This window comes from Sinohyriopsis cumingii, chromosome 1 (genome assembly GCF_028554795.1).
Source record: "Sinohyriopsis cumingii isolate HCF-2022 chromosome 1, ASM2855479v2, whole genome shotgun sequence".
Lineage (NCBI taxonomy): Eukaryota > Metazoa > Mollusca > Bivalvia > Unionida > Unionidae > Sinohyriopsis > Sinohyriopsis cumingii.
The window spans coordinates 85,551,612-86,128,327 of NC_142961.1; the positions used below are offsets into that span (position 1 = coordinate 85,551,612).

Genomic DNA, 576,716 nt, shown 5'->3' on the forward strand with positions numbered 1-576,716 from the left:
CGTACGTACATTATCAACAGACACACCCCCCCCCCGGCCCATGCAAGCGTATGCATTTGGGTTAACCCCCTTTCCCTCGATGCGTACGTACTAAATGGACGGCCCCAATATAATAGCAAACAAACAACAGCAATATATCTTTAAGGGGTAATGCCAACCCTAACAATAGTAACAACTATGTATAAAATTAAAGACACCACCACTTAGTAAACTGGTGTACAGAAACCCTCAACATGCCAAAGGGGACTGATAAATGGAAAACTGAAAGAATTAAAAAGGGAAGAAAAAAAAAACTGTACATGTTCTTGGGAACAAGTCTGAAGCAAAACATTAATTGACACTGCAGAAGGGAAATATGTATCATGCAGCCCAAGACATGTAAAAGACCTGTTTAACTGATATTAAGATTCATATAGCTTCAACAGTGTTCAGTTCAATGTTATCTTTAAGGAATTACTGATGCAGATAACAAACGAGTTAAAATGATACACGACAACCAGTGTGCAATGGCCAGTTCCACCGAAAGCTGTCACGGATTTTTACAACAGACTCCATTACACTGTACAATACTTAAGTAATAATAGTTTAGTCACATCCATGAAGTACTATGCTAGACTACAACGGGGTGATGGATCGTGAAGGAAATAATGTAGACTGAAATGCAACTACAAGTCCTTGACGGAAAGTCGTGTAAACAATACCAATAATTACAGGACTATAATTGGTCAGAAGAAAGACCACCACATCAGCATGGAACGATGTTAGTAAAGCCCAATTTTGTAAATAATCTGATCAATGTTATTTCTCTACATGTATATATTTTTTTAATTTTGTGGTTGCCAAAGCAATAAATGAAAAATATTGTGCCTGCATATGCTTTGACAAATTTTTATTTTTGAAGATCTACATCATCTGCATCATAACTTAAAAACTCTCACAGAAATGTCACTAAAAGATTAGAGACATCACATTTGCTTTTTGTTTTTTCTTCAACAGAAAGCACTTCAATTAGTACCATATCATATGCCCTCCACTCGATTAATAGTTCTTTATGGAGATACCTGAAATTTGCGTCCTGAAACCACTTTTCTTCCTTCAAACACAATCTGAAAAAATACATAGGTTTCTTCCTTACCCCAAGTGTATGCTATCCACAATTTTGAGTCCAGGTCTGTGAAATTCATTACTTAGTGCTGAGGTAATTGCATAAGTTCCTTGCCAAGAGAATCACCATGGTAACCAACTTGATTAGATCTAACAGTAGGAGTCAAACATAAACCATTTAGGTTGGAAGTCTGGCATGCTAACCACTGAGCTACTGTGGCTCCAGGTCTGTGATTTACAATTAATGTTATTGTGCTGGAATCATTTTCTTCTTTCCATCACTGTGATCTTGACCTCTGACCTCAAAATCAATTGGCTTCTTTCTTACTTCAAGTGCAACCATTAATACAGTTTGGTCTATTTTATTTTTTTGGTCACAATGACCTGGACCATTGAATCCAAAATCAAAATGGTTCTTCCATACTTGAAGTCATCCACATAGACCATTAGCCACAGATGATGGATAATACAAGTTACTGTGTAGAAACAATTTTTTTTTAAAATGACCTATTGAGCTAAAAAATCATCAACTTTTTCCTTGCCCTAAGTGCAGGCGATCCAGAAAGTCTGACAACTGCTGAAAGTGGAAAACAAGAATCATTATACAGAAATATTTCTTTCTTTCTTTAAGTCACAATGACCTTGATCTTTGAACACTTTACTCACAAATTTATAGGGTTCTCCCTTATCTCAAGTGCAATTATCCAGAAGGTTTGGTAACTGTCGGTGGTGGACGAATTGCATTATGGAGCAGAAATGATTTTGTTTGCTTGTTGGCTTTAATGATATTTTTAAGCCATAATTAGTTGCAACATCCCAAGGTAACTGAGCTACGTGCCCTTCCCAAAGATACATTGAGTCTGCTAACTTGGGTTGACCTTGGTCAGTATTGAACCTGGGACTCGGGGAATCTTATGCTCTACCATCTGAGCTACCACTGCTTCCACGAACAGGCACATAAAATCATAATACACTCAATCTGTCTACACAAATTATATGCATCTGTCATGGATATTTGAAACGTTTTCAGAGTCTCGGAAAAGGTTTAGATTCAAAAATAAAATATATCTTAACATTTTCTATTCTGAAACATATTTACCCAACTGATTGGATCAGTCCCCATGTCTTATTTACCGAAGAAAAATCTCTCAGAGTACTCAATTATTGGGTCACTTTGACTAGATTTACATGTAGAACATTTTAGGACATGTTTAATTATTCACCTTCCCATTTTAAAATTTTCTTTTGTGTGATCACATTATTGTATTAATCTTGCCTGGGACATTATCGAATATGTATCTTAATTAGCTGCCCCAAACTAAAAACACTAGAACACATCGGTTACATACCTCGGTGTTTCAGGAATTACCCTACATGAACTACTACTGACTTAAAAACAAAGGGAAAATTTCAATATTCATATCTTGGTACAATGATCTGCTTTTCACTGTTGTAGATTTTGTTTAAACAAAATGAAAAGATTGATACATATATAGCAAAACACTCATGTTTAATGCATCATTTCACATACAAACATCAACATATGTACTTCAATCATTTTTACCATACACAGAATGATTGATAATACCTGCTTTAGACGATCATCCAGTAATGCTTACTGATGTGGGAGGGAGAACTAAACAATTATAATGGCAATTACTACAAATGAAAACATGGGCTGAGAAGAGCATCTATGTACTAGAATAATAAGTGGAACCATGATGAATAAATTAATTTTGCTTTCACAGATGCAAGAAGAATAAATATCACCGATATGATCTATGATCATTTGCCCTCTTTCACATTTGAGAAATTCTGAAGTTCCAATTTGCTACCAATAAGAATCTATTTCAGGGCAGTACATTTTTTCCCTCTATCTTGCATGCTTACGAGTTGGGCCCGACAATAAACTGCACACACCCAGACCTTCTGTTGTATAATGTGTCTATAATCTGGGACAATACAGTTTATTGTAGTAATCAGCAGCACAGACTCAAATCTGCTGGTGCAATATGCAACAACAGATCCGGGTCAATGCTGTTTACAGTTGGACTTGACTTGTAAGCACACACACACACACACACACACACATGTATATATATATATATATATATATATATATATATATATATATATATATATATATATATATATATATATATACATACACACACACACACACACATACATACATACACACACATTAGTATTACAGTAGTATCCCTGGCTATCAAGGTCATCAATTGTTTAGGTATCAATCAATAAAAATGGATAGGGTCTCTTTATGCATATTTAAAAACAAACTGCTTTTGAACAAATTGTTTTTCTAGTAATGGGTCAAATTTATGTTTTCAACTTGTTTCCCTCAGAATTGTATCTTTTTGTAGTTTTCTTTAAGACTGTGGTTTGTTGTTCAGTAACATGACAGGCCATGCATGCTGGTCAATATATCTGATAGAAGAAGAACATGACTAAAATACAGGGAAGAACCACTGACCCATGGGAAGATACTGGCATGCTTTCTCACATATCCACGTTGGCTGAGTCCAAGTCTCAAACCTATGCAGACAGATGTGAGATGTTCGTAATCTGTAAAAGCGAGTGCTTTTGACCATGTGGCCAACTGGGGCACCCTCTCTGAAGAAACTTAATACAGTGACACCAACTTATTTCAACCATCTACAAACTATTGTTCTCATGGACAATTGTTTAAACAAATCTAACCATACTCTCTATCAGTATAGATAGCCCCAAAAAATCGTGCAGAACAAAAATAAAGAAGAAGGAGGATAAAGACATTTAAATACCAGGTCAATATTTTTATATAAACTGCACACCCTTTTTAAGAAAGTCCACAGCCTTCAGCTGTAGATTATTTTGGGATTCTGGGAAGCATTCATTGAATAAAGGTTGCCTGTTAGTCACCACTTACAACAAGCCATAGCGCCCACCGGGCACATTTTACACGGTCTTGCTCACAATAGCCTCTGCATGGTTTACCTCTGAGAATGTTATAATATCTAGATTAATACGGTTTCCGGGTTCGAGACTAACCTTTTTGTGGCCATGAACAATTCACTGCTAGTTCTGAAACTTTTTAATACCAAAAGGAGAGTATTTTCACATGTCAGCTACTATTTTATATCAAATACTGTAATCTGCAAGACAGTATGTTTTTAAAAAGCAATCCAATAAATCAAAAAGTCTTAACAAGAAAGATGAGGCCTGCATGTTGAGCTCAGGCCTGAAATGTTTATGTAACACATTAACTTACCTGCATTTTCTTCCAGCATACCTTATGTATCTGCTTGTAAGTTGAACCCAACTGCAAACAACATAGATCCCAATCTGCTGTTGAATGCCTCTACAGATCAGGGTCTATGTTGTTTGTTCTACTGATTACTTCTTACAAAGCACAAAGATCCAAAATCTGCTGGCGCATTAAGCAGTTGGACTCATTAGTGAGTACAAACAGTAATAAAAGAGCTCTCTTTTCATCAGATAAATACACAGCAAGATCCAACTTCCACTGTCCTATTTACTTACAAAATACAAGTTCAATAGACTAAGAATCATTCTGCAGAATAAACTGTCTAAACTTCATATTGATTCATCTGAGTATGAAGAAAATACATCAAGAGATTTAAAAATATTAGCAAATGAAAAATACCTGAACCAAAACCATGATGCATGTTTTCTATGACTATAACCTTTGTCTTAAAATAAAAGGGGCCAGCCCATGTTGAATATATTATCTTAGCTTCATCAGGGTTCATGTGAAACATGAGAATCTACCATGATATTGAGGAAATATATATACAAATGAAAAACATTAACCAAAAACATAACAAAATGCTTCATCACGAAAACACTAGTATAAAAGTCACTTCTGTATCTAGCTTCCCAATCTGGGTTAAACACAAAGATGTGCTGGACTCGAAATTAAAAGCTCCTGACATCTTGCTTTACAGCCTGATCACAAGGTCTTATTAAAATGATTTACTTTAAGTGCAATGCCTTCAAGCTGTTTTAATTTTCCATGGAAATCTTCATTAGATTATCCAAGTAATATTAGTGACGCTGACATGGGATGTCTCTTATTGTCATTTCTTGAAATACTTTCATTTTTAGTGTAACTGATCATATTCCAGAGAAGCCTAGCATATGGTATTTTATTTTTGGTCCGCTAGTCAATTAGTACAATATCACTACACTTCATAAACTATGTGCAGATTACCATGAAACTTTACACACATTCATCCAAGTGTTTAGTTGATTCTAAATGAAAATAGTACCACTTGGACATCCAATATGATGCCATAGCAGCCATTTTGAAAATCTAATCATTATTCCTGAATGGATGGTCACATCAATATGGGATTTTCATTAAAAGACTTGTTATAATCAGTGTTGCACATAGGATCCTAAAAGCAGGTGACACTTGTCCTCCTCCCACCAAATCTGGGAGATACCATTTAGAAGGACAATTGAAAATAGGAGCAGATAATTCACTAACAGTACAATTTAAGTGAGAAAAATCTTGGTTGCTTCAACAATTTTGCCACCTTAACTTTGTGGTCTGTATTTTTACAATAATGTTTTCATTTAACACTTACATTACTGAAATTTTTTTTATTATTTACTCATGAAAACATTATGGGGTCAACCTGAACTGAACTGCAATATGAAATTTTCCATTCTGGACCTTGACCTCTTTATCTCATTAAATTCAGTTACATTCGTTTTCTACTAGCATTTATTCTAATAAATACCAATATTTTCTAAATTACTTTTCTTTCCAAACTAATAAATCATTAACTAAACGACAAATTGTGTATTTGCATAAATGTAGTCACTTCTGTCATCCTAAAAATAATGCTCCAAAATTGACATTAAAATAAAAAATGTTACACCAACAGCCATCAACCACTTTACATTGCAGCCTGGCTATCACAAGCTTTGAATGTTTTTATTGCCAGATACTTTGTTCTATTCACTGTCATCATACAGTTTTATCACCTTTTGACATTGCTAGCACAGACATAGGTGGACATCCACTGTTTAAAAGGTGTAGGCGTATGGGGGGGGGGGTGTTCTTACAAAAAGCTAGTCCAGGAGATAGCAGAGTCTAGATCTGGGGGACATAAGACAAAAAATTCCCTGCGCTCTATGTGCAACACTGCTTATGATGTTCATAAGTACCTAAATGAAAATGATACTGATCTGACTGTTATATGGTCACCATGGCAGCCATATAGATAATGTTATTGCTACTTGTCCTGAAAGAATGGTTTTATCAACACAGGACTTTCACCAAGACTTCTTATGTCTGGCTGGTCCTCGTGAAAATGGTATTAAAATTACGTTCAATATGGCAACTACGATGGCTACCTCAAAAAACTTGTTATGTCTACTTGTGAAATTAAGATCATATCAATATAGGGTTTACAAAACACTTCTGCTCATAACAACTTGTTACTTTATAAGTGAAAATGATGCCATCTTACAACCAATATGGCTATTACCTTGAAATTTTTTTACTGCTGAAGCACATCAGTGATGGTTTAAAAACTCAGCAGTTAAAAAAGAAAAGAATAGTCTCATCTTAGATACATGGACATTCTTTTTGGCCAGGACATCAGCCCCTTAAAGGGACTTGTTTTATTTTCTGTTGCTTATTTTTATTTATTTGTTTCATGTATCTTTTTATCAGTATGTAATTTTCTTGTTTGTTCCTTCTTATTCTTAGTTTTCTTGACATTTTCCCCCTCCACAACCAAAATTATATTTCCAATTTATCTTTTTCATCATTATCATGAACGATAAGCACCTTATATGTAACAGTGCTAATGAAAGAACTACCACATAGACCTAAATGATGAGTTTGTGTGTGTGTGTGTGAGTGATTTTTAACGTAGCTTTAACAATTTTTCAGTCATATCACTATGATGTCTGCATTGTGACAGTTTATAGTGATGTCTAGCACTGGGGCATCATGCCGCAGACATGCAGCATGATGTCCCACCCAGTCACATCCTGACACCAGGCCGACCAGTCCTAAACTAACCTCTTAATGCTGAGTGCCAAGCGAGGCAGCTGTTAGTACCATTTTTACAAGTCTTTGGTATGACTCAGCCGGGAATCGAACCCACGACCTCCTGCAGCTGAGGCGGATGCTCTAACCTCTAGGCCACCAGAGCAGTTCCTAAAAGATGACATGTTCTGGTAGCAATAAGGTTCAATAAATAACTAAGCCTACAGTTGCTAAGACTGGCTCATATTTCTCCTTTACTGTAACATTTATGTCTTTTTTATATATGTCCAAACAAATCAAGATCACCAACACTTAATTATAATTGCTACCTGCAAAAGTGCCAGTGCAAAATCTGTTCACTTGCCAGTTCCAAGAGCAATTTCACCTAGCAAATTCTGAGTTTGCTAGTATTAATTTCAAGCCATATCTATTATCTCTACTGGCTCGCATTAATTTCAAACCCTCTCCATTATCTCCCCTTGCTACAGTTAACTTCAAACCATATCCATTATCTCTCCAAACTTTAATGTGCTACAGTGACCTTATAACTTGTGAGTTTTGTTTTAATATCACAAAAGAGCTGTCTGTTCAACAGATAAACATGCTGCAAGATCAGTCACAAATATATTTACTTAAAAAATGCAACCTGTTGTAGCAACAACATGCATCAGAAGTCATCAAGTATTAATAATATAATCATACACTTACTCTAAAATAGGAAATCTTTTTTTCATCTCCTCTAATAATGTCATATTTTTAACACTAATATTTTTTTTTCTACAAATAAGTTAAAAAATCTCATTTCATCTATGCATCAGAGACACAGCTGAAAACTCATCCTGCAACCTGGGACAAAATACAAATTTAAGGCATATATTCATTAACAGGCTACTTGTGTGTGTTCGTGTGTGTGTGTGTGCTGGGGGTGATAAATGTCAATAATTTTATTTCTTCTAGCAAGTACATTTTTTTTCATCCTCTTCTGAGCCATAAGGGTTGTAGCACTTAAGAGATTATAAGTGATACTTATAAACAGAGAAAGCTACAATAGCACGATATGAGTGTTGTCCACCGGCTCTTGTAAGGGGCACCTTCCTTAGAATAAATCCACTTTTTTCATGGGCAAAACTGCACTAAAGTTGGGCAGTAATTACAACACATATGTTGTTGCTTTCCCCCCCACCCCCCATGATCAATTAGAAATGTATGCATTTCATTCTGAATGATATGGTAAGAAAGCAATTGTCAGTAATGAAATGCTGGATTGTTTCATGAAAATTAACATGAAGCTTTGTGATTTAACTTGCAAATGGGTAGCGTCATGATCAGGACATTTACAATGGGAACTGTAAGAATGGTAGGGTCCATCTCGCTGCCATTTCTTACAAGGGACAACACTATCATATAACATAACCATTCCACTATTGCATATCAGTAGTTAACTCCCTTTGCATTGACTCCTTTGTTAATTGCATCAGCTCTGTCCAGAACATTTTTTCCCCTTCTGCCTTATCCTTGAAGTCATCCTTGTTATGGTACGTGAAGGGTTTCTTGCTGATTCAAGCCTTGCTAGCATTTTGCCAGCAGAGGAGATATACTCTAACATCACCATACATCCCCTTTTGGAATAATATTCAAACTGCCACATCTACATCAGCAGTGTGGTTTGCCTCTACAAATCTGAAAGCCTTGTACTTCCTCTTGGTATATTGCACAGGTCGACTTTTCAAGTTTAACCATAGAAATAGCATTTTTAATCCTAGAGACTCAAAGTTTCCGAAGGCTGCATTTGGATAACAGTACACGAGCTTGATTCAGTCAATTTGCTTACTTCTGAACATAAACTAACACTCTCATGTTCAGATGAAGATGAAACTGAAGTTATTGCATGGGAATCTGTATAGTTTTGACTTTTCAAAAATGTTGTTGATGAAACTGTATCTTCTACCTGAGGATTTTCAGAACCGTCTGTTTTTGATTTCTTAAATGGAGGTTGGTAACTATCATCTATAGCACCATTCACATGGAATGGTTGTTCTGCTTTTTCTGGAGAGGCATTTTTTGATCTTTGTTCTGAAGTAAGAGATGTGACAGTAGGTGAACCAGTATTTGTGTCAAACTCAAATGGTGTAGACTGCTGGAAAGAATCTGGACAGTCAATTCCTTCAGCAGGAGGCTTCAGCTGTTGATGACGCTTTGGATCACCATATAGAAGTGAACGAATGGGACTAGCAGAGCGATCCCTAGGTGTAGGAGGAGTATCTTGATCATCAAGAAATCGGTCCATGTAATCCCTGCAAAAGAAACCCCACACCATTATTGTCAAGACACATTCTGATGCATTATGTGAAATGACTGAGAAAATATTTAAAGAAATTTGTTCTCAAGCTGATTTTGTTTTGATTCAAGAATGTGACAGAATAGACATACGATGGAAACATACAAGGTCAGGTTCTGTTGATCTTTCTACTCACCAATCAAATTACTGCATTCACATTTTTGGATTGTAAAATACACCAACTGGAACAAGATGTTTCTAATGTTAATCCTCACTAACACAAAACGTAATACTTTGATTATTATCACCAGAACATGAACCTTTATCAGCATGCCTATCTGACTGACTCAGTACAAGTAGATCTTGAATTTAACCTCATTGCTTGCTGTTAAAACTTAAAGACTGAAATTTTCTGGATAAGGATAACAAGCTGGTCAGGATTTCAACTGGCAATTTTCAACTCCATGTGCGCATTGCAAATTACTGCTCAATATACAAAGGCTTATAACACATTTTCATTAACTTTACATAAGAACTGGGGAAGAAAAGCTTTATTGTTTTCCTCCCGAATTGACTGAGATCACATGATGCAAACAACTCTCTCATGTGTTGACACAATGTCAATCTAGACTGGTTCTCATGCCTTCTAAAAAAGAAAAAAGATAGTCACGGAGTTGCCTGTGACGCAGACAGTCTATCTGTACATCAAATACTTGAGCATTTGGACTGACCACAAAAATGCTTAGTGCAAGCATGAAAATGACCCATACAGCAGTTGTACTGTAACTATCTGAATAGTTCCATAACCTCTGAAAATTCCAGTAAGAACTTTATAAATTTAACTTGTAGTCAGTTCACTCAATTATGTATTTTGTTCTGGTTTCTCCTGACAGATGATCAAAGTCTTTTTCCAGGTAGCATGAGAACAATGAGTTTATCAATGACTGATAAAAAGCCTGTGAGCCATAAAGTACACCAACATAAAACAAACAATTCAAACAATTTTTGACTAAGTGTGAAAAGCAAAGGAAACACTTTATGCTAACCATGTGGTTCATAGAATAATTATTGGAAAACTCATTTTTTAAAAGTTGTGGATTTTGTTGTAGCTCTCAAACATGAATGTAAAGATGCAACAAACATGACAAATGAGCCAAGTGATAATGAAAGCACCCCCATCCAAGAAATTCCTAGAGATAAAAATACCCCATTATTCATTAATTCAACTGGATAACTGTAATAAAATACCACATTTGACAGGGTTTTTTTTAAAAAACCTTCCTAAAAGAAGAAATTAATAATAATAACAAAAGCATTACAAAGCATTTAATATTAAAACTATAAGTACACAGTATCTGGAAACTTGAACCACTCACTCATTAAATCAATTAACGTTGTGAGGTCATTAAGAGACAAGACAAAGAGTATACACTTTTCAAGTATTAGCATTTTTGAAAACGATATCATGAATAATGAAATTATGACAATTAGATAAAATGCAAATTTACAGCATTTCTTCAGACATGCAAAACTACCAATGAAAACACTTGAAACAAAAACTACACTCGCTTTATCCTCTGTGATTTAAGAACTAACCCGTCAAAATCCATCTGAATAAATAATCTACATTAAAAAAATGATGATAAATGCAAACAGCTGTACTTCTAATTACTAAAATAAATTACTAAACTAGCCTGAATCACAAGTAATAATTTAAAACCAATATACACACTTGTTACTGCACAGTATTAAAGCTCACATTTCTATGAATGTCAGATATAACCACTATACATGTCATTCAAGTCTGCTGGTAGGCACAGACTTCTGTTCTGCAGAATTACACCGATGCAGCTTTCTCCAAGCCACATAATTAGGCATCACTGCTGATATTTTCTTAGAAGCCAATTAATATGATGTTTACGTTGATTGATCTTCACAACAGGAAGTTTACATTTCTTTTTCTTTTTTGTATCTGTTTAATGCCAAGCCTTATGGTATAACTTTATCCATATACAAATTTCTGTTAAGGTAGCATCTAAGGCTAAACATTTTACTAAAAATTTCTAACCATGTACATGGTTTACTATTAATGAAATGATGCAGATTAATTAAAATCACATGAAACCTTTCACGTTATTTACTTTAGGTTTACTACATTGACAGAAACTATAACATGCATGCTGAACCTCACTCAACCTGCAATTGTTTTTATTTGCTGTATGTCTTTATTTATCTCTTATTATGACAGATTTAGATTGTAAGACAGCTTTTTCTTGAATACATGACAATTTCTGTAGAACATTCCAAGAAAGTCATGATAGAGTTTCTAAAGCATCAACTGTTCATATCTGGACAGTAAAATATATTTTTTTCTCATATAAATACCTTATATGCTCACTTATAAGTACAATAACAAAATGCACAGACCCAATCTGCTGTCACATAATGTGCTGGCAGATCTGTGTCTGTGCAGTTTGCTAGGAGTAAGTAGTAACAAAAACAACAAAGACCCTGATCTGCCAGTGCATTAGGTGATGGCAGAACAGGAACTGTGTTGTTTGCAGTTGATTTTAACATGTATGAATCTAGTGTTACTAATGAAAGGTTATGTAAACCTTGTCTGATTTCAAAGCTGAATGATGTAGTATCAAGAACTTTTAAAATTCAATATTGGTCACATGCTTGCTTCACATAAGCAATGATGACATTATCCACAACCATTCTAAAGCCACTGGGTTAGAGCCCTGATGTTGCAACTTTATGGATATTGGTTTAAGTACAAGATCATATAGATGCACCTCAATAACAACTTGGCTTGGTAATGTTAGTTATGCCAGGGCAATTAAGCACTTAAGCACTTGGAAAAAAACACCTAGTAAGGGATTTATCTTGGCAGGGATTTCTGATCATACTGACGGTTGTATAACACCCATTTAAGCAACTGCCCTATATTATCAGCAAGATTTTGTTCTTTTGCTTTCCTTATTTTCAGTATTCATAAATGTTAATCTACAAGATGAAACACCTTCTATATTCAATTTTAAGCAGTCTAACTGCAAATAATAGAGATCCAATCTGCTGGTACACCTTCTATATTCAATTTTAAGCAGAGTCTAACTGCAAATAATAGAGATCCAATCTGCTGATGCACCTTCTATATTCAATTTTAAGCAGAGTCTAACTGCAAATAATAGAGATCCAATCTGCTGGTACACCTTCTATATTCAATTTTAAGCAGAGTCTAACTGCAAATAATAGAGATCCAATCTGTTGGTGCACCTTCTATATTTAATTTTAAAGCGGAGTCTAACTGCAAATAATAGAGATCCAATCTGCTGATGCACCTTCTATATTCAATTTTAAGCAGTCTAACTGCAAATAATAGAGATCCAATCTGCTGGTGTACCTTCTATATTCAATTTTAAGCAGTCTAACTGCAAATAACAGAGATCCAATCTGCACTATGCGCCAGCAGATCAGGACTCAACTTTTAAGTGACCATAAATTACATACAAAATCTGAGACAACTCCATGAATTAAAAAACTCTCGTAAAAAAAAATTGTTATGTGCAAAAATTATAATAAATAAATCAAACCACAGTAATACATATACGAGTCATTCAATATCTACATAAAGTAAATTTTACGAAATACTTACGTTACACCAGGATGAAGGGAAAACCGCCTCTTCTCCAGTCTGGTTTTGTTAGCAAATACATCATGTCTTTCTGTTTTCTTCCACAGATAATAAAATTGAATTAATTCCCCTACTGACCTAGTTTTCACCTGTAAAATAAACAAATGCTCCAACACTCTTGCACCAAAAATTGCAGAATAAATTTAGAGTTCCTTTTAGTTCACGGCAATTTCAATGTGAATGCTTTTAATTAAATTACAAATACGTTCATTTACAACACAGACTTTAAACTTCTAATTAGATATAAAATCAACAAAATGGGCAGTTTAATTTTCGTAATGGGGGGGGAAAGCAAAATGGAAGGTAATTGCAACATTTTTTTCATGTCCACACACATTTTTTTTTTTAGCAATACTGTTTTTAAATAAAATATTTCTGATATAAAAAGCATGCAATCTACTTGCATGATGCATATTGAGGATCCAACATCAGAATTCAGGCAATGTAAATTTTATTTAGCAAGCTGAATAATCTTTTGGTGCCTTAGTAACTGAAAGAATTAAACTATTAAAAAAATTTCATACATTTTATATTAGATGAATTGAATGCACCCATACATAAGAGTCTATTTAACACACGAAGAAAATTATATTTAAATTATGTCTAATTGCACCAATGATTGCTTACCGGGCTAAAATCAATCTAAATACTAAGTATGAGGGCAGTTGGCCAAGAAATCTGGGTAGATATAATGATTTCTGCCATTCGAAAGGTTTGCTATTTTTAGTAAAAGTGGCCATATTTGATGGTAGGTGATTATATGTACAAATTTGAAAGGCCTTCATGGAAGGATGCTGTCGAATTTCTTCAAATTCTTTTTGTGCAATTTTTGAGAATTATTCAGACTTTCTATATTTTAGCAAAAGTGGCAACATGTGATGCAGCATCATCATCATTTTGTATAAAAATCAAAGGCCATCATGTCCAGATGCTTTGTCAAATTTGGTCGAATTCTGTTAAGCAGTTTTTGAGAAGAGATTTAAAGGTTTTCTATTTTAGTAACAGCAGCCATATTTGTCGATGGATCAGCATCGCTTATTTAAATATTAATGGTTTCAACTGTTAAATTTGGACAAACCCTTTTCAGTGGTTTTTGAGAAGTCTTTTTTTATTCTCTTTTTGGTATCTGCAGTCAAATATGAAGTCAGAACTTCATCATTTGTATAAATTTCAAAGGCCTTCATAGGGTGTACACAAGTATATCCTTTCATCTGTGCAAACAAAACAGCTAGGGGTAGTACAATAGATTACTTCTCTACTTTGTAGAGATCCCATAAAAATGTAATTAAGCTTCTTTTACCATTCAAAGTGCTACAACACCTGCTTATTCAGAAGGTAGTGAGATCACATTAGTCTTCCCTTGGATAAAGGGACTGGTGCAAAATCTAATTGTTTGTCACTTAATGCAAAATGAAGCACATGCTCTACCAGGGATGGAACAGCCTGGAGGCAGGAAATGCCAATATTATGATTGTGTATGTGTTACTGAAGAAACACAATTTGAGAAATCTATTTTTTTTTTCTTTCTTCAAATATATTAACCCATAATAAGTTAAGAGAGTATGTAGAAGTCTACGGCTACCATGAATGGTAAGAACAAGTGAGTTCTTGCTTTTACTGTCTGCTCAGTAAGTTTCAGGCACCACTTAAACACTAAAAAATAAAAAACTAGAGAGAAGGGTGTTTTCGTTCTTGATATAATTTTCAATGACATAATATAGCTTTGTGTTTAAAGAGACATTTTTAATTTTTCTGACTGCCAAATTAACAACCATTATCACAACAGAATTCAAAACAAAAACATGAGTGATAAATCATTACGATCAGGAATTCATTGTTGTCGATGTATTATCTGGGCAAAAAAGGGAAAATTTATGAAGTTTCTAGCTCGAATGAATCTGTTTTAAAGAAAAATAACCAGTATGGTGTCACAAATCATAAACAAAAGTTCCAACCATCATGGAATAATGAGTATCCCTAGCTAAAGTACAACTCAGAAAATCGAATGTTCTGCATAAAATATCCCAAAACTACTTAATCCATACAAACTGACAATTATAGGAAAGACCAGTAACACATCACATGATTGAGCAAAGTTTGTCTGGACTGCATTTCAAGAAGCATGCACAAAAATGGGAAGGAAAGTACTCTGGCCAAAATTCTGAAGGCTGTTACGCTATTGGTTGCATAATTTTTCAGTTCCGTTTCTTTTACATAAATATTTCTCTCTTACTTAAAAATCTAGCTACTTCAAAACCCTTTTCTACCTACCCATCTACATATATGTACATACCTGTATTTGTTCTTCTACAGATATATCTGCATTCTAATTCTTTTTCATCTGCATATCTATCTACATGTACTGTTTTTAATAACTTTATCAGCAAATGGTTTTAATGTGCCAACAAAGATAGAAAGAAAACTGAAGTTAAATATACCAATTTCCTTAAAATATCCTATATTTTATTTCTTTCACTGCAGCAACCTCAGACTTCTTAAGGGCAAGTTCAATTTTCCAGTTATATATATTTAAAAAAATTAAAATTCCTCATCTACAAGTGACTTAACACTGAATACATGTGACCCAGCAATGAATAATAAAAAAAATTCAGAAAGATTGCATTTCTAAATTATTTTTTAATGAAGTAGGTTTGTTTCAAAATTCAAGCACTTTTCAACAAGTACTGAGCATTTTCCAGTACTTTTGGCACCAACCTCAAATTCAAGTACTTGTCAATATAACACAACTCAGATGCAAGATCATCTCATTAAAATCAATGGCTTTTGCTCTTCATTGAAATCCATCTAAGGTTGATGACACAAGCCCATACTTCAAGCTCGAAAAAAATTCATTTAGTAACATGGCTTCCTGAGTGGTGAAAATCTCAGCCAATTAGATCACCTCATTAAGATAAATGGATCTCGCTCATCATCAACTGTATCTGAAATTTTAATGATATAAACCCACATTCCATGTTTGATCAAGACCAGAACAGAAACTCTAGAACAATGAGAAGTAAGGACTGATGATGCACAAAAGATGATGGAAAGATGCATGAGAAATGCAGCTTATACCATAAGCTCTTTTGGTCTAACAGTGAAGTGTGCTAAACATTATGTGGTACAATTTAACATTGCCTTTTACACGTGGGTCTTCAACACTAGGCTAATCCACCATAAGAGAATATACTAAGTAAATAATGTTAACAATTGTACTTATGTACAAGTCTCTCATGGCTGAAAATTTAATAGTACATACCTTGTTTTGCTGTATTAAATAAAAATCTTTTCCATATATCCTTAAACCATTTTCAAAATTCCTACATTCTTCCTCTGACCATAGACTCATAGGATCTGGAAAGAAAAAAAAAATGTTGCCGTTTTCATATTATTTCTGGTGAAATACTGTATGACACATTTAGTACAAGATCCTTACCTCTAAATCATTATTTTACGAGCCAAATAAAGGCACTGGTTATTCAATATATTGGAGGTTCCCTCCACACACATTCTTACCAAGTAAGAAATGTGACAGGTACAGTATATAACATATATTAAGTAAATACAAGATTAAAAAATCTCCAAAATTCCATTCACCCCAGGAGGCAAGTATTAAAAATTTTAAAAATGTCCATACAGCAAGAGGAATGAGTTAGCCTGAATTGCACTGGCTAATGTAACTTAACAGCTGACTATTTCACTAAGTAGGCCTATCAAGCATTGTAAGAACACACCCTATGTAAACTTTCTCTAAACTTTACAATATGCTGATTTCACCTATTTTACTATATCCTGATAAAAAAAATTCTTCTAAATATAGTGGCATCATTAATATGCAGTCTCTTGCTCAAAACTTAAATTATCCAAAATCCAGACAATAATAAACACAACAAATAAAAATAAACAAGCTCAGTCAAATGGACACAAACTCACCTCATTAATATGCACTGATCTAACTTTCATAACAACGAAAATTCTTAATGACTTAACCAATGTTACAATTTTTATCAAAACTGGCTCGGAATTAAGGTTTAAAGAGTAGTGATAAAATTTATTCAATTATATGTAGCTGTTGTTGTTGTTGTAGAGTTTAACACTCTTTTGCAGCACAAGATAGGCTATACATGGCAGCCAGTATAAATGGTGGAGGGAGAACCTGGGACAACCCTGGAGAGAACCACCGACCCACAAGAAGCTACTGGCAAGCTTTCTCACATACCCACACTGGCCGAGCACGAGACTCAAACCCATGCAAACAGAGGTGAGATGGCAGTGATCCGTAACGTTAAGCGCTTTAGACCACTTGGGGCCCCAAATTATATGTAAAATCACTTCATGAATATGCATGGATCTCACTTATTACTGACAGTCAGAAAGCTGGATAATATCAGTATATATTCCATATTCAGAGATGCAAGTGCCTAACAGCAACAAGAGACCTGTTGAACTTGGAGCCATTTATTAGGATTTAGATGGCCTGAATATAAATGTTGCAAATTTTAGACTACTTGAGGGAGAAATATTTTATTTACTTCAGGATATGATGCTTTTTAACTTACTTATGATTTTTAGTATGCCAAAGGAAAATAAGTTGACTAAAATTAAAACATTTTGTAAAAATGTAGACAAACTAAAGAACTTGTCTGCAATGATACATGTGCAGTTTGGCCTTACCTTGAAACAGAACTGATACATTTAAAAATAAGCTTAATTCTTTTGCCTCACAAATCTCTTTTTTGTGTGAACAAGACTGGACATTTGGCATTAATCAGGTATTTGTGCATGACATTTAAACATCATTCATTATATCAAGTGTATCATTTCTTTGATTGAGAGACTCTCATTTCTGATCTTATTAAGTGAAATCTGACACTAACGTAGACTGATAATATATTTATTTTTCCAACTTATCAATTTAGGTAAACTTTTGTAGCAATGAAATGCATCCTGGGCATCACCACTGGCATTTCCCACAATAAAAGTCAATCAAGAGATTGGCAAAGTATCAGCTGCTGCACTTGTAATTAGCATTTGGACACTATCAGTTTTAAATTTGGCTTTCAGCTGAAGATTGTGTGACCTGCCGAAATAAGTTACAGATGTCATAGTACAAGGCTCTGGCTGCAGCTAATAAAAACAGTTGTGTTCTCTGAATTGGACAATATACTGGAATCCACTTAAAGAAATGCCAAGATCAACCCATGAAGATTAGGTCTGAGCCAATAGTTCAATTAAACTGACACACATATCTATGAAAATGCAACCAATTACCACTTACATGTTTGGGGTAATCAAGAGTCTGGGTCGGACTGTAGCTCACAACAGAATGGTTTAAATATGTGGTACCCAGTTTCGTGTTTAATGAAAAATTAATCTTACTCGTACATTTTATCTTTCTATAGTTGTGTTTCATTTTGGTGAGTTATACACCCAACAAGGCTATGTCTGTCATTTGATTAGACAAACTTTTATTTCATGTCAACATACAACAAATGGACTAGTCATTGTTCCACCATCTATTTTTGCCAGAGTAGAATTTTATTGACAACCTTAACGATGAATGATAATTTGTTAATTTGTTTGAATCCTTATTTTTATTTAGACAATCTATGGCCATTTTGCAGGGAATAATAAAGTATGGACTGAACAAAAAAAAACATTTCATACAGACCTGGATGAAAAGAACACAATGATAAAATGTAGATATGATGTACCATATAGGAAATACCTTCTCCTAATGCTTGACACAGATTAATGCATTATTTATACTGTCTATATTACTCATTAAAAATGTAAGATACAAACCCTGTAATGTCTATGTTAAAAAAAACTGTTTTCTTGAAAATTACTGAACATTACTTTAGGTAAAATCCTAATTTCTCTTTAATTAATTTAAAGTAGTTTCAATAGCAGCCAAAACAATTATCATATAGTATAAAATGAATCTAGAGACAGAAAATAAACAAAGACTTCTCAAATGGATGCATACCTAATGCATTTGAATTGTCATTACTTTTCCAGAGAAGTCATTGTTGGTCCATTAAATTTAAGAAATGTGCATTAGTTCACAAGTTTCCAATCAGTGTTAATGTGCTCAAATAACTGTTATAGTTTTAGTATGAGATTTAAGCAAACATTAACAAAGAATGTGCAAAAAGCTGATTTGCTACTCTCCCTTGCACTATGCTGCAAGTTAATGGAGTTTCTAATATTTAAATCATCTTGTTGATAAACTATTTTTTTTTTAAATACTGATAAAAATACACTACTCAAAAAATGTATTTTGTAAATGCAGGTAGGCAAAAATTATATTTTACACAAAAGAATTAAGAATACATTCAAAAACCCACAGCCACACATAAAAGATCCAAGATACATGGAATCAGATCTGATGTGCTGTATTTCTACAACCTGTTTGAACTTGATCAATTCTTGTATTTTACCTGTTGGAGGGACTGCCTGCATCTTCCTTCTTCGAAGAGCTTCTTCTACATTATGCCCACATTGAAGTAATAAATAGAGGGCCTAGGAAAAAAATCAAGAATGTTCATTTTAGGTTGTGCCACTTGCCCTTATTTTTCATCTCAGGCACAATAACGCTGCCTCTATGTTACCAAATGTAGGCATGGAAAAAAGCTCACAAAGCATACAAAAATTATTATGCCTGATTTCAGACTGACTGAATCAAGTCCACTCAGAAATATATACTGATTATAGTACAATCCTTGCCAAACAAATATAAAACAACTGAATGGTCAACAGATGTGTTTAACTAAGTTTAATTAGCTCAGACATCAAGTGCAAACGGTACAAAATCATGACAAGATGAAATCTTCAGGAAAAATATGCTGATTTTCAAAACACCATACAGGGAAGAATAAAATATAGACTCTAGAGTCCATAAAAATGAACTGTGCTTGAGTTTTCTGGTATAAACATTAAACAGAAAAGGATATTTACAACCGTTCTTTGTAAATGTTTTTAAAAAAATGATCCAACTTTTTGAGCTGGTTAGAATCATGATTAGGCCTAACTCTCTCCATTCATGGAATGATTACTGAGTGAATCAAGATAAGTAAATGAATTTCTGTACTTCAGTAGATTTATAATTTCTGAAGATTACACAAAGTGTTTTCAAGAGCAAACACAAAGTCATACTGAATGGTCTTAACGATAGAGAGTTCATTCTAAAAGCAGAATTTTCCAAGCCTCAGTCTTAACTGACCTGCCAGACCTGGATCTTAGAGACTGGTGGCCATGATTAACTATCTAATGCAATAACTTACAGGTGAAGCTTCATTAAATGTTAGTTTTAATTAGCTGGAAAGGGGAATAATTTGATCACAACTATGTGCAACATGATATTAAACTATTGCAAGGATGGCAATGACACTCATACCATAAATATCATTAATACAAAATCAACATTTCAATCAATGTAGTACAAACACCACCAAAATAAAAGGATGAAATAATGAAAATCTTGACTGAAAATTGATGGCAAATCATGAGATTGCCTTAAATATCTTCAGAAAACAATTTTTTTTCCTAGTGAAATATCTTTGATAATACTTACCCAGCTTAATACCTTAGGACAACAACTACTACCTAAAATAAATCAAGCCCTCCCAGGTAAAACTTCATGCTTATGACAGTTAAAAGTCACCTGCCCACCTAGGTGGCAATCAGAGTGATCTCCCCTTGGTACAGGGACTGTGGCAAATCCTGTGAATATCTCAGTTACTACTGGTACATAAGGCATGCTCTCTAAGGTGAAGAGCAAGGAAGGTGTATGCATATTATGATTAAGTATTATCGAGTTAAACAGGTCTGGTTAATACTCAGATCATTCTGGAGACTGACTCCCACACTGTCCTATGGGATTCAGAGTGGGAGAAGCTTTTTCTGCCTGTTGGAACACTGAAATAGATTTTAAGTCCAAGAAGCCCACAGAAACGTTATTGGGTAACAACTATTGAGTGTCATTAGAAGACATCCAATCAATACATATGGAGTATGGATTTGTCATCCCCAAACTTGTGATATCATAGTCAAATGTTAGGGTGTCCATTTGAAATACTTGGGTATGGGACTTGTGGAACCGCCAATGAAATTTTGAAGGTAGGCACTTTTGTGAGAAACTAAAAAAAAAGTCAGCTGACACTTGGGTCTTGTAACTGGTGATGTAGACAGTCCAAAATGTTGGTAACTCTTCCAGACTGCATAAGTAATTTGAAATTGGAGCTCTGACCCAGGTAGTTGATGAAGTGGGAGGAGGCATGCACAACTTCAACGGTAAAAGCCAGAAAACTTCTTTGAGTGAAGCTCATATGGTAGAGTCTTCCTGCTAATCATATAGTCTAGTAATGATCAAGGAACTTGAGACCAAGCATCATTGTTTCTGATTGTCAGTGGCGAGTCTAATGTCTCTTGGGTCTTTGAAGTGAAAACTCTTTGAAAGTGTACGTGTAAAACTTCCATAAACATTGTAAGGATTTTGTGAGGTAAGTAGTAACTGAAATATTCACAGGATCTGTGAGGTAGCATGGGTAGTTCTCTTAGTGTATTATGATTGGGTAACTTCTTTAGAGAAGAAATCAGAAGGGGTGGTGGGGAAGAGACATAGCTTTAGAATAAACGAGGTATGAAAACATAACATAATGTAAAGTCTTTATCAAATATTATATTTACAAGTATTGGCAAACCGCAAGATCTACCTTTAAATTTCACTTTACATGCTTTAGAAGGGAGGCAACTCTTACAAGCTTAGTCTAAATGAACCAAGAAACAGGTCTCTAGAATTCCAGATATATTCACAACTACATAAGGAATCAAATCAATAACTTGAACCAGTTTTGCATCTATCAGAGTCTATCACAAAGAACTAAGTTTTCTGTAAAATTTAAAGTTATGAGTGGACTTACCTGTTCATCATCTCGTATATGTGCCCCTGTTGGAACTGCATCTACTCCAACTGCATTTTTCAATGCCTGTGTCTGTACTTCTTCTAAATATTTTTCCACTAGAACAAACGGAAAAAACAAAAGCTTATTCAAACAGCCAACTTAAAATTTATTTAAGTAGTTCTTTTGATTGCCACACAAGACAACATTCATAGAGCAGACTGTCTATTAAATCCAAGTTTTGGTTGAAATTCACAAATCTTTCACTTCTGAAAGCCTTAGTATGCTGCTATCTTCACCGAGTTAAAACAGAAAAGATACCCAACAACAGAATAACACTGAGCACTGTCAAACATTTTTTCACTAAGTGCACCAGGAATTTTTTGTACTCAATCCTGAATTCTAGTAGCTTATCACTTAATTACCTTTCAAGCACTATCACTTGAGAAACCTACATCTACTTTTGTGTAATTTACATGCAAGTTCTTATCTGCTACATCAACTATACCAATCCTTATCGGTTGCTACTTCAAATACGTTCTGTTCGATATATCTCTAATGATAAATTTTATGATAATACACAGATCTTCAAAGAAAATCATTGGTCTCTTAGTCTGATATCTTGACAAGAATGTCTGTAGCTGTGATGCAACATTAGAAGAAGTGCAACTTTGCAAAAGGGCATTACCCATCACGCATTCCTTGATAACTTTGTGAAATTTATTGCCTGAATCATGAACCTATTTTTTTATTTCAAAGAAATTTACATGTACCAATATTTTGTTCCATATTTGCAATGCTCATTCTTAGTTCCTACTAATGATTTACCAAAGTCAAAGATGAAAATGCCATTTAGGACGAAAACCATTTTTATAAGTCTTGGTATGACTCGGCTGTGGTTCTAACCCATGACCTCCCGCATACAAGCTAGACACTCTAACCAGTTACTCAGGTCAATGGAGCAGTAAATATTTTGTGATTACATGACTGCAACTTCTGCCAAAGACAATCAGTCTTTCTGATAAAAAGTAAATTGTCACTTACATTTTATCTATACAAGGACAGTTTGGATAAAATGTTTTTTTTATTTATAAATACGTTAAAATTCCAGGTCTTTTCCTGAATAAAATCCCCATTTGGATATATTTAAGCACTTTTTAAGTACTAGGCTAGAATTCCAGAACATTTCCTCAGATTAGTAAAAAAAAAATATTAGAATTAGTGTTAAGGTGCATCAATTTGAGCAATACATGTGGCGATGATTGTGAAATACTTTTGACTCAAAAATGCATCATGATTGGATCATGTATCTGACAAAGAAATGTATTTACAGGACATTAGGGCTGTATGTATAGTAGCATTCAATGGTACCTCAGCAGAGTAGGGCAGTAAAGCAATAAATGACTTCTTTCTTTAAAATGGACATCAACTGTCAATACACAATTTAAATACATATGAACAGCTAGTCTATGAAGAACGAAATGCATTAAAAAAATCATTTATTATAGACTCTAATGCTTAAGACTTACCAATATTATCATCTAATTTACATGGATCCCATAAAAGGCGGTCTTCATTTTCATACGCTGTAAAACAGAGAAAGTGATCACTGATCATATTCTATAAATTAAAAGTTAACATTCTGAATAAAAAGTATATTATAAATCATCACATAAATAGGACATTCAAACAGTAAGACCTGTGAAAACCAAAACATTAAATGTTTATAACATGAACTGTGAAGGTTCGTTGACCTTACCCACTTACAATCTAAATGCCCAATTTACTGTTGGTCAAAATATGATTATTGACAGGCATATAGTGCAATCCAGCCAAAATTCCATTTCACGACTGTACATTAAAATTTATTTCTTACTTTAAAAGGTACTGACAATGTCCTTATAATTTAATTCAGCTTAAAGAATAGTTCTTGCCATTATGTATTTTATCTTCACATGAAATTTGCTGTATTACTTCAAATCTCTGATAAGATGGCTTTAAAGCCATACAGTTTTAAAGACTATTCATAATGAATACGGCTGTGGTGGCAATTTTTTGCACTGATTTCTGCAAGTATGTGGCAAACTTAATATAAGGGTGTTTATGACTGGACTCGTAAAAAACAAGATACAACTATTATTGGGCTCAAAATTAAACTTCATCCACTAATCTGAGATCAGTAAACTCACAGAAAGTCCAGTCCTCATAAACTGTATGGATTAATACATTTCAGCAAGTATTGTACTGTACATTTTACAAAACAAAAATTCCTTGAAGGGGCCAATGCTCTGTCCAAACTGTTTTCTTTCAGAAATCTAAGTCTGCCTTATTTTTGTCAGCTTATTATTTTACTTAAACCATCTGATGAACCAGAGAAGCCTGAAGATGCCATATTTGGCAGCAGTAATATTTTCTTACATACTGTATACATCAACTTATAAGTAGAGTCCAACTGCAAACAGCACAGACCCAGATCTCCCATGGGATAATGAACCTGCAAATCTGCTGGCACATTATTCAATTGCAAATCAGGGTCAATGTTGTTTGTAGTTGGACTGGAATTTTAAATGAGCATATATAGAATGTTTGAGGGGGACCAGTTTCATTCCATATCAACTAAATCTAGAAATGAATGTGCGTGCAAAATGTCATGGTAATTCAATGATTAGTCTTGGAGTAGCAATAACAACTTGTGCTAAATGACGAATAAAAGGCCAAAGTATAACTCTTCAAGTCTGCCAAGTTGATCCAAGAAAAAGTGTCTCACATGTACGTGTGTTAATGTGAAAGAGTTTTACCTACATCTCACCATGCTAATGAAATTTAGATAGAAATGCTCGTTTCCAAGCCTTTTCATGGTTTCCTGACCACAAGTGATGACCCTGCACTTGAAACAATAAATGGTTACAGCAGTGACAGCCATTAGTTTTCTCAATGCATTATCAATCTCACAATTTTACATCACAAGCATGTGGAATACTCTGGTTGGTTGGTTGTTATGGGTTTTATGCCATTTTTTCAGGACATGATTGGCTATACATGGCAGTCAGTAAATTTGGTAGAGGAAGAACCTGGGATAACTGGGGGAAAAATCACCACCACACCATAAGAAGCTACTGGTAAGCTTTTGCACGTACCAACATTGGCTTGAGCCAGAGTCTCAAACCAATGCAGAGGTTAGATGTCAGTGCCATGTAAAGGTATGTGCCTAAGACAGTGCAGTTACCCAAAATACTATGGATTTTTTCAATGACTTCATCTGTCACCCAATCAAGTCTGTGAGACTCTGACAAGAAAAACATGAGTTAAAATAGCTGCAAATATAGTGTCGTTGGTGACCTAAAATGTTTATGCAGCACCTGTTTCCAGAAAACCAAAGACAAAATCATGCTTTGAATCTGACAACACCATCAGTTATTCACACTAACTTAGCTTTAAATAATACACTGCACCAAAACGCTAAAGTCACTTATTTATCTCAGTAGGGGTTTCTTTTATCTCAAGTTATTATCTTTTAAAACAGCCTGATCACGTTGTCTCATCAGTTGAGATGTAAAGCTAATAATGAAAACCACAGTGATCCAAATGTTCACAACATAGGATGGCACAATTATGAACTATTCCAGCACAAGTTGATGCCATATTCAAAGGTAATGTTGATGGGTATTCCAAGAGCATGGATTTTTTATCTCAAAATTTACTATCTGATATGATTCTAGAAAGATATGAATTTGAATGTAATACTATATACAATATACACATACAGAAATCTACAAAAGACACTTTGTGGTCAAATATTACACAAGGTGTTGATTGTTATAACAGAATGGATAGCAAGCAATAAAATGAGCAAGTTAATAAATATGCACAAGATGAGATAGCAAAATGAAATACTGGGAAAATCGGTGCAATTGGCTAAAATATCAAGAAAAAAGGTGTCATGTAGAACTTTTAGTGAAGTGTACAGCATTTGTATAGTTTACATTTTAATATGATTGTTTTTTTTAAAAAGTGATTTAATAAAACTAAAAGATGGCAGATGAATTGAGCATATTTTGAAAATACCTGGAGCATCCCCATATGAGCACAACCCTTCTGGTACAACAGCCTGGTAACTGTGGCCAACTTGTATTGTCTGCAAGAAAACAAGATTTCAATCACAATATCATCTGTAATACATTACTTACAACTGAATTCCTTCAACAGTGGTGTAAAACAGAAAAGATAATACAAATTCCTTTATAAGCAATCTGGAGATGCTTTCAACAATGGGATAATTAGATAATAATGCAGCAGCATGAAATCATACTATATATTTCCTACTCAAGATTGAATTTTGTTTCAATCTGACTTAAGTTCCTATTGTGTACATTCATTACATAGGACATCCAAAATTGTATAAAAACAAGATGGGTGTAATAATTTGGCCACAGGGACATTCTGCTTCACATACTTCAGACATTACTATATCGTTTTGTTATATTTCATCAGCATTTGAAATCTGTGTTCCATTTGCAATTTAACAAACATTTTCCCAAACAAACATGTTCATCAGGTTTCATCTGCCATATCCACTGACTGGTTTTCTAATAGTGATACATAAGCTACACTTTGGGAAGTTTAAATATAAATGTATGCCAGTATGGCAATAAGGCAAGGTTTATAAATAAATGAAACATGTCATAAAATGAAGCATTAGAATGGTCACTAATACCACGTCCCTCCCCAAAATGGGTTAAAAATGAAACATGTAATAAGTCAAATATTCGTGAAATTCAAGGGTTTTATAAGGGCTGTCAATACAAATGCCAGCATTTTTCAAGGGCTTTTTGTCACTTTTTTGATCTTCAGGGGTACTTGAAGACCAGACATAAAATCCAATGCTTTTTTTTTTTTTGCCTGTACAAACCATGCTTTGGGAAAGCAGCTGTTACTAAAAATTAAATAAAATTTGTAATAAATTATTGGTCTGCTTTGAAAACTGGTGGCAGTGGCAATTTCATACACTGTACCTTTGGTACTTCAGATAGCTTTACAAATGGGCATGGATGTTTGGATTATGTTACTGTATGATGCATAATAAACAAGTTGTCTTTATATAGAGAAATATTATTGTGCACTTGTCAAAAGTGATGTTGTACACCAAAATCTGACAGTATCATTTTAATCTTCACAATATTTACCTGTACAAGCACAATAAACCACAAAAAAAGATTAAATATACATGAGCATGTAAAATATAAAGAACAATGTTTGCTACAGTTTTGCTAGATATTTTGTTATCTGCATGTAAGCAGACTTCTGATTCTAAGAGGCAAGATGCACTTCATTTTTATCGTATTTATCAGTATGTACAGTGCACCCAAATATAAACAATGCAGACACAGAGCTGCCATCACATAATTTGATGGCACAACCTAATCTAAGCTCGTTCTATGATCAATTTCAAGCATACCTCCTTAACAAGCTTGGTCATGCCACTGTCACCACAATCTGAAATTTTCTAAAAACCTGCAGAAGCACTTTTTAAAACAATGTTGTTGTTGTTGTTGTTGTTGTAGGGTTAAACTCCATTTTTCAGCTCACTACAGACTATACATGGCGGCCAGTATTAATGGTGGAGGAAGAACCCGGGAAAAGCCTGGAAAGAACCACCAACCCACGAGAAGCTACTGGCAAGCTTTCTCACATAAACACAATGGCTGAATCCGAGACTCGAACCCATGCAGACAGAGGTGAGATGGCAGTGATCCGTAACGGAGAGCGCTTTAGACCACTTGGCCACTCAGGGCCCCTCTGCCAAAAGTAATGAACAATATTTAAAAAATCAACTCTAAAGCTAGCACATTTGGTAATGCCTTAGAAAATTTACCTTTCTGAGAAAAATCGATCACTAAAATAAGAGAAATGATGTTTCAAAATGAGACTGACCCCTGGGTCAAACAGTTTGTGCAGGCAGTGGCGTTGTTTATGACATCATCTGAGGAGCAGTTTTGTGAACTAGCCGGAGTGCTGCATGGGATCTCCAATGTCTTCTGCCGAATCTAAGTGCAAAGTTAGAGATACTAACAGTTTACCAGAACAAGAGTTGTCTAATGCTGAAGTATCCTTCCCACTTATGTATTAATGACTCCGAATTAAAGTACCTACCCTATAGTCCAGCACTCTCAATTTTCATACTTCTTATGCTAGTATTCTGTGGTCCTGCACTCTCATTTAATGTTAATTATTCTTCACTAAGATGGAATGGTAACATACAAAATATTGAATGTGAAAAATTCTAAGTATCTAAGACCCATCTCTGCATTTGTTTGAATACCCTGAACAGTCTTAAATTTATGTTTCAGAATTTAACATATTTACATACATACATACGTATGTAGGGATAGTGATATTTCATATATTGCATACCTAGAGGATAAAAGTATGGAATTCTTCCAATCCTGCTTTTACTGACAGATGGCACATGGAAGTTTTCAACAATTGCAGTAATAATAGTAGATGGACAGCAAATGTTTAAATAAAACTTGTGTATTGTCTTAGCAACTGTTGCTATTTCTATGGCAGTTTGTCATTAATGCAACTCTATGAATTATCATGTAATTGCAACAGGCAGAATGAGTAATCTATATCCCCTCCCCACCAACCCCCATTTGACAATATTCCCTCCCCATCCCCCAAGTTTGACAATATATCCCCTGCCTGCCCCCCAGTTTGACAATATATCTCCCACCCACCCCACCCCAGTTTGACAATTTATCAATTGCAACCAGTACATCTAGATTCTTGCTGCTGATCTCTCTCTGTCTCTTTCTCTCTGACACAGACACACACATAAAAGGTGTCAAACTGAATGGATTTTTAGTTTTGTTCCAGAAAGGTAAATATGAGTGACAAACTGATGGATAGGTAGTCTAATGAACAAAAATGTAACAAATATTGGATAAACTGTGAATAGAGGAATGCACATTCTGAATGATTTTAGTTTGCTCTGAAAATGGAAATGTGAATGATGGATGGATGAAAGAACAGAATTGTGAACAGTAAAAGATACACTGACTTCACTAGTCTAACAAATGGTTTTGGATTTTTGCCATGGAATGTTAGTGTGGATTATGGCACACTGGATTGAAAGAAAAATGACTGATATGGTCAAACAAGTTGAAACTGGAGAATTATAATGAGAAAAAAATGCATATCTAGACCAGTCGCCTAAAACGTGTACCAAGTTTCACAAAGATATCTTTAATGATTTTGGTATTGTGCTGGAAATGAAAGTATGATGAATGGGTGGACAAAAGGAAAACAATACAAATATTACTGAAGATTTGTGAATAGCGAAAGGCAGATCTGCACCAAAAACAAGTCTGGATAATGGAGAGATGGACATATCTCTAACATGTGCATCAAATTTCAGAGATATCTTGAATGGTGTTGAAAGTTAAGCTCTAGAAATAAAAGTGTAATGCTGATCAATCAACCCTAAAATGACTTTCTTAGTAATGCAGTAAACATATTCCCTTTATACAAACCATTTTTCAGTCAGGTGTAATGAAATATCATTTATTTCTATTTTCAACTAGCAAAATATGCATTTGAAAAGTTTAAAAGTGTGGTCTGATGCAGCAAAAAAGCAGCTTTATGTTCAGCTAAAAAGTATGTGGACTTTAGGCTTAATGATCTCCAGTTCTAAATTCAGTGGAGGTGAATGACTTCTTGTTAACTTCTCAACTGAATGTAATTTTTTTGTTTTATTTCATTCAATTCAAGCGGTGGCAGAAATAACCTCTTTTGCTGTGAAATGAACATGACAGTAAATGTAACTGTCGCTTTTCCCCAAGCATAGTAAAGTATCTGAATATCTTTTTATCCTTTCCTGTCGATTGTTTGGAATTTTTAACAGGTTTATTGTCCAATCAACTTCAATGTGTTTTCATTTGCAAGATGCCATTTGCCAATTATGCAAAAGCTTTATCATAGGCGTTTTACATAAACATTAATATATCTACGCATCAGAGGTGCCCCTGTAAAGTTAGTATGGTTCCATACAGATTCTAAATCATGAGTTCAGACAAATTCCAGGAGTCAATCCACATTTGGCTATAATGATCATATTTTTCTATTTTGTATGCCATTGTGCTTTAAGTCCAAGAGTTAAGGATCATTAGAGTAAGCATTATAGTATTAGGAGGTCTTGTGATGGATGGATGGATTGATGAATGAGCAAATGGATTAAAAAAATCAAAATATTTAAAATGAAGAATTGTAAATAGCAATAGGCACATAAACACCACTAGATTATTACATTTACCAACTTGCATTGAGATATGTTAAAAATTACTGGAACTTCCTCTGGAAATGAATATGTGTGGGTCCTGGATTAATGGACAAACGAATGAAAAATATTGTGAACAGCCAAAGACAAATCTTGATATTAATGTGTACCATGTTTCATAGAGATATGATGAATGCATCTAAGTTACATTCTGGGTTATTCTTCAAAGCATGTTGTTATACTTAGGCTGTTGTATGAGGATTGAGACGTGTGTTCTTTTGTTTGTGAATACGATTTAGTCAAAACCCTATGTGATAAGATTTTTAAAATGGCCAACTATGGTGGTTGTACTAGATCTCTAATGTCATGACCAATAGATACCATTTTTACTAAGGACCAGCTAAACATTAAAAGAAAGCCTTTTACTGAAAACCCCACATCAACTATTTAGGCTTGCAATAAGATATTTAAGATGGCTGCCATATTGGGTGTATGCAGGGCACCATTTTCATTTAGAACCAACTAGACCTTGTGATGAACAAGTTTCTCAGATTACATGGCAATCCTTCTGGTAGTTTAAAAGTTGCAAAAAAATAAACCCAACTAAAAGGCTAATGGACATCTCCACTCGATGACAGACCATTGCGTAAGCTCTAGTCTATGATCCACTGAGCTAAAACTGAGTGGGGGGTAAAGGGAACATTCATGATATATTGCTGGTCAACATAACATAGCCAGATAATGAATTCTATTGATAAATATTTGTAAGATCTTCTGTAAGTTACTGTTTTGATCCAATTACTTTTTTCCAATCCACATTTTCCAGTGGCTCATAATCTTCATCATCCTCTGAGCTTTCATCTTCACTTCCTGGCTGACTGCTAGCTGTAACCACAAAGGAAACAGTCAAATATGAAGATGGGAGATTTATCACAATCTATAATAAACATCAAACTACATAATTTTCTTAAGTATAAAGGAAATAGATTCTCAAGAATTAAATACATTCATGCCATAACTGACAGTGCATAACACAATAATATTAATAGCTAACTTTAACCATTGCATGATATAAATATTTAGATATGAAAGCAACTTTATGCTGCCAAGAAAATGATTTGCATCATATTCAAGGTTGTCTGAAACTTGAAAAGAATAATTGAGTGTGTGATTTAGATTTTGAATTAAGCTTTAACAATTTTCAGTCATATCGCTATGATGTCTACAGGGTGACAGTTTATAATCTAGCACTGGGGCATTATGCCGCAGACGTGTTGCATGATGTCCCATCCAGTCACATTATCCTGACACCAGGCCGACCAGTCCTAACATTAACCTCTTAATGCTGAGCGCCAAGCGAGGCAGCTGTTAGTACCATTTTTGTTAAGTCTTCAGTATGACTTGGCCAGGGTTCGAACCTGTGACCGTCACGCATCCGAGGTGGACGCTGTAACCACTAAGCCACTGGAGTGGTCGAAGAAAATATTGCCAAGCTGGAAAAATAAGGACTAGGCCATATTCTGCCACCCTCACCCCCCATTTTACCGGATATTATGCATAATACATGTTCAAGGCAGTGTGATATCATTTCTGATATGTTTTGTGTTCACATGTCAGTTGCCATGGAAACTGCTGAAAACAAGCTTAAAGAGGACATTATAATTATCCAACCTTTCCATGTATTTCTGTCTGATATATCAATAAACTATTCCCTAATTGAAAAATGATATATATATATATATATTTTTTTTAATTTCATTGCCATGAACCATTAAATTAAGAATGAATGAAAACAAGATTACTGTGAATTACATTATATTTGTTCATCCCATGTTTAAGAAGTCCTCAGTGCAGGCACTAGAAGGGTATAATCAACTCTGGAGATTATTTACCTGTAGGTCTCAACAACCTTGACCTTTGGTCACGACAGGCAGCCTTTAAGTAAACTTAATGAGCAGAAACCATTATTTTCTTATTAGACTTACCATGACCATCACTTCTGTCTTTAAGACCCCAGATTCTAAAGGTTTCTTATTAAACTAAGAGCAAGACATTCACAAAGTTTGGTCTGCAAAACTAACTGTTGTGAGTCACATTGAAAATTGCATTTGATCTTTGGATCCCAAAATCAAGAGGCTTCTTCATTATCCAATGTGCAAGACATTGATAAAGTTCAGTCCAGGTGTAGAACTAGAGTTATTGTGTAGAAGCCAATTTTCTTCTTTCAGTCAGAAACCTTGACCTTTGACCCTTTTTCTAAAACAGATAGGATTCATCCTTAGCCCTAATGCAAGCCATCCACAACACTTGCTAACTGTACATAGTGGAGAACTGGAGTTATTGTGCAGTGACCCTGACCACTGACCTCTTGACCACAGAATCAATAGGTTTCTCCTTATCTCAAGTACAAGCCATCCACAATGATTGACAACTGTAGATGGACAGTGAGAAATTCTTGAAAATTTGGCCTCTAATTACCTGTTCAGTTGATCTGGGAACATGATACACAACTTCTTTTGTGCTGAAGTAAGATGTAGCATACCCATATTATAAATATCAGGATGGCCATCCTACACTGTAGGACTAATGGCTCTGACTATTCATGGAAAATAGTACTTCTTTCTTTCAGTTTTTCCCGAATTCTTTTTCTTCTTAAATACAGCATGCTTTGTACATCATACCTCCTTCAATGTGTAACAACAGCCTAAACTCCCACAACCAATTTGTCAAAGAATCATGCTATCTTTTTTTCTCATATTTCCTTGGCTGCTATAATCTTTCTTCTTTTTTCCTTTTGTTTTTCCAGTGGTGACTTATAATGCTTCATAAATCGTTCCATATGCAGCAATGAATGGCCATTTGTGATTTAAAGGTAACACCATTTTGATTCAAGAACACATAAATGTATCACATAATTGGTTAAAAACTCAGTGGCAGATATAGTCTGGTTCACTGGCACATTACAGTGCCATTTAAAATTGAATGTTAAGGACTATACAACCAGACTACATAAGATACAATGATTATCTAAAGTGACATTTATCAAAATAATGGAATCTATTTAACTGGCCACAATAACCGAAATACATCTTGATGATTTCATGATTCCAGCATAAATAATGCCTGAGAAATGAACACCAAATACAAACTGTAAACCAAGCAATTGAAAATATGGATCATAATGACCAACTTCTGCAATTACCGAGTAATACTTGTATAGATGCATCACTTCACCAAGTTTCATGTATCTAGATTTGAGAGTATGTCCATAGCATGCAAAAACCCATGTTATAATTAGCAAAACACAGAAACTAAAAAGAAGCCAATAAAATGGGGAAGGTAGGCCAAAGTGATTGGTTTAGCTGTGGGACTAACAGAGATGCATATACACATTTTAATATTTCTAGCATGAAAGGTTAGAACACAAAATTAAACAAAGGCCAGTAAAGCATGAAAGATGGGCAGCAATGACCTAATTTTGTGATGGTGTAGCAGCTGCATCCCCTCACCTAGTTTCATGAAAGGTATCCCAGATTATATACAAGACATAAAAAAAAATGTCATGAGATAAACACTAAAACTTATATAAGCCACCAGACTGTAAAACAGACATATATTTTTATTCTTAGGTCATGGTATGAACCAAGACACATACAATCATTCAAGCCTGAGCAGTGCTTGAGAAATAAACTTTAAATATAACTGAACCCAGATCAACTGCTTTTCAGCAATGTGTTACAATACCAGTTTCTCACTATCAAATAAATGACTTCTGGTTACATCTTCTTCGCACATTACAAGGATTAAACAATCCATTTTATTCAATTTAGAGAACCAAAAAAATAAAAAATAAAGGTTGGATGGGCTAATTAATTTGTTTATAACACCATATGATATATTCACAACCAAATAAGATCGAGCCTGAAAATTGGATCACCACAATTTTGAGGACTTGATTGTAAGGGTGTGGAACAAATAGATACATCCAGTTATCTAATTTGATGATGTTAGCATGAACTAAGCTTGAAAACTAAACATAAAGCACATCAATTAACCCAGCCAGTAAAATGTTAAATGTAGGTCACAATGACATTTTGTTGTAAACGTGTGGTTCTAATAAAGCTGCAATGAGCCACCTATTCTGAGAACTTTTGCATCCATATGTAGAGAACAAGAAATAAACTTTAAACAATATGTAGCTCAAGCCAGTGAAGTGCAAAATACAGGACAGTGAACTAATTTTAGGTGTTGTACAGTGCAAAAAAATAGCCTGAGCTAAATGCAAAAACAAGACCGTGTGCTAACACTGCATGTGCCTGTACAAAGTCAGCCCCCTCCCCAGGGTGGGTAGATGCTATGAAACACTTTCTAAATTGTTGCCTAGGACCTAAGAATAGAGAATGCCTGAAATGCAATGCAGCTGTACATATGTATATGCTATCTCGACATGTAGATGCCAAAACCAACACCAACACCAAAGACAGTACAAGAGCCCTCCTGTTTTTGTAGAGGTAAACAAATAATAACAGTGAGCAGCTGCAGTTAAATTTCTTTACACACAGTTATTTTCCAACTACAAGGAAGATAAATTGCAACAAAAAAAGATGTCACTGTCATGAGGTATATTTTTTAAATCTATTAGCCTTTAGACACCAGTGTAGCTTGTTCCATGATGATATTTTGAACACTATTTTGTCCATAATAGATATACAATCTGTTCACAATTTTTTTCATTGAACAAATCTGTGCTTATGTCAAATTTCAAGTCTGAAAGAACAAAACTGACCTTATATTTTCATATTTACAATTTATATACCAACCTATGTTCGATGGTCAATTTCATTTTATTAACTAGAAATCTATCAACCAAATGACTGTAAAACAAATCAATTTGTAGATTACGTGTCATATTAATATAGTCTTGATATTTACCAGTTTTTAAAAAAAAATTAAAAATGGGTGATGAAAACTATAACTATTCAATATAGTTCCATATCATAAACATTAACTTTGCTATTCTCTTCATGTGACCATGGAATTAGTATATTAAAAATTTAAGATGACAGTAAATTCTGGTTGAAATATTTCGGATATAAAAAGGTATCTACTATGATAAATTCAAGAAAACCGAATCCTTACATCTTAGCAGCCTTGCAGTATGTGATGAGGAGACACTGTTTAGCAGATCATGCACTGAAGTTTCCTTATCTTCATCCTGATCACTATTTTGTAGAAGATCACGAGCGATTTCATCTTTGTCCAGGGTAAGATCATGGTTACTCAAAATTTCCTCTTCACTGCTTGATCGAGTATCATTCCCTTGTGACTCTATAGATCCGGATCCTGAACTTGACCCTCCTCCTACACCACCATTTCCACTATAGCCATATACTGCAAGCAGTTCTTCTATGGGCATTTCTCCCTCCTGTTAAAGTAGAATATGAACTTCACATTTTCATCATGACCAAAAAATTTTAAATTTTTTTGGGCAAATCAGCCATCTCACTTGGATACATTTAATAAGCTTAATTTGTATTCAATGCAATTTACAATCTAAACTTCTAAAGGCAAGTTTAGGTCTTTAACATAGCTTGTTATACTGCTTTGTGCTTATTCTACTACTATTTACTCATACACATGCATCTTAATGTTCAGTAGATGGGGGCGGGGGGGCCAGAAATTGTTTGCTTAATTTTACAGGAATCAAGGACTACAACTATGGAATTGCAAAAAACAAAACAAAAAAAAAACATAATTATTTTTTTTTTACAATTCATGGCTGTTGTCCATTGTTGATCATTCATCCAGATAAGATTAGTATCACATATATTTACATTCTCATGCCAATATTTTCATTCATAATCACATTTATATTAAACAACATGTTTATCCATTTCATCATCATATTCATTACACAGCATTTGGATTTTAATAATTTGAAAATATTACCAGTAAAATAAATACTACCCATCACAAAAGTTAGGTGTCCATCATTGTTGTTTACCATATATTGCTTGCATTTTCGTTTAAGTCCAAACAACCTGCATTTTAATTAATATCTGCATGTTGTTGTATAAACAGTCTAATGCAATAAATGTTTCGACTTAGTTTGTATTTTTCTTTTCCAACAGTTGGATTTAATTCGCAATTTTCTGCCAGTGCATTTGGACTGATAAGCCTTTGGCTTATAAAGGCAACACTCACTTTGTTTTCAAGTTGACATTCGTCTTGGTCAAGCTGTTATGTAATACTTGTTCAGCACCAAGTTTTATGTTTAACCTTAATCCCTTTGTTTATAAAGGCAGCACCCACCGTGTTTTCTATATGTGAAAACCCACTGACCAAGCCAAATGTTCGAATCTTGATCAGTACTAAGTAACAGAAGGTGGTTATTGGAACTCCCTGTGATATTGCCGCACAACGGATATGAGTTCAGTTGAAGACTTTAACAGATTTCAGTCAGAATGATCAAAGTGTTACTTACAGAGCCCAAAATCAGTCCCAACAAAAACACCTGCATATGACTGTGAAGCCAAGGAAATGCAGCTGGATATATACAATGACTAGACAACAATGGAGGACTTCTGAACTTCATCAGACAATGAGGATGAAATCTAGGACCTGGTATCAGAGGACATGATCAGTGACATTTGGATTTAACAACATATTAACAAATTATGAGGTATGATGTGAACTGCATCATTTTGAAACACTGTGTTTATAATATTATGCAACCAATAACTGAACTAATCGATATATCATGCAAATGGATTTAAAATGTCAACCATTATGTATTTTAATAGATTTTATTCCACTAAGATGGAAAAATCGTAAGTTGTTAATTTATTTGTTGTGACAAATTATATTCAAGATTATAACTACATTTTACAGTTTGTCTATTTACATATCTAGTTTGGTTTGTTTATTTTCCAAAGTGCAAGTCTGACTCAGTGACAACGAGTCATCCCTTCTGATGGATCCGACTTGTAACTCTGACTTACAGGAGGGTGAAAGAGAAAATGGCTTTTTGTAGCCCCCAAAAACGGATGGGGGAGGTTGACTTATAATCTAGTGCATATGGTAATTAGAGACGAGGATTGTAACTCAAGAAATTGCAGTTGCAGACATAGTCCCTTGATTTCTTAGTGGTATTTTTGCTTCCTGTGACATCTTTCGGTAACCCTAAACCAGGGGTGGGCAAACTACGGCCCAAGGGCTTTCATGCGGCTTAGGAACAAGTCATCATTCGCACAGACTACGTTTATGTTACTCTGTTTATCAAATAAATCTGCTTCTTTTGAAGTTTAAGTTTTCAAATATTAACAACATATTTACAACTGAAAATTAATTAGATGTTTAGAAAAACCTTTTGTTTTTGCTATTTCAAATATTAATTATTTTACTTAATGAACTATGCAGCCTGCGACAAGGTGTAAATTTGTGTATGTGGCACTTGCACTGGAAAGTTTGCCTACCTCTGCCCTAAAGTCACTTTAAGGTCAAGTAATTTTCCTTTTCAATCAGTTATCACACATCTTTATGAATTAAGATATGGGAGAAGTTAAGAGATAGAGAATGTCAAAACATTTTGATTTTCATCCAGTAAGATATTATGTCTGCTCTATATTTGTTATGTTTGCACCATATCATCAGTATTTTCCATGCCTGTGAATTTATTATTACATTGTCATGCCAGAGCAAAGACGCAAGCTGGATTCTATACATGTAATTACTTTTTTCAAATAAAGCTTGCATCTGAAAGTAGAATTCCAACTGTCTCAATTTCCACAAACTTCAGACTAAATGATCCATTTTGGGCAAACCTCCATTCTAGACAGCTACTTTTGGGCATAATAAATGGCAAGAATGATGATTGACCAAAAGAACAATAAAGTTTAGGTGGTGACCCCAATTAAATTTCAACCAACTGGCTTTTGTCTAAACATTATGTGTTTTAGAGATTACAACAGCATGCATTATGCTGAAGTTGGAGACACTTAAAAATACTTGTTTTGAATGCAAATTAAGAACATTTTTCTTGTCAAAAGTGACCAAATACTTCATGAAATATAGGCTGGCATGTTCACTTTAACATATTTATCAATAAAGCTTTAGTCTTGAAATTATTGGCAATCTAGTCAATTATAACATTACCTGACCAGATTAATTAATCACAAAATATTTGACATTTCCTCTTACCTTCTCAAACTGATACAGTTATGTGATAACTCATTGAAAGCAATTCTTTCTCCACCTAAATATGACAAATAAATTGCTCAAAAGTATCAATGTAAATGTGAAAGCCATTAAGAAATTGCAGGCATGACGTGAAAATACAACATACGTTTATAATTCGTATCCATTTTAGCATCAAGCTTATAATGGGTACCTGAAATCCACTTTCTTTGTGACATGTTCTAGGCTGGCAATAAGCAGGCAAGAAAGGATAAAAGTTATCTTAATTGACACATACCAAATGTTCTGTAACTAAATTTTAAGTGATGTTAACTTCTTCACTTGTAACGGGTAGAAAATGCAGTCATATTTATTCTCAAGGTATGAATATGCATCCACTCAGTTCAGGGACGAGTATGACGTCAGGTTTTACTTGGCCCAGCCAATTTTTAAATATGGCTTTCCTTAGTCCCTGCAACTACGAGATATTCATTTTATTTAAACAAAGGTGGATCATTATTATCAATATCCTTAAACAAGATGATTATGCAAGGTACACAATTTCCATAGTAGTAGGATGGGTCTGTGAGCTCAATTAAATTATTATGAGTTTCAAATAGAGTGTATGTGTGTGTGTGTCTATCTCTCTCTCTCTCTCTCTCTCTATATATATATATATATATATATATATATATATATATATATATATATATATATATATATATATATACACACACGTATATACAGATGTCTCAGAAACACTATGCGTATTTGGATGCCAATTTTTGATCTGGGACGCAGAAAATCATTGAGGCAGGAGACCTTGATGTACATACATGTTGCCATTATAGGAATACATCAAAAAGAACATGATGCAATAGCTGAGCAGCAAGTTCAAGGCTTCGACTGGCGGACAGGTGGTAAAATGTACTGATATTTACAGTGAATGAATTCAGAGGCAGAAAGACCCAGAGATGTACATGTGGTCATTTATAAAAGTACATCAAATGAACAACTTTAGCTTTTGTTATTGTGTTCATTTCCGAATGTAGCTAAATAAGCTGTGCACGTGACCTCAGAATCAAGACATGGTGAGACTTAGACAAAATGCCATTCATTAATTTGGATAAGTATTTTGGGGTTAAATGGCAAATGTACGCAGATTGTAATGAGATTCAGAAGAGTGCTAAAGCTGCTAGAATTGATAGTTTGGATGGGACAGTAGCTAAGTGTAAGAAAGTGTGTGATGCCTTAGTGTTTGGAACAAGTCCTTACTTAGACTGACAAAATTAATTCTCATTCTGATGGACGAACAAGAGCTCTGTCTGTGTCAGAAATTAAACTCAATGGCAACCAATAGTGCTTCTAATTTTCATAGTTTTTTGGAGAGGGCCAGGGGTCATGCTACCAGGTGAAGTGAATGACTAAGTCGCCTAAAAATGTAAACTTCGTCTTCTTCTGTTAGGAAAGCGAAAATGACTTCACCCTGTGATTATTTATAAGCTACACTGACTGACTATACATTTTTTTCAAATGGCCTCACCTTAGCCCGGTTAGTTCTAGTGTTGTAGCGAAATGTATTCATCAAGACATCAGTAGCTAGGCCTAGTTTTAATATCAAGTACGCTGACAAACAAACTCTTGCTCATTCGCAAGCATATATTTTGATAGCTGAGTGACCATTAACCCTTTTCAGAGTAAGGTAACACCTATCCATTTCCTGCATGATATCCTTTGATGAAAAAACATACAAACATGTGTTTTAAGATCAGAATTGGTGATTTAGATATATATTAACTGCCTCTTGAACAGTATTTCGTCATAAAATTAGTTTGAAACTAAGTGAACCACTAGGCCTAATGGGAAATAATGGTGGACTTCGCTAAGTCTGGGATGTACCAGTTTATTAGCTTGTCTGTTTTTGTAAGTCATCGGGCAAATATATTCAGAAAAATATACAAATCATTGAAAGCAAAGCCTATGTATTATTTTATTAAAGATTTAACTTTAAAATGCAAATTATGTAGGTCAGAAACATATGGGACAATGCTACGTTGTGGAAATCGCGAGATGCGCTTTAAGGTCTAAGCTGTTTTCTGACGCTGTTTTCTGACTCAACACGTATTTGCGAAAACAGCAGACCAAATACTATTTAACCATTGCCTAAAATTACTACAAGTACATAGACAAATAAATAAACTATAAATTTGCAATCATGTCAATGGACTGTTGTAATGAAGCTGTATTAAAGTGAATGATTATATTACGAAAACCTCTCCATCTAAAAATAGATGCACTCGCGTCTGTTGATTCTGTAGGAAAGAAGGGACTGCAACTTCTGATGGTAGGACTTCTATTTTTACCAAAATGGGAGTCCACTCCTAGTTTTAAAATCCTAGTGAGATATCACCCCACAAGTATTTCAAATTTGTGTCAAGGGGAGATGTGACAGCCAAATTAGATGAACTGAAACAACTACAATATTTTTATTTTTTATGGGCTTTGCCACACTAAATCCCCAACTAACCCCTGCTACCTTTTCAACTCCCGTTAATTACTTATTGAAACTCTTTTCACATGCACATACATTCTCCTCTCCCCTCCATCCATACACACATATACAAAGTATCTGAAAACCTGTTGGTATCTAGTTTTACTTTTTCAAGAGCATCAATTTCTGCACTGGCATCTTCCCCACTGAGTTGCTCTTCTTCCTCTAAAGTACGCTCATCATCATAGTCATGGATAAGCATCTCAGCAGATGGATCAAAGTCCTTGTCAGTATCTGGTGGAAAAAAAACAAAACAGCAACATTGTTCACATCATACTGTACAGGTCAACAGATATTCTATGGTACATATGGATTCTGCAAAAAAGCAAATATCAATGCAACAAAATATGGACTGGCCCATAAACAGGATTCTGGAATCTGAATTACTATGCATTCAAGTCAGATAGTAAAGTTGGCTACTGTATATACTGAAATGTTCTATATTTAATGAAACCTAAAATCAAACCTGTCCTAACAGTCACTTTTACACACCCACCACCTGGTCACAACAGCCATTCTAATTTCCCCATGGCATATTTCCTACATAAATGTCATATGTGTAAAGATCACTTGCTTTCTTAATCAAACTGTGATTTCTTCCTGCCTTAAGTGGTCGCTGGAGTGCATTTACAGTAACTGCTTGGTTTATGAAAACCACTTTTGCTTCATGAGGAGTGCATTGTTTAACTGAAGGAATATTACATTTCTTTTCTCATTTGCATTCACTTTACTCCGGTCACATATGTCAAAGATGAGAATAAAGGATCATAAAGTATATTTGTAATATTCAAAATTAATTAGAGACAAATACAACTATCTTGCAAAAATAAAATAATAAGCTTTAATTTATTTGTCATGAAAACTGAAAACATCCTGTTAACATCAATAAATTCTTGACAAGATCACTTGGGAATTTTCATCCATTCCATCCTGATGTTAATACCAAAAGTGCTGGTACATTGAAAAAGTACCATGGCACATACCATCACAAAAAAACAACGGTCTTATTACCCTGTAACTAAACTTTCTCCAGAGTTTCTGAGGAAGTCATGTTTCTCTAAGATTGAAAAAATCAACATGTTATCAAAGTTAAGGTTTCTGCAAGACTTTCAGTACGGAAAGAGAATCTGAAAAGATGATGAATTTTGCTTCTTGAGAGGTTTTGATGTAGTTCAAAGATCGGAGTACATCTAATTTCCAGGGTACAAATTTATGAATAATCCATTATCTGGCTCAAGATGGTGCTAAGGGGTGTTGCAATTTATCTACATCTTTTGAATCCTGTAAACAGACATATGGCCACAACATACAGTTCTGATTTTACCCAATCTACTGCAACAAATAAGAGGACTGGTGGCGGACCCTTTAACTCCATATGGTCTAAGGTTAGTTCCTTGTGAGATGAGTGGATAACCCAATGGATTCAGGAGGAAAATGACGGCATGAAAATATCACCCTTTCTTTCTTTGGTGAAAAGAATGAAGATTTCCCTGCTCTCATTATCTCAGTAGACTCCATGTACCACTTCAAAGACCGGAGTCTTGAAAAAGTTCCAAAGACAAGTTTCAAAACCAAGAACAGAATGCCCATCACAGCAATAAACCCAAACTTGTAATGTAAAAACAGAATTGTCATGCAGGATAGTCCGGGTAACAGATAAGACATGAATTTCACTTATTTTGTCTACGAAGTCTCAGGTAGGTATGAATCATGCCTTTGTGCCAACGAATAATCAGCAAAGCTTTAAAACTATGATTCAAAGAAAGTCTTGCTAAACCTTGTCAAAAACTAAAGGACATTCCACTTCTAAAAAAGAGCAAAGACTTCCCTTTTTTTTGGAAAAACTGAAACTGAAATTGATACAAAAGTTGGTATTTGTTCTGGCCTGTCTTGTCCCTTCCATGATGGCAAAGTGTTGGAAATCACTAAATGGTAGCCCTTGGAAAAAGTTAGCTACTTTTGGTATAGAGGCTCTTAAAGGTAAAATGGTTTTCCTGCTTGACCACTGATCATCACTATTTTTTGCATAAAAACTGGCAGACATCCCTTCTCAAATGATAAAGCATATAGTTTACTTTTCTGTGCTGATGCAACTGCTGAAGATGGTTTTAAATGCAAGATTTTCAAATGAGGCCTCATTTACAGATTCACAAAGAGTATTTGTAACAGCCAACAAGATACATGTACATAAAAAGTTCCATCAATGAATCAAGACCTTTGAAGCCACAGAGGTGCAATTATCAGGATAAATCAAGCTGTAAATGTCCTGACCTTGTGAAGTAGCTATGGACTCAACCTAAAGGGTGGGAATGGGTTAAGTTAACAGTATGTCTTCAGGATCAAGATGTCCACACCCGAAGGTTTTAAGTCTGGTACTGGGGAAACATAAAATAAAAACGTGTGGAGTTTCATTATACACAAGTCCACCAGTGGTTTTCCCCATACAATGAACAGAGACTCTGCAACTGCTTGATGTAGAGACCACTCTGTTAGGACTACCTTGACTGTTCAGGTCAGACTGTGTAAACCCTTCTGAATCCCCAGAACAGAAGATTCCAAACTTTCACATTAAGAGAAGGAGCATGAGTTCCCCCTTGTCATTGGTAGTATGCCACTACTAATGTGTTGTCTATGGAGACCATGATGCAATGACCTTTCACATGTATATATGCACGAGTTCAGAGCAAAGAACAAAGCTTTCATTTCTGAATTGTTTATGTGTAAGAGACGCTCTTTCTGCAACCAATGGGCATGGAGAAATGCTCCTCCTGGTTCTAAAGAAGAACCCAACAAGTATTGGTGTTGGTATATTGATAAGAGTGAGGTCAACTATCACAAACTTTTAATGTTTTCATTGCCAGATACATTATTTTAAAATAAACATTCCTTGTCATCTTACAGTTTTATCACCTTTTATGACTTTGGACATCGCTAGTGCAATTAGAGACATGGGACGATATCCACTAACGAAAAGTTACATGTTTTGCAATTATTAACTGATGAAAAAGCATGCACTAAATAAATTATGACTGGACTCTCAAATGAAAACTTTTGATAATTACTTAATGAGGGACTATTTTATCACAAAAAGAATCAAGCAAATTAAGTAATGATATATTATAACCATCAATGTAGTATTTTTTCTTCAAGCATGAATTTTCCACATCTGACTTAAGATGCCGTCTGCAAAAGAAGAACAGGATTCTCTATAGCGTATTGGCTGATGACGTAGGTCAGACTGGGTTGATGCATGTGTTCTTAGAGTTTCTACAACAGGAGGATAGAACATTTAGAAGGGACAAGGATTTTCCATCACATAAAGAGTAAGCTTAACACATTAACCCCTGGTGATGAGTTTTAAGTGGCAGGAGGTAGTAGTCTACTGCCGAGCTCTGTAGCGTCAAGGTCATGTACGATACACTAAAATGGGTGGTATTATAGAAAGGAAGACAGATGTGGCTCTACAATGATACCAAATAATCTGGAATTTCTAGTTGCACTACAAAATACAGAGGGAAAAACCTCATTTTTCGAACCCAATTTTTTTTTCTACCCAAAATTTGCATGGTCGTAATCCAATTTTGTGTCCGGATTTTAGACTGTTTGATCTCAGATCTAAGGCAAACTGGTATGAACTGCAAACAGATAGATGAACCTTTGCAAATAGTAGGATAAGATGGGCATTTGGAATAAAAAGTGGTCTCCATACGAAAATAATGGGTCAGTTAAGCAAAAAAATAAAATAAAAATAAAAATCCAACTTTTACCCTTATGCTCATGCGCGAGCCAAATAGCCAATGAAGAACAATGTTTCTAACACAACTAGGCAGTATGTTACTGGAAGATCACCTGGAAGTTGGCGTTTCAAGATTTATTCAGAAATAGCTTTCAAAATGTGTTTCCTACTCGAATTTCAACGAAAACGACAAAAACCTCCAGGGGTTAATGTGTTAACAATTATGACAGGTCATATACATATTACTTATATTTTATGTTATATTAGCCCAAGTAGGAGTACGACCAGCAGCTGTAATACTCAATGCATATGTACAGTCATAATCCGTCTTTCACACCCACAAAGACTGGGTAGAGATTAGTACAAATGACATCTTACACAATAATAACAACTGCTTGTGATGTAAGCAATGCAGTGCCCTCAGCAACAGAATGGATAACCTCCTCTGAATGACAAAATGAGAAATTAAGGATGGAATCCACCTAAAACAGTGAATTTGTGATCATATTTTAGACATGAAATAAATTAAACATGGTGTTTACATTTAAGCACAAACCCTTCACAAAAACATCTAGAGTAGCTAACAGTACACAGGGTAGTATGAAGGATCAATGCTAAGTGTGTCAGTGAAACTGTATCCAAGATATACACTGAATGAGCCTTTAAGTAAACAACTCAAATACGAAACAAAATTGGTAACAGTGACATAACTTTTGAAATAACCGACTTGCTATGTGTCAAAGACGCATCCATATTTTCTTCAGCAAATAGGGCCAAAGATATTGAGGATGTAATAAATGAATTGCTGAAAATACGTAAATCACTCAAGCATTGAAGTTTGGACACAGTGACCTAGTTTTTGCATGGCAATGCTACTCTTCCTGCAGCTACATACCCAAATTTCAGAAGTACTGATAAAATTGGGTTTAAACAGATATCCCATAATGGCCATATTTGTTGGACATGACAAAAAAATAAGCTCCAATGAATGTTTGCTAACTTGACATGATGGACATTAAACTTAAGGCATTAATAATACATTATCTCATAAAGTTTCCCAATTTTTTTAAAAACACTCTATGGCCACAAAACAAGACAGTTAAGGTGCAAAAGTTTAACTCCTGGACTTCTTAAAAACATAACTCAATCATTGCTCCAGTGTGTATACTATCGGTATTATTCCCTAACAAAAGCTGCTTTTTTTTTATCTATACAGTCTCCAACCTTTCAGAACAAAATACATGAGGACTAGGTCCTAATTAAAACTAAGAAAGTCATAAGAAACAAAAACAAACTTTTATTATCATCTTCCAAGACTCATTTGAGGACATGCTCACATAAAACTTTGCCACCAGCCTTATTTTTTTAATACTTCCTTTGAAAGTTATGTTAAACTGCACAAATATTGAATCAAATTAATTTTCAGGAATAAACATCTTGCAAAAACCATTATAATTTCAGGATCCTGTATCCTACATACTGAGAGCATAATGAATGAATGACTGAAAATAAAGAAGTTACTTGAATGTGAAAATTAGGACAAAGTGACTTAATTTTGGTATGGACAAGTTACTAGTAGTAAAATGCACTGCACACCAATTGGTGAAATAGGGTTCAACATATTGATCGCATACCAACTAAATGACTGAAAATAAAAATATAAATTCAAGTCTGAAAATACAGCCACAATGACCTGGTTTTCATATGGCTGACCTGCTCTTCTAGAGATGCATCCATATACCAATTTTCATACGCACATGAAATAGGGTCCATTGCACTGAGGGAGCAATGAATTAAAACAAAAAAATAATAAACTCCATGAATTAAGTCCATATTAAAACCCCTAATGACGGAGTGCATTCAATACCCAAGTCCAGATTTTTATTTAATGTAAATAATACAGTGGCATGACTTACTATTTTTAGAATAATATTCATGTAATTCAAGTGTTATTAGCTCCACTCAAGTACTAACACTTACCTGGACTGCTGGACTCGCTTGTACCGACCTAGTGAGAAAAAAGACAGATCTATATTATTTTGAAAAAATGCTAATTCTTAACATATAGCACAGTGCTCTCAATAATGATCGAGTTCGGATCCAATATGCACAAAAATCAAGTGTGATGTACATCTTTTCTAGCAAGGAGTCCCATGGTGCTCTTATTTTCAAGATAGCGCCCCCCTCATAAATTGTCTCCGTTTTGAAACTGTATGTTTATAAAACTATGCTGTAAACAGTGTCAAAGCTTGTTTTAACACTGCCTTCCTTGGTGATACTTCATGTTTCGCACTTATTTTGTTTCTATTGGTGCCATCACGGAATTAGATGTTTTTAGAACCTCCATGTAAATCTGTTGTGGTATTTTTTTCTTTCCTTTAGGTTGCTGAATGTTGCTGGATGAGTACAAACATACTGTTCTTGTTTGCTGGTTAAGAACTGATCGATGTAATCATAGACTGCCATTTTCTGTAGTTCCTAACTGGTCCCAGATAAAAACCAACTTACCAACTTCTTGTAAGATGTATCAGCTTTGTGAATGAAACAGCACTGATGCTAAGTAAGCACACCAGTTCATGATGGTTAAGGATTAAGCGGCTCCTAATAGTAAACACCAATACACTTTAAATTGTCTAATACAGTACTCATCCCTCTTTTTTTATAACTTGTTCCAAACTATATGAATGATTTCTGCACCCCTCACCTTGCTGGATTCACACATAATAATATTAATTATGGAGGCCTCCTTGCATTCTCCACATAGTAAATGAATAAATAAGCAATGAAATATGAAGAAGAAAAAAACTCATTCACAAGAAACCATACAAAAACATAAATTACCAACAAAACTGTTGGAAAAACAAAATTTCTACCATTCAGTGTAACAAGTTAAAAAGCAGAAATTAAGGTTTCATGAAAATACTTTCTTTAATTATTATTAAAACATCAAACTTGTCAAAGTGAAAAAGTTCCATCATTCAGTATAAAAATTCAGGCATTTCCACAAGGGTTTCATTTCTACCCATACCTTGTACCAGCAAGAATGAAAAAAGTCAGTACAAGACTAAATTTGACTGGTACTAATGCTAATTAGCCAATCTCATCAATGCATGGTCTATCACTTTCATAGGGTCAAGAAAAGTATGTTGTAAACAATACTTTAGTGTAACAAAATGTAATGAATGAGTTTCTGGCCTTTACAAAAGATGCATACATAATACAGCATCACACATCAACAATGACATAATAGTTAGTTCCACACAGCATCGCAAATTTTATTCTATCTTTTACTCAGTAAATTATCATGTCAGCATAATTAAATGTAGCAAAAAGTACTTGACTCATTCACACAAAGTGTTTAAAACACATTAGGTATTTTTAGCTATTTTTAGTGTTGTTTATGATGCTATTCTGATTATATAAGAGTACAACAGGATAAAATTTGTGATGCTGTGTGGAACAAACTATAGTGTAATACCATTCCAATACCCTCAGTGTCAGTCACCATCTTAATCCAAACACAATTAAAAACTCTGGGTCAGAGTTCACTGGCTTCGTGTGAATGACAGCTTTCAATTTCAGCATGGCTACATCAAGCAACTTAACTACAAAATCCAAACCAAGCAAATCCCATGGCAAACAAAAGTAAATAAAAAGCACGATAAAAAAATACCCCATAACAAAGAAAAATCTCGATATTCAAACATTTAACTTAGAGAATATCAGTGATAATTTTAATGTCACTGTGAAACTGATTTAGTATCAAAGCTTATGCATGGAATTGAAATATTTAATTGCCCGTTGAAATGGAAACTCCCATGTTTCTTAATTTCTTTGCAATACAGTAGAACCCCGCTATAATGCAATAATTGGGGTCCAAAAAATTGGATCATGTTAATAGCAGGGTCGCATTAATGCTGAGTTTTACAGTATTTTACATTTTTCTGAGTACAGTTCATTACATTCCACAGTCTATGAACGGTAAACTTCACTGATTTATAATTTCTAACCTGAATGTGACCAGAGTAGCCCTAACACTAGCATTCTCTGCGCCTTTCATTTTAATGAACTTTCCATACTAACATGGCACCATGATGTGTTCACTATGGGCAAGATGATTTCCTCAGATAATATTGTGACCATAGTTCATCCTAGTCGGTAACTACTGTATAATTCCATAAATTACCATAATGTTGAGTTTAGTGTTATATCCTTTGCACACATGTACATAGAAATTAAAAAGCTTTTCATCTTTTAAATCAGCACAAACAAACAAGGAGGTATATTCTGAATATAGTGAATTTGAGTGTATTTCAGTAAAAAGACACTATTCCGTCTGGTAACATCCATCTATACTACAGGTCATATATTCTTCCAACAATGGATTATTGTTCAAATGTATGGGGACACTGTTAAATCTGAGCATGACAGGATTTATAAACTTCAGACACGAGCAGCACGAGTAATTTTAAATGCTCTGTTGATCATCCCTCAAAGCACTGTTTACAAAACTCAAATAGTTCCCAATATGACAAGATATATTTTCACAGTGCAGTTCTTTTATATAAATGTCTACATCAAACTTCACCAGAGTATCTTCAGGACTTATCCAGGCCATTTTCAACACAATACCAGTTGAGATCAATATCACATGGAAACCTTCTAGCCCAAACCAATAACTGAGCAATTTAAAAAGAACTTCCAATAATCTTGTACAGTTCTGTGGAACAAGGTTCCACTACATCCAAAATCTGCTGAAAATATTAGAGTATTTAAGAAGAAATATCATGAGCATATATGTTTCTAATCGATAATGGAATTGAGTGTTTTAATATTAAACATGTTAAAATAAACTGTAATTATTCATATCTTCATGTAATGTACATTGTTATAATACTCTCCTTAAGAGGGCCTCAAGGGAGAATAGTCCTTGACTGAGTCACCCTCTATAAATAAAGCATTATGATCATTTTTTTATTTTTATTTTTTATTATCTGTGCAATACCAGTTAATTAGTATCCCACTGCCTAGCCATAGGTTAACTAAATTTAAAACATGGGATAGATTTAACAAGAAAACTACTGTCATACAAAAATAAAAGTGATCAATTGCTTGCAATCTTTGATTTAAAATTCCCCCCTCGTTCAATTTATTTATAGATGTAAATAATTTTAAGGCGACCAGATTATTTGGAGCAAAATGAAATGGCAATTGAATTTTAAGTGTCCTCATATGCCTGCCAAGGGTTGATATATAACTGGAGCGAAGATTTTCGTCTACTGATTAAATTCGACCTGCAATTTGTGACATTTGACATAAGCAGGACAATGACAGTTTGTTAAAAATAACGCTTCATACACATAAAAGAGAAACAAAAATGACAAAATTTACCCAAAACGTGTGTCAGGTAAATAAAACAAGTGCATATTGCCAATGGTTAACTGACAAAGTTTGTGACCACATCGAAAATCGGTTATGACGCCATTGCGTTGGACAGGAGAGAGTCGCCATTAGGCTAGTTTGACGTCAATATATAGGACAGGATTTGCGTATTTTTCAAAACCCCAATTCATAGTTGCTCAAAAGCTAAAACCCCAGCAACCATAAAATATTTAAGTGATGATTTATGAAACGGCTAAATACGGATAGCTAAAAACGTTCAAAAACTTAGTAAAGCTTGGAAAATCCCCTAAACATTTATGGGTAATTTTACTAACCTCCGCCATTTTCCTTGTATTATGGGATAATTTTTAAATCGAGGCTGTGATTTCCCGCGAGTGTTAGGAAGTGCGACAGATCTAGAAATTCGATTGGTTATTTTTTAGATGACTTTTTTCGTCAAGTCAAAAGAGAAACCTTGCATTCTTAGAACATTAACAATTGTGTGATGCTAAAATGTTCACAATTTAGACAAATTGCAGTGATTTGTGATAGGCTGATACATATTACTTTATTTTCAGAAATATATTCCGGTGTAAAAAAAACGTGCTCCAAAAGGTAATTGACCAATACAAATCTATCTTACAAACGACACTGTAACTATTGGTTACATGAATGAAGCGCTAATGGACGACTTAGACCAGTGAAAGGGCCAACAACATGCCAAGCAAATCGAGAAAATCGCTTGCCCCTGGGTTTGTACATGTATACATTTTGTGAACATTTTAATGTACGACTTTTATTTTTGTAAAACAATGGCTTTATCTTGTCAGACAAATGTCTCGAGGAAATATGTAACTTTCATACCGACTTTATCAATTCAACTGTCGAAAGATCCGATGGCTGCAAAAGTGTTACTGTAACATACATTACAACGTTATGTTACTGTGGCATTTGAGTCTTTCTGAGAACTGTCATTGCAGAATGGTGCGTATTTCAATATGTATCCAAGAAGTTTAAATTCATGTAAAGTTTAGCAAATGAAAAAAATAATCTCTATTCCGAGTAAAAACAAATATTAGATTTTTCTTATATATGTAAGTAATATATACATGCAAGTAAGTCATAAAATACTCATTGTACCATATCCAGATCCAATCCTATTTTTATATGTTTCATTTACAAAATTGCACTGAGCACATTGTCAGCAAATTGTCTGCTTCACAATTTAAGCAATATCCTTGCTGTATCGTTTTCGGAGTCCTTATGAACAAATCGCAAAAATAAATCGTAAACAATTTACGTTTTATTAAAAATTCATTTACACTCTGAATCATCATTATATAAAATGAATCATGACTGTACACATTTGTTCAGTGACAGTTCATGTATAGGTACCATGCTTTGCTTTCCTTGTTCATAAAGTCATCTGTTTAGTAGCGATTGATCACATAGCCACTCCCACCCATGTAGAGGTGAGAATAAAAAGTATGATCATAGGAAATGGCAACAATAGCAAATATAACAATGAATAATCTTAACATGAGTCAATATTTTCTTCTACTTAGCATCTATGTATGTTTTTGTTCAAGCTTCTTGGTCATAACAATGATGCTTAGTTATCTACAGTTCTGAAAATCATGTCATTGGCATGTGATACATTTATTACAGGCTTAGAAATGTTTAATAGTTTTGTTTCCCAAATTATGTAAATGCTAATGTACCAAATATTAATATTTCTCTTTTTTTACTAATACATTGATTTTAATACATTAGATTACATTTTTTACTTTCTTCAATACTGGAAATAAGGAAAGAATGAAAAATGAAAATGTCCTTAAATTCAACAGTGAAACTGATAATTATTTCATTAATGGCCTTCAATAGGGAAAACAAAATGCGAAGTGGACGGAGATAAGAAGTCACCTGATTTTATTCATTATACATTCAAAAACAAACAAGTTTCATCATGGGTAAAGCTGTACCGATTAATCGGTCATATTCATAATTGGGCCAATTATTGGAACAATTGGTATAATCGGTATCGGCAGAAATAATCGGTGCCAATGTAAACAAATTTCCAAAATATAAATTTAATCATAACATTCATCTTGACATGGCTTGAATTTTAAATCAGAATTATATAGTGGAAATTAAGGAATAAACATTTGATTTGGGGGTTAATTGAAAGACAGTATATTCTTAAAAGTAAATACTTTTTAACACGCTTGCTGTAAACTACCGCTGATTGTCTGCTCATAACAAATTATCAGTACCATGCATGTACTCATCCTAATCACAGTGCTGTTGAACTTCCAGCATACACATTACAGGGATGGTCCTGGCTTTTAAAAAGTTGTCGCCCCCCAAAAAAATCACCAACTTCAATATTTTGTTGCCAATTTTCAAAATATGTCGCCAGAATAAGTAGTGAATGTTTTTCTAAGACTATTAATGTAATAGGCAATGAAAATTGAAAAAGATGGGATAGTTATTACTTTATTCACAACAAGCAATATAGCCATAATATTACAAAATAAATCATTACATGACTGTTTTGCACTACTTCCATGGTCTTTGCATTGCGCATCACCGTTAGTGCATAGGTCTAGCTGTTGTCACCTGAAATAAATGCATTATCAAATGTAAAATATCTACTTTCCTACAGTCTCTCTTTTTTTAATAGAAACATCAGGTATTAAGCAAATCTATATTATGTTTATTATTTTCCAAATAATAGTTTTGTAAGAAACTTTATTTAGATAATGACATTTTAATACTAAAACCCTATGATCATACTTTGCAATTTAAGATAAGTGACGTATAATGCGACCGTCGATTTCATGCATTCAGGAATTAAATTCCCCCCCCCCCTTTTTATGGCTAGCTTTACAAAGTACATCTCCGTCAACCAGGAATTCAGAAATTTAAATTGCAAAGTACGAAAAAGAGAGACTGTAGGAAAGTAGATATTTTACACTTGATAATGCATTTATTTCAGGCGACAACAGCTAGACCTATGTACTAATGGTGATTTTTATTTAATTGATGATTATGACTGGACATTTTTAAATGTCAAGAACATAAAATGGTCAGATAGAAATGGGGTCAGCAGTATTTTGATAGAGCTGTTTCATCTGCAAAATTAAATTGCAGTATTGTACGATTAGCCAGATATGAATAAGTCATTACAGAACTTTAACATGTCATCACGTAAATGAAGAAATAATACTTTAGAAGAAAAAAAAAAGTTATTCGATTTTATGACAATGGGGAGAGTTCACGTGCCGAAAAATATGTGTTGGAAAGACTCAAATAAACAAGAGCGTAAAAAGGTTAGAGAACATTCTGTAGCAGTGGAAAAATGGAGTAAATGGAAAGAGAATTACAAAACATTGTATGTATCAAGACTCAAATAATGTTTTTGAATGGTTTGTAATGTGCTTGCCAATAATACCTCACTCACATTTCATGCTAAGAATACGAACTATTAATTCATGTTACCTTTAAATAAATCTGTTTTTAAGACAAGAACATTTTAATAATTAATACTACTTTTAAATGAAGATAATAACTGCTTTAAGTTATATGTAGAATTCCTACTATATATACATATCACAAATATAGTCCCCCTCTGGAAAGGCCACCTGTCTTATAAGGCCACTTCCCCAGTGCAGAAGGGGTGGCCTTATATGAGGGGGACCACTGTATACATGTACAGTCCTTATTACATTATGGATTGTACTTCACAAGTATGTGTTGTTAATATACAAGTGTGTTTCAAACTAATTTTGTCCTCATTTACTCAAACTTTCCATTGTGTATTTTCTCTCATTGTAAATCCTGCTCACTGACGACAGGTCACCTCTTACAAACTTCAAATTGCATGAAATTAGATTTTTTTATCCCCTCTCCCTAGACAATTATCTTGATATCCATTTATGTCCACAATATTACCTTGGTCCCAAGGATGTCGAGATAAATGGGCAGTGCGGTATTATGACAGTTATTGCAACAACAGTTTACCTGCTAATGAAAGCTGTCCAAAACATTTGGGGGAAATGTACATGTGCTGATCCATTACAATTTGAATATCATGTATTAATTTGTATTGCAAATAAAATCCTTTAAACAGCTTTATTATTATTAAGATTGTAAAATGTTCAACTTGAAGGACACAGTGTTATGTCTCCTGAGATGGTATCACTGATAAATAGCTGATTCAGAATAAATCACTCACTGCATAAATATCCCACAGCTGGAATTATTGTTTTCATATCAGGTACCCCATTTTCTTAAGACTTGGGTTTCAGGAATGCCATTGTCAAAAGCATATAGAAAACAGCATTAATTCCTGATACAGATACTGACCTATTTTCACAGTTCACAGTTCACAAACATGTAAATCAAAATTGATTGTTTTTAAATTTTGTTTTTGGTTGAAATAGGGCAAGCCAAGCTACTGGGGCTAGCACAGCTTCAAGAAAAAGTGTCACTGCCTCAGTGATGAAGAGCAAGTATGGCGGTGGTACAACATTTGGTAGCTCTCGCTCTAACCTCCTGTCCTCTGCCAGTAGGACTCGCAGTGTTGGACCAGGCGGCCAGCCCACAGACAAAGGACCCCTGAAAAATGTAGTAAAGGTATTATGAATATTATTATTATACCTATACAGTAGATGGCTTGAATAGTTTTATTTCACTGTTCTTGAAAAATAAAATTAAAAAATGAATGTTTAAAGTGAAAACTTTAATAAAGGAAATTAGTACATATAGTTAATTAGAACCATTATAATGTCAAGAAAGCAGTAAAATGGAATACTGTTGTATATACAGTAGAACCTTGCTTGAAAGAGCACCCCTTCTGCCAGAAAATTGTGGACTCAGACAGGTGGTCTCTCATACAGGTCATATCACTCTATAATCAGTAAAATCTGTGCATTGAGAATATGGTCTTTCAAGACAGGCAGTTTCACATAGCAGTGGTCTTTTCAAGACAGGTTTTACTATAATAGCTTTTGAGTCAAGTCCAACTGCAAACAGCATAGACCTTCATCTGTCAGTGACTGCAATGAGGAATCTGTAATCATTGCAGAGTGATTGATACATTTTTAAAAAATGTACCGGGTATTATGGAGTTTATTTTTTGTATACTATTGGTGCTTTTATGTACTCATGTTCAGAACAAACTAACAACCAAGTATTTGTTTGCTGAGGGACGAACTTATTCAGTATTTTACCAGTTTCCATTTATAGATGACTTTAAATCATATGATCTAACCATGCTGAAATTATAGGCTTTCACTCACACCAAGCCACTAAAACTAAACATTTTATGCAGTGTGGAAACACTCTAACTATTTACTTTATAAATGAACTATGAATCAAAGTTGTAAGCTGTGTATGGGTTAAGTCAGTGACCAACAGTTGAATAGGTTTACACTATAGATTGTTACACACAGCATTGCGAATTGTATCCTATCAACATGTAACTTGGTAGATTTTCAGGTCAGAGTCATTAAATGTAGCTAAAAGTAACTAATTCATTTTAAATAGTTCGTGTGAAATGAATTACATTTAATGATGTTGACGAGATAATTTATTGAGTCAGAGGTAGGATAAAATTCTCTTTGATGTGTAGAATATGGTCTTGACTTGTGACATCTTCGATTATGAACACAGCTCCTGTAAAGGTCAGAAACACATTCATTTCATTTACTTACTGTGCAGAGTTGTTTACAACATAATTTTCTCTACTCTATGCAAGTGATAAACCATGCATTTATGAGATTCATTGATTAAGAATTTGTGTCAGTAAAATTTGATTATGTACAGACTTTTTACATCCTTGCTTTTGGTAGCACAACCCTAGTGGAGACCCGGCTGTCTATATTTTAATAATATCTGTCATAAAAAGATATTCAAAATATTGTTCATCAACTCTCTTTTAAGTTACCACTGTAATGTTTGTATGTGTATAACGAGCTTGAAGTAGATTGCATATATTGAAAAGATAGCTTTATAATGTATGAAAACAATTTAGGACCTCTGAGGTTTTTTTATCTCATAATTAAATATTATAGACATTGTAAAAATTGTATTAAAAAGAATGCAGATACTTGTTTTTATCAAATCATTTCTTTCTTTGTCACTTTTTAGGGCACTGTTACTGTAGCTAATTGTAAATTGTAGCATGCTGTTATATATAAAATGTGTGACCAAGTCAAGTTAAGAAAGTAAGTTAATACAGGTTATGATGTCATGGTAAAATGAAAAATACCATAGTATATGAAGGTGTTGTGAACAAGGGAAGGAAGAAAGTAAGGTAGTATAGGGTACTGTATCGTGGTAAAATGGAGAATTGTACATGATGATGTTATGACCAAGTACAGGAAGAAAAGGTAATAAAGGGTATGGTATCATGGTAAAAGGGAGCATGTTTTTGTATATGAGGGTGTTTTGACCATTATGTATAATGAAGAAAGTAACGGAATGCACGGTACAGTGCCATGGTAAAATGTGTAGGGAACAATGCTGCAGCTATTTTGGGATCCATGTACGCCTCATACATGCATATTCATGGTCATACTCAATTTGCAGATACTGGGTGGGACATAGGTATCACATTTCTAGCAGTGATGGCACACATGTAGTCAACAATAAGATTCTATGTTCAAAGTTTTTGTGTTAAAGTTTTCAAAGTCAGATAAAAAGAAATTCAAGGCTATGGAAAACCATGCACAATATAAAGTATGGAGAAATAAAATAACAAGTATGATCAAAAAAGCTAAAAAAAACTTATTATCAATCATTGCTTGAAAACAAAAAGAGCAACACAAACTCCATTTGGAAAGTCTTCAATGAACTCACTGGAGGAACGCACAAAAAACAGACAAATAAAATTCACTCACTTCTGGTAAATGACACCATAGTCACTGATGAAACTGACATTGCAAATGTTTTCAATGATTTTTTCATCAACATTACCACAAAGTTAAAAGAGCCAGTGATAGAAAACAACTTTAATGAACTGAAAAAGTTCTGCAGCAGTAAAATCTCAAAGGAGGTATGTTTCTCTATCCCACCACTGTCAAAAAACTTTGTTAAAAAATATCTCAGTGAACTTGATACCAAGAAAGCTACAGGACTTGATCAGATTGGTCCACGACTCATTAAATCTTCTGCCTTTGCTGTTGCAGATAGCATAACATTCATAATTAATTTAAGTATTGCAACCTCATCTGTCCCCAAAATATGGAAAACTGCAAAAGTAACTCCTATTCACAAATCTGGTTCTAAGGATGATGCTGATAACTACAGACCAATTTCAGTACTACCAAACTTGTCAAAATTGATTGAAAAACATGTCCATGACTCATTCATGTCATATTTAACCAAACACTTGCTGTTACACCCTAATCAATCAGGCTTTAGACAGAACCATTCCTGTGAGACTGCGTTGATCTCCCTAACTGATAAATGGCTTCAAGCACTTGACCAAGGTAGAATAATAGGAACTGTATTTGTAGATTTCAGGAAAGCTTTTGACATGGTGGATCATGAAATCCTTTTGAAAAAACTGAAAATCTACCAGTGTGATGAAAGAACAATTAGATGGTTTACTTCGTACTTAAATGAGAGAACACAACATGTTTACATAAATAATGTTCTGTCTGAACCTGAAACAATTAGATATGGAGTACCACAAGGCTCAGTTCTAGGTCCACTACTATTCATTTTATTTATTAATGACCTACCACTTTTACTAAGAGACTCAATAACATCTACAGATCTCTATGCAGATGACACAACATTGTCAGACATCCAAAACACAAAGCATGAGCTCGAAATTTCTTTACAGAATGCCCTAAACAAACTGGAAAACTGGTGCACATGTAATGGCATGGTGGTAAATACTGGTAAAACTAAAATATTACTTATCTCAACACGGCAAAGAAGGACAAATCTTGATAGTGATGAACTATGTCTGACATGGAAGGATACAAATCTGCAAATAGTCTGTCATGATAGGCTACTTGGTGTTCTGGTAGATAATAACCTATCATGGACTGAACATATCAAACATACCAGTAAAAAAGTCAATTCAAGTTTATGGCTTCTCAGTAGGATAAGACATTTTCTCCCTGAAAGGCACAGGAAACTATTTTATAACAGTTACATACAACCCTATTTGGACTACTGTAGTACAGTATGGGGTAATTCAAATGATAAAAACATAGCAAAGCTGGCACATCTTCAAAAAAGAGCATTTGAGCTAATATCAATCCAGAAAGAAAGCAAGGAAAGTTTAGCTGGTAGGTTAAAAATGTTACCTATTAAAGACCGAATCTGTTTGAGAAAAGCCGAATTAATGTACAGGATATCTCAGAATAGTGCTCCTGAATATTTACAATCACTATTCCAGTATAGGCTACCTGGTAATACTCCCCACCTGCGATCCATGTCAAGCAAACAGTATAAAATTCCCAAACCAAATAAGGAGTTATTTAAAAAAAGTTTCCAATACTCTGGAACTCTGCTCTGGAATAGTATTCCAGCTGAGATTAGAAATGCCCACTCTATTTCCTTCTTCCAAACCCAATATATCCAGTGGCTTCAGAGATGCAGCTTAAATAAATGAACTCCTTTGTATGAGGGCCTCATGGTAGATTAGTTTTTAGCTAATTGTGTTACCCTCTTTAAATAAGGTCATTATTATTATTATTATTATAAGGTATTATACATCATGGTATGACTTACAGGGGAGACAACTAATGAAATTGTTCCTGATTAAAAATATTTACATACAGAAGAAAGAAAAACCTGATAATGCATCTATGTATACAGATGTTTGAATGATATAAGTAGGAAAAGAAGATGTGTAGTATATTTTCAATAACAATCCAAAACTTTTCCACAGGTTTTAGATGAGCAGGGAAATGATGTCACTCCATTGCCATTTTATCAAGTGGACCCAAATCAAGTGAAAAAGAATCAAAGCAATATTCTGGGGGATAGTTCAGGAGGAACAGTAAGTCATTGACTGTAGTGTTTGTGTGAAGATATGATACTCTATCTATTATCTGTAGCATTCTGTGAAGTATGATTCTATTATCATTGACCATGCATCACCATGTCTATCTCAGGGCTTGAAATTATCATTAGTCTGCTGGCCTACAGATAGTAAATTACCTGTCTGACTTTTAGTATTTATAATTTTTAAAGTCTGATGGCTAGTTGATCTTAATATATGTCCGACATTATTTTGTTGGAGGTACTAATGAAGCTGCAGCAGGACTAGTAAATTTCTAAAGAGTTAGTTACAAAGAAATTTATGTTTAATTCTAGGCTTGCATTTGTCCATCTGTCTGTGATAAAGCCTGTCATTGTTTCTCCTCCCACACCACTTCGAGTTTTTTTAATGAAATTTCAATGGCTAGATATGTGGTTTGTGCAGATGCAAAGTAAGGGTTTACTTTTTTCTCTGACCATTTTTGGTAAATGTTTTTAGATAATTGTCAAAAAGGGATATTTTTTATCAATACTTTTTCTGTACAAGTTGAAGGAATTTTTTATAATTTTATATGCTAGATATCAAGTTTATGTAGAGGTGCAGTAAAAGTTAGCTTTATCCTCTGGCACATTTTGGGGTATATTTCTTTTAAAAACATTTGCATGGGTACCTTTGGAATTCAATTTGTCATCATTTCCTTTACAAAATGGCATGAAGATTGTATTGTAATTTTGTAGGCTATATTATTATGTAGATGGTTTAGATGTGCAATAAGATTTGACTTTCTTTTGGTCTATTCCATTTTTTAAAAAATTTCTTGAAAAATTGCAAAAAATGGGCAGGTGTGAACAAATTTTATAAGGGTGAGGAAACTAATGTTGAATTGACCAGTTTGGTTGAATTGACCCAGTTTGGTTGAAATGGCTCTGCTGTGATACCAGTATGTCCTTTTATCAAGCAGAGCATGTGGCTTGAACTTTAGACAGTTTATGGTTTCAGTGGTAAACACAAAGGATGATTCACTATACCCTAATATTTGTTAGGATATTTATAATGAGAAAAAGTGACAACAGATTTTGGTCATTTATTAATTTTTACTTGCAGGTTATGTACCTCTGCAGGTATTCTAATATATATTTTACACATAATAGAAAAACTGTGTAATACATGAGTGTGTGTTATACTTGGATGTGTGCTATGTTCACTAATTTGTGGTAGACCAGATATTTTGGATAGCTTGCACTTGTGGTAGGGAAGAAGCCCATCAATGTTTTTATGAAAAAGGCCAAAGGTCAAGATCATTGTGACATGACTGAATGAAGAAAAATCTTGTTTGGTGGCAGAGTTGTGCTTAGGATAAAGAGGGACCCTATTTATTTTGGGATAAAAAAGTACAAGGTTACGTTCAATCTAAATGAAATAAGCAAAACTAATTCAGCACCAAAATTTAAATTTTTGACCATATCCTTGGTAAGAAACAAACCAGTTCATTTTGGAGTCAAAAGATCATGGACACTTTCAGTGAAGAAATATTTATTTGCATTATAAAGTTAATGTTGTGACCAGTATTTATTGTGGGATACACTTAAAATATGGAAGAGGCTTATTAATTTGAAGGTCAGAAAAACAAAGGCCAGGGTTTATGTGGCTTGCAAAAAATGGGTTTTGTAGAATAACCTTTCTTTTAGAGTAAGTTCCTTGGCTAGTTATTGTGGCTAGAATGTACTTTAGGAAATAAAGTGATTTGTAAATTCAGAGGACTAAGTATTAGAGTCACGATAAGTTGGTTAAGAAAATAATTGTTTCTGCACATTAAGTTTGGTAGAGGTTGAGGTCATTGAGATCCATTGGTCAGTAATCTCCAAGGTCAACCAGACTGTACTTATGCCTATATAGAGCATTATTAAACATGAGGTGGGTGTATAATGTGCCAAGATGGTACTCTTGTTTACATATTTCTGAGAAATCTGGACTTAGAGCTATTCCATTTAAATCTATCAGGTAACCAGAGAATGCAGTTGAAAAGAAAATATATATATATATATATATATATATATATATATATATATATATATATATATATATTCCTAGATATAGGGACCAATCAAAGAGTTCATATGAAAATAATAAAACATTCTAAATTGCATTTATGGGTGACTGCTTGAGATTGCATGTGCCTTTCCAGGGTCCTTTGTATGATTTACTGGAACAGTCCTTAGAATATTTTGATAAAAACCTTGTTAGCCAAATTAACCCCAAACCACTTAAGGTAGATAAATGAAGTTTGGTATGTTTGTATGCATAGACAGATGACTTGATTAGATTTTATACCATTAAATAAAATTGATAAATCTTTCAGCATTTGTAATTCATTTTAGCTACACTTTTATTTTGGTTTACATTTGTGGGCATATGTGTTGTAAATACACAAATCTGGTTTGTTGTATATCAAGGCATTTTTTTTATCAATGTAATACTAAACAACATATTACATATGACACTAACTACAAACATCAACAATCAAAATTTACTTTGCTGTTGTAAATCAAATGTACAATAATGATGATGATGATGATAATAATAATAATAATAATAATGAGGACTTAGTACAGCACCTAATCTTTAGAAGCTCTAAGTGCTTTACAATATTAGACAAAACATAAAAACATACCGTGACAAGATTAAAAAAACAAACATGAAATTACAAAGCAAAAACTTGCTGACAATAATTAAGGAGGTTAAGATGAAGTCGAATACACGAAATCGTACCTACTTTTTTTGTTGTATAGTGTGTGTATGCCAGGTAATTTTTATATATAATGTCAATGAATGGTTCATCAATTTCTCATTTTGTCTCCACAGCCAACAGATTTGATGTCTCAGGCTTCAGCATATGCTGCAGGAACTGTCACAGCCAGTACCTTTGGTGGAGGACCATTTACAAGGTAATATTTTTCATGCAGCTATGCGTGTCTATTAGAACAAGGATTGTTGTCATTCTTGTTCCTTTGGATCTTGGAGCTATTTTGAATAAGCTGAGAGAAATTACACATCATCCTGATTTGGATTCAAACCCACAACTCATAGTATCAGCCCTACAGACCAGTACTTACACTTCACAGAGCTGGTTTTGCAATTTGTTCCCATATAAAACTTTCATTATATTCCAGTTCTGTCTGGTTTGCAGACCTAATTTAATTGTCATTGTTATATTTTCTCATGGAAACAAAATACAGATTTACTCCTCCTCACTTACAAGTTCACATAAACTCTATTTTCGCAATTGTAAAGATGATTCGTGCCATTTACATTGTATACCATATATACTTCATTATAAATCAAGTCTAACTTCAAAAGACACAGACCCTGATCTGCCATCACATAATGAGCCAGCAGATCAGGGTCTGTGTCATTTGTTGTACTGATTACTCCTAACAAACTGCAGAGACCCAGATGTGCCAGTGTATTATGCAACAGAAGATATAGGTCTATGCAATTTACAGTTTGACTCTACTTAAAGGCAAGTACCAAGTAACAGAAAGAAAGTCCAACCAACAAGTTTTGTAAAATTAACAGACTGCCAAGCTCTGTAGCATCAAGGTCATGTATGATACACTAAAGTGGGTGGTATTATAGAAAGGTAGACAGATGTAGCTCTACAATGATACCAAATAATCTGGATGTTCTAGTTGCACTACAAAATACAAAGGGAAAAACCTACTGTTTTGGACCTGATTTTTTTCCACCCAATATTCGCCCATGGTAGGAATCTGATTTTGTGTCTGAATTTTAGACTTTTTGCCTCAGATCTAAGGCAGACAGCTCTAAACTGCACACAGACAGGCAAATCTTTGCAAAAAGGAGGATAAAATGGGCATTTGGAATAAAGAGTGGTCTCGATATGAAAATGATGGTCCATTAAGCAAAAACAAAAATAAAAAATAGGTATTAGGTTAACAGGAAATCTCTTGGAAGTCAGTGTATTAGGATGTATTCAGAAATAGCCCCCAAAACATGTTTCCTACTCACATTTCAGGCAAAATGCCAAAAACCTCCATGGGTTAATGAGTTAGACTACAACCTACAATCATGGAATAAAAGTTAAGCACATAACATAGGCATACATAACAGAGTACAAATGGTACCTTTTCAATCTGAGGTACTGAAAATATTTATTAGATAAAGCATTTTTATTTTTCCCCAAGAAGGTTGTGTTGCTGTCATATTGTTTTAAAATTGCTTTGTTTATATTGTTTGATATTGAATAGTATTGTGTCACTGTGTACTTATCGAGTGTTTCATGATTTGCTATTCTAAAACTATGTGTGAAGCATATCTTCTGTTAAATATAACCCAAAATCAAGATATCCTGTCTTGGTTATCAAAGGAGATTAAAAATGATGTAATGCAGCATGTGCTACATTTAAATTACATATTAAATAAAGTTTCACAATAATAATGGGAAAAGTAGTGAATATGAATTTGGGGGTCAAAGGTCAATGGGAATAAAGAAAGAAACACTGTTTCCAGACAATAACATTAGTTCAATATTAAAGACCTGAACCAAACTTTGTGAATAGCTTGCACATGCGGTAAGGTAGAAGCCTATGAGTTGCAAGGTCAAAAAGTCAAAGATGAAGGTTACACTAAAACAAGAAAAATAGTCTCTGAACCATAACAGTAGTTTGACATCATATGCCTAGAGCAGACTTTTTTGTTGTTAGTTTGCATTATTGGTAAGGAATAAGATTATTGAGTTTAAGGTAAATGGTCAAGGTCACTGTAACTGGCAGAAGAAAGCAGTTTCTACACAATAACATGAATTCTACATCACATGGCTGGAGTAAACAATGTGGATAGCTTCCATTTGGAGTATGGTAGATTTGGGGTCAAATGGTAAAAGGTCAAGGTTATTGTGACAGAAGAAAGAAAAATGGTTTATGTTTGTATTTGTATTCCTTGATCACATATCTTCACCAGACTTTGTGGATGTCTTGCACCTTTGGGTAAGAAGGGAGTCTGTTGATTATGTGGTCAAACGCTTAAAGGACTGAAAGAAGAAAAATAGATTTTGCATAGTAAATTGGTTCTGCGCCACATATTGTGACCCCAAACTTTGTGTAGGGCATGCATTTGAGGTATGAAAGAGGTCTGTTGGTTTTGGGCTCAAAAGCTCAGAAGTTCAAGTTCACTGCAGCTCAAAGATAATTGGATTTTGCAGAATAACTTTCTGGTAGAGTATGTTCCATGACAAAACTTCGTGGATGGTTTGCAATTTGGGTAACATAAGCAACCTACAGAATCTAATATCTAGAGGACAGCAGTCATCATCATGATAAATCTGCACAGTAACATTAGTTTAACACTGCATCCCTTGACCAGAAGTCAAAATCACTGAGACCCATTGTACAGTAGTCTGCAGAGTCAGCCTGTTCATACATAGAGGACTATTAACATGAGTACCTATAAATATAATGTGTTTCTCACTGTACTCTGTTAATTCATAAGTGTGGTGAAGGAAACAACAAGGCAAGTGAGGGTCAGAGCATTATTGGTAGAATTAGGTTAGCTCCCATTAAAGTAGCTAGCATTAGAAATCAGACTTTGCAGGGAAAATACCTCTTCTTCAGCCTTTAATAATAACCCCTATTTAAATTTAACAACAAGAACCTCTTTATCCTTTCTTTCCTCATTATTTCCCCAGATCTGTGTTCAGCCAGTCATATGACACTGGGTCAGAATCCATGGTTGGTGATGTGGAAGAACAACCAACAGACATGGCTTTAGCTTGGGCAGGTAAATTCCAGAATTTTAACCAACATAAAGTTTTTGCAAGTCTAACTGGGAAATTCATTTTCCAAAGTTTTAAGTTAGTCTTAAGTATGGAAGAAATGTTGATTATCTAGACTTCCTTGCCAGCTTACATGTGACAGAAATGACAGGTCAGATCAGGAGATTTCCAATATTTGGTCCTTAGTTTTGATGATAAAAGAGTGAGCATTTCATCAACCCAGTTTTTAGCATGCAGATGGACAAAGATTACAACTAATGAATAGATTTACTTCTTTTTATATTAAGATATGAATATTATCGCATCAGATCAGTTCCTTCACAGTAACTTGTAATTCAACCTTGTTCATATGTACCACATATAGAAAATATTTTTTTTTTGTCTTAATGCCCACTTAGTTAATATGACATCTTTGAATGGATGGATGAAAGTTCCACTCACACAAGTAGAATAATGTTGGTACTAGTGTCTTTGCAGCAATTATATATATATATATATATATATATATACACACACACACACACACACTCACACACACACACACACACAGTGTTAGGATTTCAAGTGGTCTTGTCCTTTCAGAGTATCTAACTTTTCTTTGGTGACCCAGTGGGTTGATGATCATACTTTACCCTAAGTGTCTACAGTGGTGAAGGTTATTTCTGCAACTTCCAAAAATATATTTAGCCAAATGTTAAAAATATCCTCAGTATCATTAGAAATTTGTTTAGTATCCTTGACAATTTCCTAAAAATCCTCAAAGAAATTGTTATTATTGAAATTGTAATTGTATACAATGGACTTGGGAACATTTTTTCTACATTGTTGATGTGCTTTTTTGTGAAATAAAATTGCAAAATGATCACTTAAAACAAAAACTCTTGAAATGTTTACTTGGTTGTTTGTGTATATATGGCCTACAGATGTGTTTTTAGTTTGATGTAACGCTTGTAGATGTATTAACTAAGTGCTAAATCCCAAAATATTCCACCAAATCCAACCAATGTTTCTTTATTTGTTCATTTATGTAGTCCCCATTGATGTCACTTAGTACATAATATTCTTTATCTTTATTTGTCAAGATATATAACCTCTGTATTACAATTTAATATTTATTATACAGTTCACTTGGTTTTTCTCATGGCAGATTACAGATTTCCAAGTGCTGGAGCAAATATATGACTTTAAAACTCTGATTTCGACAAATAATAAAGTTATAGTTTATGCTGGATAAATGCAGTTATTTGTCTAACTAATATTTCCTTGTTCAAATTTGTACTGGATTATCATCATCATCATCAGTTTTTATTTATTTTAATTATTATCATTGTAAAAACAATAATTGTGGTGGCCATCATCACTGTCAGAAATTTCTTCATTTAAACAGATTCATACTTTAAAAACATATATGCTCTGAATAATTCAGGGAGAAGGGCAACACCTTGCATAATTTTCCTTACTCTTGTAAATAGTTGTATGGTTTCAGAAAACTCATAATAAATATTCTAAGTCAAGATGGTAGCTTAATGTGCTCATTGAAATGGAAGAAAACTGAAGAACTCATAGAAAACAGCCAACCTGAGATAAGTAACCATGACATGCAAAGTTGGTTCTTGCTGTCAATATTGCATCAACACACCATCAGACAACTATTGGTCCAGGTTTTGGACGGTAAGGTAAATTTTGTTTTATACACACAAGAGAATAAGAGAGGAACCATTGAGTCGAAAAATCAAGTTCCACCCACACAAAAATTAATATTCTAAATTCTACACTTCCAGAAAAGTGCTAGCTCCTGGTCGAATTCACTTCTTGTTCTTTAATTAGATATGTCATTACACAAAGTCTAATTGATGACTGAGTTTTTCTTGAAGTTTATCACTTTAGATGTATCAAAGTGCTTTGTGAAATTCATGTGGCTTTCCAGCTGTTACTAGTGTAGAGTCTTGAAAATTCCCATTTGTATTGTGTAGTTACTTTTTTACTTATCATGTATCATTGATTTTGGTATGTTCTGCTAAACAAAATATGTGAGTTCAGAAAATCAAAATAATTAGAATGAAGCTTGTCATTATTGTTACTTAAGATGGAATTTTGTGCCTGCAGTATTTGAACATTGCAGTGGTGACATCAGCAGATGCCAGTTTTATTTAGAGAAACTCCTAAGTGAAACCAAGCCTGTAAAAATTAAAATACCAGTCCGGATATGATTGCTGAAGAGTTCATGTATGCAAAAGTATTATGTAAGTCAAAATAACAAATATCAAAACAAATGTCAAGTGAATAAAGTTCTTCTCTATGACTGTTCCAATAAAACTTACATGGAACCCAGGGAAAGCACTTTCTATGTGGAGTAGTCTCCCATTAGATGTAATTTGAATTATTTTTTCATTTTCATGTGAACTCTTTGAGTAACCAGAGTACTCTGGTAATTTTTCAAAACATGCCTTCCCAGGGCAGCATTTAGGTTCAAATGGAACAGCCTTTAACATAAAGAAACTATTTATTTACATTAAGAAATTCGTCACAAGAGAGAGGATGTTAAGGAAGAACTGACAGATGCTGACCTTGAAAAAATGGTTGAGATGACCTTGATAGAAACAGATACAATATGGCTACTTGATATGCCTGCTGTCTGCATTTCCACAGAATCAGATGAAGCTGCAGCAGTGAAAGCCAGTAATGAAAGATACCTAGAGGTTGGATGATATTATTTTAAATCTACCTTATTTTCTCATGTATCTCACACATGCTAACCCTAATAAGACTTTCTCAGTCGGAGAATATTTTTCTATAACTTAGACCAATTTTAAGTAATGTGTTTCAAAAATTTCATGTACTAATATTGTTGACTTGAAAAATGTGCATTTTAAAAGTACAGAAATGTGATCTGAGACTGATTTAGTGAAATACATTATGTTTGACTTAAAAACACTTTGACCTTATCAAGTACAAGTGTAGAAACTACAGTTGCAAACCCAATGAAGATTAGTGGTTTATTGCTGTCTCTCAACTCGTATATAATCTTTGGGGTATATTTTTTTAGTTTCACATTGTGAAGGCAAACATCTTTCCTGCCATTTGGCACACTCAAATCAACATTTCGTTGTAATGGCAGTCATCTTTCCTGCCATGAGACTTACCCAAATGAACCTGACACGATGTCCAATAAACATAAGTGTTGCCATCCTGCTTTTTTATTCTCAAAGAATCTGCATATTTCTTTTTATACATCTGAATTTAAGCTTTTTAAGAGAATTATTGTCTCTTTTGCCTTGGACATATTTTTATTTCTTGGACATAATTTCTAGAAAATGCTATAAACAACAGCTTGATCAGGCCAATATTTTGTTTTGAAAACTATATGCAGTTTATTGTGTCCGAGGTCCCCTGACCAACTCCACTGAATTTAATATGAACCTTTGATTCTGACAAGCCATTATCCAGATTATATCACAATGATCATATTTTCATAATTTTTTCAGTAAGTCTTTAAATTTAAAGTTTATTTCAACAAGATTTATGGTCAAATTATAAGGGTTGACAAGACTGCTGAGCAGGAAGAGCATGGATCTAAATCTACAATGCATAATGCACTGATAGATTAAGGTCTATGCTGTTTGGACCACTCATGGTTTTGAGGGAACAGCATAGACCCTGATCTGGCACTGCATTTTGCAACAACAAATATGAACTCTACATGGTGCAGAGTTGTGTATGTAGTACAGAGATCAAAATACACTATTTCATAATAAAATATATATAATTTTCCTTCACATTTCTATAAAGAAAAGAGACATTGTACCAGATGTCATGAGTCAGCCCAGCTATGTACAAGTGTTGAAATGCTTCAGTTTGTAGGTTTGGGTGGGAATTATTAAGGTACATTATAGTATTTTAAGTTCCTTATAATTTTAATCGAGGAAAACTAATGATCAGACAAGGAACTATCTAATTAAATTGTCCTTAATTCAATGTAAACGTTAAGTCCTATACATCATGAAACCATAGCTAGCTGATTCTTTTGGTTTTCATACAGTTTTGTTTCATGCTGTTGGCACAGTTGAATCAATATCGGTCATCCAGAGTAGTACAAAAAAAGTTCAGCAAAACTCACATCGTTTATAGCAGTTATTAACAAGATCAAATCTTTACTGTTAATACAATTTTGATGCAATTTGACTTCATTTACAAAACAGTATTTTTGTTTTCTGACGTTCACAGATTGTGAAGAACAAAGCAGGAAATGACAGATATGCAGAACGAGGGATGAACACATTCAATGAGCCACCCAAATTTAAACTTGTTCAGACAACCAAGATAGGATATAATGTAAGTTACTGTGTGGTTGATAAGGAAATTTTTCATATTTGTAGTTTGATGCATTGTTCAAAAATTAATTGAAAACTTATGGGCATCTTTAAATCTTTTTTAATTGGTACTTACCCAAAATGGATAGTCATATCAGTGTGAAGTTTTCAACAAAAGACTTCTTATTATATGTAGTTGGTCCTTAATGAAAATCAAGTCTTACATCTAACATGGCCACCATGATGGTTGTATTGAAAATCTTACTCCTCCTGAATCGATAGTCATATTACAAGATAGGGTTTTCATTGTAGGACTTCTTATGATAACTCTAAATCAAATGATGCCATTCTGACTGCTAGTATGACCACTGTGGCAGCCATCTTGAAAATTGTATCGCTACTCCTGAACAAAAAAGTCATATCCACGTGGGAATTTTCACCTGAATACTTTTTATGGTTTCTAGTTGGTCCTGAATGAGAACAATGTTAGTCTGACCTTCTTTCTGGCAGCCATTGTGACCTTTTTGAAAATTCTGTTATCGTTATTCATGTATGGATACTTATATCGACATAGGGTTTTCACAAAAGGACCTCTTATGATGTCTGTTTCTGACATAAAATGAAAGGGTGCCAAATCTGATATTTAATATGGCAACCGCAGCAGCCATCATGAAATTTTGGTAAACATTTTTTCTTGACAGAAAAGTCTCATTGACATGGGGTTTTCACCAGAAAACTTTTTATGTGTTTAGTTCATTCTAAAGAAAATGATGCCAATCAAACATCCAGTATGTCTACAACTTAGCAGTCTTGAAAATTATATTTTACTTCCCCTGTAAGTGCCTCAGGATCCCATGAGATGGAGTTGGTCACGTGGTGAGTCAGTGAATGGTCTAGCGTCAAGGAGTCAGTACTTTGTGATTTTCTTGAGTTTTAACATTTCACAATTCCAGTAATTTACAGCTGAGCTTTCATGCAACTTTTAAATCAGCATGGGGCAGAAACTTCTTCTACCATTTTAAAGGCCTTATACAGTCATAACTGTACCATACTTCATTGTTTCATTGTTTTTGAGTGTGTCATCTCTTGCACAGCTTTGCACAATGGCAGAATCAGGACAAAACCAAAGGTATCCTGTCAATACAGGGCATGGACTATTGCAAGAAATATTGCAAAATTGAGCCGAGCAGCATTTAGCTGATAAGGCCAAAGATTTCTCCATCACGGTTGCAACAAAATGCAATAATTCCAAAGGGGGGAGCAACTATGCTAAATGATAGCCCTGTTGTGGCATCAAAGTCAAGGAGAAATCCTGCATCTACAGATAAGGGGACTATGCCATTTACGATAGCGAGTTTGTCACGTGACTGTGAAATCTTGAGAGATTCAATGACAGAAAATTTGACTTCTGCACAACAATCGCGGTGCCCAGATGACAGTCTTATTGAACAGCAAGCAACACACAATCAAATAATGCGGGGCTGTCAGCTTGAATTATTGACAAATTTGTCAGCTACAGTAACAACTTTGAAGTCACAATTTGACAGTCTTAGCAAAAAACCCATGGCTGATATGCGGGGATTTGATGAACCGGCATGGAAATGTGTACGGACAGAAACAGTTCAGCATAGTGAGGGAAGTGATCTTTCTAACACCAGTGTGGAAAGTGAGGAAGATGTCAAAGACTGTGAGCATGGCCTTCAAAACTTAGTAACATCACCATCAAATTTACCCTTAGAAATTGAAGGAAATGACAACCTGAAAGAATTTTCCGACTTTTATGAAGTGCATGAACGTTGTGGGATACCCATTCAGGAGAGCTTGGCCAAAGTTGTGAATTCAGAATTCAGGGCCCAAATAGCACAGTATAAATTGAAGGATTTGAGCAAAAAACATTTAAGGCCACAAAATTGCCAAAATTTAGGTGTGCCTAAAGTAAATCCCAAAATATGGGCAAAAATGAACGAAGCTACAAAATAAATGGACGCCAAGCTCCAAAAGTTCCAAGGAACTGTTGCTAAAGCTAGTGTGCCCCTTCTCAGGCTCATGCATGAATTACAACATAATAAGTTAGACAGTACACTTGCAAATGTAAATAAACTGCGCCTATTCATTTGAATGACTACAGCAAGGATATTTAACGCGAACTCTTCCCCCAAATGATAATAAACATTTTACACTCTATTTCTTGCACTTAAAAAAAATTAATTTTTCCGAGTACAAGAAAATTACACATGTATTTAAAATTTCAGGAACCATACCACAATCTTATTATATTTGAATTCATACACGATCTCTTCTAAAAAAAGATAATAAATTTTATATAAACTATTTCACATACTTTCAACAAAAAACTATTTTTCCGGGTATGAAAAAAATACATGTACATGTATTTAAAATTCCAGGAACCACGCCATGATTGTATTATATTCAAATTCTGACACAGTCTCTTCCCCAAAATGATAATACATCTTTTATATACTATTTCATGTACTTTGAAAAAAAACAATATTTTTTCCTGTGCGATTGAATATATGAAATTTTAGGAGCCATGTCACAACCGCGTTATGTCTGAATTTGTGTTATTGTGGGGCACGTTATAGCGGGGTTGCACTGTACAAATCTAACACTGAGTATGGCCACCATATTTTGAAAATCTTGTTACTGCTCAAGAACATCAAGGATGGTTCAAAAAATTAACTGTTAACAAGAAGAAAGCAAGTCTTATCTTGGATTCCTGGAAATCTTTTCAGCCAGTTGAGTGACAGTCCTTTTGAAGGGACTCTTATTACAAATGATGCCAGACCACCATCTAATATGGCTGCCATTACTAAAAATAGGAAACTTTTAAATGACTCCTCAGAAAGCGCTGACCAGAATTTGACCAAAATTGGCAAGACATACATGCATTAAGACCTTTCAGATTTGTACAAATTATGCCTATTGGCTTTCAAATATGGTCACCATTACTAAAAACTGATAAAACTTTTAAATGACTGCAGTACCAGAACCTCTAATGATAGTTTGAGCAAACTTGACAGGAAGTATCCTGACTTGAGGACTTTAAAATTGATAATAACTGGTGCTAATCCATGATCAAATATGGCTGCATTATTGAAAGTTGAGAGACCTTTAAAGAAGTTCTTTAAAAATGACTGAACAGAGTTTGACCACATTTGACAAGTAGCATGGTCTAAAGGTGTTTGAATTTCTATAAATGATACCAATCTGCCTTTAAATATGACTACCATTTCTAGAAAATAGAAAAACTTTCAATGGCCTTCTACAAAAGCACTAACAGAATTTGACCAGGTTTGACAGATGTGATTGTTCTTAATCAATCAGCTGTCTTGGCTTCTTGAGTAACAGCCTTTTTGGGTGTGCTAAATATATTAGATGAAGTTATCACATTCGCTTTTAGCAAAAGTATGAACATGATAGTTGCATTGAGAAGTTGTAGCTGTCTGCAGGACCCACAACTTTTCAGGTCTATTGGCCCGGCATAATTTTAGCTAACTTTTTTGGCTGATGGACAGGGAGTAGGTTTGAATGGTGGATACATACAAGACAAAACAGGTTTTAAGTATGATAAGTTCTTTTTCAAGCACATTGTAGCAGTATACATTAGGATTAATTTAGCATTTGTGTCATTTGCAGTGTTATTTACAAATGCAGATCTCTGAACATTCTACTTAAATTGTAAAGAATTATTTAAAGTTTCCTTTCTTACTTATCTTAGAATTTTTCAGTTTATCTCATTATCATTAAATATTAAAACTTGATAATCTCATGAAAACTATTAACAACCTGAAGGTTGAACAGTTTTGAAATAGTTTTCAAAATATGAAACTAGTTTTCGTAGTCAATAAAAAAACCTATGTTAGTTTTATTTAAATTTATTTGCAGGAAGTTGGAATAAATGCAACAACGTGGGATATGTATGACACTTATGAACAAATTGAGAAGGAAAAGAAAGGTAATGTATGACCATTGTGTATGGGATATACAGTTTGAATAAATATATCTATATAGTTGCTGCCTTCGCTTCATGAAATGTAGGCTGTATTTTTATTGACAAATGCATACCCAGTATTTGCAAGGTTTTTATTGTGGTAGTTATGAGTAATCCAGAATCATACCATTCTTTCTTATTGCATGTGTAGTTTATTCTTAAAAGTTACTATATTCTTTCTAATCTCTCTCTCTTTTATATATATATATATATATATATATATATATATATATATATATATATATATATATATATATATATATTATTATTATTATTCCTAGAAATTCATTTCCTGTGGAAAAAGAAACAAATTTAAAATGAAGTCCACCAAGTGCATCCATCAAAATGACCTTAGTTCAGTATGCTGACTGTTCACCTTTCCACTGTTTTAATGATATATTATTTTTCAGTTCTCAGTTCCACTGATCTTCAGATTCCCCTTCCACACTAAATACATTGCAGAACCACAGTTCTGATAGCCACTAATATTCAGTCTTATAGAAATGTTTCTTGACTTTTTCCTTACCACAGATGTAAGCCATCCACAAAGTTTGGTTGAGGTATGTTATGTAGAATGATACTGTTGTGCAGAAACAATTTTTATTTTTTTGTTCTTTTAAACAACCACCGTTCTACAGGTTACCTATCTGATTGACAGTAGTGAGGGTGATTTGCATCACTTGTATTTTTGAGCATTTGCATGGGTGAAGTACACAAAGTGCAACAACCCAGTGTTTGAATCTTTTTAAATAAAAAATATGTTTAAAAGAAATAATAGCTATTACACTTAATTGCCTTGCATGAAACTGTTTGGGTAATCTTGTTTGGAACAATTTTGGCTATGATCAGGGGAAAAGCTTCTATGAAGTATGATTTTACTCCATCCAGGTTTTCATAAAAAGAAGAAAAAAATTGTGTAATTCTGTTGTTGTTGTTGTTGTTGTTGTTGTAGGGTTTAATGCCATTTTTCAGCACACGATAGGCTATACATGGCAGCCAGTATTAATGGTGGAGGAAGAACCCGGGAAAACCCCGGAAAGAACCACTGACCCACGAGAAGCTACTAGCAAGCATTCTCACATACCCACATTAGCCGAATCCGAGACTCGAGCCCACACAGACAGAGGTGAGATGGCAGTGATCCGTAACGGAAAGCACTTTAGACCACTCGGCCACTTGGGGCCTCCGTGTAATTCTGTAGTTGTAATGATAAAATTAGGGAGCAGTACAAAGTTTGATGTTTTCTTTAAGGAACATTTGACATAACTAGTGTGGCCATTGTACAAAGTGTGATGCTTTTTTCAAGGAAAATTTGACATAACTAGTGTGGCCATTGTACAAAGTGTGATGCTTTCTTCAAGGAAAATTTGACATAACTAGTGTGGACATTGTACAAAGTGTGATGCTTGCTTCAAGGAAAATTTGACATAACTAGTGTGGTCATTGTATGTTCTACACTTCCTCACAACAGTGCCGATGCAGAAAGATCATTTTCAGTTCTTAGAAAAATTCAACACAATTTTCTCGGAAGTTTGAACAAGAGTACCAACCAGTCACTGATGAGTGCAATGTTTAAAACTAATTGCATTACCTTTAAACCCTTCACTAATCTATGGAGAGCAGTCTGCAGCTTCAAGTTAATGCTCTACACCACAGTGCAACACATGGTGGTAATTATGATTAATTCATGACTATTGTAATTAGCCTAGATGATCTAAATCAGTAATTTTCCAGACACCATATGTTTGAAATCTGTAATAATTTTAAATAGTACAAAAAATGATCAGACAGCAACAACTTTTGTTTAAAGTTGCCAAAAATATACAAGCGTTCAAGTTGGAATGTAAACTAACCAAAGTTTTACTTGTACTCCATAACTGGTGATTGAGTAGTCAATTGTCTGGTTGTGAAACAGGTTTGATAACCCTAAATATTATGTGGATTAGCTCAAGGTGCTGAGCAAGTAGTAGTAAAAAAAAACGGACATGCTCCATATCTCATGATCATGCAGTTCCCTAAACAAAAATGTGAGCCATAAGCTTGTTAAAGATAACGATAAAATAAAAACAACCTTTTGTTTTGAGAGAGTTTGTGAAATTAAGTTAATGAATCACCACTTTGATAACTGTAAAATCATTCATGATCTGCATTACATTGAGCCAAAATGTGATTACAGGCTACTTTTATATTCAGTACTAGAGAGCGTACTGACACCAGGCCGATCAGTTCTCATCCTAACCTCTTAATGCTGAATGCTAGTACCATTTTTTGTATAAGTCTTTGGTATGACTTGGCCAGGGTTTGAACCAGCAACCTCTCACATCTGAGGTGGATGCTCAAACCACTTAGGCCACCAAAATGTTCTTTCCTGTTACACAAGATTATGAGTACTGCATGTCAGCCTTATTTATACTTCAAGTCTCTCTTCAGTTTGTGACTTGAAATCTAGTCTTCTGATGTATTATCCATGAAAATTAAAATATATTAGATGAACATTTCTGTACAACAGTGGAGATATTTCTCATGTAGTTGTTGTTGTTGTCTTGGTTTTAATGCCATTTTTCAGTGACTGACCCACAGGAAGCTACTGGCTTGATTTCTCACATACTCCCATTGGTCAAGCCTGAGACTTGAACCCACGTAAACAGAAGTGAGATAGCAATGATCAGTAAAAGCAAGCACTGTAGACCACTTGGCCATGTGGGACCTCTAATTCTCATGTATCAGTGAAAGTTGTTCGACTTACATTTCCTAGGTGTTGACCAAAATTTTACTCCCCTCACCTGTGCTGTGATCAGTCATTGCTCACAAGATGGAGAGATTTATAAGAAATTATGATATAATTAATTAATTATGATATTAATGAATAGATAATATTTGAAATAATAGAGGGTATGTAAAATTACATGAATTTGTAACTTTACCTATAGATGCCATCAGTAATAACTGATTGAATGATACCTTCCTTATTTACTTGTTTTGTTCTATGTGCCTTTATGGCTTGAATTCTTATGTAATTGTAATACAAATATTGAATTTCACTGATCTAAACAGGTTACACATCTGGGAGGAAGAAATCAATAGAAACTTCAAAGGGTATTTTAGAAATGCCTCTATTATATTACTTCTTTCTTAATAGAGATCATGATTTTATGATTAACAAACTAATGCTGATAATAATAATAATAATAATAATAACAATAATAATAATAATCACATAAAGACTTTATTTAGAGAAGGTAACTCAGTTACAGAACTAATCTGCCTTGAGGCTTTCTATCTGTTATGTACAATATATACAGCATATACAACATGATGTGAAGAATCTGGCTTGACACTAAATAATTAGGTAATTTTAAAATTCTAAGTATCAAGCCTGGAACACATGCACAGGCATATGTGAAAACATAAACATATATAAAACATAAAATATCATCCTGCATTGAAAAATTCAACTATGAAAATGATACAAAATTACAAAAAAGCAGGCGGTATTTTTTTTAATAGAACTGTTTAATTTTCTAAAGATTTCATCCATTTAAGACATTGATTATGAAAAGAAGAAATGATAGGAGCCTGCCTTATGTTACTGGGAATGTTGTTCCATACCAGTGGACCAGTATATTGAAAACTTTTTTTAAACAATTCCTTCTTTGACCTTGGTATAATGTAATTTTTACTTCTTATGGAACTTAAATTTGGAGTACCATCACCATCTCTTTGGTGAAAGATATTGCTTAGATAGACAGGAATGTCTTTTCTGGATACTTTATACATCAATTTGGCCTTTCTAAGAAATATTCTTGCATGTATTGTTAAAACCTTTATATTATTCATTGCATCCTGAAATTTGTCTATACATTGATCTAGAATTAAATGGCAAACCCTCTTAAGAGGTAAACTTTTGATAAATAGACTGAATAACAGAGGTCCAAGGATAGAGCCCTGTGGTACTCCAACAATTAATATTTTTACTTTCAGAAAGTTGACCATTTAAAGATACTTTTTGCATTCTGTCCATTAAGTAAGAAGTAAACCAGTTTAGGGAGTTTTCACTGCATTGATAGATTTTTTTCAAGCAAAATGTCATGGACTACAAGATCAAAAGCTTTATGAAAATCAACCATAATAGTGCCTACCATTTCTCCTTGATCTAATGCTTTCAGCGATTTATCAATCAAAGATAAAAGTGCAATTTCACAGGAGTGATTCTGGCGAAAGCCGTACTGATTATCATAAATAAGATCATAAGTGTTTAAACAGTTGAGAAAAGAATCATGTACATGTTTTTCTAGTAATTTGGAGAGACAAGGAAGGATAGAGATGGGTCTGTAGTTGTTTACATCATCTTTTGTTCCTGCATTATGCAGTGGTATAACCTTGGCAGTTTTCCGTGTTTGTGGAAATTTATTAGACCTAATACTTTCATTGCAAATGAAAGCTATACTCTCTTCAATTGCAGGTGCAGTTACCTTTAGTATCCTTGGTCCAATCATATCAAGTACTGTAGCTTTACAATCATCCATTTTTGAATATATTTCAACACAAATTCTGGACTAATTTCAGGAATTTCAAACTTTATATTTTTCGGTAGTTTGTTTTAGCACAAAAATGTTTGAGTTCCAGATGATCAGATGAAGTTCTGGGCTCTTTAAGTTTTTCAGCAATTTGAACAAAAAAGTTGTTAAAAATATTTGAGATGTCAGTTGGATTATCAGTATAAATGCCCTCATGATTGAGGGATAAAATTTCAGTTTTACTCTTACATTTGCCTGCACCAAAACCCTGTAAACACTTTCCAGATAGCTTTTGGGTTATTTTAGTTTTCGTCCAGCACTTTTTTGTACTGCGCTTGTTTGGGATGACATATCATTTTATTAACTTTATTCCTCCAAACTCTATATTCAGTTTGATTTCCTACTGATTTTAGTTGGTCTCTTTGCTTTATTGCTTTTAAAATTTCTGGGGAGATCCAGCCTGGCTGGTGGTATTTCTTTATCCTGTGTGTTTTTAAAGGGGCATGCTTGTTCACTATACTGATGAACAGATCTGTCCAAGTATCTAAAACATCATCAATATCTTCATAGATTTGGACTGTATTTCATGGAATCTGTTTCAGATCTTCTAAGAATTTAACAGCATCAAAGTTTTGAAATGATCTATAAGTAATGGATTTATGGATATTATTAGAAAAATTGCAAAGTGGTCACTTATACTAATGTTTGGAACCATTACTTGCAAAACATTTTCTTTTGTATTGTTTTAAATATGATCTATAAGTGTTTTAGAGGTAGATGTTTCTCTGTTGGGTTCATTTACTAGTTGTTTCATACCTAACGAAGCAAAATAAAATTCATCCAATTCCCTTTTATTTCATCATTGAGAAGGTCTCTATTTATATTGCCTAGAATGTAAAAATTCTTTCTCTTCATTTATAACTTTATCTACTTGAAGTTCAAAATATTCACACCAATCAGTATGTGATGATGGGGGTCTGTACACAAAACCTACTAAACCAGGCTTAGCTTTATCTGGAGTGATCTGTAACCAGATGGATTATATTTCCTGTATTTCTAGGTCTTCCCATCTTTTACAAATAATACCAGTTCTAACATACACAAGGAGCCCACCACCACCTGTTTTCCTATCCTTTTGATAAGGTTTGTCATAGCCATTGATATACAAGAAATTTTTACCCTGATTTTCTGTTAACATTGTTTCTGAGAGTCCAAATAAATGGATATTATTATTTGGAGAGGTTAGCAGTAACTTCACTTGATCATTCTTTCCACAAAAACCCTGAATATTTAAATGACCTATGTGTAAACCTTTGCTAGAAACTCCTAAATTCATGAGATTAATATTAATGCTATTAGAGGCACTCAAGGAGACATTACAAGTATTAAAACTATGTTCACAGTGATCATTGTTACAACTATCATTACTGTATAAAAAATTAGTTTTTCTACAACTCCATTCTCTACTTTTATAATCACTGTATAAATCTGAAGTATCAGTAATATTTGAATATGTACGTTTAGCTGGTAAATTTCCACATTCAGAACATGCATCAGCAAGGGGATCAAATCTGTTTTGACAAGGGATGCCTGGTGTATATGACAGTCCTTGATAGATAGATTGGTCCTCCCACTGAATTGAGTCTTCCTGTGGAGTTGAGATGGCCTCATTGCCCTTTTCCTATTCCATAAATCTAGTGTGAGTTTTTGCTTTGTGTCCAAAGCTACCACACTGATGGCATTGTATTGGCTGTCTGTGCCTGCATTCCTGTGCTGAATGTTTGATCTCACCATAGTAATCACATCCCAAAGTGTACTGACTATTGATATGGCTGACCATATTGTCTGATGCTGTTTTGACCTACATTGGGTTTATAGGAACGGATGAAGTTTGTAATGTACGGCTGTAAGAACAGACTACATGAATGACTGCATTTATATTTTTTGCTAGCTTTTCCACCCCTTTGGTAGACAGGTGGATATTTTCTCTTTTTCCAAATAGATGTTGCATCACGTGTCCCTCTTCATCCAGGAAACTCATGTAATTGTAAACAATATCAAACTTCCATTCACTTGCCAGTCTTCGAATGACTCAGCAATATCTAACACATCACAATCTCCCCTGGGGGCCATTTCATACAATGCAACCTGACAGATTTGATTTTGTTTATGGATGTGTGTAAGTAATTGGTCATAGTAGTTCTTCAAAAAGTTGTAGATCAGTCCCTTCACTGGCATTGTTCCCTCCAGTATAGAGGACTATTTTATTAAACTTTTATATCTTCCAGTATTGTCTGTATTTTGGCACGTGAAATGGCATGCTTTCTAACACAGTGCCTCAGCCCTCTCTTGTTAATTCCATGTAAAATGGAACTACCAATAATGAGGATGTTATCTCTGCTGGTAGAAGACAAAGTATTATGTTTGCTTTGTATTGATGTAGTTAGTCTGTATGGTGCTTTATTACTCTTAACTTTATCAGTTCTGGCTGAATCTGTGGCAAAGTTGGAAAACTGATTGGGTTTTCTTTTGGCAATACTTCAGGTGTCTGTACACTTTTACTTTGAGAAATAGGTTTAGGACCAATTTTTTGTCAATGTCTGTTGATAGTCAAAGGTTTCTCTCTCTGGGCAGTTAATTTAACCTTTCATTTATTAGGTTGTCAATCTATTTTTGCATCTTACCCACAATGCTTCTGGAGTGTTTGTATAAGTCAGCAACAGGTCAGTATTACACATACATGGAGAGTGCTGACTATGATCTAGTTCTGTCCTTTAACATGACTATTTAAATTCCATTGGCATTGTTTAAAATATAATGTCATCATGAAATGCATGAAATAAATAATTTTACATAATTTTAATATCTGCTCTATATTTCTGTTATTTTTTAATCTGTATGTCACCTTAAAAATGTTTAATATTAAAAATTCGATTTTAAACCTTTGTAATTGTGCTGGGACTAAATGAAGACTATATTAAAAATGTCTCCCTACTGCACTGTCCTTATGCTTCTGCTTGTTTCTTTTAAAATCTGTGTGTTTAAAAACGTTTCATATTTAAAATCTGATCTTAAACCTTCATAGTTATAAACTGTCATGCTGGGGCAAAAATTCTGTTAAGACTTACTAAAAATGTCTACCTTCTGCTCTAGCTTGCTTGCATGCTGTTTTTTGTTACTGTCATTTCACATCATGGGCACACCAATGATTGTGCCTAGCTGATCTTAATGAATATTGTATTTATTTTATTTTTTCAAAAATGATGTATTGAATGCTAGTAATTAAAATAATAATGTTTTCTGTGTTACGTTACCATTTCCTTGCAGATTTACGTCAGTAAACATTATCAAGTCACATTATGCAAAGAGCAGTAAAAGCAAGAATGGTCTTACCTTATGGTTTCGTTTAAAAGGAAATACATTAACTTTTTTTTGCCAACACAACTGACACTTCATTTTTCATGAGGTACCAAATTATTTTTGATTTTATGGTTGCTATAACCACAAATGTAAAGACCTAGTGAGCAATGAGTCTTATGTAAAAATGGGAGGACCGCTAAATACAGCAATATAAAAGAGCCAGTGAAATTATTTTTGTGTGCAAATGTATGAAATTGAAAACCAAAGAAATACATGAATTTGCAATACTGACTTTATTCTTTAACCTTGTTAAAAAATTCCCAATGTGAGGCTCAGAATATTTCCAGATTCTAATTTCGGTTTTTTTAAAGGTGCAATTTTTTCAGATTAATGTCCTGAACAGCACTCATTCCTTTCAGATCTGGTATAGAAGGGAATGACAGTAAATGGCTTCACCATGGTGATCATGCTATGGAAAGTTTGTAAAATTTAACAATTTTTAAGCAAGAAAATACTTGACATTTATTGTGGTAGAGACTTTTTAGAGAAATATTCAACTTCACTTTAGTTTCTTTGCATAATATTTTCTCTGTTTTTTTTATGTCACATTTAATATGAAAGTTTAGCTTATTCAAGTGTAAATTAAAGTACTTAATGATAGGGAAGTCAAACCTTTTTTTGAAAGACAGCAATAACATCAGCATTCAAAAGTTTGGATGACATTTTCATAAGAAATTTGCAAAATGCTGTTTCTGCTGCAAATCCAGCAAGACAAGGAGAGTTTTACAATATTTTGAAGCAAGCTGCCTTTTACTGATATCTTTCTCAATTGGTGATGGACTTGTTGTATGAAAGAAGCCAGCATTAAATATGTAGATGTATTATGTAGATGTATATACATGTATTCCTACTGTGTGTTGTAAATTTACACGAGGATTAGATACAAGTGAATGATTTTCTCTTTCTATTGTGGCAATCAATGGGAGGGATAAGAAAAAGATAAATGTATTCATTTGTTCATATCTGTGTGATTACAAACAATGATATCCTTTTTTGTTAATTTAAATGTTATACCATTTAAACTGAACTAAAATTGCAGCGTTTAATATTTTTTCAGTCTAAGTTCTAAATAAATGCTTAAATGTTGCTCATATGGGACTTAGTCTTTTCAGTACTGTTCAGATTTTTTTCTCTAATGATTCAGATTTTATAACTTTATGTTTTATTGTTGTTTATGCAGTACAGAATGACGGAGATGAGGAGGAGGGGACAATCAGTAGACCAACAAGTCCAAAGGAGGCAGAAGAGGAAGGAGATAAAATTGGGCAGATAGCCATCACAAAAGAACCTGGCCCAATTTTGCGAGAGAGTAGTGTTGTTACGGTCAGGATAGGTAATCACAATCAGACATTGATTCCAATATCCAGACTCCCAGGGAGACTAAGAATTTGGACATTGATTCCAATATCCAGACTTCCAGGGAGGCTAAGAATTTGGACATTGATTCCAATATCCAGACTCCCAGGGAGACTAAAAATTTGGACATTGTGTCCAATATCCAGACTCCCAGGGAGACTAAAAATTTGGACATTGTGTCCAATATCCAGACTCCCAGGGAGACTAAGAATTTGGACATTGTGTCCAATATCCAGACTCCCAGGGAGACTAAGAATTTGAACAGAGGGAAATGATAATATCAAGAACAGATTGTATAATTGTGACCCTGCATTGAGATGCAGGAACCTGATAGTAATCCTTTTCTATCTACTCATCAGTCCATCTCTGGATATGTTCACACTTCTTGTAACCCCCAAAGCCCTGCAAACCATAGTCATAATTCTAGGTTACTTGGTACATGAATTTCATACATTACATATAGGTGTGCCTTTTAATGGTACTGTATGTACTTGCTTGTAAGTCAAGTCAAACTGCAAACAACAAAGATACTGATCTGCCATCACATAATGCACCTGCAGATAAGGGTCTATGTTGTTTGTTTTATTGATTCATCCAAGCAAACTGCAAAGACCCTGATCTGCTGGTGCATTATGTGACAGCAGATTTGGGTGTTTGCAGTTGGATTCATCATATGAGCAAGTATATTCACTATAGTCTCTTCAGATCTGGGTTTTAATTGAGTTGTTGTCCCATTTGGATCAGTTTCACATGTCTTTAGAATAGATCCTATTAACCATGATAGCTCAGGATCCATTTAACATGTTCTGATGCTGTGTGTTATGTGCATTGTCTCATGGATCTAGAAGTGCTTTTTATAGTTATGTCATCGTTTATGGCCCATGAGTATTCTCTTTTCTTAACTATAGTTTCCAATACAAGTTCTTCTGTTTAAGGGCCTTTAGAACACATTGTGGTGCATGGGTCACTTTGTGATGCACCTATCATTAAAAGCTCTAGGTTGTGCAACCAGTTAATGTAATACTTCTCTAGGAAGGATGCTTGCTTATACATACATTTTAAGGAATACATTACGAATTGCTCTTTGTGAAGAGGACACCTGTCTGACATGGACCAAGGACTTTTAGCTTATTTACCTGAAATTAATACCCACACAGATGGTAGTAGGATCGATCCTAAGCTGCTGTCACATAATAGACTGGCAGGTCAAAGCAAACAGCATTGACCTTGACCTGCTGGGAATTTGAGCAAATGTGGTATTGTCCCAAATGTACATTTTAATTGTATATCAAAGATATATCAGTGTGTTCCAAACTGATGATGATGAATTCTTATTTGAAAAATTAAATGGAGTATAATATCTAGTCTGAAAAAATAAGGAGATCAAGTTTGTTTGAATGAATCGATGAAAACGTTTTTGATAATTATGAAAATGAAACCATGTACAGCTTATTAGAATATAAAACTTGCATATAGATGATACCTGTATACAAGGAACAAATGTGCTTGTTTATATGACTGCCCCAAATATGAATTGACATAAACTGATACAATTTTATCCCATTTTGCTTGCAGAGAGCAGAGCAACTTTCACCTCATCTGTTGCTGGATCAGAAAGTGTGTTTGCTAGTAAAGAAACAGGGGTATCTGCAATAACTTTGGAACAGTCATCCATTGATGAAGAGAAAATACTCAATGTAAGGCAGCATTAGTTCATACTTATTAGTTTTTTCCCTTTCTGAAGATTTCCATGTTTTCATGCTGGAAGCTCAATCTTCAAAATTGGCTTTACATTTTGTTTGTATACTGGGTACCAATTTTGGGGAAAACTGAACTCCATTTTTAAAAATGTAATAAAGATTTGTTTCAATAGGTCCAGAATGGGAGAATCTTTGTCAGAATGAACTCAAGAAGTGAATGATAATGAAAAATGTTACCAAGCCGCAAATTATCCTGTAAAACTAACTCAAAACATAACCTTTTTAATGCAGAAAGAGGGAGGTTAAGTATTTTATTTGTAGAATATATGGGAAAATAGGTACAAAGTTTATGAAGTATATTTGAATGACTGTAAAAGATGCAGTTTATATATTATTGGATATATTATGGCTGTTTTGTGGAATTAACAATACAATCAATGGTCTTAAATTTGTTTATCTGAATTAGGCTTATTATGTAAGAATTTTTATGACTCTTTTTATATGCCTACCATAAGACATTTTATTATGGGGATATCTATCCATCTGTCAGATACCAGAGTTACAGAATTTAAATCATGATAAGTCCAATAAGCTAGTAATGGTTTTTGCTTATTAATTTTAGTGTGTTGAGTGCCTGCATAGAGAACTATTAAACAAGGAGAGGGCAAATAATGTGCCATTGACTGTACACTTGTATGGATGGGAATTGTTGCAGTGGATTAAGGAATGAAAATATATATGCAGTGAAGTTTGATCATATATTCTTACACAATCTGATCTCACATGGTGTGACATGTAATTTTTGTATGTAAGCCATATGCAAACATGAGAATCACATGTGCTCTTTGAGTACAGACTTTTCTAATTAAGTAAAAGAAATATGAATCAAGTCTGCTTTTAAGATAACAAAATCCAGTCCACTTCTTTCAAAAGAGTACAATGTAATGGTCATACATGGTTTGTACTCTGTAAACCATGTATGATTGTTATTACTCAGTGATCAGTTACTACCTGCATAAATTACATACCAGAGACCTACAAAAGTGAGTTTTATGTACATTAAAGGCAGTACAAGGAAAGGACAAATTTAGCTTGCCTCATATGATCTCAAACCCACTGTACCTTTTCCACAGCAATATCTGTGATGCAGTATATTGGGACTTCCTTAATGTAAACTTTGATATTTAAGTATCCATTGATTATTGTAAATTTCACATATCACTGATCATGCATGTATATTATATGCATTATATTGGAAACAGTACTTCAATATCAACTTGCAAATGTAGTTTCCTTTTTAAATTTACAAAAGCTTTTTTCTGAAATATTATTAACAGTACTAAATTAAATGTTGTGCAAGTGCAGACTGGGAACACCAGTTTAGCTAGCTTCGATAGTGAAAGTATCCAACTAGCATTTGAAAAGTGTGGGTCTGAATCCTTGTTGTTTTATGTATTCTTTCCCATGTGACAATTTTACCATTTTCCATTCAGACTGAAAACTTCCGCCGTGATCTGTTTGTGATGGAGCGAGTGATCAACCTCAACACCTATCAGCCACAACAGGCTTGCTACAGAGGGTTTGAAGTCATACCAGGTAAGCTTCATTTGTCCTTTCTTTGTATTGCTGTTAATTTCAGGTTCTACATAATAATATAAATGTATCTTCAGGGAGAAACCCAAGGCATGGCAACTAAGTACATGTATGGCCTATTTACTGTGAAGTTTTTATCTGAATAAAACATAAAGTTATATTGTAAGGGGGATTCCTTTTATTATGTAACATGAATATCCCAAGAATTTACATCATGACTTGACCATTGATAGATTTCTCCATGCAGTGTATAAATATCTGTTAAGTTCATGTGTGATTTATCTGATTTTTGTGAACTGAAAGGCAATTTTGTTGGCAGGATGAAAACACAATAGCCTTGGCACTCTAATTGTGCAAATATGGAGGTGCATTTTTGTGTTTTGAATAGCATGAATGGTAGTAGATAAACAAAAAACCATGATTGTAATAGTTGTATTTCCCTAATATCAAGCTAATCTGTTGACAAACCATATGAGTCAGAGGACTTATTTTGTGGGGAAAACCTGTAATCTTCAATCTTCCATACATCAAGATACTAGAACAACACAAAATAATAATACAAAGTAAAAAATAAAGAATGTGAGGTCAAGGTAGAAGTGGTCAAGAAAAAATTTGAAATGTGTTGAAAATATATGAAGAGAGTGCATACCTACTTCAGGAGGCAATGGAGAGGAGGCAGGAAGAACACTATTAGGGAGAAATTAGATGCACTTGATAAAATGGCAATGAAGGAATACAAAGAGGGTACTATAAATGACATTTTCACACAGAAAGTACTGGAATCATTCCTGGACAAAATGAAGAATTCTGTTACACAGAGAAATTAATTAGAAGAAACTAAATTGTACTGTCTAAATTTATGCTTGTAAAAACATGTCAATACATTTGATCTTGAATCTCTTGTTAGTTATACAGTTATATTAACAGTGAATAATGTTCATAATGAATCTTGAAAAAGACCTATCTCATATATGGAGTCACTAATCTTTGAAAAAATATGCCAAATAATGAAAGTCCTGTCTCAAATAGATTTAAAGTTAAATTTTTGTTTAATATTTGGAAATATATTGGTCATTTGTTTTTGTAACAGCAATATTTTTTTTAATGTATCAGGACAACTATCATCTGCACAAAAGGAGACAGTAATTATGTATAAATAATGGAGATAAGTCAAAACAATATTTTAAAGAACTTCAGGCCAATATCTCTTTTTTGTGTTTCATATAAAATAAACACTGTTTGTATCATTGTTGGGTGAAAATGGTTTATTTTGATACCATAAATACTGACCAAATTTGGTTTATTAATGGTAGATATATTGGTGCAGATGTTTGCGATTCATATGAATTATCATTTTATATAAAAGCGTGCCACAAATTAGGTCTGTTACTTTAACTATACTTTGAGAAAGCATTTAATTCTTTTATTTAAAAAGTACACTTGTTCTTCAATTTTAGCTCACTTATTTATAAAATGGGTATAAATGTTTTATAATAATATAAAATTTTGTCAACAGTGAATAGTGTTCATCATGGTTTTACATAAATAAAGCTGTTTATAAAATAAACCCCATCTCCATATAGATTGAAGTAAATACTTAAAGTAATTTAATATGTCAATATGCAAAAAATGATACTACCTTTGCTTTAGATGGTTCTGAAAATTCATTAGTAGTTGGATTAGATCTTACCTATCTTCTAGACTTACTCTAACTCTTGAAATAAAGTAAAATTATTTGGTTTGGTAGAAGAACAAGTTGTAAAGTTCTGTACCATCCAGAGTATCACCTTGACTGGAACTCTCCTGAATTCAGTTTCTTTGGAACATTTTCTTTGAATTTAAATATGTTCAAGTTAAACAGTGATCTAAAAATCAGAGAAATTAAAAAATGTTCTTTTTCATTGGTCAGAATGGTTACTTGCACCTAATGGGAAAATAAGTTTATAAAAGGTTTGACATTATCAAAATTATTTCACTTGTTCACAGTACTGAACCCTCCTTAGAAATTGTAATGAGAACTTGAATAACATTTCTATTAATTCCTTTGCAATTTTGCAGAAGTGAAATGAAATATGACTAAAGATTATAAGGGTTCAAGTATAAAAATGATAAACATAATGAACTTTAACGATTCTGTTAAACGGATTTGGCTGAGAAGACTCTTAGTAACTGAACTAAGTACACCTCCCCCCTGCTCCGTAAACTTCACTGGCTACCCATTCAATCCAGAATCAAAGACAATGTCTGTTCATTCTGCTACATTTTGTTGACTGGCTCCAGATGAATATACCTATCTGACCTCATCCATCTGTACTCCCAATCGAGGAACTTACACTCCTCTTCTGACACTTGCACTCTCATTGTTCCCACTTTTCAAATGAAGTCATAAAGACACCATTCATTTGTGTACTATAGCCCAGCTACGTAGAATGAATTGCCCATAGATTTTAGACACAAGGACATTGTGATCTCATTCAAGAGTTCTATTAAAACTCACCTATTTCAACTACAAGAGAAAGCTTAAAGACTTAATGATTTTTACTTCCTTAATTACTGTCAGCATGTTTTTATTTTGTGTTTGTATTTGTATTCTTGTTGTTGTATATGTTTTTATGTTATCTAATATTGTAAAGCTCTTAGAGCTTCTAAAGATTAGATGCTGTGCTAAGTCCAAATTATTATTATCAATATTAATAATGGATGGAAAAATATATTAATTGTATCTTCTCCATATATTGAATGTTTCTTCTCTTTTGGGAATAATTAAAACCATTCCTACAAAAAACCTGAATATATTTAGGAAAGAAATTTTATAGCAAATTCAGTTTAAAATATATAGGAAGGAGGATTTGTTGCAGTCACAGATATGGTATAATCCAAATATTAGAATTGGAAATTATTGTACATATACATATATATTTTTCAGATGTTGGTTTAAAAAGGAAATTATGTATGTGAAAGAATGATTTTGTTAATGTAAATGGAACTTGGATCAGTTATAATATCTTTATTAACATATTCCAAGTTAAAGTAAATTTCTTAGAATTTTTAGTTTAATATATGCAAATTTATATGCAAGAAAAACTCAATCCAGTAACTTTTTTCTCTAAAATGTTTTGCCTAGGGGAACTGTTTGCTGCTAATGATGAATTTCAGTTCATTCTGTCGTGAGTGATTCAGCAGTAACTGAATGGGCACTACAGGGTTATACAAAGGACACAGTAGGACTTTGAAACACCCTGTCAGAAAGTTTTGGATAACCCTTGAATAAAATTTATTCACTGGAAATTGAAGGAACTCAGTAAAGGCTGGTCTGTCCAGTGGAAGTTGTGCCAGTGACAACTGTGTGGACTTCACTCAGTGTGTTGAGTTTAATGAATACACATTAGTTTGTTTTGTGAATAAAATAGTTGGAATGATGTGAATATCCAAAGAGAAAATATGCACAGCTATTGTCTCATAATAATCTTAAAAAATGGGGAGCTTTATGGTATTCAGTGACATAGTTAACAGCAAACATAATATAAATACTGGAGTAAGACCTGTACAGGAACAAGTATTATCAAAGGCAAAAAGCATCACACAGATGTTGTAAGATGAATTCCTGGCAAGAGTTAAAACTGCAAGTATCATCATCTTTGTTTAATTGGGAAAGTTATTGCTGATACATTTACAAGTGCAACATGCACAGTGTAATGATCATTTGTTGAAACCGCCTTTGTCCATAGCAGTCCACAACTGAGAAGTTTTAGCATGACATGAAAGGTCCCAGCCAGAAAGTAACATCAAAGATTTTGCCTCATGGATTGTTCTTGAAAATTTGCAGTGACACATTTGAAAATAACAGCATGTTCGAATAAAATGAACATTTTTTTGTCATGTCTCCTTCTCTTTTGGTGAATTTTTATAAATAAATAAAAATCCAGTTGTACGTGTAGTATTCTTGGACAGGTAGTAAATATAATCTCTCTTAAGTAGCAGTTCAGGTAGTTATTGAAATTAGATTGAATTCAATAATGCTTTACTTCCATCAAAAGCAGTTGGTTTGCTTTTTATACCCCAAGGGGCTGAATTTTTTAAAGCTCCAAATTGGCTTTGGTACTAAAATCTTGATTATTCAGTTGACTGTAGTAAGATATACTTATCTTTTTTTGTTGTAGATATTGATAAAGTTGCACAGACTCAACAGTTGGCTGTTTCTGGTACCGAACCAAACTTTGACCGATTATGGGCCTATGTGTGTCCTTTGACAAAAGGAAGAAATGTCAGTTCAATTGCATGGAATAAAGCAAATCCAGTAAGTGCACATGGAAAACAAAATATTTTCTTGGAATTGTATTTTGAAACTTTAATAGGCATGGAAAATCTGTGAATTGCAAATTCAAACCAAATTGTATCTTGTGTTAAGAATCAAAAGGCTGAAACTCTATGTAATTTTCTTGCTACAAAATTAATCTGAACAGTATATTATTTTTGTGCCATAAAAAAATTCTTCATAAATGTATTACAGTTTATACTTTTCAAAGAAAACTTTTTAGGAATTTCATATTGGCAACAATGAATATGTACTTGTTTCCTATACTTTTTAAATAAATAATTTTTGTTTATATATATATATATATACACAGTGGAACCTCATTAATCCAGGCACCTTCATTCCCAGTGAATGTGTCCAGATTGACAAGTTTTCCAGAATATTGAATCATGCACTTTTTTTTACAATGTCATCATACCGTATACATGTACATGTCTTTGCTAGCCAACTACAAGAATATGCAAAGTCAGTGATGCCAAATTGGTTGCTGAGTGTCTTTGTCTGGACAAGGGGCATTTCATTGTTAACAGCAGCATGGTCAGCTGACATGTCTGAGAACATATAAATATGGCATCATCAATTTGTGGATATTTGGCATGGGTTAGATCTGTTGAGTCTGCAAGTTTTATGATCGCCACAATTGTCGATTTGCCAGTGGCTAAGGATGAATAAGATATATGCTGACAGTTATCTTGGATAGTAGCTATAAGATAATGTTTGTGCCAGCCAGTATCTCTAATTGTCTGTTTGATTGGTGGTGTAGCCATAATAATGTAAAATGTACAAGAAATACAAACTGATATCTCACAGTTAAATACATTACGTAAAACTAATGAAATGCAATCATTATTATAAATCATACTTTACAATTGTTATAGCTACTAATGAAGCCAAAAATTAGCATTGTGTTTTATTCTGCAGTGAAGCCATACACTGTCTGGAGCTTAAATCAATCAACTTGATTTGTACAGCCATTAGCAAGCTATGATTGTTACACACAATTTGTAAACAACAAAGAGACTTAATGACAAAAATTTATTAACCATATGTTTTGTCAAAATTGAGGCACAACTTGATCAGTTTGTTTATTTTCTTATTAACACCCCAGCTGGCAAATAGCAAACACAAACATTGTTTATAAAATCACTGGTTACAATATGGTCATGCCACTTGATGTTTTTCCTCAACATGATCATGTGATCAATTTATAACTTTAACATGCCACTGGAATTTGACCAATCAGATGTTGATGAATTTTCAAACCTCCAAATTTATGTAGGTGAATCTTGTATCCAACTGACTGTATTTTCACGTATGATTCTTCCGATTTTCTTACTATTGAACAGATTATTTTTGGATTTTCAAGAAAAGTTTTACAGTAATTTTGCAATTTGGTTCCCGATTTTGATTTCCAGATCTGTATAAGTGTCAATTATTCTGGATACTGCTTGATGTAATTATTTTTTATTGCCATTTTATAATTTTGTCTGTAGCTGACATTTATGATTGAAATGTTAATTACAGGATCTGTTTGCAATTGGTTATGGACAGTTTGAATTCAGCAATCAGAAGGAGGGACTTGTTTGCTGCTGGTCACTTAAAAACCCAGAGGTAATTCACAAATCATAATATTTAGTATTTAAAATTACTGCAATTTGCTGCATGTATCTACTTCATCATTTAATTCCATTTGACACTATTATCAGATATTTCAAAAAGTTTCAGTAACCTTTTCATATCTGGTTCAACCAATCAAGGTTTAAATTTGTAAAACAAGCAAATAAGAACATCTCTCTCATGTCATACAGTACTCATAAAGTCTGATCCAGCTCTTTTTACACTTTGCTTTGGGCCAACCAATTTATCTCATACCAAAAACAATGAAATCATACCAAAAAAAAGAAAAACTAAACATACTTGGTCCAAACAAAACGTGCAAAACAGAAAATGTAATTTATCTCATCACATGTAAGATCTGTAGCCTTCAGTATGTTGGAGAAACTGAAAAGCTACACAAAAAGTTCAACCTTCATAGATCTGATTTGATGACAAAGAAGCTGTACAGAAGCCCAGTTGTAGAACACTTCTCCCCTGGCGAAACTTTCAGTGATATAACACTTATTGCAGTTGCTCACAACCCCAACTGGAGTTTTGAAACCAGGAAAGAAAAGGACTCTTGCTGGATATGCCACCTTAGAACATTAAAACCAAGCGATTTAAACTAAGAAGACTAGAAAAAGACAGCCATGTGCAAAAAAAATTATCTTTTGCAGCTGACACATTTTTAAAAAAATAATTCTCTAAATTTGCTTAATAGCCTATAATTTCTACTGTAACCATGAAATATCCGGGATATAATTTGTACTTACATAAATTTACATAAAACACCAGATGTCGTTATGGCTCATCGATTTCTCGGTCAATAAAAATATTTTTCAGCATCTGCAACAAGTTGAAATAAACTAGTTGAAACATAATACATTTAAGGGTTAAATTCCTGTAGAAACAGTCATGTAAAGCTTTGCATGCACAACATTTTTTGTGTCTTATTTGTTTGCCTTGTATATGTTTTGTATTTGCCTTTGAAAAAGACTCATTAAGAGTAGATAGTGCTCAAGCAAGTCAGACACTAGTTTTGCACTGTTTGTTGTCAGTTTATTGCATATATATTGCCCATGGCACAATAATACGTAAATATAAATATTCTCGCGAGCATCTGCAGTTGATTCTAGATCAGTGATCAATTTCCTCACATTAGTCATTAGTGACATATGAAAATAACGATAAAAAGTATAAATAATCCACGTTTTCTAAATGAATTTAATATCATACACATTTTCATCACAATCCTTTCTGCTTTCTGTTCCCCCCTCCCCTCTCATGCATAATGGACAATCTAGGCAGAAATGTGGAGTGAGAGAGTAAAGGAATTTGGGCTGAATTAATACCTTGAAATAGAAATTACACCAAGTAACCTATAAGAATATGGTTTGTCATAACAATATGTGTGCACTTTCCTTGGGATTTATCTATAGTGTTTATCAATGATACAAAGTTGCAAACCGTGTTGATATTATATGGTAAATTTCTCGGTTACACGGTACACATACTGTGATGTATTTATTGTTTTGTTGTTGTGGTTGTTTCTTAAACATACTATAATGTTCTAAAAATCAATTATTATTAATTAAATATGAAAATGTCCAAAGACCTATCTCTTTCTCTCTGTCTCTCTCTGGACCATTGTATCACGATACGGGTTAAAATCTATGAAATGATGAGTGTAGAGGATTTTTGTTTGTCATCCCACAATGACTCTGGACTTACGAATGATGGTAAAAGTTGTCAAAGCAACCAAATGAGAGAGAGAGTTTTAAAGTCAAACTGACCACAGAGAGAGAGATAGAGAGTTTATAATAGGTGGTACTGTTACTAAAGCAGAATAATGACTTAGATCAACTGTAAATTAAACTATTTTAATTACCTCTTGATGGTTCATCATTTTGCTTTGTTTCTATTCCACATTAATTTCCATGTGCCGGTACGTGAATGGCTAGGCTTTCATACGAATGACGTAGCTAACCATGTGTTTGTAATGCTCTACTTTTATTATTAAAACCATCTTTCATGTTTAAATCATAAGTGTGTATCGTATTGATTCAGTCAATGTGAAGAAACAGAAACTAAAAGAAAGAAAACAATCAACTTATCAATATGCAAAAGTAATTGTGAATAGTCACAAAAGGCATAAAACTACATTTTGTAGCAGACACACTCGGGAATGTGAGGGGTTCATTCACTTGGTCAATACACAGATGCCTGTGGTAAATCTTAACTCTGTTCAAAGGACAAATATATGTATTTGTATATGATATAAATAAAATATGTGTACAGTATGTATGCTGTATCAATGGTATACCATATATCGTATAAATTTTTCATTAAATGGAAACTTGGCAAGCCTCATTTCCTTTTAATGAAAAATGTATACATCTCGTGGTATATCATTGATACAGTGTACATACTATACATACATTCTATATATATATATAATTTTGTATTGAAGGTTGGCCCCACAAGTAGCACACAAACAAGTGACATTATATGCATGCTTGGGTACATGATCTTTAGACACATACCAGTAGTTAGGCAAGAAATGTTATGGAGGCAAGTTGGGAGGGCCAGGTAAAAAAAACTAAACTATATCTTATGTTTATGAGTATGTGCCTAGACTGAATTTTGTAAATATATATTTTTTCTGTGTTTGTGGAAAATAATTGCCACCTCATTAATATATTAAGGTTCAAAATTTCATTTCAACAATAAATATTTTAATAATTAGATATTTATATTTCACAGTATCCAGAACGTGTGTATACATTCAAAGAAGGGGTAACAGCTGTGGATTTTGCAAGAGTAAATCCTAATTTGCTAGCAGTAAGTATTACCATTCAGGTTTTCCTTTGACTTTTAGTTCTGGAGAAAATTTTGGAGAGAATGGAAAGTGTGACTTTCACAGAGCAAACCATTATGCAAGAAGACATTGACTTTATTCTTTCATATCAGTGGATGTTCACAGTGGCTTTTCTGCTTAAAGCTATTTCACATGTGCATCCACAACTTAAGGTGCATGTACAGTTGGGTAAAGTTCTGTTATGTCAATCACTGGGGACACAGCACTTAACACTTGACCTTTCACCTTGTGATCAACATGACCTTTCATCTTGTTAAATGCAGGATGCTTGGGCAAACAGTGACAGATTGGATAATATGTAATTGTCAAATATTGTTCTAAATTAGGTACATTGAATGCCATAATGCATATCAGAGATAAATTCTATTGGCAATCAAAACAACTGTATTTTAAAAAAATGGAAAAGCAACAGCAATTTGCTTCAAAAATTTTGTTATTGGATTATTATAGAAAATTAGTATACAGTGAAACCTGTCCATGATGATAGCTAAGGTAATATGTTGCCCTTTACATAGAGGTGTCCTTTCAGTAGACTGATCTTCTAAAATCTTTCATTTAAATATGCATTTGATAATTGTATGTTATCATTTTCCAAATATGCATGTGTAAAACTCTGTTCTGTTCCTGACATTTAATTGTGGGATTTCCTGTGAAATTTCTCGTTCAAGAAAGTAATTCATGCACACATTCTGTAGAGCTCCTATCCATTGTGGAAAACCAATGAATCATCAGATTCAGAGCTTTCTCATTTGAAATTTATTAAAAATATTCTGTGACAAAATGCACGGTCCAAAATCTCCAATGAGAGTGAGAATTTTGACGAAACAAGCAGCATGCTAAGGCGAAGTATTTTAAAAAGAACAATAATTATTTTATAGATTTTTTAAAATGCTTTTCCTGTCGAATCTATATCCATTAAGTAAAGGTGTACTTAAGACAGAATTTTATAGGACGTTTATTTATCACTGACAGGTTGGCTTGTATGATGGTGGTGTAGCTGTGTATAATGTGAGAAACACCAAGGATGAACCTATTGTGGATAACTTGTAAGTATTATTATGTAATAGGAGGTACAGATTTACTTAGATACAGCATGGCAGTCAGGGGTCATTACAGTTGATCCTGTTTTGTCAAGTAAAATAAAAGTAGAACTATATTCAGAAAAAGAGTGATGCAATGTTAATGCAGAAGACATCTTAGCTCTGCAGATAAGCCGGTCCTGCTGCAGGGATTTTCAAAATGGTGGATGGGTGCTTTACTAGAGTAATTTCTAAAATATGCTCCTTCATTCATTAACAAAACAAATATTGCATGCCTGCATAAAATTAATTGTAATATTATTGATTATTAAAAGTGACAAAAGTTGTAATTTAATTAAATCCTATCATCAAAGCATGTTCAGACCAGATTTACAGCAGGAGAAACTAAATTTGATTGCATTGCTAATGGCAAGTTGCTGCTCTCTTATATACATTTTTATCACAGAATTACTTACTATTGTTAGTCTAGTGACATGTATTCTTACTATCACAGACTAAGAGTCCATGCAGTATATTTGCTTGTCTAGTGACATGTGTCAGTACTTTCACAGATTTACAGTCCATACAGTATGATTGTTAGTTTAGTGATGTGTCATTGCTATCACAGATTTACAGTCCATACAGTATGTGTGTGTGTGTGTGTGATTTGGATTTTTAATGTAGTTTTAACAATTTTTCAGTCATGTCGCTATGATGTCTGCAGTGTGACAGTTCATAGTGATGTCTAGCACTGGGGTATCATGCTGCATACATGTAGCATGATGTCCCATCCAGTCACATTATCCTGACACCAGGCTGACCAGTCCTAACACTAACCTCATAATGCTGAGCGCCAAGCAAGGCACCTGTTAGTACCATTTTTGTAAGTCTTTGGTATGACTCAGCTGGGCATCAAACCCACAACCTCCTGCACCTGAGGCAGATGCTCTAACCACTAGGCCACCGGAGCGGTCCATACAGTATGATTGTTAGTCTAGTGATATGTGTCATTGCTATCACAGATTTACAGTCCATACAGTATGATTGTTAGTCTCGTGACATGTGTCATTGCTATCACAGATTTACAGTCCATACAGTATGATTGTTAGTCTAGTGATATGTGTCATTGCTATCACAGATTTACAGTCCATACAGTATGATTGTTAGTCTAGTGACATGTGTCATTGCTATCACAGATTTACAGTCCATACAGTATGATTGTTAGTCTAGTGACATGTGTCATTGCTATCACAGATTTAGTCCATACAGTATGATTGTTAGTCTAGTGACATGTGTCATTGCTATCACAGATTTACAGTCCATACAGTATGATTGTTAGTCTAGTGACATGTGTCATTGCTATCACAGATTTACAGTCCATACAGTATGATTGTTAGTCTAGTGACATGTGTCATTGCTATCACTGACTTACAGTCCATACAGTATGATTGTTATCAATGTAACATGTATCCTTACTATGACAGACATACAGTCCATACAGTATCATTGTTAGATCTAGTGACATGTGTCATTACTATCACTGACTTACAGTCCATTCAGTGTGATTTTTAGTCTAGTGACATGTATCCTTACTATCACAGACTTACAGTCCATACAGTGTGATTTTCAGTCTAGTGACATGTATCCTTACTATCACAGACTTACAGTCCATACAGTGTGATTTTCAGTCTAGTGACATGTGTCATTACTATCACTGACTTACAGTCCATACAGTGTGATTTTCAGTCTAGTGACATGTATCCTTACTATCACAGACTTACAGTCCATACAGTGTGATTTTCAGTCTAGTGACATGTATCCTTACTATCACAGACTTACAGTCCATACAGTGTGATTTTCAGTCTAGTGACAGGTGTCATTACTATTACAGACTTAGTCCATACAGTGCGATTGTTAGTCTGGTGACATGTATCCTTACTGTCATAGACTTACAGTCCATTAGTATGATTGTTAGTCTAGTGACAAGCTTCATTACTGTCACAGATTTCACCAGAATAATGCTTATCGTATATAACTGGTTTTAAGTGAAAACAGTACCCATTTTACATCCAGTATAACCACCATGGTGACCATCTTGAATATCGTATTACCACTACACGTGACAGAAAAGACAAATCGAGCCAGGACAGATGAAGAGGTTTCCAGAATTTTTTCAGGAGTTTTGACCTCAAAAGAGGGAGGATTTTCATCTTCTTGATTTTGCAGCATCCCATTCCTATTCTGCTTATATGTACCACGACCATTGTTAGGATTTTTCAGGAGACAGTTGCTCAGATTATATTGGTGGAAGTCACCATCATTGTTGATCGTAACAATTGATTGATGGACTGTTACAGGATCCAGGTTTCACCTGGAGTCAGCCTGAATTTTCTTCAGAATGGAAAATGTCCTTTCATTGCCTGTATTGGAATATGGAAATGTTATTACAACTCTGCTGAGTTATAATATTGTTCTAATGTCAGATTCTCCACATTGAAGCACAAACACATGCATTATACCATTACACCCTTTGTAAATTTAAGCCTAATTTGCAGATACCTTTGTTGTCATCACAATCATCACTACAGGCACTCTTTAATAGTGACAGTCAGATCTGGAATATGATTATCTTCTGCTAGTATTAGACCTCATTCATCCCAGGCATTATGGATTACAATGGCAGTTGGTGACATGTACTTGAGTCTGGTTAGACCTCATTCATCCCAGGCATTATGGATTACAATGGCAGTTGGTGACATGTACTTGAGTCTGGTTAGACCTCATTCATCCCAGGCATTATGGATTACAATGGCAGTTGGTGACATGTACTTGAGTCTGGTTAGACCTCATTCATCCCAGGCATTATGGATTACAATGGCAGTTGGTGACATGTACTTGAGTCTGGTTAGACCTCATTCATCCCAGGCATTATGGATTACAATGGCAGTTGGTGACATGTACTTGAGTCTGGTTAGACCTCATTCATCCCAGGCATTATGGATTACAATGGCAGTTGGTGACATGTACTTGAATCTGGTTTACATTCATGTTACAGCGGAATAAATCAAGATCAGTGGGGCTTATATCAGAAATCCTGAATATGACAAACGTCTGAGAATCAGATTTTTTAAAAAGAAACAAATTTGATTAAAATTGAACATAAATGTATAAATGGCCTTAACTATCAGACACAGAGTCACCAGCTTCTACGGCAACAGGTGCATTTGTTTGAATATGTACTGGTATTCATTATTCCATTGTACTCTTTATAGAACTCAAAATCTATGCTGACACTTTTCAAATCTGAAAGTTTGATTTTGATTATGTACATAAACCCAAACTTTAAATCAGTATTTTATTAAATTTTGAAGTTATCAAATTCATGTTAAGTTAAAGGGTCATTTATGTATTTCTTCGACAAATAGGCCAAAGGAAAAACCTTGTTACTTTTTTCTTTTCAAATGGAGATGGACTAATTTAGAGAAAAAAACATTAACATGTGACAAACTACATAATGGAGATTATATTTTCATCAGGAATGGTTTTTTGAGTATGTTTTTTTTTCTTTGATGAAAAAAATATCAGTGTGGTATTTTTTGCAGCTATTCTCCTGGGAAGCACACAGCACCTGTATGGCAGATCAAATGGATAGAGAAAGAAAGGGGATCAGGGGAGGAGACTACAGAAGTTCTTGTCTCTATATCTACTGATGGCAGAGTCACACAGTGGTCAATTAGAAAAGGCTTTGAGTCCTATGGTAAATTAAATTTTTTTTATCTATAAGACTCCATTTTCTTGCTCAGTCTTGCTTTCTTGATCTCTTCCTGACATCCTTTACTTACAAGTAAATCTGTGACCATTAGAGCTTATGTAATGGCCTTTCATCCGTCTGTCATCCATCCATTTGCCAAATTTGTTTTTGCTGCTTCTCCAAAACATCTTGGAAGATTATCATGAAACATTACACATACTTGGTCCAAAATGAATTTCATACCCCTTCAAGCATCCAAAAATGGTTGCCACAGTGGCCATCTTTAAAATTTTATTACTGCTGCTCCTGAATGGATGGTCATATCAACATGTGATTTTCACAAAAAGTCTACTTTTGATGTTTTGTTGGTCTTTCATATGATGCCATGCTGCTCCAAAATGAAAATGGTGCAAATCTGACACCCAGTATGGCTACCATGATGACAGCCATCAATAATATTTTGCTATCATGACTCCACCTGACTGGATGGTTATATCAACATGGGGTCGTCACTAAAAGACCTCTTGTGATGTCTGGTTGATCCTAAATAAGATTGGATCTGATTGTACATGGAATATGATCACTATAGTTAACATCTTGAAAAATTGTATTGCTGATAGTCTTTAGCAGGGGTTGTCATTACATGGACTGCTTGATACATCCAGTTGGTCCTAAATTTAACTGGTGCCAACCTCACTCCAACATGTCTACATTCATGAATTTTTTTATTGTTGTTCCTAAATAAAATGGTGCTGATCTGACTCCCAATATAGTTTATTTGAGGGTGTTAGGTGGGGTGTAGAGTGTGGGCCATCTCCAAATATTTTTACCACTACTATTTTAAAATGGAGTTTTCATATGAAGACTTGATCTGTCATTGATTTTGAAGGTAAATGTTGCCTATCAGGCCTCCAACATGACTGACCTGGTGTCCGTCTGAAAAACTTTGTTTTTGGTGATTCTCTCAGCCCTCTCTGTCATAAGCTTTTTCTCAACATTTCAAATAATAAATGTTACTCCAAACTTGAAATTCAAACTTTTAATCACAAATGCAGCCTTTTGAATGGTTAGAATATGTTCTAGTAAGATTTGGTGTTCAGTTAAATTTTTTGATAGAGGGACCTGAGTCATACTGACATGAGATTTTCACTTAAGTTATTCTTAATATATCTGGTTGACCTTAAATTAAAATGGTAGCAGTTAGACCTTCAGTGTGGCAATAGTGGTAACCATCTTGAAAATCTTGTTTTTTTGCTACATCTAAACAGACACAAGTTGCAACATGGAGTTGTCATTTAAAAGACTTTTTACGATTTTGGTTGGCTCTAAATGGGAAAATAGTGGCCATCTTAAAGATCTTGTTGCTGCTATTTCCCTTGAATGGATAGTTGTATTGCCATGGAAATTTTACTGAAAGATTTATTATAATGTGTAATTGATCCGAAACAAAAATGGTTCAGATCAGACTGCAAAGATGGCTGATATAGTGGCCATCTTGAAAATCTTGTTATTGCCATTTCTGAACTTAATCATAGTAACTCTAAGACTCCTTAGGATATCTAGTTTGTTGGATACAAAACTGGTACTGATGATGACTATGGTGGCCATCTTGAAATTATTACCACTGCTCTTCTTCAAGCTATGGTCACATCACAATGGGGTTTTCACTAAGCTAATTATAATTATGCTTCATAGAATTTTTTTCTCCTTATTCAGGTCAAAGGCAGGTAGCTTTAAAAACAATCACTTGCCTTCACTCAGAATCCACTAGTCTGACACTGCCACATCTTTCTGAGAAAAAAATAATATATAAATGCTTCAAATCGACTAATTTTTGCAAAATAATGATAGCTGTTCCTTCAGAGAAAACGTGTGTGATCTTGTCTATCAAATTTTTATTTTTTATTTTTTATTTTGATGCAAGCTTTATTTTCTCCAGGTCCTCTTAATACTGACCAATACTCATTATTCATAGAGGACAGGTAGGCACTAATTAAGGTAACCAATGAAATATGGAGAACAGAAATAGTACTTTTCCTCATTTTTTGTTTACTTGCTATGCTTTCTTGATTTAAAGGGTCCTCAGGTGATAGCTGTCCATTTTTTAAGAGCTTTATCTGTATGTCATTGGTACTAAATGAAAATTATGCCAGTGATATCTTCCAAAATGGAAAAATCTATGTCAATATTGATATGTTTTTTTTAATTTTTTTTTTTTTAGCAAATTGCAGAATCTAGTTGCTCCTATATTAAAATAATGTCAATCCAATTTCTAGAATGGTTGCCTTGACAGCCATCCTTAACATTTTTACATGGTTACTTTTAAACAGATGGTGATATTGAAATGGTGTACAGCATCCTGTAACTGATTCTGAATGCACATCCAATCTCCAACATGGTATCTTAGCATCCATCTTGAAATTTTAATCACTTTTCTTCATGCATTAATTGTGTCATTGACAGTGGGGTTTTGCTAAAACACTTCTTGCAACATGTAATTGGTGGCAGTTCTGACCTCCAGAATATCTGCATCATTGTGAAGGAATTTGAAAACCAGACCTAATTAAACTTTGGGACAAGTCAGTGGTCATTCCAGCATACAGTTTATAAATACAGTGACTTATACATATAAAAACTCTGTATTTAGTTGCATTTCATTAAACAAGTTGATAGTCAGCATATTAAGATTGATTTTAAGGTCAAAGGTCATGGCCCATGTTTTTAGCTGTGAGTATGATAACACAAACAAGTACAAATGGATTTTCATCTTGATATGTCTGAAGAATACCTTTAATGGTTACTGTTTAGTAACTTCATTTTTTCTGCCAAGAGAAAATAATGATTATAGATTTAAGCAAACTTAGTATGTGAGAATATATATAGATATTGCTCAAGACAGTTAAGTTCAATGAGCTTCCATTAATAATATCAGACTTTCTCAAATTCAAAGACTATGACAGTGAATTTTTTGCAGCAATTATAGGGATCTCATGAACATGTCAATTTGAAAATGTAAGAAAATTTTATGTTACTAACTTTGTTATGTTAGAGTTTCTCAAGAATGTCAAAAATGGTTTCAGTACTCAGCAGTTGCATAGAATAAAAGGGCCTTAGAAACGTAAATTCTTTTGTCCCATAAAGCTAAAGTCCCTTCTTGAAGCTCTCCTTGCAGGAAACTCAGAGACATGCTTAAACTTTTTTTTGCCAATCATTTGTGTTGGTATGTTTTCAGTTTGTCATGGTAATTTTTTCTTTGCATTTACCCCAAAATTGCTTCTCCAGCCACTCAGGCTCAGCAATAGTTTGTTCTTATCTCACACTAGCATAGCAATCTTCCTGAGCTATGCCTTTTTTGACTCTAAAAATAAATGGTTTGACATTGGTTGGTTTGATAATTATATTAAATAATATTGGTACAAAACACTGTTACAAGTTTGTTTGAGAACTTTATACCATTTGTGTTGTGGTTTTGAATTATTTGAAAATTGCATGTTGAAAGCTCTATTTTTTCTCTGTCTCTCAGTCAGTATTGTGTATGATATCTATAGTGGTAAAAATAATTACAAAAATTCTTTATAAGCCCTGAATGTGGATAAATTTCATTTGTTCAGTTAATGTGGTACCTGAAATTATTTTTAGAATAGTTATGTATCTCAGTCTCAGAACTAATCTTCTCAGTTAAACATTACTTTGTGTTTCAGATCTGATGAGATTAAAGAGGATGCCAACTCGGATGGGAGGAAAGAAGGAGAAGAAAGGGGAGGCATTCATTTCTAGATTTGCTGGGGGAACCTGCTTTGATTTCCACACTCGGGACTCAAACTTGTAAATATCTTAATCTAAAGTTAATTCAATTCTCACAATTGAAAAAATGGAGTTTTATATATCATATATACCTGCTTATAAGTTGGATCCAGTTGTTAATTGTATAGACCCAGATCTGCTATCACATAATGCACCAACTGATCTAGGTCTATGCACTTTATTATGAGAAATAAATAAAGAAGCATCTTAGAACTTGATCTGTTGGTGCTTTATGCAGCAGCAGATCAAGGTCTAAGCAGTTCACAGTTGGACCTGACTTATGAGAGAGTAAAGGTAGTATTTCCATATTGACGGAATCATTGTTAGATTCTGTTCTTCACAAAGATTTTGATTGCTAGAATATATTCCTGATTCTTGGGTTTGGTGGAATTAGTTATTGCAGTTTATGCTACTGAATATTAGAATAAAACATCATTCAGTGGAAGCTTGAAATTTATTTTTTATCAGCTAGGTAAGTTCCTCATATGTAAGGGGTAAATTCAGTTTTTCTATCAAAAGTCTGCATATTCTTCATGAACAGTCAGTGTTAAAAGAATCAAGATTCTCCTCCCACCCACCCCCAATTGATGCCCTGGCAGATACATGTGTCCATGGATAGAACCATCTATACTTAAGTTTTCACTGAGAAGAATGGGAAAAAAGTAAACTTTACATTTATTGCAGATATCTGGCTGGGACAGAAGAAGGGCATATCCATAAGTGTTCTTGTTCATACAACGAGCAGTATCTGGAGAGTTATCTTGGACACACAGTAAGTAGGATGATATTACAATAACACACAGTGAGTAGGATGACATTACAATAAAACAGTAAGTAGGATGATATTACAATGGACACACAGAAAGTAGGATGATATTACAATGGACACACAGTAAATAGGATGATATTACAATAACACACAGTAAGTAGGATGATATTACAATAACACAGTAAGTAGGATGATATTACAATAACACACAGTGAGTAGGATGATATTACAATAAAACAGTAAGTAGGATGATATTACAATGGACACACAGAAAGTAGGATGATATTACAATGGACACACAGTAAGTAGGATGATATTACAATAACACACAGTAAGTAGGATGATATTACAATAACACAGTAAGTAGGATGATATTACAATAACACACAGTAAGTAGGATGATATTACAACAACACACAGTGAGTAGGATGATATTACAATAACACAGTAAGTAGGATGATATTACAATAACACACAGTAAGTAGGATGATATTACAATAACACACAGTAAGTAGGATGATATTACAATAACACACAGTAAGTAGGATGATATTACAATGGACACAGTAAGTAGGATGATATTACAATAACACACAGTAAATATGATGATATTACTATAACACACAGTAAGTAGGATGATATTATAATGGACACACAGTAAGTAGGATGATATTACAATGGACACACAGTAAGTAGGATGATATTAGAATGGACACAGTAAGTAGGATGATATTACAATAACACAGTAAGTAGGATGATATTACAATAACACAGTAAGTAGGATGATATTACAATAACACACAGTAAGTAGGATGATATTACAATAACACACAGTGAGTAGGATGATATTACAGTAATACATTAAGTAGGATGATATTACAACAACACACAGTAAGTAGGATGATATTACAATAGCACACAGTAAGTAGGATGATATTAGAATGGACACACAGTAAGTAGGATGATATTACAATGGACACACAGTAAGTAGGATGATATTAGAATGGACACAGTAAGTAGGATGATATTACAATGGAATCACAGTATAAAGTAGGATGATATTACAATAACACAGTAAGTAGGATGATAGTACAATGGACACAGTAAGTAGGATGGTATTACAATGGACACAGTAAGTAGGATGATATTACAATGGAATCACAGTATAAAGTAGGATGATATTACAATAACACAGTAAGTAGGATGATAGTACTATGGACACAGTAAGTAGGATGATATTACAATGGACACAGTAAGTAGGATGATATTACAATGGACACAGTAAGTAGGGTGATATTACAATGGAATCACAGTATATAAAGTAGGATGATATTACAATAGCACAGTAAGTAGGATGATATTACAATGGACACAGTAAGTAGGATGATATTACAATGGACACAGTAAGTAGGGTGATATTACAATGGAATCACAGTATATAAAGTAGGATGATATTACAATAGCACAGTAAGTAGGATGATATTACAATGGACACAGTAAGTAGGATGATATTACAATGGACACAGTAAGTAGGATGATATTACAATGGACACAGTAAGTAGGATGATATTACAATGGACACAGTAAGTAGGGTGATATTACAATGGACACAGTAAGTAGGATGATATAACAATGGAATCACAGTATATAAAGTAGGATGATATTACAATAGCACAGTAAGTAGGATGATATTACAATGGACACAATAAGTAGGATGATATTACAATGGACACAGTAAGTAGGGTGATATTACAATGGAATCACAGTATATAAAGTAGGATGATATTACAATAGCACAGTAAGTAGGATGATATTACAATGGACACAGTAAGTAGGATGATATTACAATGGACACAGTAAGTAGAGTGATATTACAATGGAATCACAGTATATAAAGTAGGATGATATTACAATAGCACAGTAAGTAGGATGATATTACAATGGACACAGTAAGTAGGATGATATAACAATGGAATCACAGTATATAAAGTAGGATGATATTACAATAGCACAGTAAGTAGGATGATATTACAATGGACACAGTAAGTAGGATGATATTACAATGGACACAGTAAGTAGGGTGATATTACAATGGACACAGTAAGTAGGATGATATAACAATGGAATCACAGTATATAAAGTAGGATGATATTACAATAGCACAGTAAGTAGGATGATATTACAATGGACACAGTAAGTAGGATGATATTACAATGGACACAGTAAGTAGGGTGATATTACAATGGAATCACAGTATATAAAGTAGGATGATATTACAATAGCACAGTAAGTAGGATGATATTACAATGGACACAGTAAGTAGGATGATATTACAATGGATACAATAAGTAGGATGATATTACAATGGAATCACAGTATAAAGTTAGGATGATATTACAATGGACACAGTAAGTAGGATGATAGTACTATGGACACAGTAAGTAGGATGATATTACAATGGATAGAATAAGTAGGATGATATTACAATGGAATCACAGTATAAAGTAGGATGATATTACAATGGAATCACAGTATAAAGTAGGATGATATTACAATGGAATCACAGTATAAAGTAGAATGATATTACATTGGACACAATAAGTAGGATGGTATTACAGTGGAGTCACAGTATAAAGTAGGATGATATTACAATGGACACAGTAAGTAGGATGATATTACAAAGGACACAGTAAGTAGGATGATATTACAATGGACACAATAAGTAGGATGATATTACAATGGAGTCACAGTATAAAGTAGGATGATATTAAAATGGACACAGAGTATAAAGTTGGAGGATATTACAATGGAAACACTGTAAGTAGGAGGATATTACAATGGACACACAGTAATTAGGATGATATTACAATGGAAATGCAGTTAGTAGGATGATGTTTCAATGGACACACAGTATAATGTAGGATGATATTACAATGTACACACAGTAAGTAGGGTGATATTGCAATGGACACACATTAAGGAGGATGATATTACAATGTACACACAGTAAGTTGGGTGATATTACAATGGAAACACAATAAGTAGGATGATATTACAATGGACCCACAGTCAGTAGGATGATATTACAATGGAAACACAGTACGTAGGGTGATATTATAATGGACACACAGTCAGTAGGATGATATTACAATGGAAACACAGTAAGTATGAGGATATTACTGAGTGAATTAAAGGGTTCAAGACACAGCTTTATAGTCCTAAGTAAGGATGAGCTTAAACAATCAGGAACCAACATTTGACATAGTCCGTAGTAACAAACTATATGTTAGAGTAGATTCTTGCCCATATCTATGGAGCATTATAACACTAATGTTTTGGTGTGTTCATTGCAGCATTGCTGTTGTCTTTCTTGGGCTTTTTCTAACTTAGCGCTATCTACATTGATGTAATGAAATACTTTAAATTTTAGTGAAGTTCTGTGGGTGAAGGGGGAAATTTCTTGGGTTATTTCTGGAAGATTTCAGTATTGATAAATGCTCATAAATTTCAGGGTCCTGTCTACAAGATTCAGTGGTCTCCGTTTGTTAATGATATTTTCCTTAGTGGCAGTGCAGACTGGAGTATACGACTCTGGCATCAAGATCACTCCAGGCCAGTTCTCAATTTCTTTTCATCTACGGTAAGTAAATATATACCTTCCTCCCTGCATTTCTGTTAACACTGTAATGATATATTGTTCAGTTTAAAGTACACAGAGTGTGTGTGTGTGTGATTGGTTTTTGTAACATAGCCTTAACAATTTTTCAGTCATATCACTATGATGTCTGCAGTGTGACAGTTTATAGTGGTGTCTAGCACTGGGGCATCATGCCACAGACATGTAGCATGATGTCCCACCCAGTCACATTATCCTGACACTAGGTCGTCCAGTCCTAACACTTACCTCTTAATGCTGAGCGCAAAGCGAGGCAGCTGTTAGTACCATTTTTTTAAGTCTTTGGTATGACTCGGCCAGGGATTGAACCCACGTCCTCCCGGATCCGAGACGGACGCTCTACCACTAGGCCACCAGAGCGGTCAAAGTACACAGAGGATATTGTGCTTAAAATGCAAGGTCATAAATAAAATGAAATTTTTTTTCTTCAAAATTTAGAGGTAAAATGTTTTGTCATTGCATATAATTTACACTCAAAATTTGAACTCCTAAGCTAATTCCAGAAATAGCTTAAAATGAACAGAAGCTTTCCTACCACCCCCAGCAGTTCTTACTCAAAAGAGTACATTTTTTCTTGTTGTCATTTCTCTAGAAAGCTGTATATGATGTGACATGGTCTCCAAGATCTTCAACCGTGTTTGCTTGTGTCAATGAAGGTGGTGTTGAGGTCTGGGACCTGTCATGGAGCACGTAAGTACATTTATCAGTTACTGTATCAACTTATTTAGAAATTGAACGATTTTTTGGGTTAAATTCATGTCATATGGACCTACTTAAAAGACCTCTTTCAAGATGAGTGACTAAAAAGTGATAAAATACTTTCCAGCTGAATGTATACAAATTTTGATTTTCTAAACTTGTAGCCAAGTTGTTGTAAATGTTTAGTTTAATTTAACCTTTTAAAAAGAAGAGACAGTTTCCTGAGTCCCTACTTCCCAAAATGTTACTCAAAACAGTGACTGGTGTCCTAATATTTCACAAGCTATAACCTGGCATGTTTACATATGCTACTCAAGAAACCAGTCACTATAAAACAAAAGGGTCATAATACAGTGCATCCAGAATGTGGATGGTTCAGTGAGCAATAAAATTCAACATTTTGGGTACATAGAAACACTAATATAAGTTTCCTCAGCAGAATAATGCATTAACAATGAAAGCATGTGTAAGTTTACAAAGATACCATATACATTGCTATGATAACTTCATGATTATCACTTTCAGGGTTTGGGGCATCGGGTGACCGAGTGGTCTGAAGTTCTTACCTTTACTGATCATTGCCATCTCACCTGTCTGCTTGGGTTTGAGTCTCCTACTTGGTCAGTGTAGGTGTGTGTGTGTGGGTATGTGTGTGTCCATGTACATGCATGTATGTAAATGAGTATACACGTGTGTATGTGATGGAATGGGGGACCATCTTTTCAAGCACTGTTACACTATTGTCCCTTAAAGGAATAACCTGATTTTGAAATTTTTTCAACTTATTCATTCCTGCAGCAAGATTTGAACACACAATTACCAGATCTTACTGCCAGGAGAATGTACTATAGCAGCCGTTGAGTCACATTACCCCTACTGAGGAAATCTCCAGGATATTAACTATTTGACACAAATAAAATGAATTAAAATAAAACAGAAAATAGAAGGGCACAGTGGCATCGATAAGTATCTAGTAGTTTCTAGGGACAAAAATGCATGCATACAGGTCATTTGGTGTGACATCTTTTCATTAAATGAAGGCCAGAACAGTTTTATATATTTATTTGTATTAATCAGTGGGTAATATTTGTCATTATATTTCCTTTAAAATACATGCAAAATAAAGACTATTAACATCAACTTGACTACGTTAACTAGGCAAATTTTTATTCCTTACAAAATACTATATATTTAAGCCACAAACAAGGTAAACACCAACCTTTTACAACCCAAGATATCCCAGCCTATCCCCAAATACCAGTATCTTGAAAGTTGGCAGGTATGTAGAAAATAGAATATAAAAGGATACTTAGAAACTGACATATTTAAACACACATGGTGTAATTATCATAGAAGAGGTTGCACCTAGATTCTGAATTAATAAATGGTGTGCCATTTGAACCTTCATTTTGTAGTAGTTAATCAACATGCTCGATGATTGTAACTCCACCCACCCCTACGTCTTTTCACAACAAGATGGGTATATGGTATCCATTCATCCGTCACACGTCAGTTCATGCTCAGTAACTCAGCCAGTTGAGATTAAGAGATGGTCTTATTTATACATCATCAGTAAAAGGTCTACTTATGCATCATCAGTGTTGCATACCAAATTGGGGCTTTTATCTCTTCAAGGTCTAATTCACTTGTAAAGATTTAAAGTTTTCCATCACATTTTCCTTACTGCTCCCTAACATTCAAGCCATTAAGATAAAATTATGAAACTTTGTCTATTTATACATCTTTACTAGAAAAATATGTTGTGGGATCCAATTTTTCAAGGTCAAATTTTCATAGCTTTTTTTATTCCATCACACTACCCTCTGCTCTTCAACTTCAGAATCATTTGAGATTAAGAGATGAAACTTGGTATATTGCTAGCAGGCAAGTCACATATGTTTGTATTGGGGGAGTGTCCTTTTTTCATGGTTAGGATCAAGGTAAATATTTTAAGTTTTCTATCACATTTTCCTTGCTAAGGATTAAAAATGGTCTACTTAACACATTATCTCTAGAAGTTGTGATGCATGCCACATTTGGATCCAGTCTTCAAGGTCCAATTTTTGTTTTGGGTTTGAATCATATTCTCCTTAAGCCAGTTATAATTTAAGAAATGGTTGAAGGTAAACGATTGAAACTTGCTGTACTTATGCATCGTATCTAGGAGTGTTGCATCCAAGAAGAATATGAGAATAATGTAATACAGTACTCAGAGTAGATGCTCATTGCAAAATTCAAGTTCGCAATCATTCAGCAAAAGTTTCATATGCAGACTAGTTAAAGTGAGTGCTGAATTTAAATAATTTTTCAGTATTTTTTATGTTTGTATTATGGCATGAATGTAATTGACATTTGGGTCAAATTAAAGGTCATTACTTGCATCTGTACACCATTAAGCTTAATACAGTGACTTTGTACATATACAAATGAATTTTGACCAGACTTTGTATTTAATTGCATTTGAATGAATGATGACACTCTGGCCTTGAGTTTAAGGTCTGCTTTACCCAGTATATTGTGAACAAGTTGATTTGGAAGGAAAATCTTTCTTTTACCAGGTTTGATATGTTGTAGTTTCAAGAATATCAAATATTATTTCATTGCTCAACAGTTAGAAAGAATGAAGAAATATGGTCTTATCTTGGATTCCTGGAAGCAAATTTGGCATCAGTCCTATCATGAGACTCGTGTCCCTTTCAAATCTGGTATACTATTGCTGTATAAAGATGTATCTCTAAATTTGTATCCCAGTACTTTTCATTCTTGCTTCATCGCCAAGGCACTTTCAAAATTGAAAAAGATCTATAAAACCTTTGTTTTGTGTCAGCATGTCACAGTGTTTTAGCTTACTTTCTGCATATTTTTGTTTAATTTTTCAATTCAGGTCTTATCATTGATATGGATTTTATTTTCAGCCTTGATCCTAGAATTGTCCACACATTACCTTCATCACATGCAAAAATGACCAGTGTAGCATTTGCCAAGAATTCAGAGGTGAAACTCTCTCTCTTTCTCTCTCTCTCTCTTTCTCTCTCTCTCTCTCTCTCTCTCTCTCTCTCTCTCTCTCTCTCTCATATTAAAGTAATACATAATACTGATACCTTTTCACAATCCAGATGTTCTTTTTCACAGGCTTTAGATATTTTGTCTTAGAGCCTCATGTGTTATGAACCCTGAAATGGGTAACATTACCAAAACTGTTTTGTTGCTTTTTATATGCACTTCCTTTACATTGGAAATGCATTTGGAATTCAATGTATGTTCCATTTGTATTTTAGCTATTGTCTTGTCTTTTTGTACACTCTTCATAAGACATATTATGATTTGATACTGTCCATCAGTCTTTCTATCTGTTACCAAGTTTGTTTCCACACAATAACCAGTTGTCCAACTGTTTACCAAGCTTAGTCAATTGCATGCACTTGGGGTAGGAACCCTTTGATTTCCTACTCGAAAGCTCAAAAGTTAAAGTCACTGAGTGAAAGGGAAAAAAAATGGTTTCTGCACAATAACAGAGTTCTCCACCATCTACACTTGCTATACTTTGTGGACAACTTGCATTTGGGGTAAGAAATTACTCTACTGATTTGTGAGTCACAAGGTCAGAAGTTAAGTATTGTGACTTAATGAAGAAAAACAGTTTCCACTCAATAGCTTGAGTTCTCTACCAAATGCTGTAGATAGCTTTTACTTGGGTAAAGAAGAACCCTATTTGGATGTCATATGGTCCAAATCACAGTGACTGAAAGAAGAAAAATGGTTTCTGCTCAATAATGAGTTCTCCATTGTCTGCATGTGCCAGACTTTGTCAATGGGTTGCACTTGGGATAATGAGAATTCTGTCAAGTTTGGCCTAAAAGGTCAAAGGTTAAGGTCACTGACTGGATAAACAAAATTGTTTCTGTTCAATAACTTGAATTACCATCTGTGGTTACCAAACTTTGTGGATAACTTCATATTTGGGTGAGGATGAAACTTTCTCATTTTGGAATCAATATGTCAAAGGTCAAGGTCACTCTGAAAGAATAAAAATGGTTTCCATACATTTCAGCTTTGTGGATGGCTTGTGCTTTGGCTATGGAATAAGCCTATAGATTGGGTGGTCAAAAGGTCAAAGGTCACAAAAGAAAGAAGTAAAGGGGTTTCTGCACAATAACATCAGTTCTACATAACAGACCTAGACCAAATTGTGTGCATGACTTGTACTTAGGGTAAGGGTGAAGCTTGGGGGTACAGACATTAAGGATCAAGTAACTGATTGAAGAAGAAAATTATTTGTGCACAAAAAGTTTGGTTATATAGAGCACTATTAATCATGCGGCAAGAGTAGAATGTGACATTCACAATAATCATGTTGATTTATGGTCTCAGAAAGGCATTCTGATTTTGCATTTATCATTTCTATTTATCATTTCACTTTGCTTTTGTTTATAACAAAATGGCAATATAACTTAAGAAGTATTCTCTTTGGTTTAGCATTAGGAGCATTAATAAAAGAGAAAGCCATAAGGATGAGAGGCTATGGCTTTAATCCGGTCTTAATATTCATTAGTAGATGTATGAAACCACTAAGAAGAATGTCACAAACATAGTTAATGCAGCAGAAGCAATCTACTTAAATACTAAGATCACTGAAAGTTCCAGCTGCAAAGACCTTTTTGATATTACTAAGAAGCTAATGTCAAGGAACAGATGTACACCACTTCCAGTGACTTTCCCTACAGTCAGCCTTCAGACCTGTTTGCAGATTTCTCGCATGAAAAAGTGCAAACCATCAGAGATCAGCTTGAGAATGCAATTTCAATTGACCAATTATCACCATACAGTTGTGGTACAGAATTTCAAAGGCATCTTTTAACAGCATTTGACACTGTCTCCATGGATTTCTTCTATACAATGCAAATGAAGAGTTCCCCAAAGTCATATGAACTTGATTCAAATCTGACATCAGTGCTTGCTTGAATGCTTAGATTCAATATTGCCTTCAATAACCAATGTTATTAATAGTTCTCTCTCATTGATTGAATCCCTGTCATTTTTCAAAATTACCATTTTAAAGCTTCTGATAAAGAAATTGATACTTGACCATAACAATTTGAAAAATACCAATGCCTTATTTCTAACCTCCCATTCATGCCAAAAATCTTAGAAAAATTGTTCTGTCCCAGCTTGTATTTCATCTGAATTTAAATGACCCTTTTAGGAATTTACAATCTGCATATCATCCTTACCAAAAATGCCCTTAATGACCTATCTACTTTGGATAGAGGAAAAGTTACCGTTGTCACCCTTCTTGACTTGTCTATAGCATTTGACACAACAGATCATAATATATTACCTCTGTTTGTGATGTCACAAGAATTTTCCCCCAATTTGAAGCTTCCACTCATTTATTCTGTTCTGCTGAAATGTAATTTTTCCATTCCTGAAAATATGGCCAATATGTTGTTCTGTCTTGCAAGTCAGTTATTTTATCCAGGTAGAGTTCAGTATCATGATCCTTTACCTGTTTCACATGCCTGCTTCATATTGCAGTGTTTGCTGGTAGGGGATAGCGAGGGACAAGTGACAGTGCTCCAGCTACTGTCCATGCCTAAACCACCAGATCCAGATAAACAGGTATATGACATTTCTTTCAGTGTTTTTTGTCTTCGAGAAAACATGTAGACTTAACAGTCCTGCTATCCCTGCATGCAGGCAAGCAGTAGTGTATGCATGTGTGAGCAAAGAATGCACAGACTAACCTGTGTTATGCAATCACCTCAAAGAAATTAAAGAAGTGCACATGAAATTCAGGCTAATGATTTTTGGAGGTGGATGGGGAAGGGACAGCACTTTTAATACATTACTTGCTATATCATGCCAAAGAAAGGAGAGCTAAGTATCTTTCCCAAGGACAAACCTCCTGGCAACTATCCTATTCTGACCTGTGCAGGCCAGGTAACAAACCCATGATGCTTAGATTACGAGTCTGGTACCTTCAGGTTTACAATTTTGTTTTGTTACAACAATTTGTCAGTTTACAAATTGAATCAAATTTTAAAAATGTATACTAAACTGATTCCTTATTAAAATAAAATTACTCATCAGGTTATGTGTAATTGGAAAAATGAGGAAAATCATATTTACATCTGGACATCTTCATTATTTTCCATGCCCTTTCCTTTCATTCTGCATTAAAAACTTGTAGTTTTATTTCAGGCACATCTACCTATGAATTTTCTCTTATTTTGAACAGCTGATAACATTAAAAATATCTCTGCAAAGTATTTTAAAATTCAGGATGTGAGAGAAAGGTAAAATATTGTAAATATATGTAATCCAAGACAAAACCTTACTGAACAAAGTGCAGAGTCCAGTTGAGAGCTGCAGATCCCATCAAGAGGGTTTTATTACAATGATACAAAACATAATAGTACAGCAACCCCTCTTTTTACATTCATGCACATATTAAGGTTTAGTGTTGAATTTATTATAATATGAAGGATTTTGGAGGTAGCTATTTTGAATATTCATATATAATACAAGTCATAACAGTCACGTAGGCATTCAGTACCAACTGTTTCAATAATGAGCATATTGTTTTAGAATTTGATTGCACATAGCATTTATTGTGATTATTCATTATTTGGATTGCCATGCATACATACTTTTTGGAAGGTCATTGTATAAATGTGCTGAGAAATACATACAGCAAAATCAGTGTTACAGTATGTCACAGTGAAAGCTGCATGTGTTGAAAAATAAATCATATTACACTGTTATTTGTTATGATTTGATCTGACTTTCTTTTCATTGACTCTTGACCTGGCCACCATTGTTAATGTCCATACCAATCAGTAATTTTCTTCTGGAAGTTTTTTATGACATTTAAGGTGCAGAGTATTCATCAGTCAGGATTGAATAGACTTTGGTTAAACCAAAATTGGAATTAAAACAACGATTAATATTAAATTTAAGATGAATAAATGCACCTACATGACCTACACTTTATCTTAGAATAGCACAAGGAGTTATTTAGTGGATGATCACAATTTAAGTTATCCAACAACCATGCAACATTTTCATTGGGTACAGTTGGAGTTAAAATTGTAAAAATTACACTGTAATTGTAAGACACATTATATGAAAGATCCTTTATGTTTTAAGCATTTCTTGAGAAACTTATATCACTAATGAGCATTTATTTTCCAGGCTTCAGCTCTGACTAATGTGATAAAATCCTGTCTTGCAAGCCAGCTTCCACATAAGACAACAGACACCATAGTAAAGGAAGATGAAGGCCTAGAGGATGACCTGCTTGAGGTCTAAATGCATGAGCCTGAATTATTCTATAATTTTTATCATAAATAAATGAGCAACTCACTCCTCTTTCACAGAAACCTACTACAATGTACTGTGATGTTCTAGAACTAAATGTTGATATTCTAGCATTATTAAATTTGTTACAAAGTAAACTCATAATTTTTATGAGGTAAACATTTTCATGGATTACCAATATTTTCTTAAAATCTTGACAGTGATATACTAGACAAGTTGACATTTATGCATGAATTTTGTGATAATGATAGGAATAACACTCCCCCCCCCACTAGGGGCCCCGAGTGGCCGCGTGGTCTAAAGCGCTCTCCGTTACGGATCACTGCCATCTCACCTCTGTCTGCGTAGGTTCGAGTCTCGGATTCGGCCAATGTGGGTATGTGAGAAAGCTTGCCAGTAGCTTCTCGAGGGTCGGTGGTTCTTTCCGGGGATTTCCTGGGTTCTTCCTCCACCATTAATACTGGCCGCCATGTATAGCCTATCTTGTGCTGAAAAATGGCGTTAAAACATACAACAACAACCTCCCCCCCCCCTTGCCAAATGACCAGTTTATACAGTAATGTCTTATTTCCTGCACAGAAGTGAGGTAAATACTAGGATGTCTCCAGAGCCAGTATATGATGTGTCATGCTACATACAAATTGTTCATCTGTCACTTTCAAAGGCCATAAATCAGTTTTTTTCTTCAAAGTTCTCTAAAATCTGGGTAATAACTTTGTAAGTTTATTTTGTTTTAATTAGTAAATGTTGTTTGTGATAAATTATTTAATGCTGTTAAATGCATCCCAATTCATTGCACTGTGTTGTTTAAAACTTTTTCTTACCAACAAGTGTAAGTTCATAAAAATGTTTGCTTGAAGTAATTACAATATTAGCAAGAAGACTAGAAATATGTTCATGGAACATGGATAACTGACCACAGTATCTGAAAACTGATATTAGTAAAAACCTCACAATGGAGTATTGGACAGATATATGGAACCTAATCAAGGAATGATGGACACATGTACAGAACCTAACCAAGTAATAGTGGACAGATGTATGGAGCCAAACCAAGGAGTGGTGGACAGATGGCATACAGACATTCAAGGATGACACTGTCCCATTCAGTGTCACGGCAGGGCATAAAGAAGTTAGAATCAGAACAAAGGCAAAAAATTATTATCTTGCTAATAATTATGTTTGCACTAGAACATTCATCAGATGAGCAAATTTAATGCTGTAGACATTATTTTGGACACAAATACACATATTATTGCTACAAAAATAATTGCTGGGATGTATGCATACTTACTACTGCTACAAAAATAATTGATGGGATGTATGCATGCTTATTATTGCTACAAAAGTAATTGATAGGATGTATGCATACTTATTATTGCTACAAAAGTAATTGATGGGATGTATGCATACATATTATTGCCACAAAAGTAATTGATGGGATGTATCATACTTATTATTGCTACAGAAGTAATTGATGGGATGTATGCATACTTATTATTGCTACAAAAGTAATTGATGGGATGTATGCATACTTATTATTGCTACAAAAGGTAAAAGACTGAATGAATAAATTCATTGCATACAGTTACTTTAATGTATTATCCAGATTTTACAGTGATTCAGAGTTTAGCCTGTAATTATATGCATACTTATTATTGCTACAAAAGGTAAAAGACTGAATGAATAAATTCATTGCATACAGTTACTTTAATGTATTATCCAGATTTTACAGTGATTCAGAGTTTAGCCTGTAATTGTATGCATACTTTTTATTGCTGGAGAAGTTGTAAATCTAATGTATGCATGTTTATTATTGCTACAAGATAGATGGAATGTATGCATACTTACTATTGCTACAGAAATAATAAACAAAATGTATGAATACATTTTCTGCATAGTTATTTTCATCTGTTGTTCAGTATTTACAGTAATTCAGAGTTTAACCTGTTTATACAACGGTCATATTTATATTCAGTTTTTGTCAGATTTACTTTTGCCTCAAGTTAATGAGACAAGACTGCATTTTACTATGATTAAAATTTTACAGATCTAGTAAATACAAATCTAGGTCTATAAATACATTTTTTGTACTTGCATAACTCACCAGCAGTTCCAGGACTGTGCTGTTCAGCTAGTCACCAATTCAATGAATCGTGTGTACAGTGTAAATTCTGATCTGCTGATACATGTCATGGCCATTGGGTTCATGTGGTACATGGATGAATATAGCTATTATTGGCAGTCTGTGATTTTGTGTTTAGTAATCTATATTACACCATTATATTGCCATAATTGATATTTTTGACAATTTAGTTCCTTGCTAAAGTCATCCAAATTCTAATACTTGTTCATAGTTGAGTGTTTTCAGTCTTGCTTAGAGACACTATGTGTTTTGTTGTTTTTTTTCAAAGAAAAACTTTCATTTTAAAATGTAATCTTTACAGTATTCATCCATTAGTATGAAAATTGGAATTTTTAAATATTTCTTAGATCAGTTTATTGTCAAACTGTTTTGTTGAAGAAATAAATTTGTTTGGATTTTTTTAAGGAAATCCCTGTTAGATGATCCCCAAGAAACTAAGCTCAGTGTAAAAGATATCTGTGGTGTATGTCATATTCATGTTTATTCTAATATTATTTTTGTCCATTGTAATTGCAAATGTTGACGAGACTGTGATAAAGCTACTTTGAAAATCAATATCCTTCAGTCCCTCTTTGCTGGAACTAGTATAGTAATATACTTTGGTGTCCACTTGTGCATCTCTCTCTCTCTGCATTCATCCATGATGTATGTTTATCCTCACCCTCGATTATCCTCAATATTAAAATTCTTATGTACGTCTTTTCTGCTTGAAAAAACACAGGCTCAACGAAAAGAGGGTCTTTTATACGATATACCTCTCCCTTGATAACTTACACCCAGAAAACTTGCAAACCTACTTTTTATGTGGGGTCAAGCATGGATACCATTTTATTTTGTTAGAAAATATTGAAGTTGAAGAAAATTGTGATAAAACTAGGAACATGAACTTTTATTTATTGCTTGTTTTATCAATGAAAAGAGTTGTTAATGCCTGGAAATCTGATTCAATATCATGAAATTTGCAACTTCTTATAAGAAGTCATATATTTTGTCAAGTTTTCTATACAAAATAGTTCTCAGTACACTGTAAAAGAAAATATTCAATGATATTTAGATCCATTAAAAAATGTCAGTAATGCCAAAGTTTCACTATTACTTTCAATGAAATTTTGGCATCAATATTTTACTAATAGAACAATAGTTTAAAAAATCAAGTTTCAACATTGATTGTTGTTGTTTGCCAAATGTTCCAAGTTTTTGAAAAAAGGAAATCTGTTTTTGTTTGTGAATCACACAATAACACTCAAATATATCAATATTCACATGCAAAAAGTAGTGACTTCACACAAAATGTTTTTGTTGGTATACATGATTTGTCTTGAGACCTTTTAGAATATTGTTTTTAATGATCTTTTAAAGGTTGTTTATCCTGAAATTTAAGGCATTTTATACAGAAAAGTGAACAACCTCATTAGAAAAGCATTTTATTGACAATTATTCCCAAATTGCGAGCCACCCCATCCCTTGTCTTTATTGTCAGTGTCGAGCTGGGATGGCATCCCTTTCTTAAATTTTCAGAAGTCCCTTGGTAACTCTTGCCATTGCTTAAACTGCAGTCTGTGTTTGGATCCTGTTGTGGACAAGTTATCAAGGGAGAGGTGTTATTGCATTACATATGGGTCTATTTAAAAAGAAAAAAGGTATTTTTCATTCATTTGGGTACATGTAGATAATTTAATGTATCAAAAATGAGGCACTGTTACAATGATTAGTATAGATTTAAATACCAGATCATTGTCTTTCTCATAGTGAGTTTCTGGATTTTAGAAAATACAATAAACGTTTCTTAATGAGAGAAATGAAGGAGACTGATAGGTACTTAAAATGATTATTTTTCTGTTGAAGATCTGCATTTTTATGCTTAAGTTTAAATTGCAATTTTTCAGGAAAATAAAAAGGAAAGTAATAATGTGTCTGCTTCTTCGTAATCACAGGTCCCTTACATCTAATGAATATTTTCCTATAAAAAACTGGCTATAACACCTTTTGTAGGGATAGGAAAGCAAGAGGAGGTGGGCTCCTTGTAAAAATTGGTACCATTGCTAAAAGAAGAAAGACCTAGAAACACAGGAAATTGAATATATTGGACTACTGATTACACTGGAAAATGCTAAATCTTGTGTAGTTGTTTTGGTGTACAGTCCCCCATCATTGAACACTGATTGATATGAATAACTTGAACTTCAAATAGATAAAATTTCAAATGCGTAAAAGGAATTTTGCATTCTAGATGATATAAACTGGGACCTTCTCAGTGATACAGACAAATAAATGGATGGATATAATTGGTTGTTTTGGTATGCAGCAGTTAGTAGTTGACCCCACTAGAGTATCATCTAAAACACTTAAAGAACATATATATTCCAAAATAAAAATGCTCTGCCAGTAATGATTTCTAAGATTGATTCAGGTGACCAATTTGCAGTTTTTCTTACACATCAATTCAATAACAAATCGAAGAAATGTAATATCCATAAATCCATTACTTAAATATATCTTTTCAAAACCTTGGTACTACTCTATTTCTTGAAGATCTGAAACAGATTCCATGAAATACAGTCCAAATCTTTGAAGATATTGATGATGTTTTAGGTACTTTGTTGGATCTATTCATGGAAATCAAAAACAGACATATTTCTTTAAAAACACACAGCATAAAGAAAGACCACCAGTCGGATTGGATAACTCCAGAAATTTCTGATGCAGTGAAGCAAGGAGACCATTTGAAATCCAGAGGAAAATTAGCCCAGTCTAAAATTTGGATGAATATAGTTAATAAAGTGACAAGTGAAGCCAAAATAGCTCACCACAAAAAAGTGCTGGATAAAAATAGGAATAACCATGAAGCTATCTGGAGATGTTTTCACTAAGCATGGTGTAGCTGAAGGAAAACTAAAATAACTGTAGAGCTATTTGGAGTCATTTTCTTGGAGTTGGGTGCAAGGGACTATAATTTTAAATCTGAAATGTTATCCCTCAATCATGAGGGTATTTATAATGATGATTCAAGTGGTATATAAAATATTTTTAAGAAATTCTTTCTTTAAATTGCTGAAAAAAAATTAAAGAACCTAAAATTTCCTCTGATTATCCTAAACTCAGAAAGTTTTAATGATAAGCAGTCTGGTTTTTGACAGAATCATTCATGTGAAACTGCATTCATATCTATGAATGATAAGTGGTTGAATACAGTAGATAAAGGAGAAGTGGTTGGCACTATCATGGTTGATTTTTTCATAATGAGTTTTTGATCTTGTAGACCAAGAAATTTTGCTTGAAAATCTTTTTAAAAAGTTATCAGTATCATGAAAACTCTATAAACTGGTTTACTTCTTACTTAAATGATAGAGTGCAAAATGTATCTTTAAAAGTCACCTTTCTGAAAGTGAAAACATTAATTGTTGATTAATGGAGAGCTCTGTCCTCAGACCTCTATTAGTTATTCTGTCTATTTATTACTACCGCTGATGATATAAAATCAGTTTCTTCCACTGACCTCTGTGCAGACCACACTATACTTAGTCAGGTAAAACCCAAGTTGAACTTGTAAATGACTTACAGGATGCTTTTAACAGACTGAAAGTTTGATGCAAGGAAAACAATGATTAGAAACATGGAAGAAACAAAAGTCCTACATCACAACAAAAAAGAGCAAGGCTAGGTAGTGACAAACTGTTATATTTGACAAAGTAAACCTTATCCTCTCATCATGAAATTCTTGGTAGATAACAATATAATGTGGTTTATTCATGTTAAACATGTTTTGAAAAAGGTTAATTGTTATATGTGGCTACTTAGGAAGATAAAAACATTGATTCCTTTTCAAAGTAAGGTTATCTTTTATAAAAGTTATCTTCAGCCATATTTGGACTATTGTAATGTAGATCAGTTTGTAGACTGTTTTCAGGAGGTAATGAATTATCTAACAATGTTACCAATACATAAAAAAAAATTCTTTGGAATGTACATGTTTATGTATAAAATGTCCAGGGAAGCCATTCCTGTCTACCTAAGCAATATCTTTCACCAGAGAGATGCTGATGGCATTCCAAATTTAGATCTCTTACAAGTAAAAATTACATCATACCAAAGTCAATGAAAAAATTGTTTAAGAAGAGCTTTCAGTATACTGGTCCACTGGCCTGGAATCGTATTCCATAGTGACATATAAACAGGCATTTCTTCTTTTCATGATCAGTGTTGTAAATGAATGAAATCTTTAGACAGCCAAACATTTCTTAGAAATACAACTACTGCCAGCTTTTCTCTGCTTATGCTTGTTTTACACAGATGAAATGATAGTGTATATATTTTTATGATGTTTGTGCATGTGTGAAAGTTTGTTTTATAATAACTTAGTTCTTTAGTGCTAAACTAAATTAAATTGTACTGTATACACTTTATGTATTGTATATAAAAGAAGGCCTCAGGATAGATTAGTTCAGTAACTGAGTTACTTTCTCTAAATAAAGTTAATTTTATTATTATTATTATTATTATTATTATTATTATTATTATTACATTTGATGGCATCATGCAACAAAGTTTACACAGCAACACTAAATCAGTCTCTAGGCCTAATTTTCTCACTGCAGTCATGTATACAGGAAGCTAGCAAAATAACTGGGACAGGAATCAAACTGCTGTACTAGGTAAATCATTTTTGGAGCTTTATCCAAGCAGGAATTTTGCATAACTGCTCAGATTACTAAATGATTATTAGTCATTCAAAGAACACCCTTCCAAAACAGCATGTGAACATTTGTTTACCTATTGTCTGACGGAGTCAGAATCTGTGTCAAGTTTTCAGTAGTTATTAAATAAAACACTTGGTATCCCCAACAACAACCAAAGTGGTTATTAAGTAAAACACATGCTAACCCCAACAACAACCAAAGTCCCCATGGTGCTCTCAGTGCTGTAGAAAGCACAACATGGGCTTCATGTCATACACAATGACACCAACCCCCAAATTGTGAAATTATGGTTTGGATTAATATTGCATTGGGATTTGATAGTACTCTGGTTTTTGGGCCAACTTTCTGGATTACAGTTTGGATGGGAAACCTATCTAAGTTTATGATCACTGGGACAATAATAGAATTCTACATATGCATCAATGTAGGATAGGAAAATTCCACCTAAGGGTCAGAATTTTATGTTAGACATGAGGTTTTGCACCCCTCTCTTCACTAGTTGCTTCCTGTTGAATGGATGTTTATCAGTTCAAGCTTTCGCTCAGCAGCAAGGTAATGACTTAGAGCCTAGCATCCTGCTTCCAGTAGGTGCCCAAGTTCTCCTCTTTTGGCAGGCTTGGATGGATCTATTTTCATGCAATGACTGGGCAATCTGAATAGTTTCATAGTGACTAAGGATTTTATTTGTCCCTCCTCATCTACTTTTATCTTCATATTCTATGACAATTGTTTCAGTTGAGTTGATCCTGAGAAGGCACTCTTATTGGAGATGGAAATTAACAACCCTGTGATAACTGTCTGCAAGTCAGGCTTTCCAGGTTCCTACTCTCATATGTTTTGTTTTGTTTATTTTCATGCCAAAGGCATATGATAAGTTCTAGCCCATGATATGTCTCTGGGCCAAACATATTCATAACTGCACCAAGCTCGAAATGGAATTGGCTTGATTGATCAGGCAGTCCATGAGGAGATGAATACTGAACTGGACTGACATTAATATCTTCAAAACCCTATTCTCCCTTTGTCACACAAGTTCCAGGATACAATGTATCAGTTTAGCAAAATCTATTTGTGCTCAAAATTAGCATTCACTAAGGTCTGTCGACTGTATAATCTCCATCTTCCAATATTAACTTCAGCAGTGGCAACAGCAACATGTATGAATGACACAATTCCCCCAAAATTAAACAAGGTGAATACAGTTCTCCTATTGGACATGAGCTCCCTCTCCCTTTCCTATTGGAATTTAATTCACTTGAGCATACATTTCTAACTCGTCTTAATCGGCTTTGTCTTCCCTCACAACAAATTGTCTGGATACAATAACCTTACAGAATCCATCAAAACCTGAATCTCAGCTAGTTTCTACAACTCCTGGGCCCATTCATTGTGGAAACAGACTTACATCGGCAAGTTTGCTTGTTGATTCATCCACTACAATGTCACCCAGTTTCCAGTCATTTGGGTCATCATATTTGAATCATACCTGAAGTAAACTATGTCTTTTGTCAGTGGAAAATCTGGAATTGGCTGCCTTTGGAGACACCTTATTTAGAAATGATAGTCTGTACATATACCAGCACACACAGTTGGGGTATACATCTGTTCAACACAGTTAGTGGCAACAAGAGTAATGATGGGGACAAAATACTTTTGTTATCCTTTACTATTGTCTCGTACTAGACTAGAAGATGCTGTTCATATGTTAGGAGACCAAAGCCTGTGCCAACCTCAGAGAAAGGGGGCATAACTACCTCCACCTTTAACCTATTCTCTTAACATATAATGATCTGGAAATAGATTTGACAAAGAAATCAACATTTAGCACCAACTAGATATGATAAGTACTTTGGTGTAAATTTCATGTAGATATAAGAATCCATTTAGGAAGAGAAGCAAGAAGAAGAATTTTGAAGATGGCAGCTATGGTGGTTGTATTGAACATTGGATTAGCATCATATTCATTTAGGACCAGCTTGACACCATAGAACTCTTGAGGTGGAAACTAAATAAATATGACTCTGTATGTTTAGCGATAACAAGATATTAAAGATGGATGCCATATTAGTCATTCTGGATTGCAGATAGGTGCCTTTTTTATTTGGACTAACTAGGCATGTTAAGAAGCCCTTTAGTGACAATGGCTAGTGATGGTCATATTGCCTGTCTGAATGGCACCATTTTCATGTATGACCAATTAGACCTTGGAAACATTTTTTTGTATAAAGTTTAATGGCAATCTTCCAAACAGTTTAATGAGAGTGGTGATTTTTTTATATAAAAAAAAAGTGCTAACAGATAAACGATGGGCAATAAGCTGTCACATAAGATCTCTTGGTCTATTACCAGTAGAGCTAAATAAAAATTGTCCCAACCACCATAACTTGAAAGGTTAATGATTCATAATACCTGAACATTTTGGCACTATGGGAGTGCAGATGCAGCCCATGATAATAACTTCTCTGATTTATTGACCAGCTTTGTTCTGCGTAGATCATCCATTGCTTTTTCAGGCTCATTTGAAGCTCATGTCCTGTAAGGCATGTTTTTTAATTGCTTTGGCTTCAGCATTTAGCTCACTGATGGATCCAACCTAATTTCAGTTTTGGGCAATTGGTTTAAATGACCATACTGAGCTTCATTGCCCCCAAAACACGGTGGCCATTGAACCCCTTTCTTTGCTAAAATCTTTGAAAGAGGCTAGATGCAAAAACTTTATTAAAATTCTTTATTAATTGTAATGAAAATATTTGCCCTGGTTATCTGAAACTGTTTCTTCCAACGAAAGAGGGTCATCAAGATATCACCTCACAAGCTTGGGTATATTGGAATGACAAATTACATGTCTTAAATTCAGCCCTAGATATAAGAGCAGTTCACAGAGCCATGTTTTTTAACACAACTACTCAATCTGAGATAGTATTGATGTGTAAACAACTACTTAATCTATGATATTATTTAGGTGGCAGACTCGTAATCCTAGTCAACCTTCCTCAAGTTTTAGCTCCTCTAACAATAATCAAGAATAGCTCATGCGATGACATGTCGTAATACAAGCTTGGTATCGCTACTACATAACTACTGGGAGGTTTTGTTTGACGTTATACAACACTGCAACACAAGCAGTTTATTTAGTGCTGAATCAATTAGAGTAAGTTGCTTGCTGAAGGACAGTAACCAATCTGGACTGATCAGATGGTAGGATTAGAACTAGTACATTTTGGATCTGAGACACTAACCACTGAGCGACCATGGTTCCTGCTTCTATTAGTTGCCTCTGATGGCATGTTGAAGTGTGCATCTGATCTATTCTACTTTCCCATATCCACAGGGGATACCAAATTTAAATTTTTTCTTAAATGTTGGGTGTTAGCATGTTAAGAAGATACGTGTAAAAGTACTGAACTTTTGATCTCAAATATGGTATCATGGATAGAAGATGTCTGAACCTGTCTGAGACAATGTAAAGACATAGCCACATGCTAAGCTTGGTTAAATTGATAATTGCAGGGGGGGGTCAGTTTTTTCTTTAGTTGCATCATTCAAACTATTCCTCTAATTATGTATCCACAAACTAGATTCGATGAAAATCCATTCATTATCATTTTTTTTATGCTCACAACCAAGTACAGCTGCAAGACCTTTGACCTTAAAATGAATTTTATAATGCAAACTAGCAGTTTGTTTATCAGAATACAGCCAGTACAGTCTTTTCATAATTGATATGTACATGTATGAGAAATTGTTCATAAGCTCAATAAAATACAAAATTGCATATTTTATAAAGCTTATACAAAATCATTTGAACTTTCTAAAGCACATGTACTTCACAAATCTTCTCTTTATTTTCATAACCAATCACTGAAAATATGAGTTTTTATTTCTTTAAATGTTATGTCTGGTGTAAGGGAGATAACTGAATGATATACATAAAGTGTGGTATTTTTATTTCCTCCAATATATTATCCATGTAATATAGATAAGTTCATGAATACATGTATTAACTTCAATGCAGTTAAATTATCCAAAAATACATTATTGATGAAGTGAGAACCTAACATTCAGACATATATGTAGTGGAGACTTCAAGAATGATGTAATTTTGTTTCCAATGAAAAGTTGATGCAGCTGTTTCATATCACATAGTTCATGTTTTCTACAATGCCGGCATGTGGAGTGCAGTCTTCCATAAACATGCAGATATGATTCCATGCCAGTTTGGATTCTTGCAATGGGATGCAACGTTTGAAGAACAGTGTGGACTTGAATGGAAGGAATGGGCAATGTGTGACTAATATGGTTATCACTCAGTAATGTTTGACCTAATATGGAAATTCAACAAGAACAGCTGGACAGAAATAAATAGAATTGAAAGTCAATGGTAGGTTATAATTGGGCTTATACAAGTGTCAATGGGAAATGCTGACTTCAAGAAACTGCACTTATATGTTGGTATTCTCTGCTACTTCAACAAAATATAAAGCAAAAGAACTTATCTAAATAAATAAACTGCATGAACAGTTTCAGGGCAGGAAAGTGTACAAAAATGGAAAATTAGAGCAGGAAAGTTAAAATAAGATAGATAACTTTACTTGAACTAGACAAGGGTAAGAGTTATCTAGTTACAACATACACATTTTCAGCCATGTGTACCACATTTTAAATAAATCATCAAAAATACAAAATATGATCTTGATGTGAATTAACATAATCACATGTAGCCAAGAGGCTCAACTTTTTTTAAGCCTAACAAAAAGTATAACTTACATAATGCACCAATCAGAGCTAGTTTTGTTGTTTATTTCTGAATACCCTACACCTTAATTTCCACTCACCTGGGTTTGTTCAATTGGAATTGGGTCACAATTAGTACTTCCAGTTCAGTACCAACAAATGTAGTTCTAGTCTATTTTTAGAACATTTTTTCCTCTCTCATATTGGTGGTGATAGAAGAGATATTTATGCATGTTTGGTAGGGATTTAAAGGTAATTTTTTATTCTTGAGAATATGAGCTCAGGATGTGGTGTTCTGTGTGTATTTTGGCAACAGTGCACAGTGAATAATAAGGCCTTGGTGATGATCCGGAAGTGAAATCTGTGTTCTGTTTACATGCTGCTCTGTTGACAGTCCAGCCTCTCAAAAAAATGCAGGTCAACCTTTGACAAGAACTTCACCATGAAGTCATCTTTGAAGGTATTGTAAATTAACATATGATTTGTATTGATTGTCACACAGTGGAAAGGTCAGTATTGAGAAATAAATGTAGAGAACATATAGTAAAATTAATTGTGTTCTATGTCCGTTATACCTACAATGACCTGTAAATATACTTCTGGTATAGTGTTTGCATTGTCAGCTTGCAATATGCACAAAAGAACATTACCTAAATACAATTGTATGTTGAGGTGACTTAGAAAAAAACTTTTTTCAAAGGAAATAAATTACACAGAGTGAAAACTACAGCGGGGCTATCAGATGGATGGAAAATACAGGTATAAAGGAAACATGACATTGAATGTATCACAGTTGTCTTTGTGTAAAGAAATGTTCTAAATCTCAACAAAACTTGCTTTCAAGCTTGATTGGTGAGGTATTCAGCGTGTCTGATGCACATAACTTCTTGGGTATGCCTGGATCCTGCTCATCATCGAACCCATCCGTGATCTTGATGATGAAAGCATATCTTCCAAGTTTGATCAAACATCGTATGAAAAAAAGACTTTCAAAATGGTAACAAACTGGGCCAGCCTGATGCAAGATTATCTCATTGATATGTGCAAATCTCGCCCATATTCAAACTCCTCCAAGAACAAGATGATCCAAATCTATATTCTAAGGCTGATCAAAACTGGGTGTAAAAGAGGGTACCCAGACTGTTAATGAGCAGATGTTGCTGGAGAGATGACAGTCACAGGATCAACCATAAGTTCACTTGGCCTTACGGCTAGTTGAGTTAAATATCAATATATATATATATATATATATATATATATATATATATATATATATATATATATATATATATATATATATATATATAATAACAAGGCACAACTTGTTTAACACTGGAAACACAGAAGTAACACCTGAAAAGGTTTCATAATGTAGTGAAACGTTTTACAATGCAATCTGTTTTTTGCAGAGTTATCACGAAGTAAAGAAAGCACTTTATGTTAAAATTTTGCACACCCCCACCCCACCATTGTGAGATCTCAAAAGTTCACAATACTGAAGTCTTAGTGGAACCTTTAGAAATGGCCTGAACAACTTCATATCACACAACATCATTTGGAATCTGAATTCATCATTCCATTTGTTGGGTTAAATCATTTCATTTCACCCTACATCATTTCTTTTAATACCGCGTCATTTGGAATCTAAATTAATCATTTGGTTTTGTTCGTTAAGTCATTTCATGTGACACAACATCATTTGGAATCTGGATTTATCATTTCATTTGTTGGGTTAAATCATTTGATTTCATACTACATCATTTGATTACATGTAATGCAATTTTGGCAGTGACGGCTGCCCATACATTTCATTTCATACCAAATCATTCGGAATCTCAACTGATCATTTCATGTTTCGGTTTAAATTATTTCATTTTAGACTACATAATTTCATTTAATACTATGTCATTTGGAAGCAGATTTCATCAATCTGTTTTGCTCTTTAAATCATTTTATTTAGGACCACATCATTTGGAATCTGAATTCATTATTTCATTTATAGGGTTATATCATTTGATTCCATACAACGTAAAATCATGTTATACCATGTCATTTGGAATCTAAATTCATAATTTCATGTTGTGTGTTAAATGATTTAATTTAATAATACTTAAATAAATCGAATAACAAGTCTTTTAGAATCATAACTCATCATTCCGTTTTGTTCTTTAAGACATTTAATTTAATACCAGATCATTTAATTTAACACATCATTTGGAATCTGAATTAATTATTTCATTTTTGGGGTTTAATCATTTCATTTCAGGCTACATCATTTCATATCACACAACATCATTTGGAATCTGAATTCATCATTCCATTTGTTGGGTTAAATCATTTCATTTCACACTACATCATTTCATTTAAAACCATGTTATTTGTAAACTGGATTTTTCATTTGAATTGCTGGGGTAAATCATTTGATTTCATACTACATCATTTGATTAATGTAATTTTGGTGGTGAGGGCTGCCCATAGACCTCTCCCAGCACCAAACAGTCTAGTATCATGATGGCCGAACAAAGTTTTATTGGATGTCTGCATGTAGCTTAGTAAAATGTTGTACAACTGCAACGTTTCAGGAGAGCATTGTTATGAACAGGGTTTGTTGTCATGTTTGTCAGGAGCAGACACAAAGTTATTGTAAACAATCGCATTCTGAAATAAAATATATTTTTAAAAAGGGAAAATTTGGCACTTGATTTGTCAGATGATAGAGATCGGTTCACATGCTATTTCCTTATTTTTTTAGCTTATTAAATTATATTTTCCTCATTACCTGCCAACTATTCGAAGCACTGTGCTTGAAATTGTAGACAATGTATGTGGGGCAGAATTTACGGAAAGAAAATATAATTAAAGGTAATAAATATCCTGTATGTTTTCAGCTTGCAATATATATATCCCCCCATTTCAGATTGTAATGTTCAGTCACTCCCCTCAAACCAAAATGTACAGAGTTGTTAAACCACAATGTGTTAACAACGGCTTCAGGTGTTTCCATCCCCATTAGTTTTTTACTATACAAGGCATTTATTTCTTCATCTGTGATCAGTTGACTCCGATTGGGTTTATTTCCTTTTCCTTTAGATTTTTAATCTTTTTGCTTCGCCCGAAGAGCTTCCCTTGTTAATGCAAAATTTGTGTCTGTTCCTCTCATGATTGTACTTGCATATTTCTTGATTTTAAGGTGGCGATCAATGGAGCTGATGATGCTTCTTAAGCTGTTCGGTTCAAACTCAGATCCATCTTTTCTCCTAACACTGAGTATAAAACAAGCCAGGTGCTGATCCAATTCAGATGGGTTTATCTTGTCTAACTTTCTGAATTCATTTTTTGACTGCAAGAATTCTGTCACTAGCCTTACATCAAAAAGTGTCTTTTTTAAAGTGTTTGCATTCTGCTTACTTTCTATAAATTTTAGTATATCATCAGGCTCATGGTGTACAAATCTGTCTTCCCTAACACAATGATCATTTTCATTTACAAATGTCTCAGCCATGTCTCTATCAAACTCTCCAATTAACTCACAGTTTAGTAGATTAAATGTTGCTTCTTGATCTTGCTCCTTATCTGATGTCATTGTTTTCTTTTTTCCATAGAGTTGCAGTGTTTGATTTTTGCCAGAGGGAGAGACTTGAAACAGAAGTGTTGACAGAGATGACAGCAGACGACACAGGGTGGAGCTCAATAATATTTATTTCCTGAATTGAGTATTGTTGGTTTTTTTGTATAAAAATGTTAGTTTCTATAAAATATTTTGCAAGAAAATCATTATTTTTTTATTTTTTCCTTTTTAAATGTAATATTATAAGAAATTCATATCCATGTTTAGAGAATATGATAGCTATAAAAACATCTTCATTATGCGTATTCATACGACATGGGCAAATCACAATTTGATATACCAATACTATTGGTATATCAAATTGTTTTATACCAACACTTCAAAGGCCATGTTATTTTTAATGGATGTGGTATAAATATATATATATATATGTGTGTGTGTGTGTGTGTGTGTGTGTGTAGAGAGAGAGAGAGAGAGAGAGGGAATTATAATAGTCATAGATGATAGATAAACAGAAACCTTGATGTAAAGAAATGTCATGCAATATTTAATTTAATATTAAATGGCTTAAAAAGTTAAAAAGCATACTCAGCAAGGAGTTGTTAATGGTGCAACGAAACTCCCAGCTCTAAAGCTTGTTAATATCAACTGAACTAAATTCTAATTAGAACTGTTGAGAACAATGATTAGTCCTGTGAATGGAACACACCAGATTAAACTCCAGTAGTTCATTAAATGGTTAATTTAATATTTGATTTAGTATTTTGTTTTGGAAAGTTTGACAGTATAGCGAATTCAGAGACATCAATATCAGTAAATGCAGTTCTTTGACATTGCCTAAAGACTCTGATTTAGTCAAATAGAATTTAAGAACGAGGTACTAACAGCTATTGAGAAACAGACCCTAAGAACATGAGAACTTGGGTGACTAACTTCACAAGGTATCAAGTTTAACGGAAAGTCACCACTCTCCTGGCTATATAGTGCCCATTAATGTTAAGTTCCAGAAATGGCAAGGTAAAACTTGACACACCCTCAACAACAAAAAACAACATGAGATAAATCCTCCCTATTTTGTGTAAGCGTGTATTCCAGTAATTCAAAACATAGATATGTAAACATTCTGTGACATAAATATAAAATGAAAGATGAAGGTGAAATCCTAAATAAAAATCCATACAGATGGAATATTTGAAAAGTCTGCTTGTTATATACTTGAGATTTCTTGTATTATCTGAAACAGATGGAAGGCCACAATGGCCATTTGTCTAAATTTAACATGGTGTTGGTCCATCCTCGGCCATCTATGGAAATTTAACATATGGGTGGACCACAACTATCGCAATTTAACACAAGGAATTTATCAACATGGAAATCGATGGGAGTTTAACATGAATGGTTTGGTATGAAGCCTTTGGGAATTGAAAATGAGGATGGGACATTGTTTTGTTTATAGAAAACTAAACATGGATTATTTCGTGGCGGGGGGGGGGGATTGAACATGGATGGGTTAAGTATGGGCTGTGGGGACAGATGAAGAAACTTCAACATTGTTGAGACATTATGGGGCTTATCGCAAACTAAAAACTGATAAACAATCATATGTACAGACAGTCAATTAACATGCCAAAACGACAGAGAAACACCACTTCTACAAACCATAAAACATGACTACTCTCCAACACACATACTAACAATCCAATGCTTTTTTCTTTCAAATCAATGTTTAGAGGGTATGCTGTGTTATGATGCTCAATGCGTGCAACCAACACATTTACAAAACAAAACTGATGAGTGAAAGGGGTAGGGTACGGTACTATATCTGCAACTGTTGTCCTGTCAGTGTGTCTACCAAGAACGAGAACCTAAAACAAAGATTTTCAGCTTATCTTCATACTGGCTTCACCTCATCTTTTTCTTGTTGCTGCTGCATGTGGGGCATTTCTTCCCTATCCTAACTTCACATCTTCTCTTTCCACCTTCTACTGTCGGTGTCTTGACCGTCATTCTCGGGAGACGGCTCTGGTTTCTTACTCCCTTGTTTTATTCTTATTTAAAACGTTCAGACAGATTTTTTTGAGTCATTCTAAAGTGAATGTGTTCTCTCTGGGTCAGTCTCAAATAGGACAGTACGTCTCACATGCAGAAAGTTCCATACCATCTTAAATGTGCTAAATATGCAACATATCTCTCACTTTGACTGATAAGCAGTGAATGGGAAGACTTTGAGTCGCGTGCGCTCATTTGGCCATGTACGACAGATTACAAAATGTGCGCATTTCTGGTTATAGATTAGGGCTGCAAGCTTGACTATGCATGCTGTGTGTTTCTCCTCTCATCTCTCTGATGCTTGCTACTGCTTTTTTCCCATTCTTTTTTGGAGGCTATGTCCTCCCTCGTGGTAAACGCATATAACTGTCCAGATGTCTGTAATGTGCTGCTTAGCGACATCTTTGTTCTGGTATAGAGTCTATCAGTCCCAAATTCATTAGACTGGTCACAAAGATGTGTTCTGGCCTCATCCTCTAGCATCTGATCTATGTTCGCAACCACTTCTGAAGTAGATGATTGTTGCGCCTTTTGATTTCTTTGATTCATGTGTCGCTGGGCTGCTCCCGGTTTCCAATATTCTCCATTGCTAGAGACTGTTTCTGTTTTTGCATGAGCTATTTCCTGATTTTGATTATGGGTCGCAATTTTAATCTGTTCTTGAGAGGGCTGCGTTTGGTTCGGTAAAATTGAATTTTATGACCTAAACTTCTTTATCATTGTAATAAGTCTATGGATGCCCTAAGGGATTAATTTATTATTTTCCTTTTAACTTCTAAAATTAGAAGAAAAAAATGACAATAAATGAATAGCATATGCATTTGCAATAACGATCCAATGGAGTAGTTGTTTGTTTTGGAAACAAAATACCAATGAATAAACAGAGACATTATTGGTCACTTTTTTTCTATGTAATCAAACTTACAAAGATGCTCTACCAGTTTAAAGGCAATGTTTTCAACGAACATATATATTTCTATGTCTGTTTAATTTATATTGGGTGCTAAACTTTTGTCTATGATTATAAATTGTAAATAGAATGTTTACATAGCGTACGAGGTCAAGGCCAATAATGGTTTACAATTACGTTTTAACCGTTGTTTGATTGCTTAATATTATTTTATGACATAGGTCAATCGAAAATGAGTATAAATATAGAGTTGAGGAATAAATATTTCAGTCATGTTTTAAAACCATTCTTGTGAATCTAGTAGTGATCAGAGTTGTGCTCTTTGACATTTTGACTAATACATTATTTTGGATTTTTGTGAACTCAAAGACATTCTGATTTGCACTATTGTATTATATCTGGATATTCGAGACCACTGGAATTCATTCGGAACATTCTATATTCTTGGACTTGTGATAAGACATTTAGGATTATATGGAATTTTATTCACAATATTCTCTCTTTTGAATTTTCTTTTTGCATTGTAGGGAAATAAATTGCTTGCTGATTTTACACAAATTGTTGGTTTCACTTTCTTTCTGCTACACATGTTAAGACCATGTTTTGGCTGCTTCTCCTTTCAATCAAGGGAATAAAGCCTGTTTATAAATAACAACATCCTTCATTGCAATGCAAGATAAACCTGCCAGTAGCTTCTCTTGGGTCAGTGGTTGTTTCAAGGGTTTTCGCGGTTTCTTCCTCCACCATTAATACTGGCCGCCATGTATAAGCCTATCGTGTGCTGAAAAATGGCGTCAAACCCTACAACAACAACAACACAACAACAACAAGATAAACCAGTGATAATGCATTCAGCAACAGGATATGCTGTGTCTATTTTAATCAATTCTTCTCATAACAATTGATCCAAACTGTACTTGCATATTCCAATCAAGGTCTTACATACAGTCAGGCACAATTTTGAAGAGTTGTTTTGGAAAGCTTAAGTTGAATGCTCTGAAAATGCTATTTTTTCCATTTCTGATCATGTCTTCAATATGTTTGTTCGAGTTAAATCTTTTGGGATCGTCAATCAACGTGTTTAAAAGAATTAACAGTTAAAAGTTTTTGACTTCTAAAACTAGGCCTGCTACTTGTCCAGAGGCGCTGATTCATTATGAGTGGATAAATAATCTTTCCCGCTTGTTTTACTGGAACAGCAAGCATAAGTGGAAAAGGCTTCCCTGTCAACGTTGTCTGCAGATATTTATCATGCAACAGGCACATGACGATGATGGTTTTGCAAAACTGCAGTGGTTAATCATGGCAGAAGATGGTAAGATCAGTTTGAAATTTACCGTGGTGCAATGAAAAATGATCTCATCATCTAAGTGGATTTACAAGGATTTTATGTTCATGTGAGTTCCAATGACCAGGAAAACCCCACGATTAAATACAACACAAGCTGCTGAACAATTCACATGCGGCATTTGCTACACTGTAGTTAGATGCGACTGAGAAACCAACGTTGTTAAGTAACAAAGGCATGTTTATGGTGTTTCTTAAATCGCTCGACGTTACCAAGAAATTTATCTGGCAACATCTTGCAAAACTTATAATAACATAAGCGAGTATACCGTGACCACTCATTGCTGGATATGTGAAAGAGCCTTCAGACCCATCTATTAAAAAGTACGCGATCACTTCACTGGCAAGTAGAGAGGAGCCTCACATAGCACGTGCAATCTACAGATTTTACCTGTTCAGTTCAATGCCTTGATTATTTATATATTTATACCTTTTCCAGAAATTCCTAAATTCATAACGGTAGTATGAACAGTTAACCCTGTGTGTGTTATGCACTAGCATATATTTCACACACTTCAAGTTTATTTTCAATTAATTCATAATCGGAGTGGGTGTCATTCTCTGAATTAGATTCTCAGTTATGCTCTTCACTTCACAGGTAGGTCATGAATTGTGACTGTTTAGTATTTGCCTTCTCTTGACACATTTCAAATAGTACCCTAACATGAAGCCTAAAATGTAAGACTTGCTGAATGTGTGTCAGGTGCACTACGTAAAAATTCTCCCAATAGTATTATGTCCCACTGCATCCCTTCATTATCAACACATTTAATTCATTAAAGATTGAGTTTACCTGATGTGAAACATCTTGTGGGATGATTCTTGAAAATGTCGATAATAACTGGTTCTTCTAAATGAGAAGATGCAAGTTTAAAACATATTTTGCTATAACTGTAAAATTTGAACCAAAATTTATCTATATTGTATTCTGTCTAACTACTGATTTGTTTCATTAGTGCCAAAATGGAATACTCAGAAACATGTGCTTGTGAAAGGCTTGTAATGATAAAAGCCAAACCGCTATATCCTGAGTGCAAGTGAAAATATTAGTTCAAGTTTGTGTGCACAAAGAGCATACCATCTATACATTATATACCTGTTATAATGGAGAGAACTAAATATGATGGATTCTTTCACCTAAATCGACAAAAAAGGCAAGTAATGTCACTTTTCATTTTATAATGTACATGTAAATTGGGATGACTTTGCTGTATATGAGTTTGTTGTCAGGGCTGGAATTTCTCTTGTTTGTTTTGGGACGGCGAATGAATTTTGGGACGGCGAATGAATTTATTTCATCATGTTTTAGTTATTTGCAACAGAAGAAGTAAACAAAAAAATAATGTTGAAATACATTAGAAAGATGTATACTTTCTTGACATTTGTGATAATAACATTGCCCAATAGGTCTCCCACTGTTCATGTGCATATTTTCTTGGCATTTGTGATAATAACATTGCCCAATAAGTCTCGCACTGTTCATGTGCATATTTTCTTGTAATTTGTAATAATAACATTGCCCAATAGGTCTCCCACTGTTCATGTGCATATTTACTTGGCATTTGTGATAATAACATTGCCCAATAGGTCTCCCACTGTTCATGTGCATATTTTCTTGGCATTTGTGATAATAACATTGCCAAATAGGTCTCCCACTGTTCATGTGCATACTTTCTTGGCATTTGTGATAATAACATTGCCCAATAGGTCTCCCACTGTTCATGTGCATATTTTCTTGGCATTTGTGATAATAACATTGCCCAATAGGTCTCCCACTGTTCATGTGCATATTTTCTTGGCATCTGTGATAATAACATTGCCCAGTAGGTCTTCCACTGTTCATGGGGTAATATCTACAGTTCATCAGCTAGAAATTGTGAATGATTTCTGGGTTTGTTTTTACTCTCCTTGGATCATTACTTGGAAAGCATGGAGATCCCCACACAGGGTAGCTTTGTAATCCAGTAAGTGTATGTCTGGTTCTGTTACTAAATTGCTAGGGATTCTTTCAGAAGAAAAGCATAGTGTTTTGATGTGTTTTTTAAATGAAAGAAAAAAACTACAAAATATAAAGTTAAATTAATTTATAACTAATGCCCATGAATATATGAAATGTCATGAATAATACATAAATATCTGATAACATTGCAAGTCCCACATAGTCTTGAGATAACTTGCCTGATTGCCATCTGCCAAACAGCCTAAATTAAGAGCATTTGGCCAAGAAATCTAGATGATTAGCAGGGGGTTTTGTTGAAATTTCGCCAGCACTGTTGATTCCATACATTAAAAAAATGTTTAAAGATTTCACATGTTTTGTGTGTCAAGTTCATTCATATTCAGTCTGACTGGCATCATTCATTCAATATTGACAGCCCAATGCCAGGATGTTTTGTATCAAAGTTGTTCAAATTCTTTTCAACATTTCTTGATTAATAAAGCCTTGTAAATGTCTTTCTAATTTTAGTGACGGCAGTCCATTTTTTGATGGCAGATGGCATTAATGGTATATTTCTGACAGGTGTTAAAGCCTAAACACTTGCTGCAAACTTTTGTCAGATTCTGTAAAGCATTTAGCTATAAAAAGTTAATCAAGATTTGTTTTCTTTTTTAATTAAGATAGTCACATTTGATTTCAGACTGGCATCCTTTGTACAAACTGGAAGGTCTTTATGCTAGGCTGAATGTCAAATTTGATTAAATTCTTGTCACCGGTCTTAAAGAAGTCAAAGAATTTTCTTAATTTAACAATGTTGGACATATGTGATGGCAGGTCAGTGGCATTTGTATAATCTCAAAAGGTCTTTATGCTGTGATGTTCTGTCAGGTTTGACCAAGTTTTGTTAAGCAGTTTTCAAAACGTTCTTTAAAGGTTTGTCTATTTTTAGTAACAGCTATATTTGATAGCAGATAAGCATTCTTTGAATGAATTTTAAAGGTATCAAGGCTGGATACATTCTGTCAGATTTGATCAAATTCTGTTTAGTGGTCTTGGAGAGCTTACCTAAAGATTTTATTTTTATTTTTTAGTAATAGTGACCATATATGATGGTGAAACAGCATCGTTTATACAAACCAGAAATATCTTTATGGAAGGATGCTCTGTGCCAAGTTTGGATGAAATTGGTCAGAAGGTTTCTGAGAAGAAATTGCAGATAGCAATTGCTGATGTATGATGTACATGTTTTTCTGCTTTCTTTCAACAGCCACCATGTATAATTTGTGTGTGGAGATCGTCTTTGTACCAACTTGAAAAGCCTCTCCATCCAGATGATATGTGCCAGGTTTGGTTGAAACTGGTTGAGTTTGTCAGAATATGAAAATACATGTAACAATTGTTGATGGATGTTGGACAGCATCATTTATACAAGATAATGCTAGGATGTCAGGATACTTTCTTTTATGTTTGATAAAAATCTCAAACATTTTGGAGATGTAGCTGTTTAAAGGTTTTTCTTTTTCAATAATGTTGGTCTTGTTTAATGTTAGATCAACATTATTTGTATAAACTTTAAAAACCTTTATGCCAAGATGCTTTATGCCAGGTTTGGTTGTAATGTGATGGGTAGTTTTTGTGAACTTGAAAATAACAGTTGTTGATGGATGCCATATGACACATGATGGATGAAGGGCCATTCGATAAACTCACTAAGCCTTATGGCCAGGCAAACAACATTTTAAGTAAAATTAAACAGGAAATGATGAGCAATTTATTCATATAAATATACCCCATCTATCCCATATCCCAACTCCACCCCTAAAATGGATACTGGTCTGAAATACAGTTTCAGCTGAACAGAAGAGTAAGAAAGGGCAATAACTCACAAAAATCATGAAATTGGAATATGTCAGTATGCAACATCTTCATGTGATAGGCTAACTCCAATTGCAAATTATCCACAAAATTTGAAGTATATAATGTTTAGTTTCCAGTCAGACATGGTTTAGACAGACAAATGGACAGACAATAATGCAAATCAGACCATGTTTCGCTCAGTTTCTAAAAAGTTTGCATAAAATTAAGATTTTGTATCAGCAACAGACCATTTTCTTTTCTGGGAAGGGCCAGGGATTTTTTTAAAAAAACTTCTCACCTCAAATAGCTTGAAAAAAACATTTTTTCTCCAATTTGAAGGGACAAATACATGTAATTCTATCTATTAATTTGTCTTTTTTATCTCGAGACAAATGTAGAAAAAAATCCTGACTGGAAAGATGATACCAGGACCCCTGCACCCTTACCTAATTCCAAATTAAATGGTTGTTCCCTTATTTTTGCCATATTACTTTTGACAATGTTGCTGTTATTTTCATAGGGACAAATAAATAGACAGAATAAAGGTATATTATAATTCACATCATTAAGTGAAGAAAAAATTCCATTGTTGTCTGAGAAAAAAATTACAATTTCTGGAAGACAATTTAAGACAAACTAAGGACAAATTTCCTTTTTAAGAAAAAAGCACAGCTCATTAAATGTTGAGCTGGATTAGTTAACACATTAAAAAGGCACACCTTATCAAGAAAAGAGAGAAATGTAATCTGAAAATATCACTAATTATTACTACAGAAGAGTGGTGCTGGGTTTGTGGTCAGGTAGAATGTCCCAGTCCCATTAAACTGGACTGCCCTGATGCCCATCTCTTGACAAAACCTGTCTCCACATGTCTTGCATGTATTGGCATTGTAATCCTCCATGGAAGCGCATGGGTAAGCCACAAACTGACACTTGTTATTTAGAACTGACTCTATGAAGTACCAGACAGCACGATCATGGCTACAGGAAACAGTTGTGAAACCAGCTGGAAGGAAAAAATAATTGCCACCAAGTTAGATGTGCAGTTCACGAGAGTATTTTGTTCTTGCAGAGAAGTTAGCTTTTATGTGAAGTCAATGTGCAGTTTATACTGGTGACATTTCATCTCTGCAACAAATTTCATCAAAAATTACCTTTACCTTACCTTTACCTTTACCTTCCTGGCTTCAGACCTTTTCTTAGCATTGTTCCTAGCCAAACTCTTTCAGCAGCCCTATGTGAAAAGATCACCTTTGTGTGCTCTTGAAATATAAAGTGTTCCTCAATGAAAATGATGTTCGAATGGTTGAAAAGAATTTTCCAGGAATCCATGATTAGACCATTTTTAAAACTGCTGAATACTGAAATCACTTTAGATATTTTAAAGTGGTATAATGATTTTCATAATGGCCATAATGATTGCCATATTGGATATAAGATCGGCACTGTTGAATTTAATACCAACAAGACATCATTAAAAGTCTTCTTGTGAAACCACGTGTCAATATGACTTTCAGTTCAGAAAGGGCAGCGATAACAAGATTTTCAAGTTTGATTTTATAGCTATATTGGATATCAGATTGGCACTGTTTTTGTTTAGGATCAACTAGACATCATAAGTCTTTTGGTGAAAACATCATGTTCATATGAAGATAAATTCCAGAGAAGTAGCAGCAACATGATTTTCAAAGTGAACGGATTTCATACTGGCAAAATTTTCATTTTGGACCAATTAGATACTGGATATCAGAGCAGCACCATTTTCAATAAGAACCAACAAAACATTATAGTAAGCAGTATTTTGCAGAAAATCCCACGTCGAGATGACCACGTCAAGATGACCACGTTGAGATGACCACGCATCTATGAGGAATGGCAATAACAAGATTTTCCAGCTGGCAGTCATGGTGGCCATACTGGAATTCATGCTGGCACTAATTTAATTTAGGACAAACTGGAGGTCAGATTGGCACCAATTTCATTTAGGATAAACTAAACTTCATAAGGATTCATCTTCAGTAAATATTGCTGCATTAGTAGCCACTTATAAACAACCAGACATACTGCTCAGTCCATTTTCGGGAAAAATGGCTGTCTGCATCCACTATTTGCAGTGTCTAATTTTAATATTTCTAACAATAACTGAACAAAATAAAAAGTGCAGCTCTTACATACTTGTGTTCTAAAGGATGTGACACCTGCTGTGATGGAAATTTAAGGAATTATTCAGAGCCTATCAAGGACTGTAAACTATGTCAAATATTTTGTCTGAATAAATAGACTGGCCCACGCAAATAAGGCACCACGTTAGGGAGGAAGTTCCCATTTGGTTTTAAATGTGCGGAAGATGACAATGTAAATTCTCCTTGGTGACGAACAGGTTAGAAATTACAATTGATGAATGAAATGATAATGCTTCGTGCGTTTGTTTTATTTTTGATGCTTTTTGTTTTTAAAATTGGTTAAGGGAGGTACAAATGGGTTGGTAAGCAAATACTATAGACCTTGGAATGAATGCTATATGTCAATCTATCTTGCATGTACTTTAAGAGAATTATAAATAACAAACTTGAGATAATAGATTGATGGACAACACCTGGATGAAGGACAACATTCCATCCCACTGACTTTCCTAACCTATGACCAGTAGATCTAAAACAAAAGTACTTGAATCAACTCAGCCAGAACTTGACACCAAATGTTAATAAGGGTAAAAAAAAAATAATGATTGTCAATGCTGTGATTGTCATGTCCAACTTGCCCTGGGCACAATAAAAAGTTTTGACGGGTAATTAAAGAAAGAATAAAGTTCATGTAATTGCCAATTGAGTTCGAGGGAACAAATGGTGCGGAAGGTATACATTTATATAACTGATAAATAATGCCCAAATAGCACAATGGAAAAGCTATTGCTATAACTCAATTGCTCTTGAATTAAAGTCAAATAATGGAAGTTTATATTTCAATCTATAATGTAATGTGGCAAGAAATAGTGAAAATCAAACCTCCCGAGGCATTAAGTACCTGTAAAGTGGAGGGTTAACACATCCTGGAGAGTTTTTCTAATTGGAGGGGGACATCCTGGTTGATAACCTCCTCCATTAGGATAAAAATCTGCATCTCCCATTGGTACCATTGTTCCAAACCCTGTGGAGATAAAACAAACATAAACATAATAAGAAAATACTGATGGAAGGCAATTCTGTTTTATAAATTGTTGTATCTGTGTTAGTCTTTCCCATGAAAGGAACCCACTTGAACCTTATGTGTTACAAGAAATTAAAATGTGCTATTATTTCAGAAACAGACAAGTATCATTCTCATTTAGTTATCATCTATAAAAGACAAAGGAACATACACACAGACAAAAATGTAGCTGCAAACAACTATAAACTGTAATGTGAATAATTTAATTAAATTTACCAGTGAATGGTGATTCAACACCTATTAGCTTTCCAAAAAGCTTTAAGACTTTTCAATATTTAAATCACAGATTTACTGTTTTACAGCAATTTAAAATGGCATTGGGGACATAGCAGTAGCCAATGGAATCTGTTTTAAGCAGGAATATATTCTTTTCCATCTTTATATGGGATTACTTTAAGGAGGGAGGGGGTATTTTAGTGCTGTCTTTGTTTTACATGTTCAGATTTCTATTGTTAAGTTCCTATATCATGAACTACAGCATGTATATTAATGAGTACATGGATTGGATTACAGAATATTTTGTAATATACAAAACTCATAACTGTATACCAGTAATGTACATTAGGTATGATGCAATGTGATTTAATTGTTTGTGGCTCTCAAAACATGATTGTTTGAAACAGCATAAGACCTAATTGGTATTTGTGCTATATTTAGCATGGCACATTAAAGGCTATAAAGTTCTCTAAGTGCTTTCACAGTTTATCATGCAGTTGCACATACTTTTGTTACTCTATTGTGGCATTTGCACCCGAGAGGCAATTTAAATAACGTATGTGTAAAACGGCACTTTTAGTGCCATGCCTGATTGCATGTTTTATGGTCCTGGCCACGAGTCTAAATTAAAGTCCTGTGCAACATTTTTCTCTTTTCCATCGTATGTGTCCTAGTGATAATCAACATCCTGATGTACTGGAAGATATTTTAATTGGGAGTGGTGGTGGTCTATTTTCAGTTTTGAAAAAAAAAAAACTTAAATGATATGCCATGAATTTAATTATTTGTAAAATCTAAAAGTAGACAGGTTGGTGCGACCACAAGTTGTCTCCCTTGTACAAGTATTGAACGTCACATGATTGTTAACTCACAATTACAGTTATTGCTGACTGCTGGATACCTATCCTGTGGATTTAGTTGCATTAAGAATCAAAGCACAAATAACGTTTTGAATTTCTAAACTCAACATAAATTAAAGACCACATAGTTTCATAAATATGCAAACAATTACATAATATTTTGTATATGCACAAAATAATTCATAATTTCATTCTGCACTAGTATATGACTGACTCGTTCTTAGTCAACTTAAACTGCTGTAAGAAAAATTCCACCAACATAATTTACAGCTAGTCCTTTAAAAGAACGGTTATAGGTTATGGTGAGTAAATGCATCTCGGTCAACAACCAATGCATCGATAAAGCAAGAGTCACGCCTTTTGCGCGTGAAACTGACTGCTGTTACTAATAACATATACAGCATGCACTTTTATACGCCACGCATTTAATGACTCCTTTAAATATGAATCCTTCTGTCATCGATTTAGTTGTTTAGCGATCATTCATCGAAAAGTCCAGATTCCTTTTTTGGTTTAGTCATGGAAATCATACTGCTTGGGGCAAAGTGTTTTACAAACATTACTTTGTTTTTGGCTTTGGCACTATACTCAACCAAACAACAGTATATGAAAAACAACTCCCTTTGGTGAAACCATTAACAAAATATCAGGTCGAGCTATGTACATAATTTGCGTCAATTACCAGCATCATATAAGGGCCCTGCATCCGTGTGGATGGCATCAACAAAAATAGCATCTGATTTGTCTAGCCGTACGGCATCGGCCGCGTTCTCAAAGAGAGGGCCAGCAGGGTCAAGTCCTTGAAAAAGAAAATATATTCTTGATTAGATTACAAGATTAAATCGAATAAAACACAATTTGATTTTTTCAACAGTGTCTTTAATTTTATATCATGCACACCGACCTGGGGTAATGTGACTGATCATCTTTTTTTCCCCTCGAAACTGGACCACGAACTGTACCTTTGGAACAAAATGACTCTTTCCAGCATAATATCTTTTCCCTGGCGGGTATTATTCAAAACTTCCTCACATTGTCTCATAGTTTGAAATGAATGTCACACCACCATAAAAGCAATCTCCTTTACTTGATGCACAGTACATGGGCCAATTACTGAACATTTTATGTACATGCATATTTTAAGAAGTAGAAGATATTTCTCTTTTAATAACCGTTTACATCTTTTACACAGCAATGTAGCATCTTACAAATGAAAATATTTTTTTTGGATGATCAGTCCATGTTGAAAGGGCCTTCCGCGGGTCCCAGGGATATTTTAGTAGAACAGTCAGCTGTCACTTTTCACAAATATATATACTGTAGTCTGACAAATGTAGGCAAAACTCCTTAAAACAAACAACAAGAAATATTATTGTATTACCAGTTATTCTTGCTATTCCGGGTAATCTACTGCCAATATAACCAGCTATATGCGCTCCGAGACTGTGTCCAAGCACGTGAACATTTTTGAGGTCCAGGTCAAATTTGTCCTTCAAAATTTTTATAAAATTGGCAACCACAGTACCGGTAGTTCTTGTGTTAGCTGCAGCCTGGTTGTAAAACTTCTTGGACCCTGCACTCCAGTCCACAACAAAGATGTTGTAATCGCCCTGTCAAATAGACACACATGCCTTACGCTGTTTGTAGAAGTTGAAAATAGCAATTATATGATGAAAATCAATACTTTTATCATTGTTTTGTTTTTTCGATGCAAAATACTCATTTAGAAAATGAAAAAAAAAATCGGAAAAATCACAACACCCATAGCTTCATGATCAATGATGCGAACAGTATTTATTTAATTTGTGCAGACTGTTGGTCATTAAAACACTGGTAGCCAATTGCGCACTCTTGTCTTGATTAAGAAAGATGGCGTGTTTCTTTGGTTAGTTTTTTCTATTTTAAAATAATCAAGCCCAATTAACACAACCCATTAAAAATACTTTTGCCCACCACATCATCTGGTCTTGTTGACTTATATATAACAAGAAGCTGTAATTTTTTCTTAACTAGGGTAACGTCTGATTCACACTTTTGCTCATAAATTTATTTAAAATATCTTACATAAAGGTATTGTAAATCCTCCGCATTCACTCCTTTCAAAGATAATCTCTTATCCTTTCCATCGCTATTAGGTATCCCCACCCCGATTCTTCTACGATCCTTTTCTGGTAAGTCCTTTCTAAACGATTCTGACTAAATAGGAAGAGGAACTGTATATTCAGCAACCTTATCCTGTGAAAAGGGACGGTTAATGAACCGAGAATGGGGAGGACACCCCCAGATGCTTGTTTTCAATGCCCGTCTAGAATATATGTTTTTGCTGCTGACAATGCATTCAGAAGATAAAATGTACCTGCCCTTCTATCAATATTGACTATCATCTAAATAATACATCAAGCACAGCTGAATATCTTTCTCCATATCCAAATAAATTTCAATAAACTACCGCTTCCAAGAAGGCTTGTGTGAGATTGTGACCAATGGGACTGTTTCTACTGCTCATGAAGCCATGGATGACGAATTTGGTTGGTCTCAACTGATCGAAGTTCAATTCCTCCATATATGGGTCATTAAGAGGGTAAACTTCCTCCCCATACAAACGGTACTTGCGGGTATGTAGGAATATTCTCGGCTTGACCTCTGAAGTTGGCTCTGGTAGGAAGCCAAAGGTATTGTCAAAGGGAGCTCTATTTGTGAAGCATCCGATATCTTGATAGCAGACACTGTCATCAAAGAAGAATCCTAAAAAAAAGTATAAAAAAAAGTATAAATGATCAGTGTCAGATTTAGCATTAATGATAGACCAAAGGCTGCTTGATATAGTGGAAGGCAATAAAGGCTTAGACTATGGCGGTAGTGGCATCAAGAAGTACAAATACAGCATCAAAACGGATACAATAATTAACTACCTATTTAAAAAAGTAAATTAAACCTGAAATCATCGTTATGATTATACATGATTATTTTCTGTTTGTTGTTCGTCTTTTAAATTATTTGCAGTTTTAACAACAAGACTCACCATTCTTTTCCCTCTTGTCTCCTTAATTGTTGACCCGCATTACCTTCTTTTATTTCATTGCCTATATGTTGATGGATTGTTATGGCCGAGTGGTCTAAAATGCTATCCGTTACGGATCAATGCCATCTCACCTCTGTCTGCGTGGGTTCCAGTCTCAGATTCGGCCAATGTGGGTATATGAGAAAGCCTGCCAGTAGCTTCTCATGGGTCGGTGTTTTTTCCGGAGGTTTTCCCGGGTTCTTCCTCCACCATTAATACTGGCCGCCATGTACAGCCTATCGTGTGCTGAAAAATGCGTTAAACCCCACAACAACATAGTCTTTTTTATCAGTTGCTGGAATTATATTTGTTGTCATGCTGGTGTTTATAGCAGCATTCAGACCCTGTTTAGAGTTATCTGAAGATTTTCTGATGTGTGTTGCTCTATCCAACCAACTGTATCTCCATACCACTCGACACAACAAATAAATATAATATCGCCACCAATAAAACAATTTACGATAACTTTGAATCTGAATTATATTGCTGAAATCTTAATGTGGCATTTTAATTTGAGTAATAAGCGTGTTCGCCAGAAATCATTTTTTGAACATTATTTTAGCAGTGTCTGGAACAGTGAAAACAAATATACTTTTTTTTTTAAATTTTGAATCCGAGCAGCTAAAATACATGTCACATACCACTTAATACTTTGGTGCAAACTCGCTATCCTTTCTCCATCATATGTCTTTTATGTTACAGAAAGAAATAAATTCATCCTATTTGTTCATCACTAGTTATATCTGTGTTAATTTCATCAGCCTACGATTTTTCCAGTATTCGACGGGACCTGATCCATAGCTGCAAGACAGTGGCAAGCTTTTAGCACATCAGTAGGTGTAGGGGGTCCCCAAATTCTGATGTATCATTTTAAACTCTTCAGGTTCATTTTCAACCAAGGATCTATTTTCTCAATTTCTGGTGAGATGTTAAAGTTATTACAAACTGTGTTAAATTGATTCCGATTATCTTCTTCCTAATTAAATTAAAATATGTCCATCAGGTAATTTTATTTTGACATTCAGATAGCGTATCTAAAACCGAACGTGAAACCTGTATATAGAATTTACTAGCTCTGGTACGCTTAAGGCTAATATTCTGCCTGCAATTGTTGTCATCCATACTACTCAGTTAGTTCCTTTTACTAGAGTCTCATATCTGGTCGTTGTTTTCAGAATAACTAGGTTGAGAAGTTTATGTTCTTTCATTATTCTATAAACATCACCCGCCTTTCTCTTTATGTTCGATTTGTTTTCCTATAGCAACATTAGAAATGGCCTAGTGGTTAGAGCGTCCGCCTCGGATGCGGGAAGTCGCGAGTTCGAACCCCGGTCGTGTCATATCAAAGACTTAAAAAATGGTACTAACATCTGCCTCGCTTGGTGCTCAGCATTAAGAGGTTAGTATTAGGACTGGTCGACCTGGTATGACGATAATGTGACTGGGTGTGACATCATGCTACGTGTCTGCGGCATGATGCCCCAGTGCTAGACATCACTTTAAACTGCCACACTGCAGACATCATAGCGATATGACTGGAAAACTGTTAAAGCTACGTTAAAAATCCATATCACACACACACACAGAGAGTAGAAATGGTATATTGTTGATATTACGTGACTATTTGACCTCGAGTGTCATTTTCATAGCTAGTCACCGCTCCGGTGGCCTAGTGGTTAGAGCGTCCGCCTCGGATGCGGGACGTCGTGGGTTCGATCCCCGGCAGAGTCATACCAGAGACTTAAAAAATGGTACTAACAGCTGCCTCGCTTGGCGTTCAGCATTAAGAGGTTAGTGTTAGGACTGGTCGGCCTGGTGTCAGGATAATGTGACTGGGTGGGACATCATGCTACATGTCTGCGGCATGATGCCCCAGTGCTAGACATCACTATAAACTGCCACACTGCAGACATCGTAGCGATATGACTGAAAAATTGTTAAAGCTACGTTAAAAATCAAAATCACATCATATCACATCATAGCTAGTCATATGACTACCACAATCTCGCAAACTATACAAGAGCATGACATCAGAGGTCCAATAGTCAATTGATATCAACAACAAACCCCTTTCCAATGCTGGTCTATTATAATTTTCTATAACGTTAAATGAAAGCCACGTAATGTTTGGTTTAAATAAACAAACAAACAAAACCCGAACGAAACGTCTAAATTCTCAACATATTTATTCCCAGAACAAAGGTCAGAAACTTGTCGCTGTCTCAGCAACCTGGATAAGACCAGATTCATCTACAACAGAGCACATGTCAACAATGTTTTTTTTCTTCTTCTGGTATCAAGTGACTACCGCATAGACACGTGCTCTCTGCTTCGTAAATGTTGTGATAGTGGGGAGGGCGAGAATAACCACGACAACCAGGCACACACCGTCGAACGGCCGATATCAGTGGAGATATTCAAGATGGCGGAAGTAATTTAATTTTAATTTGGCAATAAAGAAGTGGCAGTAAATCATTTATTATCTCATGTGTCGCCTCCAGCATTTTTCGTTGTGATACTCACATATATGTCAGTTAAAGAAGTATTGTTTGTTTAAAGCGTCACTTTGCAATGCTGTCTAGACAGACATATTGAAACTTTGACGATGAGTGATAAGAAAGCAATAACAAAACTGAAAATTCAACAATGAATTAAGTGTACCCAATTTCTTCCTCGTTCTTTCTAGCTTTTTTTTTCTCTTCAATAAAACGACTGTGTCATTTCTTCCGTCTTCCTATATGTTGCAACTGATTAAGAAAAAAGAGAGGAAAGGGATGAGAATGGAAGTAAGACACAAATATGACTTGGGACAATGAGTCACTGAGTAAAAGCGAGTCGGCAAAAAGTGTGTAAGGAGCAAATTAGGAGCTCAAACACCTCCTAGGAATTTATTTTATTATGGGGAATTTCTCCTAAGATGTTTCCCATATTATAAATTAGGGTACAACACTGCTGCTAGTCGGTGGAGTACCAGTAAGATGTATTGCACGATGGGCATTACCAAATAAAATACTGACTAATGATGTCTGTTCTATCCAGTCGAATATATCTGGATCACAAAGAGAGAGAGAGAGAGAGAGAGAGTTTTCGAAATGAAATCATTTTGCAAGTAACAAGAGTAGTAAAAACTTCTCTTATGTATCGTGTCATCCTACCTTAGAACAATGAACAAAAGCTTTTAGTTACACAACGAAAAGAAAAAAAATATGCAGCGCGAGGAAAAATCGAGAGAGAGAGAGAGTAGATTTTTGAAATCGATACAGAAAATAAAGCGAAAAGACAGACAGCGAAATTGATTGTATTTATTGTGCCATGCTGTAAATGAAAAATGAAAGAAAATATCCTATTGCGAGAAAAGAACAGAAAAAAGAAGAGAACTAAAATTGAAAATGAAACACTAACTTTCTTAACAAGTGCTCTACGAATTAACTCCAGAAGTACACCTTAGTATTTCCGTCTGTATTTTAAGTTTCAGATATCTTGGCAACATTTTGCAAATATACATTCCGCAAAACTCGTTCAAAAACGGTATGAATATGTTTCAGAAAATAAAGCAACACAATCTTTCCAGATTATTTTCGCTTGCACTGTAAACCAAAAAGGTGCACATTCAAGACAATTTTCCCTCATTATCAACATTACAGAACATGTTCAAATGACGAATAATGGCATTTTAAAAAGACACGAGCAAGATCACGTCAAGAGTAGAAAATGATTGGCGATATATATGTTGACAGACGATGCAGTGTTAAAAACGAAATAAAAAGAAAACGAAAATTACGAGATGCTGGAAAAGAAGCGCGTAAGGAAAAGATATTTACCTAGATGAATAAACGAGATCTAATTATATATCAATTGGAAAGAAAAGCCCATCCGTTCAATAAATTAGTTAGACGATATCATATCTTGTATGATGTCAGTGATATTACAGGGTAGTGGACTCAAAGGGTATTGGCAGTGAAAACTTGGGCACAAAAGCGCCTTCGACTTTTCTACCAATACTTTCTTACCACTCCACCCTACACTCTCTCAGGTATTCCACTCGTCTAACTGAATACGAAATAAACTCCCGCACACAAAAGCATATAGGATAGTTCATACACTACATACATACTGAATCTTGAACTGAATGAAAGGTAGGCAAATCAAGATTTGGATTTGTTTTCTCAATGAATGTTAAGGCAAATTATTTATTCCCAATCTATAAGTAAAGTTCTGCAGTACCAAACAATGGCAATAGGTCGAACAGGCTACTCGAGAACGGCGGTGGCTCTGCAAGAACGATGACAGTGAAGAAAAAAAAGGAATGATAATGATGTTGATGATGTTATTATTGTTATTATTATTAGTAGTAGTAGTTGTAGTAGTAGTAGTAATTTAAATAATTTTTTAAAAAATCTAATAAATTCTTACCCCTAATGTTCCAAAACAGTGAGATAAAAATCACGAACAGAGCCATATAGTTACCCATGTTTCGATAAGTTTTTATCTGACCTTTTTTCGGTCACAGCGTCCAAGTCGAAACAACTAGAACATTCACTGTCTACTGAGATAACTATCTCTGTATGTCAGAAATTAGATTGCCTTTCCAGTACAGGTGTCGTTTTCCCGTCACATCCCATTGCAAATCCGGTGACTAAATTTTACTGTCATTGTTAATATTAAAGACATTTTATTTTTAGTACATATAAACAAAAATAACTGGAGGAAAACAAGGGGCTTTCACAATTACAGTAATTGCTTCCTTGTACTAACTCTTAACGATGAAAGTGTATTTAAATCTCTTCAAATGCTTCCTAGACGAAATGTTAATATCCGCCTTGTATGCGCTGTACTCCTTAAACGTACATTACTTGTTTACCTTATTTATTAAAGCAATAGTGTTAGTAGTAATATGGGATGACGTAGGGTCTACGGAAATCCCAGTCAATTAGATCGTGGGAACGTTTAGGGTCACCACTGTTTTAAACACACTGGGAACGTTTAGGATTAATGGGAATTTAACATAGGGAATGTATAGACGATGGATTGGGACTTCTAGGGTCAATAGGAATTGGAGAGAGGGTTAAATCACGGTACTGAAGAATAACAACAATGTTGCAAAGGGCTGACCTTAATCGGATCAAAGGGGGGAGGGGAACATAGAACGCTTGGCGGGACATAGACATGTATAACACATACAACATACAGACATAGGATGAACATCAATCTACCATACGTTAAATATAAAACTGACTAAGAAAAATTTAGGCAAGAAAGCAAATCTTTTCGAGGCATATGAGTGGCCCTGAAAAGAGCCCTTGGTGTTTTGTTAACACCCCTCCGTTAATAAAGAGGGCATCGCATAGGTCTTCCCTTCCTCGATCTTCTTTTGACTTCTGGACCGTATTTGAGGACTCTGTTTAGACAGCCTTGTCTCTCCACATAAATTCTTTTCCAAACGCCTGTATCGGTGATCCGGATGATTGTCCATGATGATTTCATATATATGGGTAATTCCATAAGGAACAGCATCGACGGTACGAGAGTAGATGATTCAACATTATTCCACATCTTGTGACGAGAACAAGTGAAGCGAATGAAGTGAACAAGGTTTATTTATAGTGGAAGAGCGGTTTGAAACGGATTGAGTTTTTTTCCACCAATCCCAATACACGTTACAAAATTAAGTCACAGTACGGAGTCTGTCTTCCAATCCGAAGAGAGCTGCCTCTGACGTCACATTCCCTACATAGATGCGCTTGCGTCTGTGCGCAGTGAATCAACGCGACAGCGTTTTCAAACATGACGGAAACTAAAAAGACACTGAATTGGGGTGTCAAAGTTAAGGAGTCTCAAACAAATGTATCAGACTTCTTTAATACGACCCAAGAAAAAAAAAGATCTTCTCGAGCCAAATAACCGAACCCTGTTATTACGCATGCGATACTGTCTCTAGTGATATCTACCAAATCATTGACATGAGCAATTCCAGAAGTAAACCATTGCCGTGGCAAAAGCTTAAGGCAGTTAAAGCTGATTACGTCCCGTTCCTGATTTAAAAAAAAAAAATACACCCAACGGTCTTTTTCAGAGCCACTCACTTCTCTCGAAAAGAGAAATCATTAATTTTGCCAGAATCAATTAAAACTCAAAATCCTTTTTATTTGCCCATGATATACGTGTGTGAGTGAGTGGCCGAGTGGTCTAAAGCGCTCACCGTTCCGGATCACTGCCATCTCACCTCTGTCTGCGTGTGTTCGAGTCCAAGGCTCGGCTAGCGTGGGTATGTGGGAAAGCCTGCCAGTAGCTTCTCGTGGGTCGGTGGTTCTTGCCTGGATTTTCCAGGGTTCTTTCTCCACCAGTTATACTGGCTGCCATGTATAGCCTATCTTGTGCTGAAAAATGGCGTTAAACCCTAGAACAACAACAACAACGTGTGTGAGTGCGTGTGTGTAGATCGATATTCTAAAAAATCAAAAATCAAAAGAGACACGTTTTCTATATGGTCTATCCTGGTACAAATTTTACAATCCAATTCACAACACTTTAAAAAGTTCGTAGACTTCTTCTGTGTCTTTGTTCACTCTCTCTCTCTCTGTTTTTGAATTTCTTCACTTTCACAGGTTTTTCCTCCCCTTATTCCACACTTTCTCCTCGTCTTCTTTTGTTCTTTTTTTCTCTTTCTGGACTTGTCTGTGTTCTTCCTTTTGGGAGGGTACATCTTCTTCCTGTTTGGAACCCATCTCTTCCTTTTGCTGTTGTTGTTTTGTTAGGGAATTCTGAAGAGCAATGGCTATTCTCTTGACAATGATAATATGTAACTTGACTTTTGTCTCTTCTGACACCTGTCTTGCTTTTATGACGGTCTGTAGCCCAATGCCCTTTCTTCTTACAGATATAGCACGTATCTTGACTTTTATCTCGAAAGGAGGGGGAGTAGTTCTTCGGGCTTGTCTGAAGAAAAATTTCGTACAACACCTCGCAAAGCTCTGATCAGAAATTCGATCTGTGTGGGCTCTTCCATCGTTCTGGTCGGTTTCAGATTGAAATGAATATTGGGAGGGAATACACTAACCCTTTATAAAGGGAAGACACTGGTTTATTACTGATATAGGGACCCATGACGTTTAAAATGTAGTCATTTGACCTTTTGCAGTCAAGATGAAACGATCGCAACATTTCGTGCAGAAAGGAGAAGAAAGTAAGAGACAGAAACGTGATTTATCACCTCGCATAGTAGAATTCATGCCAGTGATTTTGAAGATGACATGAGTGGGCTATAACCCAGACCCAGAGAGCCTACACCCAAACAAAGTCCAAGAGTAAACCCTGAAAAGTACTACCACATTCGAGAGACGGAAAAGCGCTCCTCTAGAAGATTTAGAACTACGGCTTACACGTACACTGTAAAATTTAAAGATTTCAAGTCCGACGTACCGTTGGAGAAAGCAGAGGGGTTAATCACCAGGGTGTGGGATTCTTTGTCAATTACACTGGAACGACATCGTACTGCCAAAGAAGACGATCTCTTAAGACTTTCCATTCATAACGACAGTTTGAAGCCCCCCGATTGGATCGAGCTTAGCAGCCCGGCAAAATTGACACCTTCCAAAGTCACTGACAAGACTCAACACGTGCAACAAAAAATAAATAAAAATAACGACAAGTTTCACATCACCGATGGAAAAGCGGTACTGATCATGACCCACATGTCTCATTTCCAAGGGACTGGACACAAAAACGTGTTATTGGTAGACGAACTTCTTAGCACCAAAAGATCCTCGTCCGAATTAACAACTTTCAAGACCAAATGTGTTTAGCCCGTGACATCGTGGTGGGACGAACGTATGCCGACAAGAACGACATGGCATAGTGGAAAAGAGACAGGGAGAACATTCCACAAACGGACCGAGTCAAACAACGAAGAGAAGCAAAACGCCTGTTTCAGCAAGCTGGGCCATCCAAAAACACACATTGTGGCATTCCTGAAATGCACAAATTGCAAGATGTCATGGCTCCATGCTACATCTTGAAAGCACACCCTCAAGAAGTGCGCGGATCTCTTTTGTTTCCAGGCAAAGATTTCAAAGACGGAAAATACATTCACGTCTATCATCACGATGAACATTTCGATGCAATTATTAGTGTCGCCCATTCCTGGGATACGGTGAGAAATGTGATTATGGGTGTAACAATCGAGAGCAACACAAGCATTGTGGATCGAAACGTGAGGGATGTTGGCCTCTCACCCCTGTCTTGACGAAGGACAAGAACGAGTGCATTACCCTTCTTGTCAGCGCACTTTTGTCAGTCCAACCTGTTGCCAACAATATCTGAAGACGCAAGGTTCACAGCAGAAAAGTGCTTGCCAACTCCTGAGATTGTGCCCTACTTGTGGACAAGGCATACGTACCAATAGTACCAAGTTACACGTTTGTCAAGGAAAGAAACAATGTCACATTTGTCGCTAAATTGTGGAATTGGAACACGAATGCTACATTAAAAAATACCATTCCAAACAAGAGGAAGAAGATGACTACCAGTAGAAAGGCAATTTCATCTTTTTTTAATTTTTATTTTGAATGCACGCAAGAGACCGGTATTCACATTTGTAACTTCTGTGAGGCTCATCGAGCGTGCTAGAAGTGCATCCAAGATCCTTTCTTTAGCAATTGCCCTCACTGCAGCTAGATTCCTGGAGGACGTGAAAAAATATTTCGGGGACCAAACACGCTAGACAATTTGGGCCAATGGACCCCATCGACGAGATGTGGAGCTAAGTGGACATCGAACATTACGGAGATTGGCATCACAATGCCACGGTGATGACTCACAGTTTCTCAGGATACGATGGACAGTTTCTTTTGAGATACTATATGGAACAAAGTTCCGAACGTCCTAACGTGACTTTGAATGGAGCCAAAATCATTTCAATGCAAGTGGGACAAGTGCAGTTTAAAGATTCAATTAGTTACTTGACCATGCCTTCGAGTCGAATACCTAAAACATTTGGAATGACAAATCGAATTTGTCAAACGATTGATCGAACATAAACATCATTTAATCGATCGTCCATCTCAATGGATCGTGTGGTTTTACAAAGAGTTGCTATCGGCGTACAGCCTCTTGCGAGAAAGTCAAGGCAACCCATCGTGTTTGTGGAAGGCATTCCTGGCGAAGATGAAGGGATCGTGTCTGACCCCAGTCAAACCCATCTGGTCATTTTTGACGAGATGTACGGAGAAGACGAAGAAGAAATTAAACTGTGGTTTACGCGCAGATGGCATCATCGTAATGCCAGTGTCAATTACATGATCCAAAATTTGTTTCAACAATGTAAAGCCCATGACACCATCAGTTTCAATTCTTATTATGTGGTCTTGTTTAAAAAACCTAGAGATAAATCGCAAGTGCAAGTTTTAGATAACCGATTAGGAACGCCTTGGCTGACTCATGGATACGACGATGTCACTCAAACCCTACTTGCATATTAACTATATTTTGCGATTATGTACCCATCTGTTTCACCACTGGTGCCAAGCGTCAACACGACGTCTCTTCAGTTGCGAAAAAAAATCCACAAATACGTACTCTTGTCTCAGAAGCTAGTCTAAAAGAAGTCTTACAATGGTATACGGTGACAGCACATCCATTATTGCAAGGCCTCATTCACTTTCCTCATCAAATCAAACGCTTTTTTGACAGAAACAAAGTAGCCTTGACGCAACTGGCCGATGTCAGTAACTCAAAGCAAAAAGCAAATCTTTTTGAAACCTGGAGGTAGCGGTTCTCTAGGTGTCATTATTCGCTCCCTCTTAAAATGGGATCCTAATGCTCTCAAAGTTCTCCCCAAGAAAAAAGCCACTCCCAAAAAAGCCAAACCAACCCAAAAGAAGAAAGAAAGCAGCGATGTCAGGACCAGGTCACAGTCCAAAAAAAATGAAAATCCCACAGAAAAGAAAAATAAAAGTCCCCAGAAAAAGAAAAACCCACAGAAAACAGTTTCTACCCGCAAGAGAGGCACTTCAGCTAGGATGCAACCTTATATTCGCAAACCACGACCTGCAGCGACGGTGACCGCGTCTCCAAAAACGTCTCCAGCGGTGACACCTTTTTCCTCTTTAGCTGCAGTGTCAGCTGCTCACAAAGTACCGGCCCACAAAATCAAAGTCCACAAGAGATCGGACATGTTAGAGTTTACTGAACTGTCCCCATTTAGTCCTTTGCGAACCCCTCCACAACGTGTGATGCCTGTCATCAAGTTGATAAGACGTAAAGAAAATCAGTGGTGACGTATTCCAGTATAAGACCTGCGGTTACGGATGGGGATTAGCTTTTCTTTAAAGCTCCTGAACGCCCAAAGATGTCCCCTAAATGAAGTTCAGACCACTCTCTGGCTAAAAAAGGCAAGAAAAGGAAAGGACTTCTTCCTCGTTTAGCCAAACATTAGGACATGTTGTCAGTCATGTCCAAAGCTCCTTCACCCATGAGGGAGAAAAAAACCTCATTCAAACAGCCTCCAAAGACGTCGTCGATACCGTGTGTGAATGTTGCCTGAATGTCTTGAAAGGCACGACACATCTGTTTTCACATCAGAAAGAATGCTTACCCAAGCATTGACATGTTCTTTGCCAAATGGTCCCAAAATAAATACCCATCTGTCAAAAGAAGAAGATGTTGGTACAACGCGGAAGAATTTTGCCCATGTTGTTAGGACCCTTGCTGAAAGGAGTATTATGAACAATACTGGGAGAACTCATGGTAGCAAGATAAAAAGACCCAGAGTATAAAGGGACCTCTGGAGCCAAAAGACCACAGACGCGATCATTGATATTGAATGGATGGACGAAAACTGGCTTTATTACCTTACAAAGGATGGATGGAATACCATCGTTGACAAGAACAACGGACCCCACATTTACCTCCCAATCCTCATTTGACCGAGATGTACCAGTTACAACACGAATTGTAATCGTTAATGGATCGCAACGATTTTGACCGAAACAGAAAAATCGCAAAAACTACGGTCAACAATTACAGCGACTGCAACTCTTTCACCAGAAAGCTTTAGATGAAACAGTTCTGCCAAATCTGAAAGACCTTAAGACCCTGAGGAAAAGTCCGTGGCCACCACCAACACCTCTAGCAATCAAGACAGACGCAGCTCAACGAATGCCTGAGGAAGAAGAGGTACTATAAGTCTTTCAAACACCGTAGCAGCTCCCATTCCTAGTATGATTTCAGCGTACTTGTTGACCCCTTCCCCCAGATCCCAACGAGAACTTAAAACCTGGGTTAAAAAGATGATGCCCACTCATCCTTCGAAGTTAAAAAAGAAAGAAGTTAAACCAGAAGTGAAAAAAAGAAAAGAAGACCAAAGCCATCCCATTACCACCCCCACCACCACTAACCTCGACTTCTACTCTAGTGGTATATCGGACACGTAAAGCCGTTTCCAAAACGACCATTTCGGCCCAACAAAGTATCATCAGCGAAGAGTGGGTGACTTATTAAAAAAACGGAGAAGGTGTTAACCAGAATTTACTATGATCCAACCAATCCTGCAGGTTATGGAGTTCAGAAATTGTATCGTGCTGCCAAAACCCGTCTAAAAAGTTTCCATTTATCTCAAGTGCAATGATGGCTACAAGAACAATCCACGTACTCTTTATACAAACCCATTCGACGAAAATTTTCCAGACGTCGCACACGAGTAGATGGCATAGATCATCAATGGCAAGCCGATTTAGTCGATATTTCTCATTTTGGCCACCTACAAAAGTGGCTACAAATATTTGTTTTGTGTCCTCGACGTCTTTTCCAAATTTGCCTGGGTCGTGCAATTGACTTCCAAATCGAGCAGTGAGTTAATGCCAGCCCTCAAACTGGTGTTGACACAAAGCGGTCGTCACCCTTTTCGATGGCAAACCGACAAAGGCACCAAATTTCTCAAACAAGCTTTCAAAAAAGAATTAAAGAAACGTGACATTCATTTCTTCACCACCGATAATCCCGAAACCAAAGCCAAGACACTCTCAAGTACATCGACGTCTTACTGCACCTGATTCAAGCATACAGCCAATATTACCATTGAAGCATCGAACGTGCCCCCAAAGAAGTGACTCCCGACAACGAAGTTTGGTACGTCCACAACGGTGGCTGTCCCTAAGAAAAGTGGAGTGTTAGCAGGAGAAGATTGGGTACGAGTTGGCAAAACCAAACGAACTTTCGACAAAGGCTGCTTACCCAATTACCCAACTGGACCACCGAATTGTTTCGTGTCACTGGACGAGTGCGTGGCCTTCATCCTGCCGTCTATAAATTCGAAGACATGAATGGGGAGGTGTTTAAAGGAACGTTTTACTTGCCCGAGTTACAACGCGTGACGGTTTGGAAAACGTGTGCCTTAAATGCAAATCGTCTTTTTCTGCCCAAATCTTTGTAATGTATTGTGTCACTGGTGCTACCATTGCCAATTTGAGTTTGCAACAAGGAGACAAACAATTGTGGACCATTTTACTGAGCCTTTCATCGGTTATCTTCTTCCCAAACCTTCCCTGAAATAATCATCGAACGGGAACAACTGGAGTTTTGTGCACAAAGCCAGTCACCACCACAACAACAAAAATCACCAGAATAATCTTCACTTAGACACTCCTCTGACTTTCAGTGACCCTTCAGATGCAGCATTGACGCAAGGCAAAAAAACTTCTCCAAAATGTTATCATCGACAAGCAAAAGCCCAAAGAAGCTTTCTTGAGAGCAGGCAAAAATGTCTTGGTGAAAACAGACAAAGACGTTTTGAGCCGACGAAAAACTGTAAATGCACTGGACGCTGTAGAGCCAGGCATACCTGCTTCCCTGACGCCACAGCTATGATAAATCAGAAAGAGACGACGAAAACACCCCTTCAAAAGCCTTCATACTCATAACGCCAGAAAGACTAATAAAAAGAACTTTCCGAGACTTAGATGTTTGTGATTATTTTTATTAAAAAAATCACAAAAAGAAAAAAAGAAAGAAAATGGTGCACCGAGAGTCTTACGCCTGTTCCAGGTCGGAACTGGATCTGTTTGCCATGCCACCCACCATGATGACGATGCAAGAATCCCAATGGATCGAATTTCATTCCGTCTCTTCTTTGATTCCGCTCCCATCGAGTTTGAAATCAAAGGACAACCAGAAGATTACATCGATCTGAACAGTAGTTACTTGTACCAAAAAGTCAAAGTTTTAGATAAGACTAGATATAAAATAGAAGCTAGTTAGAAAGTAACTCTCGTCAACAATTTTATGCATTCCTTGTTCAGTGAAGTTGATTTGTACTTGAAAAACAAACTAGTCAGCAGCAGCATGGATACTAACCCTTACCTAGCGTACCTGGAAAATCTCTTGACGTACAGAATTTACGCCAAGAACACCCATCTGGATGTTTGCGTCCTATGGAAACAAGACAACGTAATTGAGTTCGACACATTAGCGAAAGAGAATGGTGGATTTTTAGAACGAAGAAGCGAAATCATAGATGGGAAGAGTTTAAGACTAATGGATCGTTTGTATTTAGACATGTGGTCAAATGGGGAGTTTTGCTGAACGGTGTGGATGTCGGTCTGAGACTTAATATCATCAAAAGTCCCGTTTTAAATCTGTTGGCTGATGCTACTGACAATCCCAAAACCAAAACCAAAATGGAGGACGCCAAACTCTACGTGCGCCGTATGGAAGTGTTACCTAAAGTGGGTAAACGACATCAGTCACACTTTGAGCAGAACGACCGCCAAGTATCCGATACGACGCATGGAAGTGAAAATTTGTACCATTCCCAGAGGACAGCGATCCATGATCAAAGATCATCTGTTCCAAAGACAAGTACCCAAACATTTAATCCTTGGCATCGTCGACAATTCATCCTTCAACAGAGCTTTCAAAAAAAATCCTTTCAACTTTCAGCACTTTGGCGTATCCAAGATCGATGTCAGTTGTGGTGGCAAGACATTGTGTACCAGACCCTTCGAACCTAACTTTAAAGAGAAGAATTACTTGAGATCGTATATGTACCTATACGAAGCCGGCGGACAGTTATGAACCAACACCAGTCACGGCATTACGTACACGATTACGCAGGAGGCTATACTTTGTGGGGTTTTGATTTCACCCAAGACCAAGGCAGCGACAAAGGAATTTCCACCCTATAAAATCGGGCCAAATTCGTGTGTAACTTCAGTTTATAGAAGCTCTCATAGAGACGGTGAACGTCATGTTTTATATCAATTTCGGCAATACCATAGAAATCAACAGTTTAAGAGAATGCATTCTAGACTATTAGAAGCTATGTAAGACACTTGTTCATTTTCGAATAGTGGAGAATCTATGGAAATGGAATAGGAAGATACCGTAGAAGCAAAACCCCAAGAAAAAGACAAAGAGGACATAGTAATGAAGTCCAGATGGCCAGAACAAAAACAAAATTTAGTCTCCTGTTTTGCCAAACAACTGGCAGAAAATATTACGGAATTGATCAAGAAAGATTGCTATAGATGTCAAAACGATCATCCCAGTCAAATTCAACACCATACATGTCCGATGATGAGTCAAGAAGAAAAATTAGACGACTATCTGGACGTAACTTGGGGTCTCATCTCGGAAGAAACCGTGCTGCATCAGTGGTATAAAGACTTGCGTGATCATTTCTCCTCTCCATTAAGTGCTCTAGAGATCCATCACATCGAAGCTATCTTGACTCAGAGTGCGGAAACGAAGCGAAGAAACGGGTACTCTTCAGAGATTTTCAAGCAAAACGTCAGGATTGAATTGATGACTTATCATTACCTGTATAAAAAAAACACAAGAAAAACAAAACAAAAAAAAGGGATACCTGGGAATTTTATTACCTTTTGAACCACAGTTTGTACGCTGCTTCTTGGAATCCTGTCGTGTGTGCTAAATATGAACTCAAGACCATCAAGCTTATGTCATCAAAAACGGACGACAGTCATCTCCCAGGAATCCACTGGGTAGCCGTCTACTTTACATGTGATGAATGTGTGGAGTATTTTGATTCGTATGGTGTGCTACCTTTGGACGACGATATCGTTGACTTCATGAAAAGAAATGCTCAGACGACACGATTCAAAATGTGAAATTACAAGGCACAGATTCCATAGTGTGTGGACAATATCGTGTGTATTTTCTTCATCAACGAAGTCTTGAATATTCTTTAGAACATTTATTGACTTATTTTGATCGCCACTCTTCTAGAAACGAAGACAAAGTAGATCGATGGGTTTTTGACCATTATTGCTATCTCTTGTCTTTAGCTAGGAAACGTAGTGTACATCAACGGCTCAATGACTTCCATCAGTGGAAGTCTATCTTAATTTCACAACGTTGTCAACCTTGTCAAAAATAGTTTGTTATTTGAAAAATGTTTGTTTGAAAAAATGTTTTATAGTTAATTGGTGGTTGTTAGTTATTTCAATGAAAATGTGTTTTGAAAAAAATGTGCCTGTGGTTTGTTTTCAGTTTCTATCATGATACATTCTCTTTGACGTCTCTCTATCCTTCTCCCTAAAATCAACAATCATAGCGTTCCGACTCTAAACATTGTATGGATTTTTTCTATCGCGTCCGTGCTTGAACAATATAAAGCGAGGTAATCTCCAGTCTGACCAGAAAACGACTTTAATCCAACTAAGTCAGTCTGACCATCCATTGTTGACTCATCCTCCTATGAAGATGTGTTCAGGACTAGCCAAGCAGAACGAAGCTTACTTAAATTTACATCGTGTCAGGCAAAGCTTGATACCCAAAACTGAAGAGATAGAGAATGTCGGAATGTTGAAAGTGACCGAAGATCTGGTAGAAAAGCTCTTCAGAGAGAGAGGAAATCAAGAAGGAGCAAGAAGAGTAGACGCAGAAGTACAGACTTCAGAAGCAGAGAGAACAGAGAGAACAGCAGCAGCAACAACAGCAGGAACCAGACAGAGGATTTGTCGAGTGCTGTGCAGACAAGAAAGAGTTCTCCTTCTCTTTTCGAAGAAGCAGGCATTATCCCGTGGGAAAGCCTGCCGACAGACGGGTCGCAATCTTAGACTATAAAAGATTGCCATAACTCCCCGTCCACAACAAACCAGTCCTTTTAAAGGCTTCCCCAATACTCTAGAAAAGAGTTACTAATTAAATCGCCAACTGAATGTTAGTAAGTTTAAAAAACGGAAGTGTGTCTATAAGCACTTTAATTCGTTTTTTGTCCAAAATAAATAGAAGTGTGTCTATAAGCACTTCGTTTCCATGGCTTGTCAAAACATATTCAGTATATGTTTGTGTTTTTAGTTAATGTTTGTAAGTAAAAAGTGATAATGAACTAAAAATCAAATTACAAGATCAAGTTCCAAAGCCTGATATCATTTGCATACAAGAAAGTAAGAACTCTGACAAAACCAAGCAAATACCCAAAATTCCAGGCTACTCCCCAGGCTACTTTAAAAATCGTAATAATGGACAGGGAGGGGGACTTGCCATTTTCATCAGAGAAGGCTTAACAAACATAACCAAAGTTAACATAACACCAATATTAGATAGTAACAAGACCTTCGAATTACAGTAATTAATAGCCCAGACGGGGATTCGTAGTATTCAAATCTTTAACATGTACGATCTGGGTGGAAACGCTTATGTGTTTAATTTGGCGACCTATAGGCAAATAACTAAGAATAAATAAGAAGACGACATCGTCATCTGCGGAGACATCAATGCCCATAACGAGCAGATGAGGTAGTAGGAGGACAGACAAAAGAGGCCGGTTGGTTGAGGCATGTGCTGCCGAATCCAACCTGACCATCCTTAATGACGGGACAACTACAAGACTAAACCAGGAGGATGGAACTCTGCCATCGACCTGACCATATGCATGCCTAGATTAGCACAGATGGTTGATTGGAGAGTGAATCAAAGTGACTCGCTAGGTAGTGACCACTTCCAATCATCATCACTCTGCATATGGCTGTCCAGTTTAACCCCATCAACAAACACCCTCGATGACAACGCTGACTGGGAAACATTTAGGATACAATTATCAGAAACTAACACCGATGTCTTAGAAATATATACTTTATGAAAACTTAATTAATACAGTTCAAACAGCTGCGACATCTAACATACCTAAAACCAGTGGTACACAAACCAAACAAACAGTGCCCTGGTGGAATAATCTATGCAAGCAAGCTCATAAAGAAAAAAGAAAAGCTCTCAAAAAATTTAAACGATCAGGCAACTCTTTACACTTCACAACTTATAAGAAAAAAGAAAAACTTAAAGCAAATAATTAAATAGGCAAAGGAAAGATCTTGGCAAAATTACTTCTCTCAAATCAATATTAACACCAGCTCCAAGCAAGAATGTAGGAGATAGCGTTAGGATCTAAAAAAGAAACATCGCCAGGGGAAGATCAGATCGGGCATATTATACACAAAGACTTGCCTGAGAACATTATCAGCTTTATCTAAAGTTGCTTAACAAGAACTGGGGCCCCGAGTGGCCGAGTGGTCTAAAGCGCTCTCCGCTACGGATCACTGCCATCTCACCTCTGTCTGCGGCGGTTCGAGTCTAGGATTCAGCCAATGTGGGTATGTGAGAAAGCTTGCCAGTAGCTTCTCGTGGGTCGGTGGTTCTTTCCGGAGTTTTCCCGGGTTCTTCCTCCACCATTAATACTGGCCGCCATGTATAGCCTATCGTGTGCTGAAAAATGGCGTTAAGCCCCAAAACAACAACAACAACATTAACAAGAACTGGGCTGTAGTTAATCTACCTGATAAATGGAAACACACCATAGTTGTTCCCATCCCTAAACCAGGTAAAGACCCTAATGACATAAATTCTTACAGACCTATCTCACTGGCTAACAACATCTGCAAAATTATGGAGACAATAATAACGAACCGCCTTAAATATCACTTAGAAAGAAACAACCTATTATCTGAAAATCAATGTGGATTTAGAAATAAAAGGTTAACTACGGACCAACTTATTCGACTCGAAGAGGCAATCTAAATAGCATTCAACTCCATTCGTAAAGTAGACAGAAATCTAATAGCAGTATTCATCACCCTCGAAAAGGCTTTCGACCTCGGCTTAATAACCAAATTAAAATACTTCGGAATCACTGGACGAAAGTTCCACTTCATCGAAAACTTTTTAACTGACCGTAAAATAGTAACTAGAGCTGGGGACACTTACTCTGAAATATACTCAATAGAAAACGGTACCCCACAAGGGAGCGTACTCAGCCCCACACGCTTTAACATCATGCTCAATGACCTAGATCAAAACCTAACTTCAAACCGAATTGAAATGTCCCAATCTGCGGACGACAGTGGACTATGGAGATCAGGAAACCCCGCAAGTCACAAAGTCATCCGTGAACTCCAAGATAGTTTTAACAATGTCGTGAGATGAGCAGATAAATGGGGGTTCAAACTATCACATGAAGAAACAATTGCCGTACTATTTACCCCCAGACGTAGATTTAAATTAATATATCCCAAACTTACCATCCAAAATAAAAATAACTAAATTCGTAAAAGTAGTACGATTCCTGGATATTTATTATGCCGAACACCTTAATTGTGGGCATCACATAAACAATCTAGTAAATAGATGCAATAAAGACCTAAACTTACTAAAAAAAAAAAAGGGACCACAAGGGGATTCAATCAAGAAGCACTATTAACTTTTCACAGAACATTAATAAGGTCAAAATTAGATTACAGGTGTCAAATATATAACTCGGCACCACAAAGACACCTTAAAAAATTAGATACGATTCAAAGAAAAGCGTTACTTATTTGCACCGGAACTCTGCCGTCTGTATCTCTAGCTGAGCTCCAAATACTAACTGGAGAACAACGACTGCAACTAAGAAGGCAGGAATTAACCCTAAGATATGCAGCTAGAATAACAATTCACCCAAATTCACACTCCACCTGTATAGCCATCAATAAATGCAACAAACCAGTCAGTAACAAACTAGTACCAAACATCTCTGCAGGAAAACACATACTCCAATTAATTGGGCGACTACCAATAGTGAAATACCAGGCCGAAATAACTAATAACTATGATAATGCCATGAACTAACACAAACCAATCAATTAAAACACAAGTAATGAAATTTGGCAACAAAAAAACGAGCAAGAACTTAAGCTTAAATCAATTATCACAATGGAAATTATGACCTAATATCCTAATTCGTTTAAAATATTCACTGATAGGTCCACAAATTTAATCCAACATAAAAGGTGGTCTAATAAATCCAAGACAATCGGAACCAGCCACACAAGGTGGCAAATTAGACTAAAAAAGCTGTCACCCAAGGTACCTCACTTCAGCACAACTCTAAATAAAAAATAGCACATAGTTTTTATTCAAAATTGCATAAGACGACAAATTTAGACCATATACACTGGAGTCTAGTAGGACCAACCTGTGAACATAGATCTGTCATTTACTCCCTCTGGTCCTTTGCCACAGCCGGACATCAAACTCAATCAGCGTGCAGTCAAGCCTCTAGTGCTACTGAAATTTTAGTACAGTTATATCAAAAGTATGAGTGTGTGATGGGTCCATTCCCACTCATACACGCCTTGCGCTGCTCGGTGGACACAGACTAAAAAAGTGAGTGTGTGCTGGATCTATTCCCACTCGCCATCAAGTCCATCATTCAAACAGCTACAGACTTCTATTAGTCCCACTGCATGCCAGCTTCAATTAAACAGTGCTCTGTGAGCATATAAAAGCCTGGGGAAGTGGCTCAAATTTCTTTACCTATGAGTAATTAAACAGCCTGATGTGCAGGCATACAACAGTGGTACGTGCACTGCTGTGCGAAAACAACTTTAATTCAACATAAGTAAGTAAGTAAGTAAGTAAGTAAGTAAAAAGTGAGTGTTTCTTTTAGGTCCGCACGTTCCATGTTTTTGTGTTAATATGGGTCTTTTACGTTTATGGGTCTTGTATGTTTTGGTAAGGGGGGATGTTTTCCTTCATGTCCGCGCTTCACAATTATAAATCGAAAGCGTTCGACAGTCTGGCTACCCGTCGTTGATTCATCAACTGAAAGAAGATGAACAGACTCACTGAGCCTCTTAAACTCCAAATGCACCTGGAGTATTTCAGATGCCTTCTGGATGAGCTGGCCATTGAGACAATCCAGGAAAGTGAAAGAATTGAAGAGAAGGAGAGGAAAAAGAAAAAAGAGAAGGAAGAAAGAATGCTGCCTTGCTTCATGCTAAGGCCTCTGGGTGAGGTCAAGCCTGAAGTGAGGACGCCTCCAGTATGACATCAGCTACAGCCACAACCACAACAGCTACAGCAGCCACAACAACCACTAAAACCAGTACCAAGAATCGTGATCCCCCAAACAGAAAACTGGGAAGAGGAAATAAGGAGACCACAGCATCCCCGAGTGTGCCAGAAGAGAAGGAGGGAAGCCTTTGCTATCCCAGAGACGGAAGATTAGGGTGCTGAGGCCACTTAAACTGTATCCGCACTCCCAACAGTCCATTGGCACAATGACTGAAGATTCCCTTATGTCTTTGGTGCCAGGCCTGGTAGGTGTCACCTTTAACCAGGTGCATCTGGAGTTCAAAACAACAGCCCTTCTCAGGGCTGCCTCAATACTCTAGAAAAGAGACCATTCAAGTTGCCAATTGGTGTCAATGTGGAGTAGTGTGATTGTAAACACTCACTTATTTCCTAGTATGTGTGTGTGTATGCATGCTCGTACATTTGTGTGGATAGTAGAGTGTATGTTTTTTCCCCTTCCTTCTGTGTGGATAGTAGATATTGTATTTGTATGGGTTCGCGTGGATAGTATATATTAGGTTTTTTCCTCTTCCCGTGTGTGGATAGTAGGTTTGGGGCTTGTGGATAGTATATAATAGTTTTGTCTTCTTCCTGTGTGTGGATAGTAAATTTGTAATTGTTTTTTCTTTTTCTTCGCATGTGTGGATGGCAGATTTGGGTTTTTGGATATTATATAATAGTTATTTCTTCTTCCCGTGTGTGGATAGTATATTTTGGGGTTTGTATTAGTTCAGTACATTTGTGTGGATAATAGATAATATGTGAAGTGAGTGTAAAGGATGTTTTCCTTCACGTCCCGGTGTGACGAATATAAAGTTAAACATCCGTCATTCGTGCCAATCTACACGGGATACTCAAAGAAGATGGCTTCTAATACAATTGATAAAATGAAGATGTTGCAGGAAGTCATAGACAATTTGGGGATAATAAAAGAGATGCTGGTGAAGATGGAAATAAACAATTTGATAAAGTCTAAGGAAAGACTAAGGGAAGTGATGAAACAATAAAAAGAGGAGAAGGAGGATGATGAGGATAGAAGAAGAATGAGAGCATGGAACAAAAAATTTGAAAAAGAAGAAGAGAATGAGAAGAGGACAAAAAAGGAAGAAGAGAAGGAGAAACAGAAGGAGAAAAAGAATGAGAAGAAGAAGACAAAAAGTTTAGGAGAGAAAATAAGAAGCTGACAGAGAAAAGAAGAAATTAGAACAAGAAAACCAAAGGCCCTTTTCATGGCTACTCATATGCCTCGAAAAGATTTGCTTTCTTGCCTAAACATTATTTTAGTCCATTTTATAGTTAACGCATGATATGTTCATCAATCTATGTCTGTATGTTGTGTGTGTTATATATGTCTATGTCACGCCAAGCGTTCTATGTTTTTTCTCGCTCTTTCGTCCGATCGAGGTCAGCCCTTTGCAAATTGTTGCCAATCTCCAGTACCGTGACGTCACCCCTCTCCAATTACTATTGACCCTAGACAGTCCCAATTAATTGTCTATACATTCCCTATGTTAAATTCCCATTGACCCTAAACGTTTCCAGGGTGTTTTCAAAAGTGGTGACCCTAAACGTTTCCACAACCTTATTGACTGTGATTTCCATAGACCCTATGGTATCCCCTATTACTACAAGTATTTACTGTCAATACTGTTAGAATCGTGATCTCTCTAGGAAGTTACATACTCAACTGTCTACAGAGCGTAAACGTCAAGTGATTTAAGTTCCAAAAGACACATACCGACTGGACATACACTTATGATGCACATAGTTGACATATTGTTGTATGTACGCCTAAATCTATACACCGCTAATGTAACTTTGGTAAAGTTACACCCCAACGACAGGAAAATAAATATCTTATCGTTTTTTTAAGTTTACTCTGCTATGAACAGGTAGGCCTATATTCATTGTTTTATTGGAACACATTCTTGACTGACAAGGGTCAAATTTACCGTCAGTATATCAGAAGAAATATTTTACATTCAGCTTACCGCAAATTTGGAATTCATCTGACCTCCAAAGTATGCCAGTCTAGAAAATAATATATTTTGAGAGAGAGAGAGAGAGAGAGCATTTTGTCTGCACATAATTAAGACACATGAATATCCCTAAATTCAATAATCCTAAAATCAATCAAGATTAAAGAAGCATATATTCTTCATAATGTTAAATTAAAACATATGACTGTCAATATACTTTCAAGTTCTATTGATGAACAGTCATTTTAACTACACCAGAACTTATATGCAGTATTAAAATATTTTGAAACTAAATGTCAAATTTATGATTGTAAGCCCCCCCCCCCCATTATTGCCCACAATCAAAGCGCAAATTCCTGGACGTAATTAATTTAATTATATTCTCGTAGGTGCCGAACCTATTTTTTCCACTATCTCAGATTTTAAGTGCACACAACTCGAATAGGTCCTTTTGTACTGAGGTAGTATAGATACTGTATATCTAGACATAACCTTATTTTAATGTTTTAATAATCAATGCCACTCTACCCACCCCAACAAAAAAAACAAATATTGAACAAATGTCAAGCATATAGGCGATTACCAATATTATTTCGTCAAAAGCCAACAGCAGCTTGATAAAGAGAGAAAAAGTATGAACAATATATATTAGCTCAGGCTAAACAAATTAATTAAAAAGAATAATAATTCTTACAAGAATACGTAATATTTACCGAAGAAATATTGTCTTACGGCAAAAGACCAGTCGTACCTCTCTTTACTTAAGATAATCCTACAGTTTAAAGTCATAAACTTAATTAAATAATACACAGATATTTGCCACCAGGTCTGAACTTATTTTTGTAAAAATTTGAAATATTGCGTCCTACTGTTTTCTCCACTCAATTCCCGCACATTACTCTTTAATTTAAAATTCAGTGTCAACATACTTGTATTAAACCATAAGCCTACCACCCATTGTTTTATATTTTAAAATTTATAACATTTACAAAATAAATATAATATTGAAAACTTGAGATACATGAATAAAGGACTTACAAGGGGTATTTGAAAAGTTTCGAATATTTTGTCAAAGTTCTTTTTGCTTCTTTGAACTTGTTCATGAATTTAACACCGATCGATAGACAAAATAACGTTTTGTATAATGAACTGCAGCTGCACGTGCAGGATACCTGATACCTGCAGATATTTGCGTGTAACCAAACATTGGTAAATGACGGTGACCTAAAATTATCGGAGAAGAAAAACAACTGTGTTACTGAGCAGAGACAAACACCACCACCCCACCGCTGGCTGGCTGGTCAAGGCGCTCGCCTTTACAAGTCATTCATACATTTCACCCCTGTCCGAATGAGTTCAATGCTTGGCTCTACCAATGTGGGTATAAAATAAAGCTTGTCAATAGTGTTCCTTGGTTCGGTTGTTCTTTCTGTGTTCCTCGACCACCCAATATACTAGCCGCCATGTTTATCCTCCTATGTGATGAAAAATGACGTTAAACTCCACAAAACCTTGTTCAATACTGTGCAAAGAGCATACTGTAAAATCTTGCCTCTCTTAGGTTACTCTTGTTACTCAAGGCCGACTTGTATGAAGTTGATGGTTGTAATTCTCTGTAATACCCCACAATTCTGAGGTGGTTTCATTGTTTTAAAGTTAGTCAAGACTCCGTGGAAGATTAACCCATTCTGGAAGTCTGTTCTCTGCGATTGGTGAACGAGACGTGGCAACTGTGAAGGTGGGTATGGCGGCTTTTTAACGTAGATTTAAGAATTTTATTCATATCGCTTTGATGTCTGCAGTGTCACGGTTGATAGTGATGTCTAACATGTTGTCCCATACAGTTACATTATCCTGACACCAGGACAACAAATCCTAACACTAACCTCTTAATGCCGAGCACCAAGCAATGAAGCTGATAGTACAATTTTCATAAGTCACTGATATGACTCAACCGGGGTTCGAACCCACGACCATCCGCATCCAAGCGGACGCTCTGACATTGTCACGAGCATTAATTCGTCAGCTGTTAATAATCTATTAATGTATCATTTGAGGATCAGAAAGGTTATTACAAGGTTGATCATGCATTTCTTGACGGATGATCAAAAACATGTGGGATGAAATCGCGAAATATTGTAATAAGCCAAAGGAGTTTCTTAACCGAGTGATGTCAACCCTGGCGTGAATCCCGATAGAAGTCAAATGTTTTCCCCGATTCCAAAGACATGTATACAACTACTATTGCAAACTGGAAATACCGACAAGCCCAAACTATAAATAATTTGCTCTAATTAATACATGACCACAAACCTCAGAACTTAACAATTGTCTGTCAACCTTACAACTGCATGGTTCTCCTCATTAAATTTCCATAACGTACCGCCAGTATTCCACACCATGAAAATATACAACTCAACCACCTAATACGGGGAACTATTTTTACTACGTGACCTTAGGCCAGCCAAATCATGATTTTACGCCTCATTTTGGCTGTAACTCTACACCATATTTACCACCATAGCAACAATAAATGGCGCCTCCAAACGACGGAACAGTCCCCTCTCATTTATTCCACTGTGATTTGTACCAGTCCCAAATCACAAATACTGCACATGGAGTCACGCAATTAATTCGCACAATAAGATTTTAATAGGGACTACTGAGCTAAAAGTAAACCATGACATCAAATCTCACTAACACTTCAATCCGTGATGTTTGCTCCTAGTAATTGGCTAATCATTCGGTCTGAGGACTATCCTCCCCAGCACCGACTTCTCATGCTCAAACAAGTAATCACAAAAATCTAATAAATATTTAAAAGGGAGAGTTATAAACAACTCCAGATTTATTACAATCTCAAAAGAGTGACCAGAGACGTTTGAATAATACAGATGATGAAACATGGATTTACCTTTCCGAACCTTGCTCAGTGGAAATAATAAAATCTGGTACTGAGAAAACGAACAGAGACTACAAATCCCTCCAAGAAGTCAGACCGTCATGATAGTTGTAAATGTTATTTTTCGATGTAAACTGCTCGGCCATTCAAGTACTTGTGCCTGGCTCTGCTTATGTCCCTCTACATTTTTTGCCATGAAGGAGTGAACCCAAAATTTTGGCAACAATCTGGATGGATAAAAATGGTCAGTGACACTAGCAGTGCCAGGATTTGTGGTATCTGTTCCTTTTGTCTGACCCATAAATCCATGACTTAGTTTCAAGTGATTTTTTGGGGTTGTTGTTGGGGTGGTGGTGGCTGAATCCCGTTATCCTGTCAATAGGACGAATCGACAGATCATGATTTAAACGATGTAGATCACTTGCCTAAATACTGAGCGCTTATAAGTTTTCTGCAGTTGCAGGAGATGTATACAAATCGAAGAGAACAAATGGGATTAGAACACGGAAACCAAAAATGTAACCAGACAGACAGAGAGATAAGTGGCGAAAGCTTGACTAAACAAGCATCTGACAACAATGAAGATAAACGAAGGGGGAAAAGTATGAAAGATTTGTAAATGTCAAAGCTACAAGAATCTAAAATCATTTTAAGATGCTGCAATTAATATTTTAAGATCATTGATGAACAAAATTTTGACGACTGACAACCTGGACGTTTTGCAAAATAAATTGAAAGATGATACATGGCATCCAATTTAATTAGTTATTTCGCCAGAGTGTGTCATTGAAGCGGATTGGTCCCGAGTGTTAACGTTCAGGCGTGTAGTTTTGAACAAGATAAATGAATTCAATATGGAAAAATATAAGATGTTAATAAATAATTGATAATTGAAACGTGTACAGGTAACTTTATTGTTGATAGAAGTGTGCCTTTATACCACACTTGTTAAAATAGTTGCCATTACACTAGTCGATATTTACTAAGAAATTGTACCAGGTAAATCTATTTAAAAATACTATCAAAAGTCACATGAATGATGAAGCTGGTCATCATTACATCATACAATACGAAAGGAATTATCGATTTGGATAGGTGTATCTCAGTATATTAAGCCACAAGGATAGGTCTAGCACAGTAAATTAACTATCTGGATAGGTCTTGCTGACAGTAAATGTAAACTAATTGGATAGGTATAGCGCAGTAAATTGAACCACTTGGATAGGTCTTATACAGTAAATTAAACCACTTTGACGTGGTTTGTCTTTTTGTTCTACTAGATATGACATGTACTCGTAGAGTTAAAACGTTTTTCATCTTCATATGTGAATACAATGGGATTTTCTGCTTGCAGAACTTTGTTGACTAGTCAAGCTACCCTTCCCAAACAATTATAAAACCTGTATGCAAACAGTGTCTCTAAACGATTGGTCACAAAGTTGTTTTGAGTTGCTTGATCGTTTCAAAATCGCAGTAATGACAGATGTGACTTTCAGATGATAATTTTTGGATCCATTTTCACTGTAACAGTCTTTTGTGATCTGATAACTTTCCTAGTACAATGCAAAGATTCAAACACTTGTTACAGATGTCTTCTGATTATGTTTACTTATTTGTAATGATATCAATCTAGATAAAACTTTCATGCCAACAGAATAGTATTTTGTCATTCCATCAAATATAATCAACATACATATCTTTTTCATTAGCAGTCATTCTAACTGCTCAAATATAGTTGTTGTCAATTGATTCATAAATAATCATGGAGACCTCATTTTCAAGTTCAGATTTTGGTATACTATCAATTTTTACCATATATTTTTGAATCGGTATCTAACCGTATTTTGAAAATGCACTGAAATTTTGCGAGGGAGTATTTATCACAGTTCAGTGGTGGAAAAGAAATATATTTTATGCATATTTCGAGTTTATGCAATTTTGTTCTCACAAATTTAGACAAATTTGTATAAGAGTTTCTGCTTATTTGTTTATACTTATCTGAACTAGTCCTGTCAAACATCTGTCTCGTGCACTCGCTTATCTCCCATCCAATTTGGAGTGTATAATATCAAACATTCAGTGTCATCGTCCATTTAATGTTTATTCTATCCATATATTTTGTTTTATGGTAAAATTTTCTACATTGAATTTTCTTTCCCTCTTTAACCTCTTTTAAATATATGATCGATACATCTAGCTGAATGTTAACGGAACCAAAGTGACAAACTTTTCGAACTATTTGCGCTCGTAGGTTTCAGTGTCGTTAAAGAATTCACGCTAATTTGTATTGTTACTATAGTAAAATTCTTTTACATTTATCCTGAAAGAACATTATGACCAATGGAAATGTTATTTTCCTTTACCAGCAACTGGCATTGCAATTATATTTTAACAAGTTGAATTTGATTGGATGCAGTGGCTTGCTATTAATCGCAAGTTTGAAATGTTTGAAACAATAGGAAATAAAAACTGGTGGGATTACCATTTCAAGGGAAATAACTCGTATACACAAAATTGATCCAGTATAAACTATTTTTTTTAAAGATTTGTCTCCTTTGACCTTTTGTTTCAAATAACAATTGTAGCAATTATCTCAGTAATAATGTTTCTGTAGTTTAATAGAAAGATTCTAAATGATCCAGTGATAATTCGCACAAGTCATTTTGAAAATAAACTGACATTGTCATATGGTCTCAATATGTGCCAAACACTGTTTTGGTTGACTGAAAATGGCATTGTATTTCTTTATTTTTGGCTATTATGTTATTTTTTAAAATATTTTTTTTTTGCTTAATGGACCCATCATTTTCATATGGAGAACACTCTTTATTCCAAATGTCCACTTTATCCTAGTTTTTGCAAAGGATCACCTGTCTGCGTGCTGTTATAAGCAGTCTGCCTTAGATCTGAGGCCAAAAGGTCTAAAATCCGGACACACAATCGCATTCCGACTACGAGCTAATTTTGGGTGAAAAAAAACGGGTTCAAAAAATGAGGTTTTTCCCTCTATTTTATGCTGCAACTAGAACTTCCAGATTATTTGGCATCATTGTAGAGCTACATCTGTCTGCTTTTTTGTAATACCACCCACTTTGGTGTATCTTAAATGACCTTGATGCTGCAGAGCTCAGAAATAGGGTACAGCCTCATCACACCTACAGGCTGGATTGGGGCCAAATGAGTTAAGAGGGCAAAACCAGTCTAGTTAATTCAAATGACTGTTCTGCAGCCCATGTTCCAATTACATACTCAACTATGGCATCATGAACCATACTGATACTAGATATAGCTAGAGCATTTCCTACAAGGAATCCATTTTGTTAATCTGTAACCATGCAACGTCAGCCATTTAAATTATTATTTTTTACAAAATTCCATTTGCAATATTAGGTTGGATTTTAGTTTTGCAGGAAGCACATCATCCACCATTACAGTAACAATGCTGACCAGTGCATTGAAAACTTGCTTTGGAAAGGAATTGCTGTACTCTTTGTGCAATATAAAGGAAATGGTACTAATCTCGAGTCCATTTCTCCCTGTTGAGCTCTCACTTCTCCCTGTTCTGTCCAAAAGAAGTCACTAATAACCCTAAACTTCTAGTCTAGCTTGACCCCTGCTAACAAGTAAAAAGTCTAAGAATGTCGCTGAATGGCCATACCATAAGCTCTCTTGGCCTTGTGGCCAGATAATCTCAAATTTTAATCTCTAGTTTTATTTCTCTAAAAGATGTTTCAACAAAGTTTTAAATCTTTGGCTTGTCTCCTAATAATTTCTAACAGGCGATTTCATAGCAAAATCTAGAGTTCTTTACTGGAAAAGTTTTGATTTCCATCTGGCTTAATTAAAGTATGATTTCCACCTGGCCTGGTTAATACAGGATTTCCATCTGACCTGCTTAGTAAAGGATTTCAAACAGGCCTGTTAATAAAGGATTTCCATAAGGCCTGGTTGAAGTATGATTTTCATTTGGTCTGGTTAAAGTATGGGTTCCATCTGGCCTGGTTGAAGTATGATTTTCATTTGGTCTGGTTAAAGTATGGGTTCCATCTGGCCTGGTTGAAGTATGATTTTCATTTGGTCTGGTTAAAGTATAGGTTCCATCTGGCCTGGTTGAAGTATGATTTTCATTTGGTATGGCTAAAGTAGGATTTCCATCTGGCATGATTAAAATAAGATTTCAGTCAGGCCTGGTTAATACAAGATTTCCATCTGAACTGGTTGAATGATTTTTATTTGGCCTATTTAAAGTATGGCTTCCATTTGGCCTAGTTAATATATGATTTCCATCTGGCCTAGTTAATATATGATTTCCATCTGGCCTGGTTAGTATAAGATTTCCATCTGACCTAGTTAAAGTATAATAATACTATCAGTTTTATTGTCCACTGAAGGCAGAACTTGAAAATTTTGCATGCAAACCAAATCATATCAAATTCTGAAGGATCTCATCCTACTAATAGATTGCCAGCATACTATTCTACTACTATTAGATGACAAGGTCAAAGGTTAAAGGGGATAGTCCATGTACAGTCAGGTGTGCATATAGTTGTCTGTTTAAAAGCAAAACCACCAGACTTTATTAACTCATTTGTTTCTATGTTGCTCATTTGTGGGTATGCAAACTGATGACATGAAATGAAAAGTATAAAATACCTTGGAAAATCAAATACACCTTAATTTAAAATTCAGCTTTACTATTTGATGTGTGACCCTATCAATCTGGTCAAATAATATCAGTCAAAATGCAGCAATGACAAGTGGTTAACTGAAAACCAATTCAAAGTCAAATATTTAACAGAAGTTGATGTAGTAGTAATATGTATCAAGCTGTATTCTTTCAAACTAGACAAGAGTTTTGAACATATCCTAAATGCACATAATGGGCAAAATAGTACTTTTCCATGGTACAGTGAGTGTCTTAAAAGATAGGACAATAAAAGATGAAATATTTCTAATGGGGTGTAAAAAATGACTAACCAAAAAGGAGGGTTTTTCAAAAATATATTTTGCTGCATGTTTTCAAAAGTTACTTTACAATTACAGAATAAAAATGTATATTGTAAAAACAATTTTGTGCAACAACAGTTAGAATGGAAGTACATTCATGAAATAACCAGAACTAGGTACCACTTGAAATGGTTAATTAATAATGATGAACAATTAAAGTTGTAAAGTTTAATAACAATGAAAATAGTTAGCACATGTAATGGATTAACAACTGCTGTACTAGCACCAAAGCCTATTTTCAGATGCAAAATGAGCAGTATACAGCTGTATATGAAATAAACAGAAAAAAAACCAAAACAAATGAGAGATGTCTGTAAGCACGTGGCTACAGCATACCCGCTTCCTCCCACAAAATACAAGGTGTGAATATAATTTCGAAATAATGGGTTGATGACTCTAAAAGTATCAATCTGAAATAAATGTAGCTTATAATGGGACACAAACTCCAATAATAAACTGCATCCAAAGTTTCATAAAAATATCTCTAATGGTTCTTGAGATAATATCTACTGGACAAGAGTGATGGATGGATGGATGGACAATTATTAATAAAAATGCTGACGACTGATTTTGCTAAAGAACACGATGTATAGCGATGATACAAAATTAAAGCAGGTTTCGTGAAAATACCTCAGTGTTCACAAAATGTTAAATAAATATGGGGCTAATTGCATACACAGGATTCCACCCTACAACTGCAATACAAAAAGGAGAATATCTAATAAAATTTCAGGAGCCACAATTTTCTTGACATGCGCATCCTTTCAAGTTTCTTGGTAATCCAATGAGTAGCAGTAATCCTTTAAAAGACTGGCATACAGTACTTCAAGGTGCGAATCAAAAATGGGCAAAAATAATTTACAGGATCAAAGTGATTTGTTGATAAGTGCATGTTCTGTTGAGGATCATACAAATTACCAAAGCAATCAATACTTCAGTTACTAGTTGTACTCACAAGATTCTTTCATAAACTACATTCAGCTGCAAGATATCAAAGGCAAAATTTCTTATAAAAATTGCAGAAGTAAATTAATTTCTAAAAAAATGTGTAGCTTCAAGTGAGGACCATACTATGTACCAAGTTTTATGGAACTCCAAGAAATGCAGCATACAAGACTGTACAATATGGAAGGATGTACATGATTCTTATTCCAACCTCAAAAAAGGTGGAGTTTGCTATGTGGCATGTGTATATACAAATTTCATTTGTAAGCTGTGTACAATACCACCAAGGTTTGTACTATGACAGGAAACAAACATTCAAAATGGCAGAATTTACTTAACCCTTGTAATGTCCCTTGATAGAACCTTGCTAGTTTTGCACACAATCAATAATGTCTCACTGTCCTTCAAATCTGGAGAACAAGATTTCTATGGGGCAAAGAAAAATACTAGATGGAACCTGATGCACTAATAGTGATAAAAAACAAGAAAATCTTAGTAACAATTATGTTTTAAAATGGAAATAAATTGGTATATTCAAGTGACCATTGCTTGCGACAACAAAGATGTGGACAGATACGCAGTAAAGAAGAATAGGTAGGTACATGTATATTTAGTTTTACCTGATGAAAATTCAAGATCTAGGGTATACAGAACAAAACTGTGGGAAACCCACAATTCAAAACAAGATACAACAATGCAACTATTTAAATAGGCATGAAACAACAACAGGCCCAAAAATTCTATCCCATTTCTCTTGTTATAACCAATGAGCTGGATGTGGTTTACAAGTCAAACACATACCAAGTAGCATTGGTCAGTGACAAACTACTCAAGACGCTGACTATGAGTATATCTGGAGTGTGGATATACATGTGACTGGGAATGTACACAGATGGCAAAGTTATTGATATGTTCAGTTTTTACTAAGAACAGCCTGGCAAAAACTGACCCATTTCAAACTGATATTGAGCAAAAAGAAGTTTGTTTTTTTGCAGCAGAATTTCATCAAAAAAGTAAAGGTAAAATTACACAAATGACTGCAGACACTAGGCTGGTCTTTCTGTATATTTATACAGTTTGAGTGGAAGCTGAAGGATAATCCTGCCATTGTAATCCAGATCAGTAGGACGGCTGTGTATTGTACATTATGTGATGATCTATGGTCCAAATGATGACAATGGTGGCTGCTGCTATGTCCAGAAAGGATCTGAAACAGACAATGAGAACTCAACTTCTAAAAATAAGAATTTAAATATATAAAAAAACAACTCTTGATACAAGTCAACAGAATATGAATTTCCCTGACTCCCCCATTTTTTGAGAACCTTGCAGCCAACAGTACACAAGAAACCAGTCTATAATCCATTCAGAAGTAAGGATGATGGACATCAGTAACAGCACAAAACCCTACCACATACAGTACAACATAAACTGGAAGACCTTACCAGAAGGGTGTTTGTATAACAAAGAAGTCCTGCCACATGGCTTTTTCTATGAACTCTTTATATGCATAACCAACCTTAAAGATTGTTAACCGAAGGCTATGAAGTGTGAAAGTTTGGTCACAATAATCAGACATATGATATTCAGATCTTTGTGGTCAATAATGCTCAAGAAAATGACAACTACAAAACGTAAAGTTATTACTTTTGGCAAGATGGCATTTGCTCACCATTGGACACATCTAAATACATTTATGTGGGACAATGCCTCATTTGTAGTGGGGGTGGGTGGGAGGGGCAATAGCTAGACATGGGTAATACTATATATCCATGCAGGGCATCAAAATAATGGTCTACTACATGCATTTTGTATTCATCTACATGGATTTTCCATTTTTTTTAAATCTCTACTCACATGAAAAATGCAACTTAGCCAGACTGTCCAATACATTCAATGTCAGTAATACTAACAAAACAAATCACATATCTTAAGCACTGTAGTAGATGGAATAAAATAATACAAGCTTTCCCCATATTCCTCTAAACACTTTCAATAGTTACACAAGTTACAATATCCTCCCCCAAACTGTCCCAGGGCCACTTGTTACACAAGTTCCCATAATCCCCCCCATGAACTTACAAATACACCAACAGGTTACCTCAGTCCCCATATTCCCCCCCATCAGTCCAAATGGGTACACCAGTTTCCATATTCACCCTGAATACTCCCAGTGGTTAAACAAATACTGGACACAAAGAATAGATGAAATAATAAAAAGGTATAAAACTTATTCCATCACTACATACACAAACTGTTTTCAAATTACCAGCAGCATTGGAAAGCTTGTTAAATGGGATGTTTTCTTTTATTTTAGCCTGGAATGCTCAAAGACTGCCAAATCTCAGGGTCCCACCTTCTATATGCTGGAAGCTGTCAGTTATTTTCTGGGTATATTGACTAAGTTCTACTGAACAAGAACTTTTTTTGAAATATCTTGAAACCTTTGTCATATTCATGCCAGTGCATAGGATACAAAAACTATCAATAAAAAGCTGTTTTTAAACATCTAGTAAAAATTTAATGTGTAATAAATATGACATTTTTAATAGTAAAACCTCTACAAAACTTTGAGTACAAGACTGACTGTGCAAAATGCTCCAAGACTTTAGAAATTTTGTAAGTTGCAATATTTTTCTCTAAAATCATCCGTGTATATTGCTATGAAATGCCGAAAAATTGGACTTTTGCCCTCACTTTTACAAAAGTACCTTAAAATGTTGCAGATTCTGTGAATTATGCACACCATGATCAAATTTTTCTTGTACCATTCCATCAAACTGTTTACTTAAACTTGTAAACTATGAAAAGCACTTGCAAGTTATGGTCTTTTGGTTCCAAGTATCAAAAACAACATCTGTGACATTATTATTCTGAGAGAAAAAACCTGGAGTGAGGCTTGAAGAATTTGGTCCAAAATTCTGAGGTTTTCCACAGCAGAGAAAATGTCAGATATGTGGCTGGACTTCATTTGACAAGAAATCTTTTGGTTCCAAGTATCACAGACAACATCTATGACATTATTTGACAATGCTTCATGACATTAAAACACTGACATGAATATGGCAATCCTAAGTTTTGTTTACAGAATAACTGTTCTTCTTTACATTGGACACAAGTTAATTACTGGTTAAATACACTTACCCATATATGGGCACTTGTAATGTCTTTCACAGATAAGCGTTTCTGCATTAAATAGTTTTTCTTTTTGGCAATACTTCAGTACAAAATAACCATCAACACATTCTTTGAACCTGTAGCAATTTCCTCTCACTGCAAGGCGAGTTCCATTTACACACTCTGGTGATGAGGTTGATAATACACCTGAAACATAGGTATATACTTACAGATCCAGCTGCAAGCAGCATACACCCTGATCTGCCATTCATAATGCACTGGTAGGTCAGGGTCTCCATTCTACTGATGACTGACAAGAAACCGCATAAACTCAGATTTGATGACACATTATGTGGTGGCAGACATGGGTTTGTGCAGTTTGCAGTTGGACTCCATGATAACAGAGTATAAATGGTACAATAACATCATTTTACAGATCATATGTTTTTATAAATAGCTTTTTCCCACGATTAAGAGATCAAGTACATTTTAGATAATCTCAACTTTACTCTTAAATCTTTCTCTCTGGCATTAAAATAATCAGAAACTATTTAGACTCTTTCAAATGGCTGTCTTTGATGGTCAATAAAATCAAAGGCTGTTTTTTTTTAGTACTAAATATTTAGTACATCAACTATGAGGATAGGGCAAAAGAGATGGTTAGATCAATGAAATCCAATGTCCCTTCACAACTACTTGTATGAATTAGACAGTATATCAACTATGAGGATAGGGCCAAAGAAGAGATGGTTGGATCAATGAAATCCAATGTTCCTTCACAACTACTTGTATGAATTAGACAGTATATCAACTATGAGGATATATGGGCAAAAGAAGAGAAGGTTAGATCAATGAAATCCAATGTCCCTTCACAACTAGTTGTATGAATTAGACAGTATATCAACAACGAGGATAGGGCAAAAGAAGGGGGGGCCTCGAGTGTCCAAGTGGTCTAAAGCGCTCTCCGTTACTGATCACTGCCATCTCACCTCTGTCTGCACCAGTTTGAGTCTCGGATTCAGTCAATGTGGGTATGTGAGAAAGCTTGCCAGTAGCTTCTTGTGGGTCGGTGGTTCTTTCCAGGGTTTTCCTGGTTCTTCCTCCAACATTAATACTGGCCGCCATGTATAGCCTATTGCATGCTGAAAAATGGTGTTAAACCCCACAACAGCAACAACAGCAAAAGAAGAAATGGTTGGATCAATGAAATCCAATGTCCCTTCACAACTACTTGTATGAATTAGACAGAATATCAACTATGAGGATATATGGGCCAAAGAAGAGATGGTTGGATCAATGAAATCCATCTCCCTTCACAACTACTGACACCAAGCTGCTTATGACAATAGGAACTTTTGTTACTTTAGCCAGAGAAGCAAATAGTAAAAAGGATGAGAAATAAATGTTGAGCTTTAATATACCTGAGAATATTTAGATTTTTTAACAAGAGTACCAAGAAAGGCATTTATACACACGACTCATCTTTAATAATCCCCCAAATTGATGGGCTTCATACTTTACCCTTTATTTAAGCCATAACGTTTTGTTCAGTTCTGTGATGAAAATCAAACAATGCTGTGCAGAATCCAGTTTTAGTTAGTGATCTGAATCTTTGACCCTGAAATAGACAGGGTTTTTCCATTCTCTATGTGCAAACCATCAATAAAGTTTTGTTAACTGTTAAAGTGTGTTCTAGTGAATGTGTGGAAACAACTGGTTACAGACGGATGGATCGCTTCATGATGTGCTTAAGAAACAACTCCTCAAATTTTATCGAAAGATAAAACAAAATGCCTTTCAGCTGAATTCAAGAATTATAACTGATTTTACTCTCTAATGCATGCTCAATGTTAAGAGAAAAACTGGCAAAAAATTAAAAATAACATCAATTTTTCAAAGAATAAAATATAACACATTAATTAATCAGTGGAGCATACAGTAAGTTTACCTAAAAACTGGGTCTGACCCAAAACACCATGCACCAATATTGTGAAGGCACTATGCCCTGTTTCTGAAATAGCACTGTTGTTTACAGATTTATTTATGTTTGTGCACTAGATCTGTGTTTACATGTACAGAAAAAAAAATGAAGTGTTTTGAGTCCTAGCCACCACAAGAAAAGGCATTAACTGTGAACCAACTAAAATATGTTGATTCAATTTTAACATATGGCCACATGGCAGCCATGCTAATAAAGTTTATACATGATGTTTATGTAAGTGTGAACAATGCATACCTAGATCTATAGTCTCTGGCTGCTAAATTAACAGCTCTGGTTTTCTATTAACTGGCCATAGTACTGTTATGCATGAACAAATATACTAAATCCTTACAAGTAAGTTTCTGGAAATGTATAAGACATGTCCAGTTTCTGGACAGGTACAAAGTGCTACAAAAACAAAGCAGATCTTACCTGGGCTTGTAGCTTGTACACTGATGATTGTTTCACCTTAAAAAGAAAAATTATAAAATTTATGGCAGTAATGAAAAGAAAACCTGAAAAATGTATTATCCTTACGAAACCATCTGATTAAAGATGTTATATTGTAAATTATGCAGCATTTTTTAAGCCTACCGAGTGAATTTCATACTGTACAAGAAATGTATGAGCCGTAAATCCAATCAATCAATCAATGAGCAAACAAGAATTAAAAGTCCATACTGTAAACAGATACTTTTACAGAAATCTAAAATTATAAATTATGACTGCAGGCACTTAAAAGTCCTGGATTCTTCAGGAAAGTCCTATTTCATACGAATCCTGCAGGAGCAAGTTTCTTGCATGTTCCTAGGTTTGTCCACTGAAAAACATTTCATAAAATTTTATAGCCTATCATCATCATCATCATCATCATCATCATCATCAGTCTCATGACCTAGTGTGGTCGTTGAGGCACTGTGCTGCTGAACATCTGACCAGTTCCCTCCACTTGTCTTGATCATGTGCCAATGCCTGTGTCTTCACAAAAGTTTTCCTGGTCCATTCTGTGATGTTGTCAGTCCACTTTTTTCTCTGTCTACCTCTCCTTCTGCCACCCTGGATGCTGCCCTGCAGGACTGTTGTAGATAGACTGTTGGCTCTAGTGACATGGCCATACCATTTCAGCTTTCTCTTTTTGACGGTGGTGAGGAGGTCCTCATATTGGCCTACTTCGCGCCTGATGGTGTTATGCACTTCTTCATTTGTGATGTGGTCCATGTAAGAGATGCCAAGGATGGTTCTGTAGCATCTCATTTCAAGTGACTGGATTCTTCGTTGTAATTCTGCTGTCAGGGTCCATGCCTTACACGAGTACAAAAAGACTGAGATGACTAGAGCTCGCAATAGTCTGATTTTAGTTTTCAGACATATTCTTGTCTCTCCAGATGGGTCTTAGCTTTGACATAGCTGCCATTGTTTGTGCTGCTCTTGACAAAATTTCTGCTCTTGATCCCTCTTCAGTGATTATGGAACCAAGATATTTGAAATGGCTCACTGTTTCCAGTTCATATCCTCTGACTTTAATCTTGGCTGAGATTTGTTTGCCACTATTTGTCATCAGTTTTGTCTTCTCAGCACTTATCTCCATGTCCATGTATAACCTATACATTTTTTATACATTTTTTTTTTTTTTCTAAACACTCCAATTAACATAAGTGCCTCAAAGGGACAGACACTCAACTGGCCAAACAACTTCCTGGGATTCGAAATCAGACCATAATTGCAGAGTGCTGAAACTATGTGATATTTTTTCAACAAGATTTTTGAATTAGATACTGTAGTGGACATATTGGATGCAAGATTGGCACATTTTTCATTAGGATTAACAAGGCATAAGTAGTGTTCAAGTGAAAATACCACTGTAAAAAATCAGGTCCATTTAGTCAATTATTAAGAATTAGACAAATCTGTGCTAAACAAATGGACTTTAAAAAAACATGCCTTCAATTTAATTCGATTTTATTCAATCCAACTACAATTCTAACAGAGGCTTTTCAAAAAGCAAGCCAGTTAGATCGTTCAGAATTACTAAAACCAATTCAAAAAAAGTTCAGTGCATTGACACTATCTTCACATACGATAAAGATAATTATTTCCTCAAAATATGCAATCCAAAATCTCTGGAATATATTCAAACCGAGTCTCGCGGAGATTTTTCATGATCAACCGATATTTACATAGAGGATTGGTTATAAACTCAGTAACCAACTAATAAGAGCCAAGTTCTCTACCAAACAATCTGGTCTGACTTTCACAAGAAAAGTATTAGATTAAGAGACTTAATTTCAGTTTCTGCAGTAAAATAGATAAATCTAAAATCTTCAAAATTCTTTTACTAATCTCAAATATAAATAAAAACTTAAAAGGACACTGTATCACATGTAATGTCATTTATTTACTCACCTGCATGAAATGTGGTAAACAATATGTAGGTAAAACAACAAGGGAATTACAAGTGAGAATAAAAGAACACATGAGGGTTATCAGTAAACAAAGATTTCCCAGTGTAAGAGCATTTGAATCTATCTGACCACAACACAGATTGTGTTAAATATCAGGTAACAGAAATTGTGTTAAATATCAGGTAATAGAAATTGTGTTAAATATCAGCTAATAGATATTAAATCTGATCCAGCTCTCCCCAGTAGCACTATCTTTTTTAGAAAGATATAGAACTTTATTGGATATAAAAATTATATACTCTACATCTGCCCTGAGTGGTCTAAAGTGCTCACTGTTACGAATCATTGCCATCTGACTTGTCGGCATGGTTTCGAGTCTCAGGTTCGGCCAATGTGGGTATGTGAGAAGGCTTGCCAGTAGCTTCTCATGGATCAGTGGTTCTTTCTGGGGGTTTTCCAAGGTTCTTCCTCCGCCATTTATACTGGCTGCCATGTTTAGCCTATCTTATGTTGAAAAATTGTATTAAACCCTGCAACAACAACAACTCCATATTTGGTAGGGATCAACATCCTGGTCTAAAAGGGAGTACAGGCATTTTTAACTCAATTTATTATTATTTTCCCTCCCATGAAAGCTAGGATGTTTTGGCCTCATAGTCATCATACTGGAATAATCCAGTCCACTCCTCTGAGGAAATCACTACCCTCAAAATACTGCCCCAGTTTTGGATTGCATCACAAATTATTATGCAGTCACTGTTATGCTACCTACATAGTGAAATGAATTACCTATGTGTGTACTGTGATGCCAAATTTAAACACATCCAATCTTAAGCAAGACATGTCAAGATCACACATATTGGCATCAGAGTGACTTGCAGTAACTGGAAAAATCTTCAAAAGAAAAGATCAATCTTGTCATAAATTGAAGTGCTCTTTGTTCAACTCCACAAGAATCCAAAAAGTAACATCTGGAAAAATCTGATTAATGAACATTGCTTGTTGATACCGACACAGGTAAATACTCCTGCATTTTTTGCACAGGAACCAAGGACCCTTTGAGCCAATCAACAGACTGGATTATATTGACAAATGAACAAACCAAATTATTTAATACAGGATTAATGAGCCAAATGGTGCTTGGAAAAAACTCTTCAAACTGGGTGGCAGCTGAAGATATCTCGACTCCAGCAACAGTCTCGAGTACACAACAATATATATAGAACAAGAAAGTAAACCTAGTGAAACTATATTAGAGTTGGATGAAATTGTACACCAACCGTATGTAAACCCCATTGGTAATCTCAAGATTCTGCAAGGACTTTTAATCAATAATCAATTCGATACTCCAGTGGGCTTCACTTCTACTGACAATTTATGCAACAGCATGGCAGCTCTATGTTCTGCTTTGCAGAAATTGACTTTGTTGCATTATAAATAGAACTAAGTTATTGTTGACTAAAATAAATATTCTTATACCCCTCTTTAAATCCTATATATTTATGTATCCAAAACCTTGGCTACAAGAAGATCAATGGTTTATTTTTGAACCTGGACCTTACAAGTAGCTATACCGGTTACACCTATGTCACCAGCTACAATGGGTTATATAAACCACACACTGACAATGAAGTGAACAAAACGAATCAACCCATATTATTCCCTCTGATGAGTTAGAATAGTAAGGAAAGTGGTCAGGGATGGGGGGTGACTAGGACACCCCAGCAGCTTGGAAGGTTTGCCTCCATATCCAGCAGTAATCATCATCTTAGAGATCACAAGAAATCTTTTGGTGAAAACCCCATGTCAATTTGCCTTTCCATTCAGGAGGAGTAGCAATAACAAGATTTTCAAGGTGGCTGCTGTAGCGACCATACTCAACATCAAATCAGCACAATTTTTATTTAGGACCAACGAAACATCATAACAAGTCTTTTAGTGAAAGTCTGTTGCTGATATGACCATCAATTCTGGAAGAGTGGTGAAAAGATTTTCAAGATGGCCACTAAGGTCACCATATTTGGCATCTCACAGCACCATTTTCATTTAGAATTGAGCAGACATCGTATGCAGTCTTTCAGTGAAAACCCATGCCAATATGGCCATCCATTCGGGTAATGTTGTGACAAGATTTTCAAGATAAAATGTGGTGGCCAGGTTGGATTTCAAAATAACATCATTTTAATCTAAGAACAATTAGACCATAGACAGAATGCTTGTATAAAATTTCATCGTAATCTTAAGTAGTTAATGAGGATTTGTAATAACAAAGTTTTCAAACAGAATTGCGTAAGTTCTTCTGCTGAATGTTGTTTTTGTTGTAGTGTTTAACGCCATTTTTCAGCACACGATAGGCTATACATGGCGGCCAGTATTAATGGTGGAGGAAGAACCCGGGAAGTCCCCAGAAAGAACCACCGACCCTCGAGAAGCTACTGGCAAGCTTTCTCACATACCCACATTGGCTGAATCCGAGACTCGAACCTATGCAGACAGAGGTGAGATGGCAGTGATCCGTAACGGAGAGCGCTTTAGACCACTCGGCCACTCGGGGCCCCTCTGCTGAATGACTAGTAGAGATAAAAAAGATTTTCCAATTTATTTTTCAAACATATTTGGGAGTCTATTTAGGTCATATTTTATAGGCTCTTAACTAAAACAGCTCTACTAAATGGCTGCAATGATTTTCCTTCCTTCCTGATAGGGTTCTTCCTCACAAGTACATACGATTTGTGAAGTCTTCTCAAAGACAATAAAAGTAACCTTGTGGAAACCTAAAGAAATTTTATATAGGCACTACCTGATGTTCTGTTCTGTAAACATTAGCCTATACATGTATACTTCATTGAGTGTTAGATCTTGGCGCTTTCCCTTAATGTCTATTTAGAGACTTCTAAAAGACTTCTACCTTTGCTTCAATCATCATTAGGTTTAACAGAATGTCCTTTTGTATCTGGTCTTTCATCCATATGATTAACAATCTTTTCAATTTTTAAATAGCACCAGAATGCTGCTCCATAATCAATGACTTTAAGGGTGCAGATCCCTTAGCATGTTCTTTTATACGATCAGCCTCCTCTGCTATCGTATTGGCTTTTGATACCTCAGATAAGAGTTCATGCACTATGGGTGATATGCTTTGTCCACCGTCATATTTCTTTATCATCTCCAAATCGATTTTCATGTATTTACAGATGGGTTGATTAGTCATGATTACAGCCCTCAAAATCACAAACAATACAAGAATGAACACAAGCAGAATGTCACAGATGTTACACATTGAGGGGGATCCCCTGCAAATGGGTTTTGGTTGCTGAAATCTACAAATGCATGCGAGTCAAATGGAAAAAAGTTGCTCAAGTCTGAGTGGATGTAAGTAGTGTATTATGCAAATTGTGTGTGCGTGTGTGTGTGATTAGGATTTTTAACATAGCTTTTAACAATTTTTCAGTCATATCGCTACGATGTCTGCAGTGTGGCAGTTTTTAGTGATGTCTAACACTGGGGCATCATGCCACAGACATGTGGCATGATGTCCCACCCAGTCACATTATCCTGACACTGGGCCGACCAGTCCTAACACTAACCTCTTAATGCTGAGCACCAAGCGAGGCAGCTGTTAGTACCATTTTTGTAAATCTTTGGTATGACTCAGCTGGGGATCGAACCCACGACCTCTTGCATCTGAGGCGGATGCTCTAACCTCTAGGCCACCAGAGCGGTCTTATGCAAATTGTGCGATGCACATAAATATATATATCTGTGTGTGTTTGTGAATATGACAAATTCATTTCCCTACATCAAGTAGTTTTTACATAAACATATCGACATGTTTTCTGGGTAAAAAATAGGCAAAGCTCAAAAAAATTACAAAATGTATAAAATTTAACAGTATCTGTAATGGCTTGAAAATCAGATCATTTACATGTAACATGCAAAAAAATATAGGATTTGGAAGAAAGGCTACTTTTAATTAGGTAAAGTGTCTGCTATTATTACATTGTTAGCTCTTTCTCTGGTGCTAGTCCCCAGTCTAAGGTGAAAATTCATTCTTCCAATTAGTAATCAGATGTCCAGAAATAAAACATCTCCACACAGTCACAGTGAGTCAGAAGCCTTACTCGTTTCCATCCATTTTGTATGTCATCCTTCATTGACCTTACTTGAACTGTAGATCAGAGTAGAAGTCCTTTATTAACAGCAGGCAAAGATACCCAATTAAAATACATTTTACCCATGATTTTAATAGCGGGCAAGGATACCTAAATAAAATACATTTTACCCATGATTTTAAACAAGATTTTAATAGAAGACAAGGATACCTAATTAAAATACATTTTACCCATGATTTTTATAGCAGGCATGGATACCTAATTAAAAAACATTTTAGTCATGATTTTAAACAAGATTTTAATAGAAGACAATGATACCTAATTAAAATACATTTTACCCATGATTTTTATAGCAGGCATGGATACCTAATTAAAATACATTTTACCCATGATTTTAAACAAGATTTTTATAGCAGGCAAGGATACCTAAATAAAATACATTTTACCCATGATTTTAAACAAGATTTTTATAGCAGGCAAGGATACCTAAATAAAATACATTTTACCCATGATTTTAAACAAGATTTTAATAGAAGACAAGGATACCTAATTAAAATACATTTTACCCATGATTTTTATAGCAGGCATGGATACCTAATTAAAAAACATTTTAGTCATGATTTTAAACAAGATTTTAATAGAAGACAATGATACCTAATTAAAATACATTTTACCCATGATTTTAAACAAGATTTTTATAGCAGGCAAGGATACCTAAATAAAATACATTTTACCCATGATTTTAAACAAGATTTTAATAGAAGACAAGGATACCTAATTAAAATACATTTTACCCATGATTTTTATAGCAGGCATGGATACCTAATTAAAAAACATTTTAGTCATGATTTTAAACAAGATTTTAATAGAAGACAATGATACCTAATTAAAATACATTTTACCCATGATTTTAATAGCAGGCAAGGATACCTAATTAAAATACATTTTACCCATGATTTTAAACAAGATTTTAATAGAAGACAAGGATACCTAATTAAAATACATTTTACCCATGATTTTAAACAAGATTTTAATAGCAGGCAAGGATACCTAATTAAAATATATCTTACCCATGCAAAAGAGTACCTATTATTATGATGCTGATTTCACAGAGAGGTTGATAGCCTTGTTATAGCTGTCAACATATGCTAGCCATCTCTTTCCAGTAGGAAGCTATTGTAGACTTGAGACAACTTGTTGAGTGGGCACAATCCAGTCTAATGCAAAGCATAAATTCCCTTGCTCCAGTGTGTTTGAATGTCATACAATTGAAAAGATTCTCTGCCACCAATCGATTCAGAGACCATTCTGTGATGACTGCACATTCTTGAATATTCCTTATGCATGGCAAACTTTGAGAGGGATTCCCACTTAGGCTGCCCACTGAAGTAGTTTCCAGACTTCCAAGCAATGAAAAGGGGCATGATAATTAAAACTCCCAACAGAAACCTGTGAAAGCCTGCCCAGTGAGAATACCAATTTGCTAGCAATACCAACTGGTAAAGCCTGTTATGAAGTCTTTCTAGGGAAACTGGATCTACTGCTGCATTCAGGGTCTGCAGGTGATACAAGCGAAGCAAGCTGACAGTGAAATTTGTTAACACTTTATGTGGGGTAAAGTGTGTGATCCTGTCAGAAGGAATATGAACCCTCTCTCAATTTTTGAGGTAATTCATCCCCATGTACATTAAGTCTATAGTCTTGAGAAATACTCAAGATCAACTTTTCCAAGATTGTTGATTAATTTAGATGAGTCGTTGTCTTCTAACAGAACAGGTGTCAAAGTAATATTCATCTGATGATGTGTATGAATCACTCAGCAAAATACTGTAAACCGGGAATCCTAAATGATTTCAAACTGGACATTCAAACACCCATTATCCTGGTAAAGTTTCTGGGTGAAAAATCTAGACTGAGGGGCAGAGGCTATAGCTGAAAGATCTCCCTAGTTCAGAGAGTCAAAGGAATTTTTCTTGAGACCAAAAGATGCAGATGCATAGGTCTATCGAGACTTATGTTGGACCATTCTGTGTTCCTGAAGGAGGCTGACATCTCCATCTTAAAATGCTATTCTTCATTGAACTGGTTATAGGAGAAAGATTAGTGACAAGGCAAAACTGTTCTGCCTTTTCTTGACACCAGGAAGATTTGGAAATAGAATTCTGGGCTTTGTGTCTTAAACACCCTTTTGACTGCCCCCTTCTTTCGAAGGTTTTCCATTTATATCCCTTAAGATCTGGTGGGGGGAGTAGTCCTTGACAGAGAATAAGTGCCCTTTGAGACAACTACCTTCTTTTATGTGGAAAGGACCCAAACATCATTAGTTAGGTCAGACCTGGTTTCTCTAAAAATTTACAATATACAAACCCATTGGCTATTACAAGGTGGACTTGACAGGAGAGTGATCAACTTCCTCCCTCCTTAGGGCAAGAGGAGTAAACAGACTTACTGCTCTGACCCATAAGACCACTCTGTTTAGCAGCAGAAGAGCAAAAAGGATTTTGAAAACAAATATGGCAGTTCCACTGGGATCCCTACTTATTTAGGCAGGAGACCCCCAGACTTCTCAGTCTGAGGAATTTTCTTTGCCAAACTTAACTGGTCTTCAAACTGTGTCCAGTGACTGGTATGGCTGATCTTCTAGGTCTACTACTGTAGGACAATTAAGGATTGAGTACAGCTGGGCCACCCTCATCAGGTTTTTGCTTTGATCCAGTAAGAGTTGGAACAATCCAAAAACAGCATCCATTAAGTAAAGCTTTGCAGCTAAGAGTGCCCATGACAAAAATCTTCCCTTAACGGTTAAGAGAAGCCAACAACAACAGGTTGGACTGTGAAGTTACGATATCTAAGGTGCATGCTCTGTATCAAGTTACTATAGCATGTAATGTAGGCCTATTGCTATAATAATTTATCTGGGTGGGCTGCATGCATTTTCTACAATCTTACCAATAAGCTTCTTGGGACATACATGGACACAAAATCAGGAGCATAAAAAGATTTGTGTACCTGTAGAAAAGGATCATGTTCAAGTCAATATCATATTCAACAGATTAAGAGATCAACAGTCTACTTGCTAAATAAAAGTTACCTCGTTTAAAGCAGTCATTGAATGGACTGGTATGAAAGACACACTCTCTTTTGAACTTGCTGAAGACCATTCCCTTATTACAGTACTTCCTGACCTCCACTCCAGATGCACATTCTATGTAAGCAGAGCAGAGGCCAAATGATGGCCGTGGGTAGAAATTGTATGCCTGCTTGCAGAGTTTTGGGGTAGTTGGCACTGAAAAACAAGCAGAAATTTTAATGTTTGCATTTCACCTTGAGCTTTATTGTGAGCTTGGTTGACATATGATAAGAAATATGGACTGTTCGTTCACAAAAGCAACAAAAAAATTGGAATGGCTCCTTGAAAATCCCCATGTTTTAATGTAGCCTTTTTCATCAAGCAAAAAGAGCATTTATCTTATATTTGTGCCCCAAAAAGAAACCAACAAGCTGAGCTGCAATGCACACGGAAGCTTGCTGAAGGGTACTTGAAACAACCAGTTAAGACCCATTGGCTACAAGTTGGATGCTCTACTCCTACAAGATGGATGCTCTACTCAGGGGGGTTCATTTGTTTTTATTTTTGGAAATCCTGGAACCAATGTCATAAAACTTTAAATCAAGCTAATATATATTTGGACCAACCAAAATTTGTATTTGTTTTCAAGTCTGGAGTAACATTCTAACTAGAAATGCAGAGTAAAGTTTTATTATCAAGGAGCCTAGATTTCCATAGTTAGAAATTTGGAAGTACCATACTTCCTATAGATAATGAAAAAGAGAAGAAAAGAAAATCCATTTGAATACTAGTAATAGTTGATAGGCTAGCTGGGAATAAATCTAATTTTAATGAATCCTTTGCTACGATAATCATCAAATTAACGTCAAACACCTTAAATTCTGTTATTCCATAATTACCAGCATCCATAAAAGGTTGACATGGTTATAACAACTAGGCAGAAAATGACATGCAAGCTTTCAGTTTTCTTTACCGGTTAATGTACACCAATGGGCACACCTGACTAGCTCTAGTGGCAAGGAGAAGTTGCATTTCAGTGGTTGGGATGACATGTCTATATATTTGGGTGGATAGGTCAACAAACGGGAAGTCCCTTATGGTTGACCAGTGGTAGAATTTTTGAAATCCTGGGGTATCCATTACATGTCATTCAAATAAAACTGGAAGCAGCAAATTCAGTGAATTTGTATTACCCATCTACAGTTGTGAGATAATAAAGATTTGCAATCATGAAATCTATGTCACTCAAGACACAGCAGTAAAATTACAAGGCAGACATGAAAGTGATAGATAACACCTTGACTTTAAAACACATGAATAAACAATTTGAAGCATAAGGGTACCACAGTTCAACCCTGTACCTCAAACAACTGTTTTAAAAAATATAAAGCTGAAACCATGTCTTCTTTCAACACCAGTAAACATGATCTTTGACCCTTTAATAACAGAATCACTACAGTTCTTCCTTATCTCATGCAAAGTTTAGTAACTATACTTAACGGACAACTGAAAATTTTGTGTGGAAGCAAATGTGGTAACAGGCAGGTGGATGTAATGACGTAAGTGGATGGATATTGCAACAACACTGTCTTGCCCTTGGGAAATTTTGTTGCAGGAGAGATCAAAATGACAGAGCCAGCCTGTAGGCAATTATAAAGCAGGCCATTGTTCACTCACCTGATTGCTGGGTTGATTGATTTGTACAGTTTTCATCTGTCGTAATGTAGGGTTTTGGGTTGGTGCTGGTCAGTGTGGTCACCGATCCTGTTGCTAATGCTCTAGTTGTTTTAGCTGAAATTATAAAACCAGCAAAACTAGTTACAATGATCAACTGGTCTTCAAGTTTACTGGAAAATTTTGGGGATTCTTTGAGGGTTACAAGTCAAGTCCAACTGTGAAATGCATAGACCCAGATCTGCCATCACACAATGCACTAACAGATCTGGATCTATGCTGTTTGTGAGAAGTAATCAATATAATAAACAACACATACCATGATTTGCAAGTGCATTAATCAAAAACAAAGGTTATTCCATAAATTCCATTTTTTACAGCCCCTGACCTTTGACTTCTGACTCAAAAATTAACATGCCTCTATTGTACTTTAACTGAACCCTCCACAAACTGGGCAAGGTGCATATTATAGGACTAAAGTTATTATACAAAAACCATTATTCACCTAGTTAACGACATTTGACCTTTTTGACCCCCCCCCCCACAAAAGATAGGCTTCTTCCTTACCCCCACTGCAAGCCATCAACAAATACTAGTCTGGATATGTAATGTACAAATAATGTTTTTGTGGAAACCATTTATCTTATTTCAGTCATAGTTATTTTAACCTTTGACATCAAAATGGATCAGCTTCTTTCTTAGCCCATGTGCAAGCCATCCATAAAATTCAATCCAGGCATGTGATGTAGAACTAACCTTATTTTGATGAAATGAAATTTTTTCTTTCAGTCATAGTGACCTTGGTCTTTGATTTATCTCCAAACTCTCCAACACCAAATAAGAACTATCCATAAAGTTTATTAACTATTGATAATGAAGAACTGAGGTTTTGACCTCAGTCTTTGATTTATCTCCAAATTGTCCTGACACCATTTTCCTCCTTTTATTTAGTAGAATAGATGGGATTCTTACCTACCACATATAAAAGCCATTCCAAAGTCTGGTAAGTTAGGAGATGTATGGGTAGATTATTTACGTGGAAACATTTGTCCTTTCAAAATAACCTTGAATTTGAATTCTAATCAAATATTGCTAGGGTTCTGCCTAACACAAAGTGAAAACATTCCACAGAGTTCGCAAACTGTTGATGGAAGACAACCAGAGTTATTCTGTGGAAACAAAACTGATGACAGATGAATGGATGGGCACATAGATGACAATGTAATATGTTTCCTCATAATGAGCATGGGAACATGGAATTAATTAAACCTGAAACTTTAAACAATTTTAAATCAATGTTTACTAAGGACAAAACAACTTCCATGGTCCAGATGAATGACAATTTCAAGAAACCACTTTCACCTCTTGTTAATATGGTCTGAAGCAGAAAAAAACATTTTCTACATAAACATATCAAGACAACTCAAAAACTGGAAAAGTCAAATTCTAAACTTGATGCTAAAAAAAGAGTGCCAAACAAATATCATTTGCCCATTGTGTCCCACTTAAAACATGTGGATCCTGCAGAACTCTTTGTTGTTGTTGGTTTTAATAGCACTTTAAAAACCTTTTTGACTATATCATGCTGATGAAATGGTAGTCCAGTGTCTTTTGGAAGGATAAATGATTCAAGACCGGATACTCAGGCTGATTTGTGTTGACACCAAAGCTGCAACTTTTGGATTATGAGTCTGACACTATTGAATGAGCTACCTTAGCTCCACCTGTAGACTGAATGAATGCAAATGTTGCTCCAAACTTAAGGTGATGTAAACCTGGCTGAAATCTATGGACCTTAGTCTCCACAGCCCTTACATGTAAAACTGTGGAACAATTTTGGAAAACCTTGGCCTGATTACTTGTGCTAAATGCAACTATTCACCATCTACACTAATTTCACTGCAAACACTTTACAAACTGACATCTTAATCTTTGATTTATCAAGGGTGTCTAAAACAATGTCTCATTACATCGGTAGACATTCCTCTACAATCTAAAAAACTATGGAATCATAGGTTCAATCCACAAATGGTTGTCTTCATGTCTTACTCTGTGCCATGTGCCAATTATAACAAAGATTTTCCATGGCAGTGAAAGTGGGGACTGGCTTACCTCTATGGACTGTATTATGACCCTTGTTGCTGTGCAACAAAAATGACCTACCTCTAACAGCTGACTAGAAGTTCAGTCTCTTTGTAGATTACAGTCTCCTCAACAGGAAATAGACTCAGGAAGATCATGTACAGTTGCAAAAGATTTAATTAACTTGGAAAACTAGTCTGCACAGAAAGGCAAGTAATAAATAAATTCACTCACACCTTAAATAACCAGATCCTACAGTAAGTCTGCGATAATCCACATTGCTTTTTTTGTGCAGGAACCATTTCTATTGTCTACTGCATATGCTTCAATTTGCATTCCATACTGGAACATAGTGCCACTAACTGGATATTTTTCTACAGGGTGATAATGAAAAATTTGAAATGATGGATTTATTACCAGCTGTACATGCTGGATCTTCAAACCCTATGCCAGAAAATTGACAGACTGGTTTTTATTCAACCAAGTGGTCAATGAGTTAGTGCCAGTATTATCAGCAGAAACATTTTGAATCCCAAGTCAATTTAGAGGTCAAATTAAAACCTGAAACTACTCTGATAACTACATAAAAAATATTGAAAGATGTTTATAAACAACAATCAGTGCCCTAGAAATGAACAGCTGAAAAAGCGTTCCCTGTGAAGCAACAGAAGCCCTTCAAGTTATTACTGTGGTGTAATAACTCTTCTGTTGTGTTTATGCTGACAAGATCCTATACAACACCAAATAAATGTACATATACAGATACAGCTGGATCATCCAACTATACTAGAGTACATAACAGTATTTCTCTCATGATAAAACCAGATGACCAGGCCAATTATTTGTCAAAGTGTAAGGCTTGTGATCATTATAAAAAATGTACTTGGGCTTACTATAAAAAATATTCCAAGTATTTCCAACATTTCCCCCTAAAGCATGATTTATTTTCAGATAAAATACAATACATGCCTACCTTTGGCGAAGTACTCTGTACAGTCATCATAGCTGGAGTATGGAGGAACACACATCCCGGTACGGGGACTGAAGACGTAGTAAAAGTAGTGGTGAAAAGGACAGCGCTGCAAGACCAGCTGTCCAGCCTTGCAGACATAGAAATAGGTGCAATCATTATGGTGGGAGTATGTATACCCTTCTTCACACAGGTAATGTCCTTTCCCCGTTGTTATATCATAATGGACTGAAAATTTAAGCCAAATACTGTCAAGTAATTTATTTTCAAGTCACTACTTTTCAGCTAGTTGTTGATCTGGTATATTACTGTGAAACAGTGTATTATTTTATAGCTATTAAATTTTAGCTAGTTTGAAATTCAGTACCAGTACATTGTGAAACAGTGCAGTATTTTAGTCATTAAATTGTACAGTAGCTAGTTTTTAACTCTATATTGTGAAAGCATTATTTTAGAATAATGAAATCTGCATATTGTGAAAGTATTATTTTAGAGTAATGAAATCTGCATATTGTGAAAGTATTATTTTAGAGTAATGAAATCTGCATATTGTGAAAGTATTATTTTAGAGTAATGAAATCTGCATATTGCTTGGTTTGGAACTTTATGCAGAGCAACACAAGTAGATTTAGTGCTAAGGGAGTCAAGTAGCTGACCTAGACTGATCTGATTGTGGGATTTGAATCTGCATCTTTTGGTTGTAAGTCTGGCATGTTAAACACCGACCTTCCACAGATCCATCAGTGTATTATGAAATACTGTGATTTTAGAGTCATTACATTTGGTTAAATCTTAATTCAGTATATAGTGAAATAGTTCATCTGAAATACATTAAGACCCTGCTATAGCATGCTCCATTATAACATGAATTTTGATCATGATTAGTGTGCATGTGTGTGATTAGGATTTTTAACATAGCTTTAATAATTTTTCAATCATATTGCTACGATGTCTGTGGTGCAGCAGTTTAAAGTGATGTCTTGCACTTGGGCATCATGCTGCAGACATGTAAAGGGCATCAACTTGTCCTGACAATGCATGTCCAGCCTTCATCTTGAAACCAGCTGGCACAAATGTGTTTCTCCATTAGAACTGTTCCCTTGTGCATACAATATGACATGCTTCTTGAAGACATAAGAAGTGAGAAACCTGAAGAAAATACATGGATGCCTATTCAATAAAAATTTGACCACAGGTCAATCAGATTAAGAGTTTCATGTGAACTATGCTTTAAAAATGTTATCCAGGTAGTAGAAGGTACTGCTGAAGGAAAGTGAAATCATTCCCTCAAATCTGCTGGGGTGATCTAGTGACCTTCAGTCCCTGGCTGGTTTCGTTATCTTTCTAACTCATTAGAGGGAATAGGTTTTGTTGATTCATTGGTTCAACTGATCACTGTTTCTTGGTGTATAGTGTATATAGCGCTATTTTTCTTATGGTCACATGGCATTAGATTCCCTCCAGTTTCTGGTTGGGCTATAATATCATAACATTGTATTTGCAGCTGGTGCACTGTACTTTGGGTATTAATATTCAAGGCAGCTGGGATTTGAATGTCATTGTTTAATGATGCCAGGATTTGACTTCAGTAACAGTTTAATGTAAAACCCCAAATAGGTTTTTATGTAAACACAGGGGAAAACCGTGGCTAGAATACTTGCATTATTTTAGCAATTACCACACTGTTTATGCTATGTTGTGCAGATAAAGGTGCTATCTGAATTACAAAACAAAAAACCACGATCAGATGGGTTGATGTATTAGACAACATTGGAAGAAGTGAGAATGGATCTAATATAATTTCCATATTCCTAATGACCTAACCTTGTAGTCTAAGGGAAGATGCAATCAATGAATTATGATGGCTATTCACACATTTCTTTAGATCTTCCATCCTTGTGTATGTCTCAGTGTTTGCAAGACACAAATAAACCTGTATGTACAACATTATGTTGATCTATATACTGGCAAGGTTTATTGTTATGCTGATCTATAGACTGGCAAGGTTTATTGTTATGTTGATCTATAGACTGGCAAGGTTTATTGTTATGTTGATCTATAGACTCAAGGTTTAGATAGAGCTGCACATACTGATGGATCATTTTTTTATGTTCAGAAGTTGTGATGCATGATCATGTCAGTCATGGTATATGATGTAAGCATCATATCGCAAGGATTTTATATGGAGGGGGTAGGATGTCCAGCAAAAGACACTGGGCCCTTAAGAGATTTCTTATGGCACGAAAAAAACTCACTTAAAGATGTTGATCCTTATTGGATATAAAGTATGGTGTATCCAGCAGAGTTCTCTATCTTTCAATTGAATGTTTTTAGAGCTCTGGATCATATTGGATGATTTCTATTATCTGATAATGAACACAGTTTATGTTATGGTCAGATTGGATGATTTCTATTATCTGATACTGAACACAGTTTATGTTATGGTCAGATTGGATGATTTCTATTATCTGATACTGAACACAGTTTATGTTATGGTCAGATTGGATGATTTCTATTATCTGATACTGAACACAGCTTATGTTATGGTCAGATTGGATGATTTATATTATCAGATACTGAACAATTTATGTTATGGTCAGATTGGATGATTTCTATTATCTGATACTGAACACAGTTTATGTTATGGTCAGATTGGATGATTTCTATTATCTGATACTGAACACAGTTTATGTTATGGTCAGATTGGATGATTTCTATTATCTGATACTGAACACAGTTTATGTTGTGGTCAGATTGGATGATTTCTATTATCTGATACTGAACACAGCTTATGTTATGGTCAGATTGGATGATTTATATTATCAGATACTGAACAATTTATGTTATGGTCAGATTGGATGATTTCTATTATCTGATACTGAACACAATTTATGTTATGGTCAGATTTGATGATTTCTATTATCTGATACTGAACACAGCTTATGTTGTGGTCAGGTTGGATGATTTCTATTATCTGATACTGAACACAGCTTATGTTATGGTCAGATTGGATGATTTCTATTATCTGATACTGAACACAGTTTATGTTGTGGTCAAATTGGATGATTTCTATTATTTGATACTGAGCACAGCTTATGTTGTGCTCAGGTTGGTTAAAGTGTTTTGGCATAGGGATCTAAATATTTTGGATTTCACTTAGGTGTTCTTTTATCGTCACTTGTAATTCCCTTGTAGTCTCACCTACATACTACAGTCTCAGTTCAATTAAGCCGAAACATTTTAATCTTTTACACAATGCAACTTTTATGAATAAATGCCAACAAGCTGTTGTTTTGATTAAGTTATTTACTAGTTTGAAAACAGTCACTTAAAACTGTTAAAAGCAATCATTACATACACTACAATGATTCTGATTTCATTGTAACCATACTGCAATTTCATACATGAAAATAACTAAAAAATTTGCCACCCACCCATCTTAGTCCAAGATTTAGGACAGTTTTCTTCTTTTGTCCTTGGAAAAAGATCAGTATCTTTTGGCATACATAATGGATACAAATTATAGTAATTGCCCTAATTTAATTTTTATATCCAGTATTAGGCTAATAATGTATCTGAAATCTCTTATGGACCTTTCTGACCTGTTCAGTTGATGGTAACATGTGTATGCTAAACATGTCCATTTAAATGACTAGATACACCTTGTGTTGTGGTAGCTCAACTGGTTTACTGTATTTTGCAATTTTGAAGATCTAGATGGGTAAGCAATTTGCATGCATACAAGAACTGGAATGCATACTTTTTATGTGACCTCAGCTGCAACAAGCAATCAAGATAATTACCTGTGAATTAACCATGTTTCTTTATAGTGTGTGTGTGTGTGTATGTGTGATTTGGATTTTTAACATAGCTTTAACAATTTTTCAGTGTATAGTTATGTCCAGCACTGGGGCATCATGCTACAGACATGTAGCACGATGTCCCACCCAGTCGCATTATCCTGACACCAGGCCAACCAGTCCTAACACTAACCTGTTAATGCTGAGTGCCAAGCGAGGCAGCTGTTAGTACCATTTCTGTAAGTCTTTGGTATGACTCAGCTGGGGATTGAACCCACGACCTCCCGCATCCGAGACGGATGCTCTAACCACTAGTCCACCAGAGTGGTCGTTTTTTTATAGTATTGTAGTGACTATTATACCAAGGTTAGTTAGCCCACAACACTTGTTCTGGTTAAATATGGCCAGAAAATGATTGGCGGGAACTAATCCATAGTTTATATTGCTGTTTTAAAGCTGAATGCACTAAATCATAGCTAAATGACTTGGCTGACTTGGCCTGTCAGAATGCATGAAATTACACAACACTTTTGTCTTCTAATTCTATTAATTTAAATGGGCAAAAGTATCTTGTTAGTAAAACAAATGATTTCAATTCTTGCATCGAAATAGCTTTGTACTTGTAACAGGCTACATGTGTAAACATTATTACATAATTCTTAAGAAAAGACGAACTTTTCATGGGTAAAAAGTTTTCAAGCAAAACACATCAACTCCAAATAAACTCTGGAAGAATAAAATTTCAGAATTAAATATTTCATTCTTAAAGAACACCGAGACATTTTTTTTACATATGTACTTTTGGTGAAGATGCAGCCTCAAGGGGCAATGCGGCAAGAGGTACAAATAGTGCAGTAATCTACACAAATGCAAGAGTAAACAGTAATAATTGCCAGTTTCTAAATTCGTACTAAATTAATTTGTATTCTCAATATATGATATTTTTAAGCTTGAAGCTCTGCAAGTGTCTTGTTGTACTGGTGAAATGGACACAATTATGGCCATTTTTGGCAGGGTTGTATGTGCAAGTGTTTACACTTTAGATATGTAAATATGCAAATAATGAAGGGTCACAAGGACATTTTAATTCCATGCAGTTTAATGCACCACTCTCTCTGGAGTTGTAACTATTATTGTTATTCTGACATTAGATGACCTCAGCTACCACTGATCCCACATCTTTGGACAATTGCAACACAATTTAATGTTGAATGCTTGGTCATGTCCATATATCTTCATTGCATAATACTTTTTATCAGCCCTAACAGCCCAGTCGACATGGCAGCATCCATTCATTGATATCCTGAACTATATTACCAAATAAAGAGAGTACCAACCAGCAAACAAGAGACCCAACCAGAAGTCGTACTGAATACATTTGTGCTCCAACATTTAATGAAAACTCACAGAAGATCAGTTTCTAGCTCTTGTACATTTTGATATTTATTACGATTAATTAAGAGTTGTATGTGTTATTCAGAGCCTCATACTTTAACTGAAGTGTCAAATAAAGCAAAATGTAAAAACAATTCAGATCATCTTAATCCTGCTCCAACTGTTAATAGTAGTGCCATGACAGCCTCTATACATGATATGTAATGGTTTCTATTCTGCCCATCTTTATACACGATATGTAGTGGTTTCTATATTGCCCAGCCTTATACACGATATGTAGTGGTTTCTATACTACCCATCTTTATACATGATATGTAGTCGTTTCTATATTGCCCATCCTTATACATGATATGTAGTGGTTTCTATACTGCCCATCTTTATACACAATATGTAGTGGTTTCTATTCTGCCCATCTTTATACATGATATGTAGTGGTTTCTATACTGCCCATCTTTATACATGATATGTAGTGGTTTCTATACTGCCCAGCCTTATACACAATATGTAGTGGTTTCTATACTGCCCATCTTTATACATGATATGTAGTGGTTTCTATACTGCCCATCGTTATACACGATATGTAGTGGTTTCTATACTGCCCAACCTTATACACAATATGCAGTGGTTTCTATACTGCCCATCCTTATACACGATATGTAGTGGTTTCTATACTGCCCATCCTTATACACGATATGTAGTGGTTTCTATACTGCCCAGCCTTATACACGATATGTAGTGGTTTCTATACTGCCCAGCCTTATACACGAAATGTAGTGGTTTCTATACTGCCCAGCCTTATACACGATATGTAGTGGTTTCTATACTGCCCAGCCTTATACACGATATGTAGTGGTTTCTATACTGCCCAGCCTTATACATGATATGTAGTGGTTTCTATACTGCCCATCTTTATTCATTATATGTAGTGGTTTCTATATATACTGCCCAGCCTTACCCACATATGGAAGTGGTTAGCATATCACTTTGTTTGAAAATATGCATCCCATCACACAGCACAAACGTTTTAATAGCCCTAACAGTCCAGTCAACATGAAATCTATTCATTTACATCATGAATCGCTTACAATCCCAAAGGAAGTCACAGGTATCTAGTGAGCAAATAAACAACACAACTGGAAGTCTTACTGATTAAATTAGCGACCCAAAGTGGAATTAAAATTCGCAGATCAGTTTTCTCACTTTTGTAGAGCTTGATACTTTTGTCAGTAAATTAACAGTTTCAATTAATGTGAATAAAAACTTATGGATTAGTGTTTCAGGTGTATTACCCATACTTTTTGAACATACCTCAAATCCAAGTACTAACTACATGGCAATCATAAATATGCTGTCCGACAAAGAATTTCAGACTATTCTTTTTGTTTTCTAGTTATTTTGAAATTAAGGGGATACAATTCAAAGTCCAATTAAACCCATATCACCCAGTAATAACTTGCAACTTACCGGTACTTGACAAGTTCATGATAGAGTTTACTGTTCCAAGTTTTGCAGTTATTGTTGCAGTCTGACCTGAAAAAAATTGGTCAAGAAACCCTCCTGTAAAACCTCAAGTTTCATGAACATTTTAAAAGTACAGTACAATTATTTAGATTTCCTGATATCAATTTCTGTGCAATTGCATGCAGTTATATTATTCTGACACTAAATTGGCTGACTGGGGGGAAAGGAGTTCTACCGTCTTCAAGGATGGCTCATTAAATTTGTGCTTTGTGTGTGTGTGCATGCATGTGATCTAGATTGTTAACATAGCTTTAAAAAAATTGTCATATCACTATGACGTCTGCAGTGTGGCAGTTTATAGTGATGTCTTCTATGCTTTGTAGCAAACAAAATCTAAATAAATTGATTCACCATAGTAAAGGTGTATTCATTGTATCACATTATCAATTTCATCATTACAATTAATTTTATTATACAGAGGATAATTGCAAGGTAGAATAAATAACGGGTGTAATGGCTAATAAATATCTAATTAAACATGCCAGTTTTCTTTTTTATGTTATACTCAAATGTACTGGCAAGCTAAAGTCTATGCATGATTCATAGTGGTAGATTTCATACAGTAAACCACGCACTATTTGGTCATGAGCTAAACCTAAGCCAGCTAAAAGTGAAATGAAGGTCATCGGCTTTTTGTTGCAATACTCATGGTTCCCATGCTTTTCTAAAGATAAATTTTTCTGTTCATTTCTTTGGGTTTTCCAGGATGAAATGAATTTTTTTTAAGGCTTACATACGACCATTACTTAATGGAATTGAACATTTTAGATTATAAAACATGCATTTTTTAAATCTAAAGATGGTTCTCTTTCAAGACTCTAAAAAAACATCTAAGCCAGAAAAGAAGATCATGTACAAAACCACAAAATGTATCACATGAAACAAGTTTAATTATATTCCTATAAATTGGCATATAAAGTCATTTCAATGTACAAAATAAAAATTCTAACTTTATTTTGCTGACCTGCATTATGTTACTAAGTGGGAACAACATAATGAACTGAAATTAGTTTTGTTCCTTTCAAACCTTTAATTCTAAAGAATTCTATAGCAATATATTTCCTTTCAAACCTTTAATTCTAAAGAATTCTATAGCAATATATATATGCATCTCATAGAAAGTAAACATTTCCTATTACAGTATATAAAAAAACAATAAACTCAAATAATTAGAATCTTGTCTTGCAACGAAGAGAGTTTAACCCTGAATTTATCTGTGCCAATCAAGTTCCAAACAAGATTTTTCAAATAACCTAATATCCTTAAGATGATCTGGTTAAAAATCCATCATTTAAAAATATTTTCAAAAGGGTTTATTTAAATTTTGACAAAAGACCTTCAGAATAATAAACTATTGTATAAACAAGAACTGAATTTTCTGTAAAATCAACTTGTCTTGTAATTCATTAAACCAGTCCCCAAACCTGTATTGATACAAGAGATCGAATCATTTTTTAATATATAATACAAGGAACGACAATTTCTCATTTCAGCTCTGAGATTCAACAATTTGGACTACAGATTTGGTTTAAAACGAATAGCAGTCCATTTTCTAATATGGGCTTCCTCTGAATATTCCCACCCCATTTTTCATACTTGGACAGTTAGGTTGGGATGTGGGGTCATTGCAGTTAACTATCAAAAATTTGGAAGGAATTTGCTGCCACTGTGCGTTAGCAACATATGGTAGTCACTTACCAGCAGGCCTAGAAATATCAAACTTATGTTATATCAACTTAAACCTGCATGAAATTGATAGGAATATGATTTATTTTCTCAGAAATAGCAAGTATTATAATCGTTATGTCTTTAATCCACTGACAGACTAGACGTGACTACGGCATTGACAAGACCTGACCTGGTACTTGCCATTTGCATTACTAGTCACTTCACAAATCTCAAACGACGACATCGTTAAGTCCATTAGTCATATGATGTCAACAACAAACTCCATTTTGATGTTGTTGTAGAGAAATTCAATTATATTAAATGAAATTCAGATACTTTTTGTAAATAGCAGCAATCTGGCGAGTTTTATTTATCAAGCAGACAGCACATGCCAACATGAATGCTTTAATATGTGCATGAAATTCATAATTTTTCATTGGCATTTTACACTATGCATCTCCTTTTAATCAAAAGGTAATATATTATTTTCTAACTCCCTCAAAATGGAGGTTAATAGCTAAATTTCCAAAATCTGGCAGCTTCTACCACTTACTGGGAAGGAGTCATTTCTCATTAAATGAGCCAGACTCCAAAAATTAAGAATAAACCCATTCAAAGGATGAATTTCACCCAAAATCTCCAGAACATGTGCTTATACATATCCAAAAATAAAATGAAAACATTTCTGAACTTACTTTTCGTGCAATCATCATTTGGACCATTGACCTTGACACATCGTTTTTTGGAAATGCTAAAGACGTTTCCATAATTACACTGTTTGTCCTCCAATTTCCCATAGCTGCATTCAATGAACTTCATGCAGTTGGTTGGATTTGGCACTTTATGTCCATGTTTACAATCCTTCGAAGCTTGAGTTGTAAGCATTGTGGAAGCAAGCCCTAGGCAAGAATAGATAGAACATAAATATAGAAAAACTTGTGTTAGGAAATATGAGCATCTTTGTTAACCCTTTTGTATTGAAGCCCAATCAGGCAGACTGACATGTAGAAATAAAAAGTCAGTGCTGCATCAGTACATGAGAATGGTGTGAGGATGGCCAATCTAGATTTACAGAAGGCCTGTAGAACCTATTGCCAACCAAACATCTGGCCCTTTAACTGGTTTCATCAGCATATAGTGTGGCTTTAAAAATTGCTCATCCAGATCATGGCCTCAAGGACATGCCTGCTTTATGAGATGAGTTTTTCACACTATTATTCAAAGTAACATACCAATTTAACTAGATTCTCTCAATGGACTGACTTTACTGGGCAAAAGGAATTTCCTGGAATTGCAGATAAAACCATTTCTACCTTTTAACTGCCCATGTTGAAACCATCTTGGATATTCTACAGTGATATTTTTAATTAGCTACTGTGATGGATGTTAGCATTGGCACCATTTCATTTAACACAGTCTTTAGAAGCCTTTAGTGAAACATTTATTTTTAAGATGGTCATCAGTGCAGCAATTTTGGATAAACAACTGGCAACAGTTTCATTTTGGACCAAGTAGGTATTCTAACAAGTCCAAGGGTGAATAATCCCTTTGGAAGGGGAAACAATATTTCTACAATAGACATCATGGTAGTCACAATAAGGGTTAGTTGTTAGAGACCAGCAAACACCACAACAACTCTTGTCAAGAAAACCATGTCTCAAGATTAATATTTAAGAGTAGTAATGAAAACAAGTTTTTCAAGATGGCCAAAGACTGGATGCCAGATTAGCACCATTTTAGTTCAGGATGAACAAACATTATTATGAGTCTTCCAGTAAAAAAACTCATGCTGTGCTGATATGAGCATTCAATCAGTCTGAGAAGTGACAAGATTTTCAAGCTTGCCACAAAAGCAGACACCTTACATGTCAGATTGGCACCATTTTCATGCAGGACTAAGCAGACATAATAAGAAGTCTTCTGGTGAAAACATGTCAATGCCTCGCTATTCAGGAGACATAACCCTAAGATTTTCAAGAGGACTCATGTAGCAGCCGTAATTTATATCAGATTGGCACCGTTTTCTTTCAGAATGAACTAGACTTCATGGGTGTTTTAGTGTTGTTCTTCCAAATGGATGATCATATGAACAACATTTTCAAGACTGGACATTAGATGGATCATTTTCATTCAAGATGCAATTGTGGACATCATTAAAAAAAATCATCTGGTGAAAATATCAAATCAATGTACCTATCTTTTCATACCTGCCATAACAAGGTGTGTCATGTTAAAAGCATTTGCAGCTCCCAAATGCCTTTTCACAGGTGTGTTTCAAAAAACATCATTTTCAGAAACCAATTTTAAAAAACAAATTTCAGTACATGCTTGTTATATTTTGTAGCATGTATACATAGTAAATAATCCTGTTTTGAGCCAAGGTAAAACTATTCTTGGGGCAGTTTAAATAGCAGCAATTAAAGGTAAAGACTCAGGTATAAACCACCATTTCACATACTACTTAAATGGTTGACAATTGCTAGTGTGACTGCCGTTGGTAAGCCCATTGTGCTAATAATAATTTGCATAGGTGAAGATCTTGAAGTAATAATAATAATAATGACTATTTAGAGAAGGTAACTCAATTAGTTACAGATCTAATCTACCTTGAGACCTTCTACAAGTAAACAACCCAATATAACTAAAACAAACAAGATGGTGGATGTATGTAGGTCAGTTATTAGAAATCATTGTTTTGAATGAGAATGTTTAAGCCATCTGTATTACAGATTACTGACAAGTTGTGAATGGCTACAACATTTCTTTGAAGATGGATTTTGCTCCACTATAGAACACAAAGCATGACTATTTAATTTGTCAGAATAGGGTCCAAGTGCAATTCATTTATGAAGACAATTCAGGAAGCAATTAGCTATCAGCAGAGCAAGATAAAATCAGCAAAATAAATTTCAGAACTCCTTGTTGACAGTTTTACTTTGTGAAGCATGCCAGCAAAGTGGAGGGGGGGCATTTAATTCTTTACACATACCGCAAATGACATACTGACAGATGTCATTCTGTGTGTACAATGTAGAAAAAGGAGCATCATGTGTAACATTTGACACTGTAACACATTTGACACACTGTAACACATTTGACAAACGGTAACACTTTTGACAGTGTAACACATTTGACAGTGTAATACATTTGACAGTGTAATACATTTGACACTGTAACACATTTGACACACTGTAACACATTTGACACATTGAGTTGAACATTCAGATTAGTTCTTTTATTTATTATTCATTATCTTAATCAAATTGTTAAAATACTATTAATTTACCTATGGTTTCAGGATGATAGATTGAAAGACAATAAACACATGCCTGTGTTTATGCAGTTGATTTATGTTTTTAAAGCATTTCCACCTGTACTTTACAGAAACATTTGTTACTGCTGTATTACCTGTAAAGCCCCCATTAAACCTGAAAATAGTATCCCCCCCATTCTCCAAACGAAATGGTCAGTCCCAAATGTGATACTTATTTTTCTATAACAACATGCATATCGCATGATGAAGATTGCCTGCGATACAGTTTGGACAATGCTAATGTTCTGGTCATCCAGAACAAATGACCAGGGTTTAAATGGAGAATCCAGCAGAGTTATTTGAACACCAGTACCATCCAGTCTCTAGTGATAAACACAGCTGACACATTACCTTCTTTCTGTTTAATAAACTACAAAGACCATCTAATTAAGTCTATATTTGCAATCCAGTGGATTTTAAAGAATGTATGTTTTTATTTAATGTCTGTGTGGTTGTGATTATGTGAGTGTTTGCATCGTTGTGTATGTTGATGATATTTGACAATACAATGTCTACGAACTATTTTTCTCTTTGTGAGTGTATTAAATGCTTTGAACGAGACAATTTTCTTTTTTTCAGGTTTGAATTTCCAATCACATTATATACTCTTATTTAAATAGTTTATCAATTGGATGTCATATTTTTTTTTGTGGGGGGTTGTGCACTCACCCCCTTATGGGACTTCAAAACTCTTTAGTTGCACACCCACCCCACCCCACACTGTCTGGGATTATGACATAGTGGAGTGGTGATGAAAACATATTTAAGACAGATGCCGCCAGATCAGTGTCATTTTGGGTCAGCAAGACATCACAAGAAGTTCTTATGACCATCCAAGTTGAAGTGGCAACGAGATTTTTTTAAGATGGCTGCCATGGTAACTATATTGGGCATTAGATCAGCACAAAGTTCATTTAAGCCCAGCTAGACTGCACAAGCCTTTTAGTGAAAATCCCATGCTGATATGACCATCCATTCAGAAGTCTTGCATGCATGCAAAGTTTTCTGGGGCCAGATCAAGGAGATCAGCATGAAGATCATTTCTGTCAAATTTAAACACAAAAGTGTCATTGTACTAAAACTAAGAAAATTAACTATAATAAATAATAGTTACTCAGCTTTAATTTTCTTGTACCTCAAACACTCAAACTTATTTTTTTTTATATGTGTAATGTTTTGCATTCTTGTTCAGAAGTGCTTTTTGCAGCATTGTAAAAATCAAATGAAATTCTGAGCTCAAAATAGTCACACTTAGCATTCATGTTAATGATATTGATGGAGATGTGTTTTTCCACATATATTTCAAATGTGCTCTAAATGAATCTTATTCAACATGCTGAAACAGTGCTCAGGATCTGCAATATCAAGATTCAGGTAACCAAGGGCCTTCAGGATCTGGTCATGAAATAGAAACTTAACCATCATCTTTGCTGTAGCTTCCTCATTGAAGGACATCACACTCCTGAAGAATGACCTAAGCTATGTTGGAGAAATGTCATTTGGGTTGCTGTCATTTGTGTCACTTTAGGCACATGGTTTGACTTCTCATTTGCAGTGTGCTGCCTGCTTTTCAAAATCATTTTTCCCCTTTTAGAAATGTTCAAATATGTGTCACAAATTGTGAACTTTACCTATGCAAAACAGCACAGTGTGCTCACTCACTGCAGTCCTCAAAGAACTTAACCATCATACTAGCTGTTGTTGGATAATTAAGTAAATTGTGAAATTGTGGTTTATATCTGACCTCTTTTATTCTTGACCTCACTATTTAAACTGCCCTAAGGATAGTTTTACATATCGGCTCCAGTCAGGACCGTTTCTTGTTTATACATGCTACATGTTACAGGCACATAATGAAGTGGTCATTTTCTTCCATTTTTACCAAGATTAATAAAATTCATGTTTTTTTTAAACATGTCCCTATCAGGCAGTTAGGGAGTAAAAAAATCATGGTTTTAGTACGACAAGTGTTATGGCATGTATATAAAAAAGTGCAAAATGTGCACATGTATACAAGACAGAACAGGGAGGACAGCTTCAGACAGCTCTGGAGATTCAAAAAATCTGGTCAGGAGTTTTGACTTCAAATCAAGATTATTTTCTTTGTGCCAACTTTTGGCATGCATATGGACAAAATTGACAACTAATGAACAAATGTACTTTTCCTATATTAAAATGTGTACATCTTAAATGTATGAACACTTTCATGTTGACTTCTTGCCATTTACATTGTCTTTGTATGCAGCACAAACATTTTTAGCCCTTCTTACTAGGTCAATGCCTGGATTATGCTTGCTGAACTCTACACTTGGGACGATGAACTGTCATTACTGCATACAGTTTTCCTCAAGTCAGCCTGAATTTTCCCCAAAATAGAAAAATGTCTGTCCTGAAATGTGGTCCTTCCAATGTATGCACTAAAATGTGGTAATCTTTGTACAACACTATAGAGTCTACCAAAAAGTTTATATTGTACACTAAGCAGATTCAGGTCATCGAGTGCCTGCCATAACATCAAGACTGGTGCTCTCTGGGTCAAATTTGGGAAGTTCCAAAAACTACCATTCAGGAATGGCAGAATGTGTATTTATGTCCTTTTAATTTTCCAACAACTAAAATTTGTTTCCATTCATTGGTCAATTTATCATTAGAAGATAAATGCATTCCATGATACCAACAGAAATTTCAATACCAGTGCATTTTATGCTACCAGAGGTCTTTAATAATGACTAATCCAACTATAATCCATTGAAATCATTAATCCTTTCCAAGTTACTTCAGATCATATAGAGTATAATTCATTTCCAGAAACTTACAGTTTAATAAAATTGTTAAAACTAAAATGACCCTGTCAAAAGAATCCAAGCAATGTTAACTGTTTCATGCTGTTCGAGTTCTTAGGTAACCTAATCAGGACATTAATCCTTTCTGATTAACAAATAATCACACAGGATACACCAATTATTAATTTTAGGTTATTGTTTTACAAATTAGCAATTAAAGTGTCAAGCTTAAAGGGTAAGTCAATTCAGTCAAATGATCAAAGGAAGTATGTGCTGGGAATATGCTACACCAGAAGGAGTTGTAAAAAAAAAAGGGCCTAATACTTCTAAAAATCCTTTCAACATTTTTTGCAATTCCAGGTATAATAATAAGGTTGCATGGTACAAAAGGCCTGTGCTAAATACAAAGTCTTTAATAAGATGGTACAATGTAAGCACCCTCCCCTATGAAACACTCCTGCTGATAAAGCTCTGGGAAGAAAGAATGGTTGTGATGCAACAAGACTGTACTTGTGTCACTTAGGACTGACCAGACCTTGAGCTAAAGGTGGTAAATCTTCCAAGTCATGAAGGAAGAGTAGTGAAAACATACTTGTGTGAAAGGACAGATGAATGATTTTGGATGACAGGTAATGAACATGGCATCACTTAAGCTCTTTTGGTCCCTAAAATGTAGAGCTAAAAACCATTTGAATTTGACATTTAATACCACTCATAATTCCAACTTACTGAAACCTACCAAAATACAAATTAATCCAATACTACCCAGTGTTCCATATTATCAATACCAAACAAAATACAAATTAATCCAGTACCACCCAGTATTCCAATTTACCAATACCTAACAAGATACAAATTAATCCAGTACCACCCATTATTCCAATTTACCAATACCTAACAAGATACAAATTAATCCAGTACCACCCAGTATTCCAATTTACCAACACCTAACAAGATACAAATTAATCCAAATACCAACCAGTATTCCAACTTACAAATGCCAAACAAAATACAAGTTAGTCCACTCCAACCCAGTATTCCAACTTACCAATACCAAACAAATACAAGTTAATCTCATACAACTCAATATTATAACTTACCAATACCTAACAAGATACAAATTAATCCAATACCACACAATATTCAAACTTACCAATACCTAACAAGATACAAATTAATCCAATACCACTCAGTATTTGAACCTAATAATACCCAAGATACAAATTAATCCAATACCACAGTATTCCAACTTGCCAATACTTAAGATACAAATTAATCCAATACCACCCAGTATTCCAATTTACCAATTGCTAACAAGATACAAGTTCATCAAATACCACTAAGTATTCCAACTTACCAATACTTAAAAAAATACAAATTAATCCAATACCACCCAGAATTCCATATTACCAATACCTAAAAAAATACAAATTAGTCCAATACCACCATGTAGTCAAATTTACCAATACTTAATACAAGTGAATCCAATACCACCCAGTATTCCAATTTACCAATACCTAACAAAATACAAATTAATCCAATACTACCCAGAATTCCAACTTACCAGTACCTAACAAGATACAAGTTAATCCAATACCACCAAGTATTTCAATTTACCAATGACAAACAAAATACAAATTAATCGTCTCACCCAGTATTCCAGCTTACCAATACCTTCCAAGATACAAATTAATCAAATACCACCAAGTATTTCAATTTACCAACAACCTAACAAGATAAATTAATCCAATACCACCAAGTATTTCAATTTACCAATACCTAACAAAATACATAGTAATCAAATACCACCCAGTATTCCAACTTACCAATACCCAACAAAATACAAATTATTCCAATATGACCCAGTATTCCAACTCACCAATACCAATCAAGATACAAATTAATCCAATACCACCCAGTATTCCAATTTACAAATACCTTAAAAAATTCTTATTAATCCAATGCCACCCAGTATTCCAACTTACCAATACCACTCAGTATTCCAATTAATCAATAGCTTACAAAGCACAAGTTAATCCAATGCCACCCAGTATTCCAACTTACCGCTACCTAACAAGATACAAATTAATGCAAAACCAACCAGTATTCCAACTTACCAATGCATAACAATACAAGTTAATCCATTACCACTGAGTATTCCACATTACCAATATCTAACAAAGTACAAGTTAATAATAATAATAATAATAATAATAATAATAATAATAATAATAATAATGACTTCGAATAGCACCTAATCTTTAGAAGCTCTAAGCGCTTTACAACATTAGACAACACCTATAAAATAAAAAACAATATTACAAAACACCATGAAATTAGAGAAAAAAAACCATTAAAAAACAAAAAACATGCTGAGAATATTTCAGGCAGGAAACATTATTAGATCTTTAAGTTTGTTCTTGCAATCGAAATAAGTGAGTTTTGAGAGCCCTCTTGAATGTGATCGCTGTGCCTTTGTGTCTAAGTTCAGTGGGCAATTCATTCCACGTTGCTGGGCCCTGGTATGCAAAAGAATGCTGTCCATATGACTTTGTTTTCATAGTGGGAATAATGAGTATACGATTGTCAGAAGAGGAGCGTAAGTATCTTGCTGGTGTGTAAACATGGGTGAGATCAGATAGGTATGTTGGACTCGAGTCCGACAGTGAAACGTAGCACAGAGAACAAATTTTGTGTTTGATTCTGGATCGAATGGATAGCCAGTGTAGGGTACAGAGCAGCAGGGAGGTGTGCTCTGATCGTGGTACTCTAAGTATGATCCAAGCAGCTGTGTTTTGAACTTTTTGAAGTTTCTGGAGTAGATATTGAGATGAACCAGACAGAATTGAGTTACAATAGTCCAGTCTTGAAAGTACTAATGAACACACAAGGTTTCAGTGGCATCAACTGAAAGATATTTGTGAATTGAGCTGATGCGTCTCAGCTCAAGATATGCAGCCTTGCATATGTTCATGACATGTTGGTGCAATGTGAGAGTACTGTCCAGAGTAACACCTAGGTTTCGTACTGATTGTGTGAATTTAATGTTGATGTTGCTGATATTTATTGTTTGAGGTAAAGGATGTGAATGAGAAAGTCTTTGTGTTGTGATCAGAATGGCCTCAGTTTTATCATTCATCTGCAGCTTGTTACAGGTCATCCATGATTTCACATCAGAAATGCACCTCTCTACATCTTGGATGGTAGCATCAACTTCAGTTGGGTGGCTAGATTTGTATATTTGGGTGTCATCTGCATACAACTGGTGAGACACTGGATGATGATCTATGACACTTGCGAGCAACTGAGTGTACAGAATGAAGAAAACAGGTCCAAGAACAGACCCCTGTGCAACACCACAACATAGATCAACTGGGATGGAGTGTATTCCATTTGCAGACAAAATTTGTGTCCTGTTGACGAAGTAGGACTTGAACCACAAAAGGGCTGTATCATGAATGCCAAATACATGCTGGAGACGGTGAAGTGATATATCATGGTCTATTGTGTCAAATGCTGCAGACAAATCAAGGAGGGTGAGGACTGTAATCTTTCCGTTATTAAACGCAGAGAGAATGTCATTAACTACTTTTAGAAGAGTAGTTTCAGTACTGTGGCAAGGGCGATATGCAGATTGTACATTGCTAAAAAGACTGAATTTAGATGAGATACAAGCTGGGATAGAACAACCTTTTCTAAGATTTTTTATATGAATGGGAGATTAGAAACTGGGTGGTAGTTCTTTAAATCATTATGGTCTAGTGTTGGTTTCTTCAGCAGAGGCTTTACAATGGCAGTTTTGAAAAATGATGGGAATTCCCCAGATGAGAGAGAGGTATTAATAACATCAGTTAGTGAAGGCAATACTGGATCCAAGCACTCAAGCAGCAGTGATGTTGGAATTGGATTAAGTTCACATGACTTTGGTGCACTCTTCATCAGGATTGTACACACAAAATCCATAGAGTCAGGTTCAAATGCTGCTAATGGTTGCCGCTCAAATTCTGTATCCCAACTGTATGGTGACGACGAGTCAAATGAAATTGTAGTGTCAAGCTTATCTCTAATGGTTTGTACTTTGTCATGGAAGAAATCTGCAAACATGTCCAGAAGGTCGACTGGAGAGAAGGTAGTTGGAAGTGGTGTTGATTTGTTCCTTGACATTAGCTTGTTAGTAATCTCAAAGAGCTCTTTGCTGCTGGAACTTTCCATGATCTTAGTAGTGTAGTGGGCTGATTTTGCTGCATGGACTATATTTGTGACATTCTTCTTAGCAACTTCATAGATTTGCTTATGAATAGTGAGTCTGGTGGAAAGCCAGAGCCTCTCAGCTTTCGATGGTCTCTTATCAGTGCGAAGTTGGTCCCTAACACCGCTATACCATGGAGAACACTTTTGAATTGATACTCTGCACTTGGTAGCTGGGGCATGTTTGTCAAGTAATGAACGCAGACAGTTATCGAGTTGTTCTGCGGTAGGAGGTAAGCAAGTTGTTAGGTTAGCTTGGATGTCGTGCATTAGATTGGTTTTGTTTATCATACGGAGGCTTTTCTTAGTAGCAGATAAAGGTGGAGGGTTAGGGACTGATATGTCAAGATGGCATATAATGCAGAGGTGATCTGATGCAAGGTCATGGGATACCAGGGAGGACCGTAGAATGTTATCAGGTCTATGAAGAATCCAGTCTAAAATGTGACCATGTTTATGGGTGGGTTGGTGAACTGATAGTTGACACAATAGTTGACACAAAGGTTGACGAATTAATAGGGATTTGAATTAGGTTATCTAAATTAATGGTCAAAATTTTTTTACATTGTTGAGCCAAAATAAGGGAGGTAACTGGGATTCTTCCTGTTCTACGCCGGCCAGCTTTAAAACAACGTTTCTTTTTTCGCTTCTGTTTACATTTAGGTAATGATGAATGTAGTCCCAGTTCATTTAGTCTAGAGCACAATGTAGTGTGGAGAGCCAAGGAGTGATCATTTAAAGCTATTAATGAGGGTCCATCATAGTACAAACGGGTTGACTGGCGAGTATCACATGATGGCGGTTTGTTCAAAAACAGTGCAGCAAGACAGCTGAGAAAAAGTCTAATTGTTCTCATTTCCAAAACAAGGAGATGAAGAAACACATACGAATTTAACAGCCAATACATAATGAACACAATAACGAAGATGAAAACAGGCAACAAGCATAAATATCATGAAAACGGCACAAAAAATGGAACAGCTGCTTCAAGCCGGTTAAGCGATAGTGGCCATCTTGTACACAGATGCCACTCAGTATTCCAACTTCCCAATACCTAACAAGATACGAATTAATCCAATACCACCCAGTATTCCAATTTACCAATACTGAACAAGATACAAATCAATCCAATACCACCCAGTATTCTATTTAACAATAGCTAACAAAATACAAGTTAATCTCATACCACCCAGTATTCCAACCTACCAATACTGAACTAGTAAACACTAGTGGCATTGGCTTCAGTCTATTCAATTCTTATGGATGTGTTTCCGGGGGGAAAAATTTACTGTAAAAAAACCACTCATGTATATAGCAAGTTTCACAAACATTTTAAAGTACATTGAAATAGTTTTTTATAGATTTTCTGTGCAGTAGCATAAAGTTATGTTTTATTTTGACACAAAATTTATTGCTTGGGGAAAGGGGTTCCATCATCTTTGAGAGTGGATTATTGGTCATTGGGTCCTCAAGCTTGTGCATGTAGGAAACAAAATTCACATCAACAGGTAAGACCATATATAAGTGTGCATTTTATTCATTTCTAACAGTTAAAATAAACTAAAATGTACCCATAAACTTAATTTCTGCAGTCAAGTAACATTTTAGAGCATTCAAAAGGGGAATTTTCAAGTTTAAAAGGCTTTCAAAAAAACAAGGTAAATGATTATTTTCCATCCTGAACTTACATAAACAATGCATTTCATATCATCACTAGAACATAAAACTGTTTCAACACTACCACTTACTGAGCTTGTAGAAATGGTGAAAATGTAATCAAGCCATTTGTTTTGTCAACATACATGCCATTAACAGGGATATGATCTATATTCTAATAAATCCCATACAACCCAGGATTATAAATTACCAATACTTGACCAGTTGATAGCAGTGGCCTTTGTTTCAATACCTCCTGGGGAAAAAAACCCTGGTCAAAATGACCCCATCTAAATGGCAATAATTTTCGTGAATATTTCAAAGTTCAATGAATTTATTTTTGATGCAATCAATTTCTGTGCATTAGCAAAAATACAAGTATGTTGACTCGATTTAGGACCAACTAGACCATGGGATAAATCTCTATAAAGTTTTATGTCAATACTCCAGGCAGTTTCTGAGAAGTAGCTATATAAAAGTCATCAACAACTGATAACAAATTCCAACTCATTAGTCAATCTTTCTCCACAGCCCAAACACTGGAGACATTTTCATCAAAATTGGCATCCACATCATTGCCATCATTTACCTCTACTGTACTGTATGACATTTTATCCATGATGAAGAAAACCTAGTTTTTCATCCAAATTGGCATCCAAAGAACTGCCATCACTATCTGCTTCAGCATCGCCAGTGATCTGATATCCACATTCAAACTTGCCTGTGTACCTTCTGCCTTTATTTCCGTACTTTCAAAAAAGCCCATCAAAAGTAATGATGTATTATGCTGATAAATGCAAACTTCTGCAAAACGGTAGTGGATTAAGGGAATGTACCAGTGTAATCAATTAAAAAAAATGAAAAGGCAAAATATAACAAGAATCAAATCTCAAATGGAGACATTTTGAAGAGACTTTAAAATGAAAATTGCTGTGTCGTCTTAAATTTACACAAGATTCAATAAATGCCAGATGATATTTTGCCCTATATTTGAACAGGAATTGCTGCCTACAATTCCAGAATGTAGAAAAGTTAATTTAAAAGTTTTTATAATACATCAACAAATCATCCAATTAACCAATTTTTTCATTCAATTTGGCTTTATCTAAGTCTAGATACTAATTAATCTCGTACCACCCAGAATTATAACTTACCAATACTTGAGTTGACATAAGTGGCTATTGTATTCATCACTGCATTAGTGAAGGGTGTTCCATCTGGAGGAGAAAAAAATTCCTTGTCAAGAAAAAACACTTCTGTAATGACAATTTTCATGACTATTTTAAAGTAAAATGAACTCATTTTATTACTATCATTTTCTGAGAATTATTTTAAAAAATTACATTTCTTGACATTAAATTTACTGCATAGCAAAAGGGGTTATATCATCTTCAAGAGTGCATTATTGTTCATTGGATCATCATACATCAATATGACCATCTCTTCAGGCTGCTGTGGTGGCCATAATGGATGCCAGATCAGTTTCATTTTGGATGAGTTAGACAGAAGTCTTTTAGTGAAAAGCCCAAGTTTATATGACCATTCATGTAGAAATTGTAGCAATAACAAGATTTGCAAGAATAGCTGCTATGGTGGTCATAATGAACTTTAGATCAGTATTTGTTTCATTTCGGATCAACTCAACTTCAAAAGAGATCTTTTAGTGAAAATCCCATGATATGACTGTCCATTCTGGGGGAGTAATGCTAAGAAGATTTTCAAGATGGCCATTGTCATAGCCATATTAAATGTCCATGGGCAACACTATGTATTTTAAGAGTAGGGATAACAAACATTTGTTAACAGATGAACAGATGACGGATGGACAAAAGAGACCATCCCATAAGCTCTTCTGGTTTATACCATTAGTTAATTTTAATTTAGGACCATCAAGACATCATAAGTCTTTGATAAAAGACTTGATATGTTGATATGACCTCCATTTCAAAAGGAACAGAAATAACATTTTCAAGAATCCCACTGTAGCAGTTATACTTGTCGTCTGACACCAGACTTTACATTTAGGACCAACTAGACCATAGGATGAATGTTTATGAAGTTTCTTGCCAATCTTATGAGTAGTTTAGGAAGATAACATATCTGTCATTTATATTGGGACATAATAAAATAAATTTTTTCTATCCCAGAACTTATGGTGAAACTTTTATTCACCTATGTTGCATGTCCCATGACTTGAGAAAAGAAATACCTTTGTGTTGAATCTGCTCCCCCCACTCCATATTGTAATAAAATGGATGAAGAAAATGCTTTTTTAATAATAAAATGAAAGAAACTAAACTTGTATTGTTATCATATATTCTTTTTTTCACCATGAGCATTAAAGAAAAAATGTATCCATGAACTCCATATATGTAGCATAGACATCCATATTGTATCATGTATGGCACATCCTTTTACTCAAATACAGCATTAAATATATCATTTGGTGTAGATTTATTTACGTAGACCAGTTTTTAACCATTACCTGATGAATGCAATCATTTCAAGCATCAACTTTTTCTGTTACTGACTGTTGACGTGAGTTACATCCCCTTTACAAATAACTTTGAGCATGTGATAAGGACTGGAAGTATACATAACACTAAAATGGAAGAACATGATTTTATTTGTTAACCTTTGGTTCTTTATCCATTTTTAGTTTGAAAGCATAAAAACATTAGTTTAAAATAATTCAGTTTCATGGATATCCTCAATTTATTTGAATAATATTGACATCTTACATGTGTTTTGATGGAGTTTTCTTTATTCTGAGTAAATGATGTTCTAACATTAAAATATTAATAAAAACACCAAAAACAAAAATTGGAATGAAACACATGGTCTTTGTTCTGGGTACATGTCTAAGAAAATAAACAGACTTTACTATATTATGGACATCTGTTCGTTATACACTTCATAACATGTTTATACAGTTAACTGGAATAAGAGGTACTTGTCTGGATGAATACCTGAACTTTCATAGATTGTTTTTGTAATGATTAGTAAAGAAGTGTATTAAGGGCCAATACAAGTAGCACCTCCTCTGAATCCTATACCAGTATTGTTGGTCCTATTCCAATGACAGACAGTGGCAACAAATATACTGTTGCAGCCACAGATCATTTTTCAAAGTGGTCTGAGGCTGGAGGTCTCCCCAATAAAAGTGCTGATGAAGTAACAAAATGTCTACTTAATATCATATGTCGCCTTGGTCCAATGGACTCGATCTTAACTGATCAAGTAAGAGAGTTCACAAACAACCTCACAGATAACCAAACAAGTGAGATGGATATAGACCACAGGATTTCCTCTGCATACCATCCACAAACCAATGGGCAGAGAGAACCTCACAATAGGACCAAAGAAATATGCTATCCAAGATAACCAATGACCAAGCAACAAATTGGGATGTCTGGTTGCCCAGTACACTGTTTGCATAAAGGACAAGTGTACAAGCATCTAACATGGTCACACATTTTGAGATTATATATAATAAAAGGAAGGCTGGTATCATTTCTAAACCTAGCCAAAGCAGAATTCTGTCATAGATGTGTTGGTAAACATTCACAAACGAAGTTTATATGTCAAAGTGTAACAGAAATTAAAAATGCACAGATCTGGCAGAAGTGAAATTTTGATAAAAGAAATAAATTCTTTAAACCTTTTAAATGGAAGTTCTTGTTCTTATGAAGAATGCAAATAAAATAAGGAGATTTGGCTGCAAATTGGCACCACAATGGGTGGGCCCTTAAGGAGATTTGGCTGCAAACTGGCACCACAATGGATGGGCCCTTATGTAGTTAAAAGATGTTCTTTCAAAGAACAGGGTAGATTGCAAAATAAGTGTAGTCGCTAGCTGCCGATTAACATTTATCATTGTAGCCATATTAAACTTTTACAAGGAGACCAGCTATGACAAAAGCCACAAATTCCAAGAACGCACTGACAGAACTACTGAAAAGACTCAACAAAAAAACATCAGACTTCAACTCCTCCAACAGTAAGTAACAGAAGTAATGGTAATCCACCTAAAGTTCTTAAAAGACAAACGAGTCAACATTCAAAAAGACTGCCAACAAGACTTCCAATGAGGTCCAAGGTACACAACAAAAACATTCATAACAGCTTCAATCTGACAAAAAAACATTGCTAAGACAGTTGCACGAAAATGCAAATCAACTTTATGAAGCAACCAAAGTATAATTTACACAAAGACATCCTCAGCACCAACAAAAAACTGCAAACTGTATGAGGTGATAGCAATTGTATATTTAGAGCTATAAGCTTTGAAACTGAAGGAAGCAAAGAGAGATACAACACGTCATAATAGTATTGTCAGGCATATGCATTCCACAATGGTTACTAAAGAGCTTATCAATTACCTCAACGAAAATGTAAATAAGTATTTATAGGATAGCAATAAAAAAGTCAAGTCAAATACTATGTGGGCAACTGATGCAGAGATGGGTGCTGCATCACTCTTATCCAGACATTTATTTGTATAGTGCTAGTGGATCAAATTCCAAAGTAGTTAAGCAGTACGAGTGGTTGAGGTACTTGCGTTCTTTCACTCAGTCTGAATTTATTTAGAAAACCTTGCAAATGACCATTTAAATGTAGTGTTAGGTTGCTAAAAGGAAGCATGAACAGTAATATAAGTTGTTTAATTCCATGCAGGTGATTTTTGAAAGGTTATTGGTCTGAAATTGCAATCCATAAAGGCTCATTTGAAATAAACCCTATGTAAGAGTTTAAGTTAACCATTATATGTATTATATTTCACATGTGGGCTTTAAGCAGCTTAGGAAAGGGTCCATTTATGAAAAGAAACCAATTGGTTATAGTGGGAAAAGAATCAGCAAATGTTTCCTAGAACCTACAGTGCAAAAAAAATTTTAAACAATTTATGGTGTCCCAACATACATGGTCAATACAGTAGCTACGAAAACCTTGTACTAATCAACCCAAGGATGATGGAAGAATGGACATCTCACACATTCTTCTGGACTCTCACACCTAGGTCTTTAGTTCCATATTTGATTAAAATAATTATGAGAATTGATGATATTAAAATTAGTCTTGAACATCCTTTACTTTTGTCTCCAATAATCATTCCTGGATGGGAGACAAACACCTCTTTGAAAACAAACCTATAAATGCCTTCATGGTTGCAATATCAGCTAGACTCATTTTGGCAGAGGCTTCTTCCTGCACTCCTGTTCTAGATAAAGGTCTGCTTCTCTAACAAAATGTTACCAAAGATTCTGATCCCATGTCAGATTAAAATAACACCAAGGTAAAACTTTATACTGGCATATTTATTGGTTTCAAGCTGTTTGCGCTCTTTAGTAATCCAATCAGAACTTGGTAATTATCTTTAATCTTTTCTGAATAACAAATGATCATACAGTATAAAACAATGATTATGTTTAGGTTATATTTTTTTAGGAATAATTGATTAAAGTGTCAAGCTCGAAAGGGTAAGCTGTGATCAATGGAAGTCTTTACTATGTACTATGTTAGAAGCAAGGCATTATAAAAAATTGGAAAATTTATATCTGTAATAATAATTTGAATACTCAAGATTATAATGAGTGATGGGAGGGACACAACACTCCCATCTTGGGAGACAAATGCTCCCAACCTGGAGACAAATCAATGGAGAAAAATACTTCTGGCTGGCAGGCTCAGATCTACGGAAATGTAGGACAATGACCTTTTGAGTTAAGAATGTAGCACTAATAGACAGGTCTTCACTCATCTATTTTTTTGGTTCTAGCATGAAGCTAGCATAAGAAATAACTTGAAAAAAATGTAACAAAAGTCAATGATGCATGTAATATTAGTTATCTACTTCTGTAATGAGGGTGTAGTACTTCTCAAAATCCATTACCTTTACATTTTTTTACATTCCTGGTAAAACAAGGTTGCTATAGTCCTGTGCTAAATGCAAAAAAACTACAAGCATCATTTAGAACCAACTAGACTAGAGGTCTCAAACTAACATGGAGGCCAAATGACATTTTTTTTGGCCAAAGGGCAGCACCATCTTTGTTATCTCTTATGACACCAATCATTTTGCGGCGACATATGGCTTGGCAGGCCAAAATCAGCCTGTGGGCCATGTTGTTTGAAACCCCCTGAACTAGACCTTGGGCTGAATGTGTATGTAAAGTTTAATGCCAAAACCCTAGGTAGTTTAGAAGGGGTAGTGACAACAAGATTGTGGGACAGATGAATGAATCTGGATGACAGACAAAGGACAGCAGGCCATCCATTAAGCTCTTCTGGTCTAAAATAAGAACTAAAACTCGTTTGAATTCATCATGTTCAAGGCATGTCGCAACTCCTCAAGTCCCTTGCCAAGTTGCATGGTGGACACTGTGCCCACAAGGCACATGAAGCCATTTGTTTCTTACCAATATGTAAAAAGTTAACTGGGATATGATCCGTAATTTAATTAATCCCATACTACCCTGTATTATAACTTACCGGTACTTGATGAATTGACAACAGTGGTTTCATTCCCTGTAATTAAGGGTGTACCATCTGGGGAAGATAAAAAAATTCCTTGTTAAAAAAACAATGTAAATGGCAATTTCCATGAATATTTCAAGTACAATAAATTCCTTTTTTTATGCTATCAATTTCTGAGAGTTTCTGGACACTAAATTTTTTGCATGGGAAAAGAGGTTCTATCATCTTTAAAAACTGCATTATTGTTCATTTAGTGTTCACACTTCAATATGACCATCTCTTTAGGTGGAGTTGTGATTAAAGATGGCTGCTGTGTTGGCCATACTGGATGGTATAACACCACCAGTTTTATTTTGAACCTTCTAGATATCATAAAAAGTCTTTTAGTGAAAATCCCCAATTTATATGACCATCCATGTAGAAGTTATAGCAATAACAGGATTTAGGGATAACAAACATGTTTTAACAGATTAACAGATAATGGATGGACAAAAGACCATCCCATAAACTTATCTGGACTATGACAGTAGTTCGTTTTCATTTGGACCATCAAGACATAATTAGTCTTTTAGTTAAAACTTCATGTTGATATGACCACCAATTCAGAAGGAACTGTGAAAACAAGATTTTAAAGATGACCACTGTAGTGGTCAAACTGGATATCTGGTCAACACACTTTATGTTTAGGACCAACCGGACCATAGGATGAATGGGTATAAAGTTTCAAAGCCATATTCCTGGTAGTTTAGGAGTAGCTATAACAATCTTGTACCCAATGATGGGTAAATGATCATCTTGTATGTTCTTCTGGTCTATCACACTTAGGGACTTCAAGCATATTTGATTAAAATGATTATGGGAATTGATGCCATTAAAAGTAGCCATGAGCATCCATTACTTTTTTCTCCATTAATCATTCCAGGATGGGTGACACAACACCCATTCCAAAACAATCTTATAAATGCCTTCATGGTGCAATATCAACGAGGCTCATTTTGGTGGAGGGTGGATTCTGCCTACACTCCTAATTTAGGTTTCCTTATGTAACTTAATGTTGCCAAGTCTTGCTTTGTTTTTATTTTATCCTTTAATCAGCAAGAAAGTGCAAGCACAACACATAATTAGGAAAAAAAAAAGCATAACGATTGCACCAAAAGCATAATGGCTGGCATGTATGCTTTATATTTTTTCTTGTTGCTGTTGTTGTTGTTGTGGGGTTTAACGCCATTTATCAGCACACGATAGGCTATGTATGGCAGCCAATATTAATGGTGGAGGAAGAACCCAGGAAAATCCCGGGAAGAACCACCGACCCACGCGAAGCTACTGGCAACCTTTCTCACATACCCACATTGGTCGAATCCAAGACTCGAACCCACGCAGACAGAGGTGAGATGGCAGTGATCTGTAATGGAGAGCGCTTTAGACCACTCAGCCACTCGGGGCCCCTTATATTTCTTGAAGAATGGAGAATGTACACTCTGTATCAGCATAAGAATATTAAAACTAAATCACAACCATGATTAGTCTGCAAAAATGTTCTAACTTCTATTTTCCTCTTCTTGGGTTTATAAGGTTGCTGAACAATATCCAATATTTCTGAAAGCTATGTTTATCTTGTGGAAAAGGTTCCTGATTTGAACTTGTATTCCTGAGCCTCATCCTCAATGGCATCATTCTCTTGATGACTCAAGATTAAAAAATTTGCTGGCAAGTTTCACCACAAATAAAATTTAAGAAATTAAAAAAATAAAGATTGCTTAAGACTTGAATTAAACAATGAAACAATAAATTATGTACTTGAGAATAATTTATCCCAACTTTAAAACTGTCCTGTAATACATTTTTAATCGATACATTTTTTCTAGGGCTTGAATTGAATTTATGTATATAAAAGAGGTGTACCTTTGAACCAAATTACAAGTTTGGGACCTTTTCTGACTTGCCTGCAAACACTTGAACTCTAATATCCAAGCATTGTTGAACTACTTGTAATATTTATTAGCCAGTGGTTTCTCTGCATTGGCTGACAGTACACACTTGGGCATTTTGACACTAATTGAAATTTTTTTTTTAAGAGTTGTCCGTATTTTTCATTTTCAACAATCCAAAAACAATTAAAACAAAACAAAAGATCACATTACTTGCTCTTGTATGTCTGCCAAAATCACATTTTATGGTTGGTTTCCATTTCATCTCCACTCCACCAATGGTAGGCCAATTACCAAAGATAAGCTCAGAAGACATCATGGACTGCCTTTTATCACCCTTATTACTAAAGAAAAACCCTTAAAAAAAATCCTGCATTTGGCCTTAAACACTCCAAATTCCAACAATAAGGTACCCATTAATCAACAGCTTTGGTATGTACACAGCAGATGTTTAAACACTTCTGATTCTAATGCTCAGCCATGCATCATCGTACCAGTCATTCTGCTAAAAAAAATTCCAATTCCAGTACACTGGATCTTGCTAGTTTCTCTAATGTGTTTGTAGAATGTATATAAAAAATGTGTTTGAGTTTTTCAATATATCTTTTATAATTCTTTTAATTCAAAAGTGGTAGAATTTAACTATAAAATGGGATTCGGCCAATGTGGGTATGTGAGAAAGCTTGCCAGTAGTTTCTCGAGGGTCAGTGGTTCTTTCCGGGGATTTCCCGGGTTCTTCCTCCGCCATTAATACTGGCTGCCATGTATAGCCTATCGAGTGCTGAAAAATGGCGTTAAACCCTACAACAACAACAACAACAACTATAAAATGGTGTGTGTGGTAGGTAGCCTTTAAAATGGTACTTCTGGCCTACTGCTGATAGAATGACATGTATGCAATACATGTTTTTAACGCATGGATGACAGTCATGATTATCAACTGGCATTTAATACCACGCATCTACTTTTAATCAAAATATAATATTTTATTTTCCAACTCATTCAAAATGGAGGTTAATAGTCCATTTTGAAATATGGCTTATTGATAAGTTCAACCACTTACTTGGAAGGAGTATCATTTGTCATTAAATGTCATTAACACATTTAACAATAAAATTAAAACATTTCTGAACTTACTTTTTGTGCAATCATCATTTGGACCATTGACCTTGACACAGCGTTTTTTGGTAATGCTAAAGACCTTTCCATTATAACACTGCCGGTCCATCAATTTCCCATTGCTACAAACAATGAACTTCATGCAGTTGGTCGGATTTGGCACTTTATGTCCATGTTCACACTCCTTCACGGCTCGAGCTGTAACCATTGTAGAAGCAAGCCCTAGACAAGAACAAATGAAGACTAGTACAGCAAAGCTTGTGTTGGGAAAAATGTGCATTTTCGTTAATCATTTTAGACTAAAGCACAACCAGGCAGACAGATTTGTAATACTGCCAACTTTTCCAGTGAGTGGTGTATCTGTTCAAGAGAATGGTGAGAGATCGGTCAATCTGGTTTTACAGCAGGAATGTGCAGCCCAATTTTATCAGCTTATTTATTTCATAGGATGCGACATTAAATATCACTCATCTGGCCCACAACCCTGGGGGAAGTTGCACATGCCTACTTTAGGACAAGTTTTTCAAATAATTTTTTAGTTAATACCATTTTAACAAAAGTCTCAGTGGGGCATTTTAATGAAGGTTACATTTAGGGCCAACTAGACCATAATGTATAATGTATCATAGCAATCATCAAAGTAGTTTTGGAGTAGCTTTAACTTGAACTAACCAATGGAAGGATGATAGGTGAATCAACATCTTTAGCTCTTCTGATCTATGGCCAGTATAGCTAACAAGCTTGTCATTCTCGTCAAACTCAAAATTCACAACTGTAAAAACATCATTGCAAGGTTAAGTGCAGTTCAGTAAACTAGCACACACATTAAAAGAAAAAATAACTTTTTTCAACACAATTTTTCCATTTGATATATTCATTTTCAATCTACCTCTTAGTACCATTAAGTGGATGATAACAGATGATATTTGTACAGTTTGCATAAATTTACTTGGATTGAGGTCAGAGAGCAAACAGCAGACACAAACCCTTACTGGAAAGTCAACAAACCTGTTCATTTTATTTTAGTATTCACATCCCATCAGAAATGTTCATATAAATATATCAGTATTTTTATTCTATAATAAACGCCAATGAATTTTTTTTATATTATCTTTTGGTCTGTTTCCAGCAATGTGGTGGGGTTTGAAGATCATGCACATATATCTATTTTTTTAAAATAATGGTTACTTCTTCGGATTAACAAATTAAAATGTGTAAATTGCAAATAGTTCCATATCTGATTGAAATGATAGTGGGACATGATGCTATTAGAACTGCTCTTGAACATCCTTTTGTCTCAGATTATATTTTCTGGATAGCAGACATAAAACACATTATAAAACAAACCCATAATTGCCTTCATGACTGCAATATTAAATAGCCTCATTATGGCAGAGGGTTCTTCCTGCACTCCTGTTCTGCATAAAGGTTTGATTCTTAAAGTAAATGTTGCCAAAAATTCTGATCCCATATCAAATCAAATGAACACTGAGGTGAAGCTTTATCAACAACCTCAATCAAATCAAACGAACACTGAGGTGAAGCTTTATCAACAACCTCAATCAAATCAAATGAACACTGAGGTGAAGCTTTATCAACAACCTCAATCAAATCAAATGAACACCGAAGTGAAGCTTTATCAACAATCTCCATATACAGATGAACATAAATCAATAATTAAATTCTCAGATTTGAAAACCTTGTCTATCTTCATCAATAAGTGATAAAAAAAAATCCCAACTCATTAGTCAATCCTCCTCCATGTTCCAAATATTGAGGATATTCTCATCAAAACTGGCACAGCCACATCACTTTGACTTTTATGCTGTATGACATTTTACCCATGATCATTAAAGCCTAGTTTTTCATGCAAACTGGCATTCATACAACTGCCATCTATTGCTGCTTCAGTATTGTCATCGATCTGTTATCCTTATTCAAACTCATTGTCATCGATCTGTTATCCTTATTCAAACTCATTGTCATCGATTTGTTATCCTTATTCAAACTCATTGTCATCAATCTGTTATCCCTATTCAAACTCATTGTCATCGATCTGTTATCCCTATTCAAACTCATTGTCATCGATCTGTTATCCCTATTCAAATTTATATGTACCTACTACCTTTTTTCTTTGTTCCAAAAAAGCATCTCAAAAGTAATGTTGCATTACGCTAATAAAAATGGTAGTAAATGAAGTGAACGTACCAGTGTAATCTAATTTTTAAAAAAATGAAAAGGTAAATTAGAACTGGAATCAAATCTCAAATGAAGGAGATATAATGAAGAGACTTCATAGTGAAAATTGCTGCATGGTTTTACAATTACACACAAAAGTGCACAGCATGTGCTTATTTTGCCATATATTTAAACAGGAATTGCTGCCTACAATTCCAAAATGTAGTAACTTTAATTTAAAATGTCTTACAATGCATAAAACAAACCCAATTAACAGCTTTTTTCATTCAATTTGGCTTGATCTAAGAATAGATATAATTCATCTCATACCACCCAGTATTACGACTTATTAGTACTTGATGAGTTGACAGCCTTCATTTCAATCACTGCACTTGTTAATGGTGCACCTCCTGAGGAACAAAGATTTCAAAAAAACACTTGCATAAATGTTGTGAACATTTCAAAGCATAATAAATTCAATTTTGATCAAAATTTTTGTGCATTAGCAAAACATTTTACATTTCTTGACACTAAATGTATTGCATGGAGAAATGAGTTATGGCATTAAAAGTGCATTATTGTTCATTGAGTCTTCACATCTCAATATGACCATCTTTTCAGGTGGAACTGTGATTACATGATTTTAAGATGGCTGCCATCTTGGCCATACTGGATACCAGATCACCACCAGTTTTATTCTGGGCTAGCCAGGCATCACAAGTCTTTTAGTGAAAACCCCAATGTTTATATGACCATCCATGTAGAAGGTTTACCAATAAGAAGATTTTCAAGATGGCTGCTGGGTGGCCATCTTGAATATCAGATCAGGATTATTTTCATTTAGGACCAACTCAGATTTCATAAGTCTTTTAAGACCAACCCAAATCCAGAAGTCTTTTAGTGAAAATCCCATCTTATTATGATTGTCCATTCAGGACGAGTAATGATAACAAAGTCTCAAGATGGCTATGTGGTGATGATTACAGATGTCCAGGAGCAATAATCCCAAGTAGTTTAGGAGAAGTAGGGATAACAAACGTGTTAACAGATGAACAGATAATGGATGGACAAAAGACCATCCCATAAACTTATCTGGTCTATGACAGTAGCTCATTTTCATTTGGACCATCAAGACTTCATAATTAAACTTTTAGTTAAAACTTCATTTTGATATAACCAATTCAGAAGGAACAGTGAAAACAAGATTTTAAAGATCACCACAGTAGCAGTCATAGTACATATATACATATATACATACACATATATACATATACGTATATACACATATATACATACATATATACATATATATATATACATACATATATACATACATATATACATATATATACATACATATATACACACACATATACATACATATATACACATACACACATATACACATACATATATACAAATACACATACATATATACACATACACATATACACATACACACACATATATACATATACATAGATACATATACATACATATGCATATATATACACAAAGGCATAAATAAAGTGTCCATGAGCTTAATGCAAAAGCTAGTAAAAATTATGTTATTAAGAGGTTTTATGATACACTGAATAACTTCTATGGACCAACATCATCAGGATCATCCCCTCTCCTCAGTGCAGATGGGAACACAGATCACAAAGAGAAGATCATCAAATGGTGGGCTGAGTACTTCAACTGTGTCCTGAACTTCCCACCATCCATCAATGATGAAGCCACTGATTGCCTGCCAAGTGCCAGTCACTGGATGACCCACCAACCATGTTATAGACCCAGAAAGCAATACGTCTGCTCTCTAGTGGGAAGGCTCTTGGCTCAGACTTAATCCCAGCAGAGATGTACAAGGAAGGCGGTGCAGCTCTGACTGACAAGCTCCACCAGTCATTTCATCTTGTGTGGCAAAAATAGACAATCCCACAGGAATTCAATGATGCTATAATTATACACCTGTATAAGTGCAAAGGAAATCTTCAGGCTTGTGACAACTACAGAGGTATCTCTTTGCTCTCCATCGCAGGCAAGATACTCACGAGGATTCTCTTCAACCGTCTCACATCACACCAGAAAGCCAATGTGGATTCCAAAAGGACAGTGGAACCATCAACATGGTGTTCACTGCTAGGCAGTTGCAAGAGAAAAGCCAAGAGCAGAATACTGACCTTTTTTCTATGTCGACCTGACCAAGGCCTTAGACCCTCTTAGCAGAGAGGGACTGTGGAAGATCATGGCCAAGTACGGATGCCGAAGGAAATTTATCACCATGGTGCAGCAATCCTATGATGGTATGGAACAATGGTGAGACAAAAGATCCCTTTCCTGTCTCAAATGGAGTGAAGTAGGGCTGTGTAATTGTGCCAACTCTTTTCAGTCTCATGTTCTCAGCCATGCTCACTGATGCCTTCAGAGATGGTGATGTAGGAATCAGCATCAGATTCTGAATTGATGGCTAACTGTTCAACCTCAGGAGACTCAAAGCAAAAACTTAGGTCACAACAGCCATCAGAGACTTTATTTGCTGATGACTGCACAAACAACACTGGCTCTGAAGCTGACATGCAAAGAAGTGTTGACAAGTTCTCTTAAGCTTGCACAAATTTTGGCCTTACAATCAACACAAAAAAGACTAAAATAATGTATCAGCCAGCCCCAGGAAAGCTGTATGCTGAGCCAACAATCACAGTCAATGACTACAAACTGAGCTCAGTGAACAGGTTCACCTACCTTGGCAGCATTCTATCCCAAAATGTTGTGATTTGGATTTTTAACATAGCTTTAACAATTTTTCAGTCATATCACTATGATGTCTGCAGTGTAACAGTTTATAGTCATATCTAACACTGGGGCATCATGCTGCAGACATGTGGCATGATGTCCCACCCAGTCACATTATCCTGACACCAGGCCGACCAGTCCTAACACTAACCTCTTATCACTGAGCGCCAAGCGAGGCAGCTGTTAGTACCATTTTTGCAAGTCTTTGGTATGACACGGCCGGGGATTGAACCCACAACCTCCTGCATCCGAGGTGGACGCTCTAACCACTATGCCACCAGAGTGGTACCAGAATGTTGTAATAGACGACAAAGTTAATTCCAGGATTGCAAAGGCCAGTGCAGCATTCGGCAGACTTCACACCAAGGTCTGGAACAGAAGAGGCATTAGTCTTCAGACAAAGTTGAAGGTGTACAGAGCGACAGTACTCCTTGTATTATTATACGCCTGCGAAACCTGGACAGTATACCAGCACCATACAAAGTTGTTGAACCACTTCCACACTACTTGGCTAAAGACTCCTAAACATCAAGTGGCAAGACAGTATACTGGATACCAAGGTTCTTGCCCAAGCAAACATTCCCAGTATCTACACCATCTTGATGCAATTAGTTGCGATGGGCAGGCATATTGCAGCTTTCATGCTACACAACTGGCTTCCATAACTTTATGATAAGCTTGAACAAAGGAAAATGCAATAAAGGAGGCCAGAGAAAATGAGGACGTCACTGAAAAACTTTGGCATTAGCTATGACATGTGGGAGCAGACTGCCAAGAATGTGGCACTCTTCTATCACTAAAGGTGCTGCAGCTTGTAAGGCCAACAGGACAGCCATGACAGAACAATGGAGGCTGGCCAGGAAACCCAAGCCAGTAACCCTACAATCAGCATTGCTACCATCACATGTCCACAATGCCAAAGAACATTCAGGGTGCACAGCGGCCTCATTGGCCACCTATGCACCCACAGACCATTTGTTCTTGATAAAGCAATGAATGACTAAAGTGGTCCTCATCAACTTGATGGACGAACTATATATATATATATATATATATATATATATATATATATATATATATATATATATATATATATATATATATATATATATATATATATATATATATATATATATATATATATATATATATATATATATATATATATATATATATATAATCTTTCTTAAAAGTACCAAAAATATGCAAAAACGTTTATCATCATCTGGAGGAAAAGAATGTGTATGAATTCTAACACAAAAAAATAACGAGTTTGTTCACGGATGGCACTGGGCATTTATCATGAATAGCTCTTGTCTAAAGATATTAAAGATTGGTCTTCTGACTCTATGGCCTTTTTATTATTACTATTTAGAAAAGTGAATGCTAGGTTAAATTTATTCTTTAGACAAGGTCAATATTTATGATTGAAAACTAGAAGAACACGTTCCTCTTTAATACAGCACAAATTTGACTATTCCTGTTCTTTATCATATGCCAGACCTGGCAAAATCCCATTAACATTCTCCAAATAGCATTGAATAAAACTAAGATTTATATACAGTCTTGATCCCAGATCATGCATTAGACAGTATGAACCTGAAAAGTGGAGAAACTTTGCTGTTTGCAATTTGACTCTACTTATAATTATAAATTGTATGTTCCACAATTATAAATTGTATGTTCCACGACAAATTTCTATTTACTTTATCCTAAATAATTTCAAGCTGACAGGAATATAATCAAAAGTCTAGTTAATCCCATTACCACTATACTGCAACTTACCGGTACTTTTAATGTTGGCAGGAGTGGACGTTGTTTCACTATCGGCAGTTGTTTGAAGTTTTTCTCCTGAAAAAAATTTTCCTGGTCAAAACAACGACCTGTAAACATCTTATTTCATTAAAATTTAAAAATTCAATGAATTCATTTTTCCTAGTATCAATTTATGTGCATTAGCATAAAATTATGTTTTTCTGGACACTAAATTTATTAATAGTGAAATGGGTTCTCTAATCTATAGGATGGATCATTGTTAACAACCAAGTCTTTAAATTTTGTGCATTGTAGCAAACAAAATCCACATAAATCATCCAGAGTAAAAGTGAATTCACTCTACTGCATGATCAGGTTATTAGTTTTACAGATTACAGGGGAGATTTGCAGATATAGAATAAATAATAGATGTAGTTCAGTAAGAGGAGGAAAAATAATTTTCATGAGGCAAAACCACAAGTTAAAATACTCATAAGATGAAATACATCTTCATACCTGCCTTATTCCATGACAGTATTTGGGCTTTTTTGAGGTCCCAAGAGGGATCACTGCTGACAAAAAAATTGTGACTTCATTTAGTTGAGAATAAGATATCTTTTCATAACAGAAAATGATACATACCCAATTAAAAGAAACTATACAGTCTGCTTTATTTACAGCTTTAATACACTTACAAAGAAAATATACCACTGTCAAACACCCTGTGCAAACATTAAATAAAATCATACATACAAATTTCTGTCTTTAAATTCCAATGAAAGGCAAAATACAGGCTTAATGGGAGTTAGCATCGAGTTAATTGTTATTTCCAAGGTGGTACTACCAGTCGATCAATTTGATTACCTCTGTAGCTACTTTGATCAGTAAACAAAATTAACACTTCCCTGATTGCAATGTGATGTTGAAATTTATGTGCCATTTATGTGATGCTGTTTGCCTGGGTAGTATTAAATTACAGAAAAATAAGTAGTAAAAGATTACATATTGAAAGAGTTGTAGGTCTAGCTAAAACATTTAAATATTCAACAAATCCGTTAACTAGTATGGAATTGAAATTGCCCTTAGAAATAACTCTTCTTTTGCTTTATGTACCGTAATTTTAGAACTGGTATTGCTTCAATGCTATTTAGCTAATAGATTTGCAAATTTTATTATTTGCTTGCAAAAATGGTTTTAAAATGGATGTGAAAGTGATTATAGTAAAAGTCATACATGTAATATATGTGCTCAGAACATTTCATTAATGTGTGCATTCTGAAGTTTTATTATATATACTTTTAAATGGCAATTATTCACTTTATTTGGATCCCTATACATCCATATTCCCATGGAAGAACATTTTTGGACGAGGTCAACCTAAAGGTGTGATCCAGTAAAAACCAGATTGAATATCATGCACTTTGGTATCAGAATGAAAGTATCGTATGTTGAAATTAAACTGTACTATTTAATGTTGTGATGATTAGACCTGACATGCTCTTTTTCACCCAGTTTAGTTCCTGGCTACCATTGTAGAAGTGATCAAAACTTTTCATCTGGAAGCATTTTTTTTAAAATGACGTTTAAGGTGCAAAGCATTCAACATTCAGGATCGAATAGATTTGGTTAACTATGTTATTTAATTTTAGAATGACAATTAAGATTAAATTTAATTTCAGTAAATGTGCCCATAAGGCCTTTGTGACTTATAAATAATTTATAGATTATAAATTATTCTTTACTTCCTTGATCAGAGTTCAGAATACATTGGCTAGGCAAAAATAATCATTTACTATAAATATGACTTATAAAAATATTCGTCACGGAGCTCCAATCTGAAAAATGACTGAAAACATTTCGATTTTCAGTTACAAATGTTTCATTTCTATAAATGTCAATGTACTTGATGTCCTTGACTTGAAGGTTACTGGCTGTACACAAATCATTTTGGTGCACCAGTGCAGTTATCCTTGAATTTGAAAAAGATAGTCATGATTTTCAAAGAAAACTATCCCTCAAAGATAAATGTTTTATATATGGCACAGAGCTGTGAAATTATTTAATCGCTAGACAAATATGGACATTTGACTTCCACAATGCATGATGCAGTCACAAATGGAACATGTTTGGAAACCATAAAACCACCAGGCTGAACTGAATTCAAAAGGTCCTCCATGTACAGTGACTGCCTCATGTCTGTACCCATGCTCAATAGGTGTGGACTTCACATTTGTGAACACAGTGAATGATTAGGTTAACTTGGCACTATCTGTTCTGTCAGTTGCCTAGCATAATTACCTAACACTTCCTAGGTTGAATCAGGAAATTAAAATGTCTCAAATTATGCCCAGAAACATGTTAATTTGTGATGGGAATAATTTAAAAAAAAAACAAATTATAGTGAAAGAATAAATGTTGAAAGAATGATAGGTCTTGCCAAAACATTTACAATTTTAAAAATGAACTCTGTAAACATCTGTAAACAATATATCAATTTATATTTGATTACAAGTGTAATGTGAATATCTTTATAAAACTTAAAACGTAAGGAGCATGATGGAAAAAAATATATTAAATTACATAACTATGAAGTCCAACTGAAGAAAGCATGAAACACATGGAACTAGAAGAGAAAAAAGAGTAAAAATGTTTATAATATTCAGTATTTCACTTTATGATGACAAAATTGCAATTTCTTTACAAATTATAACCTTGGGCATGGTATAATTAAGAATCACATTAAGATTGTAAAACTATTTCTAAAGAATTTATACTTTAGCTTTTATTAATGATATCGTATAACATTTGCTAAGCGACACATTTTTGAACATGCAAACATTTCAATCAAATCATTCATCACAAAACCCTCATTTCTTTTCTTTAGTTCTTCTCGCATCTGAGGGAATTTTATAAAACCACAATTCCATAATCAATACCCAAAACAGATTTTAGAACTTACATATATATCTATGTTTATCAGCTGCCTAAAAATAACTGACCATTAGTCATCATTAAAATCCTAAAAATAACTGACCATTAGTCATTATTAAAACAATCTTCACTGCTCTGAATAGTTCAGTAGAGGTTTTTAAAGGTAATGCAAGTGTCATGTTCATCTTTGCACTCATTTGAGACTGGATACTGTTCAAACTTCCCTAATGAATTCTCTGATCAGAACTGAGTTGTTCTCCATGACCATAACGTTAACATTGTCATAACTGTATGTAGTTTTATCATGAGATATACTCTTCTCTACAGAAAAAGAAAATATACATCACATTTGGGAGTGACCATGTAATTGGGTGGGGGTGTGGGGGTGCACTCTATTTTCAAGTTTGATGGGAGGGTCTTACAGTTAATAGAGCAATAATCAATGTATTCTTCCAGTATAGCGTTAACACTGTCAGCTCAAATCAAATGTATAAACATGAGCATGTACTTATTATTACCTTTCAATCAATCTATAACATGAGGCAAAATCATCCTAAAAACTATGGGTCAATTCACAGTTGCATTTGAACAAGATAGTGAGGATAAAGAGAACTACAGGTAAATCTGAATATTCATGTTGAATATGTTCTTCATTATGCGATGGCAGATCTGGGTCTGTGCAGTCTGCAGTTACACTTATAAGCAAATAAATATGGTACTGATATTACTGTCAGTTGCTTAACCACAATATTCAGTTTCCCAAATATCCTGGACAATGTTAAAGCAGTGAACCAGGTACAGTTTCTGACAAGTTTTCCAGAAGTCAAAAGTTGATATTTTCTAGTAATGCTGAATAAATCATCAAGTGTCCTGTACTTTAAAATGGCAAAATGTTTATTGCAATTGTCAACATTAGCAGATTTGGAATATAAAAGAACCCTTTTTTCAGGTTTCTAATATGGCTAGAGTCTTTTTTGAGGGCCGTGACAGGTTATTCCGCATAGTTCCTTAAGTGCTTCACACAGCCATGTTCATATTTACCAATCTTCTGAACTATTATTCCAAACTGATTTAATAAAGAATGAGAATCAATCCTAAGGACATTGGATGTCCATGTTTTGCTTTCTCTCTCTTAGGGTATGGTGCATGTAAGCTAGGTATTTAGCACAGTTTCAGCTCTTTTCTGAATGCTTAAAAAACCTTTTATTCTATCTCCAATTTTATCTCTGCAAACAGCATGAAACCATGGTTTGTCGACACATATAGAACGGCTGAAGTTCTCCAGAAACATCCTTAAGAATTTTTGAAAAAAGTGATTGGGTGTTAAGAATTAGACTGCGTGCAATATATAGATTGGATTTAAAAAGTGGATTGGATGCATTTTATAAAATGTGTCAAATCTCGTATACTGAGGGACCAGAACATATCCTGATCTGCCTTTATCAATTTCCATCTCTGCCCTAGCCCTCAAAGTCTGCAAGTACTATCTCTCAAGCATATTAGGATATGGTCACTGCCTCAAAGGCCATCAGAAGCTTCCCATGCAATGTTAAGTAAAATAGATGCATTGTAGATCACAAAGTCTTGGAATGGGTATGATCTTGTGACAGGATGCAAGTAGGTACATGTATTGGACATTTTAGAACAGCAAAGACCAAGTTTTGAGATGGTCTTTCGTCTTTCATTTATGTCTATAATGCAAAAAAGCGAATAGTGGCTGTTAAAGTCAGCAGGTGAAACAAAAGGCATTAAACTTGAATAAGATGGTCATGATCAGATTGATTCATTGGAGTGGTTGGAGGGAGATGTACAGATCAAAGAAAAAGTTGTGTGTATGCACAGCAATAGTCTGCAATTTGTTACCAAATTGATTTGGTTGAGTAATTTTGTTATTTATGCTGACAAGACACTTCTCCAGATGTCTTGTTATTACATCTTGAAACACAGTAGTCTGATAAAGATTCTACACCATTTTACATTAACTTGGATCACTACCTTTTAAATTTGCTACCTGAAAGCAGAGAGCTATTGAGTCATGGTCTTTAAGCATCAATATATGCCTTCAAACCTAATCAATTCCACTGGATCACGGTGCTTGAAATTTATTGAAGCAGTTCAAGTATGGGAGTTTTTGTAGTTTCCCTGCTGTGATTCTGCTTGTGTTTTGTGCATTTATTGCCATTTTCAGCTCATGATAGGCAATACATGGTGGCCAGTATATTTGGTAGAGGAAGAACCTGCAGGAAGAACCACCAACCCATGCAAAGCTACTGGCATCCTTTATCACAAACATGCTGGCCTTGCCTGAGGAGGCTTTTCAGATATCCATCAAATCTTTTAATATTTTCTTGATTTTTTTTATATTTTAGGATGCATTTACACTGGGGTTAGTGGTTTTCTGCTCTTTTAAGAGTTGGATTCAAGCGTGATTTTTCATTTTGTAGCATTGGGTATCTTATTTGCTTAAACATCACACTGATTATTCAAGTGGTCTACTTCACTTTTGGTTGCATGCATGGGTTTGATAGTAGTGAAAGCTTTCTTCCCAGTCTTAGCTATGATGGCACAGGATTTGCCATTTGTGACAAGTAGAGCTGTGGCTTCCACAAATATCGTAACCGCTGGATAGGTCACGGCTTTCTCCATTTCATGTGCTGCTGGATCTGGAATTCCCAATTAGAAAGAAGTCTCTTGAGCATGAGAATGTTCTCCCTTGCAATTTGCACATGGGACTTTCTCTGTAAGGGTCAATCAATTGTGATTATCTTGCCCATGTCTGGGGCAACTGCTTCCTCCTGCAGCCATCTACATGGTGGCCATATTTCTGGCAGTTAAAGCAATAAAAAAGATTAGGGATGAAAAAGTTATTCAAGAATTTGGGATCGTTTGATTTAGTCAAAGTAAAACAGTCAAACAGCAAGATAAATGTGTGAATAGACTTGCCATTGTTTGTTTGACTTGTGAAATGTTTAGTGATCTGACATGTTTTGAGAATCTCAGTCTCACTGCAGCCATCTCAATCTCAGTCTCACTGCAGCCATCTCAATCTCAGGATCACACAACAAGTTAAAGATTTGTGTGGAAAATCCTTAAAGGGTATCTTCACAAATTGATTGGAGCAAAGGAGATTGTCAAAGCAAGCTTTACAGCTTCAGTCAAAAAGCAACTTCCCAGAGAAATGATTTTTAAAACAAAATACTTCTTGGCTCTCCAGCCAAGCCCTCAATTGCTCTAGCAATCTTGAAATATCACTGCTTAATTTTCAACATTCAATTCAATAATTAAAAATCACTGCTAATTTACCCCAAGTTATCTCTTGCAAGCTGCTGGTTAATGTTTCTTTTTCTTTTAAGATTAGGTCTCCCTAATAATTTAAGCTTTGGTATAATGAAATACTACAATTTCATTACCTGTACTACCATACCCACCTTAGACCCAACAAGGGGAGAAAAATTTCAGCTCATTTATCGTGTTTGTTATTTCATGACTATACAGACTAATTTATTCGAACAAAGAAGAATCTTTACTCACTCAGTTAAACCCTCAGAGGCAATGTCATTTCTAAGGATCTTAGAACAAAAAAAAAGTTTTTCTGCAATCACAATGGCAACCTTTAAAAAAGTGTGCAGACCAATGAAACTGCATGTCTTAAATACAGCCTTGAAAATTGGCCTGATCAACTGACTGATCAGACTAGGTCCTTTTGACCCGATGTCTAGCTGAAGTTGACACCAATGTAGTATGTTGTGGAAGAGTGGCAACCACTGGCCTCTCCTCAAGTTCTAGGATCCTCTCCTCTAATGACATGGGACATAACCATGGCAAAAGATTGCCTTCACCTCTTAAATCATGCAGAAGGATGTATCAGGCCCATTCAATATCCCAAGCCTGCAGTGGGGTATGAAACAAGATTACTGTTGCTGTTACATTTATTTTAAATCACTGTTCTTAATATCTGCTTCAGAAGCTATTACCTTTCTCCATAACCAGAAGGCACATTATAACGAGCAAAAGTCACATGTTTTGAGCAAGGGGAGATGGGTGGCCATGAGGTTTAAGGTGCTAGCTTCACAGATCACTCACAACTCATCTTTATCCATGTGGGTTAGAGTCTTAGCCCAACCAATATTGCTATGAGAGAAAATAAGCCAGTAGCTTCCTGTGGATAATCTAGGGTTTTTCCTCCACTAAATACATCGGGAGAAATCTTTGGCCTTATCAGCTAAACACTGCTTGGCTCTATTTTGCAATATTTCTTGCAATAATCCATGCCCCATACTGAGAGGATACCTTTGGCTTTGTCCCGATTCTGCCATAATGCAAAGCTGTGCAAGAGACGACACTCAAAAACGATGAAACATGAAGTACGGTACAGTTATGACTGTATAAGGCCTTTAAAATGGTAGAGAAAGTTTCTGCCCCTCACTAATTTCAAATTTGCATGAAATTTCAGCTGTAAATTACTGGAATCACGAAAATTTAAAATGCTAGAAAAACACAGTAATTACTCCTTGACGCTGGACCATTCACTAACTCATGTTACCAGTTCCATCTCATGGGATCCAGAGGAACATATAGGGGATATAAAAACATCATTTAGCTGCTAGGTATCACATTGTGCTGAATAACAGCACTAAACCCCACAAAATCAAATAACAGGCTGGAGTACTCATGAAGAGAAACAAGGTACACTCCCAGTCCAATAAAATGGACTAACTATACATGACTGAGGTCTCACATGTAAAGCATGCAGCCCACTAATTCTTTTACTGGTTCACAATTACAATACAGTTAAACTGCTGAAGGAAACCCATCACAATCTAGAATTACAATGGTTGCTATGATAATTTTATTTTCTCTACTAGTGCCTCAGGATAACACGAGATGGAATTGGCCAAGTGATGAGACCATCTGACTTTGTCCAGCATCAGCAAGTCAGTACTTGGTCTTTATCTTGAGTTTAATGTTTTTGCAATTCCAGTGCAACAGAACTTTGATGAAAATTGACAGTCAGTGTAGTCCAGAACTTCCTCTGTTGCATAGCTTGTGTAGTGGTGTCAAAATCTAGGAGAATAAAGTCTACAGATAGAGAGGCTATGCTATTACAGTAAGCAACAGCAAGTTTGTCATACAATGGTGAACTCCTTTAATTCACATGAGGGGCTGTGAGAAAATGCGACACTAGCACAACAATGGTGGCATCCAGATGAATAGCTGTTCTAACAACAAATGATCCACAATCAAGATATGCCAGGAAAGAAACATTTGAGCTTTGTGAGAACATTTTTTTGTTCCACTGGTTACGAACACGAAGAAAATTTCAAGTACGGCCATTATGTTTTGGTGACATAACACCAAATTTAACTTTGGAAACTGAAGGAGATGGTATCTTCACAGATTTCTAATTTTTATAAGATACAGGAACATTATGGGAAACCAATTCAGGATGGTTTGGCCAAAGTTGTGAATGCAGTTTTCAGGGCACAGGAATCTCAAGATAAATTTGCTCTGGTTGCTCTGGTGGCTTAGTGGTTAGAGCATCTGTCTCCGATGCAGACGGTCATGGGTTCAAACCCCAGCCGAGTCATACCAAAGACTTATAAAAATGGTACTAACAGCTGCCTCACTTGGCACTCATAAACTTCATTTTAAAATATCCTTGTGGCAGTTTAAACAGTGGCAATTAAAAGGATGAGAAGTCAGGTATAAACAACTGTTTCGCATATTACTTAATTGAGGGGCAATAGTTAGCATGATGTGCTACTAAACTGCAGTGTGTGAGCCCAATGTGCTAATTTCCATAGGAAGTTCTCCAAGTGGAACAACCCAATATAGGTAAATCTAAGATGCTAGATGGTGTTGAAGAACAAAAGTTTTTACATAATAATACCTTGAATGAGAATGTTTAAGTTATCTGTATTAAAGATTACTGAAAAGTTTAAACAGTAGCAACATCTGGATTTACATGTAGGTTAAAGTATAAGATTATTTCAGTTGCTGGAATGGTGTTCAAGTGTGATTCACTTTCTAGCATGGATAAATCTCTGTTCTTAAACAAAATAAGCTCATGTTAGCAAAGGAATGGAGGTCACTGAACTCTGATCGTAAGGTTGAAGCAGTAAGAGATGCATCATTGGAACACAGCACCCAAGAAATGAACTTTCAAGACACACTCAAAGCAAAATGAAAATTGACCAATCTGATGAAAGCACAATTAGATGGTTTACTCCATACTTAAACAAGAGAATAAAACATGTTCACACAAATGATGTTCTGTCTGAAAAACAATTAAATAATTAGTCCCACAAGGCTCAATTCTAGGTCCATTACTATTTATATTATTTATTAATGACCTACCACTTTTACTGGGATCTATATATATCTATACAGATGACAACATTGTCAGATATCCAAAACACAAAGCAGGAACTAGAAATTTCTTTACAGGATGCCCTATACAGATGACAACTGCTGCACAAGCAATGACATGTACTTATTACTGATAAAAAATATTCCTCTTCTCAACACAGCAAAAATGAATGAATCTTGATAATGATGGTCTCTGTCAGACATATCAGGATACAATTTTTTAGATGTCTTTCACGACAGACAACTTGGTGGGTTTTTTGCAGATAATATATCATGACTGAACATAAAAAAACATTTTACTTAAAAAGTCAATTCAAGTTTATGGCTTATCAGTAGGATAAGACATTTTCTCCTGGAAAGGCGCAGAAAACTATTTTATTGTAGTTGCATTTAACCCTATTCAGATTAATGTAATGACAGGATAGGGTAATTCAGATGATTAAAAACATTGCAAAGCTAGCACATCTTCAATTAAGAAAAGGTGGGCTAATTCATAGTTGTACAAAAGTACTGACTGATTAGGTCAAAAATACTATCTTCAGTAAAAATACTGATTTTTAAAACTTTCATGCATATGTAACTATTTACAACATCTAAAACCACCAGTAAAGTAGAAAAACTTATTCAATATCAAAGATACATGTGTTGCTCTTGCATCTTCTGAATGGGCACCCTGTTCCATTCAAGTGCCCATTCAGAAGGTGAAAGAGTGTTAACAGTCTCGTACTCAATCACTGGCTGTTGGTAATAGCCATTCCACACCATGTTTTGTTAATCATTAATGATTCCAATGTACCATCTTTCATTGATGATCTTAATTCTTTACAATTTCTTTATACTGAACTGTTTTCGTTCTAGCACACAAGTAATCTTTTGTGATTTTACTGTCTGGAAATAGTGTGCAAAATAAATCACCTGCAACACAAGCAACTGAAAGAGGAAGGTACTAAATTTCTTTCAGAAATGAACAACAAACTTCTAATTGAATTACATCAAGGTTATCTCATATTTATTTGCAAACTTTAAGTTCTGGCTGTGCTGTTGATGATGAAGCAGCAAACGATGTTTATTAGCTTCTTCTTAAGTCTTTTCATGCTGTGTTATGTCATGGGCACCTCCATGCCCAATCGCGAAATCACAATTACACAATTCACAAAATGCAATGTTTTCTCCTTTACTACATGGTTTCACAAATCCAAAAATTGATGGCATGACAATTCTAGCATGAATAGATACTACAAAGTCTTTACCCAAAGTGAGTGAAGTGTTTAGTAATGGTCACAGTGACCTACCGTTGTGATGTGGGTGTACAGTCTTTTAACTCCATGAGATGCATCACTACAACAAACTTCAGAAGTATTAGTGTAAGGGTGCAAAAAACCAATATGGTTATGAGCTAAATGCACAAGTAAAAAAATGTATCATATGAAATAAAGGTCACAGTGACCTTTTGTTGCAATAGAAGCACTAAGAAAGATGCACATCTAGCTTGATCATTCCAACATGAACAGTGCAGAGAAATGTAACTAGATCAAAATTTAAATAAAGTCTATGTCTGAAATATATTCCCCTTCAACTGCTTTAAGATTTAAGTGGAGTAGCTGTCACAATGCACGCTCTTGCTGGATTTCATAATTCTAGGTATAACAGTATGAACAAGGTGCAAAAAGCCTGAGCTGATTGCTGTTGTTGTAGGGTTTAACGCCATTTTCCAGCACACGATGGGCTATACATGGCAACCAGTATTAATGGTGGAGAAGAACCCGGGAAAACCCCAGAAAGAACCACCGACCCACGAGAAGCTACTGGCAAGCTTTCTCACATACCCACATTAGCCGAATCCGAGACTCGAACCCACGCAGACAGAGGTGAGATGGCAGTGATCGGTAATGGAGAGAGCTTTAGACCACTCGGGGCCCCTGAGCTGACTGCAAACACTTCACTAAGAATATTGTGTGTATAATGTTAGTCCCACACATCTGGGGGTAGATGCTATAAAATGCACTCCAAAATTGTTACCAAAGACCTAAAAGAAATAATGGTTGTGATGCCGCACACATGTATATACTTCAGAATATGTTACTGCTGATGGGAGCATAAAAGCTCTATGCTACTTTGAGGCAAGCTAATAGTGGAATAGTTTATATGAAACTGCAGGTCATAATGACTTTCACAATTTCCAATTGCATTTAATGTTACATATTTCCTTTTTATGAGAAGATCCAATTGTAATCTATTATTTTCCAGTGTTTGTGAAATATGACTGTCAGCTTCTACCCTTTACATGGGAGGAGTATCATTTTTCATGCAATGAACTCTACTCCTAAATATAAGAATGTACCATTCAATAAATGTCATCTTATATATATATATTCAACAATAAAATGAAAATAAAATTTTTGAACATACTTTTTGTGCAATCATCATATGGACCATTGGCCTTGACACAGCGTCTCTTGGTAATGCTAAAGACCTTTCCATAACGGCAATGTCTGTCCTCAAATTTCCTCTCACTACATGCAAAGAACTTTCGGCAGTTGGATGGATTTGGCATTTTCTGTCCATGTCTACACTCCTCCACAGCTTGAGTCAAAACAAGTGGACTTGGAGCAACTCCTAGACAAAAATAAATGGAACACTAGTCTAGTAAAGCTTGTTTCATTAAAATTTTAATGTCTCTGATTTAAAAGTAAAAAATACTGGATGAATGTTTACAACTCGTTTATGTATGAGAATTAGTTTTAAGCTAATTTACTTTCATCCATCTATCAGAAGTAAGCAAATCAATTTTGTTCAATATTAACCATTTATACTCACTTATAAGACAAGTCCAATTGCAAACGGCACAGACCCAGATCTGTCACCGCATAATGTCCTGGCAGATGTGAATCTGTGCAGTATGTTGGGAGTGATTAGTATGAATAACAGACTTTAATCTGTATGTGCATTATGCTAAAGCAGGTCAGGATTTATGTTGTCTGCAGTTTGACTTACAAGCACGATATATAGTATACTACTAAATCAAGGTGATAATACGTCCATCAACATTATTTCAAATGACCTACATAGTTAAGGTTCACATTATCACAATATTTCCCTTTCCTATTTAGTATGTTTATATTTAGTATGAGGAAAACATTTTTCTCTCATTTGCAATTTGGTCTGGATCATGTCATTTTAATTACTGCTTGCTACTTCCATATACTGCACAGATGGTTAAAGAACAGGCAGAAAGAGGACTAGAATGGACATGTGCTCACAGTTATTTGTTTTCGTTCATTGTGTCATTACTCCATGATTTAAACTGAAGAAATTGAGAATTTCTTGTGCAGTTTGCAAATTTAATGTTGTTTAACAAATGTACAAATATTAACGAGTTCAACTGAAGTGATCAAGTTTGCAATTAAATTTATAAAAATCTTCATGAAAAATATATATTTTAGGGTATGTTGTTGCTCCTTTGATCCCTCCAGTGCTCGACTCCGAGCACCGATGTCCTTGCATGTCTAGGAATTGCAGATTCCTGCTTGGTGTCAAAGTAATGCATGAAAAGTTAATGACAATCATGCAGCCTCGATACTTTGATACATTCATAATCTGCAGGTTAAATACAAGTCATTCATACTGTATCACATTTTTGCATTTATTCTCGACAACTAATTGGGATTGAATTCACTCAATTATGTCTGATGAAATGTTCATTCACTCAATTATGTCTGATGAAATGTTCAAAATACAAGGATATTTTTTTAAAACACTTCCATCAAACTTACCTGCAATGAAAATAAAGGTATTATAATTATAATTTAGTGCACATTATCATCCACTCAGCTGTTCAAAACATTCATGCATTAGAAGTTAAATCTAGGATGTCAATTTTTTTCGCTTTCAATGCATGCTTGCCAATCAAAACAAATTCAATTTAGAACATGTGTGACAAGCTGTCTGGTCACAAAGGTAGGATCAAACCTGCTAAAGTGACATCCTGTATCAATGACCAACAGTTCATAGCATGGCCAAGTTTCGCAAGTTCCAAAAATACATAAATCAGTGGATATTTAATATTATTTGCATACATAGCTAGCATATGTACTTCAACTGCAAAACAACACTGGCCCTCCATCTGTAGGCACATTTTTTGCATTGGCAGATCAGGGTATACAAGGCCTGTTCTACCGATTACTATCAGACTGTACACCAATATCTGCCGTCACAAAGATATTATAAAATATCAAATCTCAGACTGGACTTGCAAATAAATACAGTATCACGATTTTCTCAATTTAGGCAACACTAAAATGGTTTCCGAGTGGCTTTTATGCACTGGTTTGATATGGTTTAGATAACACTCCATCATGCACAACATTTTAGGTTTGATTAAATTAAACTTTCAATTAAACAAGTCAATCATATGGTCTGCACATTTTGTGGCTTGATATTCAATTTGACTTCTCTTTGGAGCTAGCACAAACTTTAAAAATGGACTCTTTGGCAACAGTGCAACTTCATTTTTAGTTTAATCTACTGAAGATGTCCTTTCATATTGTTATGTGTTTCAGCACTGCAAATTAGGTTGAAATTAATGACATATACTGCTTTTAGGAAAACATTAAAATGCACTTCACCCTCAATGGCAATGCAAGAATTTGTAATGTACACTTGAAGAACACTATAGTCACACACCTTACCTTCAGGCTTTGCAAATTATTCCCCTATATCCCAAACCATCATTGCAAGTAGCTCTTCTATGCTTGGGAAGTAGCTCTGTTGTTGTTGTTGTTGTTGTGGGATTATTGCCATTTTTCAGCACATGGGTTATACATGGCAGCCAGTATAACTGGTGGAAGAAGAATCTTGGAAAAAACCCAGAAGAACCAACAACCCACATCAAGCTATCGAAAAAGCTTTATTACATACACACATTGACCATGCCTGAGACTTATAACCAACTGGGACAGACTTCTTTGTAATCATAATCAGAGGAAAGCTTATCCACCATTTTGACAACATCCTACAACACAAAATCTCAAGTTCAATTTGCATTTCGACATATCTATTACACATGTGTGAACCTCCCAGACAGAAGGATGTTTCTCCCAAGTTGAATGGTGTCTACTAATCTACCTGTATTCAAAATTATTGGAAAACATTTTAATTTATTCCACTGTTTTTACATTTTTCCAGTGTAGTATATTTACAGTAATACTGCCTGTGATCACATAACTAAATTGGTTTAAGAAGAGCAAGTCAGTTCAGATATTTCAAGCAGCATAAAACAATAACCCTTTGATTTTGTCAGCAGGGTTGGTTGGCTGTTAGTGTTTTAAGTTTGTTGAGGTGGATTAACATTATTTTGATTCTCTCCCGATGGTCTGTTCTACTTTGGTGCTTAAATATGTTGAAATGGATTTGAGTTTATACTGTGTATGATTATAACTAATTTTAACAGGATAAATTATGATAACTGATCATGGATGTACCACTCAAGAGTTCAAGTGCTATAGAACAAGGTCAGTGTGACTTTGGTATACAAGTTTATCCAGACATCTAAGATTGCACCATTTCCAAAGGTTAAAAAGCCAAAATCTTGGCAACAGACTATCACAAAATTCAGTGATGGGCAGAAACTGGAATTTCAATGTTTAAAAGGGATATTATATGGCTAAATATAGTAATTAAAGGTGATAAAGTATTTATGCAAGATTTGAAGATGCATTTGTAAACAATTCTCAACATTCTCTTGATAAATTTAATAATTGTATGTCTACGGTGGACGAGTAAATCTTTTTTTTACTGTTACCGTGATTCCCATTAAATACGGTATTATCAGTAGTGACTCCGGAGCAATAGTGATAAGTTACAGTGCAGGCAATTGAAACAAAAAAGCCATTATAGTGGTAGGATTGTTGCAAAATCTAAAGCGCTCCTAAGAGATATAAAGTGCTTAAAATAGAGTTAGGTAGTTACACTTTAATTTGGAATTAATAGCTCAAAAGGATAAATTTAAAAGTGATTTCCTTTCACCTATGATTGCCTCTGTCAACTCAGATCCAGCTCCTGGGATGCAAGAGGAATGTATGAAGGTATCAAGAAGGCAACAGGCCCCTTCACCTCAAAGGCTGCCCAACATGAAGTCCAAGATGGGCGAAGTCATCACAGACCAGGGGAAACAACTGCAGTGATGGGTCAAGCATCATCTTGAGCTGTATGCAACCCAAAACATCATTAATGACATCGCCCTGAATGCCATCCCAGGCCTGCCTGTCATGGAGGAACTAGACACACTGCCCACCCTGGAAGAGCTCGGAAAAGCCACCGATTGCCTTGCCTGTGGGAAGGCTCCTGGAAGCGACAGAAATCCGCCTGAAGTCCTCAAGAGCGGGAAATCAGCACTGCTCCAGCCCCTACACATACTCTTCTGCTGGGAACTGGAACACATCCCACAGGACATGCATGATGCCAACATCGTGACTTTGTACCAGAACAAAGGAGAATGTAGTGACTGCAACAACTACAGGGGCATCTCCCTCCTCAGCATCGTCGGAAAGGCTTTCACCCATGTTGCCTTGGTGCACTTGCAGATCCTAGACTCCCAGTGTGGCTTTTGAGCCAGCAGGTCAAATGTAGGCTGCAGGAGAAGTGTCTCGAGCAGCAGATGCCCCTTTATATTGCCTTCATAGAGCTGACAAAGGCGTTTGACCTGGTCAAAGCGGACTCTTCAGATTCCTGCAGAAGATCGGCTGCCCCCATGACTGCTCACTGTCATCACGTCATTCCACGAGAATTTGCATAGCACAGTGTGCTTCAATGGTGCAACAATGGAGGCCTTCCCAGTCATCAGTGGAGTCAAACAAGGCTGTGTCTTTGTGCTTACACTCTTCGCCATCTTCTCCGGTATGCCTTCAAGGACTGCAGTGAGGGAGTGTACATCCATACCAGGGATGATGGCAATTTGCTCAACATCACCCATCTCTGTGCTAAGACTAAAGTCAGAGGTACTCCTCTGTGAACTGCTCTTTGCCAAAAATGCAGCCTTGACATCACACATGGAAGATGGACTGCAGGAGCTGGTATGCCACCTCTCCCATGCCTGTAAGGAATTTGGACTGACCATCAGTTTGAAGAAAATGAATGTCATGGCACAGGACGCAGACTTCCCCCCTCCATCACCATTGATGGGTACTGGAAGTTGTTGAGAACATTACATACCTCCAGCTCACTCTCCATGGATTCCAAGGTGAACAGCAGGATTGCCAAGGCAGCAGCAGTGATGGCCAGACTTAACCAGAGGGTCTGGAACAACCCCAACCTCACAGAAGACCAAACTGAGTGTCTACCAGGACTGCATGCTCAGCTCACTTCTCTACAGCAGCGAAACATGGACCACCTATGCGAGACATGAGGAAACTGAACGGCTTCCACCTGAGATGCCTGCTGTGCATTCTGCACATCCAGTGGCAGGACAAAGTACCCAACACAGGTTCTGGAATGTGCCAACATGAACAGCATGTTCTCCATTCTCAGCAAGAGACGCCTTTGCTGGCTCGGCCATGTCAAGAGAATGGACCCAGGCCGCATTCCCAAGGACCTGTTATATGGGGAGTTAGCAGAAGGTGCAAGACCAACTGGACGACCACGTCTGTGCTACAAAGATGTTTGCAAGACGGACATGAAGATGACCAACATCAATGTCAACAACTGGGAGAGCTGTGCTAACAACCGTTCCACCTGGTACCTAGCTGTCAGACAGGGTGTTCAAAAAGCCGAGTTAGACAGAAACAAAGCGAGCTGAAAAGAGCTAGAAAGAAGGGGAAACAAAAACTTACTCCGGAGCTACACCATCATCTCCCATAGATGGATGGATGGATGCCAACAGCTTGTGATAATAATGACAACATGTCTGCAAATTTTGCATAATAACATTATAAAGGATATGATGGTATAATATGCTTCATGTGTAGTACATTTTGCTGATATGAAAACATTAGACCCATACAGTAAAAATCTTAAAACAATTTAAACTTCTTGGTGGACTCTGCAGGCTTATAATAACAATGCCACATTCCAATGCAGACACCGAATGGTCATTTTCTATTCCGCATGAAACTTTAGGCTAACTTCAGAAGGAACCTGCATGGATCCATTAACAGTATATCTGCTAGATGTCAAGATCAACAATGATGAGGACTGCCACAAAAATAATGCAGGCAATGATCTCCCAAGAAATACTAAAAATATCTGTGATACATAGAAGGAGCATAACAAAATCTAAACCCCTAGTAGTTACAACAAAAATAAAAGAGCAGGGCTAGGTGGTGGTGGTGGTTGTTGAAGGGTTTAATGCCCTTTTCCAGCACACAATAGGCTATACATGGCAGCCAGTATTAATGATGGAGGAAGAACCTGGGAAAACTCCAGAAAGAACCACCAACCCACGAGAAGCTACTGGCAAGCTTTCCCACATACCCACATTGGCTGAATCAGAGACTTGAACCCATGCAGACAGGTGAGATGGCAGTGATTCGTAATGGAGAGCACTTTAGACCACTCTGCCACTCGGGGGCCCCCAGCAGGGCTAGGTAGCAACAAAGTTCTCTTTTACAATTTTAACCTGAATATGACCCCTCAACATAAAATGTTTAGTGTATGGTATCCATAGGTAACAAGCTAACCTGGTCTATTGACAATAAATGGGTTTCAAAAGAGGTTAAGTACTATCTTTGGCTACTAAAAAAGATCAGAAAATTCCTTGACAGTATAGGGTCATCTTTGATAAATCTTATATTCAGCAATATTTGGACTATTGTAATATAATCTAATTAAAAAACAACCAGTAATCTAATTAAAAAACAACCAAACATTTAAGTCCATTTTAGAATGGTTTTGACCAGTTTTAACTGGTTAAAACTGGTGCGGGCATGCTTTTATTCTAGATCAATGTGCAGACAATTTTCAGGAGTTGGCCCTGGGAGGCAGAGTGGTCAAAATGGACTTCATCACCTTAATCTCACCTGTCCATGTAGATTTTAGTTTCAGAAATTTTGGGTATGCAAAAAAGCTTTCCATACATTAGCTCCCTGTGGGTCAATGGCTCTTACCAGGGTCTTCCACCACCAGTCAGACTGGTCACATCTTTCATCAACGAGATATTGATGGCGTCAAAATTGAAGTCTATTAGAAGTAAAAATTACATTATGCCAAGGCCAGAAAAGGAAATGTTTTGAAAAATAACTTTCAAAATACTGGTCCACTAGTATGGAACATTATTCCCAGTGATGTAAGGCTATCTTCTAGCATTTTTCTTTTCATGATCAATGTCTTAAATGGATAAAATCTTAACGCAAAAAGGTCCAAGTAATATGAATACCTCCTTTTCTCTGCTTATACATTTTTTTAACACAAATAGGTTCAAGTAATATAAATAACTCCTTTTCTCTGCTTGTACATCTTTTTAACACAAAAATGTCCAAGTAATATAAATACCTCCTTTTCTCTGCTTATACATCTTTTTAACACAAAAAAGGTCCAGGTAATATAAATACCTCCTTTTCTCAATTTGTACATCTTTTTAACACAAAAATGTCCAAGTAATATAAATACCTCCTTTTCTCTGCTTATACATCTTTTTAACGCAAAAAGGTCCAAGTAATATAAATACCTCCTTTTCTCTGCTTATACATCTTTTTAACACAAAAAAGGTCCAGGTAATATAAATACCTCCTTTTCTCTGCTTATACATCTTTTTAACGCAAAAAGGTCCAGGTAATATAAATACCTCTTTTTCTCTGCTTATACATCTTTTTAACACAAAAAAGGTCCAGGTAATATAAATACCTCCTTTTCTCTGCTTGTACATCTTTTTAACGCAAAAAGGTCCAGGTAATATAAATACCTCCTTTTCTCTGCTTATACATCTTTTTAACACAAAAAAGGTCCAGGTAATATAAATACTTTCTCTGCTTGTACATCTTTTTAACGCAAAAAGGTCCAGGTAATATAAATACCTCTTTTTCTCTGCTTATACATCTTTTTAACACAAAAAAGGTCCAGGTAATATAAATACCTCCTTTTCTCTGCTTATACATCTTTTTAACACAAAAAATGTCCAAGTAATATAAATACCTCCTTTTCTCTGCTTATACATCTTTTTAACGCAAAAAGGTCCAGGTAATATAAATACCTCCTTTTCTCTGCTTGTACATCTTTTTAACGCAAAAAATGTCCAAGTAATATAAATACCTCCTTTTCTCTGCTTATACTCTTTTTTAACACAAAAAGGTCCAAGTAATATAAATACCTCCTTTTCTCTGCTTGTACATCTTTTTAACACAAAACATGTCCAAGTAATATAAATACCTCCTTTTCTCTGCTTATACATCTTTTTAACGCAAAAAGGTCCAGGTAATATAAATACCTCCTTTTCTCTGCTTGTACATCTTTTTAACACAAAAATGTCCAAGTAATATAAATACCTCCTTTTCTCTGCTTATACTCTTTTTTAACACAAAAAGGTCCAAGTAATATAAATACCTCCTTTTCTCTGCTTGTACATCTTTTTAACACAAAAAATGTCCAAGTAATATAAATACCTCCTTTTCTCTGCTTATACATCTTTTTAACACAAAAAGGTCCAGGTAATATAAATACCTCCTTTTCTCTGCTTATACATCTTTTTAACGCAAAAAGGTCCAGGTAATATAAATACCTCCTTTTCTCTGCTTATACATCTTTTTAATGCAAAAATGTCCAAGTAATATAAATACCTCCTTTTCTCTGCTTATACTCTTTTTTAACACAAAAAGGTCCAAGTAATATAAATACCTCCTTTTCTCTGCTTGTACATCTTTTTAACACAAAAAATGTCCAAGTAATATAAATACCTCCTTTTCTCTGCTTATACATCTTTTTAACGCAAAAAGGTTCAGGTAATATAAATACCTCCTTTTCTCTGCTTATACATCTTTTTAACGCAAAAAAGGTCCAGGTAATATAAATACCTCCTTTTCTCTGCTTGTACATCTTTTTACCGCAAAAAGGTCCAGGTAATATAAATACCTCTTTTTCTCTGCTTATACATCTTTTTAACACAAAAAAGGTCCAGGTAATATAAATACCTCCTTTTCTCTGCTTGTACATCTTTTTAACGCAAAAAGGCACGTAATATAAATACCTCTTTTTCTCTGCTTATACATCTTTTTAACACAAAAAAGGTCCAGGTAATATAAATACCTCTTTTTCTCTGCTTATACATCTTTTTAACACAAAAAAGGTCCAGGTAATATAAATACCTCCTTTTCTCTGCTTGTACATCTTTTTAAAGCAAAAAGGTCCAGGTAATATAAATACCTCTTTTTCTCTGCTTATACATCTTTTTAACACAAAAAAGGTCCAGGTAATATAAATACCTCCTTTTCTCTGCTTGTACATCTTTTTAACGCAAAAAGGTCCAGGTAATATAAATACCTCTTTTTCTCTGCTTATACATCTTTTTAACACAAAAAAGGTCCAGGTAATATAAATACCTCCTTTTCTCTGCTTGTACATCTTTTTAACACAAAAATGTCCAAGTAATATAAATACCTCCTTTTCTCTGCTTATACATCTTTTTAACACAAAAAAGGTCCAGGTAATATAAATATCTCCTTTTCTCTGTTTGTACATCTTTTTAACACAAAAATGTCCAAGTAATATAAATACCTCCTTTTCTCTGCTTATACATCTTTTTAACGCAAAAAGGTCCAAGTAATATAAATACCTCCTTTTCTCTGCTTATACATCTTTTTAACACAAAAAAGGTCCAGGTAATATAAATACCTCCTTTTCTCTGCTTGTACATCTTTTTAACGCAAAAAGGTCCAGGTAATATAAATACCTCTTTTTCTCTGCTTATACATCTTTTTAACACAAAAAAGGTCCAGGTAATATAAATACCTCCTTTTCTCTGCTTGTACATCTTTTTAACGCAAAAAGGCACGTAATATAAATACCTCTTTTTCTCTGCTTATACATCTTTTTAACAAAAAAAAAGGTCCAGGTAATAAAAATACCTCTTTTTCTCTGCTTATACATCTTTTTAACACAAAAAAGGTCCAGGTAATATAAATACCTCCTTTTCTCTGCTTGTACATCTTTTTAAAGCAAAAAGGTCCAGGTAATATAAATACCTCTTTTTCTCTGCTTATACATCTTTTTAACACAAAAAAGGTCCAGGTAATATAAATACCTCCTTTTCTCTGCTTGTACATCTGTTTAACGCAAAAAGGTCCAGGTAATATAAATACCTCTTTTTCTCTGCTTATACATCTTTTTAACACAAAAAAGGTCCAGGTAATATAAATACCTTCTTTTCTCTGCTTGTACATCTTTTTAACACAAAAAAGGTCCAAGTAATATAAATACCTCCTTTTCTCTGCTTATACATCTTTTTAACACAAAAAGGTCCAAGTAATATAAATACCTCCTTTTCTCTGCTTATACTCTTTTTAACACAAAAAGGTCCAAGTAATATAAATACCTCCTTTTCTCTGCTTATACTCTTTTTAACACAAAAAGGTCCAAGTAATATAAATACCTCCTTTTCTCTGCTTATACATCTTTTTAACAAATGGATTTTTCAATACAATACATTTTACAAACTTGAAACTTTCAATTTTAGAATAGCTCAATTTTTAGTGTGTAGCCAACTGTAATATAATATAAACAGAAGGACTCAAGGTAACTAATTAAGCTGCCTTTACCAAATAGAGTCATTATTATTGCAACAAGTTACTGTGAAAGGACTGATTTGACAAGATGTACAAATTTTAATTTTTTTTAATGCAATCTGTTTTAGTTTTCATCCATTTGCATGCAGGAAATTGAGGTAATAACTGACCATATATTGGAAATCTCCTAATCTGTCCTGACCTTGCATGTCTTTCCTGTGACATGTATGATTTTACCCGAGTGTAAGAACTTGTTTTCAACTTGCCTTGTTTTACCATTAAAGAAAATATTTTCAGACAAAAGTGACCTCAACAATAAATATTGACCTTTTTGATAGGGCATAAAAAAACTAGACAATAATGAATATTCTTTTTTAAACCAAAGGAGAATATTGCACATTTACAAAAACATGAGATTTTGTTTCTTTGCTAAAAATTCATGTTCTTAAAATTGGTAATCATTGTCCAGACTTTACTGGGTGAAAGTCAAAGGCTTAATTTTGAAGTGACAGCCTGTATGTCCATTTGAAGTGACATTAGAAGTGATATTAATAGCATAGTTCATCCATCAGCAATTACCTTGATTAGCCACTACAAACAAGAACTCCTGAAATGCAAGCAGTCCCCTCATCAAAGGCTACCCATCGGAATTCCCATGTACTAAATTTGCGTTTAAGCTGTTGGGGGTATCACATCACAGTATACCATGCCTAGTTATTACATGTACTATGGAAGGTTTATCATTGATAAACATTTATAATTCCAGCAACACTGGTCAAAAAGGACCTTCAGTGTAGGCTAGGACAAATATAGCATAGAAATTCTGTCCATGAGCTAAATACAAACACTTGGCATATGTTTGTAGAGCATAAAATGTAGGTAACTGACCTGGTTGTAAAAGCATAGTGCCAACAGACCTCCAATTTTAAGTTTCATGATTTTAGCAACATCAATAAAGCATGAAATACACATCACAGAGACCTCTTTTTTGCAATATGGCTGTAATACTTAATAATATGCAACCCAGCCATCTTTCAGGTTTCTTGGAAGGATAGTATGCATTGCAAAGTATTGCTGGTCATAGCTACAGGTAAATGTAAAATTGGAATCAAAGCCAGTAAAAGATGAAATATACAAAACACCTAGGTTCTTGGGATGAAAATGTCTGGTATCAACATGTATAATCCTCATTAATTTCATGACTATAATAAACACTGCAAAAATGAGCAAGAAACTAAGTCTAAACCAAGTCAGTGAAGCATTATACATGGGCCATAATGACAGACTTGTGCAATGAGGGTGTATTATACTGTTAAGATGCATCCAATCACCAAATCTAAAGCTTCTAGAATGAACTAATATGTACACAGCATGCAAGAAGTTCAAGAGAAACACTTCACCTGTGAAATGCAATATGTAGGCACAATGAGCTTTTTATTGTATGGCAGTGGTATTAAGAGATTATCAACTCATCATAGGAGCCAAGTGTGGCCATGTGTCTATGGTGCTTGCTTTGACAGATCACTCGCACATCTCACCTCTGTCCACATCAGCTCAGAGTCTCAGGATGAGTCAACAAGGATATGTGAGAATACATGCTCATAGCTTTCCATGAAAAGGTGGGGATTTTTTCCAGGTTCTTTCTCTACCAAATATACTGGCCACCACATATAACATTATGCACTGAAAAATGACATACAAGTGCTCAACAATGCTATCTGAAGTACAAAAGCTCTCCTCAACTACACAGAATGCAACTTCAAATGGATGCATCACAATCTGAGAAGTCTTCTATGGTCTAAAGTTTTTCCATTTCCTCAGTATCCAATGGGTTACTAATTTGCCAGTGACGATCTGGCATGTTCTGAAAAGTTTGCCATTGCAAGAAACTTTTAAAAAGACTACCATGAAAAGTCTAATAGTTCTTTGTTAGCAGCAGTAAATACATGGTCAGCTTGACAGATTATTGACCAATAGGTCCAAATGACCTGAACCATTGATCAAAATTATTGTCTTGAACTAAACTTGCTGTACATAAAGCATTTTATTTTATTACTACACTTATCATAGTCACTTAACAGGCTTTTTCTTGTCCAATGTGCTAGTCACTGACAACTTTTGGTGAAGGCATAGGGTCAAGGTCACAAACAGAGGTGCATAAAACATTTTTCTTCTTTCTGTGACTGACCTCCATGTCAGCAGGTATATGCAAGTGCAAGCTATCCACAAAGTTAAGTCTGGTATGGAGGGCATATGTTATCGAGCAGACAATAATTTTCTTCTTTCAGTTTGTGAACATAACTTTTTAACCCCAAACTTTGGGCTTACCTTCAGTGCAGGTTATCCAGCAAGTCGGGTTCATGTACATGATGCATAATCTCACTATTATGCTGAAATGATTTTTCTTTCAGACAGTGACCTTCACTTCTACAATGCAGCCCCTGAAAGTTGTAATCATCTTTACCAAGTGCAAGCTATTCAAAGTTTTGGTCCATGTGTGTGATGTGCAACTCATGTTATTGTGCATAAACCATTTTTTCTTCTTTCAAAAGTGACAATGACAGTTCACCTATTGACTTTGAAATCGACAGACTTCTTTAGAGCTAAAACCACTATCTGAACAATCCAATCAATACTTTTTTGTGTGAATATTTAAACAGAAAATTCGTATTCAAATGTTTTCATTTGTTTATCAGAGTTAATTTAGCAACAATTTATTAAAAATATGACTTTGTAGTAGTAAGGATCAATGGTTTGTTATTACAATACAGCTAGCAACCATTTTTTCCTGTGCACCAGTACAAAACCCCAGTTGTCCAAACATATTCCAATTTACAAAGGGATCTTTTGACTTGTTCTTTCCCATACCATTTTAAAAACTCTTGGATGGAAACCCTCTTTACCCATACAATAAAACTGAATAGTCTACTTGCAAAATTCGGCGATGTTTTTGACTAGCTGCATGGAAATTGAACAAAGTAGAAGTTACTTTACACCGTTTACAGAGGCCAGAAAGCCATTTCAGGTCTACCGCAATCTACATCGTGTGTGAAAGACAGCAGTATCAGTGTGTGGGATTCAGTTTAAACAATTTATTTATCAAGTCTGAGTACAAGTTTTTTGTGGCTTAGAAGCAAATCCAAACGTCCAATATGGATAATTTCCAGTGAATCCAAGCGTCAGTTCCCCGGACATGCCAGAATATACTAGTACAACAATCATAAGACCTACAATCAATGTATCCAAATTTAATTAAACTGGCCACGTTTCCATGTGATTTTGATTATGAGCACTGTTTGTCTTCAGCACCTAAGGAATGTCTTGTTTATTGCTAGTGTAAATAAATACTAAAACTGATGATGAAAAAGGGATTTGGGCATTAAGCAACAGCAAAGAATATTGGAATCATTCAAATACAATCAACAAATATATATTAATAGAAAAATTTGTTATTTGTTTCAGCTCTAGATGTCTTCCTTACTCCATGTGCAAACAATCTACAAAGTTTGGTGGATACATGTTCTGTGCAGACAAGGAAAACTGACTATCCGACAAACAGGTGAACAGAATGATCTGCAGCACAATATATTCCCCATAAAGGTACTCGAACAAGTAGTAGTTTTTGCTACAATACTGGGTAACCTTGAAGCTGCAGCACACTACAGTACTGACTAACCAAGCTGCAGCATAATATATTCCCCTAAAAGGCACTCATAAAAATAGAAGTTTTCACTACAGTACTGGCTAACCAAGCTGCAGCATAATATATTCCCCTAAAAGGCACTCATACAAGTATGAGTTTTCGCTACAATACTGGCTAACCAAGCTGCTGCATCAGCAGCTCTTTATAGCACACTTATTCTATCTATGGCATGAAAAGCAGTGAGGCCTTTCTATAGTAAACATATACCATCTGCCTGTACTGTACACAGTGAGGCCTTTCTATAGCAAACATGTACTATCTGCCTGTACTGTACACAGTGAGGCCCTTCTATAGCAAACATGTACTATCTGCCTGTACTGTACACCAATACTATCTGCCTGACATCTGTGGCATGAAAAGCACTGGCCACCTTAGCAAGAAGTTCATGATAGCAGGAATTGTTCTTCTGGCATATGCAGGACTGGTTGTAGTGCTTGGTACGAAAGCTTATAACCAATATTAACTTGGAAGAAAGAAAAGAAAATCTGGTCAAGTGCAATATATCCAGACTAATTATATCATTTAAAGCTATATTAAGATTTAAGATTCTGAAGAATTCCAATTCTACATGGTTGACATGATATTTTGATTAGAATGGTACATTTAGGTATGAATAGAAGTGATTAAGTACTGGCATTACAGAAGACAGCTAGGAAGTCACCAAGTTGCCACATAGGGTAATAAGGTAATTGAATGGCTTGGTCACATGTGCTGCTGTCTCAATCACTTTAGCAGGAACACTGCCAGCTATTAGCTGAAGATGGGGAGCCTACAAAGCTTTAAGACTGGGCATTGAGTCCAATATTACAGATATAAGTTTTACCCCGAACACCTAAATATGTGCTCTTTTTTTCTTCCTCCAAGGTCCCCAGACATGTATGCAATGGTCTTGTCATTATCAATGGCACAATGAACATCCCCATTTGAAACTGAAACCTTTTGATGCAATCTGTTATCCACTTGTCATTTACAATCGTCTTGAGCACACCTGAAGGGATTTCTAGTTATGTAGTCTGACTGAATGATGCATAGCTAAGACGTCAAACAAACTAACCACCTTTTGTGACCAGGACTAAAGCAGACAACCGTGCAGGCACAAAACATGGCCCAACTTTAGATCATTTTGCACAGTGTAGATTTTCCTCTGCTGTAGTTAAGTTTCACTGCGCAAGGTCTTGCACACAGCAAACTTCGAATCATGGGATAGTCAATTTTGAATGATTGGCACACTTGAGCAGCCTTGCAGCATCACTGCTTATGGTGTAATAGCTCCTTACACCTCGATCACTTGAGCCTAATCATTCTCTAGTCTCACCCTCTAAACCCAAGTATGTCTCATAAAAATGTGCAAAGATTTACTAGTGATATTTAGCCGTGACTAGACAAACTTTTCAGAAATGTTATACACTCTGAAAATGGAGTGACAGGTGATGGTATGTTCTCATGTAACAAAATTATGTTCATCCATCAAGTTTTAGTAAGTATCTACCAGTCAGTCTAATGAATTTATCACCTTTTACATGTCAAATGAAAGTCTTTATTTAAGACTGTAGTAGGTGTCTATGAATCCATTGTAAGGAATTTTGATAAAAGTGGAGTCATGCAGTGTACTTGACATGTGCAAACACTAAAACCAACAAAGTGCAAAAACAACACTTTTATTAAAAAAAGTAAAACAAATAAAAACAAGTGTAATCTTTTGTGCAAACTAACTTGTGGAACAGTCATCATAGTAACCATATTGCTTAACACAACTTTTCTTGAATGAACTGTACACCTGACCAATGGGGCAGTATTTAAGCTGAAATCTTTCATCACTGCACGCGTAGTAGCTACTGCAGTTGTAATGATTTCGTTCAGTCTGTCCTGGAACACATTCCTTTTTAGAGGCTGAAATTCAAGGAAAATTTTCCACTCAAAGAATGCAAGTTGTGCCTACACAGATGTGCAAGAAAGAACACTGTGCCTACAGAGATGTGCAAGAAAGAACCTGTGCCTACAGAGATGTGCAAGAAAGAACACTGTCTACCCTGTTAAGGATAAAATTAATAGTTAATCAAGATCCAACTTTATTCTCGTCTCTTCTGAACAAAATATATCCAACCAATGAAAAGCACACAGCTATTTTGGACCAAAATGAAGTGGGTGACACTATGTGCTGAATAAAGGAAAAATCTGAACCCATTCCTCTGTGTGTTGCCGTGACAATGGAGATGCTATGAATTTTCCAATATCTGCTCTGTTATGCTGCTAAGATTCCTGAATTTGTATTGGTATATTAATATTTTTAAACAAAGTTCCTGGTGTGCATTTCTTTGCTGGGTATATATATATATATATATATATATACTGCCTGAAAAACCACTAGCAATTGGACTCAAAGGTTTACAAATGTATATTTCATGCAAACTAGGTAGATTATGAAAAAAGAGCTGTCAAATAACCTATAAATATGGTTAACATTAAGTAAAGGCTTTTTCCAGAATTATGAGTGCATTTATCTTTAATCAAAATTACAAAGAATGATTCTCATGAATATTTGATTGATGCAAGATGACTTTTCACAGACAATAGTATGTAAATTGTGCAGTGTGTATTATTAATGCTGAAATGATACCAGTGTGCTGGGACAAATGTGGGTGAAAAAGTTTATTTACCATTTTCTATTTATTTTCCATTGGAAATCAACATGTTGCACAGTTTCAATGAATCTGCATGATCCCTCAGCAGCAACTAAAATTCTGAATATGACTCCTGGATTTTACGACTCAGATCAATGGACTCCTTAAGTGGAATAACTAGTGGGCAGCTCGGATTATGTATGCTTATGTGATGGAGCTAGGCTGCCTGAATGGTGAGAGGAATTGCTGAACCTATAGAAATCTAATTTTGGATGACCATCTACCCTCATATGTGCCAGCACCAAGAATCAAACCCAATCAACCAAAGTGCCATGGCAATATTACGTAGCCATTTATAAAAAAAACAATCACCAATTCATGCAATAAATAATACAAGTATTTATGCATACATGTGATACCTCTGCAATAGACTCGAAGATGACTTCAAAAATATATACAATGCAAAATTCTTGATGATATTCTGGGAATTGTCCCATTTTTCAAATCACTTTTGGCCAAATGTGGCATCTGAATCTGAAAGTCTCCCTGACGTTCAGTATCACACATTTGCTGATGGCTAAGGTTATTACCATATATACTCACAAATCGGGTCTAACTGTAAAGCATGTATAGTCAAATCTGCCCTCAAAATGCACTGGCAGATTTCGGTCTGTGCAATTTGTATAGAGTAGTAAGTAGAACAAACATAATCCCTGACCTGCCTATGCATGATATAGCAACATATCAGGGTACATCTACACGTTTGCAGCTGGACCCGACATAAAAGCAAGTACATATGCAAGTTTAAATTAACATAAACTCCACTAAGTTCATGAGTGGAAGGCATCAAGTACAACAGAACAAATTCCCATGTGAACTCTTACTTTCTGCACAGCTGTCATAGGGGCCATATGCAGTGACACAGGTACCACTGGATTTTCTAAAGTGCAAACCATGTGGACAATGTCTTCGAACTAGGCTTCCAAACCTACACAGGTAGTAGGCTCTACAGTCATCTGGGTCAGAAAACTTCTTTCCGTTCTGACATTCAAGTGTGGCCATTTCTGGTACTATTTGAAAGAAGAAAGGTCGCTGCTGCACAATTCAACACAAACTATAATGAAAAGTGAAGTTTACTAAACCCAAACTGTTTAACTTTTAACTTTAGTTAGAGAAATATAACAAAATGATTCTTTTCTCATACAGAAGTACATATTTAAGAGCAAGCTCATGTAGAGAGATTTCTGTCTTTATTTCTGTGCAGAATCTTTTAACTGAATATGTCATCAATTATCCTTTTTGTAATTGTCTAGGTTCCTCCCAAACCAAACTGCATGCTTACGCTTGCAACAAGCTAGGTGAAGTTGCACAAGCTAGTAAGGGAGCTCGCACAAGCTTGCACCAGCTTACTAAAGGAATTTTTCCAAGTCTGCAAGCTTGGAAAATCTAAAATTCAAACTTGCAAAAGGAAATTTTCTCATTAAGTCTGCAAGATTGCAAAATCTAAAATTCTATATAAGCCTACACACAAGCTTGCAGTGTAATTTAATCAGTCATGAAAGTTGAAAGTTGGCAGATAGCTATAGCTCCTGCATGAGATCATGCAGTACCTGTTGAAATGTTGAATACATATTTTGACTATATATCATGTGCAGTAAGAAACGAGTCATCTTAAAATATTTTGTTTTTCATTCATAGCATCTAATAATGCACTCTAGTTAAATATATTTATATATTTTCAATTCTTGCAGAAATGCTAAACAGTTGTACTTAGCTGCTACATACATAAAATGTATTATTCCAATATTTCTTTGAGCTTAAATAGGAACATTATTAATATATACTTCAAATTAAATTGATTTCTTGTCCTTGTTTAATATAAAATGTAAATGTAATTTATTTCTACAAATATCTTTTTTCCAATTTAATGATATATCTTGTTTAAAATATCAGCCAGGTTAGATAAACAATAGAGCCTTTTGCATAAAAAATAAATTCTTTAAGTGATTGTACACTGAATTGGCTATTTTGTCAGTGAGTGACATGGATTATAATCATAAAATAACTATTGGTTGTCTTTAATCTGTTTATGTTCCTAAAAATACAAATATTTCAATCCACAGGTAAAACAGTTTTAAACTACACAAAAACTTGTCTATACAAATATTCATAACCAGTATATTATCAAAGTCATCCCATACAATGTTTACTATATAACTTTTAAAAAATTAATAAACAAACCCAGACAACAATGTTTTCAAGAGGTATGGCTAAAAAATGAACAATTTCCGAGTATAAATGTGAATCAAACATGCATGAACCAATGTGGTTTCATCTACAAAGGCACATTTTTCATCTTTTGTTAATTTATTTACAATTGCAAAGAATGAAGGAATGCATCTGCAGTCATTCATCAAGCAGCAGCACAGTGGATAAACTTTAATGTAGGACATATATGGAAGACTGAATATAGAATTCCATTTAGTAAAATCCTGTAAAATAGATTAAGTTAGTCTGTAAATAACTTTGCAATCAGCAATTACTAACTTAGTACAGCAAGATATTTGATGTCAAGTACTTGTAAATGCTATTTAATGACTGCACCATCAAATATTCTTGTAATATTAACTTCTTGCATTGAGTTTTTGAAAGAATAGTATTTGTTTCAATGACAATCTGCTGCCAGAAGAAGAAAAAAAATTGCATTATTTACTTACTAAAAAAAAATTAAAAAAATATATACAGTATTTGTTTTTCTTTGAGAGAGAGAGAGAGAGATGCATCCCATTCTGCCAACATTGTATATAGAATTGAGCATTGTGAATTTTGCTTGTTTAAAAATAAATCAAATCAAACCATGGAAGATGAAATGTGGTTTTCCACTACAGAGACTTAATTTGGTAACGATTCATTAAAGGCAGTTACTAATCCTGTTTACGGTCAGCAGACTGGTTTACAAAACTATATATACACACATCTGAGAAGCAAGAACACAAAACAACCATTGAAGCGTTGCATTAAAAAATTAGGAGCAATTTTCAAAGTTGAACCGTCACAATTTAGCATGTTAATTCTGTAAATTTTATTGCTGAAGCAAAATTTGTGCAGTAACTGATCCTATAACCCAAGAGATAATTTGAACTCACGGAGTTATGTTGGTGAGTAAATTCAATAGTTGTATTTTGCCAGTTTTCAGGACTGTAGGTTGGCGGAAGCGTTCTGTTTCACTTTTACGATTTAAATACATCAAAAAATGACTTTGTAATGTTGCTTCATCCAATGATTGAGATGACAACTCTGAAGATCACTATTGTTTATTGCTGTGCTTGCCAAACTGCAGAAATTGATGCAGTGCTGTCAGTTATCGACAATAGGGTTATGAGACTATAAAATTAAATGCACCTTTGTGAATCTCATTTCCGTTATTCATAGGGCCTTTCTTTCCGCTCGCACATCAGCTTCAACAATTGTTCAGAGGTTGTTACAGTTAATTCTTTTCATTCTCAAAGAATATGGCAGTTATTTTATTTCAAAGTTTCACAAGGTACCTAATCAGTTTCACCAGATTTTTTTTAAGTTTAAAGCTCTGTAGCTACGATGTCATAGACTCAGCTTGATTTGTTGTGTCCACGAGGTAGGAGTAAGGTACTAATATTAGTACTAAAAGCTCTGAAGTTTGACAATGGATGTTAAAACTAAAATTTAGGAGCTCATTAAAGGATGATCTTGAAATAACATTTACTGATATTTTTTTGACTCTATATGTGATTTTGGAACTAAAAATAAAATGCTTTTGCCAAAGAGGTAAATATCGGGGGTTTTTTTCTTCCTGGTTACATACTATATGTTGCTGTAATTCATTTGAGTGAATGATACCCAATTCACAACAGAAGCAGAGGAGGATGCAGAATTTTATTCTGAGGATTTTGGTTAGAAGAGGTTGTTCAGAGTAATTCAAATGGCAAACATTCTTGTTTTCACCTAATAGTTTATCATTTTAACAGATGAGAGAGGGAACCTAACCATTTGACACCAGCCTCCCCCAAATGGATTTCTTCATGAAGTAAATTAGTAGAACATTTCTAAAGCCATACAGAACAAAAGTATAAAGAGTTTCCTCACACATATTCATATGCTCTTTTTTTTCTGATTAAATAATAAATGATTTGATGACTTCATTCTTTTCTTTCATTGTGACAGTAAGATCTCATGCTAATTAATGTTCACCATATATTAATATTTTCATTTTAATATTTAATATTACATACTTTTTGAAGGTATGTGACCATGTATAGAATAATTTAATTGATGCCATATCAGTTCTTCTGATGCAGCTAGCTTGGTCCACTTTGTTTGCAAGCTTATAATTAGTAAGCTTGCACAAGCTTACATCACAAGCTCGAGCAAGCTTGCCACAAGCTTACATGACAAGCTCGTGCAATCTTGCCAATAGCAAGCCTATTACTAGCTTGCACAAGCTTACATGCCAATAGCAAGCTTCCCTATTACTAGCTTGCACAAGCTTGCAATTAGGCAAGCTTGCCGCGGTTTCAAATCTAAGCTTGCTGCAAGCTTACATAATATGCTTGTAGCAATCTTGCTGCAACCTTAAAAATAATCTTGTGATTTTGTTTTGGGCTAGCTTATGAAGCATCTGATCTGCCAGTGCATTTGGCAACAGCGAATCAGGATATCTGTGTGTAGCTGGACCTAAATTTATAAGCAAACAAATAAGATAGTCGCTCAAATGGTACAGCAGAATGTTTCAGTTCATCTTTAGTCCACTCTGATGAACAGTTTAATGCATTTCCTTTATCTCTAATAAACATCTGCACAAAATTCTATATGCCTGCAGTGTACAGAGCCTTTTGGTGATGTTTGTTATCTGACAGCCGTTTAATCTAATATTTAAAAAAAAAGGCTTTAAATAAATGGCTCTGCTTCTTCCTGTCCAAAAATTGGTTTTGAAAGATGGTTGATGATGTTCTTTATGGAATATGTTGACATCCTGAGAAATTAAGTTCTAGTGCAAAACTTTACAAAGATATGTTGGTTGTCAAGTGTGAAAATTAATTCTTCATTATAAATACTTAAAAAAATATGAGATTTTTTTCACATGTGCCAAAATTTCACTCTTCAAAAGTTTCTCATTAACAGGAGAGCTAGAATTCAAGGACACAATGAAAAATTGTGGATAGAACACAGCAAATAATGAAAATTGTTCCGAGTATTGCATTTTCTATCATGGCATTTTCTTCTGGCAATTATAGGTCCTATGCTACATTTTGAGAATTCACAAAATCTGATGTACTTAACCAACTTCTGTTACTACAGGATAGTCTGTTGCTTTAGAATAGTCTATTGCAATAGAAAGGAAACAATTTTCAGACTCCTGAATACCAAATCGAAAAGGAGATTCTGCAAAAACTTAACAAATGGTTATCAATGAATACAAGTATGGTTTGGAAAATAAGGAATTTTGATAATATGTATATAATAGATATGTTCTGGGATATCACGTTTGTTTAAAAGATCCATGATACATGTCTTGTGAGCTGCTATTACATTGGGCACACACAAACTGACAAAAATGATAGAGGGATTTTTACAGACTGAAATATGTGGCCTCACAATAATGTATGTGCCAGAAGCAAGGATGGAAATTCACACACACACAAACACAGACAAAAACACACACATAAAGAAATGCATGCTATTACAGTAATATATTTGCCAGAAGGAAGAGATAACAGATAAAGATAATACACAAAATTCTTAAAACATGGTTGAAGTGATTGAAGGATACTTAGAGAAACACTTGGTTTCACATTACATCCATGCCATGGATGTGTCAGATGGATATTTACCAAAACCACAGAGTCTGGTTTTATAAGCATGTGACAAAAGTGACATTTACAGAAACCATGATGCTTAGTTTCATAGTATTGCATGTGACAGAATCAGTCAGTCAATATTTACAGAGACCAAAATGTTTAGTTTCACAGTAATGCATGTGACTGAAGTGAATGGAATCAGAGCAACTTTGATGCTTGGTTTCACATTAATGCATGTGATGGATCTGAAGATTGTACATTTACTGAGACTTGGATGCTTGGTTTCACATTAATGCATGTGATGGATCTGAAGATTGAACATTTACTGAGACTTGGATGCTTGGTTTCACAGTATACACATGACATGCCACAGATCAGCAGTATTGAAAAATAATTGTCTGTCTAAAGCGTGGTTATTTTCTCATTAACATGAATGACAAATGGAATTCAAGGGTACACCAATATGTTTTGGATAGGGCACACAAAATAATTAAAACTATTATATTTATTATTATAGCTTAATTTCTGCTGGCATTACAGATTCTAAGCTAGCTTTTGAGAAATCACAAAATGTAATGTATTTAACAACTTCTGTTACTATAGGATAGTCTGTTGCAAAACAAAGGAAGCAAAGTTTCAGACTCCTGATGTACCAGATGGAAATCCATCTCTGTAGAAGAGATTCTATAGAACAGTAACAAATGGTTCTCAAAGAACACAAGTATGGTTTGAATAATTAGATATTTTGATCATAGTTCGTATTGGCATGTAAAAAATCTTAGGAATGTTGAAGGACATTATGCTTGTTTAAAAGAACCATGACGCTTGTCTTGTCAGCTGCTATTGCATGGGCACACAAAAACCAGAAGGAAAGATGATTATTTACAGAGACTCACAGTATCACATGTGCTAAAAGCAATGGATGGAAATTTGCAAAAACACCCACTCTAGATTGAAATGAATGCTTTCATGGCAATGCATGTGTCAGAAGTAACAATGATTTTAACGGATAAAATTAACATGTAAAATCCTTAAAATCGTGGTAGAAGTGATTCAAGAACATCGACAGAAACTGAAATTGGTTTCACATCAATGCATGTGACGGAAGTGGCAGATGAATATTTACAAAGACCATGTAGTTGCATGTGACAAAAGTGACCAATTTATATTTACAGAGACCAAAATGCATAGTTTCAAAGTAATGCAGTGACAAGCAATGCCCGATTTTCACCAAAATCTATTTGACCAAAGTGAATGGAAGGATAATTACAGCAACTATGATGCTTGGTTTTGCATCAACGCATGCAAAGGAACTGACAAAGAGATGCTTAAAACTTGAATCCTAGCATACTTGCATGCTATTACATGCAGTCAACTGACAAATGTATACTAATACATACATGCCTAAAACTTCACCTAAAAGGCCTGTATTCATTATATTCTTACAAACATGAATGACAAGTGAAGGATACACGGAAATTTTTGATAGGGCATACAAAATAATGAAAACTGTTCCAACTCTTGTATTTACTATTATGGCATAATTTTTTCTGGCAATTACAGGTCCTATGCTAGATATTGAAAAATCCTGAAATCTGGTGTACTTACCTACTTCTGTTACCTCAGGATAGTCTGTTACCTCAGGATAGTCTGTTGGATATTCTTTTGGTTTAGGATAGTCTGTTGGGTATTCTTTTGGTTTACGATAGTCTGTTGCAATAGAAATGAAACAAAGAAGTTTCAGACTCCTGAATATCAAATGGAGAACTATCTTTGTAGAAACTTCAGAACACATGATTATCAATAATTATAATGACCTTATTTAAAGAGGGTAACACAATTAGCTAAAATCTAATCTACCTTGAGGCCCTCATACAATTGAATTTATTCATTTTAGCTGCATCTCTGAAGCCACTGGATATATTGGGTTTGGAAGAAGGAATAGTGTGGGCATTTCTAATCTCAACTGGAATACTATTCCAGAGCAGAGTTCCAGAGTATTGGAAACTTTTTTAAAATAACTCCTTATTTGGTTTGGGAATTTTATAGTGTTTGGTAGACATGGATTGCAGGTGGGGAGTATTACCAGTTAGCCTATACTGGAATAGTGATTGTAAATATTCAGGAGCACTATTATGAGATATCCTTTACATTAATTTGGCTTTTCTCAAACAGATGCGGTCTTTAATATGTAATATTTTTAACCTACCAGCTAAATTTTCCTTGCTTTCTTTCTCGATTGATATTAGCCCATATGCTCTTTTTTGAAGATGTGCCAGCTTTGCTATGTTTTATTTATTTGAACTACTCCATACTTTACCACAGTAGTCCAAATAGGGTTGTATGTAACTGTTATAAAATAGTTTTCTGTGCCTTTCAGGAGAAAATGTCTTATCCTACTGAGAAGCCATAAACTTGAATGACTTTTTTTACTGATATGTTTGATATGTTCAGTCCATGATAGGTTATTATCTACCAGAACACCAAGTAGTCTATCATGACAGACCATTTGCAAATTTGTATCCTTCCATGTCAAACACAGTTCATCACTATCAAGGTTTGTCCTTCTTTGCCGTGTCGAGATAAGTAATATTTTAGTTTTACCAGTATTTACCACCATGCTATTGCATGTGCACCAGTTGTCCAGTTTGTTTAGGGCATTCTGAAAAGAAATTTTGAGTTCATGCTTTGTGTTTTGGATGTCTGACAATTTTGTGTCATCTGCATAGAGATCTGTAGATGATATTGAGTCTCTTAGTAAAAGTGGTAGGTCATTAATAAATAAAATGAATAGTAATGGACCTAGAATTGAGCCTTTTGGTACTCCATATCTAATTGTTGCAGGTTCAGACAGAACATTGTAATGAATACAAGTACAGTTTGGATAAGAAATTTTGAGCATAGAACTGACAAACATGATAGATCGATATCGACAGACTGAAATGAATGGCTTCACAGTAATGCAATATATGCTAGAAACAATAAATGGAAATTTGCACTCAACACACACTACTGAAATGTATGCTTTTACAGTAATAATGTAAATGCCTGATGTAACAGAAGGATATTAACAGATAAAGATAACATGTAAAATCCTTACAACATAACATTAGAATAATATTTACAGAAACAGATACGTGGTTTCACAAGAAATGGGTTGGATATTTACAGAGACCAAAATACTGAGTTTCACCATAATACATCTGACCAAAGTGAATGGAAGGATAATTACAGCAACTATGATGCACAGTTTTGCATCAACACATGCTATAGAACTGACATACTTAAGACTTAAACTTAAATCCTAGCATACTTATACTTGGATGCATGGTTTTATAATAATGTCTGCAATGGAACTGGCAAGTGTATAATAATAATAATAATAATGATGATAATTAATAATAATGACCTTATTTAAAGAGGGTAACACAATTAGCTAAGAACTAACCTACCCTGAGGCACTCATACAAAGGAATTTATTTTAGCTGCATCTCTGAAGCCACTGGATATACTGGGTTTGGAAGAAGGAAATAGATCTAGTGGGCATTTCTAATGTCAAATGGAATACTATTCAAGAGCAATGTTCCAGAGTACTGGATTTTTTTGGGAATAATTCCTTATTTGGTTTGGGACTTTTATGCTGTTTGGTAGACATGGATTGCAGCTGGAGAGTATTACCAGGCAGCCTATACTGGAATAGTGATTGTAAATATTCAGGAGCACTATTATGGGATATCCTGTACATTAATTTGTCTTTTCTCAAACAGATTCTGTCTTTAATAGGTAATATTTAATTTACCAGCTAAATTTTCCTTGCTTTCTTTCTCGATTGATATTAGCCCATATGCTCTTTTTTGAAGACGTGCCAGCTTTGCTATATTTTTATTATTTGAATTACCCCATACTGTATTACACTATCTAAATAGGGTTGTATGTAACTGTTATAAAATAGTTGTCTGTTCCTTTCAGGGAGAAAATGTCTTATTCTACTGAGATGCCATAAACTTGAATTGACTTTTTTTACTGATATGTTTGATATGTTCAGTCCATGATAGGTTAGCATCTACCAGAACACCAAGTAGTCTATCATGACAGACCATTTGCAAATTTTTACCCTTCCATGTCAGACATAGTTCATCACTATCAAGATTTGTCCTTCTTTGCCGTGTTGAGATAATATTTTAGTTTTACCAGTATTTACCACCATGCCATTACATGTGCACCAGTTTTCCAGTTTGTTTAGGGCATTCTGTAAAGAAATTTTGAGTTCATGCTTTGTGTTTTGGATGTCTAACTATGTTGCATCATCTTCATAGAGATCTGTAGATGATATTGAGTCTCAGTAAAAGTGGTAGGTCATTAATAAATAAAATGAATAGTAGTGGACCTAGAATTGAGCCTTGTGGTACTCCACATCTAATTGTTCCAGGTTTAGACAGAACACTATGTAAACATGTGTTCTCTCACTTAAGTATCAGGTAAACCATCTAATTGAATTGTTCTTTCATCACATTGGTAGATTTTTAGTTTCCTCAAAAGGATTTTATGATCCACCATGTCAAAAGCTTTCCTGAAATCTACAAATACAGATCCTATTATTCTACCTTGGTCAAGTGCATGAAGCCATTTATCAGTTAGGGAGATCAAGGCAGTCTCACAGGAATGTTTCTGTCTAAAGCCTGATTGATTAGGGTGTAACAGCAAGTGTTGGGTTAAATATGACATGAGTCATGGACATGTTTTTTTAATCAATTTTGACAAGTTTGGCAATAACGAGATTGGCTGGTAGTTATCAGCATCATCCTTAGAACCAGATTTGTGAATAAGAGTTACTTTTGCAGTTTTCCATATTTTGGGGACAGAAGAGGTTGCCATACTTAAATTGATTATGAATGTTATGCTAGCTACAATAGCAGAGACAGAAATTTAATTAGTCATGGACCAATCGGATCAAGTCAATAAAGTAGCTTTCTTGGAATCAAGTTCACCGAGACATTTTTTAACAGTTTTTTGATACTGGTGGGATGGAGAAACACACCTCCTTAGAGATTTTGCTGCTGCAGAACTTTTTCAGTTCATTAAAGCTGTTTTCTATCACTGGTCCTTTTAACTTTGTGGTAATGTTGGTGAAAAAATCATTGAAAACATTTGCAATGTCAGTGTCATCAGTGACTATGGTGTCATTTACCAGAAGTGAGTGAATTTTATTTGTCTGATCTTTGTGTGTTCCTCCACTGAGTTCATTTAAGATTTTCCAAATGGAGTTTGTGTTGCTGTTTTTTTTTTCAAGCAATGACTGACAAGTTTTTTAATCATGCTTATACGTTGATACCTAAAGCTTCACCTATAAGCCCTATATTCATTGCATTCTCATAAACGTGAATGATAACTGTTAATTGAAGGATACACAGAAATTTTAGATAGGGCATACAAAACAATGGAAATTGTTCCAACTCTTGTATTTACTATTATGGCATCATTTATTCTGGCAATTACAGGTCCTATGCTAGATACTGAGAACTTAATTCAAGGATACACTGACAAACTTTTGATACGGCATACAAAATAACGAAAGGTGTTCCAAGTATTGTATTTACTATTATGGCATCATTTTTTTCTGGCAATTACAGGTTCTATGCTACATACTGAAATATCATAAAATCTGGTGTACTTACCAACTTCTGTTACCTGAGGATAGTCCGTTGGATATTCTGTTACCTCAGGATAGTCCGTTGGATATTCTCTTGGTTTAGGATAATCTGTTGTGATTGAAATGAAACAAAGAAGTTGCAGGCTCCTGAATAGCATATGGAAAACTATGTCAGGAAGGATATTCTGTAGAAACTTAAACATGGTTATTAATGAATACAAATATGGTTTGGATAATGTGGAATTTTGATTGTAGTCTGCACTGGCATGTACAGTATACAAAAATAGATATGTTGAGGGACATGGTGTTTCTTTAAAAGAACCATGATGCACGTCTTGTGAGCTGTTATTACACAAAATCTGAGAAAGATGATAGATGTGTATTTACTGAGACTGAAATGTGTGGTTTTACAGTAATACATGTGCTAGAAGCAATTTGCATACACATAGTTTAGACTGAAATGCATGCTTTCATAGTAATATATGTGCCAGAAGTAACAGAAGGGTGTTCAAAGATAAAGATAAAACATGTAAAATCCTTAAAAATGTATGGTCAAACTGACTGAAGGATATTTAGAGAAACACATTTGATTTCAGATCAATGCATGTGATGGATGTGGGTGATGTATATATTTACCATGATCAAGCTACCTGATTTTATAGTAATGCATGTGACAGAAGTGACATATTTTCAGAGACCATGATGCTTAGTTTCGTAGTAATGTATGTGACAGAAGCAATAGGTCAATATTTACAGAGACCACAGTAATACCATAACAAGTAATGGATGGATATTTATGGAAACTAAAATAGTGAATGGAAGGATAATCAAGGAACCTTTGAATTTGGTTTTGCATTAATGCATATCATGGGACTGAAAAACTGAGACTTTGACATAATAATAATAATAAAGTTTATTTCCAGAGGGTGACTCAGTCTCAAATAAGAACTGATCTACCAGTGTTTTAGACCCTCTATTACATAAATGTAAATTGCAGGCTAATATATTCACACGAACACACACACATTCTTGCATTTGGTGGATATCGTGGACTTGGTTATGGAACTGCATACTGAGGACATTTGTTCTGGCAATGTTAGAGCAAAAAGAAATACTGTCTGAGACAGAAAATTAATAGCAAATGGTGATGTATCAAGGACGGAACTGTAATATCAATTCTAAGGAATATGAAATTTAGCAATGCAAGCATCATCAGATGCACACAGATATTCTGTATAATCCATGCAAACTAAGGATGCACACTATTTGACAAAATTATGAAGACCGTGGATATTGGTACATTATGACCAACAAGGACATGTTTACATATCTAGTCCAGTCTTAACAATCTATACAACCACTCAGGTGGCCATGTGGTTAGAGCAAACGCCTCGGATGCGGGAGGTTTCGGGTTCGAATCAAGGCCAAGTCATAATAAAGACATGAAAATGGTACTAACAGCTGCCTTGCTTGGTGCTCAGCATTAAGAGGTTAGTGTTAGGACTGGTCGGCCTGGTGTCAGAATAATGTGACTGGGTGGGACATCATGCTACATGTCTGCGGCCTAATGCCCCAATGCTCGACATCTGACATCACTATAAACTGCCACACTGCAGACATTGCAGCGATGTGACTGAAAGATTGTTAAAGCTACATTAAAATCAAATCTAAATCACATACTAGTATTAAGTTTAATAACTAACCTCCTTAAGGGTTTTGTCTGCAACTGTTCTTTAGGGCAATTACATTATTATTTGAATATATATATATCTTCTTATTGAATGATGAATTTATTGACTGATTGTCCTGCAGTTAGACTTTAGTACAGCATAACACGTTTTGGACTAATCCGCTTTGGAGATCAAATTGTAATAAATTTGGAGTATGCACATTTGGTTATAGTGCCCCGTTTTAAGGAATTCTTAGATTTGTGTGATGATTATTAGAACTCTGTGCAAATGGAAATATTCCTTAGCCCGAAATAATTAGCCAATTAGTAAGAGCAAAGGTCATGGAGTTAGGTGTTATTGAGTTTCCATGATGCCATGGTTGACTTAGGGAATTCAGGGCAAAACCACATACGTGTCCCTGGAGTTACATAGTTCCTATTAAAACCTGATGGTGTACACTGGTGGTGTGACTGCAGTGGCAGCATTTACGGTAGGAGACTGGTAAATTACACAAAGGAATAAACAAAAAGGGACTCTGCAGATACTGTTTATGTTGCCATGGTGGCAAATGTGATGCAGTTGTGCTGGCGAAATGTGCCTTGAAACCATGAATTGACTGGCCAAAGGTGGCACAGTAAAAATAGTTCCCTGTATTAAGGGATAGTTGTATAGTTTCTATGGCATGAACTGATGGTACAGAAGGCTGATAAAGAGAAGCCATGCAGATGTGCGGTTGATATATATTTGGCAGGTAGTGAGATCCATGGTCTTGCATTGATTAGAGTAAAATTTATGTAGAGAATGGACACATCAGACTTTCTAATTTACAACTGAAGTTGTATAGAAGTCTTTGGAAATTTGAGGTAAACTTATGACTTCTAGTGGAATTGCACCAGGGTTTGACACTGCTCAATCAAGCAAATACCCTTGGATTGTAACAATACTATTTGGCTGGATTTGAGCATTTATGGCAGGAAACTCGCCTTATCAGCAATGACTATTTGCTTTTTGACAAAATACAGTAATATCTTCATTGCATAATATCCATACGAACCTTCTCTCTCTCTCTCTCGCATGTGCAGATGTAATGTGGATAATAAGAACAAATGTTTTGTGTTACCCATATTGTGTATTTCACGGAGACTTTATATTTTTCAAGTCACTTTGGTTGAATAAATCGATGATGCTTACATAATTTTTGTTTTAATCTGTATAGTGTTTTATCTCAACCTCAACACAAAGAATAATGATAAACTAAATCATCGATAACAACAACTTATCTATGGTAACTGAATTGAAACCTAACAAAATTTAAAGTTCAGTAATTGCAGAAGTGAAGAACATGAGAGAACATGTATGTATTGAGTTAGTGGATGAGGATAATTTTCTAATACCTTTTTACAAACAGTTTATCCTGTTTTATTGTTTTAGAGCCATGAATGAACAAGAATATACTTTAATGGTACAACACTCTATGCTCACCTTCCAAATCAATAAGTTTATACATTTCCTAATTCAAGGTAAAAGTGTTTTGTATTGCTGATTAGAAGTTTTAAACAGTTTTTTCCTGCATCACCTTCTGTATAAAAAAAAAGACTAAAAGAGTAAGAATATTACAGTCTAATGTAGCTCTAAATAAATGTTCTGTTAAATTATAAATAAAGTTGGTCCAGTAGAACATCCTGAGTGTTTTGGCTATTGTTAAAAACCTCATTAAATTTGAGAAAGTAATATTGATTGACACCTTGTTTTTACAGGTGTGTTGTTTTATTAAGACTTCGTTTACAACAGAACTTTTGATACAAATATAATTCATGAGATGTTAAGCAAGGTCACCAACTGAAGCAAGTATTTACATGTACATTTAAAAGAACACTGAATGCATTCAACAGTTTATGATTACTTTCATGTTTAGTTGCATGCAGGTCTTAAAAGCGTGACAATGAAAAAAATTGCTGTAATTAAATGTTTCATTTTGGGACTGATCATTTTGATGATAAATGTTTTACCTCTGTATAATATATTTATCTTTCTATAGTTTTACTGAAGTTCTGTGCATGTAACTTCCAAATTCAGTTAGTGATAATTCGATTTCACCTTAACGGGATTTTTCACTTGATTCACATCTGTTCTAAACCTGTTTGAATACTAGGTAGGCAAATGATGAAATAGGGGCGGATATAGCTCATTTAAGAATCACAAAATAAAATTTGCATATCAAGGATGTCTTTTCAATAACTTTACGCATGTAAAATTGCGCTGCAAACAGGACATTTTAACTTTACAGATGGGTTAGATAATTAGAAACTTCCGTACGTTAACTCTAAAATGAATTCATGCATATTTCCAATAGAATTTTGATGTACTTCTTTCGTACATGTAGATTTATTTGCCTGTATTGGACGTGTATGGTATGTCAATGTATCGCGAGTTTCCCAACACTTGTCTTGCATGCATGATATTGATATAAAATACCAAGGATTGTTATATGCACCAGCTTATCTTCTTATAGTTTAGCTGAGTAGTTGGTATCTGATGCTTGGATCTAAAGGGATACAAGTTTTTGCAATGTGTAATTTAATAACAGGGATCTCTCTACAAGTTTTCCACTGGACAATTGAGGACATGGTTTTGGGCATGTGTATCGCCAGCTTTGGAAGATAAACTCCAAAATCGCAAACAAGTACCAAGAGTGTAAATGGGGACCTTCCTACAAATCATGATTTTACGTTATTTTAGGCTAAAATAGTTGAGAGCAGCACGATTTTACCATTTTTCCAAACGAGGATGTCCTCAGAGGTGTGTCCTCAGTATGTTGGTGTATAATCTCATGAATGTCCTCGGTTTACACCAAATACAAACACAAACACACACATGAGCAAATACACAGTATATTCACATAAATGCCACATTGCAGCACAAATGAAACTGAAGCACAAGAGGTGGGTGGTGTAATTAACATCTAATTTTATAAGTACATCATGATTTTATCTATCTAGAACATCTATTGCAGAAGGAAATTGTTTAATATCATGTGGAATGTTATTCCAAACAAGCACACCTCAAAACTGAAAGTTAGTTTTGAATAGCTCCCATTTTGGCTAGGGCACTTTGAAATTTTGCAATTTTAATGATCCTAGATTTGGGGTACTTGTACCAGAAGATTCTCTTTCCTGTAAAACAGGTGTTTAAATAAGTGGGTGCAGATTTTTAAGTACATTTTTTCGGCCTTTCTAAAAAATATGCTTTTATTTATTGGTAATACTTTGAATGTAATCATTGCATTTTCTGTTTGCTGATCAAGAAGTACTTTACATGCCCCTTCCTGGAGTTGGGAAATTTTTGTCATTTGTTGTAGCTGTTCCCAAAATTGTATTACAGTGGTAAAGATGTGGTTGAAGGTAACATTTGTAAAAGATAATGAGTGTGTGTGTGTGTGATTTGGATTTTTAACATAGCTATAGCAATTTTTCAGTCGTATCATTACAATGTCTGCAGTTTAACAGCTTATAGTGTTGTCTAGCACTAGCATCATGTCCCACCCAGTCACATTATCCTGACACCAGGTTGACCAGTCCTAACACTACCTCTTAATGCTGAGCACCAAGCGAAGCAGCTGTTAGTACCATTTTTTCAAGTCTTTGTTATAACTCTGTTCAAACCCAGGACCTCCTGCATCCAAGGTGGACACTAACCACTAGACCACCTGAGCAGTCTGTAAGGTAATGAAATGAAGGCCTTGATTTTCTTTAGGAGCCAAAGATGAGCATTTATTTTGTTTCGAAACATAATTTATATGACAAGACCACTGCATGCTATTGTCTTCATTTTCTTATCAGTGTTATCATAGAGGACATGCAGCAGATCAGTTTGCAGTCTTGCTTTTTTCTGTCATTGAGTTATCGACAAGACTTGTTTTGTCTGTATATTTCCACCATATCTCAAGTCTGTTGAGAGCAATTTAAAGGTTTTTTTCTCTTCAATTTTGGCTTGGTTGTTTTGAGCTTCAAACAAAGTAGTGTCATCAGCATACATGTTAGCTGATAGGACTGCATTTTTTTAGTGGTAGACAATTTATGAAAGGAATAATTGACAAGGGCACCAAGATAGAACCTTGTGGCACTCCATAACTTGTCATTTTAGTTTCAGACCAATGTCCATTTAATGTTACCTGTTGAGAGCTTTTGCTGAAGTATGATGTGAACCACTACAAGTATGATGTGAACCACTTCAAGTATGATGTGAACCACTTCAAGTATGATGTGAACCACTACAAGCAGGATGTGAACCACTACAAGTAGATGTGAACCACTACCCCTATATTCATTACACATAGATTTTAAATTTTTTATTAACAAATTCATGATCTACTAGGTCAAAAACCTTTTAAAAAATCAATCTTTACAATAATAAACTTTCCTTTTCTGAGGCTTTCAGCCACTTGTCAGTCCTAGAGATAGGTGCAGTTTCACAAGAGTGATCTTTTCAAAAGCCAGACTGATCATTGAGCTACTTCATAAAAGAACCATGTACATGATTTTCTGGTAAATTTGCAAAAGAATGGAAGATTTGTCTCTAGCTGATTATGTCCTTTTTTTGATCCAGCTTTATGTGGTGGTGTTACTATCGCAGTTTTCCAAGATTGGGTCAACTTGTTTGTTTTCAAACTGATTGCATTGAAAGGTAACACTATCAGTAATAGCAGCTGCCTTAAGAATTCTTGGCCCTATCATGCCAGTCAAGTCCTGAAGATTTAGAAACATGATTTTTTAAATAGGTATTTCTAATTTAGTCTAATTTGGAAGTGTTGTGGAACAAAAACCAAGTACAGTATGATCCGAGTCTAACTTAACGTTCTCTAATCTTGAGGCAATGTTTACAAGAATTCATTGAAAATATTCGTACTGTCTTAAAGACTGTAAACATGGTTACCATTATTAATTGATGTTTATATATCCAACTTATTTTTAACTTTCCTGCTCCAAATTCCTTAAAAATTTTCCAGATATTTTTGGAATTGTTTTTGTCATCAAGAATTTTTTTCATATTGGTTTCTCTTTTCTAGTTTAGTGATTTTGCTTATTTTATTTCTCCAGACTATGTATTCATCTTAATTACCTACAGATTTCAAGTGGTCACATCATCTCATAGTACTAAAATTTCTGTGGTGACATGTGCATGTTTATTAACTTCCAAAAACAGATTAATCTAAGTGCTTAAAATGATAATTTATTAAATTTTAGTTTATGCACAAGTTTATGATGTTGAGTTATTACAGGTACACTTTGCCAGTGTTGCAATGGGGTTTGTTAATGACCATTGAGGTAGGAATTGGTGGTGTGGTAAGATAATGTAATGCCAAATTATAAGGCTTAGTTGGTGGCCAACACTCGTGGTTGTGCCCTGCGTCCTGTATGGAGCAGTATTTGGGTCAGCGACATCAAGGTACTTTGGCTGGAGGTCATGGCGCAAATGCTCCTTTATTTGTGGATTCCATGGGACGTCCGTTTGGTAGGGAACTTTTTTCTGTCGTACTTGAAGCTCCTGCTGGCACGTATGGGCTATGATGAGAAAAAACTTTTCTTGTCATTCGTTTCGTATCCGAGCAGCTACAACTGCAACTGCAGTCGGTTAGGAGGACCATCTAATTTGGACTTTAGAACGATGGTCTTCGTCATGTTGTATGTGCTACATCAGAGTTCACCCTAACCGACTCCTTTCTGCTCAGGAACAGTTGTGTAGCTAAATTCAGTATCATGTGCTTTGGACACCATTTCTTCCAGATGGATTTTCACATTACAAACTGGCATCCTATTGGGGGCTCTCATTGGATATATTTTAACATCAAATTCAATTTGGCATTTTTCCCCAATCGGATACTCATAATCTCATTCAATACTTTCACAGTTTAAATAGGAAAAATATATTTTCTTCATGCTGGGATTAGCCTAGCTCTATTCCACAAATCTGGGATCAACCCAGAATACACTCTTATGCGGGGAACAGCCTAGCACATTTAATTAAGATGGGATCAGCCCAGAATACATTAGCATGCTGGATTCAGCCTAGCTTGTGGTCTACTTAAGCTGGGATCAGCCCAGAGTACCCTGTAATGCTGGGATCAGCCTAGCACCTATTAGGATCAGTCTTTTACACTGAGCTGGGATCAGTCGAGCACCAGTTCTACTTGAGCTGAGATCAGCCCAGAATACACTGTAATGCCGGGATCAGCCTAGCACCGATTGGGATCAGTCTTTTATACTGAGCTGGGATCAGCCTAGCACCAATTCTACTTGAGCTGGGATCAGCCCAGAATACACTGTAAAGTTGGGATCAGTCTAGCACTGATTGGGAATCAGTCTTTTACATTCAGATTCTAGCCCATGAGTAGCCCCCACTGAGAAAGCCAAATATTTTTAAAATATTGAAATTAGGTATTGATGTTATTCTATTTATGAATTCGATGTTGTATAATAGTGGTAATAATGAATAGTGGCATGTTTGAGAGAAATTAGGGACAGAGTGAGTGGGAGAGAGTGAGTGAGAGAGAGAGATGAATGCATATACTCATGTATCCTATATTTCTTACAATGCATGTATTAAATCATTTCTTGTACAATTCAGTTTTGTTTTGTTGTGCATAAAATATCAGTATCAAAGATTTTGATGTTATCATGGGGGATTTGCCTGAAACCTTTAATTATCAAAGTTTTAAAAGACCTGTTAGTGATAGAATTATCAACCATCTTTTTCTCCTACATTATAATCTTTTCTTTTAAGAAACACTGCAAAATGATTGGTTGAACCAATTATTAGAACAAAATTCTTGAATCATTTTCAATATTTGTGTATACATGATATTTTTCAATTTTGATGTTACCTTAGTGGGTTCATTGACCAATTGCAAAATCCTAAAAGGTTAAAAAAAAATCCAACCAATGTTTCTTTATCTCTTCATTAAGGAGATCCATATTTATGTCCCCATAAATGTTAGATGCTTGGTTTTACATTAAAGCATGTTATAGAATTGACAAATGGATACTTAGACACGTAAGCCTGGTCTCACAATAATGCATGCAATGGCATTGACAAATGGATACTTAGACATAAGCCTGGTCTCACAATAATGCATGCAATGGAATTGACAAATGGATATTTACTGAAACATGGATGCTTGATTTCACAGTATACATGTGACAAGCAACAGGTTCATCTGTACAGAAAAACGATTCTACCATACATTGTAAAACAATGTTAGATATGTTGAGGGACATGGTGTTTGCTTTGAAGAACCATGATGCATGTCTTGTCAGCTGCTATTACATGGGCACACAAAAACTAAAAAGATGACAGATGGATATTTCCCGACTGAAATGTGTTCTCACAGCAATGCATGTGCTTGAAGCAACAGATAAAAATACACACACATACATGACTGAAATGCATGCTTTCAAAGTAATAACAGAAGGATGTAACATGTAAAGGTAACACGTAAATTCCTCAAAACATGGTTAAAGGGACTGAAGGACATTTACAGAAATTCAGATACTTGGTTTCACATCAATGCAGTGATGAAAGTGGCAGATCAATATTTGCAAAGACAAAGCTGTTTGCATGTGACAAAAGTGGCAGATAGTTCTTTACAGGGACTATGATGCTTAGATTCATAGTAATGCATGACAGAAGTAATAGGTGGACATTTACTGAGACCAAATAGTTTCACAGTAATGCATGTGACTGAAGCGAATGGAAATAGAATCAGAGCAACTATTTGGTTTTGCATCAATGCATGCGATGAATTGACAAATGGATACTTGGACACAGATGCTGGGTTTTACATCAATGCATGTGATGGAACTGTTAACAGGATACACAAGACAGTAAAGGTTGGTTTTGCATTTAATTGACATTTTTTGCATTACTGCTTTGATGGAAGTGACAAATGGTGATGTAGACTTTTATGCTTGGTTTTACAAAATTGCATACAATTTGAACAGACATATAAATTTACACACTGGTGCTTGGTTTTACAATAATGCATGCAATGGAATGGACATATGGATAAACTTCGATGCTTGTTTTCATAGCAATACACATGACAGAAGCAACAGATCATCTGAATGGAAAAATAGATGCCTGCCTAAATGTTCAACCAAGAGGCCGACTGGTTCCTTTTCATTAACATGAATAAGAACTAGAATTCAAGGATACACTGAGAAAATCTGGATTGGGCATATAAAATAATGAAAATTGTTCCAAGTACTGTGTTTACTATTATGGCATCATTTTTTCTGGCAATTACAGGTCCAATGCTAGATACTGAAAAATCCTGAAATCTAGCGTACTTACCCACTTCTGTTTCTACAAGATAGTCTGTTGGATATTCTCTTGGTGTATGTTGTAACAGAATGGAAACAAAAGAAATTCCAGACTCCTTAATACCAAATGGAAAATCATCTCAGATTCTGTAGAAACTTAAATGCTTAGTATTGCATGTGACAGATGAATGGAGGGATAATCACATCAACTACAATGCTTGATTTTCCATTAATACATGCAATAGGACTGACATAAGAGACTTGCGGACAATGAAATGCTTGGTTTCACTGTTTGCACATCACAGAAGTAACAGATCATCTGTATGGAAAAATAATTTTCTGCCTAATGCTTCACAGACAATTTTTGTTGGTAATTTTCTCATCAACATGAATGGCAACTAGAATTCAAGGATACACTGACAAACTTTGGATCAGGGACACAAAATAATGGAAACTGTTCCAAGTATTGTTGACTATTATGGCATTTTTTATGGAAAGTTTCAAGTCCAATATTATATATCGGGTATCATGAAATCTTGTGTACTTACCCACTTCTGTTACTACAGGATAGTCTGTTGGATATTCTTTTCGTTTAGGGTACTCTGTTGCAATAGAAAGATAACAAATTTCAGGCTAATGAATGCCACATGGAAAATTATATCTGTAGAGGAGATTCTGTAGAATCTTCATAAATAGTTATCAATGAATACTAAAATACTTACATAATGCATGTGAATGAAGTCAATGGAAGGATAATCAGATCAACTATGATTCCCTCTTTTGCATTAACGCATCCAATAGACTTAACACATGGATACATGGACTTGGATACTTGGTTTTACAATGCATGCACTGGAACTGTCAAATGGATACTTTAACAAATGGTTTTACATTAATGCATATAACGGAACTGTCCAATTGAGACTTGCTAAGAATTAGATGCTTTGTGACCATATATACACATGACAGAGGCAAGAGATCAGCTGTATGGAAAAATAATTGTCTGCACTAAAGCTTCACCAAAAGAACAAGTAGTTATATTCTGATTAACATGAATAATTAAAATTGTTTACTATTATTGCATCATTTTTTCTGGTAAATTACAAGTCCAATACTACAGAGCAGAAATCACAAAATCTTGTGTACTTACCGACTTCTGTTACTACGGGATAGTCTGTTGGATACTCTGTTAGTTTACGATAGTCTGTTGGATATTCCTTTGGTTTACGATAGTCTGTTGGATATTCTTTTGGTTTACGATAGTCTGTTGGATATTCTTTTGGTTTACGATAGTCTGTTGGATATTCTTTTGGTTTACGATAGTCTGTTGGATATTCTTTTGGTTCACGATAGTCTGTTGGATATTCTTTTGGTTTACGATAGTCTGTTGGATATTCTTTTGGTTTACGATAGTCTGTTGGATATTCTTTTGGTTTACGATAGTCTGTTGGATATTCTTTTGGTTTACGATATTCTGTTGCAATAGAATGGAAACAATGAAATTTCAGACTACTGAATACCAAATAGAAAACTCCGAAGAGGTGATTCTGGAGAAAGAAAAAAAAATGGTTCCTAATCAAATACAAGTATGATTTGGATAATTTGGAATTTTGTTCATGGTCTGTATTGGCATGTACACAGTAAATAATATTAGATATGGTGAAAGACATGGTGATTGCTTTAAAGAACCATGATGCAGCTCTGGCAAGCTGCTATTACGTGGGCACACAAAAATTATACAATATTTCAGAGACTGAAATTAATGATTTCACAATAATGCATGTGCCAGAAGCAATGGATGGAAATTTACACACCACACACAGACTGAAAAGCATAATTTCATAGTAATCAAAGTAACAATTGTTGTCTGAATTTCTAGTATTGAATGCAAGAAAAGCAAAAGTGGTTATTTACAGAGACCATGAGACACGTGACAGTAGGAATTGGTCAATATTTACAAAGACCAAAATGTATAGTTTCACAGTAATACTTCACCTAAGAGGACTATTGGTCATTTTCTCATGAAGGACAACTAGAATTCAAGTATACGCCGACAAATTCTGAATGAGGGACACAAAACAGTGAAAACTGTTCCAAGTATTATGTTTACTATTGTGGCATTTTCTGGCAATTACTGGTCCTAAGCTGCAATGAGAAATCATTAAATCTTGTGTACTTACCAACTTCTGTCACTACAGGATAGTCTGTTGGATATTCCTTTGGTTTAGGATAATCTGTTGGATATTCTTTTGGTTTAGGATATTCTGTTGCAATAGAATGGAAACAAATTTCAGACTCCTGAATAAGAAATGGATCATCATCTCTTTAGAGCATGAGATTCTGTTGAAACTTTACAACAAATGGTTATCAATAATACCAAAATGCTTTGTTTCTCAGTAATGCATGTGAGAATTGAATGGAAGGATAATTACAGCCACTTTGATGCCTGGTATTGCATTAATGCATGCCATGGCACTGACAGTGACACATGGAAACTTATGAAATGGATCTTCGGTTATACATTAATGCAAGCAATGGAACTGACATATGGAGACTTAGATACTTGGGTTTACATTAATGCAAACTGACATATGGGGACTCAGATACTTGGTTTTACAATAATGCAAGCAATGGAACTGACAGATCAATACTTAAGACCTAGACACCTGGTTTTGCATTAATGCATATTATGGAACTGTCAAATTGAGATTTACTGAGAATTAGATGCTTGCTTTCAATGTATACACATGACAGAGGCAAGAAATCAGCTGGATTGAAAAATAATTATCTGCCCAACTCATCCCCAAAGAAGCCTAGTGGTGATTTTCTCATCAACATGTACGACAAATGGAATTCAATGACACCAAAACATTTTGGATAGAGCACATAAAATACTGAAGGTTGTTCCAAGTATTGTATTTACTATTATGGCATCATTTTTGTAGCAAATTATAAAACCTATGTTACATATTGAGAATCATAAAATCTAGTGTACTTACCCACTTCTGTTACTACAGGATAGTCTGTTGGATAGTCTGTTACTATAGGATAGTCTGTTGGATATTCTTTTGGTTTATGATAGTCTGTTGGATATTCCTTTGGTTTATCATAGTCTGTTGGATATTCCTTTGGCATCTTGTAGTCTGTTGGATATTCCTTTGGTTTATGATAGTCTGTTGGATATTCCTTTGGTTTATCATAGTATGTTGGATATTCCTTTGGTATATCATAATCTGTTGGATATTCCTTTGGTTTATGATAGTCTGTTGGGTATTCCTTTGGTTTACGATTGTCTGTTGGATATTCCTTTGGTTTATCATAGTCTGTTGGATATTCCTTTGGCATCTCATAGTCTGTTGGATATTCCTTTGGTTTACGATAGTCTGTTGGATATTCTTTTGGTTTACGATTGTCTGTTGGATACTCTTTTGGTTTACGATAGTCTGTTGGATACTCCTTTGGTTTATCATAGTCTGTTGGATATTCCTTTGGTTTATCATAGTCTGTTGGATATTCCTTTGGCATCTCATAGTCTGTTGGATATTCCTTTGGTTTACGATAGTCTGTTGGATATTCTTTTGGTTTATGATTGTCTGTTGGATATTCTTTTGGTTTACGATTGTCTGTTGGATACTCTTTTGGTTTATGATAGTCTGTTGGATATTCCTTTGGTATATCATAGTCTGTTGGATATTCCTTTGGCATCTCATAGTCTGTTGGATATTCCTTTGGTTTACGATAGTCTGTTGGATATTCCTTTGGTTTACGATTGTCTGTTGGATATTCTTTTGGTTTATGATTGTCTGTTGGATACTCTTTTGGTTTACGATAGTCTATTGGATATTCCTTTGGTTTATCATAGTCTGTTGGATATTCCTTTGGTATATCATAGTATGTTGGATATTCCTTTGGTATATCATAGTCTGTTGGATATTCCTTTGGTTTAGGATAATCTGTTGCAATAGACACAAATTTCAGACTAATGAATAAGAAATGGATCATCATCTCTTTAGAGCAGGAGATTCTGTCGAAACTTGACAACAAATGGTTATCAATGAATATCAATGCTTCATTTCTCAGTAATGCATGTGAGAATTGAATGGAAGGATAATTACAGCCACTATGATGCCTGGTCTTGCATTAATGCATGCCATGGCACTGACAGTGACACATGGAATCTTATGAAATGTACCTTTGGTTTTACATTAATGCAAGCAATGGAACTGACATTTCAAAACTTAGATACTTGGTTTTACAATAATGCAAGCAATGGAACTGACATGTCAATACTTAAGACCTAGACACTTGGTTTTGCATTAATGCATATTATGGAACTGTCAAATTGAGACTGAGAATTAGATGCTTGCTTTCAATGTATACACATGACAGAGGCAAGAAATCAGCTGGATCAAAAAATAATTATCTGCCCAACTCATCCCCAAAGAAGCCTAGTGGTGATTTTCTCATCAACATGTACGACAAATGGAATTCAATGACACACCAAAAATTTTTGGATAGAGCACATAAAATACTGAAGGTTGTTCCAAGTATTGTATTTACTATTATGGCATCATTTTTATAGCAAATTATAAAACCTATGTTACATATTCAGAATCATAAAATCTAGTGTACTTACCCACTTCTGTTACAACAGGATAGTCTGTTGGATAGTCTGTTACTATAGGATAGTCTGTTGGATATTCCTTTGGTTTATCATAGTCTGTTGGATATTCCTTTGGCATCTTGTAGTCTGTTGGATATTCCTTTGGTTTATGATAGTCTGTTGGATATTCTTTTGGTTTATGATAGTCTGTTGGATATTCCTTTGGTTTATCATAGTATGTTGGATATTCCTTTGGTATATCATAATCTGTTGGATATTCCTTTGGTTTATGATAGTCTGTTGGGTATTCCTTTGGTTTATGATTGTCTGTTGGATATTCCTTTGGTTTATCATAGTCTGTTGGATATTCCTTTGGCATCTCATAGTCTGTTGGATATTCCTTTGGTTTATCATAGTATGTTGGATATTCCTTTGGTATATCATAATCTGTTGGATATTCCTTTGGTTTATGATAGTCTGTTGGGTATTCCTTTGGTTTACGATTGTCTGTTGGATATTCCTTTGGTTTATCATAGTCTGTTGGATATTCCTTTGGCATCTCATAGTCTGTTGGATATTCCTTTGGTTTATCATAGTATGTTGGATATTCCTTTGGTATATCATAATCTGTTGGATATTCCTTTGGTTTATGATTGTCTTTTGGATATTCTTTTGGTTTACGATAGCCTGTTGGATATTCCTTTGGTTTACGATAGTCCGTTGGATATTCTTTTGGTTTAGGATACTCTGTTGCAATAGAATGGAAACAATGAAATTTCAGACTACTGAATACCAAATAGAAAACTCTGAAGAGGTGATTCTGGAGAAAGTTAACAAATGGTTCCTAATCAAATAAAAGTATGGTCTGGATAATTTGGAATTTTGTTCATAATCTGTATTGGCATGTACACAGTAAATAATATTAGATATGTTGAGGGACATCGTGATTGCTTTAAAGAACCATAATGCAGCGCTGGCAAGCTGCTATTACATGGGCACACAAAAATGATACAATATTTCAGAGACTGAAATTAATGGTTTCACAATAATGCATGTGCCAGAAGCAATGGTTGGAAATTTGCACACACATGCACCACACACTGATTCAAAAGCATAATTTCATAGTAATAGATGTAAAAAGTGGTATTTGAATTTTTAGTACTGCATGCATAAAAAAGCAACAGGTGGATATTTACAGAAACCATGGTACTTAGGTTTCATAATAATGCATGTGACAGTAGGAATTGGTCAATATTTACAAAGACCAAAATAAATAGTTTCACAGTAATACTTCACCTAAGAGGACTACTGGTCATTTTCTCATGAAGGACAACTAGAATTCAAGTATACGCCGACAAATTCTGAATGAGGGACACAAAATAGTGAAAACTGTTCCAAGTATTATGTTTACTATTGTGGCATTTTCTGGCAATTACTGGTCCTAAGCTGCAATGAGAAATCATTAAATCTTGTGTACTTACCAACTTCTGTCACTACAGGATAGTCTGTTGGATATTCTTTTGGTTTAGGATAGTCTGTTGGATATTCCTTTGGTTTATCATAGTCTGTTGGATATTCCTTTGGTATATCATAGTCTGTTGGATATTCCTTTGGTTTACGATAGTCTGTTGGATATTCTTTTGGTTTAGGATAATCTGTTGCAACAGAAAGGGAACAAATCTCAGACTACTGACTAAGAAATGGAACATCTCTTTAGAGCATGAGATTATGTCGAAACTTTACAACAAATGGTTATCAATAATACCAAAATGCTTTGTTTTTCAGTAATGCATGTGAGAACTGAATGGAAGGATAATCACAAACACTATAATGCCTGGTCTTGCATTAATGCATGCCATGGCACTGACAGTGACACATGGAAACTTATGAAATGGATCTTTGGTTATACATTAATGCAAGCAATGGAACTGACATGGAGACTTAAATACTTGGGTTTACATTATTGTAAGCAATGGAACTGACATATGGAGATTTAGATACTTGGGTTTACATTAATGCAAGCAATGGAACTGACATGGAGACTTAAATACTTGGGTTTACATTATTGTAAGCAATGGAACTGACATATGGAGACTTAGATACTTGGGTTTACATTATTGCAAGCTGACATATGGGGACTCAGATACTTGGTTTTACAATAATGCAAGCAATGGAACTGACATTGATACTTAAGACCTAGACACTTGGTTTTGCATTAATGCATATTATGGAACTGTCAAATTGAGATTTACTGAGAATTAGATGCTTGCTTTCAATGTATACATATGACAGAGGCAAGAGATCAGCCGTATCAAAAAATTATCTGCCTAATGCATCACTGAAGAGGCCTAGAGGTGATTTTCTCAACATATATGACAAATGGAATTCAATGATACACCAAAAAATTTCAGATAGTGAAAGTTGTTCCAAGTATTGTATTTACTATTATGGCATTTTTTGTAGCAAATTATAAAACCTATGTTACATATTGAGAATCATAAAATCTAGTGTACTTACCCACTTCTGTTACAACAGGATAGTCTGTTGGATAGTCTGTTACTATAGGATAGTCTGTTGGATATTCCTTTGGTTTATGATAGTCTGTTGGATATTCTTTTGGTTTACGATAGTCTGTTGGATATTTTTTTGGTTTACGATCATCTGTTGCATATTTTTTTGGTTTACGATCATCTTTTGGATATTCCTTTGGTTTACGATAGTCTGTTGGATATTCCTTTGGTTTATCATAGTCTGTTGGATATTCATTTGGTTTAGGATATTCTGTTGCAATAGATAGAAATAAAGAAATTTCAAGACTCCTACATTGGAAATGAAAAACTATCTGAGTAGAGGAGATTCTGTAGAAAAGTGACAATATATGGTTATCAATGAATAAAAGCATGGTTTGGATAACCAGTCTGTAATGGCATGTACACAGTAAATAATATTAGATATGCCGAGGGACATGTGGATTGCTTAAGAGAACCAGGATGCAGGTCTTTTGAGATGCTATTACATGGGCATGCAAAACCCTACAAAAATGATTACATAGTAATATTTGTGCCAGAAGTAGCAGAAGGATGTCAACAGATAACACATGTAATATTCTTTAAAACTGATCAAAGTGATTGAAGAGTATGTACAGAAATTTGGTTTCGTATTAATAATGTGATGAAACTGACAAATGGAGACTGAGACCTGGATGCTTGGTTTTACTGTATACAACTGAGAGAAGCGAGAGAACAACTGTATGGAAAAATAATTGTATGCCTAATAAGTGGCAGATGGATATCTACCAAGAGCACGGTGTTTGGCTTTAGAAAAATGCATCTGACAAAAGTGACAGATGGACCTTTAGAGAAGCCCAAAATGCTTAGTTTCACATTAATTTAATGTATGTGAATGAAAGATGGTCACAGCAACTACACCACTCCCTCGATAACTCGCGCACATCGGGGTCCAGAAACATCGACCGCACTATAAGTGAGGCGCGAGTTATCGAGGGACCTATAAAATATGCCCAAAACCACTGAAGTGATTGATGACATAACGGAAAAATAAGGGGGGGGGGTAGGCAGATTATACTGTTGAATACTCACTTTATAATCATTCTGAGATTAACTGTGAATAAATATCTCTTCATAACGGTGTACTTTATTATTTCCTCATAGGACAACATTTATTTCAGGATAAATTACAGTATATTGAGGCGATCATCGAAAACATTATTCCACGTGGTTTCCGTTCGCTTAACATGTGTACCACTTCACACATTGTGTACTACGTCACTAATTTTTATGTTGAATTGGATACATTCTAGTTTTATTGTTTGATCCAAATTAGACGTTTTTATATACAAAAGATCGACTCTTTTCGAGAAACAGTGTCGATCGAACGATATATAGATATACAGATTTGAATGCGATAGAAGTAAAATGAAAAAAAAAAACAAAACAAGGGTTAATCAGTACTAACATATTTAATTGGTCTACAAATTTAAAACAATGTAAATTAGAACAAGTTAATACTTGCCGTTTGTGCCCTGCTTGACAAATATCAATTCACTTTTTGAAAAAATCAGTTAATTTTTTTTGTGTGTGTTACTCCTTGGTTTCTCTGCCGCCGAGCAAAATCCCTTAGATTTCTCAACTGCATGAGCTTTACGTAGTCAACATTTTGGATCTCCAGCCACCTTACAGCAATAGCAAAATATTGGATTGCTTCCTGTGCAGAGGGGTGGGGGTTGCAACATCTGCGTCTGCATCACTTTCAACACTTGTGTTACTCCAGTTAGAATCGTCTTCTGCTGCAAATTTGTTCGTTATAGAATTAATTATAGTTTCATCTGACATGTATTCGGCTGTGGGGCAATCATTGTCAGCACAAATCCACTCCTCCATATGAAGAGAAACGCCCATCTCAGGACCATGATCTGTACGAATTTCTCCCAAACAGCCTCGGCATTAATGACATCAGTTTCACTGAAACATTCGAAGTCACTATCATCGTCATTGTCTTTGTTACTGTTTTGCTTTACGTCAAAGGCAGCTCCAAGACCCTTAATCCAGCACCCCAGGTCTCTTGTAATAGATTTTTTTTTTTAATGCAACAAACACTTCCCCAAGTTGTTGATCAAAACAAAGCCGGCATGTACATGTAATTAGGTTCTCACAGAAGTACTCACGGGTTTTGATGTGACGGTCGATTGACTCTTTTCATGTTTTCAATGAACAGAATATGTTGTGATTATAATGTTTACAGTGAAACGGAATTAAAGGATTAGAAGGTGACTTTCACACAGGAAGATGTTTAATTGGTGTTTATTTCATTCTCTGTTACCACCTGTTAGCATTTACCAGAAGTTTTCATTGATCGCTATTTCACCAGACTGTTCATTTACAGTATACTGACAACTATTTATCATAAAAACTTACATAATATATATCTTTAAACAGAGGTCTCACTAGGATTTTAAAACTGGGTCTTTCTGCCTCTGAATTCAATCACCAAATATCAGTACATTTTCTCACTCGGCCACCAGTCAAAGCCTTTGAACTAGCCGCCTAGCTGTTGCATCATGTTCTTTTTATTTTTTTAATGTATTCTTATAAAATGGCAACAGTACATCAAAGAGTCTTTCAGTCACTGAATTCTGTCATTGTAAATATCGCAGTTAACTGATCAACACATTTTCCCACAAAGCAGGTGGCTGAAACAGGACCGGCAAATCTTTGAATTTTCCTGAGCACCTATTACATGTGTATGGAGGACTCCCGCCTCAGTGATTTTCTGCATCGTAGATCAAAAATTGGCGTCCAAATACGGCTAATTAAGTGTTTTCGAGATCTCTGAAATTAATTCTTCTTTAGAACATGCAAATTTCAAAATATGGATTATATTTTTACGGGCATTAATCACCATTTTTGATGATAAAACGAGCAATGTATCAAGGTTTAAATTATCAATTCTTATCGTAATTTTTTCATGTTCAGCATATTTTTATGATATTTTAAATACATTTTCTCTGGAAAAATCAGGAGCCAAGACGGACACCGCGTTATAAGCGGGATCGTGAGTTATCCGGGCGCGAGTTATCAAGGGAGCGGTGTATGATGCTTGGTTTTGCATTAATGAAATCTGGTGTACTTACCCTCTTCTGTTACTACAGGATAGTCTGTTGGATATTCTTTTGTTTTAGGATAATCTGTTGCAATAGAATGGAAAAGATGATTCGGGAGAAACTTAACACATGGTTATCAATGAATACAAGTATGGTTTGGATAATAAGGAATTATGTTCATGGTCTGTATTGGCAAGTACACTGTAAAAATTATTAGATATGTTGTGGGACATGGTGTTTGTTTAAAAGATAATGCTGCATGTTTTGTGAGCTGCTATTACACCACCACAGATAATGGATGGATATTTACTAAGATTAAAATAAATGGTTTCACAGTAATGCACATGCCAGAACCAATGGATGGAAATTTGTACACACAAACTTTAGTTAAAATGCACCCTTTCACAGTGATACCTGCACCAAAGATGTTAACATAAAAATAACTTGTGTAAAATCTTTAAAACGTGGTTGAATTGATTGAAGGATATTTACAGAAGCTGAGATACTTTGTCTCACATCAATGCATGTGATGGAAGCTGCAGATACTTGCAATGAAGTTTGGTTTAATAGTAATGCATATGACAAAAGAGCAACAGTTCTATATTTACCAAGACCAAGATGTTTGGTTTTATAGTAAATCATATGACAAAAAAGTGACAGACATATTTACAGGGACCATTGTGCTTTGATTCATAGTAATGCATTTGACAGTCAATATTTACAGAAAGCAAAATGTTTAGCTTCACGGTAATGTATGTGACTGAAGTGAATGAAATGATAATTGTAGCAACTAGTATGCCTAGTTTTGCAATAATAAATGTGATGGAACTGTCAAACATTTACTGAGATTTAGATGCTGGGATTGTAACATGCATGACACATGCAAAAGGTCATCTGTATAGAATAATAATTGTCTGTCTAATGAGTCACCTAAGAGGCCTATATTCATTATTTTCTCATTAACATGAATGACAACTTTAATTCAAGGATACACTGACAAATTTGGAATGGGCACAAAATAATGAAAGGTGTTCCAACTATTGTATTTACTATTATGGCATTTTTCCTGGCAATTACAGGTCCTATGCTACATATTGAGAAATCACAAAATCTGGTGTACTTACCAACTTCTGTTACTACAGGATAGTCTGTTGGATAGTCTGTTACTATAGGATAGTCTGTTGGATATTCTTGTGGTTTACGATAGTCTGTTGCAATTGAAATGAAACAAAGAAGTTGCAGGCTCCTGAATAGCATACGAAAAACTATCTATTGGGAAGGATATTCTGTATAAACTTAACACAGTTATGAATGAATTACAAATATGGTTTGGATAATATGGAACTTTGATTATGGTCTGCATTGGTGTTTAGTTTGATAGTAATGCTTTTTAACAAAAGCAGCGGAAATTTTCAGAGACCACAATGCTTCACAGTAATGCATGTGACTGAAGTGAATGGTGGATATTTCAAGTAACTGATATGCTTGGATTCCCATTTAGTACATGTGATGAAAATGACTAACAAGATAACCAAAATGCTTAGTTTCCCAGTAATGCACATGAAAGTAATGCAAAGCTTATAGTGGATACAATGCCTGGTTTTACATGAATGCATGCGATGAAGCTGACAAATAGATATTTAGTATTGGATGCTTGGTTTTAGATGAATGCATGCGATGAAACTGACAAATTGATATTGAGTCTTGGATGTATGGTTTTACATGAATGCACAAGATGGAATGGACAATGTATACGTAGACTAGGATGCTTGATTTACATTAATGTATGTGACAGAATGGACAAAAGGATATTAGTGAGATTTGGATGTTTTGGGTATACATGTCTGTATGGCAAAACAGTTGTTTGCCCAAAGCTTCACCTAAGAGGCCTACTGCTGGACTAAGAAATCATGCTAGACAGAAGTGTGATTCATTAGTGAAAAAAAACATCATCTTTTAAGTGAAGTATGCCTGACTTGCTGGTGACATAAATCACTTATAAGTTGCTTATACTTTGCATATATATTGAGAAATATCAGTTTGTACTAATAAAGTACAAGTGAAAAAATATTGATTCATGCATCACCTTTGTTTCCCTTATAAGTGACATATAAGTCTCTTGTAGGCAATAGAAGCTGTTTGATTTAAGGACTATTTTGTTCAAATAAAGCAGAGTTGATTGAGACAAAATTGTTTCACTTTTATAAGTATGTCATTTTCTGCTTTATAGTTTATTTCTGCTTTATAGTTTACTTCAAACTATAAACCAAGTCCAACAAAAAGTTATACAATGGAGTTTAAAATATTCATAGCTCTCCAACAGGTTTATTGAATTTAATCAATTGAATATAAATCTCTTATTTAAAATACTTAAAGATTTTAAAAACTGTTCATGCAGACTCACTTACAATGTTCAATTAAGCAAAGAAAATAACACTTTATACTATTAAATTTTATTTTAATCTATGTACCAGGACACAAACTTAAATACAAGTTTCATGAATACCCAGGTACAGTATTTCTCTCATAATAGCACAGGCACTATCTTAAATTTGTTACAAAGTGTGGATGTTGGAATTTTTTGTACAAGAAAACCGGGCTTAAAAAAAATCTATTTATAAAATCATTCCTCTTAATCTTACAATTTTTTTCTTCTTTCTACCAGACCTATAAAACCTGCCTCTGTTTTTGTTACTGTAAATGTTGCTACTCCTATTTATTATTATTATTGTTATTATTATTATTATTATTATTAATATTATTCAGTAATGATAGTCATTTCCCTTAACAGTACAAAGAATGGTTTAGTAATGATTAATAAGTAACATGTTTTGGTTAACAGCAACAAAGAACTACCGTGACAGCGCTTGTTTTCAAACCTGATCAATTTTTGCATTCATATGGACACTACTTTGCTTGTTCATTTAGGAATATTAATGGCAAGCATTACCTGTTCATGTGTAGCAACTGGTCACAGAACCTGAAGAAGTGCAGCAAAGGATGGTCATGGGGATATTATGTTGGTTAGTGCGAAATTGTGTTGTATTTTGTAGTTCTACAGGCTGCAGTTAGGCAGATATTGCTGCAATGCAGTTTGCACCCAAGCACTGAATACATCAGATTAAATAACCTCATAATCTTGTACTTCACAAGCATGGAGTTCATCACTTTGCAACCAGTATTATTTATTGCTCTGAGTTGACCATTTTACAGATCTGAGTTATTTACTGCTGTGCCAAACTGCAATTATTGAAGCAATTGTCTTGACAGTTATTGCCTTGACAGTTATTGTCTTGACAGTTATTGATAACAGGGTAGAGACTTAAGCAAATTACATTCAAGCTTGTTATTGCTTTCCAATTATTCTGGACTTTATTAAAAATTATGTCAGCATATATAATCATTTGTACAATGTGTTCAATGAAGAGAAAAATAATGCCATTGATCACTTATTTTGGGCAGCAGGAGGGTGGTTATCATTTCAATTATAATTCACTTCTAAGTGTAGCAAGTGAACGACTCCTGTTTCACTTGGACTTCACTTTTAAGTATACTTTATTACAAATAAAATATATGTGGCTTTGTGTACAGTCTATTTCTAAAAGTGGCTGTGAAAAGCATTTCAAACTTGAATTGCTAGTAAATACTATATATTTTCATGCGTTTCTATGAAAACATACATTTTTGATGTAAAATATATTTTTAATTATTATAATAATAATAGTAATAATAATAACCTTATTTGAAGAGGGTAATAATTAGCTAAGAACTAATCTACCTTGAGGCCCTCATACAAAGGAATTTATTTATTTTAGCTGCTTCTCTGAAGCCACTGGACATATTGGGTTTGGAAGAAGGAAATAGAGTGGGCATTTCTAATCTCAACTGGAATACTATTCCAGAGCAGAGTTCCAGAGTATTGGAAACTTTTTTAAAATAATTCCTTATTTGGTTTGGGAATTTTTATCTTTTTGGTAGACATGGTATTAATTTCCTGTCATTTCTGAAAAAAATTATGTTTCAGTTAATTCAAAATGGGACATTACTCATACATTTAAAAAAATAAAATAAAATAGCTTTTTGTACCATTACAAGTACATAAAACTATAGATGTTTGGTACAAACTCTTGTAATCTAATTTCTGGCCTATAAAAATCATTTTCCTGGTTGGAAAAATGTTAAAAAGTTTAAATTTTATCACCTCACTGTTACCATGTATTGTGTCTGACTATTTATGTGATGTTCAACTTACCCCATCATAATACTTTCAGTAAATTAAAGAATAAGATGTGCATTTTGGAGTCATTTCAGTGTTTGAATAAAGAAAATTTTATACTTTTATTATATTTTCAACATTTGACATACTTACAAGTTTATAGACAAACCATTCATATCTGTCCAATTTCACCATGAGTAAAATGTTGGGTTCCTTTTTTTACCTAAACGCAAACAGTTGCACATGACACACTGGCTATTCTGTTGTCAAAAACCATGTAACCGATCAGAGGTTGTTTATCAGGATGTCCATAAGGATGTTAGGTGGCTGTTACGTGAACCAGTAATTTATGTGATACATGACAAAAGATAATTCTTTAAACAGGTAGCAAATAGATTTAATAATTTGTTCATCTTTATTGACAAATAGATGAAGACCATTAAAATGAAAGAATTCAGTGAGGAAACACCATTATTTTCTCGTCACTCTCAAGACAGTCAATCAAAACCAGCCTCATGCAACATTTATGGACTGGAAGTGTGCATAAACAGCTGTAATAGTAATAAACACAACTGAAATTCTATAACTAGTTCATCCTATTGACATGCCTGAAAGCTAAGTCTTAACATTGACATTTGGTCTTCTTTCGCTTTAATTTTTATTTCTGACCAACCTGTGTTAAAATCTCACAATACTGATGGAACAAAAATGGCAGTAAGAAAACTTGATTGCTGTTTAGTATTTAGTATTTTGTTAATTTAAGAGGACATCACTCACATGCACCTAATTAAACAAATACTGCATTTCCAATTAATGATTGTATATAATTTGATTACTTACAAGTGAATAAAGAATCACTATTATATATTGCAAATGAAAATAATGCAACAAAAATGTAAGTATAGTACTTTATCGATATTTGAAAGTACATACATGTACTAATACATTACAGACCAAACATACTTAATTTTACATTGTACATAAACATTTTTGTTTTCAGATTATATCAGAATTACCATTGGCAGACATATTTAAAGTTGGCAAATTAAGGGACAATGAAGAAGCCAAATAAAAAATATACAGATGTGGTATAGCTACTTTCAGCACAAACCTGTCAATTGCCTGCTCCTAAATATTTTATGAATTTTAAATAGAGAAATAAAACTGTTTGTTTGTCCTTGTGACACTAGTTTCATTTTCTATCCCAATAAAGTTTTTTACCAATAAAATGGAACATGAAACAATCTTTTGTTACTTTGTGCTAATTGCAAATGTTACTAACATCTTTAAAAAAAATACAAAGAAAATGTTTCACATGAGAATATTTGAGTTCCTAATGTAATGTTTGATGTTGTTACTTGATGGATTACAAGTATACGATAAATCAACACTTTACATACATCTTAACCAGACAGATGCTGCTGCTTTTATTCATTATGTAGTTGTAATAGATTTATGTTAATTATTATCCAGATAAAAGATATCAGTATCTAATTTGTCCATTACTGTTAGGCGAGTTGCAAGTAAATGACTGCAATGACCTTTCAAGCAATTTTTTGAAAGGAAAAATGAGTTATCTTCCAAATGTTATTTTGTTTAAGAAAGGATAGGAGATCATCGATCCATAGTTAATTTGATGTGAAATTGAAACATTTCAATTTGTGGTATTTGTCCCAAAGGGTTCACTGAAAAGCATATTTTTTTAAAATATATAATTGTAATAAGTTATAATTCATTTATATGTGAAATGTCTAAATTGCATATCCATTTACAGGTGAAATGCATAATTTTTATATAAAGTCATAATTCTTCAAATACAAATCACTTATAAGTGGTAAGTCACTTGCAAGCTCATAATTTAGTAACATTAGTCACCTTTAGTTTTTGTCAACAACAGATACCAAGATGTGTTACTTGTGAAACTGATGCCATCTATGGCAAGGAGTGAGATTGTGTCTTATACTGTTAAGTTAGTTGGAACAAAATGCTTGTGCCAAGCAAGGCATCTGTTAGTACCATTTTTATAAGTCTTTGGTACGACTCGGCCGGGGATCGAACCCACGACCTACCGGATCTGAGGCGGACGCTCTAACCACTAGGCCATTGGAGCGGTCAAGAAGTCTAGAAACAGGACTCACCAAAAGTATGATCATTAATATGGTTAAAACTCTAATGCACCTTGGTTTCATTCATGGGTGGATTGTTGATAAGATCAGCAACCATCCTCACTTGTTTTGCTTCTGGAATCTGCCAATTCTACAGGAATGGAGTGTACTGGGATCACCCCAGTACAGACCTCAGGACCAAATTCAGTTTAGGAGAATATTAGGATAAGGGGTATTGTAATTAGGCTGGGATGACCCTAACTTAGGTCAAAGATCATCCTTGATTAGAGTTCTAGCTAAATTTATTTTCACTTTATACGAGTAGCCCTCAGATGGCTAAAAAATTATTCAATGTATTTAATGTTTTGAAACTAACAGGTCTTTATACATGTTTTGAAAAAGGTTGTCTAAAATAGAGCATAATCACTGCAACACCAAGGTTCATCAAGTTAAAAATCTGAATATTGTTTGCATGGTTGGTCAAAGACATCAAGAAATAATTAACATAGAACTGTTTATAATCACAGAATATATAAAATTAAACATAAAAAGTGGATTTGTGTATGAGTAATTATTTATTATTACAATATTAGGTGGAAAATATGCTAAGGTTGGCGATGAGAAACAGGGAAGGTCAGCTGACCAGAAACATTTTCTGTTTGGTATTATAGGTACATATATCTTCACTTTTAGTACAACCACCTGTGATTTTAATGGGAACCTCTTGATAAATCAATATGACGTATACTTATTTATGAGATAATAAACTATTGCTACAAAATAAAGGTCCATTAGAAACTGCATAAAAAGGTTTGTAGATCGTACCTTTATCTTAATTAGAAAATCAATGGTTTAGTCAGTACAACTGTTCAATGTCAAATGAAAATGGTAAAATAACTTGTATATGGACACATAGAATAACAATATATTTGGGAATTTAAATATTGTCTCAGAACAATTGGACAAGGTTAATGAAATGTAAGGTTTCCTAATTTTCATTCAAGTATTAGACCACACAGTTCAGAGATACTGCCACATGAACAGTTAAGGCATTACAACACATGGAATAGCAGACAATACTGTATGTTTTATATCAACTTCAGTAAATTTATATACAATTTTCTTTGCATCAGCAAAATTATGGAAAAAAGGCAACTAAGTAATCCTCCTTTTTATCCCTCAATCTGCATGAAATGCATTTGTCCATAATCTATCAACTATAGAACTGAATTCTGTGAATAAACTGAACTTCCAAGTCTATATTATTATGACTATGTGGCCTTAAAATAGAAGAGTGAGAAGCAACAAGCTTTGTAAATTTCAACAATCAATTTATTTCCCTAGAATACAAAGTGAAAATGTAAAAAAGGGACTTGCAGTATTACAAATTAAATACCAAATAATCCAAGAAGTACAGGCAAGTCCTAATGAATTAAGTCATGAATAAACTTTAGTGGAAAGCCAAATTAAATCCAATGCTGAAAGTGTTAATGTGCCTGAAGTGGCCTATATAATGGTGATGTGTCAACCATCTTTTGTTGGATCACAATAACACAATCCAAGAATTAAATCCTTATTTGAAATTTGATTCTAAATTCAAAACTATTTTCATGTATGTTATTTTTGAAGACAAGTTTGTTGTCCAGAAGAGAATCACCTGAATTAATTTGAATAAATAAATTCCAGCCCAAATGAATTTCTGGACACAACAATAATACAACTGATTCTGCTAAGATCTTAAAGCACAATTGAATAACTTGTAGAAAAAGTTCACATAGTCCTCTACCTGACCATGGGTCAAAATTAGCATTTTCTAATAAAAACTATTACCTAATGGAAATTTCAACCTGGAAGGTTCCAGATGTTTACAAGATAAAATCTTAGTCATAATGAGGTCTTTTACTAAAATTATAATATAGAATATGGAATGTGTCCAGTAAGATGGGTATATTTATAGCAGAATTCCAATAACCTAACCCAGACCCAAACAAATGTTTACTTCTATTAATAATGGTCCTAATATTAAACATATATAGAGAATCTTTTATGTTGTTGTTGTTGTTGTTGTTGGGTTTAATACCATTTTTCAGCACATGATAGACTAAGGACAGCTTAAACATTTTCATTTAAGGCAACAAATCTAATTTTTGTTACTTCAAAACACATGCAATTTCTCAAACTTGAATCAACCTATCAGATAGGTATCTGAGTAGATCTGGGAAAAACATTTCAGTCCATATGAGGTCAAGATGCAAAAACGTACTCTTCTAAAAGCATTTATAAACTTGCTTTCAGTGCAGTTTTACCTCTACTGGTCACATACATGTCAGTCTGTTTGCACAACTATGTGAAGGATTACTATTAAACTTTACACACACATGTAGGTCTTCTTGGTCCTAAATGAAAAAAGATATGTTTATATGGGTCTGTGCAGTTTGTTATGATTAAATCAGTAGAACACAGACTGATCTACCAGTTGCTATTGCTGTTGTAGGGTTTAATACCATTTTTCAGCACACGATAGGCTATACATGGTGGTCAGTATTAATGGTGGAAGAAGAACCCTGGAAAATCCCGGAAAGAACCACTGACCCACGAGAGAACCACCGACCCACAAGAAGCTACTGGCAAGCTTTCTCACATACCCACATAATACAGTGCTTTTTCTTTAATGGTAGCTAATTTGTATCAGTTGCAATGGAGGACAAAGTATAGTCTTGTGTTGACATATAAATTATCCAGGCAAAGACTAAACAAACATTAGCAGCTCAAATCAAATCTATTATGGCTATCTTTAGTTACCAAACAAAATTTTGGGACATACATATTGAAAATGTTCAAAGCCATTTCTGTAAACAATATCTATACACCTTGTTAATGTGAATAACAAGAGAATGTGGCAGATGACCAATATGTTACACATTACTCTAGGTGTGTTAATATTGGTTTAAGTTGTTCAACTGGGATAGGAGCATCAGAATGTGACAAAATGCTTATAGCCCCAATGCTGCCATTATGTCCCCAAAATAATTTATAAGCCAAATCATCTGAATAATACTGAAATATTCAAAGATACTGGCCCTAAACATCACTGGTTCCATTAAAACCAGATAATGTTTCATCACATTATGAGCCATGTAATTTCTTTCTTGAAATGAGAAATCCCACCCATTTTCATGTTTACAAATTAAGCTGATGTTAATCGGCAACATCCATGGGTCAACCTATTCGAGTCAAATGCTGGAATACAAGATTTAATGCTGTCACCAGTGTAAACATAAGCCAACACCATGCTATGTCAGACTGTCTACAACCAGTTCACAATGGGTACGTGGGAAAGCCTGCCAGTAGCTTCTTGTGGGTCGGTGGTTCTTCCCTGGGTTTTCCAGGGTTCCTCCTCCACCAGTTATACTGGCCGCCATGTATAGCCTATCTTGTGCTGAAAAATGGCATTAAACCCTACAACAACAACAACAAGAAGTTCACAATTCAAAGTACTAATCACCATTAATACTGGCTGCCATGTATAGCCTATCATGTGCTGAAAAATGGCATTAAACAGTACAACAACAACAACAAAGTACTAATATGAACCAGCTGATCACCAATAGTCACAAGTCTCGTTTTAATCTAATGCAGCTTTTTTCTTCTCAAATCCATTACAAAAAGCTGGTTTGCTTCTCTTCATTCCCCCTTAAATCAATTTTTGTATCACATGCAAATGTTATTAGATTAGTCACCAATGTAATTTGTCAACTGTATCACATCACTACTTTTTTGCAGCACTCCCCAAAAAGAACAGAATTACGAGTGACTGCATTTAATTTAGGGGTGGCACCTCTCAATTCTAAACTAAAATAACCTGAACATTTAAATCATTAGATGTGTGCGCATGATTTGGATTTTTTAATGTAGCTTTTAATTTTTCAGTCATAATATCTGCAGTGTGGCAGTTTGCAGTGATTAGCACTGGGGCATCATGTTCCACCCAGTAACATTATCCTAACACCAGGCCAACTAGTAATACTAACCTCTTAATGCCAAATGCCTACTGAGGCAGTTGTTAGTACCATTTTTTCAAAAGTCTTTGGTATGACTCTACCAGGGTTTGAACTGAAACTCCAACATCCGAGTTGGATGCTCTAACCACTTAGGCCACCGGAGTGGTCTTAAATCATTAGATGATAATGTACAAGTTATATGGACGTCAAATGCAAGACATCTATTACTGCCATGGTTTTGGCATTGTATGGATATAACAATATAATTGAAACAGAAATATGCTAATTACATTCTCTCTAAGAGTGGTGAATGCAATGTCAAAATTGGCCTGAAAAAAACAAACACACAATCATCAAAATGAAGGCAAATTTTGCCATTCATATGCTCTAGTTATAAACTTTCTCTAGAGCTTGGTAGACATCATGGAATTACTTACATCGTAATTTGTTGTCACAGTAACATGGAATTCACTGATCATGAATATCGTACATTGTTCATTTCTAAACATCAAGATATAAGAAGAAAGTATTTAAGAAACTTGATGTAATCAATATCTAGATAAATTCTAGGGCTTTATGTCAACACAGAATCCTCTTGCTATTCACTGAGTTGCATTACTTATACACCATTTCCTGCATCTACAAGAAAGCAATACGTACATGTACACTACAAGTAAAAATTCTGTCTTTGAACAACTATTAGCCAGTGGCTAATTACCAATGAAAAATCTTTGCAAAAGTATATCTGTATTTTATTAATCTAATAGCCTGTCTTGCTACCAACTTCAACATATGCAAGCTCACATGCAGTTTTCTAGAAGTCTATGGGCACACGATTTGTCAGGCCCTACCTACTGAAGTGTACAGAGCTGGAATGTATGGATAGTAAAAGATCCTTGTATAATCTCCAATCAAAACTGCCATTTTTTAACACTGAAGTAACGAGTTTTGTTCTATTAACTTAAGGGTAGTACTTCTATATACTAAAAATACATGTGCTTACATTCCATTGTGACAACTTAAAATCACATGTAATTAGCAGTGTACATTTTATAAACATCAACATGAGCTGCTAAAATAAACATGAATATTTTGAACATCTCATTAACTTGTATACATTAAAAATGAACATACATTCTCTTCTGACAACTAAAATTAAGAGAAAATCACTGCAATTATTAGCATAAATTTTATAAAAGACACATCAACTGCTAGACTAAACACAAGTACACTGAACATGATATTGTACATCTCTCCAGCATCTAATAATTCTCTGTATAGGCACATGATGAGTAGTGCACTGTATTATTATTCAATGGGTCCCAAAAATCTCAACCAGTTGGTCAAGATCCATAGTCTCAAGCTAAACTGAATTGGTAGAAACATACCACAACAATGACATTTGACCTTTGACACTAGTATCTCTATTTTTCTTCATTACCCTTAGCACATGCCATCTGCTCAGTTTGGGCAAGGAACATCTTTCACAACAAAATTTATGGAAATCCAGAAACAATGACCTTCACCTTTCACCTTCTAAAGCCAACATCTATATGCTCATACCTTATTAGAGGTGCAAGCCAAGTTTGGTCATGATCTGTGATTTTCAGCAAAATGTCATTTTGTAGAAACCATTCCTCTTCTATCAGAAATAGTAACCTTGACCTTTCACCCCAAAATGGATAGGGTTCTTCCTTGGTTCAAGCCTTATAAAAAAGCTTTGTTATCACATGCAATTTAGAACTAATGTTATTGTGCAGAAGCTATTTCACTTTTGACCTTGATCATGGACCCTAAAATCAACAACATTCTTCCAAATATTAAGCGCAAACATTGCAACCTTTGGTAACTGCACATGGTGCACAACTCAAGCTGCAATGCCTGAGCCAATGTGGCTCATGCAAAAAAGGATAAGCCATAAAAAGGCAACTCTGAAGGATTACCTCTTTTGATGAGGATCCATCTTACCACTATTGTACAAGTCCTGATCATTGCCACTAAGTGAGCAATATTTTGTTAGTAAAAAGTGAATTCTGATTAAAATCAGAATATTAAAGCACAGTTCTGTGTAGTACAGAATGCATGCTGCCACATAGCACTGAATGTATGAATTTTTAAAACATTTTTGGAGAAAAATTATGCCATAAGCAAAAACAGTTCAGAAAAGCAGCATATTCCCATCATGATCTTCATCTTTAAGATTAAGGTGTGTATGAACCATTTTAAATACCCTCTAAGGTGGTGGTGCCATATAATAAAATTATCAGGCTGTTTCACTACCAGACTTGAATATATGCAAGTTCATGTGCAGGTTTCTATGAGTTTATAGGCACAAGGTTAGTCATGCCACACAAAGTTTACTGAGCTGTAATGTATGGATAGTAAAATTTGTATAATCTCCAACAAGAGCTGCCATTTTTAATATTGAAGTTGCAAGTTTGGTTATATTAAGTTATTTGTAGTAATTATATATATTGAAAATCAATGTACTTACATTCTGTTGTGACAACTGAAATTAAGAGAAAATGTATAATTAGTAGTGTATTTTATGAATAAACTCATCAACTGCTAAAATGAACACAAGTACATCACATTATACATCTGTCCAGTATTTAATAGTTTTCTGTATAGGCACTTGTTGGGTATAATGGAGTTTAAGAATTAATTATTTAGTGGGTCATATAAATCTCAACCAATTGGTCAAAATGCAAGGTCTTAAGCTTAAATGAATTGGTAGAAACATAGCACAATCATAATCTACACATTTCTTCATTACCCTAAGTGCAAGACATCCATTCAGTTTCTACATTTCTTCATTACCCTTAGCACATGCCATCTGCTCAGTTTCTGCAAGGAACATTCTCCACAACAAAAATTGTTATGGAAAGCCTTTTCTTCCAGAAACTATGACTTTCACCTTTCACCTTCTAAAGCCAACATCTATATGCTCATATCTTATCAGAGGTGCAAGACATCCACCAAGTTTAGTCAAGATCTGATGTACAACAAAATGTCATTTTGTGGAAACCATTCCTCTTCTACCAGAAATAATAACCTTGACATTTCACTCCAAAATGGATAAGGTTCTTCCTCAGTGAAAGCCATATAAAAAACTTTGTTATCATGTGCAATTTAGTACTAATGTTATTGTGCAGAAGCTATTTTACTTTTGTCAGCTGCCAGGACCTTGATCATGGTCCCTATGATCAACAACATTCTTCCATTAAGCGCAAACATGGCAACCTTTGGTAACTGCACATGGTGCACAACTTGAGTTGCAATGCCTGAGCCAATGTGGCTCATGCAAAAAAAGGATCAGATGAAAAATGGCAACTCTGAAGGATTACCTCTTTTGATGAGGATCAATCTCGTCACTATTGTACTGATCATTGCCACTAAGTGAGGAATATTCTGTTGGTAAAAAGTGGACTCTGCACAACTAAAATCAGAATATTAAAGCACAGTGTAGTACAGAATGCATGCTGTTGCATAGTACTGAATGTATGAATTTTTAAAACATTTTTGGAGAAAAATCATGCCATAAGCAAAAACAGTTCAGAAAAACACCATACTCCCATCATGATCTTCATCTTTAAGATTAGCATTTCACTTAACCAATGCAAGGTGTATATGAGCCGTTTGAAATCCTCTGTATGGTACTGACCCAGTGTAATACCTGGCTAAATTCACCACAAGAGGCACAAGATGCCATTGATCATTAGAGTACCTCAAAATTCTAAATTTGATCACTTCACTAAGCAGACATGGTTAGTTTTGTAAGACGACGACCACCTAATCTATGCTCATCCTTGTCTAGTGTTTTCCTATTATCCAGCCAAGAAAGAAGAATATCACTCACCTAGACTGCAATCATCAGAGTTGGAACCCTTGGTCACACATCGTTTCTTGGACCGACTAAAGACCTTGTCTGCAGGACAGTCCTTCTTGATCACAGTCCGCTTGAAGGTGCAATGGTAGTATGATCGGCAGTCATCTAGGTCAGGGAGGGAGTCACCAGGAGTACAGAGAGAAGCAGTCGTCTCAATTGCTAGAACATCCAACATTTTTCACATTAATGCCTACACACCTCAAAAGAACAGATTTTCAAAATTAAGGTTCAACTTGAGGTTTGGTTAATACCTTACTCTTACACATTGTAATGTAACTCATTTGCTCCCAAACTATAGAGATGGGTGGGATTATTTCATGTGGCTGGTAAAATCATCTTGAATTCAGTTCATGTGATGTGGATGCAACACAGGTATCCTGAAAACAATACCTAAATATGTAACCTTTGACTGAGGTGCAGGCTGAAAACTACTCGGGAACATGGAGAACACTATATTCCACTATCACTGTTGTGGTGCAATATAATAAAATTATTGGGCTGTTTCACTACCAAACTTCAATACATGCAAACTCGTGTACAGGTTTCTGTGAGCTTATGGAAACAAGATTAGTTGCAATGTACATAAAGTCTACAGAGATGTAAACTATGGATAGTAAAATATCCTTTTATAATCTCCAATCAAAGCTATCTTTTTTTCAATACTAAATTTGCAAGTTTTATTAGATCAGATTGTGGGTAGTACTCGTATATATTAAAAATAAATGTACTTACATTCTGTTGTGAGAGCTGAAATTAAGAGAAAATCATGTGTTGTTATTGGTATATTTTATAGAGGTATCAAATGCTAGAATAAAGACAAGTACTTTGAATTTCAGGTTATACACCTGTCCATTGTTTAATAGTTCTCCGAATAGGCACTTGTAGGGTAGAGTGGAGCCCAAGGATTATAAGTCAATGCATCCTACAAATTGCAACCAACTGTTCAAATTGCAACCAACTGTACAAATTGCAACCAACTGTACAAATTGCAACCAACTGTTCAAAATGCATGGTCTTGAGCTTAACTGTATCGGTAGAATCTTGCCACAACCGTGACCTCGGACACCAGATTCTCCACATTTCTTTTATTACTCTCAGTGCAAGACATCCCCTCCATTTGCTCAAGAAATGTTCTCAACAACAAAGGTTGTTAAGGAAAGCCTTTTCTTCCAGAAACAATAGACCTTATGAACCCAAAATCTACATACTCGTCTATTACCTAAAGTGCAAGCCATCCACAAAGTTTGGTCCAGGTCTGTAATATTCAAAAAATGGCATTTCACAGAAAACATTTCTGTGACCTTGATCTTGATCATAATATATAGGCTTCTTACTCAGTGCAAGCCATACAAAAAGTTTATTTATAAGATATGATTTAGTACTATCATTAATTTTCCGAGTTGTTGTTACCTTGACCATGGACCCCAAAATTGATAGCATTCTTCCATATCCTAAATGCAAATTCACAGCAAAGTTTGGTAACTGCAAATGGTGGAAAACCTGTGTAATTCCATAGCAATAAAATTGGTAATTGATATGATCAAATTGACAGAAACACTCAATACACTTTGCCTGACAGTAAAATGTATGCAAACATCAGGCAGATTACATTCTTGTACCATCACCTATCGCTGGTGACAGTTATGAATTTTATACCTTGATATAGCGAGAAACAAAGTATTTGAGTATGTTTTCAATGTCACACTACATGGAAAATTTCAAAATCTCTTAAAAAGTCTGAGAAAAAAAGGATGTCATATGATCTGGCATCCAAAGTATGGTAATGACCTCTACTACATGAAAACTGATTGGGTTCAGTTTGATGGCTTATGACCCATTAACATCAAAATCAACCAGGTTTACTCTGGTGCCTTAGAGCAGAGCGACACATGTAGATTATTTGATTCCAATGCATTCAGACCTTGCCGAAGAACATACTGTTTCACCAGACACAGACTGATCCAATGGCAGGATTCAAATCTGCATCACTTTCTTCCCAGGTCTGGCATGCTAAGCACCAAGCCATTGTGGCTCATGCAAAAGTGAATCAGATAATAAAGAAAATTTTTAAGGATTACGTCTTCTTCTGAAGATACGACACCTTCATTAAAATCTGAATATTTTACAGTTCCATGCAGTACAGAATACCAGCTGCCATACAGAACTATCATTTATGATGTATATGTTTAGACAAAAAAAATTATATAAGCCAAAAATGTTCAGAAAAGCAGCATGATCACAACACAATTTTTAAATTCAATAGCAATTTTCATTTACCCAATTGAAAGAGTATGCAATCTATTTGAAATCCCTTGTAAGGTATAGACAATACAATATCAAGCTAAATTCTGCACAAGAGGCACAAGATGCCTTCTATTGCTCAAGTCCCTCAAAATTCAACAGCTGACAATGTCACCAAGCAGACCTCATCCATATTGTAACATCATGTCCTTATCAAGTGTTTTCCTATTATCCTACCATGAAAAATAAAATTATCAATCATTTAGGTCACAATCATTAATGCTAGAACCCTTGGTCACACATTGTTTCTTGGACTGCCTGAAAACCTTATCAGCAGGACAGTTCATGATCACAATCCGTCCAAAGGTACAATGGTAGTAGGATTGGCAGTCACCTGGGTCAGGGTGGAGTCACCAGGAGTACAAGGAGAACACTATATTCCACTGTCACTGCTGTGATGCCATATAATACAATTATCAGGCCATTTTACTACCAGACCTGAATATATGCAAGGCTCCCGTGTGGATTTCTGTGAGCTTATCGGCACAAGATTAGTCGTGACCTACATTAAGCCTGAGCTGTAATGTACGGATAGTAAAATATCCTTGTATAATCTCCAACCATGGCTGCTATTTTTTAATAATGAAGTTTGGTTATATTAACTTAGGGGTAATACTTGAATATGTTGATAATAAATGTACTTACACTCTGTTGTGACAGCTGAAATTAAGAGGAAATCATGTGTTATAATTAATGTATTTATTTTATAGACACATCAATTGCTAGAATAAACAAGTGCTCTGAATTTCACATTATACACCTGTCCAGTGATTAACAGTTCTTTGCATAGACACTTGTAGGGTATAATGGAATCTAAAGATTATTATTCAATGGGTCCTACAAATCTCAACCAATTGGTCAAAATGCATGGTCTCAAGATTACCTGAAATGGTAGAAACTTTTCACAATCATGGCCTGTGAAATCACAATCTATACATTTCTTTATTACCCTCAGTGCAAGACATCTGCTCAGTTTAGTCAAGAAACTTTCTCTACAACAAAAGACGTTATGCAAAGATTTTCTTCCAGTAACAACTGACCTTCACCTTTCACCTTCTGAACTAAAAATCTACATGTTCATATCTTACCCAAAGATCAAACTATCCAGAGCTTGGTCCAGGTCTGCGATGTTCAACAAAATGACATTCTGAGGAAAGCTTCTCTCTTCTGTCAGAAACAGTGATGTTGACCTTTCAACACCAAAATGGATAGGCTTCTTCCTCAATGGAAGCCATACACAAAGCTTAGTTGTAAGTTATGATTTAGTGCTAATGTTACTGGGCAGAAGCTGTTTTCTTTTTTGTAGTTGCCATGACCTTGACTAAGGACCACAAAATCAATAGCATTCTTCGATATCCTGATTGCAAACTGTTGGCGAAAAATGCAGACAACTCGAGCTATTCCACAAAGAAAACTGACAGAATTTAATACTCTGTCTTACAGTAAATATATAAAATTAAAATTTAGTATTTCTCATATATCAGGCAAATTTTATACTTGTGCCATCATCTATCACTATCCACAGTAATTGATTCTGTTTCCCCCTATAAATTGTTTAATATATGGTTGCAAGTCATATTACAGCCAAAATATATGGTTCACAGTCACATTGCAGGCAAAATTTCAATATCTTCTATGAAGTCTCAGAACATAAGGATTTCATATGATCCTGCATGCAAAATATGGTAATGACCTTTTTAAATGAAAACTGATTGGGTTCAGTTTGATGGCTTATGGCACACAAACATCAAAATTGACCAGGTTAACTGTTATGACTTTGAGCAGAGCAACTAAGCACTGAGCCACTGTGGCTCATGCAAAAAAGGGATCATATACAAAAAGCCAGTTTCGAAGGATTACCTACTCTCATTTAGATCCATCTCACCATCTTTTTGCAAGTCCTGATAACTGCCACTGTGTGTTGAAAATTTTGTTTGCTCAAAAATGGACTCTAAATTAAAATCAGACTTTTAATGAAAACTTTTATGTAATACAACATACAAGCTGTCAGAATACTGGGTGCATCATGTTTTAAAATGTAATTTTGGAGAAACAGTTCATATTTGTACACTAGAAATATTCAGAAAAGCAGAATGTTCACATAATGATTCTTGTGTTATAGCAGTGTTTCATTTTAACCAATGGAAAGAGTACATGATCCATCTAAAATCTAAGGTACAGACAATGCAATGTCTGGCTCATTTCTTTTCAAGAGGCACAAGATGGATGCTGTCTATTGCTCAAGTGCCTCAAAATTCAAGACGCCAACTTCAACAAGCAGATTTCATTAGTTTTGCATGAAGATGACCATGTAACCTATGTTCATCCTGGTCAAGAGTTTTCACATTATCCTGCCATGAGAAATAACAATATCACTCACCTAGACTGCAATCATCAAAGCTAGAACCCTTGGACACACATCGTTTCTTGGACCGACTGAAGACCTTGTCTGCAGGACAGTCCTTCTTGATCACAGTCCGTCGGTAGGTGCAATGGTAGTAGGACTGGCAGTCATCTGGGTCAGGAAGGGAGTCTCCAGGGGTACAGACAGAAGCAGTCATCTTGCTTGCTAGAACATTTAGCATTTTTCACATTAATACCTACATATCTCAAAAGGATAGATTTTTTAAAATTAAGGTTCAACTCTAGGTCTAGTTTCTACTTTACTCTTACACCTCATGTTGATGACTTCTACCTACATACCATGCAATTTTCCAGACAGTGGTGGGGTTTTCTTGCATTATAATGTAACACTCTTGTGCTGCCATGCTATAGAGATGGGTCAGGGATTATGTCACGTGGTCAATAAAATAATCTAGAAATTAGTTCATGCAATTTGGATCCCATGCAGGTATCCTGAAAACTGACCTAAACACAACCCAGTGACAGGTGCAGACTGACAAAACTACACAGGAACAAGAGGAACACTATAGTCCACTATTGTAGTGCAATATAATACAATTACCATGCTCTTATCATACAATTATCTCTACCAATTTTAACATATGCATGCTCATGTGAAGTTTTCTGTGGGCTTATGGGCACAGGATTAGTCATGACCTACATTAAGTCACCAGAAGTGTAAATGATGGATAGTAAAAGATCATTGTATAATCTCCAACCAAAGCTGCCATTTTTTAATACTAAAGTTGCAAGTTTGGTTACATCAACTTAGGGGTAGTACATGTACTTGTATATAATGAAAATAAATGTACTTACATTCCATTGTGACAACTGAAATTAAGAGAAAATCAGGTGCAAATTATTAAGTACATTTTATAAATAGAGACCTCTACTACTATAATGCTCACATTCTGACTTGACCAAGATCCTGCTAATATAAACCTGTTTCCAAGTCTGATCAAAATGTGAAAAAAAATGGCCTCCAGAGTGGTAACAAGTAAACGTTGAAGGATTGACAATGGACATGCGGTCATAAGATACACTCACTTGTTACTATTACAAAATCATCACACTGCACTCCCAAGCCAAAATGCATCCTTGTTAGCTTTGCACAAGCTTGCCAATAAATATTGGTAAGCTTCTGCAAACATGGCACTGTTTTTCATAATTTTCTTACCAACATCTGCAAGCTTGCACTTCTTGCAAACCTGCAATTTACAAGCTTATGAAAAGCACAAGCTTCCACATATTTTTACAGAATGTTTTAGAATTTTGGTTCACTACATATTATGTGCATAGAAACTGCAAGAAAATTTCTTTCTATCCAGATTCCAGCGTCCAGTAATATTTAACCTTAATGAAATATTAAAGTCGTGATACAATTTTACTGACCCTTTGATTTCCCAGCATATTAATTTGAGGCAACAAAACTAATTATAGTCATTTGTGCAAAGAAAGAGCAGGTTGATGCAATATATTTGTTGATGCCTGATTAATGATAAATACGTATAGTGTATTCAAACATCACTTTCACCCTGTGCAAGCTGAAAAACACCTTTAAAGTCAATATGTAAGGTAACAGAAGATAGATACCAGGTTTAAACATTTGTATTAGTCACTTTTTATGTTTGCACACACAACTAAATAATATCTTCAATTTATGCACAACAATATATAATGAATTGTACAAGGAAAGATACAATACATGCATTATAAGAAAATATAGGATAGACAAGTATTTGCATTCATTCTATCTCACTTATTATTACCAATATTCTGCAACATCAAAACCATAACCAAAATAACATCAATACTTAAAATATATATAAAAAAAAGTAAAATCTGAGCTAGGCTGATCCCAGCATTTGAGTTCATTCTGGGCTGATCCCAGCTTAAGGTACGCTTTGCTCCAGGCTGATCCCAGTATAATAGTGTATTCTGGTGGGTTGCTAGCTAATCCCAGCATTATAGTATACTCTGGGCTGATCCCAGCTCAAGTATAATTGGTGCTAAGCTGATCCCAGCATTAAAGTCTATTTTGGGCTAATCCCAGCTTCCACAGACTATGCTAGGCTGATTCCAGCATTCAAGTGTATTCTGGGCTTATCACAGCTTAAGTAGACTAAGTACTAGGCTGATCCCAGCATACTAGTGTATTCTGGACTGATCCCATCTTAACTGAATCTCTGCTTGGCTGATCTTTGCATAAGAGTAGTCTGGGTTGATCCCAGATTAGTGGAATTGAGCTATGCTGATCCCAGTATAAAGAAAGTATTCTTATTTTTTCCTATTTAATCTATAAAAAAATGTATTGAACAGACATGAACCTTACATTACTAGTATAGCATATGAGTATCCGATTGGGGGGAAAATGCCAATTTGAAGTTGATATTCAAATGTGAAAAATGAGAGCCCCCAAGAGGATGCCAGTTTGAATGTGACAATCCATTTGGAAGGAACGGTGTCTAAAACACATGACACTAAATGTATGTACACAACTGTTCCTGAGCAAAAAGTCTGTTAGGGTGAAATCTAATGTAGCGTGTATAACATGATGAAGACCATTGTCCTCAAGTCTTAATTAAATTGTCCTCCATATCAGCTGCAGTTGTGACCATTCCAATATGAAACGAAAGACCAGAAATGTTTTGCTCATCATAGCCCAGGTGCAGCAGGAGGAGCATCAAGTAAGACAGAAAAAGCTCTCTGCTAAATGAACGTCCCATGGAATCCACAAATAAAGGAGCACTTGCACCTTGACTTCCAGCCAAAGCACATTGCCACCAGCACCTCAAATACTGCTCTATACAGAACATGGGACACAACCAAAAGTTCTGAAAGAATGAAATGTTAACAGCAGGAAACGGGTCCATTTTTTAAGATAGCAAGGTAAGTATAAACAGATTTGTCCATTGGTAATGTCAAATCAAGAATCCTCAGGCAGTTGTATGAGGAAATGCTCTGCAATGATTGAACTGCAAATTCACCATATTACAAGAATCCAAATATATGCCACAAGACACATGCACTGCAGTGAGAACTCCAGTCTGAACAAACTCCTCCATCCACTGATTCCCCCATAAGACAGCCGAGGCTATAATTGGATACAGTTCAAATAAAGTCATTGAAGCACTGCTCTTCATAATTCGACATTACATCAGCTTACCAAACCAAACATTCCTCCCTTAATGGTCATTATCAGAGAAAGTTCAATGCAAATCAGGCAATACGTACCTAAAATAACTAGAGATCATCATGTTGAGCATAAACTAAATTTAATAAATTATCATCAGCTACTGTTGTGCAAATGTTTGTAATTTTCCCAGATCTTGTGTTTGATAATTTTGACTTCGTTAAGTCTGCATTTCTCTGGGTTATAATATGCATGCTTCATCTAAGTCTATCTTTAAAATGATGGTCATTAGTACACTCTAGCAAAGAAGCAGCACTTATCAAGTTTACATGAACAAAGATAACATTTATATAAAAAACTTCACCCACAACGTAAAATATTGAGAAGTAATTCTAGTAATTTGCATTATATTTGATGCAATGATATAAATCATCATTCAATAAAATTCTGAAAACTAACATTTTCCTAAGCTGTAATTTATTGGTTTCAACGCTAAAGGGGATTAGTACTTCACATCCAAGCTGCATGGGCAATGTCCACCTACTGTGTACACTGCATTATATATGTTGTGGCCGAGTGGTCTAATGCACTCTCCATTACGGATCACTGACATCTCACCTGCCTGCGTGGGTTCAAGTCTCGGATTCAGCCAATGTGGGTATTTGAGAAAGCTTGCCATTAGCTTCTCGTAGGTCAGTGGTTCTTTGAGGTCTTTCACGGGTTCTTCCTCCACCACTAATATTGGCTGCCATGTATAGCCTATCATGTGCTCAAAAATGGCGTTAAACCCCACAACAACAACAACAACAAAAACAACAGCATTAAATATGTACAGTACCAATTCTCATGAGCTTTTCATGTACTGCACATGCAAACCTTGTTAGAAATGTATACAAATAGGGTATATTTTGCAAGCTCATGTGTGCTGTTTGTTACATCTTGTGAACCAAGGAAAAACCATATGTTCACATGTGCAGACTTAATTTGCTCACATGAGAATCTGCACATTCACATCAGGAACTTAACTCTACATTACATCTATGTTTGAAAATATGGCCGAGTTCTGATCTCTCACACAAGTTATCATAATGTTTCCTACCTGAAATATTCTCAGCATGTTTTTAATTTTTTAATGTTTTTCTAATTTTGTGTTGTTTGTTTTTGTAAGAATATTATTATGTTTCTTATCCTATAGGTGTTGTCTAATGTTGTAAAGCGCTTAGAGGTTCTAAAGATTAGGTGCTATACAAAGTCCTCATTATTATTATTATTATTATTATTATTATTATATGAGAAATTTGGACTTTTGATTCTGATTAGACACCTGCAAATGTTGGATATCAAGCAAGGCATCCAAATTTTTGTCAAATACACAGTTTGTCTGATTACAATATTACTCAAAGAGAAGAATCTAATGTTAAAGTTACCCATCTGCACACATCTTTTTGAAACAATGGTATAAAAATCAGAATTTTTAAAAAATTTCAAGTTTCAAATCTAAAAGAAATAACTGCTAATGATGCCCTCAACCAAATCAACATTTAATTTCCAGTAATTATATTTTGTTATTTAATATTACCAGATTTATGCACTTTTTTAATGTGGTAAATATCAAAACCTATAATAATAATAATAATAATAATAATGATAATAATAATAAACTCCATGACAGATTTAAAAAGTAAATACCATTTGATTTCCTTTTATTATACATTTCTATACAATAACAATGCTTAAACAATGGCATCTTTTACCAATAAAGGGTGAGAAAAGTCACCCTTTTATCAAATTCCATTGTTCTGAATCCTTTGTTTCTTTTCAAGCATGTTATACATGTCCCTGTTATTACTACAAGTATTGTTGTGAACAGTGTGAAACAGTATCATTACAACAGTGATTATTATCATCTGCTGCCAGAAGAGAAAATAATTGGCAGTCATTTTCATACTAAATAAATACTTTAAAATGTATATACTTATTGTTTTCTTTGAGAAAGAAAAAGACTTGAGACCCATCCCATTCTGTCAGCATTAAAAAAGAATTAAGTTGCATGAAGTTTGCTTTTTTTTATAAAAAAAACAAATAAAATCATGCAAGATAAAAGTGGTTTTCCATGACAGACCTAATTTAGCAGTGACCTCAACAATAGTTACTTCCCTCATTTACAGACTTGAGACTAGCTTATGAATTCCAAATATGGACAGAACATCTCTGAGATACTAGAACAAGGACCTACCATGGCAGCCTCACTTTCAAACAGGCTAGTACGTTTTCAAGATTGAACTTTAGCTTATTAATTCAAGAAATTTCACTGCAAGCAGCACTAACACATGTGCAGCAACAAATCATGGAACCCCATAGATAATTTAAAATCACAGTTGTCATGCTGAGTAAAATCAAGATTGTATTTCATTTTGCCAGTTTACAGGACTGCAGTTTGTGGCTGCTTTAAACTCTGCTGCTCAGTATTTCCTTACAATTCAACGCATCTGATCAGATGGCTTTGTAGTCTTGCTCCACATAATCTGTGAAACAATTTATTTACTGCTGTACCTGTGTTGTCATGACAATTAGTTACCAATAGATTGATAATAGGTAAATGATATGTTTGCCTGTTAATCTCATTCTGCTTTTATTAGGGATTTTTGTCTCTCCAAATTCAGCCATCATCCACATGTTAACTGTAACAGGGACAACTTCAGAGGTCATCTCATCTAATTTAAAACATTTTAATTTTCAAAGATGGCAGTGAGTCTACCTCAAAGGTCTTAAGTATGAAGTAAGTAATTTCATTGTTTTTCTTTTCTGTTTAAAGATCTAAAGTACCAATTATTTGACAGATGTTGTAGCCTTTATTGGATGGTAAAACTAAAATTTAGGATGTTGTCGGTGTTGTAGGGCTTAACACCCTACAACTTAACATACAGAGAAGCAACAAAATTTTATAAGTTCTAATTTTTCATAAAACAGATTTTAAAACTTTTTGCTTGAAAGAAGGCTGTTTCAAACTGCATATTTGCAAATAAATCTACTTCAGAAATAGTTTAAATGTGTTCCATTTATTTCAGATTTGACATATAATCTTTTTTCTAACTGCAAAATTTTTAGCCTTATGAAGAGTATTCTTCAATGCTCTGTATTGTCATATTTGCATGCAATATGTTTAAAGCAATGAACTTGCAAGCTTGTTTGTTCATGCAATAATGTGCAAGCTTGTTTGTCTATGCAAGTTTGTTCATTACATAATTTAGGTTTTCATAAGTATGTACATTACAATATTTAGGACTGCACAAACTTGCAGCAAAATTCTGTAAGTCTGCACAAGCTTGCAATAAAGAACCATACAAACTTGACAGTTTATTCAGTGCATATTTGTGCAGGCTTGCCATAAAGAACCATACAAATCTGACAGTTTATTCAGTGCATATTTGTGCAGGCCTGCCATAAAGAACCATACAAACTTGACAGTTTATTCAGTGCTGATTTACACCAGTTTGCTGCAAGGTTCAGAATACTAGCCTGCATGGTATATGTGTTTGCAAGGTTGTCCCTAGCTTGCATGAGGAGCTTGTGATTATGGCTTGGCCCGACATGTTAACACAGAATTATGATTTCTAAATGTTGAATCACAACTACAAAAAGTCAACTGAGCTGTAATGTATGGATAGTTGAATATCTGTGCATCATCTCCAACACTAGCTGACATATTTTTAATACTGAAGACAAGTTAGGTTATATTAACTTAGTACTGTATATATTCAAAATAAATGTACTTACCTTCTGTTGAGACAACTGAAATTAAGAGAATAAGGTGCAGTTATTAAAGTACACGTCATAAATATCAACTGCTAGAATACACACGAGTACTCTGAACATGACATTATACATCTGTCCAGTGTTTAATAGTCCACTGTATAGGCACTTGTAGGGTATATTGAAATCTAAAGAGTAAAAACAGTTCTGAAAAGTAGCATATTCACATACTCATGTTAATAGCAATGTTTCATTTAAACAATAGAATGAGAAAATGATCCTTATGAAATCATCTGTATGATACAGCCAATGCAATGTCTGACTAAATTCTCAACAAGAGGCTTCACTGGCCTTCTATCACTCAAGTGCCTACAAATTCAACACTTGACAAGTTCACTAACCAGACCTCATTTGTATTGTAACAACACAAGCAATGTTCATACTTGTCAAGCATTTTTCTATTATCTGGTCAGGAAAGAAAACAATATCACTCACCTATGCTGCAATCATCAAAGCCTGAACCCTTGGACACGCATCGTTTTTTGGATCGACTGAAGACCTTGTCTACAGGACAGTCCTTCTTGATTACAGTCTGACTAAAGGTGCAATGGTAATAGGATCGGCAGTCATCTGGGTCAGGGAGGGAGTCACCAGGAGTACAGAGAGAAGCTGTTGTCTCAGTTGCTAGAACAGCCAACATTTTTTACATTAATGCCTACAGATTTTCAAAATTAACTCAACATCTAGTTTATCATTTTACTCTTATGATTCATGTCTGATGATCTCTACCTACATACCAAGCAATTTTCTAGACAGTGGTGGATTTTCTTACAGTGTAATGTAACAATCTCCCAAGCTATGGAGATGGGTGGGACTATTTGATGAGATATGTAAACTACAGATCACCTTGAAATGTGTTCATACAAACTGACCAAAACATAATGAATGTGTGACAGTGACAAAAATAAACAAGGACATGGGGAACAGTAGAGCTACCCCCAACTTAGGTAATAGGCGCATTCCAAAGAGTGGTTGTGAAGTTCAAAATCGCAGATCAATTTTTTGCTTTCACTGCCTGTTTCTTTGAAAAATGGGTAATACAGTTAACTTTAATACCAATAATTTTAACCATTTATAAACCCCAAATTTTCTCTGAGAAATAATCTCATTTTTGTCATCTTAAAAAAAATTAATTAAATTTTTTTTCTATGAAATCACGTCATAAATGTGTCACATTTCTCTCAAGTTGGTGGATAACTATATGTAACCACATCAAATATATTCACTTAGAGATAATGGTCTCTTCACCTTCTATGAAATTTAAAGGAAATAATTCAATAATCATATTTCAGTCTTAAAGAAAATAACTTCTCACTCTGAACTAACCATAAAAATCAGTAAATTATTACAATATACCTTATTTGAAATTTCTATAATTCAATCCATTTTCATTTCTTTTATGAAACATTTTAAACTTTATAATCTTTTCATGTCTTTGTATTCTTGAAAAGAAAATGATCAACATCTAAACAGTACAGAACTTCTGGAGCTAAATGTATTTTCAACACCACTCTACAAGCTGTCATTTGCAATAAAAGCTATCATTACTTCAAAATACCATCAGTGTATCGTAGCAAATTCAGGATGACATTTTTGCATGGAAAATATTGTAGGCATGTTGGACAATCCCTTCCTCTTATTCATGTGATAGATGCATTGAGGAAATGGATGAGCTTGTACAAATGGGCTGAAAATCGGCAAGGTTTTAGGACTGATCTTTTGTTTGTTGTGTCATGTCATTGCTTGGTACGTATCTGGGGACTGGTGGTTATGACACTTAGCACACAACTACTTTCCTCGTCTTGAATAAGGCACATACTTTTTGAAAATGTTTGAAATTTAATATGAGTTGCTGTCTCTACTTTTTTTTAATTAATCTATAATGTAATCAAATGTGTCCAATTTCAGTGCCATGTGCAAGCAATCTACTCATTTTGGTTAAGGAACTTGCTCCAAAACAAATTTTTGAAAACCTTTTTCTTCTTGCAGACAAAATCACATTCACCTTTAGTCTTTAACAAAAAATCTATATTCTCATACCTAAGCCAAAGTTGTCATCCAAAAGTCAGATGTTCAACAAATGTTAGTGTGCTGAAACCATTTCTCTTCAATCAGAAGCAGTGAACATGACCAATGGACCCTAAAATGGATTATGGCAACTTTCTCAGTGCCAACCTTGCACAAAGCTAATTGATTAGCACTAATGTTACTGTGCATAAGGTATTCTACTTTTCTGAGTTCCCATGACCTTGTCTATGGACCAATAACAGCATCTTCCATATTCAAACTGCAAACTCTTGGCAAAGTTTGGTAACTGCTGACGGTGGACAACTAAGTAATTTCACGGAAAGAAAATTGGCAACAGATATGTACAGATAAAACTTAATACACTCTGCCTCACAGCAAATGTACCAGAACTAAATTTAATACTCCTCACGTATCAGGCAAATTAAATACTTGTACCATCATCTATCACTGGCCACAGTAATGAATTCTTTGTACCTGGAGACAGGGACTAACCAAGAATAGTTGCTGAAAGACTTTACATGCAAGATTTTCAAATGATGCCTTTCTCAAAGGTTCAGAACAGGGTTTTGTTAAGGCCCATAAAAAGATTCCATCTTGGCATCAATGAGCAAGACACCAACTGAGGATTTGATCTAGTGGCTGAAACCAAGGATAATTTAAGCACATTTCATAAGGCTGCCCTATAATCTTTTACTGTGGAAGCTGAACAATAATTTTTTTCTCAGGAAGAGTAGAAAATCTGATACTGTGTAGAGAGAGACAGATAGACAGATGCACTAATCACAAAAGATTAACCATTTAATATCAGACTTAGGTGTAGATCACCTCTGGGCATGAATGATGCAGTTGGCAATCTAGTTTTTGAAAAAACAACAACTGAATGAATGCTTTGAAATGAGCAAAGTGTGAAGATGGAGAATCTGAAAATCCTTGTGAAGATACCCCTTGTGACAGATGCTTTGAGCCAGTTTAGATTGGTCTATCAAAATGTTGAGAAGGTCACGGGCACATAGGTGCTATGATTATATTCCGAAGTCAGTAGATGTCCTGACCTTTTGAAATGTAACCTGTGGAATCAGTCTGAAGGGTGGATATGTGTATGAACAGTTGATCCCACCTCATGCTGGAGGTGTCCACTGCCCAGGCTAGATATGGGACTAGGCAGACATAAAATGGAAGCTTGTTATTCAGTCTTGTGGTAAGCCACAAGAGGTTGGCCCCATAGATGAAACAAGGAGTCTGCAAATGCCTAATGTGGAGATCATTCTGCAAAAACTATGCTGCCTCTCCTGGACATTTTTCTTTCTAGAATGTGCCCAACGGGGGGGGGGGGAGGGTACCATCTCTCCCAGCACAGAAGGTACAAGAGTGCCTCCTTGTCGTCCGAAGATTACAATCACTGATACATTATCTGAGGAGACCATCATACAATGACCCTTGACTTGTCTAGATACTCTTTAAGGGCAAAGATATTGGTTGATTGTGGATTTTATGGTGCATTAGAACTAGAAGGCTATATCGGTAGTGCCACAAAAATATAAAGATTATCAAAAATGTTTATTATCAATGACTTATAAAAGTACAAACAATGATGAGATGGTGAGGATAACAAAGGTTTCCAATCAATGTGAACAGTATGTATAAAGGGTAATTATAGATTAAAAGGAAAATTAGGGTGATTAATAGTATACATGTTGGTTAAAAACAATCGTAGGAAATGGGTTCCATACAATATATACTTCGGAATAAATGTCAACTTCAAGAAATTTAAAACACAAGTTATTTTTTATATCAAAACATTTCTTGTGCTGATAATTTTAACCCTCATTTCCAAGTTGTTTATGTGGATGAGACTTTCTTCCAGGGGTCTAAGGCACTGGAGAGTTGCTTCTATTGGTTCTAGACAAATACCCCCCAATGCATCTGATGCATAAAGGATTGAGGTTTGGAAGCATGCAATGGAACAACCAATTTTTCTTTATTGTACCACAGTTTGGGTGGTACTGAGTAATAGACCCTAGAAAACTCTTGTACAACAAAAAAGAATCCCAATTTGCTTTTCGGACCATCAAGAGAAGAAACAATGGAATCTTACACTGGGTACCAGGTCTAGGTGCAAGGTCAGAGTGCAAGGTCAGATAAAGATAAAAAGTAATCTGACTACTAAGTTTTGTCTTGTAGAGCTAAGTGCCATTAACATGCGTCATGCTAAAAATACTCCATAACTCTTGACAGTCAAGTTTTGAAACAAAATTTTCAGTAATTTTCGGAGGCAAAAACCCCCATCACAATATTTACCCATAATGTGTAACATGTATAAATGGTAACAGTCCTGCTTAAAGCTTATATAATACTAACCTCGGGGCAGTTTATACAGCTAATTGTCATGAAGCAATTCCATTGAACCTTTTCTACCGTAAGTGACCCAATGTGGTACACATGTCATGTGACTGGTCAGTACACATGTCCAAAGTGATGGCCAGTTTGTGGTTTTAGCTACTAGCAAAAATTTAGTACTTGTTTTTCTTTAGTTCAGGGTTTTTCCTCACATTTTAAGACTCCTGTAAAAGACAATTGGACTGTTTTCTTTATTTTGTGCCAAGTGTGCAACAATCCTTCCTACAGCAAATGTTCAGTGCACTGATCAGCACTGCTACCATAATGGCAGATGATGTTTATGGCCAGAAGTAAAAGCCAGATGCAGTTGCACATGAACTTTTGGCAAGAACCCATGGCTGACAATGCAGAATTACAGATGAATAAAAGGGTTTTGTTCCTATGGGAAACACTGCAACTATCTTGTGTCAACATGGTTCATGACACAGATCAAGTATGCCATTGAAGCTTGCATCATGAGGTTGCAGGGATGTAATTTTGATTAACATGGCTAGTTTTGCCATCTTTTCCTCAAATGACACAAGATGAACAATTTAGGATTTCATTCTTGCAGGAATTCATTGCAACAATATTTAGTATTTATATAATTCATGACACTGAGGTTGAGCATGTGGTTGGAGGTTATGTCCTGGGGCTGCAGAGCAGTCATTTCAATTAGCATGGTTTGTTTTGCCCTGTTTGTTTTTAGCGACACAAACATGGTCACTTATGGACCAGATAAATAACAAGTGAACAGCAAATTAATCCTTGTGACAGCAACAAGCTGATCTAGAAATATCAACAGGCACTGGCAATCAAGATTAACATTTTCTCAAAATGGCAACCTTATTACACCTTGCGTTTTCTCTGCTTTCACATCTAAAAAAATCAACATTAATACATCTTGATGCATTCATAGTTCAAGGGACAACTGTTCACTGCCAATTTTTCAAAATATTTGGCAGACATAAATGCATAAAGCTATCAAATACACTCACCCACACCTTTTTTAAAATACTTGGTTCTTTTATGAGAATGGAAAAACATGGAATATTTGTAAAACCTCTGAATTAAGTCCATTTTCCAGTTTACAGCAAGAACAGCAACTCTTATAGTCACAAATCAATTAAAAAGCAAAAGAGTTCAGGTACAATCAACATTTGACATTGACAGGCAATAGCAAGGGGTCATGTGTCAAGTCCATTGAAGACTGCAGTGGTGGAGCTTAATTTGCATAGGTAAAATTTACAATGTGGAACAACCCAATTCATTTTTAGTGATGAGTAAATCAGATTTGCTAGATGCTTGTTGAATAAAATTTATTACATATCACTGCTTTGAATGAGATGTTCAAGCCATCTGTATTAAAGATTATTGGTGAAGTTTATGAATGGTGGCAATATTTCTTTGAAGTCAGATTTTACTGTATATATAAACACAATGCATGCTAGTTGAGCTGTTGGAATAGTTGTTCAAACCATATACTATTGGTTTATTGTGGGGTGGGGGACTAAATTATTTGCACATACTGCAGAAAACAAGTCATTCTGGAGTGTATGACATCTGCCAAAACAGGAGTTCCACCTGTACATAACATGTACTATATGACATGCTGAACTGAACAGTCATATTAGCTTTCATTGCTATTGTTATCTTAATTTTGTTAAAAAACTTGTCTACTCAATGACCCATGCTTTTTCAGGACAATTTTGCCATCAAATAAATTGAATGTGCTTGCACAGTTCATTTTCAATGATACAGCATTAACACTCATACTGAACAGAAGCATTTATTACTGCTGTATTACCTCTAAAGCCCTCATCAAACTTCATATTGTCCCCTCCCCCTCCTCCCCATCACACCCAATAAAATGGTCAGTCCAAAATACAATATATATTGACTTTTCTATAGAGCCAAGCATGTTTCTGTGGTCAAACTGCATTGGTTGCAGTTTTGATAAAGCCAACATTATGGCTACCAAGAACAAGTAGTTCTGATAAAGCCAACATTATGGCAATCAAGAACAAGTAGTTTGGATAAAGCAAACGTTATGGCTATCAAGAACAAGTAGTTCTGATAAAGCCAACAGTATGGCTACCAAGAACAAGTAGTTCTGATAATGCCAACATTATGGCAATCAAGAACAAGCAGTTCTGATATAGCCAACATTATGGCTATCAAGAACAAGTAGTTCGGATAAAGCCAACATTATGGCAATCAAAAACAAGTAGTTTGGATAAAGCTAACATTATGGATAAAGCCAACATTATGGCAATCAAGAACAAGTAGTTCGGATAAAGCCAACTTTATGGCAATCAAGAACAAGTAGTTTGGAGAAAGCCAACATTATGGCAGTCAAGAACAAGTAGTTCTGATAAAGCAAACATTATGGCTATCAAGAACAAGTAGTTCTGATAAAGCCAACATTATGGCTACCAAGAACAAGTAGTTCTGATAAAGCCAACATTATGGCAATCTAGAACAAAAGTAGTTTGGATAAAGCCAACATTATGGCTACCAAGAACAAAAGTAGTTCGGATAAAGCCAACATTATGGCTACCAAGAACAAGTAGTTCTGATAAAGCCAACATTATGGCAATCAAGAACAAGTAGTTCTGATAAAGCCAACATTATGGCAATCAAGAACAAGTAGTTTTGATAAAGCCAACATTATGGCAATCAAGAACAAGTAGTTCTGATAAAGCCAACATTATGGCAATCAAGAACAAAAGTAGTTCAGATAAAGCCAACATTATGGCTACCAAGAACAAAAGTAGTTCGGATAAAGCCAACATTATGGCTACCAAGAACAAGTAGTTCTGATAAAGCCAACATTATGGCAATCAAGAACAAGTAGTTCTGATAAAGCCAACATTATGGCAATCAAGAACAAGTAGTTTTGATAAAGCCAACATTATGGCAATCAAGAACAAGTAGTTCTGATAAAGCCAACATTAATTATGGCAATCAAGAACAAGTAGTTCTGATAAAGTCAACATTAATTATGGCTATCAAGAACAAGTAGTTCTTTCTGATCATGATTCGTGCAGAGAATCCAGCTGGGAAGTTTGAAACAACAGTACCATCCAATCTCTAATGGATGCAAAGATGAACATATAAGACACTTGCATTATTTTCAAACTCCCCTTGCTGACCTACTATCAAGAGTAGAAAAGACCGAATCCAATTATGCAGGTATCAGTGTGGATGTAATTATATAGTGTTTGCACATATATATGGTGATAATATCTGACAATGCCAAGTGAACCAGCTTTTTAAAATTTATATTTGAATTTTCAATCATATTCTACAGGCTTATATGAAAAAGATAGTTTTTTCTCCAGCTTGGTGACTAGCTTTCTTATCATAGGCAATGACCCCCCACTTTAGGACTACAAAACATGCAAGTCACAGAAAACCCAAACATTGCCTGGAAATATAGAAGGTATGCTGCTAAGGATTCATTTCTCCATTCTGGGGAACAACAGACCTGACTCTAAAAGGTAAGGAAACTGACAAGTACTGGACAAAAAGAATTCCCAGAAATCAAGTGTGTAGCCACCATTCCCTACACTTTGGCAAAGATCCTGGGCACTATGGCTAGACTGAATGGCATGGCTCAGAAATTAAATACTTTCTATCACCCCAAAAAACCAAAGTATTTTATGTGCAAAGAAAAGACTGGATGTGGAAATAAGTATCCTGAAGATCAATGCCTGATAGTACTCAGGACGGATGCTGCAGTTTCCATTTAGAAATTTTCCTCATGTAAATTTATTAATGGTGGAAAGCTTTATAATGAACCTCAGCTGTCCACCTATTTTAGGCACCAGAAATATCAGCAAGTACAATGGATTACTTGAATGTTTTGACCCTCACTACCGCACCCTTCTGAAGAATGGTGTGCACCTCTTCCTTAAATCTGTGCATATTTGATGAAGATGGGGTCATTGAGAGAGGAAGGAGTTCTGATAACTCATTAACCTCTGGAGATTTTTTTCATTTTCATCTGAAATATAAGTAGGAAACATTTTGGGGGCTGCTTCAGAATATATCAAAGTAAATCTGTGTCAACGTGATTTCCATTTGGCTCGATGCTTAGTTGTGTTAGAAAGATCATTTTTCATTGGCTATTTTGCTCACACATGTGCAGAAGTGGAAACGTTTTGTTTTATTTTGTTTATTGGATCCATCATTTTTGTGTCCTGGCCACTTTTTAGAAATCCCCAACTTGTCAAACTTTCTGCAAAGGTTCACCTGTCTGTGTGCAGTTCAGACTGGTCTGCTTCAGAACTGAGGCCGAATAGTTGTGGAGTGGGCTGCACTCATGGAATCGGAAACTTTGTTTGGCAGTCTCATTCCACCCATTGCCTCTCAGGATTTAAAGGACCAGCAACATAATCCCTCTCACTGGTTCCCACCTGATACTGACCAATACGTGAACACTACCTGAGTGATCCATAGGACAGATCAATTTGCAAAAATAGTCAACTCTCCTATTACCCCACTCCACAACATAGCTATGCTCTAGCAAAAACACTGATATATCAAATCAACATCTCTGCAAGGTTGAGGAGACAATGTCATGAACACAAACAATGCATGCCTTGATGTCTTTGCAACAGCCTCTAACAATCACTGCACATCTAATAATCACTGCAGATCACAACAAATTGAAGGAAGCCTCCAAGAACAGATCCTATAGTTGCTATGGACCTGGCCTACGACTCCAAACCTCTTTAACAAGGAGGCAAGCAAACAACCCTGACAAAATCCCCACTTGTAATGCTGCAGCATCCAAGAGGTGCAAAGGGCATGTTAGAAGAATCAACCTGGAGGTTGCAACTAAGGGTCTCCGATTAGCAATGCTCATTTTGCCTGGCCAATTCTTGTCCTTTGCCTAACCTCTCTGACCACAAACATTTTTGTACAAGGAACACTGAATTCGACTACTAAATGATTTATAAACAGAAATGTCATCTATGAAATATATTAATGTGACCAGCATTAAACAGGTGCTTGGAGATTATTTTGATATTAATAATGCAATCAACATTAGGTAACAAACTTATTTAACAAAAACCCCCATGCAACTTGTAAACATTCCAAGTAAAAACATTAATGGAACATTTTCATGACCCATTACAATTCTGACAAACAAATCCCAAACCCATGATGAGTAGGGGAGGGTAGGTGGCTCAATGTGTGTGAAACACTCAAAAGCCATCACTGGACTATCAAAACAATCTTTGTCATAATTATGGAGAAATGTTTCTCTAGCAAAGAAATAAGGATATCATTGTACCATATACAGCAAACCAACACAAATATTTTTTTCTTCATATGAGCATTTTCTTCAATGTGTTCAGAATGGTGTCATGAGGAACAGAATGATAATGCACTGTTGCACATGAGCACATGGCACAAAGTCAGACTGGGTGAATGTGAAACAGACTTTTTAAAAGTATTTTGGGAGAAAAAAAATCAATATAATAAGCAAACAATGTTCAGAAAAGCAGCATCTTCACATCATGATGCTTGTGTTTGATAGCAGATATTTAACCAATGGAGTGAGTCCTTAATCAGTTTCAAACCCTCTGTAAAGTACAGAAACAAAGCACTGTCTGGATGAACTCCAGAGACAAGAGACATCAAACAACTGGCTTGTATAACAAAGCCTTACCAGTATAAAAAATGGGCTTCATTAGTATTCAAAGAATATAACCCTATCTAAACAATGTTTATCTTAAAATGTTTTCCATTATCCTGCCATGAAAGATAAGAATATCATTCACCTCTGCTGCAGTCATCATCACTGGTACCCTTGGACACACATCGTTTCTTGGATGAACTGAACACCTGCTCTGGACGGCATTTCTTCTTTATCACAGTCAGTTTGTAGGTGCAATGACAATAGGATTGGCAGTCTTTTGGATCAGGGAAGACATCACCAGGAGTACAGAGAGCCGTGGTTTCAAAACCTATAACATTCACAATTTATCAGATTAATTCCTACACAACAGCAAAGGATAGACTTTTCAATACAAGGTTTCAACTCAAAGCCCACTTTACTCTTATGCCTCACATCTGATGGCATCTCCTTGCATACCCAACAGTGCTCTAGACAATGCAAGACTCGTATGGTCCCAAGGCTTGGAGTAGGTGGGTGGGTGGGATTAACGGTGCAATAAACTGACAGATACATAATGTCAAGGGAAACATATGCTACTACTACAACTGATCCATTCATATTTGAGTCATAAAGAAAAAACTATTTCTGGAGCTGAAAGTACTTTCAACAGTAGTCAAACCTCCACTCACTTGTAATCTCCAAACTGTTTCATAGTACAGGATATTTTGAATTAGGAAGAACCTAGTTATGACGCCAGTGTATAACGATTTTAACTGTTGAATTTGGCTCAATTTTTTAATGCTTTAATTCAATTTGCAGCTCTTAATTTTTTAGCTGTGGGTCTCTACAATAGAATTGTATAATGACATTAAAATCATATACATTTTCAAACATGCCTTCCATAACAATGTTTTGGGGTTATTTTTCTTAAACTTCCTCTTTTTCTTTTTTGTTTTTTCATACTCAACATGCAGTCCCTTGCTAGCCCTAGCATCTTGGTACAAGATCTCTCAAACCCCACTGAAATTGTTCATATTTTTAGATCTTTGTATTTGTTCCTTCAAAAACAGTAGTGCCATTTGTGTTGAATCTTAGACCCAACTTGATTCACTGCTTGTTACTATGATATGCAAACAGGATCTAACAAAGTTCAAAATCACATGTCTGCCAAGTAGGATTGCAGGTAAAGGACAAGGTAGTCTATTCAGAATTCAGTTGTACAAAGAAAGTATTTGAGCTTAGAACTTAGCTTCAAGGCTTAATTTATTTTCCAAGTTCTTATTCACAATTAATCTGTTATGTATAAATCTCAGCATATCATTAGAAGGATATACTGCTACAAAACGTCATAATAAAGTAGCCGATCTGCAGTTTTATGGTAGCCCCTGGACTTGAGGCACAAGGCTTGTCAGACCCCGTTCAAGTCAGCTGCAATGTATATATAGTGAAGAATCCTTATCCAATTACAAAAAATATCTGCACTTTTTAATTCTGAAGTCAACAAGTTTGGTTCTATTATAATACCTATGCATGTTTTCAAAAAAATACTTACAGTTGTTGGAACTGAAATTAAGAGGAAATCGCATGTAATAATTTAAATAATTCTATAATGGTGACAACTGCAAAAAACAATGAGTACTGTTAAAAGCACATCATCTGATTGTATATCAGTCTGGTTTTTAATAGCTCTTTGTTGGCACTAGTATGGTTGACTTTGGAGATAACTGACCAATGGGTCTCAAATCTCATCTTTCGATCTATATACACATACATGGGGTCTTGAAATACACCAGTGTGCAGGAACTTATTCAACTCACTACCGTGGCATCCAACTTAAATGTGAGCTAGCCACATTTTTGGTCAAGGAACTTCCTCTAAATGAAAACAGATTCTGAACAACCTATTATTCTGGACCACAATGACCTTGACCTTTCAAGTGTAGACCCCCCAAACTAAAAAAAACTTATGCTCAGACCTTATTCAAAGTGTAAGTGATGAACAAACTTCGGTTTCAGGTCCAATGTTGAACAAATAATTTTTTTTATATAGAAACCAACATTACTCTTTCAGAAATGGTGCCTTTGACCCTCTTTATCTCCAAATGTGAATTTCTTCCTCAGTGCAAGCCATGCACAAAGTCTGGTCTATACCTGCCAATCTTCTAGGCAGTGTTTGGGTGGAGGGGTCAGAGACTTTAAACCTGAGAATTTTGTTGCATTTTTCTGAGCACTAAAAGATGTTATTCCTGCATCTACCCCATTGCAAGTAGTGTTGTATTAATGGATGAAATTATGCCAAACTGACTAACAAACATCAATGTGGTCTTTGCAGTTTGTGAAAAGTGAAAAATGATCCTGATTGCTGTTAAAATTTAAAAAAAAGCTCAAACTCTGAACAAGGAGTTCTGGAATTCTGAAATTCAGATTTGCTGGTCTTTGCTTCCTCCACAGATGGCTTATTCTTCCCTGAATCACAGGTGCATTTCACCATTTGCGTTTAAAAAATGAATCCCATTACCATACTGCTAGATTTATCATTCCAACTATTGAAATAATCACATTTTTAAATTTTTTGTATGGAGTTGAAACCAGCTTCAAAGAAATATTACAGCTGAATATGAATCAACCAAAAAGCTTAAAGACAGCTTAAACATTTTCATTTCAGGCAACAAATCTTGAATCAACCTATCAGATAGGTATTTGAGTAGATCTGGGGAAAACATTTCAGTCCAGATGAAGTCAAGATGCACAAACTAGCAAAGACGTATACTTCTAAAAGCATTTACATGTATAAACTTACTTTCAGTGCAGTTTTACCTCTACTGGTCACATATATGTCAATCTGTTTGAACAACTATGTGAATGATTACTATTAAACTTTACACACATTTAGGTCTTCTTGGTCCTAAATGAAAAAAGATCTTGTATCTGGGTCCGTGTAATTTGTTATGATTAATCAGCAGAACATAGACTGATCTGCCAGAGCATTATACAATGGTGAATTGGGTCTATGCTGCTTGTATTAGGAATATCAACTGGACATGTTTCGGTGCTGATTGTGGATTCTTCCTGACCAAATTCTGTGTCAAGGTTTGTTTCTGCAACTCATTGCCAAAGATTCTGATCCCACATCAGATGCAAATGATAGTGTAAATTTTCATCTGTGTGTTGAATCAATGTCTCTTCAATCTCAGTGTACAGGCTAACATTACAAACCAAATTTCTCAACTGTCTATCAACCGTTAAACTCCCAATATCCAAGTAAAAAAGCCCAAATGATCGGTTACAATCCACTCAAGGAAGTCAAGACCACACAACACTACATAAAATAATGCCAACAAACAGCTGTTTTAATCTAAATCAGCACCCAGATCACAACTCTTTAGTACTGTCTGCCATTTTGATCTCCACACAACACTGAAACTCATGATCAGCTGTTTTAATTTTTGTTAACAGTTCAGATGAAGATGCCTCAATTCCACTCTAAATTCACTATATTTTCTTCAAATTCAGCATGCACATCAATGTTTCTTAATCTGTATGTGCTATTGCATAGCTGAATTCACCAGTTTGGTGGGAGCCAAATGACCCAGCAAAATGGTGAAGGAAAATGCAAAAACTAATCACCCTTACTGTAGAAGTGTAGTACTGTGGTCTCACATGGACCACTTCTGTGCTACTACCATCAACCCTGAAGAAAATGTGCCTTTGGTTTGGCGAATCATGCAAAGGCAGAAGGTTGTGTGTGATTGTAAAAAAAATGGTTTTTAGCACATTTTCCAGAGATGAACAAATAAAACACATCCATGATGTGTCAATGGCTTCAACACCATGGGATTTTAATCTTCATAAAAGAAAGGTCTCTCAACAAGGGACTGACAAGTTTTATTGACAGTCATGGTAATCCACCTGAAAATTGTAAAGTCAAAATATCTGCTGCTCACTTAAGGGGGAGCAAAGGATGTTTATTCCTTATAAAATGTAAATAAACATGAAAAACTTGGCATAAAATGTCTATATAGCTCATCCCTGCACAGAAACAACTGGTTGGCAAAGGAGAGAAACTAACTGACTATTTCCATCAAACCTTAGACAACCTTGCTCAATGGACAGAGCATGAAGCTCATTCCACTCTCTCACGGATACTAAGAAGGGCAAGGTTCTTGAAAGAAGCATGACTCAAGGGTGAACAGGCATTTTTAGCTGAAGACTAAGCATTAGCAAGCAAGACACCAGTCTTAGCAGCTGATCAGGACTGCCATGTTAGTCTGCACAAATGGCATAGTTTGAGTGTTGGAAAGGGCTGCCTTACAGCCCTTGATAACAGAAACTAAGCATTTTTTCTACTCAAAACAAAAGAAATTCAGCCACTCTACTTATAAAGGGACAGCTAGGATACATCTATTTCCTCCTTCACCAACTGCTAAAAATTCTCCACTTGGCATAACAGACATTGGAAGTAGATCATATCCATGACTGAATTATTCACTTTGTTACTTTGTTAGACAAATTGTGCTGGTGGAGAGATCATCAATCAAGATGAACCATACATGAAGGCAAAGAAAAGTGGGCAGTTATGTAGAGGAGGGAGTACTGCTGCAACTGACGGTTCTCTGGGGAAATGTCCTGGGGGATGGCTGACCAGTAGGCCAAGGAGATCATTAAACCATTATCACTGGGGCCATTTGGATTGCTATCAAAAGAGCTGAGAAGCAGATTTAATTACTTTGTCAAGTACTTGTGGGATCACCCTGATCAGTTAAGGGAATAAATGATGTCACTTCAGGTGGACAGCATCAGGCCATTTGGTTGGAAATTTTATTTTAGCCTTGTTACAACCAAGTCCACCAAGGGTCACCGCCAAATTCTGATCCAAATTTGCTTTGGATTAGTGTAGGAACCATTTCATGAGGACAATTGTTTCCCTCTTTGACTGACTCTGCCAAAATATTCTTTTTTATCAGGAATGTGATAGGCTCTGAGGGCAATTCCTACTTAGATTGTCCAACAAAGGTGGTTCCATACCTCTATACAGAGAGAAGAAACGCAGGTCTTTTTGTCCCCTGATGAAGGCTACTTCCAATGAGTTGTCAGGAGACCATTACACAGTGACCTCTTATTTTGCTGATATCACCCCTGAAGGGCTAAGAACACTGGACTTATCTCCAAACTGATGTGGAGGGTAGATTCTTACTGGAACCATGTACTTTGAAGAATCAGTCCTGGCAGTCCATCCTAAATCTGACATGTGATAAAACATTGGAACAAACACTTCCCCAATTTGTAGATCAAATCATAGCTAGCATTTAAATAGGTTCTCAAGGAAGTGCTCACTGGTATTGATGTAATGGTCGGTCAACTCCTGATGTTTTAATAGAGAAGAACATGCCATCATTATGCTGTTTACACTGAAACAGGATAAAAAAACAAAATATGAATTTCATCCAACAAGACATTTTATGTTGCTATCAACAGTAGTTACCAGAATATTTGACCGATTGCCAATTCACCATGCATTATTCACAATGTATTGAGAAATATCTTTCCAAACAAAATGTGATTTCATATAAAAAAATGTCATGATGTTGATTCTGTAAAGAATAAACTGCTTTACACACCCACCCACCAACACACACACACACACACACCTTTGCTGCTGCACTTCACAAGTGATACCCAATCTACCAGGAGGTGTGAAATTTATAAGCAGTGGGACTCTGGGTGGTGGGGGTGGGGGTGTCTCTGGTCAGAAACCAGCCTCAATTCAATAAATCCAACATTGCAAGGGTCCTTGTGTGGTTTCATGTTGCCACAAGAGAAACAGAAGAGGAAGCAAATGTAGTCAGCCTAGGATAATGGGGTCCATCAAGTTCAATGTCACCTGATGAGAACTAGTTCAATGTCACCTGATGAGAACTAGAAAAACCAATGTCATCTCATCTCTGTGCCTCCAGCAGCATCAGGATATTGTCCACTGTCCCAGGACATTGACTAATGCTCCGTTCATAGGGGGATTTATCCCAGTGTTAACAAAATCTTGAAATGGAGTAAATTTTATCTAGGTTAGGTAAAAGATCCAGCCTGATCACTATCAACCAACAATGAGAGAATTCTAGGACTCCTAGCTTGCCTTGTGGATCAAACATTCAGTGCAATATTGGATGACTGGGAATCCTAGTGATCTGAAATTGTCTGCAACTACTCCCATGACACTGGCAAAAGCTCTGGGTGCAGAGGCTATACCAAACAGCAGAGTGTAAAATGAAGACCTCCCCCATTCAAGGGTTCCACCTTAACAACTCTTCAGGTGGAAGGTAATTTAAAACTTTTAACTATGAATTTATCACTGCCTGTCTGCTAAATACTTTTGAAATAAATTTGATCATGTTGATATTCCTACCATATATTTGGTAGTATTGTGTGATTAATGATTGCTGCACGTCTCACTTTTACTTTTGAGAGCTGAGATTAGTTGGCCTTTGAATAAATGTGTCTGCACAACTAATACAAGTAGTGTGGGGTAGGTTTCTCATAGATTCTGGGCAACAGTCTCTACATGCATTTCTCATTTAAGTCATTAACAGTGAATTTAGCTTGTCTGCTTGGACTGTAATCCAAGACATTAACAACTTCCATGCCCATCTGACAGTAAAGACCAATTTAATTTGAACCAATCACGTACAGTCTCATGCTTTCATGTATTTCACACATCGATTTCTTCCAAAAATTGTGTTGGCAATTATTATTTGAGCATCCACTGATAAAAGATGAACTGTCTACATAGTTTTATTTTTTCCACTGATATTCATATTAATCTTTCAAGATAAGATGAGCAAAGATAAAATGTAAACAGAAATAAATTATATTGGTTTGACTGCAGAACATGCAGTATCTAATATTCAGTTCACTGTTGTCATATCTGACAGAACATGCAACTGGTTAATGGCTGCACTCATGAAACTGGAGTCAAATGAATGGAGTCAAATGAATCTACCTCTGACAACCTCTACCTTATAATCTCATCTACAACAATTAACTATATAAACTCCCTGCGAGTGAGAGTATTCCCTGCACATTAACAAGCGTGCCACTTAGTAATGTCAGTCATGACTGTTGACTTTTTACAGGCAGAGACCTATATGCAAATATTCCCAAAATGTCTGATCATCCTTGAGCCGACCTTTGATTTGGCGATCGAGTTCTCAACAGACTTTCAATCTTACTTTCCCATTATGAACCCCTTTTTATGCTTTTCATTCATCCAATACATCTTTCACCCGATATTTTTTTCTCCATGATCACATCTACAAATTAGGATATGTTACTGATTAATATATATACTTTAATGATGTTAAGTACATAAGATTTGAAACCATTTTTGATCGGGTAAATAAAATCGATTTTGAGACACGACAGTGATCAGAAGTACTTGTGCTGCTGTAGGATTTTCTTCCCTTTGAACTATTTTACTGTACCTCCCTGATTTGGTAGAAAAGACCTATTTAATGTGACAAAACAATCGAACAAACACTTCCCCAATTTGTAGATCAAATTATAGCTAGCATTTAAATAGGTTCTCAAGGAAATGCTTGCCGGTATTGATGTGATGGTCGGTCAACTCCAGATGTTCTAATAGAAAAGAACATGCCATCATTATGCTGTTTACATTGAAACAGGATAAAAAATTAAAATATGAATTTCATCCAACAAGACATTTTATGGTGCTATCTGTCAGCATTTACCAGAATATTTGACTGATTGCCAGTTCACCATGCATTATTCACAATTTATAGAGAAATATCTTTCCAAACAAAATGTGATTTCATATAAAAAATGTCATGATGTTGATTCTGTAAAGAATAAACTGCTTTACACACCCACCCACCAACACACACACACACACACACACCTTTGCTGCTGCAATTCACAAGTGATACCCAATCTACCAGGAGGTTTGAAACTTAGAAGCATGTGACACCATCATCATCACTTATGAACCAAATAAATAACCAGTATGCTGCAAGCTAACAGCTGTGACAGCAAGAAACTAATCTCCAAGAAATGACAAACTTAACAATTCATATGGCAATCTCATTAAACATGGTACTTGCCCCACTTTCATATGTGAAAAGACATTACCTCTGCATATAGTCAATGTTTAAAGGTTCAATGTCCATTGGCGTATCTGGCATATAGACATTGCCATACTTTTACAACAATCAGTGGAAATAAACACAAAATGAACATATACACTAAACCATACCTGCTTTTTAAATACTTTCACTTTCTTTTCACATGAATAATGGCAATAACAAGATTACTCCATACATTTTGCAATGAAAGAAATTAGTGAAATACCAGAACAGTGAAAAAGTTCTGTGGTACACGTAACCAGGAAAAAATTAAATAGTAAACCAGTGTATCAGTATTACAATGCACCTCTGCATTACTTATAATGGGTGGATGAATGAATGAAAACCATTCACTTGAGACAACGAACGTAAGCCTCACTTCTTCAGTCACACAAAAATGAATTCAACACGAGACAAACTTTCGCTTCTCACTTTTCATACAAGACTCGAAAGTACTTACTCCAATGCTAAATTTCCAATACCAGTCACAAGTCTTTCACCCAACTGATACTGAACAGATCACGTTCCCACTTGATATTGTATAAAGAGCTCATGGCATGTCAAGTGTAGGCTACAGTACAGCTCGCACGATTTTTCAAAACTCCCAACATCATGGTTGAGGTCAAGAGCATGAGTGAAAAGGATTTTGAAAATTCCACCATGTGTCACGACATCCTGATAGAATTTTGTCATGACAGTTGCTGCGGCAGCTAGGAGATTAGTTATACACACCACACTTTTGAGCAAATTTGTCAGGGATGACCACAATGGTGTAAACATGCTCTCGATAAAATGTGCATGGTTTACTGTGAATGACCCCTGCAAGTGGTTCATGTAGAGAGAGAGAGACAGACAGACAGACACAAAAAAGAGAGGCACCATTTGAACCATACATTAAACTGCATTTCATTTAGCCCTCTATCAAGGTACACAAAATTCAGTACTGTGACAAGCTGTACAAGTTGTGCAAATACACAATAAATTTTGCCTGAATTTTTCCAGCTCCATGCTTGACATGTCATGTTAAGAGCACAAACTTTTACTCCCCAACCTCTTGACATGGTCAAATTTACAAAAACGTTTTTTTCAGTAATCTTAGCGGAAAAAGACACCTCCCAATACACACATGCACACATGTCACCTTTACCACAATATATGCCTGTACTCTATGCCCTGTACAATCTCACTTTGTGCTCATATAAAACTGTTCACTGGTAGTTTAGACAGCTATTATTGTCAGAGGCAAATAAATTTAAGGCATTCACATCTCATTTTTAACAAAATTATATCCATACTATTTTCCTCAATATCTTATCATTGCTTGAAAGGAATGCTGCCCTTACTATAAACGAGAACTCCACCCTTCTTTTGGAAGTCCATCTTTTCTATGAAAACTTTAGTTAGGAATTTAAAGTTCATCATGATGAAATCAAGTTACTTCTTTCAGGAAATATTTCAATAATTGATATTTTTGCATTCAGCAAAATCATCTTTCATGAACTTTTGCAAAAATATCAATTATTGAAATATTTCCTGAAAGAAGTAACTTGATTTCATCTAGTTTTGGAAAGTAATAATTGATGTACAAATGGCACATTTCAAGATATGTTTGCTTAAGCCACTGATTTTGAGACAATTCCAAGTTTTGATGACATTAGAATGAATGGCATAGAATATTTTCATGATCAATATATGAACCATGATATTTCTCTAAATTCTTTATTCTTGCAGTCCTAAATCATAAAGACTTGTAACGAGTCCCTAAACATAAGCACTTTCTGGTGTTATCTCTGCAACATTTAACACATTATGTTTACTGATTAATGGAGGCAATTAATGGGATGGCACCAGAGGTAATTCCATGGGCATTATCACTCAGTGGGGTAGCTGTACCTTGTTTTATGTCAGAGGTAATTCCATGGACATTATCACTCGGTGGGGTATCTGTTCTTTGTTTTATGTCAGGTAATTCCATGGACATCAGTGATTTGTTTTCCATCATCACATAGGTAATTCCATGGACATCATCACTCAGTGGGGCATCTGGAGTTTGTTTTCTGTCATTACAGGGAGAATCACTCTACTAAATGAACAGTAACCCCAAACAGCGGTTTAGGGTGCCACTGGCATGCAAAATATTCCTACTAGTTCCATAGTAACTAGTATCATAGTAAATTTCTCCTGCTACAAGATTAAAAAGATTTCATAACTTCTATCTGTTCTCTTGAAATATTTATTTATTCCATTTCATTCATCCAGTTTGCCGTCATTCTCAGCTTTCAATTTGCCAGATCAGATATTAGTTAACTGTCATTATGACTATGGAACACGACAGAAAACCACAGAAGTGATTTTACTTGTGGTAGAACAAAACTACTGTGTTAAAGGCCATCTTCTGTACATACCATTTTATTAGTGTAATCTACCGATTTAGGAAAATATAAGATGATTTATTTTTTTAAAGGCAAATAACCCAACAGTATTTTTGTGCATTCTATCCCACATTAATAAAACCTGTAGGAAAAAGTACTGTAGACTTAAATGTACATTATACCAGTGCAATGATCTCAAATGGAGTATGTGTGTGATTTCGATGTTTTTACGTAGCTTTAACAATTTTTCAGTCATATTGCTACGATGTCTGCAGTGTGGCAGTTTATAATGATGTCTAGCACTGGGGCATCATGCTGCAGACATGTAGCATGATGTCCCACCCAGTCATATTATCCTGACACCAGGCCGTCCAGTCCTAACACTAACCTCTTAATGCTGAGTGCCAAGCGAGGTAGCTGTTAGTACCATTTTTCTAAGTCTTTGGTATGACTCGGCCAGGAATCAAATCCATGACCTCCTGCATCCGAGGTGGACACTAACCACTAGGCCAACATGTGTACACAACAAGCAGTTCATTGATCATATTGTAAACTGGAGAGTCCAATGCCAAACCTTAATGAGGTGTGATGAGTAATAAAGAGGTCAAAGGTGGCCTGATATGTATTTTGAGTCTCTGAATAAAACTGGATGACCTTTTAAAGGGGTGAGATAAAATGAGAGCCCAAATATTTTTGCAAAAAGTCTTGTGTAGGTATTTTCACTTTTTGTTTTGTTTAATTTTTACTGCACAGTTCAATGTATTTTTATAGGAATATTTCAGGAATGTTCATCCATCTTTTAGTTCAAATAAATTCAATCTGATGAAAAATAAGCATTCTTCCAAAGCAAAAAACAAACATGGACCAACAAACATGAGATTGGAATGCATCCATAGTCCAACTCAAAACCTTTCTTTTGTGGTGAACTTAGCGTGGAGGAGAATTGGAAACAGTCAGCAGCCTTTAAAATCTAGACAGAAAAAAAAGTTTCAATTTTTTTCAGTCTTGGCATGGCTGATTGCACTGCTGCATTCTAATGCCAGTAGGGAAACAAATACTCTATTCTTCGCAAATTACTGTCATTCAAGAGGAAATCTGGACCTGAGAAATTACAAACAGAATGTAGTGTGAAACGATCACAATGCCATCTGTGGTCCTATGATAGAAACTAAAAATGGTTGGATTTTATTTTTTTACATCTTTCCAGTGAACGAGATGATATACAAAACCCTTCTTTTATCATGTAATACACTGACTAGTACTTATTTACTTCGTTATACTGTAACATTCTCCAAAAGAATAGATTCATGTTTAATACTTGCAGTTTTATTATAGTATCAATACCTGATTTAAATACACTTAAAACACAACATTTCAGTCAAAAACAAATTCTACTAGATAAGAAGACAATTTAGAAATCAAATCTAATGTACTGGCGAGATCTCCTGGTTCTGTCACGTGTATGGAAACCAAGCTAAAAAGCTAATCATGCCGACTCCTAATATTTTTTCTTTAACATGTATTACTCATCTTAATGTTCCTAAAACAAAAACCCAATAATGTGGCGCTAAATTACTTACCACCTGCAACAAAAATTATTCACTAAAAATAATGTAATCCCCAATGGCATCCATCTTATGTGTTAAAAAAATGTAATGTAGCTGTTAATATCTTTGAAATTTATTAAAATCACCCTGGCTGCTTTTTTCTGCATTATCTATATAGTCCATGCATGCAAGAAGATTTATCTAGTTCTCCCCTGACAGTGCAGCCATGATTATCCAAAAAACCAGCTATCTGGACATAATCTGTCCTGCGCTGGGTCAGAATAACATGGTTTAATGTACTTGGACATTTGCAGAAGATCATAGGCAAAATCATTTAAAAGTCACAATGCCCCCAGGTTTGTTTACATGCAAAACAAAAGCATATCTGCCATATTCCCTTACAGTGTTGGGCTTTGGGGACACAAACGTATTTGGAGGTCCCAAGGGGGTGGAGGTCAAAGCACATGATCTAAACTAGTGACATTGTTCAAATGGCCAAAAGTCATCTTTTCATATATCTAAACAAAATTCAAAGTTCAAAATATGATATAAAAAGAAACTGCACATTTTCTTTCAGGCATTTAATATACTTCCAAACCAAATCATTGTCTAGTATCATCCCACAACCGAACAGAAGCACTCTTTGCTTCTTAATATTTATTTTTTTTTGGGGGGGGGGGTAAACAATAAAATGCCATTTGTATTCATCTTGGCAGTTTTTAAACTGGATGTTCAAACTTCCTCCAACAACTTGATTTTTATCAGCATAGCAAATGATCTTGTTGTATCTGCGTTCCAGTGAGGGTGTGTGCGTGATTAGGATTTTTAATGTAGCTTTAACAATTTTTCAGTCATATTGCTATGATGTCTGCAGTGTGGCAGTTAATAGTGATGTCTAGCACTGGGGCGTTATGCCGCAGACATGTAGCATGATGTCACACCCAGTCACATTATCCTAACACCAAGCTGACCAGTCCCTAACACTAACCTCTTTACGCTGAGCGCCTAGCGAGGCAGCTGTTAGTACCATTTTTGCAAGTCTTTTGTATGACTCAGCCAGGGATTGAACCCATGACCTCCCGCATCTGAGGCAGATGCTCTAACTACTGGAGAGGTTCTGGTGAGGGAGAGGCAAACATGTTGGGTGGTGTTGCTATGTCAACAATGCCATAACACTCCAGAATAATGTTGATATGGCATTTGCAGTGTGTACAAAAAATAAAATGCTCATCCTTGCTGCTGCACAATAAACTCATGGAGTCTGGAAATTTAGTTTTAATGGGACTTTTTTGCAAATGGCTCATCATTTCCTAATTAAAACCTGTATTGACAGTTTGTCTTAAAAATGTGAAACAATTTTACACTATTCTGACAGCATGTCTCGTGTTTGACATGCATTGTAAAATCATAATTCAAAGAAACACTGCCATGATCAAAAACCTCTTAACAATCCTTAACAATGATGGCTTATACATTCTCATTCTGGGCAATTATGTGTATTAACTGTGCACCCCGCATGTACCTAACAAAAATGAATCCAGCTGTTCCACTTAGATTTATGGACTCTCCCACAATAGTTTTCAAAAGACCTGACAAATCATCTTTGCAATTGTCAAGCAATTAGGTAATCTATGAAGTCAGAACATCAAAAATAAGACATGTTGCGGTCTTCAGTGAAGCTGGGATGAACTTTCCCTCTAAGCTGCGCACGTGCGTGGCCACACAGCTGCTCAGACATCCCAGCTGATTTGTCTACAGTTTTCCAGAGCTGCTGAATATCAACCATAGAGGCTGTACAGTTTGCCAAGGCAAAAATTTCTAAACTGAAATCACAATATTTGGAAGGAAATGAAGTTCACTGGAGAGATGCTGTGAAGATGCTGTTGTCAACAACTGGCGATGAAAGCACAGATACAGCTCCGATCTTAAGGTTTATAGAGTGTCTGCCTGCAATTCCAATATTCCCAGATGGCGAATTGAGTGGGCAGCGTTTGATACTCAGGTGATTCAGAATCAAACAAACTTTAATTACAGGCTTAGCTGGAGAAACAACACATGCAAAGCTTCAATCGGAATATAATGACCTAAAATTTATTTTAAAGGAAAAACTCTTGATTAAAAACTTTTACAGATGTTATTGGCTTCGTGCTAACAGAAGAAGTTTTCAACCATGGCAACATTTGTGGATATATGTGGTACATTTCAAGCTTCAAGTGCTGATGCTGAACGTGGTTTTAGTCTGATGAACAATATGAAAACAAAACTGCATAACAGACTTGAGGTTGACCATCTGGACATGATTATGCGAATTAGATTTTATCTAACAAGTGGACAAACTGGATGTTGACCAGTTATACAAATTTTGGAAGGGTAAAAACAGTGCACTATATAGACATTATTATTCTATTCTTACTCAATTTCTTTTCAAAGTACATAATACTGAGTAAGCATGAACTACAAAAATTATATAAATTTATGATAAAAAATTGTTGATTTAATTTTTCCATTATGTGTTGACTCAAATAATTATAGTGTATCTTGCATTATTTTTTGCAATTTGTACGGATGTTTTATGATCTAAAAATTTTGCTCAAGTCACCGTAATGCTTGCACAATGCAACGCACATAGCGCCCACATAGACCATTTACTTAGAGGGAACGTTGGCTGGGACCAATTCACCAAGAAGCAGGCCTCCGATGTATTTAAGAGCATAACCCTATGTAAGCTATGCTCATCTTTCTGAAACATTTTCTTATTATCCCAATATGAACAACATTACCACCACTCACCCGCACTGCAATCATCGAATCTGCTACCCCTGGTTACACATAGTTTCTTGGATCGACTGAAGACCTTATCTTGATGGCATTTCTTCTTGATCACAGTCCGACCGTAGGTGCAATGGTAATAGGATCGGCAGTCATCTCCATCAGGGAAGGAGTCACCAGGAATACAGACAGGATGTGTGGTCTCAGAATCTACAACATTCACAATTTATCGGATTAATATCTTCAACACTTTACAATATTAAGATGAAATTAAAGGTTTAGTCTAAACTTTATGCAAATGTTGACAAAAACTTGCTGCATGTAGACAGTGGTGGGGTTCTCTCAGACTTCATGTTGTGGGCGCTAACATTTTTAGCAGATGATATCCTCCTATACATGGTCACCATCATTATTTGCTGAATGAAGAACCTATGAATGGTGCAGAAGAACTGCCAACCCATTATGAAGTCAATGGATAATTAAAATCAAGTCATCACTAATCCATTGTTTATAAATATTCATTACATCATATGATGACAACTGTAAACATCTTGAAATGATCCAAGGTAAACATCCAAGGTGTACCTATTGAAGGGCAGAAATTATATCACAAAATGGTCCAAGGCGTACCTATTGAAGGACAGAAATTAGATTACAAAATGATAGCATGATCAAACATCAAAATAGTACCAGAAATGCTTGTCAAATAGTATGTATAGCTCAAGCATGACTCCAGAAGGTTGTGATGTGTACTTTCCACATTTAGTATTCAAAGAAAAACAGTGGAGGGTCCATTATTTGTAGATAGGCATAAAATAATCACTGAAATTACAAAATGCAAGCTTCCTACAATTGGTGGCATATTGATGTCAAATCAAAACAAAGTTGATTCCTCAAATCAGCACAAATTTTGGCATCTTTGAACAAGCGCATCTTAAACATTTTGCAAGTCTTGTGGTGAAATACAGCTGTTATTGTTCTCAGTTCATGTTAATAATAATATATTTAGAAAATAAACTGGTTTCTGTTTAATGTTAGCAGGATCACTAAAATCTTGGGTCTAAGTTAGAATAAATGAAATGATTATGGTGATCTTGTGGGCTAATGAATAATAAAAAAAACATTGTGAGCCCCAAGTTATGCAGTCCTAAATTAAACTGAAGGTGGACAATAAAAGCAAGTGAAATTAGCCATTTTGCTCAAATTGGAGCAAGTTACTAACATGTACAAGACTACAGTTAATGCTGGGAAATTCATCTTTTAGATTTTATGTTGAACTAAAATCAATCTTCAAATATTGAAAATGAACTAGCTAATAAAATCTCTAAGAATGATTTCCATTCTCCTGAAGTCTAGTTGGGTTTAAAAGAAAATTGGGCTGATCTGATCTCAAATATGGCCGCCAGTAGCTTCTCGTGGGTCGGTGGTTCTTCCCTGGGTTTTCCAGGGTTCTTCCTCCACCAGTTATACTGGCCGCCATGTATAGCCTATCTTGTGCTGAAAAATGGCGTTAAACCCTAGAACAACAACAACATCAAATATGGCCACCAAGGCAACCATCATGAAAATCTTGTTTTTGATAATGAATTTTCAATAACATGTCCAGTGGTATCTAGCTGGTTCTGAATGAAATTTAACAGCAAATACCACCACAGTAATCATTAATAATTTTATAATCATTACCACCCATCCAGAGTTCATGGTCATATTGACACAAGATTATCAACAAATGAATTCTTGTTGTATCTAATTGGTCCTACATGCAAATGGCGCCAGTCTTGAATCAAAATATGACTACCATATTATGCAATTTTATGATATGTATGATGGTGAAAATTTAAGATCTGTCAATGATCTAAAAACATGTTACAATTTTATTAATTCATTTTCTTTCAGTATTTTCACGATATATCCTATTGGAAAAATTGCAATGGGGGTGGATGGGCTGGGGTCTATTTTTTAGGTATGCAGTAAAATTTCATATTATGCACATATTTACATTGTTACAAATCTCGTTGCTTGAAACTTGTGAGCAACTTCAGTCTTTCCAAAACACCCATTCAAATACACAGATCTACAAATGACTTCATACTCTATATACTCACAACTTAAGACCAACTAGGCATCACAACAGGACTTTAATAAAAATCTTTGGCTGATACAAACATCCATCCAGGAGTAGCACAATAACAAGATTCTTAAGATAGCAGTGGCACCATTTTCATTTTCATTCATTACATTAGTACAACCTTCCTTTAGGATCAACTAAACAAGAAATCTTTCAGGAAAACTCATGATCATCCATTCTGGTGGGATTAGTGACAAAAAGAATTTTGAGATGGTTGCTATGGCACTCATATTGACATCAGATTAGTTGCTTGGTTGTTATGGGTTTAGCACCATACTCCATGGCATGACAACACATGGCATCAAGTATATATGGTTGAGGAAGATCCTGGAAAATCCCAGGAAGAACCACTGACCGATGGGAAGCTACCAACAAGCTCTCTTACACATCTGCATTGACTCACGAAGACAAAGGTTAAAAATAGGAGTGACCTCCAAAAGCAAAGCTCCTAAGACCATTTTTGGCCACCCAGGGCTCCATATATCAGATTAAGCACCATATTAAGTAAGAATCAACTAGACATCACAAGAGGTCTTTTGAAAACCCAGTGACTTTCTGTATAGGACGTGTAGTGATAACATTCAAATTCTGAAGATTTCTGCCCACTGACACCATATTGGACATTTCAACAAAATTTTAAGTTTGAGCAAACAAGAGATCTGTAATCTTTTAGCGAGAACTATATTGATATGACCATCACTGATGATGGGTAGCAATTATATGATGAATGCATGTCCTGGATTGAGTTTGTGCCATGCTGCAAGGCAAATGGTTTTCATTTCCCATCTGGCTGAATGCCAAATAACAAACATTGGGAAATACAATAAAATGTGTCAAAGTAGCTCTTACAACAGAAAAAGACAGTGATCTAATTAAGAAAACTGAAAACATTTATTTGTATACTTACTGAAGGTGATGGGAGTTGCACTACCAGCAACTGAAATATGAAACCGTTTGTATAAGTTCACTTTTCATATAACTTTGCATCTTGCAAAAAAACCAGTAATAAAGTCAACAACTACACAGCTCACCTCTATGAAGTTTTATCTAGTCTCCAGTAGCTACTGTGAACATTATTGTGCATACAAATTCAGGTCTTCAGTAGCTACTGTGAACATTATTGTGCATACAAATTCTGGTCTCCAGTAGTTACTATGAACGTTATTGTGCATACAAATTCTGGTCTCCAGTAGTTACTATGAACATTATTGTGCATACAAATTCTGGTCTCCAGTAGCTACTATGAACATTATTGTGCATACAAATTCTGGTCTCCATTAGCTACTATGAACATTATTGTGCATACAAATTCTGGTCTTCAGTAGCTACTATGAACATTATTGTGCATAGAAATTCTGGTCTCCAGTACCTACTATAAACATTATTGTGCATACAAATTCTGGTCTCCAGTAGTTACTATGAACATTATTGTGCATACAAATTCTGGTCTCCAGTAGCTACTGTGAACATTACTGTGCATACAAATTCTGGTCTTCAGTAGCTACTATGAACATTATTATGCATACAAATTCTGGTCTTCAATAGCTACTGTGAACATTATTGTGCATACAAATTCTGGTCTTCAGTAGCTACTGTGAACATTATTGTGCATACAAATTCTGGTCTTCAGTAGCTACTGTTAACATTATTGTGCATACAAATTCTGATCTTCAGTAGCTACTATGAATATTATTGTGCATACAAATTCTGGTCTTCAGTAGCTACTGTGAACATTATTGTGCATACAAATTCTGGTCTTCAGTAGCTACTGTGAACATTATTGTGCATACAAATTCAGATTAACATTTTCTGGACAATGAAAGTTTGCTAAACCTGACAGAACATAAATGTTCTAAAACAAAGAAGAATATTCTTTCTATTATGTAAAAGTAGAGGTCCTATAATAATTTGATATAAAGGTCATTTATTTGTTTTTAATTACTGTTCTTAAAATCTGGTCAGAAAAAATATAGAGTAAAAAAAAAGATTCAACTGTGTAAAAGTCGTGTGCTTTGCGGAACATGGGAGTGAGTACCAGTATTAAAAGTACAGTTCATCAGTAAAATCAGGGATCCTGCTGCAAATGTAAAAAAATTTATATGGAACTTGTGCCTCCCCTACATTACAAGTATGTTTGAGAGTTATCTGAGAGTGAGTTATTGATGATTTAGGAGAGAGAAAAGAAGAGAGTGAGATACAAAGTTTATTCTTATGCTCCTATTGTCCCTATGACAACAGGTAATCAGTCATAGAATCTCATGCACATGACCATTTTGAAAACCCTGTACCATAGCTCAAATCTGCCACTTTAAAAATAAAATCAGTTTCATTTTTTCAACCGAAAAAAACCAGTAGCTTTCATCATTCTATTCACACATTATAACATCTATATTATAAAACTATAAAGAACCAGTCTATTAGGGACCAGAAACCTTACACTGGAGCAAAGATGTGTGGACAAGTAATCAAACTAACAATGTTAACATGTGTGCACAACAAATACAGTTTCACAGGAGTGATTCTGTTGAAAGCCAGACTGATTATCATGAATAAGATTATAAGTGTTCCAACTGTTTAGAAAATAGTCATGTACATGTTTTTCTAATAACTGATAGACAAGGAAGGATAGAGATGGATCTGTAGTTATTTAGGTCATCTTTTATTCCCACTTTATACAATGGTGTAACCTTGGCAGTTTTACATGTTTGTAGAAATTTATTAGACCTAATAATTTCCTTGCAAATGAAAGCTATACACTACAATTGCAGGTGCAGTTACCTTTAGTAGCCTTGGTCCAATCATACAAGTCCTGTAGCTTTACAATCATCCCCATTTTTTAAATATATTTCAACACAAAATTCAGGACCAGTTTCAGGAATTTCAAACTTTATATTGTTTGGTAGTTTTTTAGCACAAAACGTCTCTAGCTTTAACAATTTTTCAGTCATATCGCTACGATGTTTGCAGTGTGGCAGTTTATAGTGATGCCTAGCACTGGGGCATCATGCCGCAGACATGTAGCATGATGTCCCACCCAGTCACATTATCCTGACACCAGGCCAGCTAGTCCCTAACACTAACCTCTTAATGCTGAGTGCCAAGCGAGGCAGCTGTTAGTACCATTTTTTTAAGTCTTTGGTATGACTTGGCCAGGGATCAAACCCATGATGCTCCAACCACTAGGCCACTGGAGTGCTTGATTTACCATTGACTTTATGTGTTAAAAAAATTGCCAAGTGGTCACTTATACCAATCTTTAGAACCATTACTTCCAAAACATACTTTTGTAATGATATAAATATGATCTATTAAGTGTTTTAGAGGAAGATATTAATCTGGTGGGTTCATTTACTGTTTCTCCATACCTAACGAAGAAATAAAATCCATCCAATTCCCATTTAATCGATCACTAAGAAGGTCGCTGTTTATGTCATCTAGAATGTAAAATTAATTCACTTCATTTGAAATTTTATCTATTTGAAGTTCAATAAATATCAGCATTTGGAAGGTTCTTTTTATACTGGAAAATGGAACACAAGAAAAACATGAGATATTTGTATCATACATCAGATTAGTTAAATTTAGCTATATTCATGAAAGCATGGTCAATATTTACTAACTAGGGCAATGAAGCCTACAGTCTAGCTGATGCAGATCAATACACTTCTTGAGGCTGGGTGCCAAAATTTAACCAATGACAATTCTGAATTATAGCTGGCTGAACAAGAAACCGGATCCTCGTCTATTGCCTTGCCTTTGATGACAGTAAGAGAACCAGACAACATTCAAAGATGGGGAGGTGGTCAACAATGTACAAATGGCCATGAAATAGGATATGAAGTGTAGCCAGTTTAGTTCCATCAGTGGACTGATGGAGCTGGAACCTGATCAAATGCATCCACATCGGCATAATGCAGCTAAACTGATATAGTTCATTCAGCTCATCATCAAGATTAGTATTCAATGAACTGTCACATCATTAAAATGTATATAAATTAACCAAATTCAAACATTATCTGCATCTAGCTTAAAGAAAGATTTTTATATTTATACTAAATATATGTTTGTGATATCTGCTTCATCTGTATATAAAATTAACTTTTCCAGAAGTATAGTGCCAACATTGCAGACTGTGTACACAGACCACTTTTTTAGGATATATCTAACAAGAAATTTCGCTTTGTAGGGACCAATGATGTTGATATCACTCACGTGCAAAATAATTCTGCACTAGAAGCTACATTTTGAGAGGCTCACATGAAAATTTACTGAGCTACAGTCTTGGATATAATGCACAATGTTGAGCTGAATGAAGTAAATGAGCATTCTCGTAGCCTTGGCATGCACTATGTTTGTATATTCCAAGTGAATTCTGTGACCCAACTATTGTTTTCATTTGACAGCATCATATTCCTTTTTGAATAGTTCTTTTCCCCTTTGCCATGTTTGGGCATTTTAGCCTCTGGTGCCTTCCATCATTCCAAATACCTCCACATGTCTGAACTGTGAACTGGAAGTAACATTCATGATGTCACAGATGTCACAGAGATGTCACAGATGCAGAAGAGTCTGTTTGGAGACTAGTGAACACAGTAAAAACAAGTTGTTTATCTAACCCAGATTCATGATAGGTAAACAAACTACTCACCCTTATTTTCACTTGGTCTCTAATATTTCTTTTAATGACATTAAGATATAAAATTTCAAAAGATTAAATTTAACTGATGAACTAAATGACTGCCTACACTGGGCAGCCTTCTCATTTTTTTCCCCAGTCCACCAAGAAATTAGCTGCCATACTTTCACCATCCAAGCTGCAAGAAAGATTTTCAAAATATCTAAACTTAAATAAGAAATGTTGAGATGTTAAGCAAAGCCAGGGCAAGTTGACCAAGCAGGCCTCTGAAGTATTTAAGAACATAACACTACAAAAACTAAACTTATCCTTCTCAAGTGTTTTCCCGCTATCCCAACATGAAAAATACTAAAATCACTAACCCAGGCTGCAGTCATCAAAACTGGTACCCCTGGTCACACATCGTTTCTTGGACTGACTGAAGACTTTATCTGCAGGACATTTTTTCTTGATCAGAGTCTGACTGGGGGTGCAGTGATTATAGGACTGGCAGTCATCCGGGTCAGGGAAGGATTCGCCAGGAGTACAGAGAGGTGTGGTCTCAGTGGCTAAAACATTTACATTTTATCAGATTAAAATCAACTGAATCAAAGCCTTTGATTACAATGAAAATAGAGATCTAGCCTAAACTATGCTAATGCAGTGTTTGACAAACACTTTACTGCATGAGAAGACATCATTTTCTAGACAGTGGTAGTATGGTTCTCTCAGATATTCTACTGAAGGAGTCTTGTGAGCCCATGGCATGAATTTGGGTTTGCTCTTCTTGCAAGGTTTAATTAACTCCAGTTGTTTAGCATAAAATAGGTTATGTGTGGCAGAAAGCAAATTTTGGTGGAGGAAGAATAGGCGAGACGTAAGAAGCCACTTGCAAGCTTTCTCAAATACCCATGTTGGTCTAGCCAAGTCTCGACCCAATATGGACACCCAAGATATGTAAATGATTGTTAAAGTCTAGCGCATTTGGAAACTTGGTCACCAGGGACCCCCTCCCAAGGTATCAAGAAAGGATATGTGATGTCCAAGATTACAGAATGAACTAGAACTGCTTATTGAATGCAGATGCTTCACCTGTACCTGAAAATATTTCCTATACACAAAAATTAATAAAGGTATCAAAGACAAAACTGACATATGGACATACAGAATAAGGCAACCCTACACAACTGCTACTACTTCAGATGTTATGGGACATGACACAAGGTTATCTATTAGGCTGATACAGTTATTGAAGAAATAATAGCCTCTTTACTTTACAGCAAATATAATGAAATAGATTTTTGTTATTTATAAATTGGATACTTATTTCCATGTGATCATAAATATCACTATACAAACCTAATAGCATTTTTTTTTTTTGACAAATAGTTATTCTAACCAGTGCAAGTATGCTTTTCTGTGTCATTCTTGTCCTTCACATTTTCATTTTGTTTCATGAAGTCTTCAATTACAAATGTAAGAATAAATTATTTCTGTAACAATCCATTGTTATTGGCAACACATTCTGAATTCTCCAATATCTGATTTGCAATAAATTCAATGTTTCAAACACTTCTTGCAAGTATTTATAAGTTCAAAACACATTTCAACGCAAATTCAGGTGACTGTTTGGGTGAAGATTCCAGCAACATCTGACACAAGTACAGTGAATCACACATTACATGCATTCCATACCTTTCATAGTTCTCTTTGTAAGCACTGTTTGGGTATGGTTGACTTGGGAGATGACCAATGGTCATGCAGTGCTCAAAAGTATTACTAATCCACTAATGTTTGGTCAGGGAATTTACCAATGGATCAATAAAATCCAGCCATCACTAATCTATTGGCGCAATGAATAGCAAGTACCCTATTACAGCCATTTGATTTGGTAACAGTTACCATGCTGTCTCGTGTTGGATATATCACATAAAACGAGTCACCATTCCTTTAAACAGTTAACTGATCTACTTATTCAAGCTACAAACATACTGCACATGAGGTACAATAAATTCTCAAGGCACAAATAAACATGGGTAAACCACTTATCTACTCCATTTTATTGTCACAAGGTGTACTGCAAGCAACAATTTTATTAATGATAAACAGTATGGATTATCAAGTTAATATTAATCAAAAAAGGTCATATTTGCCAAATCAATTAGTAAACTATTATGAATAGTCTCTTAAATAGTTACACCATTATTGATAAATATTCAATACAATGTGTGGAGACAACTATAAAATGTGGAAATATCCAAGGTGTGCAGAAATGAGATGAAAGCATGATCATAAACAGGATCAAGAGATGAGATCAAAACAGTACCAGAAATGCTTGTGAAAGAAACATGTATGACTAAAATGCTGATGTCTACTTTCCACACAGAAAAACATTGGAGGGGTACAGTATTTGTGGATAAGCATAAAATCACTGGAATTACAAAATGCAAACTTACTGCAACAGAAAGTTGGTTCCTCAAATCAAAGCTAACTGAACATCTTAAATGTTTTGCAAGTCTTGTGGTGAAATACAGCTGTTATTGTTACTGATTAGCATCATCTCCAGACAATAGTTAAATTAGAAACTGAATGGTTTCCGTTTGATGTTATGATCAATAAAAACTGATTATTCATATTTGACTGTTTTAACTTTACAATCACATACACAAACTATATGGAGAAAGCTTTTATCCTCGCATAAAGGATTTGATCAGCAGACTGACTTGACCTCACTTGATGGAATGGTGATTGGTTTTAAAAGATTGTCCCATATCTGCAGCAGATTGTAACTGCCCCAGTCCCTGTTAAATGTCGATTTCTGCACACACAGATGTAGAGCAATTCTTTAACCCCATCCTCAAACCAGGCTTGTTCTCAAGCTAACATTTTTACACAGTTCCAAGTTACAGTATGGCCAAGCATGCAATCTTGTTATGGAATTCTCAAGAAAATTGGTGGTGTCTAGCTGGTCCCAAATGAAAATGTCAATCTGACAGCACCACAACAGCAGATATCTTGAAAATAATCATTGTTACTCCTCTAGAATTCATGATCATATTGACAGTTTTTACCAAATGAATTCTTGTCATATCTAATGGTTCCAAAACGCAAATGTGCCAATCTTGCATCAAAATATGGCTATCATGATGGCCATTTTGAAAATCTTATTTCTGCTGTTGGTCATACTGACATGGGATTTTTACCAAGTCATCTAATGGTGTTTGGTTTGTCCTAAATGAAAATGGTACCAATCCTGTATTCAATATGGCCATCACACATAAACCAAATCTTCAGTCAAATAATGCACAAGCAGATTTTAGTCTTTGCAGTTTGTTGTGAATATTCAGTAGAACACAGACCCTGATTGGCTGGTGCATTATGTGATGGTAGATCATGGTCTCTATTGCTTGTAGTTGGAATGTTTATAAGCAAATATACATGGTCTTAGGTGACATCCATTTTGCTGCAAAGGGCGGTCCTCAAAAACTCCTGATAATGGTTTGTTTCTGCAATTCTGTGTTGCCAAAGATCCTGATCCCATTTCAGATCAAAATAGGGTAAACTTCAGATTGTCAATTCAACCATAGTATACAGGCAAATATTATCACCCATCCAACCTGAAAACCCTCCAATTCTCCCTCAACATTCTAGTGAAAAAGCCCAAATGACCAGTAATCATACACTTTGCTACATTTCCCAGAAATTCAAAACCATTTCCTCCTCTCACTTGCTAAATACGACTATTCATCATAGTAGCAACAGCAAAATTTTAACAATACCTGTTGTGGCAGCCATAATGGTTGCACAATCAGCATGAATTTCATTTTGGACCAGCCAGATTTAACAAATAGTCTTTATGAAATGGTATAATGTTGATATAGCCATCCAAAGGAAGAGTACAGATTATATAGTCATGATGACCATCATGGTCACTATACTGAGGGTCAATTTGCATAGTTTTTATTTAGGCCTGACAACACCATAAGAATTTGTCTGATGAAAAACATGTCAAAATGAGTTTCAAAAAAACAGAGCAGCTGTAACAAGATTTTCAAGATGGCCACCACTGTAGCCATATTGGATAGCAGATCAGCACCATCTTAATTCAGGACTAACAAGACAAAGCTCCTGGGCTACAAACCATGCTGAAATGGAGGATTAACATTAAAAAGATTTTAAAGATGGCTTCCAGTGTCCACATTCAATATCAGATGCACACCACGTGATTTCTATTTCGGGCCAATTAGAAATCACTGTTGGATCCTTTATTACCAATTAGACGTTGTAAGAGGTCTTTTAGTAAAAATCACATGCCAGTACAACCACCCATCCAGGTGGAATATTCTCATGAATGCATGATTGCGTTGCCTGCTGTGGCACTCAGATGTCTGATCAGCACTATTTTTATTTGGAATCAAACATACATCACCAGTGACCTGGTGAAAACCCAACTTCAACACAACTGTTAAAAGCTTTAGTGATAACTGGATTTTCAAGGCTTCTGCCATGGACATATCAGCACCATTTTCAGTTAGAACAAACTAGATATCATAAGTCTTTTAGTGAAAACCCAAACTGATATGACCATCCACTGAGGTGGGGTAGCAATAATATGATGAATCCCTGACCTGGATTGAGCTTCCATTTCCCACTGCCTGAATGCCAAAGAACACTTGGGAAAATAACATTAAAATCTGAAAACATAGCCCTCACAACAGGAGTGATCTAAAGAAAATAAGCATTATGAAAACATTCTTCTGTATACTTACTATGTGTAACGAGCGCCACACTATCTGTAGCTGAAATATGAATAAGATTTTTAAAACAAATTTACTTGATTTAACTTCACATCTTGCATTATATGTCCCTGCTTTTTACACAACAAAACAAGATTCCTTTCATGCAACAACCATCGATATTAAAATAAAATTTTTTAAACTGCTTTATTGGTGAATTACTGATGTCATGATTTCATTGCAAGTAATAGTGAAGTTTCTGTTCATCCTTGAGCAAATCCCTGAGAACCCATGCAGTAATTTCAAGTTCACTGCAAACTTTAGAAGTCACACCTCCATAATGAATTACATCTATCAAAGCTTTTAATACACTGGATACTCATTCTGCTATCTTGCTTTGTTATCTTTGATTATATTTGTGAATGACTAGGATAATTCAGGTAGTTGAATTGTTACATGCACAATATTTATAACAGAAATTAGAAAAAGATACAACTTTTTCATTTAACTTAATGCAATCACTCATTTTTGTAACATTTACCATTTACTGATGTTTTACAGTATTTGGTCATTTGCAGAGGATCATAGGCAAAAACATTTGGAAGCAAAAAAGACCCCAGGGCTTGTTTACATCAACAACAAAGGCACAAATGCCATATTTCCAGAAAAGTATTATTGGTTTTTTTCGCACTCAAACGTGTGTTGTTTTGACTGACATCCAAATGGGGGGGGGGGGGCATAATGTGACATTGATCATTTGAGAAAAAAAATCATCTTTTATACAAGGCTAATAAAATTACTAAAAACTCAAAATTTAATTTTGAAAAAGAAATGTTTTCTTTGACGCATTTAACAGTTTCAAAACAAAAGTTCATACACTTAACATTATCCAGCATCAACATCACACACAACAAAAGCAGTTTGGGGTGGAGGTGGGTAGGTTTGAGGTAATACCATTTTTATTCATCTTCATCATGGCACATTTTTTAATCGATGTTCGAATTTTTCCCACGAGATTTTTCTCTTCAGAGAAAATTATTTTCCTACAGCTGCATTGCTGCGAGTGAGGGGCAAACATGCCATGTGTCATTGTCACGCCAAGGATGTTGCACATTCCAGAATGATGTCAACATTGTGTTTGTAGTGTGTACAAAAATAAAATACCCCCCAAAAAGGTCATTGCTGTTCCATCCAGGAGTTTGTAAAATCAGTAAAGTTGGATCTGCATTTTTTTGCAGATGGCTCATTATTTCCTAAATAACATCTGTACTGACACCTGTACTGACATTTAAAAAAAATAAACCATAATTGCAAACTATTTCAAACTACCAAAATAATAGTGTTTTACATATGTAATAAAATCTGACCGAACACTGAAGCTGATAACACTTTCCAACAATCTTTAATACAGAGTGTACAAAGGATCTGACATGGCATCATCCTAGCCATTCTCAGCCATTTAGGTAATGTATGAAATCATGGGTCCTTCTTCTGACACCTCCCTTTTTAAATGACTCCATGATAATAATAATAATAATAATAATAATAATAATAATAATGACCTTATTTAAAGAGGGTAACACAATTAGCTAAAAGCTAATCTACCTTGAGGCCCTCATACAATGGAATTTATTTAAGCTGCATCTCTGAAGCCACTGGATATATTGGAAGCTGTATAAAAATTAAATAAAGGCAATTCAAATGGACTACCTGTGCCACTGGGGGCCCCGAGTGGCTGAGTGGTCTAAAGCGCTCTCCGTTACGGATCACTGCCATCTCACCTCTGTCTGTGTAGGTTCAAGTCTCAGATTCAGCCAATGTGGGTATGTGAGAAAGCTTGCCAGTAGCTTCTCGTGGGTCGGTGGTTCTTTCCGAGGTTTTCCCAGGTTCTTCCTCCACCATTAATACTGGCCACCATGTATAGCCTATCATGTGCTGAAAAATGGCGTTAAACCCAACAACAACAACAACAACAACAACCTGTGCCACTGAAGATTAATCCTACCACTATTGGTTCATCACTACTTTGGAACAATTCTGAAAGCTGGAACCTTCTCAATTCAAATTGAAATACTAAAATACAGCTCCATCTTGAATATAAAACATGCTGAAATTGTGTCACGAGGGCAAACTTTCTTACATATTAACATTCTAAAGAACAAAAATTTTTATTACTGACAACTTAGCAATTGGCCAGACCCTTGTTTCACTCAAGTTCTTAACATTTCTAACTATTTTTGTCAGCAGAGTAGAAAACTGAAGGAATGCAAAATTTCGTTTTTTTTTTTTAATTTAGCACCTGGAACCTTTTTCTTGAAACAAACTCAAGGACATGTGCCGATTAACTCAAAACTGTCTACAAAGAATGACTTCTTCAATGAAAATCAAGATTGTATAAATGTATTTAAAACCCATAAGCTTGATATATTCCATACAAATGTCATCTTTACCAACTAGCATGTGAAATTAATCTGCAAGCCCACATGACCATTAACCTGAAAATGCTACTGGCCCAGTCTATAACCACATGATCCTACATTTCATCCTACAAGACAAAATGTAGACAATTACTCATTGGTAAATTCAGGTAGAAATGAATATCAGCCCATAGAAAGGTTCTTTATACAATGAACTATATAAAAAAAGAACACAAAATGAGATTTTATATTGTACTTCAATCTTTTTTAATTTGATTAAATTCAGCACAACATGGCTACTATTTACTGACAAGGACAATGAAGCTTCCTGTCCTGCTGATCCAGATCGATACACATCTCATCAAGAGGCTGGGCACCATATCTAACCATCGATGACCCGTCTGAATTATAAGGTGGAATAAGAAGCAAAATCCTTTTGCACTGACTAGACCCAACATCCAAAGATGGGGAAGTGGTAAACATAGCTCATTAAAATTATACCTATGGAATGGTGAGTTTCAGAAGTGGATTGATTGCACTGGATGAAATGCATCCACATCAGAATGCAGCTGAACAGACATTGTTTATTTAGCTCAGCATCATTATTTGTATACTATATCCATGTCTGTAAGCTCAGCATCATTATTTGTATACTATATCCATGTCTGTAAGCTCAGCATCATTATTTATATACTATATCCATGTCTGTAAGCTCAGTGAATTTTCCCATCATCTTGAAATGCAGATAAATTTACCCGATGTACACAACAAACATTACATAAACTAGGAAGAGTCTTTGATTGCAGTAACAAGCATCTAGTGAACACAGATTAAAAGTGAGTTATACATCTCATCCAGATTCATAACTGTTAGTCAGAAACTATTACCATTATTTACTTTTCACCTGAAGAAAGGTGGTCAAAATATCTTAAGTAAGAATGTTTAGTCAAGCTGGGGCCAGTTCACCAAGCAGGCCATCCAAGTATTTAAGAACATAACCTTATGTAAACAAAACTAAAGGCTAAGCATACTCACTGTGCCTAATGGGTGGAACACTATCGGTAACTGAAATAACAAATTTTTTGTACAAGTTCACATGGATTTAACATCACATCATGCTAAAGAACCCAGAGCAGAATCAATAATTATATAGATCACCTCTATAAAGTTTTATGCCATTTTGAGTAACTACTGTACACATTATCATGAAAAAAATTAAGACTATTACTTATCTGGACAATGAAATTTTGTTCCAGCTAATGGGGTATACATATTCTAAAACAGCTAATACAACACAAAATGTTCTAAAACAACCAAGAATATTCCTTTCTTATATTTAAAAGTAGATGTCCAGTAAGTTTTTCTAAATGGACAGATTGATGCAAAATTCATCAGTAGTAGCAGCAGCACACTCCCTGCTAATAAATTATGTATGCATATATATATATATATATATATATATATATATATATATATATATATATATATATATATATATATATATATATATATATATATATATAATGATGTGCAATTGGCCAAGACTTTTAAAGTTTCTTCAGGTTCACACCAGTAGCCCCACCCCCACAATGGAATTTAACTAACCCACTGAAAGTGCAGTCAAACTTTAATGATAGTCACATGTAAAGTTGTTTGGAATTTTCCAGCATATGATAGGCTATACATGGCCATTAGTATATCTGGTGAAAGAAGAACCCAGGAAAACCTCATAACCACTAACCTACTGTAAACTAGCAAGCTCTCATGCCAGGATTCAAACCAACCAGAAAAATATTGAGATATGAAGAGGCCATTGCAGATCACTGACACCCAGGGCACCAGACCTAACAACTGTTTTTATTTCAAATCAACTAGACATCAAATGTGGTCTGGTGAGATTAAAATGCCATTATCACTGAAGATGTTGTAGTGGTAAAAAGATTCCTGTAATTGCCACCATATTAGACAAAATATCAGGCTGGGCATAATTTTCAATTAGGACAAAATAGACATCAAATGAAGTCTTTTACTGAAAAACCCCATGTTGATATGAGCATCCACTGAGGAGGGGGAGTGATAATATAAATGCACTGTGCTAAATTATGTTTGTACCTTGTTGCCAGACAAATGGTTTCCATTTCCGGATTTGCTGAACACCAAATAAACATTTGGGAAAACAATTAAAATTTTAAAAAGTGGCTCTACAATAGAAAAAGACTGATCTATTAAAGAAAATTTGTAATATGAAATGTTTCTGAGTATACTCACTTGGTGTAATGGACATCACATCATCATTAACTGAAATATGAAACAAGCTTTTTGTAAAAATTTAACTTCAAATCTCACCAGAAAACTTGAAGTACAATCAATGGTTACATAATCATCTCAAATAACTAATGTAAACATTAATTATCATACAAAACTTTGGGTTAACATTATGCGGACAATGAAATTTTGCTCCAGTGAACAAGGCATACATGTTCTAAAATAAAGAATATTCTTTTCTATTATATAAATGTCGAGGTCTAAAATGGTAAATAATAAAGATACTTTGTTTTTAATTTCTGCATCCAAAAATTATCGTCAACTCAAAGAAGCCAGATTTTACTGTGTGAAAGTTGCAAGCTTTGAGCAACTTGGGAGCGACAACCAGGATTAAAAGCAAAATTCATTCAACAATATTCATCTTGACTACATCAAACCAATTACCTTTTGCACAAATCTGTTGTGTCCATTGAAAATTCAAATACTGATGAATCACTCGTGGACAAAATTATCCAAAATTTATCAGTAAGAGCAGTCCCCCCCAGGCTAAAAATAATCTGCCTTTTCTTATGTATACATGTTTGTATCTTATATATGTGTGTGTGTGTTACACGAAATGCAATTGGCTTGGCCTTTTCGAGTTAATTTATTTCACACACCCACTGAAAATTCATTGAAATGTTAATTATATTGATTTTTCTCTTTAGTTATGGGTTTAATGCCATCTTCCAGCACATAATAGGCTATATATGGCTGCTAGTATATCTTGTGGAGAGTGAAAACAGGAAAACTCCATAAAAAACTGACTCACAGGAGGCTACCAGCAAGCTCTCACATACCCACATTGGCCAAGCCAAAATTCAAACCCATGCAGACAAAAGTGAGATGTCAGTGATCTGCAAAAGCAAGTGCCCCAAATGTTCTGATATGGACAATTTTCATAATGGATCGACTGCACATCACAAGACGTGGTCTGGTGAGAACCCAATCTCATTATGATTGATTATGAGGTGTAGTGGTAAGATTTTGAAGACTTAGGCCATTGACACCACAGTAGGCATCCTTCCTTTTTCCTTCTTCCAAACCCAATATATCCAGTGGCTTCAGAGATGCAGCTTAAATAAATAAATTCCTTTGTATGAGGGCCTCAAGGTAGATTAGTGTTTAGCTAATTGTGTTACCCTCTTTAAATAAGGTCATTATTATTATTATTATTATTATTATTATTATTATTATCACATCAGCACCATTTTCAATCAGGACAAACTTGATGTGGCAAGTTTTTTTAGTGGAAACCCCATCTTGATATGACCAGCCAAAGATGAGGAGTGGCAACAATATGATGAATGCAATGTCCTGGACTGAGTTTGTGCCATGTTGCAAGGTAAATGTTTTCCATTTCCTGACTGCCTGAATGCCAAATAAAATTTGGGAAAGAAATTTTAAAAAGTGGCCAGTACAACAGAAAAAAACCCCCAGTAATTAAAGAAAATTTGTAAAATTAAAACATTTCTATACTCACTGCCTATACTGGACGTTACACTATCAGTAACTGAAATATGAAACAGAACTTTTTGTACAAACTCACTTTGATTTACCTTCACATCTTGCAATAAAACTTTAAATATAATCAATGATTACATAGCTAACTACTTATAAAGTCTTATTTCATCTCCAGTGGCTGCTATAAACAATGCCATGCATATATATATATGCTGAACTGTTTCTGTCCGTACATGTTTCCATGCTGTCCATCAAATTCCGGCATATCAGCCATGAATTTTTTGCTAAGACTGTCAACTTGTGACTTCAAAGTTGTTACCGTAGCTGACAAATTTGTCAATATTTCAAGCTGACAGTCCCACATCACTTGATTGTGGGTTGCTTGTTGTTCAATAAGACTCATCTGGGCAACGCCATTGTTATGCAGATGTCACGTTTTCTGTCACCAATGAACTTGTTGTTGGTAATGGCGTAATTCCCTTATTATAGATGCAGGATTTCTCCCCGATTTTGATACCACTACAGAGTTAGCATTTTAAATAGTTGTTCCCCCTTGGGAATCATTGCTTTTTGTTGAAACCATGATGGAGAAATCTTTGGTCTTATCAGCTAAACACTGCTAGGCTCAATTTTGCAATATTTCTTGCAATAGTCCATGCCACATATTAAATTGACAGGATACCTTTGGCTTTGTCCCAATTCCGTCAATGTGCACAACTGTGCAAAAGATGACACTTAAAAAAAATGACGAAACAATGAAATACGGTACAGTTATGACTGTATCAGGCCTTTAAAATGGTAGAGGAAGTTTCTGCCCCGTGATGATTTAAAATTTGCCTGAAAGCTCAGCTGTAAACTACTGGAATCACAAAAATTTAAAACTCAAGAAAAGCACAAAGTACTGACTCCTTGACACTGGACCATTCACTGATGCATCACGTGAACAATGCCATCTCATGGGATCCCAAGGCACTTACAAGGGAGAAAAAACTGCAAACCAGCCATTGTGTGACAGTCCATTTAACCAGTGGAAATAAGACTTCGTTGTCTTGGCTTATTGGTTCTGAGGCACTTAAGCTTTCCACCAAAACCTTCACTTGCATTTCTTTTGACCTGTAAAATGGCAGGTCTCTGAAAAACATGCAGCAGCACTTGGCCTCAATTATGCTTTGTATGCTATTTTTATATACCTTAGAGAGCAGTGGTCTGAAAAATTCTATTTGCAAAAAGTTACAAATATTTCTCCTAAATAATGGTTTTAATGATCAGAATGTATTTTCAATACTGCATCTCAGGTATTTGTTATGGACACTGGAAATATTCATTAATTCATTCATGTGCTTGTTTGGAAGTTTTATTTGCGACACTAAACTTGTCTACATTATCATCCCTACATTCAAATGAATGAAACAACTTGTGTAGTTCATCCAGTAACTAATCTAATAAGCATCTGCTACATAAACATGTATTCTTTGTTTACAAAGTAGTTCCTAAAAAATATTTTTAGACACGCATGTCATGCAGTATGAAGCAATTCAGTATGGAAAAATAGTGCAAGATGTAAAGGGAGAAAAATATGAGCATATTGCCTTTTGAACACTTCTCATTCAAGATTCAGTAGATGCTAAATCACTTGTAGACAGAATGATTAAAAATTCATCACTAGAAGCAGTCTTTTATGAATAAAACATTAACTTGAGCTATCTTTTCTTGTGTATACATAGGTGGAGATATATATATATATATATATATAGACCTGGCAACGCTAACAATACTGGGTTGATTTTTGTTATTTTTTCCATAAGTTCGAGGTACATCAATTTAAAAGTTCGATATTCAAAACTGATGCAGCATTTGTAAATATTATGTTCAACTGAGAAGTTTTAAATGTACATGTAGACCTTCTTTACCCCTAGTACAGTTCCACAAACCTTTCAATTGCAAACCCTATGACTCACTGCAATATCTCAACTTGACAATTCTTGGAATTTTTGTTAATAGCAATCTCCTGGAAACTCAAATCGACAAGTGATGTCCAATAAAGTGTCACTTCCTGCTTTTATGAACAAGAATATCAAATCCTATTTGCTCTTCTGTACAATTATCAACACTTATGTAATCAAAGGTTCAATCATGCAGGCATCTGACTTACTCCACTAAATCTAATATGAAACCCAGATCAACCTGACACACATGCCAGCAAAATCAAAAGGGTTGGCAGGTCTCTCTCTCTCTCTCTATATATATATCTATATCTATATCTATATCTATATATATATATATATATATATATATATGAGAGAATTGTAGAGTATCTTAGGTTCACACTAGTAGAAACCCAATGAATTTATTTATCAATTTGTTATTAATATTTATTATTATTATGAGGTGGCCGAGTGGTCTAAAGCACGCTCCGTTACAAATCACTGCCATCTCACCTCTGTCTGCATGGGTTCGAGTCTCAGATTTGGCTAATGTGAGTATATAAGAAAGCTTGCCAGTAGCTTCTCGTGGATCAGTGGTTCTTTCCGGGGTTGTCCAGGGTTCTTCCTCCACCATTAATACTGGCCACCTAATAGCCTATTGTGTGCTGAAAAATGGTGTTAAACCGTATAACAACAACTATTATCATGTTTATTATTATTATTATTATTATTTATTACTATTATTGTTGTGGAGGAAGAACACGTGAAAACCCCATTAAAATCCATCTAAAAATAGATACTGGTAACCTCTCACCCACATTAGCTGGGCCAATACTCAACCCACACTGAAAGGTGAGACATCAATGATCTGCAAAGCAAGTGCCTCAGACCCATCAGACAACCAGATGTTGGATCAGAACTATTTTTATTTGGAATCATCTAGAAAAATGAAGTCATCTGGTGAAAACCCAGTGTCAATATGACTATGTATAGGATGTGAAGTTAAGATTTTGAAGACTACCACCATTGGCTAGGCAGTTTCTTACATTCATATCAGTAAATTTGCCACAAATGAATTTATGGCAGCTAATATACCTGATGGAGAAAGAACCAGGAAAAATCCTGGGAATCTACTGGCAAACTCGCACATATACACACAAGACTTGAACCCATGCAAACAAAGGTGAGATAGTATGTACACTTACCAACTATATTGGGCATCACACTATCAGTAACTGAAATATGAAAGAGATTTATTTTACAAAATTAGTTTTGATTTAACTTCATATTTTTCTAGAAAACCAGGAGTATAATCAATAATTACATAGCTCACCTCTCTGCAGTTTTATGTCAATTTGGTTAACTACTATAAACAACATGCATACAAATTAAGACAAGCATCTGGACAATGAAATACATCTAGTCGTTATGTCAACACTAATAACAATAGCAGATCCTCTGATGAAAAAAAGAAAAATTCTAACACTGGAAGAAAGAACATTCATGTGATGTTCAAATATAAATTTTATTCACTTTGTTTGAAAATGTATATCTTTATTATATAAAGTTATTTTTGCAAGAAATGCATGCAATATTTAACAATATTTATAAATGAAGGATATGATACATGTACAGTGAGTATGGGTATTTTTTCCTGATCCATTTTCACACACCTCTTATGAGAGACCACCTGTCTTGAGACCGCTTTTGGTTGGCAGAAGGGGCGGTCTCTCATAACAGGTTTTACAGCAGCCATTTTTCTTCAAATGTATCCAGAACCAATAATTCATATCATGACGTAAGGTAAGTAATCAGATTATCTCCTGTCAATACAGGTCTCCCAATGTCAGGTTTCTGTTACTGAAAGAAATGTTGACTAAAGTACATGTAACACTTAAAGATTAATATTATATCATTATTTATAAAAGCCTATGTTTACAGGAAATGGGCTCAACAATGTTATGATAGAGTTTTGGGCTCCACACATCTGTCAAATTCTTCTGTTTGATGATTACAATTGGACGTAATTGTCAAGATAATAACAGGGTCAGCATAGGCTAAAAATAGATTCTGTGCATTAAACACACACACAGAAATGAACCTTGAACAAATCAAAGTACCAGACAAAGATCTGAAAATCACATGACAATACATTTATTGCTTCCTTTATGAAGACATTTCGTCCACTCAACAAAAGTTTTGTCTGCATAATTAAATCGCATACAGTTAGCAATATCCGAATAAATCATTAACAAACCAACACATCTACAATTAACAGGGTAACTATTTAGAGTAGGAAAACTGACAAAACACAATCAAAATCTTCTCTTTCAAAATTAACTTAGAAAATTTTAAGCTAGGAAGGATACAGGGGACCTTCATGTGGAGGAAGTATGATGCAGACATCGCAGGGCAATGTCACAATGCACCACACAAAGTGAACAGGCTTGCAAAAGAGCGTCAGAAAAACCCACATGAAGCATATGGTCTTTCAAACAAGCATGGGGATTAACATAAAGTTACCCTTTTTAACTTAAGGACTAACCAATTTTGAAACCTTTTGGATCTTTATTGGCAAATGAAAATAAATAAAAAGAGCCTAACCCAAGCCAGGTGAAACAAAATAAAGAAAACATGGACCCTCGCTCAGGTACAGCCTGTCCCACTTGCTATAAAACTAGATTAATGCAAGGAAAGACAATATGACCCCTCATAAAACACTAGGTTTTCTTTTGACAACGACTTAGTACACCGTTCACTTGCCAAAATTCTTAATAAAATTTAAATAAATAATGACTAAACTGGACTTATAAAGTCCAGATATATATGATAAGACAACTGGGATAAATTTGATTTAGTCTTTCTGTCCCTACATACAGACCTTATAGAATACATACAATATAGCAATGAAACATAGCACAGACTGGACATAGGAGATCTATGGCAATGATCACCAAAAATCAAGGGTAGTAAATCTGAGAAGGGAAACAACCCCATTTCAGATGAACAGCCCTTCAGAGAACACTAGGGAACCAAAAACTAATGTTTTGATCTAAATTTTATATTAAATAAAACATGCATACCTTTGGGGGCATCACAAATACATAATTATATTTTTTGGTTGAGATGGTGGGGGGGGCATCTGTCTGGTGCCCCCCCCTCCATTAAATCGCATACAGTTAGCAACAGCTGAATAAATCTTTACCAAACATTAATGTGTCATAAACGGAGATGTATTTTAGAAGAAAGTCGGTTATTCTACTCAACATCAGGTGAGGTGGGGAGGGGGGACTTGCCAAACAATTTTATGTAGAACAGACTTGAATAAACAATAGTGTAACCGATAAGGAGGTTATTCAGCAGCAGTGGGAAAATGAACAAATCGAAAGAATTATGTATGTACCAAGATTTAAATGATGTTTTTGAATGGTTTTGCAAAGTGCATCACAACAATACCCTCTTGCATATCACGCTTATGCCAAGAAAAAGAACTATTAATGTATATTCAGTTGAAATAACTCATTGTTATAACAAGAAGAACTTTTTAATAATTAATGTTACTTTTAAACAAAGATATTAAATGAATATATTAAATGCTTTGAAGTACATGTATGTAGCTTTCTTACTACGTACATTACATATACTTCTCACAAATTTAGTCCCCCTCTGGAAAGGCCACCTGTCTTATAGGGCAACTTTCCCGGTGCAGAAAGGGTAGCCGTATAAGAGAGGGCACCACAGTACATTTATTTTCTTGTACATTAAAAACAAAAATCGTAACAGTTTGAAAAATAACAGGTATAAAGATTATTCAGGGGCTGCACTAGGCCTTGCCAATGCATAAACCAATTTTTTTCCTTGTTGGCAATAAAACAGAATCTGGTGGGGATTTTTTTTAACACTGTTGGCTCTTGAAAACTATCTTGGGTTTTGAGAAGTAATTCAGAGGTGACATGAAAGGAAGCTGCAGACTTTGAGTAAAATGCACTGGAAACTATTGCTACATAAACAAATTCATTTTTCATACTGACAAAGCATCTAAACAGTGCATTGTTATATCAATCTGCTTATGCTGACATCTGGCAGAGTACACGTGTGCTGTGATACACTCCATTAGTCATGCTACCAAAACTAGTTGCAACTGACTAACTTCCCAGTCATTTTTTTTGTTGTAAATGCATCATTTTCTTCAGCCAACTGACTTTGTTATAACATGGTTCAGTCTATAACATGGTCTGGTTCTACAGACCCCAACAATTGGTCCTTTAGTGTTTCTTAGGTTCATACCAGTTGACCCACCCACAAATGAATTTAATGGCAGCTAATACATCTGATGGATAAAGAACTGGGGGAAAACCCCAGGAAGCTACTGGCCAGCTCTCATGCCTGCACTGGCCAAGCTACTAAAAGCCAAGTGGACAGTCATGATGTCAGTGATCTGCAAAGTCAGAACTATTTATATTTGGAATCAACTACACAACCCAGTGGTAATACTATTTTCAGCAAGAAGGTGTAGTGACAATTTCTGCCATGGCCACCATACTGGACATCAGCATCATTTTCAGTCAGGACAAACAAGACATCACAACTCTTCTTAATGAAAACCCCATGTTGGTATGACCATACACTAAGGAGGGGTAGTGATAATATGATGACTGCAATAACCTGGATTGAGCTTGTGCCATGCTGCCAAGTCAAATGGTTTCCATTTCCCAGTCACCTGAATGCCAAATAGCATTGGGAAAAAAAATTAAATTTGAGAAATTGGCCTTTATAAACAGAAAAAGACTGAACTATTAAAGAAAATTTGTGATATGAAACATTTCCAAGTATACTCACAGTCTATAATGGGTGTCACACTATCAGCAACTGAAATATGAAACAATGTTTTGTACAAGTTCACCTGGATTTAACTTCATATCTTGCTAGAAAACCAGCTATAAATAATGATTACATAGCTCAGTCTATAAGTGTTATGTTGTCTCCATTAATATTATATATAAACATTTATCATGCAGAAAAATGCAGACTAACATAATCTGGACAAAGAAATTTTGACAAAGATGACAGGACCTGCACAGCAAGTCCATGATCAAAACACTGAAATGAGTGACTTTGACCCCAGAATCAAAGGGTCAAGAGGACATATTGCAGAATCAATGGTCTTGGTTTTTTTATGATTAATATAAAAGTGCAAGAAATTAATCAAGGAGTCTTTCAAATACAATCAAATGAAAAAGTAACCAAGACTAATGCTTATTTTCAAAGTGACCATGGCCTACCAGGTGAGCATGCATCACAGGATGAATTATCTTGGCTTCCAAATCATTAGTACCCATTATGAGAATCTGTCAAGGCATTTATATCAGCAAATGAAACACTTTTGCCGAAACCTTAATGCAAATTTTCTATTACAGGGTTTGGTTTGGGTTTTGTAGGGTTTAACAGTGTTTCAGTACAGGATAGGCTATACATGTTGGCCTGTAAATTTGGTGGAGGAAGAACCCAGGAAGAACTATTGACCCACAGGCACACTACTGGCATACCCATGTCAGCTGAGTAAAGATGCAGACTCACAGGCAAGATGTGTGAGTGATTAGAAAAGGCAAGCACTTTGGACAGCTTAGCTACCTAGGGACCCTTTCTATTACTGGGACCCTGACCCAAAATAAAGGAGACAAGTAGGCCACAGAAATAAATGGTATAACTTCATAATGAATCCTGACAAGATGAAAATCTATCATGCGTTTTAGGAAATATATGCAAATGAAAAACTTTAACCAAAACCAACTGCTGACAACGACCACAATGCTGCTATGAATGTCATGAAAGTGACTGATATGTCGCCCTTTCCATTAAAGTGGGATCAAAACAACTATGGTAAATACCTGAGTACTAATAGTACAGTGATTATTTTTCAAGTCTGTCTTGATACAGGTTTTTATCTTTGTGCTGAAGACCTAAACAGCTAACAGGATTTCTCTACCATAATGCCATCCACACAATTCAGGTACTTGGAACAATTGGATACTTCAAGGGTCTTCTCACCATATGGTACCAAATACCTGTACTGACTTCTTTATCTATATTGTTTTAGTTTTCCAAAATTTCATATGCATATAACTTGTGAAATTTGTTAGTCCAACACTCACAAAAGCAATCCAGATCCAGTATTGGTTTAATTTTCTTGCTTTCATTTCAAAGACTCTTCAGTAAAACTTCAAAGTGATTAACATCGTTAAAAGTTTTAATTCACAAGTAACATAAGCAAAGTATTACTGGCTACTACATCCCATGGCTGCTGCAAAACATCTGTGCAAGCCAACTGATACAGGTCATGAACATGTAGATCTACATCTCAAGGTTGATCCTATATTATATAATACAATCTGAATGCCAACCTAACAGTTTCATAAAAGTAAAATGCCAAATTTCAAATTATGACTTTAGTGTACAAAAATGTTTCAAAACTCAAGCAATATCTCCAAAGGCAGATGACATTGTTCTGAGTTCAACTTTCAAAAACAAGTATCATGAATGGTACATTATACAGCTGCTCTATGTTGGTAGTGTGAAGAAAACACATTCTGATCAACACTCACCAAGGCACTGGTTGTATTTACCTGGGTCATGGTGACTAACATTTAAGTCATCTCACCCCATATTTGCATTTGCAGAAACATCCCCAATTTGTACTAGTGACCTCGACTTCACCTTTTTTGTCCCAAATAAAAATTTCTTTGTTGCTTCAGGTACAAGGCATCTGAAACATTTGGTCAAGGTATAAAATTTACTGTAGAAAACAATCTGTTTGGACTCACTATGCCCTTTGACCCAACAAAGGTTTTCTCTTTCCTTATCCCAAGTGCAACTCATGATATGCTTTGCCAAACAGTTTACTCGTCATCCACACAGACAAGTGAAATGACTGCACGTCAACCATTTTTCCTCAAAGGTGACCTTGACCTTTGCTCTTTTGACCCTGATACTGACAGGCATCTACCCTAAGTGCAAGTCATCCATAAAGTTTGAGCTGGGTATATTATATAGAACAGTTTATTGTCCAAAAACAATTTTTTTTCTTTCACCACCCATGAACTTGGACTCCAATGTAAAAAAAAAGCTTTCACCTTACTCTAAATGCAAGCCATCTACAAGGTTTAGTTGAGGGAAGTTGTTGCTGTTTTGGGGATTGACACCATTTCTCAGTGCAAGATGGGCTATATATGATGGCCAGAACTGGTGGAGAAAGAATCCAGGAAAAGCATGGTAAGAACCACTGACCCATAGGAAACTACTGCCAGTTTTCTCACATACCCATTTCGGCTGAGGCCAAAACTCGAACCCACATGGACAGGCAAGATTGCAGCGATCGGTAAAGGTGCTTTGGACTGCTTGGCCACACACACTGATACCCAGGCACCAGTTTAGCCATGTCATACAAAACTAGTACTTTTGTGCAGAATTAGGTTTTAGTCCTTCAGTCAGTGACCTTGACCTTTTGCACCCAAAACTGAGAGCATTGTTCCTTAACAATCTCAAGCCATCAATAACATCTGGTAAACTGTACATGGTGGAGAACTTGAGCTGTTGTGTAGAAACTATTTTTCTTCAATTATAGTGACCTCATCTTTTGAACCTGAATTTAATAGGGTTCTTCCTTACCCCAAGTACAAGCTATCAACAAAGCCTGTCAACTGAAGAATGAGGACAATCAAACCTGAAGTGCCATAATCAATTTGCAACAAATGGATGGACATCACAACATAACACAACTGCCTTATGGCAGGCATATAAAACAGCTTATTTCAAATATGCAATTATAATCCTGATAGATTATTGGTATTTCAACCAAATGATTTGTTACAAGTGTATTCTCATGCATTACATACATTTTGAAAGACTACACTCAGTTTCATTATGTGCACAATATGGCAAATCATGGACTTCTATTTTCCCAAAATGGAAGGTTCAATAAAGCACAACCAAAATGTACATATTTACCACAGAACAGTCTCAGAAAGCTCTGCACCTGCTTAACCACATTATAGTGGTAGTTGCTTTATTTAGTAATTAGATGTCCATTAAGAATATGATCCAAGTCTGATACCTCAGTCTACTTCTGACAAATGACATCCTTCAACAATTTAAAATCATGGAATTATGTTGATGAGTAAAATCACGAGTGTCTTGCATATTGCCAGTTTATGCAACTGCAATTTAAGTGGCTGCCTACTGTTGTCTTTTGCAGCAGTTTTATGATTTTATAGATAGACAATAGTCATTTCCAAAAGTTTGATTTTCATTATGAAATATTTGACATAAATCAGGTTTATTGAATATCAATATAATGATGAATTTTCTACTGCATATTGACAAGATAACGAGATGTAATTAAGTACCTGCCTGTCAACTTTTCTACCCAAGGGCATCTGAACTTAGGACTTACTACACATTAAAAATCAACATTATTCCAAACACTAGACAACAATTTACAACAACCCTTTTACCACACACTAAGTGAATTTCTTTTCTATCAATTGTGAACACGGTGAATCAGTTTGTGTATTTCACTTTCAATCTCTGCCCAAAGCATTAAAATCAATTAAAGTCTGTTGGACTGCTTAAAACCTCCAATAAAACAAAGCATAAAAAGCAGTTTAAAGTCAGACTACTTAATACCTCTAATAGATCTAAGCACAAAAAGCAATTAAAATCTGTTTGACTGCTTCATACCTCCAATAAATCTAAGCATATAAATCAATTCAGGTCTAAACCTAAGCACATTCAAGTCTGACTAGTTAATAGCTCCAATAAACCCAAGCATATAAATCAATTCAGGTCTAAACCTAAGCACATTCAAGTCTGACTAGTTAATAGCTCCAATAAACCCAAGCATATAAATCAATTCAGGTCTCAAACTAAGCACATTCAAGTCTGACTAGTTAATACCTCCAATAAACCTAAGCATAAAAAGAATTGAAGTCTGTTAGCTTCATGCCTCCAACACTTACCTTGAGGGGAGCAGTCATTATACACACTGCCAGTGTAGACACACAAATTGCGTCTGTTGCTGTAGACCATGTTGGCTGGGCAATATTTTCTTTCCATTCTTCGAAATTCACAAATGTAATAGAACTTGCAGTCATTTGGATCTCTGTGAACACTGTGTGTAATACAGGAGTCACCTTCTTTTATAGCTATAAAAAGGAAATATTTTGTTGGCAAAGTTATTACATTATATACAGTTTTTATTTTTTTATTATATATTCAGCAGCCTTGTATTATAAATAATAACATTTTATAGGGCTGACACTGTATATTAAGTCTAGTATTGCTTGGAAAATACAGAATTTAGAATGGATTGCATTAGTAAAACTAATTCTGTTAAACCTGCATTATTTACCCTAACAAAAATGTCTTCATCTTCCCTCAATGAAAAACCATACAAGCTATCTTATGGTTTCAAATCTTTATTCAAAATCGAAAGAGTCATCATTTTAACCTCAACATACAAATAATGAAATAATCTGATGAATATCATTTTCCGTACTGGATATCACAACATAGGCTTTATTAGAAAAAGTGATCTACAAAATATGTATTGTCACCAAAGTTTGCAGTTCACTCTTCTAGTTCCTATGCTCTTTCACTGTGAAATACACACCGTACAGTCATTAATGCCAATAGTTTAATAGTGAATACGTGTTTATTCTAACTGCCACATACTCTGCATGTTCATAAAAGGATTTGTTAACAAGACCCTCATTAATATTCATATATTATGGAAACGAGGCTAAGTTAGGCATTTCGGCAAACAAACCATAAGATATATCATTCTCTACAATGGACATAAAATGAGATAAGACATGGCACCACCACTCACACTAAGAAAAATGAAAGAAGAAAAACTAATTAACATCACATTCTTCTAGTTCATATGCTTATTTGTCCTCTTACTGAAATCATTCATATGTTCTTATCTATGAATATACTGTGTTTGCAACAACTATTAATAACACTTGTATTATTTATATTCTGTTTGTTTTTAACTGAATCTTTCTTAAATTTCCCCATGAGTTCATACAGATTCAATTAATATCTCACCTTAGTTATTGTGACATGATGACAATAACGGTGATTTTCATTGGTGGTGTTATTATTAGGTAACTATACAACATCAGTTAAAAGAATACTACAAAAAGATACATACCAATCAAAACAAATTGACATCTCACTGTACTGTTGGTAACTGAGATGCAATTTTCATGGTAGGTGTGGTGTGCGAATTATTAGTTTCAACACGATAAGAATAGAATACAAGTTGTGAGTTGGAATTAGAAAACCAGACTAGATGTTCTTGGACTTGCTGCTTGTTGTTCGATGAAAGATTTTGAATGATTATTCATTATTTATCAGCACATCTAACTTGTTTTCGGACTTTTACTGCTGTTTGTCATTTGATTGACAACTATATTTGTATCAGGAAGGGCTCATCTAATGGTTGGAGAACTTGTAGCCCCACCCCTTTTGCATAATTCAGCAAATAAATTATCTTTGAACTAAACTACACTAAACACAAATACCACAAATAAATATTTAAAAGTTAAAGAAAATGGCTGCTTAGTCACCCAACACAAATTCTGTTCCTTGTCTTTATGTGTGGTACTGCATCATCACTAAGCAATGATCCAATCATGTCACAGATCTTTAAAGATGAAATATACTGAAGTTGAAGTCTTTATAGATTCTAGCATTTCTTACTAAACGGAAACAAGACTATTCACAGTTCTGCTCTTGGAAGTGTTCATCAGAAACCACCAATGATATTAATGTTATTGCAAAAGCCTAACTTAGCCTTGCAACCGACATAATGACCTGAGGGTCATACAAATACATGAATACATTCTGTGATGGGTCTGTAATGTATGAAACCAGAGTGTGTGGTAATTAATTCTTTACTGATGATAGAGAACCATATTATGTAGATCAGTGGGCTTTTGGTTGCACTGTATTTTGTGATTGCAGTGATTGAGCCAATTCTAAAGTTTATCAACTCTCATGATTCACAGGACCTTTTGTAACCATTTGGTGTAAAAGTACAGTACTAATGGAGATACATACAGAGATTGATTCTTGTAAGAACAGAACAAATGAAACATTTAATGGGAAAAATTTCACCAAACTTTAAAAGGGGTCACAAAGAACTTTTGTAATTTCAATCCAATATTCAAAATTCATCCCATAACAAAGTTTCATGAGCAAATTACTGATTACTCCTAACAAACTGGATAATGTGTTACAAAAGGTATGTTCAGCCTCATTTGCACTAATGCTATATTATTTGGGGTTATGCTTCTAAAAAAAATTAACTGGAAATACTTAAAAAACAAGACATGAGAATTATCTACGATTGACTACAAACATATAGAGGATTTGAAGATCAGGACCATAAAAGAGTATGTTGAAGAAAGGCTAAATTTATGCATAAAGTTTCAAATCGTTCTATGCCTAACTGTATGAATATGATCAGTACAGGGACAATACAGTTTCTAGTTTATCAAAGCTATGCTCTGTCATCTAACAACTTTCTTATTCCAAAGCCCAAAACATTGTATAAAAATAGTTAGGCTTTCTTGGGCCAATTCATTTGGAACTGTCTCCTAAAGATGTTCAAGATTTAGCATTATCAGTGCCTTCCTTTCATCAATGATGTTGGGAATGGATAAAATCCTGATATTTCTACACAGTTATGGCCAAATATGTGTACATTACATAAAATGTCTCTGGGTGTTCACATGTGTGTATGTGTGCGTTAGTGTAAACATTTCAATCATGTATGTTGGTATATACAATGCTCCGTGTGCTGAATTCATGCTTAGTTGCTCTGTGTACACCAATCCATTATACCATTTTGGTATATTTGTTTCCCCCTACATTTGTCTGTACATATGTAAATAATTATTGGTCACAAGAAGATTAGTTTTTGTACCAATTGAGGCACCTCATAAAATCATTATTATTATTATTAATTATTATTATTATTATTAACTTCACAAGCTCAGATCTGGTGATACATTATGCGATGGCAGCTCTGGGTCTGTAGTTTGCAGTTGGACTATATATGGCAAACATCTTCATAAAAGCCATGTATAAAATGGTCAAAAGTTTTGGTCCGAGCAGTGTAGTCTGGTTTAGGAAAGTACCACTAATTATTTTCACTCATTTTCATTGCTTTAATTTGACAGATGGCATAAACAGGCAATGCTGATTAAGGCAACATTTAACCCTTGTCCTGATTTGAATATGAATTAACACAACAAAATATAGAACATGCTTACCCTCTGTAACTGGAGCCAGTGTGGATACTGCAAACACAAAAATCATAACAGTCACAGATCTCCTGGCAGACACATCAGATAAACCGAGATGCTTGTTGCCAAGCAAGTAGGCTAGGTAAAATGCCACGGCTGTCAGCAGGTGTCGAGCTACAGGTTGGTGCGAGGCTGGCACAGCAAGAAGGTCTGAGTTCAAGATGCTTCGTGCAGCAGGAGCATACGGGTGGTCTGATAAACCTGTAATACAAGTTATTCAGTTGCTTTTACACTGACAGCAGCAAGATAGTCTTTAACTATTAGCTGAGTACAAATGCATTTGAACTAAATATTTTTAACAAACAGGTTTACTGATTTTTATGTCTTTACTACAGTTTTCTGTCCATCTGTGACAAAAGGTTATCATCTTTATATACTCCCAGACCACTTGGAGAATTTTAATGAAACTTTGTTGGCTAGACAAGTGGTTGGTGTAGATACACCAATTAGTTTTTACTTTCTTCCTCTGGCCCATTTTATGGAAAAGTTGTAAAGAACCATTAAAATGAGTATTTTGAGAATCCAATCATGGCTGACACTTGACACTGCCTGGAGGAATTTAATGAAACTTTGAAGGTTCAATAAAGTTTTACTATTTTCCATTGGCCCATTTGGGGGAAATTAATCTTCAAAACAAGACTACTGTGAATGCCACACAAGAAGCATACCCCATTTAAAGTCATCTAATGTAAGCACCAGCATGTTTTTATTACATTTACCTTGAACATGAACTAGGCTTCTTCCAGGTTCAGTAAAGGAAATTCATTTTTCTATGGGCTACATTATGATCATAACCTTTCGACCTTTTCCATACCATAAGGGCATGCCCTGCACAATCTGGTGAAGGTTGTTGTTGTGGGGTTTAACGCCATTTTTCAGCACGATGGGCTATACATGGTGAAGGTAGATGGTCCTGAAAGTCATTATTCAAATGCCCATTTTTCTGCTTTCAGTCAGTGACTTTGACCAAAATTCCATAGGGTTTTCTATTATGCCAAGTGCAAGGCATCCATGAAGGTTGGCATATTAATGGTGATGATCTGGAGTTATTATACAAAGACCATTTTCTTCATTATCACAATGACCATGTCCTTTAGCGATGTGTATCCAAAAGTGATAGGGTTCTTTGTTACCTCTAGTGCAGACTTTCCACAAACTTGGGTAAATACACATCAAGGTTTTATGCAGAAACAAGACTGGTAACACATGGACAACATATCTAAGCGATACTTAAGGTATTAAATGGGGAATTGTGTAAATCAAGTTCATTATTGCTTAGTCCCTAATCAACAGGTTTCTTCCTTACCACATGTGCAATCCATCAACGTTTGGTCCCAGGCCGTGATATAGAATTATCGTTACTTCAAGAAAACCATTTTACTTTATTTTACTTTATGTATTAAATAGTCATTAAAGCTAACAGTCCATGGACTGGTGTAAAATAAGATCAAAGCTAGTCTAATTGCACAGGGACTAAGTAACATCTGGACCAGAAAAGTACACAATATTTGAATTATGGCCTTTTACTTGCATTGAGCTGTCCCAGTTCAAATTATATGGCAAATTTATTTTAAAAAATATTGTACACATCATGGTTTTGTGCATACTTGATGTGTAATTAAATATGAATGGAAATTTAGTAATCCAATTTCATTGCCACATTCATCATTAACTGAAGATGGTTTATGTACAGCTTTAACTATTTCAAAATAATGAATTTGATTTACCTGCTGCTGCACACACAGTGCCTGCAGTGAGAAACCTGATTATGTCAAATTCTCTGCCTGCAGATTCTTACCACAACAAGGGTGCTTATAGAGTTCTCCCGGTGTTATCATAATACATATGGTTTGTCAGGAAGCAGGCCACATTAGGGAAGCAATCTTCAGCTGGCAAGGTATGTGAAATATAAAGTTTTCTTTCTTACTATCCATTTTGTGATAGAATTGTTTATATATAACGGAAATTTCAGAATTTATTTTAAATTTTACAGAGTCAGACCTATGTTGCATAATGCCATGCTATCAAAGAGACTATAGTCCATTTGAAGTTGGTCATTTTTTGAACAAACTGAATTTAATTTTAAGTTGTATGCATTAAATTACTATAATCTTTAGATTCTTCTCAGACAGATTCATGCACAAACATGGCTAGTATGATAATCTTGTACAGCAGTTCTGATAAAATAATTTAATGTGTAACAAAGGCAATTTATGTACATTACTGTATTTGTACTCTGTACATGCCTTTGTAATTGCATGTTTAGCAGCTTTCACAAGTTGTACGACATGGATTTTGTGTAAAATGGATGCTGGGTCAATGGTGATGTTTAATGAGATGTAGAATATGAGAATATATATTGAATGAATTATCTTTCAAAGGAAAATTAAAGGGATGTCAGTGGCAATCCCCAAAACTACTATTGATGAACTGTAATGTGCATGACTAAGTAGGCAAATTAACTTGTATATAAATTTTATGAGGAACTATTCAGCTAACACATTTGGTGCTTGGCTGATGTATATCTAAGTTCAATGAGCAAACATCTGTTGGTTTACCCTGCAGACTAAGCAACTGTACACCAGATGCACTGAAGTCCAACACAAGACTTAACGCTAAAACAAATGAAATACTAAGGGCATTTTAACACTTTTCTTCATTTAAGAAACAAGCAGTGATAAAACTAAGTTTTCTTCAAGAACACATCACATCTTGCCAAATTATTAAACTTCCTTTGTAATGCTTTGATTTGTGATATTATTGTAAAGCTTCAGAAATAATATAATTGTGTAATATAATTGTGTAATATAATTGTTTAATATAAGTGTGTGCACCTGAACTATGATGAGTAGTATTTCACTGTACATCACCAATCTTTACAAAGCTTTTAGACAAGTCTCCAGCATCAATTTTAAACATTATCATGCAGAAAAAAGTGACTAAGGTGACCTGAACAAAATTTTGGTCTCTTTTCAAACCCAAGGTGTTTTCAATTATCTGCCACTATTATTAAACTTTACCTTTCCACAATGGAAATAACTAGGCCATGCTAGATGCATCAACTTTGAACATGTGCACCAACTCAGTATGACCTACCATAAGCCTATGTGCTACAACGTGTCCTCATTCTTTTTCAGGCTGTGTTTGGGAGGAGGGCATCCAATATTGATAAGTACTAAACAATTTTAAATCAAGTTTTTACCCTCCCCCCCCCCCAAGAAAATCTTAAACATTTTTGTCAGTAATAACATAGCCATCACTATTAAGCTGACAGTTGTCTATACGGAGGGTGGCTGATGGATTGGAAGGAGTAAATGTGGAAAAATATACTCTATCTTAAGCAGTGAGCATCATTTACACAGCTGTAGTTGTTGATTGTGTAACGACTGAAGGGGAAATAAATTGGTATGCAAGTGCCAAAAACACAGCCTTCATAATATCATCTAAAGATGAATGATTGAAACATGACCAGGAAGTAGCAATAGCCCAAACTTCATGGTCTTTTATCCTCGTGAACAAGTCTCCTGCGAGAAACACACAAGCCGAGACTCTTGATGGTGATATAAACCACTCTTGATGGTGACATAAACCAATCTTGATGGTGACATAAACCACTCTTGATGGTGAGAGAAACCACTCTTGATGGTGACAGAAACCACTCTTGATGGTGACAGAAACCAATCTTTTGATACTGGATGCTGAAATATCAGATGTGCCCTTCCTTCTCAAATTAGCACTTGCTAAACAGAGTCCAAGTGCACTAACAGGGTGAAGAAGTCTAAAGAGATGCATCGGAGTCTTAAGATTTAAATTGGAGATGGAAATAGACTTTTTTGCAAGGGAAGCTGAATGACAACTAAATTGATTGTAACCGACACTGAAGGATGAATATCCCTGAAATGATAAAGCATGTAGTTTGCTTCTCTGAGCTGAGGCAACATCCAGAAGAAAAATGGTTTAAAAAGATTTTCAAAGAAGCATCATTAAAAGTGTATCTGTGTATCTCTTAGTATGGAACAATTCAGCATTTGAGATGTGGATAATTAAAGTGTTTGTATGGACAGTGATAACCTATGATTGTACAGGTTAAACAAGCTCTCCTCAAAGAAAAAAAAAAAAATCGCCTGCTGAATCATGAGAAAGTTGTCAAGGAATAAAACATTTCCAAGTGCACCAATCAAAACAGATTTTCCACTTTACATCAATGAAAACTTCTTGAACAGTTTGGTTGCAAACAAGTCCACTTAAGATGTGTCCCATACACCAAGCATCTGTTGAATGCAGAGACCATTCTATTTAGGACTACTTGCCTGTTCAAGGCAGCTTGCAAGAACATTTTTCTTCCCTGAATATTACAGACTCTGAATTTAACCCCTTCTAAAGCAGAACGTTCCAGACTTGAATACAGCAAAAAGGAGCACAAGTACCTCCTGGTCATCAGAGCTATGCAACTACCATGTTGTCTAAGACCATGATGCAATGCCCTCTGACATGCTATATGCACTTTTTCAGCAAAAACGGATTTCATTTCTAAATTGTGGAGGAGACGCTTTGCCTGTGGAGAAGTACACCTGACTTTAAATGAGCCCCCAGCCTGACTCCCAAGCATAAGAGTAAAATAAAGTACTGTTCTGGGATGTGCAGTGACTTCCCTCAGAAACATCTTGTGCAGGTAGGATCTGCAAGCCTTTTAACTTTTTATTTTACCCCTTTTATTTGATTTTATGCAAAAATGTAATGCGATGATACAAAGCAGGTCTTTTTGGTTTAGCATGGTTTGTTGTTTTATGGCACATCCACACATGTAACAAAGCAGGTCTACTTTTTAACCGAGTGTAACAATACAATAAGTCAGATCCAAAAAATTAGGTTGGCACTTAATTAGGTTCACACAGAAATGCTGACAAACATAACCATTATGTAGATTCATGATGATTACAATGAAACTAAAATTTGTAAATGAAACCTTGATATATCACTCATTTTAAAATGAGACTAAAACAAATTTCATTTGACACCAGTAGACATTTAATGACCCTTTTTCATTTACTGAAAACACTTTTTGGAAAGAATTAAAAAAGTATATAATTTCTAATTAAAAGTTGCCAATTTTATGATGATTAAAATTTTAAGGTACTAATCACCATTTTCCACAATAAATCTAGCAATATATTAAGGTTTCATTTAGCAAATTAGATGGTGTTTTTTCTCCCATTCAACAAATAGTGGCAAATTTGGGCAGTATTTTCTAGTAAAAAAGTTGGTATCTGGATCACCTGAACCACATCTAATGCAATCATTGCAACAAGAGTACACTTGTATAATTTTAATATTCTTTATTCATGGAAGAAGATTGGTATCACAGAGAGAGAGAGACACAGAGAGAGAGAGAGAGAGAGAGAGAGAGAGAGAGAGAGAGTTCTGCAAAGTGTAGACATGAACCCTCTTTAACTATTTAAAGGACCTACCAATCTTCCATCAACTTCAACCAGGCCTTACAAAAATGGGGCCAATCGAGTTCTGCATGTATTAAAGTAAGAAATATGCACTGCAGAAAGGCAAGGTGTCCCTACAGATGACCTTTCTTCTCCTCCCTTGCCAGTTTGGGAAGTGCGGAAGTAGACTTCTTTGCCTTACTCATGCCTCTCCATTTTGTCTCGGTTGTGGAGTATATTAAAAGGGGGCACTTTTTTGTAATTGTGTACCTTTTAGCTGGAATTCTGACTTACCCATAACTCAATCAAGTTGTTTGCAATCACTGGCTGGTTTTCATGGATCTGCAACCTAGGAACCTATGTCTTTGTCCTTAAAAATCCTAAAAGCTATAGAGGGAACAAGACCACTGAATAATTTCTGAATCCAAAGGTGTTGATCTCAGAAGACTTGCTGTCTTCCAGCAAAAACTTCAAAGAATCCAAATGAACATCTCTATAGATGACAAGGCCATCCAAGTCTCAATGTCTTAGGCACAGCCTCTATTAGTCAGTACAAGGCACCAGGTGACAAAGATTACAGAAGCTGCTGAAAACAGGTCAACATGACAAGCTGTGAATTTAACAGGTGAACAAAAGAAACCACTGAAACTCCCACTTGTGAAGCTTCAGCATTGAAGGGAGGAGGGGTTTCACTGGCCTGGCAGATGAATGAATCTTATAGTTTGGGGCATATATTAAGGGTCTCCATGTAGGGGGGACTGACCACCCTTTATTTTGTCTCGTTTGTTCAGACATTGCACAACTTCTCTGACCATCTGAGAGTGAGGAAATAACAGCAAGTCTGGTCTGGGCATTGCCCCTGATGGTTTTCTAAGCAATAAAGAGTCACTTGAACACACTGGCTTTAGGGTGCATGTAAAGAAGGTGGTAGACTTCATTGACAGCCATGACAAATGACCATGTCTCCTCCTTGACCACTTTAAAAATTGGGTAAGGAGGATTTGGAGATCCTTGAAGAGGAGTGCAGACTGACAAACTTTATGTCATGATGCATGAATAAACAGTTTCATCTCGCTAACCTTGAAATTTGAGAGCTGGTGCCTTGACAAAAATAAATAATGTCATCAAAACGATGAAATGAAGAAATAAATGACACATTCAAAGTTGTGAGGTGAACATTTAGTTAAACTACCTTCAATGACCTTTGAGTTATAGACACCAGTGAATAAAAAGTGAATAAGCTTCACATGCAAGTTAGTGTAAACCAAAGAGATACAGGAATATACTAGAATTTGATTAAAGACCTGGTATATCATTACATAGCATTACATCATGACCTGATCCAATTTTTCAATACTGGAAATATGTATTTTCTCTTTTTCATATGGACTACTCAGTGTATACTAGGTATATAGTTATATGGTGGGAATTTTGAGAGAGTCCAAGTTATGAGCCAAAAGCCCCCAATCACAAGGGCATAACCCATAATCTGTGCTGGATAGGTCTAATTCTGTCTCTTCATGCCCTTCAAATATGTTTTGTTAAACAAAAACTATCCCCAGAAACTGGTCCCACTCCAAGAGTCCTGAAGTTTTAAAACTAATATGTATCAAATGACTACCCAAAATCATATCCCCATGATTCAAGTCCATCTTTAATGGTGTACGAAATGCATACATTACTAATGGAGGGGAAGAGAGACCGGAAGACCATCCCCACCTTACTAAAGGCTGTATGGGAATACAGGTAATGTTGTTCTTATTTTAACATTATGACCGTCAACAATATTTATGAAAAGATTTAAAATGCTATTAATACTTGTGGAGTAAAGTATTTAGTTGACAAAACAGCTTTTCCTGACTTGAAAAAAAAATTAACTTCGCTCTGAAATTATGTAACCGATAACTACACACATTAACAATACTGACAACTATAAACAGAAACTCTCCAATCTTTCAAATGTAAATTTTCCATTCAACTGTCACAACTACAGAAGGAATGGTTGTTTGTGGGCTTCATGCCATTTTTCAGCACATGATAAGCTATTGGATGCACTGTAGCATAAATCTGATATAGATAGAAATATAATTTGACCTTCACCAGTGAAGTTAACAAGTCTAAAGGGAGAAAAAGGTTGTGGATTCTAATATACAAATATCAAAGCCAGTAATGTTTACTTAATTAGTTCTGTCATTAAATTAAACTGGTTTTAAAAGGTCATTTTTTTTATGTGATACATCACAACAATAATGGAGGATTATAAACTGAAACAAACTGTCCTGCTCAAGCCATCTGAATTGGAGTTTGACAATTTTCTGGTTAAGTAGATAGCATGCAAAGCAGTCCAAGGTCAAATGGATAAGCATACATGTATGCTTTTATTCTCCATGTTAATTTCCAATAACAGCAGCTTTATCCATCATATCAAATGCATATTCATCCATCCATCACTAATTTATGTAAACTTTCATTAATTTAACTTTGCTGCAAGCATCAAGCATCAATTAGAAATCATGACAATCAATTTGATCAGGAAGTGAAGCTGTGCACAATGATATCATGTTGTATATGCAGACAGCCAGACCAATGCTGAAATGACAACAACATTACAATTGCCTTGACAGTACAATTGCCTTAATATACTTCACTAATTATTACAGATTATGCAACAATTACTTCAACATCAAAAGTACAAGTTGAAATTATCGTCACAGGTTATAAAAAGTTAATTTTATGTGAATTCAATTCAATTTCATATCCTACATGTGGAGCGACAAGCCCAAACTGAAGTTCTAGGACCATGTGAGAGGTGAACTTCCAGGGCCATATGAGAGGTGAATTTCATGCACCATTAAGAGGCAAATTTCCAAGCATATATATGTACAAAATGATTCTTCATCACAGATCCCTCAGAGACACTGATGTGCCCTTGACTATATGGATTCTCCGCTTTGACCGAAGTTATAAAAGCTCAATTTCTGTCTTTTCTGGATGGTGGTTGAGCCTTAATTTATCAATGTTTTACTTTGTAGAATGCTGTATACAAATCTGATTAAATTGGAAAGTAGAATATAAATGAGAATCATTGACTTATAAATAAATGGGAATAGATATCATTGCTGTATACACAAATGGGAATGAACAGCAATGTCCTATACAAATGGAAACAAATGATAATGTTGTATACAATTGGGAATGTTGTATACACATGGGAATAAATGAGAATGCTGTATACACATGGGAATAAATGAGAATGTTGTATACACATGGGAATAAATGAGAATGTTGTATACACATGGGAATAAATGGGAATGCTGTATACACATGGAAATAAATGAGGATGCTGTATACACATGGGAATAAATGGGAATGCTATATACAAATGGAAATAAATGGGAGTCCTGTATATAGATGGGAATAAATGGGAATACTGCAATAGAAGTTTCCCAAAATAATTCCATAATCAAGTTTGCACTTTGTGCACATTTAATACATAAAATGGGTAAAAAAAACTTGCAATTACATCACTTATCTGACTATGCATTATTTTGCTTGCAATATGTTTATATATGCTAATTGAAGAATTACTTGGATGTTCAGATAGGATAACAGGTGTTTTGATGCACTCACTACTGGCAGAAGGGAGCTAATAAGGTCTGTTACTTTCCACCAGTACATCTAACCCAAATTCATTTGAGTCCAATAACTGACATTTTTTCAGGCAATAGCAGCAGTTTGGTTGTCTTTTTTCAAATTTTCAATTCACTGGACTTGAAAAACATTGTTAGCAAAATTGTGCAAAAGCCACTAGATGCAGACAAGAAATTTGTGTAGGTTACTTTTTATTTATCTTTAGAGGACCATATGTTTTTATGCAATAACAATTCTGTGTTTATACTTTTGGAAACCGACCTTTCAACAAAATCCATTAACACTTCCGCAACAAGAGTACTGTACAAGGGACTTTATCACACACCGTGTTTAACAGTCCTCTGTGCTGGTATGTCAAAAGGATGATTGAATCTGGAGATGACTTATCAATATGTCTTGATACCATCAATCTTTGGACAAGTTGTACAGTCTTGAATGAAAGTTCTTGTGCAGAAACCATTTTCTCAACAGATTTACAATAACCATGGCTTCTGACCTTTATACCCCAAATCCATTGGGTTCATTGAATCCCAAGTACAAGCCATCCACAAAGTTTGGCCCTGGTCTGATGTAAAATTAACATTATTGTACAGAAACCTTTTTTCTTTAAGTCAGTGACCTTGAGTTTTTGGCCTGAAAGATCAATGTATTTTCCTCACTCCAAGTGCAACTCATCCACAAAGTTGGAAATTGTAGATAGTGGACAAGTCAAGTTATTGCATGAAAGCAAAATTGGCAATAGATGGATGGATGGATGGATGGACAACACAACTTATTGGTTTACTACAGGTATGCTTTTATCTTCAGCTGGGGTATACTGGTACATATTTTTCTTGCAAACCTAGTTCTGGAACTTTTGATTCTTGAAAATTTTTAAACACTTGTACATGCAACTTTCCCACTTGAAAAGACAACAATAATAAAATAAGTTTGAAATATTTTATTATTGAATTATTTTTTTTGGTATTGTTTAAAGTGTCGACATACAAAATCCATTAAATTCATTGTCAGACTGATCATAATCCTTTGCAATACATTCAAGATGAAGTACATTGCTGGTTCCATAGCGAAAGAAAAGACTTGTGAAATTACATTTTAGGTTTACTTCAATTGATTTAAAAGTAAAACTTCCATGGATCACCATGGAAAATCCCCATGCTTGTTATTACACTTAGGCTGCAGAACCCCCACCCCCCACACATGGACCATATCCCTGCATGCCTCAAGATTTTGTCAGGATTTCCATCTCAAAAATCTGTCATACACATTCTTCTATAAATACATGTACAAAGTTTGTTCAAATAATTTTTTCAAATGCCACGATGGACATCGAAGGTGTAGATAAGTCCTAACCTTTCCATAAATGGTAACTACTTGAGCTAACCAAGTAACCAGCTTGGTGAATTCCCACCCAGCTGTTTAGGAAAAGTTAGTTAATAATGTAAGAGCATGTGGACACACAAAATCCCTGATTTTGATCAGTGTAATTAAAGATAATGTAGCTCCCCTTTACATGGCTTTCAGAACTCTGTAGCTGCCAATGTAAATATTAATTATGCCAAAATTAAATTCACACTGAAGCAATAATGACAATGAAATCCTTTACTCAAAATTTGTTTATACATTTTTGCGGGTTCCAGATTTCAGAACTTTACTCTGAATCTACACTATATAGCTAGTATTGCACTGACATGCTCTGAAGAACTGCATGTACTTTTAATAATGAAAAAAAGAACATCCTTTTCTACAATACCAAAGTAGAGGTACTATAATGAGATTATGAAAACTAGGGTCTTTCTTAAAATTGGCTCAATAACCTATTGTCATTGTCCAGCCAGATTTTACAGAGCACAATTAGAGGGCTTGAAACGGAGTGACAGCCTGTATTACAGGAACAGTTCATAAACCAGTCTTTTTACCTTTCACTAAAGGTGAAGCCGCCAAGGAAAAGCATGCAGTCTACTTGTAGAATTTCTCTACTGTTCACAAGTTTTCTCCAGTTTGGCTTGGTTTGGTTTGGTTGAGCTTAACACCATTTTTCAGCACACGATAGGCCATACATGGCAGCCAGTAGAGGAAGAACCCAGGAATATCTAGTGAAGAACCACCAACCCACAGGAAGTTATTGGCAAGCTTTCTCAAATGCTAATGCTGGCTGAACTGAGACTCAAGCCCATGTGGGCAAAAGTGAGTTGCAAGTGATCTGTTCATGCGAGTGCCTTAAACCAACTGAACAACCAAGACCCTAGTTCATATGGCAAGGGTGATTGATCACTATATACAGTATATTATCATTCCTGTACAAAGTCTGTCACTGTATAAACATTTACTCATACTTCCCCTCCACTAGTTTTGCAATGGTTTTCTGAATATGATAGACTGCAACATGCTAATACCCATCCTATGTGCATGTCATGAGCAACACAAAGTAAAATGCTTGACTATGTTAGTAAACTATAAAATGTATGTCACCATTATTTTTTTTAAGTGTTTCAAATTCTAATTCTAATAAATGAATTATACACAATTTAAACAAAGGACACTGAACCAGCTCCTTTTGCAATATGAAGATACTACTCATCAAGATAAATCCCCTTACCAAGTTCTATGTATCTTGGTAGGACTGCAAGCATACAGCATGTCTGAAACTTGCATGTTAACAAGCAAACAAACTTACCAAAGCTAGGCAAAAGATTAAAATATGCGCTATGTATATTTAATGTAATTGTAATTTGTTAGGTTTTTTTTTTCTAAATTATTTCATTACATGCTACTGTAATGTAACATTCTATGCTGGACTTGACCTTGTCAAAAATTTGGTTCATTTCTGCTTGACCCAATTGACTTTTTCATATTTATTTCATTTATGTCAACAACTAATACATAGCTAAAGTATTATCTGTGATGAGCTTAATATCAGGATTATTATTCAGGCAAACAAGGAGTGAATATGTTGATTTGGGTCAGGGTTTTGGAGATTCCTAAGTGAATTTTATAGGTTACTGTGTTGCAAGTAAACAAGGCTCATTAGATCATTCTAGAAGGTTATTTTCCATTATGCAATGTTTATTTTTAAAAATGCTAATTGTGACCCAAGGTCAGGTACAGAACTACATAATCTTGTGATTGTGAGGATTTGGTCATGCTTTAACATCTAGCACCTTCAAGTTGTATTATGCTGTGACCAGTTTGGGCTGAATTTTATTTTCTTCAAATTATTGAATTCAAGTGATTATTTTTTCTGAAAATACAAAAGTGCTCTGATAAAATTCTTGGATAAAGACATTCACAGGAATTTATAGTATATTCAAACTTTGAATAATATTTCTGTGATTCAACAAGAGACTTAACACATCAGCTTTCCATAAGCTTTAACAGACATGTCATCGCCTTCAGTTTTGGACCTCTTTGGGACTTTTACTGAATTTTATTCAGGAATTTAAATTGCTAGGACTTGTGTCTGATTTAATCTTGGATTATTTAATGATTTAATTTGCAATACCGTAAGCTCTTTTTTCTCATTTTCACTTTGTATTGTAGGGAAATAAATTATGTTAAATTTTACACAGCTTGTCATCTTTCACTCTTTTCTGTTACTTATTTTATGAGCACATACTTGTTAAATAGGTCATGAGCTTTTATTGCATAGGTATGGTACCAACAATAAACATCTTCAATCTTACAGTTCTGGCATGACAGTACCTGGAAATTGATCAAACAAAATACAACTCAAGTTAGTGAAGCATAAAATATGGACCATGATCACAACCTACTGAAACAAGACTAGTGATCATCCAAATGTTTCCTGTTACCACACTACACATTCTAGATATGGTAGTATGTAAACAGCATTGAAAAAAAAAAATTAAAAAATGTCAATACAGGCTGTTAACCTTTTATGTACAGGTGTGGTACTTAGAGATGTATAAAATCAACAAGGTGTATGATTCGAGCATGAAAGATGAACTTTTGGAACAAGTCAGTGAAGAAGGAAATATTAATCAAAATGACAATATGGGTGTACACTGCTCATCAAGGTGATTTTTCTCAAGTTCAAAGAATAATATGTATATAGAATGCAAAAGCAATGACGCAAAATACAGAATATACAACTTAACCAAAATCTGAAATATAAGTCACCATGAACTTCCATTTTTGTAACCATGTAGTGCTAATAGAGATAATATCATCTAGTTCTATGAACAGTGCTTGGAAAACAATTGAATCCAGCTCTGAATCATACAATTTCGGTCACAGTGACATACTTCGACAATGAGAGTGAATCCCCTAACCAACTTCCAGGATTCCAGGAATTATAGTATGCATAGGGTGCAGAATGTATGTAGTCATCAGCTAAATACACAAACCAGTAAGTCATGGTGACCATTTGTTGAAAGGATGTGGTACCAAAAAGAAATGTACACAATCTTCAAGTATAATTATTATATCACAACAGAGCAACAAAATAAACCTGAAACAAAACTGAAGTCAGTGAAAAATACTTTTGTGATTGTGTACTTGTCAAGATGAATCCCTTGCCAAGTTTCACAATTCAAGGTATAACAAGGTGCATACATGGTTCAAACAACCAGAGCTAAATACAAAAACTTAACCAAGAAAATGCAACTATATACATGAACAAAGCTAGGTCCATTGACACCCCCCCCCCCCGAAGGAGCCTATGTTATGAAGCCTACTGCCCTGGAGGAAATGCTGGTTGAGATACATGGGCAGACATGAATACAAACACAAACATAGAATAAAGTATCTCCATATTACACAGTGAATAGCATGGGGACAATTTAAATGCTTTTGTTACTTTTGTACTAAGAATTGTTATTGCTAAGATACTGCTTCTAGTAGCATGTAATTTTCTCAGATAAAACACTAGCCTTGCATTAAGAATTTTAAGATTTTTCCTTAAAACAAAAGGTTTGGGCCCCGAGTGGCCGAGTGGTCTAAAGCGCTCTCCGTTATGGATCACTGCCATCTCACCTCTGTCTGCGGCGGTTCGAGTCTAGGATTCAGCCAATGTGGGTATGTGAGAAAGCTTGCCAGTAGCTTCTCGTATGCCGGTGGTTCTTTCCGGGGTTTTCCCGGGTTCTTCCTCCACCATTAATACTGGCCACCATGTATAGCCTATCATGTGCTGAAAAATGGCGTTAAGCCCCAAAACAACAACAACAAAAAGTTTTCTTATGAAGAATTGTTAGGAAAAATTTATTGAGAATTTTCTTATGATTCCATTGCAAGTTCTACTCCCTTTTTCCATTTATAAGAAAATGTTGCCTCTTAAGATGTTGCATCATTTATGAAGATAAAATCGTAGTAAAAGGAAGCATTTTCTCTGAGCAACAAATTTTTAGTTATCTTTAAAAGAAATTTCAATTAGTTAATTTTTTAAGCAAGATGTTTTTCCTCAACTATTTCAACCAAGAGTAAGATTAAACTCTGAAGATGGCTCAGATTAAAGCACCACACACTTTTTTATCTGTCTCATCTTGAAATAATGTTAGCAATGCATCTGCATTTTCTCCATAAACTGTTATATACCATGATATAGACCATAAAACTGATATATGTAAAACTGCACGTCTTTAAGTTTAAATTATCCAGTCATGAATATGCAACAGGGTGTGAAGTTTTTCTATCCAAGCTATTACACCAGGTCAGTTATCTGAACAGTTTAAGGTTGCTCCTATCGGAGGAAAGATTGGTTTTGGGTGTCCAAATTTACTCTGAATTTATTTGGAAAGTAATTTACACATGTCCCTGAAATCTCTTATAATCTTGCCCAAAAACAGCGACAGATGCACTTAACTGCCATTGATATGAAGGTACATTTTTTATTGCATTTGTCAGTTGAGCAACAAGTTGTGTTTTAGGAAAGTGCCTATGATTTATAGTGCCGTATCAAAGTAAAAGTCAGTAATCTATACAAATAGACCAGTCCAATGTTTGCTAGCAGATGAAATAATTTGTCAAAAATGTCATACATACGTCTGTAGGTGGTTCATATTTACAAAGCATACTCAGAAGTAACAGGCATCAAAACATTTGGATCAGAAAGTGCAAGTGTGAATGGTGGATGGATGGATGAATAAACAAAATAAAAGAAATATTCAAAACTGAAATACTGAGATTAGCAAAAGGACATGTACACCACATCAGGACCATCCATCCAATAGGTGTATCAGGTTTCACACAGACATTTACCAGTTAGGTTGTTAATCTCTGGAAATTAAAGGATAAGCGGTGGAAGGAGGATGGACAAATGGAACTTCACTTAACAGGGGATAAATCTCAAGCAACAACGAAATTATCTACCAGCAGGCCTTGTTATTTCCTGTCCATTAATATACAGGCAAAGCTCTCACTGGGAATTAGTTTGATCAGAAAAAGATTCTAATTCCAGTTTAAATGACAAGCAACACTTTCAGCAATGGTAAATGTCAATGCATACAACTGTTCAAGAATATATCATTTTTGGTAGGTAGTATCCCAAAAGAAAATCAGAACCTGGCACATTTTACATCTCAATGTTTGATTAAGTGACTAGTAAATTTTTAACAGAATCAGAAATACTGTTCATAGAACACTAATGAACTGCCACCACCTTTATCAATGAACTTGCAGTCTAATGCACACAAAAAAGAGGCTCCATTTGCAAAACTTGACAAAAGTCAATGAAGCACACAAGTTTGGTCTATCACCTACTTTGGTTAAGTTTATGCTGAATTCACCAAAACAGATCCGGCCTCTGCACGACTAACAATTCTCAATAAATGACCTACTGTTCTCTGTCTGCAAACTGCACCAATACAGATCTACCATCATAGAATGTGCCTGGAAATCTGGATCGGATCAACAGTTTGTCAAGAGTAATAAGTAGAACACAGACCCTGATCTGGCAGTACATTATGTATGTCAGTTCAGTGTCCATGTTAATTGCAGTCGGACTCTACTTGTGAGTACATGAAAAGATGAGCAAGTCATGGAGTTGCAAAATAAACCATACAAGTCATTTTTGCTTGAATTTTGATAATGATTAGTTGTCCTCACCAAGACATATCAATGAAAACAGTTCTATTCCTCTGTAGCTAATAATACTTGTCAATCTGACCCACTTGCAAAACTTTTACTGAACTCGTGGCCCTTTCTTTGTAACCTTGTGCTGAACTAACCAAAACATATCTAAATTACAAGTTATATGGGTCTGGACCCAACAATTAATGGAAAAACCTTAATCACAGTGTGATGGACAGAAGAAAAAAATGATCGACAAAGATAATACTATGCACCTCACTTTTGTAGTGGCCTGACCAAGAAAATGACTGGTCATTTATCTAGATATCGATAAAAATATCAACATTTATTCTCAAAGGCCATTTCTAACCCGTCTAGAGTCAAGCTTTTCGTGCCTTAAATAGGCAATGACATTTCACTAGAAGTATGAAACATTTCAGTATACCACATAAACTAAACCCTCTGAGCTTTCATTTGGCTGTTCTTAAAAGCTATAAAAGTTCATCCTCTGAAGACGGAACAAAATCTATCAAATTAACAACCATACATTTCTGAACAGTTAATATGTTTATGAATTTAGTCAATGTCTTGCTCTCTGATATTAACAAGAGGACACATACATGCACCTTGCCTAGGTGTCACTGAACTGGAAATCATTCTTACTTGTATGGTGATAATGGCAGTCGTTATAGTAGCTGTCCTGTGGGACACAATGCCCACGGTTTCTGCTGAAGGTGCTGTAGAGAGGGCAAAACTTCAGTAACAATTCTCCAGAGTAGCAGATGTAATAAGCATTACAACTCCTCTCGTCAGGAACTATTTCACCATATTTACAGACAGATGTAGTCTCAACACCTAAATAGAAAAAGATTTTTGTGAAATGTGTCTCGCCTGAACATGGCACTATGATGCTGCCTCTAATTTATTAATGCAGGTCAGATAGGATTGGTTTGGTTATGTGCAGTCTAACGCCATTTTTACAGCAGATAATTGGCTATGCATGGCAGCCAGTGTATTTGGTAAAGTAAGACTCTGGGAATAACCACCAACCCACAGGAAGCTACTGACAAGCTTTCTCACATGCCCACATTGGTCGAACTCATACAAACTCAAGCAGACAGGTAAGATGTGTGAGTAATATGTAAATGCCAGCAACCAAGACTACTCTGCCACCAAGGGTCTTGGACAGACAGGAATCTGGTGAATTAGGCTAAGGTTAAGCCAGACAGTATTATTACACAATTCCACTCATTCCAAACAACTCACTAAATTATCAGATCTCTGGCATATAAGACTCATCAAGAGACCCTTTCATATAGATGATAAATTCTGCTGCAAAAGTTGAATTGTTACTTGCTTGTTAATTCTACTTTCAACTGGTTTAGAAACATACCTAAACAAAAAACCTGCACAAGTAACTACTGGCAATGTTAGCTCACAAACTCAATACTAGTCATTCATTGATCCCTAAACGTAGTGTTTTGGGCACTTCTATTTAAAAATACTTTCATTAAATACTAAATCCACAAATACTGATTTGTTTACAGATGATGCAACACTGTCTACATCCAATGAATTTATCCAAACACAATTAGACTCTGACCTTATTAAAATTTGAAGCTGGGCTAAGAATATAAGATGGTAATTAATGAAGGTAAAACAACATGTATAATTTTGGAAACAGCACAAAAAGTAAAGTTGTGAAGGCCCAAAATTATCTCCCACAATAAATAATCAGATAGAAAATGTCAAAAATGAAAACTCCAGTCTGTAGATAAGTTACAATAGGACTTCCATATTATCAAGCTTTGTAAAGCACTATCATCTAAAATTGCCCTACTCTGCAAAATCAAGAAATATTTACTTACAGAAACTTACATTCTATATAACAGTTCAAATATCCTTCCAACAATGGATTTTTGTTCAGATGAATGGAAAAACTGCCAAATCTCTGCTTGACAGGATTCATACAGTTCAGAAAAAGACACCACACATTAGATGCATCTCTAGGTTAGTCATCAAAACTAAAATGGCTTACAATATATTCAACTTATTTTTACAAGGCAGTTCTTATATATAAATGTCTTCATGGAGCTGCACTAGAGTATCTTCAGGATATATTCAGGCCTTGAAAATTCAACACTAAAGAAGAGAGCAATTTAAGAAAAGATTCCAATTCAACTTGCTTCTTTTAACATGGTAGTTGGGGTAAATAACTGCCAACTGCATTATGTACCAAATCATATAGAACACGGCCTTATAAACCAAAGCATATTAACAATAGCACTGTATACATCAATGGTATTGCAGGCACTATCAAAATTTGTTTTAAAATGGTGTTTTGAAAATGTTATGAAGATATAAAACTCATTTTCACCTTTTTCTCTTTCAATTCTTATATTATTGTTATACATAGTATGATTTTGTTCATGGAATAACAAAAGTACTGTTATATCCTAAGTTGTAAGGGGGGAGGGGAAGGGATGTACACACAGTTCTGGAGAACAAACTTCCAGTGCATGTAAAATACGCAGAAATTAGTATTTATAAAAACATATCACCACAACTATGTACGTGTTATTAAGAGGTTATAGTAGAATTTGGTATCTATAATACTAATGACATGTTGAACTAAATAATAATTGCTATCATCTTGTACATTATGTACATTGTTGGACTTTCTTCTTGAGATAACCTCAATGGAATAGTCTTGACTAAACAAGTTATCTTCTATAAAAAATTATTATTATTATTATTGTAATGGTGACAAGATCTTTAATTTTCTGGTGCATAATGTTAATTATAATGCAGCACTGACATTTTATTGCTTACTACAGTATAACTTGCTTATGATGATCCATCTTGAAAGACCACTAATGAATGACCCGTCTTAAAAGACCATGGTTATGAAATGACCCATCTTGAGTCCAGTTATGAAACGACCTATATTGAAAGACCATTACGAAATCACCTATCTTGACAGATGACCAATTATCTATCTTGAGACAATATTCTCAATGCAAATTTATGGATCTTGACAACTTGTCATAAGAGATCACATGTCTTGAAAGACCAAGCCTTTTTGCAGAAACGGAGGTCATCTAAAACAGATTTTACTGTTCTTGCTAATTTCTCATTGTACGATATCAGGAATTCAGCTTTATTAGATATTCAATTGTACTACTTCAATCCTGAAAAGATTAGCAATCATCTGCATCCATTCTTCAGGAGGATGAATCATTTCAAGAATTTTCTTTTGCACATGTTTTCATCAAGCTTTTTTACATTTTTTTATGCTATAAATTATTTCTACCATCTATATTTTCAGCACTTGCAAAAAGTAAATGTTCCCCTATCTTGCTGCTGTCACGAAGTCAAACTCCATCAGGCATCTGAACATTTGTATCCAATGTTCATTAACATTTTTCACAAAGAATTTTTAAAACTGTTGATCATATTGTCCAGGTAGGCAGGAGACGAGATGGGCACTCCTCCCTTACTGGCATATTTGAATTTTGGAGCCACAGTAAATATCTTAAAGTTTCAGCTGAATGCAGTTACTAATGCTTAAGACATTACATTGAAAACATCTAAAGCAAAACACTGCCAAAAAATGACTAGCATCTCACCATACCAAAGCAAGCAAGACACTGTTTGGTGTTTTATGAAACTACAACATATGTAGGTTATTTAGTGTCATGGCAAAGGAAGTAAAATACCTTACCCAAGGACCAGCATGGTATCAAACATGGGCTGATCCATAACCTGCTGTAACATGTCAGCTTTGAAAATGTGATTTTCAGTAAACATTACAAAAGATCAACAACAAAAATGGGAGATGAACACATTTCTTAAAGACCAAATTCAAATGGTCTAACCTAGTTTAGTCAGTATAAATGGACAGTACTGCTCATCTAAAACTATCCTCAGTCTATATAGATTATTATCAAAGAAACAAGTTAACATAACCAGCTATAAACAACCACCATTTGAGACTTGATCGGCAGAGATTAGCTAGCCTGATGTCCGATTATTAGGCAAATTTGCAAAGGTCAAGAACACAAAGTGGAACAACCCGATTCATTTAAGATGAGGCAAATCCAAGAGATGCATGCTGAGAAACCAAGTTATTACACACCACTGCCTCGAAGGAGACTAAGATGTCTATTCAAGATTGTCAAGTCTGTGTTCAGCAGCAACATTTCTTTGAAGTTGGATTTTGCCCCACATTAAATGCAAAACAATCTCAGTAGTCAAAATAGTGTCCAAGTGTGCTTCATTTTTAAGGCAAAACATACAAATAACAACTTTAATTAATGGGAGGAGGACCCATCTGCAAATGGAGCAAAGTCCACCTAAACTAAAATTGTACAACGCCTGATGGAGTTTTACTTCAAGTGACAGCAGCAAGTGGGGAGGGACATTTACTTTTTCCAAGTGCTGAAAATTATATCAACATTGGTCATTCTGGAATTCCAGCAACATAGCAACACCACCTTGCATGTTTGACACTCACTCAAAGCGATTCAGAAGCTGATAAAAATTCCAGAATATCTTTGGGAAGTCTAATGAGTGTAAAGAAACACAAATGACACTTGCATTACCATCAAACCCACTACTGAACTACTGACAGCAGAAGACCGCTTTCAAGACTATACCACTATCCAATTGAATTAAAAGACAAATGCACTGATTAGAGCCATTTAAGAAGGGAGAGGCTGCTGTATTTAGTTAATTGGTATAGGGTGGAAGCACAATTCATTTCTTAAAGCAAAATATCAAAACATGTGATTAGGAAACGATGAGCCATCTGCAAAGCAAGCAAAGCCCAGAAAATTTCTGACCTTCTGATTAAGTTTTGAGGCAATGCAGCCAAGAGGAAGCATTTAATTCTTTGTGCATACTGAATCACCATACCATATCCACAGAAGTCATTCTGGAGTGTGGGACATCAGTATCAACATTCTGTGCTCAATTTTAGTCCATGATAGTGGGAAGTTGTGTGTACCTAATTTTTGTCATATTTTGTAGGCTGTTTACTTATATTTGAGTGTAAGGTATAGTCTTTTATTTATGAACTTAGAATGTTCTAGAAGCTTGACCTTGTTTACAAGTTGCATCATAGGTCAGGTGACAGCATATAAGATCAAGTTAAACATAAAATCATTTTAATATCAGTTTTTGGGAATCTATAAACAATTTTAGTTGTATTCAAATAAAATATGAGAGGAATCACTTATTTAAAAATTATTCTAAGGTGCTCATCGACATTTTGGACAAAATCACAACTTTGAGATTATTGTGGAATTAAATCAAAGACATTCTGGATTATAGCATTTTGATACATCAAGATTATTGGTACATCAGCTAGTTCAAGATTACTGGTACATCACATTCAAGACTGGAATTCCTTCAGAACATTCTATGTTTGGACTTGGTTTCTCTTCTTGTTACCTAGTTTAAGATGATCAAGTTCTAACACTTGCCACAACAGTTGTGAATCATTTATCAGACCCATGTAAGGAAATGTTTAACAATGTTTAACAGCATCTTCAAAAGTGAACAACAGTACCATCAAGTCTCTAATCAGTGCAAAAGTGAACACCGATAACACTTGCATCAGCTTCAAAACCTCCAAGAACTAGTGAGTGTGATTTGGATTTTCAATGTAGCTTAACGATTTTTCAGTCATATTGCTACGGTGTCTGCAGTGTGGCAGTTTATAAGTGATGTCCAGCACTGGGGCATCATGCCTCAGTCATGTAGCATGATGTCCCACCCAGTCACATTATCCTGATACCAGGCGGACCACTCCTAACACTAACCTCTTAATGCTGAGCGCCAAGCGAGGCAGCTGTTAGTACCATTGTTGTAAGTCTTTGGCATGACTCGGTCGGGGATCGAACCCATGACCTCCCACATCAGAGGCAGGCAGAGGCATTAAAGTGAGGGACTCACTAGAAAGAAAGCCAAACACCCAACTGGATTCAACCCTGTATCAGTGGTTTGTGCAGACCAGGGCTGAAGGAGCGTCGATATCAGGACTCATTATAAATAAAGGCACAAGCTGAAAAATTTCACATTGACTTACATGGGCAAGATTCCAGCTTCAAAGCTAGCAATGGATGTCTAAACCATTTTAAGCAAATTCTGGAGAAATCTGCTCTTCAGATTCTCAAGCTGCTATTAACTATTAGGGTGAACTGAATTTTATTAACAGAGGAAGGTGAATATTCCTCAGAGCAGATTTACAGTTGTGATGAAACTGTATTGTACTATAAAATGATTCTTGATACCACCCTAGCTGAGAAAAAAGAACAGGAATGGTATAAGAAAATAATGGAGACATTAACTTACATGTTTTGTGTCAATAAATTGGGAAGACACAAACTTAAACCAATAGGTATCAGAAAATTAAGTCGCCTAGACGCTTCCCTCATTTGAATATAAAGACCCTACCATTTTCCTATGATGCAACTAAAAATGCATGGATGACAGCTGCCTTGTTTGAAAAATGGTTTCAAAATAAACTTGTACAAACAGTTTGATCCCACCTCAGAAATCTGAAGATAGAGAGCCAAAGGCATTGTTACTATTGGAAAACTGCCCTGTATATACCCACACACAAACAGCCTCATTAATAATGATGGGAAAATAAAAGCCAATTTCCTCCTGAAGAATACCACTTCCAGGATTCAGCCACTGGACCAGGGCATATCAGAAGACACCTCAGACAAGGCAATACTTCATAGTCTAAATCTTAAAGGCAATGTACCTCTGTGGCAAATCCTGGGAATGCTATCACGCTAAGCTGCATTGAGAAATGCTGGTAGAAATGGACTTTTGATACTGACTGCCCATTTGTAGACCACATTTCAGATGCAGTAATTATTCATCAGATCACGTTAACACTTATAGTGATGCTCAAGATGGCAATATTTCTGATTACAGCGAGAATGCCCCACCTGAGCATAATTCACCATCAGCAACAAAAAATTAGGCAGTCCAAAAATTAGTGTGCTATAAGATGGAAGTACGAGATTGCCTATGTTCAAATTTTTCAGTTGAGGAATATGATCGACTTTGCCAAGAGCAAACATGACAGTAACAGAAAGCAGCTGAAAATTATTCACTTCTTCAAAAAACAGTAAAGTAATTTGATTCACAGGTGAGATACCTTAGCAGTTTGAAATTTTATACCCACCATTTATTAAAAACACTTCATCCATTACGTAATTTTGCCATTTTTTTCTCCACTAAATTAAGAATGATCTGTCACAATTCTTGAATATTTTAAATCTATGCAACCACATATATTGTGGAATCAATGTACGCGATTCGATTTGCAGGGAATACAAAGCATTGATACTCTATTCATGCTATACATTCTACATGTATTTATATACAGTATACAGGTACATTTACAAATGCGTGGTTCTCTGAATAAACTAAACCAAATACACAATCTGTTTTCACTACAGGTGTATTTTTCATTTAATTTGCATTGATTTAAGATGGTAGCTGTGCTATGAATCACATTTTTGAGCCCACTTTTACAACACACGCACACACAAAAGCAAATATTTTGCATGGTACATGCATCATTTTCTCCAGCTAATTGACCTGGCTGCTTATAACAGTCGGGTTCTATGGACCCCAACTACCATCCTATAACCTGGCTGCTTATAACAGTTGGGTTCTATGGACCCCAACTACCATCCCATAGTGAGATCATGCTGTAGCTTTGTTTTCTGATACTAAAGTAATATAAAAAGATCCGTTTTCTGTCAACTTGCATTCTTTTATGAAATCTAAAAAAAGTCGATTAGTGGATGGTGAAAAATATATAGACTTCAAGATTTTGTGGAAGAAATTCCGCAACCAGTGAATAATTATATTTAGATGTTCTGCAATTTCATTCTCATCACGATAGTATGACATAACTGACAAAGGTCTGCATGGCTCTTGTCTTGTATACACATAAAATGGACGATAATCTGCTCTGCCACCATACATCAAGTCTTCTAGGCAAAATCCTAACACGTGGACACTATATATAACTGGAGCCCACCTTGGAAAAATGTCTATAAAACAATCCCTTATGTTGGCTATGTACATATCTGTACATCTATCCATATGTGTCTGTATGTGTGTCAAACAACACCAAAGTGAAATATTCTTTTAGTTCTAACAGTTGATGCATATCTTATTCTAAATCTGGCATGGTTTGACCAAAGCTTTTTTCTCAAACTGTCTTTTACAATTATTTGTCATTTTACTCAATAAAAATGATTAAGCAAACCATTTAATATTTAGGATGCTTGCTTGTTGAATTGTGTTGGTTTAACAGCAGTTTTAACCTACTGATGTGCTGAGGAAATGGAAGCCAAATGCATTACCATAGACACCTTGTTGGCCTGGGTGGGTATTGAACCCATAACCCATGGATTACTGATCATGCTGACATTATGCCGACTGAATTACCACAGCTCCCCATTGCAGGTATGCCAGTTTTGATAAAACACTTCACATTCAGTCAAGATAGATGGGCTCATGCATGTAAGAGTGAAGTTCATAATTGTATATCTTTATCTACCTAATTGTTTATCAAACTGCAGCTGGCAAATAGATACACATTTGTATAGATACCCTGCTTAATATATGCAGTATAGATAATGCCCTGGAACTAGTTATATCAAGTTACTTAAGATGCACAATATGTGGCATGTTGTGCTGCACATTACATAAATGAAGATTAGCACAGTGTGGCAATAAAGAGCTGACTTGCACAACTAGGCATTCTTGCTGCCAAATTCCTTGTGGTAGAAGCAGTATAGGCATTTACCAATTTTTTTAAAATGCAATACAGAGCTAATTGGCTTGTTAACTTTGTTATCAGGGTACCAGCATGTCACTGGTGTAAACCTGGACAGTCTAGCTCTTGTACTACACTATGCTGAACTGGACAAGCAAGTAAGAGGTATCATTCAGTCTTGTGTGAACATGTAATTGTTCCCTGTGAGGGTGTACCTATTTAACCTTGTGCTGGCTTGCATAATATTGTCCTGTGTGGACCAGTGTTCTGTGTGAGAACATGTCATATGCAGACCATTATTATGAGACCCTCTGGCATATACATGTTACCGGTATATTCCATGTCTCTTTGAAGACTAGAACTTGAGAAACTTTTACAAACAGTACTCTTGACAGGTTTCTGTATTGCTTTAGCTTGAATTTAGTGGTTAATTTTATGTCTTACTCATTTTTTGAATGAAATGTTAATAAATTAATGTGAACTGAATTTGTATATAGTTTGATGTAGATATAATTATATTTGTACTATGCATTTATGCTCAATTGCTGCTCACTCCCCTCACAGGTACAAAAACAGGCCAACTGTAAGCTGTAATAGTCATGAGCACCCTAGGTCTGCACTTTAATGTACAAAAGACAAATACAGAACATGCCTTATTTCATCTGTCTTATTCCATTTACAGTTTTTGTTCTCACACTGATAATAAAATGCACCACGTTTAGACCATGCACAAACAATCAGATAAAAAAGGTGCAGCCCTGCATGCTTTCAGATGATCATGATCATAAAAGTAGGCCTATTTGATGGAATACCCTTATTCCACTGAAGATTTCAGCCACCATTATTTTTCAAGCCCTTATAATTGCTATATGGTTTGGAACAACTGCATGTTGTGAAATGTGTACTCTGAAAAATTTAAATCTCAACACTCCAAACATTTTATGATGAAAAACCTTGTTTGAGATGACTTTACATCAACCTCAAAAGCTTTAATTTCAACTCAATATTAGGATTGCTCAATGATCTCAATGCATGATCTCTTTCAACAGTTGCAGATCTGATGTACAATTTCCAATGATCTCTGGGTTTGTTCTCATTAAACAAACACAGCAGACTTGATGTACAATGATCTCGATGCATGATCTCTTTAAACAATTAGAACTAATGATCTGATGCACAATTTTCAATGATCTCAAAGACTTTGTCTCATTAAAAAAATTAGGACTGCTAAACTAATGCAAAATTTCACCTATTTCAAAGCTTCATATTGTGAAAAAATTAGGACTGCTTTTCTGATGCACACTTCAATTTTCATACTGTTCATTCTGAAGGCTAGTCCTGAAGATAAGAATGATAATAACCACTCACCTGGTTACAATCATGCCAAGAAAGACAAAATGACCACTCACCTGGTGTACAATCATCACTGATACTCCCTCTAGACACACATTGTTTCTTGGATTGACTGAAGACATTATCTGGATGGCATTTCTTCTTGATCAGAGTATAACTTAAGGTGCAATGGTAGTATGACTGGCAGTCATCTGGGTCAGGAAGGGAGTCACCAGGGGTACAGGTAGGAGTCATGGTCCCAATGGCTATAAAATTTAAAATATAAAAGATCAGTGCATAAGTGGAAAAGTGCAGGAGTGACATCTATGCACTTTTTACCAACTATAGGATTAATTCAAGGTACAAAACAGTGTTTAGAAGAAACTATCATATCTGAACAAACCAAGTTATAGTATTTGCTACTCTCATTTGTACCAGCATACCGATTTTAAAAACAAACACCCAACATATAAAAATTCACAGAATTTGGTTATTTCATTCTCCAATTTCTAAATTCTAGCAAGATCTTCACCAGGCGGGAGGAGATGTGCATGCTTATAACACCATCTTGTTCACATTTCAAACCAAATTTCTTTGCTACCATGGTCACCATATTTGCATGGGTGAGTATTTTTTCAGACCACAGATGTCAAGAATTTTAAAAAAGCTCTGAATAGTTCCATAAATTGCTGCAATTCTTGGAGATGCATTGCTTTCAATGGATGTACATCAGAGTTGCACCTTTCCATTTTTTTCAAGTTTTTTTTTTAAATATTAAAAGCAGACATTACATTAAATATACTGGATGCAAACAAGTTTTTACTGAAAATTAACTTATAAAAAGTGGAAAAAGACAATTTGTAGTGTGGTTGTTGACACTGCCAGCTTCCATTCTGAATAAAATGCAAAAAAGATGACTGTCTTATAAGCCACAAGGTGACAATCTGGTTAAAAATTACAAATTGAACAAAATTGTTACATTTTGCGCATTTTTTATATCCTTGATGCTTTTCATTTAAAAAATGGTAGAGGGATGGAAACAAATAGGAAGGTAAGTGAATACTATAGACACTAGCTATAACCAACTGATGGTGGTCAGACACTAGGCTCAGACCAAACATGTATTCTCCACCATTTTTATGGTACAAAAGCTTGCTAAATCTGAGAATTACATGGAGAAGCTGCCCTTGTACCTCATCAGTAACAGTAGTTTTGAGATTACAGTCTTTAGGGCTAAACAATGTATTGAAAGAAAGATCCATGTGAAACACTTCTGAGTATAAACTAGATATCTTACCAAAATATCAAGCCAAGTTTGTAGTAGAAGGCCCACCTGGGCCTCTTGTGAATTTAGCCTAATACATTTTGAATTTTTCACAAGTTTCAGTGGGATCAATTTTTAGTCCATAGGTAAATTAACATTAAATTTAGGCACATGAATCCAGGGTAAACTGCTTTTCTTGTGCTTGTGTATATCACAAAGTTATTTTTTTCTTCTGTTGCCGAGTAGGCAGTTGATATACAACACATCAAACCAAATAGCACAGAGGTGCTACATCTTATGTCACATATTTAGGCTCAAACAAACAGTAACAAGAGTGAAGACAACAAGCTTTGAAAAAATACAATAATTTCCCTAGAAAACTTCTGTAATAATGAAAAATTATGAACTTACGATTTTTTAGAATCAAATCCAAAAATAATCCAAGAATAATCAGAATAAAAATTTAAAATGTTCTACTGATTTCACATTTGAATCCTGACAAAAAATCCAAGATGGAAGACTTGACATATGCTGCAATCTGAAGTGTTGAAGTCTACAGTTCCTTGTAGAAACAAGAATTATCACTGATTTTTGACAACTGAATAAATTTTTATAAAAAACTGTCCTTGTTCTACAATAATACATGAGCACATGTATTTTCCTGAAAAATTTAACAGAATTAATCCTTTTGAATCCAAGTAATTTAAAATAACTCCAAACAGCACAACATACCACTAACAGTTTAACAGCCCAGTTTCTACTGAGATTAATTCTCAAAACATGGGTTATATGGTCTTTCTAAAATGTAAACAAGGGGTCATGTGATCATCTTCTGGAAGTTTATAGAAGCTAAATACTTGTTAAGAGTCATGTACCCCCCAGTGTGACCCTGACAAAAAACAATCATTTTATAATTAAAAAAATAAAAAATTTGTTTACATCTTAAAGACAAAGTTCCATCATGGCCTCGAAAACAACCAATCATTTTAAAATAAAAAAAGAACTTGTTTACGATGGTTGCTACAAATTTTGAAACAAGGTCAGGATTTAGATCAACACCTGGTGTTTAAACTAACAGTCAAGGTCAAACCATTTTCTGAAAAAAGTATCATCTCTAGTGAATAAATTTACATTATAATATCATATAATGAAAAATAAAAAATTTAAAACTGACAATTAAATTGAAATAGAAATATATTAAATCAGATACAAATAAATCAAATATAACATAACATACAAGACCTATTTCCTATTTCAATGAATATGCATAGGCCTGCTTTTTAAATTTATAACAATGTGGTATGTTAAATTCAAAATCAATTTTAACCATTTTCTTTTTGGGTATACATCTAATATCTATAAGAAGATTTATAGGTAAAATTGGATCTTTACAGCTGTATAATTATTTTTCACAAGAAATTTTTCATTTTAAAATATGAGAGAACTTGTTCACTGTCAGGTCAACAAAACAGTGACCAACCATAGCGGACTTCAAAACATTCAGTTTAGAAATTCAAGTTCACAAAAAGGTTGGATAGGTCTTTGTTCTGGCCAGTATCCTTTCTGTGGAATGGTAGCCATCAATTACAATGAGAGCCAACTTCTCAAAACACCTTCAAATGATGTTACCCATGATTGTGAAGTTTTCACACAATTGTTTCTGATCTAACCACTCTCCATTTTCCCTTGTGAGCTTTTAAAGTGGTCGGCCTTCTTTCTCTAGCAAATTATATAGCCAATTGTTCTAGAAGTATACAAGCCATACATGACATAGGCCACCTGATGTGGAAGGGGTCTAGGACATGTTCAAGTTGCTCCAATTCAAGACCACATCAAGCATGGAACCAATCACTCTAAAGCTGAGAACAGACCAGTGTCAAAAAGAATTTCTGGTCCATGCACAAAAATGAAGGTTCCAACCTTTCAAGGCCTGCAATATCTTTGTCGACAGCTGGAAATTTGGTGTACAGAATGGCATGGGTATGAAAGGTCTGGTTAAAATTGATGGAGAAGTCATCACTCTGAAAACAAAGAAAGGCATGTTGATCCTTGGGTCCTGAGCTTGCCTTACAAAGCAGTGTAAAAATTCCGACCTGACCAACTGTAGAAACTGTCTTGAAAACAGATTTTTCTCTCTTACGTAATTGACAAATGCACAAATTTTGTACAAGGCCATTTATGGAGCAAGAGGAGATGCAACCCAGAAGATTTCCAACTGATGTACAGAAGACTGGGTCCACCTTAGACCATACTGGATAGAGGCAGGAAGATTTAACCCATAAGCATGTTCTAAAACTTGTAAGAGAAGAGTGGGAAGGAAATCTGCAAAGATAGTGACACTGCTAATGTTGTACATCTGAGACCGAACAAAGCCAAGAGTCTGTTCATGCTGGAACATGGAGATCTCCAAACATTTCACTTCAAAGTCATCAAATGATCTGAGTCAAATATCGGGTGTTGAGGAATCTTGAGTTACCAAGGCCTGTACTGGGTCAGGATGAAACTTGGATCAATGATGGTCCTGTCTAGTGTCGTGATTGCCTACAATGCTTCCATGGATCAAAGGTTCACCAAATCCAGTTCCTGCTATGCTGGGCATTTATGACAGATGTGGCTGAGCAAGCATAACTGTGTCAAAGATTGGGACTGGAATCTGGTCCAAAGGGAGAAAACCTCCATACCTGGTCCTTGTGGTAGAAGGCATATGGTGGACCTTTCTCACATTCTAAGGGTTATTTGAATAAAACATACTTAGGACTTGAGGAAGCCACTTTTAACATGGTGTAGTCACTTGTATATACAAGACAGAACTTTGCATAATTTTTGTATTAACTCAGTAATCTGAGTACCCTGGCATAGTTTAAAAAAGTTCCTTCTCACGGTGGCAAGTATGCTTCATTGGAACAGCGCCAACAAAAGTCCCATGTGAGTGAAGGATGGGATCAATACAGGTGGTACGCAAGATAACTGAATGAAATAAAAACCTGTTCATGTTGAGTGAAAGCACCACAAATACCAGAAAATGTATCTAAATTCAAAACCTAAGGCAAGACAGACAGGACACAGAACAAGCAACTTTTGCGATGGGGAACAATATAATGGTCATTTATTAGATTAATATAGTTACCAAAAACTAATGGCCTCTTTACTCTCTAGTACGTTAAACTATACTTATTAGGTTGAAATCTAACGATATTTTCATTGAACCAACAGTATCCTACAGGATCTCAAAAGAGAATGCATAGGTCACATGACTGGTCTCGAGCAGTAACAGAATACAAGATGAAAGGGAAGGTGGGTGGGCATGTGATCTCTAAGGGTACTACTGGTTCAATGAATTATCTTCAACTTGGCAAGTATCTAATATTTCATCATACCCTAAGGGACACCACCGAGATGTTTAGAGCTGATCCTGTGACAGAAGTAAAGTAGTGTAAAATGGTAAATAACTGCATCATAAAACAAAGTTACCATACAGATCCAACTGAACATGATCAATAGATGTAATAAATTTATCAATGGGTTGGAGATGTTATTCACCAAATGTTCTAGTCAGATGTGATGTGTTTCTGATAATATATCAGGAACAAAGCTTTTGCTACAACTGATTTTGAGCTTCAAGGGTTGGTGGTTCTTTCCGGGGATTTCGCAGGTTCTTCCTCCACCATTAATACTGGCCGCCATGTATAGCCTATCGCGTGCTGAAAAATGGCGTTAAACCCCACAACAACAACTGATTTTTGATGTTGTAGCCAGTATCATGTCAGAAAACATCACACTAGTGAATGCCATTCATGTACTATGTAGTTTAAAAACTCAGCATTGATCCCAGCACCCTGCAAGGTGGATTCTAGCCATCTTGAAATAGTGTCCTGTTCACTGACTGAAAAGGGGCCTGGATGCCAAATGTTTGGTTTCATTATTCCTAATACTGTTTGTCCTATTAAATATCAACAAGAGTGACTGAGCATAAACATCTGGTGTCCATAAGCTGCAATGTGAATTTCACCCAAATGATTACCTGCAAATGATTGCTGATGATCACCTATTATAAAGATAACTATTCTTACCTAAATTCCTAAGAAATTAAGGGTTTGTCCTCTTTGGCCAGAAAGCAACGCCAGAAGCAAAACCAATGTGTACAAAGGAAATTTCAAGGGAAGTTTAGAAACCAGTGAAAATGATTGATGGCAACAATTCAAAATCCCATGTGACTACATTCTTGGGCAAATTAGGTCTCATTAAACATTCAATCAATGGGCGTTGCAAGTGATGTGACAAAACTAGAACTATATAAATTGCCAATCTGGCTGACCTGATAGTACTATAGTACTATATCATTGTCCATTATGAAAAATGATGTAGCTAAGGATTCCAAAACAAAATGTAAAAGAAAAGGATTGCTTTGGGTCTGGTCATAAAAGCGCATCCATTGCTGGTTAACTCATTTGACCCCGGAGGCTTTTGTCGCCTGAAATGCAAGTAGGAAAGACATTTTGGGGGCTATTTCTGAATATATTAAAATACATTGGCTTTCAACAGATTTCCCATGAGACTAATGCCTAGTTGTATTAGAAACATCATTTTCCATTGGTTATTTTGCTTGCACATGAGCAGAAGGGTAAAAGTTTTTTTTTTTTTTGCTTTATGGACACATCATTTTTATATGGAGACCACTCTTTATTCCAAATGCCCACCTTATCCTAGTTTATGCAAAGGTTCACCTGTCTGCAGTTCAGATCAGTCTGCCTTAGATCTGAGGCCAAAAGGTCTAAAATCCAGACAAAAAAATCGCATTCCAACCACTAGCAAATTTTGGGTGAAACAAAACGGGTCAAAAAAATTAGGTTTTTCCCTCTGTATTTTGTAGTCCAACTAGAACATCCAGATTATTTAGCAACAATGTACAGCTATATCTGTCTGCTTTTTTTTTTAATACCACCCACTTTGGTTTATCTTAAATGACCTTGATGCTGCAGAGCTCAAATAGGGTACAGCCTCATCACACCTACAGGCGGGATTGGGGCCGAATGAGTTAAGAGGGTGAAACCAGCCCAGTTAATTCAAATGACCTCTGCAGCCCAAGTTCCAATTACATACTCAATTATGGCATCATGAACCATACTGATACTAGATATAGCTCGAGTATTTCCTACAAGGAATCCATTTTGTTAATCTGTAACCATGCAATGTCAGCCATTTAAATTTTTTTTTTTTACAAAATTCCATTTGCAACATTAGGTTGGATTTTAGTTTTGCAGGCAGCACATCATCCACCATTACAGTAACAATGCTGACCAGTGCACTGAAAACTTGCTTTGGAAAGGAATTGCTGTACTCTTTGTGCAATATAAAGGAAATTGTACTAATCTCAGTCCAACAGTCTTTTACAGGAGTCTTGAAAATGCAGCAGAAAACCTTTAACTAATTGAAAAACTAAAAATTTCATTGGTAGCTAAAACCAACAATTGACAATCATTTTGGACTTATATACTGACCAGTCATGTGACCTTGGCATCATTGTGTAGGGTACAAATGGTTCAATGAAATGTAAGGTAATATAACTTAATTTTTATTTATAAAGAAAACAAAAGTACCATAAATAGCACATTATATGCCAACCTGCCTATAGTTATGTACAGACCTGAAATTTTAGCACCGAAACCATTTTTTCTTCCACTTTGAATAATCTTAATCATTTACCTCAAAAAATGATAGAGCTTTATTAACCTCAGTGCAAACCATCAAAAGTTTATTAGGTCTGTTATGTCAAATTTTAGTGTGCAGAAACCACATTGTTCTTTTAGTTAGTGACCATGACCTTTCACTTCTTGACCCCTAATACAAGTCCTCCATACCCGAAGTAACAGAACTTATGAAGCAAGTCAGTGACCTTGACCTTTAACATCAAAATCAAAATGGTTCTTACTTGCACCAAGTGCAAGCCACCCGCAAAGTTTGAGAACCACAGATCATGGAGAACAAGGTATTATGCATAAGCCATTTGTCTTGTTTCTGCTAAGTAAATGTTCATGGTCAGCAGCTAAAGTTATTGCATTGCAATGAGACTGCCAGTTGGGTGATGGATAAAATCTCTGCCTTATGATGTGCGTATTTTAAATATATTCCCAAGTGACTATACATATACTACAAACAAGCAATTGCAGCATGCCTTATTCAAAATGGTCATACTTCTACAAATTTCCAATATGTGCTTTCATTTTATCTTCATCTGGATTCAAGATAACAATTCATAGTATACAGACCACATGTTCACAGACAAAAATATATGGTAGCCCAGATGAAACTTTCTGGTAGCCCTTGAGCTCAGGGCACAAGATTTTTCAGAATCTGCTCAAAGGCTACTGAACTGCAATATATGGATAATAAAATATCTTTATATGATCACTTAAAACATTTCTTTTGATACTGAAATCAAAACTTTGGTCCATTAACTTCTGGATGGTATTCATATACTGTAAAAAAATATACTTACATTCTGTTGTAGGAGCTGAAATGAAAAGGAAATGATTTGTAATAATTGTTGTAAATTTTACAAAATGGGCAAATATACTTGTACAGTTTTCTAAAGAATGCCATGGAAACGAATACCATGACCCTAGATGGCCAAATTAAAAATTTCATATGTGGTACAAAGTTGTACTACATCAGAAGTTTGATGTTCAGGGAGTTTGACAAATTTGGAAAAAATGAGTATTTCAAAATCAAAAGTGGTGCATAACCCTAAAACAATCTCTGTCACATGCAAATGGATCAAGTACACAAGGCTTTTGAACAGATTACCTCTGCCGCTAAAGATTTATCCTACCACTATTTCTCACGCTCTGACAATTGTGATTTCAAACAATTTTAAGTGCTGTAATGAATATGTAATCAAAGTCTCTCTGAGAAAACGTACCAGATTATGTAATTATTAGAGTCAAATCTGCCATTTCCTGAATCCTCCCCTCCAAAAATGACAAAAAATCCTGTTTTGATCTTAAGATCAAATAGACAAATGGAACTTACCTCTCATGGTTTCTACTAAATGGCCAATGTTATACCCTATCTTTACTAGTCTGAACAAAACTGCTCACACTTGCGGATGGGTGGGAGGGTTTAACAGCGATGTGATCTTGAAAGTATTCTTGGAGAAACTATTTACTAAAAATTTGACCTGCTCCATCACATATATTAACTGCTCACAAGAACTGGGAGAGCAGATAAAATGAGGAAATCAAAGAGCACACAACCTCTACCACCATGATGATGACTGTACCTTTGAAGAATGGAAAAGGATAATTTTTTGTCCTAACATGAAGGCTGCAAAACCAGAATAGTATGAACTCAATTGAAAGTCAACCTGTTTGGGGTTTCGCATGCCAGTGTTTCCATACCAAAAACAGCTTCCCAGGCACAGGCGGTGGAGATGTCACTACAATGTTACTTCTCAATTTAGCCATGGCATTAAATACTCATCTTTCAATCTTCTAGGACAGAAGGGTTAACATTTATTTATAGGACATTTATTTATGGCAGAAATATCCTCACCAAGACTTGGAATGTCCAAATGGTGTCTATCTGGTGGGATCAATATCAATGTTGTGAGAACATTGCCAGAAGCTAACTTGCCAAAAATAAACCCTGAACATTACCCAGGTCAACATCAATAAAAGCCTTGAATGCAGACAAAAAGCAATTTTAATCCATATAAAGAGGCAAGTAATCAAATTTGCCTTATTGCCATGTGATCCTCAGATGACGGGTTTTGTTACTTTGATAATTACTAGAGATGACTATTACAAGAGCAACAGCTGAAAAGTGCAGTATTGATGTACACAAGATAGTGTGAAATTGGACTGTTAGGTTTTATGGGTTCCCTTACTTAGCCATCAAGTATTTTTATATTGATAATTGTTGGTTGTTATTACTGACAATAATTGTCTGGATTATAATCCCAGAACAATTATGCACAATGTATAAATGGAATGATGGTTCTGTTGGCTTCTCCCACTTAGTAAAAAGAAATTTAAACTTGGCAGGTTACTAGACTATGACCATTGAGAAAATCTTTTGATCGCAGGAGATGTTTGTACCATGATTTGAACAAGATTTTGTCAAACTTCTTTTGCACTGTGCATGCCAAAAAAATGTCATTTACCAATTAATCAATCAAGAAAAGGCAACAATTTAATAATTTGAAATGGTAGATGAAGCTACTGGCAAGTTTTCTCATATACCCACATTGGCTGAATCTGAGACACAAACCGGTGCAGACCGAGGTGAGATGGTAGTGATCCGTAATGGAGATCCACTCGAGGCCCCTTTTTCTAAAGAAATGATTCTCACTTTATGTTATGACATGCTCAAGTTTTGTGACAAGTATTCCCATTACCTATGTTGCTAATTGTACAGTACTGCAATTTAATTATGCAGATGAAATGTTTTGTAGAGTAGACAAAATGCATAATGGAAGTGATACATGTACTGCTACATGAATTCTTGGTCTTTGTCTGGTACCCTGCTTTGTTGAAGTATAATTTCAGTGGCAATCCACAAGTTCTATATTTAGTCCATGTTGACCAGGTTATGACCTTGACAATTACATCTAGTCACCATCACCTACGAACTAAAAAGCTGTTAGGCCAACAAGTAGATTCCCACATTTTTCTTCTTCCTTACAGTTCTGGTGGTGACAACCAACATTGCTTAGCACTATTTGTGCTGAGTTTTTTGCCCAAACAGTGTCAGACTATCAGCTGCTTGATAACTTATTTTGACTGATCTTTATTTCAGGATGGTAAATAAATTCCCTCTTCTTTTTACCCTTGGCATTAAATCCTTCCAAACACTCACTTCTTGATAAAAAATCACTTTCAGAAAAAAACACCTGTGTATCCAATGGTAATTGATCTAAAAATTTTAAATTGCTGACAAGTCGAAGCGAGCAGCCCAATAGTTCATTCAAAGCAAAGGCTGAAAACTCCAGCACAAGTGCCAAGAATTGGTCTCTGGCACCAGTAATGTTAAAAAGAAAACACAAAAGGGCCAAGATCTACTTGGTCTGGACATCAGAGTGGTCTCAATCAAAAAAGCCTCAGTTTCACCTTAAGACTAGGACTGTTCAACAAGGTCTAGAACTTTGTCTTTTTAAACAATGAATCTGACTGCTGATTTGATGTCCAATACTCACTGAGCTCTCAGTTTGGTCTTTTTAAATGTGTCTGACTGCAGAACTGATGTGCAATTTTCAATCTTCTTGAGGTTTGGTCTTTTTAAATAATTTGCAGAACAGTTTTCAATGATCTCCAGGCATGATCTCTTTCAACAAACCAGAACTACAGATTTCATATGTAATTTTCAATCATCTCTAGGTTTGGTCTCTAAATTAATAGAACTGCAGATCTGATGTACAATTTTCAATGACCTCTTCACACAGTCTCTAAACCATTAAGACTGCTGTACAATTTCAATGATTTGGTCTCATTAAACCATCAGGACTGCATGTGCTGTGCAATTTTGAATGATCATTCGACATGGTCTTGTTCAATAATTTAGACTGCAGATCTGATGAACAATTTTCAATAAAATCAAGGCACACTTAAATTATATGAACGTTCATTCTGAAGGCTCCTCCCATCATGCCAAGAAAGACAAAATGACCACTCACCTGGTGTATAATCAACATGCCAAGAAGACAAAATGACCACTCACCTGGTGTATAATCAACATGCCAAGAAGATAAAATGAATACTCACCTGGTGTATAATCAAATGCCAAGAAAGACAAAATGACCACTCACCTGGTGTATAATCAACAAGCCAAGAAGACAAAATGACCACTCAGCTGGTGTATAATCAACATGCAATGACAATGACCACTCAACTGGTATATAATCAACATGCAAAGAAGACAATGACACTCACCTAGTGTATCATCATCATGCCAAGAAAGACAAAATGACCATTCAACTGTTGTATAACCAACCCTCCATGACTCTCCAGAATGTACGCGTGACCATTGATTTGAGTCAAGAAAGACAATGATCATTCTGCCTGTTGTATAATCATTCCAAGAAAGACATAATTACTCACCTGGTACATAATCATGCCAAGATAAATCACCACTCGTCTGATGAAAGAAGTGATATTTCACCTGGTGCATAATCATCATGCCAAGAAAGACACTGACCACTCGCCTGGTGCATAATGATCATGCCAAGAAAGACAAAATGACCACTCACCTAGTGTACAATCCTGCCAAGAAAGACAAAATGAATATTCACCTGGTGTATAATCATCATGCCAAGAAAGACAAAATGACTACTCACCTAGTGTACAATCATCGCCAATGCTCCCCTTAGTCACACATCGTTTCTTGGAGTAACTGAAGACATGACCTGGATGGCATTTCTTCTTTCTCAGGGTAAGGCTGAAGGTACAATCAAAGTATGACTGGCAGTCATCCAAGTCGGGGAACAACATACCAGGGGTACAGGAAGGGGTCATGGTTCCAATGGCTATAAAATTCAGAATATACAAGATCAGTGCACAAGTTAAAAAGTGCTGAACATGAATTACGACTAGAAAAGAGCAAATATCAAAAAGTTTTGTACAATTCAATAGACAATTTATTCCCTTAAATACAAAGTGAAAATTTCACAAGGACCTGTATTGTGAATTAAATTCCCTACAGTCCAAAAAAGCTCCCCCAAGTCCAACTGTATGAAGTTCTACTTGAATTCCAGTGTTATTGTAAAATAAATTCCGATACTGAATGCATAGATGTGCCTGCAATCTTGAATGTGCTAATGTGACAATGGCTTGGTGTGTGATGATGTGCTATGTATTTTGATTTATCATGGTAGTATGATCCAAAATGTCTGTCTAAATTCACTACAATTCAAATTCAATGTTTCAGTCCAAGAATGTTATTGAGCACTTTGTAAATCTAGTGAATAATAATTTGAATAAATAAATCCACCCAAATGAAAAACAGAACACAATTAATTCTGCTTCAGATGCTAAGGCAAGAATAAGTGATTTTCAAGTAAACCATATTATATAAAAGCTAGACAATAACAGCAGGATGTAGGTCAGTCTCCTTTACAAAATGTTCAAAGTTGTCAACAAGTTTAGGAATTTCTAAGTGAAAAACATGTGATACACACGAGTTGAAATAAACATGTTTAGCGTTATCTTTATTTTGGAAAAGGTCAAGTACAAAATAAAGATGTACAAATACAAATTAAATATACACATCAATTACAAGAGGAAATTGCTCGTGCACCTCAGATGCAGCAGCTTTTAGTAAAATACAAAACTTGCTATTGGCAATATACATTTTTTGCCATATAGTTCTCAGTAATGTACACCAGTAATGAGTAATCTTCCGAGCTTTCAATTAAAAATGGAAAAATATGAAAACAAATTCAACAGTAGCTAAATCAATTTAAAATATTTTTATGGACACATTGCTTACCTTCAGTTGTTGCTTTTATTGTGGCTGTAGTGGTTGCTAGACAAAAAAAAGGAAAGGATTAACCACTGCAATACAACTAAATATGTATGTGTGTGTGTACTGGATTTTAACATGGCACTAACACTTTGTCATATCGCTATAGATGTCTGCAGTGTGATTGTCTATAGTGATGTCTAGCGCTGGGGCATCATACCGCAGACATGTTGCGTGATGTCCCACCCAGTCACATTATCCTGACACAGGCTGACCAGTCCTAACACTAACCTCTTAATGCTGAGCGCCAAGAGCAAAGTGCACAAGATTTAAGGCCTCAACTCTTAAAATGCAAAATAGACATATTTCATCTCATTGTAGTAAAGATGGAAAAGTCCATTATAAGTAGCCATAAGAAATATGGCTGTCCTTACAGACCCAGAATCTGATTTTACTAGCAAGCCAAAACTGAAATTCAGAATGAATGCAAACAAAATACAGATAGAACTGAAACAAAAATGACGAATACATTTTGAAGAGGGAGACATAAACAAAAAATGCATAATACTGAAGATGAATGATAACAAAAACACTAATTTTACAATCTGCTGCTAAATTTCCCTTTTGCATGACAATCCAGAATCTGAATTTTATTACTAACAATTTCTCACTGCTAAACAATTTTGTTTACAAATACTTTACAACTATGTATTTCCTTTCATTCAAAACAAATAATCACATTGTAATCAACAATGACATAGCTGATCTACATAGCTTTTAGAAGCCCCCAGTAGCCAATATAATTATCCTGCATAGAAAATTTTGCATCAGAGTGATCTTAATACAAATTGTTGGTCCTTTTTCAAATTTACATTTAACATTCAATCAATTCAAAATTTATAAATTTTTACTTTTTGGGGCACTATATTGCCTGTTTTGTGCCAACATAACATTAAACTACATATATACATACATACTTTTGGCCAGCAATTTATTTTTATTGGAAATACTGCCTACAATTCCCAAATTTCAAAAGTTTTTTATTCAATGTATTCTATCCAAGACGATCTGTCCAATCAAGATCAGTAACTTCAATGATATAGACTCATCCAAGTCCAGAAGATGCTTTTTCCTATTTTGCATCACCACCTGAGAAATGAGTTAGTTTCTATGACAAGAACCACAACTGTTCTTGCTTTCACACCCAATGATGATCAGGAGATCACATGCCAGTAATGAAGCTAAGAATGTTAAATAAACCAGAGTAACCTCTGCAGGCAAAACAAAAACCAGGGTTGATACCATTTTCCTTTAAATCAGTTTCAGTGCCAACTAGGAACATTGTTTATTGGAATACATACAAAGTCTGGTAAAAATCCATTTGTCCATGTACAAATCCCTACATTCAAAAGCTCAATAATGTCGCACAAATGCAAGCAATGACCTTGGACTCGACCACAAGGTGAATGGGTCTGGTTTTCAAACTGATTCACAAAAGTACAGATCTGCACTATTTCATTCATAACCAATTACACATTGCAAGAGGTATTTTTATGAAAAGCTCATTCATGTTACCATTGCTTCCAGGATGAAAGTGATTGGTGGATAGATGAATAAATAAACTGAAAATATTTAAAATATTGAAACTTAATTATGCAAAAAAGAACCATCCACACAATTGACCAATGTGAACCAAATTTCCGAGAGATCTTAAATTTCTTGCGGGTTTTGGCTTTGGAATTTTGTCACAAACTAAAGTGTCAATAACAGATGTATAGTCAAAAAAAAATCAATATTAGATATTTAGTATCTGCAAAAGGCACTACACTATTAATCTAATATCTAGACTAATATACACAGATTTTCGTATATATAGTGTATGAATGATGGATGGCTTGAGACAGACAAAAAGATTATCTCCCCTAATTTAGATTCCCTCTAGGAATTGATTTCCATAGTTCGACAATATTTGTCTGGTTCTTGTTAATGTTTTTTTCTTTTCCCCTTGATATTTACTTTGAATACAGTCATCTGATGCACTGTTTCGATATACGCAGGTGCCCCTGGAATTGCTGAAAACCTGATCACCATAACATTGTTTTTGGACAAGGATGCCATGTTGACAGACATAGTAGATGCTGCAATCCTCTGGACTCCTGTAGTGGTCACCTGACCGAAAAACAGCTGCTATACCTGTATTATAAAAACAATTCTAAGTAAAAATTTATCCTATAGTGAATTCCAGGATTGTTTTATACGACTATTATCCAAAGTCTGGGTTACTAGAAATTTTTGGATAATATGGGGTTTCAAATAACAAGGTCTAAGCATACATTTAGTTGAATAGGTTTCTTTTGCCACAACACTATTTTAGTCCTTATTTGTTGGATGAAAATTTTAACACCTCTCAGAAGATAAAACCTGTACTTTATATGCATGTATATTCCACAGAAATAAAAAAAGCACAATTACAGTTATTCTTGTATTCTGTTTCCATGCTTTGTATCCATGGCTTGGTGATTCAGTTACAATGTAGTAAACAAAGTGACTTCTAAATATTTTTTGTGAAATACAATTATAGTTTAATTTAGCTTCAAAGGGTTTTAATGGTTTTCTGACTTCAATCTACTTTATATAAAATTCCTGCCATTAGTTAAATTAATGGGTTATCAAAAAGCAAAGTCAATTAATAGATTAGTGACAAAAAAAACCCCACTTGATTAAAAAGTACTGTTTGGACTGACAGGTGTCATGATGCAGGAAATTAAATGCACCACTTGTGACTTTCACACTTCCTATAATAAACTGCAATTTCAACAGGATTAAAAGACTTTGGAAATTACTTCTATTAAGGGGGTGTACTCCAATAATCAATGTTCAGATAATACAAGGACTGAATGAATAGTTGGACAACACCTCCATACCGTTGTCACCCTAGGTCTACTGTTCACAAAAGTGTTGATTTGATTGCACAGGTCTAAAAATGGTCCATCATCTATCTGTTCTCTAGGCTAAAAACAGCTGTAATGTTTTGATAAATTCCATGTTTCTGATAGGGAATTCATTCTGCCATCCAACCAAATTTAACTGGACATATTTAACACAGGGTGTGAAATCTGATGAAACTGACAATCCTATCATTCTTGTGACTTTGTGCAGCAAATAGAAAGTTAATACTGACAATCCTTTTATAACTGTCGACAATATCTGTCCAACAAAACTCAGTTAATAACCCAAAGTGGGCCTGAGAGCACTCATGCAGCTACAATCTGCCATATTGCCAAATGTGAAAGCAGTTGACCAAGAATTCTGTCAGTATGTTGCTTTCTGTAGAAATTTTATCTAATGCTGTTAATTACATACAGACACGATTTTGGTCTTCCATAAAAAAAAAGCTGAAAATGTTATGAGGGGTTTGGGTGTCCTCCCCCAACAGGGTGTCGAGGGGCAGCACCCCAGATGTGAGGGCCTGTGGGCCAAAGGTCCCTGGCCGAAATCGCATTTTATACTCATAAAAAGCTGCTCCTGATGCAACTTATGATCATAAAATAAATCAAAATAATCATTTGAAAAACTAATAAACTTACCAAAAATGTTAAACTTGACTTCAATAATTTCACAATATTTATAGTAACATGAATTTGTTCTCCAATACTATTGATGCTGAAGTTATTTTATGTTATTTTATGTCAATTTTTGCAGAAGATGTATTATACTTCTCTCTTTTCATAACAAATCTGTAAAATAAACACCCAAGTACTGGAACACGATACAAATAATCCCATACATTCACTTGTCTTTTCCTCCAATGGACACAACCTGTTGATATGCCAGTCAAGCTCTTTTTGCAGCTTTGGCAAAGATTTCTTTAGCCTTCCTTTCTGTCACCACTGACTTTTTTGTCTCAATGTGCAATCGTTTCTTTTCCTTCTCAACGAAAGCCTTTTTCGTTTCAAGCTGGTGCATGTATTGGCAACATGCAGTGAGCATATTCTGACAGGGCTACATCTGTTCTCTCATGTGAGAAATCTTTCTAACATAATTAATTGCACTTTTTCCAGTTGTCTTCTGAGCTTCAGTTTTAAGCTTCTTTTGCAGGTGCTGTTCCAAACTCTTCCGAGATTACTATAATTAATATCTTTATTGCAGAGGTCCTTTAGCATTCAGGTCTCTTATAAACTGACCAACTAAATTTCCATAAAATTTGAGCTCCAGCCATTCCCATGTTTTTTAAACCTTAATCTAAACTTTTGTGTCATGGTCTTTAACAACTCAGGATGCCATGTTTTGCAAGCAGGCTTCTTTCCATTGCCATCAGTTTCCATTACACAAAGATTCATTGGATGAATTTAAATCTTTGACCAATCAGAATACTCTTTATGAGAGTCATGTGCCAACTTTTTTGGAACAAATAGTTTACAAGTGTCATTGCAAAATGGGAGCAGACAAACCATTTTTAAAAAAATGGATTGGAAAGGATATAAAAAACATACTATATCAAGAAAAATCTGGTTCAAGACTGTATAACTTGAACAAAGATTGAAGGTATTGAGACGTATGAGGTGAGATGGCAGTGATCGGTAAAGGCAAGCACTTAGACAACTCGGACACCTGGACGCCTCTAAAAATTAGCAAATTAACAAAGACTTGGTCTTCATGGCTGTTACAGCCATGTCAAATGTCACTTCACCTGACATACCACTGAACTACACTGGATAATCCTGTCAATGGTTAAGGCAATGTTTGAATGAACTATCAAAATATTATTCTTTGGTATGCTGAGTTGTAATCTGCTCTCTTTCCAATCAATAAATGTACCATCAAAAAAGAATTTGCAGCAATCCAGATACAATGGTTTCTTCTTTTTAACTGTACAGTATTGAAGCTAACTCATTTTGAACAATATCAAGATTTTAAAGATTACCACAATTTTCACTTATGGCCAACCAGACAAGTATTTAGTAAAAATCCCATGCTGATATGACCACCCATTCTTCTGGAGTGGCAATAGCAATTTTCAAGCTGGCCATTGTGGAAGATTGACCATTTTCATTCATGACCAACTAGACAAAGTGTTCTGGCAGAAACCCCATGTTGTGACCATCAATTTAGGAAGAGTTGCATTACGTTCTTGGTGGATCTGTAATGTCAGATCAGCATTGTCTGTCCAGTATTGAAAGGCCACATACCAGGATTCCCAAAGTCAAATTAGGTCAAATTGTACTCTGCAGTTCTTGTTTTTAGATAATTCTGGGTTAACATTTTTCTATGATTTCAGCATAATCAGCACAAAAGTCCGATGCCATTATGCTCCCAAAATTTGGTCAAATTCAGCTAAACAATTTTTTTTAGAAGTTATGTATTTTGTAATGGTAACCATATCTAATGACAGATACATTCATAAATTCACTGAAGATTTTTCTATTTTTAGTCACTGCATCCATATTTAACGGCAAATCAGTATTAGTTGTATAAATTGTAAAGCACTATGCCAAGGTACTTCCTGTCAAATTTTATCTGTTCGTTTTTGCAAAAGACGTCACTCAAAGGTTTTCTATTTTTAGAAATGGTGGCCATATGGGAGATAATCAGCTAAACAAACTTCAAACCCATGATGCCTTCTATCAAATTCAAATTCTGTCCAATAGTTTTTCTACATTTTTGCAAAACTGGTCACATTGGATGGCAGATGGGCATTTATTGTACAAATGTGAAATACAGTAGAACTTCAATTATCTGGCACCCAATTAACTGTCAGTCTCTTGACCATCAGGGCATTGTACATCACAATATTAAAAACAGGTACATGTACTCATGTAGATATGATTTTTTGATGACCTGGTCTATTGTATAATACTTTTAATCTACATATTTTATTATCAGTCTATTCTCATATCCGTCATGGTTTCGGTCCGTCACCATGACGGAAAATCAAAGTTCTACTGTACCTTTATACCTGGTTGTTTTTTGTGAAGTTTGGTTAAATTCTATTCAATATTTACGAAGCAGTTTTAAAAATTCTGGTTTTGATAAGTGGCCATATTTGACAAACTGGAACAAGTAGTATAAAATTAAAAGACCTCAATTACAGTATGCTTTTTATCAAATTTTGTCAAGTGGTTTTCAAGAAGAAATCATTTAAAGTTTTTCAATCTTTTTTATGGTAAATTTGCATCTGTACAAATCAAAGCTCTTCACTGCAGGATATTTTCCATCAAGCTTGGTCAAATTCTACTTAGTTCTGAAAAAGAAGCAGTTTAGAGGTTTAGCTAGTTTAAGAAACATCGGCCATATTGAGATATCTTTGATAAAAATCAACTTTGGGTATTAGGTTCTTTCTTAAACTGGCTTAGGTACAATACTTGAAATCTTTTTAGACACATCCAAATGACTGACAATAGGCTGTAACTGTATTTTGCTATTCAAAGTTTTGTTCATAAGAATGAAAATCACCAATAATTCTGCATGATCCACTGGAGATGTATTCCATATACTCTTAAAAGTCACTGGAGTGTTAAAAGTTATGTACCTTTTGCTTGTGCAACTCCAAGATTAATGAATAAATCCTTCTAATTTTATTCAAATGGGCAACAGTGACAAACTGTGCTAAATGCAAAAACTTTTATACCCAAGCCAAAAGCAGTAAGTAAGAAAATGACAAAAAAAGATACCCATGTTTCACCTATGCGTCGTAGAAGTGACAAAACTGGCATCAAATTATTTTGTATGGAAACTCCAAATTGTCTGGGACTGATGATTCAAAATTTGTTCTTTATTAGTTGTACTGTATATGCCTAGACTTTAATTGGGGGAATTATCTTTTCATTGAACTTACTCTCCATTCTGCAGTCACTGTATGAACTTTGTGCATTAACACAGCTCTGCCTGTCATAGCTGAAAACCTGGTCACCATAGCAATACCTCTGCACATAGAAGCCATACTGGCATACATAGTACATGTTGCTGTCATGTCTACTTTGGTAGATGTCCCCAGGACTGCAGGCAAACAATTTACGTTCATCACCTGCAATATAAAATGACTCAGTTCACAATTCCATCTGCACTACATCTTTATTGGGATTGAGGTCCTTGTAACTTAAAGGTACTAATTCATTTGTTCAAAGAACTGAAGAACAGTGCAATAAGCACTGGTCTATAATAACAAGTATTTCTTAGTTCTATAAATAATCTTGAAGTTTTGTCCAGTCTCCAAAAATCCTAATTTTATGCTAACTACTGTAATTTCTGGCAGTAGGAACTGATGAAAAGCCCATATGATTGATGGCTTACTTACTGTCAGTTGTTGGTTCAATAACAGCTGGGGTAGTTGCTGTAATGAAAAAATAGCCTTAGTTAAAATCTTATTTTGAGAAATGCACAGCATATAATTTACTCTTGTTAAGAAATTTGAGCATTATTTCTTTGCAAATACCATTCTACATGCTTTCCAGTGTCCAACACACCCTGGCGATGAAATACACAATATTAGACTTTCTTAACTTATTAATTCATGCCACCATACCAAGGCTTGCATTTTTCTCCTAATATTTGACAAAAATTGAAAACCAAGTGATGAACCTGATAGACTTTTGTATCATTCCTAGTCATATAGATAGCATTTTGAATTTTAGTTATATTTGTCGATATTAATGGATGAAAAAATGCAACTATTTGGTGGAGTAAAATTAATTGCAACTACATAATACTGCACTGCTACTACTGAACTACTACACCATTTCTGGAACTACATTTTAATAGCATAATACACTACATGACACTATTAATAGCATAATACACTACATGACACTATTAATAGCATAATACCCTACATGACACTATTAATAGCATAATACCCTACATGACACTATTAATAGCATAATACCCTACATGACACTATTAATAGCATAATACATTACATGACACTATTAATAGCTTAATACACTACATGACACTATTAACAGCATTATACATTACATGACACTTAATAGCATTGTACATTACATGACACTTAATAGCATTATACATTACATGACACTTAATAGCATTATACATTACATGACACTTAATAGCATTGTACATTACATGACACTTAATAGCATTATACATTACATGACACTTAATAGCATTATACATCACATGATACTATTGTATTGCTGAATTTACCAGAAGGCTGATGGCTGTAGAAAACTGGCATAAAAATTCTGTATTCTATCCTTGCATTAGAAGTCATCATTATTACAAACTGGCAGATTAGGCCACTTTTCATGCCATTGTGAAGTTCAAGAAAAAAGAGGAAGGTATTCTATATGCTGGCTGTGACTAAGGAATCTGGAATTGTGTACTTTCTAATTCTGGCCTCCAATAACCATTTAGCTTGGACTGGTAATGGTAAACTATGCAATAGTAGCAAGCATGAACCTAGTACTAATATTAGTACCCCTACTACCTGGTGGACAAGGTACTAACATGAGCATATATGTGTCAATGGAGCAAGCTGGGTGTGATTTACACCTAGTGCTCTTTTAGCCCAATATCAACAATTTGAATATGTTCCTTGCATATAATGAAATAAATTGAGTTGACCTCTTATTTAATACCAGAAGTATCACAAATCATTGTAGAAATAGTTGTAAAATCTAGTTTACCTTTCTCGTATGATATTACTTCCATTATTGTTTGTGTGCCATATAAGGACATTGAGGCCTTATTTGGAAACGTAAGCAAATCTTAGTAAAAATATTGCGTGGTTCGAGTCAGAAGTTCTGCGCATTAAAAGTAAATATGGTTTATCGGCAACTTTGAAATTCCACCAATAAGTCATTTGCCACTTGATTGATAATAACATGGCGTAGAATATCCAAATATGGTCTGGCAAGCTTTACGTAGAAAAGGGGTCATGGTGAGAATCTTGCATTATCTGTCATGGTGGACATGGGATCAGTTCGTAGAAACAACAACAAATCAAGTTGAGGCTACGACATTGTAGCTAGCATTTACCAAAAAAATTATAAACTGAGCAAAGGAACGGATTCTATGTAAAGAACTATGCAATAAGTACATTTCCACAAAAAACAGGAATAACCTGGTTCCACTAATAAAAAGATTGTTAACATTTTGTTAAATCCAGTCCCCACAAAATCATAATTTCCTGGCAAAGAAATGCAATTTCTGTCAATGGGACTGATTCATACTGTCCATATGATTGATGAACTACTTACTTTTGACCGTCATTTCAATGATGGATGTGGTGGTTGCTGCAATAAATAAAATAATCTTGTTAAAAAATCTAAAACTGAAAATTACAGTATATATATGCTTACAATGCAATTAAATCTAATTTGATGATAAAAGTTACAAATGGGGTGGTAATCAAGCTAGATTTTCATTTGTAAATTCCTCTTACAACAGGATATCAAATATTGTTTAGAAATTTTGCAGAAAATATCTCAATACTTCTGGATGAAAAAACAAATTAAACTCAGATAATTGAAAACGTGTTCTTAGTCTCCATTCCAAGTGGAACTATTAGCGATGGGTACATCTCTTATGTTGTGAAACCAAAGTTAGGAGAACAGGCAATAAGGGAAACAACTCTTCGAAATGTGATGTCGATTGCTGGAAATCTTTCATTCAAAGTCATGGTACAATACAAATATGGTTGAAATCAACATTTCTTGCTCAAATTATGCTGCAGAAACCAAAAAACATAACTCCTCTAACTAATGAGCTGGCAATCCAACTCATGGCATCATGAACAACTTTAAGGTACATAATCAATTTGATTTGAATTCAGCTATTTTTTCTAACATACTACAGAAACCAAATCAAGCTAGGCAGTCATGGGCCTAAATAATGATCTACAATGCTGAAATTACACACATTCAATGTCATGTCAGTATGAATTGTGTAATGGAATGCCAAAACAAAAACAAGCTGTTGTGAATACAGAGCTGCATGCCAGATTTTGCTGAAGAAATTTGGAAGAAAAGATGGTTGGGGTCTACAACTCAGCTGGATATCAAACTTTTATGAGGTATCAAAAATTAAAAGCTGTACAACATTATCTGGTTAAAATAAAATAAAAATTCCCTCTTCCAGAAACCAAATTACTGTACATACTCGTGCATAAGCCAAACAATTTAGGAAAAAATAAAGTCCTAGAAGGGGGGGGGGGGTCGGCTTATCTGCAGTCCAGTGTATAAAACTGACAGTTTTCAAGTCTTTAAGTTGACTAATGTAATGGCTGTAAATCTTGGGACAAGAAAAAGTCATCTTCTATGTCTTACGACATATGCATGTAAAAATAATCAGTTTCATTGTCCCGACACATATTAAACTGTTATAAAAGTACTATGCATACTATTGCATGTGCAAATTTTTTATTTCTCCAACACAAAATTAAATAAAGGTAAATACAGACTTCATAATTCGCAGGCCAGTTGAGTTTCCTTGGGAGATCAGACTGAATTATATTGTAAAGTACTTACACAGTATAAATTGTGCATAGGGTCACTTAAATATTCCCAAACATATTAGATGCAGATTTTGCTTTATTCATTGCTTCAACCAAATTGCATTTTTCCAGATAATATTTCAGCTAGCCTTTAATACCTGTTTCATTTACGCTGAATCACGCATGCACAAGTTACTTTTTCAACGATATAAGCAATCCTACAAATTGAGGTAATATTTATGAAAAGGTACACATGTTTAATTGTACAAGGCACACAACCAGCAAACTGTTACATGTTCACAATGAGTGGTAATAATAAAGTCTAAAATTCTGATTATTGATCAACTAAGATCAATCTATTTTGGTTTTGCGTTTTGGCTGAACAACGTTAACTTTCCACATAATGGAAATCTTTATGTTATGGTACCTCCATTTGTCAATAATTGTTGGATTTGACTTTTGTTTTCCGACGGCAAAACAGGCTAGTTAATCATTAAAATCCTGAAACTGCCTTGTGTTAAGAGGGAATTTGACTGGAAACTTTACAAGTACATTGATGTGTAATTTCCTTTCATCCCATAATATTAGCACAATTACCTTAGTTTTCTAAAACGGGGTGTATATCATACCTGTCAACTTTTCAAAAGCCAAGCAAGGAGACTGAATAAAATATGAGATTGAAACTGAAACCTAAAATCGGAAGGTTTTTCGTGGCATTTTTTATGCCTTGTTTTCACTAAATATTGACTGATCTTCCAGGTCCAATAAGTGAAATTTGCAAAGGACACACCATTTCTCCCCAAGACACGCCTCATTTTACCCCAGGACATGCCCTATTTTCATAATCAGATCAGCTGTGGCCAAAATGCATAATATCTAAAGTTTAGTCTTAAATAAACAAGCAAAAAAGCCAGCGTCACTAATTAAAAGTACATCCTTATCAAAGCAACTGTTTTGTGAAAATGACTGGCCCTCTGTCAATACAAAGAAACCATGTTCTACACTACTGCATTTTATGCAAGCACCAGCAATTGGCAAATAAAGGATGTCCAATTTTGTTTAAACACACCTAAATAGGCAGCCTTGCAGTACCATACATGTGGCAACTATTTTCCCCTCGTTATATATCCGGCCTTATTTCCTTATTCTCAATCGTAAGGCATTTAGTATTGTTTACTATAAAACATGTATTCTGAATTAGTTTTGAAGGACACGTATGCTGCATGGTATGTATTTTCATTCCTTTTAACTTAACGATGGTAACTAACCTTCGTATAAATGGTGTAAAAATACCAGATGAGAATGGAGCTACAGTATTCATAGAGATCATTCTTGTGACTGAAATTAATTGCTGCCAATTTTATGGTTGCGGGTTTTTTTTCTGGTTTATTTTCTGATTTTTGTATTGTTGTAAATTTACATGAATGTTTAAACTGAACATTCTATTTAGTGAAGAAGTGAATTCTTTCTTGTATGTATTTTGTCACAACAATATTCACAGGTAATACAATAGACCTTGGCTTTCATGGATTGCATACAATGTATCAGATTTTACCTAATTTTCGAAAGATTATTTCTGAAACTTCATTGTATTTTGGAGATATCATTAAAGTTTAGTGCAGTAGTGCCCATGAATCGACTACATGGGATGTACTTCATTCAGTGTGAGTTGAACCCTATAATGTACATGCGGTGGCGCAATCATGTAAATATGCTCAGTATCCTGACTGCACGAGTTGAATCAAACCATATTGTTGTTCATTGTGTTGTCATACCGAGATCACATTTTTATGAGTTAGTTATTTAAAATTTTGAGGCAAAATGAGTAATTACTGGTACACTGATATAAAATGTCCAATGCACTAATGCATAAATGAACGATGATTGAGTCAAAAGAGATAGTATTACAGCAACCGCAAATGCTCAATTCTTATCATTCGATCAAGTTAGACAAATCTGAATTAGGCAGAAACAAGAAAACAAAAATAAATTACTTTGCAAACAAGTTTACACCATCTCTTTAATAATCATACATGCCAACCCCAAGTAGTATGTGAAATTTTTATTAATATAAGTTTGCCTACATTAATGCATTTAGAACTTACTGCGTGCATCTTGTGATGTCTCAAGAGTTGTGGGTCAGCTTATATACGGATCGTGCACTTTTTGGAGTTTATGCCTATTCAGTTTTTGTGTGGGGGTGGCTTATACACGAATGGGATTATACTCGATTATATACGGTACTGATGGATGGACATAAAGTACAAAAAGTCTCATCCAAATTCATCAAATGTGGTAGTAATTAATATCATATGCACTGTAACATCAAAAGGATAGCAAATGGCAGTTATGAAAGTATTAGCAAGCTGCTAAGCCAAGCGTAATATTGATAACTCTAGAATTTAACATTCCTCTGATGTGACAACTTGGGGATGAATTGACACGTTATTCAACTTGGCAGTTTACATTGCACTTGATGCACTGCTTTTGCTGTGCAACATGGAGGCTCAGTTAACTTGGGAAAATCAAACTATATTTTATGACATTTGCATTGGGTACATCTGGCAATTTGTTCAACAAATATTGTACATCTGGCGATTTGTTCTACAAATATTGTAGTGATACATTTATGGTCAGAATGCTTATTTATTTGCAATTTTCTACTTTATGACCCAGTTGTATGTCTGACCATCTACAAACTCCACTATTTGAAATAATGAGCAGAATTCAGTCATATGTTGCCAGTGCTGATAATGAGGTTTTATTTGACACATCAAATTGCCAACTTTTATGGAAAATTTGGTTAACAAGTGTTTTTTGGGAGGTTAAGGGATGCATGAACAAGTAGCATTTGCATTCACTGTATGGATAAATATTCAAGTTGTTTTATGTAAATCTTTATAATGGCTATAAACTTCAATCAAATTCTGAATAGACGTTAATTTATGTTTCTGATTTCATATGCCCAAGTATTACAGCTGCTGAAATAATATTCTTAAAAGAACATACATTTTACAAAACATATACATGCAATGAAAATCCTGACCCCATCTTCCCACCTCGAATGTTAATCTTAACCCCAAGCATCTTGCTTCTGCCTTTCTTACGCTACAGTAGACATTTTTGGACAACAGGACAAGGTATTCAAGGAGTGATGTGTTTGACAAGCAATGAGCATCACAAGTTTTGTACAGCAACACAACCATTACTACTTCAAATATTGTTCTTGTTAATTACAGACAGATTCTGCAAATATGATAACAAACATATATAGTTCTATCAATAGGACTATTAAATAAAAATGGAAATCTATTGAGCCAGACAAGTGTTCTGCAGAACCAGGTGCTTTGCCTGTAGCTGTACAATTATTTACTGATCTATATCTGATGTGCTTACAAGTTTGTTACTGCATTCACTGAAAACTTGAAAATGCAAGGAAAATGACACTCATTTCACCATGCTTATGTAGGCAATACAATAATCATACAATACATACTAAGGGATGGACAATCACTGTATGCGCTACCAGGATCAACACATCTCTGGCGTGAATTGCTGTAAACTCTGTTCCGTGAACAGTATTTCTGTATAAAGGTGCCGGAGTAGCAGAGGAAATAGGAACCACAATTGGCAGGATTCTGGTACAGTAAACCACTGATGCATGCTAAAGCACATGGGAAAAAAATGTATAATTACTGACAAATGCATACAAGCACAGCAGACAACAGTTCTTCAATATCAGTGTTACAACTCTATAGTATTAAACAGAAGATAAAAAATCAACAGATTTTGTAAACAAGCTTTATACAATTTAAATAAGAGACCTATTTCACACTAACCATTTTCTGAAAATACTGAAATTTTTATTAAAATGTAAACAATTGTTTCTGGAATCTACTTGGGTTAGAATCAAGGTGTATCTCAAACACAAAATGAAGTAAAGATATTTAGGCCCAACTCCTAAATGTGGCAGGTCAAACTACTAAATAAATGAAGTATAAAACAGCTGGATTTGCTTTATAAATTTGCCACAGAACCTACCTTTTGTTGTGGCAGCTGATTCTGTTGCTGAAATAGAAAACAAAACAGCTTTGGCAATTGCAGGAAAATATTACCTTTTGCTTGTTTTGAGAAACAGTAAGTCACTTTTTGTGAAACATTTTTATAGGTACAAGATTTTAACAAAGGAGATTAGTTTTGTATTTCCAACTTTAGGATCTTCTGTCCAAGAAATGTTGTAATACAAGTTCAGCTTCTTAGTTACTTACTTCATTATAGTGGTAAATGTAATTTTCATACCAATTCACAACTTAAATTCATATTTTTTTACAAAATGATACTAGAAATCTTCATGAAGAGGTCCAATTCACCAGTAGAGCAAAAACATCTAGCAACATATTGATGAAGGAAACAACAGGCAACAAGACAGCATTCATTTTTCTTTTCTCAGTGTTCTCAAATGTAACTGGAAGCTAGCTTAAAAACCTTTCACTTTACAAAATGCATCACTGTAGCCATCAACTTTACAACATTAAATATTTTTACACTTTTTCACTGATCCAACACTTAAATGTATATTTTCACTGGCTACTATAAAGGTTGACTGATTTGTCAGGAATAAATTACAAAAACATCAAAGACTCAGTAAGAATACCTCGGCCTGCATACAGAGTCACAGCTGTATGAAATTATGATCAGATCAAAAGGGTCTGCTGTAAACCCGATTCTGGACAAAGAAACTGCCTGTTCTAGCTGTTTATGGTTAATTCAAATGGAATTCTATGTCTGAGTAGAGACACCTTTCTTTGTTTTGTGCTCATTGATGTCACAACCAGGAATTCAAGAGCAACAAGTGATACATTACCTCATGGCAGTTTCAGAAAGACTGGGACATAGCCAATCGGAATGGAGATATTCATATTTAGGGCAGAGTTTCCCCATGCAATCAAGACATTATTTTGGCTACATTCATTTTCTTTTAGAAAATGAGCACAGATGTGAATCTCGTAAGTAGAAGATCGTAACGAAGTTGAGAGCCATTAGATGTACTCTGAGAGCACAAAGCTGTGCACTTGTAAAAAGGTGGGAAGGAATTCTTGTGAAATTCCAGTTTGGATTTGGAATAAAATGCTTATGAGGAAGCTTTCTAGGTGGGAGTGACAGGCGACACCCAAGAATCTGAGAGAAGGTAGACTCAAAAACGTGGGAGATCTATTGTGACAGAATTAGCTTGGAATGAGTAGTACCAGAAGGAAGTGTGGAAGACTTTGGAAAGTGCAAGGACAGCACAGAGTCGAGGTAGACAGAAGTACCAAAGGAAAGAAACTAGAAGCGGACACAACTGAATCAACATGAAGGGAAACTCATGAGACTAATTTCATATGAGGATAGTAATTGGCAATGGAATAGATCACTGTATTTGTTGAAAGAATTGCAGTTAAGAAATTGTCGATTAAATAGTTTGAATATGTTGATATTTTATTAAATTGTTATACCATTCACATAGAGTCTTTTATACACCTAGACAATTGGCACTGCTAAATGAGAGCTTTGAGCTATTGGAAATTTAAATTATCTGTCCTTCTCCGGTGTTGGAAATAATACTGTAGAAGCAAGGGACAGTGATCCACAATTAAACTGTTCACCTTGATGATGCTTTCAGTACATGTACAAATCTTCAGCCATTGCAAATAAATTATTGTACAGAAATTCAGACTAAAGTAACATCAATGACAGTCTTGGACCTTGTGACAGGACATAAAGACAAATAAAATATAAAATAAAATTATATTCTATCTTGTCAAAACAAACTTGCTATAAACGAGTCGACAAATATAATATAAAATAAAATAATATTCTATCTTATCAAAACAGACTTGCTATAAATGAGTTGATAAAAACCAGTGATGAATAGGGTTATCCCCTTTCAATCAATTCTTAAAATCTACTCCAAAAGCCATTATCACTGTATACCCCAAAAATTTACTAATTTTTTTATAGATTTTACTAGGTGAAAGGTTACAGACTGCGTAACCTTAGAATGAAATAATTAGAAGCATAGATTATGAAATTACCTTGATCAGCAACTAAAAGCAAGGCCTTATATGTAATGTATTAACTTGTGTACTCATCCAATTCCTACAGCCATTCAGATGTGAAACAGTTATTACACGACTGTAAACAATCACAATATACAATGTTCTCATTCCCAGACCTGTGAGGTCAGTTAAAAGCAGGTAATTTAGTGCAGATGTGTACGCATGCAAGTGTATATGCATTGTTGAAAACCAAGTTGACAGGGATAAGTGTGATCATTGTAAAAAGAATGACCAGTAGATGGTTGGGTTTTTTAATTGCACTTTTCAGCAGGGCAAGATGTTGACAGAACTCAACTTGTATGAAAGAGGATTAGTATCCTTCATTACGAGGTGGATGGATTTCTGAATTTTATACAAGACCATTAACAGGAGGGTGAGGCAAAAACCTAAAGACTTCTTTAATATAAGCATGGAAGGCCCATCTCCTTCAAACATTAGATCGAGTAAGGACAAGATGGCTGCATGAGCCTCTTCAAACAAAGGCAAGTTTGGTGACAGAATCATTCTATAAAGGAAGAAAAACTGGTGAATGTGGACAATGACTAAGATGGTATCCATGTTGGGACATTGATGTCCAAGAGGTGTACTGGATGTCTGGAAGTATGAAGTTTCTGTAGCCAGTACAAGGTTACAATTGACCCAAGACCAGCAATACATCTGTCCAGTGCCAGTTAGTGATGTTTCCATGCATCCCATATTAAAAATTATGGGAGACTGATTAACCCAATCTGGTGCTGGTTACACATGGGGCATATGCAACAGAAATCAATTTGCACACCATCATCAGGTGCTCAGCACTATATCTAGTGATAGTAAACATCACTAATATGGTGCAAACATCATCAAGCATGCTTTAACAAATAAAATAAAAATCACACCATACAGCTTGTACAAGTTGGACTATTTTTTTCCACCAATTTACACCCCACATGTAATCTTGCACATTGCCAAGCTTATTTTTAAGTGGATGCTATGATCTATGACACTTGCTCAAGAAAATGACAGAAATTATCTCATTATTTGGAAATAAGATGGGCAGGTAACTAACATGATGTTAATTAGCCAATTGTATTTTGACAAAGCTAGACAAGTGGTATGCAAAATATTTATGATAAAAAAGCAAGAAACAAAGTATAATTAATGAAGATGAGAAAATGCAGAAATAGTCACTCTAACATGAAAAGTGGAGTATATTTATGGAGGATTACAGAAATGTGCCAGGCAGGCATGAGCAAAGTACTAAATGCCGACTGATGTGATTTGGTGCCAATCTCTCTGTCCAAGGGAATATCACTTCATCTTGACAAGCATACTACTCTCTAGCTCTTTTGCTGTCCAAATAAACCAAAAGACAAGAACATTTTGAGAATGCAAGGTCTGGCAAGGTAGTAGATGTACTCACAACATTTAAATATCAGGTAAAGTAGCTCTTAAAATAACAAAAAAGAGACACCAATAATGTAAGTAAAATTCAACAAATTATTATCCTAGAATACAAAGTGATTTTCAAGAGAATTTTTCAAACTTAGTTGGTTTTTGCTCTTTCTGTTTAATGCCAAAACTGTAACAATGTGAACTGAATCCCAAATAATCCTCAGTGTTCTATCACAAGTCAAAAGCTACAGAATGTTCCAAATGAATTCCAAGTCTTGAATGTCCTTTGCCACAATACAATCAAGAATGTCTTTGAATTATCAATAGTCCCAAAGTAATGACTTTGTCAATGAGTACTTTGTAGTTCAAATGAATTTGGATAAATAATTATATCTCAAATTATATCTGTAACAACTATAAATAATTCCAAAGACTGATCATAAAACTGGAATTAATAATAGTTTACCAAATCCCCATTATATCCAAATATTTACTTGACCATTGATGCAATAAATTCCAACAGAAAAACCCACAAACTTTTAAAAAAGATCAGGCCTTGAACACGTAAATATCAAGTCTCATTCTAACAATCTTGTATAAAAAGTCATGTAAACAAAACCTCCATCCCTCAGTTACGGAGAAAACCTAAGCACACAACAAAGACATACATTACAATACTGAGAAATGGTCTTGCCAGGATTCCAACACATTGATATATTCAAGGAAGGCAAGAAAATACACCTACCAAGTAACATTAAACTAAACCAAACCTGTACAAACTGTTTAGAACAAAAAGTAATGGCCACCACCAATACTATTGGAAAATTGATGTGACTAGCCTTTTACTAATTTACATGTGCAGACCCTAGTTAGTGGGATACAAAACCTCTTCAGGCTCTTCTCTTGCTTGGGAAATGGTAAAAAATTACCAAAAATCATTTTCCTTAATTCTAACAGTCATGTGGAACCATCACTTTCATCCTAAGAACAATGCTGCTTATCTGAAATCTGGGCAATATGTAAGCTCTTATCTGAAATCTGGGCCATCTGTAATCTCTTATCTGAAATCTGGGCCATCTGTAATCTCTTATCTGAAATCTGGGCCATCTGTAATCTCTTATCTGAAATCTGGGCCATCTGTAATCTCTTATCTGAAATCTGGGTCATCTGTACTCTCTTATCTGAAATCTGGGCCATCTGTAATCTCTTATCTGAAATCTGGGCCATCTGAAATCTGGGCCATCTGTAAACTCTTCTGAAACTTGTACAACTATTTACAGCAGTTTTAAAATGTATGGCAAAGCCATTCTTAACTGGTGGCCACAACAAATATTCACTAGAGAATGAAATTAATTGCATTCATGAAGAGAAAATTCCAAGGAACAAGATGTCTTGCCTGTTCCACTTTTTTATACAGGAGGACACCACTTCCAAAACTAACAATAGTAATACCTTTACCTCACCTATATTAAAGCTATTGCTAAATCTACATACCTATTTCCAAACCACAGTCATTAGATGGGCTATAGGTGGGAACACAGTAACCTTTAGATCTACTGAAGACATATCCAATAGGTGAGCACTCTCTCCTCACTAGGAATCCATATGCACAATAGTAGTAGTAGTGGCAATCCTTAGGAATTGCTACATTCTCACCATGTGTGCAGAGACTAGGAATTGTTGTCTCTATACCTGAAAGATAATGTTTTTGAAATTTCTTTCAATTTCATGCCACAGTCTGGAAATTTCTAACACAATAAGATGTGCAACTTGATTGAACTGAAACACAGCTTTTTTACCATTTCAAAGAAACATTCTATAAGCAATCCTACACCAGAAAGTATCATAACCTTGCTGGCTCAAAGTTTCAGAAAAAAATTGAACAACAATATGACTTTTAAACACTTGGATTTTAATCCTGTTCAGTTTTCTTGGGAATAAAGTATAAATGTAACCATGTATATAAATTATAACCTTTATTAAAGTTCCTACAACATTTCTGACTAAAACAAATATTAAAGAAAAAAATTCAAGTTCAATATCTACCTTCTGTTGGTGGTGGCCCGACTGTATGTGTAGTAGTGACTGAAAGAAAATATGAAAATTATAGCAAATCACAAATCTTCTGCCATTTCAGACACAAATATCTGACAATGCACTCACAAATCAGGATCTGAACTGTTCACATGAAATCACAAAAAAAAACCAGGATAGACCCTGTACATGATGTCCATTATACACAATGCAAAAAAAGTATTACTGCCTTGTAAAGTTCTATACCTTGGTATCGTATTTGTGGAAAGTTTGATATTATTTTTGGCATTTGTGTTTGTTTTTGGCATCTTGGAAAAAAATATACTGAATAAAGGAAATTGCTGAAGATCAGATTCTGAATTTGTGGGATTTAATGCCATTTTCTAGGTCAACTAATACAAAGCAGCAAATATATTTAGTTGAAGAATCAAACAAGACCCTGGAAAGATCCACTGACCAACAGGAAGCTACTGGCAAGCTTTCTCACATACAGACATTTGTCAAGCTGATAACTGTATCTGTGTGGACAAGATTTGATGTGCAAGTGATCTGTAAAGGCAAGCACTTCATTTCCTACAGAAACCACTAAATAATGATCCTTCAATTTTTTGGTATTCATTTATTTGCAATGAGACAAATGTCCATACATGTTTGTTGGGATATTTGAAAGGCGACATCTGAATTCCTTCAGAACCCTTTTTGTCCAAAGTTTCAACTACATATGATCCATATAGGGAGGGTGCGCCCACAAATATTGTACAAATGAAAGCTTTGGTTCAATATTGAAAACCAAAGTTTACTGTCAAAATGAGGTCAATTTTGTTACATTTTGTCAAAAAAAATTGCATACTGGAAAAAACTGGATTCAAACTATGGTCCTTAACCAAAGGAAACAACTGACATTACACACATGAAACACTACAGCATGTACCTCACGAGAATATGGTAAACTCAAAAAGTACTATCAATTGGCTTTTTTTGTGAAGTACCAATATTTATGGATTTTGTGGCTGCAATGTTGGGTGTATTGAACTTGCTTACAAGTCCAATCAAACTGCAAACTGCACAGACCCAGATCTGCCATCACATTTATGCACCAGAAGAGCTACGTCTCTGAAGTTCAGTACAAGTGATCAGCAGAACAAACAGATCCTGATCTGCTATTGCATGATGAATGGCAGAGCAGGGTCTACCCTGTCTGCATCTTGTACGCAAGTAAACAGGCAAAACATTAATTCCTGGCATTTCAGGACACAAGTCTGCCACGATTTCTCACCTGGCAAACATGTACCTAAAAGGTAAATGTAAGGGCAGTTGTTTGATTTTAAAAATTAAAAATCCCTTTTTTGATGGATTTGTGCATTTTTTAAAGGCCTCGAGGAAGCATGCTTCTTTGAAATTTGTTCAACTTCTGTTCACCATTTTTTATAACATTTTAAGAGTTGTTAACAAGATTTCTAATTTTAGCAACAATGGCAAGGATGAATTGTGTATCAACATGAAGCGTAAACTGAAAGAGTTAACATCTGGATGTTTTTAATAACATTTGATCAAATCCTGTTGAGAGGCTGGTAAAAGGTTAATCAAATAACAGTGGCCATATTGAATGATGGATGGCATTATTTGTACAAGTTGTAAAGTTTTTTTAAACCCAATTACTTTCCATCATATATGGTGAATTGATGTTTTTTCAGAAGTCACTAGGTTTTCATTTTTAATAATGGTGACCATATTTACTGATGGATCAGTTGTATTTAATCAAATTTTGCAGAGTGATTTTTTGAAAAAGATTTTAGTTAAAAACTGACTATATTTAATGATCATTCATACAAATGTAAATGATCTTCATGCCAAACACCTTTGTCAAATTAGGCTAAATTCTGTGTGGGACTTTTTGAGAAGTCAAAAGGGATTTGTTTTTTTGTCATGGCAGCATTTTCTGGTGGTAGATTTACATCATTTGTACAAAATCTTGCGCAAGCACAACAGCTTTCCAAAAATGGTTGTCAAGAAATCGTCTGGACACTGATGATAAAACAACTGTAACTGAGTAAGTATTTAAATAACCATCTATATCAGCTTATAAGTCAAATGACAAAGATCCTGATCTGTCCTAGCATTATGCACCTGCAGATCATGGTCTATGTTCTAATGGTCACTCTTTTAGTGCACTGGCCCAAATCTGCTGGCACATTATGCAACAGCAGATCTGGGTCAGTAGTTTGCAGTTGGACTCTACTTGTAATCAATACAGATGGTAATGCAAATCTAAAACATTTAGAAAACCATCACATACTTGTAGCATCATCATACAGTGGTTGTTTAAAATAATGTTAATAAAGCCATCATTTTCAAAGATTCAACCAATTTGTTTTCTATGTCTTTTGCAAGAGGGGTTGCCTTGCAGCTTGCTCACCTTTCTTGAAACTACATCCATGGTGGGGACTGTATTTTGGAACACAATAACCAAGAGATTTGCTGAAGACATATCCAGTGGGAGAGCATGCCTTTCTGACCAGACTACCATCAGTACAGTTGTAGAAGTAGTGGCAGTCGTTAGAATCTGGAAGCCTTTCTCCATGCTTACATTTAGCAGCATCTGTCTTGGTACCTGTATATTGAACAGCGTACTGATTAAGACATGCAGTTAAAAAGCATACAAGTCTGCATGTGTTATTTACCATGTATTTCAGACAAAATAGTTTACATTTTATAATTTTATAAAAAGGTCTATCATAACAGCAACAACATTACTTCGAGAAGGTTAACTAATCATAGCTAATTTACCTATAAGCATTCTGTTGTGTACAATACATGCATACTGCACAATGTGACAAAATTTGGCTGAACACAAATTTAGTTATTCTATAATCAAAGTTTTATGGGCTTTCAACATATGCACAAGTATCACTGAGCACAAAAATGTATAAATATACTGTATTGAATAATTCATCAGTAAAAAAAATGTACAAACTGAGAAAAGCAGGAGGTATTTATACTAATTAGACCTGTTTGACTGTCAAGATGTAATCCATTTAAGATACTGATTATAAGAGAAATGCCAGGAGCCTGCCTAAGTAAATCACTGGGAATAATGTTCCATACCAGTGGACCGATATACTGAAGCTCCTTTTAAAAATTCATTCTTGCTTTTAACAGACCTTAAATTTGGAGTACCATCAGCAGTGCTTAGGTAGACAGGAATTAGTTATCTTGACACTTTGTACATAAATTTGGCCTTTCAACAAAATATTCTTTCATGTACTGGTAAATTTTTTATATAATTCAATGCATCTTAAAAACTGTCGAGACATTCTAGAATTGCTATGCCCTCTTTTGGATTCTTAACAGTTTTGTTATGTCTGAATTAGAGGCATTTCCCCAAATTAAATTAGAGTCTAAATATGGCTGAATACAACTTTACCGACCTGGCCTCAAACTTATTTTAACCATTCATGTTTGGTTCATTAAACTTGAGATTCTTAGTACCACGCCTGTGGTCATTGTGCCCTACATTTCACATTTTACTGGCTTGGGTAGCATTTCTGCATTTATCTCAGACTAAATACTGTTGTTTTTGTTGTAGGGTTTAACACCATTTTCAGCACACTATAGGCTATACATGGAGGCTAATATTAATGGTGGAGGAAAAAACCGGGAAATCCCCGGAAAGAACCACCGACCCTCGAGAAGCTACTGGCAAACTTTCTCACATACCTACAATGGCCGAAACCTAGACTCGAACCTACACAGACAGAGGTGAGATGGAAGTGATCTGTAACAGCGCTTTAAACCACTCAGCCATCCCTCTAAATACTGTATTTGCATGCTTTGTCAGTCTTGTCATTAGATGCCAGTAGCCAGCTCAAAAACGTTTTTCTTCAAAAACATTTTTACATTGTAGCTATCTACTTTTACAACACTGCAACATGTCTTTGTTACCATTTATGCTTTCCTATTTTCACAAACAAAAAACACAAAGACACCAGAAATCCAACAATTCTTTATTTGTAAAAAACAAAAAACAATTTCATGCAAGAGTGCTTTTATTAGCAGGCAAGGTTATAAACCGAGACCACTTCCAACAGTCATACTTGTTAGGCACCAAGTGATCTACCTTTAAATTCATCCAGAGACATTTAGCATTATTAATATATCACTGATAACTAAGTTAAATACTAAACAGCATTAGAGTGATATGACCAGTGATTGCAGGCCTCATAGTTTCCACTGTCAAATACACAAAGGGAGACAAAGCAGTCATGGACATCAATTCCTATTCTCACTAATATAATAAATAGGGTTTAAATGTGCACCTGGGTTTTCATCCCTGCTGGCCATCTCAAAGCAGTCAAGGTTTCAAATATACAAGATTGCAAGTTCTTGTACACGAAATCTTATTCTTATTCAATGGCACATTTAACCAAAAACAGTGACAATTTCATTTTGGGCATATCAGTCACAATATGTATGATCCCAGTACAAATAACACAGTATCCTGCAATTAAATTCCTGACCCAGTCTAAGTCATCTGGTTCCATTACTTATTTGGGGCAATCATATCACCAAATATGGCACCTTTTAATGTCAAAGTTGCTTCAAGCACATTTTTTTCAAGGAAACTGGATTATCTATCAGATTTTATAAGGAAAGATAATATGAACAGACATTTTGGTAACACATTCAACTGTCACGGACAAATTTTATCTTGTGAATCAATATAAATATAACTTGTTCAAGTTTTGTATACAAGTTTCTAGCATGACTGTCACCAGTGCAGCACACGTACAAACCATGCAGATTGTCTAGTTTTACAGAGACTAGACACCAGAAATCCAACCAGAATTCTTTCACAAACACTAAAATTCAAGTCTAGCTTAACCACTGATCAATACATTCCTTAAAATGAACACCTTTCTGCTTCCATATATGTTTTATATACAGGTAGGGTGGATCAAATTGTTTTGAAAATCCTCGACCAAAACAGCACTAATTATATGTATACAATGCAGCTCTTCTAAAAATGATACAAACCTTCAAAATATGATAAATCTGAGATGACACGATTAATCATAGTATATCGGGTATATTGGGAATTACCAAATATTGAGTAATCACACTGGATAAGGAAGTTGGAAGGCAAAGACATCAAAGAAATTTATTCCCATGCAACATTTAACTAGTATAAATTAAATAATAAATAAAACCGCTTTCAAGCAATGAGGCTTCAAAAAGTTTCAGAAACAAATTATCTTTTTATCATATTCTTTTTATCATATTAAAATTTATCTAACATTGTTTAAATATTTACAGATTCATGAACCATAGGATTTACTTGATAAAATATATACGTGTAATCTGCACATTTTCATCTTAATCTGTCCGATTTCCCTTTACTAAACACTGCAAAAATGTTGACAACTTTTTCAATGTGATTCAGCTCAATACCACAAACATTGGATTGGTTCCTGTTCTAAACATGATGCCAGATAGTTTTTTTCTGTATAGAGTTTAAACCTTGCAACTCTACTATGAAATCTCATTTTCTTCTAAAATTAATCATGCATATTCGGAAACTGTTGATAACGGTATATGCACATAATATATAATATAAAACAATAACGACTGCCATAACTGAGAAGGGCCTGGGTACCCATCTTGAATCTAGTGATGTCAGAACCACAAGAAAAACGGATGAAAGTAATGTTTTATAAGCAACAGGTCTTTGAAATACTATCACTGTACCAAGTAAATGTAAGAATATCGAAGAATTATACATTTCTATTTCGAAAAAACAAAAGGAAATCTTGTACAGGGATATGCAGTTCTTCATGACAGATCTCGAGGATTGTTTGGGAGAGGGGTGGGGGATGGGGGCTTTTTCCTAGATAAGCAAGTGCTAAAAAACATCGATAACCCAATACCCCTCTAATTTCAGATCGGGTCCACTCCTGCATTCTTTGTGGTATCCAAATGACTTGAAGAAAAAAAAAACATTAATTTGACAAACTCAGGTCGCACCGATGAAATGTAGAGATTATTCAAGATACTGAAAGACGTGTATTAGTTTTATTTATCCCCATGTATGTCCCTTACCCTTGTGAAGATCGTATACAAAGCGAAACAGGTGACCTGTGAATGGATAACAGACTGCTTGGCTTAGTACCTACATGTGCTCACTTGGCTTTAACAATTTCGATTCTACCAGACAAAATACCCTTGGGGTATCTGTAGAGTTCAGAAACCAGCCAGAACCAATCTAGTGGGTACCAGAAGTGTTCCAGCAAGCGTTGCAACCGGTACAATGACGCGAGGCCACATAGTTGTAAGGCTAGCATGTATACACACACGAGCTGTTAACCAATTACATTTTTGTTCTCATCTGATGACTTTTGGCCAAAATGCAGGACGTTTTCTTGACGCATTTTAAGTAATAAAGGGATCAAATGTGGTCATGATAGCTTTAGTCTTGGATTAAAAATCAGCCGTCCTTAAGCAGAGTCGAAATAAAAAGGAAAGCCAAACATAAAATTAATTTCAGAAAAAAATACCCGAGTATCTGGAGTTTTTAATGGTCTTGTTTAATTGAAGTTTAAATAACCGAATTTTTCCCTTTCTCAGCGGCTAGTTTAATGTACTACTGGTTAAACATAGTGGCACCTACATGTATGATCATCTCCAAAAGTGTAAAGAGAAACTTTATCAATCAAGATAGGTTTCAGATGCTAATGAACAAACACTTGATCGTTAAAAACGGAGGACATTGTTAGAGCGACCAGACAATGGCTGACCTCAGGACTTGGCGGAAAATATTGCTTTGCTGGAAATATTTTGATCTCCAAATAAACACGTCAATTTTATACGATTTGTTTTTATCTTTTCATATCTGAAGCGCAGCTATTGTAACGTTGTGTAAAAAAAAAAATAATAATAATGGATTAATTCTTGGGCATGTGGATTTTGGGGGTAAGGACGTGCATAATTTGAGACAGGGCTTGAGATTTTTTCAAGTCACCAGCCCTGGGCCAGTGTCTACAAAATGTATTTGTGCACTGTATGCTGACATGTTCTTACTAATGTGATATAGAGTTCCAAAGACATGTATATGCGTGGTTTGTGTTTAAAACAAAGTAATCCCAATACAATTTGATCCACTGCAATCAAAAGCGTGCTGACGGCGAGTGCTCTGGCAAAAAAGCCTATATATAAGTTCATTTTCTTTCTGATTAAATACAAGTGTTAAACATACACATAAAAACAAAAAGAAAATATCGAAGATGAGTTTGCACTGAAATGGGAACTTGCTGTCTTACCTTTGGCCAGGAGGAGTGGGGTGTGTATAAGCCATAGCACCACTATGGCACTGAAACAGTGATACATGATGCAGTAAATACAGACACCTGCCTTTTGATAAGAGAAATCCCTTTTATACACCATGTACATGTCGAGCGTTGCTCGCACATGCAAAAACTTACCCAGCACGAGATGATGCCTGCGCTTCCCGTGCAGAGAATATGAGGTAAAAGGATGCACTCGATTTTGCACTTCTAAGAATAAATGAAATTTTTCGACTACATGTCATGGAAACGTTTCAATCACTGTGCTGCTTTTAATGACCTTAAATATCGGTCACGTGGACACATGCCATACATATTTGAAAAACAACAAAAATAAATGCAAACACAGAAATAACTACAATTAGTCTCCCATTAATGGACACACAGTTTCGTCAGACTTTTGCATATACTTAGGTGCTTACCTTTTGCGAGATCAATCTTTGATTGCAGACGATCTAAAATTCGGATCAGGAGAATGTTTACTTCTTAAAGATCTGATGTTTTAGTTCAGTCCAAGAAATATATCAAAGTTTTAATATTTTAATAATAAAATATGAACGAACGGATTGTATTAACTTGATACTAGCAGACAGTCTGATATAAAAACAGATTTCTAATCAATTTTCCTTTATACAAAGTTTACAATTTCATCATAAATAAAAAATAAATAAAGTTAAAAATTAAAAAGTGGAGAAACTGGTTCTTTTCTACAGTCCATATTTTATTCCCGTAGTCAGTGGGAAACATTTCTTAATCCTGTTTGCAAAGAATAAATAAAGACAGGTTGACGGTAGAGAAAAAAAAATAGTAATATGATATATGTAAATCGAATTTATAATGGAAAGAAAAAATAAACATTGTTTGCACTGCCAAAAGGTAAAATATGAAAATTTCTAAATACTCGACCAGCATAACGTGTATAGTCATCATAGCAACTGAAACGCACATGTATATACTATCACTGGTGGCATCTATTCACTGGTTAAAACGAACATAACATGCAACAAAATGTTAACGTGAGATAAATATTTAACAAGACTTTGAGTTTCATTTGTTCCATCAAGTATATTGATTGATACCTATTCTGTGTTAAAACAATTGGTAGTTATATGCGGCCATATGGGGACATCGGGAATTAACAATATGTTTATATTATGAGGCAATCTGGTCAAAGGGGAATGTATCATAGGATGAGGCAGTCTGGGGACAAACGGAAACGTAACATGGGGCATATGTTGTCCTCAGATTGTCCTGGAAATTTAGTGTAAAGATTAATAGAATCTGTGTTGGGGTTTGCACTGAGACAAGGAAATCGTAGTCAAGGGGTTAAATTGTCTCCCCACAAAGCTCTGCCTCGTGGGAAGACAAAGACTTTAACCCCTCGACTGAGATTTCCTTGTCTTTATACACACACCGACATAGATTATTTTTCTCAGCCAATTTATTCGATTAAATTAGAATAACCCTGCATTTCTGCAATAAAGTTAGCAGATTCAGCACATAGAGAATTGCTCAGATATTAGTATTGCCTCTAACTTTATATAAAGGTCATCAGATCATGAACTATTTTATGAAAATCTGAATAATTATAGAAGTAGAATCTACCTATATAGCCGCTCTTAAAAAGGAACAAAAGTCAAGAAAAGTTAGTATTCTTATGTATTGGAAGTGTTGTAAGAGTGTATAAAGCCACGTGCTATTGTTGTGTAAATATCGCGCATTGATACGAATATGTTAATGAGGAAAATAGGGTGACCTGTCGACACTAAGTACACAAGTTCTACGCATGAGAAAATAGAACATAAAAACATTTAAGATTGTCACTGTACTATCACATGTTATCACTGGATGTCATATGAAATAAACAATAAGTAATTAATATCTTTTTATACGGATAACTTTTCAGTTTCATCAGTTCTAAATTGAAAAACAAATCTATGGTAGGCAATGGTACGATACAATACAATACTGGGATCAGTTCCAGCTACGTGTGTAGTGACTGAGAAGACATCTAATTCATCACTTTCTTGGAAATTTATATTTTCTGTCCCTGAAATATAGCAATTTTTTTTTTCTTCTATTACTTGTACAATTGATTATACACAATATGCAAATTTTCTTGCTGAATAGCGCGTGAACTGATTGATGAACCAATCTGATTCGTATATGCAGGAGTTTTCATTTGCAATCACATTTTTATGTTTGATTCAACTGGGACAGATTGAAGGCGTTTGACAAAATTTAAAGAAACCAGCTTAACATAACACATTTCTGGTTGTTACAGTCTATAGTCTGTGTGTCTGGAATGGTGTTTTCCGTTATAAATCGTTCCACACAGCATCGCGAATTTTATCATATCTGTAACTCATCGAATTTCCAGGTCCGAGTCATTAAATGTAACTAAAAGTAGATAATTCGTTTCACACGAAGTATTTAAAACTAATTAGGTACATTTAATGACGCAGTCCGGAACATTTACTGAGTTACGGATAGGATCACATTCGCCATGATGTGTGGAGTAAACTATAGTTTCTAGCATAATACGAAATAGCTCTACTTCGTATGCGTGTGTGTGTCTGTCTATCTCAAAATGTTTTGGATGGTGTAATATCAAAGTTGGACAGACCTTAAGCTGCCTTATGGATGAATTTCCTGGTGTTTTATGGGTGAAGATCAGTTGTTGTTGTTGTTTGATTTTATAACTACTCCGTCAGACACAACAGAAGACAACAAGGGTTTCTAATTTTTAAGAGTAGTTCATAGCGCGTATACTGAGGCATCGAGACTGAGATAAGAAAAGTAAGGTTAGCACAAAAACTAGATTTATATGTGGCATGGATAAAGAAGAGACATTCTGGGAACAAGAGGAAGTTAACATAGGATTTATCTTGTCCCCAGATAGACCTAGAAGTTTATGGCTATATGATGCAGTCAGGGGACATAGGAAAATGTAACGCTAACATTTTCATCTACAATCCAACGCAAACAACATATATTGCCCAGCAACCATTGTTTGGTTCCAATCCAAAAATACCACATATACTGTCCAGCAAGCGCTTTTTGATTGCTATCCAAAACATACCCTGCTATCAAGAAAATGATGTTGATTACAATCCAAACACTTGCATCTATTATCCATATATAAGGGTAGAAGGTGTTTTGTTATCTTACAGTGCTAGGTCTTAAATTACGTAAGACGAAAGAAAGTGAAACCAACAATTTTAAGTAAAATCAACAAACAAGTTATTTCTCTACAATACCAAGTGAAATTTTACGAGACACTTAAAGTGTCGTGAATTAAATCAGAAATATTCAATGTACATATCACAGGTCCAAAGATATAAAATGTCCCGAATGAATTCCAATAGCTTTGAATGTTCTGATGTAACACAATGATGCAGTCTAGAATGTCTTTGAATGGGTTCACAAAAATTGAATGAAGTGAGTATAAATCCAAAAAGTAAATGAACTCTTTTGTAATTCCAATGAATATGTTCAATAAATGATTTCTTTCTTATGTATTATATCTGACTTCAAAAACACAACTGTATTCCCAGAGAATGGTCTATAAAATCTCAATAGACATTTTCATTTTTATACATAACTTAATAGAATGTAAAGATTTATAACGGATAAACCTAGTCAAAATGACTATGTGTTGATTGCAATATGTAATGCATAGTAAGTGTAGGATATTTGTTACTACTTTCGGCGTGTTGGATAGTATGTTCGGAGTAATGGATATTATAGGACTGGGTGTCGGTCACTGCACACGATGTGTTGGATTTTACGTTTAGGGTATTGGTCACTTCACACGACGTGTTGATAGTATAGTGTAAGGTGCTGGATAGTAGAGGATTCGATAGTTGTCAATATACACGGCGTGTTGCCTACATGAGGACAACAACTTCTAGCAATATAACAATGTAGTCTCCATGTTAAATTTCCGTTTGAGGTCAAAGGGTCCTTTCTGAGATCAACAATTTCTAACAATGTAGCAATGCATACAGTATGCTCTCGACAGCATAGATGTCATTAAACATATGCCGTAGTTATTTATTTCATTTAGAGAGCAGGCCGTTGCATAACATAACACAGTTACAAACGCACATTTGAAAATGGCGGTCTAATGTTAATTTCCCGTTAGACCCCGTAAATTCCTGTCCCTATTTAATACAAAACTTATGTTAGACCATAAACTACCACATATTACTACTTAAAGGTTCAGATGGTAGCTAGTTTCGTCCAAGACTGACAATAAAAATAAGTTTTAAAAAATACTCTAAGGCAAGAATGATAGTCCTGAAATTATCAAAACTTAGCGCTAAAAAATCGTAACAAAATTCTTTTGTTTCAATTTCTACCTTCAAATGTGTATTTTACTATAATTTGCCAAGCGACAGAAATAAGCAACCGATTATATTTTTTTGATAAATATTGCTAGAAATAATAACCTTTTAATATACACTGGAAATATCTTTTTAACAAAAGACAGCCCAAACTCAAAATCTGATACTCAATATCTCCACTTTTCTGCGATAATATAATGTTTTTATTATCTTCTTCTCCTTTTAACAAACGTTAATGCGACATAGACGGAAAAGCAGTTTCTGTAAGCAGTACAGTTTGTCCATAAAGAAATTCATTGATGAATACATATCCGATCAAGTTTAACATATAGAGACACCGATTAAAAATTTCAAAACAGAAAACGAACCCAATGATATTACAAGGATTTGATATTATAAAAAAGAAGGGATGCTAAAATGTTATAAGGCTGATTCGTTCTCCGTTTGCAATAGAAACAACAGAAAAAACACCGTACAAAATAAAACTGGCAGACACATACATATCTATATTACAATCTACATTTGCAGATATATTAAAATAACTGGAGAAAGAGACAATAACTGTTATTAACTTGAATATTGCACAAACGTTTGCAGGACTTTATAACAAAATGGAACTGGTGCAACATTTAGGAGTAATTAAAAACTGAATGTTGTGGAGAATACACGGAGAAGCCAAAGGGGATGATAATTAATAATAACGACTATATTGTTGAATTAGATTGTTGGACATGGTTTTGCAACGGTGTTATGTACATTTGATTTAATTATATCTGATTTAATATATATTTCTTTCAATTTAATTGTTTGTTTGTCCGTTTTAAATTTTATTTATTTTTCATTACATGCTATTGTAATGTAAATTTGTTCACTGGAGATGATACTTTTTCCAGAAAATAATTTAACCTTGTCTGTTCGTTTTGCAAACACCAGGTGTTGATCTAGATCCTGCCCTTGATTAAAAATTAATAGAAACCACGTAAATAAGTTCTATTTTGTATTTTAAAATGATTGGTTGTTGTCGAGGTCATAATGGGACTACTGATTTAAGATGTAAACAATTTTTTAAAATTTATTTCTTAGAGTAAAATGATTGGTTTTCGCAGGGCCACACTGGATATACGTGATCTTTAACAAGTACATAATTTCGAAGAGGTTCTGAAACATGATCATGTGACCCCCGTTTGCGTTTTAGAATACTATATAACCTTTGTTTTGGAGATATATTCTCAGTGTTAGTTGCGTTCTTACACTAGAAGTTGTATGTTGTGCTGTTTGGAGTTATTTCAAATTACTTGGATTCAAAAGGATTAATTCTTTTTTTCCTGGAAAATACGTGTGATCATGTGAAATTGTTGAACAAGGACAGTTTTTATACAAATTTATTCAGATTTCCAAAACCGAAGTGATATTTCTTGTTTCTACAAGGAACTGTAGATTTCAACACTACAGGTTACATCATACGTCATCGTCTTCCATCTTGGATTCTTCGTCGGAACCCGAACTTGAAATTATTAGAACATTTTATTATTAGGAGTCCTAAAAGTTTATTCGTATATTATTCTTGGAATAATTTTGGATTTGATTTTATAAGTTCATATTTTTTCATTTTTACAGACATTTTCCAGGGAAACAAATTATAATATTTTTCAAAGCTTATTATTTTCACTCTTTCTGGTATCACTGTTTATTAGAGCCTAAACACGTAACATAAGAAACGGTCTAAGATTTAAGTTTACAAGTTTGTTTGCCAGATATCGACTAAGGGTGTGAATTAGTAGTGGAAAAGAGTTTTTCTTTGCCACAGCCGGCAGAGTGGTCAACCGATTACGTGGTACGCCGGTCATGGCGGGCAATAGATGCATGGATAGGTTGGTCGGAGTGGGTGAGTTCAAGCGGGGACTGAGCCAGCCGGGTCTTGCCTCTGCCGGCTGGACGACGCACAGAGTCACGGCGAACCAACGGCGCATGTTTTACTTGCAGTGTTAGTAGGGCCCTACGAACTAACGGCGCATGTTTATCTGGCTGGACGACGGTGTGTGTGTGTCGGAGAGAGATTTTCCCTGACATTTTTATTGTTTTCTCTCAAATGAAACAGGATTACGACGTACTCATATTAGAGGTATTTGACACCTTGCAACAGCATTCTCACGCAAGTGGCACAGTAGTGTTATGTTTGCTAATTTTAGATGGTATGAATATTCTTAATAAAATAAAATTGTTTTCCTCACTTGCTACCATTGATCACCTTTGAGATCTTTTTATTAGACTTCAAGTACCATTAAGAGTGGTACATGCACACACAAAAGAACACAACACAAAAATTCCGCCAAAAATGATAGTGTACCTGGTAAAATGAGCCTCCAAAAAATCTACACTAAGTTCCTTGAACTTGACTTCGCAAAACTTCAACGGTGTCCCTATTCAGATTTAAGAAAGTAAAATGCGGAGTGCCAGTGCCATTAGTATACTGTTTAGCATGATTTATTGACTAATGGGTGGCATGCAAACTTAAATATCTATTTTTACTGGTTCCAATTATGTATAGGAAGACCATCAAGACGAATTTATTTACTCGGATCAGTTCAATAGGGCAGATTTGTCGCGCGGCTCTGTCTTTAGTACTAAATAAGTATTCATGGAACAGTTATTCGGAAATATTATTAGTGGATTGGTAGTTACATCTGGCGTTTTTACCCATGAAATTGCTAATTGCATCAATGATTCATAATAATTACAGGTATTACTCTGTGATATTATGGAACCATTTTACATAGTGGCACGTGCGCGTTCTTGACCTGTGCACAGAAAGTGTTTTACGTTGCATGAAATATGAATTTCATTAATGGACACTGAACACATATTTTACGTTATTATTTTGTAATAGGTTAAATGTGTCTTCTCAGCCTTCTTGGATTTGTTCTGAATTGTGTGTTACTCATACGGAGTAAATCACAAGAAAAATCGAAAGAAAAAAAAAATTCATCGTCCCCATTCACGCGCCAGATTTTGAACGATTGTGTGTTTATGTCTGCTTGAATTCGTGTTTGTTGAGCCGGCATCAACATGTAGCGAGACAGTCGTTTTATTGTCTGGCGGCGATACTGTCGACGTTAATATTTTGTGCTGAAGACAACTGAGATCTGCACACATGGACAATTATGGCGCGGTTTGCAGACGAGACATAACATTCAGAGGAACCTTGGTATTTCTTCAATAAAAATGTTGTGTCCATGGTCATATGATATCCATCCGTCCATCCGTCCGCCCAGCCATCCAACCAGCCATGTGTTGCATTTGACGCTTGAAGGTAGGTCATTGCTGAACACCAGGAAGATAATGGAACCCAAAACACTCCACTGAACACTACTAGGCCACCGGAGCGGTCGTGTGAAGACTGACTGGGATTGTCGGTTCAGTATATTGGCCATATCGGATGCCTCCGAATGTAGTTTCCCTTGTACCTTGAGGCGTGCCATACCAAAGCTATCTCCGTACGGCCTTAATGGGACCCCTCCGGTGGCCTAGTGGTTAGAGCGTCCTTCTCGGATGCGGGAGCGGGAGCGGGAAGCCGGTCGAGTCATACCATCAAGTGTTTTTAAGCCCAGACTGAGATTATTTCTCTAAAACAATGGTTATACAATAATTTTGAGACGAAGAATGCGTACCCGTATTAGGGTCACGTGATCATGTTTACATCACGTTCTCTCAGCCTAACCCTGACAAAAACCAATCATTTTACTCTAAGAATAAAAGTTGCTTACGTCACTAAAACTATGTACAAGATTAGGGTCACGTATCCAATAGAGCATCGATCTGACCCTTTATTATTTCCTCAATAAAAATAAATTTTTAAAAAAGAACTTGTTGACGTGACTTTAGTCCACTTTAGTTGAAAGTAGGAATAAACAAGTTTATTCAGTGCTAGATGTTCCACATTAATATATTGTATATTGTGGCATATTACCCTCAACAGGTTAATTGCTTATTGTACCTGAATATAAGAATAGGTGAGTGGACTGTATGTTGCATGCTTTTCCTCCGATATCGGTTAGGCAATTAGTGAGATGCATGAATGATGTCTGTATTGCTGGCTGACAATCCAAGGTTACAGAAGTATGCGACTTTTCCCACATACAATCTGGATTCTTTGGGATAGACAATGATATTATCTCCTCGATCTGATTTTAACTACGAAGATTTAGACACAAATACACAAAACCGTACCCATCTCGGGCAATTAGCAACTCTTTATAGTACATCCATTTTCATATCATAGAAAAGACTGTTCTTTTTTATTGTTTGTTTTGTATTCCCTGTCACATTATGTAAATAGGCTGGTAAGTGTATGTGGGAGGGTGAATTAATAGGCTGGTATATAGTTCCACGGTATGTCAGCAAAATATAGGCCATATAGTGCTAGCTAAAGTTCAAATTTTAAATTGTAACTATTTCAATATGACAATCTAAAGGATGCAACAAAATATTTTGTCACTTTAGTTTGAATTTGTTTTGCGCATAATGTTTACCATGGCAGCTGGAGACAAGTCGTATATCATTACTATCTAATGTAACACCGCTGTCTTATGGACCTATCCCGTTGCCTAAGTGATTAGAGAATCCACGTAGGATGCGGGATGTCGCGGGTTCGAATCACGGCCGAGTCATACCAAAGACTTATCCAAATGGCATCGCTTGGCGCTCAGCATTAAGATGTTAATTTTAGGACTGGTTGGCCTGGTGTCAGGATCTTGTGACTTAGTGGGACATGATGCTACATGTCTTCGGCATGATGCCCCAGTGCTAGACATCACTATAAACTGTCACACTGCAGACGTAGTAGCGATAGGACTGAAAACATTTAAAGCTACCTTAAAAATTCGAATCTCACACACACACACGCACGCACATCGCTCTTATATTTCTTTATTAAATTTGTGTGTTTCATGCTCATTCAATTTTCTGCACAACTACGAATGAGTCAAGATATATAACCACTTTGATCGAAATAATACAAATTCATTTATCATAGAAACAACTCCTAAACACATTAAATCATTGATGTGCCTGTAGTCTCGAAATGTAATGCAACAAATGCATGAAGTGTGATGATGTGCCAAAAGTCTTTCGATGAATCACAAAAATATAATCCAATATAGCCTTTGAATTGACTATAATTCCAAGTTAATATCCCTGTCCAAGAATATTATTGAGCACTTTGTAATACCAGAGATAAATAATTGGAATAAATAATTCTAGCCAAACTCAAATACCGAACACAACAAATAAGACTGATTCTGCTTCGAGATCTTACAGCATGTGTGTGTGTGTGATATGGATTTTTAAAAAATTTTCAGTCATATGGCTACGATGTCTTTAGTGTGGCAGTTTATAGTGATGTCTAACACTGGGGCATCATTCCGCAGACATGTAGCATGGTGTCTCATGCAGGCACATTATCCTGACACCAGGCCGACCAGTCCTAACACTAACCTCTTAACGCAGAGCGCCTAGCGAGGCAGCTGTTAGTACCATTTGTGTACGTCTTTGGCATGACTCGGCCGGGGTTCGAACCGGCGACCTCCCAATTCCGAGGCAGACGATCTAACTACTAGGCTACCGGAGCGGTACAGCATGAGGAGGAGCTCTACAGATATTATGAACTTCTGAAAGAGTGGTGGGTTTAAGGTGAAATTTTCAACAAGGAGAATGGAGAGAATGTTGGTACACCTCTATGTTACTTTCATGGAGTGTGGCTGAAATTTCTTTGGATTCTGTATTTGTGGAAATTGTTCACGATATAAGCAGACAGCAGCAGAGGGTGCGACCTCAATGAGACGTCACGCGGGTAAACTCCGCGCGTTCGTGGAAAAAAAACCCACCGACGACACAAAAAATACAGCAACTTATAAACTAACCCAATTAGAGGAACTCTTAGTAAGTTAGAGGCTTTGTTTTGACGCTACTGACCTTATATTTTCGTTTTCGTAGGAAGCTTTATTTTTTCAAAAATGACGTTCTAGGAAACGGTCTGTTCACCCCCTCTGCTGCTGAAAAGAAGTAAAGCACACTGACCTGTCACCAACAGTGATTTGGAAAAGACCAGAAGCAAGCAGGTGATGCTAACAAGCTGGTATTTTGAGTTTGATCAATCACTCAATCATATGATGAAATCTGTTTAATCAGTGTCACAGAAATGTTTGTTGAATTTCGCATAAATTTTGCAACTCTATTACTAAGAGAAATAGAATCATATGAATGCATATTCAACTTACTTTTATTAATGCAATTGATTAAATTGTTATATTTTACATACGAGGGGTCGTATTGTTCTATTTATATATCTGCTCTGATATTACTATTATTATCATTATTCCATCTATTAATTTCTTATTTTATTTTATTGTTTATTCAATATGGGCAATGACACCGTGGTCCATCATCTCCTAGATAATAACAACCCAAGCACCATAAGGAGTGGGAGATCCCACATCCCCCACCTCTAACAATGTGTGTATGTCTGTATGATAATCTCGTCTTCTAAATTTTCTTGTTATTGACATCATTCAAGTATATTTATGAAGATATTTATATTGTGAACTGTTTATCTTTGAATACATAACATTTTTAGTCCAACATAGCAGCACCTTACAAATGTGTGGCCATTATGTCAACTATATTGAAACATAATTAACATGTAAACATGTATTGTCCAATATATTTGAGTTATTCTATTAGGATTATTAAAGTTTCTCTCTTTTGTGCTGTTTCTGTATTTCAATGTTTCAAGTGTATTTACAGAAATATCAAATTCATTGCAAATTTGTTTAATTCAGTTTTTCAGGCAATGATCGATCTTTTATTTTTTATGTTTATTTTGACAGTCTATCTATATGATCACCTTGTGCACAAAGCACAGATTCTACAATATAAAATAAATCCATGCTGTCATTATTTAATGTTAATACATGATATTTTTCTTAACCCATTCAGGCACAATCGACGTACTAATTCCTCTGAGTGGTTACTCTATTTATTGGCAGTGTTTCACGTTTGCTAAGCACCCAGCTATAAAGTCATGTATAAGTTATAATCAACCTGTCTTAGGAATATAAGCACGGCATTGTTTTTGATCTCTAAAGACTGCCGCGGTGTTAGTGTTGAACACTTACGCAAGGTTACCATGACCAGCCAGAGACCGAAAACTTCAATTGGTAACGGCGACTGGTCGTGTCACTTAACAAAGGCTTACCGTTATCACACCTATATGTTAAAGGTTAAAAAAAGTCCACGGGGTGGACGGGGCGTGTTCTTTACCGTCCAAATGTTGACAGACAGCGAGAGGGATGTTTGTTCACTAATTTTGATTGGATCAATCAACAGCGATATCCAATCAAAATTTAGATAGAGGGCATGATTACAATTCAGACCCAAATGATACATCCCGAAATCGTAAAGAGTAATTTAGTATTCGCCTGAAAGGATTGCAGATCAATAGGGTTTGCTCCGAGAAAGAAGCCACTAGTAATCTGGCGGCAGAACTTAGAGGTAGATTCTAAGGAAAGACAATGCTTTGAAAAGGTCAGTAAGTTTTTTGCTCGAATTTTCCAGAATATTACGGCATCATAATTTTAATTATCTGTAGTATGTACACTTGATTACTAAGATCGTTTAGTATGTAGAATTACCTTTGTAGTGTTTCATTTACATGCGTACTTGAGAAATGGGCTTCAGCCTTGTATAGAGAATTATCAAATGCGAGGCGGAATTTTGTAGATTGTTAGCTTGGGGTCAGAATTAATTTTGTAATTCACTATGATGTTACTTCATATTGAACCAGTGCATTTATTAATGTGTTAAGTTAGAATTTACACATGCTTGAATTGTGAATTTGGAAACATGCATGAAGTATTTAAGGTTAACTACTATGGACGTATGCATATATCAGAACATGGATATTTGAATATTTGCGTACTTTGTATTAGTTGTAAGGTAAAGAAATGCGTCCGATTATTGTGATATTATTTAGTATAATGGGATTAGCAATATGTACTGATGTGACGGAATTTATAGATGTATGTACAAGAAGTAATTGATAGAGTGCTGTATTATGACGTTTGTTTAACCATACAAGAACATATGGGTATCTCGATGTGAACAAATGCGTGACCGAAGAAATTTAATAGCCATTATCTGATGATAGGCTGTGTGTAAAGTGAGATGAGAGGGCAAAGGAAAAATATTGTATGATCCTTGTGCTTTCACAGGAAGCTTTTTAGGGGACAGAGAACATACAGTTCCATTCGTTCCCAAGTCTTCAAGAGTTGGAGACGGTACTGAGAATGTAACCGAGACAGTCGAAGTTGACAAAAGTGTAGTCATGGGGGAGAAAGTGAAGTAGGAGAACGAATTCGGAGAAACGTCGGGGATGAAGAGGTGAAGGAATTGGGAGAAATAAGAGAGAGAAAGGATATAAAAGATGAGTAGAAATACAAGGACAGGTGGAAATCAATCTCACACTGCTAATCAAGTGATGCAATAGGCTTATTAAAGGGTCAAGCGCAAGGATTGTAATTGGAAATTTGAGTCATTTGATTACTGAATTGTTATTAAATTGTTTTTCATTGAATTTTAACCTTTTCTGGGTATACTTAACCATTTAACCGTCGGCATTTCTGACTGGGGGCTAAGAGCTTAATATCTGTCTTTCACTAAATTTAACTTCCAACAAAATAGAACCTTATAGGGACTTCTATAGTAATTTATATAAAATATTGGGAGCACCCCACCCAAACCATATAGTTCGTCACAGTGTTGCATATTCAATCCTTTCTAACATTTCTTTTGTACATGTGCTTAGTGAAAGTTCTTTCTGGTGTTTTCATGGGTTCTTCCTCCACCATTAATACTGGCCGCCAAGTATAGCCTATCATGTGCTGAAAAATGGCGTTAAACCCCACAAGAACAACAACAACATGTGCTTCGTCTTTTCTTCCAAATTGTGATGTGATGTGTTGACTGGCCATTCAATGACATTATCCATTTCACCTCTGTTCAGTATATTTAGAAACCATATCTTAAAGTACAATTTATATACTCTACTCCATTTGCACCCTGTGTAGGTCATTTCCATGTATGGTTGTTAAAGTGAGCCAAACATTTGCAAAACCAAATCATCTAATTCATCTACTGATGATCTTCAAATGTGGTTTGATTTTTTAAAAAGTTCGTGCTGACCAAAACTCTTAACACCGTAAGATCTATAGTCATTCAGTGATGTACAAAATGAATCACCAAGTCTTGCTATTATGTATTTGTTATAAGCTTGATTATTCACTCTCCACAATTCTAGTTAGAACCACACATTCAAGGAGGTTGTCTATTGTTCTAATTTGTATTACAACTCTATGGTCTTAAACCAAGTTATAGAAATAAGCAAGAACCAACATGTTGTGTATTCCCTAGAATACAGAGCGAAAATTTAAAAAAAGATAAAGTATTTCAAATTAAATCCAAAAGCTCCATTACCATCCCTAATGATTAAAGTTTAAACTAAAGTCCAGTCGTGATCAAAATAAGATCCAACACTGAAGGTGTTGATGTGTATGTAGTCTTGAATGTACTGATGTACAAGTAGCCTTAGTGTGCTGAAAACAATCTTCCAATTAATCACATTATTATAATCCAAAATTTCCTTACGTGAATTCAGTACACTTCCAAGTTAATGTTTCTGCCCAAGAATATTATTGATGAGCAATTTGTATTTCCAGTAAATAATAATCTGAAAAATAATTTCACCCAAATCAAATGCTGAACAAAACAAAAAGACTCTGCCAAAAGAAATTAAAGCAAGAATGAGTCATTTCTCAAGTTAACAAGATTATATAAAAAACTAAGACAAAAAAACAGGACAAAAGTTCATTTCTAGAAAAATCTATGTTGCAAATAGATAAGACCTGTTAGGAAAATTGTAAGGGATGTGGTAAACATCAGGTAGGATTGGTATTTTTATGAGAAATACCAATGTCCTTGATATTTGACCAACACTACTAGGGAAATATGAACTATGTATTATTTGTTTACAGTGATGTTATGTGATTTGGATTTTTAACGTACCTTTAACAATTTTTTCAGTTATATCGCTACAATGTCTGCAATGTGGCAGTTTATAGTGATGTCTAGCACTGGGGCATCATGCCGCAGACATGTAGCATGATGCCCCACCCAGTCACATTATCCTAACACCAGGCCGACCAGCCCTAACACTAACCTCTTAATGCTGAGCGCCTAGCGAGACAGCTGTTAGTACCATTTTTATACATCTTTAGTATCACTCAACCAGGGATGGAACCCACGACCTCCTCCATCCAAGGCAGACACTCTAGCCACTTGACCAGTGGAGCGGTCATTTTTTTTACATTTGTTTACAGAATGACTGGTTCTAGTCAGGTACACAATGAACTTGATTTTGGACAAGGTCAAGTAACAAAATACAATTACATGTACCAGATATATTCATAGAGGAATAATAATAAAAAAATCTAACAACGATACAAACTGAATATATATATATATATATATATATATATATATATAATACTTGCTTCTCTGTTAGCTTATCATCTCGGGAAGTTTTCATTTATTTAAATAGAATTATTTCAATATGTATTTCACCATTTTGTAGTTTATATAATTAGAAATATTTATATATAAATTTAAGTATTGTTCCTGTGTATTTTCAAGAATATTAAATACTACTGATAGATTGTTGCCTTTTTAAAAGTGACTGGATAAAATTTATTGTGCTGTGAAAGTTTCCTTTTAACAGGAAAACAATTTACACTAATGATTACTAACAATGGTGGCATAAACACAAATGAAATTCCCAATCTTTTCAAACCATAGCCATCTGGCCATCAAGTAAATGGGGTATCTTACAAAGATGTTTGTCAAACTTTTTAATTTGTTCATGTTATCATTTACATATGTATAACCTCATCCCATGGGTAGCCTCGGCAAGATGATAGCTGTCTCCATCTGACCAATATCTAGGCCAGTTTATGTACATAGAGCATGTAAACAACTATAGCCAAATGCTATGAGCAACAATATTGTATTTAACTGTTAAGTGTCAACTGGATATAGTTCAAATGAGGACTACAATTTTTTTTATATACATGTTATTTGTGTTTTCTAACAGGATATGACAGATACATGAATTTAATAATGTGTGATCTAGACTAGAATTCATTAACTTTTTGTATAAATGTACAGTACTTAACGGAGTATGGACTGTACTACACAATTGTAAGTCGTCAATATACAAGTGTATTTATCTTCATTTAATCAAAAGCACTTATTTTTGCACCCACTTTCATTACCCCCCCCCCATTTATTTGGTACATGCATCATTTTCTTCAGCTGACTTGGTTATAACACGGTTCAGTCTATAACACGGTATGGTTCTATGGACCCCAACAACCATGTTATAGTGAGGTCACTCTCTCTCTCTCTACATGTACACACACATACAAATGTGTAACTACTAATTATGCAGACTATTTAAAATTCAGTTCTGTCACAATTCTTAGCAAAAGCCCAAACTTGCTTGCTGGGTGCTTGGCCTTACTGAATATTCGACTTCTCCAGCAGTATATGGAACACCTATTATTCTATAATCTTAGTTCTCCATCACTAAGGCAACAGCACCCATTCACTACATCACCATCCTTAGGGTGAATTCATCTGACCTTTTTAACTTCCTGCCACTGTTGATGACAACTAAGTTATGCCTTACCATTTATCAGTTTTCAGATTCTCACAAATCTAAGCAATGCATTTGATAGGTGGCCAACTCACCAGATCACAAGGTATTCCGACTAATATTTAGGTATACATCAGCAATCTTAATATAGGCCATTGCATGTAATTCAGATAATGTTGATGGTGGATGAAACTTTGCATCTAACATAACATAATGACTCTAGTTAAGTATATCTATATTTTTTGTAACTCCTGGGGTACATAATTTTATTTAATTTTCATAATTTCCATTCACGGTTGTAAACTGTATAGAATATTTTGTTAATAAACTGTGTACACAATTTGGATCTGTTAAGAATACAAACTGTGTAGGATCTATCAATAGATGTTTACGTATGTGTTGACAATTAGTAATAATAAGACTTAAAATGGTGCCTATGGTGTATTTTCTCATTGACTGATGGAATACAGAATTTTGGAGAATAATTATGTGGCTTCTCATTGGTTGCATGATGTCACAAGAATACGCTAGGTTTGTCAAAAATCAATAGTGTATGTTGTCACTTGGGGTCTATTGTGAAGTAAAGTCGCAATATATGGTGTATATATGGAGAAAATTAAGCATTCAGGTTCATTCCAATTTCTGTAGTCATTCACACTTTTTGTGTTCCTGATGTGGTCTTCAGACATGTTTTTGTTGTGCTGATATATTTTTTGATAGGAAAAACATTTGTTTGGACTTTTCAGTGGTGATAGAAAGTGCTCATTATTTGGACAAGAACACTATTTTGGTACTGTTGTAAATTATGTGAAAGAATTCTGGACAACACCATCCTGACAATATCGCGGTTCTTGAAGGACCTGTACATTTCTGGCATTGAAGTTTATAAGGACTTTTCATTCAGTTAGTCTTTCACAAACCATTATAGGACTTGTTTGGGTTTACTTCATAATACTATAAGTTCCTCTCATAATTTTCATATATCACTTTAATAAATATTATTATTTGTTAAGTTTTACAAAACTTGTTGGTTTTGCTTCTTTACTGTTACTTAAATTTGTGACCATAGGGTCATAACACACTCTACAACTAGATACATTTATATACATTAAACCTAGCTGTTACCAAAAATGCTTATACACTGTACCAATTTACTAACAGAGGAAAAGGCTTATTCTTCTGGACAATAATACTGATAAAACACAATAGTTATGGTCTCGTACACATTCTTTTAAATCTAAACCATAATTGTAGTATTTGTTTTAAAAAGCTGGTTTAGTCCTCAAAAATCAAATTCACTATTGAAAATGGTTTAGACCAGAAGGTATTGCAAATTATTTAGTAAAAAAATTAGCTTCATACAACCTGAAGCAATTAACATGTTATTCACAAGTGGCATCAATGAAATTTTTTACACTCTAGTTTGAAGGGGAAGCAAAAACCAAAGGGAATATAACATTCATTTACCTCAAAAGATAATAGCTTATGACACTGCACTGTATTTGTATGTGCACAAGTCAGAATGGTCATTAAATTATTAAGGACTACAGTGCAGTACTGGTCTATTGTTGTTAATTTTGTTTTAATATATCCTTATATGGGACATTTATCATTATGCACAAAAATGTGTGGTTCATTGCTTCCATGTCTATGCAAACAGCGCCTATTTTTATCATGTGAAAATATAGAATATATGACATCACGGGTAAAAAATAAATTCAGCAATGGTGGGGTTCAGATTTGCAGAAATATATCAGAGCTCCCATTTGTCTCCTGAAGAGCAAATAGTTGGTACATAGTATTTAAGAGAATGTCTACCATAATTTTACCATTGGAGCTTGGGGAATGACCACCCTGATAATCAGTAACTGCAATTCACTCCAAGACAGAAACCCCCAAACCACAGACAACAACCAAGTATCGATCAATTGACAACAGTACAACTATCTTTAGAACAACTAAGCCTATTGCTTTGGCTACAATCTCACGTAATTGCAACTAAGCAGATTGGCAAGTTTTGGGACAAAGATTATCTATTTGCAGGTATGTACTGTACAAGGCCATTCAGAAGCTGAGAGTGGCCTGGGTCACATGAAGAGTTTGAGACACTAGGCCCTGGTTACATTGAAATTCAGAATGCCGACAAAGCCCATATAATTTACTATATAAAAATTTAAAAGACAACTAAGTACACAATGAAGTATATTTATTAATTCATTAGTTTATTTAAAAAAACATTTTTGAGGCCCCTCAGGGCCATATGCCTTCCAACCCCATCCTACTGGGCCTGCCACTGTAGGATGGTAATTTCTGCATTTACATTTATCATTATATCTGCCCACCTATATTTCTACATACCAGATCAAGTGTATACAGATAAATGATAAGAACAAGTTTGGTTTTAGTTTAAAGTTTTCAAGTGGAACATTTTTATACTCTCTCTCTCCCTCTCTCTCTTGAGCTCAGTGGGTACATATGTAGAAACAAGTATTAGTCCCAATATCTGCTGAATATAATATCATATTTAACAAGTTTGCTTCCTTCCAGTGATTTACACATTCTATAATCTATTTCAGATTTGAAGGATTTGCAGCACACTGTTCACGGCAAGAAATTACCTACGATTAATCAGTGAAGCCATGAAACGCTATGATATGCAAAATATGGAAGAGAAATGTGTACTACTGGAAGGAATAATGAACAAATTAATCCACTGCACGTCAAGTTGTTGTCCTCCACTCCCTTTCTTTTATGCACAAACGAAATGCACCATACATATTCACTTTCTTTTAAATAATGACTCAACAACAGATTTTACAGCATTGCAGGTTCAATACCCAATCATGCCAGCCTGGACTGACTGCCTTGATATGGTCTTTGGAAAAGCACTTACTGGATATTTTACACATGTATACTTATTTATGAGCAACATGAAGTCTGCAGAATTTCAGTTTAATACCGACTGTAACACTGTGTACTCTGCTGTGTAATACTTGACTGAACAGAATTGACTTGGGTAATATTTGGTCATGGTGGATCTATCTTTATGTCCCAAAAATTTAGTTATCAACTGAAATTCAAAGATATTTATCCTTTTATTTATTATAATGGCTCACTGATTACCTGAATTTCTATTCATTGTTTGTTGCACATGATTCTAAAAGTCCTTCTTACAGATATTCACACAAGAGTGTATGAAGTGTATGAAATAATATACACTTGGTTGGTCAACATTTTGTTCAAATATTCAAGAACTGTGATAAAGTATTTGTCGCAATTATATAAATATATCTAAAGGATTACAAAATAGGAATTTTGTAGGAAAAAAAGAAGAAAACCACATACATGTAATAACGCAACAATGTTTCCATTCAAACAATCCAGACATCTGACATTAGTCAGTGATGTTTTGCCTGTAACATGATGCTCTTTATTGGTCTAGTGAACAACATACAGGAAAATAATTGTATTGTGAAAATAAACATACTCTTACCTTCCCATTTTATCACAGGAAGGAAATATTTTATTTTTGTCTCAAACTCTGCATAATTTAATGAGCATATTTCTATTTTTAGCTGCATAATGTATCACAGCAAAACAAAACATCAACATTTATATATAAATATTTTGATCAATCAACATACAGTTTGAGTAAGAAAGTCAGCAAGTTATCCTGTGGTCTAATGAACAGCTGGACATTGCAATGGTGATGACCACATGCACATATGGCTTCACTAATTAAAAAAAGAACCACTAAAAAAAAAAAACGTAACTATATTATACAAGCAAGTTACCCAGACCTTGCAGTCTTTTGTCTTGGACATTTTACTGTCTTGTTTAGCACCTCTTTGTATCATCCCTTTAATTTAATTTGCTTTTTACTGTCTACATTGTTAAAAAAATTTGGATTATGCCATTTGAATCAAAAGAAATAGTGTAATAATAAACGTGTAGTACAATTCAAAGAAATCTTCCTCTCAATCTAAAGGAAGCCACTAGGATACAATGCATTATTATTAGTAAAAATGATCTATTAATATGAATACTGAAATTACAATGATTTTCCCCAACACCTTTTAGGAAATACAACTGCCACAAACTGCATGATGTAGTAATGGAATGATAAAGTTTTAATATAGCTTTTGCCTTTTTCGTTGTCCATAATAGATAATCATAGACACCACTGTCAAGTTTAATGCTGCTCCAGTGCCAAAATTTAATAAAACAAAGATGTCTCCTGTTTTCACCGCTGTTGTGAAAAATCGAGCTGCAAGGAAAACAAAGGGACAATAAAAGATACATTGATATGTACTAAATGGATTGCATAAATTATCCCTTGGCTAAGTTATTTACTGATCAACTCCACATTATTCAAATTCTGCATAAAACTGTGCTACTCGTATTATCTCACACTTCCAATTTATTTATTTGTGCAAGCAAAACAAAAAATACAAGTTTGCTTTCTCAAACAAAGTAAAAATATTTTATTTCAAACAGACATAACAAAGAGCATGGGTTAGTGCTGCAATTTTGTGTCCAAATATATTCCAGTCATGTACACGCTTAATGAAAGTGTTGTGATTTTCTATTACTCTGGAGCACACTGGGGGCCATTCTATGTAAAGTCTGTATTATATTTTCAAGATCACTATCCAACTAAACCAATCAACTGTTATTACATCTTAATGTAGTTCCTAAGAAAATTGTTAATATTTTAACTGACTTTTCCTAGAGATTAGCAAACCAGTGAAGAATGTTACTTTCATTCAAAAGAAAGAAGCCTTAAAGCCTAAAGAGAAAATACAATGTTTATTGAGTACAGCTTCTTTGCTGTTTGTATCAAGACAAAGCAAGCATGCATGATTTGGCTGGTTCTGGAATGGCATTTGCACTGAAATTTCCAGTCATTTAATTCAAATTAAACTATTTGCAGAAAATGCAACAAAATTTATTTTTGCTACATATGTTGTGTCCAAATGAGTGCCTAACATAAGTAAGTCTTGATGCATTTGAACGTGTATCTAATGTTCTAGATTTCAATAAAAATGTAAAACAGGAGTACTGTTAACAGCACATTATGCACCCATACCATATTTAATAGTCTGCTATGTAGATAAATGGCTGATTCTGGAGATATTGACAAACAGGTCTCAATAACCTGGACCTTGTGTCAAGGAAGACATTTTTTTTTTCTTGTTAATTTACAATATCCATGACCTTTACACCCAGAATCCATAGTTTTCTCTCTAAATCCATTTAAAAAGTTTTCTTATTGAACTTCCTCTAAAACAAAAGTTATTTGCAGAAACCCTTTTCTTTCTGACCAACAATGACCTTGCTCTTTTAATCCCAAAATCAATGAGCCTTTTCCATATCTTAAGTGGAAGCCATTCCCCTAAATTTGGTAACAGTACACAATCTAGAATTGAAGATAACATGCCCAAACCATTTTTCTTCTGTCTTTTGGAAACAATTTTACCTTTGACCTTTTAACAGGTCAAATTAATTTGTTACTTTATTACCTAATGTGCAATTCATGCACAAACTTAGCAAAGATACATGGTCAAAAACTGAACTATTTATGCAAAAAGTATTTTCCTTCTTTCAGTCCATGACCTTGACTTTTAACCTCTTAACCCCCAAATCAATAGGCTTCTTCCTTACCTCAAGTGCAAGTTAGCCTAAAAGCTCGGTACACATAGTTATAGACAGTGTAGAACTCAAGTTACTAAACAGAAACAAAATAGGTAATAGGCTTTTGAACAGACACACAGATGGGAGCATAATATGCTCCACATTATGAACGACAAATTAAAATAAAGGGAATATATAAAGAACTTAATCAGTGTAGTGATTCTTTGAACAGAATACTGGGGAAAATCCATGTTGAATCGATATGTTTAATAATTAAGCATCCTAGATACATTCATAAGTAATTAATGCACTGATGTAAACAAAATAAAAAGTCATTTATTGCTAGTGCATATTTGAAGAATGCAATGCTACTAAATATAACCGAATGGCTGAGTGGTCTAAAGCGCTCTCCGTTACAGATCACTGCCATCTCACCTCTGTCTGTGTGGGTTCGAGTCTTGGATTCAGCCGATGTGGGTACATGAGAAAGCTTACCAGTAGCTTCTCGTGTGTCGGTGGTTCTTTCAAGTAAGTTCCATCCAATCTGGCATAAATATATAACACCCATCAAAACTTTAAAACAAAAACAAATTGTACATGATACTGTTGGTTGTTTGGGAACCCATAATGATGGCATTTAGCTGTGACAAAATGGCAATCATTGAGATAGTAGTCATTAATTGCAGGCTTGTATTGAAGTCAAAGCTCTTTCACTGTGATGTCTTGATTACACTTGCTAGTTTGTTATCAATAAATTCCATGTAGTGTCATTTTCTTTATCGTGTCTCATTGCCATTCCAAACTCTGAAATGTCCCATGGATCAAAAAGCTTCTCCCATTATACCTTAGGTGGACACCAGTGATACACTTTGTCCAGATCCATTTAACCAGAGTACCATGTTAAAGGAGGCCCATGAGTGTCTGAGAAACCAGCATTATAGTGTACAATGAAAATAAGCAGTTTATTGAGTTCAAATTCCTAGCTTTTGTATAGGATGAAAAAGTAAACAGGTGTGATTTGACCAATTCTGGAATTTCTCATTTGCACTAAATTTTCCAGTCATTTCACTGAAATGCAATTATGTTCAGAAAATGCAGCATAACCAAGGCTGGTATTTGTATATGTTATGTCTAACATAAGTAAGATAATCTAATATGTGGGAGGGGGGTAAACTTAATATTCCTTGTGTACTACCTGCTATTATTAAGTTGCTTCATCTTTTCCTGGTACTAGCCCCCAGTCCACTGAGATTATTCTTATTTGTCACCTATGGCATGTAGAATAAAAAGCAACATGAACACAGTCTAATACCTCAGTCAGCTGACATACTATTCAAGTACTGTAAATGAAATGAAAAGATTCTTCTTTTGGGCTCTAGGTGAACACCTCAGCATGAATATGAGGCACTGGAGTAAAGGACTAAGGAGAAAATAACAAATACAACACAAAAACATGTGTAGAAATGCACAGACTCCAGGGAAAAGCAGCAAGATATTTGATAACTGGAAGTGGACTGAGGTATCAGACTAGGATCATGTTGTTTTTATTACAGATCTCCAATTACTAACTGGAGGACAGAATAATATCCTTGAAATGGGAACTAGCACCATAAAAAAATACTAAAAAGATATAGCAATGCAAGAAAAGCAGGTAATGTATTGCTGCTAATAAACATGTAACTAAATGAACCGTATTCCAAGACTATAAAGGAACAGAATTAGTGTGCTGATACAAGTATTTCCTAAATTTCTTTTACTTTTTATATATCAAAATGTGTTACTTCAGTCAATGTACATATTTCATCTCCAATAACCTGAATCCAATGGCCACAGATCACCAGCAAACAGTTGCCAAATGTGACTGTGACAACTTGGTAATATTACTCAGATGCTCTCCAGAATCAGGAGCATCGGATCCAAATCCTTGGCAACGGCTTTATCAGGACATCCAATTTACTGTAAATCATATTTTCTTGTCATTAAATTAACTTGTATCATAGTGTGAATTAATTTTTGCCTGCAAACTGGCAAAAATGTTGCACTCCTGAGGACTGTCCTTTACAGTAGAAAGAAATAGCAAGAGAGTGTGTGTGTGTGTGTGTGTGTGTGTGTGATTTGGATTTTTAATGTAGCTTTAACAATTTTTCAGTCATATCGCTACAATGTGGCAGTTTATAGTGATGTCAAGCACTTGGGCATCAAGCAACAGACATGCAGCATGATGTCGCACCCAGTCACATTATCCTGATACCAGGCCAACCAGTCCTAATATTAACCTCTTAATGCTGAGCACCAGGCAAGGCAGCTATTAAAACCATTTTTTTAAGTCTTTGGTATGACTCGACCAGGAATCGAACCCACAACCTTTGCATCCAAGACAGATGCTTTAACCACTAGGCATATTTCAGATAACCAGGGATTAGTCTACAGTGTGAATGTGAATGGATCTAAGGCATACCATTTTTGCAAATGGGAGTAATTGAAACAAATAGCACAAAACTAAGAATTCTGCACAATTTCATTGATGCAAAGCAGGGGAGGAGACCTATTATATGCCGCTGATGATCCCTGAAAAAATACTTAACAACTAATTGGCGTGTTTAGGATTGGATAGGGCTGATGGTATTTCAGTGATGACTTACCAAGACATCCATATGAGACAATTACCCATGTGGTAAGGCTAAGCTGACCTGGATCTTTTCTCCTATATAGTGTAAGAATTTGAGTTGACTTGCTAAATATACTCAGTGGAGTTCCTAAGCTCTGAAAACAAAAGATAAGAAGCTTCCTCATGAACTATTCTTGCAGAGGTGATTAGCATTTTTGTTGGAAATTTGGATTTATTTTCAATTTGAGAGAATTGTCTAATATTTACATTTTAATGTGTAAAATTCTAATTACAAATATTGTTTGATTACATTTAATGTTATCAAATAAAAATTAATGAGATATGTTAAGCTCATTACCATGACAATGATTCAGTTTCAAATTAACTATTAAGGGCACCACAAAACTATAAACAACATTCTGAGCTATATTTCATGAAACTGCAAACGAAATTCTATAGTCTGACTCTACATCCCTGTTTGTTTGTACCCCCCTACCAATTTCAAAAACGAGAGCGTTTAATGTGATAAAAAGTGCACAGAACTAAGTCAATTGAATCATTGATTTATAATTTCTAACCTGACCGTGACCAGAATGGCACTAATGCTGGCATCCCCTGCACCATTTCATGCTTAACGGACTTTCCATAATAACACGGCACCATATTGCATACACTATAGGCTAGTTTATTTCCATCAGACAACATAATGATGTAGTTCATCCTGTTCGGCAACTGCTGAATAATTGCATAAATTACATAACGTTGAGAGTTTGGAATTATATCCCTTTGTATATATGAACACAGAAATTAAACCGCTTGTTAAATCCACATGAAAAGCAAATTTAAAGTTGTCATTATTTTCCTTTGCTTGATTCGACATTGTAAATATCGTAAGCAGACGACTTATGTATGTACATTTGTAGTCGTGATACACCCCACTGCTGAAAACGGACTTGTCCAGAAATTGGAAATGGATCCGAGCATGTCCGTCTATTATACTGAAAACTTCTGTTAAGCATGAAACGCGCATAAGATGACGATGTTAGGGCCACTACTCAGAGTCAGCTTAGAAACTATAAATCAATGAATAAATTGACTAAGTTCCTTGCACTTTTTATCACATTAAAGGTTTCCATTATTTAAATTGGTAGGGGGGTACAAACAAACGGGTTTGTATTGTCAGACTATAGTGGTTTTGACAAAAACTTGCAAAATAAATGTTTTATTTTCTCCATATTATTATGATCATTACTACTATGTATTAAACAGAGGATAAATAAATGATTTCTTTAGCATGGCTATTTGACAAACCAGCTAGTGTCATGCTGAAACAAGAGACCCAAGTGTACCTGAGATCACTGATCTAGCTGACATCTGCCTAAACAGCCAAAAGCAAAAGTAGTTGGCTAAATAAAAATTAAGCTAACTCTAGAATTTCTAACAGTGCTGTTGACTGTATATGTGTTAAATAAAATGGTTTCAAGGACTTTCAGATTTCTCTATTTCCATCTACATTTTATAGCACATCATTAACATGTCTTCAGAATTTAAAGGCCCATAAGCCAGGATACTTTGTGCTGAAACTGGTCACATTCTGTTTAGTGCATTTTTATTTTATTCACATATAGCTGTCTCAGTGGTATTTATTTTGTATTTTTAAACAAGGTGGCCATATCTGATAGCAGAATGGCAACACTGGTATAAGTCTAAAAGGTCTTCAACCTTAAATACTTTCTGTCAAATTTGGTAAAATTCTACCAAGCATTTTCTTAAAGTACTTATTACAGGCTTTTCTATTTTTAGTAACATCAGCCATTTTTGTGGCAGACTCAGTGTTTCCTTTTACTCATGTTTGTGCATCAGGGATGCAAGCTGGAGAATACTGATGCACATGCTTTGTTGCCATGCATTTCTTTATGCAAAGGAGTCGCATAATGTGTTGATTTATTTAATATCCAATGCTTTGGATGAGGGTTGGCATCATGTATACTTTGAGCATAGGCATAGACTGGTTCCCTGATTTGTATGCTAACTGCGTTGCACTCCGCTATTCGTGTAGCAGAGTGCAACGCAGGGAGCATATGAAACAGGAAACAGGGAACCAGACTAGCATAGGCAATGTTATGACAGAGTAATTTCCCTTAATATCACAAGCTCTCATGTGATTTCCATCGAGCTCAGCAAAATGTCATCCAGATGTTTAACCTAATTGTTTGTTGCACTAGAAAGTTATGTCCAGATTAAAACGGCATGCACTAATAATTAATATCAAAGAAAATGAAAGAAGCAGAACACAAAAGAGTAAATGTGGATCTAACTTTAATGAAAAATGGAGAAAATAATTCACTTGACTGGAATATGGCACATCCATTAGGATGACCGGTGTGACTTCTGATCGTGTGATTGCAAAGACTGTAAAAGTGAATAATCCTTTCATGACAGGGTTTAAAAAATTTAAAATTTCTGCCCTTGTTCGCCACAAGATATCTGGAGAACACATTGTCACCCAAGACATTCTTTCACAACAAATAAATCAGTAAATTTGCAGAGACAAATGTGCTATTGGGATTGCAAAGTCAGGGGGTCATTGCAGATTTTGTTGGTTTTTAACTTTGCTGCAATAAAAGAAAGGTCTTAAAGTTCAAGTGTAACTTATTAGGAAGAAGATGAATCATTAACCTCTTTGAATTTTGGATAAATGTGTTCTAGGACGAAGTACAATGAAAGTGATGAAAGTACACATTTTATGACAGACAGTTAATTAACTGCCATTTGGTTAAAAAGATTTATTTGGCTTTTGTATTGGCTTATATGTAATGTGTTGGTCTATGATATTGCTACAAAAATATATACGACTTTAAACTGAAAGAAAAATGAACTAATAAAATTATTCTTTGAATGGACAATGCAATGCACTTGTTAATTGTGCATGTTGGTTTATTTGTATGTTTATAGAGAAAGACAGTATGTTCTACAAGTTGCAATATCCTATTTCATGCTGAAAAAGTACGGGTCGGATGAAAATTTGTCAGTACATTTTTGACCCCCATATTTTTATCTGACCTCCTGTTCTGACACCAAGCTTTTTTTTTTACACTCAATTTTATCCACCTGGGGGATACACTGCAGACCTGTTTCACCTCATGCCAGAATACTTTCTATCAGATTTGGTCAGATTCTGTGGAGTGGAATCAACACTATTTATATCAATATGAATGCATAATACCTGAATACATTGTTAACATTTGGTCAATCTTTGCTCAACAGCTTTTGTGAAGTTGTTTAGAGCTTTTCCCAACTACTTCCAGTAACAGCAATCATATCTCATGGTGGCTTGGTATCATTTATAAATTTGAAAACCCAGGATGCTTTCTGTACAATTTGGTTAAATTCTATCATATGGCTTTTGATAAAAAGATTCTCGTCTGTTTTGTTTAGCAATGGTTACAATATATGATGGCAGATCAGCATTATCTGTTAACAAATTGAAAACCCTCTATACCAGTATGGTTTCTGGCATATTTGGTTAAGTGTTTATTGGGGTTTGAGAAGTTGTCCAAATGCATTTTTTTTTTTAGAAACTGTGGCTATATTTAATGGTAAATTGGCAGGCATTACCGGTATGAATTTGAAAGCCCTCTGCTAGACAAAAAGAATTTCCATAAATTAACATAAGATCATTTCTTCTTGTTAGCTACTGCATGTTGAGACCATCACTGATACTTTTGAGAAATATGTGTGTGTGTGTGTGTGATTTGGATTTTTAATGTAGCTTTAACAATTTTTCAGTCATATCGCTATGATGTCTGCAGTGTGACAGTTTACAGTGATGTCTAGCAATGGGGCATCATGCCGCAGACATGTAGCATGATGTCCCGCCCAGTCACATTATCCTGACACCAGACTGACCAGTCCTAACATTAACTTCTTAATGCTGAGCGCTGAGCGAGGCAGCTGTTAGTACCATTTTTGAAAATCTTTGGTATGACTCAGCTGGGGATCGAACCTATGACCTTCCGCATCTGAGGCGGATGCTCTAACCACCAGGCCACCGGAGCAGTCTTTGAGAAATAAAATGATTTTCAAATTAGCCACTGTGAAAACCATATTGGATGAAAGATCAGTACCAGTTTCACTAAGGACCACCAAGACATCAAAAGAAGTCTTCTGATGTAAGAAAAAAACAACACCCCTATCCATTCTTGATGTTGTTGTTGTTGTTATTGTAGGTTTAACGCCATTTTTCAGCACAAGATAGGCTATACATGGCGGCCAGTATAAATGGTGGAGGAAGAACCTTGGAAAACCCAAGGTAGAACCACCGACCCACAAGAAGCTACTGGCAGGCTTTCCCACGTACCCACGCTAGCCGAGCCTTGGACTGTAACCCACACAGACAGAGGTGAGATGGCAGTGATCCAGAACGGTGAGTGCTTTAGACCACTCGGCCACTCGGGACCCCCCTATCCATTCTTGAGGAATAACAATAGCAAAATTTTCATGATAGCTAACATGGTAGCTATGTTGGATATTAGATCTGCACTATTTTCATCTGGACCAACTAAATATTACAAGCAGACTTTAAGTGAAAACCCCATGCAGATATGACCTCAATCTACAATGGGTAGAGATAACAATATTGTCAAAATGATCTCTGTGGTGGCCATATTGATGTCAGATCAACACATCTTTTTAATTGGAACCAACTAGAGGTCATAAAAGGGTCTTCTGTTGAAAATATTGTGTAGTATAATTTATGAGTAATGGCACTGAATATGAGAAATACCTTTAAATAATCCACAATACATGAAAGAACATAAATGAAAAATATTTCAGGCACTTTAATATGGCAATATTAGCAACTGTCAAATTCTTTTTAACCAAGCATATCAAAATTGCTTCAAAATATTCAGAAGTAATGAAGTTTTTAACAACAATTTTTTCAAATATATTTATAAATGTGAAAATGGTTCAAATATTTTCTTGTTAAAGCAAAATCTTTTTCTTGCAAATAATTAAATATGTAACGAAATTCTGATACTTGGATACATTTATTGGTGTGCATCAGACACATTCAGTCTTTTCATCCTAGAGGTTACACTCCATTATTGTCAATTTCAACACAGCTTATTTCCTTAATATAATCACTTTCTTCTCAAGACTGTAATAATACATTGGTATTTTTCAAACTAGTCTTAGAAAATTAATTATATTAAATTATTATTAACTTGAAAAGGTTACTTCAGTTCTTATTTTGCTATTGTTTACTTTTTTCACTTTAAATTATATATAATTCATTACAATTCCTAATGTCCATTGTTTTAATATATTTCGTTACAACTTTTTCTATTGAAATTAAGCATCTTGTGTAATAAAATTAATTCTATTCTCAAATTTGTGTGGGCAAGGGAAAGAACTCTGCAAAACCTAAATCTGTGACAAGATTTTCAAGATGACCCCTGTGACATGCATCAAGATGACAGACAACATGACTTGTACAGCCATACCATAAGCTCACTTGGTCTTCAGTGATGTCAGCACTTTAATGGCTGTGTCCCTTTTCATAATAGATTATCAATGGATGAAAGGACTTTCAGAAATCAATGGAAACAATGTGAAGGATGTTTGTAAAGATGGACCTTTGATAGTAAAATATAATTTCTACCTTTCAAGTTTGTTTTGTGAACCAAGACATGTTCAAGAATAGGACATCTAGGTCTTTCTTCATGCACTACTCTTGCTTCATGCTAAAAAAAACCATGAATTTATGCACCCCAAAAACAGCAAGCTGAATTGTGATTAAATCCTATTTTAAAAATATTCTCAGGCAATCAGGAATTATATAACACATATGAAACACACTCACACACATCTGCACAAACACTCCTACACATACACACACACATTCCTCAAGTACATTTACCAGGTAATGAATTATATATCACACACACACACACACACACACACACACACACACACACATACACTTGCATAGTTAATGCTGCAAGTACTGAGGTATATAATAAAATGTCTTCATTTTTAGGAGGTAAAAACTAGGTTGCATTTTGATGGTCGAGCTGTGAAATCAATGCTGCTGTGCTAGAACAAAGATGTGCTGATGCTTTAACTTAACTACCGTGACTGCAAATGTAACTTACCATGGCAAATTTCAAAACAGCATCTGGAACAAGTCTGTAAGCAATTGATGTATATACTGCAAAATATCTGTTCTATTAAGGAAAAGGAGCAACTTTGCTGACAGAAAAACATCATACTCATAGGATTACTGTATAACATTGGTCATAACAGCAATTACGTACTGGAACCCAGAGAATCAAGGTTAATAATATTCTCTGCCCAAAAATTGTCACTTTTTGAAATACTTTGCTTATAACTTTGACATGAGGAAAACATAACATTTAAGGCAATTAATACTACTGGAAAATCTGAAAAGCCAAGAACATGTTTCCATTTATCTGTTTCCATCACCTCAGCGATAAGACTGCCTTACCACTGGTATTCTAGATTATAACTAGCAAATCAAAATCAATAAATATAGTTTATATTTCTTTTCAATTCAATGAAAGGGCTTATCACATGTACAAAATGTATGAAAACACTTCGTATTTCAGCAACAATGAAAATATTAAAGACATCATGAAAATGACACATTGCACAATACATCTGATACTGTACTAACTTGTGGGCAAGTCATGGTCAACTGCTAGCAATATAAACTCAGATCAGCAATTGCATAAAGCACCTGCAGATCAGGATATATATATCATCTATTCTATTGATCATTCCTAGAAACCTGGAGACCCAAATCTGCTGGTGCATTATGTGATTGCAGAGCGGAGTCTTTGCAGTCTGCAGCTGAATCCATATTATAAGTGAATATTTATGGTGTATGGCAAATGCTTCTATGCTCATTGTGTGATTTCCTTGACATCACAAATTTGAAACTGTACATAAAAAACACATTATTATATGCTCATTTTTTTCTCTTTTAACTTTACACTGTCAGTATTTTTCCATACTGCAGGGCTTCACAATGAACAACATGTGTCTAAAAATACTATCATGCATTAGAAACTACTTTGATTGTAAACTAACAATGTACATTCATGTAGCAGACACTTTGGTTTCATTTTTTTTTTTTTGTTTGTGAACAAACTAAACAAACTATTTCATCCATTTGAAAGTAGAGATGACAAAGTTAACAATGTGAACGAGTTCAAAGAGTCACAAATGACACTTTGAAACAAGCAAACAAAGTTATATTTACAATGTCCACAATAATCATGAGAGACAGTATTGAAAATACCCTTCTGATCATTTAAACAGTTATTTAGGAGAAATCTTGATAACTTTTTGCAAACTGAATGGTTCTATAACCACTGCTCTCTAGGGTCTATAACAATAGCTTAGGAAAGCATACGGTGTGGTCATGGGCTGTTGCATATCTATCAGATACATACCATTTTACAAGTCAGTCAAAACACTAAATTCGAGAACAAATGGAACTGAAGGTTTTGGAAGAATATTAAGAGCCAATAAGCAAAGACGATGAGAAAGTCTTATTTCCGCTAGCTGTCACACAGAAGCTGCCTTGCAAATTTTGCTGTTTAAGATTTTTGATACAACAATTGTATTTAGAGCCACTATAGACACCATACAGGTCATGAACCTAGCACTGGAGTCCCTCCAACAATAAGCATGCAAGTGACAGGGCATAAGCAAATGTCTTCTTTAGCTGGTAATAAGAATGTTCATAAGTATACTTAAATTTTCACATCCTGAATTTCCTCACAATGTACTTTCTTAGTTGTGCAAATCTGAATTACATGGCCCATGTCATGGGTTCCAAAACTTGATACACACTGCAAAACTGTACTTTAATTTCAACAAGATTTACAGCAGAAATCACATTCTCCTCTCTGCACTAAAAATGAAATGAATGTGATATTCCATAGTGTCTTTTTGATAATTTGAATTAAAATAATACATTTAGCACATTAAGATTCCAAATAATCAATGACAGAACAAACAGAGGTACCACTGATTCAATGCTAATGCACTGCTCAAATCACATGTACATCATACAGAACTGACTCAGCTATTAAAAATGTCCAGTCCATCACAAGCACAAAAGCAAAATTTTGTTGGATCAACAGAAAAACAAAATTCTTCCTTTCTAGATGAACTGGAAAAGTTGTTTCAATGCACATTCATTCACAATATGATTTTATTTCAAGTTTAAGTAGACCAAAACAATAATATTTTAAAACAAATGTCAAGTGTGTGATGAAGTTCAAAGGTTGCTGGGCAGTGCTATGTGTGCATTAATATTGTTACTGTGTACTGATGAATCTACAGTTGTGTATTTATTTTGGAATACAGCATAAATTCAATTACTTTGCTTCTTGTACTATTTTTATTATTAAGCCTTCGGTAGAAAAACACAATGAGTACATAATAAAAATAGTTACTGCACTTGCATGGTAAAGTATGAACCCATTTTTGGGGGGACTATTACTGTACTCACAAGGTCATGCAGTATTACTCAGAAAAACTCATTCATATTTTCCCATACAAATGCAGTAACCTATAAATATTTTGCTACCAGATGTTGACTGATATCAATAGTATTTTTTAAAATTAACACAAAGGATAATGATGATATGAATCTGCGTGATATAAATTAAGAGTATAAGAGTATTTTAAGTACAGCTAGTGACAAAATTACAAAACTAAAAATTGTGATTTTCAGCAAAATGAAGAAACTAATTTATACAGATTTGAATAAGTTTAAAGCTGCCATAAAAAAAACCGACATATCAAAGACAGTAATTTATACGCAAGTAAAATAGATAGAAACCAGTATTTGTGCATATACTTATGTGCAGGTCAAATACAGTAAACCACTATCAATTATCCACATCACCAGGATAATGATAACACTATTCTTTATCCACCAGTTCCATTTTATTGCACCTAAAGTCTAACTATACATCCCCATTTGTTTGTACCCCCCATAGAATTTTAATAATGGAAATATTTAATGTGATAAAAAGCGCAAGGAACTTAGTCAATTCATTCACTGATTTACAATTTCTAACCTAACTATGAGTAGAGTGTACCTAACATCGTGATCGTCTGCGCGTTTCACGCTTAACGAAGTTTTCAATATAATAGATGGACATGCCCGAAATCCATTTTGCAGTTCCTGGACAAGTCCATTTCCAGCAAAGGGGTATGTGCGCGATTACAGATGTACATTCATACGCGAGTGGCCGAGTGGTCTAAAGCGCTCACTGTTCCGGATCACTGCCATCTCACCTCTGTCTGCGTGGGTTCGAGTCCAAGGCTCGGCTAGCGTGGGCATGTGGGAAAGCCTGCCAGTAGCTTCTCGTGGGTTGGTGGTTCTTCCCTGGGTTTTCCAGGGTTCTTCCTCCACCACTTATACTGGCCGCCATGTATAGCCTATCTTGTGCTGAAAAATGGCGTTAAACCCTAGAACAACAACATTCATATGTCATCTGCTTCCGATATGGACAGTGTCGAATCAAGCAAAGGAAAAGAATGACAACAACAAATTTGCTTTTCACGTGGATTTAACAAGCGGTTTAATTTCTATGTTCATGTGTGCAAAGGGATATAATTCCAAACTCTCAATGTAATGGTAATTTACAGAATTATCTGACAGTTACTGAATAGGATGAACAATGTCATTATGTTGTCTGATGGAAATAAACTAGCCCATAGTGTACGCAATATGGCGCCATGTTAGTATGGAAAGTCCGTTAAGCATGAAAGGTGCAGGGGATGCCAGTATTAGTGCCATTCTGGTCAGAGTCAGGTTACAATTTTTAAATCAATGATTCAATTTCAATTGACTTAGTTCTGTGCACTTTTTATCACATTAAATGTTTTCGTTATTGAAATCTGTAGGGGGGGTACAAACAAACGTGGGTGTATAGTCAGACTATAGTATCACAGGTGTCATCTTTTGATAAGGATACAGTAAAAATGAGGGAATCACTTTCCAGGAGAAAGAATCATTGGTGTGTAGCATCAACATTATAAGCACCATATCTGAAACAAAACAAAGATGTGAGTGAGAAACTATTTTTAGGACACATTTATCATTATCTAAAAACTGGGATCACATTCAAATATCTAATGCAGCTATTAGAATGTAACATGCATGCATGCTTTAAATATTCTTGCAATGTATATTGTTAGTGATCATGATATCCACATGATTTAGACAAGAAAATTTATTCTTCCAAACATGAACCTAATATAATGTTAATATTTTGCCAAAAGGTAAGTTTTCTGGCTTGGTATCTCAGTCTGTCTCACACATGCACACAGTACTGTGGTTAATAACAAGATCAGGACACACCCTGACCATGGACAGCAAAGTCAAAAACCACGTGCTCAAACTTTTGGAACAATTTAACCCAAACACAAAGGATATGATTTATCAGTCTATAGCACACAATCAGCATGCCTTTAATCAGGACTTTATATAATCTATACCAAGTTATGACTTCCCTGATGGGACTGACACTCTACTGACCAAAAAGAATTTCAGTAAATCAGGCTGTCATCACTGTTTTTATTCATTCTAACTGCTAATGACTAAAACCGTCTCTGATATTCTTGAGGAACTCTAATAAAGCAAATCTGATATTGATAAAATTTTCATACATGTCTAAGGTTACATATACATAAAATACCTGTAGGTTCAGTACAAAATTAACATGCCCCATGACCTTGAATCTGATATCATAGATAGAGCACTGACTTTGTCTCAGATAGTGTCAAGATAAACCCAAAATGCCAAAGTTGCTTATAATTACTGAAAAGCAAAAAAAAAAACATGAGTACCTCCAAGGAACTAATGGTCTAATGACCAAAACAAAAATTTTCAAGAATCCAAGATATAAGACCATTTCTTCTTCGTAACCACAGAGTGTGGAATCCAGCACTGACATTCTTTAGTGATAACAAGATTTTTCACATGGCTACTATGAAGGCAGTTTTGGATGTAAGACCTGTAACATGTTGATTTAGGACCAAATAGATTTAATAATAAATCTTGTGGCGAAACCCTTTGACAGTATCATAATCAATTTAGGTGGAGTAGCAATCACAAGATTTTTAAGATGGCCTTCATGGTGGCCATACTGAATTAATACACGCAGGGTTTATCTTCTTTACCTTGGTGTCATAACTTGGGAACCATTGAGATCCCCACCCAAAGCAGCTGCAGTGACTCAATTGTTAAGGCAATCGATTCATGAACAGAATGTTGAGGTTCAATTCCCACCATCTGATTACCTTCAATCCTCATAAAAATATGCATGGATCTCACTCATGATCAAACTCATCTAAGACCTTGATGACACAAGCCTACATACCAAATATCAAGATTGATCAGAAATATGACCTCAAGAGAGTTCATAAGCTTAGTCAATCATATGAAGCATAATAATGTCACTCATAATCAACCTTAACTGAGGTCCCAATGATATAAGTTTACATAATAAACCTATCAGAATCTTGTGAGCAATATAGCATCTAAAGTATTCACAAGCTCAGCCAAAAGAATGATTGATCACCTCCTTAGGAATCACTGATGTTGTTCATAATCAAACTCATGAGATCTTGTCCAGGTTAGCTAAAGAGACAAGATCACATTTACCAAATGGTTGGATTTACTCTTTACTTAGAAAGTAACCATTGTTATAAAAAAAATGCTGAAGTGGAATCTTAAGGTTCTTTAAGTGACCATGAATTCTACCCCCCAATAAAATATGCAGAAAGAAACTGCAAACCAATAATAACACAAATACAAATTTTAAGTTGGAGTCTTGTTATTTAATGCATGTTGCTATCACGTAAAATGTGTCAGTTCTCTATCTGATGTCACCAAGATGAAAAAAAATAATAATACGTGCAAAAAAAACGTAAAAAGTTTTGGGATAGAGATCGCGTATGAATAAAAAATGCAAGACGATCGTGGCTTGACTTCTGAAATTTTGTATGTATTTTTCTCGTACACGAAAAACTATTTTTCTCGTACACAAAAAAGTACTTTTTCTTTCTTCTTAAAAGTAAGAAGAAGAAAAAAACGCATAGAAAGTTTATTCTGGGATCGCATAGGTCTTCGCCAATGTCGCAAACTTGGATTGTTTTTCTTTATTGGCTGCAAAACATACCATGTAGTTTTTTTATTTGTTGACGACAATGTTGGCTATTTAAATTTTTATATACAACCATTGGTTTGGAGTGCAAAAATTTAGAGGCCCCATGAAAGGAAGCCAGAAACTAGATATAAAATGCACTGAAATTTATCTATTGTTACATAAACAAATTCTTTGTCTATACTGACAAACCATCTAAACAGTGCATTGTTATATCATAATCTGTTTATCCTGATATCTAGCACGAGTTCTGTATGTTGTGAAATATCCGCTTTTTTGTTGTTGACATTTCTGGCAACGGAGATCAACTGGACGAGGCATTCTCTCGTAATCTGTCTTTCATCGGATTTTCGGCCGCTCGCTAGTAATTAATATATTTACAAAGACTGGCATTTGTGTGGATGGTAAGTAAAATTCCTGTTCATTTCACTCAGAATTAAATCCTTCAGAACACTCACGTTTTCTGTAATAATCCATGTCATCAGAACACCTGCGTCTCTATCATCCGTTGACCCTTTGTTAATTTTCTGATGCATGCATAGAAGGCAACATGACGCTGCTACCACAAATGTAAAAAAAAAAAAATCTTTTTGGTTTATTCAGTAGGCATGGAAGGACAGTAACTAGAATAGTCTAAATGACGGCCAATTCCTTTAAAAAATGTATCCAGATAAAACAGTTTGCTGAAATTTCAAAGGAAACATTACCTTTGAAGCACCGACTGTTATGAAAACGTACTCAGCAAATGGAAAAAATCCCCGTCTCAATCATGCAATACAATTATTTGATGTTGCCGCCACAATAAGAAATGGGCATTCTTTTGGTTCTCCAAAGCTGTTCTTTAGTGGCAACTTCAAAAGCGCATGCTCCCTTCATCAAAGAAAGCCGACTACAATCTTTCAATAACAGCAAAGAAGTTTTCTTCAAAGGAAGTCAGTACCAAACTTAAATAAAAGTGATGGAATCTGATAGATTTTTGCATTTTCCAACGTGACCTGAACACTTTAACTGTGCTGTGAAAGTTTACTTTTTGTATGGAAAAAGTTTGGCTTAAAATGCAAACTAACTTTTACCGACTTCGAACGTACTTCAAAGTAAATGTGCTTCGTCATTCGTTACGTGATTGTGCTATATTTTTCCTCTGAATTCAGACCAATATGACCTGTTACAAAATTAATGAATATTTTAAAGCTGTGTATGCATATTTTTGATGGAATCACTTGTATTGTGGATTCTATGTATATAATGAGGTTCGCAGGTGAGTACACTGCGTTGATACTCTGATCATGCTATACATTAGACAGTTATATATAAACAGTATTCACGTATATGTACCAATTCATGGTTCTCTAAATAAAGTAAACTATTACATGATGTCTTCTCTCTTTTCACTACAGGTGTATTTCTCATTTAATATGCATTAATTCAAGATAGCAACTGTGCTGACGAAGCACGTATTTTACCGCCCGCATTTATTAACCCCCCCCCCTTTTTTTTGGGGGGGGTACATTTTCTTAAGCTAACTGACTTGGTTGCATATAACATGGTTCGGTTCATAACACGGTCGGATTCTATGGCTCCCAACTACCGTGTTATAGCGGGGTCCCACTGTATATGACTACTGGAAAGCTCATTTTTCAGGAAATGGACTCGTCATGCAAATGACACTAAGGCTAATAAAAGGCATAATATTGGCAAAAGTGAGGGCACAAGTGAAGACAACAAAGAGAACTCAAACTCTGAATGTATAGTTAATGCAGATTCAGCCTCGAGTATAGTGAAAGATGCAGATAAAAATGGCAGCAGAACAATGAACAGAGATCTGAGTGGGAGAAGCAGGTTGAAAAATGTTGAATAGATGGTACATTAAAAGCAATTTGCAAGTGATATAAGACTGCTGGAAAGCAAAATTCTTTCACTCAAAACGGAAATATTAACCTGCAGCTGTCAGCCATTAGCTGACATGAATCTAACTGAATTAATTAATTGTTATTGAGGGATGCTGTAGTATGTAAAAAAGGACAGACAATTCCATATGCTCGAGAAAACTCTCAAAATTTGTGTCAAAAATAACGACTGCAAAGAAGCACAGTTCTTTAAAATGAAACAGTGAATAAATTTATCAGAATTATGGAGGAGTGTTCTGTACTTGATGACTTCGATACCATACATACATTTGCTCTGTCTGAGAACAGGAAAAAGCAAAGAAACTGACTCATTTTAAAAACTCATTTGCAGATGGTAGAGTGCAGCTTGATATAAAGTGATTGGGACAATTACAAAGAAATAGTTTCTCTCCAATGTGATCATAGGAGGGTCAGAATTTAATCCAGATATGTAATAAAATAATGTTCAATGTACTTTTTCATTTTCCTTTCAATCCTTTTAAAAGGAAGGACTCATGCATTTTCACCTGGGACTCTCAGAAATAGGCTGGAGTCTCCTTAAGTCCATGAGTGAAAAGTTCAAAAATTCCTCATCCTGAAACTGTTGAGAGCCATGTAGTTGTCCTATATTTATCACAAATAACAAACCAGATGAAACAAGGCTACCTAGAGTGGTAAAGAATGTTTATTCTCCAGAGGTTCTTATGAATCCCTTTAGCTTTTACAACTAGTTCTTTTTCACCCATTATTTAAATGAAACACATGGGCATTTATACCACATTACAGTTATTTTTAAAGACATTTTGACCCCCCCAAAAAAGGTTCTGCCATTATGGACCCCTCTTCCCAATGGCCTTGAATTTGACCCCATTAAAATATGCATTAAAAATATTACAAAGCCAATTATAACATGAACAGAAATTTCAGTTCAGTGTCTTGTTATTTAATTTGTGTTGCTATTGCAAACAATATGCTAATTCCCAATAAGATGAGACCATTATGACACATACTGGTAATTTTGCATGGGTGCGGTTGGTGAGAATAGGCACACTACTGTTTTACAATATTTTTAAGCAAAGCAATTATTTTACTATTGCATCTAATAATTATTTTATTGTCAAAGGCAACCTGAGTAAACAACATTTTATCATTGTGTCAGATCTTTAGAACACTGAAGAAGGATGGAATGAGACAAGTGTACAGTTCCAATCTACACTAGTGAAACTTACCCTGTAAAACAAGGAAGGTGTATTCAAAGTAGGTGCTTAAAGGATAATCCATGGCAAAACTGTAACTCAACATAATGGAATACCTGCAAGAAAATAATCTACATAATTTTTTTAAATCATGTACAATATCAGCAAGCTTAGTAAACCTAATTAACAGGAAAAGGCATGGGTTCAGATAGGCATGATGTGAACCTGACATCCTTCAGACACATGCATCCAGCCAAAATGTATTATTACTTTCTGAGCCAATTCTTGACCAGCCTTAAATTGAAAATGATATTAATTGTATGAACACTAACTTCTCAATGTCAATTAAATATTCTGCACCGTGAAACAAAGACGACAACCACCAAATCATGTTAGATGTTCTCCAAACACAATGTTTTAACAATAACTTTATAATCTTGTGTGATCAGTTCTTAACAAAAACTCCAACAGACTTGGTACCTCTCTAATGGTAACAGCTATCAGCACTTGACAACTGTATTCTTTCCACTAAAGAGTCTGTTCACTATTACTTACAAATGTCAAGCAAAGGCTAATGATCTTCCAAACTTTTATGATCGCTTATGAGAAATTCCAAGAGATGACAGGTAAAAGGTCTGCTTTATGAAATTGTTAAAATAAAAAAATAAAAAAACTAGTAATGCATCCATATGACATTGATACACCCACCCCACCCGCTGTTTCTTGAATGAGAGGTACAACCAAAAGAGCAACAACTCTAGCAGGATGTACAGACATATTTCTGAAGAATCTATTTTTAACAGCACTGGATTTGATACAAATCATAAAGTTAAGATCAAGGTAAGGGGTACTTTAGTAGTAATAACAATGATGAGTCAATGAGTAGATGGATAAATTATCTAAAAGATGAATGATGGATGAAATAAATAACACTGAGTTGAATGATTATAGATTGGATGTTTGCAGACCAACCTTGAAACGTGCAAGGTATGGTTTACACTATTCCCTCTCTTTAGTACACCCAAAAACATGCAAACCCTCTTACAGCGTGAAGACAGCTGTGGGTCCCTTTTTAGCTATAGAAACAGCAAAATACAAGCTTGACATTATCAAATCATGATTGAAAATTGGTAAGTAACCGTGTTTTATTTCACTTTTTTATTGTCAAAAATGGTGGTTAGTGCATGGAAATTTGAGATTGTCATGAAATCTGCAAATGTAAGTCAAAAATTATATTTTGTAGATTTTGTGAACAAATTTTCTCAACAAAAGACACAATATATGAAGAAATACTGATCAATGAAATGTTGGTAAATGCCTAATGGCAGTAACAAATAACAATTCAAGAAATCTGATAAGAAATTCATGTTTGAATTTTATCTTTATACTGGGTTTCAATGGTAATCATCATAAATGTGATGTGCCCTCATCTACTCAAAAGTAAAAACAGTCAACTGACTGTCACAGTGATGCCTACAAGCACTTTCAGAAAAACCTAATTAAATGCTTACCCAGGGCCCAAGTTACCTTTATTCTGTGGGCCCCGAGTGGTCTAAAGCGCTGTCCGTTATGGATCACTGCCATCTCACCTCTGTCTGCGTGGGTTCGAGTCTCGGATTCAGCCAATGTGGGTATGTGAGAAAGCTTGCCAGTAGCTTCTCATGGGTCGGTGGTTCTTTCCGGTGTTTCCCCGGGTTCTTCCTCCACCATTAATACTGGCCGCCATATATAGTCTATCGTGTGCTGAAAAATGGCATTAAACCCTACAACAACAACAACCTTTATTTTGAGACCTGTTGCAAACTTAATGGTCTTTCAACATAATGTTGCAAGGTAATTAACAAATTAGTTGTCTGCAACCAGTTAGAGTATATGTACCAACATCATAGTTCACCCAGTTGTAGATCATAATTATTCCTTGTTAAAGTCACACAATATACTCCTGTGTGTTTGTCTTTGGCTAAATGTGAATTGTTCTTCAAACTTTGCATTGACATATTCAAAATTAACTTGCAAGTTCTAATAAAATGTACATATTTAAGATTTTCTTCTAGTCCAGAAAAGTACAACTGCCATATATGTTTGTTGTCTGTGTTTATTAGTACCAATGACAACATTATTTCTAGGTGCTATCAAAAAGAAGTGGGAACATTTAAAGCCGCTACCTTTACAACCTAACTAGTGCAGCCATAATATGTGTTTGTTTCTGTTGGTTTATGAGTGTAACTCTAGCTTTGAAATATTACTTTATTTGTTTTTGCTTACAAATGATACATAGTTCGTTACTAAGAGGGAGGAAACTTTACTACTGCATGAATATGCAAGTCTACTTCATGTCAACTTGAGTCATATTGAGATTCTGTCAGAAAGTTCTCAAATTGTATTTGACTTTATGACATCCATTAATACCAAAATTCATTATAAGAACATATTTGTAGGACAAAGAAGATTGAAATTCTCATTTGTCAACAAAAATTACCACTTCTACTCACCCACACTGTCATTGATAAGCAAAATTTGTTTCTGTCACTATACTGCTTACGCTGCAGTTGACATTTATGGACCCCACTCTTGCAAGTTATCAAGGAAGCAGTGTATTTCCCAGCTCAGAAGGCAAGTCTTTTCACATTCTAGTGGTTATAGGCAAGAAAGAGTGTTTGCAAGGGCGTGCTCTGTGTGTGTGTGTGTGTGTGGGAGGTAATACATTTGTATTACCTGTGTCTTTTGGTTATATGGATGTAGGAAGTAAAATATATTCTGATCAGTTCCCAATTACATAGAAAATACAAAGGAAAGATTTTTTGAGTCCAGCCTCCAGTGTTGGTATCTCAAGTTTGTCTAGCATAAAACATAAACAGTAGGTGTGGTAGCATTGTAAAAAATGTATCTAACAGTCCTACAATGAATTTCAATTTGGTGATGTATTTCTTCTACCATGAATCCCAAGCAGAGATGGGGTATTTTAGAATAGGTCTTACATATCCTTTGTATGCTGTTTCTTTTATCTTTTATTTATTGGTTTACATGTTCCTCTTGATAAATATTAGTGTGTTATTTGCCTTGGTTGTAATATTATTGATGAATTATTTATAAGACAGGTCTTTGGAGATATTTATTCCAAAATACTTTACTGAGTATATTTGATATCTGGGTAGTACTGGGTAGTTAAATATAGTTACTTTCTTCTGTTTCCTAATTCTAAAAACTGAACATCTAAAAAGATCAAAAGAAATTCACAAGTCAGATTGACATGTTTTTTAATTGTACTAGACTGGTCTGTAAGCATTTGGAATCAGTGTTACTTGAAATAGGTAAACAATTTTGTCATCAGCAAATGATTGAATGTTACTGTTGTTGAAAGCTGACTATCATTTATATAGATCAGAAAAAATTGAACTAAGGGTCCAAATTAAAGACTGAGATAAAATCCCATTTTGACTCCAGATTGTACTATGAAATATCACATCAAGGACTGCCATGGAAGCCTTGACCCAAGTAATGACTTTAGTCCTGCTGCCTATTTTGTATAATTTGAATAGTAGTCTTAGGTGGTCAATTCAGTCCCAGAATATGAATCACTTTAATAAAAGAAAAAGAAATTGATTTGTCAAGTCATTTCATGGCTTTCTCAAAGTTCTTGATTACATGTACATCCTCAAGGAATCTTTAGTTGTGTAAAGTCTAGGATTCAGCCAATGTGGGTATGTGAGAAAGCTTGCCAGTAGCTTCTCGTGAGTCAGTGGTTCTTCCCGGGTTCTTTCTCCACCATCAATACTGGCCGCCATACACAGCCTATCATGTGCTGAAAAATGGTGTTAAACCCCACAACAACAACAAGGTAACTGGATAGAAAATCTCTTAGAAAGACCATTCATTTGTTGCAAGAATATGTTTCATGTTTACCTAATGAAGAAATTATAGATCAGTACTTTTTAAACTGTATTTTTAAAAAAATGAAAGAGTAAAAATTAAGAATTAACAAGACCCTTGACTTCATAGTATATAAGATTGAAGTCTGATCAATTTACAACTTATGTGCTAAAAGTAAGTTGATATTATGATACATTATTACTGGTTGAGATACACAGTAGTAACTCCATAATGAAAAGTGACACCAATGAAGTTACACAAACAATAGTAACTTTACTAGTCTTTACTGCAACTCAGCCGAGGAAATGGTAATTTATAGTAAACTACTTCTTCAAATTTGACCACACTTGAACTATAAATGTAAATTTGTCCTAAAATGTATATGTAAGATTGCGGGGAGGGGGAATGTCTTACTGCCTGAACTGCATAGCATGTTCCATGATCAGCAGACATTGTACCTAAGACCAAAATTTCAAAAGTATCTCACATAATTGGAAGGCCATACTGAAACTATTAGTCTAAATGCTTTAATTACTCTGATGCCTTTTTCTTTACTGACATATTCGGACATTTTGAATTTGTATCAGTTGTAATTTGGTTTGAATTGTGTATATTGTCAGAAGTGTATTTTGTTCAGTAGCGATCAATGACTTCCAAACGTTACAGTGATTGTTGCTAAAGGATTGTATTTCTAGAGTTAACTTTTTTGCATGGTGTTTTATTAATAAAAGAAATATGACTTGTGGATGCACTGTGAAAGGTTGTTTGGAAACAGCAAAAGAGAATTTGGATGCCAGAAAAAGCCACCAAAGGCATTAAATTGTATTATGAGTGTTCACTTCAAAATTGTCAGTAGAAGGAGATGTCTCTTTTAAAACCAGTCTGCCCCAAACCCACAACAGCTGACGAGCGGGGGCACTAGTCCCCTCCGAAGATTTGTCCTCAGGCTTCTGCCCTAGTATCATTGCCCTCTGAGCCTTCATCGTCGCCCTGGGCGCCATTTACGCCACTGGCCACGTCATTTACCCTTAGAACGCCACTGCCCAGATAATAGCTGATTTGCGGGACTACAGATTTCGCTCTAAATTGTGTGTTTTGAGGAGTTTATTGAACCATACATTTACCCGCATTGCTCGAGCAATACACTTTCAAAGCTCAGACTTTTTGTATCTCTTGACTTAAATATGGTCCATATTTGTGGAAATTTAACCACAAAACACAGTGAAATTACACTGAGACTTAACAGATCACATATACTTTCTGTAGCAGACGCCATATTTCTGATAACCGGTGGACGTTGGACGGAACCGGTGAATAAGACATTTGGTACTAAGTTTAAGATGTCCGTGTATGTCCGTGCCGAATTGAGCTGTTTGTATGCAGAGAGAGAGAGAGAGAGAGAGATGATGATGATGATGATGATGATGATGATATTCTTTTATTCCTCCATTTTCTGAAGATTTTAAGACAAAAAAGAAATGCATTTAAATACATAGAATCACAAAAATAGTGGATTCGTTACTTATTGAATTATTTCCAATAGCAAACGAATAAATAAATTAAAATCATTACTAAACTAGATAGATATATATATATACGATAGAACATTTGAAAATGTATCCTCACAACAAAAATAGTTAGTTTCCTAATCGCTTTGCAATCCAGTACAAGTATTTCTTTCCTTATATTCTGAGTGAGTTCTCTATTGAATCGAATATATAATATCCTTTATCTTAATGAAATACTTGGTAGAAAGTCTGATCATATTTATCCATGCCTCAAATTCTAAACGTTTAGATATATCATTTAAATCACCAAGTAGTATAATCAGTATAACATCATCGATCTGATCACAGAAATCACGGTAAATCACTGAAGGCATATACGAAAATAGACTTTCCATCAAGTGGTTTCTGTCGTCTGAGGTTAAGGCACAATTCATCGAAATGTGCAAAATAAGGTCATGACTCATTTTGCGAAAAAACTTCATTTCGCGAAGAAGAAAAAAAAGCGCGAAAATAACTCACATTTACATTATTTTTTCTCTTTCAAATTCAATCATTCTTTTTTAAATGAAAGATACCGACAAAAACATCGACTAATGCTTTTACGATATGTATTTTCATAACTTTTTGGTCAAACAACCAGTCAGTACAAATAGCGGTATGTAAAATTACTTAAGAAAATAGGAAAAAAGCGCAAAAACGTTTCTTATTTTCTTTACTTTTATTTTTCAAATTCAGTTTGTTTTTTTTTAAACAAAAGATAATGACATATACAAAGATAAATGCATTTATAGCATGAATTTTCATTACTGGGTAATATATACAGGTAATCGAATCACGGGCCCTTAAAGAAGAATATAATAATAATAATAATAGTAATGTTACAAGCCAGGGGTCTTTACTTGACCGTGCGGTGTCAAACACTGGCGCAATTCCCGCTAGAAGTCATAAGTTTACCCCAAATTTCCAAACACTTCCATACAACTTCAATTGTAAATTAGGAAGCCCGACGTATCCGTTCTATGCATGAATTTTACTCTAATCAATGCAAGACCATAGATCTCACAACCTGCCAAATATCTATCAACCGTAGATCTGCATGGTTCCTCTTTGTTAGGTTTCCGTACCGCCATCAGTTCATGCCGTAGAAACTATACTACTGTCCCCTAACACTGGGAACTATTTTAGCTACGCCACCTCCACCCTAGGTCAGTCAATCCACGGTTTCCAGGCACATTTCGCTAGTACAGCTGCATCACATTTGCCACCATGGCGACATAAACGGTATCTGCTAAGTCCCTTGTTGATTCCGTCGTGTAATTTACAGGTTTCCTACCGTAAATACTGCCACTGCAGTCGCACCACCAATGTACACCACTCAATTTTAATAAGGACTATGTTATTTTTCCAGGGTCACTCTTTCGGTTTGGACCTTAATTCACTACTAATGAACCATGGCATCATGGAAACTCACTAACACTTTACTCCGTGACGTTTGCACCTAGTAATTGGCTACTTCTATTGCACCGAATTCCAATAATCAGACAAATAATCACAAAAATCTAAGAATTCCATAAAACGGGGCGCTATAACCAAATGCGCATACTACAAATTTATAACAATAATAATAATTAAATAATAATAATGAAAGTACTGCTACTTTTAAATAAGAAAATAACGTTCTCAAATTTAACAATAATTTTGTTTGCAATGTTCTATTTAGCTTTGTTACTTGTGACTAACGTGGTTTAAACAATTAACAAATTTGTAGACTCGTAACGGCTATAAGGTTTGTTTCATTAAAGTCGGCTTTCATCAAAATGGGCCCAACAAAAATAAAACGATGTTACTAGCAATGATATGTCTGCTCGAAGGACCCAGCAGATGCGTTGATTTCAGCTTTTGTTGGTAGCCGTTAGTAGTAAAGTGGGGCACATTAGGGACAATGGGACTTAGCATTAAAAAGACCCCTGGGTCAGATTAGGACAATGGAAATTTAACATGGAGAGAAAATGTGGGTCACTTTAGGGACAATGGGAATTTAACATAGAGTTTGGGTCTGTCTAGGGACAAGGGAAATTAACATGGGGAATAGAGTTTGGGCTTTTGGGATTTTTTTTTTTTATTTAAATTTTTTTAAATTTAAATTTAAATTTAAATTTAAAAAAAGGGGTAGGCAATGGAAAGGCTATCTCTTTTCGAGAAATATGGCTGGCCCTGAAAAGGGCCTTTGGGTTTATGTTAATGTATTCATTAACATAAATGGTACCGCATTGGTCTTCTTCTTGTCCTTAGGCTACGTCTCACTGTTGGTCCGTAAATCAGCACTCTTTTCAGGCATCCTTGTCTTTCTACGTAGATCCTACGTATCCACAGGCTGGTGTTTGTCCTGTGGACAACGGTCCACTTGGATCGGACATACATGGGTATGTCCGTCCGGAACATCATGGAAGACACAAGCGTAGAAGATTGCACATCGGTCCACATCTTGAAGCGACGAGAACAAGTGAATCAATGCACTGAACTGCGTTTATTTATAGGTAGAGGCAGGATTGAAACGGATTGAGTTCATTCACCAATCCAAACACGCGTTACAAAATTCAGTCAGCCCGCATCCAATCCGAAGAGAGTAGTCTGTTACGTCAGTTGGTCTATATAGATTCGCTAGCGCTTGTGTGCAGTCAATCTATGCGACAGTGATTCAACATGACGGAAACTCAGAAAACGATCCATTGGGGTGCACCAGCAGGGGAGACTGCCCAAGGGAACCCGGACTTACTTTCAGAAGAGGTACATTGGGATTTTGTGGATTTTCTTACCTCGCAAGAATTTGTTCCGGAACCTTCGTTACCTTCTTCATTACCGCAAGTGGAGAATTTTAGACAGAGACAGAAAGAAGAATTGGAGAAATTTATGCAACGACAAAAGGAAGCGGAACAAGTTTTTCTCCTACAGCAACAGCAACAGCAACAAGAAGAGGTCAGAAAAAAACAACAGCAACAACAGCAAGAAGAAGTAGCAGCAAAGAAACAAGAGGGTGAAAATCAAACGGCTACGGTACTGTTGGACATTTTAGCGGAGTTAAGAAGTCTGAAACAAATGTATCAGACTTCTTTATCACGACCGAAGAGAATACGACCTTCCCGAGCTAAACACGCCAACCCTGTGACTAAGCCTGTCGTACCACCCTTAGTGATTTCAACCCAATCATCAGAAGTAGGCCTTGGCCGTGGCAAAGGCTTAAGGCAGTTAAAGTTGATTGGTTAAACTCACCCCTACACCAAAATAAAAAGGCCCTTTTCAGGGCCACCCACATTTCTCGAAAAGAAATACAATTTCAATTTGCCAATAACTCAAAAATAAACCCCACCCATTTTACCCTTATAGTACGTGTCTGTGTATGAGTGCGTGAGTGTAGCTTCTTATTTTAAAATCAAAACTCAAAGACACTTACCTTATATCATTCATGTATTCTTTTATCCATTTTTTACAATCCAATTCACAATTCACCACAGAACACTTTAATTAAAAGTTCATTGACTTCTTCTTTCTCCTTGTTTAGTCTCTCTGTTTTTTTTGAATTTCTTCACCGTTTTTTCCTCATTTTCTTCCCTTCTTCTTTTCTTCTCCTGTTTCTTTGCTTCTTTTAAATAGAATTGTCTTCTTTCTTCCTCTTCTTCCTCTGAAGAATCCCTCTCTTCTTTCGAAGAATCCCTCTCTTCTTCCGAAGAATCCCTCTCTTCTTCTGAAGAATCCTTCTTTTCTTCTGACTCCTCTTGTTTCTTTTTTGGGCAATCTGGAGACCAATGTCCTTTTCTTTACAATAATAACAGGTATCTTGACTTTTGTCTTTTTTAGCCCCTGTTTTTTTTTCTTTTTTGACGGTCTGGACACTCTGAAGACCAATGCCCTTTCTTCTGACAGATATAGCAAGTATCCTGACTCTTATCTCGAAAGGAAGGAGAGTAGTCCGTCGGCTGGTCTGAAGAGAATTTTCTAATGACCCCTCGCAAAGCTCTGACGAAACGTTCCATCTGGGTAGTCTCTTCCATCGTTCTCCTCGGTTTGAGAGTGAAATGAATAGTGAAAGGACAAGACACACCCTTTTTATATACGCTGGTTTGCCATGACTATAAATTAGTCTATGGTGTTTGAACTTGAGTCATTTGACGTTTTGCACTCAAGATGAAACGATCATATTCATTCGAGAAGAAAGAAGAAGAAGAAAGTAAGAGGCAGAAACGAGATCTATCGCCTCGTACCAGGGCCGAAATCTTGGCACAAATTCATGCCAGTGATTTTGAAGAGGACATGAGTGAACCAGAATCCGAACCCTCTAAACCAAGTTCACCACCCTTAGTCAACCCTGAAAAGTACTATTCCATTCGAGAGACGGATAAGCGCTCCTCTAGAAAATTTAGAACCACGGCTTACACCTACACGGTGAAGTTTAAAGATTTCAAGGCCGACGTACCGTAGGAGAAAGCAGAAGGGTTTATCACCGAGATGTGGGATTCTTTGCTCACCGCACTCGAGCGACAATGTCAACCCAAAGAAGACGATCGCTTGACACTATCCATAGATCACGACGGTTTGAAATCCCCTGTTTGGATCGAGTTTAGCAGACCCGCAGAACTAACCCCTTCCAAAGTCATGGACAAGATTCAACACGTACAACAATCTAATGACCAGTTTGACATCACCGATGGTAAAGCCACACTGAAAATGGCCCACGTCTCTCTTCCTCAAGGGACAGGACGCAAAAAGGTCCTACTGGTGAACGACCTTCGCAACACCAAAAAGAGTCTCGTCCGAATTAACAACCCTCAAGACCAGATGTGCTTAGCCCGTGCCATCGTGGTGGGACGAACCTATGCCAACAAGAACGACACGGTAGAATGGAAAAGAACCTGGGAGAACATTCGAAAATCGAACCGAACCAAACAACGAAACGAAGCAGAACTCCTGTTGCAACAAGCTGGCCTGTCCAAAGACACACCCTGTGGCATTCCTGAGATGCAAAAATTGCAAGATGCCCTAGCTCCACGCTACACCTTGAAAGTGCACCCTCAAGAAATGCGCGGGTCTCTGTTGTTTCGAGGCCAGGATTTTAAGGACGGAAAATACATTCACCTTTATTATCACGATGACCATTTCGGTACCATTACCAGTATCACCGGATTCCTGGGATACAGTTATTATTGTGAGAAATGTGATTATGGTTATAACAATCGAGAGCAACACAAGCATTGTGGATTGAAATGCCCAGGATGTTTGGCCTCTCCACCCTGTCTGAGCGAAGAACCAGTGCCTTGTTCGACTTGTCTGCGCACGTTTGTCAGCCCTGCCTGTTACCAGCAACATTTGAAAACACAAGGTTCACAGAAGAAATGTGCTTGTCAACTCCTGAGATTGTGCCCTACGTGTGGACAAGGCATACTTACCAACAATGCCAAGGCACACGTATGTCGAGGAAAGAAAAAATGTCACATTTGTCACCACATCGTGGACTTGGAACACGAATGTTACGTGCAAAAATACCAACCCCCACCAGAGAAAGAGGACGGTCACAAGAAGAAAGGCAATTTCATCTTTTTCGATTTCGAATGCATGCAAGAGACTGGCATTCACATCCCTAATTTCTGCGTGGCTCATCGAGCGTGCGAGAAGTGCATTCAAGAACCTATCTTCAGTCATTGCCCTCGCTGCAGCAAGATTCCTGGAGGACGTGAAAAAATCTTTCGGGGACCAAACACGTTAGCCGATTTTGCCCAATGGGTCTTAGACCCCATCGACAAGACGTGGAGCCAAGAGGACATCGAACGTTACGGAGATTGTCATCGTCATGCCACGGTGATGGCTCACAATTTCTCCGGATACGATGGACAGTTTCTTTTGAGGTACTATGCGGAACAAGGCACCGAGCGTCCTAAAGTGACTTTGAACGGAGCCAAAATCATTTTCATGCAAGTGGGACAAGTACAGTTTAAAGATTCGATGAGTTACTTGGCCATGCCTTTGAGTCGAATGCCTAAAACGTTTGGAATGACAGAAATGGCTAAAGGGTACTTTCCACACTTTTTCAATACGGAAGCCAATCAACATGCCGTTCTACCCCATTTACCTGAGGCTCACTATTACGACCCCGACAACATGCGTACCGAACAACGAGAAGATTTCTACGCTTGGTACCAGGCTCATGCCTCTGACCCCTTCGACTTTCAGGAAGAAATGTTAAAGTATTGTCGTTCCGACGTGGACATTTTACGACGTTGCTGTGGAAAATTTCGAGAACTGTTCATGGAACACGGAGGGGTCGATCCTTTGAAAGAAGCTTGCACCATTGCCAAAGCGTGTTCCTTAGTGTACCGCCAACGATTCATGCCTGAAAACACCGTGGCTGTCATCAGTCCTCAAACGACCCACTATGTCAAGCGTCAATACTCGGTCAAAGCCCTACGTTGGTTACATTACTTGTGCGACAAGGAAGACAAATGGATTCAGCATGCCCGCAACGGAGGAGGCGAAAAGACCATCGGAACGTATTCGGTCGATGGCTGGGACTTAGAAAACCCCAAGATCGTGTACGAGTTTAACGGTTGCTTATTTCACGGATGTCCCGTCTGTTACCCTGACCGTGACACTAAAAATCAGTTTTTGCAACGAACCATGGAAGACTTGTACCAGGACACTTGTCAGCGACGCCTAAAGTTAGAACAGCAAGGATACCAAGTGGTGGAAATGTGGGAACACGAGTACGATCACCGTTTGAAAACCGATCCCGAGTTTAAACGCCTCGTGGAAAGTTACCAGTTCATGGACCCGCTGAACCCGAGGGATAGTTTGTACGGAGGAAGGACCAATGCCACCTGTTTGCTGTACCAAGCCGACGAAGAGAAAGGAGAAGAAATCAAATACTTGGACGTGTGTTCGCTGTATCCCTACGTGTGCAAATATTGTCACTTTCCTGTAGGGCACCCGCAATTGTTCACGGAACACATCGACCTGAAAAACATTCGACAATACGAAGGCTTGATCAAGTGTAAAGTTTTGCCTCCCACGAACCTATACCATCCCGTCTTACCTCACCATTGTCAAGGCAAACTGATGTTTTCCTTGTGCCGTACTTGTGCTGAAACGTGCAACCAGGACCAACCTTGCCATCACAGGCAGGAAGAACGTGCCTTGACGGGAACCTGGGTCAGCGTGGAATTGTTCAAAGCTCTGGACATGGGATACCAACTGTTAGAAGTGTACGAAATTTGCCACTTTCCCAAGACACAACAGTACCACAAGGGTGACCCTACTCAGAAAGGCATTTTCGCCGACTAGGTGGATGCCTTTTTGAAACTGAAACAAGAAGCCAGCGGCTATCCTTCCTGGTGTCACACTCCTGAAGACCAAATACAATTCAAAGAGAAATACTACGCACAAGAAGGCATCTCTTTAGACCACATCGAGAAAAACGAAGGCAGGCGATCGTTTGCCAAAGTGATGTTAAATTGCTTGTGGGGTAAAATGGCACAACGACCGTGTTTACCCAAGACGGAATATTTGACAGAACCTTCCCGCTACTTCCAGATGATTCACGACAAAACCAAATACATGAAACACGTGGACGTCGTTCGAGAGGATTTGATCTTGGTCAATTACGAAGAAGATCTGGACTTTGTACAAGACGACCCTTTTGGAAATGTCATCATTGCGGCTTACGTGACAGCTCATGCTCGCTTAAAATTGTACGAAGCTTTAGAACTGTTAGAAGAACGCGTCCTGTACTTTGACACGGACAGTTGCATTTACATCCATCACCCGATTCAACAGCACCCTGACATCGAAGGAGACCGTTTAGGAGCCTGGACAGACGAGCATCCCGACGACAAGATTCTAAGTTTCGTCAGTGGTGGTCCCAAAAATTACGGCTACGAATACCGGGACAAACAAGGAGAAGTGCACACGACGTGCAAAGTGAAAGGACTGACTCTGAATCATCGTACCAGTCGAGTGGTCAACTTTGGGGTATTGAAAGAAGCCTTGCAATCGGGAGAGGATGGAAACTTTAAAGTGACCACCTATCAACCTAACAAGATTGTACGTTTACCCACTCACCACATCGTCAGTCGACCCTTGGAAAAAGTCTATCAAATTGTATACCAGAAGCGAGTGCGACTTCCCAATCACTTCACCTTACCGTACGGTCACGTCGGTATTGGTCTGTATATGAAAAGGAACCCTAGGCAAGATCGATAGTTCATTGTTCATTGAAGTAACTTACCATGTCGTTGACGAAGAAGAAACCAGATTGGTTAGGAGTCAAATGTTGGACATCACCGAGACCAGGGTTTTGAGGCTTGGACACAAGAGGTGGCCCAGTATGCACGAGAGTTATTCAAGGAAAAAAGTTACTTTTCAACCTGTGTTAGTGACGGTGCCAGAAGAACCCGTCACCCAGGACAGGACTGTCATGGACAGGCTGAAAGACCCTTTCGGGAGGACACTTGTGTTACCTTACCCCTACTATAGAACTGGTTAGAACTTTACCCAAAACATGTTGTACAGACACTTGTGTTTACTCCACGTTCATGGTTATCATGTGCCTTTTATTCTTGTACTTAAGCCTTTGGCTTTTATGCATTTTTGTCTTTCGTATTCATGTTTGAAACATTCAATAAACGTGTTCTGAAAAAAGTATATAAACTCTTGTCTTGTTTGTTTTTCGTGTCACAAGTGACATTTCTCACACTATGGCTACCTCTGCTGTCTCTGCTCCCTCTTCCTCTACTGTCAAAGTCATCGACGAACACTTAGATCGTGCCAGTTGGGAGGCTTTGTATCTTCGCCATCCCTTTAACATGCTCATTGCTGGACCTAGCGGTTCAGGCAAAACCGAATTCGTCAAACGTTTGATCGAACATAAACATCATTTGATCGATCGACCCCCTCAACGAATCGTGTGGTGTTACAAAGAGTGGCAATCGGCGTACAGCCTCTTGCGAGAAAGTCAAGGCGATTCCATCGTGTTTGTGGAAGGCATTCCTAAAGAAGACGACGGCATCGTCTCTGACTCCCGTCTAACCCATTTGGTCATTTTCGACGACATGTTAGGAGAAGACGAAGAAGAAATTAAACTGTGGTTCACGCGCAAAGGGCATCACCGTAATGCCAGTGTCGTTTACATCACCCAAAATTTGTTTCAACAAAGTAAAGCCCATCGCACTATCAGTTTCAATGCGCATTACGTGGTCTTGTTTAAAAACCCTCGAGATAAATCGCAAGTGCAAGTCTTAGCCAAACAGTTAGGAACGCCTTGGCTGACTGAGGCGTACGACGATGCCACTCAAACTCCACACGCCTATTTACTCGTCGATTTGAAACCTACGACTCCCGAGGATTTGCGATTTCGTACCCACTTGTTTCACCACTGGTGCCAAGACGGAGGGCCTGTCCTGTACACGTCTCCGTCCTCGACTTCATTTCACTCCCCATAAAAAAATCTATAAAAACCTCAAACCCTTTTTCGTCTGTCTCACTCTCAGTGCGAACATGACGTCCCTTCAGTCGCATCTTCCCGTCAGATTGATTCGTGCCTTGTATGGCATCAGTCGAGAAAAAGATCCACAAACACGAGCTCGTGTCTTAGAAGCTAGTCTCAAAGAAGTCTTACGATGGTTCACGGTGACAGAACGTCAATTACTCCAAGGAATCATTCAGATTCCTCATCAAACCAAACGCTTTTTCGATCGAAACAAAGTAGCTTTGGTCCAACTGGCCGATCCCCGCATCGACACTCAAACCAAAAAACAAATCATTTTGAAACCTGGAGGGAGCGGTACTCTAGGAGGGGTCATCATTCGCTCACTCTTAAGATGGGATCCTAATGCCCCCAAAGTTATACCCAAGACAAAAGTCCAACGAAGCCCCAAGAAGAAAAAGACCAGGTCCCCAAGGAGAACTTCTCCAGTGGCAGGACCCTCCTCTGACCAGACACCACCACCACCCCGGAAAAAGAAACGAAGCCCCCAGAAAAAGAGAAGTCCACAGAAAACTAGCCGCAAGAGAGGCACTTCGGCCAAGACGCAACCTTACACTCGCAAACCACGACCTGCCACGGCGGTGACTGCGTCTCCGGCAGCTTCACGTTTGTCCACTTCTCCGTTAATGACACCCAGAACTGAAGAGTACTTGGAGACGTTGATCACACCAAGAACTTCTCCGTTGATGACCCCCAAAAGAACTTCCCCAGTGGCAGGACCTTCCAATTTAGTGGCAGTGGCTGCTGCTCACAAAGTACCTTCTCCCAAAATCAAAGTTCAAGAAAGATCGGGCATGTTACAAAGTTTACTGGATTTGTCCAAGCAAGAACTGGCTCGATTTAGTCCGTTACGTACCCCTGCACGACGTGTCATGCCTGTCCTCAAACTAATACGACGTCAAGACAATCAGTGGCGACGCGTTCCAGTATAAAAAAGGCCTGTGACCAAGTCGGGTATCAGTGTTTTTTGGTGCTCCTGAAGACTCAAAGATGTCACCCTCCAGAAAACCCCAAGGAAAGAAAAGGAAAGGACTGCCACCACGTTTAGCCAAACATGGGGACATGTTATCTGTCCTGTCCAAAGCTTCTCCACCCCTACGAAAAAAACTCATTCAAACAGCCTCCAAAGAGGTCATCGATACCGTGTGCGAATGTTGTTTGAACGTTTTGAAAGGCACGATCCCTTTGTCCAAACACCAGAAACAATGCTTAGGCAAACATCGTCACGTTCTTCGGAAAATGGTTCAAAAGAAAATTCCCATTCGTCAAAAAAAGAAGATGTTGGTCCAACGTGGAGGCATTTTACCTCTCTTGTTAGGCCCCATACTGAAAGGAGTCTTGGGAACCATGTTGGGAGGACTGGTGGGAGCAAGATAAAAAGGCCTCGGAAGTTCCAAGATCTCAGAATCGACCCCTGACAACCCCATGGAAGGACGAAAACTAGCTTTAGTGCCTTACAAACGATGGATGGAATACCATCGGTGGCAAGAACAACACACCCCGCATTTACCTCCCAATCCCCATTTGAGCGAGATGTCCCAGTTACAACACGAATTGCAGTCCTTGATGGATCGCCAAGATTTGTCCGAAACAGAAAAATCACAAAAGTACGGTCAACTGTTGCAACGACTGCAACTCTTTCACCAGAAAGCTTTAGACGAAACAGCTCTACCCACTCTGAAAGATTTTAAGACCTTGATGAAAAGTCCAGCACCAGTACCAGTACCAGTACCAGTACCACCAGTACCCGTGACCAAGACAGAAAAAGGAGAAGAAGAGGAAGGGTTTCAAACTCCACCAGAAAAAGTACGCAAGTTAACAACACCACCTACCTCCAGAATTGGATGGATTAAAAAGATGATGGCCACCCCTTCTTCCTCACAAGAGAAAAAGAAAGTGAAGACAGAAGTGAAGACAGAAGTGAAACAAGAACCGATATCCCCGCTCAGACATCCTTCTCCTCTTCGACACCTATTGCTGACCGCACAGGCAAAGCATTGCAATCCAAGAAAGTACCCCAAGAGAAAAAGAGTAGCATCCTCCAAGAGTGGGTGTCTTATTAACACACCAACCAACACAAAAATATGGAAAAAGTCTTAGCCAGCATTTACTACGATCCCTCCCATCCTGCAGGGTACGCAGGAGTTCAAAAATTGTATCGTGCTGCCAAAACGCGACTAAAAAGTCTCCGTTTACCTCAAGTGCAACGATGGTTACAAGAACAAGCTACCTACACTTTACACAAACCCATTCGACGCAAGTTTGCCAGAAGTCGCACCCGAGTGGAAGGCATCGATCATCAATGGCAAGCCGATTTTGCCGATGTCTCTTATTTGGCCAGCTACAATCGTGGCTACAAATATTTGTTTTGTGTCATCGACATCTTTTCCAAATTTGCTTGGGTCGTACCCTTGACTTCCAAATCGAGCAGCGAGTTAGTGCGAGCCCTGCAACAAGTGTTGAAACAAAGCGGTCGTCACCCTCTTCGATGGCAAACGGACAAAGGCACCGAATTTCTGAACCAAGCTTTCCAAAAAGAATTAAAGAAACGTGACATTCATTTTTTTACCACCGAGAATCCCGAAACCAAAGCCAGCATCGTGGAACGTTTTCAACGCACTTTGAAAGAACGCATGTGGAAATATTTTACGCATCACCACACTCTGAAGTACATCGACATCTTACCGCACCTGGTGCAAGCGTACAACCAATCTTACCATCGAAGCATCGGACGTGCCCCGCAAGACGTGACTCCCGACAACGAAGTGCTGGTGTTTGAGCGCCTGTTTGGTACGTCCCCGACGAGGGCTGTCCCCAAGAAAAGTGGAGTGTTGGCCGTAGGAGATTGGGTGCGCATTGGCAAAACCAAATGCACTTTCGACAAAGGTTACTTACCTAACTGGACGACCGAATTGTTTCGCGTCACTGGACGAGTGCATGGCCGTCATCCTGCCGTCTATAAATTGGAAGACATGAACGGAGAAGTGCTCAAAGGAACGTTTTATTTGCCCGAGTTACAACGTGTCACCAAAAAGAAGACGACGTGTACGACATCGAAAGCATTCTCGAACGCAGAACCCGTAAAGTGGGCAAACGACGTGTCAAAGAAGTCAAAGTACGTTGGAAAGGAATCCACCCAGTTTTGATTCTTGGATCGACGCTTCGCAAGTCATCGACTATAAAAAGAAGTGACCATCATGCCCTTTCACACAGCAGACGCAGCTACGTCGACCACTCCTCCTTCACCTAGTTCTTCTGTGCAAGATTTACAAAAACAACCCTTGTGGGTGTGGTGTGGAGAACGTGTGCCTAAAACGCAAATCGTCTTTTTCTGCCAAATCTTCGTGGTGTATTGTGTCATCGGGGCAGCCATCGCCAATTTGAGTTTGCAACAAGGAGACAAACAATTGTGGACCATTTTATTGAGCAGTTGCATCGGTTACCTGCTTCCTAATCCCTCCCTGAAATTCACCTCGAACGGGAACCCCGGGAACCTTGTGTCCAGTGCCAGTGCCAGTCACCACTTCAATCACAACCAGAACCCCATTTTAGACGGAGACACGCCTCTGACGTCCAGTAACCCCTCGGACAGCCACAGAACTCTGGAATTATGAGTCACCAAAACCAATTTTACTTAACCTTACCCAGTGACAGTTCCATGGAGGTGTTTCCCAAGAACACGTTGTGCTGTTACACGGCCAAATTACCTCAAGCCATCCAGTTAGATCACGAAGCCCATTGGGAAGTGGCTTTAGTAGAAATGATTCACCCGACCCAAGTCCTCAATGTCCTTCCCAATCAAAATTTTTTTGATGTGGAAGATCATGACGAGCAAATGCAACAGTGGATGGATAGCAATGTCAAATATGACAAGAAAACCCGTACACAAAAGTACACCACCTATCACTTGTTCGTTCCCCCAGGCTATTATTTTAGTGGTCAACATTTGGTCAGCACCATAACCTCCAGGTTTAATGTCGTGTTTCTGAAAGCTTTGGAGCATGTCAACAAAAATGTCACCATGGAGTACCACAAAACAGCTCGTTGCTTCTTGATGAAATTTGAACGGAGTAAAATCCTGTCCATTTTATTTTGTCCTGAATTGTTTGACATGTTGGGCGGAGACATGGACATGAGAAAGACCATGATCAAGAAAAACGAATTACCCATCGTTTACGACAACGAGTCTTTTAGCAAGTTATTTCGTGCCCCGGTAGAACTGAACCAAGGACTGAATTTGATGTTCGTGTATTCCGATGTGGTGGAGTACAACGTGGTGGGACACACCTCCGTACCGTTACTGCGTGTCATTCCTTTCAAAGTGGATTCTGCCACGAACACTGACGAGGAAGGTGGAAACACTTACCACGTCCACCGCGAATTTGTCCATCCTCACTATTTGCCTGTCAGTAAGTCGTATTTGGACACGGTCAACATTGCTATAAAAGGAGATCTGGGACAAAATATTCCATTCACCAAAGGAAAAGTCACGGTGAAACTCCATTTTCGAAAACGGTTCTCTCACGACTCTTAAGTCATGTATCCAGTGTACCGAGGGGTTGCTCGACAGCGAGGACACGGCTTAGGAGATATGTTAAAATCGGCCTTTCGTTCGGTGGCCCCGGTGTTGAAACCGATGGTGACACGCGGATTGCACGCCTTGAAAGATGCGGAACTGATGCAAGGCAAAGAATTTCTCCAAAATGTCATCATCGACAAACAAAACCCTAAAGAAGCCTTCATGAGGGCAGGCAAAAATGTCTTGCTGCAAACGGGCAAAGACATTTTAGGCCAACGAGAAACACCTATAAATGCCCTGCACGCTACCGAGTCAGGCATTCAGCAAGGACAAGGCAGAAAGAGACGACGAAGAAAACACCCTTTCACCAGACTTCAAGCGAGAAAGGCCAAGAAAAGAAGAACCGTTCGAGACTTAGACGTTTTCGATTATTGAGAAAAGAGACAAAAAAATTATGCACCGAGAATCTTGCGCTTGTTCCAAGACGGAACTGGATCTGTTTGCCATGCCCCCCACAATGATGACGATGCAAGAATCCCAGTGGGTGGAATTTCACCCCGTCTCCTCACTGACCGATTCCGCTCCCATCGAGTTTGAAATCAAAGGACAGCCCGAAGATTACATCGATCTGAATAGCAGTTACTTGTACCTGAAAGTCAAAATTCTAGATAAGACTGGAGGTGCTATAGACGATGAAGCAGTAGCTCCCGTCAACAATTTCATGCATTCCTTGTTCAGTGGAGTGGACTTGTATTTGAATAACAAACTGGTCAGTAGCAGCATGGATACTTACCCTTATCGTGCCTACCTGGAAAATCTCTTGACGTACGGAATAGATGCCAAGAACACTCATCTCAATGCCTGTGTGGTATGGGAAGCTGACGAACCTACCAAGTTTGAAATATTGGAAACTGATGAAAAGAAAGACAACAATGATGGATTTCTAGAACGAAGAAAGAGAATCACGGGAGCCGACACAAGTTTAGAACTGATGGATCGTTTGCATTTGGACATGTGGTTGCAAGAAAAGTATTTGCTGAATGGGGTGGATGTCCGCCTGAGACTGAATCGTAGCAGTGCCGCTTTCCATTTGATGGCTGATAGTGACGGTTACAAAACCAAAATCCTAGAAGCCAGACTCTACGTACGCCGTGTGGAAGTGTTACCTAAAGTGGGAAACGACATCAGTCAGACGTTGAGCAGAACGACCGCCAAGTATCCCATACGACGCGTGGAAGTGAAAACCTTCACCATTCCCAAGGGACAGCGATCCATGATCGAAGATCATCTGTTCCAAGGACAGTTACCCAAACGTTTGATCGTTGGTATCGTCGAGAATTCAGCCTTCAACGGAGCTGCCGAAAAAAATCCTTTCTACTTCAACACTTTGGCGTGTCCAAAATCGAAGTCAGTCGCGATGGCAAGACCTTGTGTACCCGACCTTTCGAACCTGACTTTAAAAAGAAGAATTACTTGAGATCGTACTTGTCCTTGTACGAAGCCACCGGACAGTTAGGAACCAATGCCAGTCACGGTATTACGTACGAGGATTATGCAGGAGGCTACGCTTTGTGGGCTTTCGATTTCACTCCAGACCAAGGCAGCGACGAGGGACATTTCCACCCTATAAAATCCGGCCAGATTCGTGTGGAAATTCAGTTTAAAGACCGAGACCCTGATGAAACGGTGAACGTCATCCTGTATGCAGAATTCGATAATACCATAGAAATCAACAGTTTGAGAGAAGTCATCCTAGATTACTAGAAACCATGGAAGACTGTTATCCCTCTTTACCTAGTGGAGAAACTTTTAGTGTTGCATTGTTGTTAAAAAATGTTAGAGTTGTTGTTGTTTAGTGTTAAGTGATTTTTGAATAAAAAATGTTGTGTTTTGAAAAAATTGTTTGATGTTATATTGTTGGATTATTGTTAAAAATGTTAGAGTTGTTGTTTAGTGTTAAGTGATTTTTGAATAAAAAATGTTGTGTTTTGAAAAAAATGCCTTTGTCTTTTGTTTAGCTATAAGAATGTTGGATTGATGCTCTTTCATTTCTTACTATCCCTCTCATGACACTCACTAAACGTTGCGACTCAAAAACCGTATGGGGGATGTTTTCCTTCACGTCCGCGCTTTGACTTTAAGAACCGGGTTGTTTCCAGTCTAACCATCCATTGTCGACTCATCCTCCTTAGAAGATGTGCTCCAAACTAGCTAAACTCAACGAAGCCTACGTGAATTTGCATAGGGTCAGACACAGTCTGATACCGAAGCCAGAAGAAATAGAGAATGTGAGAATGTTAAAAATCACTGAAGACCTGATAGAAGAGCTCTTCAGAGAAGAAATGAACAGGGAAAAAGAAGAATGGACAGAGAAGCACAGACTTCAGAGACAGCAGCAACAACAACAACAAGAGCAGCAGCAGCAACCTGAAGCTGACAGAGGCTTTGTCGATTGTCGTATCGTCACCAAAGTGTTCTTCTTCTCTTTCCGAAGAAGCAGACCTATCGCCAGAAAGTCTATCCTCAGAGGACATCGCATTCTTAGAAACTAAAAAGAATGCCATAGCAAACAAAAAAAAACCAGCCCTTTTCAGGGCTACCCAATACTCTAGAAAAGAAATAACAATCGATTTGCCAGTGTGTGTAGGTAGAGTAGTGTGAAAATAAACACTAACTCTTTTTTTAAAAAAATGTGAGGGTATGTGTTTGTGTGTTTGTGTTTGTAAGTGGTTAAGTAAGTTGGTATGGATAGTAGATTAAAATGATGTCTTTTTTTTTTTTTGGTGTTTGAGGTGTAAATTTGGGGTTAGATTGGATTGCTTTGCGTATGTGGATAGTCTATTAAAGTGATTTATAAAAAATTTTAAAATAGTGATGGGTAGCATAAAAAGTGAGTGAGTGTTTCTTTTAGGTCCGCGCGTTGTTGTTTTTTGGTCATGATGTAGGTAAGATCAATTTTATGTTTTTAGGGGATGTTTTCCTTCACGTCCGCGCTTTCACTATAAATTGAAACTCGTTCGGCAGTCCAGCTACCCTTGTTGATTGATCAACACCAAAAATGAACACGAGACTGGAGAAACTGTTGGAACTTCATGTGCATCTGGAATATGCCAGGCGCATATTAAATGAACTGGCCGCGGAAGCCATTGTGGAGGAGGGAAGGATAAGAGAGGAGGAGGAAAGAAGAAACAAAGAATAGGAGTAGAGAAGATATAAAGAAGAAGAGGAAAGAAGATACAAAGAGGAAGAGAGAAGATACAAAGAAGAGGAGGAGGAGGAAAAGGAGAGAAGAAGAAGAAATTTCAGAATCCCAGAGAGCGAAAATTGGGATTCTGAAGCGACATATCCTGCCTCTGCTCTCTCCCCCAAAAAGGTAAAAAGTAACTGGGGGACAAGATGTGTATGCGGCGCCAAGCCTGGAAGGTGCCACCATTAACCAGGTGTCCATGAAGTTCCAAACAAAAAAAAAACAGCCCTTTTCAGGGCTACCCAATACTCTAGAAAAGAAATAACGATCGATTTGCCAATGTGTGTAGGTAGAGTAGTGTGATTATAAACACTAACTCTTTTCTAAGATAGTGTGAGGGTATGTGTTTGTGTGTTGGTGCTTGTAAGAGCTAAGGTATGTTTGTGGGAATAGTAGATTATGGGTTTCTTTATTGTTTCTTAGCGTAGGTGAAGAGTATAGTTAGGGTTCTGTAAGCGCTCACGTACGATTGTGTGGATAGTAGATTATGGATTAGTTTATTGTTCTTAGCGTATGTGGAGAGTATAGTTTGGGTTTTGTAACCGCTCACGTACGATTGTGTGGATAGTAGATTATGGATTTGTTTATTGTTTCTTAGCGTATGTGTTTGTGTGTTTGTGTTTGTGTGTTTGTGTTTGTGTGTTTGTGTTTGTGTTTGTACCCGCTCACGTACGATTGTGTGAATAGTAGATTATGGATTTGTTTATTGTTCTTAGCGTATGTGAAGAGTATAGTTTGGGTTTTGTAAGCGCTCACGTAAGATTGTGTGGATAGTAGATTATGGATTTTGTTTATTGTTTCTTAGCGTATGTGGAGAGTATAGTTTGGGTTTTTATTATATGAAATGAGAAAGTATAGTTTGGGTTTTATTATATGAAATGAAAAAGTAGGGGGATGTTTTCCTTCACGTCCGCGCTTTTCGTATAAGAACCCACAGTATTCGTCGTTCAAACCATTCTGCAAAGAATAAAAAAAAGAAGATGGCTTCTAAACAAATGGACAAAATGGAAAAATTGCAAAACGTCCTCGACAATTTAGGAATGATAGAGCAAATGTTGGTTAACCTAAACGAGGATCACTATTCTTATAGTCCCCATCGAGTGAAGATGGAGATAAACAATTTACGAAAAATGAAGGTAATCATCAGTGATCTGTTGAAAGTAATAAAGGAGGAGAAGGAGGATGAAGAGGAAAGGATAAGGATGAGAGTATGGAATGAAAAAATTGGAAAAGAAGAAGAAAATGAAAAGAGGAAGAAAGAAGAGGAGGAAGAGAAGAAGAAAGAAGAGCAGGAGAAAAAAAGAAAGAAAAGAAGAGAAAGAGTGTTGGAGATAAAATAAGAACTTGGTGGAGAAAAAGAAGAAACTAGAAGCAGAAAAAGAAGAAGAAAACCCAAAGGCCCTTTTCAGGGCCAGCCATATTTCTCGAAAAGAGATAGCCTTTCCATTGCCTACCCCTTTTTTTTAAATTTAAATTTAAATTTAAATTTAAAAAAATTTAAAAAAAAAAAAAAATCCCAAAAGTCCAAACTCTATTCCCCATGTTAATTTCCCTTGTCCCTAGACAGACCCAAACTCTATGTTAAATTCCCATTGTCCCTAAAGTGACCCACGATTTCTCTCCATGTTAAATTTCCATTGTCCCTAATCTGACCCAGGGGTCTTTTTAATGCTAAGTCCCATTGTCCCTAATGTGCCCCACTTTACTACTGCCGTTCATAGGGTTAAGCCAGATCTTGAAAACAACAATATTCCTCTATCATTTCGATCGTAAAATAACTAAAAAGTACGCATGTGCTGCTGGTTGGGAAAATTGTAGAACGGATTGTACCTTCCTTAATGTAGATATTTGTTAATTGTAAATATCGTGTATTGCATTTCTTTTTACGTTTTTACCTTTTTTTTTATTCCGCTTTTTGCATCGAAATAAGTTGAAAACATGTCAGATAGTTGTTATCTCCATCAAATATTCAGATTCCATGCGATGCCACTTTAAAGCAATGCACCAGAAGAAGTTTCGGATATATTATATTTTTCTTTAAAAGTTTGTGAGTGAGCTGCTTAAAGTTGTAATGTTTCCGTTAGGTACTGAAAAAGAGAAGAAGTCAATTATGTGTGTCATTGTTCTAAACCAGGAAATTGATCATCTGTATGAATGTTCAATACTCTATTTAACTTACTGATAGTGTATCCAAATGTTAACGGGACCAAACATTATGTATTTAAGTGCATGAACGCGACCTTCCACTCTCGCTGTCCCGATCATGGAATAGGATGAATGACCATAGTGGGACCAAACATAATGTATTTAAGTGCATGAACGCGACATTCCACTCTCCCTGTCCCGACCCTGGAATAGGATCAATGACCATAATGGGACCAAACCTTACGTATTTAATTGCTTGAACGCGACCTTCCATTCTCCCTGTCCCGACCCTGGAATAGGATCAATGACCATAGTGGGACCAAACATTATGTATTTAAGTGCATGAACGCGACCTTCCACTCTCCTTGTCCCGACCCTGGAATAGGATCAATGACCATAATGGGACCAAACATTACGTATTTAAGCGCGTGAACGCGACCTTCTACTCTCTCTGTCCCGACCCTGGAGTAGGAACAATGACCGTAATGGGAACAAAAATTGCGAATTCAGTGCATGAACGCGACCTTCCACTCTCCCTGTCCCGACTCTGGAATAGGATCAATGACCATAGTGGGACCAAACATAATGTATTTAAGTGCATGAACACAACCTTCCACTCTATCTGTCCCGACCCTGGAATAGGATCAATGACCATAATGGGACCAAACATTATGTATTTAAGGGCATGAATGCGACCTTCCATTCTCCCTGTCCCGACCCTGGAATAGGATCAACGACCATAGTGGGACCAAACATTACGTATTTAAGTGCATGAACGCGACCTTCCTCTCTCCTTGTCCCGATCCTGGAATAGGATCAATGACCATAATGGGACCAAAAATTACGTATCTAAGTGCATGAAAGCGACCTTCCACTCTCCCTGTCCCGACCCTGGAGTAGGAACAATGACCGTAATGGGAACAAAAATTACGAATTTAGTGCATGAACGCGACCTTCCACTCTCCCTGTCCAGACTTTGGAATAGGATAAATAACCATAATGTGGACCAACACAGTTGAACTTGAACGTGAAAACTTCCAATTCATGAGGGAAGCCCGAGTAGGAGTGGATCCCAAATCATTTTGTACCCCTGGCATGGGCGACCGGACCGCACATAGGGAAGGGGGTGGGTGTGGCACTTGAGCCCCCCCCCCCCGATTTTAGTGCTAAATATGTTTTGGCTTACATATGTAACACTTAATAGCTGACCACTGCCTGTTTGACCCACCCTAAAACAATATTCTGCGGGTTCATCGGCTCCTGGTACAATGCAAAGTGTTGCTGATGAAAACTACAAGTATACGGGCAAGATAACAAATGTAAATGGAAACTGAGCCATTAGCTGTCAGTCAAGGAAACAATATTTCAACCATCATAGAAAAATCAATTGATGAACTTCAGGTCACGGGGAAATCCAAGTGAGAGTGGATCCCAAATCAAAGGAAGCAATCTTTCAACCATCATAGAAAAATCAATTGACGAACTTCAGTTCACGTGGAAACCCAAGAGAGAGTGGATCCCAAATCATTTTGTTCGCCTGGTAGTCTTGCCAATGCAAAGTGTTGCTGATGCAAACTGCAGGAATACGGCCAGGAAAACAAATGCATGGAAAATGAACCATTAGCTGTAAATAAGGGAAACAATGTTTCAACAATCAAAGAAGAGTCGGTTAATGACAATACATCATCATTGTTTACAACGGATATATATATATATATATATATATATATATATATATATATATATATATATATATATATATATATATATATATATATATATATATATATATATATATATATATATATATATATATTCTTTGTTGCAAGAAAGCCAGTGTCAACAGATGATATTGACCAAATTCCAATTTAAACTGTGAATGTGATTTTGGATTTAAAACTCAGCTATTAAATTTTTCAGTCATATTGCTACGATGTCTGCACTGTGGCAGTTTATAGTGTTGTCTAGCACTGGGGCATCATGCCGTAGACATGTAGCATGATGTCCCACCCAGTCACATTATCCTGACACCAGGTCAACCAGTCCTAACACTAACTTCTTATCGCTAAGCGCCAAGTGAGGCAGATGATATGCCCCATTTTTATGTCTTTGGTATGACTCGGCTGGAGTTGGAACCCGCGATCTCCCTCATCTGAGCTGACGTTCTAACCACTTAGGTCACCGGAGTGGCCCCAACTGAAATTGACGAATACAGTTACATAAAATTCGTAACAAAAATGTTCACTCCCGGATCCTTTGGAAATACTTTCAAGGACATAAATGACACTTTTAATGTTCTCAAAGGTCCTATCACAGTTTTAAATGAAATACCAACGGATCGAATGGGTGTCTAGTAGTTTGTGATAGAAAATATATCCGACGTGCAAAGACGGAAAATTGGGAAAGGTCCTGAAATTTTGGACAATTGCGAGGCATATAACCAATGCTTTACTCCCGTAACCGTCTTCCTGGAGAAAAATTTGAAGATGATTTATGCTGTCGAACGAAATGATCAATAATGCAAAAATAAAGCAAGGAAAGAAGAAATTTGTTCCTTTAGAACCACATCCTCCTGCAAGTGGCGTGACACAATTCCGACAGCTTTATCAATCTCTGAAAGTTTCTCCCGCAAAAAGGAACATTTTAAAAGAAGAATTACATGGACTGAAACCTGCTTTTTTGCACATATATTTCACTTTTGCTGATCGTCTTATACAGGGTTAATCGCGTTTTGTGACCAAGTGTATGATAAAAATATTCAGAAAATGTATGTTGTTAATGCAGTGATTAAGTCTTAAGTATTTCAATTAAACGACGTATTTCGCATGTGATGAAATAATAATAATGACATTTATTTCTTCGCACTTATTTCTTCTTTTCGCAAGTCATTATACATACCGCTTTATATAGTGATTGCTGGTAGGACTAAAAATGATATAACAATTCATCTTATAATGCATTAGTCAATGTCATTATCTTTCTTGTAATTTTTTTAAAAAAATTTAAGATTGATACACGTGCAGAGTCGGTCCGACCATATAGGCAAACTAAATTAATCATGGTTTGGTTTTATTTTCTTTCTATCAAGGGGACGCCAAAGTCATAGTTAGTTTATGTCGCCAGATCCCTTAGGCCGGCCCTGGGCCACTATTGCACACGCACCAAGTTTGTTTCAATCTCTCTATCTCTCCCTCTCATTTAAGAGACACAGTTCACACCATTCATCAAATATATTCACAAACTAAGTTTGTCAAGATAAAACAAGATAAGAGATAAGATTTATTTATAGCCTGGATGACTAAAACAACAATTAAACATTTACACTTGTTTCTATTCTCATGCTCACAAGACAAAACGGTTTTAAGCCCGATTCGAAATATAAGAGTGCCGACTATCAACTTGTTGAATGGAATGCAACTAAATAGAAGGTCTGGTAAAGAAAAGAAAAAGAATTTGTGTACGTGTGCTCATACGAAGCTCAGCGAGGAACAAACATTAAAGCATTGACCTTTGACTTGACCCCAAATATGCCTGGTTTTTATAATTGCTTCACAAAAGTCAAATGCGCAGCTATATTGGTGGTTAGATTTGCAAAATTTTCATTCAAAACCAATCATATTGTGCAAGAAGTGTTCAGTGAAAATCCTATGTCAATCTTATCAATCATGCAGGAGTAGGAGTGATAAATGTAGATATGCGGTCCAAAATGGGAATAAAAGGTCATTCTGGGAAGTAGGAGAACTGAACTTTATGCCACCATTTTGAAAACAAGGCCCTCTGGGGACAATGAAAATTAGTTGCTAAAACTGTCGATGGTTTAACATTGTGGGTCACCGTGTGCATTTATGTGAATTTGCATCTCTCCGCATATGCACTAGCCAAGGTTCCGATATGTTAACCTATCTACACTTTGGCTGATCGATCCGATATTTCGTTGCTTCGGGACTGTTATTTTTATTGGATGCAGTCCAATCAAAATCAAGCTGTTCAAATTTGAATAGTGTTCCTCCTTGATTGAGAAAAGAGGAGCATACAACCGGAATGGACTCGTCAATAAGTGATTTTCAACCGCGACCCGTGTTTGCACAAATACGTAATTTCCCTCAAATGCACCTGTAACGGCTTCTTTCTGGTACGTAGTCAGACTTTCGATGTGAAACTTACAGTACCCTTTTGAAGTCAATTGCCTCCACCATTTTCGGCATTTGTACAATGCACCGCCAATGCACGCTAATAGTTGCTAATACATGCTAAAGGAGACAACTCGTGAAATCCAATAGATGTCGCTAAGGCAAAGCACTGAAATATCGGATCGACCCGCCACGATAAATCGGATTACAAATCGGAACCTTGACTAGCGAAGATGCTGTACGGGAATTTAGCATTAGTTATAGAAACAGAATAGTAATCACTTTTGATCCAAATTTGTCAGTTTTATGTTTAAGTGATCTTTGTTCTGCATGTTTGTCTTCTTATTTTAAACGTAAAAAACATATTTTATAAGGTCCTTCATTTCGTGCAGTCTTGGTTCTGTACTGTTAATTGGAATTGCTGTTTTTCTTTTCTTCTCAATTTGTATGCCTATCTCTCTATCTGGATCACTTTGAGTTTTTCTCAAGTGTTCTTCTAACTCCTTCTTTGGACATTCAAGTCTTCCTAACCTTTTGTCTCCAAGTAGCTTTTTGACGAAGCCAAAACGAATTGGCAGTGAAGTATGGTCTCTTCTGTATATGCTCCCTTCTGTTTTTTTTTTTCTTCTGATGTTCTCTGCTATTCTCAGTGTTTTCAGCCTTTCACATAGGTTATCTCTAAGGTCACTCAGCCCCTTTTTCTCTTCATCCACTGCCCTGTAATACCTCCTTGTCAGCTATTCAAGCTCCCCTCTTATGCTTGCAGTATCCCAAAGTCCCCAGTTATTTCATGGCAGTGTATTTCTCTGCTTCTTCTCTTCTATTCCAGACAGGTATTTTCCCATACCGTAGATGATTGTGTCTATGGCTTCTACCTCTGTCAACATCTCCTGTTATTTCCAGTAGTTGGTCTACATCCTCATTATACTGTCTCCATACTATTTTGCTTGAACCTTCTGTTGACTAACATTCTCATTTAACGTTACTGCCCTTCCCCAAGTACCCAACTCCTGTCTCCCGCTCCAATCCACAGAATCAACTATATTCTTCACCACCTTGCTGAACTTATTTTCATCCTCTCGCACTTGGAGATGCTGCACATTGTGGTATGTATCTTGATCCATCTCACCAGGTTGCCATGTGTGTTTACTAGATTCAGGATATAAGAACAGCCCATATTGATACAGTGAATATTTAGCCCTGTTTTGGTTTTACATGTTTGCCACAACTGCAGACTCTAGGCGTGTCCTTATTCTGGCTTGTGACTATTTATCTATGCGTGTTTGTCTCCACGGTTTGGCTGTTTGGTCGATTCTTCATTGCTCTTGAACAACCTTGAGGGTATCTCGCAACATACCTACCCATAGCAAACCTGTAGGTTTCTCGTACACAGAGGATGTACTGACTTGCTAGGCCATAACGCACCTGTTCAATAGACTTTCCCGATTGTCATCAGTCTCTCCTTGCTGTCACCATTCTGTTCACGGTTACAAATTAATCCTTCTTAACAGTACTGGGGTCTAATACTTATCTACTACATATCACTCATATGTTTGTTTATTTGTGAAAACCCCATGTTGCTACAACGATCAGTTCTGGAGAAGTATTGATATTACAATGTTTTCAAGATGAGCATGGTCATGAAATGGAAGATTAGATAGCACCATTTTCACGTAGGAGCAATCAGACCTTATAAAGAGCCTTACTTGCTGTCCAAAGGCACAATATTCATTTAGAACCAACTCTACATCATAAAGAACTGAACAAATAATGGACATTTAATTTTGTTGGGGTCTGGTGTGGTGGGGGAGGTGCTGGGATATTTAGGATAAAAAAATTCCATCCCTCACATAACTTAAATAAATATTTTTGCAATATTCTTGCTTTGGTTTGTGGAAATGACAATTTAATTGGCAAAAGAAAATAATTAAAAAGAAAAGAAACTATCTAGTTGTAAAAAAATGGAAGGCCAAAATTAAATAGCTAGCCCCCATATCTTCTTGATATGATCATCTATTTAAAAGGCTTGGTGTGGTTTGGTGTTTGGTGTTTCATAGCACAGCAACACATTAACGCAGTTCAAGTAAAGCATCTTGCTCCAGGATACACCATGGTAGCGGGGACCCAGAGTGGCCTAGTGGTCTAAAGTGCTCTCCATTCCAGATCACTGTCATCTCGTCTATATCTGCATGGGTTCGAGTCTCAGGGTCGGCTAATGTGGGTATGTGAGAAAGCCTGCCAGTAGCTTCTCGTGGGTCGGTGGCTCTTTAGGCGGTTTTCCAGGGTTCTTCCTCCACCAGTTATACTGGCTGCCATGTATTGCCTATCTTGAGCTGAAAAATGGCATCAAACCCTACAACAACATCACCACCATAGTAGCCAACCCAGCTGATCTCATGATAGAATTTCAATACATTCTGAAGGATTTTCAAGGTGACATCCCATGGAAGCCTCATTGTATATTAGGCATGCCACATTTTCATTTAGGACCAATTATACCTAATAAAAAGTATTTTGGTGAAAAACCCAGATGAGTAACAATAAGATTCTGAAGAAGGACAGCCATATAAAATGTCTGATGCTCACCATTTTCAAATAGGAACAATTAGAAATTATAATCTACTGCAGTGAAAAATACCCCATTTCACATCTTCTCGGGCAGAGTAGCAATAAAAAGATTTTCAAGACTTCTGTAGCTGTCATACTGAATCTCGGATATCCACCCATTTTATTTAGGACAAATTAAAGTCTTGAGTGAAACCCCCAAGTTAATTAGACTGTCAGTTAAGGTGGAGTAACAATAACATTTTCAAAATGGATGTCATGTTAGCCATAATGAATGTCAGACCAGTACCATATGAATTTAGTAGAAGCCACACATAATGTATTTTGGTGATATCCCAATGTTGATATGATGTTATGACCATTGATTATGGAGAACAGCAATAAGAGTTTCAAGATGGCAATCATAATGGCTATGTTGTTCATCAGATTCGCACCAATTTCATTAATGACCAACTAGACATCACAATAAATCAGGTCAATATGATCACGAGTTCAGAAAGAGAAACCACCACAAGATTTTCAAGATGCCCACATTGATGGCCATGTTGGAAATCAGGTCGGCAATATTTTATTTATGACCAACTAGATCCAATAAGATTTTTTGTTGTTGTGAAAACCACATCTCAGCATGTCCATCCTTTATGGACTAGTGATAACAATATTTTCATAGTGACTGCCATGGGGAGGGGAAGTGGTCATAGTGGATATCAGATCAACATCATGTTAATTTAGGATCAACCAAACAACATAAGAATTCATTTTATGAAAAGCCTGCATCAATCTGACCATCAGTTCAGTACTACATCTTTTTTTAAATAATGTATCTCCATTCACAAATTCTGTGGAATTTTAAAGTTAGTACATATTATGTTAAACTGGTTCAGATCTATGTTCTAGGTTCATCAAAAATTAGTACTGCATATTCTGACAGCACTTTCATATCTGAATGTAAACATCAAACCCGATATGCTACACATATTCACGTTAGTTTATTTTGCTTCTGTTATCTTAACCTTTCAAACGCCCTTTATCAGCAAATATATTGAATAGCCTTTCTTTGTTCTGAAATCACTTGAGAAAACTTGAACAAGTCATTTACCATCTGAACCCTAATTACATGTGGAACAATCAGCAAGAACAAGAACTTCCCTTCACAATTAGAACCATTCATTAATTCCTTCAGCAATGCATCATTCAACTAAACAGGTACTCTTCATGCCATTAGGCAACTAATTCTGATGCTACTTGATCTCTTCATAGACGTGATTAGCTTTACATCGCTTTTGGAAGAAGACACTGAGGGTGTACAAAAGTTACCATAATTCTCTACATTGCTAACAGTAATGCTTTTGCAAGACATTTTCCCAAAAAATTAATGCGGCGGGCATAAAATTAAGAAATGTAATATAAAAACATTCCACTGAGATGTAAAAGTTGTGATATAAAAGAAATCATTGATATACCTAATTATGAAATGTACCAGAAAATGTGATTTTTAGTTCCAGATGCACTCACTACTGCTTTTGTGTATGGTTTATCCTTCTATGAATAACAGGTTTTATTTTAAATATTGAGAAAAGTAAAATAATAATTCTTTCAGAAAACAATACTAAAGAATTTCACTGAATGCCAGTATTTTATTCCACTCAGCTGAACTTAAAAATTATTAACTGAATCAAGCTAACTTGCTACCTAAGAACCCCAGAAAATGGTGATATATCTCATTATTAAAGACACGAGAAAATGTCATTTTCACAACTGGATTAGCTGCTTTAGTATTAGCTTTTTCCTTCCATAAAATATCCTTGGTGTCTGAAAATTTTATGTATAATTTAGAATTGTTACAAATTTGGAAGAAGTATGGTGTTTGGAAAATTGTACGGTCAACATATTTAGAGTAATAACAGAACAGTTAATTGACCTTGCGCCAGAAGGTAGATTGCTCCGCCTACCGAACACGTGACTTGACAACCTCTTAACCTCCGACAAACATTCTGTGAAAATGGCGGGCATGATAACATTAAAAGATATACCAGACGATATTGGTGAGCAATATTTGCCATATGAAACAACAATGAGACAGAGAAAAGAAAACGAGAGCATTTATCCATCGCTTGCACTTCTCTAAGTTACATCGGTATGCAGACAAGCCGCCCCATGGAGAACTCGCCCCCACGTATCTAGAGAAGTCGCCACAGAGTGGTAGAAGCTGCCCCAATTGGTTGGAGAAGTCATCGCAAAACTTGTCACTAAAATAACCTTTTTATAACAGAATTAAGTCACCTTTTACGTGATTCATCTTTATATTTTTTATATATACGTGATCACAAAAGAGATATTAACTAAATTAAAGCAATATCATAGTAATATGTATAAGGACGAAATTAGTTCTGTATATAATCTAATGAATGACGACTGTATGGTGATTAAAAAGGATGATAAGTTTATGAATCAAGATGATTATGTTAAAGAAGATGAATGTCAATTAGAAATTTAAAAAAAAATTTGAACATGCATTAATGAGATAGCTAAAAATAATAATTCCATATGTGAGGAATTTGATACTTTCCCTCTTAACATACATACACCTCAATTCTACATATTACTCAAAACTCATACAAATCCTGACCATAATTTACCTTGAAATTTTCCAGGACGACAAATTATATCAGGTTGTAATTCATATACTGAAAACCTATCCAAATTTATTGATAGTGTTTTACAACCTTTAATGAAATCACTTCCTTCATACATTAAAGATACAACTACTTTCATTAGTCGAAGTCTATTCCACATCTATCTGATAAACTCAATCCTGGTATCATTAAATGTAACATCGCTATATACCAACATTCCGCATGCAGATGGTACTGAAGCATGTAAATATTTTCTTTATAACAATCCTAATAATAGTACACTATCTAGTGAAGATATTTGTAAAATAATAAAAACTTATCTTGGAAAATAATTATTTTCAATTTAATAATATGAATTACATACAGATAATGGGTATTAATATGGCTCCTATATACTCTTCACTTTCATGGGTGAATTAGAAAAGGATTTTAATCAAAATGAAAAGTTTAATCCATCTCTTTGGTTCAGATTTTTAGATGACATATTTATGATCTGGAAGCATTCAACTGAAGAACTAAAAAAAATTATTGATCGCCTAAATCATTTTCACCCGAAGATTAAATTTACTTATATTGCATCTAGTACACGTGTTTCATTTTTAGATGTAAATGTAATAAAAAATATTGATAACACTATCTCTACAAATATTATTAAAATGCATCTAATGATTTGAAGAGCAGATCAAATGGGACAGATAACACTTATTTTTCGTTAAGTACAGAAGTGGAGTTGATCAAATGGAAAAGTTGAAAAATTGCAAATTTTATAAATTTAACAAGTTATTAAGTTGAAGAAAAACAACAATAAATAAAGCATTAACCATGTGGCAACATCTCAGAATTACTATATGTGATCCTTGGGGTGACTTCTCCAGGTGAAGTGGGGCGACTTTTCCGAACGGTTGCGAAATTTGTAAATATATACAATAGCTGAGTCGATATCGACAGAAGCAGCTTGTTGGAGGAAAATGGCGGACGTAAACAGTGCCTGGAGGTGTGTATAATAGTGCTCGCAGATTGGTCAATCGAGCTGAATGATTGACAACTGGCGATAAGTCAATTGCCAACTGACAAGTATAAACCAATTTGAATTAGCACCAACTGCCAAACTCATGGTAAAAATGAAAACAGAAAATTAAGTCTTAGCATATACTTTTACTATTTGTAGTACACAGACATATAACAAAGGTTCAGAAATAATAAAGTGTGCTTATTCTGGATTTGGTACAACATGCAACTTCTACAAAACTTCAATTTGCTGTTTTGCATGACTCGTGCCTGATTCCAGTTTTAGCTGAAACCAAACCATTAGAACTGTGGAGATAACTGTGGTCTTGAAAGTAAGAAGGCCTTATTTTAGCAATCTCTGGGTAGTAGTAGAAACAAAATATAATGTATTTCACACACATAGCATGCTATGGTAAATTTTCTAGAATTCAGGCTAATTATGTGATGACAGTTGGCTCTTGTCTTCCAGTGAGTTCTCTCAACTGTGATATCCTCAGGGCAATCTCAATCAGTGGCTTCAAAACATCCTACAAAGAGAAAAGAAATTTTGATTATAAATTGTGTTTTACGGAGAACATTTAAAGTCTAATTAAGACAGCATTGTAAGCATCAGCATATAAAATCCCAGAACAGGATGCAAGGTCAGTTGGTTCCATCCCACCCACTACTTTGTTTGAGAATGAAGTTCACCACCATTAGGTTGGTGAAGATTATAAGGGTCATCTTCCTACAAAGCAGATCCTTCCAGGCAGAAAAGTCTTTGATTATGGTGTTCATTTCCAGGAGGTTAATGTTATCAGATATCTGCTCCAGTCCACAATAGCTGCTGACGGTGATAAAACAGGGCACCTGGTCAGCTGGTGTCACTAGAAACAATAATCATCAGTTGCGGATTCTCAAGGGTGATTCATGCCCCAAGGAATTCCAAAAAGGTGCACAGCGACCAATAGAGCCAACTGCAGCATATGGTGAAGATCTGCAGCTGCATTGAGCAGAATGTAAAATCTCCCTTGCACAAATCCACTTTCTTCTGAAAACTGATTCTGTGAACAAGAAATGTACAAGGAGGTGAACTAGAATTTGAGAGAAGACCATAATCAGATTAACTAAATGCTGGTACAGAGAGAGATCTGACTTCTCCCTGTCTACAAGAAAAGAAAAGAAACAGCATTAACATCCTGAACTACAATACAGCTCATCCACCCATCATGGTGGGGCAGTTAATTGTCTGCACGCTAACTTAATGGATTGCTTATAATATGTTAATTCCAACAGTGATACTGCCACATCTGTTATACCATCAACTAAAGATATGATTTGTGAAAGTAGTGACTACCATGAGCACCAAATTTTTTCTGATACTGGAAATGATGAAAACCATAACTTAAAACCAGCTGTTGTTATCGAAATCCAGTGAGGTTCTAGATAGCACAGCAAATATTAGACAATTAGGCTCCAAGTGCCAGACCTGATATTATTCATGTTCTAATGCATGTCACTGAAGAACATACATGTATTTTAAAAATCTCATATTGAAAAAAAAAAGTACATATAACTATACTCTGACACTTTTACCAGAGGTGAAACTTGTTTACTACATGCACATCAAAAAAATTTCATCAATATTTACATCAACTGAGCATGTACATAAACATTTTGAAAAATAAACAGATGAATTTGTTGTTGTTGTTGTGTGGTTTAATGCCATTTTTCAGCACACGATAGGCTATACATGGCGGCCAGTATTAATGGTGGAGGAAGAACCCGGGAAAACCCCGGAAAGAACCACCGACCCACGAGAAACTACTGGCAAGCTTTCTCACATAGCCACATTGGTCAAATCCGAGACTCGAACTGGCGCAGACAGAGGTGAGATGGCAGTGATCCGTAACGGAGAGCACTGTAGACCACTTGGCCACTCGGGGCCCCACCAGATGAATTTGAAAATATTTCATAGTTATAATATCAAGCTTTTCTTTGAATGAAAAGTGTGAGTTTCATTGGCTTTTGTATGTAAAGATTTAAGCAAACTGTATTCTTAATATATCACATTTTCACAATCAAAGAATTTAGTTTAATGTTCTTAATTGTTTGACGATAAAAGAAATTGCCATTGACAATGTAGGATTTGAAGACAAAAAATATGCAAGTAGATATTTCTCCTAGTATATAGTAATAATAAAGTTTGCATGTCAGTAGCATTATGTGAATAAATATGTCCATTAATTTATAAGGACAACAATGTAAATAAGCCAGACGATGCTCACTCCCTCTCATTGAATAAAGCTTACTGGGGTGAGAAACCAAAAGTCACACCCATTTTTCTGACACTAACTCAACTCTGCAGTGATTTTCAAATAAATCTCCACAAAAAAGCATGGTGTTAGAGCTATCCTCTGCACAAAGCCACTGGAATTCCATCAGAATGTGTGGAGAGACATTGGAAAGACTCATTCTTAATTCTCTTGATGCTCTCTCCAACTCAACTGCAATGCATGGAGAAATGAAAATTCAACTGAACTGTATTATATAATCAACCTTAACACATGTTTCATCCAGCTATGCTGCAGTAGCTATTGATGAGTTAATACTTAAGAGGCAGATGACATATTCAATGGTTTTTGTGAAATCCCACTGAGTGAGATCAAGTCCTAATGGGAGTATGCAAAACTGGTACATGGTTCCTTGGAGGAATTTGCAAGGAGCTGGATGTATGACATGAAAAGAGGCACTGGTCAAGTCTAGACTGATAGTGAACTTGTTCCTCTTCATGAAAAGCAAAACAGGAATGGCTATGTACTTGTTCAGCCAGTTGAAGCCCTCCAAAGCAATTTAGACCACCCATCAGTTTTCAGGAAAATGTTGATCCAAGTCTGATTAAAGTGAATAAGCCTGGCAACTATAGGCAGACTGTCCAAGGAAAGCCAGAAAATTAAGTCACTGCAATGGACTGGAAGGCATGAGGTAGGAAACACAAGGCTTCTTTTCATTTTTAACAGTGTGTTTCAACAGCTGTGGAGCTTGTTGCCACCTAATGTTTGAATGTAGTTTTACCTCTTCTCTTTCTGTCAAGTCTGAGGCAGATGTAATTGAAAAGTTGAATGACGGGGCAATGTAAGCAGAAGAGACATTTTTACATGGCCTGCCTCACCACTTTCTCAATGCAACAGCCAAACAAGGGACAACCAAAAGGTAATGATCACACAACCACAGAATGCTGTAATTTTTTAGGACAAGCAAAAAATTATGTCTTGTTTCACAAGGTCGAGGTTCCACAATGACATCTGAGCATTGAGTATAGTGTGGTGCACCACTGTTATTCACCTGAGTAATGCAACAAGTCAATACTCAGGCATTATCATTACCTGGTATAGCAGAAAAGCAAAAGACTGCTAGTACAGCCAAATTAAGCAAAGACAATGTACTACTATGTTCAATACTTAGGAGTCATTAGGAAAGCATCATGGTCAACCTTAATGACCAGAGGGGCGAGCAAGTTTACTTCCATAATATCCAAGGGCAAGTTTACTTCCATAATATCCATGGGCAAGTTTATTTCCATAATATCCAAGGGCAAGTTTATTTCCATGATATCCATGTCCAAACTTAGGACCTCTATGCAGTAGGCATTCAAGTGAGTATGACACCAGGCAGCAGAAAAGAATGCTGGCAATTGTATCTCTGAGAATACCTCCCCAATCACATTGATGGCAGAAATTAACAGCCACTATCTCTTGAATCCAACCTTCCCAGGCAAACTATAAAAATGTGTCTTACCTGTCTACATATCATAAGGACCATGAAAAAAGTACCTATAGAAAGTATTCCCCATATACCAGATGTTCTACAGCTAAAACTTGAGCGAAACATCAACAAGGATAATCACTTTTGTGTGGAAGAGAGGAGGGATTCAACACAATGTGAGAGGGTAACTAATCTCAAAGAAAAAGAATTTAAGATTAATACATTATATGATGACATTAGAAGAATAGGTTGCAGGAGGGATAAACGTGTGAGGATGATCCTTGCATAAAAGGTAGAAACAAATGTCATTTCCTTGCTAAGAAAAATGTATGCACAAATCCAGCAAAAACTCTAAACACATTACCCAAGATGAGGTTGTACTGCCATTATTAGGGTCTGATGATTGATTCAGCAACAGTCAGTGGACCCACCAGATTCAGTTTCTGCAATGCTATATCATGAAGGCAAAAGTCTGAGAAAGTTGACTGCATATACAGCAGAACCTGAATTGAAAGACCACCCCTTCTGCCAAATAATAATGGTCTCTCAAGATAGGTAGTCACTCACAAAAATGGTCCTTCAAGACAGGTTTTGCTGTACCAGCCATCAACCGCAATAATGTCTTGTATCAAAACATCATGTTCAAAAGCAAAGCATGCAGTGATGGCTCTAATCTTGAGAGCTGAAGTTCTTATGAGGCAATTCTAACCATGTGAAATAACAGATTACACTGAGTGGATCATACACTTTTGCCAACAGTTTTAAAGAGTTACATCTTGCTTCTTAATATTCACCATGAGAAAGAGTCACTGTCGTGCCCCAAAATGCTTTATATACATTTCAGCCAAGAACATGGGCTGGGTCTTGCAGTCACCTCTCCCAAAGGTGCTATTAAGTAAAAAAAAGTGCATGATCACTTTCTGATTGCCTATAGACTGCATCCAGTTCTGATGGTTGCATCATCAGAATAAATGAACTATCTAAATGGAACTTCAAACACAACCACTGTCAAGGCCTGACTCCTTATCTGATCAAGCAAAGATAATGTTTTGTTATATTCTGTACTAGATTACAAATCACTTGTAAATACAATGGTCAACCTTTTAGAACAATGTTGTGACAGTGATGTTCATCACCGCAACATTCTTGTTAAAACTCAGAACCTCTATCTGGCAGGCTTCCAAGTTTGTACAATACCAGCTGGCAGAAATGGACACCTTTGCTTGGTTGTCTGAGGAAATGATTTGCAAGTTACCAGGGCCTCATGATCTTGTCACACAGATAACTGAAAACCTTCTTGATTTTAGTTACCTGTGGTATCAGATAGGAGGGATGTTTGCCCTCATCATCTGCATCCATTGAAGCCTTGACCATTGACCCTGTATATCTAGCTTGCTAATGGATGTGGAGGGTGCAGGGATACTGTGATACTATCCATCTGTCCACCTCTCTGCATGTCCATAACTCTGGCACTTATACCACTGTGTGGAAATTCACCAAACTTACTCCATACTATTAGTTTCCCCATGTAAACTGCTCAGGTGACCAAGTAGTTAGAGCATCTGCCTCAGATGCAGGAGGTTGTGGGTTTGAATCCTGGCAGATTCATACCAAAGACTTATAAAAATGGTACACACAGCTGCCTCGCTTTGTGCTCAGCATTAAAAAGTTAGTGTTAGGAGTGGTCAGCCTTATGTCAGGGTAATTTGACTGGATGGGACATCATGCTACATGTCTGCAGCATGATGCCCCATTGCTAGACATCACTATAAAAATTGTTGAAGCTATGGTAAAAATCCCAAAACACGCACAGCCTGCCCATGTGGAAACCATCTGCAAGAGTGTTAAAAGTTTTCGCTCCCTTCCTTTCAGTCCTTAGTTAGTTGTCAAAGGCCAATGATGCAAAAACTGCAGTCAAAGTGACATTTGCGAATTAGTTTTTTTTACCAATCATTATATACGCAGACTTAGAGTTGGTGGGGGCAGGGGGGGTGTCAGAAAAATGTATTAAAAAGCTTGATAATTTTATGAAACTAGCTTGAGGCTTTTGTCACAAGATAAACTTAATCCTGCACTTGTTCTTGCTGAAACTTAATTTCACCATACTTGTTAAATAATTTCATTTGAAATGAGCAATAAAGCAAGTTTTTCTATATATGCATTAATAATCCACATAAACCTGAAACACCACCATTTCTTTCAGGCCTACTCTTTATTAATGTCATTATAAGTATGCACAGAAAGAAATTTAACAATTCAGTTTACTTTTTTCTGTCTAAGTTCAGTATAACAACCTTTAAAATGATTAAGATTTACTTTATCAACAGAGATGAAAGAAACAAATGCAATTACCTTCTATTTCTCACATGACAAATCACTGTAAAAGCAAAGAATTCCTTTAGCTACAAGTAAACTTGTAGTGACAATCTTGGTGTATTTACTATTAGTAAAGCACCATTTATGTTGTTCAGTTCTACAACAATATTATCTGCTCATTTGTTCTGTCAAGACACTAGTTTACTTTGTCATAAAAAGATGACATCAGCTTATTTTGTCATAAAAATATTTTTCTTCAATAAACAAAACAACACTCACTTTAATAATTATAAGTTTCCTGGCATTACCGTATTTATCCAATGATAACCCATGCAAGATGGTAAGACCCCAAAATCATTCTGTGTGATAATAAACCCACCCTACGTTTTGTCAAACTTATTAAGCTGGCATACTGGTCTTATCAGTGGAGAGATTCTGTAAAACATGCAAATTATCAAAGACATCATACTGATCACATATAAGATTGCTGATTTCACTGTATAGCATCCATGGATGTAGTTTTGTTGATATTCTTGAAGCTGAAAAGGCATGACAAATTCACAATTACCTGCCTGGGCAAATTACCTACCTGAGAATCAAGACTGAACTTGGATGGATCTGCCTCATACCCCTCAATGTACATTCTGATAGTGCTGCCACTGCTGCCTGTACCACTAAGGCGGAAAATGATGCGGGAGTCATCAGAGAAGATGATTCGAATACCCTGAAAAGTAAACATTGCATAATTATCAGAGTATCTGTAATTTAAGGTTACCATAATAAATAGAAAGCAAAACTTAGGTCATTAGCACACTAGTATCTGGTGAAAAAGCTTCCAGGTTTTGAAACCAACTGGGGGGGGAAGGGGGTAGGCATTTTATATTTCCATAATACCTCCAAAGCATCTATGGTTACTGTGGTTAAGAAACTAAACTATGCTATCCTTCAGACCAGTGTGTTATATCCCAGTGCCTTACATAACCCATTCAACAGAAAGACTGATACCAGTGTGTAATATCCCAGTGTCTTACATAACCCATTCAACAGAAAGACTGATACTATGGTACTTCAAAAGGGTAGGCACTGGTCACAAAGTAGAAATCTGGAGGGTTTTACCAAAAATCACATGTTAATACAAATTTACATTCATGACGAGTAGCTATAACATGTTTTTGGCAGCTCTAATGGATGTCCAATCTGGACCATTTTCATTAAGGGCCAACTATACATCATAAAAAAGTCTGTTGAGCAAAACCTCATGATGATATATGTGTCCATTCAGGTGTGTGTCTTTTGGGTTTTTAATATAGCTTCATCAATTTTAGACATATTGCTATGATGTCTGCAGTGAGGCAGTTTAAGCTAATATCTAGCATTGGGACATCATATCCCACCCAGTCAAATTGTCCTGACACCAGGCCGACCAGTCCTAATGCTAACCTCTTGATGTTGAGTGCTGAGCAAGGCAGCTGCTAGTACCATTTTATAAGTCTTCTGTATGACTCAGCTGTAGTTTGAACCTACAACCTCCCACATCCGAGGTAGATGCTCTAACTATTTAAGCCAATGGAGTGCTCCCATTCAGGTGTAGTAGTGATAATAAGACTTTATTATGGCTGCTTTGGCAGCCATATTGGATGTCAGATTGATACCATTTTCAACTAAGACTAATTAGAGATCATAAAGAAATTTAAATACAATAGTCCCCCTCTTGAACCCCCCGCTCCTTATGGCCAGAATTCTTTGCCAACGACAAGTTTGTGTTCAAAAGTACCCCTCAAGAAGGGCCACCCCTCTAAAGCGACCAGCGGCCAGCATATTAGTACAAAAAATGGAAAATTTGCCCCTAACAAGTGGCCAATTTTTATTTCAAATGTGTCCAGAACCAATAATTAATTCATATCATGATGTAAGGTAAGTAATCAGATTATCTCTACTGTCAACACATGTCTCCCAATGTCAGGTTTCTGTTACTGAAAGAAGTGTTGACTAAAGTACAAGTAACATTAAGATAAATATTATATCATTATCTATAAAAGCCGACGTTTACAGGAAATGGGCTCAACAATGTTAAGATACAGTTTTGGGCTTCACATATCTGAAGAGTTCTTCTCTTTGATGATTACAACCGGACATAACTGTCAAGATCATAACATGGTCAGAATAGGTTAAAAGTTGATTCTGTGCATTAACACACACACACAGAGTAACCTTGAACAAAACAGGGTACCAGACAAAGACCGAAAACTCGTGTGACAATATATTTATCACTTCCTTTACGAAGAAGGCATTTCATCCACTCTACAAAAGTTTCGTCTGCATAATTAAATCGCATACAGTTTGTAATATCTGAATAAATCATTACCAAACATTAACATGTCATCATGTAAACGGAGACATTATTTTAGAAGAAAGTCTGTTTTTTACTCGATGACATATGGTGGGGTGGGGAGGGGGGAACTTGGCGAACCATTTTATGTAGAAAAGAATTGAATAAAACAGTTTTATGCTGAAAAGACTAGAATAAACAATGTCATAACCAATAAGGAGATTTTTCAGCAGCAGTGGGAAAATGGAGCAAATGGAAAGAGAATTATGTATGTACCAAGATTTAAATGACGGTTTTGAATGGTTTTGCATGTACATGACAAAAATAACTGCTTGCATATCACGCTTATGTCAAGAATAAGAACTATTAATGTATATTCAGTTGAAATAAGTCCATTATTATAACAAGAAGAAACTTTTAATAACTAATGTTACTTTTAAACAAAGATATTAAATGAAGATATTAAATGCTTTGAAGTATGTAACTTTCTTACTATGTACATTACATATACTTCTCACAAAAAATTTAGTCCTGCTCTGGAAAGGCCACCAGTCTTATAAGGCCACTTTCCCAGTACAGAAGGGGTGGCTGTGTAAGAGAGGGACCACTGTAGTAAAAAACATATCAGGTGTAGTAATGACGATAAGATTTTCAAGGTGGCCACTGTGGTGGCCAAACTGGATGCATTGGTGGCACCATTTTCATTTAGGACCAATTAAACATCATAAAAGTCTAGTAGTGAAAACCACCATGTCAATACAACCATCCATTCAGCAGGAAAAGCAATAGCAAGGTTCACATTATGGCTGCAGTGTCAGCCCATACTGAAAGTCTGATTAGCACCGTTTTCGTTTGGGACCAATCACAATAACTCTGTTAGGGATATAACCATACATTCTGGAGTAGTAGTAATAGCACAATTTTCAAGATAGTTGCTGCAATCACCATACTAGATGTCCATTATCATTTAGGTCTAACCTGAACTTGGGATAAATGTGTTTGTAAATTTACATAGCAACCCTCCCAGTTGTTTAGGAGAAGTGCAATAACAAACTTGTGCTAATGGGCCACAGATGAAACACATTATGGCCATTTTATGTTCTTCCCAACCTGTCAAAACTAGCGGAATCAATTGCCCATACCCAATTGTATCAGTACACAACTTATTATCCAAAAATTAATCAGGTTTTACAAAACTCAATGCCTTTTGTTAGTCATCCGCTTTTGTCAACTAGGTAAACATGCATTTAGTACGTTCAGAGTTGCAATTTGAGACTGGTCAAGTTTATGCAAACATTAAGTTCTACTAAATAGTTTGTCAAGAACATTTAGATCTTAATTACCTCCAGTAAAATTTCAGAGCCAGCAGTTCCAAATGTCATGGAGCTGAATGGTTTCTTGTTAGATCTCTCAGCGTTGTGTCATTTCTTTTGACTTCTTCAATTTTTATGTGGCAACAGCAATCACATCTCCCATCATGGGAAATACTCAAATCAACATAACATGATGTCCAGTAAATGAAATTATCGCCTTTCATGCTTTTTTCGAAGAATCTGAATAATGCTTTTTTTTAATCTAGTTCCTCTTTTTATAAGTTTGCGGTCATTTTTCACCCTCAGCAGTATTTTTCATTTTGTTGTATGCCATTCTAGAAAATACTAAAAGGCAAAATCTTGATCATGCAGGTATTTTGCATGAAAAACGTGGGAAGATTAAAACATCAGAGACACTATTGTAAATTTAGTCTAACTTCTCTGCCCAAATCGACTGAATCTAAGATGAAACCTGGATATAAATTAAACACAAGCAAGCCAGTATCCTGATTTGACGGCAACAATTGTAATTTTTGTAAATGTTATTATTCATTAAATCTGCAATTTAACGGTCATCATAAGGGTCGGCATATATATATATATATATATATATATATATATATATATATATATATATGGACAGATTGATGCAATGGACAGACTTGAATAACACTATGTAGATGGTGAGGGTATAAAAATACAGTGAAACTGGTTTTAATTAATAATTTGGTTTTTCATTTAAAGAAAGGTGTGTCCTGTACCAAGTGACTGAATATAAATGTGAAGAAAAAAGAAAAGGGATTCATAAATGCTGTCTATTATACTGTAAGCAGGTATCCCTAATATAGAGGTCACTACCTTCCCAGTTTTAATCCAACTTACACCATACCAAGCCACTGTCCTTTTGGTCATATGCCCACCTGATTTTTACTGACCATGCCATCAACAGGGTCAGTATAGGCAAAGTTGTCTGCCTTGGCAAGTGTGTAGGTCTTTTCTCCGGAGCTGTAAGACTGGCCAATGTGTGACCCATCTGATGCAAACTTGTTGAGATTCTCCATCATCTGGTTGGCTGGGGTGGAATCACAGTTCTCATAGTCATACCTATGCAAACAGAAAATACACTGTTAGACATCATTAAATGCAACCCACTTTCTAACAGGATATATGTAAAATTTACAGTGATAAAATTTATGATAAACTACTGGAGAGTTTGATGTCATTGTAACGCTGACTCTGTTTGATGTAGTGATACCAAATGCTTGTTTTTGAGTAACTATGCAAATGGTGGTTTTACTACTATAAAATCTGTTTTACTAATGATGACATACTCAATTTATGACAGTAAAAATATCATGAGATTCCTGAACTTTTTAAATATGGAACAGTGATCTCTCATGAAGGACCTCTGCATATCTGTCACTGCATCTAATATAATCTCTAAGATGCACCCATGTATGAACATAAAGATCTGTACAACCCTAATCTGATTGCACCCATGAATGAACATAGATTTTTTTACCCTTTTCTGACTGCATCCATGTGTGAACATTAAAACTATTCTGATTGCACCCATGAATGAACAGAAACATTTTTTAGCCTATTCTGATTGAACCCATGAATGAACATAGTCTTTTTTATAATATTTCTGATTGCACCCATGTGTGAACATAAAAATATTTTAAAACCTATTCTGATTTCACCCATGTGTGAACTTAAACATTTCTGGCCTTTTTCTGACTGCATCCACGAATGAACATGGGTTTGTATTTCTGTCAAATGCTGAATATTGGCCATCATGATTAATTTAGCCTTTGCTTTCAAATCAAGAACCTGCAGGAACCAAAACTAGCATCATCATAGAATATATTTTTGCCTATTGTTTTTCTTTATCAACTGAGCAAAAGCTAGTTTTCTTGCCTTTTTTCAGTCAATTAGGGCAATGAATTTATGCAAGAATTTGTTGTTAAACTTTATTTGATCATTATCAGAACGGTGTTCAGTTCAAAAATGGGAAATGAAAGTTAATTTATCTTTAAAACATCTCATATAATACTGTAACAGTTCAGGAATCTTCATCTCTTCTTTTTTCACACTAGCAGACACATGTTAAGTTGCTCTAAATTACAATATGTACAATAACTATATGACCAAATCATACTCACTTACAAATCAGGCCCAACTGCAAACAACACCGATCCTAATCTGCCATTACATAATGCATTGGCCAAACAGGGTCTATTTTTTTTGTCTTACTGGTTGCTCCTAAAAAACTGACCAGACCCAGATCTGCAGATGCAGTAAGCAACAAAAAAGACCTGAGTCTACATAGTTTGCAGCTGAATCCAACAATAAGCATGTACATATGGTAAGTATTTTCTATGGCAGTATAATCAGATGTATTACAATTAAGTCAATGCTTATCCCATTATTATGAAATGCTTAAAAAAAAAGTAATTTTATAAAATTTTATCATATATTTTCAGACTAAGATTTTTTTAATATTATGTCTAAAAATATGTTGCATATTTACTTAAATGGTTGAACAGCAAGCGATAAGAAATAATTTTTTATAACATGGTCCAGCTGGTCATTAAGTTGTTCATAAATAAGCTAGCACAAGATGCAGTGTAATATATATTTTTTGTGTGACCCAATTCATACATTTTAGCTGGATACAGTGTAATATATATTTTTTGTGCGACCCAATTCATACATTTTAGATGGATACCTTGTATACACAACCATAAATGTGACATGCTATGACACAGCATCAAATATTTTCAATTAAAACCTTCATGAAACCTACCTAGTGTAAAAGTTTCGTCCATATTTTTTCCAATGTTCTTTCATTATCTCTTCTACAGACTTTTTTGTATTGGCCATCACTGACAACCAGGCTAGTGCTGCCCACAGGCCATCTTTTTCACTAAAAAATAGCATAATTTAAAACACAAATTAGGAAAAAAGATGGTTACAGTTAAGTAGAAGTACATGCAACAAAAACTAGTATGTGATTGGTGTTACTGCAAAGGACTCTGCTTGCTAAAGTGCTGCCCAAATAATCTGACTGAAAGTGGAAATAATTACTTTGAGTGTAGACAAACTTGTAAAAGATCTTTTCAAAATGAAGCTTTACACCAAAATTGACGGAAAATTGATAATTCCATATAAATATGCTGTAGAAACTGTAAGTATAATGGATGGAAGGGTAGACAGATGGTGAGACAAATGACTGGACAAAATAATTACTACAGTAAAACCTGTCATGAGCGACCTCTGCTATGAGCGACCACCTGTCATTTCCGACCACAATCGTAATGCACGGATCGATTTTACTATATAAACGCTCTGCTATGAACGACCACCTGCTGAACGCGACCAGCGACCGCGATTTCTTGGCAAAATATGCATTTTGACACTGCTATGAACGACCGCATCGCCAAAAAATCAAAACAGATTGACACCACTGACCTTAACTTAATCCTTTGTAAACACTAGAGCTCGGGATAAATGTAGTATGCAAACAAAGTGCACATTAAATAACACTATAGTTGAACAACCATATATCGGGATAAACACCTCTAACCATCATTTAATCCTTTGTAACAAAGACTGCATAAATAGCAAAGATTGCTCTAATAAAGTATTTAAAAATAATTTGTCTTGCTACAGTACCAGTTTTGTGAAATTTACAACTCCAGCGTACGGTGTCATTTGTAAACTGCAGTAAACCAGACTAAAGTACATGTCACTAACCGCCATTGTAGTGCCGAAGTCATGTGAATAGACAGTAAGAGTAACATCAAAGGGAGTAATGATGGATATACGCAGTCAATTTAGAGGTTTGTATTTTTTCTTTATCTTTATGAAAACTCACAAAACGCCGGTAGTCCTTATGTCCAAGTGAGAAATCGTTTGAAAGGGCTTCAGTGTTGGTTTGAGTACGTCGTTTGCTTTCCAGTTAATCCATAATGCCTGGAGGGTGAATGAGCTCATTGTCTTTAATACTAATAAGTGAGAATCATTTCCGGATTTTTTAAAAATTATTTTTTATTTCTTTTGTTAGTGTTTCACCAAGCCACAATCTGTTTACGTGGGTGCAGATGGTCGGAACATTTGTTTATCGAGCTATAACGCTGTTGATTTAAACTTCGTCTCAGAATAAATGTATTGTTTCCTGATGAGTTAATTATGTCTTTTGGTTTCATTCATTGGTACATAATATATATTTAGTCCACAATTCCCCAAAACCTGATCAAAACCGATAGTCTTTATAATGTCAACACTAATAACAACGGCAGAATCTCCGCTGAAAAACAGAAAAAATTTAACACTGGAAGAAAGGATTAATGTCATTGAAAGAAATGAAAAAGGCGAGACCACTCGCAAAATAGCAGTCAGCTTAAGCGTCGGTAAAACGCAAGTTCAGAATGTAATCAAAGCCAAGAAGTCCATTAGAAACGAATGGCAGAAAGGTGCACAAGCACAGAGGAAATATGCCACGGCACGACGGACAGTTTACGGAGATCTGAACGAGCGAGTATGGGAGTCGTTTTGTGTTGCAAGGAGTAAAAACATACCAGTAAGTGGAAAGTTGATTCAGGAAAAGGCAATAATTGAGATACATGTTCAGACCAAATAGCTGAGTAAAACATGTCAACAAAGAAGTATAATGGATTTCTTTTAAAAAAACAAGTGAATAAGTGTATAAGTGTATAAAATAAGATATATACATCATATTTTAACTGTTCATTTTTTGTACATATTAATGTGATGTTGAAATAAAAATTTTATTCTCGTTGTTTGATAGATGTATATCTTTATTATATAAAGATATTTTGAGAGGAATGCATGCAATATTTAACAAGATTCATGAATAAAGGATATAAATGTACAGTGAGTATGGGTATTATTTATTTTTCAACAATGCTAACTATTGACTCTGAAAACCAGTCCATTTTCACACACCTCTTATGAGAGACCACCTGTCTTGAGAGACCGCTTTTGGTTGGCAGAAGGGGCGGTCTCTCATAACAGGTTTTACTGTATTGGGCTATTGCCAACTTTGTTGGGCATGGCACTAATCAGCATACTATCTACTAAGCTAATATAAGATGTCCTTCACCTTTTATACCATATGAACATTTTCCATCTTTTGTAAGCCCTACAAGCTTAAAAAAAGACAGTTATTTACTTCATTATTTCTTGTGCCCCTGTTTCTTAACATACAAAGACAAGTTTGGCTGCAAAGAACAGACTTTTCTGTTATAGGAAAATTAGTGTAGGATAGTAAGTATGCAGTTCTCTACGATGAGTTATAAGTAACAATGATTGACTAGCTTTTATTGCACAGTCACATAATTTCAGCCTATTTTATAAACTCTTTAAAACTTGACAAAAATAACAATAAATAACTGAATTGTTGCTCTAAAACAAATAATAAAAGCAACAGGAGTAAGGTATTGATTACCAAAGTTAAAGTTAATATATTTCATCAGTTTGTGAATGCAAATTCACACTTTGATTGAAACAGAAGGCAGAAAAGAAATGCTTGGAGAACTTTGATTCTACAAAAGTAATAAATGCTGTGTTGTTTTTCCTCCACTACATATATCTGTCCTGTGGAGCTCTCCTGCATATTTGGGACTATGCCCCCCACCCCCAATTCAGACCATGAAACTGTTCATAGCCCCACTGTCAAAGTACACACTCGACATTATAAGGGAGTTAATCTGGGAAGTCTGTCCATACCCTAGAAGAGTCCGACCTCTTGAGTCATAACTTGAAAAACACAATAACATCCCCATCCAAAGAAGCTGCTGTGGCTCAGTGGTTAAGGTACTGTACTCATAACCACAAGATTGCAGCTCAATTCCCACCATTAGATAAGCTTCGATCCTCCATAATATAGAAGGATCTTGCTCATAACTGATCTCACCTGTAATTCTGATTATATAAACTTAAATATGTTTTTTTTAAATCTGACCAAAGTCTGATCAGAAATGTGGTCTCATGAGTGTTCACAAATTCAGTTAATCAGATGCAAGATCTTATTAATATGCACCAATGTGTTCATTATCTAATTCGTCCAAGGTCCTGATATACATACCAAATCTGATCCTAAATACTGCCTCTAGAGTGTTCACAGGCTCATCTAATGATATGTACGATCAACTAATTAATATGCACGGACATTGCTAATAACTCAGCTCACCCATGATCTTGATATAAACTCATATGTAAAATGTGATCAAGCTCTAATCAGAAATATAGCCTTTGGAGTCTCAGCCAATTATATGCAAGAGCCCCTCATAAATACTCAGAGACATTGCTCGTAATCAAACTTGTCTAAAATTTCAAAATCATAAGCTACATACCAAAACAAGTTAAAATCTGTTCAGAATCATGGCTTCTACAGTTTTGACATGTTTAGCCAATTAGATGCAAGATCATGATATCTTTATGCACGGATGTCACTCAAAACTGAACTCATCTGAGCTCTTGATGACATAAGCCTACATACCAAATCTGATCAGAATCATGGCCTGTAAAGTGTTCAAAAACCTCAGCCTACCAGATGCAATACCACCTCATTAATATGCATAGATCATATTCATATTTGAATTCATCCATAATTTTGATAAAATAGTGCTCAAAGAAAAAACAATTCAGACACAGGCCCAGTGCAAGTGACATTAAACAAATCAAACATTGGGCTCAATTTCCACTACACCTATCTCCAATTCCCTGATTTCTTTTACTCTTATTCTGACACAACACTGAAATTTTGGTATTTCAAAATGAAAATAAAATAAAGATTTAAACTGACTCTTAAAATATTTCTCATAAAGCAATGTTTTCCTCCAGGTCCTGATGTCAACCATTGTCCAAAATGATCTGAGCTCTATGAATTTTTCAGACACAGGCCCTGGGCAAGTCTTAAAAAAAATAATTGCTGATTTAACATCCATCTGCCTGAGAAGGACATATTTTTGCTGTTATTTTGACATACCCACACTGTCCAGAAAATTTACATGGTTGGTCCCTAATATTTCTGATATTGTGTCACTGAATCCTTGTTCACATTCTAACATGGTTTAAATTTAATTCACAATTTCTGTATGCTCTGGTGGTAAATTCTTTATAATTGTGACACAACTTTGCTCTTGTGATTTCTGACTGTATGCCTCAGGTCAATGTACATTCTGTATTTCGTCATAATCTCTGTGTAGGTTTAATTATTTATTGGCCTTGGACTAATTTTACTTTATGAAAGCAGCAAAAATCTCCATGTTTCTTGATCAAAAGTTGAAAGTAGAAATGAAGTTGGTGAGGTGTTGATTTTTTAAAAAGATATCAGTAGGTAAAAACAGTAGCTTCAAGTCTGAAAGTAGTTCATGCGATAGTACTGTTGTTGTGTGACAATTACAGAAAACACCCACAAAGTATCAATAAAATCAATGGCCAATTCTTTGAATTAAATGGATTTAAATATAACATAATTATCACAGTTCACATAGGTTGAAAAAACATTGGGGACTTTAATAAACTGCAGTACCTTACCTTAGTTAAATTATCAAACAATCACACAGGTACTGCTCAATATATTTAACCAGCAATGCATTACCAAGTCAGTGTGAGTGAGGGACAGCTTATTATTTATTCATGCTGTACAAGTAAACACTAATTACTGTTAACCAGTAAAATATGGAGAACAGAAATAGTACTTTTCCACATTCATAGATCACATGCTTTGCTGTGCACGCATAAGTTTATGGATTCTGATACAATTAAGTATATAATCTTCAAAATGTGGAGGGATCTACAGCTGGGAGTTGAATATTAATAATTTATCAGTGTCTTTCAAGAAAAAAAATAAAAATGCAGATTTTGTTGAAGGGCTCAAGGTTTCTGTTGAAGGGCTCGAGGTTTCTTTTGTGCAAATAAGCCAACACTTCTGTTTGGAATGGCCTGATCTTGATTTTGCCATTCACCAAGGCATTGGGCTAAAACATATTTCTTAGTACTGTAAAATAAACCTATATTCTAACTTTTATCAAAACTCGATCAAAATCATGGGGCTCCAGAGTGGTAACAAGCAAATATTGATGGATGTATGATGGACACATGACCATAACATACAGAGTTTTCCCCCCACTTTTTGAACACAAATTTCCAGACCTTCTCCTGGTTTTTTCCTGGACAAAATTCATATTTCTAGATTCACTTATTATCATCATTGAGTGGAATTACAAACCATTCTGGCATAGAAAATATGCATTTTTAAATGTAACACCGTTTCCATTTCGAGACTCCAATGACATGCGAATTATATATATAACCATACACTAAAGCACATGATAGATCACTTGAAATGGGTATAATGATTCATATAAATTTGCATCTAACTCATTTGAATTTGTATAATAAAAATATTAACTTTACTCTCCTTGTCTGCATATTATATTGTATGAAGAGAGATTACTGGTAAAGACTGTTTTACATTTTAACAAGAAGCCCTTAAAAATGATATACCTTTATTTCAAAACAGCAGCTGAATTGTTTTTAAACTGACTTCTGCAGGTGTCAAAAACCTTTTTCTATGTACTCCTCGCTGGGATAAGCGAGTTGTTACAGATCTTCATCTGTGTGATCATGTTCTTTGGCTGTGTGATCACTACAGTACAACCCAAGTTATGCTATTAGGCTGTGTGATCAATACAGTATAACACAATTTGTGCTCTTATGCTGTGTGATCATTACAGTACAACACAATTTATGCTCTTAGGATATGTGATCACTAGAGTACAACATAATTTATGCTCTTAGGCTGTGTGATCAATACAGTACAACACAACTTATGCTGTTAGGCTGTGTGATCACTACAGTACAACACAACTTATGCTCTTAGGATATGTGATCACTACAGTACAACACAACTTATGCTCTTAGGATATGTGATCACTACAGTACAACACAACTTATGCTGTTAGGCAGTGTGATCACTACAGTACAACACAACTTATGCTCTTAGGATATGTGATCACTACAGTACAACACAACTTATGCTCTTAGGCTAGTATGTCTTATTAATGTGCTAATTCTTAAAAAATAAACCCAAAAGGAAGTCTAGTAATATTAGAGAAAAAAAATCTTACTTGAACAATGGAAAATTTCCTAACTGCATGAAAATGAATCGGTTCTTGATGTATGGAAAGATAGCTTTGTATCATTACTGCCATGGTTCTTGGAATACTCAAATGCTGTGGAAATAGGCATGATGTGGTAATGGTATGTAGTAATATAAAAAACACCACTGGCACCTGATGCTAACTTAATACCAAAAGGGTTTTAATGTGCTGTCTTTGCTCCAATGCCTGAACAGAATATTGTCATGATCCAAACCAATTTTAGTATCAAGTTTGTGCTGATGCCTGTGTATAAAGCTAAGTCAGCTTCCTTTGTGATATGTTCTGGACTGAAAAAATTAATTGGTAATTGATGTACACTAGATCTTAAGCAATGATGAGCTTCATAACTTATTAAGGATAGAAAGTGCACTCAGATAATCTCAAGGTGTAAATCTGCATCAGTTTGACCAGGGACAAGTAAGAAGTAAGTAGTAACGTTTTCCTTGGCACAGCCAAGTATTATGTGGCCACGAAGACAGAAATCATAGTTTTCCAGAGCCTTGCTAAGGTCTGGTTGGTGCCTTAACATTTACTTTCAATGTAAATCTGAGTCTGGACCGTATGTTTAGTGGTTATTATCATGGATAACCAGAACATAGGATACTGTATTGAAAATTACTAAAATAATCATTTGATTTTTACATATTTAACAAAGTCTGATGGTACAATTTACAAAAAAGGTGAGTTACGGCTGTCAAAGGTTACTACTCATGATAATGCTAAACACCATGTATCCAGTGTGAATTACCAAATACTAAGCTTTATCACAACAGATGTTTGTTAAATTTACAAATCTAAAGAGGAACTGGGGAAGATAAGCTTTATTATTTTCACTAACATTTACCAAGATTACACGTTGCAGACATGTTGGTATAGAGTAATGATTGACTGGTCTTCTTCCGTTTCACATAAGAAAAGATTGTGATATGGAGTGGAGTATGGGGTAACCAGTTTACTTGCCTAACCAGATCACCTGAATGCTTGGATTGACTATACCAATGTTTTGGGCAAGCACCCAAATGATCCATACAGCAACTGTATCTAAAATGAATGAAAAGTTCCACAACCTCCAAAAAATCCACTAAGAACTCAATCAATTTAACACATGATCAGTTCAATTATAACTTAATTACATAATTTTTCTGAAACTAATTTTGAGTTGACCCAGTTTGGTTGAAACGGCTCTGCTGCAGTTATGTCCTTTTATCAAGCGGAGCATGTGGATTCAAATTTAGACTGTTTAGGGATTCAATGGTAAAAAGAAAGCATGATTTTCCATACCCGAGCATTTTATACTATGTTTAGAATGAAAATAAGCCAACACAGATTTTGGTCATTATGAAAACTTGTGGGTTATGTATATCAGCAGGTAATCTATTTTTTACACACAACCAAAATATGACAGGTAATACATGAGTGTGTGTTATATTGGACACATGTTATGTTCAATAAATTGATATTTATACCAATTTCTTCCATGAGGTAAAATCATGGAGATACTATTGATACATAAGCCAGACCCCATAAAGACCTAAATATATTTACCGTATATGATCTGATCCTGTTCCAAAGCTTTCCTCTCCACACAAAGAGAGTCTGCCAGCATCCATTAAGTTTCCAAAGAATTTCCACCCTGTTGGGACTTCATAACAACTCTGCTTCTTGCCCTTAGCTACTCTGAAGTTTAAGAGAGAAAAAAAAATGAAATATAATGAATTACCTGATGAGCTTTCAATAATTACTGTCCAAGATCCATGTAAACCTTTAAAAGCATTGAAGCAACATGTGTTTTTTAAATGAATAGCACAAAAATGGACAAAATGGACAAAATGGTCCCAGGCAAATAATTATTTTACAACTTATGAAACCAGCCTATGTGTAAAATTAGTTTAAAACTTGTATCGATAATCCGGAAATAATCGGTCCAAAAATAAGAAAATTCAAAAAACCGTATCTGAAAATATAGTCAGTTGGATAATACAGATTCACCTATGCAAACTTGGAGTTGTGTCAATGTATCAATCTCTGATTGGTCAAATTCTAGTGGTATGTTAAAGTTATCAATGATCACGTGCCCATGTGTCTGGAAAAACTAAGTAGCGTCACCATATTGTAACCAGCGATTGTATAAACAATGTCTGTTTAGCTAGTCGCCGATGGGGGTGTTAATAATTAAATAAACACACTGGGGTCAAATCATCCATGCTTTTTGACATAATATATGGCAAATAAATTAAGTGTGTCATTAAGCCTCTTTGTTGTTTACCAATTGTATGTAACAATCAGTTTATTGATGGCTGTACAAATACAGTTGATTGATTTAAGCTGTGGACAGTATAGGGCTTCATTTCCGAATAAAATAGGGATGTCAATTATCAGCTCATTAGCAGCTACAACAGCTGTAAAATGACTTATAAAAATAACTGCATTTCATTAGTTTACCATAACGCATTAACTGCGAGATATCAGTTTGTATTCTTTGTACTTTTTACATATATTATGGCGACACCATCAAGCAAGCGTAGATGAGTAAAACCAAGCCAAGGACAGCACCACAATATTAATTTTGCATTTTGAGCAGACGTCAGCAATATTCACCAGTGATGACATAAAACATAATAGTAAAGCCCTTGAGAATCTATGGACACTATCAATAATCACTGCAGATAGATCCGCCAAAGAATCCACTCAAACAAAGGTTACAGATTTCTTCAGGAAATTGACATCATAAATGTATGTACAGTACATACATTTACATGTACATAGTGTGATGTGTTAATCGTCTAAATTTATATTTACGGTACATGTATGTAGAAGAGCATGTTATAATAATGTGAAATAAACACAAGTCAATATATGTATTCATTATTTGTATTTCAGCTGATACTGAATATACAGTACATTTACAGCTAGCATATACATGTACATGTATACGGTGTGATGACATAAAATAAAAATGTGCATGATTCAATTATCCAGAAAACTCGTTAATCTGGACACGTTCGCCTGGAACGATTGTGTCTAGATTAACGACACTCCACTGTATACACATACATATATGTACACCTCTCCTTTGATAACAATCACACAGACAAGGTCCAAGAACATAGATCGCACTATAAGCAATGGTGCAAATAATCAAGGGACCTCCATAACACCATGAAATAATGCCATCCTCACTGGACATCGAGAAAACCACGAGGGATGGTGGCAAACTGGTCTGTTTACTGGCTGAATACTTGCTTTTAAATCGCGTTGGAAATAATTGTCAATAAAGCTCTTTTTCTAAGTTATTAATTTTTATGTGAAAATGACCTTTTTCTCGAGATGCCCAACTGCTGAGAGATCATTAAAATTAATCCAATCAGTTTCAACAACTGTCACATGTACACAAAAACATTGTGTATTACATTACTGATTTATGTTGCTGGTGAGTGGTCTGGTTCCGACCTATATGCTCCCTGCTTTGCTCTCTTTTTATAATGGAATACAATGCAACAAGAAGCATATTCACCTGGGAACCAGACTAGTTACTGATTCAAAGTCACAATCAAACCCCTTTATTAAAAGAAATACAGAACATTTAATTCATGAAACAGCCGTCATTGTCTAAAGTAATTTTTCACAATTGTTTTATTAACAGAATACTGATGTGATGATTTCACTGCAAGTAATAGTGAAACTTCTCATCCGTGATGAAATCTCATGAGTGCCATTTCAATAATTACAAATTAACTACAAACTCGGAAACTAGCTTTTAATGAATAACGTGGTAATACAAGGTCAACTTTTAATTCAGTGAAACAATACTACAAATACTTATACAAATTAGGTATCAAAACACCATCGGCACTTAATTAGGTTCTCAGAGAAATGCTTGTGGACATAGCTGTTACAATAGATTGACATATTTCATGTTTGAATACAACAGGGCACATTTAATTTATGATCATTACACTTACAATGACCAAACAGATATAACTAAAACATGCATTTCACTTGATAAATTTATTTTTACTTGGTATTTATTTATTATAGTGCTGCCTCAAGCTGGCATTAGTGCCATTTTCATTGACCAAAATTTCGTTGCATAATGTTATTTACAGTGTACCAAAAATGTTATTTGGAAAGAATTTTAACAAAATTTGTGACTTCTTTTTACAAACTGATAATTTCATAATGTTGATTCAAATTGCCAGGTCATATCAACTGTTTTCAATGACAAATTGAGCAATATATCAAGGTTTCAGTTACCAATTTTCATTGTGATTTTTCTCATTTTCAACAAATAAGGGTAAAATATTTGGTACTTCATGACTGACCCCATGTTATAAGCAGGTTTGTGAGTTATCAGGGCACAAATTATCAAGGGAGTGTGTGTGTGTATATATATATATGTATGTATATATATACACACACAACATTACAACACCTGAATCTATCAGATATAAAGCCACTCTTTCCAGTGCTGTTATTCAATCCCTGATCAAAGTTGACAGGGATATGGGACTACAATTGTATGAAAAGAATATATTGGCTTTTGAGAGACTCTGATGTTGAGGCAGCTAACTTTCAAGATTTAAAAAACATTTTATAGTTTGTCAGTACACAAATACAGAGGCATTGTTTTCCAGTACAGGTACAAATTTTATCACTAAAAACTGTCATATATCACTGTAATTGAATCTCTGACTTGTCTTTTGAAAAACAAAAAAATAGTTTGTAAAAATTTATTTGTATAGACCCTGAAATGGGTAATGTTACAATTGCAAATGAATATGGAATGCAATATGAGAACAAAATGGAGGACACAAATGCATAGCTGCCAACCTTCCAGACTCGCAATTAGTGAAAACAGGGATAAAAATTAGTGAATTTGGACATGAATTAGTGAAAAATACCATGACAATAACTCCATCCACTCTGACCGTCAATACTACACTATATCAAGATCGCAATATAAAACAAAAACACTACATATGTGCAGAAATATATCTGCATTTCTATTTATTATGGTATTCACAAGCTTCACCTGTTCTTGTGGTTATTTATGAAGACATGATACTGTGGCAGACTTGAACTTCCTCAATTGCTTGATCATAAATTTGTTTTCAAAACAGTTCAGGCTTCTTGCCTGCTGGTTGATCTTGGTGACTAAAATTGCTGAAATATTTTCTGCACCTAAGGAGGCCCTAAAGTCTGTCATTTCTCCTCACTAGAGAAAATACTTCCACTGTCACTATTGCTGTGAGGAATGCACAGGAGCTGCAGCACTTTTGGTTCTTCCACAGGAAAATTTGGAAGTGATCTTCGCGTCCGGAAACATTTGTCAGAACAAATGTTTAGCATGGTCTCCAGCTGATAAAGGTAGATTGTGTTCAACAAGAAAACTCACAAATAATGCTTCAGCGTTGGTAGCTTGGAGGTCTTCCATCGATGGCTTAAAATATTCACGTCATTTCTGCCACCATGCTCAATACTAAAATTTGAGGCACATTGTGTGCAAAAAGCATGATGTATATCAATGTTTAATGGCTGAATGTACTGCCAATTTTTGGTATATTCCAAATTAAATTTAACATTTTGAGCAATACATTTCTTTTTCCTTGGTGGTGAAGCCATTTTCAAGATCTTACATGAAGCGGCCAGCGGTAAATCAAATAGGTAACATATGCGCGGAGCAAAATTTCAGTTAGGCCCCAGTTTCACTCAAAAGCATTTGTAAAACTACTCTTATATATATATATATAGATTAAGACAGGCTAAAATGCTTGTTACCGGGCCAACTGTACCAATCGGATGTAGCTCTACTAATATCGCGACCAGCAGTACTAGACTGTTTTGGCAACTGCCAATATCACGACTAGAGCTTAACATGAAATAGGTTATTTTATTAAAGATTTAAAATAATTGAGAATTGGAGAATTCGTGAAACTTTTGCTTGCAGCGTGAATCTGTAAATTGCTGAAAAAGTCAAATTCATGCCAAAATCGTGAGGGTTGGCAGCTATGCAAATGCACAACAAACAATGGCGAATGACAAATGAAAACAAAATGAAATGCAAATATGTTTCATAAATAAATTTGAAAATCTTTCTGCTTTTTTCATCAGGATGCCACTAAATATCCATGTTTGAAAGTCCTTTTGCACGATAAACCAGAATCAGATTCTTTATTCTTTTACACTGATAATTTTTCACCATTTATAAGCCATTATATTTTTTTAACAACTGCCACTGATGTGATGACATCATCAACAGTAGATGTATGTTTTGATTTGTGTGTGTGTGATTTGGATTTGTAATGTAGCTTTACCAATTTTGCAGTCATATTCCTACGATGTCTGTAGTATGACAATTTGAAGTGACTGACATTGGGGCATCATGCCTCAGACATGTAGCATGATGTCCCAGCCAGTCACATTATCCTGACACCAGACTGACCAGTCCTAATACTAACCTCTTAATGCTGAGTGCCTAGTAAGGCAGATGATAGTACCATTTTTATAAGTCTTTGGTATGACCTGGCTGGGGTTCGAATCCATGACCTCCCCATCCAAGGCGGACAATTTAACCACTAGGCCACCAGAGCGGTCCAAAATGAAGTAAGAAACAAATTTGCTGACAAAAATTTTACAACTATATGTTTACAGTGATGTTAGTTACGTTTTCATATTTATAAATTTAATGGTGTTTTTTAATTTTATGCATTTTCTTATTTAATAAAGCACACATTTAAGAAGATAAAATAAGAGGCAATATTTCTTTCCTTTGAATACTATCATAGATGGGGAAATCCCAATTGGCAAATGCATTTCAAATGAACAACATGAGTAAGATAAACAACACATCATATGCCTACCCAATTTTTAATAGTCCTCTGTATAAAAAAAATGATTTTTTTGCACTGAAACTATTTTTCCTTCTTTCATATATATATATATATATATATATATATATATATATATATATATATATATATATATATATATATATATATATAATGCATCCATGACCTTTGCCACTTTTAAGCCCAAATCTGCTGCCCTGAGGTACCACCAATTTTCAGAGATGAGCTGCACAAAGGGTATTGCTCACCTTAATTATGAAATCTCTTTTTAAAAAATGGAGACAAAGTTAAGAAGGGACCCCTTAGACCAAGGCTAAATATGAAATTCATTGTGCCATGTGGTGTCATAAGCTTTCTCAAAGTCCCAAAAAGACAGTTAATATATGTTTCCGTTTGGAGGCATCTTTAATAAATGCCTGAAGTCTGACAAGATGGTCTATTGTGTTCCTCTTGCATCTGAATCTACAATGAATATTAGATAGAAGTTTGCTGGATTCATGGTACCTGAGTAGTCTGTCATTTCTCATTAATTTTGCAAAAATGTAGGAGTGTGTGTGCGTGTGTGAGTGCAGTAACTGACTTTAATGAATCTGTCAATGTTCGTGTTTCTATGGATCCCACTTTTGTGAGACCTTTTCAAAATGTTATGAATTGTGGAACATGGTATTTCAGACATTTTTCAAATAGAAACCTTTTTGACTAACCAAGTTATTATCTACCCCTGACTGTAAATTCCTTACAATGAGGTGCCCCGTTTTGTTCATGTGACCAGATGTCTAAAAACAGCACCTGCAACAATTACAACAATTTCAGACTGCAGGAAAAATGTTCTTTAATACACGCTTATAAAATCAAGCTTGCAGAGTAACTGTTACACATGAACTAGCCATTTAAAATCATTCTTCACTAAATGGCACCAGCTTTTTTCCTTAAGTAGCTACATGCTTTTACCTGGCACTTTAGTACTCATGTATTACAACATTTACAATCTTTAGAATCTTGTGTACTATTGAAAACCTAAGACTCAGTTGTCATTGCATTAAAAGAATCACCTGTCTACAGCACCACTGGTAGGCATGCTCCTGGCATAACCTTTGACCCCAGTCTTCTTGAAATAAGGTATACAATCTAGGTTGTCTGCAAGCACAGCCAAAAGATCAGATGGGGTGATGAAGAAAGCATTCTGGCCAAGAATCATGTTCCTATCCTGTAATGTAAAAAAAAAAACTGTCCTGAACTGAACAAACATCCAAGCAGTCCAGAGTACTTTTTCTCTCGTTAGCTCTTGTGCAAATATACAAAATAAATTAAAACAAACATACCAGTACAGTACACGCTGTGACGATATTTAATGCAACATCTAAGTCAGCACAGTAATGCTATTTAAAACCATTATCAATCTGCCAATAACAAGTTTCTTCTCATCTCAATCTTCCCAACTGATGAATCATCGGATAATCACAAGTCTCTATTACCGATTAACATAACATTTTAATAAACAATAATTCTTTTCAAAAATCTCACAGAACTATGATGTTAATGAAATTTTCAAAACAATTTATGAGAAATAGTGAAGTTATAACAATTTGAATTTTTTTACATGCTATAGACAAGCAGGGCAGGGCCTGAAAGTTACTCCACACTCAAGGCATTTGCCTTTAAACTCTGAGACCTTGACCTCAAGGTCAAATGGGCAAGTGAATATGGCACATAATGAATGGTCTTAGCTTCATAATGATTCAATCCAAATAAACAGACAACCATAACAAAATGTTGATGCCACCACAGGTCAAAAAGTGACTTCTGCTTTGCTTTCCCTGAAACATGAACTTGACAAAACTTACCAAAGTGTCTAACCATCAATAAACCACAATTCACTGCAGTTAGAACACATCACTTGAAGGAGATGACAATTCTTTTGCTCGGCACTAGTATATTTCAGTGTTGGGCAATAAGAAACTTTACAAACTGCCAACTGGGCAAATGCGTTTTTCAATTCAAGATAGTTACTATTGTCATCTATCATTGGTCCAACAGCCAACAGCCATAAATGATGAATATAGGAAGTTAATAATTAAGATTGATGTTTCTGTGCATATATCTGTATACAAACAGCTGATTTAAATGTCTATTACCTCTGAAATCGAATCCCCCACATACAAAACAAATTTAAAAGCTTAAAGTAATTTACCTACAAAGGGATTTTTCAAACAATTTTCTCTACCGATCCTAAACGACAGATTCATTCATTCATGGTTTATATATTATATTAACCAAAATTCCACAGAAAGAATTTGAAGAACTAACCAATTTACAGCTGTATGTTGCACCACTAACATGTATTAAAGGATTCGCAAGATCATTCTATGGCATAAAAAAACCTTCAATAAATTATAGATCTTCATTCCACACTTTTTGAACATATTTTAAGTGCAATTTGAGCTACATGTTCACAACAGAAATCCTAAAACAGCTGTATTGCTGGACATAACAACAAATGAGCTCAAATGACTGTTTAACTCTACACATTAGTCTCTGGACATAAGGTGCACAGTAGCCCATGTTGCTGAGCACCTACCAAGGCAGCTGTTAGTACCAGTTTTATAAGTCTTTGGTATGACTCAACCAGGGTTCAAACACATGACCTCCTGCATCTGAGGCAAACGCTCTAACCACCAGGCCACCAAAGTGGCCTCCCCATGTTGGTAGTTTATCGCTGAGGCAACTGGAGTAAAGTGCCTTGCCCTAGGACTCACCAAACACCAAAAGACAATGCTACTTGTTATGACATATTTCTACCGATTTTCTATTATTGATACATGTCACTGCTTCTTTAATTTAAGCCAAATTGTGTTTTTGCAGTCCCAAATATCTCCTCTTCATTAAATATATGTGAATTCTTTTTGAAATAACACGATCACCATTAATATGCAGAAATTCTCAAAATAAAATAGCCATCCCAAAGTGAAAAAAAGATGGTCTTTTCTGAATTTTAATATGTTCTGTATAAACTTACACCATCTCCATCAAAAGCTGCCCCAAAGCCATGGTGACCTTTGGCCAGCTCTTTCACAAGGTCAGCAGCATAGGTCAAGTTGGGATCTGGGTGAAGGCCACCAAAATCTTCCAACGGTGTGCAGTTCACTACATTAGATTCTGGTGCTCCAAGTTCATCCACAAATATTTTTTTGACATATGGTCCTGTCACTGAAAAAGAGTAAGGTCTGCTGTATTTTAATAAGAATTGTGAATATTATAATTAATTACTACAATATATAGTTAGTGAAAGGCTTCCACTGTTGTCACTGTGGTATTATTTGATTATAAGCACACAAGACTTGCTGACAATGCAAATATTTTATATTCATACTAAGGACAATGATCAAAAAAAGCTGATACTAAAAACAAAAATCCTGTTAATCACAAAATTGTAACTATTTTAGTATCATTAAATTTTTAGCAAATATTTCAATCTAGAATATCAGTGACAGACAAATTTTGTGACCTAGTGATGGCCAAAAGTTCACAATGTTTTAACGGTTTTAAGCAATATAAATAAATGCATGCTTACATGTGATGCCATGTCAGCAAAGACAAAATTAACTATGGTTGTTTGTTGTTTTCTAACATATTTAGATATTCAAAGCACAAATAATCCAAATTCCTTCTAAGAGTTAGGGATGTTAAAAACAAAAGAATAATTGCAGTGTTCCATCTTTCGACTTTAATTCACATTCTTAGAATAATGGATAAAATCATCTCACTGCAACAATCTCTTCTGGCATGTACATATTTTTCATCACAGACTAATTTTAGAGGATACAATATTTTAGCAAACATTAACAAAACAAAAACTGTAATGCTTGGGTCCTTGACTTTTTGCAATAAATTCTGGACGAGTCCAGATAAGTTTGGAACTGAAGACTAGTAAGTAGCTATTATTATTTATGAATGTTCTTGTCGAAGCAAATATAACATAGTTGAAACAGACAAGAAAATTAAGTCCATTGTACATGTTATTTATATTCTTTACCCCATTAAGCTACAGACACCTTTCAACTAGAGCACAGTGTTTAAATACTGAATGTAAGAAATCAATACAATTTATTCAAACACATGAAACTTTTAACAAGTGTCGTTAGAGTCTGTTTCAGGTATTCAGTCATATTCTCCATTTATTCACATCTAAAATATACAAAGGTTGCAAAGATTCATCTGTTTATATGGACTTGAAATGATTTGCATTTTTATCACCTCTGATGCAGCTGAATTGGTCAATTTTTAAATCTGAAGTGCCCATACATAAAGCATCATTTTTATCATATATGTCAGACTCCATTTTCATACGAATCACAATAATTCAGGGTCTCTTTTCTGTCCTGTGGAGGATAAAATTTTCTTGTGCATCTCTCTTTTGAGTTTGAATTTTTTTCTTTAAAGAACTTAACACTCCCATCACCCATTTTTGTGGGCTTTTTAAAAATAAATTTTAAGAGGCTCATGCAATCTGTTTAAAATGAAGATCGCTGACTCGATCAGTAGCTCTTGAGTTTAGTCAGATTTGAGGCTCATGATGGACTATCAGGGAATCTCAATCACATGTCAAATTGAATTGCCTGTCTTGGTTCACTAAACCACCATGTGGAGGAAGAAAATATTAATGCAGCATTGTAATCATTCAGATGGTTCAAAAAGAGAACTTTATAAGTTACATTGTTGTTGGCTTAAAATAGTTTGACTGGTTCAAATTAAATAAAAACCACTTTAAACACATCACTGTACTGTCTAGTTGACAAAGTAAAAATTCATAGAAAAAGAGACAACAATCCATGAGCATACAGCTTATGTTGTTGAGATATGGGTCTAGTTGGTACAGTGGTAAAACCAACCCATAAGCATGATTATCGGGAATAATAGCTTTAATTTTTCAGGATCCAGGCAGCCCATCCAAACTGGGTCATACATTTATTTAAAGTAACAAGCATACCTGTAACAACAAATAAAATTAAGGTCCAATTAAAATAAATCTTGTCTATCCATTCCTGCAATCACAGTGCCTTGATTCCTTCAACAATTGGGCAAAACAATAAGAACAAACATTAGTTTTCATCACAAATTATCCTTTTTTCCCCTCTCATCTCTTCCACCATTTTGCACCTATTAACAGTTTAAATGACTTGTTTTGTTATTTACATATTTACATTATATTTTTATACTGAGAAACTATATTATATATGTATGCTGCATTATAGTGATCTAGTTTTAGCAGGGCTTAAAATTACTTTTATCAATATTTATAACTAGCAAAATTTTGACTATTTTAGAGACTTCCACAATATCTCTACCAACAAACTTCAAGTTCATTTCAAGTTCATTATTTTTGGCAGCTACAAGTATCAGAACTGCAACTAGCAAAATGTTAGCTTGATAACATCAATTTTGAACCCTGCATTTTAGTATGGTTTAGTTACTTTTAAGATGTATTTACAGACCAATTTTTCAAAAAAGCAGATCAAACTGGTTTCAAGCAAGTGAGAACATAACAAGTTAATGAATACACATACATGCCAACCCTGAGAAAGGTATAACCCTAGATGTTTTTGCTAATATAAGTGGCAAAAAGCCATAATCTGAGCATAAAAGTGTAATCTATAAATTACTAGTACTAATATTAGTACTACAGTGGAACCTGTCTTGAAAGACCACCCCTTCTGCCAAAACATAATGGTCTCTCATGACAGGTGGTCTCTCATAACAGGTTATAACACTATATAATCTCTAAATCTGTACATGGAGAACCTGGTCTCTCAAGACAGGCGGTCTCTCATAGCAGTGGTCTCTCAAGACAGGTTTTACTGTAGTACTTCATCAAGGCTAATATATTACATGCTATATATAATTACAGTACACTATGAAAAATGCACATTTATATTTACTACTAACCCGGATCTCCAAGTTAAAATAATTGACAAAAATGGGCAAAATCCATGTGGATTACAAGCAGAATAAAACAAAGAATACTGAAAAATCATTTGTATTCAACACTAATTTTAACTAGTTGATATATCTAACTTTAACCGAATGATTGTGAAGCCCACAATTTCCGCAATGAGCATAATCTGAGTGCTGTATTGTATGCATCACCAATCATATTTTTCTTTCCAAATTTTTAAAGCAGTGTTGATTGGTCCTTTTTCTGACCGGACATGCTTTGAAGTTTAGAAAGACACATCTGCTCTAAGAATTTTCATCCACAGGTCAAGCCATAAAAACCTGTTTCACTTAATATCTGGTGCCATTTTCTTTAGAAGTACAGACAGGTCTACTAACTAAATAGATAATCAATATTATGAATCTGCGAGGCAAAGTTTAAATTAAAGAAACCTGTGTGTTTTCCTGGAAATGGTTCCTATAAAGTTGCTATAAATAAGAAAATTAGGAAAGTACAAGCGGATTTATGAGAAACAAATTAGCTCTTATGCTATTCTTATGCAGTAGTCTTATTTTAGAATATTCTCAAATTTTTATCATGAATGGAATTAAAGAGATGATAATATAAATGACACCCCATTAAAAGAGATGATACTATAAATGACAAAAACAACTTTTTTTAAACTTTATTTTCAAATTTTAACATCCTGGAAAAGCATAATAACAAGCATAAGAGGTAATTTGGTGAAAAAAGCATAATGATTATGCCAAAAACATGGTTGGCAACATATGAATGCACATGAATGAACAGACAATAACCCATCCCAAAACTTTGTTTTTATGAGAATAAAAGTCTAGTTACTTGTTAAATTTATAAAATCATGTTTCTTACCTCCATTCATAGCATTAATTAGCACATTCAGGCCTTCTGATAGCAATTGCCCAATTAAAGAAAAGTCAAATATCTCCTTCATATAGTCGACATAGTCCTTGACTGGGTCAATAACCTCCACTGAGAAGTCTCTCCCATCCACCTGGAATGTCTGGATCCCCAGTCTGGTTATGTCAGCCTTAAGAGTGTGGCAAATCCTGTATTCTGTTATGGTCTTGGTCAATTCAAATATAGCATCAGTAACACTTTCTGGGGCTGGTCCTGAAAATTTGATAAGAAAATACCATTGTTTTACTGCAACAATATCTTTTATTTGTTCTTTGAGACTACAGATCACAAGAACAGTAAAAATAATATAATTAGATTACTAATGAATTAACTATCTAGCTTAACGCATCTTATAAAGATGGTATCAGATGGACTATAATGATCAATAATTATTCAATAACTAAGGAACATAATTTTTCAAATTTCTTTCTCTTGACATGACTGGAAAGTTATTTACTGCAGACATTTTTATTCTCAGCATAGGTTTACAAGTTTTATGACCTGGACATGACACATAATCAACAAACCTTTAAACTCAATTTCAAGCTCAAAACCACAAAATCAGATGTGAAAGTATCACAGTACCATTTGTACTCACTGCAAAACAACACAGACCCTGATCTACTGTTGCATAAGGGCCTGGCAAATCAGGGCCTACATTGTTCTACTTATTACTCCTAAGAAACTGCATAGACCCAGGTCTGCCAGTGCAATTATGTGATGGCAGATCTGGGTCTGTGCAATCTGCAGTTGGGTAGACTTGTAAGCAAGTACACATTTTAAATCAATGCTGTTGAAATATAATATACAAGCAGAGTACCATTGTGAGCTGATAATAAAATGACACAAATTCTATGACTATAGCTTCATCAAGAGAAATATTTTCAGAATGGCAACATTCACAGTTTGAACTTTGAGCAGAGTTTTGTAATAAACAAGTATTGCAGATTGTTAGCTTGTCTCACCATTCATATTTTTCTCTTAATGAAATATCCCATTTTCTGAATCACTGATGGAGATTATGATTTATTGCATTCAACGTGACAGGACACGGTCCAGAGTGTCATTTTTATGTCAAAACATGACAAAGCAGGTGGTAAAATGTGTAAATTGAGAGAATCATACAATTTTAGATATGACATCACCAAGTATTTTTCCATGTAAAAGAAATTCATAAATTCAGCAGCCCAATCCATGTTTTAAGGTGTTTCATAAAAAGAGTTAACTTCCACCAAGTGCTTTGTAAATCTAGTTATTCAAGCCTTTTCCCATATGCTGTAGAGATCATCTTATAATTTCCACTTCATTCGTATTTTGTTACTAAAACATCGATTTATTATTGCAACAGGGTATGACTGACTGTCCACACCTAGCAGAAGTTAATCCCATCTTCAATGTCAAGACATTTTCATTTTCATGAAGTCATAAATTAAAAAAAAAACAACTGATTCATACCTTGTTCTTATTTCATACTTATCTGAACATCAAGTACAATTATTTACTACATGTACTTGTTCGGTATGCTATGGTGTGTGTCAATGTGGTGCATTTAAAGATCATGAATAAAATATCAATTTTTGTTCTCTTTTTTTCAACCGTCATATAATCAACAATACCAATAAACTACCACTTGTAGCATCATTTTCAAGTAACCATTTTGTATCCTTAAACAAAACAGGAGAGAACAGGCAACATTAATGAGTGCAGGATGAAATCAATAACTAATGGGTCTCGTCACTCACCTAGCTTACAGAACTCTGCAGATGATCATTTACTAAGCAGGCTCGTGAAGTACTGAAAGAACATAGCCCATGTAAACTTTGTATCATCCTTACTAATTTTTCCATATCCTTATAAAAATTCTTCCTAATGGCATAATTAATATATAAACTCAACATCTCGCTGATAAAAACCCATTTATCAAGTTTTACTGAAATCGGATGAAAAATAGAGCCTCCAGATCTGAAGCAGTTACAAGCTCAACCGATCAGATACAAGGCATCTTGTTAATACACACAGATCTCTCTCATTATAGAACCTGTCGATGATATTGATAATATAAGACTGAGGTGGAGCAAAATCCAAATGTAACTTGGTCTTTACAGTGATAACAAATTTAGCCCAGATCTTGCTAATAATCAACTTATCAGCCAACTAAAAAATATACAACTATTCAACAAATTAATCTAATCAGAAATATAATTCTAGATTGCTGACAAGTTCAGCCAATGGACACACCATTAATATGCATGAATTTCACACACAATCAGGCTCAGCCAAGCACTTGATGACATAGGCCTATTTACCAAGTTTGATCAAAAACTTATCATTAATGCACCTTGTTCATCACCAAATTTGTCCAAGAAATGACTTATACAAACAGATATTCCAAGCTGGATAAAAAATGCTTTAGCTAAAACTCCATGAAGATAAGACCATCCATTCAAGTGGATTAGTGAATCAAGATTCTCAAGATGGCCACAATGGCAACCATACTGGATATCAGCTGAAGTCTTTTAGCAAAAAACCCTGTGTCGATATGTCCAAGACAGGCACACAGATATCATGACAGGATTTTATCATTTTTGTACATCAGAAAACAAGATGCAATAGTACCTCCATTTGCAGTGTTGAATTTGATGCCAAAGTCTGCATTAGGACCACCTGGGTTATGACTTGCTGTTAGAATAATTCCACCATCAGTCTTGTACTTCCTGATGACACAAGAAACTGCTGGGGTTGACATCAGGCCATTCTGGCTCACAATTAGCTTGGACACCTAAAGCAAGCAAAAACCAACTTACTTTCAGTTTAAAAAATATTAGCCTCTTTAGTAGCTTTACAAATGTGTGAATTTAGTGTCATATTGATACAATGATCTTAGCATATTTGGTGTAGGAAGAAATCAGGAAAACCCCATGAAGACACACCCCCTATTTGGCAAGTTTTTTGACATACCCACATAGGACAAGCCAAGACTCCAGAAAACAGGGACAGTTATCAATCATCTGTAAAGGTGAGCACCTTATGCCACCTGGCCACCCAGAGGTTTCTCCTTCCAGACAAAAAAATGGAAAAGAGGGCTTGTGAGAAACAAGAGGAAAAAATACGTTAATTTTTCATTTGCAAAACTAAAAGTACTGAATTGAAGTATCAATCAACAAAGTTTACAGTGCTAACATTACTACACCCTAATACTCTAAATGTGAAATGAATGAATACAGTGTTTCACACCTACTTGATAATGTAGTCTTTGAAAATGTACACTGCTGATGCTGGTGAAAATCAAAGGTAATTCCAAACAATATTAACACGTATTCATACAGAATATTTAAAAGCAGTCAATGTGATATCAACAGTAAAAAAATATTTTCAATGTTGTTGTACAAATAATTCAAAAATAGTAGATGAAAGAATGTAATGTTCATATATAAAAAAACGTAAGACACATAATTCTCAATATTTTTTTTTTACGAGAATGACCCTGGAACCTGGAGAAGTCAGATTCATTAAATGGAAAGAACAAATCTATGACATTTTTGTTTGTATCACACAACTACAGCAACTGACTTGCTCTCTGCATGACAAATCTGTCCTTCTGCAACAGCAACAGTTTTCAGTTAAAATGTTCAAATTCTGTATACAACATTGGCAATGTTTTTTTAAAATATATTTCACGTGAAAATTGGACCTTTGATTATGTGTAGTGTAGTCATGTGACTAGCAATTCAAATGGCAAGAATCAGGTCAAATTTTCAACATTGCTGTGGTTTTGCCTCATCTGTCAGGGGATTAAAGACAAAATGTATGTTCTATTTACAATTTTTGAGAAAATAAATCATCTTTCTATCAATTTCATGTAGGTATGGCTCAATGTATGGTGGTTTTAGTTTCCTTGGCCTGTTGGTAAGCGACCACCATCTGCTACCACCACATAGCGAAAACAAATTCCTATTTTTCAATAGGCATTAGGCTCTGACCCTACACTCCCAACATAAATGTCAAAATATTAAAATGAGGTTGGAAGTGTAAAAGGAAACTGACGAAAACTGGCATGTATCACTTGGGTAACACTAATGACTAGAACATCACACTTTCTGAAAATGTATCACTTATAATAATATCGGTTTTAAAATTACAAAAAGAATGCAACCACTATGAATTATGTCTGAGTGATTGTTAAACTTTATCATTTTCAGCTTCACTATTACATTTGGATATAGTTTTATCAAGAATAAATGGACTAGTGATTAACTTGCAACTGGTTAAGTAATTTTTTTGTAAAATGTTAATTTATAATGTAATTGCTGTTGAAGCTTCTACATGGCTTCCTTGCAAAACATCAAAACTCCAAAATCTATGCACGTCATATGGATAATTATAACATAAAAAGTTAATATCTTCCGCAGACATGCAATAATTAGGGTTATTAAAATGCAACCGGACATAACCACTCCTGTGGTCTAATGGTTAGAGCGAACTCCTCGGATGTGGGAAATTGTGGGTTCGAACCCCAGCCAAGTCATACCAAAGACATACACAAATGGTACTAACAGCTACTTCGCTTGGTGCTCATTATTAAGAAGTTAGTGTTCGGACTGGTCGGCTTAGTGTCAGGATAATGTGACTGGGTGGCACATCATGCTATATGTCTGCGTCATGATGCCCCAGTGCTCGACGTCACTATAAACTGTCACAGTGCAGACATTGTAGTGATATGACTAAAAAATTGTTAAGGCTACGTTAAAATTCCAAATTACACACACACATTTATGATTGTCTTGTGCCTGTTGAGCGAGGTTGTTCCACTGGTCAACATTGACTCTATGGTGATAGAACATTTTGTTTCCCTTAGTTCATTATTCCCTATGCCTCTTGTCGCATGGATGCATTCTAATTGTTCACTTTTGAGATAGTTATACAGCATCTAACCTCTTAATGCTGAACGTCACACGAGGTAGCTGTTAGTACCATTTTTATACGTCTTTGTCATGACTCAGACAGGGATCGAACCCATGACCTCTCGTTCTAACCACTAGGCCACCAGAGTGGTGACAATCACAAATAGTGATTCCTCACCAACATAGGCAATTAAGTAAATTGAAATACTGCATTCTCAACAAATGGACAGAGGACTCTATTTAAAAAAAATTACAGTTGATAAAAAACAACAGAAAGGTAAACAAAAAAAGGCAGGGCGTTCAAGAACCCCCAATGCAAAATGGGTGTTACTACTAAATTAAATAAAACATGAACTGAACTGAAACATTTTTAAAGACCTAGAAATGCTTCTAGTTTAAGTAGTCAACTCCAGTGCTACTTGAGTGTTATACAGGTTCACTTACTAACATGACTCATGTTTATATTTTTGGATTGTTGTGTCATTGTGTATATATGTAAATATCATTAACATGATTCATGTATTTTGTCTATTCTGTTTTACATAATATTCTTTACAATTTCATTCATATAATGCATATTATATATGGACTCCCCCGCATTTGGCTTTTATCTCTATTGATTTTAAAAAATTGTTTACTTCAACTGATGACATTATCAAACAGGTATAGTTGCTCCATCAGGAATTAAAAGCATTAATTTTCCTGAAACTACATTTTTACAGATACATGTATGTAATAATGTAAAACTTAATTAAACATAATACAAATCTTTCTTTAGTACTTAAATGTCATATCCACAAGCAATATATCACATCTGCAGATATGGGTCATGTTAATCCTATGATGTAAGACGTCTCCCCTTGTATTGTGTTTTTAGGTTGCAACAGCCACTGTAGTCATACATGTAAGACCTTGACGCTGATATTCATGTTTTATAGCACTAAAACAAAAATATCATGTGCTGTGTCTTACACACAGGGCTCGTATCATTGCTTACAATTGACCTGTCATACATGTACTATATAATAAATAGTTATTTTATAGTATATGTATGACAAGTCAATAGTATGCAACGATATCGTCGAGCCCCTGTGGTCTTACACTGTCGGACTACAGCCACTGAGGCTAGTCGTATCGCTGCTTTACAATTCAACTATCAGTGATACCTATAGTGTAAAATAATAGTATTTTATATTATATGTATAACTGACAGTTACATTGTACGCAACGATACGAGCCCCTGTGGCCACAGCTATGCAGGACCGTTATATAGGCAGTACGACAGCGACCTAAATAATAATAATAATAATAATAATAATATATTTTTAAAAATACATTAAGGTGTCTTAAATTGCATATAGAACTACTGTACAGTAGGGTAATATACACTCCTCAGTACGCAATTTGGAAGAATAAATACTGAAACTCACTCCATTGGCTGCACAAATCTTGATGATCTTGTGTGTAGCGTCTACACAGTAGTAGCGCCCGTCCCCTCCAACAACCAAAGTGCTTCCCACGAGCTTGTCCCCAAGGCCGGCTGAGAGAGTGCATTGGATAAAGTTCTCGGTGTAGTTTTGCTGCTGGTAAACCTTGACAGCTTTCCGCAGACCACTCGTGCCCGGCTTCTGGCCCTCTATTGGCGATGTGGACACGTTAGTGCTTGAAAAGGATGGCATTTTTCAGTAATGTTTCTGTAATGCAGACCTAGTTAAGTCAACCGTGTGTTTATTAGCATCTACGTTATGTCCTTAAACCCAGTGAAGGACGAGATTCATTTGCAACAGCGAGGTCAAGTCTACGTATTCTTCCTCCTATTCGGAACTATATCGGCTAATTCGGGCCCTGGCAAACGCATCTAAAGGGTGCTCAGAAGCACTTAGGAGACACTAAGCGTCTCAAGGTGACACTAAGTAGTTTTCAAAGTACTTATTAAAGAAAATACTATAAAACTTCGTGTCAATCACTGTTAATTTTCGTAAATATCCATAATATTTTAAGCGATTCGACCGACAAACAACAAATTTCCACAAAAGACAACCCTATACTTACTGTGGTTTATTCTGCACGATTTACCTTCCTTGAGTAGTGAAGGGGGGCACTCTACGTACAATGGGAATTAGCATTAAAAACACCCTTGGGTCAATCTACGTACAATGGAAATTTAACATGGAGAAAAATCGTGGGTCAATCTACGTACAAGGGGAATTAACATGGGAATAAATCGTGGGTCACTCTACGTACAAGGGAATTGAACATGGGAATAAATCGTGGGTCACTCTACGTACAAGGGGAATTTAACATGGGATTTTTTTTTTTTTTAAAAGTTTTTTTTAAAATTTAAATTTAAATTTAAAAAAGGGGTAGGCAATTCAAAAGACTATCTCTTTTCGAGAAATATGGCTGGCCCTGAAAAGGGCCTTTGGGTTTTCTTCTTCTTCTTCTGCTTCTAATTTCTTCTTTTCCTCCACCAACTTCTTATTTTATCTCCAACACTCTTTCTCTTCTTTTTTTTCTCCTTCTCTTCTTTCTTCTCTTCCTCCTCTTCTTCTTTCTTCCTCTTCTCATTTTCCTCTTCTTTTTCAATTTTTTCGTTCCATGTTCTTATTCTTATCTTTTCCTCTTCATCCTCCTTCTCCTCCTTTATTTCTTTCAACAGATCACTGATGATTACCTTCATTTTTCGTAAATTGTTTATCTCCATCTTCACTCGATGGGGACTATATGAATAGTGATCCTCGTTTAGGTTAACCAACATTTGCTCCATCATTCCTAAATTGTCGAGGACGTTTTGCAATTTTTCCATTTTGTCAAGGTGGTTCGAAGCCATCTTCTTTTTTATTCTGTGCAGAATGGTTTGAACGACGAATACTGTGGGTTCTTATACTCAAAGCGCGAACGTGAAGGAAAACATCCCCTAAAAACATAAAATGGATCTTACCTAGATCATGACCCAACATCGCGCGTACGTGAAGGAAAACATCCCCCTACTTTCTCATTTCATATAATATAACCCTAACTATACTCTCCACATTTGCTAAGAAACCCATAATCTACTATTCCCACAAACATACCTGAGCTCTTACAAACACAAACACACAAACTCATACCCTCACACTATCTTAAAAAAGAGTTAGTGTTTATATACACACTACTCTACCTACACACATTGGCAAATCGATCGTTATTTCTTTTCTAGAGTATTGGGTAGCCCTGAAAAGGGCTGTTTTTTAAACTCCAGATGCACCTATCTAATGGTTGCACCTTCCTGGCCTGGCGCCGCACACGCATCTTCTTCCCCAGTCTTCTTTCACCTTTCTTCTAGGGAGCGCAGAGGGAGGATGATTCGCTTCAGCACCCCAATCCTCTGTTTCAGGAATATTAAACGACATCATCTCTTCTCTTTTCTTTTCCTCCTCTTCCCTCTGTCTTCTCTCCTCTTCTTCCTTCTTTATTCTTGCTTCTTCTACTATAGCCTCCGCTGATAGTTCGTTTACTATCCGCCTGGCATATTCCAGGTGCATCTGGAGTTCTAACAGTTTCACTATTCTGCTAGTCATTCTTCTGGCTGTGTTGATCAATCAACAAGGGTAGCTGGACTGCCGAACGAGTTTCAATTTATACTGAAAGCGCGAACGTGAAGGAAAACATCCCCCTAAAAACATAAAATTCATCTTACCTAGATCATGACCAAAAAAAAACAACGCGCGGACCTAAAAGAAACACTCGCTCACTTTTTTTATGCTACCCATCACTTCAATAGACTATCCACATACGCAAAGCAATCCAATCTAACCCAAAATATACACCTCAAACAGCCCAAAAAACAAACATCATTTTAATCTACTATCCACACCAACCTACTTTATCACTTACAAACACAATCACACAAACACACAAACACATACCCTCACATTTTTTGAAAAAGAGTTAGTGTTTATTTTCACACTGCTCTACCTTCACACATTGGCAAATCGATCGTTATTTCTTTTCTAGAGTATTGGGTAGCCCTGAAAAGGGCTGTTTTTTTGTTTTTTTGTTATGGCATTCTTTTTAGTTTCTAAGAATGCGATGTCCTCTGAGGATAGACTTTCTGGCAATAGGTCTGCTTCTTCGGAAAGAGAAGAAGAACTCTTTGGTGTCGATACGGCAATCGACAAAGCCTCTGTCAGCTTCAGGTTGCTGCTGCTGCTGTTGTTGCTGTTGTTGCTGCTGTTGCTGCTGTCTCTGAAGTCTGTACTTCTCTGTCCATTCTTCTTTTTCCCTGTTCATTTCTTCTCTGAAGAGCTCTTCTATCAGGTCTTCAGTGATTTTTAACATTCTCACATTCTCTATTTCTTCTGGCTTCGGTATCAGACTGTGTCTGACCCTATGCAAATTCACGTAGGCTTCGTTGAGCTTAGCTAGTTTGGAGCACATCTTCGTAGGAGGATGAGTCGACAATGGATGGTTAGACTGGGAACAAACCGGTTCTTAAAGTTAAAGCGCGGACGTGAAGGAAAACATCCCACACACGGTTTTTTCGAGCCGCAACGTTCATGAGAGGGATAGTAAGAAATGAAAGAGCATCAATCCAACATTCTTATAGCTAAACAAAAGACAAAGGCATTTTTTTCAAAACACAACATTTTTTATTCAAAAATCACTTAACACTAAACAACAACTCTAACATTTTTAACAATAATCCAACACTATAACATCAAACAATTTTTTCAAATCACAAACATTTTTTTCTCAATTCACAATCTACTTTAAACAGGGCTGACAACGTTGTGAATGAAATTGTGATTTCCACTGTTGGAAATCATTAGGCCATTGATGGACACTACGTTTCCTAGCTTGAGACAAAAGATAAACATAATGGTCACAAAACCATCGATCTACTTTCACATCATTTCTAGCAGAAGAACGAGGATCAAAATGAGTCACTAAATGTTCTAAGGAATAGCCCAGGCTCCGATGATGCAGAAAATACACACAGTACTGTCCACACACCAAGGAATCTGTGCCTTGTAATTTCACATTATTGAATCGGGTGGTTTGAGCATTTCTTCTCATAAAGTCGATGATATCGTCTTCCAAAGGGGGCAATCCATACGAATCGAAATATTCCACACATCCTTCTTGAGGAAAGTAGACGGCTACCCAGTGGGTTCCTGGGAGATGACTGTCGTCCGTGTTGATCACGTAAGCTTGATGGTCTTTAGGTTTGCGATGAGGGAGTTCATCTTTAGCACAGACGACGGGATTCCAAGAAGACGTATACGAACTGTGGTTCAAAAGGTAATAAAGTTCCCAGGTATCCATTGTTTTGTGTTTGTTTTTTTCTTCTTCACAGGTAATAATACGTTGTCAATTCGATCCTGACTTTTTGCTTGAAAATGTCTGAGGAATAAACGGTTATTCGTTCTGTTTCCTCACTCTGATTCAGGAGAGCTTCGATACGATGGATCTCTTGAGTGGTTAATGGTGGACAAGAATGTTCACGCAAGTCTTTATACCACTGGTGCAACACGTCTTCGTTCGAGATGAGACTCCAAGCTTCGTCCAGATACTCGTCCAATTTTTCTTCTTGACTTAACATCAGGCATTTATTGTGTTGAATTTGACTGGGATGATCGTTTTGACATCCATAGCAATTTTTCTTGATCAATTCCGTCATTTTGTCGACCAAGTGTTTGGCAAAACAGGAGACTAAATGGGCTTCTTGTTCTGGCCATCTCGACTTCATCATGACAATTTCTTCGTCTTGGGATTCTCCTTCCACGGTCTCCTCACATTTCATGTCCAAAGTTTCTTCACTTTGTAAAGAGGGATAACAGTCTTCCATGGCTTCTAATAATCTAGAATGACTTCTCTCAAACTGTTGATTTCTATGGTATTATCGAATTCTGCATACAGGATGACGTTCACTGTCTCTGGCAGAGGATTTGCAAACTGAAGTTCCACACGAATCTGGCCGGATTTTATAGGGTGGAAATGTCCCTCGTCGCTGCCTTGGTCTGGAGTGAAATCAAACGCCCACAAAGCATAGCCTCCTGCATAATCTTCGTACGTAATACCGTGACTGGTGTTGGTTCCTAACTGACCGGTGGCTTCGTACAAGGACAAGTACGATCTCAAGTAATTCTTCTCTTTAAAGTCAGGTTCAAAAGGTCGGGTACACAAGGTCTTACCATCGCGACTGACTTCGATCTTAGACACGTCAAAGTGTTCAAAGTTGAAAGGATTTTTATCGGCAGCTCCGTTGAAGGCTGTATTCTCGACCATACCAACGATCAAACGTTTGGGTAACTGTCCTTGAAACAGATGATCTTCGATCATGGATCGCTGTCCCTTGGGAATGGTGAAGGTTTTCACTTCCACTCTTCGTATGGGATATTTGGCGGTCGTTCTGCTCAACGTCTGACTGATGTCGTTTCCTACTTTAGGTAACACTTCCACACGGCGTACGTAGAGTCTGGCTTCTAGGATTTTGGTTTTGTACTCGTCAGCATTACCCAATAAATGGAAAGCGGTACTGCTCCGATTCAGTCTCAGGCGAACATTCACTCCGTTTAGCAAATATTTCTCTTGCAACCACATGTCCAAATGCAAACGGTCCATCAGTTCTAAACTCTGTCCATCTTTGATTCTGTCTCTTCGTTCTATAAATCCCGCATTGTTTGGTGTTTTTTTTGCATCAATTTCGAATGTTTCAAACTCGTCTGCTTCGTCAGCTTCCCATACCACACAGGAATTGAGATGAGTGTTCTTGGCATCTATTCCGTACGTCAAGAGATTTTCCAGGTAGGCACGATAAGGGTAAGTATCCATGCTGCTACTGACCAGTTTGTTATTCAAGTACAAGTCCACTCCACTGAACAAGGAATGCATGAAATTGTTGACGGGAGCTACTGCTTCAGTGTCTATAGGACCTCCAGTCTTATCTAGAATTTTGACTTTCAGGTACAAGTAACTGCTATTCAGATCGATGTAATCTTCGGGCTGTCCTTTGATTTCAAACTCGATGGGAGCGGAATCGGTCAATGAGGAGACGGGGTGAAATTCCACCCACTGAGATTCTTGCATGGTCATCATGGTGGGGGGCATGGCAAACAGATCCAGTTCCGTCTTGGAACAAGCGCAAGACTCTCGGTGCATCATTTTTTTGTTCTGTGTCTCAATAATCGAAAACGTCTAAGTCTCGAACGGTTCTTCTTTTCTTGGCCTTTCTCGCTTGAAGTCTGGTGAAAGGGTGTTTTCTTCTTCGTCGTCTCTTTCTGCCTTGTCCTTGCTGAATGCCTGACTCGGTAGCGTGCAGGGCATTTATAGGTGTGTCTCGTCGGCCCAAAATGTCTTTTCCCGTTTGCAGCAAGACATTTTTGCCTGCCCTCATGAAGGCTTCTTTAGGGTTTTGTTTGTCGATGATGACATTTTGGAGAAATTCTTTGCCTTGCGTCAGTGCCGCATCTTTCAAGGCGTGCAATCCTCGTGTCACCATCGGTTTCAACACCGGGGCCACCGAACGAAAGGCCGATTTTAACATATCTCCTAAACCGTGTCCTCGCTGTCGAGCCACCCCTCGGTACACTGGATACATGACTTGCTTACGAGTCGTGAGAGAACCGTTTTCGAAAATGGAGTTTCACCGTGACTTTTCCTTTGGTGAATGGAATATTTTGTCCCAGATCTCCTTTTATAGTAATGTTGACCGTGTCCAAATACGACTTGCTGACCGGCAAATAGTGAGGATGGACAAATTCGCGGTGGACGTGGTAAGTGTTTCCACCTTCCTCGTCAGCGTTTGCGGCAGAATCCACTTTGAAAGGAATGACACGCAGTAACGGTACGGAGGTGTGTCCCACCACGTTGTATTCCACCACATCGGAATACACGAACATCAAATTCTGTCCTTGGTTCAGTTCTACCGGGGTACGAAAATACTGGCCAAAAGACTCGTTGTCGTAAATGATTGATAATTCGGGGGGGTTTTTTTGTTGTTCTACTCTCTTCCTCATCTCCATGTCACCGCCCAACATGTCAAACAATTCATCACAAAAATAGAAACCCATGATTTTATCCTCAGGAAATTTTATCAGGAAGCGACGAGCTGTTTTGTGGTATTCCAGGGTGACAGTTTTGTTCTTGACATTCTTAAAAGCTTCCCCAAACACGCCATTAAACCTGGTGGCTATGGTGTTGACCAAATGTTGACCACTAAAATAATACCCTTGGGGAATGAACAAGTGATAGGTGGTGTACTTTAGATTTTTTGTGCTAGGGCTTTTATGCTTATATTTGCTATGGGTATCCATCCACTGTTGTATTTGTTCGTCATAAACTTCCACATTAAATGTATTTTGATTGACAACGACATTGAGGACTTGGGTCGGGTGAATCATTTCTACTAAAGCCACTTCCCAATGGGCTTCGTGATCTAAGGGGATGGCTTGAGGTAATTTGGCCGTGTAACAGCACAACGTGTTCTTGGGAAACACCTCCATGGAACTGTCACTGGGTAAGGTTAAGTAAAATTGGTTTTGGTGACTCATAATTCCAGAGTTCTGTGGCTGTCCGAGGGAATATTAGTGGATGTCAGAGGTGTGTCTCCGCCCAAAATGGGGTTCTGGTTGTGGTTGTTGGAGTGGTGACTGGCACTGGCACTGGACACAACGTTCCCGTTAGAGGAGAATTTCAGGGAGGGATTGGGAAGCAGGTAACCGATGCAACTGCTCAATAAAATGGTCCACAATTGTTTGTCTCCTTGTTGCAAACTCAAATTGGCGATGGCTGCCCCGATGACACAATACACCACGAAGATTTGGCAGAAAAAGACGATTTGCGTTTTAGGCACACGTTCTCCACACCACACCCACAAGGGTTGTTTTTGTAAATCTTGCACAGAAGAACTAGGGGAAGAAGGACTGGTCGACGTAGCTGCGTCTGCTGTGTGAAAGGGCATGATGGTCACTTCTTCTTTTTATAGTCGATGACTTGCGAAACGTCGATCCAAGAATCGAAACTGGGTGGATATCCTTTCCAACGTACTTTGACTTCTTTGACACGTCGTTTGCCCACTTTACGGGTTCTGCGTTCGAGAATGCTTTCGATGTCGTACACGTCGTCTTCTTTTTTGGTGACACGTTGTAACTCGGGCAAATAAAACGTTCCTTTGAGTACTTCTCCGTTCATGTCTTCCAATTTATAGACGGCAGGATGACGGCCATGTACTCGTCCAGTGACGCGAAACAGTTCGGTCGTCCAGTTAGGTAAGTAACCTTTGTCGAAAGTGCGTTTGGTTTTGCCAATGCGCACCCAATCTCCTACGGTCAACTCTCCACTTTTCTTGGGGACAGCCCTCGTCGGGGACGTACCGAACAGGCGCTCGAACACCAGCACTTCGTTGTCGGGAGTCACGTCTTGCGGGGCACGTCCGATGCTTCGATGGTAAGATTGGTTGTACGCTTGCACCAGGTGCGGTAAGATGTCGATGTACTTCAGAGTGTGGTGATGCGTAAAATATTTCCACATGCGTTCTTTCAAAGTGCGTTGAAAACGTTCCACGATGCTGGCTTTGGTTTCGGGATTCTCGGTGGTAAAAAAATGAATGTCACGTTTCTTTAATTCTTTTTGGAAAGCTTGGTTCAGAAATTCGGTGCCTTTGTCCGTTTGCCATCGAAGAGGGCGACGGCCACTTTGTTTCAACACCCGTTGCAGGGCTCGCACTAACTCGCTGCTCGATTTGGAAGTCAAAGGCACGACCCAGGCAAATTTGGAAAAGACGTCGATGACACAAAACAAATATTTGTAACCACGATTGTAGCTGGCCAAATGAGAGACATCGGCTAAATCGGCTTGCCATTGATGATCGATGCCTTCCACTCGGGTGCGACTTCTGGCAAACTTGCGTCGAATGGGTTTGTGTAAAGTGTAGGTAGCTTGTTCTTGTAACCATCGTTGCACTTGAGGTAAACGGAGACTTTTCAGTCGCGTTTTGGCAGCACGATACAATTTTTGAACTCCTGCGTAACCTGCAGGATGGGAGGGATCGTAGTAAATGCTAGCTAAGACTTTTTCCATTTTTTTTGTGTTGATTGGTGTCTTAATAAGGCACCCACTCTTGGAAGAGGCTACTCTTTTTCTCTTGGGGTATTTTCTTGGATTGCAAGGCTTTGCGTGTGCGGCCAGCAATAGGTGTCGAAGAGGAGGATGTCTGAGCGGGGGATATCGGTTCTTGTTTCACTTCTGTTTTCACTTCTGTCTTCACTTTCTTTTTCTCTTGTGAGGAAGAAGGGGTGGCCATCATCTTTTTAATCCATCCAATTCTGGAGGTAGGTGGTGTTGTTAACTTGCGTACTTTTTCTGGTGGAGTTTGAAATCCTTCTTCTTCTTCTTCTTTTCCTTTTTCTGTCTTGGTCACGGGTACTGGTGGTACTGGTACTGGTACTGGTGATGGTGCTGGACTTTTCATCAAGGTCTTAAAATCTTTCAAAGTGGGTAGAGCTGTTTCGTCTAAAGCTTTCTGGTGAAAGAGTTGCAGTCTTTGCAAGAGTTGACCGTACTTTTGCGATTTTTCTGTTTCGGACAAATCTTGGCGATCCAGCAAGGATTGCAATTCGTGTTGTAACTGGGACATCTCGCTCAAATTGGGATTGGGAGGTAAATGCGGGGTGCGTTGTTCTTGCCACCGATGGTATTCCATCCATCGTTTGTAAGGCACTAAAGCTAGTTTTCGTCCTTCCATGGGGTTGTCAGGGGTGAATTCTGAGATCTTGGGACTTCCGAAGGCCTTTTTATCTTGCTCCCACCAGTCCTCCCAACATGGTTCCCAAGACTCCTTTCAGTATGGGGCCTAACAAGAGAGGTAAAATGCCTCCACGTTGGACCAACATCTTCTTTTTTTGACGAATGGGAATTTTCTTTTGAACCATTTTCCGAAGAACGTGACGATGTTTGCCTAAGCATTGTTTCTGGTGTTTGGACAAAGGGATAGTGCCTTTCAAAACGTTCAAACAACATTCGCACACGGTATCGATGACCTCTTTGGAGGCCGTTTGAATGAGTTTTTTTCGTAGGGGTGGAGAAGCTTTGGACAGGACAGATAACAGGTCCCCATGTTTGGCTAAACGTGGTGGTAGTCCTTTCCTTTTCTTTCCTTGGGGTTTTCTGGAGGGTGACATCTTTGAGTCTTTAGGAGCACCTAAAAACACTGATACCCTACTCGGTCACAGGCCTTTTTTATACTGGAACGCGTCGCCACTGATTGTCTTTACGTTTTATCAGTTTGAGGACAGGCATGACACGTCGTGCAGGGGTACGTAACGGACTAAATCGAGCCAGTTCTTGCTTGGACAAATCCAGTAAACTTTGTAACATGCCCGATCTTTCTTGAACTTTGATTTTGGGAGAAGGTACTTTGTGAGCAGCAGCCACTGCTGCTAAATGGGAAGGTCCTGCCACTGGGGAAGCTCTTTTGGGGGTCATCAACGGAGAAGTTCTTGGTGTGATCAACGTCTCCAAGTACTCTTCAGTTCCTGGTGACATCAACGGAGAAGTGGACAAACGTGAGGCTACCGGAGACGTTGTGGCAGGTCGTGGCTTGCGAGTGTAAGGTTGCGTCCTGGCTGAAGTGCCTCTCTTGCGACTAGTTTTCTTCTGTGGACTTTTCTTTTTTTGAGGACTTTTTCTCTGTTTCTTTTTCTTGGGGCTTCTTTTCTTTTTCCGGGGTGATGGTGGTGGTGTCTGGTAAGAGGAGGGTCCTGCCACTGGAGAAGTTATTCTTCTTGGGGACTTGGTCTTTTTCTTTTTCTTCTTGGGGCTTCGTTGAACTTTTGTCTTGGGGATAACTTTGGGGGCATTAGGATCCCATCTTAAGAGTGAGCGAATGATGACCCCTCCTAGAGTACCGCTCCCTCCAGGTTTCAAAATGATTTGTTTTTTGGTTTGAGTGTCGATGCGGGGATCAGCCAGTTGGACCAAAGCGACTTTGTTTCGATCGAAAAAGCGTTGGGTTTGATGAGGAATCTGAATGATTCCTTGGAGTAATTGACGTGCCGTCACCGTGAACCATCGTAAGACTTCTTTGAGACTAGCTTCTAAGACACGGGCTCGTGTTTGTGGATCTTTTTCTCGGCTGATGCCATACAAGGCACGAATCAATTTGACGGGAAGATGTGACTGAAGGGACGTCATGTTCACACTGTGTGAGACAGACGAAAAAGGGTCCGAGGTTTTTATAGATTTTTTTCATGGGAGGAGTGAAATGAAGTCGAGGACGGAGACGTGTACAGGACAGGTCCTCCGTCTTGGCACCAGTGGTGAAACAAGTGGGTACGAAATCGCAAATCCTCGGGGGTCGTAGGTTTCAAATCGACGAGTAAATAGGCGTGTGGAGTTTGAGTGGCATCGTCGTACGCCTGAGTCAGCCAAGGCGTTCCTAACTGTTTGGCTAAGACTTGCACTTGCGATTTATCTCGAGGGCTTTTAAACAAGACCACGTAATGTGCATTGAGACTGATGGTGCGATGGGCTTTACTTTGTTGAAACAAATTTTGGGTGATGTAAACGACACTGGCATTACGGTGATGCCCTTTGCGCGTGAACCACAATTTAATTTCTTCTTCGTCTTCTCCTAACATGTCGTCGAAAATGACCAAATGGGTTAGACGGGAGTCAGAGACGATGCCATCGTCTTCTTTAGGAATGCCTTCCACAAACACGATGGAATCGCCTTGACTTTCTCGCAAGAGGTTGTACGCCGATTGCCACTCTTTGTAACACCACACGATCCGTTGAGGGGGCCGATCGATCAAATGATGTTTATGTTCGATCAAACGTTTGACGAATTCGGTTTTGCCCGAACCGCTAGGTCCAGCAATGAGCATGTTAAAGGGATGGCGAAGATACAAAGCCTCCCAACTGGCACGATCTAAGTGTTCGTCGATGACTTTGACAGTAGAGGAAGAGGGAGCAGAGACAGCAGAGGTAGCCATGGTATGAGAAATGTCACTTGTGACACGAAAAAACAAACAAGACAAGAGTTTATATACTTTTTCAGAACACGTTTATTGAATGTTTCAAATATGAACACGAAAGACAAAAATACATACAACCCAAATAGTGATGTACAGGAATATAAAACACAGCAAAGTGATCAAAGTGGAATATAAACAAGTGTCTGTACAACATGTTTTGGTTAACCAAGATGTCCTAGGGACAGTGTGTAATGTTCTTACAGTTTCTACATGAGGTATTGTCACACAAGTGTCCTCCCGGAATGACCTTTCAGGCATGTCCATGACAGTCCTGTCCTGAAGCGAGTGGTTGTTCTCGGTGACGGGTTCTTCTGGCACCGTCACTAACACGGGTTGAAAAGTAACTTTTTTCCTTGAACAACTCTTGTGCATACTGGGCCACTTCTTGGGTCCAAGCCTCAAAACCCCCCTTTTTCCAATCACGAACATCTGTCCAATGGGCATGTAAGTCACAAGCTACACACACATCGTCATACACGTCTTGGGTCGCTAAAAGTTGACGAATCTTTTTTTCCTGTTGAGGTCGAGAAGTATCCAGATGAAAACGCAAGGCTTTGAACAAAAGGAGTTTTTCGTGACCATTTAAGGCCATGGAGGTGGTAAGTACTGATCGTAAAGAGTCCACAAAGAATCGGCTGGTAAACGAAATCCCAGAAAACAAGTCACTAAGACACACACCACTTGTCGTCCAAAATTGAATGGATACAGTTCTTGTAATAATTGATGGTAATGATCCACGGTTTGAATATGGTCATTGAGTTCCTTCCACGGAATCTGTTGAATGATATGTGACATAATCCGTGGCATGGCAACTTGATTTTATAGTGTCTTTGTTTCGGAAGCAATAAAGGTAATTTCTAACCAAACACGTTCGTTCTCCAGTAGGGAATTTAAATGTTACATACTGTAACTGAAACGCCAGAGTTTGTCTAGATGTTTCGTCTTTTTCTAAGCAGATTCCATGTAACAAATGTTGGTAATCCTTTAACTCGTCTTCCTCAATACGTTGCAGTAAGTGAATCTCCAAGTAACCAAAATTACGAACGTCTAGCCCATCATCATTCATATACTGAAAGTATTCAACAAGGTCTGACCAGTGAAAAAATTTCTGACGAATCAGTCCTCTTATACCATTCAGGTACCAGTGGTTAAAGATCTGGTGACGTAACGGATGCAATTGTTCTTTACGTTTCACTTGTATTTTCACCAACTCTCGATAAATCCTTTCTCTCAACTCCTCAGGCAAGCCCAAAATGTACTCTTGTAAAGTATCCATAAGTATATACACTGTTTTTGGAATCGCTGGGTGGTAGCCAATAGCCTCGTTTAACTTTGTGCCTAATGTAATATCCACTCATAATCAGTCTTCTTGTACTTTGGAACAGAGCATAATTTAAAAACGGATGAATCACTTTGAGTTTGCGTTTCACTTGTATTTTGATCAGTTCTCGGTAAATGCGTTCTCTCAACTCCACAGGCAAAGCACGAATGTTCTCTAGCAAAGTATCCATGAATAGGTCATACTAAATCCTCTTTGGTCTGACACAAGAAATGTACTCTTTGCACAAACATGGTTTCACTTCAGTGTCGAATTTAAATCGTTGAGTCACTAATCTACACATTACAATTCGTTCAGAAGTTTCCTCTTTCACCAAGTTGACATTGTGTTCAAAAAGTTTGTAATTCGTTAACTCTTCCTCTGGAATTCGATGCAGTACGTTTACAATGTAGTAACTACAATCGTCCATACCAAACCATTCCTTTTTATAACCAGAAGGTCGTTGATCAATGTCTGTCCAATGGAACACTTTCAATTGAATCAGTCCTTGTATAGCCTTCAGGTACCAGTGGTTCAAACACCGGTGACGTATCGGATGCAATTGTTCTTTACGTTTCACTTGTATTTTGACCAGCTCTCGGTAAATGCGTTCTCTCAACTCCACAGGCAAAGCACGAATGTTCTCTTGTAAAGTATCCATGAACAGATGATTATGGTAAGAAGTTACTTCAATGTCTCGGTCCCACTAAAGGTAAGTAATGACAATTCGGTGACCATCGAGCATGTTCAACGTAGGCCGAATCTTGCGGTTCCCAGTGGTGAAGTGACACACCGCAACTGAAGCACTTGACTTTATCTCCTTCGCCCAAGTAGAAAAATCCGGCTCTGGCTAATTCTTCGGGGGTCGGTCCTCCCAGATACTTTGGCCATTTTCCTTTGAACGATTGAAGACGATTTTCAAAGTCGCAGTATTCCGACAAACGCACAGGAAACGAATATTCGTCTTTCACAGGTTCGTTTCGATGAGGGTTGGGTGACATGAACAGGAGTTTGCTCAGGGCTGGATGACATCCGTAGGGAGGTAAACGTGAAGGTCGACATTCCCCTTTAAAACGAAACCCAGTAAAATGTCCAAGAGGACGAGCAGCATCGCTTTCGCATCCCACAGGTTTGACACGCACAGCATCACTTTCCATGACAGGGGTAGGGGTACTAAAGTTCCCATGATGCTTTACGGCATCGCTCAGGTCACAAGGTACAGCATCGGTCCCATCGCAAGGCTCACAATCGCACTCGTCTGCAAACTCCGTTACGCAATTACAATGGTAACCACATGGACAATCGCAGTTTCCTTCCGGACATTTTCCGTCGCAATGCCTGGGTCTTATCCATCCAGTATTAGTCACACTAGAGGAAGATACAACTTTTTTACAATCCCCAAACTGAAACGATGTCTTTTTCAAAGTATTCATCTTGTTCGCTCGGTCTTGGTAGTCACAATGAACTATCGATCTTGACCATAGCCCCTTTTTTATACTAGTCTCAATGCAGTCTCCAACTTGTACATCTTTCCTTTTTTACGTTTTTTATGTCCTGTTCTGGAAGGTACCGTCTCTAAGGTACCGTCAACATTGTACCGTAGTGTGATGGGTGGAAAGGCCATAGAAAGGTAAGGGCAGTGCGGAGACCATCGAGTATGTTCCAGAATAGCTGAATCTTTATAGATACATAGATCCATTCGTAACTTCAGTCCGCAAGCGAAACACTGTACCTCGTATCCCAATCCTGACTCAGGTCCCAAGTAGACAAATCCTGTTCTAGCTAAAACATGCGAAGAAGGTAATCCTTCCCTATTCGTAGGCCATTTCTGAAACGTGTCCAATCGACGGGCACAATCACAATAGTCAGGTAAGAAGACTGGAAAATGGTAGGGTTTGAACTTGGAGTTCTCATCGGGTTTCTCACTCGATTCTTGCTGTGGCGAAGTCATCTTTCTGGTGGGGTAACTATCCTCTTACAACCAATGTTTTATACCAACGTGTCCATACGGTAAGGTGAAATGATTGGGAAGTCGAACTCGCTTCTGGTACACGATTTGATAGACTTTTTCCAAGGGCCGACTGACGATGTGGTGAGTGGGTAAACGTACAATCTTGTTCGGTTGATAGGTGGTCACTTTAAAGTTTCCATCCTCTCCCGATTGCAAGGCTTCTTTCAATACCCCAAAGTTGACCACTCGACTGGTACGATAATTCAGAGTCAGTCCTTTCACTTTGCACGTCGTGTGCACTTCTCCTTGTTTGTCCCGGTATTCGTAGCCGTAATTTTTGGGACCGCCACTGACGAAACTTAGAATCTTGTCGTCGGGATGCTCGTCTGTCCAGGCTCCTAAACGGTCTCCTTCGATGTTAGGGTGATGTTGAATCGGGTGATGGATGTAAATGCAACTGTCCGTGTCAAAGTACAGGACGCGTTCTTCTAACAGTTCTAAAGCTTCGTACAATTTTAAGCGAGCATGAGCTGTCACGTAAGCCGCAATGATGACATTTCCAAAAGGGTCGTCTTGTACAAAGTCCAGATCTTCTTCGTAATTGACCAAGATTAAATTCTCTCGAACGACGTCCACGTGTTTCATGTATTTGGTTTTGTCGTGAATCATCTGGAAGTAGCGGGAAGGTTCTGTCAAATATTCCGTCTTGGGTAAACACGGTCGTTGTGCCATTTTACCCCACAAGCAATTTAACATCACTTTGGCAAACGATCGCCTGCCTTCGTTTTTCTCGATGTGGTCTAAAGTGATGCCTTCTTGTTCCCGGTATTTCTCTTTGAATTTTATTTGGTCTTCGGGAGTGTGACACCAGGAAGGATAGCCGCTGGCTTCTTGCTTCAGTTTCAAAAAGGCATCCACGTAGTCGGCGAAAATGCCTTTCTGAGTAGGGTCACCTTTGCAGTACTGTTGTGTCTTGGGAAAGTGGCAAATTTCGTACACTTCTAACAGTTGGTATCCCATGTCCAGAGCTTTGAACAATTCTACGCTGACCCAAGTTCCCGTCAAGGCCCGTTCTTCCTGACTGTGTTGACAAGGTTGGTCTTGGTTGCACGTTTCGGCACAAGTACGGCACAAGGGAAACATCAGTTTGCCTTGACAATGGTGAGGTAAGACGGGGTGGTATAGGTTCGTGGGAGGCAAAACTTTGCACTTGATCAAGCCTTCGTATTGTCGAATGTTGACCAGGTCGATGTGTTCCGTCAGCAATTGCGGGTGCCCTACAGGAAAGCGACAATATTTGCACACGTAGGGATACAGCGAACACACGTCCAAGTATTTGATTTCTTCTCCTTTCTCTTCGTCGGCTTGGTACAGCAAACAGGTGGCATTGGTCCTTCCTCCGTACAAACTATCCCTTGGGTTCAGCGGGTCCATGAACTGGTAACTTTCCACGAGGCGTTTAAACTCGGGATCGGTTTTCATACGGTGATCGTACTCGTGTTCCCACATTTCCACCACTTGGTATCCTTCCTGTTCTAACTTTAGGCGTCGCTGACAAGTGTCCTGGTACAAGTCTTCCATGGTTCGTTGCAAAAACTGATTTTTAGTGCCACGGTCAGGGTAACAAACAGGACATCCGTGAAATAAGCAACCGTTAAACTCGTACACGATCTTGGGGTTTTCTAAGTCCCAGCCATCGACCGAATACGTTCCGATGGTCTTTTCGCCCCCTCCGTTGCGGGCATGCTGAATCCACTTGTCTTCCTTGTCGCACAAGTAATGTAACCAACGTAGGGCTTTGACCGAGTATTGACGTTTGACAAAGTGGGTCGTTTGAGGGCTGATGACAGCCACGGTGTTTTGAGGCATGAATCGTTGTCGATACACTAGGGAACACGCTTTGGCAATGGTGCAAGCTTCTTTCAAAGGATCCACCCCTCCGTGTTCCATGAACAGTTCTCGAAATTTTCCACAGCAACGCCGTAAAATGTCCACGTCGGAACGACAATACTTTAGCATTTCTTCCTGAAAGTCGAAAGGGTCCGAAGCGTGAGCCTGGTACCAAGCGTAGAAAGCTTCTCGTTGTTCGGTACGCATGTTGTCGGGGTCGTAATAGTGAGCCTCAGGTAAATGGGGTAGAACGGCGTGTTGATTGGCTTCCGTATTGAAAAAGTGTGGAAAGTACCCTTTAGCCATTTCTGTCATTCCAAACGTTTTAGGCATTCGACTCAAAGGCATGGCCAAATAGCTCATCGAATCTTTAAACTGCACTTGTCCCACTTGCATGAAAATGATTTTGGCTCCGTTCAAAGTCACTTTAGGACGCTCGGTGCCTTGTTCCGTATAGTACCTCAAAAGAAACTGTCCATCGTATCCGGAAAAATTGTGAGCCATCACCGTGGCATGACGATGACAATCTCCGTAACGTTCGATGTCCTCTTGGCTCCACGTCTTGTCGACGGGGTCTAAGACCCATTGGGCAAAATCGGCTAACGTGTTCGGTCCCCGAAAGATTTTTTCACGTCCTCCGGGTATCTTGCTGCAGTGAGGGCAATGACTGAAGATAGGTTCTTGAATGCACTTCTCGCACGCTCGATGAGCCACGCAAAAATTAGGAATGTGAATGCCGGTCTCTTGCATGCATTCGAAATCGAAAAAGATGAAATTGCCTTTCTTCTTGTGACCGTCCTCTTTCTCTGGTGAGGGTTGGTATTTTTGCACGTAACATTGGTGTTCCAAGTCCACGATGTGGTGACAAATGTGACATTTTTTCTTTCCTGAACATACGTGTGCCTTGGTATTATTGGTACGTATGACTTGTTCACACGTAGGGCACAATCTCAGCAGTTGACAAGCGCATTTCTTCTGTGAACCTTGCGTCTTCAAATGTTGTTGGTAACAGGTAGGGCTGACAAACGTGCGCAGACAAGTGGAACAAGGCACTGGTTCTTCGCTCAGACAGGGTGAAGAGGCCAAACATCCTGTGCATTTCGATCCACAATGTTTGTGTTGCTCTCGATTGTTATAACCATGGTCACATTTCTCACAATAATAAACATATCCCAGGAATCCAGTGATACTGGTAATGGTATCGAAATGGTCATCATGATGATAAAGGTGAATGTATTTTCCGTCCTTAAAGTCTTGGCCTCGAAACAACAGAGGTCCGCGCACTTCTTGAGGGTGCACTTTCAAGGTGTAGCGTGGAGCTAGGGCATCTTGCAATTTTTGCATCTCAGGAATGCCACAGGGTGTGTCTTTGGGCAGTCCGGCTTGTTGTAACAGGAGTTCTGCTTCATTTCGTTGTTTGGCTCGGTCGGAACGTTGAATAGTGTTCCAGGTTCTTTTCCATTCTACCGTGTCGTTCTTGTTGGCATAGGTTCGTCCCACCACGATGGCACGGGCTAAACACATCTGGTCATGAGGGTTGTTAATTCGGACGAGACTCGTTTTGGTGTTGCGAAGGTCGTCCACCAATAACATCTTTTTGCGTCCAGTCCCTTGAGGAGGAGAGACGTGGGTCATATCCAGTGTGGCTTTACCATCGGTGATGTCAAACTGATCATTAGATTGTTGTACGTGTTGAATCTTGTCCATGACTTTGGAAGCAGTTAATTCTGCAGGGGTGCTAAACTCGATCCAAACAGGGGATTTCAAACCGTCGTGTTGTATGGAAAGTCTCAAGCGATCGTCTTCTTTGGGTTGACATTGTCGCTTGAGTGCAGTGAGCAAAGAATCCCACACCTCAGTGATGAACCCTTCTGCTTTCTCTAACGGCACTTCAGCCTTGAAATCTTTAAACTTCACCGTGTATTTGTAAGCCGTGGTTCTAAATTTTCTAGAGGAGCGCTTTTCCGTCTCTCGAATGGAATAGTACTTTTCAGGGTTAACTAAGGGTGATGAACTTGGTTTAGAGGGTTCGGATTCTGGTTCACTCATGTCCTCTTCAAAATCACTGGCATGAATTTGTGCCAAGATCTCAGCCCTGGTACGAGGCGATAGATCACGTTTCTGCCTCTTACTTTTTTCTTCTTTCTTCTCGAATGAATGGGATCGTTTCATCTTGAAAGCAAAAAGTCAAATGACTCAAGTTCAAACACCATAAACTACTTTATAGTCATAGCAGACCAGCGTATATAAAAGGGTGTGTGTCTTGTCCTTTCACTATTCATTTCACTCTCGAGCCGAGCACAACGATGGAAGAGACTGACCAGATGGAACGTTTCGTCAGAGCTTTGCGAGGGGTCATTAGAAAATTCTCTTCAGACCAGCCTACGGACTACTCTCCTTCCTTTAGAGATAAAAGTCAAGATACTTGCTATATCTGTCAGAAGAAAGGGCATTGGTCTTCAGAGTGTCCAGACCGTCAAAAAAGAAAAAAAACAGGGGATAAAAAAGACAAAAGTCAAGATACCTGTTATTATTGTAAAGAAAAAGGACATTGGTCTCCAGATTGCCCCAAAAAGAAACAAGAGGAGTCAGAAGAAGAGAGGAATTCTTCAGAAGAAGAGAGGGATTCTTCAGAGGAAGAGAGGGATTCTTCTGAGGAAGAAAGAAGACAGGTGAAGAAAAAGAAACAGGAGAAAAAAAGAAGAAGGGAAGAAAGCGAGGAGGAAGAAGAGGAAAAGAGTGTGACGGTGAAGAAATTCAAAAAACAGAGAGACTAAACAAGGAGAAAAGAAGAAATTAATGAACTTTTTATTAAAGTGTTGAGTTATAAATTGTGAATTGGATTGTAAAAAATGGAGAAAAGAATAAATGAATGATATAAGGTAAGTGTCTTTGAGTTGTGATTTTAAAATAAGAAGCTACACTCACGCACTCATACACAGACACGTATTAAAAGGGTAACATGGGTGAGTTTTTTTTTGAGTTATTGGCAAATTGAAATTGTATTTCTTTTCGAGAAATGTGGGTGGCCCTGAAAAGGGCCTTTTTTCTTCATGGTGTAGGGGTGAGTTTAAGCAATCAATTTTAACTGCCTTAAGCCTTTGCCACGGCCAAGGCCTACTTCTGGACTGCGTAATGTTGATGATGATAATGATTGGGTTGAAATCACTAAGGGTGGTACGGTAGGCTTAGTCACAGGGTTGACATGTTTGGCTCGGGAAGGTCGTATTCTCTTCGGTCGTGATAAAGAAGTCTGATACATTTGTTTCAGACTTCTTAACTCCGCTAAAATGTCCAACAGTACCGTGACCGTTTGATTTTCACCCTCTTGTTTCTTTGCTGCTACTTCTTCTTGCTGTTGTTTTTTTCTTACCTCTTCTTCTTGTTGCTGTTGCTGTAGGAGAAAAGTCTGTTCCGCTTCCTTTTGTCGTTGTATAAATTTCTCCAATTCTTCTTTCTGTCTCTGTCTAAAATTCTCCACTTGCGGTAATGAAGAAAGTAACGAAGGTTCCGGAACAAATTCTTGCGAGGAGAGAAAATCCACAAAATCCCAATTCACCTCTTCTGAAAGTAAGTCCGGGTTCCCTTGGGCAGTCTCCCCTGCTGGTGCACCCCACTGGATCGTTTTCTGAGTTTCCGTCATGTTGAATCACTGTCGCATAGATTGACTGCACACAAGCGCTAGCGAATCTATATTGACTACGTGACGTCACAGACTGCTCTCTTCGGATTGGATGCGAGCTGACTGAATTCTG

The 576,716-nt window shown here is 35.7% G+C and overlaps 6 protein-coding genes and 1 non-coding gene across 10 annotated transcripts; 2 read left to right on the forward strand and 5 right to left on the reverse strand.

Annotated features, from left to right (window-relative positions):
* Positions 1 to 2,597: 2,597 nt before the first annotated feature.
* On the reverse strand, positions 2,598 to 50,525 carry LOC149807276 (mesoderm induction early response protein 1-like). 3 transcript variants are annotated; one of them, XM_089964489.1, is made up of 13 exons: positions 50,145 to 50,340; positions 46,734 to 46,761; positions 44,142 to 44,284; positions 41,124 to 41,251; positions 35,431 to 35,716; positions 31,094 to 31,176; positions 26,082 to 26,151; positions 23,546 to 23,602; positions 22,038 to 22,135; positions 19,557 to 19,638; positions 16,373 to 16,467; positions 13,075 to 13,202; positions 2,598 to 9,432 (listed from the first exon to the last, which is right to left on the reverse strand). In XM_089964489.1, exons 4-13 carry the CDS (start codon positions 41,217 to 41,219, stop codon positions 8,898 to 8,900), a joined length of 1,530 nt encoding a protein of 509 aa, XP_089820615.1. In that variant the 5' UTR covers positions 41,220 to 41,251; positions 44,142 to 44,284; positions 46,734 to 46,761; positions 50,145 to 50,340; the 3' UTR covers positions 2,598 to 8,897. The 3 variants fall into 3 exon arrangements, with proteins under 3 accessions (XP_089820615.1, XP_089820599.1, XP_089820606.1); XM_089964473.1 differs by lacking the exons at positions 44,142 to 44,284; positions 50,145 to 50,340 and adding an exon at positions 50,471 to 50,525; XM_089964480.1 differs by lacking the exon at positions 44,142 to 44,284 and having other exon boundaries at positions 50,145 to 50,338.
* A 277-nt stretch (positions 50,526 to 50,802) lies between these two features.
* Positions 50,803 to 119,723, forward strand: LOC149807277 (dynein axonemal intermediate chain 4-like). Of its 2 annotated transcripts, XM_089964501.1 has the most exons (24): positions 50,803 to 50,887; positions 54,581 to 54,773; positions 59,050 to 59,160; positions 62,005 to 62,087; positions 64,847 to 64,938; positions 67,451 to 67,632; positions 69,158 to 69,265; positions 73,150 to 73,219; positions 76,310 to 76,351; positions 82,373 to 82,525; positions 84,124 to 84,245; positions 85,742 to 85,844; positions 90,002 to 90,138; positions 91,681 to 91,767; positions 94,516 to 94,593; positions 95,603 to 95,676; positions 99,252 to 99,406; positions 103,102 to 103,225; positions 103,889 to 103,976; positions 107,485 to 107,613; positions 108,242 to 108,339; positions 111,264 to 111,342; positions 113,884 to 113,967; positions 115,543 to 119,723. In XM_089964501.1, the coding sequence occupies exons 1-24, from the start codon at positions 50,853 to 50,855 to the stop codon at positions 115,657 to 115,659; spliced, it is 2,544 nt and encodes an 847-aa protein (XP_089820627.1). In that variant the 5' UTR covers positions 50,803 to 50,852; the 3' UTR covers positions 115,660 to 119,723. The 2 variants fall into 2 exon arrangements, with proteins under 2 accessions (XP_089820627.1, XP_089820634.1); XM_089964508.1 differs by lacking the exon at positions 76,310 to 76,351.
* Positions 119,724 to 137,188: 17,465 nt separating this feature from the next.
* LOC149807278 (inactive pancreatic lipase-related protein 1-like) lies at positions 137,189 to 150,898 on the reverse strand. Its single transcript, XM_089964515.1, has 6 exons — positions 150,673 to 150,898; positions 145,648 to 145,943; positions 144,580 to 144,808; positions 143,881 to 143,997; positions 141,940 to 142,062; positions 137,189 to 139,921 (listed from the first exon to the last, which is right to left on the reverse strand). Exons 1-6 carry the CDS (start codon positions 150,728 to 150,730, stop codon positions 139,674 to 139,676), a joined length of 1,071 nt encoding a protein of 356 aa, XP_089820641.1. The 5' UTR covers positions 150,731 to 150,898; the 3' UTR covers positions 137,189 to 139,673.
* Positions 150,899 to 176,467: 25,569 nt separating this feature from the next.
* LOC149807279 (uncharacterized) lies at positions 176,468 to 442,518 on the reverse strand. Its single transcript, XM_089953277.1, has 61 exons — positions 442,435 to 442,518; positions 437,538 to 437,732; positions 435,134 to 435,172; positions 434,582 to 434,779; positions 429,657 to 429,683; positions 429,112 to 429,279; positions 424,381 to 424,416; positions 422,457 to 422,492; positions 421,998 to 422,186; positions 417,179 to 417,355; positions 415,190 to 415,225; positions 414,039 to 414,227; positions 410,205 to 410,219; positions 402,522 to 402,710; positions 392,961 to 393,152; positions 376,153 to 376,386; positions 372,826 to 373,011; positions 368,651 to 368,680; positions 365,017 to 365,046; positions 361,906 to 361,935; positions 360,387 to 360,416; positions 359,154 to 359,183; positions 355,735 to 355,764; positions 351,349 to 351,534; positions 347,258 to 347,287; positions 344,244 to 344,432; positions 329,567 to 329,752; positions 319,803 to 319,991; positions 319,332 to 319,346; positions 313,238 to 313,252; positions 312,399 to 312,587; positions 310,664 to 310,678; positions 308,450 to 308,464; positions 307,688 to 307,876; positions 306,323 to 306,337; positions 294,631 to 294,714; positions 293,537 to 293,590; positions 290,404 to 290,667; positions 289,368 to 289,541; positions 287,920 to 288,633; positions 286,283 to 287,236; positions 285,464 to 285,547; positions 284,434 to 284,757; positions 283,832 to 283,885; positions 273,321 to 273,404; positions 269,254 to 269,355; positions 262,696 to 262,881; positions 260,904 to 261,080; positions 245,193 to 245,399; positions 233,514 to 233,579; positions 226,773 to 226,976; positions 223,720 to 223,776; positions 218,382 to 218,444; positions 205,923 to 206,126; positions 203,503 to 203,568; positions 196,847 to 197,071; positions 193,795 to 193,908; positions 192,139 to 192,333; positions 182,966 to 183,001; positions 180,580 to 180,759; positions 176,468 to 178,642 (listed from the first exon to the last, which is right to left on the reverse strand). The coding sequence occupies exons 1-61, from the start codon at positions 442,499 to 442,501 to the stop codon at positions 178,626 to 178,628; spliced, it is 8,475 nt and encodes a 2,824-aa protein (XP_089809403.1). The 5' UTR covers positions 442,502 to 442,518; the 3' UTR covers positions 176,468 to 178,625.
* Trnar-ccg (transfer RNA arginine (anticodon CCG)) lies at positions 241,928 to 242,001 on the forward strand. The gene has a single exon. It is a non-coding gene; the product is annotated as a tRNA-Arg (tRNA).
* Positions 442,519 to 461,913: 19,395 nt separating the features above from the next.
* LOC149807281 (solute carrier family 66 member 3-like) lies at positions 461,914 to 487,273 on the reverse strand. The gene is made up of 6 exons (XM_089964528.1): positions 487,108 to 487,273; positions 482,147 to 482,229; positions 476,839 to 476,911; positions 472,972 to 473,038; positions 466,848 to 466,968; positions 461,914 to 462,838 (listed from the first exon to the last, which is right to left on the reverse strand). The coding sequence occupies exons 1-6, from the start codon at positions 487,257 to 487,259 to the stop codon at positions 462,702 to 462,704; spliced, it is 633 nt and encodes a 210-aa protein (XP_089820654.1). The 5' UTR covers positions 487,260 to 487,273; the 3' UTR covers positions 461,914 to 462,701.
* A 30,129-nt stretch (positions 487,274 to 517,402) lies between these two features.
* LOC149807282 (phosphoglucomutase-1-like) lies at positions 517,403 to 556,765 on the reverse strand. Its single transcript, XM_089964541.1, has 10 exons — positions 556,217 to 556,765; positions 552,502 to 552,664; positions 549,838 to 550,098; positions 546,031 to 546,221; positions 544,067 to 544,221; positions 537,712 to 537,843; positions 529,782 to 529,901; positions 527,893 to 528,076; positions 523,920 to 524,054; positions 517,403 to 517,797 (listed from the first exon to the last, which is right to left on the reverse strand). Exons 1-10 carry the CDS (start codon positions 556,463 to 556,465, stop codon positions 517,708 to 517,710), a joined length of 1,680 nt encoding a protein of 559 aa, XP_089820667.1. The 5' UTR covers positions 556,466 to 556,765; the 3' UTR covers positions 517,403 to 517,707.
* Between the last annotated feature and the right edge of the window lie 19,951 nt (positions 556,766 to 576,716).

Excerpts from the sequence above, each read along its gene's own strand:
- LOC149807276 (XM_089964473.1), bottom strand. Across the intron at positions 16,468-19,556 it reads GCAGGCAGTCCCTCCAACAG|ATCCTATGAGTCTATGGTCA; the intron begins GTAAAATACAAG and ends TTTTCTTTCCAG. Across the intron at positions 13,203-16,372 it reads ATTTAATACAGCAAAACAAG|GTGAAAACTAGGTCAGTAGG; the intron begins GTATGTACTATT and ends TTTATTTTACAG.
- LOC149807277 (XM_089964501.1), top strand. The coding sequence starts at position 50,853 with ATGCCAAGCAAATCGAGAAAATCGCTTGCCCCTGG. Across the intron at positions 62,088-64,846 it reads GGTGGAGGACCATTTACAAG|ATCTGTGTTCAGCCAGTCAT; the intron begins GTAATATTTTTC and ends TTATTTCCCCAG. Across the intron at positions 67,633-69,157 it reads GTAATGAAAGATACCTAGAG|ATTGTGAAGAACAAAGCAGG; the intron begins GTTGGATGATAT and ends TGACGTTCACAG.
- LOC149807278 (XM_089964515.1), bottom strand. The coding sequence starts at position 150,730 with ATGGGTAACTATATGGCTCTGTTCGTGATTTTTATCTCACTGTTTTGG. Across the intron at positions 144,809-145,647 it reads CACAAGCCTTCTTGGAAGCG|GGCGATTACAACATCTTTGT; the intron begins GTAGTTTATTGA and ends TCTATTTGACAG. Across the intron at positions 142,063-143,880 it reads AGGGCCCTTATATGATGCTG|GGTTTGGAACAATGGTACCA; the intron begins GTAATTGACGCA and ends TTATCTCCACAG.
- LOC149807279 (XM_089953277.1), bottom strand. The coding sequence starts at position 442,501 with ATGTATCACTGTTTCAGTGCCATAGTGGTGCTATGGCTTATACACACC. Across the intron at positions 289,542-290,403 it reads TCCTGTTGTAACAGAAGTGG|ATTATCCTAAACCAAAAGAA; the intron begins GTAAGTACACTA and ends CTGTTGCAACAG. Across the intron at positions 285,548-286,282 it reads TCCTGTAGTAACAGAAGTGG|AATATCCTAAACCAAAAGAA; the intron begins GTAAGTACACTA and ends CTATTGCAACAG.
- LOC149807281 (XM_089964528.1), bottom strand. The coding sequence starts at position 487,259 with ATGGCGTCTGCTACAGAAAGTATATGTGATCTGTTAAGTCTCAGTGTA. Across the intron at positions 473,039-476,838 it reads GTGATTCCCTCATTTTTACT|ATATTTTGCAGTATATACAT; the intron begins GTATCCTTATCA and ends TTAATAGAACAG. Across the intron at positions 466,969-472,971 it reads CTGTTTTGAAATTTGCCATG|AGCTTAGGAACTCCACTGAG; the intron begins GTAAGTTACATT and ends TTTTGTTTTCAG.
- LOC149807282 (XM_089964541.1), bottom strand. The coding sequence starts at position 556,465 with ATGCCATCCTTTTCAAGCACTAACGTGTCCACATCGCCAATAGAGGGC. Across the intron at positions 546,222-549,837 it reads AATTAATGCTATGAATGGAG|TGACAGGACCATATGTCAAA; the intron begins GTAAGAAACATG and ends ACTCTTTTTCAG. Across the intron at positions 524,055-527,892 it reads GCATGGTCAGTAAAAATCAG|GGTATTCGAATCATCTTCTC; the intron begins GTGGGCATATGA and ends TTTACTTTTCAG.